The sequence below is a fragment of the Rattus norvegicus genome, chromosome 1 (assembly GCF_021556685.1).
Source record: "Rattus norvegicus strain SHRSP/BbbUtx chromosome 1, alternate assembly SHRSP_T2T, whole genome shotgun sequence".
In the NCBI taxonomy this organism is placed as follows: Eukaryota; Metazoa; Chordata; class Mammalia; order Rodentia; family Muridae; genus Rattus; species Rattus norvegicus.
The window spans coordinates 3605001-4117500 of NC_141534.1; the positions used below are offsets into that span (position 1 = coordinate 3605001).

General features: G+C 44.0%; 1 protein-coding gene, 3 long non-coding RNA genes and 2 pseudogenes across 9 annotated transcripts; 3 read left to right on the top strand and 3 right to left on the bottom strand.

Annotated features, from left to right (window-relative positions):
- The first annotated feature begins 125098 nt into the window (after positions 1–125098).
- LOC147996653 (ETS translocation variant 5 pseudogene) lies at positions 125099–126069 on the top strand (annotated as a pseudogene).
- A 24582-nt stretch (positions 126070–150651) lies between these two features.
- Positions 150652–248766, top strand: LOC148006820 (uncharacterized). 2 transcript variants are annotated; one of them, XR_015648993.1, is made up of 4 exons: positions 150652–150809; positions 233873–233971; positions 234574–234926; positions 248155–248766. It is a non-coding gene; the product is annotated as an uncharacterized LOC148006820 (long non-coding RNA). The 2 variants fall into 2 exon arrangements; XR_015648992.1 differs by lacking the exon at positions 150652–150809 and adding an exon at positions 228113–228438.
- On the bottom strand, positions 181674–479112 carry Ust (uronyl-2-sulfotransferase). The gene is given in 8 exon segments (NM_001108458.1): positions 181674–182081; positions 225331–225488; positions 227197–227294; positions 274951–275104; positions 285556–285635; positions 301187–301342; positions 362425–362468; positions 478489–479112. Coding segments are annotated over 8 exon segments (1227 nt in total). The 5' UTR covers positions 478739–479112; the 3' UTR covers positions 181674–181794.
- On the top strand, positions 190767–207030 carry LOC108348767 (uncharacterized). Of its 5 annotated transcripts, XR_015648988.1 has the most exons (6): positions 190802–190912; positions 191148–191434; positions 200919–201208; positions 201490–201785; positions 204565–204692; positions 206778–207030. It is a non-coding gene; the product is annotated as an uncharacterized LOC108348767 (long non-coding RNA). The 5 variants fall into 5 exon arrangements; XR_015648991.1 differs by lacking the exon at positions 206778–207030 and having other exon boundaries at positions 190767–190842; positions 204565–205034; XR_015648986.1 differs by lacking the exon at positions 206778–207030 and having other exon boundaries at positions 204565–205034.
- A 4107-nt stretch (positions 479113–483219) lies between the features above and the next one.
- LOC148006821 (uncharacterized) lies at positions 483220–487904 on the bottom strand. The gene is made up of 3 exons (XR_015648994.1): positions 487828–487904; positions 486927–487024; positions 483220–486269 (listed from the first exon to the last, which is right to left on the bottom strand). It is a non-coding gene; the product is annotated as an uncharacterized LOC148006821 (long non-coding RNA).
- A 5931-nt stretch (positions 487905–493835) lies between these two features.
- Positions 493836–494727, bottom strand: Fbl-ps8 (fibrillarin, pseudogene 8; annotated as a pseudogene).
- Between the last annotated feature and the right edge of the window lie 17773 nt (positions 494728–512500).

Genomic DNA, 512500 nt, shown 5'->3' on the forward strand with positions numbered 1-512500 from the left:
TGAGATTTTGGACCCAGAAAGGGCTGTTTATGACATCTCACAGCTTGAAGGGAAGCTAACTGCCACCACCACCATCTCATGCTCCCCTTTCCCACATTCCCTGTCACCAACGGGTTAGCATGGAGGGTTTCACTTCCTTGTCCTCATCCTAGTATAATTTCCCCTCAAATGGGCAAGTACTTCCTAAGAAAAAACTTAGCCTTGGCCACACCTCTTATTGCCTACAGCAGAGGCCAAGGCAATAGCATGCTTATCAGGTCTCTCTTATGATGACACTTTTTAGGGATAACATAGTCTCTTGCCTGCTGGCCATTTTAATGATGTCCCTACGCTTACTTTAGCAATCATGAAGGGGTGCCACCTCATACCACAGAAAAGTAGACAGTAACCTTGGAATTCTCCCCAAGGATGGTCCACTCTCAGCTCAGTCTTGGCTGTATGTTTTATAGTACAGCATAGGACATATACAACTGCTACTACAGCAAGGAGGTCCATCGTCCTATGCATAGGGGCAAAGTAGTCTTATAGGGACCAAATCTGCAGCCTCTGCCCATCAGAGGTATTAGCCTCAGTTAAATATCTCATCGCTTATTACAGGGACCACACATCTGCTCACTAACTCATTTTTAGTTCCCTCAGTCCCCAATTAGGCACCAATTGCGCTTCATGATCTTTCCTGCAGAGAGATGAAAATCAACTACTCATTCCAGATAGCTTACTGATGGCAGATCAAAGACCTCCACGTAAGCCTAGCTTGATGAACCGATGGGTGTACTGGAGCATGTACAGGAACATGAGTGAGGGGTTACTTGTGGAGTCATTAAAAAGTCTGCCCTAGTGTGGTTGACAACTCACAAAAGCTTCATCCATGAGGCTCCTTGGTGGGGAGTTAAAATTCAAGGTGCTGGTGAAGTCTGTGGTCCCATTTTTTGGCTTCTAGGGAGACACACAGTGTACATTCATCTGACTCTTTCTGTGTTCATGTAGAAGGAGGGAGAACGCTTGAGTCTCTTCTACAATAAGGCCACTAGCTCGTGCATTTAGGTCTTACCGTTGTGGCTGAATTGAATTTTTGTTATCTCTACAGAGGACTTATTTAACATTGGGGCTTCAACATAATAATTTATAAAGGCAGTTGTGTAGCTCAGTGTTCTTGTGAGACTCCAAACAGTGGGAGTAGGGGTATCTCTGACTCTTTTGCCTGCTTTTTGGGACCTTTTTACTCCTCATGGGTTGCCTTATGCTGCCTTGATATGAGGGTTTGTGGCTGGTCTTATTGCAACTTGATGTGCTGTGATTGATCAATATCCCTGGGAGACCTGGCTCTTTTTCTGAAGGGAAGAAGAGGAAGAGTGAATCTGGGGAAGAAACGAAGTGGTGGGTAGAGTGGAGATGGGAGGGCAGATGGGTGACTGTGAGGAGTGAATGGAGGGTAACTGCAGTTGGGATATGATATATGAGAGAAGAATAAACAAACAAAAATAATTTAGAAAGCATCTGAGCCTTCAATCTATATCATATGTGCATATTAAATTATAGCCCTAAGTATTATAAATACTTATCAGTTAAAAATTCTCATTTGACTTTACATTAGCTAAAAAAATAATGAAAAAACTCAATGGCCAAAGTTACTCCTTATATGTTGTATAAATTACACTGCAATAAAGACAAAAAAAAGTTAGTGAAACAAGTAGGAAAATGCAGGTAATGGTTCTGAGGCTGAAGTTCTTGTGGCTGTGACATTACCACTGCAATTTCATGAACTTAATGATGATGCTTCCTGGCAGTTTTACAGCAATTTCAAAGCATTTTGCTTTACCTGACTTGATTCACACCAGGATCCCTGAAGCTCTGCCTTTGGGATCTGTTTCTAGCCTGTGGCTGAGGACTTAAACAGAACGACCTTGACCCTGTGAGGACAAACCTGGTCTATACCTATTAGAGATACTTTCCCCTAGACTGACTAGAATTACCTCTTCATGTTCAGTACCAAGTCCCCAGAGACCAGCTCAAAGCCTGGCTCATGACAAAAACTCGAGTGTTCAGTGGGGAATCAACACTTTATAATACCAAACCTTGAGGAGTGCCAAGGTCAGGAGGCAGCCCACTCTTCGTCAATACCATTGGAATCAAAGAGGCACAGGGATGGAATAAACCCACTGGCAGATGCAGCTTCTCAGAGTGCAAACCAAGATTCTGGCAGCTTCTCAGAGTGCAAACGGAGATTTCTGGCAATTACCTAAGCTCACTAAATAGAAGCAAATGGTCCCACCTCCATACTGAAACATTTGCCTCTGATTTTCTAGTTTAGAGCCATGGCAGCACCTTAACATGCTAAGAACACTACAAATCTGGACTATTCCGTGAGGGTAAAGTTGTGGGTGGAGCCATGGCCTGCCCATCAAATAGCTTAGCTTCTATTTCCTGTGTCTGGGTGACCTCGTTGCATAATCCCAGCAAACAGTGGTTGCGGCAACTCCAGGCAAAGATGAACATAATGGTGACCAAGGAAGTGACCCTGGCATTAGTGTGCACTTGCCCATCAAGAGACAATGGTATTGGTAACAGAGATGTCAGCCTCATTTGAAACACTACGCACAATCTCTGTGATGTCTTCTGCAGGGATCCCTTCCTGAGAGACAGTGGAGTTAGAGCCGGAGAAGAGGTTCCACAATGGGTATCAGTTGGTGAGGTACTGACATTCCATAGCTGGTTGAGCTAATCTCTCATCTACGTCTAGTAGATATTTCTTCTGCTGCTGTTTTCTCTACTGAACCAACCATCTGGATGTGATAAATGTGAGTTTTACAGCTAAGATTAGATAGTCCTTCCCTCTCATCTCCGGTCAGTATATGGCTTTCAAGACAAACATTTAAGAAGTAACAGAATATTTTAGCTGAACCCTGTAGGGTGGCATGGTCTACATGGTAAGTGAAGAAGCTTCCATGGAACAGGAGCGGGCTGACCGTGCTGTATAACCCAGGGAAGGGAGCGAGGGCCATTTGAGTTGTATAAGAAGGCAGAATTGTGACAACTTCCTGGGTGCAGGTCTTGTCACTCAGGACCTCTTCTTGGAGTGAGCATTAATCAGATCACAAGGGTTTGGTGGGAATTGCTAGGTATTGTTGTGAATGATAGTCCCCTGATGTCGTGTCACTCTGGGTGGCAGGAGTTTATGACCAGCCTCAATCATTGATAGATGTTATGGCACTGGACCAGGTCAGGCTGGTGAGTCTTAACTGCATTAAGTTTGAGGCCCATCAGTGTCTTAGGCAGATGAAGCTAGGTTTGGGATCCCAGACAGAACTGAAGTACTGCTTGAGACTCCTCGCTGAGGGAAAAGAAAGGAGTAGAGAAAGTGCCATGAAGAGCCAGATATAAGAGCAAGATGTAAGAGACAAGAAGTAGAAGACTTTAGAGACATGAATGGGGTCTTAGAAATCCACAAGTTTCAATGGATAGCTTCATGGCTGTTCATCTTCATTTTTGTTAGACCACTGGGACGCAGACCTTTTCAGGCAAAAAGGTAGCCATCGGAATGAGCATTACTATTCATCTCTGAGGCCACTGGTATCTAGATCACCGTGGTGCTTCTGCACTGTGAGGAGGTTGGCTGTCAAGTATGAGGTCTGGAAGTATGAGGCATTAGGCCTTGAGGTGGACTCTGTAGTGGAAGGCAGTTATAGTATGATACTCCGGAAGCCATTGTAATAAGTAAGAATAGAGGGCAGAATTGCTCATCTCCCCACTGTAGTGGAGAAAGCCCAGAGCCCCACTTTGGCAGTTCCATAGCATGCCAGAATGTCACTGGTTATCCAGAAGGGTGCTCTGGGGGAAGAGAACAGGGGAGCTGGGCACACATAGTTCCTCATGAGGAAGTTGAGGGTGGAGAGGAGGAAATGAACTGGATCCAGCTTCTGAGCACGTAAGAGCCACCCTGAATCTTCTAGATACTGTACAAGGATCTCACTAAAAGTAAGGTTGGACTAATAAACACTTGGAGAAAAATAAAACAAGGCAAAAGAAAATAGTCACAAAAACTTACAGGAAAGGAAAGGAGACTCCTGACTCACTGTGTCTTAGTAATATTTTATAAGAGCACCTTCATACGTTCCCGTATATCTCTTTATTCAAATTCCAAGAAACGCCTTCGATTTAGGAATCGGACTTCATAGCACCCAACACGGACCACAGGAGGGGATCTCAGTGCAAATAAATGAAAACACTTAACGGAGGTCAGTCTAGAAAACAAAGGGAGTTGGAAGATAAATTATTTAGCTCTGCAGCGGCATGTCGGATCAAGCACAATTCAGCAAAATATCAGTCTTACGACAAAAGCCAAAGGAAAAGACTATGCTCCAAATTGCTCCTGGCTGGCTGGCCTCTGGGTTATTAATTCAAATGTTCCTCCTATTGGTGTTGTTAATGGCTTCAAACAACCCTTTTCTTCTCTTAGGCAAGGGGAAAACTGGACCCATTCCAAAGAAAACAGGAGTGGCCGAAGCCAACACTCGAAACGTTGTTAGATAACTTCAACTATTAATTTTCTTTAACCGAGCCCCTTTCCACTTTTTCTGAGGATATTTTTTATACTGCCTAAAACTATAAATTAGACATTCCTAATACATGAAAGATTTCTAAATAATAAAAGGAGAACCTTCCAATTTAATTAGCCTCGCCTCTCTTTATTCTGGGCTGGTTTTTTTTTTTTTTTGTTTTTGTTTTTGTTTTTGTTTTTTTTTACAGTATTAGATGTGGAGCAAATAGAATAAAAACTCAGATGTGGTGCTTGTTTAAAAAATATAATATATCTACTAATTCTTTGAGAATTTTAAACAGTGTATTTTGATCGTCTTTCACTGCCTGCCCACTCTGCCTCCAAACTCACCCCAGATTTGTCCCTACCTCTCCAGTTCCTCCCAAACTTTGTGTCTCCTTGAAAAATGAAAATCTATAATAAAACAACCAATAAAAATGTTTTTTAAAGGAAAGCCAAAAATTTTTTAAAATATGAAATCTACTGAGTTATACTCATTGGTGTAGGTCCATCTGCTAGATAGAGCATGGTCCTCCTACCAGGGGCCTTTCCTTCCTTCAGAACTCACTAACTCTAAATAGCTTACTTTAAGGGTTGGAGGCTAATGAGCTTCTCCCTCTTCCAAGGTAGAAAGCTGCCTAGCTTGATATGGTACAGACTTTGTGCAGGCAAATATGTGATGATTGAAAAAATTAATGACTGCATTGTGTGTGTGTGTGTGTGTGTGTGCGTGTATTGAGCTCTGTTTCTTAGCTGGCCTTGGCGCTGTGTGTGTGTGTGTGTGTGTGTGTGTGTGTGTGTGTGTGTGTGTGTGTGTATTGAGCTCTGTTTCTTAGCTGGCCTTGGCGCTGTGTGTGTGTGTGTGTGTGTGTGTGTGTGTGTGTGTGTGTGTGTGCATGTGCGTGTGTTTGTGTACCAGTAATCACCCTTCCCAGCTGAACCTTCTCACCAGTCTAAGTGTTTGTTTGATTGATTTGTTCCCAGTTAGAGATTAAGAATAAAGGATCATAAGGACACAAGGGCTATTAGAAGAAGTAGGCAGAAATAATTTGGGAAAAAAAAAAACCCAAACAAACCTGTTAATAGGAACCTGACATGTCCTCAAGTTGGAAACTACTTTGAGAGATCAGACTTTAAAATTTCAACGATCTCCAAGTTCAGGTTGGAGCCCTGTCCCTTGATTGTCTTGAATGTGCGTGGCCTCGTGGGACATTGCATTTCTGGACCTTGGTAATAATATTGAGGAAGAATTTCATCCTGTGTTCTAGTTAATGGCTAATTTTTGTTTGGGGGGCATTGCTTAACCCCTTCCTACCATAACTTCCTAAAAGTTCCTGACATTTTTTTTTCAAGAAACATTCTGCTTTCTGTGAAGCATCTCGAGTCAGACAAATCAGTCCAAATGAGTGCCCTGTTGTGATTATTCCACTTGCCTGAATTTTTCTCTCACTTCCATGGGGCAGTCAAGGGACAAGCATGTGATTATGCAAGTGTGTCAGAACTCGTGCTCCTGCCCTAGACCTTGCAAAGAGTGACACAGCATCACTGAGCTGACAGAAGCCTGTGACAGGCAGGATGGTAAAAAAATCCCCCATCCCGAGAACTTCTGGAGTCTTTGTTGCTTGTGAGTCTTCAACCTGACTCCTGAGCACTGAATAGCTATGCTCAAGCCGGGCAGATAATTTTCGGTCATTAGAAAAGGTGATAATTGATACTGGGTACCACCTCCAGCTTTACCCCAGAGAACTAAGTTCACTCTGCCGTTACACAAAGTACACCTGATCCCCTTTCAATACAACCGAGGGAGATTTTAAAGTCGTCTGTCCTGCCCCTTCTAAGATTTCCCTGATTGAATGTCATTTCCTTTGACACCTGCTCACTACTGTGGTTTTCGGGGCCATCCCCGTGTTGTTTCTCTTGGCTCCCAGCCCAGTTTATCCAGGTTCCTGTTGCTATGTGGGATTGAACTCCTGGTGCTTGGACTAGTTCAGGTCCTGGTCAGATGTCTCCTGGCCTTGTTTGAACACTATTTATACAACTGCAAACAGAACTCACTTTCAGTTCTAGTGAGTATATATGTTACACTCTTGACTCAGATGGAGTGATACATAGTGGGTACTTCAAAAGCTGGACGTATCATTAGTAATACACCGCTTGGATTTTCTTTTTTCAGAAGAATTGCAGGTGTCAAGTCACTTCATCTTGTATTTTCACAAATTTAAAAATACATATATTATTAAAAAGTTTATGTATCTGGTTGCTTTGCCCGCATGAATATTTGAGTGCCGTGTATGTGCGGGATGGGATTGAACCTGGGTCCTCTCAAAGAGCAACCAGTACTCTTTCCCCTGAGCCATCTCTAGCGCCCTAATGATTGTTTCAAAATCTTCAGGTAGCAATTAGCATTCATTTCTACTAAGTGTCTTCTTTCAATCTATTCTTAGGCTGAAGCAATGACATTTTCTGACACTTTTTAATCCTGGTAGTTTTCGATTCTAGTAGTTTTTCACATCTTTTTAAAAATCATCTGATGATGAGTGGAACTGCGGAGTTGTTGGCTGACCTACCTGTATTCAATGCACACGTGGCAGGCAGGGTGAGCAACAATGCCAGACAAAAACTGTAGGGAAGACCTCCATACGTAAAAAGTAAACAGTGGATTTGGTCCGTGCCAAGTAGAAGTATGAGTGGGCCACAGTTAGCCAGAGACCTGGTGTGCATCCCGTTGACCCAGTGTTCTCTCTGTCTGTCTCTGTCTCCCCCGGCCCCCAAATCAGCACCAGCCTCTCTTTCTGGAAGCTCTTAAGAGAGGGATGAACTCTAGAGACCTTTGATTTTATTATTCTGGTTTTTAAAGTTCCCCAAGTGGCAAGAGTTCCTTTTATTTCATTTTCAAGCCTAGAGATATCATCAGAGAAAGCTAAGATTTTCTCAGTCTGCTTTTGTGAGTTTCTATTATAGCTCAAAAATGTTCTTTAGAGCCTGCTAGGTGAGAAGCTTCATGCTAGGACCTGTTGGCGAATCGGGCAGGTGTCTTGTTCAATACATTCATTAAAGACATAAATGAAAAACACAAATGACAAGTGAGATGACTCTAAAAGAGAATAGAAAATATTCGTACGCCAACATCAGGATTGCTGGGTTCCCCTAAAGATGCATATCACACACAATGGCAAACATTCAAATTTTTAAATGTTCAAAAACGAATTAAGCAAGTCTAGAAGTGGGAGGTCGAACTCGATCACATCTTGGCTTTTGCCTTTTGGGGATAACTACAAGGACGAGGGTGATGGAAAATGATGCCACCCCTGTGGGGAGCTTGCAATGGGCCATATACTCAGTGTAGGTTAAGCTCAATTTGGGGTCTTGTATTAGTTAGATGTCCAGCAATGTGACAAACATGCTGGAGGTAAGAAACTTGAAGGGGCAACGTTCATGGCCACAGTTCTCTAGTTGGTTGGTTCTGTTGCCCTTGGTCTTCTGGTGGACTAGCACTTGGTTATGGGAATTGAAGAAAACCACTGAGGTATCCAAGCTGCAAAACAAGGGAAAAGGATCAGGGTCTAAATCTCTCCTTCAAGGATAAACCTCTGATGACCCACTTCCTTCCACTAGACTCACTTCCTGAAGGTCCCCCATCTCTCAACAGTGCCACTAACTCAGTGCCACGCCTCTAGACTTCTAGACTGTTGGAGGGTTACTAAAAATTAAATCTATAATAGTCCCTGGGAAAAAAATTACAAAACAACCAAGTTGTGCTAGCACAAAAGAAGCCAGAGCTGATCAACTGAGGAAAAAAAAAAAGTTCCAGTTTAAGGATTTTCTTCTGAAGAATGCTGGTCTGTGGGTCATTGGGCGTGGTCATGTAGGATTTGTGTTAGGCTGTGGTTTTGTGCTGGTGACACGGGTGATACAGTCTGGATGGTATGAGGCTTTGTCATACAATGGAGGAGACAGATGCATGATTCTACTGTGGTATTTATGTGTGCCAATTAGACATAAAGGTAGGAGCTGGTTGCTTGGTCCTGGCCAACTCTGTAAGGGGTAAAGCCAGGTTGGCTTGCTACTCTCTGGAGGTGAGACTTGTGGGCGTTCTTGTTAGAAGGAATCCACCCAAGGAAGTGTAGAGCTGGGACGGTGAGGCGGTGAGAGGAACTTGCCTGTATGCTGAGATTTTTGTCGCCATGTTAGTAGCCCCAGCTACTGGAGAAGCCGTTTTACTGACTTGTTGCCAGGCAGTCACTGTCTCATTTACTAGTTTATTGGCTATTTTTACTTTTTTATTTGTTCTTATGAGCTCTCCCCATACGCTCAGGTTAATGTTCTTCCATAAGTACCTAGCTATTCAGGCATAGAGTATAAGGCTAGGTAGGTATACTGTGTACTACAGAATGTATGAAGCTGCCCCAAAGCTCTACTATGTGTTGGGACAGGAGGAGGCAATACCTGCTAGTTAACTGTGAACCCTTAAGCAGGGGACAGGATACAAGACATGTATTCTTGGACTTGTTTTATTCTGAAGTCGCTTACAAGGCAATCCAGTGTAGGGATTCATCCCTCTTGGGAGAGCATGGATCCTCCTCATCTCACAGGATTCATTGTGCTTCCAGGCTTCCAGCTCTGTGTGTGGACCACTGGCCCAGGGAGGTCCACCTCATGCGCCCCATCCCCACAGCATACTTCTCCCATTGTTCTTTTTCTCCCTACCATGCTTCCCCCCTCCCCTTTTTCCTCCTCCTCCCTTCAACATCTCTGTCTGTTTGGGACCAACATGTGTCCCAGCTGCCATCCTCTGTCCAGGAATACAGTACAGGGAGCCCTGGTCCAGAACTGACAACCCTCTCCCCTACTCTGTGTAAGGGCCAGTTGCTCCTTGCTTCTTTGTGCCTTTTCCCAAGCTGAGAAATGTCGGTTAGAAGAAGAGGTCTAAATGTCCTTCCCTCCCCAAGATACATGAGTTTCCTACAGAGGACCAGAGACACCGTTTTAACTTCTCCCCACTTACCGACTTTCCAAACGAGAGTTTCACACATGGCTTAAAACTATAACATAGGAACTCCATCTTAGCTTACTTCAATTCTTTTTCTTCCAAGAGAAATCAGATGCATGTATTTGTTAGGTCTCAAAGAAACTCGGGACAGGTTTCATTCCGTACTGGTAGCTCCTTCCAACACTTCTAACCCCGCCCCCTCTCCTAAGCCCCTCCCTCCCAGGGGCCAGGCTTCTGTGTCCTTTCCCCCAGCCTGATCCCTGTGCAACAGCCATTTTTGCTGACCCGGTCTCTTGGTTTCTTGGCCCAGAATGCCTTTCTTCTTCTGTGGCTACTCTCTTGTTCTCTCTCCCCTTCTCTTCTCTCATGGTCCTGTTTAGTCTACTGAAACTAGTGTTCAGCCTGGACTCTTCCCTATGCCTGCTTTCCCCTTTATATCTGCACTAAAAATCTTCTACATTCTTTAGAAATATTCATGTTCTCCTTCTTTTCTTTTCTCATTCAGAATTGTATTAAGTATTCTCCTCAGTCTGTCAATGTTATAGAGAAAAGGTATTTAAAATGTATTAAGCTTCCTTCAAGCATCATTCTCAAATCAAGTTGAGATTTAACTTGAAGGGAAATTAAAACAAATAACAGATCAGTGACTTACACCTTTGCAGACAGCTTGCAAAATGCAGTCAAGCATCTAATTTCATCCGCATACAACCGAAAGGGGCAGGCTCTTTCCTAACCACCTTTTCTACCCGTTTCCTAAAGTCTTTGGCATTCAAGTGGTTACTGCTCAAGTTCACAAGGCATGTGGTCATTAATCATCATCTCCCCGGCCCTCTCCATGTACAGTATAAGGGAGTCATTGTCTACAGTTTGTTCTCGTGCCTCAACATTCCTCAGATACAAACGTAAAAGCCCAGAAGCACATGAATTGCCTTGCTAAAGCTTCAAGGCTAGAGTGGCCACCTAGGATACAGCCTAAGTGTCCTGATGGCAAAGAGGTTTGCCTTCTAACTCACGAAGGCTTTCCTTCCTTCTGTGATCATCAGTTGAAAGCGGGCTGCCTTGTCCAGGGAGTGAGCTCTGATTCCCTCCTACGGTTCTTTGCTCTCTTGCCAAAAAAGTAAGGGCAGCCAGTACACCCAGGAAGTACTCTGCTTTCAGTTCTCCCGAAATGCCAGGATCCACCTGATCCTGCCAACACATTTAAGGCCGTTTCCCAACCTTTCCTGTGAATGCCAGTGTGTTAACAGGAAGGCAGAACAAAAGTAGACCCTCTGTTCACTACAGCCCATCTGCATCATAGCCTCGTAGGGCAAAGAGCTACAGAATCATTCAGCTTGCCGAGGTCCCTGTGCTGGATGGATTGCGGCTGGTTAGAACAATTGATTAGCTTATCGTTCAGGAACTGGAGCCAACCATCGCATGGATCAGTGAGCTTGGCTCCAGTCTCCAGCTCAGGAAGCTGATACTGTTAATTTTAAAGTCTGTAGCCCTTTCCCCCACGCACTTAATCTACCGAACGTCTATTGCTAATCTGAAATTGAACTATAAGCCAGCTCCCCGGTCCTTTTAAGGCACAAGGCTCAAGACCCCCACCCGACAATCAGGGGAACCAGAGACTTAGGCCGAGGGACAGAAAAGTCACAACTCTCAGATTTGTGAGGCTTCAGAAGTTTCCATAGGGCAATGCTTGAAAAGTGGGGACCACAGCTTTGCCACTGAGCCCTTACAGGCACAGGGATGGGGCACATGCAGCAGAGTGGGGTAGAAGGTTCAGTAAAAAATTCACTCTTTATGCATGGTGAAATGGGAGGGTCACTAGATTTTGGGGGATTGTTGTTTTGTGTGTGTGTGTGTGTGTGTGTGTGTGTGTGTGTGCATGTGTGTGCATGTGTGTGTGTGTGTGTGTGTGTGTACACGTGTGCGTTGTCCTCAGGAATATCATTTACTCCTTTAAGAGTCTCTCACTGGGAACTGAGGCTCACCAGTGAGACAAGACTGACTGGGGCCAGTGAGCCCCAGGGATCCTCTTGCCTTTGCCTGCCCAGCATTGGGATTACACATAAGTCTCACTTTGGCTCTCTTACACAGGTTCTGGGGCTCAAATTTAAGTCCTTTGCTCAAAAGGCACTACTTTATTGACCAAGCTAGTTCTCTGGCTCCCATTGTTCCTTATTAACAGGTAATCCTAACGAATACAGCAGACGGTAAGCCTCTTGCATTGTTTAATTAATTTCATCAGTCTCATCCAAGAAGTGTTTGGCCTGGAGGAGCAGAGAGGAAAGCTGGGATTTCATTACACAAAGTCTATTCAGCCAAACTTGAAACTTTGGGCATTCAACTGAACTCAGAGCCAAGCCTTTCTTTCTTTCTTTCTCCTTTCTCCACCCCCAGACCCCTGACCCCTCAACTGTGGTTATTCTAACTTCTTACCCACTTATTGGAGAGGTATTTCCAGAGCTTACAACTAGCCAGTGTTTTTGAGCAATTGTAACTAGAATTGGAGAGATTTAAAGCTTGGGTTCAAATAGCTTGACCACTAAAAGAGCAAACAAACCAACCCAATATCTTCCTCGATGCTTTAAAAACAAGTGAATACGGTACTGACATGGCATTACAGATCCCTTATAAGGTTGAAATTTGGGATTTAGAACTGGCAGGGGTTAAGACAAGAATCTTCCCCACTATGGGAGGGGAAGAAAGGGTCATCCATGCAGGTCTATCTATAGTTTCCATCAAATCCCCTAAATCTCTCCATCTACTGAGACCTACACAGTCGGGTTTGTTCTCTGTGTTCTGCCAGACACTGTAGCAGCTTCAGTTTCTCTCACGGAACAAAGCCCTGTAGCATTGATGTGGCTTACAGAGTCCCCAGATACTAAACAACCTCCCACCCACACCCGGCTCCTGCCCAGAGGATGACTGACTCACTCAGCTGAGGAAGGTGAGAGGGGAAAGGCATCTGGTATGGTTTGGCATAGCATAAAGCTTTCCAATGTTGCCAACACACACACACACACACACACACACACACACACACACACATACACACACACACACACACACACACACACACCTTTTTTTAAAGGCTTGCTGGTATTATGTGCACAGAGCACACATCTTTGTTAGCTGAAATGCATGGTCAGGGCAGGGTTTTACTTAGCACAGTTGACAGTTTTTTCCTTGTCCTCCATTTGGTTTTTGACACCGTGTATTCCCCACCCGCCTTGGTTTTGGTATCTTTGCTGCTTTCTCCTTTTTATCTGTCTCTCTTCTCCCCTTCGGTCCCTTAAGATGCCTACCCGTAGCTTTCAAACAGTTGCCTGGTCTATTTTGCCTGTGGATTCTGTAAGTTTCAGCTTTTAAAGCCCCCCCGCCCCCCCATGTACTAGCCTCTTCTGTTTTATCACCAGGACCACTCTTTGCCGCTGTCATTCTAAAGGCCTCCCAAACAATGGAAGAATGATTCTACTTGGGGTTCAATGTGTCCTCTCATGGGGCCTCTTTCAGTATAACATCTGTGCTGGTTCTTTAAACACATGAATGCATGCAAAACACACACAGCCACACACACACACAGCCACACACACACACACACACACACACACACACACACACACACACACACACGCACGCTTCTGTTTCACTAATTGGCCATGGCTATTCTGGGGGTTTCTATCATTCTTAGAGGCCAGTGCAACTGAATGGGCACTCAGGGACTCTTAAATTGAGCACATTAAAAAGACTGATTTAGAAGGAGTTTTGACAAAGGCTCTTTTAATTATTTTTTTTCTCCCTGCTTCCCTATGGCTGGTCAGATCCTGGTCCCTGAGTCAGTATGGGGCCCAGCCATTAGGTGTTCCTGCTTACTCTGCAAATGTAACAGGCTTATCGTAGAGCTCTGTCTCCAGCTGGTTTAGAATGCGAGTAGTGCCAGTGGGCAGCAGTCCTTACCTGCTGCAGAGCCAGAAGACACCGGGATGTCTCTTGGTGTGAACAGGTCAGAACTTAGGACCCTGTGTAGTATACTCTTCCCTGTCTTTTCTATACACTGGTAGTCCGAAGGGCAGCCAGCCTTACCAGGGTTCCCAAATGCCCACCCTCTCCTTGTTATCCAGAACCCAGGCAAGCTTAGAACTGGCTTTCAACGTGAGGCAAAACTACTTAGTCACATCAAAAATCATGAATAATTCGTACATTTGTAATTCAAATGTTCATGCTGATGCATAATTCAAATGAGAAGTTGTTATTAGGACAGAGGAGCAAACAGATTCATTTCAGAAACTTTGTTTTGAAACTTCCAATTGTTATTTGCCTTGGGTTTCAAGGCTGGGCCACTTCTATTTTTGCAGCTGTTTTGTCTGAATTGGCACACTAGGCTCGGTGGCTTCCAGTCAGTGCTGGTCAGATCGGGGAGGGCAGCAGATACCGATTGGCTTTTTTATTCCTAAGGCTGAGTTAGTGTGTATGCTCTACCTATTTATTCTCCCTCCAGGGCTATGAAGTGCCCTTCTTCAAGTATCCTAGCAGATACGAAGAGGAGTTGAAATCACACGCAAAATAAAGAAACTAATTCAGAAAGTCTTCACACACCCGCACCCAGTAATAAGAACTTTCCAGACTTCCTCTGCCACCCCACTGGTTACTTTAAATTCCACGATGAGAAAACATTTTGCTTCAGCAAGTTGTCTTGGCTTTTAGAAAGAATGGCTGTGTCTTTCCCCAACATCTGGAAAAGACTCCCCAGGGCAACTGTAAAATGGGACAGTTAGAGCTTCCTGAAAGGGGAAAGGCCAATTGCAAGACAGCCTTACCTCCAGTGATATCCCATAAGAAACCAGTCTCTTGAAGGAAGGCCCTGAAGGGCCTTGGCTCCCCTGTGGCCCTGACCGGTGGCCTGGCATCACCGGAATGTACCATGTCTGCGAGTTGGAGGTAACATGATGCTCTTCCTCTGAAAGCCTGTATCAAGTGTTTTGGTTTTCTCAGACTTGCTTACAGCTGGGATAAGGATACAGACTGCACAGCAAGCTAAGCTCTTTATGTGTATACAAAAACGTGGTGAATTGTGAAGCTAGGGGGTCAGGGTTTTCTGCAGCCAAGAAAGGAATGTAGTTGAGACAGGATCTTAGATGAAATATATCAATACCGTAACTGACATCCATAATCCTCTAAGTACCTGCAGGAAAAATATAGGAATTTCCCTATTATTTCTACTTTCTGTTATTAGGATAGCATAGCAAGAAGAAAGGTTTCTAATCCCACTAGCAAATGTTGCTTTAAAAAAAAAAAGATTCCATGTTCCTCAGGAAGGCAGGCATCTACACTTTCTGTGGGGATGGTGGTGTCAACACTCTCCCCCCAACCCTTTTTGGTGGAGCTGAAAATCCCCCAGAGTCTGAAATAATCTTGTTTGAAAAAGCAGTGACACCTGTAAAAGTCAACTAAATACCCTTGATGTCTATTGGCCCAATTCTCCAACACGTTTGAGTTTTAAATGTTATGTTAATTCGCGTGGTACATAAGTCTGGATTTGGGAATGTCTAGTACTTCCTGGTAAATCTTCGGCTGTTTGAAACAGTAACTTCTTGGGACCCAGTGACTAAAATAAGTTACTCTGATATTACTGTTAGCAAAGATGCGAATGTCTACAATTTTATTTTTACACATAATGTCTTTCAAAACATGGTGTTCAATGAGCAGAGAGACATTGTTCTGTGGGGGCTAAAAGGGTTTTAAAGATCTGCCTGTCTCCCTTGATCTCTGCTTTCTGAAGAAAATTTAAGTAGGGTGAAATGTTTTTTGTTTTTTGTTTTTCTTTTTAACCCCAGGGAAGGTAGCAAAGAATCTTGTAGACTCCTAAAAGCCAGTCATCAATCTGTGAGGAATTGGGCACTGAGTAGAGGGTAGGGCTTCAGGATGACTATGGCTGCTATGATGTTCATGCATGGGTACCTCCCACCCCATACACTCCATATATCCATACTCACTCATAAGATGGACCCATCCACACATCCATATATATTCATACTCACTCACTTGCACATTTACTTATGCATTCAAACATTCACACACAGAACAGCCTTACATGCATAGTCATAGTAACATGGCTACACTCTTTGGAGTCTTGAAGAACTGAGCAAACATATTCCCCACTAATCTGTTATTTATGTTTTGACTCAGCCTTACCCCAGAGCCATGGCTTTAAGTATGTCTATTTTTTCACGTCCTATAAAGAGCAGGCCTTATTCTAAAGCTAGGTCCCCTCATGACCCTGAATAGGAGTCTCCATTTTGAATGGCTAGTGTGTGTTCTTCTAATTGCTACCAACCCCATTTTTTTACAGTGTGTGTGTGTGTGTGTGTGTGTGTGTGTGTGTGTGTGTGTATGTGTTAGAATATCTGACCTGTTATCATCTTATTTCCCTCAATTTTTAAACATCAGGTCTATGTAACAATAGAACATATTTTCATAATAAATGCCACTGGGGGAATAACCTATTTTCGATGCTTAATGGTAACTTTAGTATCAGCTGGGGTTTATTCACAGTCCATTGAATTTAAAGTTTTCTCCTGTCCTCAACTGGGAGACAACATTTCCAATAGTATCCCAACAGGGAGATTGATCTGCAAGACATAAGAAGCCCCCAAGGGAGGCCCTCAAGTAGCTAGTCACCCGGCTTTGTCTGGGTCCTCCACCTGACCGAAAGACACTTGCCCTATTTCCGGTTCTTCCTGGTCACATCAAAGAACTTTGCATTTCCACGGGGATCTGGAAAAGCTTGAAAAATGTCCCTTTGATATTGAATCCCGTGTCCTCACCTCATTGATTGATCGGTATTCTTTCCCCTTCTGTTTCTCCGAAGTATAAATTGAATTTAGTTATGGTTGAGTTTTAAAACATGGCCCAGAAATCACCAAATGTTGATATTTTCGATTCTTTCAAAAGAAAGCTTTGTGTCCCTGCTGCCTACTTTTGGAATAATTACAACCTCCCCGTGCCTATTGCTTCACATGCAAACTCTCAAACCAGGCTTTGTCTTCTTCTTCTTCTATTTGATGCCAACATACCTAGTCAATTGCAGAACTGTCTATTTTAGCAGAAAATGTCATCTTAAAAAACGAGTATTACTGTGCTCATGTGTTCGAGGCTCTTGCCCACTTTCTCTTCTATTAGTTTCAGTGTATCTGCCCCAGTGTAGGGGAATGTCAGGGTGGGGAGGTGGGAGGGAGTAGGTGGGTGAGGGAGCACCTTCACAGAAGCAGGATGGGAGGGTTGGGGGTGGGATAGCGGGGTTTCTGGAGGGGAAACTGGGAAATGGCATAACATTTAAAATGTAAATTAAAAACACAATTAAATATTAAAAAATAAAAGACATTTATATTAATATTCAATAACAAAAATAAACTATCGAACATTTCTAAATGCCAGGCACTGTGCTTAGTAATAATAATTATAATAATAATAATAATAGTATTACTAGAAATTAAAAGCACTTGAGCAAAATACAAATTCCAGAAAGAGACCAATTAACCCCAATGTCCTGAACATATACAAAACTGAACATTTGCCAGAGCAACATACGCTATTAATTACACTGACACATTGGGAGAAAGTATGTCCGTAGGAGAAAATGCCTTAATTCATTCGTCGGTTCTCCTCTTTCTCTGTCAGGAGCCTGCTTAACTCCCACACAAAGGTATGCGGGACAGCACTAATCTCTGAATCAACCTGTCCACAATTTAACAGGCAAGGAGAAGCATAGTCTTAGCCTGCCGCTTGAGGACCAGTTCCTTCCTGTTGCTCTTTTGTTCTTGGAGACGTTTTGTGTTCTCTCTTACCTCATGTGGTAGCGGAGGCTGGCATGCATCCCTGGACAGGCACCAGACTCTGACAGGATGAATATTTCCTTCGTGTAATCTGAGCAAAAAATCACAGTAAGTGGTGTGTAAGTCACCCTAAACTGGGGATTACCTGGAGAGAAAGCAAAACAGGATCCATCATTTCAGATTTCAACCCAGGGACTGCTGATACACTTGTCAACCTTTGACAGTCCAGAAGGGAAAAATGTATGGGAAAAATTCGTGCAATTTAACTCGATCCAGCAAAATGGGGTTTGAATTTTCAGAGAGGGAAAATTAATGAATCTTTGCTTTAAGAAAAATAGGTCTTTCCTACAAAAGGGAGACTTTGGGCTATCTTCCAAAAACGATCGGGTTACCATATTGTAAGATAATACTTAAGTGCAATTAGCTCCTTGTACCAACCAAAGTGAGTGCCAAAATACATGATTACATCTAGTTTGTTATCACCTTTCCTAGCTCATGAGCTGCCATCGGTAGTCGTTTCCTCCAAGGTCAGCTGCAGTGGCTGCACAGAGAGCTGTCTAGTTATAACTAAGTGGGGAATGTGTCTAACATGCCACTGTAAAAGTGTTGTTTTCCTGGCTTTCCATAGCTGAAAAGGCAAAGACTAGTATGCTCGCGCTATGTGTCTAGTTGCAAACAGGTTACCAGGAGCCAAACATCACGGTCCCTAATTTCTGCATTCACTTAAGTAAAATCATTTAAGACCATCTGGAAGGTGTTTTTCCTTCTTTTTTCTAAAGGAGGATATGTGCTACCTCAGACCAAGTGGAGGAATATTTGCATTCAGGCTCAGTTACTGATGCATTTAAAAAATGGGATGGGTGCTTTAAACTAGGTATGGTTTCTTTTTTTTTTTTGAAACACCTCCTCAGGTGGTAATTTTGCTTAACATTTTGTTGTCGTTGTTACCCCCATTAAAGTGGTTGTTCTGGTTAGCTTTAACTCTAATCTAGACGTAGCCTAGAGTCTTTGGAGAAGAAAGGGCAACTGAGAGGACTTTCCTATATCAGACTTGACTTGTTTGTGGAGGAGTTGTCTTTGTTGTTAATTGGTGTAGGATGGTCCTGCCCACTGTGGGTGGTACTATCCCTACACAGGTGGTCTTGACCTATAATTACCGAGAAAGAGAAAAGGAATATCTTGTTTGTGATTAGGCATTATGATTTGCATAGGAAGTACCCCCTACAGACTCTTGTGTTGAATACTTAGTCCACAGATGTTGGTGAATTTGGGGGAGGGGAAGAACCTTTAGGAGAGTGGAGCCTTGCTGGAAGAAGTAAGCTATTAGAAGGAGCAAAATCTTGTCCTGGCTCCTTCCTGTATTTCTCTTTATGTTCCCTGTCTATCATGAGGTGGAGAACTGTCATGTTCTCCTGCCACAGTGATGCTCTGTCCACATGCAGAGCATCCTTGAACTAAACCATCAACCATATCAAGCAACCTTTAACTAAACCTTTTGAAGTCGACAGCCAGAGCGAATCTTTCCTCCCTTATTTAAGTCAGGTATTTTGATTACAGAGATAAAAGCCTGACAGATACCCTGAGCTTCAGGAAGAAAAGAGTATACATGGCTTCCATGGATATGTTTCTTTCAAGTAGAGTAACCTTTATCTTCTGTATGAGTCAGAGTGTTTTGGAAGGAGGGTGTTCAGGACTAATGGGACACCCCTCCCCCGACACAAAGAGATTTATTATGAAGGACTGGCTCATGTAATTATGGAGACTAAGGAATCTCATCGTTCAAAAGCTGATGACTCAGGAAAACCAGTGGGGCAGTTGTAGTTCAACCCCCAAAGCCTGAAGTAAGGAGTGTGGATATCTAAGAGTAAGGGAAGATGAGTGTTCTAGCTTCCTCAGAGAGAAGGAATTCACCTTTCCCTTACCTTCCTGTTATCTTTGGACTTTGAGTGGATTGACTTATGGTACTCCACTGTGGGAAGAGATCTTCTTTACTTAATGTTGATGCATACCTTAATCTCTCTTGGATTTGCCCTCCCAGACATACGCAGAAGTAATGTTTGACCAGCCAGCTGGGCCTCCCTCAGCCCTGTGACGCTGGCAAATGTAATTAATCATCACACATACAGTCATGGGGTCAGGAAGAGATGAGTAACTTTTCTCTAGTTGGTAAAGAGAATGGAAATAAGGAATGGGTTATCAGCATTTCTGAATGTCAGACCAGGACTCTGTTAGAAACTTACTTCTGCCCTGTCTTCATTTCAGGGCTGGTGTCTAGTACAACCCTATTTTGCTTAAGATGTACAAACAAATAACCTTAGCTTAGGGTAAATGGGTTAGATTTTTGTCTAATAAAATTGAAAGTTTCAACTGCAGGATATATTAATTATTCTGTTGTGGGAGGGTCAAGCCCAAAAAAATCTGGCCTTTGAGATTTCCCTCTGGGTTGACTAGAGAGGTGACTCTTGAGACACCTGTAAGCCCTAGAAGAGGCAGTCATGAGGCCGACTACCTTATAATAAATAACACAGAGATACTTTTGCTTTTATTACTAGGTTCACATTAATAATAGTGATGCCACAGCCATAGAGGGTAAAGCTGACTGTGCTATGGACAAGTCAAGACAGCCACACAAACCGTGTCAAGAGTCTTCATGTTCTTTGCTGTCCTCCACTTCCTTGTGAGATGAGGCAGTATCATTTAGGTGTGTACCCGGCAAGCATTAAAATAATAACTTCAGGGAGCTTGATCCTTAGTTGTAGATGTGTATGGACATTTGGGCACAACAGACAGCACACCTAAGCAGACTGTGCTGCATTATGCAGACACAAAAGTAGGCTTAGGAAGGCAGCCAGCTGATGCTGAGTTTTGAGCTCAGCCGGCTGATTATTTAGAAACCCCTTCTTATTTGTTTGGACGACAAGTAACAGGCAAACTGACACTGGGAGAGAAGGCAGATATTTGTCTTGAAAATGAATGAAAGGGGATCAACATTTCAAGGGAAATAATTGACAGCCAGTGATAAAAATGGAGTTTTCAAGAGAAAATGAGACGTTTAAGGTGCATCCTCCGTGGCCTTGACAGCATCCACGACAAGATTTGTAATGATATCAACAAGCATATAACTGGGCAGAAGTGTAACAACATTTGAACTATCGAAGTGACTGAGTTTCTAAATGACCTGTACTTGATGTGGCAGGGTCATATGCCCATATGTGCTCACAGTGTAATATAGTTGCTGTAGTTTGTTTCCCCTGAAGCCCATGTGCTTGAAACAAGACCTGATGCTGAGACATGGGTCTTTATAAGAAATAATTAATAGTACAAGAAGAAGCAGAACCTTCATGAATGAATTAATGTCATAGCTTGGAAGTTGTAAGATGTCTGGAGAATCGCATGTTGTTTGTTTGTTTGTTTGTTTGTTTGTTTGTTTGAGGCAGGGTATCATAGAGCCCGGGCCAGAGATGACCTTGAACTCTTTTTTTTTTTTTTTTTTTTTTTTAGTTCTTTTTTTCGGAGCTGGGGACCGAACCCAGGGCCTTGCGCTTCCTAGGCAAGCGCTCTACCACTGAGCTAAATCCCCAACCCTGACCTTGAACTCTTGACCCTCTTGCCTCTATCTCCTGAGTGTTAGCATGATCAGATCTGCTTTATACAATGCTGGGGGTTGATCCAGGACATTGTACATGATAGGCAAGCACTCTACCAACTGAACCATAGCTCCATCTCAGGCAATTGGTTGTTATAAGAGCAAAGCCCATCACAAGATGCCCCTTTCCTCCTTGATATTGGACTTCTTAGCTTCCAAAACCACGAATCAAACTTTCGTATGTAAATCAACCAGTCTTTTATATCCTGTTATTGTAACATAAAATAGAGTATGACAGTAGTCTAGTGAAGCTTAATATAACAGAATATTAAAAGTTCATTGATAATGGATTTAGATTCCATTCGTACTTAGCCTTAGGAAAAAGAGGCTAACACATAGAAAATGGGGTACAGCACCAAAGAACATCCACAAGTATCTGAAAACATTTTTCCTTATTCTATTGACATGTCCAAACGAAATTGAATTTTCTTTACACATTTCAACCAAAACAACCCATCACAACAGACTACATGCGGATGTGGTAACCAAGCTGTAATCTGTAAAACCAGTCTTGAAGATTTGTAGAGATTTATATCTCTTGGTGATTTAGAAAACACACACACACACACACACACACACACACACACACACACACACACACACACACTCCTGCCAATATTGTTTTTGAAAATAGGTAACAGATTGATTGTCATTAAGAAAGTCCTGAGTGTGAAAAGACAGTGCTAACTGTTACTCTGTGGGTTGTAGGAAAGATCTCATGAAAAACTATACCGCAACTTGAGGAACAAGATGTAGAAGAGTTTCTTGAAACAAAAGTAAACTTTCTAGGGCAACCTGCCAATACGTAAGCTGCTGAGGTGAACAAGAGTCAGCGACAGAAAATGTACGCGATAAAAAGTGGTAGACAATTTCCAAAACCAAAAGTCATTTATACAGATTCTTTTTCCCTTGACTGATTGCAAATATGTTTTCCAGCTCTCTGTTCTTAAAAAACAGGTTTTATTCTTTAATTAAATTAATTTTTTTTGGTTTTATTCTTTTGTTTAATTTTTTTAAAATTTTTATTATATATTTCTTTACTTACATTTCAAAGGTTATTCCCCTTCCCCGTTTCCTGTCCATAAGCCCCCATTCCCTCCCCTCCCACTCCCCAATACGGGTATTTCCCCTATACATCCCCCTTATTGCCCTCCCCCATATTCCCTTGCACTGGGGGTCCAACCTTGGCAAGGCCAAGGACTTTCCTTTCCACTGGTGCCCCAACAAGGCTATTCTCTGCTACAAATGCAGTTGGAGCCCTGGTTCAGTCCTTGTATAGTCTTTTGGTCCCTGGAAGCTCTGGTTGGTTGGCATTGTTGTTTTATGGGGTTGCAAGCTCCTTCAACTCTTTCAACACTTCCTCTAATTCCCCCAAGGGGGTCTTGTTCTCAGTTCAGTGGTTTGCTGCTAGCATTGACCTCAGTATTGGACATGCTCTGGATGTGTCTCTCAGGAGAGATCTATATCCAGTCCCTTTCTGCATGCATTTTTTTTTAGCTTCGTCACTCTTATCTAGTTTTGGTGGCTGTATATATATATGGGCCACATATGTGTCAGGCTCTGAATGGCCATTCCTTGAGTTGCTGCTCTAAACTTTGCTTCCATATCCCCTTCTATGAATATTTTTCCCCCTTTTAAGAAGGAATGGGAGCATCTGCATTTTGGTCATCCTTCTTCTTGAGCTTCCTGTGTTCTGTGGATTGCATCTTGGGTAATTTGAGCTTTTTGACTAATATCCACTAATCAATGAGTGCGTACCAAGTGTGTTAATCTGTGATTGAGTAACCTCACTTAGGATATTTTCCAGTTCCATCCATTTTCCTATGAATTTCATAAAGTCATTGTTTTTGATAGCTGAATAGTACTCCATTGTGTAGATGTACCACATTTTCTGAATTCATTCCTCTGTTGAAGGGCATCTGGGTTATTGCCAGCTTCTGGCTATTATAAATAAGGCTGCGATGAACATAGTGGAGCACGTGTCTTTTTTATATGTTGGAGCATCTTTTGGGTATATGCCCGAGAGAGGTGTAGCTGGGTCCTCAAGTAGTTCAATGTCCAATTTTCTGAGGAACCTCCAGAATGATTTCCAGAATGGTTGTACCAGTTTGCAATCCCACCAACAATGGAGGACTGTTCCTCTTTCTCCACATCCTCGCCAGCATCTGCTGTCCCCTGAGTTTTTGATCTTAGCCATTCTGACTGGTGTGAGGTGGAATCTGAGGGTTGTTTTGATTTGCATTTCCCTCATGACTAAGGATGTTGAACATTTCTTTAGGTGTTTCTCAGCCATTCGGCATTCCTCAGCTGTGAATTCTTTGTTTAGTTCTGAACTCCATTTTTTAATAGGGTTATTTGTCTCCCTGTGGTCTAACTTCTTGAGTTCTTTGTATATTTTGGATATTAGCCCTCTATCAGATGTAGGATTGGTAAAGATCTTTTCCCAATCTGTTTGGTTGACATTTTGTCCTAATGACAGTGTCTTTTGCTTTATAAAAGCTTTGCAGTTTTATGAGGTCCCATTTGTCAACTCTTGATCTTAGAGCATAAGCCATTGGTGTTTTGTTCAGGAAATTTTCCCCAGTGCCCATGTGTTCGAGACTCTTTCCCACTTTTTCTTCTATTAGTTTGAGTATATATGGTTTGATGTGGAGGTCCTTGATCCACTTGGACTTAAGCTTTGTACAGGGTGATAAGCATGGATCGATTTGCATTCTTCTACATGTTGACTTCCAGTTGAACCAGCACCATTTGCTGAAAATGCTATCTTTCTTCCATTGGATGGTTTTAGCTCCTTTGTCAAAGACCAAGTGGCCATAGGTGTGTGGGTTTATTTCTGGGTCTTCAATTCTGTTCCACTGATCTACATGCCTGTCTCTGTACCAATACCATACAGTTTTTATGACTATTTTTCTGTAATACTGCTTGAAGTCAGGGATGGCGATTCCCCCAGAAGTCCTTTTATTGTTGAGTATAGTTTTTGCCTGGGTTTTTTGTTATTCCAAATGAATTTGCGAATTGCTCTATCTCTATAAAGAATTGAGTAGGAATTTTATTGAGGATTGCATTGAATCTGTAGATTGCTTTTGGCAAAATGGCCATCTTTACTTTATTAACCCTGCCAATCCAGGAGCATGAAAGATCTTTCCATCTTCTGAGATCTTCCTCAACTTTTCTTCAGAGACTTGAAGTTCTTGTCATACAGATTTTTCACTTGCTTGGTTAAAGTCACACCAAGATATTTTATATTATTTAGGACTATTGTGAAGGGTGTCACTTCCATAATTTCTTTCTCAGCCTGTTTATCCTTTGAGTAGAGAAAGGCTACTGATTTGTTTGAGTTAATTTTATACCCCGACACTTTGCTAAAGTTGTTTATCAGGTTAAGTAGTTCTCTGGTGGAACTTTTGGGGTCGCTTAAGTACACTATCATATTATCTGCAAATAGTGATGTTATGATTTCTTCCCTTCCAATTTGTATCCCTTTGACTTCCTTTCACTGTCTGATTGCTCTGGCTAGGACATTGAGTACTATATTGAATAAGTAAGGAGAGAGTGGGCAGTCTTGTCTGGTCCCTGATTTTAGTGGGATTGCTTCAAGTTTCTCTCCATTTAGTTTGATGTTAGCTACTGGTTTGCTGTATATGGCTTTTACTATGTTTAGATATTGAATTCCTGATCTTTCCAGGACTTTTATCATGAAGGGGTGTTGGATTTTGTCAAATGCTTTCTCAGCATCTAATTCATCTCTTTGAATTTGTTTATATAGTGGATTACATTGATGGATTTTAGTATATTAAACCATCCCTGCATCCCTGGGATGAAGCCTACTTGATCATGATGGATGATCGTTCAACGTGTTCTTGGATTCGGTTTGCAAAAATTTTATTGAGTATTTTTGCGTCGATATTCATAAGGGAAATTTGTCTGAAGTTCTCTTTCTTTGTTGGGTCTTTGTGTGATTTAGGTATAAGAGTAATTGTGGCTTCATAGAAGGAATTCGGTAGGGCTCCATCTGTTTCAATTTTGTGGAATAGTTTGGATAATGTTGGTACAAGGTCTTCTATGAAGGTCTGATAGAATTCTGCACTAAACCCGTCTGGACCTGGGCTCTTTTTGGTTGGGAGACCTTTAATGACTGCTTCTATTTCCTTAGGAGTTATGGGGTTGTTTAACTGGTTTATCTGTTCCTGATTTAACTTCGGTACCTGGTATCTGTCTAGGAAATTGTCCATTTCCTGCAGATTTTCCAGTTTGTTGAATATAGGCTTTTGTAGTAGGATCTGATGATTTTTTAAAATTTCTTCAGATTCTGTTGTTATGTTTCCCTTTTCATTTCTGATTTTCTTAATTTGCATATACTCTCTCTGTCCTCTGGTTAGTCTGGCTAAGGGTTTAATCTATCTTGTTGGTTTTCTCAAAGAACCAACTTTTGGTTCTGTTGAGTTTTTCTATCCTTTTCATTTCTACTTGGTTGATTTCAGCTCTGAGTTTTATTATTTCCTGCCTTCTACTCCTCTTGGGTTTATTTATTTCTTTTTGTTCTAGAGCTTTAAGGTGTGCTATCAAGCTGCTGACATATGCTCTCTCCTGTTTCTTTTTTGCAGGCACTCAGAGCTATGAGTTTTCCTCTTATTACCGCTTTCATTGTGTCCCATAAAATTGGGAATGTTGTATCTTCATTTTCATTAAATTCTAAGAAGTCTTTAATTCCTTTCTTTATTTCTTCCTTAACCAAGTTGTCATTGAGTAGTTTAACTTCCATGTATATGTGGGATTTCTGTCATTGGTGTTATTGAAGACCAGTCTTAGTGTGTGGTGGTCTGATAGGATGCACGTGATTATTTCTATCTTCCTGTATCTGTTGAGGCCTGTTTTGTGACTGATTATTTGGTCAATTTTGGAGAAGGTTCCATGAGGTGCTGAGAAGAAGGCATATCCTTTTGTTTTAGTATGGAATGTTCTATATTGGAATGTTAAATCCAATTGGTTCATAACTTCTGTTAGTTTCTCTATGTCTCTGTTTAATTTCTGTTTCCATGATCTGTCCAGTGATGAGAGTGGTGTGTTGTAATCTCCTACTATTATCATGTGAGGTGCAATGTGTGCTTTGAGCTTTAGTAAGGTTTCTTTTATGAATGTAGTTGACCTTGCATTTGGAGCATAGATATTTAGGATTGAGAGTTCATCTTGGTGGATTTTTCCTTTGATGAATATGAAGTGTCCTTCCTTATCTTTTTTTAATGACTCTTGGTTGAAAGTCAATCTTATTTGATATTAGAATGGCAACTCCAGCTTGTTTCTTCGGGCCATTTGCTTGGAAAATTGTTTTCCAGCCATTTACTCTGAGGTAGTATCTGTCCTTGTCTCTGAGGTGTGTTTCCTGTATGCAGCAAAATGCTGGGTCCTCTTTATGTATCCAATCTGTTAGTCTATGTCTTTTTATTGGGGAATTGAGTCCGATGTTGAGAGATATTAAGGGATAGTGATTGTTGCTTCCTGTTATTTTCACTGTTAGAGGTGGAATTATGTTTGTTTGTCTCTCTTTTGGTTTCATTGCAAGGAAATTATATTCTTTTCTTTCTGTACAGTGTAGTTTCTCTCCTTGTGTTGGAGTTTTTCATCTAGTATCCTTTGTAGGGCTGGATTTGTAGAAAGATATTGCGTAAATTTGGTTTTGTCATGGAATATCTTGGTTTCTCCATCTATGTTAATTGAAAGTTTTTCTGGATACAGTGACTTGGGCTGGCATTTGTGTTTTCTTAGGGTCTGTATGACATCTGTCCAGGATCTTCTGGCTTTCACTGTCTCTGGTGAGAAGTCTGGCATAATTCTTATAGGTCTGCCTTTATATATTATCTGACCTTTTTCCCTTACTGCTTTTACTATTCTTTCTTTATTTTGTGCATTTGATGTTTTAACTATTATGTGACAGGAAGAATTTCTCTTCTGGTCCAATCTATTCAGAGTTTTGTAGGCTTCTTATATGTTTATGGGCAACTCTTTCTTTAGGTTAGGGAAGTTTTCTTCTATAATTTTGTTGACTATATTTACTGGCCCCTTAAGTTGGGAGTCTTCACTCTCTTCTATACCTATTATCCTTAGGTTTGATCTTCTCATTGTGTCCTGGATTTCCTGTATGTTTTGGGCCAGTATCTTTTTCCATTTTATGTTATCTTTGACAGTTGTGTCGATGTTTTCTATGGTATCTTCTGCCCCTGAGATTCTCTCTTCTATCTCTTGTATTCTGTTGATGATGCTTCTGTCTATGGCTCCTTGTCTCTTCCTTTGGTTTTCTATATCCAGAGTTGTCTCCCTTTGTGCTTTCTTTATTGTTTTTATTTCCATTTTCAATTCTTTCACCAGTTTGGCTGTGTTTTCCTATAATTCTTTCAGTGATTTTTGTGTTTCCTCTCTAAGGGCTTCCTTCTACTTGTTTACTTGTCCTTTCCTGGATTTCTCTAAGGGAATTCTTTATGTCTTTCTTAAAGTCCTCCATCATTATCAAAAAACGTGATTTCAAATCTAAATCTTGCTTTTCTGGTGCATTTGGATATCCAGTATTTTCTTTGGTGGGAGTACTGGGATCTGATGATGCCAAGTAGTCTTGGTTTCTGTTGATTAGGTTCCTGTGCTTGCCTCTAGCCATTAGGTTGTCTCTGGTGTTTGCTTGTCTTGCTGTTTCTGGGAGTAGCTTGGCCCTGCTGTAGGCCTCTGTGTCAGCACTCCTGTAGAACTGTTTTCCTGTTTTGTTTTGTTTTTTCGGCCATTCCTGAGAACAGGTGCTCTGCTCTCAGCTGTGGCAGTGATCCTGGAGACTGTCTTTTAGCTCTAGGTGGGGGAAGGAATCAAAGGGCCCTGCCCCTGATTGCTCGTGTAGGTCCTTGCACCCAGCGAGCACAGTTGGCACTATGCAATTCCCTCTTGGGTTTGGACTATGGACAGAGGGTATTCTCCTCTGACTTCTCAGGAGTATCTACACTTCTGAGGTTCCAGCTCCCCCCCCCCCCCGTCCCAGGATTTGGGTGCAGGGAGCTGTTTGGCTTGATCAGTTCAGTCCTGGGTGCAGACCAAAATTATGGGTACCAGTGGCTGTCTGTTCCTATATCCAGAGGCACTGTACTGATCCATGATATAGCAAAATGTCATTAGGAGTCATTTTATTGCTAGATTTTGTTTGTGTTTTTAACAGTACTATTTAGTTTTACCCTAGGTCTCTGGGTTATGTAGTCTCAGGTCCTTGATCACCCAAGCAGAGTCAGTGATGAGCTGCACCTCCTGGAGTAGGGCTTAAGACAAGTTAGATATTGGTTGGTTATTCCCACCAGGTTTGTGCCCCCATTACACTAGTGTATCTTGCAGTCAGAACAACTCTGTAGATCAAAGAGTTTGTAGCTGACTTGGTCTTTGCATTTCTCCCTTGGTATTATGCAGAGTCTGTTCTGATACCAAGAATACTAACCAGTAAGGATAAAGGTTCTGTGTAGACACCAGGCTTACTCATCCATGTTCAATGAGTTACCTAGGTGTTGTTAGCAATGAGGCCTTGCCCCATTTCGTAGAGGGCAATCAGTTGTGGAAAGCAATCTGTAGCCTTGACAACAGCTTGGGTTGTTTGGGAGTTTCCATAGGATCCCTTTGGCCTATGGAAACAATTAGATGTAACCTAATCCCAGTACTTAAAGTTTTATTTGGTGACAAGAGTGGTCCAACTGAGGCTCTGTCTCCTCCATTATTTGGTGATTTCATGTTTATAAAACCTCCTTCTAGATTAGGTTTCCATACTACCTTCAAATGGCCCTTAATTTTAGCTGTCTCTCCACACGCTCTGTCCATTGCCTCTCTCTTTCCTCCCCCTCCCCACTTTATCCTACCATTTTGGCCTCCTTCTATCCAGCCATCCCTCCATCCATTCATCCATCAGTAACTATTGCATTTACCTTCCCTAGGAAGGTCTATCTACTCTGTGGTTTTGTGGATTGTAGGTTGGTATCATTGATTTCACAGCTCACTCAGGATGACTTTTTTTCTTGTTTTATTCATTTTCCTGTGAATCTCATTCTTTTTAATGGCTGAGTATGATTCCATTATGTAAGTGTACCATATTTTCTGTATCCATTCTTCTGGTGAGATATATTAGGTGGTTTCCGGTTTCTGGCTATAATATATACAGCAGCAATGAACATGGTTGACTGTGTTTCACTGGGGTAGGATAAAGCATCCTTTGGGCATATGCCCAAGGGTGTATAGTTGGATTCTGAAGCAGATCAATTCTTTCTATTTAAGTTGATGTTAGCTATGTGTTTGCTGTAAACTACTTAGTATGTTTAGCTGTGTTTGTTGTATTCCTAATCTCCCCAAGACTTTTATTATTAAGGGCTGTTGGATTTTGTCAAAGGCCTTTTCTGCATCTAATAAGATAATTGCGTAGTTTTCTCTTTCATTTTGTTTATGTGGTGGGTTACATTTATTAATTTTTGAATGTCTAATGGCCCCTGAATCTCTGGGATGAAGCCTGCTTGATCGTGGTAGATGATCTTTTTGATGTGTTCTTAAATTCAGTTTGCAAGTATTTATGAAGAATTTATTAAGAAATTGGTCTGTAATTCTTTCTTTGGTAGGTCTTTATATGGTTTTTGGTATCAGGGTAACTGTGTCCTTGTAAGAAGAATTGGACAATTTCTGTTTCTGTTTTGTCAAATAATTTGAGGAGAATTGGATTAACTCTTCTTTGAAAGTCTGGTAGAATTCTGTGCTACAACCATCTGGTCCTAGGCTTTTTCGGTCGAGAAACTTCTAATTATTTCTTCTACTTCACCAGGGGTTATAGATTTCATTAAATTAAACCACTTATTTATTACTAAAGTGTTTATTTGATCTTGTTTTCATTTTGGTAAGTGGCATCTATCAAGAAAATTAACCATTTGTTTTAGATTTTCTAATTTGTTGGAGTATAGGTTTTAGAATTATATCCTTATGATTCTTTGACCCATTGTTATGTCTTCCTTTTCATTTCTAGTTTTCCAAATTTAGATATCTACTCTCTGCCTTTTAGTCTATTTGGATAAGAGTTTGTCAATTTTACTGATCTTTGTCAAAGAACCAAACTCTGTTTCTTTGATTCTCTGTATTTTTGTGTGTTTGTTTGTTTATATTTTATTTATTTTGACACAGAGTGATTATTTCTTGCCATCTACTCCTTTGGGGTATGATGTTGTTGTTCTTCTTGTTGTTGTTGTTGTTATTGTTATTGTTATTGTTGTTGTTCTTGAGCTCTCTGGTGTGCTGTTAAGTTACCAGTAATAGGTCTCTCAAATTTTTTAATGTATGTACTTAGTGCTATGAACTTGCCTCTTCCAACTGCCTTTATTGTGTCCTTACTGTATTCCTATCATCCTTAGGTTTGGACTTTCATAGAGTCCCAGACTTCCTGGATGTCTTGTGTTAGGAATTCTTTAGATTTAACCTTTTCTTTGACCAGTGCATCCATTTTTTTTTCTATCATGGTTTTAAAGTCCAAGAGTCTCCCTTCCATCTCTTGTATTCTGTTGGTGAAGCTTGCTGCTGTGGTTCCTGTGTGAATTCCTAAATTTTTCGTTTCCAGATTTCCCTCACTTTGGATTTTCTTTACTGATTCTATCTTCATTTTCTGGTCCTGAACTGTTTTATTCATTTTCTTCCACTGTTTGTGTGTTTATAAATTTCTTCATGGTCTTTTTCTTGTGCTTCAGCTATGTTGCGATTCTCTGGACCTGCTGTGTTAGGATTGCTGGGCTCTAGTGGAGACATATTGTCTTGCTTGACATTTTGTTTTGTGCTTGAATCTATGTATGTCTTGGGATGATTGTAATTTTAGGTACTGATATTTGGTCTTGTCTTTGTTTTGTTTCTTAGTTTCTGTTGCCCTCTTTGGTTCTTGGGTTGTTGTGGTGGTTGTGTATTGCTTTATAGGGAATTTTTTTTGGTATTCTGCTATGTGTGACCACTGAAGGTTCTGGATAAAATGTGCTTCTCGGTTTTGGGAGCTGACACTTATGAATGGGAAGGCCTCCTGGGCGCTAAGGAGGTTCACAGGAGGGAGGAAAGCAGGGTGCTCCATCAGAATCTGCTTAGTCCTTTGGGAATAGGGAATAGAGAAGGAGATGAGGCCACAACAGGTAGGCTGGGAATGAGACCCAAGGATTGGATTTGGAAGACAGGAGGAAGAGGAAAAATCTAAAGCTTGTCTACTTAGCTAAAGCCAGTTGCTTGGCTGGGTTATTTGCTTCTCTGGCAAATGTGACTGGTTGGTTCCTAGGGACCCTGCTAGATCTTGGGGCTGGGATAAAGAGATGAGTTGGGGAAAGGAAGGTTGAAGAGGAAGATCTGTGTGGTCCACTGGAGATTGGGCAAAGAGGGAGGAGGGGTCATAGCATGTGGTTCACTATGGAGCTGGGGTTGAAACTGGGGACTGGGTTTGAAGAAGAGGAGAGAGAGGTGAAGATCTACTCTGATATGGTTTCATACAGAAGGAACAAGGGGAAAACTTTCAAGTTATAAATTCCTTCTCCCTAAAACAAATTTTTTAAGAATCACCTCTTCTAAGTGTCTCAGTGAGACAAATGTATTCAGTGCCTAGTCGTATCTCATCCATCTTGAATGGGCAGTAGAATGAAAAAGAAAAGAATGAACAAACTCACCTGGAATCCCAGAAAGGTCACTTTGCTAGCTGTATAACCTGGGCAAGTTCTTCAATGTCTTAATGGTTCCCTCCATGTCTTTATCTATACAATAAGATAATATCATGTAGAGCGTGGCAGTGTGTACTTTCCAACTAGGCCTAGTGCTTGGCACACAAGTTTGTGTGAACAAGTTGTGTGTGCAATTATGGTGAGTGTGACTTGCCTCCTTTGGATGAGAGCTTTTCTAACTGAAGTTTCTGAGTCTCTGGCTTCTGGTGGTTTGGAATCTAGAAAGTGTTCTGTGTGGTCCTTTTGACCTTCTGGCTGTTGTGGGTCCCCCTCCTACCCCCAGTAATCCCCAGAGATAAATTACTGGCAACTGAGTAAACTGTAATGAAGGACAGTTCATAAGGGAAGGCTGTGTGGATAAGAAAGAAAGAAAATCTACAAGTTGCCTGGACACTGTCTCTCTTTTATAAATCTGGCAAAATGTTAGCGGTCTCTTTCTCTGTAGTCAGGGATTTTAATGGTATTCTAAAAAGCCTTCAGTTTCCATTCTTTGCTCATTAGTGGGCATTCCCCAGATCTCTCCATGGAGAAGTTCACCAAACAGACTCAGAGCTCAAGATCATAGACCCTTTATGCAGACACATTGGCTATTTCCTGTCTCCCATCTCCTACGTTTGATTTGCTGCGGAGGATTAAACTCTGTCCTAGGTCCATCTCCATCAACAGCACCTGAAGAGAGAGCTGGACCAGATGGGGTTTAGGTCTGCTCAGCAGCATACTGAGTTATTGTCTCCCAGCCTCAGTCAAGACTTGAACACATCTTCAAACTTAATGCCATTCTTCCTTTATCCATCCCCCTATTTAATAGTTAATCTACATTAATCTTTTTCCCCTGAATAAACATTTTAAGAAATCTTTTTTTCTCTTTGAATGAGTGTTAGTCTTTTATTCCTGAATAAATATAAAACATGTGCAATGCTATGTTGACCTTCTGTAAGAATAAATGGTTCTGTGTTTTCCAAACCAATGTATCCAAGGCCAATTTTACCACAAAGAGTTTTTCTTGGTAGTGTCAAGTAGAGGCCAGGGAGGCCTTCCCAGTCTTTCTTGCCTGATTTATCTAGTGTATTTTTTTTTTTTTACTAGTTTTACTTGAGTAGAGAAGACTCTAAGTAAGCAACTTAACATGGTGCATATTCTACCAGATAGTATGAGGCCTCAAAGATCAGAGATCTCTGCTGCTCCAGTTTCATAGTTCTGCTAAATACAGCATTCATTTTCAAGGCCACATCATATTCTAAGATGAGAACACTTTTTCCATTTTCCCATCTTGTCATCACCAAATTTAGCATTTTAGGCTTCAGGAAAAAGGGCAGGGAAGTCCCCCAGGATGCTTTCTCTAAGAGATGCATAAAAGATTCAACTGCATCCCATTGGGCAGGATTCAGTCATATGGCCATTTCTGGTAGCAAGGGAGTATGGGAATTACACTCTCCATTTCAAACTGACTAAGAGTACATAAGATTTGGTGAAGATCTAGAAAGAAATATTGGGAAGGTGTTAGCAGCCCCTGCTCCCAGTGGATGATTTTCTTGATGGAGAGATGGTGAGGCAGGCTAAATGAATCCAAAGGTTATCAGGCCTTGCCTATAATGGGTTGCATACTATAGCCATACTCACTGTTGCTGTGATGAAGTAGCCACTAATGGTATGCAAATGATGTGCTTGGCTAGATTCACCAAGTAGGCTTTTACCTATCCTGAGCTAAACAGTAAAATACTATGGATGGCTAGCCTCTGATTATCAGTGTACTTGGTATTGTGCTGAGCACTTCACAGGCTTATACTATACACTATAACAGTTCCCTACAAACCCCTTTGAAGTAGGTGTCCTCCTCCTCCTCTGCTCCTTCTCTCTCCCTCCTCCTCTGCCTCAACAGGAGCTTATCAAGAAACTGGGTTGGTTCCCCTCCTCTTCCTCCTCTCCTCCTCCCCTTCCTCCTGCCTCTCCTCCTCTCTCTCTTCCCCGTCTTCTTCTCTCTTCCTTCTCTGCCTCAAGAGGGGCTTATCAGGAACTTGGGTTGGAGAAATGTAGTGTCTTTCTTGACTTTGCAGGGCATGTATACACAGAAGATGAATTTGAATGGAGACTGTCTCTACAACCCATTCTCACCCTGTTTTCCAAAGAAGTCTAACAAGACAGAGGCTGTAGGAATGAGATATTTTCTTTCCAAAACAGTAAACTCAGAAGACATCAAAGACTTCAATAATCAGTAGAAGAAGCCATTTTCTAATGTGTCTGTCAGAAAACTTTGATGTGGTGCACACATTCGCAGCTAAGTGATGGATACACAGACTCCTTTGGTCTTCTTTTCTCCAGCTTCTCTCAGGCAGGGCTTCTGGAGGAGGCATGGCTACTGGTAGATGAGCTGACAGGGTTCTCTATACCTCCTGGTGAGCATGCTGAAAGCCCATCTCCATGGGGCTGCTTAGCATATCTTTTACACCTGTCTGGGGATGGTCCTGTGGTGGATGGAGGCAGAAGACAGAAATAGACAGGGCCCGGCTAAGTTGAAAGATGAGACAGCCTTAGTCAGTGGAGGCCAATACCTGGATAAACTTTGTTCTCAGAAAAATGGAGATACATTGGTTTGGGAGGAGAGATAAAGGATGAGGTGTTCATGCTGCTTTGGAAATGTTGAACCCAGCAGCAAATCCCTCTATGGGTATCCAGTAGGTCTACTCTTTAGCTTTCTGTAGGCTTGTATAATACAGAACAGTGCTCCTCAAATGCTGCTGTCCTTTGCTTTGCTATGAGGTTCAGCCAGCAAAGTACAGATTTCCTAGGCTGGAACACTGGCCTTCCCGTGATGGGTCCTACCATGGCTTCTCAGCTTGTGTCTATTAGTTTTATGTCACTCTTACAAATTACTGAGAAAGAAATTCAGAAGTGGAAAGATTTATTCTGACTCAGTTTTGGTCCATCAGAAAGAAGGCCATGGTGGGAGTGAGAGGACAGAAATCATAGGAAGGGGTAGACAAAATGTATCTTTCAATGACATACCCCAAGTGACCTCTTTTCTCTAGTCAGGCTCCCCATTCCCCTCCACCTCCCCCCCCCCCAGCTCTACCACCTCATATAACTTTATTCAGTTTTTCACCCATCAGTAGATTAAATCCTTGATTAGGTCTCTAGCCCTCAATTGTTTCTAAGAACACCATCACAATACAACCCCTAATCTCTTAGGTTTTTTTTTTTTTAATGCAATCAAGTTGACCATAAGGATATTACCTCTTTATGATCCTGGAAAGCAAACTGTATTTTCAACTGTAAGATAGATTATCTTTTGAGATAATTAATGTTTGGATCAATGCACATGCTTTACAGAGCAGTGAATATATGCTATCTCATTTGATCTTCATAGGACTATTAAAGGGCGGGGACAAGCAACACAAGACTTGCACTCATAGATCATTTCCCCAGGTGTAGTTGGCTGTCTACTCTAACCTGCTCTGTTTGGAACTGTTCATCACCACCTATGAGGTATATTGTTACTGTATATCTGTTGACTGATGGAATAGAAGTTAAGTGATTGGCTTAGGACCTGACCACTGGATGCAATCACACCTGAACTTTGAGCTTGGCAATTGGAAATTGATTTCTGTACCTCTCTCATGATGAGCCAGCTATAGACACATATACATGGTTCAGGATAGAATCAGTCAAGGATTTCAGAAGGAAACAAGACTTTACTCAAAGTTCAGAACTACTACTCGAATTAAAATTGACAAGAGTAGCCAGCATAGTGATAGATACCTAGAACTCTAGCACTCAGGGGCCTGAGGCAGGAAGAGAGCATAATCAAGGCCAAGCTGGGCTATACTATAAAATTCTAAAAAAACAATAGTCAGTCTCCCCAGAAGAATTAACCTATGGAAGTAGATATGGTAGCTAACATGAAGGGAATAAGGAAGCCAAGACTTAGGGTAGGTTAGTAATATAGATTTAGGTTCATGACAGAACAGTGAAACTAAGCAAGAATGAGTTGGGTTCATGAATCCAACTGACCTTCACTGCGAGTTATGCTCTATTGAGCCAATAGGTACAAGAATACTACATCTACTGTAGAACACTACTTCTAAGTGTTCAAAGAGGCATCTATTCTGATGGGCTGGAGTATATGCCATACCTATTGTTAAATAATTTGAATTCCACCAGTAGATCCAGCAATATACCTTGTGCATATTGTTTATCTTATATTGTTATGAAGGGAGACGAGAGTCCATTAGAAAAATTCAGCCATTGAGTCTGGAGAGCTGGCTTAGTAGTTAAAACAACTTGTAGATCACCTGGTTTCTAGCATTCATATGCAACTCATAAACGTCTGTAACTCACTCTTATAGTCTCTCTGACACTAGATATGTATGTGGTGTGCATACACACATATAGGCAAAACATTCATACACATTGAATAAAAATGAATACTTAAAAAACAGCTAACGAACAAGTCAGGAAGTGTGATAAGTGCCATCCTACACATGAATGGAATTTTACAATGGAGGTGGTCTAGGCATGGTAATCATGAAGGTTTTTACAAAGAAGCTATAGCAAAGCTAGGAGCTAAGGTGAGGAAAGAACCAGCATTTGATAACAGTATCCCATGGATACTAGGGTTTCTTATCTGGGTTAAGAAAAGGCTAGAGGAGAGACAGGAGAGAGGGGGGGGGGGGGAGAAGCCATGGCAGGTGATGTTAAGATTCTGCTCTGTGTATTTACAGGTTGTTATCAATGTTCCTAAGGGATAGATGGTACCGAGCTTTGTATGTTTAAGTGGACAATTATATCTTATCAATTGGGTCAAAAAAAAATAGAAAAAGAAAAAAGAAAAGGCTAGAATATTTCGAACACAGAAGTCCAGTGTGTCTACAAGACAATGAATGAGGGAAGAAACAGATATATTATAGGAGATCAGGGAAGGGGCAGAATATGGCTAAGCCACAGAACTGAACTTCTCTGTAAGTTTCAAGGACACTACTATAGTATTAAACAGGGACAGACAAGATCTACTTGTGTTCATCAAAGAACGCCAGTTGCATGAACAGCGTAGGTCCTAAGCAGGCAAGGCAGAGTACTGAAAGCCCTGGTGGGTGGTGTGTCCTAGAATGGTGTCCTGAACTGCAGAGGGAGCCATGTGATGGCAGGATGTGGATTGCTTTGGGATACATGTTGGGTGTGGAGTTGACAGATAACTTGAGTGTATCAGGAAGGGCCTGGACTCAGGTTCATGTCCTAGATTGTTGGTCTAAGCAAAGAGATGGAGAAAGTCAGAGAGGAGTAGGTTTTGCAGTGTTTTTCTTTCTAATTTGAACACATCAAGTTTGAGATGGCTGCTGGGCATGTAGGCCATTATGCCTTTATATACAACATCCATGATAGAAAAGGAAACCATACATATGAAATACAAAGCACATGAACTGCAAAATTAAGGCTATTGCTTGGAAGTTCCATAAAATACCAATGTTCAGGAAAACTCTACACTGATTATTAGTTTGAAAGCCTATGATTTATGAACAAAAGCCACAGAGACATGCAGAGAAAGGCAGGCAGAGGGTAGCACATAGAAGGCCATGAGGGGAGCTGACTGGGAACTACTGAATTGACCTGAATTGACATTTTTTAGGTATTAGCCTGGAAGTCAAATGCAGGTGAAGGTGGAGGTGAGTGTGGCTGGTGTCAGGATGAACAGTGAAGAGTTATTCCTGGAAGTTCATGTGAGATATCATGAAGGCTGGAACTTAGGTGATAACCACATGAAAGATGAGGGAACGGATTCAGAAATACCAACGGGGATCATCTGACTGTATGTGGTACTATTTTGGCTGTGAGGAGGAATCTGCAAGGACTCAGTTTTCAGCCTGGTTACATGTTGGGGCCATTGAGGCAGAGCATATACCTTTGAGAAAAGGCATTCTGTCTTCCCCTACGAATCCTGGTGCCCATTTTCAGGTTGTGGAGTTGATGGGATTTAGCATAGTCCTTGAGGAATGATTCTTTGAAGAAAGTCTTGTCCAGGGTATTAGTGGTACCTGGGAGATGGATGGTATAGTGTCGCATTCAAGAGACACGGTCACAGAACCAGCAATCACGGGAAACAGAAAACAGGAGAGCAGAAGTTGTTAGAACAGCCACTGCAGTGCTCAATGAGAGAGGACTTACAAGGGTTCACTGGGTTCAGCTTTAGCCTCAGAGGTAGCTAAAGTTGATTCCATGGTGTTGGAAGGTATAGACTCCACAGCGGTGGGTAGAGAGACCAAAAGGAGAGGAACTGGAAAGCCCCCATCTGAACGTCTTTCAGGTAGACCAGTGAGATTTACTCTGTTTTTCCTGTGAACGGGAAGACAGATCTGTTACTGAAACAGAAGGTAAGCACACGGAAGACACAAGACCAGAAGTGAACTGACTTGTAGAATTGAGCTTTGAGTCACCTCTAAGTGCCCTGCAGAGAGCGATGAGAAATGTGTGCTTGTTTCAATAGTTGTTGGTAACCATCCAGCAGAAAGTTCAAGATCTCATGGCCCCTTCCAGAAAGAGAAAGGAGGGAGCTCTGTGTTCCACATGATCCGGCTTTGTTTCTAACGAATCCTGACCTCAAAATTTCCTTCAAAAAAAAAAAAATCCTCTCTGCCTAAGGAGGTGGGATTTGACCTTGAGTCAACTGAAGCACAGAGATGTAATCCCTTCTAGAGGAGGCCACAGCCTGAATCTGCCAGACACAGCATTAATTCCGAGAGGGAAGTTGCCACTGGCTCAGTCTAGAGCCCTTCACCATCGGCTGTCAGTTTCATATAACTTCTAGGCCAGGTATTGGGTGTTTTCTGCTTACAAGTTGAATCTCTTCCATGACATACAAAGGAGCTCAGATTTGGACCTCTGTCTACTGGAGACGCCACTGTGGTCCGGGTGGACTGTTCTTCAGCATTCTAATGCCCTTTAGAGAGAGATGTGAACCCTTGCTTCTTTTGACAGTTGCTGGTAGTCATCCAGAGGGAAACCAAAGTTCCCATTGCTTTTTTTTCCAGAAAGAGTAATGGGAAGCCCTTGTGTACCGGCCAACAATCGCTCTTCTCAATAAAACAAATAGGCTCGAATGTTGGCAGCTTTCAGCATTGTGGTTGAAGATATAAAGGCAGCTCTGTCTTTGTCCATGGTAAATACGCAGCAACTTTTAACTCATTACCAGAGTAATCATACTGAGATGCCTCCAAAGGAGGGTGGCTTTAACTTGGTTTGAAGCCTTCATGTCTTTCTCTTGTCTTGACTAAGTCAATCTCCTAGACACAATATTCAGCAATAGCAATTAAAATAAAGCAACTAGGGAGGTGGATTTTTAAAAAGGGTGTGGCAAAGGTGCTCCGTGCTGACTAAGTGGCAACGCTTTGCATTTCCTGGTTCTCAAGGCAAGGAACAGGCATGGATTCCAGTGGCAAATAGAAGCAGAATAAGCTATTTTCAGACCTTCTACTTTCACTATGATCTTCCCAGAGATCCCCAGCTCTCTCCCCTTCTGATGGAGACTGTGCACTCCACTTGGCCCGCATTCAGAATGGAAGTGAGTCACCTCATCTATATCAGGCGTACAATCAAGAAAACAAAACTCAACCTTCATCATGAAAAAAAGCTATTGAGATTTCTGCATACTATAACTTAAATAACATTTTCATTTTTTGAAAACTAATAGGATGTATTTTTATCATAGGCACGTCCTACTATTCTCCGTCACTTTCCCCAGATCCTCCTCTCCCTTCGACTTTAAGTTCTTATACATAAGAAATAGAAACGAGAATTTTTAAAAAAAAATCTTGATCAAATGTGCTCACAAGCAATGATCCTCAAAAGCATCCACATCAAGAAAGAGGCATTTTTTTCCTACCTTGAAAGGTACTCTGTAATGATTTCTCCCATCCACACTACTTAATTATACAATTACTTAGTTAATGGGCAATATCATTAGCACATATAGTGCTTAATATCAGTAGCATATTTATCCATGTGTCTACTTTCTAATTCTCCTCAATCTTTGGTTCTCTACCTTCCTGGCCAGTCAGAAACTAAAAAAGAAAAAAAATAGGACCAATTTTAAAAATGCTGTTTCTCCACTGTACAAAGACCCAGTCAAATCTTTGGAATTTTTGCCTAAAAAAAAAATTCAAGAATTAACAGGCATACCAATTGGCACACCCATTTAAAAAAAATTCAAATAGCATTAAAAAAAAAGGAGAAAAAGACACCAAGAAGCTCATTCCCACTCCCCCAAGTCTGAGTCCAATGTGGTAACTGCTTTTGTTAATTCTCTTCATAGCTACTTGTATTGTGCTAGAAATATGCTTTGTCCTCTTTCTGTTCCTTTACCAACCTTGGATGTTGCTCTCTGCTTTCTGCTTAGAGAAACGAAGGGTTTTGTACCGTTGCAACTACTGTTTTTCACATGCCCTTTTGACCACTGCTGGGAAGAGAACAGGATGGGTGTCTGCCCTCCACACATGAATGGTCCTTGGCTCACTCCTGTTCTTCAGTTGTTAGCACAGGCCTTGGCATCTCTTGAAACTTCTGTCAGTCAAGAGTCTCATCGGGAAACAAGAATTTCTGCCAGGTATTCAGTGAAGGGAATGTAATTAAGGGAGTTAATTATAAGGGCTTTGGAAATGCTGACAGAGCAAAGAGGACAATGAAGCAATATGAGTTTAGATGTAGAGGAGAGGTAGCCATTCACAGCTTTGACTCCAGAAGCTGGAGGCTGGCATTCCACAACAAGCCCTCCCAGTTGGAGCCAGTCCCCCAGTGGGAGCTGAAATCCTGGTACACATAGCTAGTGTTGGAGACATTGCCCAGAGGAGAAAAAAGAACAGAGCCTGACTTCTTCCTTCCTCCCATCTGCCAGCCTCTTGCCCGTGACTTCTATTGGCTTCCAGAAGCCACTTTGGCAAGTAGTCTGGAAAATGTAAGTGGTCAGGGTCAATACTGAAAGACAGAACGGAGTGGGGGTTGTAAAGAGGGAGAGAATAATGGTATGAATCCTGCGATGAATGACAGTGTTTTGGGGGTGAACCTTATTTCCCTTGAAGGGCGTGTCATACTTGTAATCCTTCATGATCCCAAACAGGACCTTGTTTGCTAACAGAGCCATCGAAGATGTAGTCAGTCAGGGTAAGGCTGTAGTACAGAATAACTGGAGTCTATAAAAAGCAGATTTCATCCCAGTACGATCCCACATACTTGCTGTCTGAAATCCTTCCAAGTGTCTGGCCTACTGCCCTCATCACAGCCCTGTCATGGACTTATTCTCTTTTATGTTATTTAAGTGGCATTCCAAGGCAGAGCAAGTCAACACAACCCATAATCTGCCATCCTTATGCTGCATCCTGCATCCACACATTGCATTCAGTATCCCTGTCTCCTCCTACCCAGCAGGGACTAAGCACTGCAAATATAAAACAAAGGAAATAACCATACTTCCTTCGCTGAGGATGTAACTTTTAACTTCCTCTTCATCGACTGATCTAACTTGTCAGACTAACTGAAACAGTTAGGCTTAGCTATAAAGACATCTATTTTACCTGCAATGATGCCTGGATTATTTTTCTTAAGAGTTTAGTCTTGGGTACCTGGCCTTTAATGTCCTAGCTCTGATGAAACAGAGGCAGGAAGATTGGTGCAACTTTGAGAATAGCCTGGGCTACATGGTGAATTCCGGACCAGCCCTGGCTATAAAGCTAGATCCCGTCTCAGAAAAATAAAGCATGAATAAAACTCAGCAGTCAAATTATAAATTAAACATATTATGTTGCCTCTGCTTATAGGTGCAGTGCTATTTAGCATTCCTTATGTTCGATCTCCAGCTCCCCTCACAGCTAATCAAGTTCCAAGTGTTTCTAGAGCTTCTAAGACTGCTTAAACGACAACAAGCAAACTTAGAGCAACAGCAAGAAAATATGGTACAAATTGCGTGGGATGTGACCTACTAGCACTGAGAAAAATTAGTAATAAAATAACTGGTTACTTGGTTTTCAGACCACCCAGGCTTAAAGTAGCCAGGGAACCGCAAGACTTTTTTTTAAAAGCTATCTTCTTATCGTGGGCAAAGGACCAGCTATGTAGCTATTACTTGGATAATCTTGTGTGATCGGGAAAACAAAACAAAAGCAGCCCTTTCTGATGTATGATCTCCCCTTCAAGTGACTAATCCCAAGGATTCAGAAATATAATGTCGTTATTCTGAATGGCGTTCTTACATGGGTGTTGGTGGTCACGTACATGGTTTTGAAGGCCTCAAAGCAAAGGAGAGAAGAGTCATGAGATTCATGCTTCGATCTGTTTTAAATGGCTTTTCCTCCCTACCTCCACAGCAGTAAAGTGATTTCCTCGGAAACTCATTTTACCAACGTTCATTCTGACATCTTCCACTCACACCTGCTCCTTCAGAATTTCCGCAGCCAGGCCTCTTATTCCGTGACCCGAGATGGCACCGTACCTATTCGCCTATTTCCTAGTTGGCTTGTGCAGCCTGTATTGGTTTTGTGGGATAATCCTGCTCATTCCTAACATTTAACCTGGCAACATTTGCTTGATTTTATTTGAAGTTGTAATCTTTACGAGACTCGTGTTGTTTCACAGCAATGGCAATGATTGCTTGGCTTCTGCAATGCCTGCACTTTAAAGCCCATAATACGTCGCAAATGAGAACTCTTAGCAAACTTGGCCTCAGGAAACCCTTAAACAGGGACCTGGTTCTATCTGCTGAGACCACTTCCGGGCTCCCAGGGTGAGCAGAAGCTCGGCTTCCTGTGTGTTCTTAACAGCTGCTTCTACTTCCGCTTTCCGGTTCTAGCTAGAGCATGGTGCACGCTCTTAGCTTACTGGGGGCGCAGTGTCTAATTGGTAGCAGGTTACCAGACTCTCCCCAAGCCCAGTCAGTATACATGCCATAACAGTCACCAGTGCTGCAGTGCAAGGGGTGCCAAGATGCAGGCTAGCTCCCTAACCGAACTCCAGACTCATTCCCTCCGGTATTCTTCATAGCCTTTCTTCCATAACAAGATGTTTGAGGCACTTAAAGCTTCCTTAATCATTCCCTCAAGAATAGCTTGGGGCACTCATCTCACGTGCTCTTCTTTGAGAAAGCAAGGTAAAATTCCAATCAATCAATCAATCAATCAATCAATCAATGGCAACATAGTGCCTGTGGGAAAAGATAGGACAGTAGTACCCTGTCCCAAATCACATTTTGTCCTTGTCTTTCTTTACTAGATGCTGGACAAGCAAATATTTATTTCCTGGGGCTTTTTTTTCCCCATGTGGCCATGTGATCCAGTTTAACAGGACAAAATAAGTCAGCTAATGACTCTCCCCTGCCTTTATGGTCAGTACCCAGTAGCCATCATTAATTTAATGTTTATATGATATTTTGTGGTATGCACATACTAGGCCTATCCAGTCATTCCCTCCAATGATGGATTGCTGTCATTTCCTCTCATAATTCAAGAATGTCATGACACTCTGTTTCAACAAACATTCTCAACCTTGTGTTTTGGTGCCTTTCTTACAGGACTGAATCTCAAATACTGGATAACTGGTCAGAACATACACGTGCTTCGTGCTTAAGTTTCCAAAGATACTGAAAGATATATATATATATATATATACACACACACACACACATATATATATATATGTGTGTGTGTGTGTGTGTGTGTGTGTGTGTGTAAAATTGTGATTCCCTTCTTAATAGCTGTATATAAATGGACTTATTTTCCTGCTTTACCAGTGTGGGAGGTAATGGCTCTTTTCAAGTTTTTCCGTTCTGTTGAGTAAAAATAAGTTAATGGGATGTTTGAACTTCTCTTCGGTATCTTTTTAAAGGTTTGTTGACCGGGCAGACTTGATAGGTTTGCTTGATAGGTCTGCTTGATAGGTCTGCTTGATAGGTCTGCTTGATAGGTCTGCTTAATAGGTTTCACTATAGCATCCTCCTAACGCTTGGCTCTTATTTGTTCCACATACCCCTTCTCTGTGCCCTTTCCTCTTGCTGGGCCTCCAATGGCTCACTTCTGCTTTCATGATGCGTATAAGATTCCTATTATTGTCCTCTCCCTACACCCTCTTAAAACTTCTTCTTCTCCTTTGATGGCTCCCTTTGTAGTTTCATGACCTACATACATAAAGAAATAAACACATAGACAAGTAAACAAACTAAACTGAAATCTAGACAGGGGAGGGAAAAACACACAGCATTTGTCTCTCTGTGACTGGCTTTATTTCATTTAATGTCCAGTTGCAACTGTTTGCTGAAAACATGGTTTCACTTTTATTTATGGCTGAATAAACTTTCCGTGTGTGTGTGACCGCTGATAGATAGCTATCCCAGTTCTATTTTTAAACTATTATTAATAGTGCATCAATAATTGGTGTGAGTATCTCTGTTGTTTAGATTCTAGGTACATCCTACCTCTGTTAGGTAGGCTGCAGGGTCCTTTGGTGATAAACTCAGGACGGCTGGATGATGCAGTAGTTCTGTTTTTTGTCTTTTGAGGAGTCTTCATACCGATTTGCATAGTGGCTGCACACTGCAGTCTACGTTTCCACCAGCAATGGATAAAGGTTCCTCTTTGCCCACATCTTGGCCTCATAATCATTTGTTTCCTTGATGTTAGGCGGAGTCTAGGGTGAGGTGAAGTCTCAAAGCAATTTTAATGCTATGTTTCCTGATGACTAATGATGTTGAATGCTTTTCCCAGTTAGTTACTGTTCATGTGTGTTTCTTTCTTTTATTTTTTTTTCTTCCTTTTATTTTTAAAAACTATCTATTCAGTTCATTAGCCTGTGGTTGATTACAAGACTTTTTTTTTTTTTTTTTTTTTTTTTGGTGAGGACCATTTGATTTTTTTTTTTTTTTTTTGGTTCTTTTTTTCGGAGCTGGGGACCGAACCCAGGGCCTTGCGCTTCCTAGGCAAGCACTCTACCACTGAGCTAAATCCCCAACCCCGATTTTATAGTTCCTTACATACTCTAGATATCTACTCTCCTGATTGAAGTATAGTTAGCAAAGATTTCTTCTATCCTGTAAACTGTCCCTATGTGCTTTGCTTTTTAGTTTCATGTAATCTCATTTTTTTTTTAATTTTGGGGGTTATTTCTTATACTACTGAAGTTCTCAGAAGGTTATAAGAACAGTTGTTTATTCATATATATGAACTTTATGGTCAAATATATGTGTTTTCCTTTCTTACTTCTGGAATCATTGTTTTAATCCATTTAAGAAACTTAATTTCTGAACTCCATGTAATAGTTTAGAAGCAGGTCTCTTTGGGATGTCTGAATCGCCAAGTATCACCTTAAAGAAACTGAGAGTGGCAAAGAAACATTTGCAAAAAAATAGAAAAGAGAAGAGAAGAGTCAGGACTAGTATAGAGTGATATTAAGAGTTCTAGAGCTGGGGGTTGGGGATTTAGCTCAGTGGTAGAGCACTTGCCTAGCAAGCGCAAGGCCCTGGGTTCAGTCCCCAGCTCAAAAAAAAAAAAAAAAAAAAAAAGAGTTCTAAAGCTGTATTGCTAAAGATGCCACATACTTGAGCCATAGAACATGGTGAAACCAAGCTGTATTGACCGAACTCTATCTCTCCTCAATAGCTTCCATATGTTTGAAGGTGCTATGTTCACTACTGGAGGAGAAAAAAATAGTCATCAATATTAATTACCCTTTCGTGAACCCTAAGAGCTGTAGTAATGACCAACCTGGTGAGATTTACTCAGTGGTACTATGGTGGCATGAATGCCATGGGAACAACCACTCACTTTCTGAATGGCTTCACAGCATAAAACACATGCCTGTCACTGTCCTAGGCCCTAGAAGAGAACCTATTACTATTATGTGAAATGTTAGGATTAAACTAACTTCTAACGACTTAGCATTATATCCACGGATTAGTGCATCCCTCACCTCTCATCAGAGGAGTGTGCGGTTTACGCAGAGACCGCATCTGGTGAAGACGTGCAGGATACGAGACTGGAATGCTCATTCCCCAGTGAGACATATCTCATAGTGCTTTCCTTCTAGTGTGCAGGGATCGTTGCAGAAGAGGCAGCAGATGTAAGGGCTAGAAGCAGCGAGTGAGTGCAAAGAAATGGAACAACAGGGTAATGGCACATATGAACTCAGTGCTTGGGACAGTGTGAACAAGACCTGTGCAACTCAAGTCGGAGCAAATCCCAACATGGAGAGGGGAGGTGGACACAAAATCCCACCCGTAGCGAAGGATCTGTTGGCAACACGTAGCTGCTGGGAGACAGAGAGCCCATTTTCTTTACAAGCATGGTCACCGATAGACAAACTATATTCTGGTCAATACAGACACACCCAGAGCTGATGGGCAGCACAACTCGATCTTGCTGAACTTTAGAAAACGAGGACACAAAGTTGGGTGGGTAGAGAGATGCCGTGGATCTGGGAGGAGCTGAGGGAGGGCAGATGAACACCATCAAAAACTTTATGAAGTTCTAAAAAAATTACTTTAAAATTTTTACAGTGCGGTAGTCTTGGCGAACAACTGGAGACTTTAGTAAGATTATGGGCTGGATATTTGTGTCTCCACCAAATTCATGCGATGCCAGATGTGCTTGTATTTGGACGAAGAGCCACAAGGGCAGGCACAAACACAGAGGCAAGTCTATGTGGCTATAACAAGGGGATAGCTCACTGCAAGCTCACAGAAGAAGTTTCACATAAAAATGGAATTATCCAGCATCTTAATATCCAGTCTTCGACACTTCAAGAAAGTAAGTGTCTGTTATTTAAGCCAACAAGCCTGTTGCATTTTGTTAAGGCAACTGGAGCAGACTTATCCAAAGTCTGACTGAGTGCTATCATCCAAAATCAATACTTTTAAGTCATGTATGAGTCAATGAAAAAATTTTAATTTAATTTAATACAATCTAAATTAAATTGTATATTTCTCTATTCCCTTCAAACTAAGTTTGCTCTAGATCAGTACTTGGGAGACTGGAGTGGCCAGGAGTAGGAAAGTGGCTTGAGGAGTTATCTTTCCCCTTTCAGAAGGCTGCTGGGTTCCTCCTACCCCAAGAATAAGAGAACATGAATCTAGAAGTCATGAGGCCAAGTCAACCACATCCTCATGACAGCAGTAAGGCACAGGAAAGCTGTAGTTATAAAATCTTGTTCATGCTATCTGCATGGAAATTTGCCTTGCTTTATACATGGCATTTCTTACCTACAGATCTGTTCCAGGGTACTGAGAAGTGACATCCAAACATCGGGAATTCTCTTGTCTAGGAAAATGAAGGTCTGACCCCAGCCTGTCCTGGAAGCCAACCCCTTTATCTATAGCAAAACAGCCCAGGAAGCCAGGCTGCTATAGGTCAGACTTACAGGAAGCCAGCATGCTATACATCAGACTCACAGGAAAGCCAGCCTGCTATCTCTGGTAAAAACTTAGTTGCTAAGCCACAACCCTGTAAGTATCAGTTCCAAATGGCCAAGACTTGATTAATAAGAAACAACTTCCCTAATCTTTGTTTCTGCTTCCAATTTAAAACCAATTAAAGCAAGCCAAATATGTAGCCCTAGCCAATTACAGATGATGAGGCTGTCTAGTTCAGCCAGCTTCAGTGCCCCAAGTTCAACAGCCCCCCAATCAATCAGGCACATCAGAAACCTTCCCCTTTCCCCAGTAACATTTGCCTATAGCTGTTCCTGCCTTTGAGTCTGTCAAAATGTGAATGACGGCGGTGGGTTCCCATGCCCCTCGGCTCTGAACACAGAGCTTTGCAGTTCTCATTTGGCTGGTCTCCATTTCTTTCTACACCGACTTTAGGGTTGGTTTTTACCCTTAATTGTGCTCTGAAACATGTTCTGTTATATTTATGATAAAGATGGTTTTCGTGTATGATGGAAAGATAGCTATGGGCACCTCATGGAGCATGGAGGAATATCCACGCTAAACTTGAATGGAGGTAGACATGAATCCGTGGCCTGAAGTATACGAATACCCAGGCCCCAGAAAGAGAAAGTATTCCCTTCTCCTGGTACATATGACCTCTGAGTACAACCCGTGATCCCAGGTCCTTGCACGGATGGTCCCATTATCTTTCATCCTTTGTCGTTTTTGCAAAAGTATTTGTACCCTATGTTCCACTGAGCATGGCAGCCTAGCCTCCAGGTTGTTCCCCTGGGGACTGGGCACACAGTCTAGGTGGTTGTTTTGCTCCAGCTGTCGGAGAAGCATGAGGAACTTCAAAGGAAGCTCTTTCAGGGCTGATCTTGGCAGTCCTGCTGTTTTGAAAGACAACAGGGCAATGGGAAAGAGGGGATTTCATTTCTTGGGAGCCTCTCTACTCAGTGCTGGAAACAGGAATATCAAGTGCACAGGGAAGAACCGTTTGAACCAGTTCTTTATCTGCCTGCTTGGGAACAAGGCTTTGTCCAAAAACAAAAACATCAACCAAGAAACTTTTGGCTTAGTATTCTTCCCTGGTTTGTTTTTCAATAAGAGAGTTGGTTTTTTTTTTGTTGTTGTTGTTTTTTTTTTTGGCGGGGGTGGGGGGTGGGGGATTCACCCTTAAAGTTCAACGTTGCTGATTGATTAAAGTTCACGTCGATGAATTTAGAAAGTGTGAGGTGTCTAGTGTGACCCTGCCCTCATCTTTATTGACCAAGTAGTTAGAAAGAAAAGAGAGGTTCCAAGCTGGCATTTCTTGTTCAGTGGCTTATTTTCTTTCATAGTAGATGGCTTGCCAGGGTTTAACCCATGTGGATAACAACACTCAATAAGGCTCAAAAAGAATTGTTTTGATTGGCCAGGCTTGCAGGAGGTTGGCCAATGATAAAACAATCCAGTCACAGGGTTCAGGAAGAGTGGAGTCAACACAGACACAATCTACTGATCAAATTTTTTTTTTTTGTTTTTTGTTTTTTGTTTTTTTTTTGTTTTTTGTTTTTTTTGTCTGGAGATATGGATCAGGTAGTTGCGAGATTTTGGGTCCAGTTTTATCCAATGTAGACTGGAAATTTCAGTCCCTTGTTTTGTGTCTCTCTGACTCAGAAACATTGTTTAAGATTGCATTGTCATCTGTTACAGGCAACTAGCAGACCTTTTAGGGGAGGGATGTTGGGCGAAGTCAGTAAATGTGACCGATGAGAAAAACTGATGTCCTCGGAGTACTGTTTGCTAGTCAAGCATACACAGAGTAGAAGAAGTTGTGTAAAGCAGGCCTTTGTGTTGAATTAAAATCATAATCCAACTTTCAGGCCTGCCCCAGGTCGTTCCTCAGCCCATGCCAGGCACCACCACTAGGTTCTCATTAGTTTGGCCTGATGATCGACGTCTCTGGATGTCCCCTTGGCCACTCTCATTAATCAGTCACCTGCTCTGAATTCTCCCTTCTACCTCTAATCTCTTCACTGAGCTCCTTCAGTCCTTAGAGTCTTTCTATATCTGAGAAAGAACCTGCTTTCCTTGACCAGACCTTTGTCAGTTTTCCCTTTTCAGACTAGTCCTCAAGTCTGGTCCTTAACCCTGACCTTGGCTGGCTAAGCTTACTTTTAGTAGAGAATTGTGCTTAGTCACTTTACAAAGAGCCCCCTAAGCCTTACTGTTCTCTCATCAAGCTTGATACCTAACAAATTTCTTTTTACTAACTTCCCTCCATTCACTCTTCCCGCCTGTTGCCTATAAAAGATCACTTCTCTTAGTGGTACCTAGAGTTGAGAGCAACCTCTCTCCCCTACTGCATACGTCGTGAATAAACTCCTTGCCAATTGAACGCATGTTGACATAATTTCTCATTAGTATTTCCCAGCCACATGGAATTCTTTTTTTTTTTCCCCTTAAGCCCTCCATCTCCTTCTTGGGAGAAATACCCATATTGGATGCTGGAGACATTTCTCAGGGATGTACGAGACATAATTTCTTATATCTTACATGGTTCTTATTCATGCTCAATATCTATTAGCACTTAAATCTAACTCAATTTTTTTCCAGTTGGCTTTCTTGACTCGGGACTCCAAAAATACACACGTGATATATGTATATGGCTGATGTATGGCTCAAGTATCTGTTAAGCTAGTCCCACTTCCTCATGCCACTCATGACATTTATTTATTGAAGAAAGCAAGTCATTTGTCACATAGGGTTTACCACTTTCTACATATGGCCCAGTCCCATCACGGTGATATCATAACATAGCACTCATTCCAAATACTTCCTATAACCCATAGTTAGAGCTAGATGCTTGATTAGGTTTAAGTGCAACCTTTTCAGTGAGAAAACTCCATGGGCAGAGCTTGTCCCTAACTATAACGCACATCCAGAAGTATATAACCTCTCTCTTCCTTATGAATTTCCAATTATTCAAAGGAGGGAGAAAGCATGCTGATTTTCATGCAGGTTAGTGTAGCTTTCTGCATGTGACAGAAAGAATAGAATTCTGGAGCCTGACAGGCTTGTGACAGGTTGGACTATGGGACCCTGTGGAGCCAGCATTGCTGTCATAATATTATTTTTACCATTATTGTTTCTCCTCTTAATCCTCCTTCCCCCTTCCTCCTCCTCCTTCCCCCTTCCTCCTCTCTCCCCCTTCCTCCTCCTCCTTCCCCCTTCCTCCTCCCTCTTTCCTTCTTCTTCCTCCTTCCCCCTTCCTTCTCCCTCTTTCCTTCTTCCTCCTTCCCCCTTCCTCCTCCCTCCCCCTTCCGCCTCCTCCCTCCTCTTTCTCCCTTCCCCCCCTCTTCTCCTCTTAAGGTCCCATGTATCCTAGGATGGCCTCAGACACACTATGCAACTGACAATTACCATGAACTTTGGATCCTCCTAAATGTTAGATCAATCTAACACTGAGTACCAGGAATTCAGATACTACAAGTTCCAGTGCTATTAGGAATTGCATTTCGGGCTGTGTGCATGCTAGGCATGCTATCAATATTTTTGAGCCTTTTTTCCTGGGGTGTAGTTAAATCACCTGTAGAGAATGACCTTTTTGCTCTTATTTTGCCGATTGTTAGATGGGCCAAGAAAAATGGGCAGAACTATTTGTGCCACTGCAGAAGTGAGACCCTTTCACTTTTCTACCCATTGTCTGTGGATTATACAGACTGTGAATTTGTTTTTTGTGGCCCTGTGGTCCTTGGGGATGGCGCTTTCTCAGTCACTCATAGTTCACTCACACAGAGATGAGTAGGTTCCTCTCTGCATACTCAGTGGGGTCTTTCTCAGATCCTTGGATTTCTTTGTGAAGTTCTCTTTTCTCTTGGACTCTCGTGTGTACTCTATCGCCATTTTTGCTGCAGACTCTCAGCTTCATCGTAATTTAAGTCTGTTGGGCTCCACCGAGATGGTGGCTGGGGGGAGCGGGTGTGGTGGGTGTGGTGGCAGTCCCAAGAACTGCGGCTAAGTCTCATGACTAGCACCTGACTTCCTCACAGGTGGCCTCTTTCTGTGACATCACCTGGAAAGAAAAGACTGAACTTCAGACAGTTACAGGACACTGACTCCATTCCCGCCCACCTATTTCTAAGCAACATTTTTGTCTTCATTACTCAATATCTAATGTCTTAGAAACTATTGTTTCATGTACTTTGTTTAATTATTTCATGCGGGAGAGAACAGTACATTTCTCTATGGTTTTGGTAGTCTTGTGGTACCCTATTAATGGTAGTCCTTACTACCATTCTTCATAAGGTGGTTGATAGCCTCTATGAACATGGTATATCTTCTTTTGTTTAGGCTTCGTTTACTTTTTCTTATGAAATACTCTCAGTTATTAATATAGACACTTTCTAGACTTGTTTTGGAGTTACTCCCAAGTATTCAGTTTTTAAAACTTCGTTTCCGGTAGCCCTTATTGTTTCTAGAAAGTCTATATTTCTCTTCTGGTATCAACTCCACTGGATTTGAAGAAATTCTTTATAATTTTTTTTTCCTGTATCTGCCTAACAGTTACGAATTAACTGTGTTGGTCTGCAAACACTAGAATTTTTCAAACTACGATTTTTTTAAAAAATAATTTATCCTGTTTGTGCTCATTGTTAAGGTCCCTATAATGTGTACAAGTTTTTGTTAACTTGTTCTAAAATAAGAGCTCACAAAGAACCTGAATATATAGGACAAGAAATATTCTGGATGGAGAACACTTGAAGGGAGGGCAAGGGGAAAAGCCTATGCAGTGAAAGTGAGGTGAGGCAGGGGAAGGAAGGTGTTCTGTGGATTTCCTTCCTATGCTTTGTGTTGTCTTCTTGGAGATGTTACAGAAAGATGCTCTTTGAAAGACTCTGGTCATTATCAAGTGTAGATTTCATTTGAAGTATCTTACCTTTACGCCATGTTTGATTTTTCTCAACATTTTTGGTGTCCAAAAGTGTCTCCTTTTTTATATTTTTATAAGGATATTTTTATATCCTTACTAATGCTATTTCTACCCTATGGGATGTTTGCCTCTGTTTCTCCCCTAATTTAAGTTATTTACCTTAAGTCATTTGCCAACCGTGAAAGGCAGCCTGGTTCCTGGTTGAGTTAAGGCTAGAAACTATGGAGAGAGACCCTGAAGGGACAGTAGGTGTTTTCCTGGTTCCCAGAGAACCAGGCCCCTGTCACTAGCCACAGTCCTCCATAGATTTGTGGCCATTAGTCATGTAAGGGTAATGTCCCAAGCCCCTCCTCGTGTAGAGGACATGACCTTAGGTCATGTAAGCTCAAGACAGATCTCCATTATAATGAGGTACCTAAAGGCCTGGAGGCTTAGCCAATGAACTTTCCTTCCCAGATACTCCTCCCTGCAAAAGGGATTTAATCTTAGGCCCACCCTGAGAAATGGGGGTATAGTTCTACATATCCACTTTCCACCATGAGAATAAATGCCTTAAAACCTTGGACTGTCTCTTTTCATCGGGATCCGCTGTGGGGACCCATGGAGAAGGCCTTTGTCTAGAGAGCTGCTGTCTAATCTTCTGTAAGAGGCCTCTCTGCACTCCTAGCCACCAAGTCAAACCAAGCCCAAGCATCAAACCATCAAACCGAGGACTCCCTCTCCCATGGGACCAGCCAGAGCTCCCTCTTTTCCTTCTCAGCCCAGGGCTAGTTCTAGCTCATGGGCGTCTACTCCGTTCTCAGCTTTTCCAAGACATCCAGTGGTACCTGGGTTTCCAAGAGCCTGAGAACCAGATGACCCCAGCTTTCTTGCAGGCCTGGGGACCCCTGAGCTAGCTCAGGCTGTCCTGTACCTCAGACAGTGCTTCCCCACTCCGGGAGTGGTGTCTTTGGGCTTCCCTACAGCCCAACACCTGCCCAGTGACAGCATGGGGTAATCATGGTCAACTTCTTGTGCCCTGCTTCCCTGAGTGACTGTGCTCTGAAGGGGACCAGATGTGGGACCCTACTAGCCCTATAGACCCATGTTTTAAGACTGTTGTGTTGTGACCCTTCTTATAGGGGATGTAGAATTTAGATAGGTACTGTGGTACTTAGGGCCATGGTCCTGGTTTGGTAATTGCTACTCTTGTCTCTCTAGCTGGACATCTTTTCTTCTAGGAAAAGACTGTGCTGTAACTGCTGTTGTGTCTTAGCATGCCATGAATATGTTCTTTTATTACCACTCTGGAAATATGAAACTCATTTATTTGACTCATGCGTTTTTCTGTTACCCAAGCTTATTTTATGTCTATGACTTAGCAATTTTTGTCTTGAGCCCATGACAAAAGGGTTGCTAGCCCTTTGGAACAGAGTGTCTGGTTTTGCTTCCACAGCTGTGTGTGTCTTTTCAGTGTGAGTAATGTCCAAAAGTCACTCCCTTGCCTCAGTTGGGCAGACTGGCTGTGGTCCAGAATCACACTTCGGTTGTAGCAATGTGGCTATAAGAGGCGCCGCCCGAGAGTGTGTCTTTTCCCTGATATGCGCAGAGCTGTCAGTGACACAGCTGGCCTATTGCAAGGTGGCACCTGGAATATCTGGCCAGGCTCTCAACATGTAATTGCCAGGATTTAGAAATGTATGTTGCTCCTGATTCAGCCTGGTTGCTTTTCCTCGAAATGGCTATGTCCAGGCACTGTGATTTCTTCCTTTATCTCCAAAGAAATTGGACAAGCTTCGCCCTTCTTTTTCTAGGACACCCCTTTCCCCAAGCCTTTTGATTTTGGCTCTTGTAGTTGTCATTGTGATAACAATGTCTACCCCCAGACAATCTCTATGAAGACTTAAAGGCTGTAGACATGTTGGAATTTTACATGTTTTCTGCAGTGTGTGTATCGTTTCCAAGGCTTTTCATACACTGAACATGTTCTTCAAGTTCTTGTTATTATGTGAGATAATTGAAGTGAGAAAATGATGAAGGAACCATACTAAACAAAACAAATCAAAATAAAACAAACAAACGATCAAACAAACCCAAAAACATTTCTTTAGAAGACCCAGGCTTGGGGGAATCTTGGTCCAAGGTCAAACAGAATAAGTCTTCCCTATAGCTCCCAGGTCCAGTCTGTGACCTAACACACTAGGAGTAGACATTCACAGTCTCTGACCTTGTAAGTGTGTGAAGCCCAGACAGCAAAGACCCAAATGCATACACCTCTATCTCAGGAGTTTTTATTTCCATTTCCAGGGTAGACTATACAGTTTTTATTGGTTATTTTATTTATTTGCATCTCCAATATTATCCCCCTTTCTCGGTTTCTCCTCTGCAAACCCCCTAGCCCATCTCCCCTCCCTCTGCTTCTATGAGGGTACTCCCCCACCCACCCACCCACCCACCCACTCACTTCCATCTCACTGCCCTAGCGTTCCCCTACACTGGGGCATCAAGCCTTCACGTGACCAAGGGCCTCCCCTCCCATTGATGCCAGCTAAGGCCATCCTCTGCTACATATGCAGCTGGAGCCATGGGTCCCTCCATGTGTATTCTTTGGTTGGTCATTTAGTGACCCTGGGGGACCCCCCAGGTTGGTTGGTAGATATTGTTGTTCTTCCTATGGGGTTGCATACACTACACATTTTTAAAACTACATTTTTCCTTATCAGCTTGATATAGCTTTTTATTTTTAAATGTTTACTGTATCTTTAAGGAGGAATCAACCCTTTACATTAAATGTTGCTTTCATTAAATCACGTATCCAGCTGCCATTCTGTTACCCTGAATTTCATGCTGATAAAAGTTGAAGTTTAAGAGACTCCCAGGAATCAGGTGCTAGACCAGGGCTGTTTCCAACAACCCAAAATGAACTCTGCTGGGAGGTTCTGCACTTTAAATTCATTAACCTGGTGAATCCTGCCCTCTGGTAATGATTACCACCACAGGTAGGGAAATTTCCGTGTGGATCTCCAGGAAGCCTGCCATAGCATAGTGAGTGTCGTCTCCCCTAGCTTTGCGAAGGGATTATTATTATAAAATTTCCCAGAAACTAGGAGGAAACCAAGTGAGTACTTCATTAACTGAGTTCTGAAATGAAAGCTCTTGGGGAGAAAAGGCTTGAACCTTGGCAGGCAGCTACACAGGCCCCCTTTCTCGGGCCCCCGGGTGAGGGGATTTGCTGCTCACAGATAAGATTTAACGTAGTTCAACACTGTCAACATGCCCTGGTGTAAGTGCAATGCCCTTCTTTAACTTTGCCTGGAAAAGCAGCTCTCAGGACACCGACTTTCCTTTTCCAGTCACAGTTTTCAGAGCATCTTTCCTCATAAAAACCACTCAGACATTGGTCTTTAAAGATGTCAGTCAATGCGGGGCAGACTTTAGTAGGAGTGTCATGTGAGAGGTTTTAGGAGTGTCGTGTGAGGTATGGTTTAATCACTATGGGTAGACATATTTACATTTTTGTGCTATTCTAAGCATAAACATATAAATACTATAGGGAGACATCTGTAGGGAATAAGTATTTGTCATTTGAGGGATATATAGCTTACAATATTGCATTATAATAAAATAGAATTAGGTTAGATTATAATGAGAACAGCCCCAGAACATCTGGATAGAAGGAACGGGTTTAGTAACACTGCATTCGTTTTTCGATTGGCTTTATTGTCTGTTCAGATAATTATTTGTTGGACCGCCTATTCGAGTCTTACGGCACCAATCACCCTGGGTAAGGGAGGCATTCCATGAAAAGGATTTTGTAGCCATATGTGAGGCAGAAAACTCACACACGTATGGGCACGTATTATGCATTTTATACTGTTTTGATTGGCAAACGCATTAAAAAATTTCATTGGGGTCTAATACATGTACAGTATAATTCATTAATCTTAAGTATGCAATCTGATGGCTTAATAAAATTTAAAAATAAAATCTTAACCAAATCAGATAACGGTTTGTAAATGAAGATCAAGTCACCTTAAGTGTATACTTGGGTAGCTCAATACATGTAATCGTTGCTAAAGCCAAAGTAAAAAAGGAACCATTTTATGATCCTCTTCTAAAATCCTCTCCTTTGCAGTTAATCTTTCATCGGCGGTGCCTCATCTTTGTCACCCGTCATTCTACACTTTTCAAACCAGATTAAAAACATCTCTATGGGGGTTGGGGATTTAGCTCAGTGGTAGAGCGCTTGCCTTGCAAGTGCAAGGCCCTGGGTTCGGTCCCCAGCTCAAAAAAAAAAAAAAAAAAAAAAAAAAAAAAACCAAACAAACAAAAAAAAAAAAACCTCTATGTTCTAGACGGAGGTTTTTCATATCCCACATTTATTTCACTGTTGTGTCCATTGTTCTCTTTTGTAGCTTTAAATATAGGCACAAAATATTGAAATCTTTATCTTCACATTAAAGAAAAATGTATTATTTCTCGTAGGGGGATTCACACACTACGGCATCCACGTGAAGTCAGAGTGTAACAAAGTGTAAGTCGTAGGAGTCAATCCTTCCTTTCAACCTCTTAACACGTGTGGATTGAACTCAGGTTTATCACGCTTGGTGGCAAGCACCTTTTCCCCCCTGCTGAGCCATCCCGTAGGCTCCAAAACCTCAAGTCTTCAGACCTTTCTTTACAGATCCCACTGGCTGAGGGCGTCCTCTGTCTGCTAATTCCTTCTCGTTAGCCATCTTCTTTCCACTCATTACAAGCTCTGTGATGCTTGATTGGATGCAGAGCGTCGTGAACTTGATGTTGTTGAGGGCTGGCTTTATGTCTTCCTTTTATGAAAGCTGAGGTCTTTCCAGGCAAATGGTTAAGTTACTTGGGATTCCTTTACCTTTTAAAGGCTTCCTTTGAGCTTGTTAGAGCAGCCCACAGCAGCCTTAACTGAGGGCTAATTGAGCTCCACGACTCTACCACCATTATTAGTACTTTTGCTTGGAAGGTTTATTTCCTAACAATATTGACAATTAGGGAACGTTGTACTGATGCAAATGTCTTTCTGGTGCCCTCTCTGCTTCTAATTGAGGTGCTTTCTCCCCCGCCCCTGCTCCTGCCCCCACCTCCACCCCAACAGACTTGTTCCCCTCAAACTGATCACGTACCAGGATTAGAGGGGTACACCATCTCCATGCCCGGATGAAGAACCCCCCCCCCCCCATTTGCCATTTCTCAGGGAGATCACTTCGTGTTTGAATGATATTCCTCCTGGATATAGAACTCTAGAAGGGTAGATTTTTCTCTCAGTACTTTAAAGCTCTGGTTCTATTTTCTTATGGCTTATCTTGTTCCTTGAGTGAACTCTGCTGTCATTTTGATCCCTGTTCCTCTATAGGGATTCTTTTTTTCTCTTCAGCTACTTTGAAGGGGTGCTCCTCTCTGCTGGCTTGGAGCAGTTTGGGTCTGATTATGTTGAGGTACTCTTCTGTTTCTTGTACTTGGCACTGCAAGGCTCTGAGATCTGTGGGTCACTCTTGATTGGATTTGAAATATTTTTGTTCTTCTTTTTTTGTTAACCTTTGCTTTTCTGTTTCTACCCTCATCCCCCTTTTTTGGACCTTGTTTACTGATATATAATCAGATCACTGTTGCTCTGTTCAATTTGCTCCCCAGCCCCCATGTATGCTTTGTTTGGGAATAGATTCTAATACTAGTAATGTTAAGAAAGGTTCAAGGTTACTGAACTTTTCTTGGCATTGTGTCTTGGTGTCTTAGTTAGGGTTTTATTGCTGTGAACAGACACCATCCATGATCAATGTAAGTTTTATAAAGGACAACATTTAATTGGGGCTGGCTTACAGATTCAGAGGTTCAGTCCATTATCATCAAGGCGGGAGTATGCCTTCATCACAACATCCAGGCAGGCAGGGTGCAGGAGGAGCTCAGTTCCACATCTTCACCTGAAGGAAGCCAGGAACAGACTGAGCATCCTCAGGCAGCTAGGAGGAGATTCTACAAGCCCACCCTCACAGTGACACACTTCCTCCAACAAGGCTACACCTCCTAATAGTGCCGCTCCCTGGGCCAAGCATATGCAAACCATCACACCTGGTTAACTTTATTTGTCAAACTGACACTAGAGCAGGGGTTCTCAATTGCACTGAGGGCGGGGCTCAAATGATCCTTTCATAGGGGTTGCCTAAGACCATCTGAAAACAGTAGAAAAATTACAGTTATGAAGTAGCAGTGAACAAAACTTTTTTGGTTGGGGGTCACCACAGCATGAAGAACTATGTTAAAGCATTACAGCATTAGGAAGGTTGAGAACCACTGGTCTAGAGCAATCTGAGAGGAAATTTTCCAAAGAGGAACTAACTAGACAAGATTGGCCTGTGGGCATGTCTGTGGAGGACTGTCGACTGTTATTGCTACAGAAGGGTTCAGCCCACTATGGGCGGCTCCATCCCTAGGCAGGTGGTCCTGAACTGTATAAGAAAGCTAGCTTAACACATGCCTTGGAGTGAGCAAGCTAGCAGGCAAGTGTTCTTCCATGGTTTCTGCTTCAAGTTTGTATTTGGAGTTCCTGCCCTAACTTCCCTCAGTGGTGGGTTATGACCTGGAAGTGTGAGCCAAATAGGCTTCTTCTTCAAATTGCTTTGGACAGAGAATTTTATCATGGCAATAAAAAAGAAACGAGAATATTTGTATGTCTTAAAATCCTCTTCAGTCTATTTTGTTTTCACTTCAGATATAACTTTGGGGATTTCCCTTTATTATTTTTTTATAACCTCTCTTTTCCTTCCATGTTTTCCTACGTTATGACCATAATCAATGGGCTTTTATCAGTAGTTTTAAATTCCTTGACTGCTAAATCCATTTCTGTCATTTTGGGAGTTTCTTCTTATAGGCTAATTATTTTTACAGATTAAGGATTATACATTTTCCTTTTTATTTTTGACCAAATATTAGACAGGTAAGGGTGGAACTGTTTCATATTCCTTTAATGAGCCTAACACTTACTTCTGTATTTTGTTTTACGCTGTTTTGGGACAGAGGGAACTAACCTTTACTCCAAGGCAGCCTTTTAAAGCATTGCCCTACATCTCTGAGGGAGGGACCTGCTCTGTTGCACCCCCATGAGAGCTGGACCTATTTCCAAGTCTGCAGGACCTCTGGAAACTTGTCTGTGCACCGGTCTTTAGTGATTACCTCTTCCCTGGAAGCCTTTTCTCTTCACTGGGTTTCACCTTACACCCTGTGTTTCTGGAGAAGGTTCTAGAACACATCTTTGGAGCCTTTGATCTGCATGATACTTACACAAAAGTTGGCTTGAACTCCTAAATATCTACCTTCTGTCTCTTCAATTTAGAAAGACTTTTGGGCTCTTACACTGAAGTCCAGAAAATTCCTGTAAGCAGAACACTTGACAAAGGCTGGGCTCTTTTCCATCTTCACTCTTTTCTTAGGAGGAACGATCTTGCACTGCCTGTTGTGCAATGTCTGAAAATGGTTATATCTCACGTTGTGCTTAGTGTTCTAGCTACCTGTGCCTGGGTGGGCATTCTGGATGCTCCTCTGTATAGCCGTTCTTCCAAAGTGAAACATTTCCTCTTGGAGAGACGAGGGAGCCTCCCAAGACTCAGGAAACTAGTAACATTTGCAAAGCTCAAGAAGAGCACCGGATTGCAGGATTCACAAAGCTCTTCCCCAGAATTATAAACATAGTAAATAATCACTTGGGGTGGGGGGATGAGGAGTCAGGCAGTGCCAGAGGGGCGGCTTTCAAGAATTACCACCCAAGTTGAGGTGGGCTTTTATATCATACAGCTGGCTTTGATTCATCCATAATCCTATATCCCACCTTTGTCTATGCTACCTTTAAGTAACCGTCAGAAAATCCATTGGTTCATTAAGCTAGACTTGGCTAGAATGCTTTTCTTTGGTCTGTTCTCCATGCACTGTCTGCTATGAATAGCATTTGTTCACATCTACCCAGGAAAAGTCATATAGTACTTTCCAATACAGCTTTTGTTATTTAAAAAAATATTTTTTAATCATTTTTCTGTGTGTGGGGGTGGGGTGGGGGTGGTTTATCTGCATGTACGTCTGTGCTGCACATGTGTAAAGTGCTGTGGAGGCCAAAAGAGGACATTAGGTACTCTGGAACCAGAGCTGCCCATGTGGATGCTGGGATTTGGCTGAGGGTTCACGGCAACAGCAACCAATGTTTTTAACCCATGAGCCATCTCTCTAGTCTCTTATATTATTTTGAGAGTGAAGTCATATCACCTGATCTTACTTTGTAATCAAGCTCTTACTGTATTATGAATCTGATTTCCATAAATGATGTTACAATTATGCTTAACAAGAATAAAGTCAGTGACTGTTTTTTATTTAAAACACTGAGCCATTTAGGCAGTTGGTAACACCTCAGATGTACTAAAATCTGCAGTCTGCTAGTAATAAATATAGTTTGGACCTTAATATGGACAAAGCATTTGGCCTGATAGTCACTTTAGAAATCTAAAGTTTATAGAATACAAAATGAGACCCATTTTTAGCATAATTAGAAAGAAACTAAACATATATTAGAAACTAGCAGTTCTGATTTTTTTTCTTGTTTGCTTCTGCGTACCTTGTTTGATTGCTTTAAATGATTTACTCACATGAATAGGCTCCATTAAAGATTGAAGGTAGACTTTTCCAACCATAACTAATTGCCCTCCTCCCCGGTACCTAAAAATAAACCATTATAGAGCTAAAGAAATGAGGCGTCAAGACTAATAGCAAGATAGACAATGGCAGTATTGAGATTATAGCCAGTGTTGCCTGGCTTGGGAAGGGGCCTATCTATCACACTTCCTACCAAGCCTTAGTCTTTCCAACTTAGAGACCCTGGAGTGGTCCACTAAGAGATTTTCCAGAATGATCAGACTCTCCTTGGCGTGAAACGTTAGGGCTAGAACAGACTTTTTAATCAGCAGTAGCACTCATTCACTATAGAGTTAATGGTTTTGGTTTGGTGCCTGGATGAGTGAGTCGCTTTCTGGGCTGGAGTGGAAGATGTATGTGGTCTTGGTGTGCTCAAAACCAGGATGCATTTTCCACAAAAGTCACTCACAAATGAGGGGTAGGGAACGGCTGCGGACACATAACACTGGTGAAGCTTTTACAAGAAGGTGGCTTAGCTTTCAAAGCTGGATGAGAAACTTTTTTTTAAAAAAACAATATGAATTTTCAGTTTTGCGGAGGGGGGATCCTTGTTATTCTTAAATTCCTCATAAGAATCCCTATAGTTACGAGGTTTCAGAACGCACTGGGAAGCCAACGTCAGGCCAACAGAATGCATCAAAGCTGAAAGTATTCGCTAATGATCTAACCACTTGGGAAATGAGTCCTCGGGCAAACAACCCTCCCAACTTAAGACTGGGGGATTGCTCGGTTTCCCATGTCAAAGTCCTTTGTGGCTTGTCTCCTGCTGATGGTCAGAAGTCAAGACACTCAACAATTAGATACAGGATGGAAGAATTCATGGAGTGGAAGAAAGTTAGAATCACGTCTATGGTTCCGAGAGTCTGGTAGTGCTAAACTGGGGAACAACTGAAGGAAGAAATTTTAGTACAGGTAAAGTCAGGTGAGTCATAGCCCCACACCACAGAAACATTGAAGAGGAAATACTGAGAAAACAAGTACCCTAGAATTATTTTCTACTTTCTTTATGACCATACTACAAAAGCCAAACACAGAAGTTAACGAACTATCTGTCGTGTACTTTATTTGAAAAAGATGACATTTCATGCAAATTATGTGTGAGCTTTGATTTCATCAGGGTTGTGTTAAGTACAATATAAATTTATCATTTATAAATTTTTGTTTTATTATGTAAGACAGTTCCTATAAAACTGCTCTAATATTTAGCGTGAACTTTTACTAGTAAGGGATTGACTTATTTGCTCACACGTATAAATTGTATGTATTTATAGTATGCAACATGACTTTTTTTTTGGTATTTGTACGCATTGCAGAATGCCCATCTCAAGCCACAAGAGGTGCATTTTCTCACTGACTTATTTTTGGGTGGAGAACACGGAAAACGTATGCTCTGAACAATATTCAAATATGCTGTTTTAGGAACGTTTGTCATCCCTGCCGCCTGGCAAAAGGCAGTTTAACAAAGGAGTCTATTGTAACTCCTGGATTGGAGCCTGAGGCAGGTGGTCACATTGTATCCAGTTAGGAAGCAAATGCAGGTGATCACATTGTATCCAGTTAGGAAGCAAATGCAGGTGATCACATTGTATCCAGTCAGGAAGCAAAAAAAAGATCAAATGTTGGGACTCCTCCAGCTAGCTTGATGTTGTGGTTTTCTATCCCTTGTTCAGTCTAGCCACTCAGCAACAGTTTAGGGTGGGTTAACTCTTCCTCAGTTAAGCCTCTCTGGAAAGGTCCTCACAGACATACCAAAGTGGGCGATTCAGGGAAGCTGAGAATGAAGATTAGGCCTCCTGTGTGCAATTCACTGTTAGTATGCCAGCCACTACTCAGTTGCCATGCTGTAGATTTTTTTTTTCTCTCTCTCTCTTTTTTTTCTTTTTTTTCTGGATCGGGGGACCAAACTCAGGGCCTTGCGCTCGCTAGGCAAGCGCTCTACCACTGAGCTAAATCCCCAACCCCATGCTGTAGATTCTTACTAAAGAGGTTTGATAGTTCAGCCCTGAACTGGAGGAGATTAGGACATGTCCTAAGATGGCTGTCCGAGCAAGAGGACTTTAAGATGAATATCTGCCTATAATAGAGCCTCAAGGAATCTCTGGTTCAGACCCAACAGCCTTTTCAGACCATTTTCATGGTGAGACAAGAACAGTACTGAAGATCCTAGGATGAAGAAGGTCCTCCCCACGGTGGCTCTGGGATTTACCGCACCTGCTAATCTCTCTCCGTTCCTTGCCTGCCTCATCTCCTCACCCTGATTTCCTTTCCTTAGATGGGGCTCCCTCCATTCTGGTTCTGAGACACATGGTTAGCAGTGACAATCATCCGGGTAGTTGTTGCTGAACTGTCCTTCCACTTCCCCAACAGGCAACTCAATGCAGCCATCCCCAGGCAACCATCCTGAGGTTCAAACGGAATCCCTTGTCTTTTGTTTCGTGCCTCCAGGGATACACTGGAGCCAATGTTCTCCCCATTTAAACTGATGCTTGTCTTTCTTCTTCTGTTTACTTTCTCCTGACTCTCATGCTTAAGTATTCTGGCGGCCTTCTCAGTCCTAACAGCCAGTCTTGGCATGTAGGCAGGTGTAGAATTGGAGAGTCTAATGGGTCTGTTAAGGCAGCCCCAGTGTTCAGATTATGGCCCCTCCAAAATGAAATTTAATTGCTACCGTGTAACTTCAATGTTTCAAGCCCTATTTTTAATGATGGTTCTTAAAGGTTTTTAACCTCCCTTTTAGCCCATGACCACCCAGCAGAAGTAGTGGGAAAGAAGGAGACAGGGGAAATGTTTAGAAGGGTTCTTTAGAGCAAATCCCATTTGTGTTCTCAGGAAATCAGCAGTTCACTTCACAGGCCAGCAATGGCGGCTCAATCCACTTAAAAACACTCCATGGATAATCCAGGAGTCCAGTTTGGTAGAGTCAGCAGCGGTGGCACAACCTAGCAGAGACAGCCAGGCCTCAGCCGAATTGGCATGAGTCAACAGAAGCGATTCAGACCAGCAGGGCACCAGGAGAACTTCTCTGCCATTCTTCTCTCAATGAAGCTAAGCTCAGCAGAGACACAAGACCGTGAAGCACTTTGCACAGCTAGTTCTACAAGCAAGCCCTCCTCATAGTCATTGAGTCCCGTTTATACTCTCTCCAAAGCATGTGTTCTCCATGGGTCTTGCCTCATGATGTATCTTGGTTCAGCACTTGTCTCAGCACATGGGTCTGTCTCAGCCATTCTGCCAATCAGCCCAAGTCCAAGGAAGCAGCCAGAAGCTGCAGCACACCACCAGAAGGTTTTTTGGTACATTTCTCTCTATGGAGTCCTGAGAATTGGAACTCAAACGCAATGTAAGGTGGACCAATAATACATGCATGTCATTAGCAAAGAGTCCTTCACCCCATGTCCTTTCACGTGCTTGCTTTAGCAGAACATCCTTTCTCCTGTGTCCACTTCAGGAAAACACTCCTTCATGTGTTTGCCCCAGCAAAACACCATCCAATACAACTGACTCTCCAAAGAACCCTTAAGTTCCCACTTCACTTCTGTGAATCTAGTAGGTGAGATGGTGTATGCAGTTGGAAGGACTCACCAAATACAGCCCCTCATAATTCACAAAAACTAAGACGAATACATTTCCTTTCTGTATGATTTATCGAGGATTCGATACTATGTTGCAGCATGACTCATTTTATGTCCCTGGGTGGCTTCATGTTGAAAATGGCTCCTGTGGTCAAATGTGTCTTTGTTCAATGCTTCAGAGGTGTTCTTTTTCATCTAGATATGCCAGGATTTGATGCCACCATAGACACAGATTATTTTAAAGTCAGACACATATCTTCAACCAAATGATCCTAGAGCAGCAGTTCTCAATCTTCCTAACGCTGCAATCCTTTAATACAGTGACTCCAACCATAAAATTATCCTTGCTGCAACATCATAACTGTATTTTTGCTGCCTTTATTATTAGTTTACCTACAATTCTGCTAGGCTCTGCCCAATAGCTACCTAGCAACAGCTTGCATCATCTCAGGCCACCTACCAGGTGCTAGCCAGGTACTAGTCAGGTGCTAGCCAGGTGCTTGCCAGGTGCAGCAGCAGCTGTGGCTGCAGCAGCGGCAGCAGTTATGAAGAGGAATGCTTGCTACCCAACCTGTTTCTCCTTCTCCCTCTCTCTCTGTTCCCACGTTTCCAGCTGGCTTTTGTTTCTTTCTTCTTCTTCTTTTTTTTCCTTTCCTTTCCTTTCCTTCCCTTCCCCTTCCTTCCTTTCTTTTCTTCTTTCTTTTTTCTTTCTTTCTTTCTTTCTTTCTTTCTTTCTTTCTTTCTTTCTTTCTTCTCTCTCTCTTCTTCTCTTTTTCTCTTTCTGCCCTCTCTTTCCCTCTTCCTTCTCCCACAATAAATCTTCTTTATACTAAGTCTGTCACATGATGTGATTCCTCAGGGGGACACCTCAGCGTGGGCCCACCAGGCATTCCCTTCCTCTCAACTCTGCTGCATCATATCTCATAACAGTTATGAATCATAGTGTAAATATGTGTTTTCCGATGGTCTTAGGCAACCCCTGTGAAAGTTCCATTTCATGCCCAAAGGGGTCTCAACCCATAGGTTGAGAACCACCATCCTAGAGAAGCTATGCCTGGAGGGCCTTCAGCCTCTGCTGTGCACTGTCCGATGCCATCTCTGTCCTTTCACCTCCATGATGTATCCATTGGGTACTGGAGTTGGGCCTCTAGTTCACAGTTTAACTTAAATGGTGGCACAGACCCTGGAACCTTTGGGCTTCCCTCATACTAAGAGATTTTAGTCAGTTATGTTAGATAACTTCAATAAATGAAAGTGCACTTGGGACACTGATACAAAGTTTTTTGTTTGTTTGTTTGTTTGTTTGTTTGTTTGTTTGTTTTGCATCTCAGAAAAAAAACTGGATCCAAAACTATTTCTGTAAGAAAGAAACAAAACCAAACCCACAGTAAGATCTTGGATCCGGGTGCCTAGCATGGCTGAGAATGTAGAGCAAGCTACTTGAGTGACTCCTCTTTTCACTCTAGAACATTTCTGTGAAGCTCGCCCATACTGGCTGAGCACTGTCACATGCTCTCCCTAAACTGTTAAATAATAAACACTGTGAATTTTTTTTTTTTTTGAATCTTTGGATCCATCTAAGTTCCTGGCTCCTAACAGGCGTTCAGGGAATATTTGTTGAGTTAAAAAATAAAAACAAATATCCTGACCTGATTGGATAGAGAACTCTACCCAAGGCAAAAGAAAAAACCGGGAGTTGGGGGTGGAGTGGGGAGTGGCGAGGTTTGGCTTGCCACAGGTAAACAGGAGTGTTGAATGTTGAATTCATAGATGAATTACAGCATTTGATAACCTTGTAAATAGACTACTGTGTATTTATATAAATGGCACACTTAGCTTGTAGCTCAAAGGAGCTAAAATAACTGTGTGAAAAGTAAAGGGGAGTCCATTGGCCACATGCTTGTTTTGCCTACGTGAAAGTCAAACAACCAAGTGGACTGATTTTTTTTTTCCTTCTCTGAATTGAAGCTTTGTCCTATGACCCTGACAGCAAGCTCCCGACTCAGGGCACCGTTGACAATTTCCAGGCTCCAGCCAGCATGCTGCAGGCTGCTGTGTGAGGAGTGGGTGGAGAGTAAAGCCAAGCCTTGCTGCTGGCTCAGTAACTAGCTGCCAATGTGACTGGTTGGAGTTTAGTCAACAGAGTTATTAGGTTAGTGTGTCTTCTAGGACAGTAAGAGAAGTAAACTTCTCTATGTTTTTGTTTGTTTTGAGACAGAAACAGGCTTTCATGTAACCCTAGCTGGCCTCAATCTCAATGTGTAGCAGAGAATGACTTTGGTCCTTCTCTTCTATCTCCTAGCACTGGGGTGATTGATTGGCACTGCACAGCCATTCCTGGTTTTGATGTTATTGTCTCTTTAACTTAGAGACAATTCTAGTTCTTTAGTTGCAGAAAGATAGGCAGAGTTACATGTGTACAGTATGAACTATTTAAAGATGTCTTAAAGTGGGGCAAGGGAGATGGCTCTGCAGTCTTCTTTCAGAGGTCATAGGTTCAATTCTCAGCACCCATTCAATAACTTATAACCATCTACAATTCCACTTATGGAGGGTCCAGCATCCTCCTCTGGCCACTGTGGGCACCAGTCACATACATGTTACACAGACAAACATACAGGCAAGACATCAAGACATCTCTACTACTACTACTACTACTACTACTACTACTACTACTACTACTACTACTACTATTTTTTTTAAAAAATCCTGGAAGGTTAAATAATGCCTCCCCAAAGATGTTCAGGCGGTAACCCCAGGCATTGGAATACACCATGGTACATAGACGTGAGAATCCTGGTGGTAGATTAAATTGAAGGTCTGAGACAGAAGCTCATCTTGGATTGTCGGGGAGCCCCAGTGTGATCATGTGGTCTATATACAAGGGAGGCAGTGGGTAGAAACCAGTGAAACTGAGTGCATGAACAAGAGTTACTGTTAAAATTAAGTCCTGGCTCAGAAATAAGACTCAGACTCAAATTATATTTACAAAGATGCTGGCCATATAACTAGGCTCTATCTACTCTGACTAGATCATGACTAAAGATGCCCATTTATTTTAACCTACATTTTGCCACATGACTGGTTACCTGTGATCAGGTATCATGCATCACATCTTTTCAGGCCCCTCTCCCTACCTCTTCCTCTCCCAGGATTCTTTCTCCTCTCCATATCCCATCTCTATTTCCTCCCTAAGCCATAGGCCATTGGCTTTTTAATTGACAGATGAGGTATCCATACAATAAATAAGATGATCTCAGGGCTGGAGAGATGGCTCAGTGGTTAAGAGCGCTGACTGCTTTTCCAGCGGTCCTGAGTTCAATTCCCAGCAACCACATGGTGGCTCACAACCATCTGTAATGAGATCTGATGCCTTCTTCTGGTGAGTCTGAAGACAGCTACAATATGCTCACATACATAAAATAAATAAATCTTTAAAAAAAAGATGATCTCTCTACAGGTTGGGGTCACAGAAACTGAATTGGAGGTGATGGGTTGCTGGCCTCTGAGACAGAGGAAGAGGCCATACACGGCATGAATTGTCAGCAGTTTCTGGAAGTTTAAAAAGGTTTCTTCCCAGAACATCTACAGAGAACACTGCTGAGCAGCACCTTGACTTGAAGCTCTCTAACCTGAGCACCAAGATACTTTGTATCACTTTGTGTAATTTGTTAATGCAGTAGTAGGAAACTGATACTAACTCTTTCAATTGCTTAGCAGAGAATCCTCTAAGTCAGCTGGATAAATAGATTCCAGTAGGGGCAAAATTTATTTTTGTACTAAATAACATCACAAAGGCAAAAAAAGCCCTAAGCCTTTTCAATTATATTCCTCCCAGAAAAAAAAAAATGATTTGTGTGTGTGTGTGTGTGTGTGTGTGTGTGTGTGTGCGCGCGCGCGCGCTATGGACTAGTTCTGTAGTCTAGAAAGAGTTGTTTTCTTTGTTGTTGACTTTGTTTTGTGTGAGTCATTGTTCTCGAGTTTTATCTTGCTCTGACAGGGTCTGTTTAGTTGAACTTAGGCACTGTAATTCATTGATACGCTTTACTGAGCATAAGAAAACCACCTATCAGAGTGTGCTATAATTGAGAGCAGAGGGTGCTCTCCACTCTTCCCCTGGGCCCTGCTGGAAACACCCATGCCCTGTGTATTAGATAAACACAGAGAGATATGGAGCTTTATATAAACTTATCATTTTTTCATAGAAAAAAAACCTTTTCGTAATTTAAAATAGCAACTCTGACCCATAGAAATCCAAAAGGCAGACTTACTGGAAAACTCTTTCAGAGCAGTCTCAAGGCCTTTTGTGTTGAAAGCTCTTACATGGGAAACACGCATCGAAAACGATTCGAGACTCTGCCAGAATTTCCATTTCTTACTAGCGTGATAAGGAAGAACTCGCACCCACCAGCTGGATAAAAAACTGTTGACGTGCTTAGAGAGAACACGGCAAAGCAGCATGGATTCCTTTCCGCTGAACGGTGGAAGCAAGAGATGCACAATTTCGCGGGCTGCCGACTTTAGAGTAATGGCCTTTGTGAAGGAGTTCATCACCTAGCAGGAAGGTTCCCGAAGTTTGAGTATCCCAGTAAGGTTCACAGAAGCAGAGAGGTGGAAACAGAGACATTGTGGCTTCTGGCAGGCCCCAGGCTATTGTGTTGGCTCTCTGCCCACCGTCTTCAGTTCAGTGGACAAAGTCCAGTCCTTTCCCTTGCCAAGAAACAATCTCTCACTTCACAGCTTGGTTGGGACTCAGTTTACCTCTTCTCTTACTCGGAGTCTCCCCTAAAACCTCCAGCACTAATAATTAGAGTCAGAGTCCCTTCTCGCTGCAGGGACGGTGCTCATGTGTTTCCTATTACAAAACAGCGTTAGATCAACCTATCTTCCTGAGTTTCTGGTGTCCCAACCACCCTGTGTTCTCTGTGCCTTAGCAAAACATGCCACATAAATGCTTATGAAATTTTGACTGACTGAATGAACCAAGAGCATTGTTTTGCTAGTTTTAGAGCAAAGCCATTTTTATTCTTTTTTCCTTGTCCTTCTCCTCTTCCTCCTCCTCCTTTTTCTCTCCCTCTTTTTGTTTCTTTGATTACAGTATGTGTGATGGTTTGAATGAGAAGTAAACCCCCCTCCGCATAGGCTCATCAGTTTGCGATTGGTCCTTGAATGGCGGTAGTATTCAGGGATGCTATGGAGTGTAGAGCCATGCCAGAGGAAGTAGAGGACCAGTATAGGGCTTTCAGAGTTTATAGCCTAGCCTCACTGTGTTTGTTCTCTCTGCTCTGTGTGTGGCTGGAGACGTGATCTCTCAGTTTTCTGTTCTGGCCTCCCTGCCACCCCTTAGCTGTCCCCACCATGCCTCCCTGCCACCCCTCAGCTGTCCCCATCACCCCTATTATGGACTCTCCACTCTGGAATAGGAGGCAAAATCAACTTCCTTCCTTAGTTGCTTTGCATTGTGGTATTTTTATCACAACAACAGAAGTAGCTGAGGCAGCTTGTTTCAAATGAGTACTGGAGGGGTCAGGAGGCATCAATGACACACGAAGAGTGTTGCACTGGGACCCTGAATCACCCGTCTCCTTCTGCATCTTCCTCTTAGCATCTCTACAAAGCCTGACAAATAAGGTCCCTGACTCCAGCCCTTGTTCTCAACCTGCTCTTTCTAGGCAAAACCCAGGGTTCTTCTGATTACTCTCCGGGAACACCAATGTGGTCATGATTTTGGTAACAAAACCGGGAAGGCTAAAACAGAAGTTAACTCTTCCAGGCCTGAAGTCAGGCAGCTGTGAGTGGGGCCATTCTTGCTGAGAAGGAAGAAAATCGGTTCTCTGCCTTTCTCTTAGCTTCTGCTATCTGCTTGCAGTCCTGGTGGAGCTTGGCTTGGGCTACTTCCGTCCAATCTCTTCCTCTATCTTTATTCTCTTTGTGTGTCTGTGTTTCCCCTCACACAGGCACTAGCCATACTCTCTCCAGTCTGTCCTCGTCCTAACGTATATTGTAATTATATCTGAAGAATCTCCATGTCTAAAGGAGGTTGCATTCATAGTTTCCAAGGCTCAGACTCACGAAACACTGTTTTGAGGATCACAGTTTAATCCACATCAAGCTGTTCTCCAGAGAACCACTTTCAGCTTGCTTAGTCTGTGATGCATTTGAGGCCCCAGTGACTACTTAGTCAGCCATGACTAAGGTGAATGCAAAAAGGGAAATGTGTCAATCACCTTTCTATCCCCATGGAAAATGGCCAAGATAATTAATTTTGGCTGACTGAAGGCTTGTTTTGGAAATTTCCGTCTATGGTCAAGACTGTGGTACCGTATCACCTTATGGCAAGTGTGGGGTTTAAATCTTGGCTCGGGTCCCGACTGACCACACCAAGCCAACATGGTTCCGCGTGGAGAGGTTTAATGAGAGAAGAAGAATAAAAAAGGGGAGAAGTAAAGGCCGGCCATGCCCACATGGAGGGAAGGGGGAGGGGAATGGGGAGAGAAGGGACAAAGGGGAAGAGGGCAAGAGAGCAGAGAAGAGCAAAAAGAGCGAGGAGGGGGCAAGCAGCTGGTCAGGCATAGTTGGCTGTTACCAGGTAGCTGTGGGGGTGGAGTTTAGACAGAATACTAAGAGCGAGAGTGTAGAACGAAGTGAAATTGCTTACCTCATCGCTAACAAAGTTTCTAAAAAGAGAGAAAGATGGAGGGTCCAAGGGCCCATAATCCTCTTTAAGGGAGTGCCGTCAAAGACCTAAAACCCCACTTCACAAAGGCTCCACCACTATCAAATAGTGTGGTGGGCTAGGGACCAAATCTCAGCGCAGAGGTTGTCAGGAGACACTCAGTCCGTAGCAGGAAGCTTATGTAGGAAAGCACATTGAAAACAAGTCACCAGCCGCTGGGGACAGAGCCTAATACATTTGGCTCTCACGGGGGCCACAGAAGAGGATTCCTGAATTCGGTGGGATCTAAGTGGAGGCAACAAGTAGAAGCCCACGCTCTGCCCACTGAAGACAGACTTCAGCCTGACACTAGGTGTAACTTTCTTTTTGTCCACCCCCACCCCCCAGAAAAAGTGACTTCCTGTCCTGACTCTCCAATTCCCAGTCTACCCAGTCCAATTCCCACCCCCACTCCCCCAGCCACTGTCAGTTTGCTTCTAATAATCGAACTTTTCTAAATTGCATTCTACCTCATGACCTTTCAGCCATTTATATACTGACATTTTTGTCGAATTTCTTAGTCTGCATGCTGATTTGGGCTGTGTGTCTGGCTCTCCTCAAAAATCCTAGCGTGAAAGTAATAGGCCTTTGGAAAGTGACTAGGGTTTGTGTGTAGGGAGCGTGGGTGGAGAAGTACACATTCCTAGGAGGATCTTTAACTGTAGCCACCTTCTCTGTTCAAAATGAGAGCATTTGAAGCTTAATTTCAGGAATGGGGATGCCTGAATGTTGCCCTTCACTTTCTAGGATATAGCTCCCACCAGATTAGGGACCTAGTAGAACTCAAAACAGGCAGCCTCTGAAGCAGTAAAGGTCTCAGATGAGCTGGTGGGCAGGGCTATGCTGTGCCTCAGACAAGCAGCATGGATGACTTTGTGGAGGGAGAGGGTCCTAACATATCACTGCGCTCAGTCCTATCCCCGCACCAGAAAGCCAGGAGAGCAGTGGGTTTGTATGTTCTCGACTGCTCGTTTTTAAGCTGCTTCATGGAACACAGAGGCAGCCCACACCCGGCTCAACAGACCTTTGCTCAGTCTGTTCTAACTCAGAGATGTAGCAGCCCCTCCTCAGGCATAAAGGAGCCTCTCTGCTCAAGGAGCTGACGTTTGTAAGTACCACCCGGGGCTGCTTTCAAGTCTGGCAACGGCTCAAAACTCGCCTTTCACCCTTTCCCAGAGCAAGCGTTGCTGGTAGATGTTAAATTGGCGCAGTTAGCAGAACCCGCTTGCAGTTCTGGATCTGAAACAGTCAGAGGTAATTTGGCACCCAGCTCACCTTCCCCGGATCAGAAACTGCTTCTGTAGCTCCTGCTACTCGGGAAAGTTTGTTTATCGTTAAATTGGACGTGGAAATTCAAGTTACATCCCGGAGAGGTGATAGGACACAGCTATACCATATAGATGTATACACGTTTAAGTTGTTGACAGGGAAGAATTTTTAATCTGCTCATTTTAAAGAAAGTTCTTTGCATAGAAGCACAGGTTCCATATAGTCCGGGTCCCTACCCTTGTGACTCCAAAAGGAACCAGAGTCAACAGTTTCAGATTACTAGAACCAAGTAAAGCATAGGGTACTTAACTTTTATATTGCATTTATTTATTTATTTATTTATTTATTTATTTATTTATTTATTTATTTATTGGTTGAGTAAACGAGTTACAGGGTGGGGTATGCACGTGTATGCCACAGCAGACTTGTGGAGCTCAGAGGACAGTCTGAGGGTGTTGGTTCTCTCCTACCCTGTGATAGAAGATCCGGGGGATCGCACTCAGGTCACCAAGTGTGTTGGCAAAGGCCCTTACCCACTAAGCCACCTCACCATCCCAAGTTCTGAATATTTAATGAAAGTAGGCAATAAAGGTTGGAAGGGCAACAGCAAGTTTTCACAGCCCTTACATCACCATCCAGGGTAGCTCTGTTCAGCTACCTGAAACAGAAAAGAGAGGCAGTAGTGTGGACCCTCTCAGAATTCACCGTATAGTTGGGAGACAAGGTATAACTCAGGGGAAAGTATAGCACTTTCCCTCTTCCTAGGGGCCAGATAGGTTCTAAGATCCCAGTGAAACTGCATGAGATGGTACTAAGCTCTCTGTATTGTCAGACGTTTTGCTCTTGTAACAAATACTTAAGAGAGACAATGAAAGAGAAAGAACCGTATGTTTTGCCTCACAGTTTCAGAGGTGTTGGTACTGGCACTGGCACTGTTTCTGGTTCATGGTGCTGCAGAAGCCCATGACAGGATCTAGCGGAACAAGCTGTTTACCTCACTGCAGCCTGGAAGCTCAGGAGACAAGAACACTGTCCCAGACACCTGCTCTTTCCAAATAGCCCCACAGCTAACGTTCTACCACCTCAATACGCCATCAAACAATGCGTCCATCTATGGATTTATCTGCTGATGAAGGCAGAACTCTCATGGTCCAGTTGCATTTCAACATTTGGGCATCAAGCTTTCAACACGAGTCGTTTGAATATTTCATATAAACCATAACATCTCTATAAACTATAGGGCTTTTTTTTCTATACATATAGACCAATAACGCCAATTTTAATTTGTAAGTTAGACAAGGTAAGAGGTTAATACATGGTGACTAATAATAAATATAATATCAGTTGTAACAAAATGGGCACTCGCTCACCTTGTGATGATGTGAGATGCTGTGATGCCTACAGGATGAGTTGAAGAGGTGAATGACCTTTGTGATGAACAGCGAGGGTCACTTGACCAAACTGCCATACCTCATTCATCCATCAGATAACCAACATGGCTACCAAGTGACGTAAGCATGTAGGTTATGAACCAAGACAAAGTTCATACACATGGCAAAGGGATGACTCGCGTGCTGGGCGGGGCTAAACGGGACTATGAAATGTCAATGTGCTGTTTTAAGTGGAGAGCCACTTAAAGCACATCAGTTACTTCTGGAATTTCCGGTTTAGTATTTTCAATCAGCAGCTGACCCTGGGTACCTGAAATGACAGAAAGTTGAAAAGGGAAGGGAACTGTAACGCGTGGCATTCACAGTACCTATTACTTTATTGATTGATTTTTGAGACAGGGCCCCGTTGTAGCCAACACTGGTCTTGGACTTGCCATGTAGCCAAGCCTGGCCTTGAACTCCCGAGCCTCTTGCTTCTGTCTCTAGTATATCCATAATAGAAAGCTTAGTCACTTGGTCTTCATTTTTACAGACATTCTGCAAAAAATGGAACACAAGTCTACTCCTGTGTAACAACTGCTAAAACCTAGGCTCGCTCACAGCAGGAGGATTTGAACACACACTTTATTAGAAAACTTCAAATATGATATTGCACGCAGCTACAGTAAGATTAGAAACTATTTAAAAGGCAAAATTTTGAAGACCGTTTCTTATATAACTTCTCTGATAGGACTTTGTATATCTTTTTTTTTTTCTTCTATTTTTTCGGAGCTGGGGACCGAACTCAGGGCCTTGTGCTTGCTCGGCAAGCGCTCTACCACTGAGCTAAATCCCCAACCCACTCTTTTTTTAAAAAAAAAAAATTCACAGAAGGTACTATTTCTGCTTACTCGAAGTGGTTTGAGCATATCACAGGAAAGGAGTTCTCAAGGAGAAAACAATCACATACTTCTTCCTGAATGCTTTAATTCACTAGTGGGAAAGCTGGTATCGGAGAGAGAGCTTTGCCAGGTCTCCTCAGTCCTAAAAGCAGAACCTCAGGGTACTAAAAGCAAGCCTTCAGTTAGCAGAGCTGGCAGTTCTAGATGGAGGGCTTTTTGCTTGCATGTGAGGAGGTCAACAAGAATGAAGTGTGGATGGACACTCTTCCCTCTGGTGAGTACTTCAGGCTTCTCACACAGGTCCCCGAATCCCTGAAGCTCGCTTGGCATCCACTGTCCTCCTCCATCATCTTACAAATGGTTCACACACTGATGGCTAGTCACATAAAGAGAGTGCTATAAAAGGCACTTCTGAGGTAGTTCTAAATGCCCTCTTGGTGTCTCCAGAAAGTCCTTCCCATGGTATTATTGCACAGAGAGGACTCAGTAGGATCCAGCTATACCCAGAAGGCATTTAGGCATTTTTTTCCCCCAAAAGATCAGGCTGGACAGCTTCAGTGCTCTGCCCTGACACTGGCATTTTAGAAGGGCACAAGATCACTGAATTACAGAGCTCCGCACAATGGAAGCCCAAACCCAGAAGTTCACTTTCCATGGCTGAATACACCCATTGTGCAGTTGTGTATGTCTCTGCTGCTGTAGGGGATGCTGTAAAAGGCCTGTTTATGGATGCAACTGGAAAGGATGGGAGTGTGGAAGAATTGCTGGTTCAGGAAAAGCAAAGATCAAGAAGCTAAATTATCCAGGGCTCAGCTCAAGGATCCTGGAGACCCCACAGCCTGGCATGGGTAGGAGAATATGGGAAGAGGTGAACAGAAGTCTTGAGAGACAAGCCACAAAGAAAAGGGGATTGAGGGCGTAGGAGTGTCAATGCTCGGAGGCTCCCAGTAGAGATGGGGTGATGGGGAAAGAGAGGTGGCCCTCTCGGTGAGGATGGTTTGCCCATGCACCATATGGATCCCCCCACCCCATGCTAATATCTTGCCCTTCCTGTAGTAATTGTAGCTTTCGTTTGCTATGTTCTGGTACTTTGACCTCTGGGGCCTTGCTGTGCTGGGGTCTGCCTCTCCCAGGGCTAGCTAATTCCTATAGATAGGAAGTCTATCCCCGGAGGAGCCCAGTTTTCCACTCCAAAGCAAATAATCCAAAGCTCACATTCCAGCAACCTCTTTTGTCAGGCTGTCAGCTTGGGGTCATTTTCCAACTTCCCTGATCACCCAGGACAAAGGGCACAGGAAACCGGGAAGAGGCACCCCAGTGACTCAGACTATCCAGTACCTGCCTTATCAGTTTCTTGCTGCAGAAACCACCATACTGGCTCCTGTTTACAGCCCCTTCCTCTCTGACTACCTGATGACTGACCCAAGAGCTTCCCTCAGCATCTTCTCGGGGCATAGGATGCTCTACCTCCTGGGAACCTGGCCCTTTCAGAACATGTTTTCAGATCTTAGGATCTGTTGGCTGTACCACTATCCATAGCTTTGCCTTCCACTAGAGATTCACGTCAGCCCATAAATCAGTTAGACGAAACTAGATAGAAAATGATGGTGGAGTTAATGGACAGCAAAGGTACCTGATGTAGCCAGAGAATCTGTCACTAGCAAAGTCCATTCAGTCAAGGTTGGTCCATTTTGTATTGCTGTGACAAAATACTCAAGGCCGGGTACTTGGTGAAGAAAAGGGGTTGATTCAGTTTACAGTTTTAGAGATTGAAAGTTGAAGATTGGGTAGATCTGTCTTTTCAGCCTCTGGTGAGGGCCTGCTGGCATCACTTCAACATGGCAGATGGCTTATATAGTGGAAAACTCGATAGTCACAGATGGGAAAGCTCAAAAACTGATAACAGGCTTTGTACCAACCTGCTCACACTGCAACAGTCCAACAGTCCAGTCCTGGGGGACTACTCTATGGGTTGTTTTGAGGGTAGCCTATGTGACCTGGTCACTTTCCATCAGCCCCCCACAGAACCCAGCCCTTGGAGGTCTCATCTCTTGGTACTGTTCAGGCTTCCTTTGGGGACCATCCATATATCTAGATCACTCACTGCAGTCCCTACAGCATCAGTTGTTACAACAGGGACATCGGGTCCGTTGGGAGTTTGATGTTATCAGCCTCCTCCAGTGAGTGTCTCCCTGACATGGCAAGCATTCTGTTTTCTCTGTAAGACACTTAGCCCAGGGCGGGCTTTCAAGCCACTGCTGCAGAACTGTGTCTGTTGTGACCGCTCAGTGCCTGTTCTGTTCTTGTCAAGCATCCGAAATGTAACCATCACAGGGCAAAATGACAAGAGGTACTGCACTAGGCTCTCATCCCAACACAGGGCGAGGGTCGGTAAAATCAGGGTGGACATGCCAGGCCTTCTGACAGCCTACTAAGAAATGAGAGAGAGGGAAAGAGAGAGAGAGAGGGAGAGAGAGGGAGAGGGAGGGAGGAGAGAGAGATGGAGGGGGAGAGAGAGACGGAGATGGAGAGAGAATTTCACTTATCTTGTTTCTGTTCTCCCCTCCCCTCCTCTTTTCTCTTTTCCCCCCTTCCTATCCCCTCCTTTGCCTCTCTTCTCCCCTTCTTTTCTCTACCTCTTTTCCTCCCATCTCCTCTCTCCTGGCCCCCTGCTTCCCTCCTTCCTGTGAACTCATAAGAAGGAGGGTAACATTTCCAGATCTTTAGCAAAACAGAGAATGTCCAAGTTTACAAAAATATTATTCCAAAATGGATCTGAGAGATAAACATCACCTTTTTGCGGCTTAAGTCAAACTGTCTGTGGATTCTGAACCGTGACTGCTTCCAGCGATAAGAGGCTCTTCTTGAAAACATCCTACTACAAACTCCATCTGTCCTTGGACCACCCGGTCCCCTCACCCCTACTGTCAGTCTGCAGACTATTGGCTTAGGCTCGATCCTTTTGGAAACACGGCCACAGTTCCCATGAGCTTGGCCACAGAGCTGGGAGGCATCTGAACGATCTGTCCATCTTTGAGTTGCTCCTGCGTGGCACCGGCAGGTTACTTTGAAGTTGTCGTCAAGCGTTAGCCATTTTGCCTTGGGTCCTTGAGAGATAACTTCGGAGTCTTGGCAGGCTTGGCTAAGGACTTATGAGCCATGTTTGTCACACTGTGTCAGGGAGAAACACCCATGTAAGATCTCTCCCATGTTAACAACTGCACAGCTGGGCAAGTCGTTCATACACTTAGCTTCCTCAAATACCCTGCAGAGGACCCCCATTTTACAAGGGTCAAGGAGATTGTGAGGCATGGGTTTTCTTACCTCGTGATGAACCGTAGGTAGACACTTTCTGAGTACTGACTGGTCTGTCTTCAGCACTGTTGTGTGGAATAGAGGAATCACGAACGTGTCAGCAAGCAGTTCCAAGAAAGTAGAAGTCCTTTTCAGTGATTGTAATTGTTTTCAAAAGGAAGGCCAGAGACCAGAAAGATGGCTCAATAGTTAAGTATACTGGCTGCTCTTCCAAATGATCCCGGGTTCAATTCCCAGCACCCACATGGCAGCTCACAACTATCTCTAACTCCAGTCCCAGGGGGGATCTGATGCCCTCTCTATGAGCACTGCACGTACATGGCATATTTAGGCTAAACATACATGCACATATATAAAATAAAAATAAATAAAATATCAAAAGAGGTTTTTGTTAAAGCATTGGTTCTCAACCTTCCTAATGCTACAACCTTTTAATATAGTTCCTTATCATGTGGTGACCCCCCCAACCATCAAATAATTTTTGCTGTTACTTCATAACTGTAATGTCAATACTGTCGTGAATCATAATGTAAATGTCTGATACTTCCAATGGGCTTGGGTGACCCCTCCCCCACAAGGGGCCATGACCCACAGGTTGAGAACTACTGTGTTAATGGGAAGGTTGATTACCCTTTTATCCCCAATAACTTGAAAAGCTCGGAGTGAGAAACGCAAGCTTCTTTCTGTGTGACGACCCCCCACTTACTCCTGAGAGCCAGAAGAAGGCTGAGCATGGTCACCCAGGCAGTGTGAGGACTAGAGTTTAGATTCTCAGAACTCAGGTAAATGCCAGGCGTTCATGACAGCTCACCAGTAATTCTAGTGCTGGGAAGGCAGAGAAAAGTGATTGCCAGAGAAAACTAAATCGAGGGGCCCTATCAATGAGCTCCGTGTTCAATTGAGAGAGCCTTCCTCGTGAATTAGAGTGACTGAGGAAGACTCCATATATTAGCTCTCCAACCACACACATGCGCATGTGTACTCTTGCACACACATTCACACACCATACACAGGAACATGCAAACACATATGCAACACACATACGCACATGCATGCACACATGCATGTATGCACACATCGCCCCCCCCCCCACCTCAAACCGAAAGAACCAGGAAAGCACTTAGCAACTTCAGTTTTTCCAAACGTTTATGTCTCAATATGGAGGTAGATGTCAGTCATTAAAAATAATTTCATCAGAATTCCAAAGGCAGGGACAGAAGAGCTGTGAAACTGAGGCCATCCCGAGCTGCATATAGAGACACTATCTTTAAAATGTTTCCTATGATCAAATGAAATTTAGAGTGCAGACTTGGATGGCTAACTCGGTGCTTGCTGTGGGGTTGTAGGGTTTTTTTTCAACAGTGAACTATAAATGCCAAATGGCTAGTTCTGGGGTGGGGGGAGGAACCCTCTACTTTACAGTGTCAGCTGCATCTCTCTGTATAAGCACTCAAACTGTGGCTGGTTCCAGCCATCAACATGCTCGTGAGACGGGCAGAGAAGCCCAGCAATCCACATAGGGATGACAGACGTAATAAATGGAAATACAAGAGTGTATGCACGTTAGCTGCCTATTATGGTAACAAAATGCCTGACACTGTCAAACTTAACCACAGGAAAAGTCCATTTTGAATCACAGTTCTGAAGGTTTTGGTTGATGGTTGAGGAGTTTCATTGCTTTGGGGGGGCTCATGGGGGAGAAAGTTTGTTCACCTCATGGTTAGGAATAAGAAGAGGAGGAGGAGTTGAAGGAGGAGCTGAAGGAATTGGAGCAAGAAGAAGAAGAGGAAGAGGAAGAAAGTAGGCCCAACCATCTCTTTAAGGACCTGTCTTCAATGACCTAAAACCTCTTACTAGGTTACATTTCTCAAGGATTCTATGTCACCCCCAAGTAGCATTGCACTGGAGACCAGGCCTTCCCCACACAGGCCAGGCCTGCTTAACCTTTGGCCCTGTCGGCCTCAAAGTTCACACTTGAGAACCAAGAAATGGAGTTAACCAAGCAACTGCATAAAACGCCCATATGTTTTAAGTCAGTTGCTGGTTCTGTGCTGGGCTACGGTCACAGCTGCCCTCAGCTGTGTGCACAGGTCTTTTGGGGACACTTCAGATCTGAGCTACTATAGCACACGAGAGCAAACTTTAGTGAAGCAATTAGCTGCTTTCCATAATTATTACCTTTGTTTTTAACAGAAATTTATTTTAACGCAAGTTTATGTAATTCAATATTTAATAACGAGCGTGTGTAACCGTTGGCTCACCAAATTCTTCAAAATTTTAACGACTGACTCTTGCAAGCTGGAATGAGTCTCTCTAGCACACCAACTGCTTACGATCCCCCAAAGAGTTGAGTGGGTGGGAGTATATTAAGTGGTGCTCTACAAAATTACTTGAGCCAGGACCTTTCTTCAGGTAGTATTTTATAGGATTCGCGCTCTGCAGAGAACACTTCAGAAACTGCTGATCTGCCCAAGTTGGTCATTTGTTCTCTCTTGTTTTTCTTTGTTCTCAGAGCCCCTGTGTTTTCTCTGACTGCTCACTGGGAGCTCAACATACCACACTTCTACTAACTTCAACTCCATAAAGATTTATTGGGCTCCTGTTAGGTACAAAATGTTACACTAGTACTACAGAGAATTCTAGACGACTAAGACTTAACCTCCCACCCTTGAGGGACAAATGCACAAAGAATTACAGTTAGAGAGCACCATATGGCTAGAGGAGAGGTGTAAGTAGTAACTTTCCAAGTTCAAAAGAAACAACAACAAAAAAAATCATGTCCAGTTACAGAGGGTAACGATGGGAGATTCTTTGAAGGGGGCCTGTTGTAGAAATCATTTAAATCCCAGTCCAAGTTTCTACCCTGCCTTTGGTTATTGAGTTCCTGAATAAAACAAAACAAAGCAAAACAAAACAAAAAAAAAACCACTCACAGCCTTTATATTTACAATAAGCCTTAAACAACATGAGAGCTGGGCAGCTGTCTACCCCCCCCATCATGGCGTCAGAATCTATTTCCCTATTGATAACCCCGAGTTATTACTTACTATGCTTCATCTGGGATGCTCTTAGCTCCAATTAGGCAACCCTCAAGGCCAAGCTTTCTTGACTTGTTAACCCTTCTCCCTCCTGCACTCTTCTCAAGGCCCTCCTCTCCCTTCAAGCCCATAAAACCTAAGCCCCATCTACATCTCTTCTGCCCAGCTGCTGGCTGTTGTTATCTTCATTTACCAATCAGAATTAACTTGGGGGCAGGGTCACAGGGACTACCTGAAGACTCCAGGCCTGCACTTATCATTACAGTAGAAGGTAGGAGACAAAACCTCCACAGGGGCCCAGAAGTCAGCTGAGCCTCCTGTATTAACCTAGGAGGAGGAAAAGGAAAAGAGTGGCCAACGTGTGTGCATGTTATTCAAGGATGTTTCTACCCTAACCCTAACCCTTGCTTCATCCAGCAGACACATTGGGAGGCTCCAAAGGCCCATCTTTTCACAAACTTGCATGACGTTATCACTAACGGGGCACAGCACTTGTTCAGATATGAGTTAGCAGTCTGTGTTTACTCATTTCCGAGTCTTCTGCTCATGTCATTTGTTGACTTTTCCGTGGGATTTTGTTTTTGATTTTTGACTTGTTTGAAGAGGGTTTGGAGTGGTCTATCTTATATATTACAGCTAACTGAAGTGCTTCCTCATATTCAAGCACCCCTCTCTTTAGTTTGTCCTTGCCAACTTCCAGAGGAATGGGCTCTCTCCAATCCTACACTCCTGATGTGGCTCTGGTCAAGTTATTTCTCCAATCTGCATCTGGTTCCTTATCGACATATCAGGATGACAACAACTTCTAAATTTTGGCAGTGCTAGGATTAAAACACACCCTGAAAACTTCTCTTATCATTGATAAAAACGTGTACTGTTTTTCATTGTTTATTCCATTTCAATCTCTTTTTAGAAACATGTATTAGTTTCATAATTAAAATGTACAACATATACAATATATGTATAATATACAATACATACATACCTACACACACACACACACACACACACACACACACACACACACACACACACAAAATAAAGATATCCCAAAGCAGAATATCAAAATTTTAAAATCTCTGGGCTGGGGATTTAGCTCAGTGGTAGAGCGCTTACCTAGGAATCGCAAGGCCCTGGGTTCGGTCCCCAGCTCCGGAAAAAAAAGAACCAAAAAAAAAATTTTTTTTTAAATCTCTGATATAATGTGATACTTGATTCTCTAAATAATATTGTATTCCAATAAAGCAATAATGCATTTTTCTGTGTTCCTATCTTTGTTTGTGTTTCATTTCTGTGAAGAAGCAAACATTTAATTGGGGCTGGCTTAAACAGTTTCAGAGATTCAGTCCTTTATCATCGTGGAAGGAAACATGACACCATGAAGACAGACTCGGTGCTGGAAGAGCCAAGAGTTCTGCGTCTTGATCCACAGGCAGCCAGGAGGAGGCTCTCTTCTGTGCTGGGAGGAGCCTGAGCACAGGAGGAGACCCCAAAGCCCACCCCCATAGTGACTCAGCTCTTCCAACAAACCACAACTACTCCAGCAAGGCCATATCTCCTAATAGTACCATTCCCCATGGGACAAACTTTCATATTGGGAGCCAAACCTAATCAAACCATTACATTCTACTCTCTGCTCCCCATCTGCTTGTAGTCATAACATAATGTAAAATCCATTGAGTCCAACTTCAAAAGTCCCCATGGTCTATTACAGTCTCAACAATGTTTAAAAGTTCAAAGAAGTCTCTTCTGAGATTCATGTAATCTCTTAACTGTAATTCCTTATAAAATCAAAATAAAAAAAGATCGCATACTTACAACATCACAGGATACACATTACCATTCCAAATCATAGAGATGGAAGCATAGTGAGGAAATACTGGACCAAAGCAAGATCAAAAACTAGCTGGGCAAGATGCAAACTCTGCCTCTCCATGTCTGATATCCAACTCCTTTTAGCTTTGTTGACTGCAACCTGGTTCTTCTTCCTGTTAGCAGCTTTCCTCAGCAGGTATCCCATGGCTCTGGCATCTCTAACATCTTGGAGTATCCAAGGCAATGTCTGGGATTCACACATAATCTTCTGGGCTCCTCCAAAGGGGTTGGGCCACTTCTCCAGCTCTACCCTCTGTAGCTCACCTGGCTCTGGTTGAATCCACTCCATTGCTGTTGCTGTTTTTAGTGGCTGTTCTATGGTACTGGCATCTCCAATATGCTGGAGTTTTCCACTAAAGTTAGGCTTCACCAATAGCCTCTCATGGGCTCTCTTCATGGTGCTAAACCTCAACTTGTTTTCATGGCCCCTTCAGTCCTGGGTCATCAACTACCACTGAGGCTTCATCTTCATCACTGTCATTTTCTGGCCTTTCATAGCACCAAGCCTCAGCTGCTCTCATGACACCTTCATCCCGTCAAAGCCAGTACCACCTGGGTGATTATTGCACATTACCAAGTCCATTTGCCAGCACTGGGTATGTCTTCATAACACAACTTCTCTGTGTTCTCAGAAAACACTTCCCAGAAGATTTCACCTCAGAGATGATTGTCTCTTCTTAATCATTGCTAATTTTTTAGCTCTAACTAACCAGCCTCAATTGTCCAAGTAACCCCTTCTATTTTGACTCTAAGGTCAGAGCCACAGGGCAAAGCTATAAAGTTCTGCTGCTTGCTGGGGCTGGAACATGACCCCTGTGTTCTATTACATCTTGCTCAGAGATTTGCCTGCCTCTATCTCCTAAGATTAAAGGCTTGAAACACCATGCCTGGACCTATACTATTCTTAAATTCCTTTTCTCAGAATCTTTATTAAATCCTGGATTATAACTCATTCCAGATATAGACAAGTTGACAACTGAGGATGGCCATCACAATCCATTCCTTGTCAATTTGACACACAGTCATATCTCCTTATGTCCAAATGAAAACAATAACTTGGTCATAATGATGCCCAACATGGTGATAACTATTCCCTGTTCAACAGCAAACACATAAACAATAAGGTTAGGATAATAATAAGGTGGGATCTTGTCCTGAGGATTTAGCTCCATTCCACTTCCTGCCCCTTTAATATTTGAAACATATATTTTATATTTTTCCTTTCTAAGCTTGCTACCCTTGATGAAAATGATCTTCATAACCACAGGGGTTCACTGGGAGGGGGGCTATCTACTCAGAGGAGAAAGGGAGGGAGAAGGGGGTAAGGTAAGTACTGTGGAAGGGGCTGACTGGGAGGTAGGCAGTGAGTGAGATGTAAAGTGAATGAGTAAAAATAAAATAAAATGAAATGGAAAAAAAAGGGAACCACAGAACAAAATCTAGACTAGGCTTTTTTTTTTCTTTCTTTTTTTGAGACTTTCTTTGTCTGAATCTCTTCACCTTAGCCCCAGGCAGACTCTTCAGACAAGAACAAAAGGCAGCCACATTTTCCACCAAAATACCACAAGAATGATACTAAGACTCTTCTCCTCTGAAAACTCTTGAGCCAGGCCCTGACAGTTCAAATCACCCTCAATACTATATCTTCCACATTCCTACTAGGACAGCCCATTAAAGCCCCACTTGAAGCATTCCACTCTTTTCCTAATCCAAAATTCCAAATTCCATATTCTTCCAAACAAAAGTATGATCAGGCTTACCATAGCAATACCCCACTCCTGGTACTACTTCTGTCTTAGTTTGGGTTTTATTGCTGTGAAGAGACACTGTAACCAAGGCAACTCTTATTAAAAAAAAAAAAAAACAACGTTTAATTGTATCTGGGTTACAGTTTCAGAGGTTTAATCCATTACCATCATAATGGGAAGCATGGCATCATGAAGGCAGACTTAGTGCTGGAGGAGCCAAGAGTTCTTTATCTTGATCTGAAAGCAAGCAGGAGGAACATAAAGCATAAGAGGAGACCTCAAAGCTCATCCCCACAGTAACTCATTTCCTCCAATTCCATGAAGGTCAGACATCACAATAGTGCCACTCTCTGGGCCGAGCATTCAAACACATGTTTCTATGGTGGTCAAACATTTTCAAACCACCACATTATTCTTTTTTATCTGCAAATTTAAAAATCCAATGCAGCTTTCTTAATTCATTTTCTTAGGTTGTTATCTAAGATAGAAAAAAGTTAAAATGGCCCAGATATACCATGAGAACATGACCCATAGTTCAACTAAACAGGACTCAGAAAGAGTCCTCTCCTGTTCCTTTCTAAAGATTAAGGGAGGAAGAATGGATCTGGGGTAGAGTGGAAGTGGTAAAGGAAAGCTGACAGAATTGGAGGGAGGGAAAACAGGTTGGGATATAATATATGAATGAAGAATAAAAAAAATAGAAGGAATGGAATGGAATGGAATGGAAAAGAAAGCCCAAATAAAATTCCCATACTGAATTAGGGCAACTGCACTAGAACTTTAGCCCAGGCTGACCACTTTCATCTTTGGGTGTAGGGTGGGGCATTTATTTTAAGAGACATCACAGATGCAATGCTGAGTCTTATTTCCCAGTTATCACTGTTTTTTTAAGTCTGTCCCAAGAATAATAAAGCCTCTCAAAGGTCATGAAGAAGTCCATGTTCACTTTGCAACCATTCCATTTATTTTTACTTTTGTGGGCTGTCTTCACCAATTTTATGCCGCTATAACAAAATACTTGACACCATGTAATTTATAAAAGACAGAAATCTACTTCTCATAGCTCTGGGGACTGGGACCATTTGGGTACAAGACCAAAATGTTTATCAGGATGGTGAGGTTTGCTCTGTTTCCAAGATGCATGCTGTGTCCACTGAGAGGAAGGACGCTATGTCCCCTGAGGAGGGATGCAGTGTCCCCTGAAGGGAGGGATGCTGTGTTCATACACAAACACACACATTCACACACACCAACACAATCACACATACCATACTTACATATACAAACACACAGTGCACACACATATATACATACACACACCTATACACACATATGCATATAGACACAAACATATCCCACATACATATATACATATGTACACAAACATATACACACACAAACACAATCACATGCACAATACACACATATATACATACACATAGATACATACATACACACACTGCACACATACACATTCACACACAAATACACACATACACATTCACATACAAATACACACATACACATTCACACACATACAAACACACATATACACATAGAAAAACACATTCACACACACACACGCACACAGACATACACACACACACACACACACACACACACACACACACACACACACCACAAAACAAACAAAAAAAGCAACCACAGAATGAGTCAACCAAACTGCAGTCATTGGTTGGTCACCTACACAACATGGTAATTGATGAAAATTGATAATTTTACAGACCTTCTATTAGAATTGCATAATATTCCATGAAATCATAATTTTGCATTACATTCTTGAAACATGCCGTGAAACCACAGGATGAAAGCGACGAGGAACGTGGGTTTGGAATAGGCAGACCCGCTGAAGCCTTGTTACTGAGGTCTGGAAGCAAGGAAGGCCTTGGCAGTGGAATTTGAAAGCTCAGAAGAGCTTCAGAACAGGGGCCTCGAAGCCCCCATTTCCAGATTTGATTTATGTTATATTCAAACAAAATACCTTGCTTCCTGAGTGCTGCTTTAGCTTCCCTTTGCCACAGTTGCAGTTCTTCTTCCAAAGCCATCAAGAAGAATTTGCTCGGTGGTCAAACAGTCATGAAGGTCTAGCATTGCACAACATTCTCCAGCAAAGAGGGTTGTCTGCAGGAAGCCCAGAGATGACTACAGGAAAGAAGAAACCAAATAAAAGTACTAGGGTCAGCGCAACTCATCCACTTCACATCTGGCTTTTCAGCCTAGTTCTAAGGGAGCAGCCAGAACCCCAGATCATTCCCAGTCATTGCTATTTGAGACACACACACACACACACATACACACACACAAACACACACACACATACACACATACACACATATACACACACACATATACATACACATACACACACATGCATATATACACACACACATATATACACATATTATACACACACACATATATACACACATATACACATACACACACACTACAGACACATACACACACACACACACACACACACGCATTTAGGCCTGCATGAGTTTATGTGTATAATATACGTCCATGCAGGAGCTCACAAGGACCAGGAGAGGGTGTTGGATATGGAACTGGAATTTCCAATGCTTATAAGTTGCTGGAATCCAAACTTGGGGCCTCTGGAAGAGGATCGAGTGCTCATAACTGGCGAGCCATCACTTCAGCCCTGAGTTCTCGGTCTTTTGAGAATATACTATTATGAGTTTAACTCCTCTATGCTTCCAAAGCTCTCTGTCCCTGCTCTCGTTAATGCGTTTATCACGTCCTGTTTCGATTTCTCTGTTCATCTTTGCCAATGGACTTGAATCTTAATACTTTCAAAGCCAATGCCTGTATACAGTAAGCATTGCCTGTTGGCTAATGAATAAATGCATAAGCCACTGCCTGAATCCTACTCATAGTCTGCGATGGTATTCTGTCTGAGCTCCACCCCCACAGCTACCTGGCAACGGCCAGCTAAGCTCCGCCCTGCAGTTGCCTGGCAACAGCCAGGTATGCCTGACTATAAAAGGGGCTACCAGGCCCCTCCTCACTCTCTTCTCTTCTCTTCTCTTCTCTCCTCTCCTCTCCTCTCCTCTCCTCTCCTCTCCTCTCCTCTCCTCTCCTCTCCTCTCCTCTCCTCTCCTCTCCTCTCCTCTCCTCTCCTCTCCTCTCCTCTCCCCTCCCCTCCCCTCCCCTCCCCTCTCTCTTCTCTTCTCTTCTCTTCTCTTCTCTTCTCTTCTCTTCTCTTCTCTTCCCCTCCCCTCCCCTCCCCTCCCCTCCTCTCCTCTCCTCTTCTCTTCTCTTCTCTTCTCTTTTCTCCTCTCCTCTCCTCTCCTCTCCTCTTCTCTCTTCTCTTCTCTTCTCTTTTCTCTTCTCTTTCTTCTCTTCTCTTTTCTCTTCTCTTCTCTTCTTCTCTTCTCTCTTCTCTTCTCTTCTCTCTTCTCTTCTCTTCTCTTCTCTTTTCTCCCCTCTCCCCCCTCTCCCCTCTCCCCTCTCTCCCCTCTCCCCTCTCCCCCCTCTCCCCTCCCCTTCTCTTCTCTCCTCTTCTCTTTTCTCTCTTCTCTTTTCTCTTCTCCTCTCCTCCCCTCCCCTCCCCTCCCCTCCCCCCTCCCCTCCCCTCCCCTCCCCTCCTCTCCCCTCCCCTCCCCTCCCCTCCTCTCCCCTCCCCTCCCCTCCCCTCCTCGCCCCTCCCCTCCCCTCCTCTCCTCTGCTCTCCTTAAACCTTTCCACGTGGAGCCATGTTGGCTTGGTGTGCTTTGTCTGGGCTCGGCCTAGATTTAAACCCTAACAGTCTGACCATGCAGTTACAGGATCTGCTGAGGGCCGGGGGATGTACCTTGTTGGCAGACCGCTTGCTCAGCATGCATGAAACCCTGTGTTTCATCCCCAGTCCACAAGCACTAGACGTACTGGCACACATCTGTAAGCCCAGTGTTTATGGATAAAGATAGGAGGATCAGAAGTTCAGGGTCTTTCTAGACTTTGCCCACCGAACGACTGTCATCTCATGAACAAAATTGTGTTCGCCAGACAAGGACACTGCTAAACTTAGATGAACCTCACTACATGGATTAGATTTGGAGGTAGCGAGATGACCTTCCCAAATTGATTGTGGGAACTCAGGGTGTGCACACCATTTCCAGTTACAAAAAGATCCCATTGCTTAAGTTAACATGGATGAATTGCTTACAACTAAAGGAGTCTGGTCAGAGTGTATATTTTTGTGTGGTACAGTCCTGATGCCCCAGCGATCAGTTTTTGCAGAAGCCAAAGGGACTGTCAATGACCCATCTGAGACATTTTCACCTCATATTCAGAATTATAGCACCTGTATGAGATGGTTGCTGCTACCGTTAGCAAACCCCCAGCAATTATCACTGCTTTAACCTCAGTTATTTCATAACAGCCGCTAGGAGGGAGCAGGCCCATAACAGCTGTGTATTCCGATGTAAACCACCTCCCAGAGTCTGCAGGTTTGTGTAGGCACAAGAATTTTGCTAAAAACAAATGTATTTCCCCTGTAGACCTTTTGTCCCATTTCTTTTGAGACAGGCTGGCCTACTACCCACTGTGGAGTCTAGGGAGCCCTCTTGGGCTCTTGTTTCAGCCTGGGGTAACAGGTACACCACACTAGCCATGGTCTAAACCAGTGACTTTCCACCTGTGGGTCGATACCCCCTTTTGAAGGTTGGACAAACCTTTCACAGGGGTTGGGTACTCGATACCCTGAATATCAGGTGTTTATGTTACAGATCATAAGAGTAGCAAAATTAACAGTTGTGAAGTAGCAACAAAATAACTTTTTGGTTGGGAGTCACCACAGCATGAGGTATTAAAGGGCGGCAGCATTAGCAAAACTGAGAACCACTGCCTTAAATCTTTCTGATTGCAAAATGCAGATAAACATTCCTCTAATGTAGCACTTTAGGGCATCTCCTGAAACTTGGTCTCTTAAGACTGCTGTTGGCCTAGAGCAGGCTAGACCTAAAATGAGGCTAACACCTTAACAGCTTTGGAGGCACCATGGCCCCATTTGATACTTGTTGACAACTGAACGCCGAGATTGTTTTTAAGCTGTGATTGTACAGATGAAATGCTTCATCCACAGGTTTTGGGCTGAAATGCTGACTGCTCATTCCTGTGATCATGCCTTGATCCTAATCCCTTTTGGAATCCTCTTTGCGGAATTCCTGCCTTAGACTAAGGCACGCGGTTTTTGAAGGATTTATTGGCGGCAAACTGGTTTTCTGAGAGGATCTGCTATTTAGAAAATGCAGAAGGCATCTGGAGCCCAGCCTGGTAAATAAATTGAGAAATCTGACTTTTTAATCTCATTCATATGTGATCAGAACTGGAGAGATTGGTTTTCTGATGCATTTTCCAAACTATACAAGCAACTCCATACCATGTCTCCACGGATGGGCAGCAAGTGTATCTCCAACAATGGAATAAGCATGTCGTCTAGAAGGGCGAATGCCTTAAATAGAACTCTGTTTTGTTTTGGTTCGGTTTGTTTTTGCTCTTTATTAAAAATCTTATCGGGGCTGCAAGAGTAACATTCACAGAAGCCTAGGTTCTAACTCCAGTACTCCACAAAACAGGCCTGGCAGCTCGCTCACACCTGGCCATCTTAGCGCCTGGGAGGGAGGGACAAGCAGGATCAGGAGTTCGAAGCTGTCCTCATCTAAGTATTGAAGTGGAAACTTCTAGTTTCTTTGGAAAGCTAGTTATGTCAAACGATGTTTTGCTGGGGCACGCAGCTGAAACGTTCAGATGTCTTACTAAAGCAAACCCATGAAAGAATGTTTTCCTGAAGCAGACACAGGTGAAAGTTACCTGTGATATAGCAAACACCTGGAAGGACCTGTGCTGAAGGAGTATAAATAAGACCCCCACAGACAGTGGGAGATGCACGGTGAGCCATGCCTTGGTTGGCTCGGCCTTGTTATTCTTCCCTAACGACAGGAATGTATTGGTTCGCCTTACACGGCGTTGTTGAGCTCAACTTGCGTGCGGTAACTCTGACATTGAGAGAAACTAGCCATAGAACTGCTTGGGTGAGGTTGCTGCTTCTGCAGCTTCACCTCAGATCAGGTAGGTGAGCCTGGCTGTTTCTTCAGGATTGAACTATCGATGCTTAGTGTCTACTTGCTGAAAGGACTAGACGTAGCAACCATTTCATGCCTGGTGTCTGTCTGCCTAGAAGACCAGTCTGCAGGTGCTAAGTCATGTTTGGTGTTTGCTACGGGACTGAACTGCTGTCCTTTAAGACCGACCTCTCCCCCAAAGAACTATTGCTGAACAGGTCCATTGCCCCCATATCCTAATAATTTTCTCTTCCACTAACTCTGCTGGGTGGTGGCTAAAGGAGAGGTTGAACCTTATTAGAAGTAGGCTGCAAACAATTTATTGCCTACAGGGTATTCAAGGCCAGTCTGGGATACCTGAGACCCTGTCTTTAAAAAAAAAAACTTAAGTTTTGTTTCTTTCCTAAGTGTTCCTAATTGCATCTTCCTGGGCAGCGTATAATCTGAGCCCACTTAGGCTGAACCCATCACCTGGACCAGCAACCCTGATGGATATCTGGAGTTGGGTTCATCACCATCTTTGTTCCTTTGGGATAGGGTAATGTCAGTATCTTGACTTCCTCACTAATTATATTTTTATGGGACTTAAGTCATCAGCCTTAACTTGCTGCACACCGAGAGCTGAGATGAGAATAGCTCGAAACTGAGGGGGGAAAATGCTGATAGGCTTAAAAGAACCCAACAACCCAGACAAACAAGCCTCAGGGAATTTTAATCAGGAAATGATGGCCAAATGTGTGTCGTGGCCAGCCAAAATACTGAATGTTTTATTTGAAATGGAATCATATTTTTAGTCTCTGCTGTGTTTGTCACACACTACTATAATACAGATTTAACCATTCCTTTAAAGAGAAAAAAAGATGGAAGAGATCTTTTTCACAGGTTCTTGTCAGCATCAAAGGAAGCAGAAATAGGCATCAAACAAGCGATGTCACAGGTGTTGGGTCAGGTCAAGGAGCAGGAAGAAGCAGCATCTATTGCTAGGGCCAGTGTGATGGCTCAGGGGGTAAAGTCATGTTACGAAGCCTGGCAACCTGACTTTGATTCCCTAGGACCTACATGATGGAAGGAAAGAACTAAGTCCTACAAGTTGTTCTCTGGCTCCTACATGTGTCCTCTGGCATGTGCACTACCCTATATACATATGCATGCAGACACACATGGGTGGGTGAATGGATGGATGGACGGACAGATGGACAGATGAATGAACAGACGGATGGGCAGACAGATGTACAGACGGACAGACAGACGGACAAATCTCCAGTCAGGTGATACACAGTTCTAGGGAAATATTGGCTTCTGTAAGGCCCTCCCTAGAACAACAAAATAAGTGAACCTTAGTTTTGGTCTTGTTTTATGGCTGTTCAGCTGTCTTCTCTCTCTCCTCTCCTCGGAGATTGCCACAATGCAACAATCAACACTGTCGAAGATTGATGTATTTTTCTTCTCTTCTAATTTAAATGCTTTTATAGGCAAGCATTCTAAGGTACAGTTGGAATGTGCTTGTCATTTCGTATTTGACTTTTCCCTTTCATATATTATGCTAGGAGTTGTTGAAAGATTACTTTTAGAGGTGGTTTGATGACTGACCATATGCGTAGAATATAAAGTTATCATTGGAATTCCTACTAATCTTTTTCCTAATTATACATGACTATAATGAAAATATTCCTGGGAAATACTTTATGCCCTGTTATTATGATTTATTTGTGTGCATTCTGAGAAGTGGAATTCTTAGGTTAAAGTTCCCCATCAACTGAATTGCACTCAACCTCAAAGTTCTTCTTTCTTTTCTCTCTTCTTAGAAGTTCTTCTCTTTCCTCCTGTCCTCTCCTCCTCTCTCATTCCCTCCCCTCCCCTCCCCTTCCCTTCTTGTCCCTCCTCTTCTCCAGTATACCCCCCACCATCCTGTGCTGGATAGGTTTACATCAACTTGACACAAGTTAAAGTCATCTGAAAGGAGGGAACCTCAGTTAAGAACATGCCACCAAAGATAAGGCTGTAGGCAAGCCTGTAAGACATTTTCTTAATTAGTGATTGTGAGCTATAACTGGGCTGATGGTCCCGCATTCTATAAGAAAGCAAGCAGAGCAAGTTCTCCATGAGCACAGCAGTCAGCAGCATCCTCCATGGCCTCTGCATCAGCTCCTGCCTCCAGGTTCCTGCCCTGCTTGAGTTCCTGTTCTGACTTCCTTTGATGATGAGCTGTGATGTGGAAGTCTAAGCCAAATAAACCCTTTCCTCTGCAACCATCACCTCCCTTCTCTTTCCTCTCCTCTTTCCTGTCTCACTGTGGAGTCCTGGCTAGCCTTGAACTCCAGAAATAAACTGAGAATCTGTAGTAGGGAGAGGGGGGAGCCAGAGGTAAAGGAGGAATTGAAGGAGAGGTGAAAGACTATTGGTGTGGCCAGGGAAAAGGTAGAGGAGGAAGAGGAGTGATCAAGCATTTAGTGGCCACTGACTTTGCATTTTATATGCAAATTTCAAGCTTTGTGAGAGACTCCTGGTAGCACTAAGCCCCGTTTCACGCACCCTCTTTGAAATGAGTTTCTCTTTCTCAGAAGCAAACTATCCAAGACCAGTAGTGTTCTGTCTCCCCACCACAGCAAACCTTTCTAACTTTTATGGTTAGGAACAGGTCAATATATCTTCTTACAGTTTTCAAAAACAGTTATATCCATTATATAATAGTTGTTGTTATTCTAAGCCGGGGGCCCGCTGATCTGCACAGTGTGCGGTTGGAAGCCAGAGGACAACTTGGTGAAGTCGATTCCCTCCTCCTGTCTTTTCCTGGGTTCTTGAGGATGAGGTCAGGTCACCAGGCTTGAGTAGCAAGAGTGCCTTTATCCACTGAATCGGCTCACCAGCCCTCGATACATATTTTTTTTAAAAAAAGAGGAAATTAAAACAAAAACATGTGACTAGAGAACATACCTCACTTGAAAATGCTATGGAGTTTTTTCCATCCTATAGATAGATCATACTGGTCAGACCACATGCTGACTTGGGCATTTGTTCCCACCAAATGAGTCAGTTGACCCCAAACACCAAAAAAAACAGAAAAACAAACAACTATCTCCCGATTGTTCTGGAAGAGTCTGAAAGGGAGCTAGTTGGTCTTCTTGGCTTACCCTAACAAAATTAACTGAGAAAACCTGGCTTCACTGTATTTCAAACAATAATATTAACTGCTTCCACTCCGTTTGTAGTAGTAGAGTTGTGAAAAGCTGTGCAGTGGCTTGGCAGGCTTTCAAGTTGGGTGTGTGTGTGTGAAAAATATGTTTTACAAAGTTACTCTGCTCTCCAGGTCTCCATGTGTACAGGAGCATGTACTTGGTATGGAAGAGAGAGGGAGAGACGGAGAGAGATTGAGAGAGATAACAGAGAGAGAGACTTTTGAGAGACGTCAGTGCCTGTGCATTACCACCAAGATCTTGCCCAAGTAGAACTAAGGTAAAACTGGGGTATCACCATTTTTTTACTTTTATAGTAGTTCTCTATTGATAACGATTTCAATGTTTACCATTTCAGTTAGCCAAGATTCCATAAATAATCCTTGTGATTTTCTTTTTGTGGAAAAGGGGGTCTCATGTGTAGCTCAAAGTGACCTCAAAATTGCCACAAAGTTGAGGGTGACAAAGTTGAACTTCTGGTCCTCCTGCCTCTACCTCTCCAGTGCTGGTATCAAAGGAGTATACCATTACACCCAGTTTTGTGTGGTGCTGAGGATCAAACCCAGAGCTTTAAGGATGCTAGGTTAGCACTCTACCAACTGAATTATATCCCCAGACAGTTCTTAAGCTTTAAATGGCAAAGCCTGCATAGTTAGGAAATCTTGTCCCTTCCTGTCTAGAACATGACATATTGGTTTGTCCAACGTGTCCACACTATATATGTCACTCACCCGCTATTCAGTCAGAAATTGTCTTGGTGAGCAAGCAGAGTGTGATGATATGTAGGATTTGGCACCATCCAGATTTCAGGAATTCCTGACAGTCTTGGCATGTATCTTCTATGGATGGGGTAGGTAACTACTTTTCTGGATGATGTCATTGGCCATGACAGGATGATGCAATTCACTGGAGAGACGACTTAAGGGGCAGCCAGGGCTGTGGATGAGAGCTGTTGCTTCTACTTCTCACTTCCTAGAATAGACATGCTACAGTGTCTCGGTTCTCATTTCCTGGGGGAAAGACGCAGAAATGGAGATTCATGTTGCTGGAAATTGACCGGGGAATGTTCTTGAACAACATCAAGTAAAGGAGTTAATGAAGCAGAACTGAGACTATGGGAGGCTAAACTGAGATGCTGTTGCTAGCCCAGGTCTCAGCTGAGACACAGGGCTCTGAGGCTTAAATGGCCTGTGGCTGTTATCTTGGATTCACTCAAAGGGAGTAAGGCGCTTACCTTACTCAACACTTGCCAGTCATGCGATGGTGCTAGCACAGGTGAGAAGAACTTTGGCAAGGCAGCTTCCTTTCAGTAGGGGTTTTTTTCCAAAGAAGCCCAACATATGTGACAGCTGAAGAATTAATGAATGCCTCTGGCCCTGAGGAGGACCCTGCCTGAGCATGGAAAGATTTACTACAGTCATTCTGTGTACCTCTTGAATCCAACATGGTAAGTTCATTCTAACTGAGAGGGGCTTTTCAGAATTCTCCTTAGGCTTATTTTTTTGATAAATTCACAAAACACAGGTGACTAGAAAAACTTAAGCTCCCCACTACTACCCCTGGGCCCAAAGCATCAATTACACACAATATCTTTCTAACTGCCATTTATCTTTCATGACTATAAGCTGTCCTAGAATAGGCAACTTATCTGGAGGGGTGTGTCTAGACTTAGTCTTGAGAGGTCTGAGCCCCTCACTTCAAGGTTTTTTTCAGGCTGTGACTGCTATGTTTGTTCATTTACCATCAAAATAATTGGGTAGGGAGGTGTAAAGAAAAGTACTGGTGTGGCATCTGGATGCTATAATTATTCCTTCATCTTTAATTGTGACATTTGGGTGAGCAAACTTACCAGCCAAGATGATGTCCTGTCTGATGGTGTCAGGGCATGAGGTTCTTGATGTAATTGAGTGCCAGCCATGATTTAAAATTTAACGAGAGCCTCTCTGAGATGCCCAGGGGAAACATGTTTGCTCTGGAGACCAAGACCTCCAAACCACAGAGCATAGAGGTTTGGGGATAGAATTTCCTAGTTTATCTAGCAGGAAACTTCAGCTGTGTGTCTGATTCTACCTCCAGTTCTTGTTTCCTGGAGCTATCCCGCAGACTACATTGGAGCCCGACACAGTGCATGAGCTACAGGGGTGAGAGGTGTATAGTAGTTGGATAAAGATGCTCCATTTTTGCAGAAGGTCAACTCTAAGGGCTGAACTCTTAAACAGCTGTTCACACAACTTCATCATGCTGGAAAGTTCTAGATGATATATAGGACCAGTGAATCCCATGGTCTTCTACCTACTGTTGCATCTCTCTAGCTATACCTCAGGGCCCTCATCTAATTGAAATCCCATGACAACTGGATCACTCTGCAGGAGCTGTCACACTGGTCTGACTGAGGCTTGGCACACACCTTATGTTTGGGATGCACATTTCAGTCAAGATGAGGTCCTTCTTCCTAGATGGAAGTAGTTTGATGTGGTCAACTTGTCAGCAAGTCGATGGAGTGGACAGATGCTTTCAAGCCAAACTTGGAACTCAGTGTTGGCTCTCTTCTGCCAGTCTGTCTGTGGCAGTAACCAGCATTCTTTTACTTATGGGAGACCTATTACTTGGCCCTGTGGACCTTCTGTGGTTGGTCACGAGTACTGGGGAGAGAATGGTAACAGAGCTGGCTGTTATCAGAGGATTATTAAGTTATTACACCTCCTTGTTATTTAGTAAGCCTTCAGTAGTAGATGTTCTTGAGTGTCATAGCAAACTAAATCTCTCACAGTTTTGAGTACACACCCACATATCTAACTACATGTTCCAAGAGTTCTTTTTCAATAATATGCTTTGGGACCCAGAAAATGACCACTAGATCTGTGGACCCAACAGACTTACTGTGGGCTGCATCTGGGTCAAGATGTCATATGACCTGGCTTCCGTATCCCTATGCTAATAAGGGTCCAGTATGATGGTTTTGGCATTGGTAGTAAATGTTAGCCCAGACCCTGTATAAAACAGTTCTCAAGATGTCTAAATAAGCTGGGTACAATGGTGTATTCCTGTAGTACCAGTTATTTGGGAGGCTGAAGTAGAGTATTGCTTGACATGTTTAAGTGTTTGCTTTTCCCACTATACAGTCACCTATAAAAGCCCTGGGAAAATTTACCACAGTGACCTGTCATAGTGCGGTAGTGTCCTTCTCCCTTGGGACTCTGACTTGTCTTGTCTCTAGTCAATGGGTCTATGTCAGACTCACTCAGGTCTAGGTCCTAGATAGAGGACCATGTATTTTTATTGGAGTGACTGCTCACTGTTTCCCATAATATATTTTTGTGGTCCTGCTCAAGCAATAATCCTATAAACTACTCATCTATGATGGGAGGCCATATTGTTTCTTGTTTCTTGTTTCTTGTTGGACCTCTATGCCCGCCAGGTTCCCTGGCTCGTTACTATCATCTCTTCATACCAGGCGTCTTAGATGTTCATGCCAAAAATTGAATCTACAGTCCTGAAGCAAAACTACATAACCCTTCCACCACCCCCTTTCTCTGTTTCACTAACTGGACTGCTGTGCTATGTGTGTGTTCATTTTCCTGCTCTCACTGATGTGAGCCTCTGCCTTCTTTACCTTCACCACGGTAGCTCCAGCTTTTCTCCATTCCTGTTGTAACACTCGCATTTTCGAATGGCCAAGAGCCATCCCAGCAGTGTATTAGCACCATTTTCTAACAAACCTTTACTTGTTTGAAAAACATGAAGTGCTTCCATATCAACAGATCCCCCTCCCTGTTCAAGTTCGTGCTCCTCCCTTAGCCTACAACCTTGCTATTCAATCACAGGCATACTCTCCAAACTCCTGCTAGCACAGATAGCCAGGTACTGAAGCTCCTACAGCACAAGGATTGTTTCTTGATCTAGAAGGCTCAGAACTCTCCACTGTGACTTAGAAGACTTGATCCTAGCTACTGTGTGATGCTTAGTAGGGCATAAGGGACTCTTTTATAAGAGGATTTCATAATGTCTTTGAACAAGGGGTAAGCAGTGCTAGACTTAACAGATAACAGCCTCAATGAATAGGTTACTTCTGTATTCCCTAAGGTTCAAAGGTCTGTTCTTAAGGTTTTAAGTGCACCAAGGTATATGTCTCCATTCTAAGTCACAGAGGACCACATAGATTCATAATTAATGATAGTTTTCTCAAGTTTACATGCTATTTTTTCTATTCTGCAGTCTCCTTTATTCACTTAGAAATAGACCTAGGGTCTTTTCCTATACAACATAAATTTGTTAGGTTATACCCTATTAAAAAATCATAATCATTCCAATGTTTTGAGCACCATCGATGTGGTGGTTTGAATATGCTTGGCCCAGGGAATAGCACTATTAGGAGGTGTGTTATGGTAGGTGTGGCCTTGTTAGAGTAGGTGTGGTCTATTCTAGGAGTAGTGTGTCACTGTGGGTGTGGGCTGTGAAACTCTTCTAGAAAAGTCAGTCTTCTTCTGGTTCCCTTCAGAGCAAGATGTAGAATGCGTAGCTCCTTCTGCAACACCATGTCTGCCTAGATGCTGCCACGTTTCCCACCATGATGTTAATGGGCTAAAGCTCTAAAAAACGTAAGTCAGCCCCAATTAAATGTCCCTCATAAAAGTTGCCTTGGTCATGGTGTCTCTTCACAGCACTGGAAACCCTAACTAAGACAATCAATTAATTTAACAGTTTTCTTCTGGCAAAATTCCCAGTTTAGCCAGTAGCCCAATTGCCTTGACCAATATTTATGGATTTTTTTTCTCTTCTTTTTTTCCCCTTTTTTCCCATATCCAAGTGTCAACAAAGATAGGGACATCTGATCTACCTTCTGATATGTGAGGAGTCTTTTGTCATACTGTGTCCCTTCCATAGTGACCACTCTGTGCCACCTGGGTTATCATCATATCTTCCTAGCTTGTTTCTTCTGCTACTCTGATTGTTGTCTCTCCTCTGTTCAAAATCTCTCAATGGCCTCTGTGATGATTGATTTTAAGTGTCAAACTGCTAATGACATTAAATTACCTGGGAAAAGAATCTTAATTGGAGAGGAGTATTTAGACCAAGTTGGCTCATGGGCTTGTATGTGGGAAACTGTCTTGATTATAACTTGATATAAAGATGCAGTTCATTGTGGGTGGCACCATTCCCTAGGCAAGGGGGTCATGAACTATATAGAACAAAAGAAAGCTAGATGAGAGCAGAAGCAGTGAGTGAGCAGACAGTAAGGGTCCATTCATTACTCTCTGCTTTTGACTGTGGGTGTGGTGTGACTAGCTATCTTAAACTCCAGCCACTGTGACTTCCACACGTGATGGATTGCAACTGGGAATTTTAAGCTAAATAAATCTGTCTTTCCTCTCAGTGACTTCTGATCAGGGCTGTTTCATCACAGCAACAGAAGTGGAAGGACAGCATCCCTTGACACTTAGAATGAAAGCCAAGGTCCTTGCATCAAGCCTTGCACGAGTTGGACTGTTTGACCCATTCATCCCTTTAGCTTACTCTTCTGCCTGTAACAGTTTTCTTCTCTCACCCGCAGACTCCTTGCTATTTATTGGACAGACTGGAAGGGATTGAGGGCTTAATTTAGTGAAAGAGTGCTTGCTTAGCAAACACAAGGCCTTGAGTTGGGTCCCCAGATCTGAGAAAAGAAAATAAAAGACACTCTTAAGGGTTCTGCTTCAGAGCTCTTGAGATGTGCAGTTTACTTCAGTATCCAGGTGGTATCCCCTTACCTCCTTTAAATGCTGCCTTCCCTCAATTCTGGGTACCACCCCAGCCTCCTTAATGCTTTTCTTTCGAATCTCACCACAGTGCTTTGCCACATATAAGTGTATCTCCTCGCTCATGTATTCTCTCCTCCTTACCCTACCCCTCAGGATGTAGGTTCAAGGACAACAGAGAATTTTTGCCAGCTTTGTCTGCTCCTGACGAAGCTAAAAGTGTGATGGTCAGGAAGAGAAAGGGGGGGGTAGTTTACTAATGATAGAATCATGAAAACGTGTCTAGTGTGTAGCCAAGAAAAACCTATGAATGTGGTCAAACACAAAACCATAAATGTACTTAAAATGTTATAAGATTTGGTGGGAGGAAGTGGGGTGAATAAGTTGATTGTGTCTCTTAATCGAGTGTACTTTGTAGAAGACAGTGTGATGTTGTGATGTCAAAAAGGTTGGCCAAGTGTGTCAGTGATTGAACTAAGCAATCAATGTGCTGCCTCTGCACCCCTCCCCCCAAAAGGTTTGTTGACTGAATGAATAAACTTGCAATGGCTTCATCAGTGAGGATCCTAAGTTAGCCATTTCCTGCAGCGGTTGTCACTGGTTTTGATCTGTTCCCATTCTGAACATCCTCAAGCATCCTTAGGAAAATAAACAATTTCAAACTGAATTTCTAAATCCTAATGAAACTCATATTTCTCAAAAGACAAAAGTGAGTTGAACAATTTAAGCAACTAAATAAACAACTTCTTTGCTTTGATAATCTAGGGGCACAAAGTTTGCAGCAAAAAAAAAAAAAACAAAAAACAAAAAAACAAAAAACCTAAACCAAAACAAAACAGTGTATGCTAATTGAGGCTTAGCAAATCAATTTCCTTGCAGCCAGGCATTGTGTGACACATGCCTGTGATGCTAGCACTAGGAAGGTGGGAACAGGATACTAGAAGTTTAGGCCTGTCTTTGGTGATGTACTAGTTTAGGGCCAGCCTGAACTCTGCTTTTAAAAATACAAATAAAAACAGACTAAATATTTAGATGATAGATAGATAGATAGATAGATAGATAGATAGATAGATAGATGGATGTGATGTTTGTGGGAAGGTAACGAAAGGCTTTATCTTTCTCCTATGCACAGCATCCTGGTTATCCCTTATTTACTGTCTTGGCAATAGATGGGAACTTGTCACTTAATTCTGGCTTCTCTTTAATCCTCTTTTCTCCACCATAAGAGTTCAGCAAGCAGTGTGAATTCCGTCCCTCTATTTACAAAAAAAGGTTTCCCCTCAAGCCTTGCCATAGTTACGCCTCATCTTGGCCAGATCCCTCAAGATCTAAGAAGTTAAAAAGAATCATTTCTCCAAATACTATACCCTACAGCAGTGGTTCTCAACCTGTGGCTTAAGAACCTTTTGGGAGTTGAACAACCCTTTCACAGGGGTCACATAGTAGACATCTGCATATCTGACATTTCAATTCATAACTGGCAAAATTACAGTTATGAAGTAGCAACAAAAATAATTTTATGGCTGGGAGATCACCACAACATGGGGAATTTTGTTAAAGGTCACAGCATTAGGATGGTTGAGAAGCACTGCCCTAGAGGGAGTTCTGGTTTTTACCGTGTTGACACCCATGACATAGTAAGGTTTTTTAGCCAGCCAGTGCCAGGTTATGTGTTGAGGCTTAAACTCATGTTGCCATAGTTGCACATGCAAATGTGTTTATGTTCCCTTGTAGGATATTTGAACCTCCACAAAGAAAATATTAAGATTCAGCTAAATACCTCTGTGTCTTGGAGCGGCAGGATGCAACAAAGACTTCTTGCATTCATGCTATTACTGTTAGAGGTGACATAGGTAGACAGTGGCAGTGACATTTTACTCGTCTTAGGCCAAGACCAAAGGGCATGGAAGTGCTTTTTATTTACAAGTCCCAGTTGTCAGAAACAGTCAGGAACTCCCGCCCTCATAGCTTCAAGATGTTGCCAGCCCTTTTTCTTTTCAATACTTCATGTTCCAAGCATAATTTTTTTCTCATCTCCCAGTCAAGCACCTAATACCTTTCTGATTATGTTTTACATCATGAATTCCCTGTGCTTGGATTAGCTTTGTGTGCAGAAACGATAGCAGAAATGATAAAACAGATGATGAAGTGAATCGTTACATAGCGTGTGGAATTTCATGAACCAAAAGACATAAAAGTGTTGCAATCTGGGTGGAGCAGGAATGGGGGGAGGTGTGGATATGCAGGGAAAAAGATATTATTAAAGTACTTCAGTGCTTGATTGGGTAAGCAGACAGAGCCTAGGGTTAGCCCAGGACTCTGTTGCCTGGCCCAAGACTCCTATAATGTCACCCAGACAACAGTGGCAAGTCTTGATAGCAAATGCTTTAAATGGACTCTACCTGGGTTGTTGTGGTGAACCAGCGATGCTTGGCTGATCATCAGTGGCTAAGTGTGTCAATCAGAGAGAGATTAAGTAATGGTGATTGCAATATCCATATTACATAAGGTGTACATTTGTAAGGGCTGTGTAACTACAGTAAGTGCCGATGTTATTATCGTGCATTTGGATATGCTTTATCTGTCTTCGAGTTGCATGACTATGTTTTAAAGTCTTACTAGTTGAGTCAACAGTAGGAGAAGATGACCTCTGTCATTGTGTTGACTATACCTGATGGGCTTTGAAGTATCTGACAAGTTCAGCTGTGTTGAATATGTAATTGTAGCATGAATGTCTAAGGAAAACTTACTGTTACTTAACAGAGAATTTAAGTGTTTTATGAGTTAATTTAAACATTATCACAGGCCATGAAAATGACTTCCTGCAGTTAGACGATTAACCATGCATCTAATCAAGTGCAAAGAAACAAACAGGTTTGCAAACTTGATAATCCGCATCAATAATTGATGTTCTTGATTTATTATTAGTTTATAACGTTCATGAACTGAATGCTAACTCCAGGCCTTGTGACAGTAATGCCTCTCTAGACACAAGACCATCAGGCGTTTAAAATGCAACCATGTACTCAGACCACCTTTTGTTCTCAGGGACCTAGGCAAAAAGCTCCAGCCTACTTCTGATACTAACTTTTAAAATTCTCTCTCCCCTCTCCAGCTCAACATGCTTTCTGCTATTCCTGTGGAAGCATTGTCTGTGTTCATCTTTGGTCTTCCCTTTAGAGGGTACAGTGAAGGGGAGAGTCAACTTTGGGTTTATTCCCTTCTGTACCCCTTCCTCCACCCCCACACACCTGGCTTTCTAAAGAGGATTTGTTGTGAATATCTTTTTACCTCTTTTGTTTGTCCTTGAGCCTTTCTCCTCTTTTAACTGTTCCCAGAAGATAATTCAGTCGTACAGAACAACCCACACTTCATAAAAAGACATCCTGGGTTGGGGAAGGGGGGGCGGTGTAGAGTAGGGAAGATGGCTCAAGAGCGAGTAGGAAGACCTGAGTTCAGATACCCTGAATCCACATGAAGCCAGAGATGGGACACTGCAGCTGTAATCCCAGAGCTTGTGTGGTGAGATGGGAGGCAGAAGCAGAATCCCAGAAGCTGGAAGGCAAGCTAGCCTGGAACACATAGCAAGAAAACAAGAGAGATCCTGTCTCAAAGAAAACGAAGTGAGAAGTGATGACAAGCAGAAGAGGCCGTCTTGTGATCTCCATACATTGTAGCAAGCTCACGGACACACACACTCACACACACACACACACACACACACATGCACTCACACACACACACACGCACACATGCACTCACACACAAATACCAAAGACTACAAAACCAGGTATCCAAAAGTCAGTTCATGTCTACTAGGGATGCATAACAGCAAACCATCTAGGGGAGAGGGTTGTCATTATTTCCTAACCTGGGGATACTATACTTTACCTCTATCCTTTTCTTTCCTTGTCTACCCCACCCCTCATTTTTCAAAACCTCACTTATTCAGAACGGCTCAAAGGTATACGTATCGGTGACTTGCCGTTCTGCAGTGTTATTGAGGCTTACCCACGTTGATGGAAGTGGTAGCTATTTCATCATCTGTCCATCATGCATGTGCTTCACCATAGATGGAAATTCAGGTTGTTTTCAATCTCTCCACTCATTATGAACAGCCACTCACATCTATTTCCTGCTTACGTGAGAGCGATTCGCTGGGCAGAATCGATGGGCCAACCTAGCAGGTGCTGCCCAAGAGACCTCTCTGCTTTACTACACAGAAGCAGGCATCCTCATGGACACTGGGCCCTGCCAAGAGTTGCAATATCTGCCAGGAGCGACCCTAAAATCATGTACCATTTCCCTTGGCACTTCTGGGATCACCAATGGGTCGAGGATCCTTTAATGTCTGTTACTATTCAGCCTTCTTCCTTTGTAGAGTATTTGTTTTTCTGACTTTCCTCATTGGGTTATCTAGTAGCACACAGGAAGATATTTATATAGTATATCTATATTATTGACTCATAGACATTCTTAATATCTTTACCGTCCTGACCTTTTGCCAGTTTTGTGTGTGGCGGGTGTCTCTCCCACTGGATGCCATGTAACTCTCATCCTTTCAGGTATCTTTATATGTGCCCAGTGTTGTGCATATATGTGTGGTACGTGTGTGTGTGTGCTTTTATGTAGCTGGTGGGAAGCTATAGGTTGGGTTTCTTGATTGCTCTTTACCCTATGTGGCCTGGAACTCACTAATTTGAATAGATTGCCTGGCCAGCGAAACCTGAGAATCCCCATCTGTGCCTTCCCAGTCTCAGATTCCTGCTGTAGCATTGTGTGAAGGGCTGACACGTCTTAGGGGAAGTTCCTTAACTCCTTTGCCTCTTTCAAGAATGTTGTAAGGACTTTGCGCTTTCATATGAATTTCAGGATTACTGTACCAATTTCCAAGAAAAATCATATGGTAATAAACTTAATCAATCTGTGAACCTGTTACATAGAAACTGATATCCTTCCCAAATTGAACTCTCTGGCCTATGAAGTTAGCATGTCCTTCTGTTTATTTAGTTCTCTTTTTAAGGCTCATGTGTGTATTTGGGGGATTGGCATGCAGATGCCAGGACACACATGCAGAAGTCAGGGGACAACCTTGAGTATCAGTTCTTGGCTTTCAACCTCAAGACAGGGCCTTTGATTCTTTAGGCTGGCTCACTGGTGATCGTATGGAGACTCCAGAGTCCCTTCTCCAACTTGCAGCAGCAGCTGTGTGGTTACAGACGCTTGCCACTGTCTGCAGCTTTACCTGGTTCTGGGGATCCAAACACTGGTGTGGTGACTTACACAGCTAATACTTTTTCCCGCTGAGCCATCTCCCCAGCCTGATGTTATTTTTTATTAATATTTTTTATCAGTTTAAGTCCGATTACTGTATTGAATTTCACTGGATGCTTTTTCTAAGTCTACTAAGACGATCGACCCCTCTCATGTGTCACGTTAGTTGTATGAATAGACTTTCTGATTTCTAACTAATACTAAGGTTGCATCCTAACCTAAATCTAATTTGATTATGATGCAATGCACCACATAGGATTATAGAAGATAGGACTCTGTTCGTCAACACTTTGGTTTTGCTACTATTTTTATGCATTTAAATTTTTTTTAGATTAAAAGCAATTATTATGGAGTAAAAATAAGTTGAGATACCATTTGCTGATTGCCTACCTCCTGGAGAGTTTGGTTAAGTCTGAGACTATCAATCAGTCCCTGAGCGTGAGGAGATTGTTCCCTTAGGACCACTCAAGGTTATTGGAGGAAGGTTTGTGAAATTCCAATTTAATTTATTAACAGTTAACAAATCATCCATATTTGCTATTATTGCCTGAAGCAACCTTTGTTATTTCTAGTTGTTAAAGAACACTTTCATTTCATTTAAAACCTTAAGAATGGTCTTTTCAGTCTGCTTACTTTTATAATATATGTGCTTCTCATATATATACACATATATATATATATATATATATACTTTTTTTACTTAGTATTTGTTATTTCTGCCTTTTGCCCCCTTTTCTTGATCTCTTTTGCACCACATTCTTCTGTTTATTGGTTTATATAAAGATATAGTTTTACCCATCTAGATACTCTTTGAAGTGTTTATTTCAATTAGCTTCAAAATTTCTGTTCTTGCTATTTTCATTTTTCCCCCCCTTGGGTTGACCGTGTTGATTTCCAAGATTAGCCTATGAAACTGGACAACAATTTGAAACAGTTTAACATAAACAAGTAATGGCATTAAATTCTCTTTCCTATACTGCTCTCCCCACATTAATTTGGAATGTATAAGCTCTGTTTTTAGTTTCTCAGTGTTCCTCTAGAAACCTTTGCATACATTTTTTTAATTAGCAGGTTGAACTCAGTCTAAGTGTATCTGTTTTGAAGAATCCAGTCCTGTAGACTTGCTTTATGCCCAGCTTCCCCTCAATCTCCTTACGTGCAGCCACAATCCAGCACAAGCTCTCTTATTTTAGTTTTTCATTCCCACAGCTCTAACAGGGAAGTTGTCCCCACGCTGGTTTTCACGTTTATTCTAAGTTCCAAGACTGTCCCCTGACCTACTTTGACTTTCAGAGCCCTCCAGAGTGTGGACTTGAGCCTGGCCCTCACTTGGAGGGTGTCAAAACCATGCAAACACTCACATTCAAGAAACTGTTGCTTTTTCTGAGAACTGTTTGCCTCAGACAAATTTCCCCTGCTCTTGAGATGATCGAGCAGTGGCCACTCTCTCACCTTTTCCTGTTTTCAAACCTGATGTGTACTGTTTTCTCTCTAATGAAACGACTCTAGGGGAATTCTCTAGTGTCCCCAAAAACCTGCTTTTAAAAACAAAGGTCACGAAACATTTCCCCTTACTAAATTCCAGGAATTTCTGTTGGTTGCCCTTTCCTGTTCCTGAGGCTGAAGTCTAGGGGCTTTATTGGCTGCAAATTTTGTGAGACTTGGAAACAAATGGCCGCTTGACTTGTCAGAATGCACTCTGTGCTGACCCCACCGCCCCCGCCCTGCGCCCCCCTCCCCACTCCGCCCCACCTCACCTCACCCCCGTGCTCCTGCTGATAAAACTTGTCAGGGAAATCTTTTAAGATGGGGGGCGACAGCTCTTATCTGGTAAGTGCAGCACAGAAACGACAGAAACGACTGGAGATAAGTGAGAAATATGATCAAAAGGAGAGAGAGCCTTTAACAGCCACTGGAGAATGAGAGCAATTGAATTGTCACCCAAACGCTGCTGGAAGAGGAGCGCTGGTTGCTTCTGACTTCAGGCAGGAGGAAGGGCTCAGCCGCAGCTGCAGCCGCAGTGTACAGCAAAAAAACCTGCTAAGCCCACGCCGAGACGCAGCACGACACATTAGCTCTTTTGATTTCAGAATATCTCAAAGCTTAGTACATGCTGCAGTCATAAAAGAGGTGGTAGAGGAAGGCTGACCTGTGATAACACATAGACTAGTCTTTCTGGGGGTGACACCGGGCCCCTGTGTGGAGGCAGTAGGACAGGAAAGGACAGGACTTTGGAAGATGTATCCACAAAACGGAGCTCTCTTCTGACTTTAGGAGCTGGAAGAGAGGTGGTTCCTGTGAAGCTGGGGAAATTCTTGTTTGCAAAATCTATACTCAGGATGATGGTTTTGGTTTTTCAGAATCAGTAAAGTGGACTTTCCTAAGAAAGGCAATCATGTCTTGGTTTGAAAGTAGGGGAAGCCTTCCATAAATATGCGAAACTATAGAGACCTTCCTTTTCTGCCTGACCACTTCTGGTTTGCATCCTTCTATTTCAGCCTCTGGGCATAGGTGCTCTCTGGAGCCCCGGCTTTATCTCTGACTTTTTTTTTTTTCTTTTTAGATGTATGGACATTTGTCTGCATGTATGTCTGGTATCACATGCATGCCTGTTCCCCATGGAGATCAGAAGAGAGCATTGGATCCCTTGGAACCAGAATTACAGATGGTTGTGAGCCACCATGTGGGTGCTCGGATTTGAACCTGGCTCCTTCGGAAGAACAGCCTCTCTTAAGAGCAGTGGTCATCCTAACCACTGACCATCTCTCTAGCTTAAGTTTCCCTTTTTGCCTAGGCTTGACCTCACTCACAGTATGGAAGAACTCAGCAAATACTGACCGTATTTGCAATATAGAAGCTATCAGTGGGCTTTTGGCATGCATGTCCTTCATAAACCTTTTCGTATTCTATTTAGATTCAATTTCTCCCTCCCTTCATCTCACTATGTAGCACAGGCTACCTCCACACTATATATCCTGGGCTGGCTTCAAACTTCTAATTCTCCTGCCTCAGGCTCCCAGGGGCTGGTCTCACGGTGATGAGCCACAATTCTTGGCTGAGAGCTCACCTTTTCTTAAGATTGAAGTCTGTTGTGTTTTTAAAACTTTTCTGTTCCCAACAGAACAGTTCATGTTTAATTCATACCATATCCACATAGGTAGGTAATGTTTTGAGAGTAGATACTTTATTATGAAGACTAAGAAATTATCACTCTATTTTGTGAAACAACGTTTTTTTAAATTTTGTATTTAAATACGTTTATTTAAGTTCTTATTTTAGGTTCATTAATAGTTGCCAGGTCTGTATGTCAAGTATTAGTTTTACACGTTTGTTTGATTCTCACAATCCTCCCACACACAAGTTTACTGTCAAGGTTTTCGTACTCTAGATGAAGAACCCAGGCACAGAGAGGCTAGGTCGTCCTCTCAATTAACACAGCTCAGCCTGCTGTTCCCCGCCTCAAGCCCACACATCCTGGCTGGGTACAATCCAGCCGTGCTTTGCTGTGACGACTCTCCACACAGATGTGCCGAGAATTTAGCCAGCTTCCCGAGTTCATTCACATGTATAGGTCCAGTTATACAAATCGCGACACTATTCTACAAAGTCGAACATACCAGACACAAGAGGGACAGATACTATACACTTTCGTTTTTTGTGAGGTGCCTTCAGGAAGAATTGCGCAGAGACCGGAAATAGAGCAGTGATTGACAAGAGTTAAGGGAAGAAGAGAGGGGGCGTTGCTTAAGGGGCTCAGGGTTTCAAGCTGGGAAGAGAAGTAGATATACGATAACACTGCCCAGCACACAGTCACAACCGATGCTACCCACTCGCACCCTAAAAGTGGTCGATTTTACGTTTGTGGATATTTCCCCACAATTTGAAAAGCACGGGGAGTCTCTTCAGGAGGCCAGTAGCGCGGCGAGGACAGAGCATTTGTCACCAGGAGTTTCCAGTCCCTGGCAAAGCTCCACTCAGCTATTCCAAACACGTCAAAAAGCAATGGACACTTCGAATCGAATCAGAAGCAGAGCGGAGGAGAGCCGCTCAGAGTTGGGAGAGTTAACTAGATCCTTTCGCAAGTCACAGTCACATCTTGGCTTGAAGCTGATGGTGGTGGGTATTAGTGAAAAAGAGATGCTGGGGCTGGGACTGGCTGGGAGGCCAGAAGAACTGCAGATAGCACCTCTGTCTCAGCACAGGGAGAATGCTTCCTCTGAATTCCCCCATTAAGAGGCGGCCCCCAGTGCCCTCTCATAGCACCCGGGGAATCAATCCCTCCTCCTTACCCTTCATCCAGGATTGATAGGTTTTGTGTTCTACTGGGGATTAAACCCAAGGCCCCCTGCTTCTCGGCAAGTGCTCAGCCACTGGGCTACAGCCCAGGGCACCTTTCCTTCCCCTCCCTCAGCCCACTATCCACTCCATTTCTTACTGTTTCTTAGACAAGAATGACCTTAAACTCATTCTCCTGCCTCTACCTCTCTGGGCGTGTGCTGCCACACTTGCTTTGTCACTTCCCTTCTAGACAGCATGTATCACCTCTTCTGCACTCCTACAAATGGCTCCAGTGAGCAGCAACAGAGCACACTCCCTGTGACTAGGCACTGAGCAAACGCAGGTGGAATGAAGAGTTACAAAACTCCCCCAAGGTCACACTGCTGATGAGTGATGGGCAGAAGAGCAGGATCTTAACGAAATCCTGTCATAGATCTCTTCCTTGTTCCATATTTTCAAATGACAAATGAATTTGCATACACACACACACACACACACACACACACACACACACACACACACTGGGAACGCTCTATCTTCCATCATGAGCAGAGAGCAGAGATGACCATAGGTGTCTGGGTAACAGTAGAGCATCCATAGTGGCAGCCCTCCCTGTCAAGCTTTGAATCTGTCAGCCAAGTTAAACCTCTGTCTGACACCAGCTATGGTCAAGCCCCCCCAACCATCACTGTTGTTAACCCTTTCCCCATCCACACACTCTCACCTGAATACCCACTAGGACGCACACTCAGGCACACATCACAGAGACCTGTGCAGTGCACAAGCACACTAGCCAACTTGCATACACACAGAACTGTACTCTTTCGTATCCACAGAAACCCACATCTTAGCACACACAGATGCACACGTTCACACATTTGGTCACTCAACACCCAGGTCCACATATATTACACATGCAGATGTGAGTCTGAAGAGGTTTCGCAAAGCTTCTTGGTTACTCTTGAAATTCAAACATGGTGGCTTGGTGTTTGGGGACCTGCCCCGTGGGACCTGCCGCATTTCCACAGGTCTTTATGCTTAACTACCAGTTAGACACAGTTGGGTTCCCAGCTGGGTCACCTCAGTTTTCAGGAACAATGTTCAGGAACCCCTTTCTCCTACCCATGCAGTCCCGACCTTCTATCCCATGTACTCTAAGACATTCTGGAACAAGCACCCTACTGTTGGCTTCCCACATTTGCCTCAGTTCTTAATCTTCTGTAGCCCATGCAAAGATATACATTGAGCCCTTAATCAAAATATAGACAAAGGTCTCACTGTTTGGGGAAAGATATCTCCCCATAGATAAACTCTTCCAAATCCCAGCCTCTGGATATCACCCAACCATGCGTTCAAGTTACTGAACTTGCTTCTTCCTTAAAATTAAGTCTTCAGCCTTGGAGACAAAATAACAAAACAGGGGATTTGTATAGTTTCAGACGTTTTGGCTGGGTAGCTTGTGCAAACCAGAGTGAGGCAGTTGAGGTCAAGCCTTTCTCACTCTATGATTAAAAAAAAAAAAAGCTACTGTATCTTGTTGGCTAGTAAATGTTTCTGTATTTATTTGCCTCAGCAGACAATGTGTTACAATATATCCAAGACAATCATAAAGTTTAGCATTGAGGCTGCTAAGGTGCTTATCTCTAGGCTTGAAGACCCAAGTTCTGTCTGAAGAACCTACATGCTAGGTAGAGGGAGAGGACTGACTCCCATAAGTTGGTTCTGACCTCACACATGTACCAGGTAAGTGCCTTCCATACCATATATATTTAAAAAGTAAGACAACAACCCCCCACCCCCACACAAGCGTTGAGCATTAAAAACAAAACAAAACAAAACAAAAAAGCCAAGCCAATTACTTCTTCCTTAGGCTGGTTGACATGAGTGACCCTTGCTGGGGCTGGTCTTTAGGGAACAAGAAATCCTGGGGACACTAGATGTCATAAGGGTATCAAAGACAGGTTAGTTTATAGCATTAAGGGGAAAACAACAGTTAAATCACAGGATACAAGTGAGAACGTTCTAGAAAAAAAATGCTAGAGGGAAGGGAACAGAAACATGAAAATTTAAAAGACCCGTTTCTCTTAGTTTAAAAATTTGTCTTTCATTTGATACGTATATTAATGCAAAGGACTTCAGACTGATTTAAAAAGTTTATGCAAGGTGGGTGAAGTAGTGCTTGCTGGCAATCCCAGCACTTGGGGGCGAAGGCTGGGTGGATCAGTTCAAGGTCGGCTTTGATACATAGGAAACTGGAGGTTGGCCCTTGTTACTTGAGTTCCTGCATTAAAAAAACAAAAAACAAAAAACAACAACAAAAAACACAAAACAAAAAAGGTGGAGATATTAGGGTGCACAATTCACTGAAGAATCATACCCAGCACTCAAATAGTATGTAATCACAGAGTGTTTTATTCTGCAAAAGTTCAGCATGCTGGCTTTTCCCATTACCAGAATAAAGAGATACCCAAGTGAGCTTGCAGGCCTGATTTAAAGCACATTAAGGAATTCTGGGGTAGGTGACCTCTATGTTAATCTGTTGGGTCCATTTCTACGGACAGTCCATTACTAGGGTGTGGGGGCTAGAAACTTACTGAGGAGGTCTGGAAACTGCTGCTGACCCATTGTCCTTGCCTCAGGCCAGGTGGCGGGGCAGCCTCTGAAGCCTGGACTTGCCTAGTTCTTGGAAGCAGAGATTTAGGCCTAGTTTCCTTGCGGCCAATTTGAAGCCTGTCCTAGAATCAGCCTAGCCTTCTCAGAAAAGGGGTAGGGGGAGGAGGGAGGAGGAAGATAAGTGGTTTTTGTTTGTTTGATTGATTGTTTGTTTTCTGTAAAGGAAGTCCCACCATGTTCTCCACGTGTTTATTGAAGTGTGGTTTTCTTACTATACTAGTCAAAGGATCCACTTTTTGTATCCATTCTTTCGGAAGTGAAGCCACCCTGTGAATGGCTGTCTGCCCATTTCCTATATTACTTCCTAGGGTTATGAGCTCTTAGGATAAAATGCCCACCAAAGTAAAAAGAAACTATTATTGCTACATTGTTACATTGGGGCTCCGGGCTGAAGCTTCTAATTGAGATGTCCTACATGCCGGGCTTTGATCTCCTCTCTATTTATTCCCATATCTGCGGGAGTGTTTCTGGCTCAGGGCTGCTTCCACAGGCAGATGTTGATGTGTCAAACAGAGAGGGCTCTCTGTCTTTGCCTTTCCTGTCAGGGTGCTGACTAACCTTTGAAGACTAAGAAACTGTCCAAGTGGGGGTTGGGGAGGATCCCCTCCTACCTCCTAGTCCAATTACATAATAAAGATTTATCAGGCCCTTTGTCCGAGGAGTCCCGTGACCTATATTTGCTCCTTGCCTGTATTCAGCCATCACAACCTATTTTAATACATTCAGCTTTCCCTAATGAAACCCACATGTCTTAAATCAATAAAGCTATTGTTCAGCTTTCTCCTGTTTCCCGGGGGCAGTCCTCCGGCTCTGGTTTGTTTGCATACTTGTTTGTAGGAACTATGGGTCTTTATCTAGAATCTTCCCTTAACTCCCTCCTCCCTCTGAGGTCCTTCTCTTATCATTTCTTTTAATGGTCATCCGTTTGTTGGTACAAAGCTACTAAGTGCTCTTTAATGGACTGGCCTAAAGGGGACTTCGTTTACACAGGTTTTCTTTTTCTGCTAATGGTTTCTTTTAGATAGGTTAAGACATTAGGAGTGGAAGATTCAATGTCTTTGTTCAGTCTTTGTATATACACAGGCCATGAGGAGTACCCAGTGTAAACTTCAGAAACTGGGGCTTTTTGAGTGTCTCCAGGCTTCCCACTCTGCCAAGCCATTAAGCAAGACCATCTTTGGTGGCTTCCCGCTGTGGAGGAACCCAAAGCCCTCTGAAGGTTGCCTGATGCACTGCCAGGCCTTCCTTGCGAGGAACATTTATATATCTCAAAATCTAGGATTCAAAAGTAGAAAGCTACCTAAGCGTCAGTAGCTGTACAAGGGATTGTATGTCCTTGAGTGAGGCTTTCTAGGACTCCTTGAAAACTTTAGGTAGCTCCGTCTCCTTGAAAACTTTAGGTAGCTCCGTCTCCTGTCACTGTGACCCTGGAGGATGTAGGTGAAGGGCTGGCATAGCAGCATCTCTCCTGACTCTGCCAGGAAGCCTCCCCTTTTCAGCATTATCATGGGAGGGTGGGTAGACTGTGTTAGGGGAGGGAACTAGGCCATGGACATCAGAGATGAGATAGGGGGCCCTATTTATAAACTAAAATGCTAGTGCCTGACATCTCATTTGCCAAATTCTCCTGGACCATACAGGACCTGGAGAAGGAAGAACGGATAAAAAGCTGGTCTTTATTCTTAGCCGTCCTCCTCCTCGTCCTCCTCTCCCTCCTCTCCCTCCTCCTCCTCCTCCTCCTCCTCCTCCTCCTCCTCCTCCTCCTCCTCCTCCTCCTCCTTCTCGACTTTCTTGTGGCCACTGCCCATGGCTTTCTCTCACCTGCCAAGTATCTCACCAGAGTCCCAGCCACTGCTCCCTTCCCATGCATCTTCGCTTCCTGAGCTCTTATTAAAACCATATTCTGATTGTTAAGGACAAAACAAGATATTTTCTGTAGTGGAAATCTCTACCGGTACCGTTCTAGACTTAAGTGAGAAGGAGGGCTGGAATCCAGTCCCCAGCAGTAGCGTGTAGAGGTCACCAGGTAATTTGCAGGATGTCAGAATTCCACCTCCGTCTGATCCACAGGACAACACCCTCATAGGGAAGGAGTGAATAGTAGGAATAAGCATAGATATCCTGTTTCTCCCACCTGAGAAGCCGTGTCATTCTGCAGCGGCCTACATAGGTTCCTGGAGGAAGCAGAGGCCTGCTCTGTTCTCTGTGTCATTCTCATAACTTCCTGTCTCCCTTACTCTTCCCTTGGCCTCCCCTCTCAGGAAACACTTCCGCTTCTGTGTCTAGAATTACTTCTCTCTCTCACTTTTCGTAAACTTCTGCAACTCCGTTCATATCCTGATGATGTTCCAACGTTTCCAATGGCTGGCCTCTCAGCCCTCCACTTCTTGCTGTCTTTGCTTTGGGGAAGTGCGAAGAGAGTGGACGCAGCTGGGAATCCGAGCAGAGTTCCATGGTGCCAAACGTCGCAGAGGACGGGAACTCGGTGCTTGAAAGTTGAGAGGGTTTCCTGGAGCAGGTTTCCAGAAGGTCTGCCTGTGGCTGGGAACAAAGTCTCGGGACTGGTTTGGAGACTGGAGTCAGACTTGGAAAACTTTTCCAGATGCTTCCAACTCTGCCTCAGATGAAAGCTAGCTAGCGTTAGATATTGCATGAAGCCGAAGTCTGTCTCTCTGTGTGTGTATATACACGCATGCGCACATTTGTATAAGCGCGCGCGTGGATGCCAAAAGGTGATGTTGAGTGTCTTTCTCAGTCATTTGCTGAGCTGAGCTCACTCACGCAGCAAGGCTCACTGACCAGCAAGCTCCAGGATCTTCACATTTGTGCCCTAAGCACCTTATTGCCTGAGCCAGTTCCCCGGCTCCTGAGGTCAAGCTATCCCCATTCCGTCCTTTGTGCTAGCAGACTCTTCACAATCTCTACCATTGGCGGACGCACACAAGGAAATGGGGGTGCTTTGAGGACCATCAGAGATCCAGCAGAGCTGGGGTGATACCACTCTCACCATGAGATTACTGACTGGACAGCCCTGCTGTGATGTAAACAGGTCTCTGCCATCCTCGTAGAAAGCAAGTAGTGTGTGAAAATATGATAGGCAGGGCTGTGGAGTGGAGTGGAGGGTTATAGGCCCACATCCGCTTCACCACAGGGCTCGTCCTCTTGGGGGAGGCAGAACAAGGGGAGTTTGACTGTGCTTATCGTCTGGTGTGGTTGTTGGGCTGCAGTGAAGCCCAAGGCACTGCTCTGGGGTGGGAAATTGCAGTCTGATAGATGGGAAAGCCAGAGCTGGTTCAGGGGTCCCCAGGCCTGAGATGAGTCTGGGCTGTGGGGTTCTCAAACTCTTGGACATCCAGGTGCTGCTGGGAGTCTTGGGAGAGCATAGAACAGAGTCAGGGCCTGAGGTCTGGGGGCAATATCTAACCCTGGGCCAGGGGTGGGGTCGGGGAAAGGGGAGCTCTGGCTAGTCCCAGCAGAGAATTGATTGTTCTTAACGTGGCAGATGCAGGTTTGGTGGGGGTTGTGGCTGGGAGTACAGAGAATCTGTCTATGGTCTGCGGCTCTGTAGGTGAAGGCCTTCTTCATGGCTCTCCATGGGAGAAAAGAAACAGCTCATGGTTCTAAAGAGTTTATTGTCATAGCAGAAAGTATATGCCTAAAACCATACCCTGAGGGAGGAGTGTCAGGGAATGGAAGTTTATTGGCTAAACCCTTGAGGCCTCTAGGTACCTCATTAGCATGGAGAACTCTGTTTTGGGCCTATGTGACTTCACATCTCTTTTCCTATTGTCTTGGTCTGAGACATTAGGGATGTCTCATCTACACGTGGAAGGGATTGGGGCAATCCCCCTATGTGTCTGGGGGCCACAAATATCTCCATGGTGGACTGCAGCTATGTGACAGGGCCCTGGTGCCATGATCAGGCAAAGCTCCTACCATCCCTTCAGGGTCTCTGGGGCTTCTAACCTTTAGCTCGACCTTATCAGGCTTCCTCTCACTGTCCACTACCACACAGGGTGCGGGGGAGAGTGTTTTCTTTAATGAGAAGCAAAAATGCTTCATTTTAGTGACTCAGTCCCACTACCAAACAGACCTCATTGTCATCGACAAAGGCTGTCACCAAGCCTGGAGAATCAGGATCAGATCAAAGAAACCTCATGAAGTTTTGAGTACCTCAATGCTGTTGTCTTCTTCTACATTCACAGCTGCATGTAGCCCACAGCCCACAGTGTGGACACCCTTAGAGCATTAGGGTACTGTGTTAACCAAGATGATGAGACCTTGTTGAGACCTACAAGAACAAGATGGTGGTCATGGGACAGAAGAGTAGCTGCAAGACTTGGGGGGAACTTTTGGGCCTTACAACTTCCAGAACAAGAAAGAAAAGGAATTAGCATTTCCTTTTCTGTATGCCTAAGGGGACATGTTTGAGTCCACCTTTACTGCCAGCCTCTCCTGGGCTCTTTTGTCCCCTCTTAGTCCTGATTACCCTGCCTTACCTTGTAAACTCACTAGACAAGAAGAGATGACCTAGGGGGAGATGCTCAAGAAAGAAGGGAGCAAATTGCCTGTAGCTTACTAGAGGGGGTAACTGTCCTCAGACTCCCTTACTGACTTTGAAAGAGTCCCTTTCTCCTGTGACAGTCCCTCAGGCTCTCAGCAATGCTCGGCTGAGAACTGCTTATGTGTGGATTAAATGTAACACAGTCAAAAGGTTTGGAATGTTGTCCTGGCTCTGTACCTGTCAGCTATTGTCATTAAATCGAGTGGAGCACATTCTCTTGATTTCCCTCCAAGAAGTGCTTCTCCTCTGGTGGCTTAATGCTGGATGTCCCTGAGGGGTCCATGTCTATCTTTTGGGATTAAGAGAGAATATGTGACTAATCAGATTATAGCGGCATCACAAGATCTGGGCACAATAAATCTAGACGGAACCTCAGCGGTCTTCTAGTTTCTACACTGAATTTAGACCATGGCCAAACGAAGGTGAGCAAGGAAAAGTAGTGCTCTGCGATGGTGGTGACAGTTGATGCACATACCTGTGCCTATTGTTCTCCATTTGCAATATCAGACTTGCAGGATCAGCTGAGGTGTGAAGGGAAATGTGTCAAAGACACAAGAGTACTGCTCACCCAGAGAGAACAAAATTACGTCATGTGCAGGAACACGGTAGAATTAGAGTCAACCTGTTAATCAAAATAAGCCGTCAAAGATAAGTCTTGTGTGTAAAAAGGTAGGGGAGAGACAAAGGGGGATGAAAATTTCATTTCCAGTTTAATTGAAAAAAAAAAGGATTATTAGAGATGAGGTAGGGGAGGGGGGGAGGGAGGGGGAGGAGTCATTGAAGAGGGAATTTGATTAAAATCTGTTAATATGCATGTGAGGTGATGTCACAATGAGCCCAGCTTACTTTGTTTAATTAGTACAACCTAAAGGAAATGAAGGAAACACCTTTGGGGACAATGCTGTGTGGACTTCCGGCTTTGTCCTCAGGCCCTCTGACTTGCCCACCTGCCCTTCCTTCTGGTTTTGCTCACATTGGGTTGAATGCAGGAAGAATCCAGGCCTCATCCTTTAAGTTCATGACTTCCTCTTTCCCAGGGAGAAGCACAGGTCTGGGTGTAAGAGGTTTTCTGATTCTGGCTATGAATCTGGTCTGGTGTATGGGACCGCTTGGCAGTGTTTACGTTTTAAGAGAAAAAAGCATTAACTGAGATTATGGAAGAATGTGGTGCATATTTTAGCTTGCAGGTTTTTTTTTTTTTCACTCTCTCTGAAATAATATTTCAGAAAACCAGACGCTGGGGTGTACATAACTGGTAATTCAGCGAGAGCGATCTCCTCTTCCTTGAGTGTTAGGATTTTAAACCAGACAACTGCTGTCCCCACAGAGCTTGCCCCTGACTTGCCTACCTTCCTTTTCTTCTGGTATTAGTCACCTTGAGTTGCACCCAGAAAGAATTCAGGCCTTGTTCTTTAAGTTCCTGGTCTCTCTCATATCAAAGCTAAACCCCCACCCCCACCCCCGTGTATGGTGCTTTCAGTGGAAACAGAATTGGCTGACAACTGCTCCTGACACAGAACAAAAAGTCCCTGAGAAGGTACCTCGCTGGGACAGCCATCCTAGCACAGCTCTGGGACCCTCCTGCTGAGGTTCAGTCAGGATCTTGCACTTCAGAGAAGCCAGGGTCCCCAAGCCTGGACCTGTTCTATGTCACTGCTGCGTGTGTGACAAACTCTGTGTTTAACTTGGGTGAGCATCAGTAGGTTCTTGAGGCACCACATTCCGACCTGAACCTGTTCAGAGGGTCCACATGTAAACCCCAGGTCACCCCCACAGCTATTTACATTTTCCCTTAGAGCCAACAAGAGTCACTGCCATGTGGACACGAAGATGCCTAGGTCTGAAAATGAACTATTCATCCACTTACTAACCCAGGAACCGCTACTCTCATGGACAGGGCTAATACCTGGAACTTCCAAACTGAATGGGCCCATTGTACTGCTTGGTGTTTCTCAGAGCATGAGTCTTTCCCAGTTTTGTGAAAACATGGAGATGGGTTTAATTTCAAAAGGATTCTGGAATATCTTTTCCCAGTGTGAGTGATATGCGTCTAATACAGAAAGTTTTTGCCAGTACAACCAAAACATACGGCCATGCCACTTCTTTAAGTGAGACCTATAGGATGTGGAAGTCAGAGAGGAAGCTGTTCTAATCGAAACCAGCATTTTCTGAGCCTCTATACCAAAGATTTGATGGGAAATTAACCCCGTGGGTGCTCGGAAGTGGCTATAACTGCTGTTTCCCGTTGTCTAAGTAAGGAAACAGAGGTGCAGAAAGACCAAGAACTTACCCAAGGTTTACAAGAGGCAGAGGCACAACATGTTGGCGGTTTGTTCTGGGAGCTCAGAGCCTTCAGCCACAGCATATCCTGTTTTTTAGCTCAATGATATGAGTTGGGTAGGATCAGGTCTGGAAAGCCAGGATCCTTGATTAGAGTTAAACACACGGTTTTATTTGTTTGTTTTAAGTAACAACAAGTGCTCTGAGGAATCGTCCATAGGCGTGCAGCTTCAAAGAAGGTTCCAGTGTTCAGAGGATTGCTCTAGGCTGCATCCTAAGGTCCCTGGGCTTTATTTTTTGTTTCCTCTCCTCTAAAGTCTAGCGCGGATGACACTTTGTTGAAAAAAAAATGCCAAGAAATGCAGCACAGGGGGCCAAACGATTCAGTGGCTAGGAGCACCTGACACTCTTGCAGAGGACCCAGGCTTAATCCCTGGAGTCTGTATGGTAGCTAACAACCACCTGAAACTCCAGTTCCAGGGGATCCAACACCCTTTTCTGACCTGCTCCAGCAGTGCACCCGTGCATGCAGACAAAACACCCATACGCATGAATATAAATAAACAAATGCAGATTTAAAAAAGAAATGAGTTTACTCCCTGTGTTCCTTCTTTAGGTCTCCGGCAAGGAAGTGGAAGGTTGCAGATGCCACTGATAAATACAATACCTGTGTTGTTTTGCTGGTTTCCCTTCGGGCTCTGTCCTACCTCTTATTCCCTCAGAAGGGCTGCCATTACCCGCATGATGTGCAAATGTTGCACACTGTTGCAAGCATCCCAGAGGTAGGGTCTAGTTTTCTAATTGGTCATTAACTCCAAAAACTTAGGCTCTTTCCAGGGTCTTGAGTTCCACCCTGCATGAGCTGCCTTTTCTGTTCCCAGTGCTCTGAGCTGGAGGAAGTGAAGTGATGTCAAGCATATGTGCTAAGGGGCTTCATCTGTGTGACAATGAAACCATAGATAGGGTAAGGTGTAAAAATGAGCTCCTTTTGTCAATCGCAGAAGGGAAATGTGCCTTGGGTTAGACTTGAGAGAATTTCCCCAGCTCAGTGTGAATCACCAACTTCCTTCTTCCCTGCTTTATAAATATCAGAAAGATGCTGGTATGTTGCAGTTCAAAGAGAAGGTGCTGAAACAGTGATTTTTTTTTTAAAGCGTTATTAGCTTCAAGTATCAGCAGCATGGTGGAGTCCCAAAGGCAGTCAGTCCTAGGAACAGAGGAAATGTCTTGCTCTTAGAAATATTTTGTTGTTGTTCTTGGTTTTTGCTTTGTTTTGGTCCTGACTAATATTCTATAATATTACTTGTTTCACAAGGAACATATAGGCTAGGGATATGACTTAGACGGTAGAGTGCTTGCCCTTATTATAAATGTAAACAGTGAATTAATCCCCAGCGGCTGCATTTCTTTACCTTATGCTAATCCCCGGTAACTGCACAGAGAAACCAAGACCCATTTAAAAGTGCACCTCAATAGCTAAGCAATTAAATGATCTATCCTTAGCTTCTATGCTAATCTGGCTGCCTCCCAGCCCCATCCCATGATGCTTGCGTATTATTGTTGATCTGGCTCCTTGGACTTTTATTCTCCCAGCACATCCACTCTCCTCTCCTCCCTCTCACTGGAGGATGTCCCACCCTATTCCCTATTCTGCCAAGACATTGAGTGATCAGCATTTATTGACAAGGCAGAGAATAAATGGTAAGATCTGCTTACACACTTGAGACAGGAGATTCTTGGTATAAGCATTACAGTGCCATGTCCTGATCGAGGGCAGAGAAATCCGCATTTGAATAACACAAGGGTAAACCTTATACAGCATACAAAACATTATGCCTACATTCTGTTCTTCTCAAACAAGCTTCAAAAGCATAACTTTGTTTATATCTACAAACCATTTTCTTAGATGTTAGAAATTGCAACAGACTTGTCTGTCAATTCAGACAGAATCGGTCCCTTTTCTAGCTGAGTCTTCCTTCAAACTAGAACAAACCTGTTTTCTCCCTTAGTTTAGATCCTTTTTGGTTCTCAGGAGTGTGCCGATTGCAGCATAAAGATTCTATACCTGTTTTGCTAGATTCAAATCTAAATGCTTCATTTCCATCATTATAAATAATGAATTTAATATCTATCAATCTATCAATCGATTTATCTCTATCATCTATCGACCAATTGATTGATTTATCTTTATCATCTATCAATCAATTTATCTCTTGTCTATCCATCCACCCATCCACCCACCCATCCATCCATCCATCCGTCTATCTGTCTATCTGTCTGTCTATCTGTATAGTTTTTGGGTCTTTTGAGGCAGGGTTTCCCTGTGTAGCCCTGGCTGTCCTGGCACCCACTCTGTAGACCAGGTTGTCCTTGAACTCAGAAATCATCCTGAATCTGCCTCCTGAGTGCTCGGACTGAAGACGCGCACCACCACGCCTGACTTCTCATAGCTAACTTTTCAAAGAATGATTCCATGTGTTAAGTGAGAGCATACGATAGCTTTCTGCGTCTAGCTTATCTCACTTAGCACACTATCTTCCAGGCCCTTCCACATCGTGGCAAATGACAATGATTTCTTTTATTCAAGGCTAAATAAATACTCCTGTCTCTACATTTGTCTCTGCCCAACCCTCCCTGTTCTCTGTGTATAGATAGATGTATACATACACGTATACCCAATTCACCCATTAGTGGATATTTAGGCCATCTCCACATATTAGCTATTGCAAGTGAAGCTAAATAAAGGGAGGGATGAGGAAACCTTTTTGGATGTGAATTAAGTTCATTTGATTACAGACCCAGAAATACCTCTTCTCAGTCACTTGGCAGTTCTATTTTTAACTCTGTTGGGAGCTACCATTATATTTTCGACAGTCTCTGCACTAATCCGAATTCCCAGCCACAGTAGGCAAGACTCCTTTTCCTTTGCGCCTTCGTCAATGTTACTTACTTTGTTGTCTCTGGTAATAGCCATTCAAACAAGTGTGAAGTGCTACCCCACAGTGGCTTTGATTTGTTTTAACTTCAGTTCATACATGTTCATTGATGATATATAAAGATGTAGTCGGGTTTAGTATATTATCTTGGGCTTGCGACCTCATTGAACTCACTCATCAACCCTAAGAATTTCAAGGACGTTCTTTGTGGAATCTGTCCTCATGTGGGCACTTGTGCCGTCTGAAGATGGAGATGGCTTTGTTTCTTCCTTTTCAGTCCTTGTGTCTCATCCATCTTTTCTCTTTTCTCTTTTTTCCTTTCTTGTCTCATTGCACTGGATGGCACCTGCAGCACTATGTTGATTTTGAGTAGTGGGTTTAGGCACTGTGCTCTTGTTCCTACTTATTGGATGAAATGTTTTCATTACTTATATTCGGACCAAATGTCCCAGTAAAAATGCAGGGATGGCAAAATGAATTTAAAAATACGAGTCAACCATATGCCTTCTCACAGTAACTCATTTCACTATAATGACAGAGGAAGGTTGAAAGTACAAAGAACAATGCATATCATGAAAATTATAGTCAGAGGAACATGCCAGTGTCTGGATAGTTATTAAATAAAATACAAGGGAAGATATCAGAGACAGATTCAAGTTTTAAGAATGGGTCCACCAAAAGGACATAATAGTCTACTGTGGTTGCATTTCCAAGTGTTTTGAGATTTTCTTCTTACCTGTGTTAATTGATTTCTAGTTTGTTTCTACTGTGGTCAGAGAAAACTCTCTGTATGATGTGAGTTCTTTTACATTAATCAAGTTTTGTTTTTGTTTTGGGGGATGTGTGTATGTATGGGTCCTAGGATACAATCTATCTTGCTATTTGTTCTGTAGGAACAACTATTGCTGTTACTACTATTGCTGGCACTACTATGGCCCAAGAAATCCAGGCTTCTACTCAGCTTTGCCTGCCGTTGCCTGGGTGTGGAATGGGATGGGAGTGGGTAGAAGAGACAGAGAGGTTCTATACTGCAGTGAAGATCAAGTCTTTTCTAGTAGGTGGGGCTGTGGTGTTTGACTGGTATAGAGGAATTACTGTTTAGAATAGCCCGTTTTACTAGACTGCTCCTTTCTTGGCCTTCAAAGCTATTTCCTATGACTGTACATTTTCCCTGGCTTCTTTCTTTAGTTCTCCACTCTGAGTACAAGAGTCCAAAGGTCCAGGATACCCACCATTGTTGGTTTTTTGTGTTTCTGCTTGATTTGCCGTGCTCTCTACCTTTTAGGGCGGTCTTAACAATCATGTTAACGTCAAATGACACTTGCTGTTCTTGCTGTCATCTCCAGGCTGCCCACTTATTTTTCCCTTTTTATAAGTCCCCAAATCAGACAGAACAACACCACCCCTTTGGTCTCATTGATAAAAAGGTGAAGCTGTAACGTTACTTAAATTACTGTAGGTTTGTTAAACTCCACCTCTCCAACCTCCCTATTCTCCACTTCCAGGAAGCAGGACTTACTTATGACACCCTGTTTATCTAGTGTGGTTTGCTTTGGAATTGTGGGCCTGGGTCCAGAATGTCAAATATCTTTGGGAACTGTGGTGTGGGCAGAGACTAAGGATAAGTTCAGGGTTCCCAAGCAAAGTAGGCATGGCTGTCAAGAATCAAGTGTTGGGATATGAATGGCTTCAAGCAGAGGACCCTGCTTTAGTTGCCAGGGCTAAACCTATCATGGGGTACCACAGACTCAGCCACTTGAGCAACAAAACAAACAAACAAACAAACAAACATAAAAGCAAAAACATTTTTCCACAGTTGTAGAGGCTACCCGTCTCAGACTAAGATGTTGACAAACATGGAAACTGGAAGCTTCGTTCACTTCTACTGAGGGCTCTCTCCTTGGCTTGGGGAGGTGGTTGTCTCCTTCTGGGGCACTCCAGTGGTCTGCCTGATTGTGATATTCGACTGTCAATATGAGGGTGGCACAATTTGGTCTACAACAGTCCTCAAATGGGCACAAAAAGAGGTAAAGGAACAGGGGGAGACTGAGCCTCCATGGAGACTTTAAGACGAGCCAGGCTAGTAGAGGTATTCATGATTTCTCCGTGTAGTTTTTCCAGATTATTCTAGCATGGTGTATGATTCCTGCTTTTCTCCCTAGGGATCCTGACATTGCCTGATTCGTTTGCTTTTTTTTCCTTACACAGGAGCATGTAGCTACTAGGGAGATTTTCCTAGGCACTAAATATCTGTTAAATCTACTTTTTAATTTATATATATATATATAATACATTTATCTAAAGAGTGCTATATATAATATATATGTATATATATAATTTATATATTTTTTATTTTAAAAATTTTACTCTTTTTTCCATTAATTAACCTATTTGTTTTCTTTACATCTCCCTCTGAGCTTCCCCTCCATCCTTTCCTCCCAGTCCCTCCTTCTCCCCTCTCCTCTCTTTATGGACCCCTTCCTTTCTCCTTGGAGAAGGGGAGACCTCCCATGGATATCAACCTGCCTTGGCATGTCAAGTTATAGTAGGACTTGAGAGTATCTTCCTCTATGGAGGCTAGACAGACTGTGTTAGGGGAAAGGGGTCCAAGGCAGGCAACAGAGTCAAAGACAGACCCCTGCTCCTGCTGTTCTGGAATGCTTGCAGAAAGGAGTCTAGCATAACAGTCTTCTGAGAGGCTTCACCCAGCAGTAGATGAAAACAGATGCAGAGATCCACAGCCAACATTATGTAGAGCTCAGGGAATCTTGTGGAAGAGGAGGAAGGATTGAAAGAACCAGAGAGGTCAAGGACACCACAAAAAAACCTACAGAATTGACTAATCTGGGCACACAGGGGCTCACAAAGAGTGCTAATTTTTAAATATGAAATTTTAACCCAGACAAAAAGACATTGCACTTCTAGATGTACATTTTTATCTTTCCCATCCATCCGTGCCTGGAGGTAATGGCTATAGACCTCTGTTATTGACCTTTACATAAAAGAAAGCACCACGCAAGTATTCTTTGGTGTCTGACTTCAAGTACAGCGTAAAGTCTGTGAGATTCAACCACGTCATCAACAGTATCGGTTCATGCTGTTTTTGTTGCCAAGGAGTATCTCATGGCATGGACACAGAACAAGTTATTTATCTATCCTCCTATCGGCAGACACGTGAGATGTTTTCAACTTGGCGCTGTTATGAAGACATCTGCTGTGAGCGGTCTTTAATTCGTCTTTGGGCAGATCTATGTACAAAGGACTCTATGCAGATAAACTTTGTATGGTTTCTCATTCATACAAAATCCGCCAGCTAAGATCCAGTTGGTAAACAGCTCTGAGCAAGGCCGTCTCTTTCTCGGTCAGGTTCCTTTTTATCATTGGTTCTATGGACTTCAGTCCTGCCTATTACAGGTCTGCAATGTCTAATTGTATCATGAAATCAATTGGAGGTGCAGTTTTGGAAAAAAAAATCCCTACTTAAAAATGAACTGATTAGACTCTTACTCCCAGAACCTGGATCACAACAGCAAACATTTGCGGTTCCCTGGCCACCACATCCGCCCCTGCAAATGCCAAAGATGATGCCTGAAAGCCAGTATCCGTCAGAACAGAGATTTCAGCGACAGCTGTTTGAGCCCAGCCATCCCTTCCCTCCTCAGTCAGAAGTTCCTGGAGATAATCTTCCCAGCTACCACAGGCAGATGTCAGAGCCCGATGTCCGAGCAGCTCTGCCACCCTGTCAGCGATTCAAGCAGGAATACCATGACCCACTCTATGAACATGGGTTCCCTGGGATGCCTGGTCCCCAGGCACATGGGTTCCAGTCACCCATGGGAATCAAGCAAGGGCCCGAGATTACTGTGTTGACTCAGAAGTGCCTAACTGCCAGTCATCCTACATGAGAGGTGGGTATTTCTCCAGCAACCATGAAGGATTCACATATGAAGAGGACCCCAGGCTAAACTTTGATGACACTCACGTGGTGCCCGAAAGACTGGAAGGCAAAGTCAAACAGGAGCCCACCGAGTATCAAGAGGGACACCCTTATCAGAGGCGAGGCTCTCTGCAGCTGTGGCAGTTTCTTGTCACCCTTCTGGTGACCCAGCCAACGTCTGCTTCATTGCCTGGACTGACTGAGGCTCGGAATTTATGCTCATAGAACCGGAAGAGGTTGCTCGGCATTGGGGTAATTCAGAAGAATCAGCCAGCCACGGACTATGACAAGCTGAGCCATTCTCTCCACTATTACAATGAAAAAGGCTCCATGCAGAAGGTGATTGGGGAATGGTACATCTACAGATTTGTCTGTGACCCGGATGTACTTTTCTCCATGGCCTTTCCGGACAATCAGCGCCCATTCTTGAAGGCAGAGTCAGAATGCCCGGTCAATGAGGAATACACCCTGCCACTGACTCACTTTGAAGATAACCAGGCTTACCTCCTGGACATGGGTCGCTGCAGCAGCCTCCCCTAGACTGAAGGCTTCACTTGCTAAGTTTCTGAATGGCTAAGTAGCCAAACCCTCGAGCTAGCAGTCCTTATTCAGGCAAACAAGGGCAGTGGTTTTGTTTGTGTTCTTGACTGTTCCTGAAGCTTGCCCTTTGAATATTATGTGGAGAACCCAAGCTATTTCTGTATTTGACACCCTTAAAGACCTTGGCCTAGGGAGTGGGAACAGCGAGAGACAGAAACCCACCACATGGCTGGTGATTCTGATTTAATTCCTGGGAAGACATAGAAATAGGACCTCCGTGCCATCATGGACAACATGTGCAGAACTGTATAGCAGCATGTTCAGGGTAGCGCCCATGAAAGGGGACCGGATTATATGACCATCTGCATTGATCATAGACTACCAAATGCCTTCACACAGGAGGACCTGACTTGCATAATTCTTTGGAAAGCGCCTGCACACTCATAGGAAAGTCAATAAGGCTGGGATGGGGAGGCTCAAACCACTGAGGCTTGAAATGTGAAAAACTCTTTTGTAGCTCATTCTAAAGTCTTTCCCCCGTGGTTCAGAACTGGGGAGGCCAGGAAAGAGAGCTGTTACTCACTCCCTAGTTCTGAGACGGTTGCTCCTCTTGGGCCTTCCAGCCTCGTGGTCAACATAAGTAAATCAAGTCCCCCTCTTCCCAGTCACACAGCTGAGTGCAGACGGCTTGTTTTAGAGAGATGATTAACATGACAGTATTTTGTTTTGCTTTGGTTTGGGGGGAACATTTTGCTTTTGGTGGTTGTTTTGGGGGAAACTGATTGTAGTTTTGATATTTAAAGCCAAAAAAAAAAAAAAAACCAACCAACCAACCAAACAAACAAACAAACAAAAAAACCAACCAAAAATCAAACCAAACCAAAACAAAAAAACAAACAAACAAACAAAAAAAACCGAACAACACCTTTTTGGTAATTGCACTGCATCCCTTAGGTGGGGTGGTACCTTAGAAGATGCTGCAGCCTGAGGGGCTTTGCTGGGCCTCCCCTATCGCCACTTAAAGGTCTGCCTGGTGCTTTCTGCACCAGACAACCTGTTGAGACATTTAACATGATTTGTACATTTTGAAGTGTGCAGGGCATCCTGGACACAACTTAGAGTTAGTTCTATGCATCTAGTTCTCCATGCTCGCTAACTCTCCTTCTCTGGGAAGCAACTGTACATAATACATAGATGTCATGTCCGTGTACATACTACATGCATGTCATGCCCGTGTACATACTACATACATGTCATGTCCATGTACATGCTACATACATGTCATGTCCATGTATACACTACATACATGGCATGTCCGTGTACATACTACATACATGTCATGTCCATTTCACAACTGGTCACCTAGTGGGAACCCAGGCACCTGCCTCGCTTTCCTATCTTAGTTTTGGACTTTCTACCCTGCACAGTGGTTCCCTGGGGTCTGAAACTTACCTGTCACTTACAGGTAAAACAATGCTAGCTAGCATTCTGGCTTCCTGCTACTTTTTCTTTTTAATTTTTTAAAATTCTGATTGCTGTATTATATTGGGAATGTTCTAAACAACCAAACTAGAGCTGTATAAAAATTGGGTTTGGCGTGGTGGAAAAGTCAGTAGGAAGCGCCAGTGCTTTGCTGTTGTCAGGAGTTTGCTCCACACTTTGTGTTCCCCAGGTGCAGGACCAGAGCTGACTGGGCATAGGACATTCTTTGCTGTCCCATGAGCGAGGCGTTCTACAGTCTTCTCAGGACTTGTGAAAAGAGGTTCACAGGAAAAAGGAGTACGTTTTAGAGCTATGAGAACCTACGGTTTTCCTCTAAAGCTAGTCAGCCCACTACTTTCCCTGCACAGGACTGTGTTCATCCTGCGAAGCCATGTTATATTCTGAACTGTGTACAGTAAAGATTTCTTTCCTTTAAAAAAAATGAACTGGTTGACAGTTTACATTAGATGTGACATGCGATATGGTTGGAGTTATTCAAAACAAAAATAACTCTGTCTTTGGACCTTGCTATGGCTGCCATGATTTGAGTATAACCCTGAAAGGTCTGTGCTCTTGGAACTGGGTCCCTAGTGTGGTAAGTTGAGAGGTGGCAGAATCTTTAAGAGGTGGCCTGGGGAGAGATAAATTGTCTTTGGGGGATGTTGCCCTTACAAGGGATTAATGTAGTTCTTTTGGAATTCTAGTTACCTTCCAGAAGACGTTGCTGTCAAAAGGGAAAGCTTGACCCTAACTCTTTCTGGCTTTCTGTTTCACTTTATGCTTTTTCTACAGCTCTCATGAGATGCTGTTTGCCCCAGAGCTAAGCACACAGAGCCAGGTGTGGTAGTACACGCCTGTAATCTCAGCACCCAAAAGGTAGCGGCAGTGGGATCCAAGTTCAAGGCCAGTCTCAGTTAAATAGGAGGTCTAGTCCTTGGGTTATGTAAGATCCTCTCTACAAACAAACAAACAAACAAACAAACAAACCAACGAATCAGAACTAAACTAATGAAGTCACCTTAACTTTTAACCTCTAAAATTGTGGGTCAAGTAGACTTTTGTTTATAAAGAACACAGCCACGGGTATTTTGTTACAGTCTCAAAAAAGTGGACTTAGACTTTTTTGGTCAGATGCCACAAGTCAAAATAATATAACAGCTTTGTTACTAAAATACAAACTGCATAGCAATGCCTTGAACCAGACAAGTGTGCTTTCCTTACCACACTGTCGACTCTCTGGTTACTTAAGAATCACAGAACCGACAGCCTCACTGGCCTCCTGTTAACTTCACCTGAACACTTTATTCCCAGCAGACTTAAATCCCTAAATCACTGGAGCCACACAAAGCCTGGTGTCTCCAAAGCTCCCTGACCTATTGCTTCTGGCTGTGAGCAGCCATACCTCTTTATCCAGTCCCCCAATGTATGGTGTAGACAGGATCATATTTTCTGGGCATTGTAGTCACAAGAAGAATGGGAAGCACTTGCCAATCTAGATTGACAGGTTCAGTAGCACAACACACTCCAAACTTTTCTGGAAGGGCATGAGTCTCATTTAATCTCCCTCTTCCATAACATCCCTTTTCTACAATTACACACATTAAATATTCTTCATAATCATAATAAACAATTACTTCCTTTTTTGAGCCAACATGAATATAAGGCTTGGGGTAGCCATGACAGAATGGCCACCTCAGAGAACATGAAAGAACTGAGCATCTGAATACCATTGTCAGAGAAACAGCAAAGACCACTGCAGTCCTCTTGTGTAGACCTAAGCCTTTGTCCAAAGCTGTGTAGATTCTCCCAGAAGCAAATAACAGGCATGTTGGACAAGGAGGAGTATGCGTGTCATCCATGTCATGTGTTTGTCCCCCTGCCTCTCCCAACTTCTTAGTTATAGCACCAGATCCATTTTAGAGATCGCTACAAAGATCAGCTTTGGGCTTGGAGGAGCTCCAAAAGACCTTCTTTGTCTCAGTACCACTTGCCAAAAAGCAGAGCTGTGTTTGTCCTCTGTAGTGAATACTGTATTTCGTTTCCATTCATGGTATCTTAATTACTTTCCTCTTGCTGTGATAAAACACCAGGACCAAGGCAACCTGCAAAAGGAAGGGCTTATGGTTCTGGAGGGATAGGAGTCCATCCTCGTCATAGCACAGAGCATGGTGAGCAGGCAGGTGTGACTCTGGAGCAGCTGAAAACTCAACATCTCTGTCCACAAGCAGGAGACAGATAGCTAATTCAAACCTCACAGCCTTGGCCACAGCGACACACTTCCTACATAAAGGCCACACCTCCTAATCCTTCCCAAACAGATCCACCAACTGGGGACCAAATATTCCAATAGATGAACCTATGTGGGCCACTCTCCTTCAAACTAATACAGATGCTTATATCAAGTTTTTTAGAAATAAAGAATTGCAACTGTCTATTTAGTCTTTGATGAGCCCTAGAGGGCTATGGCAAGTATCTGAAGTAGATATAGTTTCTGCTAGGAGCAGAATGTCTCCACACTTTATAGGGTATCTGCCTAAACTTAATGTATCATTTCTCTCCATAGTGAACACCAGTTTGCCAACAGACCTTTGTTAAACTGCCATGATAGATTCTGTCACTCTAGGGAGCTGTAGCTACTGTGTAGTCAGCAGTGACCCTCGTTTAAAACACTAACAGACTTAAGGGAAATTCACTGCATCTGCAGCCATCGATCTGTGAAATAAGTCATTTGGCTTTTGTTTTTCTCCTCTATATCCATGTTCCGCCAGTGTATTTAAAGATTTTGAAAACGGTTTTGAACTCCTAGAAATTAACACAGAGTAACTAGAATGACTGTAGGGTTTGAAACTGATCAGGCCTTTATTTGATGTTGCAAACACACACACACACACACACACACACACACACACACACACACACAGACACACCCTTCCTTCAAACTCCAACCCACTCTCTCTCCCACCCCCATCTGTGATTTAATTTTGTTCAATTTCGGCTGCCTAAAGTCAACCACAGTCTAAAAGTACTGGGTAGAAATTGCCAGAAACAAACAAATTCCATTTAAGTTGTACCTGGCTCTGAAATGTTGGGCTGCCCCACTCTACTACTGTAAGCAAATAGTCCATTTGTTCAATGTATCAGTGATGGTTTGTATATGCTTGGGCAAGGGAGTGTCACTATTAGGAGGATTAGGAGGTGTGACCTTGTTGGGGTAGGTGTGTCTGTGCGTGTGGGCTTTAATACCCTCGTCCTAGCTGCCTAGAAGTCAGTATTCTGCTAGCAGCCTTCAGATGAAGATGTAGAACTCTCAGCTCCTCCTGCACCATGCCTGCCTGGATGCTGTCATGCTCCTGCCTTGATGATAATGGACTGAACCTCTGAACCTGTAAGCCAGCCCCAATTAAATGTAGTCCTTACAAGAGTTGCCTTGGTCATGGTGTCTGTTCACAGCAGTAAAGCCCTCACTAAGACAATAGCCATGCAAAGTAAGGTGTCCATCCTCTAGTTAGACAGATGTCAACCAGATTGTTGCAGTACAGCAATACTTGTGTTCCAGTGAGCTTTATTTTAGTAATAAATGATCTCAAAATTTAAGTATAGTGATGCTGACAATTTTATTATATTATTGTATAGTACTGTTGTTCTCTTGCTGTACTTAGTTTGTAAAGTTACTATTATATATACACATATACATATATAATTTATATATGTAAAATATGAGTATGTGTAGGACTCAGAGCTATCCAAGGTTTCAGTCATCCATTTGGGCTCTTAGAGTAGATAGCTCATGATGAAGTGGGGTTTGTTGTATAGCTTTGTTATTTACCTTTTCTAAACCCATGTCTTTATCAAATCAAGCCAGATGAGACTTCCTGGGAACTTAAGGGACTTTGAAGAGAAAGTATGTCCAAGGAATCCTGGACATCAGAAGCTTTGACTAATGTCACGTTCTCACATCACAGCATCTCTGTGCTATCAGGAGAACCAGAGAACCAAAGGGATATTAGGGCTTTAAGGAAGCTCTTCTAAAGGAGATGCATGCAGAACTTACCTAAGAACTAGATGCTGAGCCATCAGCAGGCACAGTGCCGTCAGGAAGTCCCATGTTGGCTTCAAAGCGGCTTTATTTAATAGAGTTTGAATGGAGCCAGGCTACTGAGAGGGGTCGAGAAGATCCTAATTAACCCAAGAGAGTAAACCAAGTTCAAGACTCAGGGGAAAAAACCCACCCAGAATCACAAGAATGAGCACTGGGTTGGACAGGTGGCCAATCTGTATTTTGAGGGGTAAAGAGCTTTGGGAGACATTCTGAGCTCATCTGTTAAGTGTCAGGATATCTCAGGGGAGAGGACTCACAATCTCTGGGAATTATGGCAGCCTTAGTTCTCCAGATGATTTAACACTTTTGGACAAATCAGACCTTTTTTCCCCCCATGTAGAAAGGTTTAATGAGAGAAGAAGTGTAGAAGAGGGGGGAACAAAGGCTGGCCATAAGCATGTGGAGGGAAGGGGGGAGTATGGGGAGAAAAGGGACAGAGGGGAGAGGGCAAGAGAGCAGAGCAGAGCAGAGCAGAGCAGAGCAGAGGAGAGGAGAGGAGAGGAGAGGAGAGGAGAGGAGAGGAGAGGAGAGGAGAGGAGAGGAGAGAGAGAAAGAACAAGAGCCGAATCAGACCCTTGACAATGAACTGTATTTGCCTGAATTATCACCCAGACTTGGTCATATCTAGAGACGCATAGTATGCTGGTCGGTTCTCTAATAGAATTCAACACATGTCATTACAACACACGTCTTAGCTTTTCTTCCACCATGTTCTGATACTCTCCATAAGCCTTCCTGGAGCTGAGCCCACAAGGGCAATAGAAAAACCAAACCTAGCTGCTTAATTCACCTCCTCTGCTGGGCATCTTGGGACCTTGGCCAGGCACTTAAAACAGTCTGAGGTTTGGGTTTCCTATCCATCAAAAGATAGCAGTCACAAGAGCAAGCTAACAAGGAAGGGCTTAGTCTAGCACTGGCTACTGAGCTTCAGTGATCTCCCTGTGAGCTAACAGTGGTACAGTTCAGTACCACCCATATTTTCCTCTGTGTGTGTGTGTGTGTACACACACATGAGCTCTTGTGCATGTGTGCACATGCATATGCTTGATGATGCTTGCTAGATTTACAGGCCTGCATAGCCATACCCAACTTCTTATGTGGGCATTGAGAATTTTAATTCAGGGTCCTGTGCTTGTATGATGAGCAGTCTTGAATCTTATCTCCTTCTCCCATAATCTGAGAAGCCCTGGGATTAGAACCCTGCCATGTTTACCATTCTGTCTTCGAGCCCTGAGAGCAGTTCTTGACCTATAAAAACATGCTGGGTTCGTGGAATGACTGAACTTCTTGCTCACCACACATTTCTGGACAACAGAAAGGCTCTACTGTAGGGTCCCAGGCTTGCAGAAGCTCCAGCAACCATTGTGGCAATGCTTTCCAACCTCTCGGCTCACGGTGACTCTGTAATTGCGATCACTTCTTGTCAGTGTTTTGTAATCAGGGCTGGACAGACCTGTGCATTATAATCGCTTGTTCTTTCACATGCCTCCCCACTTCCTGTGGGGAGGGGAAAACAGTGATCCTTATCAAATTATTAATGATTAATCTCTGAAAGGAATACTTTACCTGTTCATTAAGATGAGCATAGCTGACATTACAGTAGAGACTTGCATTCTTCCTTCTTTTTCTGCAGCTGGGGATTGAACCCAGAGCCTCTGCTTGTAGACCCCTTCCCCTATTTCTTTTCATTTTTGAGACAGGGTTTTAAGAATTATTTTCCGTCTATCTATCTATCTATCTATCTATCTATCTATCTATCTATCTATCTATCTATCTATTCATTCACTTTACAGCCTGATCAAAGCCCCCCTCCCTCCTCTCCTCTCAGTCCTATCCTTACATACTTTTCCCTCTCTCCTTCTCCTCAGAGAAGGGGAAGCCCCTCTCCCCTGGGTACCACCTTACCCTAGCACATCAGCAGGACTAAGCACATCCTCTCCCACTGGGGCCAGACAAGGCAGTCTAGCTATGAAGAAGAGATCCAAAGGCAGGCAACAGAATCAGAGCCAGCCCACAGTCCAATTGTGAGAGGACACACATGAAGACCAAACTGCACATTCGCCACATATGTATAGGTGACCTAGGTCCAGCCCTTGCGTGCTCTTTGGTTGGTGGTTCAGTCCCAGTGACTCCCGTGGACCCAGATTAGTTGAATCTGCAGGTCTTCTTGTGGTGTCTTTGACTCCTTTGACTCCCTCAATCCTTCCCCTATCCTTCCACAAGTCTCCCTGAGCCCCACCCACTGTTTGGCTGTGGGTCTCTGTATCTGTTTCCATCTGCTCCTGGATGCAGCCTCTCAGAAGACAGTTAGTTGTACTAGGCTCCTGTTTGCAAGCATAGCAGAGCATCATAATAGTGTCCGCAGTTGGTTCTCTCCCACGGGGTAGGTCTCATGTTGGGCCAGCCATTGGTTGGCCATTCCTTCGATATCTGTCCCATCTTCAACCCTGCACATCTTACAGGCAGGACAGATTTCAGGTCGAAGGTCTTATGTGTGAGTTGGTGTCCCCCTCCCTCCACTGGAAGTCCTACCTGGCTACAGGAGGTGACCTTTCAGGTTCCACATCCCTCACTGCTAGAAGTCTGAGCTAGGATCAGCCCCACAGACCTTGCTGGATGATATTCACAAGGCTCCCAAATGCTGGGATTACAATTGTGCACCATTCTATCCAGACAGTTCTCCCAGCTTTGGATGCCCTAAATAAAATTTCATGTGCAAGAAGTTAACATGCCCTCTCTCCCTTATTACCATCAGGATTTCAAAGATAATATCAAGCAAAACCCTGCACTGGCTTGCCTAATCCCATTATATCCTAGTCAACATTTCCCCATTATATTTACAATAACCTAAGCCCTGGTTCCCGTGTTTTCCCTGCATATTCACAGAATATAACTTTATGCAGATAGAGCTCCAGGCTCTGAGAGCAGGCAGGGCTGCAGTTGGACCAGGAGTAAAAAACAACTGCACCATAGTAACCAGCCATCATTTTGTCTGCTGCCCAAGGGGGATCTGAAAATAGTCTAAATTCACCTTTAAAATCCACTGCTCTGTGAAGGGCCTGTAACACTTGGAAGGCTGCCCGAGAAACAGGACTGCAATTTAGACTACTGGTATCCAGCTGTAAGCCTTCTTGGAGGGGAACAAGCCACCCATTCACAGGGCTGTTGTGAAATTTCCTTCCCAGCAGCCCTTGCAGCCAAGGAGGCATCATCTACCTGGAGGAATGGCATTTGGGAATTTTCACTCTTCTCAACAAGCCACTCCTGCCCCACTATCTGATTGTAGATTGCCTAGTCTCTTTCTCCTGTTTAACCCCTTCTGCTCAACCTGTCAGACCCACAGCTTCTCCATCATCCGGTTTTTCATCCTTTAGTCCTAAGGCTGGGTGATTGGGCATGAGTGAGAGCTATGGTCTAGAATTAAACAAACACCAACAGCATCAGCAAACTGATTAGCAGAGGAGCCATGTATAAACTGTTATACAAACCAGCCCACTCTGGAGAAAGAAGTGGCATTTATAATTAGAGTAAGTAAGCATGGCTGGGATAGAGTGGGGTCTCCCTGGGCAAGCAGTTAACACAGCATCACCAGATTATGGCTGAATCCACCTCTTGGTGTTAAATGTGCACCAGTGAGGGCTCAGCTTGTACTAACCCAGGCCTAGAATCACTCTGTAGCTACACTTGGTCATGGTACTACATTTTGTTCTCCACCTTGACCAGAGCACAGCCAATGAAGATTAAGACAGGAATAGTGATGGGCGAGTCTTTTTTTTTTTTTTTTTTTTTTTTTTTTTTTTTTGGCTTACTCTTCAGTCTGTGGTATTTCTTTTTGTTCTATTTCTGTTACTAAAGCAGTCAGCATCAGGCATCTCAGCCGGTTAGGTTAGGTCTCTGGTTTGAACTGGGAAGTGAAACCGTGGTATTTCCTATTTGATTCTCATTTTACACTGTTGCATTTAGCGCATCACCAGTTTTAGGCAAAGCGTCCTCGGGGATGCTGACCACCACGTAGATGGCCTTGTCATCCTTCACAGCGTTTTTGAGTCAGGTAGCATACACTTTACAGTGTTTCTTCAGACTCAATCTCCAGCTTACCAAGAAACGTAATTAAAAAAAAAAAATCAATAGGTTGTTCCTGCGGGACAAGGTACATGAGAAGCCTTAAGAAATCAATTTAAAGGAGAATGCATTTACATGTGTGAGTGCTTGGGCCCCCACCATGCTAGGAGGCGTGATGAATTAGTCACGGCCCACAGCCTGTACAGAACTGCTGGAATATAATAGCTCTCACATGCAGCCTGGTGCAGCTGGGCTTCCCGGTGACTCAGTCCCTTCAGAGGTGTAGACATTGGTATTGTGATTTTTCAAAAGGTGAACAACTCTTGGGAAAGCTCCAAGTCAAACAAAGTACACTCTTACATGGACCTATGGCAGCTGCATTCTGGGAAAACTTCAGTGCACATGGGATGCTGGACAAAATTCGCTCTGCCACCTTATGAAATACAGAACATAAGATTCCCCAAATTGTAAGACCCTTTTCACCTAGATGAATAGCTCATGGCACAATCAGAAGCCCCGAGAGTCTTTGAACTCTTGCCTTCTCATTCACTAAACACTGACGATAACCTTTAAGGACACTGACAATCAGAACATGGTTGATGTATTTTAAACAACCCTGAGGATGATACAGCAACCCCTATCCTAGCAGAAAACAATGTCCTGAGGCCACGCTGGCCTGGTACAGGTTGGGTTTCAGGAACACCCCTCATTTCTGAATGCCCACAGTGGATAGGCCTCCTTCCCTGGGGTAAGGATAGTCAGATGCAGGGAAAACTCTGGAGCCAGTAGAGTGACGCCTCAGGCAGTCCTTTCCTGGCCCCACACCTCATCAATGTTCTTAGCTTATATGTGGTTTTCGTTTTGTCAACTCCCACTGTGTACAAAAACTGCAGTCACTCCTGGCAATTATAGAGACTCAGGTTTCCTTCTTGGCCTCGGGTAGTTAGAGGTCTAAAATAGGTGTGGAAATGGTATGGGATTAGAATAGAACACACATTCTTAGCCTGGTCTCAGCAGTATGCTGCTGATGGCACCCTTGGCTTTTGCAAACCCTTGCATGGTGCTCACACAGGTGGCAAGACCCTCGCCAGCTCAGATGAGTCTGTGGCTGTGTTCATGGTTTTGACTTTTATTTTCAACATAATGACTTTTAAAAAAAAGTTGTCATTTCAGGGAAGTAGAAAGGTGTGCAAATATGCTACCCTCCCATACTTTCAAAATACTGGACAGTCAGACGTTCAACACTTTGCTACAAGGCAGTCTTGTGTCAAATAATTTTGCTGTGTTCAGGCTAATATAAGAATGGCGGGAACTTGTAAGCTATAATGTTCAGGTGGGTAGCTGGGACAGATGCACTTTTAGTTTATAGAATTTAAGTGATGGTGAGTTTATCATGTTTGTGAATCAGTGTGTGTGTGTGTGTGTGTGTGTGTGTGTGTGTGTGTAGTGTGTGCATGCCTCTGGTTTGAACATACAGATTTAATCGCATTCTTTTGTAACTCTGGAGCAATCAAAGTTCAGATTACGGCTGAGGTAGGCCTGATGCACGAATGGTAGATTGGCGGGTTTTCAGAAGCTGCTCTCTGTGCTGTTTTGTTTAATTAGATGCTTATTTTCTACCAGCAGAGAATACGATCTCATGACTTCGTGATAATCAAGGGGTCTGTCTGGGCATCATTCTTACTACAACTCCCAGGCAATGTCTCTTGAAACCTAGCTGAGTATGAGACATTGATTTAAGGCCCAGTGGCCCAGCAGTGGGTGAACAAAACTCACTGTCAGGTAGTGATTCTGGGATGTGAGACAGACAGTGCCCAGGACTCTTCAGGAGTACAGAAGATAGGTGAAAAACCCCCAGGAGGAGGCAGCAGCCCTCCTGACCTGCACAGATGTGGCTGTGCACATCAGCCAGCAGCCCTAAGAGAACAGAGGTATCCTGGTGAAGGCAGACACTGCTGGGGGGTGGCTGCCTCAGTGAGGGATTGATGCCAAGACTGGTGTGGAAATGTTCCAGCAGCATCAGGCCCCAGATGCCTCTCAGTTCTGCTGGGTCAGCTACTTTGGTAAGCAGAAGGGCTTGTGGGGTGGCCTGTTAGCATGACTTGGCATTTTGGTGAGCATTAAAAGCTCCTATTTCTATGGACTATTGTTTCTTATTGAGATCCTGTGTTTGAAAAGCAGACTGCGGCCTATCTGGGTCGAAGGATGAGGGGCGGGGAAGGGTGGTTTCTAACGGGGAAACTATGTGCTGACTAGAACCACGTTGAAAAGCGATGTGGTTTCCATGGGGTGCACTCTGGAACGAACCTATTTTGCCTTCACTCTGGAGCAAGGCCTTTGCTGAAAAAAGAAAACATACCTTCACCATGAAAATGCAAAGAACACTCTCCCTCTCTCTGCAGTTTCAAGCAGCTTTGCCCACTGAGGGTTAACTCATCCTGAAGCCATCTTGTCTCCCCAAACCACAGAGATCTTTTCCTGCCTCCCCCTCTTTTGCACAGATGTTTACGAAGAGAGAGCAGGAGTCACTGCCAATTCAGTAGGCTCTTTTGTGCATTTTAAAGGCATTTGCTCTTTGGGAAGAAAATCATGAGAAATGAGAATCTCGCTGTCTTGGCTGGCAGCTGTCTCATTGTTTGCAGGGAGGGCTGGTTGCCATGGTTTTGGACGGCAGACAGCTGCATTTTCTTAGAGTAAATTTTACTTGCAATTGGATCTATTAAAGAGCCAAGGTGGCCAGTTCCCAACAGCAAAAGGTCTGGGAGCTATTTGCAAACACCCCAGCATGTTATCATTCAAAACCAACTGTACATGGTTTTTAGTTACTCAAGTCTCCCCAGATAGGCCCAGTTTGGCCCAAATTCTGCTTCACAGAGAGCAAGCCCGCCATGCTTCAGACTTACTGTCCTAATTGATTTTTAATAATTTGTTTTTATTTTAACGTGTATGAGTGTTTTGCTCTCGTGTGTGTCTGTGCACATGTGGGTGACTAGTGCCCACGGAGGTCAAAAGAAGGCTTCAGATCCCCTGGAACTGGAGTTGCACACAGTTCTAGGTTGCCATGTAGGTACAGGGGGCGACCCTTGTAGCTGAGATTGTCAGAGCTTTAAGGAGGTCCCAGGATGGTTCCCTCCTGAGACCCTCTTTATAGAAGCCACATGGCATACCGCAGATGAACCTTTTTAAACAGGGTATACTGTGTAGGTATTAAAAAGTGAGGATATTACCACAACTCTTTTGGGGGTACTGTGGTCTTCTCTATCTTCCTTGAATTTGGGGCTGATGCTCCAGAGGTTACCTGAACTCATTTCCCATTATGTTGGCTTTACTGCCCTGGGATCATTCCATTTCCTACAACGATGACCAGACACTACGTCCTGAATCAGGGCCATGTCTCTGTACAGCTCTCTCTGGGACGGGGAGTTAAGAAGCTATCTGAGCTGGGCTGCAGTCATGGCTCAGTAGCTAAGAGCAAGTATTTTTCATATGGAAGACCCCAAATTTGGTTCCCAGCATCAATGTCAGGCAGTTCACAGCCTGTTGACTCCAGCTCTGGAGAATTTAGCATCTTCTGGCCTCTGGGGGCACTGCACTCAGCCGCATACAGCAAGCAGTCATGTATGCAGAAGCTGTCTGTGCCTAACAACGGTCTCTCATTTATAGTCCTATGCATAATCTCAATTTTTTAATCACATACCAATATTGAACTAGGTTGCGTGATATGCAACATCCAACCATCCCCTACAGGATTTCTTACATTACAAGAAGCATCACAGGTCTGCTTAGAGACTGTGAGGAGGGCTGCTCCTTAGAGAGGTTGATTTCTGAACCCCTTCTTCCCCCCGCCACCCCCCACTCCTAATTCAGACTCCTTTAAAGGAGAGTCTGTCCTTCCCTCTAAGGTAATGTTTAGATGTTCTTGTACTGCACTGTTTCCATCCCATGTGCTTACAATTCCAGGTTACAGTCCATTCTGTGGGCAAGGCGTGACATCAGGAACATCGTCATATCCACACGGTCAAGAGCAGAAAGACTCCCTTGTGCTCAACTCCTTTTCTCTGCTCTTGTACGGTTCATTATTCTCTGCCTAGAGGATGGTGCTTCCCGGGGTGGGCTGGATTTTCCTTATCAATCACCTTAAGGCAGTTCTCAATTTGTATGTCTGTAGGCCACTTTGAGTTCTTCGCTTGTGGTCTACTGATAAGGAGAAGGAGAAGACTGTGGATGGAGAAGAGGGTAGGGTGGGGAGAAACTGGGGAACTGAATAGAAGAGGATGAAGTGGCAAAAGATGCGTAGGGACATCGAGGAAATTCATCCACAGGCGACTGACCATTGCAAAACCAATATCCACAGCACGTACAGAAATGAGAATTCAGTTTAGTCAGGTACCTTATTCTAACATTCCATATCTTTTGTGCTTGAAATGTTAGCAGTGATTTAAAATAGAACATTTAGGTCTGGATCACAATAATGCTTCTCCCTTAGCAATGTGAGTTGAGGTAACTTCACTCTCACCACAAAGGTGCGACTAGCTGTGTCACCCTGCCACCATTATGAAATACTAGTTACTATCAAATTTTGACACAGAGCATTTAAGAACCCTGCTTTGTAGCCCCCAAAATGTTCATACCTAAATTTAAGTTCCTTTCAGTATGCGAATTACTTTATCATGAAACGATATTACTTACCTTAAATTAAGTAAGTCATTGAGGATGACACCATAGTTTGAAAAATATTTCATGTGAATTGTTCTCTAGATTGTGTGTGGAAAGCAGGCCTCCTTATGTCAGCCCTTGGGTAGCACTTGGAAAAGCAGTGAGAAAAAGTCCTTATTATTCTTTTACAAAGATATACATTCTTTTTTAAACAGAGGTAAGCCGAGTGGTCACTTCAAACTCTTAGGTCATGTTTGGGGAGCAGATATGAAGATTTTCCAGAGTAGTATCTGTGGAGCTGAACCAATGCCCATGGAGAAGGACAAATAGATAATTAGCTAGAGAGGTTCTCTTCTTTTGGATCTGTGGGAATCTATAACCCCTGAGGTCTTCACACTGAAGAGGAAAAGAAGATACTGAGTAATTGAGACCCTGGGTCAAACAGCGTGCGTCTGAACACACAACACCAGAACTCCACCAGCCCTTCCGCTGTACTGTGTTCTATCCCCAACCCTCTCAATACTTCTGCTTCTCCAATTGCTGAAGATCTGCTGTGGGTCTGTCTCCTAATTTTCATGCTGTACTTAGGATGACGAAGGTTGATATGCTAGTGAAGAGACCATAGAAGCATGACCCTTAGAGGATCTTTCACCCAGTCATTGTCTCATGTCAACTAGAGAGATGAATGTACCTTTGATGTTCTACTTCCCACAAAGAGCACGGGGTGGGGGGAGGAATCACACAGTTCCTTCCCAGCATGCTTTAATGCACTCAACATTGGAAATCTTGCTTCTACTCAGGAGCCAATCTTGAGTTGTATAGTTATCAATAGACAGCTGGTGCCTACCATGGTCAGTGACGCCAGGGCTACTTGGTAGAACTCTTCAATCAGGCTATGCACCATTCAAGGTGTGGTCACTGATCCTTGCTCCAAGTTGGAGCATCAAGTCTCAGGTAAATTTTTTTTATTGTCTTGGCTTAAAGTCCAAATAATATCCATTGAAGTATGGTGTCAACTTCAGTTAGTGTCTTTCCTGTGTTGTCTCATCCTCTTTACCTGCTGACCGCTCTCCCACACATAGGCAATATATATGCTTATTTGTCTTCTTTGATTCTAACTATTCTTCAACCAATTGGGGTATTTCATCCAACTTGGTTCCTGTCAAATATTGTTTAATCTCTTGACAAATTAAAATCGCTTATCAACCAAACTTGACAGATAAAATCCAAACGATTTAGGGTCTTATCTTGAGTGTGTCTTTCTGCTATGTTATTTGAAACTCATAATAAAAGTTATATACATTTTAACATACACACACACACACATACACACACACACACACACACACACACACACACACACACACACACACACACAAAACTTGGCCACTGAGTAACTGAATTTTCTATGACTCCATGAGAAGAAAGAAATAGCTCTGGTCATTTTTCAAGTTGAGAACTACGCTTCCTGAGTTCTGGGTAATGTTGGCGTTTGTTTCAGATTACTTGAGTCAAGGCCCCATGGCAGTTGCACCCTGGGATATTAATCTCTTTCCAAGAATTGCTTTAAAAGTTCAGGAAGAGGACGAGCGAGCTGACCTTAACAAAATTAGATGCTGTTTTTCCAACTACAGTGCATTGCTACTTGGCTGTCGAGATTTCCAATGTTGAGTGTTAAGTTCTAGATTCCCAGCCATCAAATGCTCAGGGGCCTTTAGACACACGAGTCCCCACCTCCTCCAGGAGACAGTAATACTGTATTTGATGAAGCCACGGCACACGGGCCGTGACTTGCTATGTGATTATAATTGGGTTTAGTTTGTGTAGGACATGGGAAACTTTTACTATTATTTCAATCTCCGTGGAAGCTCTGATGTTTAGTTACTGAGTTTGTGTTTCCATTAGCACCTTTTACATCTCACCCACTGTCCTCTCCCCGTAAGTCCGTGATGACATTTCTACAACGATCCACTGAAATTCTAGCCAAGACAAGTCAGCTCAGTTCACCGAACGTTTGCTTTTGCTGACCGGTTCATCCTACCACTTCAGTAGCTGACCGTACTGTGTTTTATCTTAGGTTTAACCGAAGTTCTGGTAAGGCCACTTGTGAACAGTTGGGTGGGTTCCTCGTAGCTCACCCAGGTCTTAGACTGTCAAGAACTTTGAGCTTGCGTGTAACTGGGTCACCCTTAGGGATCTTGAAAAGCTCTGCTGTCCCTTTCTTTGCCTGTCTTCCTTCTTTATTCAGTTGAATCAATTAGTTGTGTAGTGTGCCGGGCCTTGCTGCTAGGGGGCTTTTATGATCAATGCCCTGTGCAGGCTTTATGGTGCTGTAGGCTGTGGTTAGTCATTCCTCCCTTTTGCCCTCCCCTGGGTTCCAAGGTACTTTCTTTGATGGAAAACTGTCAAGGTTTTGCTCCACTTTTTCAACCCTCCCTCTCTCTGCATCCACACCACCAGTCCAAGTTCAAACCTATGACTACTTAGAGGGCCTTTGGCCAATGGGGCACACAGCGTGAGTCGGTGGAACCTCTAATGCAAACAAGAGGGCAAACCATAGGGCAGCATCAAGGGGCTGAGCACGGAGGACAGGCAGGAGAGCATCAGGCAAGCCCAGGAAATAGCAACAAGAGAGCCAAAGGACACAAGGTGAGCATTATCCTCATTTGGCCATCTGGGCCAGACAGGACCAGGGACCTGCTAGGGCCGCTCTCAGAGGGACACAAGGGCTCTGTCCCAACCCCACATGAGATGTGAGATGTCCCTCTAAGCCTAGGTTGGCTGGTGAGATCTGGCTTCCACCTTCAGGCAAATATAATCCATGTTCTTCTCCCACACATTGTGGAACGTTACCAGGAAAGACAGAAAAAAGCACCCATAAATCTCTGCTTGTCCACTTCTTGCTTTGTATCGGGGCCCAGCCAGAGTCCTCAACTTCTCCAGCCCACGCTGAGTTCTCTCTGGGAGCCCTGAAGACTGTAGGCCTAAATCATGAAATGCGTCCATTAATCACCCTCCATCCCAGAGTGGGTGTGGGGCAGGGAACCCCCTGGAGGCCTGAGAACTGGGCCTTGGGCCAACTTCACCTCTCTGTATGCTGCTTAGGCTGCCCCTTTGTCCTTTTCCTCTCCAGCATCATCAGAAAGAACAGGCTAACCCTGTGTACATTGACTTGCCCTAAAACTCCAGGTCTGAGCATTCTCTGGTTGCTTGTTTCAAGCCGAATGGGTAGAACTAAGGTTAGATTACGTTCTCCTCTTTCCCAACATGAGGCTTTTGCTGAACCTTGAAGGTTCAGCCACTCTCATACTCTCGCTGCATCAGGAGACCTGGGTTAAAACACAAGTTGCTGGATGGCTCTCTGGAGTGTTGATTGCCTCGGGGCTAAGCCTCTGTGCTTGCACCTCTAACAAGCTGCCTGACAGTACTGTTGCTGCCGCTGGCATATGAACAGGGAACATTTCACAGGCATCACAGTCGGTGGCAATGCCTTTATGCCTGAGTGGTACCATCTTAGCAGCAGGTACCTAAGTGCTCCTTAAGGAGGCATTTGCTCTTTGTTTAGGATGAAAAGGAAGTGTTTGGGACACCCTGCTTGTAGAAGATGGTGCTGGGGGTGAAAGGACCACAAGAGGATGTACTTCTCTAGACCTAAGGGGGCTGGGAGGACCCATAGGCTAGAGCTGGATTTAGAGGGAGAATGGAGTAACGGTTGCCTGATTTTCTGAGGGCCAGAGAATCTGTATGGTTTCTGGGGATGCCAAGGCTAGAAGCCAAGCTCTCAGTGAGTTCTCAAAGACCTGGACAAACTTTTATTTCATTAAGTGTTTTTATTTAGACTTTAGATTTTTTAAGAAGGGACAAGCGACTGGGCTTGCTGCTGTTCATTGTCCATCCCAGCACTCAGGAGGCAGAGACAGGAGGATCTCTGTGAGTGTGATGCTAGCCTGGGCTCTATCTCGAGTTCCAGCTAGGACACATAATGACATGCTGTCTCTAAAAGCAGAACACCGAAATTACACTAAAAGCACTCTGATTAACCGTGTACCACATGGCACAAGAGCTGCGAACTTTTCAAATTTATAGATTTCTTTGATCTTTACCAAAGTCTTGTCAGAGAGAAGAGAGTAGAATAAATTATAATTCCCACTGGGAAACAGAGGGATAGATAACACAAAGAGTAAAACCACAATCGAGGTTTGCCGACGAACACTTCAGGTTGCTTCCTGAAGGGCCCCCCGAGAAGACCCTGTGTTCTTAGGGCTTAGATAGATCCAGACTTCAGATCTAATTCTGAGTAAATGGACATTTGGAGTGGTGTTTGCAAAGGTCTCCAGGAGGGAATTAAATCATTCTGTCTCTAGCTTAGCATCAGAGTCTCGGCCTCTCCTTGAAGAGCTATACATCATCCTCCTGCAGGAGGGAGGTGGACAGGAGTGTGATCGGACCTAACTCTCCTTACATTTTATCGTCGCATGTTGCACTCCAACGTAAATCTTGAACTAAAAAGGCCTACAGTAAATAAGAGCCAGTTGTGGACAAATCCTCTTGGTTTTTGGCAACACTGACCCCATCTGTCTTTGCGACCGACAAACAAATCAATTTCATTGTAAATCAATGTGACAGGTTTCCTGGCAGTTCTACAGGGCTTCCAGCACTGTCCCTAGAGAAGTCCAAGTTGTGCAACACCCTGAGGACCCTCCCCCACGTAACCCAGCTCTTCTGGCTTTAGTCGGATAATACCGGGCCCTTGTGGGTCTCCTTCTCAGGAAGAAGACCAGATCCCACAATACGAGACCAGGCCAACATGGTTTGTGATTGGAAGGAGGGGGCAGCCTTTTTGTTGGGTGTAGGAATATTGAGACCAGTTTTCTCCTGTCCTCAATACCATCTTCCCCTCCCCCATAGACACTCTTGGATCTGGGGGTAAAAACGTGCTTCTGCTGTCTCACTAAGCCCCAGGAGCCTGGACTGTTTGGTTAGCCTTCAAGGGAACTCCACAAAAACCCCATGTCTTTGGGACTTGAAGGAACCTGTCGTGAAGAGCAGGACGTGGAGCTGGTATTAAAACATGCGTTTCCATAAAGCCCAGATTCTTTACTGTGCCAGGCAGGGGCTCGGTTATGCCTGCCTTGGAGAAGGTAAAACAAGGAACTTTGCTCACAGATGTGAACCCATCTCATCTCCTCTTATTTGGGGGATTATGTTTGGATATTAAGTGGTTCATTCTTTTCTCAAAATCATGATATGTATATGTATATGTATATACACGTATATATATATGCATGTATATATGCATATATGCATGTATTTCCTGTTTTCATTAAGATTTTTTTTAAATCAGGCTGTTATAATGGGTCATATTAGGGAATTTTCCACACACATGTGTAGTGTACTTTGAGCATCTGCCCTTTCCCCGCCATTAAGATTTTTTTCTTGGTCCACATGTCCCCAGCCCCTGTTCTACAGACACCATCCAGTCTCATCCTAGTGTAAGACGGGCACAGCTCTGAAATCTGTGCCGCCGTGGGTCTCACGCCAAAATTCTGACTTCGAATCCACAAGGTCATTTGGTTTGAGGGAAAGTGCCATCCAGTAAGGCCATTGGAGGCTTCATAGAGAAGGCGCCCCCCTCCTAACCTGACCACTCTTTCTTCTCTTAGCACTTAGGAAGTGTCCAAGATGAGTTACGGTTTCTTGAACTGTAAGTATGTGCTAATTGGTTAGTATTCCTCCGGAATCACTTTTATTTACTTTATGGGCTGCCATTTTCTTTCAGCGGTGAAGAACAAATACCTTTCTTCTAGTTTTACAGAGCACGGGCAGGCTCAGCTGGAGGTTCCTCCCCCCAGGCCTCCTAAACCCAAATGAAGCCACACGAGTGTCAGAGAAGTGTAATTGGATAGCTGCCTCCCCTTGATAATGACATTCAATCTTGTCTACAAGTCATGTGACAAGGGTACCTGATGACTCTCTAATGCTTGAGAAGACCATCACTGGTCACCCCTGGGCCTAAGGAAGCTGGGAACCTGCTCCCCCCCAGAGCCCTGTGTCCAAATACAGCTTTGTGTCTGCATCATCCCACTTCTGCGCACCCACAGTGTCTCTCGCTCATGTCTTTAATTCCCTTTATGGCCTCAGTAAATCATCCCACGCACCACAGAGCAGGGGGATGTCTGATTTATGAGACCTACCTGCTTGGTTCTCTCAGTGGAAGATTCCCTTGGTGCATGCTTTTCCCTCTTCAAATTCTTTCATTTTGGATTTTTAAAGTATTTAAATAAAATGTTCCCGGAGTATTGGGACCTGCCAGTGTGGTGTGTGTGTGTGTATACATGTGCCCACATGTATTATATGCCTGCATGTGGAGGACAGAGTATTGTTTCTCAAGGGCTAGCTACATTTTCAAATTCAGATTTTATTTATTATTGTTGTCTATAATATCCATATTCGGTGCGGAATAGCCCTGTGCTGTGGTACTTGTAGAGGTCAAAGGACAACTTTGGGGATTCAGTTCTCTTCTTCCACCATGGGGTCTGGGAATCAAACTCAGGTTGGCAGGCATGATGGCAGCCATGTTTACTGTCCCTTTCTTTTCTTTCTGAGGTAGGTTTCTCATTGGCCTGGGGCTCGTGACAGGCTGGATGTCCAGTACTCAGGTCCCCGAGATGTTCCAGTCTCTGCCTTACCCCCACTGGGATTATAAACACATGCCATGGTGCCTGGTCAGGTCAGGTTCAGAAGGAAACTCGGTTCCCCAAACTCCCAAAGTCAGTCCAAATATGAGCTCAAAATGAAGTAGAGAAAGATTTCCCATGGTTAGATAAAAGTTCCTTGTAGAACTTGTAAAGCCGGTTCATGTCTACCAAAAGAAGTCATTTCCCTTGGCTCTGGCAAAAGGGACTGTGGTTCTCCAGTTCTCGTACCTGTGGTGCCTATCAGCATATGGAGGTCTATGCTAGCCCCCTTGTTCCCTCAGTCCCTATTCACAAGGACTTTTGTACATTTCAAAACCCCTCCACCAGTCTCTCAGCCCTTCCTGTCTCCCAGCTGGTCACCCTTCTTACAACTCAGCTCTTCTCTATGCTTTCTCTATTCTCAATCCCCTGCTACTGCCATGTCTGGTCTGCTGGCCATGGTCAGCCCACTGTCTCTCTGTGCTCTGCACTCTTCCAGGGCCTCTGGCTGTTCTCTCTCTCATAGTTACAATAAAAACCCCTTCCCTTTAATCATGTCATGCAGCTGTCATGTTGGCAGTTTCTTTACTGAACCCACTCACATACACCTGGCTTTAAAAAAAACTATTATTATTATTATTATTATTATTATTATTATTATTACATGTCCCCTGATAGTAGTACAGGTTCATAACAGCTGAATCATCTCTCCAACTCATTTTACAAGGGTTTGGGGGTTGGAGGGCTCCAACGTGTGCATGTGTACATGCGTATGCTTACATGTGTGTGCACACGCACATCCATGCAAATATTTATTTACTTTATGTGTATGAGTACACTGTAGCTGTCGTCAGACACACCAGAAGAGGGTGTCAGATCCCATTTTGGTTATGGGCTAACATGTGGTTGCTGGGATTTGAACTCAGGACCTCGGGAAGAGCAATCAGTGCTCTTAACCACTGAGCCATCTCTCCAGCCCTGGCATGTGCACTTCTTATAGCTAACTAATCCAGTTTTCATTCAGACAACTGGACTCACCTTGGGAATTTAAAATGTCACCTGACTGGGTTTTCCCTGAAGATAAACCAAAGTGCCAGACTAAGAAATTAGGGTTCTTTGGTTTCCAAATCAAGATGGTCACCCTCCCTTGTTCTTTTTCTTTTTCTCTGAGGGAAGGACATTACTTGGATTTGCTTTTGCCTATGCATGTGTTGAAGAACGTCTAAAAGTTTACCTTACTTAGTTAAAGCATCACTTCAGGCTAGCCTTGGCTTTGTTTTCACTCATTTTGCCCCTTGTATTCATTTTCAGTGTCTGGAAATAGATGGGATCCCGAAAGAGCTCAAAAGATGCTTGGGTGGCAGTGACTGAAATTCTGACACGAAGGGAGGCAAATCTAATGTAGAATTGTTCCTGAGACTCTGTTACTGCTTGTTCACCTAGCAAAAGCCTAGTAGCCACTCTGGTTGTTAACTAAAGATGCCACACAATTCTGTCAATTATTTTTCCCAATCTCAGGAGAAAAGAATGGGGGTCTTTCATCTCAGTAAAAACATAAAACTCATGCCCTTATGGTATTATTATATTATTGAAGTAGAAATTCTGAACAGGAGCTGAGGAAATGGACCACTTGCCAGGAGGCATGAGAACTAGAGTTTAAATTTCCAACATTCCTGTTAATGCTGAGTGAGCATGGAGGTCGACCTGTAATCCCAACCCTCAGGAGATAGAGACAGGGGATCCCTCAGAGCAAGCTAGTTAGCTAGAGAGCCAAGCTGGTGAGCTCCTGTTCAATGTCAAAGGTATAGAGTGGCCAGGGAAGACACCTGACATCAATTTCTGCTTTCTTTCTCTTTTTTAAGAAAAGATTTATTTATTGTATATGAGTACACTGTAGCTGACTTCAGACACAACAGAAAAGGGTGTCAGATCCCATTACAGATGGTTGTAAGCCACCATGCAGGTGTTGGGATTTGTACTCAGGACCTTTGGAAGAGCAATCAGCACTCTTAACCGCTGAGCCATCTCTCCAGCTCCCAACTCCTGCTTTTTAACATGCATATGCACTCATACATACACATGTGTGCTCATAGGTGACCACCCAAACACAAATATTATTATCTTTTTATTTATTATTACTATACGTATGGCATACCAATAATCCCTGAAAGTTGTTATAAAAGGGCTGTTTTGTAAAATACTAATATTCTAACAAAATACAGTAATGATGAGAACATATAAGGGTTTGTAACAATATAAGCAATTAATTTATGTAATTAAGCACATCTCAGCATTTCCCCCTTCAACTCTTGCAGCTCTCCTTTCAAGTATATTTGGCTTACTGAAAACCTAATTAGCACATAGAATAATTGCTTAGTTCAGTCACAGAAGGCAAATCTGTTTGTCATATATCTATTAGCGCCAAGCTATTTTTAGCAATGTGCTCTTATTTGACATAAGCCTACTTTCTTTGAAAAAAAAAAAAACCTCAAAACCCTTTACCAACAGAATTTCAGAACTGCTTTTAACAACCCATGGGAAATTCTTGAAATTATAGACTTTAGAAAATGAGAACTGATGCCGAGGAACACTTCAAAATCAAGATGGAGGGGTTAGGGTGTAACGTGGGCCTTTACAATCCCTAGTCATCTCTGCTGGTGGTGTTTAGTTGTTTGGTCAACCCACTTTCGAAGTACCAAAGAACATATTCAACAAATATATATATTTTCTATTCATCGATGCTGTTATGAAATATAACGCACTGAGCGGGGGTAGGGGGTAGCCTGGCAATGCCTACACCAACGTGTCCCCCTGAGAAATCACGCCATGCAACAGACCTGCTATAAAAGGGGTTTATTGGAGGCAAGGGAGGGGGATAAAGCCTGGAGAAGGGGTAAAGGCAGACAGACAGACTGGAACAGGGCCATGCGGGTAGAAAAGAAGGGACAGAGAAAGACAGAAAAGGGGAGAGAGACACCAGCCAGGAACATGTGGAGAGAGAGAGAGAGAGAGAGAGAGAGAGAGAGAGAGAGAGAGAGAGAGAGAGAGAGAGAGAGAGAGAGAGAGCGCTAGAGCGAGGGCAAGCGCGCCAACTGGGTTGGCAAGAGTCCTTTTATCCTTTTATATGGCGCTGGCACAGCACCTGGCAGTGGCTGGTAATGGCGGCAGGTGATGATGTAAGCTGTTGCTAGGTCCCTGGGAGGAGGCCAGTGGAATTGCCTGTAAGCCAACAAATGTGTCGTGAACTGAATTTTCCAGAAAAAAAGAAAAAAGAAGCTTCACCTATGTTAGAGATTCTACAAGGCTGACTGACTAGAACATTGCAAGCCTCAGCCAAATTCTTGCCTGCCGTCTTCAGTTTTCTTTGCCTGAGTGCGGACTGACATCTTTGCAGCTACCAGGCCAAACCTTTCGAACGTAAGAGCTTACTTACCGCAATTTTCACCAAACCCCAAGCTAAGAATATCATCAGACAACACCTTAAACCTGTAAAAGAGTTTCTTCCCCCCACTACATTATAATCTACTGCCGGGTGTTCCCACCAATACATTTGAAAAGCACCTTGATTTATGGCTTCCTTTTGTTCTGTAACTACAAAAGTTCTCGTAACTGCTCTCAGGTCGGGACATGTTGCTCAGGGAAACCTCAATCCGTGTTCCCAGGTCACAGTCAGTCATATTTGATTTAGAATAAATTATACCCTTACCCCCTTTGCTGTGGGCACTGTGAGCACTGAATAGAAAAAGCAAGCACCCGAAGGCGAACTTAAATTTGAGATTTCGGTGATTTCAGAATTCAGAAACGGAACTCTTTGTTTTCTGAGGATCGTGAACAACTTGGTAAGTTGGAGAATGGATCAGAATGAACGGAGACATTTTAAATGCTGAACGAAAGGTCACACAGGGAGGTTAGGAAAGCTTTAGGGCTGGAGGGTGCCCTGAAGATGGGAGGAGGAAGTATTCAGTCAGCCTGGGCTCCTGGGCTAAGCCAGACTCCAGATCTAAGGCTGGCATCCATTGTTCTCTGTATAAAATGAAAAATGGAACGGGAAAATAATAGTTAAGATTAAAGTGTGTGCCTAGCGGACAGAGAATGTGTTGTCCCAGGGCCAGAGAGGAGCAAACTGTGCTATGCACAAAGAGACAAGGGAAGTGGGTTCAGATTCATCCAGAACAGACTCAGAGGATTCTCGAGTAGGATAATGGTGGACTATTGGCCAGGGGAAGGGTGTCTTTAGTAAATGTTGATGTTTAATTTATAAGGAAGAAGTCATTAACCAATCAGAAGGAAACACACACACACACACACACACACACACACACACACACACACACACACACACACATCAATCCATGCTTGAGATTGGATTACCTTAGATGATCTTGCCTGGAAGTCACCATTCAAGCACTGCCAGTGTGCAGGGATCCTGGTGTTTGAGGCAGTCGGTAGCTTTAGGCTAAACTGGTTTGCTCAGCCCTAAGGAGGCCTCAAAGTCATCATCCATAACCAAGCTGGCAGCCTAGCTCCAGCCTTCCTAAAAAGCTAAGCTCCTCTGCAGGACCTACTGCTTCCCCTCCCCCACCTAACAGCCTCCTTCAACTGTGTACCTCCACAGGTCATTAAAATACGCTGTTTTAACAGGTTCACAAGAGTTAGTCATCCCTAGAGGTTAAGGGAGCTTTGCCGTAACCGGAAGCTGGCACCAGCAAAATTCCTCCAATCACAAGAAGGTCCGGCTTGAACAACTGTGGTTTTGATTCTTGCATTCCTAGGTTATATCGTTTGTCAAGAGCTTGAGGCTAGTTGAGCGTATTAATGATGAGGACCAAGGAATCATCAGTAATTTCTATGAGCATGCTTTCCAACCTGAGTGGCGATGCTCTCATCTTTGTTCTTTGGTAACAGACCTCTGGGAGAGTATGGTAATAGTGTGAGCCTTTTCTTTTCTTTCTTTCTTATTTATTTATCTATTTATCTGTCTGTCTGTCTGTCTATCTATCTATTTATTTATTTATTTAATTTTACACTCCAGATTTTATTTCCCTCCTGGTCCACCCCCCAGTCCTCCCAGGGTTCCATATCCCATACCTCCATACCTCCTTCCTGCCCTCTTCCCCGCACACCCTTCCCCCATCAGTCTCCACAAGAATGTCCCCACCCCACCCTCCTCATCAGACCTCTAAACTCCCTGGGGCCTCCAGTCTCTTGAGGGTTAGGTGCATCTTCTCTGACTGAACCCAGACCCGGGAGCCCTCTGCTGTATATGTGTTGGGTGCCTCATCTCAGCTGGTGAATACTGACTGGTTGGTGATCCAGTGTCTGAGAGACTGGATCTGGGGGGTCCAGGTTGATTGAGACCTTGCTGGTCCTCCTACAGGGTTGCCCTCCTCTTCAGCTTCCTCCAGCTTTTCCCTAATTCAACCACAGGGGTCAGCAGCTTCTGTTCATTGGTTGGGTGCACATATCTGCATCTGACTCTTTCAGCTGCTTGTTGGGTCTTTTGGAGAGCAGTCATGGTAGGACCCTTTTTGTGAACGCCCCATAGCCTCAGTAATGGTGTCAGGTAATGGGCATCTCCTTGAGCTGGATCTCACTTTGGGTCTGTTGCTGGACCTTCTTTTCCTCACATTTTTCTCCATTTCCATCCCTGCATTTCTTTCAGGCAGGAAGAACTATGGGTCAGAGCTTTGGCTGTGGAACAGCAACCCCATCCCTCACTTGATGCCCTGACTTTCTGCTGGAGGTGGATTCAATAAGTTCTCTCTCACCACTGTAGGGCCTTTCATCTAGCCCCCGCATCCTTTGGGTCCTGAGGGTCTCTCATTTCCCAGGTCTCTGGTACATTCTAGAGGGTCCTGCCATCCTCCTTCTTCCCAAGGTCACCTGTTTCCATTCTTTCTGCTGGCCCTCAGGGCTTCAGTCCTTTTCCCCCACCCAATACCAGATCATGCTCCCCTCTCCCCCTCCAACCCCTATCCTCTTCCCTTCTCCTGTCCCTCCCCATTTGTGATAGCTTTCTTCTCCCTCCCAAGTGGAACTGAGGCATCCTCACTTGGTCCCTTCGGCTTGTTGACCTTTTTGAGTTCTGCAGACTGTATATTGGGTATTCTGTACTTTTTTTTTTTTGCTAATATCCACTTATTAGTGAGAACATACCATGCATGTCCTTTTGGGTCTGGGTTACTTCACTTAGGATGATATTTTCTAGTTCCACCCATTTGCCTGCAAAACTCAGGATGTCCTCATTCTTAATAGCTGAGTACTATTCCATTGTGTAAATGAACCACATTTTCTGTATCCATGCTTCTGTTGTGGGTCATCTGGGTTGTTTCCAGCTTCTGGCTATCAGAAATAAGGCCACTATGAACATAGTGGAACACGTGCCCGTGTGGTATGGTGGGGCATCTTTTGGGTATATTCCCAAGAGTGGTCTAGCTGGGTCTTCAGGTAGATCTATTTCTAATTTTCTGAGGAACCTCCAGATTGATTTCCAGAGTGATTTTACCAGTTTGCAATCTCACCAGCAATGGAGGAGTGTTCCTCTTTCTCCACATCCTCGCCAACACGTGTTGTCACCTGAGGTTTTGATCTTAGCCATTCTGACTGGTGTAAGGTAGAATCTCGGGGTCGCTTTGATCTGCATTTCTCTGATGACTAAGGACTTCGAACATTTCTTTAGGTGCTTCTCAGCCATTCGAGATTCCTCTATTGTGAATTCTCAGTTTAGTTCTATACCCCATTTTTTTGATTGGTTTGCTTGGCTTTTTTGATGGTAAACTTCTTGAGTTCTTTGTATATTTTGGATATTAACCCTTTATCAGATATGGGGTTAGTGAAGATTTTTTCCCCAATCTGTAGGATGCTGATTTGTCTTATTGACTATGTCCTTTGCCTTACAGAAGCTTTCCAGTTTCATGAGGTCCCATTTATCAATTCTTGATCTTAGGGCATTAGTTCTGTTCTGCCTATGCCAACGAGTTCAAGGCTCTTTCCTACTTTCTCTTCTATTAGATTCAGTGTATCTGGTTTTATGTTGAGGACCTTGATCAAACTGAACTTGAGCTTTGTGCATGGTGTCAAATATGGGTCTATTTTCATTTTTCTATAGACATCCAGTTAGACCAGCACCATTTATTGGAGATGTTTTCTTTTTTCCATTGTATATTTTTGGCTTCTTTGTCAAAGATCAAGTGTAAGTGTGTGGTTTTATTTCTGGGTCTTCAATTCTATTCCAGTGATCAACTTGTCTGTCTCTGTACCAATACCATGCAGTTTTTATCACTAGGGATGACAAGTCCCCCAGCCGTTCTTTTATTGTAAAGAATTGTTTTTACTATTCTGGGTTTTTTGTCTTTCCAGTTGAATTTGAGAATTGTTTTGGAATTTTGATGGGTATGTCATTGAATCTGTAGATTGCCTTTGGTAGGATAGCCATTTTTACTATGTTAATTCTGCTAATCTATGAGCATGGGAGATCTCTCCACTTTCTGAGATCTTCTTCGATTTCTTTTTTGAGAGACTTGAAGTTCTTATTATAAAGCTCTTTCACGGGCTGGAGAGATGGCTCAGCCGTTAAAGGCTAGGCTCACAACCAAAAATAAAGCTCTTTCACTCGTTTGGTTAGAGTTACCCCAAGATATTTTATATTATCTGTGGCTATTGTGAAGGGACTTGTTTCCCTAATTTCTTTCTCAGCCTGTTTATCATTTGTATAAAGGAAGGCTTTTTTTTGAGTTAATTTTATAACCAACCACTTTGCTCAAGTTTTTTTACCAGCTGGAGAAGTTTTCTGGTAGAATTTTGCAGATCACTTATGTATACTATTGTATTATCTGCAAATAGTGATACATTTAATTCTTCTTTGCAAACTCGTATGCTCTTGATCTCCTTTTGCTATCTTATTGTTCTAGCTAGCACTTTGAGTACTATGTTGGATAGATATGGGGAGAGTGGGCATCCTTTTCTTGTCTCAGATTTTAGTGAGATTGCTTCAAGTATCTCTCCATTCAATTTGATATTGGCTGTTGGTTTGCAGTAAATTGCTTTTATTATGTTTATGTATGGGTCTTAAATTCCTAATCTCTCCAATACTTTTAACATGAAGGGTTGTTGTATTTATCAAGTGCTTTTCATGCATCAAAGGAGATAATCATGTGATTTTTTTTCCTTGAGTTTGTTTGTATAGTAGATTACATTAATGGATTTTTGTCTATTGAACAAACCTTGCATCCCTGGGATGAAGCCTACTTGATCATGGTGAATGAACATTTTGATGTGTTCTTGTATTCAGTTTGCAAGAATTTTTCGAGATTTTTGCTTTGATATTCATAAGTGAGATTGGTCTGAAGTTCTCTTTTTTGGTTGGGTCCTTGTGTGGTTTAGGTATCAGAGTAATTGTAGCTGTATAGAATGAATTAGATAGTGTTCCTTCTGTTTCCATTTTATGGAATAGTTTGAGGAATATTGGTATCAGGTCTTCTTTGAAGGTCTGGTAGAATTCTGAACTAAATCCATCTGGCCCTGGGCTTTTTTTGGTTGGGTTTTTTTTTTTTTTTTTAATGACTTCTTCTATTTCCTTATGGGATATGGACCTGTTTAGAAAGTTTACCTGCTTTTGATTTAACTTTGGTATGTGGTATCTGTCTAGAAAACCATCCATTTCATCTAGATTTTCCAGTTTTGTTGAGTATAGGCTTTTGTAGTAGGGTCTGATTTTTTGCATTTCCTCTATTTCTGTTGTTATGTCTCCCTTTTCATTTCCGATTTTGTTAATTTGAATACTGCCTCTGGGCCCTTTAGTTAGTTTGGCTAGGGGTTTATCTATCTATCTTTTGTGTGTGTGTGTGTGTGTGTGTGTGTGTGTGTGTGTGTGTGTGAAGATTTTTTTTTTATTAACTTGAATATTTCTTATATACATTTTGAGTGTTATTCCCTTTCCCGGTTTCCGGGCAAACATCCCCCTCCCCCCTCCCCTTCCTTATGGGTGTTCCCCTCCCAACCCTCCCCCCATTGCCGCCCTCCCCCCAACAGTCTAGTTCACTGGGGGTTCAGTCTTAGCAGGACCCAGGGCTTCCCCTTCCACTGGTGCTCTTACTAGGATATTCATTGCTACCTATGAGGTCAGAGTCCAGGGTCAGTCCATGTATAGTCTTTAGGTAGTGGCTTAGTCCCTGGAAGCTCTGGTTGCTTGGCATTGTTGTACATATGGGGTCTCGAGCCCCTTCAAGCTCTTCCAGTTCTTTCTCTGATTCCTTCAACGGGGGTCCCGTTCTCAGTTCAGTGGTTTGCTGTTGGCATTCGCCTCTGTATTTGCTGTATTCTGGCTGTGTCTCTCAGGAGCGATCTACATCCGGCTCCTGTCGGTCTGCACTTCTTTGCTTCATCCATCTTGTCTAATTGGGTGGCTGTATATGTATGGGCCACATGTGGGGCAGGCTCTGAATGGGAGTTCCTTCAGTCTCTGTTTTAATCTTTGCCTCTCTCTTCCCTGCCAAGGGTATTCTTGTTCCCCTTTTAGAGAAGGAGTGAAGCATTCACATTTTGATCATCCGTCTTGAGTTTCATTTGTTCTAGGCATCTAGGGTAATTCAAGCATTTGGGCTAAAAGCCACCTATCAATGAGTGCATACCATGTATGTCTTTCTGTGATTGGGTTAGCTCACTCAGGATGATATTTTCCAGTTCCAACCATTTGCCTACGAATTTCATAAAGCCGTTGTTTTTGATAGCTGAGTAATATTCCATTGTGTAGATGTACCACATTTTCTGTATCCATTCCTCTGTTGAAGGGCATCTGGGTTCTTTCCAGCTTCTGACAGCCAAACTTTTATTAATCTTAAGGAGAGCCCCGCGCGCCCACATGGCGCGGCTTATATACACCCTAGCGCCGTGCATCCACACCTGATTGGTTGCTTACCCATGATCTCATTAGGCACGCCCTGGAGTGGGCAAAGACCTGGCACGAAGGCACTCTTGCACATGCGCACACAGTTAACTTCCTGAAAGGAAGTTGGCTGGTGCAGCGGAGGCCAGCGCCATCTTGTAATGGCGGGAGCTATCCTGGCCTTCCACGTGGGGCACAGTGGAAGCCAGCGCCATCTTGTGGTGGCAGCGGCCCTCTACATTTATATCCTCCTTAAAGGACTCTATTATCTTCATGAGATAGGATTTTAGGTCAGCTTCCTTATTTTCAGGTGTGTTGGCGTATTCAGGGCTTTCTGTGGTGGGAGTACCGGGTTCCGATGATACTCACTCACATATATTGGCTTCTGTTGCTTATGGTCTTGCGCTTGCCTCTCACCATCTGGTTATTCCTAGTGTGTGCTGGTCTGGGTGACTCTGTCTGGAGTCTGCCTCTTTTGTCCCTGGGTTGCAACAGAACAGATCTCCTGATAGGCCTGTGGCCCTGGCTGTAGCAGACCTCCTGTGAGGGCCTTCCAACTGGAGGGTATTCAGAGGGGCAGAGAAGCTGCTGGTTTGTTGCCCTGGCTGCAGTAGATCCCCTGGGAGGCCTTCAGACTGTTGGATCTTTAGGAACAGTCAAGCTGTTGTCCTGTGAGCCTTTTCTAAGGAGGAATACACACCATATGCTGCTTATACCTATAGGATTTTGAATGTAAATTCAAGAGGTCCATATGTGTTCTGATGTGCATAGATCCCAAAAGCTAGCAGGATTTGTAAGGACAAATGATACTAAACATAAATACTTAAATATGTAGAATTCTGTATTTACTCAAACCTCAGCGATGCCCTCAAGGAGAGGATATGTGTAGGTAGAAAGAAAAAACTGGAAAGATAAACACTATAATGTGACTGCTGTGTCATGTCAGTCAGATTGTAAATGATTTAAATTCTCTGCGAATTTTGTGATCTTTCCAAGTTTAATTATATTTTTCTCTAGTTTATTCTCACTGAAGTAGTTGTATTCATGACAGATCTTCAAAACAGAGGACAGAGCTATCAAAAGCAAATCTCAAAAGAGACAGTCCAGTGGATGCTGAGGGCTGCTGGGTATGGACTACTTACTGACCTCTGAGATCACGTGGTTCATGAGACTTTTCCTCCTGGACTAGAGTTTGATTTCTGGCACATGGACCAAGTACACAGTTAAGAAAATTCAAGAATATAGTATAATCCTAGTTTTCAAATATATAAAATTACCAGTACTTCTGACTCCAAAGATCATAATTGTTGGTATGTTTGTGTGTCTGTTTCTGTGTGTGTGTGTGTGTGTGTGTGTGTGTGTGTGTGTGTGTGTGTACATACATATATATGAACACACACACACTAATGAGCGCATGCATACATATGCCCATCTGGTCTTGTGGAGGACTTAGGGAAGTAGACAAAATCAGACAAGTAGGGATGACTGGCCCAATCTTCAGATCACCCCATCTGTTAAGGAGGTGGAACTAATCTTGGCTCCAGGAAGCAGACAATACCAGGATTGTTCAAACCAAGGCTATGATCATAAAGATTACAATTGCTTCTCACAATTATAAATGTGATGTGCCGGATAACACATTTACAAGGTTATGAAGGATGTATATATTTTTTTTCTAACCCAATGAGCTAGAAAGCAATCCCTGCATTAATTGGGCAACTGTATGTATCTGAGCTTTGGCTAGAAACTTCAACAAACTGATAGATATTCTACAAAATAAACTATTTGAGATGCCAATTTGTGATCCTCAAAGTCCATGTAGTCACAAGCTCTGGGGCTTAATTATTCTAGGAATACTTGAAATAGTGGGACTCTAGAATGTGCGTCTGTCTGTCGCTCTTTCTGTCTTTCTGTGACAACATCAGGTGTTATTCTTAAGTGCCGTCCACTTTGTTCAGACAGAGTTTCTTACTGGCCTAGGACTTGCTAGCACTAGATAACTACTGATCCCCAGGGTTTTCCTGTTTCTACCACCACAGCCCGCCCTCCCCCAAGTGGATTAATAAATGTGTACAACCACCTTGGCTTTCTTTCCATCCTCTCCTCTCCTCTCCTCTCCTCTCCTCTCCTCTCCTCTCCTCTCCTCTCTTTCCATTCCCTTCCTTTTCCCTTTGTCCCCTCTCTTTCCCTCCCTCCCTCCTTCCCTCCCTCCCTCCCTCCCTCCCTCTCTGTCTCTCTGTCTGTCTCTCTGTCTCTCTCTCTCTTCCTTCCTTCCTTTCTTTCTTTTTCTTTCTTTCTTTCTTTCATTTTTTTCTGTCAACTGAGTTCAAGGGAAGGGGATCAAACTCAGGTTGTCACTTTTACAAAGACAGCACTTCATCAACTGGGCCATCACCAAGATTTACCTTTTTTTTTTCCCTTTTGGAATCTTTCCCACTCTGCCTCTGTTTATGGCCCCTTTATACTCCCAACTCAGAGTCACCTGATTAGTGCTCACTTGTGTGACATAAACAAGTTCTGTGATCATGGTGGAACACAGAGACTTACTTGAGACTGTTCTGGGGTTGGGGGTGGGGTCACAGTCTGTGCTTCAAGTCAGGTCCGGTCACCCATCCTCAAGAAGCCAATTAAAACAGCCGGGGGCAGGGGGGGAGGAAGCTGGAGAAAGGAGATATATTCAATATTGAGAAGAGGGATAAAGAGATCCAACAAAGTCCTAGGGTCTGTCCCGAAGTGAGATCAGCATTTAGAGAGTCAAAGATGTATGTGACAGGGGTAGATAGAAGCTGCCCACACGGCACCTCCATGGTATAGTTAAGGGGAAGGTTTTTATTTACTCATAAGAGAGCAAAACAATCCAGAGGCATCTGGAGGAGTTCAGAGCAGAGGAAGCAGTAGACTAATCATGGCCAGCAGACTGGATATGACCAGGATTATCTGTGAGAGAGGGGAGAGTAGCAGGGGAGAGAGAATAGAGAAACCATAGTGAGGATAGCAGTGAGTGGGGAAAACCTTGCCATTATAAAGAACAAGTGGGTATCCAGGACAGGGAAGCCTGTGGAGATTAGACAGGCTAGGATGCTAGTGTGAACTTTGCAATGTGTGACAGGTACTTATGATACTGAAGGAACCCAGCGCCACCATGGGCTCTAGTATACAGGTAGCCATTTGTCCTTCTGCCAGAGGTATGGGGAGTGATTCCTTTTGCAAGATGGGGATGCAATTCCTGAGGAAGGCTGGTATATTCCTACGGTCCAGTTTGAACTTATTTCTGGATATATGGCTTGCCTTTCAGAGATCCCTATGGACCTGACAAAGGGTATACACATCAGACAGTTTCAGGTCGGGGCTTCAGTTGCATCCTGCAAGGTGGTCTGACATGTAGTTAGAACTGGGGAATCTCTTCCAAGAAGTCAAGCTCCTGGACTGGCTAGGCCTTTTTCCTTCTTCCAATATGGGATTCCTTGGGACATCCCCATTTCTTTGGGGGCTCATTGTTTCAGCAATCTGAGAGATACAAGTGTCTTTTTAGAGTATCTTCATCCTGGCAGGCAGGATACGGGCCAATAAAATAAAATCAATCCATCTACAATGTTAAGACGTCTTTATTCGTGCGCTTGTGTTTATTTTTATGCCATCTCAAGAGGGGAAGAGAGTTTGCAGCACACAGACCCACATTCCCTGCAGTCAGGAGAATGTGTGTGGTCTAAGGATCTAAGGCTCAATGTGTGGAAGACAACACCGTAGCCTTACCCTTGCTCTCACAGGCCTGCTTTTTGGATTAGTGACCTCTCTGACCAGTCAGGAAACAGCTAGCAGTCTGGATTAGCCAACAGCCTGGATGCACACACAACTGAACTCAGGCTCTTCTTATCTTGCCTGACCGTCGCTAGGGTGAGGTGTGTGGAAACACAGTAGCAAAGAAATGAACGTCACTGGCAGGGAGGAGGTAAATGGGATAAAGGTCATCGTGATATCCGTCCTCCTTCATCTCCCACCCCTCCCACACTCAACCCCCACCCATGCTGGCCGGCGCTTTTCCACCCAATATTCTGACCCCAAGTATTTCACTTTGATCTGCAAGTGGGAGAAGGAACATTTTTCTTATTTCTACTCAATGAACCTTTGTCTTAATCCAGACATACTGATGTTCTTGTTTTTCTTTTTCCCTTTACCTCCTCAAGACTAAGAATTGTGCTAAAGTGATGGCAAGAGGGAAAGACCACACCAGGTGAAACCTTAGGCCAGGTTATCTTCTGCAATTAGACTTAAAAAAAAAAAAAAAACAGAATCCCAAACAAGGAGTTATTGTTTCTTACAGTTCGGTTTTGTGCAGGTTGAGGGCTGAGCCTCCCTCTGGCTGTCTTGCTGTTCCATTGAGCTCTAGGCCAAGAGTTCGAATGCTAGACTCCCACCAGCTTGCTAGTGAACTCTGAAGTTATGTTCCATGACTAAAGAAAAATGAAAATTTCTGGCACATTGGCAGCTTAATTCATATAGAAGGAAGGCAAACGGTATTTAAACAGGGGGGATTCTAGAACTAATTCTACTACAACTGTGTGACAACATGACAGTATAAACCTTTTGCCTCTCTGTAGTTTCCTAAGCCACAAAACTGACTACATCTGAGTTTGATAGAACATACACGACAACATTTTCAAACATATTAGGGTGCTATGCAATCATATAATGATTATGTTAAACTAAAAATTTACCTCCAATTCTTAAGATATCCAGTGCAGTATATTTGCATTGTATTGTCAGTGTCCAGATTCTAAAACATAATTAAGAACTATATACAATTTAGCACCTTTCGATGTTACATTGAAAACGAATGTATATTAAGGCCCAGACATTGGCTGATGTCTACCATCATCAGGGGTTAACTGACTAATGCATTTATAACTCTGGAAGCCTCATAGCTTCTAATGGCTTCGGCAAGAGAACTGGTGGACAAGTTAAAGACTGGGCATGAGGGCGGTAAGATAGATCTAACGTTTACTTTTCTAGGATGTAACTCTGTAAACAATTAGTTACAGTGTGTTTGAGGCTGGCCCTTGGGATCCTAAAGTCACATGTTTGCTTTTGGGTGAGTTCCACGCCAACAGGTCTGTACCTACCCCACCCCCACCCTCACCCCCACCCTCCCCCGCCGTGAGAGGATGACCTTTGACCCTTCATCTTGGCTACAGCAATGAAATAAATCACTTCGCTGACTGTTGTGAGTCAGTGCTCTGCTGTCTGTACATGCTTGCCCGGAGTCAAGTAATGATTCCTGAAAGAGAAAAGGAATTAGATGGCCAGAAAAGGCATGTGTTAAGGTGGGGTGGTGGGGCAAAAACAAAGAAACTCTGTGCATTTTGGGGAGAGAAAATTAGAGCCGAACTGCTCCACTTTCCTCTTCTATGTCATGTTGCCTGTAGAAGATTTTAGATGTATGTTGTCCTCAGGAGCTGAGTAGAGGGGAATTGGGTCTTAGCGGCTTATGGCTACAGAGGTAAGATGGCCACTGGGAGCCCAGCCCACCATAAAGGACAGTAAAACAAAGGTGGGAGGAGGGATCTTATCACTCGAACATCCGGCAATGAGTCTTCTGCCCCTGTTGGTCTTTGGCCTATGCTGGTCGGCTCTCGCACACAGGCATTTCCTGTATGCTGCTTCTCAAGCTGGAAAGACTGAGTTAATGCCACTTAGTCTGCTTGCCCTATTTGGTTCAATAGATGATTTGAAAGAACAGTTTACCGCTCATGGAAATCCGTCTCCCAGCAGCCTCAGTTTCTGCCTTCTGTCTTTCCTCCCCTGCACAGCGCATAAGTGCACAAGGTGAGTTTGCCTTTGCAATTCCCTAGTCCGTTAAGCCAGCAGGAGGCAGAGTTCACTCAGTCTCATTTCCTGAGTGATGGCCATTGCGCAAGCTGACAGAAGGCAGTGATGAAGAGCCCTAGGGGCTGCTTAGAAATCAGAAACTGTAGAGAAGACAATAAGGTGGGAACGAGGACAATCACCTAACCTACTAATTAACTCCGAGAAAGGAAAAGCAGTTACTTCCGGTGACTTTTCTGTTCTGAAATGTCCAAGGCTCCTCATTGCCTTTGGGGTAAAATAAACATCCCACATTAGCTTGTCTCTAGTAAACAATGAAAAATAGGGAGATGGATTTAGACTCACACAAGCTTTTTGACCCGTGGGTTGTGATCCCCTTTTTTGGGGGGGGGGGTATCACATATCTGATATCCTGCATATCAGATATTTAAATTGTGATTTATAACAGTAGCACAGCTGTGAAGTAGCAATGAAATCCGTTCATGGTGGGGGTCACCACCCCGTGAGGGACTGTTTCTAGGGTCCCAGCGTTAAGAAGTCTGGGAACCTGTCTGTGTTCCTGAGCACGGCTGTTTCTGCATTCCATCAGAACGTCACGCAGCCTTTGGGAATGTTTTCCTATTTTTCGGCTAGGATAAAACAGATCTGCACCAAGGGTAGAGTGGCTTTCCCGCTTTGGATCTACCCTCACATGGCCCAGCCATCCCACTGGGCGGCAGCTCAAACCCCGCAGAGGATGTCTCCTCATTGGTGCCATATTTAGCAGCTATGAACATAGCATCTTTGTGTCCCTTGAAAATGTACTTCGAGTATTATCTGGATCTCTGCTTCTAGTTCAAACACGGGTTTTTTTGATGTCCTTGTGTAATCTTGATTTTTTTTTCTTTTTTCACTGCGCTAGGACCCCATAGCTGCAATCATGGGAGGTACCTTCGTAGTCACGGCCCGAGGACCAAGTTATAATTTTGATCACGGCGTGAACATACATCACGCTCAGGATAGGTGATATGATTAAAAACTTAGTTTTAAATAAACAGTAGGTTTAGAATCATAAAACAGTGAGGCTAGATCTCCCAAACACAACATTTAATCCCACTGCGGCTACGGTACAAACCGAGAAGCTGATCCTCCATGCCTGCAGATAGGGTAGGAAAGGCTTTAAGGGTGCACCGGAAGATCGCGGGTGCTGGCAGGGTCTGCTTCCTTGAGCTGAAAGGTACTTTATATGAGCGGCCTTCAGCTTAAGGAAATACATGGAGCTGTACACTTATGTCATACACAGTTTTATACAGGTACGCTGCACAAGACAAAGGTCTTCTGAAAAACAAACAAACACACAGGTCACGTGACTTTGAGATGCTAATAATGTATTAATGGAGGATGGTTGTTACTGTGCTCCTTCTGGGCCAGCGAATCAAGTCAGGCCATATGGGAGAAGCATGAGGTTTGGAACGTTCTGGAGTGTATTGTTGTGGACACAGCTCCCCCTAGCGTACTGAACAACATGCACAATGGCCAAGCGCTTACCTCCCTTCCGCAGTCTGACCTGAGCCCTTGAGATCTGTTTAGCATTGTCAGCCTTTCTTTTCCCTAACCAACCACAAGGCCCGGGACAGAGTGGGGCAGATGTCCTCTGTGTTCCTATTGAGCACCGGGCATTGAGAATTGACTTGAACTATGTGAATCCTATAAAGAGATTGAACGGATATCAAAGTCACATTTTTACTTTATTATTATCATTGAGACAAGGTCTTACTGTGTAGTTCTGGAACTTGCTACAGACAATAGCCGGCCTCAGACTCGGAGATCTACCTGTCTCTGCCTCCCCAGTGTTGAGATTAAAGATATGGGGCTACCATGCCTTTACTTTTGAAAGAGTTTCTACAGTAGTAAGCTTCCCTATGGCAAAGACCTCTACTGTAATCCTTTCCTATATACCTCCTCCACCCTGCCCACCCATCCCCCAGGCATGCAGGCCCTGAAAGGCTTCTGCTCCAGTCGACTATCCTGTACCCATGAACACACAAGCAGAACTAATGGACTCAGTGGGCAAAGGAGGGGGAGGGGAGAGGGGGAGGGGAGAGGAGAAGGGAGAGGGGAGGGGGAGGAGGAGGGGGGAGGAAGGAGAGAACATATTAGGAGGTTGGGAAAGTTAGAGGCAGAATAGGGGAGGGATTGTAGATGAAAGAATGAGAGATGGATTGAATCCAAGCACATTATATGCAATAAAAAATTAAATAAAAAATATTTAATCAAAGCCATTTTAAGAAGAGTTTCCGCATTTTTCTCCGATGTGGAAGTGACACAAGGAGACTGAGCAAAACTGTAAGATGTTTCTGAGCCACTCACTAAAGGTAATTTGTCCCATCTTATAGTTATCAAAATGCTTTCCACCTGCAAACACGCGTTCCCTGAGCAGGGTGCTTGGAGCCTCCGTAAGCAGGAGGAGAGGAACTGCTTCATGGGGCGGCTGTGAGGCATGGCTCATCCGACCGGAAGCCTCTCACAGTGTCGTCTCTAGAACATCAACCCCTCAGGATGCCGGTGGACCTTGCTCAGGTATGGACTGTACGTCAGATGATGCTGACACATCTGGGATTTGGCAAAGATAATCTTTAGAGACTGTGATATGCCTCAGGTCCCGAATGACTCTAACACTGCCGCACACATGTCCACATGGCGCTGGAAGAATTGTGCTATTTCCCAAGTTAACACGTTGTTACTTTTCATGCTTATTTCACAAACTGGACTCATTACTTTCCCTCTGGGGATACACACTGACATAGGATTTCAGCATCTTTCGGTCGTAGCCAGAGGACAAACAGCAAAGTGTGCTAAAAGGGGAGAACACTGGGTCTGAGATAAACAGGGCAGCTCTGAGGAAGCTTGTGGTCAGGGTCACAGCTCTTCGTGTGAAAACTGGCACTGTAGTGTGTTAAAGTCTGGGGCAGCCCTAGAGTAGATGTGGAGGGAGGCAACACCAGTCCATTGTGTCACTACCCTACTGAAGGCATCCGAGTTCACAATGTCCCTGCTATAACTTACTTACTTCCTTCCTTCCTTCCTTCCTCTTTTTCCTCCTCCCTTCCCTTCTTCTCCCTGTCCCTTCCATCCCCCCTCCTCCTCCCCTTTCTCCCCCTTCATTTCCCCTCCCTCCTGCCCTCCCTTCCCCATCTCTCCCTCTCATCCCCCATCCCCCCTCCTCCCCCTTCCTCTTTTCCTTCCCTCTCCCATTTCCCCCTGCCTTCCCTCTTCCCCTCCCTCCTGTCCTCCTCCTCTTCCTTTTCTCCATCCCTCTCCTCCTCCCTCCCTTCTTTCTCCCCCTCCCTCTCATCCCCTCCTTCCTCCCCTCCTCCTCCTCTTCCTCCTCCAACTTTGTCACAGCTATGGTGATTTTTGAGAATCAGAACTTCAGAAATACGGGATCATATACTGCCAGATTTTACCCCTTTTTTTTTTAAATCAAAACTTTTCCTTATGACAGCCAGACATGCCTCTGATGTCATTACTCGGGAGGCTCAGGCACGGTAAGCAGGGGAAGGGAGGACTTTGTCTTAAAAGCCTGAAAATAGAAACAAAACGCCTCCCTCTTTTGTGTACAACCTCTGTGTGTTCACATCAAATTTCCATCATTGCTGTTGTTATTAATAGGATCCTAAGTCAAGGTACTCTAAAGAAGTCAGAGGGAACCAGTTATGATGTAGGGCAGGTGAAAGGGCTCAGAGGCTTAAGGCACGTGTGGCCAGGATGATGATCAGAGTTTGATTCCCAGGAAGAGAGAACTAACTCCTGAAAGTTGCCCTCTGACTTCCATGCATGAGCTGTGGTAACTCAGATACTCCCTCCCACACACATTTCCACATGTATACCTACACACAGTAAATAAATAAAATGTATAAATTAAATGTAACAAATAAATGCAATAAAAAGATGTAAACAAGAGGTGAATCCTAGAACTCACAGTTAGGTCAAGACCTCCCACAGGCTTGGAGAAAAATCAAAATCCACATAGTTTTTTTAATTGGACATTTTATGTATTTACATTTCAAATGTTATCTCCTTTCCCAGTTTCCCCCTCTCCCATTCCCCCCACCCCTGCTTCTATGAGGATGCTCCTCCTCCCACCCACCCACTCCTACCACACCACCCTGACATTCCCCTGCACTGGGGAAACGAGCCTTCATAAGACCAAGGGTTTCTCCTCCTATTGATGCTAGACAGTGCCATCCTCTGCTACAAATACAGCTGGAGCCATCGGTCCCCCCATGTGTACTCTTTGGTTGGTGGTTTAGTCCCTGGGAGCTCTGGGGGCAGGGTGTCTGGTTGGTTGATATTGTTGTTCTTCCTATGGGGTTGTGAATCCCTTCAGCTCCTTCAGTCCTCTCTCTAACTCCTCCACTGGGATCCCCTGTTCAGTCCAATGGTTAGCTGCAAGCATTCTCATCTGTATCAGAAAGGCTCTGGTAGAGCCTCTCAGGAGACATCCATATCCGGCTCCTGTCAGCAAGTACTTCTTGGCATCACCAATAGTGACTGGGTTTGGTGACTGCATATTGGATGGATCCCAAGATAGGGTAGTCTCTGGATGGCCTTTCCTTCAGTCCCTGTTCCACTCTTTGCCCCTGTATTTCCTCCCATGAGTATTTTTGTTCCTCCTTCTAAGAAGGACTGAAGCCTCCGCACTTCGGTCTTCCTTCTCATTGAGCTTCATATGTTTTGTCTTGGATAAAGTACAGTAGTTAGGACAACAGAAGCCAGGCCAGCCAGGGTGGGCCAGAAGGGAAAGTCCTGGCTTCCTCTCTGCCTCACAGGTAGTTCAATGAGCCTGTCCATGTGGACTGTTTCCTAATTCAGAAAGTGCAGCTTTCTATAGACTCTCAGTGTCTTGGGAACCGAACTCGTACACATGAGGAACTGAGCCCCCACGGACCTGGACTTACATGTAATAATACACTCTTGAGCTCCAGCTCACTGTCTCTTCTGTTAGTATTCGGGGCTGGAGGGTGGCAAAGACTCAACCACAGAGGTTTGTACTTGTTACCGTGCCTTCTAGCTAGGCTGATTTCCAACACAAGGAAGTCAATTCACTCCAGTGCGTGGGTAACAGGCCTAGCGGGATTTGAACTCTGGACCTTTCTGTAGATCAGTCTGTGTCCTGGTTTTGTGCAACTGCTCCAGGCTCCACCTCATAGCCACTGTGTTGTGTCTGGTGGACCCTTCCTACAGGCTGCCTGTCTTCAGGACTGGAATCAAAGCCATGTTATAGGTCAGTGCCGAATGTTCTGGCAGCCACACCGTGGGCAGACGACTGCACGCCTGCTCAAAACATACAGTGTCTGGTTAGAGCCAGATTGAAGATCGATAACCTCACCCGCCAAGATTCCAAAAGGAAAAACTTAGCTCAGAGTTTTCCCCGTCATAGTGATTTTTCTTCCCTTTCTTTTGTTTCCTTTTTATTCCACCCCCCCTTTCTTTTTCTTTTTCTCTTTTTGGGGAAAAGGGAATCCCCATGTTTACAAGGTGAAATCCAAAATGCACAGTGGTCAGTTCATGATTCTTTGACCCATGAACATCTGTGAGTCTGGGGCTTCCTTGGGAATCAGTAGCAGCCTTGAGAGCCTTGAGCCAAGCCTGCCCTAGGCAGAAAGGAATTCTGCAGAGGGAATTGGGAGGAGGCTTGAGAGCTCCCGGCCTGGTTAGCCTCCGGTTTTGCCTTCCAGAGACTTGTCTGCACTCAGCTTCAACTAGTGTCTGTATTTTTTATGAGCTGCATTTCGAGTCTATTCTTTGAGGTGGGATTTTCTAAACGCCTTATAAAAACTGCGATGTGAGTCTGCATTTTGAGCATAAGAGAAGGAACAGTAAGATGGGCAAACCGGGCTCGGATGTATTTACTGAAAGTAAAAGCTCAGGCTGGGGATGTGACTGAGGACGTTGCAGGCTTGCTGTGTAAGCATGGAGAACCGAGTTTGAGCCGAAGCACCCACATTGACGCCTGACAGGCATGACTGTAACCTAAGCCATGAGGAGGCAGAAACCAGTACATCCCGGAGACTCTCAGGACTACTAGTAGTGGAAATAGTGAGCCTACGTTTGGAGAGGAACCTTCTCCTAAAAGATAAAGACAGAGGGTGGGGAGATGGCTCACTGGGTGACAGTACTGAGCCAACAGCTTAACCATAATCCCTGGGACCTACATGGCAGAAGGGGAGAATGGGTTCTAGTAAGTTGTCCTCTGACATCCATACACATGAACCCAAAAATATACATTAACTATGAAGTTAAAAATGATAATAAGATAAGGCAGAGGATAGAGAAAGACACCTCTAGCCTACTCAAGCATATAAACCCATAAAGGAGAAGAAACGAGAAACCCCCTCTTTAAACCTTACCCTTTAAAATAAGGAGAGCATTCTAAAATGGGGCATTTGTATCTGTCTTAGATGGTCTGTCTGAGTTGCCAACCTCAACTCCAGGAGGCCGTAGAGTGCACCTGAACCCATAAAACTTGGGAGTGGCAGGTAGCCCTGGGAGTGGCTGGCCATGACTTATTTTTACTCTGGGTTCTAGGTCAGTTCTAGTTAAGGGCTGGAGAGATGGTTCAATAGGTTAAGTGCTCGCTTCCAAGCATAGGGACCAGAGTTCATCTCTAGAACCCATTTGGGAACAAAACAAACCACCAAACTGGGCATGACTGTGTACCTATAGTCTCAGCGCAAAGGAGGTGAAGGCAGTGAATCCCTGGGGTGAAGTCTATGCGGTGAGACCTTCTCTCAAAAAAGTTGGGTGGATTTGGGCTGGAGAGATTAGTTTAATGGGTAGACACATGCAGAGCAATGCCGATGACCTGGGTTTGATCCCTGGGACCCATGTAGTGGTGGAAAGAGAGAACTGACTCTCCAATGTTGCCCTCTGACCTCTTCAAGTGTGCCTTGGTATGCACCTACCCCCTCTGCCTCTACAACAATAATGAACAAATAGAAACTTATAGAAAGATAATGAATGGAGCCTGAGGCTCTAGAAAGGATAGTTGAAGATGTCCTCTGGCTTCCACATGTCCTCACTATACAAATCTATGGCCCCAATGAACACATATGTGCACGAACACACACACACACACACACACACACACACACACACACACACACGGCAGGGAGGGTTAGCCTTAATGAGAAATATTAATGTGTGATGTATTTGCCTCTCTCCTCTGAGCCTTGGTTCTTTGCTGGAAAATGAGTTGGTCCAGCCAGCTCTGCTATGCTCTACTGCAACTCCGGGAGTCTTGCCTGTGGGCTCTTCTTTCTCCTGGCTGGTGTTCAGTTCTTCTGCTGTGATTTTCCTGAAGGAAGCTAGGGGTAATGAGATGAGCTGGGTCCTCTCAAAGTACACATGGGCCAAGGGCTTTAGCAAGTTAAAAGGAGGGGTTTAGGGTGAGGCCTGACGCCAGGCGACTGGATACAGACGTGACCACACTGAGGGAGGACCATGTAAAGACAATGGAGTGGGGTCTGCCGGTCAAGGAGAGGCTTCAAAGGAACTGATACTGCCAACACCTTCATCTTGGCCTTCCGTTCTCCATGCTGAAGACCCCCATAGGTGGTACTTTGCATTGGAAGCTCAAGACAACACACTGGGCTCCAGCAACTTTTCTTGACTTTGAGAGCTGCACTATATGTTTTTCTTTTAAGGTGTTTTATTTTTTTTCATTTTTTTAAATTTATTTAATACGTAATAATAATTCTTTGGTTTCCCGGTAAACATCTCCCTCCCCCCTCCCCTTCCTTATGAGTGTTCCCCTCCCAACCATCCCCCCATTGCCGCCCTCCCCCCAACAGTCTAGTTCACTGGGGGTTCAGTCTTAGCAGGACCCAGGGCTTCCCCTTCCACTGGTGCTCTCACCAGGATATTCATCGCTACCTATGAGGTCAGAGTCCAGGATCAGTCCATGTATAGTCCTTAGGCAGTGGCTCAGTCCCTGGAAGCTCCGGTTGCCTGGCATTGTTGTACATATGGGGCCTCGAGCCCCTTCAAGCTCTTCCAGTTCTTTCTCTGGTTCCTTCAACGGGGGTCCTATTCTCAGTTCAGTGGTTTGCTGCTGGCATTCGCCTCTGCATTTGCTGTATTCTGGCTGTGTCTCTCAGGAGAGATCCACATCCGGCTCCTGTCGGTCTGCACTTCTTTGCTTCATCCATCTTGTCTAATTGGGTGGCTGTATATGTATGGGCCACATGTGGGGCAGGCTCTGAATGGGAGTTCCTTCAGTCTCTGTTTTAATCTTTGCCTCTCTCTTCCCTGCCAAGGGTATTCTTGTTCCCCTTTTAGAGAAGGAGTGAAGCATTCACATTTTGATCATCCGTCTTGAGTTTCATTTGTTCTAGGCATCTAGGGTAATTCAAGCATTTGGGCTAATAGCCACTTATCAGTGAGTGCATACCATGTATGTCTTTCTGTGTTTGGGTTAGCTCACTCAGGATGATATTTTCCAGTTCCAACCATTTGCCTACGAATTTCATAAAGCTGTTGTTTTTGATAGCTGAGTAATATTCCATTGTGTAGATGTACCACATTTTCTGTATCCATTCCTCTGTTGAAGGGCATCTGGGTTCTTTCCAGCTTCTGGCTATTATAAATAAGGCTGCGATGAACATAGTGGAGCACGTGCCTTTTGTATATGTTGGGGCATCTTTTGGGTATATGCCCAAGAGAGGTATAGCTGGATCCTCAGGCAGTTCAATGTCCAATTTTCTGAGGAACCTCCAGACTGATTTCCAGAATGGTTGTACCAGTCTGCAATCCCACCAACAATGGAGGAGTGTTCCTCTTTCTCCGCATCCTCGCCAGCATCTGCTGTCACCTGAGTTTTTGATCTTAGCCATTCTCACTGGTGTGAGGTGAAATCTCAGGGTTGTTTTGATTTGCATTTCCCTTATGACTAAAGATGTTGAACATTTCTTTAGGTGTTTCTCAGCCATTCGGCATTCCTCAGCTGTGAATTCTTTGTTTAGCTCTGAACCCCATTTTTTAATAGGGTTATTTGTCTCCCTGCGGTCTAACTTCTTGAGTTCTTTGTATATTTTGGATATAAGGCCTCTATCTGTTGTAGGATTGGTAAAGATCTTTTCCCAATCTGTTGGTTGCCGATTTGTCCTAACCACAGTGTCCTTTGCCTTACAGAAGCTTTGCAGTTTTATGAGATCCCATTTGTCGATTCTTGATCTTAGAGCATAAGCCATTGATGTTTTGTTCAGGAAATTTTTTCCAGTGCCCATGTGTTCCAGATGCTGCCCTAGTTTTTCTTCTATTAGTTTGAGTGTATCTGGTTTAATGTGGAGGTCCTTGATCCACTTGGACTTAAGCTTTGTACAGGGTGATAAGCATGGATCGATCTGCATTCTTCTACATGTTGCCCTCCAGTTGAACCAGCACCATTTGCTGAAAATGCTATCTTTTTTCCATTGGATGGTTTTGGCTCCTTTGTCAAAAATCAAGTGACCATAGGTGTGTGGGTTCATTTCTGGGTCTTCAATTCTATTCCATTGGTCTATCTGTCTGTCTTTGTACCAATACCATGCAGTTTTTATCACTATTGCTCTGTAATACTCCTTGAGTTCAGGGATAGTGAGTCCCCCTGAAGTCCTTTTATTGTTGAGGATAGTTTTAGCTATCCTGGGTTTTTTGTTATTCCTGATGAATTTGCAAATTGTCCTGTCTAACTCTTTGAAGAATTGGATTGGTATTTTGATGGGGATTGCATTGAATCTGTAGATCGCTTTTGGTAAAATGGCCATTTTTACTATATTAATCCTGCCAATCCATGAGCATGGGAGATCTTTCCATCTTCTGAGGTCTTCTTCAATTTCTTTCTTCAGTGTCTTGAAGTTCTTATTGTACAGATCTTTTACTTGCTTGGTTAAAGTCACACCGAGGTACTTTATATTATTTGGGTCTATTATGAAGGGTGTCGTTTCCCTAATTTCTTTCTTGGCTTGTTTCTCTTTTGTGTAGAGGAAGGCTACTGATTTATTTGAGTTAATTTTATACCCAGCCACTTTGCTGAAGTTGTTTATCAGCTTTATTAGTTCTCTGGTGGAACTTTTGGGATCACTTAAATAAACTATCATATCATCTGCAAATAGTGATATTTTGACTTCTTCTTTTCCGATCTGTATCCCCTTGACCTCCTTTTGTTGTCTGATTGCTCTGGCTAGAACTTCAAGAACTATATTGAATAAGTAGGGAGAGAGTGGGCAGCCTTGTCTAGTCCCTGATTTTAGTGGGATTGCTTCGAGTTTCTCTCCATTTAGTTTAATGTTAGCAACTGGTTTGCTGTATATGGCTTTTACTATGTTTAGGTATGGGCCTTGAATTCCTATTCTTTCCAGGACTTTTATCATGAAGGGGTGTTGAATTTTGTCAAATGCTTTCTCAGCATCTAATGAAATGATCATGTGGTTTTGTTCTTTCAGTTTGTTTATATAATGGATCACGTTGATGGTTTTCCGTATATTAAACCATCCCTGCATGCCTGGGATGAAACCTACTTGATCATGGTGGATGATTGTTTTGATGTGCTCTTGGATTCGGTTTGCCAGAATTTTATTGAGTATTTTTGCGTCGATATTCATAAGGGAAATTGGTCTGAAGTTCTCTTTCTTTGTTGGGTCTTTGTGTGGTTTAGGTATAAGAGTAATTGTGGCTTCATAGAAGGAATTCGGGAGTGATCCATCTGTTTCAATTTTGTGGAATAGTTTGGATAATATTGGTATGAGGTCTTCTATGAAGGTTTGATAGGATTCTGCACTAAACCCGTCTGGACCTGGGCTCTTTTTGGTTGGGAGACCTTTAATGACTGCTTCTATTTCCTTAGGAGTTATGGGGTTGTTTAACTGGTTTATCTGTTCCTGATTTAACTTCGGTACCTGATATCTGTCTAGGAAATTGTCCATTTCCTGTAGATTTTCAAGTTTTGTTGAATATAGGCTTTTATAGTAAGATCTGATGATTTTTTGAATTTCCTCTGAATCTGTAGTTATGTCTCCCTTTTCATTTCTGATTTTGTTAATTTGGACACACTCTCTGGGTCCTCTCGTTAGTCTGGCTAAGGGTTTATCTATCTTGTTGATTTTCTCAAAGAACCAACTTTTGGTTCTGTTGATTCTTTCTATGGTCCTTTTTGTTTCTACTTGGTTGATTTCAGCTCTGAGTTTGATTATTTCCTGCCTTCTACTCCTCCTGGGTGTATTTGCTTCTTTTTGTTCTAGAGCTTTTAGGTGTGCTGTCAAGCTGCTGACATATGCTCTTTCCTGTTTCTTTCTGCAGGCACTCAGCGCTATGAGTTTTCCTCTTAGCACAGCTTTCATTGTGTCCCATAAGTTTGGGTATGTTGTACCTTCATTTTCATTAAATTCTAAAAAGTTTTTAATTTCTTTCTTTATTTCTTCCTTGACTAGGTTATCATTGAGTAGAGCATTGTTCAATTTCCACGTATATGTGGGCATTCTTCCCTTATTGTTATTGAAGACCAGTTTTAGGCCGTGGTGGTCTGATAGCACGCATGGGATTATTTCTATCTTTCTGTACCTGTTGAGGCCCGTTTTTTGACCAACTATATGGTCAATTTTGGAGAAAGTACCATGAGAAGCTGAGAAGAAGGTATATCCTTTTGCTTTAGGATAGAATGTTCTATAAATATCTGTTAAGTCCATTTGGCTCATGACTTCTCTTAGTCTGTCTACGTCTCTGTGTAATTTCTGTTTCCATGATCTGTCCATTGATGAGAGTGGGGTGTTGAAATCTCCCACTATTATTGTGTGAGGTGCAATGTGTGTTTTGAGCTTTAGTAAGGTTTCTTTTACGTATGTAGGTGCCCTTGTATTTGGGGCATAGATATTTAGGATTGAGAGTTCATCTTGGTTGATTTTTCCTTTGATGAATATGAAGTGTCCTTCCTTATCTTTTTTGATGACTTTTAGTTGGAAATTGATTTTATTTGATATTAGAATGGCTACTCCAGCTTGCTTCTTCTGACCATTTGCTTGGAAAGTTGTTTTCCAGCCTTTCACCCTGAGGTAGTGTCTGTCTTTGTCTCTGAGGTGTGTTTCCTGTAGGCAGCAGAATGCAGGGTCCTCGTTGCGTATCCAGTTTGTTAATCTATGTCTTTTTATTGGGGAGTTGAGGCCATTGATGTTGAGAGATATTAAGGAATAGTGATTATTGCTTCCTGTTATATTCATATTTGGATGTGAGGTTATGTTTGTGTGCTTTTCTTCTCTTTGTTTTGTTGCCAAGACGATTAGTTTCTTGCTTCTTCTAGGGTATAGCTTGCCTCCTTATGTTGGGCTTTACCCTTTATTATCCTTTGTAGTGCTGGATTTGTAGAAAGATATTGTGTAAATTTGGTTTTGTCATGGAATATCTTGGTTTCTCCATCTATGTTAATTGAGAGTTTTGCAGGATACAGTAACCTGGGCTGGCACTTGTGTTCTCTTAGGGTCTGTATGACATCTGTCCAGGATCTTCTGGCCTTCATAGTTTCTGGCAAAAAGTCTGGTGTGATTCTGATAGGTCTGCCTTTATATGTTACTTGACCTTTTTCCCTTACTGCTTTTAATATTCTTTCTTTATTTTGTGCGTTTGGTGTTTTGACTATTATGTGACGGGAGGTGTTTCTTTTCTGGTCCAATATATTTGGAGTTCTGTAGGCTTCTTGTATGCCTATGGGTATCTCTTTTTTTAGGTTAGGGAAGTTTTCTTCTATGATTTTGTTGAAGATATTTACTGGTCCTTTGAGCTGGGAGTCTTCACTCTCTTCTATACCTATTATCCTTAGGTTTGATCTTCTCATTGAGTCCTGGATTTCCTGTATGTTTTGGACCAGTAGCTTTTTCCGCTTTACATTATCTTTGACAGTTGAGTCAATGATTTCTAGGGAATCTTCTGCTCCCGAGATTCTCTCTTCCATCTCTTGTATTCTGTTGGTGAGGCTTCTATCTACAGCTCCTTGTCTCTTCTTTTGATTTTCTATATCCAGGGTTGTTTCCATGTGTTCTTTCTTGATTGCTTCTATTTCCATTTTTAATTCCTTCAACTGTTTGATTGTGTTTTCCTGGAATTCTTTCAGGCATTTTTGCGATTCTTCTCTGTAGGCTTCTACTTGTTCTCTAAGGGAGTTCTTCACGTCTTTCTTGAAGGCCTCTAGCATCATGATCAAATATGATTTTGAAACTAGATCTTGCTTTTCTGGTGTGTTTGGATATTCCATGTTTATTTTGGTGAGAGAATTGGGCTCCGATGATGCCATGTAGTCTTGGTTTCTGTTGCTTGGGTTCCTGCGCTTGCCTCCTGCCATCAGATTATCTCTAGTGTTACTTTGTTCTGCTATTTCTGACAGTAGCTAGACTGTCCTATAAGCCTGTGTGTCAGGAGTGCTGTAGACCTGTTTTCCTGTTTTCTTTCAGCCAGTTATGGGGACAGAGTGTTCTGCTTTCGGGCTTGTAGTTTTTCCTCTCTACAGGTCTTTAGCTGTTCCTGTGGGCCTGTGTCTTGAGTTCACCAGGCAGGTCACTTGCAGGGGAAAAGTTGGTCCTACCTGAGGTTCCGAGGCTCAAGTGTGCTCGTGGGGTACTGCCTAAGTCCTCTCTGCGGCGGCAGCAACCGAGGAGATCTGCGCCGCTCTTTCCGGGAGCCTCCGTGCACCAGGGTTCCAGATGGTGTTTGGTGTTTTCCTCTGGCATCTGGATGTGCGCAGAGTGCAGTCTCTTCTGGTTTCCCAGGCGTGTCTGCCTCTCTGTAGGTTTAGCTCTCCCTCCCACGGGATTTGGGTGCAGAGAACTGTTTATCCGGTCTGTTTCCTTCAGGTTCTGGCGGTGTCTCAGGCGCAGGGGTCCTGCCGCTCCTGGGCCCTCCCCTACGGGAACCCAGAGGCCTTATACAGTTTCCTCTTGGCCAGGGATGTGGGCAGGGGTGGGCAGTGTTGGTGGTCTCCTCCGCTCTGCAGCCTCAGGAGTGCCCACCTGACCAGGCGGTGAGGTCTCTCTCCCACGGGGTTTGGGAGCAGAGAGCTGGTGCGGGCCGGGATCCGAGGGTGTGGGACTTCCGGTCAAGGTGTTTTATTTTTAAGGCCCCCATTATGTAGCTTTAGCATTGTTAGAACTCACTGTGTAGACCAGGCTGGCCTCAGACTCAGAGATCTTTCCCTTTGCCTCCCTAGCGTTGATATTAAAGACATGGGCCACCACACCTGGCTTCTCACATGCTTTTCTTAGTAGATCTGGGTTTAGCCTCGTAGGCTTTCTTGCATCAGGAATAGCAAACATTTTGTTTACTTTTTACGTGTGTCTTTATCATCAGGAAAAGAAAGTAAGCAGTGAAGCTACACTGTCTTCAGGGCAACTTCGCAAGGTCGATCCTGCTTTTTAAAAATAGTTATGGATCTGTCTTTGCTGATAGACTTTCTGTGAGGGTTAGTTTGCAATGTCAATTTGACCGAATGCACAATTACCTGGAAACACACCCAGAGGTATGTCTACGAGGGAAATTCTAGGGAGGTTTAAGTTTGAAGGAAAACCCATCTTAAATGTTACTATTACATGACGTGCGTTCACAGTTTCCTGCTTCCTGACTCCAGGCAATGTAACCACGTTCTCTTGCTTCCCTTCCTTCCCTATCACTGCTTCCTGACTGGCTATCAGGAAGGAGGAGTCCAAACAAAGGCTTTTGTCATTCAAAATAGTAATGAATACACCGGTTTTTATTAAAAAAAAAAAATGGAGGAAAACCAAATAGTCTTCATTTGTTAAGAACTTTAGACCAAGCAGGCAGAGCAGATGTGGTACAGCCTGCTTTTTTGTAGTACTCTGAATTTCCAATTTCATTCAGCCAAATTCAGTTGCCTGAGTTAAAGATGAAAACAGTAAAGAGCCCTCCCCACTTACTGTAGCCTGTTAAGGAGACGCTCGGCTTTCTTAGCTAAGTTGTGTTATTGCCAAAGTAGACATTTCTTTCACTTAACCCCCAGATTCTGATACACGCCAGTTAGTCCCTTGCAGCTGGAATAAAGTGACCAACATCTAGGAAGCACCGGGGTCCCTGACCACCTTCCTTATCTCTTTCTAAGTTCCATCGAACCACAACATTAAAATTTCCCAGGGCGATGTCTTGAGTTAGGGTTTCTATTGCTATGATGAAAACATCAGGACCAAGAAGCAAGCTGGGGAGGAAAGGGTTTATTCAGCTCACACTTCCACATCCATGTTCATCACCAAAGGAAGTCAGGACAGGAACTCAAGCAGGGCAGGAACCTGGAGGCAGGAGCGGATGCAGAGGCCATGGAGAAATGCTACCTTCCGGCTTGCTTCCCATAGCTCGATCGGCCTGCTTTATTATAGAACTCAGGACACCAGTCCAGGGATGGCACCACCCATCATGGGATGGGCCCTCCCCCATGGATCACTAATCAAGAAAATGCCTTAGAAGCATGAATCCCGTAGAAGCATCACCTCAACTGAGGCTCCTTCCTCTCTGATGATTCTAACTTGTGCCAAGTTGATCCACAAACCCATCCAGTACAGGTGGCATTTCTAGCATGAAGACCTCTCACTGGTAGAGGAGAGGAGAGCCAGGTAGAGTCCTGGCATGTCTGTGATTCTGATCAGCTTACACAGAGAGATGTGGCATGTTCTTCCCTCCCTACCTTACAGTACATAAGTATTGTAGACACTTAAGGCGGTTTAAATGAGAGTTGCACCCTATACGTGTATGTATTTGAACACTTGGTCCCCAGTTGGTGGCACTGCTTGGGTTGGCTATGGAACCTTTAGGAGGTGCAGCCTTGCTAGAGGAAGTGCATCACTGTGGGTCTTCGTCCCAGTTCCACTTTCTCTGGTAAAATGTGACGGAAGCTTCCAGTGTTAGCAGCCATGTCTGCCTGTTGCTATGCCTTCCACACCGTTATGGGCTACCCGTTTAGCAGCATAAACTAAGAGGCAGCCTTTTCCCCTTAAGTGGTATTTCTGCTTTTTGTATTTTATCACAGAAAGGGAAAAGTAAGTAACACTGTTCTCATCGGCTGGGTGTGGACATCAGGCCAATCAGCAGACAGAAGCAGCCAATCAGCTGACAGAAGCAGCCAATCAGCAGACAGAAGCAGTCAGCACAGACAAAGGCAGCCAATGTTTTAGTATTTTATACATACAACTAGATGAATGAGTGGCTATCTCAAGGGTTTTAGCCTGTTGTGGTTTTGGGGTGTGTATGTGTGTGTGTGTGTGTGTTATTTGTATTTGTGTGTGCACATGCATGCATGACTGCTGCTACTTGTTTCTTATTTGGGGGGGTCATATAGTTATGAGGATGAAAGTTGATTGGTTTTTCAAAGACACACTTAAAAAAAAAACACACACACACACATCTTGAGGAATGAGGGAAGTCTTTAATTTCCAGCTACCAAAATAACAGAAAAAAAAAAGGTCAACTTATTTATATTCATTTATCTCTATGGGTAATGAATAAATTAAGGAGTGCTTCACCTCAGACACAGATTGTTTTTATTTTAGCTAAGCTAGTGCTTTAGTTCCATATATATTTTTGAACTTCCATCAATGTCAAACACCATTTTTTAATACTTAAACAAACAAACAAAAAAAAGAAAGACTCACAAGCACTTTTACAGCATACAAGGAGAACCAGCCGAAGGCTCATAAGAATAATTTTTTCTTAAAAAAAAAAAAAAAAAAAAGCTCATCCGACCAAAATAAAATCATTTTAATTAACTCCTTCCTGAGTAACTAAAACCTTGGAATGTGCTGAAAAGTTATAATAAATAAGGCAAGGACCAACTAGCTTAAAATGTATTTTCTTTTTAAATTAAACTATGTAAAATGTACAATATATTTCATGAAGTACAAACTATACTGGGCCAGGGCCCAAGCGAGCTAATGAAGTACCTTGACTTTTAGGGTGTAGGGACTGTGTACTAGGACGAGATACTGGGAGGGTCCTGCAACTAGTCAGCCAACCCCCTCTCCTGTGGTGTGATAGTGGTAGCCACGGGTGAGAATAAATGCTTTCAAACACGCACCAAGTGCCGTGCAACCTTCTAGAGAGCAGGGGACCTTTATGGGTGACCAGCTGTCCCGATGTTTGGACAGCAGCTGAGAGAACCTGGCCAATGCAGCTTTACCTTTGACTGTGGGATCTCAGTGGGTAATAACCATCACCGTAGATGTCATGCCAAGGAAGAGGACTTACAAAGCACTACACCGCAGTCCTCGTACTTGTTTGGAAAATGGTAGCAGATGTTTTCTGTGTTGCTCTCCAGAGTCTAATTAATGGAAAGGACCAGCTCTCTCTGAACAGGACAAAGGATATTTCCCCCTCTGTGAACAGCTTCCTTATTCAGATCCCTGGGGCAGAAAGGAGGCCCGTGAGTGGCCAGTGCTAGACTTCTACCTCTGTGGTCCCTGCTTTCCCAGCATGCCTGTGGTCGGGGAGCCATCTTAACGCATTTCATGATGAAGGAACTTCAGCACATACTGGACAGTTTTTCAAACGACGGGCTTCAGACCTTGGCCAGTGTCCAGTTTTAGTGAAAGAACCAAAAAAAAAAAAAAAAATTCTAAAGAGACTTGATGGCTTCTGCAAAGTACAAAATGTGTCCAGCTAGAGTCTTGTTTATCTTAAGCACGTCTAACCTACTTGGCTAGTGCTCTTTAATGGCAGGCTCTGGGACAAACCTGAGGCAGACACAAGTTGTCGCCAATGTCCTTCCTGCTGCTACCACTGCAGTCTGGCTTCTCCAGTTGCATTACATCTACCAGTGAGAATATGAAATTTTAAAATGTTCATGACTTTAAAAAGACTCAATTCAGGAACTAAAGGAGCAGAGCATCCTGGGTAGTGGGGAGCTGACAGGAATACAGAAGTGCGAGGGATATTTTGGTGCAAAAGTATTGCCCAGTGTTTACTTTAGATCACGTTGGGGCACCAACCTACTCAAAAGGTAGCCAAGCAGTGTCCTGCCCAGACACTGTTTGTGGCACTGAGGTCTCTGGCATTGGTGTCCCTGGGAAGGGTTCTGGGGGCAAACAGGTTCTATTAAAAATGGTTCTACTGTTGCTAGGGCAGGATTAGGAATCCTTAGTTACTGAACACAACAGTTCCTGCAGGTCTAGAAGGAATGAAAGACACCAGTTTCTGTAAAGCCCAATTTGGCTATGAGTGTGCGTTGGGGATTGTATACAGAGTGCAATCAAGCTTAGGATTCCTGCCGTACACATCGAAGTCAAAGGTCAATCGGTTTCTGGCGCTTGCGCATGCGACAATTCCGGGAGGCTGAGAGATTTCCTGATGCCACGAGGCCCCTCGTTTTTGACCTGCCCTGCCAACACCTGACGTAGCGAGCTGACGTCGTTCCTCGATATGTTCCTTCTAAGCACAATGATACGTGAGAATGGAAGTTCTCAATGGAGCTTACCATGCACACACTTTGATATGAACAAGCTTCCCAAGCTCTGAATTGTTGAGAGGGTGGGTGCCAGACACTAACTTGTTCCCTCAGTTCTTGGGGACAGTGTCTCCATGAGCCAGGCAGAGCTACCGACGGGGTGAGGTGGGAGTGGGGAGCAGAAACCCCGTAACCAGTGGATCCACCCTCTTGTGTTCCTTCCACTAACTAGATGCTTCGAGATCCCTTCTCTGAAATGGTTGTTCCTATAAGATACAAGTCTGGATATCTTTACCATGGGTGTAATATTTTTGCAGCCGTCTTACAAATGATAAAATGACTAGGTTAAAGGGTAGGCTTCTCTCGCCTCAAACTGAAAGGAAGGGGTAGGGGACCGGGGAAGGCTATTTTCTGAAGAGGTGCCTTGTGGTGGAGCCATCTAGTGTATCTGGAAAAGCCTCAAGGAGGAAGAAAAAAAAAAAAAACACAAGAGAATAAAATTAAACAAATAAAACCCGCAAAACCGGGCATCTCCCAATGACCCCAACATGTGGGAATGTTTTGTTCTTTTTAATGCACCCGAGCATTAATGAAAGTCCCCTTCAGATTTTTTTTTCTTCCCCAGAGAACTTCGTAAAGAGGGGGACGAAGCCACAGAGGCAATCTGGTGCTGGCATCACCTCTTATAAATATCTTCTAGCCATTTCTCATCGTCGTCTTGCTCCTCGTCATCGATTGGCTCCTCGGTCTCCAGAGGGGTGGGAATGAAGAACTGTGGTCTCAGGGGAGGTCTGCTCGCGCGAGACTTCAGTCCGAGCTTGCGCTTAAGCAGGTGGAACTGTTCTTTGACGTAGTGGTAGAACTCGTACTCGTATCTCATCCTCTGGTAGAGAATCTGCACCGCCTCGGGAGAGGGGACAGTCTTCTTCACGGTCACAGTCATGTTGCCAAGTTTCCTATGCTCTGGAAAAGAACCAGGGAGCCCGTGAGCAATTATCCACAAAGCCCTTGTCTCAGCAGTAACCAGCCTGCCTGGTATTGGACCTCCAACACAGAGGAGAAAATGTCACCGTGAGCCATCACATTTCTAAGCTCATTTGTTTTGGTGGTTTGAAAAGAATGGCCCCCGTAGACTCATGAGTTTGAATGCTTGGGCCATAGGGAGTGCCACTATTAGGAGGGCGTGTGTCTCTATTGGGGTGGGCTTTGAGGTATCTCATATGTTCAAGCTACGCCCAGTGTGGCACATAGCCCTCCTTCCTCTGCCTGAGGATCTCAGCTCCTTCTCTAGCACTATGCATACCTGCATGTTGCCATGTTTGCCGCCATGATGATAATGGACTAAATCTCTGAACCTGTAAGGCAGTCCCAGCTAAGTGATTTCCTTTATATGAGTGGTCCTGGTCTTGGTCCTGGTGTGTTTTCACAGCATTGGAAACCCTAAGACACTTGTTCATCCTCTCCTCCAGTCTGTTCTAAACTGAGTAAAAGGCGGGGGTAGGAGGTCCAGCCACTTGAAAGGTTCAGGAGGGATGAAAATGTTGGAGTTTGAGGTTAGCCTGTTAGCACAGTGAGACCCTACATTAATGGTAATGAAAACAATAAATACTGGTGTGCTTTTTCTGAGGGGGGGGGAGGGAGGAGGAGGGGGGGGGAGGAATTCTTGAGATTTTGTTTTTCTTGAGACCGGATCCACTATATATTCCTGGCACTTACTGTAAAGACCAGACTGACCCCTAACTCACAGAGATTCACCTGCCTCTGCTCCCCACGACACACCAAGTGCTGGAATGAAAGGTGTGCAGCACCATGCCAGGGTGGATTCTTGTGGTTTTATTATTTAATTTATTAGTTGAATAATCTGGGCCAGACTGTTCTAAGATGAGTCCGAAGCATTACAGAAACGACACAGGCAGCCATTGGCTAAAATATCTGGGACAGTTCCACATAGAAGGAATGTAGGTGGCAAAGAGGACATTTGGGGGAATAGCTTTCCTTCTGCATACTGATGGGTCCTCAGTCAGTATTACCGGTCTCTTGTTCACACTCCTCTTCAAGTGTGTTATGCCTGCATCTTATGCTTGAATACTGGGGAAGGAAGCTGAGAAGGTGATCCTTGGGCAGCACATCCTGCAGGATGGCGCCATCTTCTTGCCAACCTTCATTTGGCAGAGCTGGCATCTGGACGGCCACCTTACATCTCCGCTGAGCATTTATCAATTAGCTGAGAACCCAGGCATGGGTGTTATTTATTAGCCCCTCAAATCCCAAAGGCAAGTAACATGCAACACACGGTATGCAATCCTAACGACTTCTGTAGGAGGTAAGTCAAGAGGCTGTAACCACTCTAGCAGTCAACAAAGAGTTAAACGCATTACACTGGTCTTAGAATAACACAAGTCACAATTATTTCTAGGTATGAAGTCATTTGGGGATGTTTTGATTCAGGTCTCTTTAACAAAAGGCTTCAGTGCAATTAGCGACACGTGCTCCATGGAGCAAGTCCCCTGGATTCTGTCTGCTCCCAGATAGCCGCAGCTCTTGGGACGATGTTTAGATCCCTTCATACTGCCTTACTGTTGCCACATTTTATAAGGCAATGAAATCTGCCTGCCTATCAATCATCTATATCTATCATCTATCTATCTGCCTACCTACATATCTATGTATCTATCATCCATCCATCCCTATCTATCTATCTATCTATCTATCTATCTATCTATCTATCTATCTATCTATCTATCTATCTATCTATCTACCTACCTACCTACCTACGTATATGTATGTATCTATGTCTCTATCTATCATCTATCTATAGCTATCCATCCCAAGGGGCCTTTACATGCAGTTACTCAATTGTTCAAACTGTACCCACTTTTGGAAAGCTGGTTAAAAGAAACACAAGGCTGTCTGACTGACTGTCCATCTGTCTGTCTGTTCATCTGTCAACTCATCAGAACGGGCAGTTAAAGCTGCCCATTTCCAGCTACAAGAGTTTAGAAAGACCCTTTCTCGGGTAGCAAGAGACCCCTAAGTGTATTTCTGTTTCTTTAGTTTTTTCTGTCACTCTCCTTAGTCCCTCCTCTACATGTCCTTGTGAAACATGAAGACAATGAATGAGAGCTGGTTTGGAGGGATCCTTCGTGAGCCTGTTTTGTCCTTTTTTAAAAAATTCCAGTTTTACATGAACATCCCATTCTTGCCTCATTCACCCTTTCTTTTAGTCACTCTCACTGTTAATTGCTCTCTGTCTCTGTGAGTGTCTTTGTCTTTACTTGTCTTTCTCTCTGTCTCTCCCTCTCTGTCTCTCTCCCTTTCTATCTTTCTCTCTCTCTCTCTGTGTGTGTGTGTGTGTGTGTGTGTCTGTCTGTCTGTCTCTGTCTCTCTTTCCCTCACACACACTTAGCTCTTTCCCACCAAAACTTATTTTTGTGGGGGTGGGGATATAGAAGGTTGTAGGTGTCCCAGGCTGGCCTTGAACTTGCTAGCTATAGCTGAGATGACCTTAAACTTAGTATCCTCCTGCCTCCACCTCCCCAGTGCTGAGGTTATAGCTGTATACCATCATACCCAGCTCTTAAGGTGCTGGAGATTGCACCCTGGGTCCTGTGAATGCCAGGTAAGTACTCTGTTTACTGAACTACATCACCACTGTGTTTCTTAAAGAGACTCTTGTCTCCATGATTCTTGTTTCTTTCTGTCCTTCTCACCACAGCCCAACTTCTTGAAGAGCTGTAGACATTTGTTGTGACCTGATTTTCAACATCCAAAAGTTGAGACCTTTAAGTTTCTCTCCTTTCTGTTCCCAAAATACTTCATTCAAATGGGCCCTCTGCCAGCCATCACAGGGCAGGACTATACAATGTACACCTTCTTGACCCATCCCCACCCCTCTCATTTGGTACCTGTCACATCCTTTGCCTTGTCTCTCTGATGACCTCCATTCCAGTCTTTGCATCTCTCCTCTTCTGTTTATCCTTTAAATGACAGTGGTTCCCAGGACTCTGTCCTAACCCTTCTCTTCTGTACTTGGGTCCCTGGATAGCAGCAAATAACCCTCTACCCTTTAAGTCTCATATCAGTGTCAAAGGTTTATGCCACATGATTACAACTTTTCTCAGTCTGAAAATTTACATTGATTTGGGGCTGGAAAGCTGGCTCAGTGGTTAAGAGCACTGGCTGCTCTTCCAGAGGACCCGAGTTCAAATCCCAGCAATCACATGGTGGCTCACAACCATCTGTAGTGGGATATGATGCCTTCTTCCTGTCTGAAGACAGCTATGGTGGACCCACATACATAGAATACATAAATAAATGGCATTAATTTAGCGTGTATGTGCATGTGTACATGTATGTGGACAGGTACATGTACCACAGTGCATGTATGGAAGTCAGAGGACAGCTTTAGGGAGCTCATTCTCTCTCCTTCCACCGTGTGAGTCTCTGGGATTGGACTTGGCAAATGCTTTGCCTTCTCCTTGGCCCATGATTACAGTGCTCCAAGCGTTTACTTCTCCAGAGCTAGAAAACATACTAAGGCTAATGAAGTTGGCAGGATAAGTTTTATTTGGGGGCAACTGAGGCTTAGATTCAGTCACTAACACTGATAGGAAATGCCTTTTAGGGGTTAGGGTTATGGCCACAGATATTGTATTTGGTTTGCTATTCTCAACGACTCCATGCAGTATCCATATATATAGATATAGATATAGATATATGTATATATATATATAATACATATATCATGACCTTTCTTTTCAGTGGGGATATGAGATGAGCACGCAGGTCATTCAGTAAGAAGGGTCACATGACAAGGAAGTAAATGGCAGAGGAGGATTTGAACCTGGGTCCTCCCTGCTGTTGAGGTTTCCCAAACTCTTAAGTGCTGGGTCACGGTGTAAATCCCAACCAACTCCGTTAGATTTTTTTTAAAGATACTCCATTTTGTGAGAGACCAGGGGCTAAGAAAATCAGAGTCCTCTTGAGCAAGCATCCTACGGCAACCCTCTTCGCCCCCCCACTTAAGCAACAGCCAGTCAGGCTACCATGGCAGGGTCAAGGTATGCAGAGATAATTAAGACATCCTGCAGAGAATAGATAACTTAGCCATCCTGTTGGTCAGGTGGGTTTGTCCCCATGTCCGGTTCCTGCAGAGCACACCAGAAATGCAGTTTAAAATATTAACTTGCTGACCCGTACAGAAATTTCCATACAGAAGCTTCTTGTAGCTACAATAAATACCCTGTACTTGTAGACTCGGGTCTCTCACACTGAGCCGCTGCAATGGGGACGGTGAGAGATCTTGTTCAAGAGAGCTCTTAACAAAGACCCTTATGTGTCTGTATCGGAATTGGCTACTCGGTGGTGTTTGGGGTCCCTGCAACTTGGTGTATCAATAAGTAGTTCTGTTTCCATAGTAACTATCCGGCATCATTTGGAAAGACCAGAGGTCAGCTTGCCTTATGCAGTCCATAGTGAACTTTCCATTCTTCATTTTTCCTTATGTGTATATGTGTGCATTTGTAAAGGGTGCATGTGTAGCGGGCAGAGGACAACTTGTGGGAGTGAGTTCTCTCCTTCCACTATGAGGGTACTGGGGATCAAACTCAGGTCTCCTGGCTTGTCAGTAAGTGCCTTTAACTGCTGCTCCACCTTGCCAGCCCATTGGTAGAGAATGTTGCAAATCACATTTCAAAAGCATTTTCCCGCATTACTCTTTCCAAACAAACTTGCTTAAGTAGCGGAATCAGTCTCTCCCCTGACTGTAACTATCAAGACACAAAGTCTGGGATTTTTGTTTCTATTGCTTAATTTTTTTTTTTTTTTTTTTTTTTTTTTTTTTTTTTTTTTTTTTTTTTTTTACTGTCACTGTTCCAGGCACAAGACAACTATACTTTAGAGATCCGCAGTTGGCCAACGAGATGGCTGAGTGCGTAAATGTGTCGGCCACTCGAATCGAATCGGAGCTCGATTGCCAGAACCCGTGGTGGAGGGGGAGCAGCCACTTGTGAAAGCTGTCCTCTGACCTCTGCAGGGTCACTGTGGCATGAGTGTACCCACACGCACAGACATACAACATACACACATAAGCAGCACGTGCTGTTGGCATTCTTTTGGGGGAGAATCTGTTTAAAAATCCATTTAATTATAAGGACTTGGCCTATTTCATGTGGAATGTGAATTTCTGCCTTTTCTTAGAGGAGGGTCTAGTCTTAGCATGACTACCTCCCTTGAGAGAGATGGTGCGCTCACTCAGACCCCAAGTGCCAGCTCATTATTTTATGGCACCTGACTCTGTACCACAGAGAAATTCTCCAGTCCTTCTGCCGTGAAGGCTTTGAAACTCTGGACTGTATAAACGGAGAAAGCAAGTATTTTCTGTTAATGCTGCCTCCAGTCAGGCCTCCCTGGTATATCTACTGCCACCTTCCCCAACTCTCTTTACAAATGTTTATTGAGCAGTAGTTTGGTACCAGGTGCAGGAGCTGCAAAAAGTGAATGGGACATTGTCCCCAGACATTCTGACAGCTTGCCCTGTGCCAGGCTCTGTGAGATTCGTACACACGCACATTTGGTTTTGTGAAGCCCGCCCCCCCAGCCCCCAGTGCTACAGGGTCATTTATTACCTTCATAGGCATGGCTCTCACACCAGTACCCTGCTTAGGCTCACAGAGCCGGAAAACAGAGAAACCAGAAGTTGGGTCTCAGACTGGCAAGCTGAGCCAACTGTCAACTGTGCCCACCCTAAAGTGGATCGGGTGCCCCAGGCTAAGGGAACACTTCCCCCCTCCCACAGAACCAGTGGCCATGGGCAGGGGGGAAGGCAGGGCATTCTCGTTTGCTTGCTGATTGGATCAGCACTTCCTCTCCTGAACTGGTAGAAGACAGAACTGGTGGTCTTTTCATACGTTGCAGAAAGATTCATCTTGCATAGCTCGCCGACCTCAGAATTCTCCAGTTTGCCTATGTCACCAACAAGGCACCAAGAACCTGAGAGATTGCTCAAGGTGTTAAGCCCGGTATGTGACGTCGGAGACTGGAAAGAAGGCTTTCAGATTCCAGTCTAGCATTTTCTGGCTATATCACAGGCTATTAATTTCCAAATTGAGTGGAAATCTATAACCACCCACTTCTCCTGGCCTGGTGTGTACTCTGGCATTAAGGGGATTGGTCTAAAAGAAGGGCTTGAGTGTTTTCTAACTTGGGTGGGGGGAGGCAGTGCTGAGGGGAGCCCAGAAGGATCTGCTGAAGAATTTAGCAACCAGCAAAAGTGTTTTCAGAATGAAAGAAACTGTGTCTCTCAGTGCCCATCTCCACGCTTGGACTTTAACAATGTTTCAAAAGAGTTTGTTGATTTGAAACCTGCGTTTGAAATCCATCCGTAAGACAGGATTAACCCAATGGACGACTTTGGGTGTTGATATAAGAGGTTCCTTTCTCACTGGAGGTGCTTCCCTAAGCAAACCTCCATGTCTAGAAATCTGACTTCTTGAGGTAGGCCAATAGGGAAGCCATGGTTGGTCTGGACAGGGAGTGGAAATCTGACTGATTTAGTTAGTTAGTTTTTAAGTCTTTCTGTTGAAACTATGTAACGGTGACAGATCACTTTCACAAACTTGGTAAAGCTTTTAGAATTAACTACAGTAGGGACAGCTTGCCACACACATAAGCATCTGTACAGACAAATCTGCACCTCTGGCATTGTACGGTTAACAACTATGTGCTAGGCATACTATAACTAAATTAACTAAAGGACTCTCAGTACCTCTGGTCAGAGTGACAGCTCCGGGACCTGACTTTGTTGGACGAAATGATTTGGTTGGCCACCATCTTTGACACTTTTTCATGTTGTTTTTCCCCCCATCAGTAAGGAAAAAAGTTCTTTTTAGAGACGGCTCGAGAAATCGTTTCCAGAACGAGGGTGAGGATCAGAGTTCAGATTCCCCAACACTCACATAAGAAGCTGGGCAGGACAGTTCGTCTCTCATCCCATCACTCAGGAGGCTGAGATGGGCTTCTCAGGTCACACCATTAGCTAGACTAGTTGAAGTGTCTAGGTTCAGCGAGAGAACCTGACTCAATAAATAACACAGAGAGGGACTGAGAAAGACATTTGATGTCAATGTCTGACTCTCTCCACGTGTGCACACTGTACATACACCCATGTTTGTGTACATTGTACACACATACACATGCAAAAATAGAAGTAAAACATTCATTCTGATCACACCCCTTTGCTCCATGTGCCGTGGGTATACATGGGTCTTTTTGGTCAGCCTTGAGTAATTCCTTGTGGAAGATGTCACACTGCAATACTGGGAACATCTTCAGAAAGCTGAGCTTTCAGAGGAAGTACTGCCTAGTCCCCCACAGGGCTTTGTGGACCTCACGCCAGCTCACCACTATACTACTACTGCATTGAATATAAGGGCCATTGCAAAATGTGCAGGCTCTGTGTGTCAACACACAGCCAGCTCAGTGAGCCTCCCTACCCACACGAGGTATTCATGTTTAAACATGATAATAAAAATCGTTCACTGAGAACCTAGCTTGTGCATAAGGCTGTGTGGTAACAAGCACGATGTGCTTAACCTCAGCCAAGACTACAGATTATGCTTTACTGACCCAGATCTGGACATTTTGCTAAAGCCTCCGCTCTCTCCTCCTCTGTTGCGTGGACATGATGTTTAGACTGGTTCATAATCTTCAGGACTCTAAGAAAGCTCCCTTTGATGTAAATAAAAAAGAAATCGCAAACCTGCCGCTTGGAGCCTCCCCTCCCACATCTCTCAGTCTGTCAAACATGTGTGGTGGAACTGTGTTGTTGCCCTGACTCCGGGCCAGAATAAACAGTCTGGAGAGGGTGCAAACCCAGCTGCAGCAGAGGACAGAGGCCTTGCCTTGAGACCTTGGAGGGGGCTAACCCAGTGCAAAAGAAGCAAACCTCATGGCCTGCTGGAGCTGTGTTTCGATGCTAGACAGACTCCGTGGCTCCCTCCCGTTCTCCATTTGAGAGAATGAATACTTCACAGTGAGCAGTGGGCCTCCCTCTCACCAATCTAGATTTGTTCTAACCTGCTCCAACAGAGGTCACGTGCAAGAAATATGGGTATGTTCTTCACACAAGTGAGGTCAAATTTTACCTAGGGTGGAGGCAGGCATCATCAAAAGAGAGGTATCCTTTTTCAGCTTCCCGGTTTAGCCTGCGCAGTCTGCGCAGTGACTGACCAGAGGCCTTGTCACTTGAACAAGTATTCTGTTTCTTTCAACAACAAAAACCAAAATCTGCGTTTTTATTATTCCCAGATTAGATTAGATCCAGAAATTTCTAGCACACAAAAGGGAGGAACACTCTCTCAGGTGACAGGTGAGGAGGAACTGGAGAGCTCGGCAGCAGCAGGGGGAGGGGGAGTGAGCAACAGGCAAGCACTCTAGGGCTGCCGTCCTGGCAACTCCTGCTGATCCCTGCACCAGTGCTGGCTGCCACAGAAGACCCTGTGAACACGATGTGTGTCACAGATAGAGTAAACTCATTTCCTGAATTATGCAGGGCGGCCACACAGTTCAGACACAAGAAATACAACTGTGGGGCAGCCGGGGCTGCTCTGCGGCTGCAAGCGCCGGGCCGGAAATGAGTGTGTGTCACTCCTACTTCACAGCACCAGGCGGGGCTGACAGGAAACGCTTTTTGATGTGCCACTCGCTTGATTGATGGCATGTCAAGGTCAGCTTCTTGGAGGTATTGCAATTAAAGGAGGGGGTGTGCGCACTTCATGGCTGTCTCTGAGTTTAAGGTTGGTAAAGTAAACAGAGGGGTCCCTCCACCTTCTTTTTCTTTTTGGTCTTCGTTTCAGATCTAGAAGTATAAATAACTAAAATTTAGGTTGAGATCGCTTTGAATTTCAAGGGAACCTTTGCTCTGGGCAGCCAAGTGCGAGTTACATGGTTTTTCTCCATTCCCCCAAACTGCTGGGCTCCTTTGATGAGTGAAAATGAAAGCTTTGTAACACAGTCTCTCTCCTTTGATAGTTGGAAGCAGGAGCTGATAGAAAGAGTCAGGAGGAAAATGCACTTGGCTTACGTGATGTGGGGTCAACAAAAGTCCACGGAGACCAGGATGGAATGGGTCACCATGGAGATCAGAGCACTGCCCATTTTTGGGGATGGAGGCTAACTGGTCAGTAGCCTGCCATGGGACAGGTAGAAATGTCACACGGATGGCTCTCAAGCCCATAGATTCTAAAGACGAGGGCGGCCTGCTGGAGTGACTCCTGCTTGTGCAACTCAACTACCCATCTTGGAACCTGTTAAACCAGGTAAGATGACAGTGGTCCTGGCAGGGACAACAGCTGTGGCAGGGACAACAGCTGTGGCAGGGCGATGGTGTTGCTAATTTAGTGGCCTGGACTCAGAACATACACTTATTGATGCCCTATGGTGTACCTACTAAGCCCGAGGCAAAGAATGAGAGACCCTTTAAGAGCTGAACACACAGGCTTACTCCTGAGAAAGAGCCAAGAAAGAAAGAAAAATAATCAGAAAAACAGACATAGAAAAACCTTCCCATAACCACTTGGGAATCCTTGCTCCCTGGGGACCTAGTGCGCCTTCTTCCAATGGAAAATCAGAGAAGGGGAAAGAAGGGACATCACAAGGTTTGATTTTTGTACTAAGCAAATGCTTTTTTTGGGTAGGGTCAGACGAATGAATATTCTGGATAAATCACTAACCAAGGGAACCGACTATACGGGAGAGGTTATATGGGGACCTCTGAGTATCTGCAGTGATGACCGGTGGAGCTGAGACTCCTACAGAGGTGTGCCAACTACACACGGAGATCCTAAAGCTTAGAACCAAGCAACTAGGCTGGAAGAGGGACCCTAGTTCCTCCTGGTGCCATTCACACGCCAGAGAGGGATCTGCAGGGGACAATCCAGCACCTGTCTAGGTCAAGGCTCTAGGAATTGGCTTTCCCTGGCACCTAGGATTGGTAGGCAGAGAACAAACAAATTGCTATCAGGTGCTTTCTCCCCAATCTGGACTCCAAATCAGCCCAAAAGCTGATAACTTCTTTGAAAGACTCTACTAACACACATACAACACACACACACACACACACACACGGTGTTTTGCCGTTAGATACAAGCCCAGACACAGAAGAGCAACAAGATGAATTTCTGGTTAAGAAGACGTTAGGGAAAAAAAAAAGTCCTATCACAACTTCCTCAATAAAATGTTACTTCTATGTGGGCAATACCTTATTTTAATTTGAATAATTACTGACATAGGAGGTTTTGCTTCTCTTTGAACCTTGTTACTTTATGTGGTGTCAGGGCATGGAGGCCCAGGTGAGTAACCAAGGAGGAAGGACATCCCCGTGCAACAGGTGACTTATTGGTACAAAGATCAAACAAAGCAGGGTAGCACAAGTCCATCATTCTCAGCACTCAGGAGGCTGGGGTGGGAGCCTCTTGTGCTTCAGGGTCACTTGGGCTACACAGTGGGACTCTGTCTTAGAAAAAGGAAGACAGGACCAAGATGATTAGGAGAAATGTCAGCCTGGCATTTCTTTGGCATTTGACAGTCCTATAAATCTGACTGTAGGGATTCTTCATTGTTCAACATTCATATGGTGCTAGCAGGGCTTGTCTGTCTGTCTGTCTGTCTGTCTCTCTCCTCTCACACACACGCACGCACTCACACACAATTACATGTGCTTGAGCTCCCCTGCTGAGATCTAACTCTGATGTTAGGTTAATGGCTGTCACCCACAGATGATAACATAGCCACAGGGAAGTTCTCCTGGTAGAAGTTTCTATGGTGGTCTATCTGTTTTCCTCAAAGGTTTCCCCCAAATCAAGTGGCTTCTTCAGTTTGACATAGAGTTATAAAGCCCCAGGGCACAATGTCAGTTTTATGGCTTGAACCTTTTTGAAAGGAATAGTTTTCAACTTAAAAATTCATAAATTCATTTACACAGAGGCTTATGTATGTCTATATACATGTAAATAGATACAAGTGAACAAGGTTTAGGAAAACTTATAGAAAAGTTAATACAATAGTAACATTACTATATTATAGTAATATTTCCTCTCAATATTTTATTTATGTGTATGAATTGCAAAATACACTGATTATATTTTATATTCTTTTTATATAATTTATATTTATATGATTTATAGTTTGTAATTTATACTTTATATTTTAAATTTTATTCTCTTTTAAACAAATTATTCCAGGTTCATTGGTCCACCCCTTTAAGACAGGATCTTACTCTGTATCCAGGCTTCTCCAGAATTCATTGAGATCCTCCATTCTCAGCCTTCCAACTTACAGCCATGAGTTACCACAGTCAGACCCCCAAGCCCTACTTTGCAGTGCATTTTAAGATATAATGTCTGAATATCATACAAACATACCGCTTCTACTCTCAGGGATCTTCTTCTGTTTCTACGACTCTAACTAATTTGTGATGACATTCTAGTTGACCAATGACCGTGGGTCCTGTTTCCCTAAGATCAATGCAGGTTTGGATGCCCAGGGATCCATTTTCTTCTTTTCGGTGGCTTCTGCCAGCCCTGTGACACTTACGGTATTGTTTCCCTAAACACTAAGGCATTTACTGCTCAGCTTACTAGGGTTTCAATCATTCAGCTCGGCTTCTATTGGCTGTCTATGAGAATGCAAGGCCACAGCAGTGAACTTGTTACTGTGGTACTGAGAGAGCGCACAGCACACAAGCAATTCCGGGCACCCGTACTGTGCAGTGATGACAATTTCAGACTCGAACCGGCTCCTCATTTCCTCCTCGGTTTTGGTAATTCTAAATGGCTTTTTAACAGAGTAGAATCCATTGTTGTTTTTGTTTTGTTTCAACATTCTATCTGTCACCACTATTGGTCTTGACCGGGGACCTGACAGTGAGTCCCAGGAGCCAGCATCCTGGATACTTTCTCTAGAATGTTAACCATGGTGAAATTTTGATAAGCCTTTCAAGGGCTGCGAATGATGAAGCTGTTCTTGGAGGCTCAACATGAAAGATAAGGGAGACATTTAGCCTCCTGCCCAGACATTAAGAAGTTAGTGAGAAGTGCTACTCAAAATAACCATTGCCAAGTCAGGGAGTGTGAGGTGATTTTCGGAGGATGGCTGTCCGTTCTCTTCAGCGTGTGTGCAGTGTTCCCTTCAGATGCGATCCACTTGATGTGGGCAGCTCCGAGCACTGAGGGCGGCAGGTGTTGGGGGTGGGGGCGGTAAAAGAACAAGCCTATTGCTGGCTCCGCTCCCCATCAACTGTAAGATCTGCAGTGTATGCCGGAAGATAGGGCATGCATTTACAAGCACATCCAAAGCTTGCCTTAAGCAGAGCCGAATGAAAAAATGCACTGAGGGTTCATTCAAGTCTCCTTTGTACAGGAGGCCCATCTGTTTGTTTAAGCTAAGTTTGAAATTGCCGCTGAATGCCCAGACACACCAGGACCATCATCAGAAGGGGAGGTATGGCAGGGTAAAGTCACAGAGCTTGAAACTAGAGCGGTCGTTGTTTGGTATTAACACTCATGTACTGTAAAAATGTTACAGGCACAGTAGACTTGCAAAAACAATCTGGGAAGGCGAAATATATTAAAAAAACTTCTGAAAGTTTTTGTTGCAGTAGGAACATGAATTTGTAGATGAAAGTAAATTTTAACGAGAAAAGTCCAGCACTCTCTTCTCATGTGAGGAAGACTAAGCAGAGGGAAGAGTGTGTTGGGCAGAAGGCAGCTGTAAGTGAAGACGGTGGCGAAGGGCTCATGGGTGGAACTTTCAGGACCACGGTTAAGAGAAGCTGCAGGAGCCTGCGCTTTAGTGGAAGAGGGGACAGACTTCTGTTGTAATGTAAGCCTGAAACTGTGGTGATGTGTGCCATAGTCCTTGTCCCTTCTAGCACACCCCCACTCGTCCGTCCATTTCTCCTCCTTCCCCTCCTCCCTTCTTTTTTACTTCCAATCTCCTCTCCTCCTCTCCCCTCCCATCCTCTCTTATATCCTCTCCCTTCCTCCCCTTCCCTTCAGTTTCCCTTTCTCCCCCTCCTCTCCTTTTGTCCCTTCTGCAACTGGACTGGAATTGAACCAAAGGTTTGTGCATGGAAGTCAAGCACAGCACCTCTGAGCTTATACCCCCATGTGTAACCACCTTCTCAGATAACAGAGAACAAAAGGTTTACAAAGAAACAACTTACCGTGCTGGAAGGAGCAAGCTACAGATTAGGAGAAGCCAAGAAAGAGGTGCTGAATTTTAAGAACTTTTTCAAAAAAGAACATTATTGTAAAGATTGCCCCTAGCTATCACTAGGGGCCGATATTATCACGTCCGGTTCACTTTGTAATGGCTTTGAAGGCGAGTAGGGGAAAGGACAGGGAAGAGGCGCAAACCAGAGTGCCATTTGAGGCAGCCCTCCAGACTGTATTCGAAAGATGGAAAACCGAAGATGTCTGAGGGAGAAAACTCAACTGGAAAAGCTGTAAGCCATTACATCTTAGATTTACTGGAGCATGAAATGAAATTTCATGATGTTCTAAAAACAACAACCTAACTGCTTAAAACTGAGTCAGCGAATTGGCATCCCGTCCATACCATACTTTTATCTCATTTTGATATAATAGTGGAAACTGGTTCATAAGGGCACAATCCTCTTTTCCAAGTCGAGCACAGTTAAGCACTTTTTAAAAATCACTTCTAGTCGTCCCTCCTCCTAGCAGAACCATATATAAACACACCGGTTGATCGATGATGTTCGGTGTCCTTTCCTCTTGACAGCCTGTCACAGAGTGATTGATTTAAAGATCTCCACGGCCCCGCCCTCCCGCCGGCCTGTCTACAATCCTCATAGCCAAGTGTAAGGACCTGAACAATACTACAGCTGTTGAGTTTCCATGAGGGATGTGAGTTTTCAGACAGAAACACTGGGGGATCATAGGCTTGATTTTCAAATGTCCCTTCTTCCCATTTTACTCTTTGTCCCAAAGAGTAAGTTACCAACAATTTCTGATCCAGGGAACAATGTAGTCAAGTTCCAAGCTTAGAGCAGCTTCCCAGTACTGTCACGCCAGCCTCTGGCCTCCGCTGCCCAGTTTCCTTTCTTAGACTAAGGAATTAATCTGTTACTTGTCACCTTGTAAAACAGAGTTCGTTTTTTTATTGGATATTTTATTTGTTTACATTTCAAATGTTCCCTTCTGGAAACCCCCTATCTCATCCTCTCTCCCCCTGCTTCTGTAAGGGTGCTCCCTGCACCCAATTACCCACTCTTGCCTCCCCACCCTGGCATTCAGCCTTCACTGGACCAAGGGCCTCTCCTCCCATTGATGCCAACAAGGCCATCCTCTGCTACATATGTGGCTGGAGCCATGGGTCCCTCTATGTGTGCTCCTTGCTTGGTGTTTAGCCCCTGAGAACTCTGGGGCATCTGGTTGGTTGATATTGTTGTTCTTCTATGCGTTGCAAACCCCTTCAGCTCCATCGGTCCTTTAACTCCTCCATTGGGGACCCTGTGCTCAGTCAATGGTTGGCTGTGAGCATCTGCCTCTGTAGAACAATCTATTACATGTTCCCCTTTTAAAAAGAGTCCTTACACTACCACCCCTGTGTGTGTGTACATGTGCCTAGAGGTCAGAGAACAAGTTCTATCAGTTGGTTCTCTCTTTCTACCTGGGTGGTCAAATCTCGGTTGTCAACCTTGGAGGCAAGTGTCTTTACCCATCTTGGCAGCCCTCAGCCCTCATAGTTTCTTTATAGGACCATATAAAGTCATTTGTTTTCTAGTAAGTGCCCTCTGTGGCCCTACCATGTAAGATGTGCACAGACTGGACTCTCATGTCTTAGGGTTTTACCATTGTGAAGAGACACCATGACCAAGTCAACTCTTATAAGGACATTTAATTGAGGCTAGAGCATGGTAGAGTCCAGGCAGGCATGGTATTGGAGGAGCTGAGAGTTCTACATCTTGTTACAAGGCAAACAGTAGAAGACTGGCTTCTAGGCAGCTAGGATGAAGGTCTTAAAGACCACACCCACACTGACACATCTACTCCAATAAGTCCACACTTCCAAATAGTGCCATTGCCTGGGGCCAAGCATAATCAAACCAGAAGGTCAGGAAAATCTCAGTATGTGTGTGTTGTTCTTTAGCAATGAGCACAGACGATGTCATGAACATAAACAGCTGTAGGAATAAGCATGTCCTCCCTGCAAACTTCTATATGACTTCAACCCAAAAGGATCAAATACCATACAGCTTAACTCAGTCCTCACAACTTGGATCTTACACAGGACAATAAAACATACTAGTAACTTCTTTGGCTAATTAGAGGGGAATGACATCTCTTTGGTTCTTCTCTGAGTAGATTTAATCTCTCCCTCCTTTTTTCAACATTTACAGAAATGCCTGGCGCATAAGAAAATTCTACACAGCCCCACCCCTGCTGCAGAGTCCAATGTAGCAGGATGGGAGGGCTGTGGACACCATGGGTGGGGAGCTAGAGCCTACGAAAGAATTATTCCTGCTCTTAAAAGTTTGCTGGCCCTGGTCAGAGGCAGCAGAGGGTCATGTGAACTGCAACCCATGTTGTGTCAAGCGCACACAGGATGGGTTTCAGAGGCCACAATCAGGGGCAGCATTTTAAGTCACATGTTAAAGGTTTTTTTTTTTTTGACTACTAGGACAGACTGTTCAGAACAGCCCTGGAGATGAGCCCCAAGCGTTCACTTTTGGCCAGGAGAACATCTTGAAGGTGTTTAGACCACCATGCGTCTGTATTCCTTGAGGTGCTTCAATCCCAGTTCCCATATGTTTGTGGTGGTTGCAACATCTTTATATCCCTTGGAGTGTTTAAGAGGGGCTTAGGTTTCAGTTCCATATAACACCGTTAGTTTATCTCCTGGCTGGAGAGATACATGGATAACGACTTTGTCCTAATGGAAAATAAATACAGACGAGGTCGGCTGAACTTCACGCTTGTAATTTCCAGCAGCAGATGATAAATAAGCCATTTCCATAACTGTCAGGTTAAAACCAGATGACATCTGAGCTTGGTCTGTACACACAGAGATGAACATGGAGATAAGAGGAATTGCTAGAATTTTAAGGGAAATATATGTCACTCACTGTTAGTGTGGGATGTTTGCAATTGCTATTCACGGCATACCAACTCAATGGTCTTCATGAGTAATAAAGGCCTTTGCAAAGCATTTGGAAAGTAATAATTCTTGTTAGCACCACAGCAAGCCCCAGCTACAACTTAAGTTGATTTTTACTAGTGGGTAATCATATTTCTTTCTAGTAGACTGTGTATTTTCACATATAATGTAAAACAAATGTTACTGAATGTCAACTCACTTTAATTGAACAGTGAACACATTGCTGAGTATTTATCTATGTGACTAGAATGATTAGCCTACCGAAAAGAATTTTAAGTTTGTTCATCAATCATTGGTTAGTCCTACTCGAGTCACACACTCAAAGGAACCTTGAGACACCAGCAGCCATTCGCAGCAACTAGACAGAAAGGGGCCTCCATTTTTGCCTCGCTATTTGCTATTTTAGAAAAATAAACAGTTTTGCTTGGACTGTTGACTTTCTTACATTCCACTCCTCCGTGCATTCAAAAGCTGTATAACAGCCAAAGCCACTGACATGACAGAAACCAATGGCTTCACTGTTGTCAAGGCTGAGCTTTTGCAAGCACCTTATTAAAGTGGCCACTTGAGTAATCCCAACCATTAAAACCTCTGCCCTGTGAAAAAAGAGACTAATACGTCAAGACGTCAGAGGACAGCATTGTGCCAGCACCGCTGTGCTTTCTAGAAACACTGACTTCTTACAGATATCGCAGAGGAAAATGTCCTACTTCTCAGCTAAGTGCCATCCCTACGTGGATCTTCATCTCCTCACTCTGTACTCTGTGTGGAGGGTGAGTGACGGGGAAGGCCACCCAGAGGTGTTAGAAGTTACCCTGGCCTGAGTGTGAGACCTGCCTCTACCACCTGCCAGTTCAGTGACTGAGGTGGGCCATGGGTTCTCTCCAGGCTGACAGTTCCCATATCTATAAAATGAATGAAATTACAGAATCTGCTGCATAAGGGTGACCACTAAATAAAATACACAGCATAGGGATTGACAATGTATCAACAAGTCCCCAACAAGGGTAAAACTACAAATGGGGTTGTTTGTATCTAACCAGAAACAGGAAATAACAGCTACTTTGTCTAACAGGTTACAAAGGAAGTTTTCTCATGCACAATATGACCACAAGACTTTTGTCAAAACAATCCTGCACAAAAGCCCTTGCAACTTCATACAAAACACTCCCCGGAGGACAGTTGCTTGGGATCTGTCTGTTAGCCTTAAACGAGCATCACCCTTGTTGATCCTGTGGCCAAGGACTGTTATTTCAAAGTATCTTCTGTAATCCTCCTCATTGGGGCTTACAAACCTTCCCTTACCCTCCCCTCTTTGAAAATGTTCACCATTTACCGTGTCATATACATTCCCACAAGCAATGCTCTGGAGTCTCAAATATCAATACTCTAGCAATACTCGTTGGAGAGCCTCTGTGTTACTTAGATTGACAGTATAAGAACAGCTGTGTTACTGTGCTCTGCTTCAAAGTGTTCCCTTAGGACACCAGTATTCTGTCGTCACGCCAGAAAAAAAAATGCTAACTTTTGCAATTAAGACAAAAAAGAATTCAAGTTCTAGTTTAATCGAAACTGAGGGTGTAATACTGACTCCATGGAATTACTCATTGATATCAAATCTTCCCTAAGAAGGAAGATCTGCCAGTCCAGTGACAATAATCACATTCTGTACTATATTTGCAAACATTCGTGGGGCTTTCTCTGGCCACGTCTCCATTAGCTTTATAAAAGTCTCACAGAAGGTTGTGCTTATAGATGCCACACATCCTATAATTGATCCTATTTTTTTTTAATTTTGTGAGAAATACATCTTTAAAGTTTCACACACATGCACACATATATGTACACACACACACACACACATATATATATATGTATATATATATATGTATATATATATATATATATCTCCCTGGTCCCATTTGAGCAACACTCTTTTTCTGTATGTTATCTTCTTAAAATTGTTTTAATTTTATTTATGTGTGTGCATGTCTGCTTGCACACGCACGTGTGTGTGTGTGTGTGTGTGTGTGTGTGTGTGTGTGTGTGCACGTAAAAGGCAGAGATCAACTTTCAAGAGTTAGCTTTCTCTTTCCCCTGTGGGCATCTTGTTAAACTTCTATTTTATTTTGTCTTGCGTCTGGCCTGCTTGCTTTCAAAAAAGTTTTGTAAGATTCTCCACTGCCATCACTGTTAGCTGGGTACTTAAGGGAAAAGACAGTGTGTTGACAGACACAAAAGGGACATTGGGTCCCTATGCACACCAGAAAACGCAGTATTTATTCCTTGGCTCCGTTTCCTGATTTATGTGGTTTGAGAAAACCAATTCATACCTGGCTTCTTTGGGGATGGCATGCTACTTAAAAAATTAAAAATCCAGAATATCATTTGAGACTAACTGGGAATTTTGGTCGACAGTCCCAAAGATGCCCAAAAATTGGTATTAGAAAGATCAGGTCCATTCAAAGACTTTGCTTTCTCTGTCGGTCTGCCTATTTTTACCTGAATGCTCATTCTTTAGTGGGTGAAGCCAGCTCTATTTTGTACACCTCTTCTAATCAGAAGTAGGCATACTGGCTATACTATCATTCTCTAACCTTGAGTATAACCGCTTCCCCACAGATACGGCTGTGCAAGACCTGTTTCTCCTGTGACAGGAGGGCTTCACTGACCATGAAAGGAAAAGCTTGCTGCTTGCCTGGTCCCAGCTTGTGGAATCCATATCACAGCATGAAGGCTGACCTTTGAACTCACCTTTCCCTGGGGAGCCTAAACCTCTATCTTACTGCCTTCCACCCAGTTAAAACATGGGCCCAGTCACTGCCCTGGCTCTGGTTTCTTAAGATCCCGAGGGTCCTGAATCTTTTAGAAAGAATGAACAGAGTGGAGAAGAGTCAGGAGGACATGTGCAGGTACTCACGTTCCAACTCCCCTCAGCACGCCATCTTTCTCTGCTATCTCTTGATTTCCCAGCATTGTTGTAGAATTAGTTATTGCATCACATAGAAACTTGGAATAACGACATACTCTCTAGAGGGTACGGTGGTGGTGGCGGTTAACGTCTATCTAAAGAAAAGTTCCTGGCTTTTATTTTGGTCGCTTAGTTTTGAAGGGATTTTGAAAATATACTTTATGGAAAGATACCAGTGAGGTCTAACTTCACTCCTGAATCGCACTGGTGTTTCCTTCTCAGCAAGGAGCCTCATCAGTCACTGGGAGCAGTAAATAGGCAGACGTCATTCCAGCATTCCTGCAGGATTGGGCTATGGAATGCAAGCGCAAGTCGGACTGTCCACACCTACCAGGCCTAATAAATCAGCGCCCTCTGGATGTCACAGCAAGGAGACTTTATTGGGTGCCACCTGTAATCACTCAATTAAAAACAAATAAAGGATGCATGCTTACATCTCGGCCCCTCGCACTGAAAACAGCTGCGCTGTTCACATCTGGCTTGGCTACACTATGATCCTGGTATTTTAATTGTAGAAGGTGAGCCTGTTTGCTGCCATAGAATTAAGGCATTTTTGTCCTCCAATTAAGGGCAGCTATGCACTAATGGAAAAGGTCTACGTGCTCCCTCATATAAAGAGACCATCCAATGTGTCTGCGCAGTTGCCCCAAATGGTCAAGCTTTTGGATTTTATGCTTGGTCCTTACGGTTGCCGTTCACAGCAAGATAATGTTAATATTACTAGAGATTAGAGACACACAGAACTTTAGTATTTCAGGGCTTGAAACTTACATACATTTTATATACTATAAACTATATACTAAGCAGGAAGTTCTGTGTGTATACTTGCTTGTGTGTGTGTGCTGATGCACACGCATCTCACAGAGGGTTTTTAAAGGATCACTGACAAGAACTTGGCAGTCACATGGGTGGAATGGAAAGAAAAGCTGTGGAAAGCAAGGTTAGGAACCTCTAGAGAGCGAGTCTGGCAACATGACAAACCTCAAGTCGAACCCAGGATGGTCTCTGAATGCCTGAGATCTTCGCTGGTCTTCTGGTCAATACTGCCTACCATGCAGGGACTTAGAGGGGTTAGGGAACGGTCAGAAAAGTAGGTGCTTTAGCAGTGTTAAAATGACCCAAAGCCTTCTCCTCTTGCCCTCATGCCACTGTCACTTGATGACTCAATCATTGCTCCTGAAGCCGAGACACTTTCCCCACCTTTAACATTCTATGTGCTTATGATAATAATAGGTGGAAAGGTTTTTAAGAATCATTGGAAACCTCATCACACAAATATAAGACGAACAGTGTAAGCATTTTGAGGTATTTCAACTTTATCACCGTCTTGTGCCTACACAGTCTCTCAAATATAATGGCACCGTCCTGTGAGTACCAAGTACTGTCCTTCCTTCATGCCACACGGTACACATCACATACCCACTCGTGTCATTACATGCTTCTGAAAGCATGCTCTACTGGTTTATGTGTGTGACGTCCTTCACACTGGAGCATCACAACTTATTTGTTTATTTATTTGTGTGTGTGTGTGTACGTGTGCGTGTGCATGCAGCTGGAGTTATGGGTTCTCTGAGTGGGCTCTGAGAATGCAATTAAAATGCTTAAGAAGAGCAGGATGTATTCTTAACTACTGAGCCATTTCTCTGGCTCCCAACGTCTTATTGTTAGATCGTTAGATCTGGTTTTGCCCTGCAACTGAAAACTATAATAAGAACATTACATTAGCTTCTATGAAACTGGCATCCATCTATGTATGTATGTATGTATGTATGTATGTATGTATGTATGTATGTATCTATCTATCTATCTATCTATCTATCTATCTATCTACCTACCTACCTACCTATCTTATTTGAATGGCTTATGACATACAGGTATTCTTTCATCAAGAAGTTGAGGAAATGAAGATATTAAAGATTTGTGCTATAAACATATCACAAGAACACAATCTGATAAGATTTCACAGCTCTTATCATCATCAACCACCAGGGCCACAGTCAAGATCCAGAATTTGTCCATCAGTTGACCAGCTATGGACATTTTGAAGGCTCATGTCATACAACATTAATTTACATTAAATTACTTTTAGCCAGGAATGCTATCTCATGCCTGTAATTCTAGCACTTGGGAGGTGGAGACAGGAGGACCAGGAATTCAACACTTCTTTGGCTACATACTGAGTCTGAGGCCAGCTGGAACTGCATAAGAGCCCATCTCAAAAACTCCAAACTAACAATGAGAGCAATAAGTTATTAATTAAGCAGCATATTAATAACATATCCATACTCTTTCCCCCCCCCAGGTTATATAGTGGGCTACTAAGGTGGCATTTCCTTGCCCTCTTCCCTTCAGGGGCTTCTGTACTGCTTAACAGTTGCTCATATAATAATAATAATAATAATAATCGAAAATGTACTCATTCTTAATATGAATATCTGCTATGACTTGTTCTCTAAACAGCCTGTGCTAATAGGAAAAGGTAGAAACTTTAAGTAGGAAAGTGTATAGCAGTTCTGAATCTGTGGGTCACAGCCCCTTCCAGGGTGGCATATCAGCTATCCTGCGTACCAGATATTTAATAATTATTCGAAACAGTAGTAAAATTACACTTATGAAGCAGCAAGAATAATGACTTTATGGCTGGGGGTCATCACGCCATGAAGAACTATATCAAAGGGCTGCAGCATCAGGAAGGCTGAGAGCCACTGGCTTGGAGGGAGGTCTTCGTGGGTGTTCAGGAGACCTTGGGAGTCTGTTCTTCTCTTTTGTTTCCTTGCTACGAGGTGACCTACTTTGACCTGCAGGTGCTCTCGCCATGATGTGCTGACACTTCCAATCTGATATCTGATCACGGGCTAAATAAAGCCTTGAGCCCAAACAAACCTTTCTACTTGTCAGTAGTTGACCATCTCAGGTAACTTTAATAGTAAAAAAGAAGCTAACTCAAGAATATTATTACTGAGGTTTGATTTATTTTTCAGTCTCTTATTGAGTACTTGAATAACTCACAAGATCATGTATTGATAATTACAATATGAACACAGTGCCATATATAACTGCTACTTACACATATTTAAACATGCTTAAAGTTTGAGCTAAATAAATCTGTGATGGCTCTCTGTGATGGCTTGATTAGGTTTGGCCCCATTGACTCACTTGTTTGAATGCCTGGCCCTTGGGGAATGGCACTATTAGGAGGTGTGGCCTTATTGAAGGAAGTGTGTCACTGTGGGCGTGGGCTGTGAAGTCTCTATGCTCATGCTCCACCCAGTGTGTAATTCCAGTCCCCTCCTGCAGAAGACAATCTTCTCCTGGCTGCCTTTGGATCAAGATGTAGAGCTCTCAGCTCCTCCAGCACCATGTCTGCCTGCCTGGACTTTGCCAAGCTTTCCACCATGATGATAATAGACTGAGCCTCTGAACCTGTAAGCCAGCCCCAATTAAATGTTGTCCTTTTTAAGAGTTGTCTTGGTCACGGAGTCTCTTCACAGCAACGGAAAGCCAATTACGACACTCTCTTTATATGTAGACTTATCTTTGCATATGCATGAACTTATATGAATATACACACGTATAATGGAGGCGGGACCTATGGAGATCTGAGGACAACAGTCAGTTCCTCTGTCTCCGCTTCCTATGTGGGTTCTGGGGATTGAACTTAGGTCCTCAGGCTTGGCAATGGGTGCCTTTACCCACTGAAGAAGCATCTTGCTGGCTCCCTTTTCTATTGCTTTTCTGTTTAATAAATACTTAGCAAAACCCCATCACTACGATGCAATCGTCATTTATACTTTTGCGTATTTTTTTAATGCACTTATTTTAAGAATGTTTCTAACTCTGGACCATCTGGAACGTGTTAAGGCTCCTGGCATGGGATGAGACGACTTTTTCTCGGAGCAATTGGTCAATGTGTTTTTCTTCTTTGTTTACTCATTTGGCTGGGTGCTCCTTACTGTACAACGCACCACTTTCACATGGCCATCTGCCTCTTTCTGCTCACCCTTCGAGCCTGTGTCCCCTCCAGTATTTTAAAATAGGAGCTTTCCAGGATTCTGGAATCTTCTAGTGCAAATTTCTTCCCAATTAAAAGAAGAGAAAGAAAGAAAAGATCGCTGACTATCTCGTCTCTTATCATTTTCCAGATGACCCTGAGAATCATTTTAAGTAATGAAAGCACAAGGTAACTTCAGAAAAATGAACATTTTTTCAGCAGCCCCTCCCCCCCATGCATCTGCATATGGATTTCCTCATGGTTTGCATTTCTGTGGTGGTTGATGTTGCTCTCCAAGCAAAGTTTGGTGCCCATGCTGCAAGTGGAAATTTAGGGCTTGAATTTCTCTCTCAAGAGCTAGAATTATTAAGGAGAAATTCTGAGCCAGTTTGAGGCATGTGCCTCCCCCCGCCCCCCAAAAAAGGGGTGAGATTTCAGAAAACCAGGACTTTTAGTGTCTAAAATGTCCTCATAAATCCTTCTGAAAATGTGTTCTCTAACTGAAGAATCCTTGGTGGAGAACATTAAAGAGGCAGGGGTTACCATTACAGCGTCGTTTGTCACATATTCTCCAAGCCACCATTAATTCAGCCTCAGCAATGACTAGTGAAATATGGGTAAGGATTAGGCATCATTTCATACCATTGGCTTGCCTGCTCCATTTCACAGATGTGAGGAAATAACGTCTGGCTTCAGTTTGCGTCTGAGATGGCGCGGGCATGTATTTTTAAAATAAACAAGAGCAAGTGGTGACTCGCCACGGGATGTGGTCAGTCAACTTCATGTGACCTCAGGGTTTGTATTAGAAAACAACTCCAGTTACTGTTTCAAAGGTGAGCTCAAAATAACACAGGAGGAAAAGAATTCCTCACCGGAGAGCTATCCAAGGAACCAAGATGCTCAAATGAGGAGGCACCTAACGGGTAATCTCTTTCCAATATAAGAGTTGAAGCCAGGAGGGTACCCTGTGCCACATAGCACATCACTCATGCCAACAATACTAGGATTCACACTGTGATAAATCAGTTATGCTGGTCTATGCTTGGAAGCTCAAATACTGGGTCAAGTTAAGGCCTTACTTAATGCTGACCTAATTATATAAATATTATAAATAAATAAATACACACACACTATATATATGTATATATGTATGTATATATATATATATATATATATATATATATATATATATATATCTCAAATGATTCAGAAAGTATCTTAAAGCCTAGGATAGAGGTTCAACACCTGGAATCCCGGCCCTCTGGCCCTCGGGGGACAGAGGCAGGAGGATCTCGATCAAGTTTGAGAGTTTAGTTGTATAGTGACTTTGAAACCAGTCAGGATTATCTGTGACCCTATCATGAAACAAAATCCAACATAATCAAAACAAAAACCCAATAAACTAACACAACCCTTCCCAAAGACGAATGTCCGTGTCGACACAAGTGTCTATATGGACACGAGTGTCAACCAATCCTTCGGACATCTCTGAGGTTCTCTGTTCTGTTTGTTTCCTCAGACTAGGAAATGGATCCAGAGAGACTAAGGAATTTGCCAACAGTTGCTAAGGACCAGTGCTGGAGGCCAGAGAGAGCACAGCCCAAACTGATGATCTGAGTCCGACTCCTAGGATCTAAGTAATGGAGGGAGAGAATGGATCTCGCTAGTTGACTGGTTGACATCCACGCATGTACTGGAGCCTGTGCACACAGACACTAAATCTATGAATAAAGGAGTGATATAACTAAAAATAAAAAAGAAGAATTAGAAATTACACACTGTAATTTAAGTATACTGGTTGTGAAGCCTGTGTCTGATCTCTGTCCCTACATGTCCGAGGCTAGAAGAAGAAAATTCAGAGACAGAAGCCGTACTCTGAGAAACAGATATCTTTAACTTCCCAATAGACTGTCAAAGGCAAGGCCAAATGAACCAGAGTCCCAGAGGATCAGCTACCTGCAAGGCCAACTGAAGGGCGTGTTAGCCCTGGCCTTTTCAGAGGCAGTGGGAGGATTAGTTAAGATTGACTTGAGCGACACCCAAGAGCTCTGTAGAGACCTATAGGCAGGGAGTGTGGGACGAATAAAAGGGAAAGCAAACACACGTCTGCTCTCCTCGATGATTCCTGGCCACTATGAAGTGAGCGGCCTCCTGTCCCATGGGCTCTTACCCCCATAATGTTCTTCTTCACCAATACTCAGAAAACAAACAAACAAACAAACAAACAAACAAACAAACAAAAAACCCAAGCTGGCTGAGCCAAGATCTGAGAAGCCAAGAGCCAAAATAATCCCTTCTTCTCTTAAGTTGCTTTCCCATGTACTTTGTCAGAGTAATGAGAAACTGACTAACAGACTGCTCTGGGATAGCCTGTGCTAACCACATAACCTGCATGTTTTCAACCAAGAGAGGTCTTTTGAGTAAATTTGATTACCCATGAATTCTGCTCTCCCCTCCCCCAAATAGGAATTCTGATCCATAAATAGTGCTGTGAAGATGAGCTCCAGGCCCATATATTATAAATGCACTAAAGCTATGCACGGATTGGAGGGAAAAAAAAAATCTTCCATCACATAATTCTTGACGACGGCCTGGAGGAATAAGACTTGTTGACAGCCACATGCCTCGCATCCAGAAATCTGGCATATGTGTTTTCTATGGTGAGCTCGGAAAGTTTCCATAAGGTTCTCGAGCAGATTTCTGGGGGAGATGGCGTTTTTCTTTCAAGGTGTAATGGAGAGATTTTAAGCTTTCCAAATTGGGTGATTGCAGGGGAATGGGCTGAAGGGAAATTGGTACTTCCTTGAATGAAAACCTGAGAGCCCAGAAGGTAATTACAGGGAAGAAGCTGAAATGGAGTTCCGCCTTTCCCAAGACCCCACTCCATTCTCCCAGGGATGGCGAGCTTTGGGAAGCAGGACCCTGTGGGGCTTCCTAGTACTTCCTGGTCCCCTCCCAAGTCAATCTGAGGAGAAGTCAGTGTTCCCAGGTTTCTCTTGGTATCCACTTGTACTTCTGGGTGAGTGTTCTCTGTTTGCCCTTCTTGTGTTAGAATGATGGGATACTGTGGCTCTCCCCGCCCTTGGGGATGGTCGGCTGATATTGGTCCAAGAGAGCAGAGGGAACAGAGTCAACAGATGAGGGGTGTGTTCAGAAGCCCTGTGAGTATGTACGGTGAAGAGACACGGGGACCAGCAGCAGGGAGGCAGATCAAATTTACTTGGGGGTTTCAAGGCTTATATAATTTCAGGGGATTGGGGGTGGTGGTGGGGCTAGAAACATCCAGGATGGGTAAAGGTCATTGGCTGAAAGCTTAGGGTACTAAGATGCTTCATCAGCATGAGAAAGCATTTCAGGAATCTTAGGTGCTACCCGAATGGGTACTTATGGGGGTGGGGGTGTTGAACCTGTAATTTAACTAAGGTTATGTGACATTCTGCACGCAGAGGCATGGGGTCTCTGTGAACTCCATGGGCAAGGTCAGAGAAGGGGAAGCTCTGCCAATGATGGGTGGCCTCCAGATAGCACTGAGCTCCAGAGGGCTCAATATCCAGACAAAGGCAGATTTCCACCTTAATCAGCGGGGTTTTCTCACAGGATATCACAGATGTAAAGTCCCATCTTCTCTGAAACAACCTGCTACACTAAAGTATTTTTGTGAACCAGTGATCCCCTTCTCCTTGGTTCTCAACATCACTACATCTTTAATAAGAAATTACATTTACAAAAAACAAAAAACAAAAAACAGCGACAAGTGGAAAATAATATAGGAGGACCCACCAAAACAAACCAATTTCAGAATAACCAAGTTCAAAATAGGCCCTAAGTAGCTAATGCTAGCCCATAAGAGCCTGTGCTCACCACTGCCAGTTTATCTAAAAGGCCAGTCTTAGGTCTCAGCTTCGTTCTTTTAAATCTCTCTGAATAGGAAACCGGCACAAGGTGGTAAAATACAGTACCAGGACAGTCATATTTATAATGATAATAAAAAGCCCTTGCATTTATAATGATAAAACTTTGACACACAGGTGAGGCACTGTTTATTGAGGCAGTGTGAACTCAGGGTGGGGGAAGATACTTTTCAATTTTTAGAACAAAACATTGAGCCTGTGATGTTGGCACATTGGCTTCTTCCTTTGGGGTGAATTCTGAGTAGGTTTTATTTTGTTCGTTTGATTTTCCTGCAAGCATTTCTTTTGTGCTTCAGATTAATATGACAACTGAAGTTTGTGTTATTGGAAGAGATGCTTTGTGCCCAAAGCGTTAGACTACTGAGTATATCATTAAGTGAATTTGAAAGTGACTTGGACCTTTTTTTAAAGGAACTCTCCAGATGTGTTTCTGCCTTCTGGAGGCCTGACATTCTGTCTCTGATGGTATTAAGCTAAAGCCACAGGCACGCAGAAGTTGCCAGTAAACCAATGAAATCCAAGGTTGAACAAGACATGGACGGTACTGGTCACATTAGATATTAAGCTCAACCTGTGGGTGTGGATGTCTGAGTAACTTTCCCACTGACCCCTTTCCTACTGACCCACATCACCTTTGAAAAGTGAACTTTTGGAAGGTGGGAGACGGCAGATGTAAATATCATCATACTGTGGTCACGCCATGTGGATACTGTATCTGTGTATCGGTGCTAAGGAATGAGAATGAATGGGATACTGTATCTCTGTATGAATGCTAAGGAGTGAGAACGAATTGGATACTGTGTCTCTGTATGGATGCTAAGGAGTGAGAACGAATTGGATACTGTGTCTCTGTATGGATACTAAGGAGTGAGAACGAATTGGATATTATATCTCTGTATTGGTGCTAAGGAATGAGAATGAATGGGATATTGTATCTCTGTATGGATGCTAAGGAGTGAGAATGAATGGGAACCGTAGACCCCATCCCATCACCACAGCCACAAACACAACAGAAGTCAGATACTTACAAGGCAAGTTTCAGTTTTGAGACGAAGCAACAGGAACAGCGTTTTACAACACTTGGCTACACCTTGAAGATTAAGAGCTGGTAGAAATTTTAGGCTGAGCAGAGGGAACTGTTTAGCAGAAACTTCACGATTCTGATTTACGTTTTATGAGGAATTAAGTTACAGGGTTTGGTTTTTTTTTTTTTTTTTTTTTTCCTTTTTAAAACCCTGGACCATTAAAACCAACCATTCTGCCAAAAATGTATTTGGGGTTTAACATTTTCTTTTGGAAAAACATTTTTAAAAGTAACGAACTCTGGGCACTAAAAAAGGCTGTGAAACTCTCTACTTTAACAATATGATGGGGCCTACCGTCAACCAAGGCAAAGCTAATAATAATATGGTCTAAGATCAAGGCTAATAACACATGTGGCTCAGGATTTACTTATAGATACTCTGGGAGTTGTGTGGTCTTTGGTGAAAGCCATTGGAGCTGAGTCTGAGTTGGTAAAAGTAAGCTAATCTTCCACGGTCGACGCCAGAAACCAACTCCCATGCCCTGTTATTCTTAGGCAAACAATATCCTACGCTATAATGTGGAAATCTCCAAGTATGGCCAAGCCAAGAAATCACCCTGAACAAACACGAGTCTTCATTACCACTATTCTGGCTCTAAGAGGATAGGCAGCCTCAGCCCATCAGAGCCGGTTCTGACTGAGAGCCAACCCCAGATCCCTCCAGGTTGTTTCTGTCAGATCACACCTGGCTGGGCCAGGACTTGGGTCTCTGTAGCTTGTTCCTCCATTGCAGGGCTCACTGTCAGGTAGATAGATGGGTAAGTGGACAGCACTTTACCTCACAGGACTGGGAATCCTGGGCCAATAGGAGAAGCTATGTCAATGTGTATCAGATAAGCTCTGAATCCACCACCCTCACCCCGTGCCCCACAAGAATCACTTCAGATGAATGCTTTGGTGAACTGCAATGAAAACAAGTTATTAAAGAAATAAATAAATAACTCGTGGTCTCGTCAGCTCGCCACATAGGATCCCAAATGCTAATTCTCACCGTCTGCCCTCAGGCTCGGCAGAGCTGGCAGCAGGCTGCTTGCAAACAGGCTGAGTTCCATGCTCTTACACTCTGGGTCACAGTGCATGGCTGTGGCCTGGGTCACTGAGACACAAAGGCCCCATTGGGACATGCTCCCGGACAAGAGCTCCATTCCTCCCTGTGACTCCTAGGTCAAGTGTCAGCTTTCCCGGCCACACCAGGGGACAGGCCTGTCCAGGGAAAATTACCCTCCCCCTCCACTGAGCCTTTGAGCTTCTTTCTTTGACTTTATTTTCCTTTCAAACTCCTTTCTGGGTAAATGCAGGAGGTTCCAGCAGCCCTGGCACCCTAGCTCATATGGAATATATTTAGAGAGGGGGAGAAACTCCAATGGTTCTATGATTTTGAACTGGCTCGGACACAGTGTGGCTGGAATTTCAGTGCTGGCTTTTGTTTTCGTTCGTCGTGACGTATTGGTTATAGAAGCTGTGGCTACTGCTACCCAAACGGCTGTAGCCTAGATCCTTCAATGGTTTTGCCTTCTCCTGTACCTTAGCTGACTGACAGTGCTCACCCAGCTAGGGCCTCAGCTCTCTTGCTCCGAAGCCTTCACTGTGGCCACAAACATTCACGAAGACATTTCTCCCAAAGGAGCATCTGCCAGCATAGGCACACAGAAGGGTCTCTTCTCATCAGACTCAACTAATATGGTATTTCTGAATAGCCATGATCTATACACACACACACACACACACACATTTTATATTCGAATCACATTGGAGCCTCACTGCAGAGTGTAAGATCCCACTGATGATGTACTGGCTTGTTTTGTCCCTGGAATTTTGTCACCACTTCAAGGCATGGACGCTGCTGCTGATACTTTGGGAGTTTGTTCACAGCCTCGCCCAGCTGACATTTCATGAGACAGTTGCGCGTAACAGATCAAGTCAAGATCTATGAACGCAAAACCAGCTCTAGAACCTTCCCATCCAGAGAGTAGGGCTATCTGAAGTTAAATCCAAAGACTTGACTATGTGACTCCACCACCCCTTCCTCATCCTTGAAAGAGTCGCTCACATGACAGAAACACAATCCTAACTTCCTAACGAATTGCAGAGTCACAAGGACAGAGTTGGAGAAGGATGCTCCTGTCGGGTTTTCACCAGCATCTGGCAGATAAATAGCATCTGGAAGCATGTGTCCCATGGGTGGAGCTGAGGGACTTCTGGAGTGCTGAGAAGAGTCCCAGCTCACCTACTGCTATCCTGAGAGGCCAAGGAATGACAGCATTCGGTGTCTCAGTGGGAGATCTGGGCACGAGGCTGACAGTCTAGTTATGATATAACTTCTCTCCTGGGCTGTGTGTGTCATGTGTCTTACAGCGCTTCTCTTTTCCCTCGGGGAAACATTCCTCACCGCATTCTACACTGGGGAGCTGCATCCGAGGCTCTAAGGGCTTTGCAAACCCAGAGAAGAAAGCAGGGGCGATGCAGGCTAAAATACAAGCTATCAGTGACCAGTGCAGTCAGGGTAACCTGCTGTTCTGTTCCCATAGCAACAGTCAGATGTGTGTTTCGCTTCCCTAATACAGCACACTTCCCCTCTCATCCCCAAAACAGATGTGTGTAGGGTTTCCTAGTTGGAAAACCTCAACAAACTCAAGAGAAAAATGACATCTGTGACAGATGCAGAAATGTCCCCAATGAAACATGCCACTTTACATAAACTTGCCAGGACCCAGTAAGACTCCCATGAGATGGCACTTCAAGTCTCTCTTCTCTGCCACGGCCAGAGGTCTAAGGACAATCACCATCACCAGAGGAAAGCTTCCAGACTGATAAAGGATGTCCAGACCAACCAACCACACTGCCAAAAGGAGAGTGTGGCAAGCAGAGAAGTGGGTGTTCTGGGGGATAAGGAAAGGGTCTGAAGATGACCTTCCTAGTTTGAACAGCTTTACGACATCCATGGAGAAGTTAGAATATAAAAAGTAAATTTTTTCAAATGAGGGGAAGAGTCAAAGAGATAGGAAACAAAGAGAGGGAAAAATAATGAACAACGAAAAAGAGTGTTTTAGAAAAGGAAAAGGGTTTGAGAGGTAGCTCAGTGGTTAAGAGCACTGACTGCTCTTCCACAGGTCCTGAGTTCAATTCCCAGCAACCACATGGTGGCTCACAGCCATCTGTAATGGGATCCGATGCCCTCTTCTGGTGTGTCTGAAGACAGCTATAGTGAGTGTACTTACATACATAAATTAAATAAATAAATCATTTTATAAAAAAGAAGTGTCTAGGGGTCTAGATATCTGACAGGAAAATGCTCGCAATAAAATCATTAAAGAGGGCTGGCGAAGGGATTCAAAGAACTGGTTGCTCTCCCAGAGGACCTGTGTTCTATTCCCAGCACGTACATGGCAGCTCACAACTGTAACTCCAGTTCCAGGATCTGACATCCTCACTCAGATGCACATGCAGGCAAAGCACCAATGCCCATAAAATAAATAAATGAAAAAATTTAAAACCATTAAAAAAAAAAAGAAACAAGAAATGGTAAACAGGGTTAGAGAGGGGAAGGAGAAAAAAGTGGTGTGCGGAATATAATTAAAAAGAAATTCACATAGGCCAGGTCAATTATGGAGACAGGCAGCTGGACACTAGACTTCTCAAGCTCTCATGGACTGCCAGGAGCTGACTTGTTATTGAGGTTCGAATGGCCCTTCCAAGATGCATGTTGAAACCTACCTGCCACCAAGAGGCAGGCCCTGAGCAATTGTTAGGTCAGGAGGAGAGATTAATGCCGTCATTTGGGGGGTGGGGTGGATAAAAGCAAGATTGGCAAATAGCTCCCTAAAAATCAGAGGGCATCAGCCCCCTCCTCCCTGTATTAGTCACTGTTCTACTGCTGTGAAGACACAACCAAGGCAACTCTTATAAGAGAAAACATTTAACTGAGGGGATTGTTTATAGTTTTAGAGGTGTAGTCCATTCTAATCGTGGTGGGGAGCATGGCAGCATGCATGGTGGTGGGACAGTAGTGGAGAGATAATGATCTGCAGGCAGGAGAGAGGGGGGGGAGCGAGCGCATGCGCGTGAGAGAGAAACAGAGTAAGTAAGAGACAGAGAGACAGAGACAGACAGGGGGTGGGAATGAGAAAAAGAGAGAGAGAGAGAGAGAGAGAGAGAGAGAGAGAGAGAGAGAGAAAGATCAAGAGAGAAAGAGCAAGAGAGGGAAGGAAGGAGAGAGTAAGAGTGAGAGAGCAAGAGTATGAGGCAGAGACAGACAGAGCAAGTGAGAAAGAGAGAGGCAGGCAGAGAGAGACACATACAAAAATGGGGAGTGGGGAGAACTGAGTCTAACAAGGGTTTTTGAAACTGCAATGATATACTTCTTCCAAGGCCACACCTCTTTTTTAAAAAAGTTTTCCTTGTAATTTCCTCAGATGTTTTGTTATAGCACATTGAAGCTAGTAATTGTTTAAAAGATTTATTTATTTTATTTGCATGAGTACACTGTTGCTGTCTTCAGACACACCAGAAGAGGGCATCAGATCCCATTACAGATGGTTGTGAGCCACCATGTGGTTGCTGGGAATTGAACTCAGGACCTCTGGAAGAGCAGTCAGTGCTCTTAACCACTGAGCTACCTCTCTAGCCCAAGGCCACACCTCTTAATCCTTTCTAAACAGTGCCAGCCATTCTTATTCAAATCACCACCTTCTCCTCCCTATGCTCCCATCACCTGATCCTTTCTGCCGTGGTGTGATGCAGCAAGGTGTCCCTCACACAGACATGGCCTCGCTACCTAGGACTTCCAACCCTCTAGAACCACAAGCTCAGTAAACCTGTAGTTTTCATAATTTACCCAGTCTGTGGTATTCTGTTTTAGTAGGAAAACATGGAGTAGGATACCTCCAACTCCACCCCCGCACCTTGTGTTAGGAGGTAACGCAGGGACACATACCGCATCAAGGACAGGGTCCATGGGAAATGGGAGACCGGAGATCTGGTAGGAGTGCAGGGGGAGGGAGAACAAACATCCGATAATACTGAAATAATATTGAAATAATATTGATGCAACATCAAGATTTGATAAGTAAAAATAAAGCTAAGTATTTTCTTTTAGAGAAAGGCATTAATTAATTCCAGAAAAAGCAATATCTGGTGCTAGAAGTCAGACACGACTGTGATACACTAGTGAGTAACTACGAGATACAGCATGGGTCGTCGGCAAACCTCGGCAGTGACGTAATAGATGGGACTGTGAAGTCAAAATGCCTGTCCTATTAGGAGAGCGGGGGGTGGGGGTAGAAGTAGAGGAAAGGGTGACGGAATAAAAGAACTAAATAATGTCTCATGGAAATCACTCAAGATGTGGTAGCCTGTGTACACCAGCAATAAGTAACATGGTGGTCAGAGGACACCATGCAGCTGTGCTCAAGACGGCAGGGCGCAAGGCTGAGTTTGAAAGGAGATGGGAACAGTAAAGGCTCATTTCTAGTACACATCTTTTTGGTAACATCGGGTCTTATTGAAGGGTCTTAGTACCACTTTAATGAATAGTTAGAAACCACGAGGTAAGACTCCAGGAATCTGTGCTTTGACACACTGTTCCAGTCAGGTCTGCTTTGCCAAGCAGAGCGTGGAGGCGAGCATCCTAAGCTCCCACTGTCTTCTCGCCATCAGGGTCGTGCTGGATTCCTCTGTGGGTTTGTGGGGGAGAGATGGATGCCCTAGGCACCGCACAGCAGACGGTAATGCCAGTGTCTGACTTTTTTTTTTATTGTACCCTCTTACAGTTCAGCACTAGACGGCTTTGTAACACTAGACAAAGTAGGGCATCACAGCCTGACAGAAACTTCTGAGAGCCTACAAAAACACAGACCGAGAAATGATATGTCTACTTTAAAAAGAGTTGGCTAGAAAAAAAAAAAAAAAAAACAGAACATTCGGCTGTACAGCGCTGAGTCAGACAAAAACGGGCTCGAGGGCTGAAGCCACCCCTCGCCTGGGCTGTGTGCCCCTTCTCCTCCATTTCTCTGAGCCTGGATCTCTAGGCAGAGCTTGTGAAGTGGATAAAGCCACAGCCCAGAGTACAAAGACAGTCCTTAAGTTCTTTGTCAAGAGCCCTGTCTGCATTACTACACCGAGACCTTGGAGGACAGAGGCCTTGTGGTGTAGGCCATGAATGGCAGAAGACTAGAAAGGCCTTATACATATCAGCTGTCTACCTCCAGGATCAGGTCTAACCTTGGCTGTGCTTTAGAAGTGTACCTCCAGGATCAGGTCTAACCTTGGCTGTGCTTTAGAAGTGTACCTCCAGGATCAGGTCTAACCTTGGCTCCTGCTTTAGAAGTGGGCTAGCTCTGTAAAATGTGGAAAAGGTCCACAATTTTAACATGTGAGGCGTAGACCCACCCCTTAGTCATAATTTCATGCAGTGCAAAGTATGCTACTGTTGGCCTGACTGAAAACTACTTGGGGTGGAAGCCATCACATTCTAAAGCAGAGGAAAATAGCTTCTGAGCACAGATGGAGGCTATCTCCTCCACTCCCACGATGTCATTAGACAGCTTTCATTAGGGGAAACCACTCATAAATGGGGAGACTTCCCCCAACCTGGTCTGGGAACACTGTGCAAATCAGGAAGGCATGGCGGGGTGTGCATTTGGGCTTCTCCACAAGGGAATATTGGGGCCCAGAAGAGAAAAAGGCCCAGGGGGTGGAGGATATGTTAGAAGAAAGTGGTCCAAGAAGAGGATTCCAGGGTTTCTAGAGGACCATGCCTGGGGAGAGAGGCAGTTCAAGGCCAGGCCAGGGAGGGATGGGAACAGATAGGGAATCCTGGAGGTCATTGGCTGTCATCTAGAGAGGGAGAAGGAAATCCCAGAAGTCACTGCTAGGCACACAGGGCCAGGGACAAGTAATGGGTGCAGGCAGGAAAGCTGGAAGGACATCAAGGGAGAAGACCTTTAGGTAGAGAAGCTCAGGACTTGGAATTGCTCCTGTGCACTGAAAGTTAAGCGAGAGCCTTTCTGGTCAGACTAGGGAGCAGGCGGGGCAGCACATGGATTCCAGGACTGCATGTTGACCACTGGTCCTGAGACTGGTGTGGAGACACAGGCCTATGTTGCATCACAGGAAGGGCAGAGGTTGTGGCCTTGTGCAGACTGGGACATAAAGCAGTGTCACTGGACCTGAGAGGGCTCTGGGCTCAGCTCAGGGAGTCGGGAACAGTGGGCACAAGCCACTGCAGGCTGCAGGAACCATACAGGTTCCACACCCACGTGGCAAACTCCTATGTGTCCTTTAAAGCTGGGCCTGAATACCCCTACTGGCGCCAGGCGGCTCTGGACTGAGGGATGTTACTCTATGTACTTGGTTTATTTTTATATCACCCTGTCCAGGGCTGGCAAAATTAATTTTATATCTACACATATTTAACATGCTCAACATTAGAAAAAAAAATCGACGTTCTAAGCTAAGTCCTTTGTGTTGCCATCTTTCTCACAGAAGATACTTTATCCTAGAGGAAAAGCTACCTTAAGGCAAGAGCGGCTGACAAGCAAATGAAAGGTAGGTCTGAAAACAATACCAGTTAAGGTCGTTGCTATTTCCAAGTAAACAAGCAACAATAGAGGAAAGGGATAAAACACACACAGAGACCTGGCGCCTGCCTCTGCCTGCCCCCCCCCGCCCCCCTGTGTGTGTTTGTGTGCGTGCGTGCGTGCGCAAGTGCATGTGTGTTAGGCTGTCATCTAAGCATTCCTAACATATATTGGGGAGGTACCAGGCTGCAGTTACAGGGTCCCATCAGCCCTTGCAGGAATATATTCCTCTAAATCATTCCAGGCTTCCGAGAGCAAAGACAGAGGCTCTTCTAGTCAGTGACAATTTTCCACTCTGCCCCATAGCCACTGACACCTCATCGGTTGTACTAAGGATCTAGAACTACTCTACCTCCTTCCACCATCAGAAAGGTGCCACATTCTTTGGTTAGCCAAAGGTGATCTGTAGATTTTTCTTTTTTTCTTTTCTCCTAGTGCTGGGACTCAAACCCATAGCCTCATGCTGCCAGGCAAGTACTCTACCACTAAGCCATACCCTCAGACCTTGTGATGACCGTGTGGTTTTATTATATAAACTTTACTTTGACAGCGACCATTTACAGATCTTATCTTCAAGCTCTTGCTTTCAGCAGAAACACACTGTGAACATGTGACAACCATGAGCCCGTGATTAGGAAGAAGATTTTTTTTAGAGGAACTCAGCTTTGGTGTTTTGTGGTGGTTCTGGGAACTCAAGCTTGAGTGTCACCTCAGTTACTTAGGGTGGTAGTGCTGTATACGGGACTTGTTAACTGTGGGTGGGTTATACAGCACCTTTCGAGCCTAGGTTCCTTGTCTAGAAACGGGAAAGAAGATCTGCTTCCCCAACTCAGAGGATTCACTCAAGAATCCAGCAAGGCTGTCTATGTGGAAGTGCCGTGTGAGCTTTTGAAATGCTATGCACATGATTCTTCTTTAGAAGCTGCGGCTGGCTTTGTGATCCAGGACCATACTCAAGAGAGGGCAGATCATGAGTCCGCTTGTTTGAGTTAGGATAGGCACAGCCAGACACACACACACATACACACACACACACTCACTCTCTCTCTCTCTCTCTCTCTCTCTCTCTCTCTCTCTCTCTCTCTCACACTGATATATACACACAAAGATATACATATTCACAGACATACACACTCATTAATATAGATACATACACAGACACATGGACACACATACAGACCATAAACACACACTTATATGAGAACACACACTGACACACACAGATACATATACACACAGTGACACACAAATAGACACACACACACAGCCAAACACATACATATATAGTCACACACAGAAACATGCACATACACAGAAAAGCACAGACACATATATAGACACACACACACATGATCCACTGCTAATATTATTGGAATCCGAGCTTAGGACTCAGCTAATGAGAATTATCTGGAGAATATGGATAGGAGATGACACACAAGAAGAGAAGGATCATATAATCAGCAATGATGATTATCTAGAGAACTCCATTGATTCGGCAGCAACAGAAAGTATGAAATGGAAATGGAAATGAGAGATGAGACAGCACCTGTTTAATACGAGTATTATAGACTGTGGAGATGTGTCTTGAACTAACAGTAGAGACACACGTGTGCATAAACATCACACAGAGACTAACTGGAGTTAAATATATTTGATTGTGAACTCCTACTTATAACCTGCAACACCAGTAGTTTCCATAAAATGCAAGTCAGATGTATAAAATTAGTGAAATTTCAGGTTCTCTGAAACCCAAGACCCTTAACTGGACCCCTAGCTCCCATAGTTATGTTCAGACAGTAAGAGGGACTCCTTGGTTCTGCAGAGTTTTGACTGGAAACCATGATTATCTCCTGGAGAAAATAGAGCAATGCTGCCTCCTGCTGGAGAAAGGCTAACAGTGCATTATAACATTCTGACGGATGCGTGGCTTTGAAAAACAAACTGGCAAGACAGAAACCATGTCTCCCTTTAATTCAAATAATAATAAAAAATATTTGGGCTTGCATGATCAATTAAATAGCAGGCATAGTACAAGACCCAAAATTCAGCACCAGTTAAGGGGAACTGGCCCCAAGTCAAATCTCAGTGGTGGACTTCATTTCAAAGTCCTAACTCGTGGATATTTCTGGTAAGAATTCAGACTGTTTAAGCCAATCCCTACTGACTGGGATGATGTGTGCTCGTTATCCTCTGATCAGGCATGCCAATGTGGCAGTGTTTCCCGTTAACATCCTCCCTCGAGAAACGTGAAGTTCACCAGAAGACAGTGCTTCCCCTTTCCTAAGGCAGACATACAGAAGTGGCAAGTCTTCGAGGCAGAAGAGCCCACAATCACAGATGAGCTGTGACTGATGCACCAAGATGACCCCTCCCTGTTTTCTTCCCTCAGTCTTGCCCATTCGCTTTGCCCACTCGACTCACCCCACCCCACACCCCCATGCACACACACCCCTCTCGTCTTCTGCCTTCCTGCAAGCTTCCCTCCTTTTCCAGCTGTAGAGATTACTGAGAAATCTAAAGTCACGGCTTTCCAAAGTCACGCCTCATGATAGATCATTACCAAATGTTCAGTGTATGTTAAGGACTATGGATCTTGCCTTGACTAAGTCTTACAACAACCCTTTAAGGCAGGCGCTATTTATGCACGCTATACAGATGGGCGAGGCTGAGGTGGCATACCTTGCCGTGGCCATACCATTACTAAATGAGGCTGTTTCCTAACAGCCTTTAGTTAATCACTATGATATATTCTCTTTTTGATGGACACAGAAGGTGTGGAGAAGGAAGAATAGAAATGACCAGCAGGGAGATCTTTGACTTGATCACCCAAGTAGCAGCATTCCCGAGGAAGGAGGGATTCTGGACAGTGAGCTCTCTCTAGCCTATAGTTCAGATAGGGATGGTCTCCGTCACTACACTTGAGGCACTGTGGACTATCCAGGACTATGAGAGGACTGTGTGAACTGGAGGTCGAACAAGGATCGAGAAAGCACACTGTATGAGACTTTAGGTCTCCGTGAGACAAACCTCAAAGGTCACACGGTGAGAATGTTCAGGTTACACAGCCTCAACCGTGGCAGAGAATACGCTGGAAGGGCTTCCTAAATCAGCTTGGCACTCTTTTATAAGAATGACTTTAAGAAAACCAGAGGAGGGCATTGGATCCCACTACAGATTGTTATGAGAGACCATGTAGTTGCTGGGACTTGAACTCAGGACCTCTGGAAGAGCAGTCAATGTTCTAATTGCTGAGCCATCTCTCCAGCCCTCAGGAATGACTTTGGTTCTATAGAAACCAAGCATCCATCATTTAATATTTGTTTTAATTCTGCTGGATATTTTTTATTGTTAGATTGGTGAAAACTAGAATTTATCATGTGACACACCATTTAAAAATTTTTTTCTGTGCATTTGTTGCTTCTAATAGATGCTCTCATTTGAATACTGCAACGCAAATTAACTCACAAACACTGCAATACTGATCAAGGGCCCTGAGGGGTGGGGTGGGGTCTAGTGGTCACTTATATACAAGGAACAAACAAACGAACTACCTGGCACAGCATTTGATTTGCCCTGTGTCAGCACTATCTATAAAATGTGTGAACATCTTTTCTAAAGCAGTCCCTCGTGAATGAGTTTAGTTTGAGTGGTCAGTACTTAAATCAGCGGTTTGGAATTTATTCTGATAGTTGCCAACTGTGTTCTCAAGGCCTCCCATAAATGCCCGGTGAGCTTCCCATCATGCTCCATGGTTCACACTTGCAATGGGAACAAGAAGATGAATTCTGAAGTAGTTTGAGTAATGGGGAGCATTTTAAACACAAGGTAAAACGTGGGTTCTCAAGCTCTTGAAGAAAGGAAGTTGTGGGTTTCACTAGGCTGTACAGTTCTGTCGCCCACTAGGTGGCGCTATTGAACAACCGTACCTTGGTTACTATTGAACAAGACTAACTCAGCTACTGGTCCCACCAGTCCTGCTTCTATTACCTGTAGTCAGGTACTCTTTGTTTCTTAATTAACTTGCTTATTTATTTTGGCTATTTACCACCACTGCAATCGGCTTACAAAATCAGGTCTAAGCGGTATCTGTTAGCTCGCAGCCTGCTGGGTTTGTTTGCTCCTTTGTTTTGGTGATACTGGGGCTCAAATTCTGCACCCTGTGCACGGTAGCCCAGTGCTCCATCACTGAACCAGCATTTCAGGTTTCTGAGAGTTAAGGAAAGGAGACACAGATACATTAAAGCACACAGCTCAGAAGTCCCGCAGTCTTTCTCTTACTTTCATAGTAAGAGGCTTCGTATACGAGGGGCTATAGACTTCTCTGGGTCGGCTTCTGTTTCAATTTCAAAGGGGGCGGGGGTAAGGTAAGGACAGTGGGGATTCACCAATAAGAAGTAGGGGTGGTTCGGTCCCCACAGTCCCCAGCTCCGAAAAAAATAAGAACCAAAAAAGAAAAAAAAAGAAGTAGGGGTGGGTGATGGTCAGTTCTCACTGGAAACCCGGTTGGGTTGAGTTGTCATGAAGACGTGCTTCCTGCAGGGTCAACGGAGGAGGGAAAACCACCCACTGGTGGGTGGCATCATCCTAAGGGTGGGCGTCCCAGACTGAATCAGAGGAGACGGGCGCCTGACCACTGGCTCTTACCCTTCTCCTTGCTTCCAGGCAGCTGAGGCAATGTGAACGGCTGCCTCGTGCGCCTGCATATTTCCCTCCATTGTGACCGCAGCATCTCTAACCTTGAGTGTCCCCACCATTGTGACTGCAGCATCTCTAACCATGAATGTCCCCACCATTGTGACTGCAGCATCTCTGTGAGTGTCCCCTCCATTGTGACTGCAGCATCTCTAACTGTGTTCCCATCACCATGACTGTAGCATCTCTGACCAAATTAAAACTTTAAACTTATGTTTTCCAGTGCTGGGGATCATATCCAGGCTGTGGGAACGAGCTAAACCACTGAATTGTGCTATCAGCCCTAAAATTCTTGAATGGGGGAAGCACCAGGATTCTAGTGGGCCATGCATAAGAACGAGGTGGCCTGGTATGAACAGGTGAAAGAGCTACGCTTCCTTCCACCTGTCTGACCGTTAACCCACTAATTCAATCAATCACAGTGACGGACACCTTGTACGGCACCTTGTGTTTGCAGAAGCCTAAATATAACAAGAGGCTGGTCAGGAGTGTCTTTTCAACCAACACTCTCTGCCTGGAGAGACACGGGGACTATGAGGATAGGGGAACTGTGTTCTCACGTGGCCTTCATTGTCATTTTAAGGGAACAGCAGAAGACAACGACAGGCATCCACAGTACACGGAAGTTGCTGAACTCTTGGTCCATTTTGTCATGCACACACTTCACAGCAGCAGAGAGCTAATCTGGGGTCATAAACTGGGGTGTATAAAGGTATTGTCACAATTTCTACTCGGTAACTTAGAACAGAGAGCAGGGGTCTTAGGGACCCCCTCCGTACCAGAAATTATTCTTTTTTTTTTTTTTTATCACATTGCTTTTGGAAAATTGCTGGGGCACCCCAGATGCATCCTGAAAAGCAGAATCGATGTACCACACCATGTGACCCTGTGGAGCAGCTGCACTGGGCTTCTGGAAGCCTTTCTTTCTACTACACAAGAACACCAGATGTCCCTGACTCCTTCTGAGGCCTTTACCATGTTGTTACTGCCAAAATCAAAGAGGAAGGAGCTTTAATTTACTGGTGGGAAGACTGTAGCTGTAGGTCAAAGAGCTAAGTGTGACCCAGTCTTCACAGGTCTCTTCTGCTTTAGTGGGTGTGCTTTCGGATCATGAGATCAAGGCCACCGTTTCGGGGATGGCATCCGTTTAGCTGAAGAAAATAGAAAGCTAATTCCAGCAACAGCTAGGTGCATGCCCCTTTGGATACACTTGTCATTGGTGGTTTATATGTGTTTAAAAACAGTCGCAAATGGCTTTATACTTGTCACTTAACAAATGTCTGGATAAATATGTGTCACCAAGATTCAGTCAGCCCTTCATCAGTCAACTGTACCTATCTATCTATCTATCTATCTATCTATCTATCTATCTATCTATCTATCCATCCATCCATCCATCCATCCATCCATCCATCCATCTATCTATCTATCTATCTATCTATCTATCTATCTATCTACCTACCTCTCCTTCACACACACAAACAGACACACACACACAGAGTGGGGAGAGGAGGAGGAAGGAGAGGAAGAGACAGACAGAGACAAGACAGACAGACTGAGGAAGGGCCCATACAAGAATGACTGAAGTCTTCCTTTAAAGACTCTAATGTAGGGTAAGCCCTCTCTAGAGCTGCACAAAGAGCGGGAGGCTCACAATGTCTTACAGAACGGTCATCAGAAACAGCACCATGCCGGCATCCTTCCCATTCAACAGACATAAACTCCTGCATGCGCCTCTTGTTGGAAGGACAGAGGGAGCTCTAGTTTCAAACCTAGCTACTGAAGACTCATTATGCTTCTAGCTCTTCAAATCGATTTTGCTGATGGGAAGACTCTCAGCAGGCCTCACCTTCAGGTTTTCTGGTACATTTTTACATGCAGATAAATTAGATTTTCATTTCTGAATGAGAGAGAGAATGGAAGACTTTTGAAGCACCTGTCAGCCTAGCTACCCAAATAGCAGGGCCCCAGTATAGCAGGAAGGGATCCCCCAGGCAAAGACAAGTTTGCCCAGGCCCTGGGAATACAGATGTGGTTCAAAGTCCATCCCATTGTCTGCAGTCTTTGGGAGTGTATCCTATGCTATTTCTACCAGACCATATGCCCTCTCCCATTCCAGCGCAACAGCACAACACCACAAACCGATCGGGGAAATAAATATGCAAGACTCGCCGTGCAGAGCAGATTAAGGAGCACAGGGAAAAAAGCGTGGCAAGAAAGCATCTTTCTCTCCAGCTAAATAATAATGAGAGGGAGAGAAATGATGGATTTCTGAAAGTAATTATGCTCACAGTGACACCGCGGGCTGTCCTGCGTGTGATCGCCTTGCCGTTCTCTATTTCTTGTTTCTATTCTGGGAGCACTTGGTTTGTGAGAGCAAAATCTTAGTTGCATTTTCAATTGGCTTCCCTATCTAATCTACTTCCGGGACTTCACACTCTACAGTGTTTTGTCCATGGCAGTTGGAAGCAGCTCTGGTCCCACTGCTGTTTGCACCCAGGAACTCCAGGTGCGTGCACTTATCCTAGTATCACTTCCTCCGTTCACCCCAGGAACACGCTTGGGATGAGCTGGTGGGGAGAATGTGTGAACTTGTGTCTCTTAAGGAGAGGGGCATAGCCATCAGGATGCTAACCATGGTGAGTCTGTGCTTCACCTTAAAGCTTCCAGAAGCTTGTGCTTCTCCTCTGTCTTTGAAAGCCTGGGAGACACAAGGCGTCACACTGTATTTCCATCTCCCAAGTCCTTGTCAGAAATAGGAAGCTTTAAATGGGACCCTACGGGGGAGAGGGCTTCCAATGGCATTACCTGGGTCCTTGTAGATGCTGAGCACGCCCTTGAAGTAATGAGGTAAAAATCTCTCCAGTAGAAGCAGCACATCTTCCAGCTCCTCCAGAATCCCCACGAGCAGGAAGTTTTCATTCACGTTCAGCTTGGCCCGCTCCAGTGCCCATTCGCCAGGCTCCCTTGACGAGACGAGAAAGTTGCTTTACATCAAAGGCCCATGATGGGCAGCAACAACCCATGTAGCTCGTTCTAAAACAGTTCGGTCTTCCCCGATTTCCCTAGCTGAGGTGTTTTTCACATGTGCACATGGGAATTGAACTCAGGACCTCTGGAAGAGCAGTCAGTGCTCTCAACTGCTAAGCCACCTCTCCAGACCCTAGAATGGCTTTTGTCGCTGGCTATATCTTTGTAGTGATTAAGACTAGCGCCCAATGGCAGCTGCTAGTCACTGCATCCTTTTAAAGCATTGACCATGTTGGTTTTGTTTGTTTGGGTCACAGAAGGCAAAGGAGGGCCTTTCTTTACAGGTTCAACTTGGAATTTGAGCAAGCCAAGGTCGCTTGAAACAGCACCAACAGCAACCCTTTCCTGCTGCACAGAATCAGTGTCAAGGTTCAGAAAAGTGACATTGGTGGAGGGAATACGAGGAGTTGGGGGGCACTTAAGTACACTGTCCAAAGAGACCCATTTTAGGGAAAACACCTCCATCATAACGAAAAAGGAGTAAATTAACCTCGAATCCTTTCAGCAGCAGACTGATACACTGAGTGATATTAATCATCAATGTAAATACATGGGGAAAAGACTGCCCAAAGCCAGGACGTTGACAACGCCTAGAATTTACATTGTAAGTAGACTTTCATGCTTCAGTAAGCTCAGCAAAAACAACACTCATCATTAAACAAAAATGAGAACGTAAAAAAAAAATTAATAAATCTGAGAATGTGTCCCAGTTTAAAGTCAGCGATGCCCCGTGGCAGGAACACAAACCAGTCTACTCTAGTGGATGTTTTCCCAAAGGAGAACAAGGTTTATTTCTGCCACATAGTGATTCATTGTTGCAACCCTTTCTCTTCTAGGCTGTAGACTTGTCCTTAGAACCGCAGATCTGATTTCAGCTATGGTTACTTAGTACCACCAAAGGAAGGTACTAGGAATGCTTGTGCCTGCCCTGGGGTATGCTGCCTACCCCAGTAAGTCACTGCGTAAACAAGGTCTGTGCTCAAGTCAGGCCAGCTTGTTCATTGGAAAGTACGCTCTTCTTTCTACAGCATTGGGTCTCAACCTTCCTAATGCTATGGCACTTTAATACAGATCCTTATGTTGTGGTGACTCCCCCCACCCCAACCACAAAATTATTTTTGTTGCTACTTCATAACTGTAATTTCCTTACTGTTACGAACTATAATGTAAATATCTGCATTTTCTGGTGGTCTTGGGCAACCCATGTAAAATGGTCAGTTGACCCCCACAGGGGTTACCATCCCTTAAATTGAGAATCATTGTTCTACGGTCCGTATCTCATTAGAGATGCCATCAAACCTGAGTGTTGGACCTGATGTAGCTTTCCAGAGCAGAGATGGGTAATGATCACTGTGGAGGAGCAGGCTGGCCACTGACTCTGGTCTCCACTGTCTTGTAGGGTGAGGTAACATCTGTGTTTTAGGTAGGTGAATGGATTTGGTGAATGGGTGTCCCTGTTACGTATCTCTGACGCTTGCCTCACAGAGCCTCACAGTCCCTGTGTGACACTCAGAATGGCAAATGATATTCTAGGAGAGCTACTGCAGTCACGAACTAAATCCCAGAGGGTTGAGGGGCTTCTTGCAGAGGATTTGCAGAGTGCCAGTGCATTGGGGAGCTTCCCCAGTACGGTTGTATGCTTACCTACATCTGGGGTGCTGTCCACAGAAATACGGGATGATGTAAAATAGCCTGGGGTTGGAACACTCGGGGTAGTTTTCCAGAATGCACTCATTGATGTCCTAGGAGAGAAGACACAGCAATGAAGCACTGCGGTCTTAGCACAGCTTTGCTGAATGCCGCAGAATTTTTTTTTTTAAATCAACACCTTTTTACTACAAACTCTTTGGCAGACAGAATTCACAGACTTCCCAAGAAAACGTTCCCTTTGCGTCTCAGTGTCTGTGTACACTGGCCAGGTCTGTGCATAGCCTGGGCAGGTTGGGGTGTGCTTACTTGGTTGAATACCCTGTGTCCTCATCTGCTGCAGGCTGGGACTTTTGGTTGGGTCAAATGCATGCTAAGGAAATGTCTAATTCTTGTGCTTCACATTGGCTGGCTATCTGCCAGCCCACTGTCCATTAATGTTTATGGAATTAATCCAGTAAGTTTTAATTCTTAATGAATTTGGAGTTAATCACCTACTATTATTGCTAACCCTACATAAGTGAGTTTCTTTATGTACGCATACATCCGATAAATAATTATGGAGTCTCTAACGGTCTCATAAACGGTTTCTAAATTTCAGAGAAGCTTTACATTTTCTAAGGTTATATTTAAGTGAGAAGATGGCAGGGTTTGAGCATGTAAGCATCGTAAGCATTCCAAGGCAGCAGGGTGGTTCTCAGGTTTTCTCCTCCTTGAGGCTAGACATGGGTTCTGTTAGCACTATAGGGGTTTGCAATAGCCAGTGGTGGAACAGGAACAGAGTGGGTGTGGTTACAGCAGCCCCTGTTGGAGCGGAAGGGTGTAGAGGCAGGCCATTGGCTGCTTGGTAAAAAGGGGATGGAACGAGGGAGGGGCAAGTATGCTATGGGGTCTCAGAAGGCTATGCTCCTATAGGACTCCACAAATAACCCTGCAAGGTCAACCCACGGGAAACCATAAATTTCTAGTTCAGAAGGTGCAGTTAACTAGGTTTCTTTTCTTAGACCAAGGCACCTCCTGAGGGACTACAAGGGATTCCATTTGCGCCCATTAGGCTGATGAATGGTGCTCGTTACAGCCCTGCTAAGGAAATTCTTTGGAAGAAGTAAATAAGAGATGTCTCCCGCAGAAGGTCAAGGGCAGCACTCAGTATCCACTGCTCAAGGGCGGAGAAGAGAGGCTCAAGACTAGGACCTTCAGATCCTGACCAGTTGTGCCGTTCAACTGAGGACCGACTTGGTACGCAGGGGATCAGAATCTAAGCAGGTGTCTTGTTCTGAAGGGGCCCCTCGGTTTTGGGGGACAAGAAAGTCTGTGTGGAAGCACTGGTTTTTATATTCGGCGGGCGACTTTATTATGAGCATCTCTTTGTGGCGAGCCTCTTTTAGCACATACATATTGTAAAATGATCTCACAATTTTATCTTTCTTTCCATTCTTTTAACTTTTATTATTTTTTGCATATGGGTGTTTTGCCTGCCACATGTATTGCGCACCACTCGCATGCCTGGACGCCATGGAGGCCAAGAGGAAGTCGGATTCCTTACTTGGAACTGGAGTTGCAGACGGTTGTGAGCTGCTGGGAAGTGAGCTCAGGTCTTCTGGAAGAGCAGGGCCAGTTCCTCTATCATTTCTTTTAATGTTAATGACTTAAGTAGAAATGGCTTACTTTTATTTCATCAGGATTTTTTGTTTTTCTTAGTGTGTACAAAATCGTACTCACTTCTCCCCGATTTTACTTCCCTCTCAGAGACTCTCCCTTTTGCTCCTCTCCCTCCCAACACGCACAGACGCTTGCATGTATTTAAATTTAAAAAATATGTCCTATTTGGTCTTTCTTCCCCTGCACTCTGTCTTGTTTCTGTGTCCACTTAGAACTCTCTCCTCCAACCCATAAGTCCTTCTAGCTTTATATCCTAGATACACACATACCATGTACTTACACACACACACACACACACACACACACACACACACACACGTATTTAAATCTACATCTTCCATATTGAGAGAAAGCATCGTGTAATTTTAGTCTTCCTGAGCCAGGCTTATGACCTTTCTTAATTCATCTTAATGGCTGAATAAAATCTGTGTGTGTGTGTGTGTGTGTGTGTGTGTGTGTGTGTGTGTACGCCCGCACGCGTGCGTAGCCTATCACATTTTCTTTACTGGACCTCTGTGCTGCACAGGCTGCATCTCTTGGTTAGTATAAGGTGTGTAGCAGGAAACATGGATGTACGTGCAGAAGGCCCCAAGGGTGTGACGCTGCCTTCCGTTTCTTTGAGTATCTGCCTGGGCCTGGTGCAGCTATGCCACAGGGAAGTGCTAATTTTAGTTTTCTGAGGAACTCCACGCTGACTTCTGCCATGGCTACACCAGTGTGCGTTCCCGTCAGCAGTGTAGAGACTTCCTCTTTCCCACACTCTAGCCAGCATCTGTCTCTTTATGGCAGCCATTCTGACTGGGGTGGGGGCTAGGGGGGCTGTTCTTTTTTGCTATGCATGTAGTACTTCTATGATAAATGCATGAAAGTTCATTTTTTTAAAAAATCATTAAAACATACCTAAATTTTCCTTTTAAAAAGATTTATTTATTTTATATATGAGCGTTCTATCGGTATGTACACCTGCATGCCAGAAGAGGGCATTGGATCCCACTACAGATGGTTGTGAGCCACCATGTGGTTGCTGGGAATTGAACTCAGGACCTCTGGAAGAGCAGTCAGTGCTCTCAACCACTGAGCCATCTCTCCAGTCTCCTAAATTTTCTTTTAAATTAGAGTGGGAAGAATGAAGATACAGCCAAGTTGACTTGCCGTATTCCTCTGGACCTTGAATTCTATGCTCCTTGTAATGCCCACCCCTGCCTAAGGCGGGCTCTCTTTTACAGTGAAGACTTGATTCCATTAAAAATTTCCCAGCATTGGGGAAGTAGAGAAAATACTTCAAAGAGCACACTGAGGACACCTGGCCATTCTGTCTGCACTCAAAGCTGTAAGAACGTAACCTACCTAGAATTTATCCTAAACAAATCACATAAGCATTTGATTCAGAAGCTCAACAAATTCCCTCCAAAATGGCTTATATATTTTTGTCGCTTATAGTTTTGGGTTAGAAGGAAGTCTGAGTTCTGGTCTCAGGTCTTCAATAGCTGTGTATCCTTAGCAAAATGATGATGCCCCGAGCCCAGTTTCCTCATTCGTAGGACATGGTGGATGGATGTGCCTGGTCCCCTAAACCAGGCTCTGTATGGCAAAGAACTGGAAAAGGTGCTTATTCTTTGACTCAAGAACTATGTGTGAACAATTGCACTCATTCAGCGTTTCCCATCTATACATTTCCACCTCTCAGAGAAGACTGTTTCGGGAAAGTGCTAATGCTAGCAGACCCCACTGCAGCTTCTGTAGGTACCGCTGGCTAGTAGTGGGGTCCTGGGCAAATATTTATGCCTCACAGGCTCAAGTTCCTCATCTGTAAAATGGGGACAATATTTGCCCCACACGCACTCAAGTAAGATTAGAAGGTATGTATGCCCTTCATGTTATCTATCTACCATTCAGTGTTGGGGTCCAGACACCTCCCACACACAAAGGGCTCAGGTGCATATTCTACATTCCACAGCAGACCTGGCCTCCAGGTTATCCCAGCGTCCCTCAGTCCCTACTGGTTGTGGGGCATGGATGACCTACCCAGCCCTCTGCCTTGAACTTTCCACCCAAGGCTGAGATTTCCCTCCCCCAGAAATTCTTCCTATACAATGTAGACATTTTGATCTGCCCTCCCCCCTCCTCCCTTCTCTTCTTCCCCAGAGCATGTTTTCTCTTCCCCCTTTCTTCTGTCACCCTCCCCAGGGTGACTTCCCTGGCCTCATTCTTTGAAACCAGGGAACTAGCCCTGAGAGCAGCTTCCTAATAAGCCCGCCTAACGCTATATTCTAATCTTACTAGAATCGGCTCATTTCACCCAAAGAGAAATAACTTCTCGTAGCTAGTCATATTATGCGATCTTAACTGTGCTTTCATTCTTCTGGATTCCTTTTCCCTTCAGTGGTACATATAGGTTATGCGCAGTTTTAAAACAAGGACCTCTGCCAATTCAGAGAAAATAGGAAGAAAAATATGCAAATATGAAATGTATAATTTGTGGGGTTTTTTTTTTTTTTTTTGTGCGATTGGTTGGCAACAAACTAATAACACTGAGCAAAATCAGGCAAAAAAAAAAAAATCCCCCACCACTTTCAGCTTGTGACTTCCTACATGAAAGGCACAGACAATGTGGATTTAAAAAAAAAATAATAAAACTTTCCAATATAGACTTAAGAGAGATTGGGAGTGGATCTTCCCACTCTAAAATTACAGACATTAGAGGAGAGTTCAACGGTAAAGGACATGCAGACGGGAGACTTCTTGTTCGGGCTCTAACTGTGGCTTTAGAAATGGGAAAGGGAAGAATTGCTGAGCCCATTCACCAAGGCTTTAAAGCATTCTTGACCCACAGGTGAGCAGTGGCAGCCAGAGAACACATTTGATGGGTTAGTCAATTTAGATAAGTGGAATGAATCTGATCTAAGTCTTATTGCAAACACTGCCTCATAAGCTTTTTATTTCAAACCTTACAAAAAAAATGACCCGGACTGGAGGAATCAACCAGGACTTCTCAGTAAGGTTTTGTAGACTTCGAGGGGCGGGTGGCCATACGCCCTCATTTCCCAGTCCATGCTCCGGTCCTGCCAGAATCACATCACCAGCGATGCCTCCTTCCAGAGGGGGTGGGAGGTGTCCTCTGGAGCTGGTCTGCCCACAGCCCTCCAGAGAGTACCACCCTGAGGAAGTAGCTCTTTGTTCTACGACAAGTGTCATGGAGCAGTGCATACTTAACACCTACTTTGGTGTCTGTGTGGTCTTTTCTGCCACCTGAGACCCTGGCTATATGTTGGGATGCAGAGAAAGACTGCTCTGGGTTAAAAGGGCATCATTCTGCTTTTGATAGGAGCAATATTCCTATTTGCTGTGGGAACTAGTTCAGCTCAGCTCTGAAATCCTACTTTGCTTTGGTTGCTCTGATAAACAGTCTGACTAATAGCAACTTGGATAGAAAGGGTTCATTGGCTTCCACCCCCACATCAGAGTCGTCACTGTTCCTGGCTCCAACCCCTACATCACTGAGAGGAGTCAGGACAGGGACTAAAACCTGTTCCAGGCAACCCCATTCTAAGTACACTCAGGGTTGGAGCTTTGTGAACCCACTTAGTCCTTGCACCGCTGCCCACTTTTCTGTCATTGTAACAATGTACCGGAGAGAAACAATTAACAGAAAGAATTGTTTAGTTTGTTTCAGGGGCACTCTGAGGTTTCAGTCCATTGCTAGAGACCTGCAGAGAGCTAGAACACTACAGTAAGAGGGTGTAAAGGAACAAGCCTTAGAGCAGCCAGAAAACAGAGATGGTGGGAGAAGGGACTAGGGTCCCAAAATACCCTTCGATGACACATTCCAGATGACCTACATCCTCTACCTAGACTCTATCTTCTGACATTTCCTAGGAGTTCAAACAGCTGGGACCAAAGCCTTGTCAATATGTGAAATTCTGAGGAACATAAATACTTTGGTTTTGGACCTCCAGGACAAGAGACTGAGGTGCATATTTTACTTATCAAAGCAGACCTAGCCTCCAGGTTCTCCCAGCATCCCTCAGTTCCTACCTAGCATACTCTGCTCCAAACCCTAAACTTTCCGGCCCAGGGACTGGGCTGTTCTACCCCCAGAGGTTCCTGCTTATATAATCCAGACATTTTAGTAACCCCCCTTTCTGTGCAATGTGCTCTTTCTTTCTCTCTCTTCCCCCTCTCCTCTCCCTTCTTGTAGTGACTTCCCTGGTCTCCTTCCTTGGGGCCAGTGAACTCTCCCGTCCCAGAGCAGCTTCCCAATAAACCTGCATTTAATTTAATCTAATCTGGCTTGAATTGGCTCATTTCGCTGGTGGAAAAATAACTTATCAAACCTCCCTTATTATCTTAATGGGATCTTGGAAAATAATTAGTTCCTGCCGTCCACTTATATTCTTAAACTAAAAATGAGTTGCCGGGCATTGGTGGCGCACACCTTTAATCCCATCACTCAGGAGACAGAGGCAGGTGGATCTCAGCTCCAGGCCAGCCTGGTCTACAGAGTGAGTTCTAGGACAGCTTGGGCTACACAGAGAAACCCTGTGTTGAGAAACAAAAAAAACCAACCAACACTAACAACAAGAACAAGAAAAACAACAGCAGCAACCTTTGTACTGGTTTAAATGAGAAGGCTCCCCATCCCCAGCCTCAGGAATTGGAATACTAACTGGTAGTACTGTTTAGGGAGGTTTGGGGGTGTGGCCTTGTTAGAGGAAGTAAGTCACTGGGGGTGGTTCTGAGATGAAACGTCTCATTCCACTTCCAACTAGCTCTCTTCACTTTGTGCTGGCATTTCAAGATGGCGGTTCTCAGCTCACTGTTCCTGCTGGCCAGTCGTGTCATCCCACCATGATGGAGTCCTACCCCTCTGGGATCGTGATGCCAAATAAACTCTCTCTTCCATAAGTTATACTTGGTCATGGTGTTCTCCCACAGTAACAGAAAAGTAACTGGTACCAGTCCCCGATTTTAAGACTCCCAAATTGACTTTATCTTTCTGTTACTTTAATAGAGATACCAAGATGTAGAACTCTCAGCTCCTCCTGCACCATGCCTGCCTGGATGCTGCCCTGCTCCTGCCTTGATGACAAAAGACTGAACCTCTGAACTTGTAAGTCAGCCCCAATTAAATGTTGCCCTCTATACAAATTGCCTTAGTCATGGTGTTTGTTCACAGAAGTAAAACTCTAACTAGACAAATACACTTTGACTCAAGTCATGCTGCAACATTTTTACATGTAAAAATGTCTATAAATTTTAAATGTGTGGGTTTCTTTTCTTTTCTTTTCTTTTGGCATATATTCTTGCCTTGGTGGGAAATCTTTTTCTATCATGCCTATGGCAAACCAACGGGAAAATCTCCTCTCACTAAATCAGTCAGTTCATCAGCCACACAGCATGGCTGCCTCACCAGCAGGAACCCAGCTTCAGCCATGGTCCATATCTCAGAGAAATGAGGAAGCATGCTGAGGCAGAAGTTCCAGATAAGGCAACATGGGAAAACAGTACATAGACTAGTGAATGACTCTGGGCTCTTGCTGCATATTAGAAAGGCACATGAAATTCAAGCCTGCAAGAAGCAGTGAGGAGCAGACATTCTGGGCCTTTCACACACCCTCCAAGGGCAGCCCCAATCAAGAAAACCCTCCTTGGGCCAAACATAAGCGAAACCTATGAGGGCAACCTAACCATTCATTCTCTTACATGTCTAAGGAAAACCAGTTGTGCCTGGGATCAGTCATCATCTGGGATAGAATTCCTGCTGGGAGGATCGATTCTTCCTCCTGAGGCTTCAGGGTCATAACCAAGATCAAAAGTAGCTGTCGGGTAATATTCAGAAGGCCACTACAGACAGAAGACAAGAGATAAGTGTGGTTTGAACAAGACCGATGCTGAGGTCTCTACAGCTATGGAGCACGGGAAGGCGAGAGTCATGCGAAGGGTCTGTCTTGTATTTATGGCACAGGAAGAGAGCAAGAAATCTGACCGTGACTGTGTGACAGACAGAGGCTCTGACCACCTGTTATTCATTGGTCCTGGGATCTCTACATCATCATCTACTTGAGGTGAATGTCTTAACTATGATAACCATCTTGTTCGGCAAGGACAGAGCGTGCACTGTGTCACCAGGATTACCGCTCCCTTCTCTAACATCCATGATTGTTAGGATTAGTTAGGGTTTTACTGCTGGGAACAGACACCATGGCCAAGACAACTCTTATAAAGGACAACATTAATTGGGGCTGGCTTACACGTTCAGAGGTTCAGTCCATTATCATCAAGGCAGGAAAATGGCAGCATCCAGGCAGGCATGGTTCAGGAAGAGCTGAGAGTTCTACCTCTTCATCTGAAGGCTGCTAGGAGAAAACTGACTTCCAGGCAGCTAGGATGAGGGTTTTAAGCCCACACCCACAGTGACACACCTACTCCAACAAGGCCACACCTCCGAATAGTGCCACTCCCTGGGCCAAGCATATCCAAACCATCACAACGATGGAGTGGATCTTACTGTCACCTTCCCCTGTGCCCTCGAGGGGATTCGCACTCCCAAGGCATGTAGAGAGTCTATGCTGTTTTCAGCTTCCTCTCCTGACTCCCACCTATAGAAATGGCCTCTTAGGTAGAATGGCCTCATAAATGTGTGCATACTAAGAGATCTGACAAGGTGCGACTCCAGGATATGTGTTCATTGACTCAACAGAATGGTAACAACATGGGGAAGGGGAGGAAGGAAGGCAGAACTGCGTATCTAGCACCGCAGTCATAGAAGCTTGTGGCAGGGATGAGATGTATTCTGGGAAATTTACATTTTTTTATCTTGTCAAAGGATTGAAGTGTAGGGTATCTGGCAGGAAATCCTATTGCTTCTGGAATTTTTAGCCACTGAACTCTCTGCAATTCTATGGCTAAAACTGGGCCTGAAAATGAGAGACCTAAGACCACTAAAACATGTCATGCACACAGAGGGGCCAGTGTGGCTTGGGGTTGGGCAGGAAACTAGGAACCCTGCCCTCTTCAAGGTAAGCTATTACCTTTTGCTCAGATCTATCAATTGGGCATTGTATAACACCTTATCTGATGGAAAGTTTCAAAATCTGAAAATCTCTAGCCAGTAAACTGAGCTCGAGATCATTTGGTCATTCATGTGACCTATCTCTTTTCTTTTTCTTTTTAATTTTATTTTTCCTGGATATTTTATGTATTTACATTTCAAATGTATCTTCCTTTCCCTCTCCCATACCTCCTCCCCTTCCCCTTGCTTCTATGAGGATGCTTCCACTCCCACTCGCCCACTCCTACCTCAATGCCCTGGCATTACCCTACACTGGGGAAATGAGCCTTCACAGGACCAAGGGCTTTTCCTCCCATTGATGCTGGACAATGCTATCCTCTGCTACATATGTGGTTGGAGTCATGGGTTCCTCCATGTGTACTTATTGGTTGGTGGTTTAATCCGGGAGCTCTGGTGGGGTCTGGTTGGTTGATATATTGTGGATGCTTCATTCCTTCTCAGAAGGAAGAACAAAATACTCATGGGAAGAAATGCAGGGACCAAGAGTGGAGCAGGGACTGAAGAAAAGGTCCAGAGACTGCCCCACCTGGGGATCCATCCCATATGCAGCCACCAAACCCAGTCACTGTTGCTGATGCCAAGAAGTGCTTGCTGGCAGGGATTAGATATGAGAGGCTCTACCAGAGCCCTACTGATACAGATGAGGATGGTTGCAGTTAACCATTGGACTGAACAAGGGGACCCCATTGGCGGAGTTAGAGAAAGGACTGAAGGATCTGAAGGGGTTTGTGACATCATAGGAAGAACAACATGTGACCTATCTCTGTATCCCATTTCTGCCCAGCGTTTGGTGCAATATGATCCTGTTTTACAACTTGTGCCTGGGCTTCTGTCTCAGACGTCTTCTTTGTACCCCTGGTTCCTCTAGATCAGTACCCCTGGTTCCTCTAGATCAGTGGTTCTCAACCTGTGCATTGTGACCCCTTTAGGAAGTCAAATGACCCTTTCACAGGGTTTCACAGGGTTATCGAATATCAGATAATCTGCGTATCGGATACGTTACCTATACATTAAGATTCATAACAGTAGCAAAATTACAGCTATAAGGTAGCAACAGCAATAATTGTATGGTTGAGGGTAACTACGGCATAAGGAACTCCACTAAAGGGTCGCAGCATTAGGAAGGCTGGGAACCACTGCCGTAGATTCTAGAAGAGGGTTCTTTGCTTTTATTCCTGCCTCCCAGGTTAGGAACAGATTCTTGTCCCTGAATATCATGTCTATTGCTGGGCATGGGTAATAGCATAAGCTCTTGAAATGGCCATCTCCTGGATTCTGGGCATTTTCTGGATGCCACTAACCCCATACTGTGTCACTTATACCTCAACTTGCCAACTGCCTACTGTGGCTGCTGCAGTGTGGACATGAGGCTTTTGGGTTCCACCCCAGGACTGACCCCCTCCACCTGTGGGAGCCGGCGACTGGAGGGCTGAGGAGGTACCGTCTCATTAACCTGTCGTGACTCCTCATTCCTAGGAATAAAGCATGTCTCGTAGGAAAAAGAGAACAGCAACAACACCAACAACTCCAGGGTTTATTGTCTTTTTCCTTCCTAAGTGGGGTACAGGCTATCGAGGGTTCTGTTATTCCCACCTAACCTCTCACGAAAGAGGCGTCACCTACCCCAAGTTATCAGAGTGAAGGGTCGCTTTCTTCCATGCCCAGGAGTAGTAAGAGCTATGTAGCACCCCTAGAATCCCAAGAATCATAAAAAAGCTGGGTGGGGTGCTATACGTGCTCAAGGCTGGAAGGCAGGGACAAGGGGCTCCTGGGTATTTGATGGCCAGCAAGTTTAGCCTACCGGTGAGTTCCAGTGGCTTGGTAAAACATGCTGCAGAGCAATTGAGGGAGACGCCTGAGGCTGACCTCTGACCTTTGTGAGCATACACACTAGTGTCCTTTCCCAACACACACACACACACACACACACACACACACACACACACACACACAGAGAGAGAGAGAGAGAGAGAGAGAGAGAGAGAGAGAGCATAGCATCTTTTACTGAGAAGAAATTTAAGGCCCAGTGAGATGGGTTTAGTATGAAGACTCATGTGTGCCTGGCTGACAGTCTGAGTTTAATTCCTTAGAACCCATGAAAGGTGGGAAAAAAGAAGAACCAACTCCAAATGTTACCCTCTGACCTCCACATGCTCACCTCAAACCCAATACCCCCGCCTCTCTTCCCTCCCCCCTCTTTCTTATATATAAACACATTCACGTACCAGATCATACACACAAAAATAATGATTTTGGTCTCTAATGTCACTACTGCATATTTCCAGTGAAGTGTACTAATTCTTGGACTAGTATTTCAGTTGTCATCACGTACTGTGAATGAATAGAGGCCCTTTGAATCTATAAAAAGCTAGAGACCCCAATCTGGCCTTCAGAGAGGCGCACTGCTGAAAGGTGGGGTGCTAAGCTTGCTTTCCTAAATGAACTCTCAAAATCTTCAGGAATGCTACCTGCCAGATCCAGGCGCTGTCCCGGGCTCCAGGGTAGGAAGGGCAACTAGGTATGTAGACTTTTGCCAGCCATGTGGTTATTTTATTAAGCAAATCAGTGTCTACAGATTCTAGTCTAAACCCACTGGTCCCGGCCCGGTTTTGTACAAACATTTTCAAAGGTAAAGTGGAATACATTAGCAGTCACTAAAATCTCATAATTATAATGATTTTGGCGGGTAACCCCTTTCCTACTGCATCTGTCTCAAGCATTAACACAAAGAATGTCTTTAAACAGAGGTCAGCGCTGGTGGGAGTTGCTTATTAAACCATTAGAGATACTCTGTACCAAGTGGGATTTTTGAAGGACCTTCCTCAGACAAGAAATGTCTTGGTGAAAACACGCAGTGCATAAATTTGACAGAATCATCAAATGGGAGGACTGAAATTTAGGAACTGGTGGAAAGAATGCTGAACAAAAAGAGGTTTAAACTGGCCCTGGTGGCAAAGGTCTGTACTCTCACCTATGTTGAAGGGTGTGAGTCAGGTTCCAAGTTCAAAGCTTGCCTGGGCTGTAGAGTACATTCAAGCCTGGGTAACTTATTAAGACCTGGTCTCAGAATAGACGATCAAAAGAGGGTTGGGATACAGCCCAGCACTGGCGTGCTTGTCTAGTGTGTGAGGCCTCTGTTCAGTTCTAATATTGACTTTCTGTAGTCTGTGGCCCATTTTAAATGGAAGACTCTTTCTCCTGTTTCTCTCCCTCTTCTGTCCTTCCTTAGGAGTTACATGGTTACTACCTGCTGGATCCCTGAGCCCTTAGTCCAGAGCCAGGTGTTAGTACTTCTCAGCCCACACATGAGAACAAGGAGCAGAATGTACACCTGTCCTGAAGCAGCAAACCAGTCTGCTCCTAGCTGCAGGTCTGAGGCACTGTTCCTCATCTCCTGAGGCCTCGGCTTCATAAGCCCACAGCTGCAGGCAGCCTGTGTTGCTTCGTCTCTCTAGAGGCTGGAGGAGCTGGTTCCCATGGCGCCTGGTCTGACATCAGCACCTCTACCCTTTACCCATAAACCCATTCCTGGTAGCCACAGTCTGGTTCTTCCCCAGTGGAATGGCTTCACTACTGCTCACCATGCTTCTCTTGGGCTTCCTCTTTGACATGCTACTTATTCCTGTGATACATTTGGGAGCCGAGGGGGTGAAAATTCACCATACCGCAGGCAGGCTGTGTGGCTCCAGTGAGGTCTGTTGAGGGAGCCTTGCTCAGCAGGGGCACAGGTGACCCCCAGGTCTACGGAGTACAACCTCTTAGAAATACGCCAAGTCTCTGCCAAGGCCTCATGCACATTGACTGGAATGGAGTGATTTTGCCCTTCATAGATCAGAAAGCTTAAGGTAGACACCGGTGTGATTCTGGCCATTCCTTCCACAGGTACTGTGGACATCCATACCACAGGAACGACTGCTGAGCTTCAAGTCACTTCCACGGTGTCATAAAAAGTCATAAAAAGCTTCAGTCGCTTGAGGTGTGCCAGGGCTACAAAACTTTTTATCGCGTCTGCCCTCGGTAGTCCATTACATAGTCTAAATTTCTAGACAGAGCTTCTCTGTGTGTGAATAATACACACCCAGTGCCAGACAAGCACTTTATCGAAGTCGTCTTTGGAGATGATGACATTTTTATGTAAATTGAGCTACGCTTTAAGAAATCACCACGGGGATCTGGACATCTGATAAAAAGCTTTTAGAGGATGTTACCCGATTTTCAGTAAACAACATCATAAAAATTTCAGGAGCAAAGTAAAGTCCAGAATACAACTACAAATCACTTTAAAGCCTAAAAAGAAGTAACGTTCTTCAACGACAGTACAGGTGGAGGTATATTTTTGGTAGTATTTGAACAACCGAAATGCCACGTGCTGATCTATAATCCATCCTCCACTGGAGGAGGCAACTTTCAGATGTGGGCTCCATTTGGGGGAATAATGGCTGGGGTTTCTGGGACTCTGGTCCAGAGAAGCCCAGAGAGAGCCAACCAGCAGTTTTGTGACCTTCACTAGTGCTCCCAAGGCATACACACCCCTGGGCTCCAGCGTCCTTTTGCCAGGGATTCCGAGCAGCAAAGGGCTGGTGGCTGCTTCTGTCTGTAGAGGGTAGCAGTGGTTACACTTGGAAACGTACAGTCCAGAGAGATAGTTGTCCTACTACTGATTCATACTTTGATACTGATAAAATCTTTAAAATAAACAGGGGGTCAGGTTTATAGAGTCCCACTTACCCCACTTCTATATGTAGTCACTTAGAAAATGGGCGAAGGATAATTTCATGAATGGACTGCCCCAGGATCCCATGGCCTCTACCATTGGATGGAGAATTTCTCATTAGAAAAACAAAACAGAACAACAACAACTACAACAACAACAACAGTGGAAATGTGATGAGAGCTTTTGTTGCCACATCTAGGAATTTGGAATTTGGGCTCAGACGAGGACGTCGGCTCAGATGAGAATATTAGAAACAGTGACCAGGGGACTTTGTTTACTGCTTTGCTGAGTTACTACCTCATGTGATCTCTTTGCTTACTACTTTACTTAATTACTATCTTGTGAGATCTTCTGTTTACTATTTCGATTGATTACTTCATCTTTGATCTAAGAACTGACCATGGTTTTTTTTGTTGTTGTTGTTTTGTTTTTTGATGCACCTAGAATGATATAAAAGCAGGCTAGAGAGAAATAAGTCTGCTTCAGCCTCAGTCTCCTCACTCCCTCCCTCGACACCCTATTGACTGACTGAGCTGACTTGGTCAGAAATGCATTGTAAAGGGCTGGGAAGGTGGCTCAGTGGTAAAGGGCTTACTATATAAGCACAGTGACCTGGGTTCCATCCCTAGCACTCACATAAAAAGCTAGATGCTACGGTGCATGTTTGTAACTCCAGCGCTGGTTGGGAGAGGGCAGAGGCTCACCATGTAGCCAGTCCAGTGAAAAGACAGAGCTCCGGGTCCAGTGAGGGATCCTGCCTCAAAAAACAAGGAGGAAGAGCAACAGAAAACACCCGAAACATATGCATGCACATGGATGAGTGAGTACACGCATACGCACACACACCACAGGTGTGCACACACATACGCACACTGGCAAAGAGGCAGCACATTTCAACTAACCCTTGACTGTGCTCTCTCTAATACCAGAGGGCAAAGGTGCTTGCCTGTTAGAGAAGAGATCAAAAGGACAATAGCTGCTCAATTTCAAAGTGGAAAGAAGCACATTTTTGGCCTACCATCATTTCTCTGTTTAAGAGAAGTTCCCAGGGTCGGGCAAGCGTCAGCTCAGGGTAGTGTTTCCTGGAGACGGTACTGACCAGAACAAGCAAGCTGAAACAGATTCACTCTCCCAGCAGGAAATATACTGAGTGTAAGAATGACTGGAATTTCTGGGCGAATCAAGTGTGTTCTTGAATACCATAAAAGTTATTTATGAGCCCTTTGGGACCCACAAGTTTCTAAAAGCTACAGACACTGTCTTAGCGTTTTGATGATGTTGTCTTTCCAGCTGAAGAAGTCCACATTCCTTTCTTTCTTTCACATCCAATAGTCTAATAGTTTTGGTTCAAAGATACAAAACAAACCACAAAAGTCACACTTTCAACTTCTGGTTATCTAGACTATAAACAGCGTGCTTGTGGATATTTTTAAGGCCATGGAGTCTCAACTCAAAGGCCTAGGATGAGATTCATGAACAAATGTTGAAAGCAAATACGATCGTCACTTTGAATTAAACTGGGAATTTCCACTTTCTTAGGATCACGGATAACTAATTTTTTCTGCAATGGAGGTTCACCTAGGTATTCTGTGACCATTTAAGATGTTCCATACTGTATAGCAAAAAGCAAATAAAAATTCCCAGGGGGAACATACTGAGTACAGTTGCCCTTAGATGTAATTACTCTTGCACTCTGCCCCCTGGTTTGCTTGTTCATTCATTAACAGCCTATGTGTTCTTGTCTCTGCTCCCTCCTCCTCTTTCTCTCCCTTCTCCCCTTCTTCCTCCTTTCTTGTTTATCTCTTTCTTTTCTTTTCTCTGTACCAGAGATATAAGGCAAAGACTTGTATGGGTCAGGCAAGCATTTTCTATAGCCTCAGCCACTGTCTTTCTCCTTAAACTTTCTTGGGCTTTTTCTCAGGTAGAGGAGACATTTCTGAACCACCTATCTTCCTAATGCTGCAACCCTTCAGTATAGTTCCTCATATTGGGGTGGCCCCTAACCTTAACATTATTTTATTGCTACTTCATAACTGTAATTTTGCTACTGTCATGAATTATAATGTAAATATCTGATGTGCACAATATCTGAGGTGACCCACAAGTTGAAAACCACTGAATTAGACTTTGTTCCTGATCCTATCACTAGCCTTGGTTCTCCCTTGTTTCTCTACTCTAGGATGAAATGGGGCTGGATTTGTTGTAAGGGGAATGTCTACAAAATAAAGCCCTTTTATTATCTTGCCGAGTGGGATTTGTGTCTTAGAGCTACTGGATGCTCTCTCTTATCCTATGCAGCTACTTTTAAGGACACATACATTTATAATGCTTCCTTTGACTGTTAAAAAAAGTCCTAAGATTTAAAATTGTCTTCCTAAGAAAGCATAGCTAAAACTCCATTTCAGAGTTGGACATTACACTACCCTGTGGATTGTTGTCTATATGTAGGTGAGGGCAGGTACAAGATAAGGGGAGAGCTTATGACTGGGTAGTGGAAAAGGAAGGCAGGCTGAGAATTTTAGAGACGAGTACAGAGAGACAGAGGAGAAGACAGAAAGGAGACTGCAAGGTGGAACCTATAGGAGAGGAAGAGGATCCAGAACCACACAGACTTGGGAGCCAAAGTATTGGGAATTTCTTAGATAGATGATTAAATATTGAGTAGGGTGCATCTGCCCCACCTAGGTGTGTGTAGCTTGTATTTATATCAATTGGGTTTTGAGTTCTTTGTGCGGGCATTTTGTAGGTTGAGAAATTACAAGCCTCTAGAGTTTTGATTTTACCAGGTTACAGGGATTTGTGACAGTTAACCACAGGGAGTGGATGGCTGGGAATGTGAGTAGGATCCACAACAAGAGGACTGCAAGATGGGTGGTCACTCCATGCAGCTAGCCATGGAGGCAGTGAGGCTGTCTAGGTCAGAGAGTTGCCAGCAAGTATGGGATGGTGCTTTTTAAATATTTCCCGCTATAGGTGGTGCCCAACATGGGGCAGGAATCCACTGGAAATTTGGGACTCTTGGCCTATGAGTTAGAGATTTAGTCTGGGGGATCAGAGAGCAGTCGAGTCTAAGCAGAGTCAGGTCATGTGATGGTTCAAGAGCAAGGAACCTTGAAACAAAGACAACAAACAGTTTCTGCTCACGGGCTCTGAGGTCCCTGCTGTGAACAGTACAGGCTGTTCTGGGCCACAGAGAGCTGGAGAATGGAAGCTGCCTGCTTCCTTAGCAGATGTTGATTGGAGTATGATTTAGTTCAAAGGCTGGTTTATTTGCTTTTAGGATAGATTTACATACAGATTTTGTCTGAATCATGTGGGGGAATTTCACCTTTGGTTCAGAACTAGGATAGGGAAAAATTACTGACTCCAAGTAGAGAGCAGTGATAACTGCCTGCTGTGAACAGGTGTTGATGGATGCCTGTGGCTCAAAAGGCAGCGAGCATGATGGAGAGATGGTATAACAGGTATTAATGAATAGAAGTCTGTGGCTCCGGGTAGAGAGCACAACAGATAGATGGTACAATAATGAGTCTATGGGAAACTCATATTCTCTGTTCATAGGCTCTACAGGAATTTTGGTTTAGTTTCCTGACATGACAAATTAGAACAGGCCTAATATAGGCTCATATAGTAGTTACTCAGTAGTTCATTTATTTTGCATTTTTCTATTATCAAATAAGTAGGATTATGAGGTTTCTGGTTGTTGTATTATTCCTCTGGAAGAGAAGGCAGGACACAAGCTTTCCTGGTTGCCAACTGAAGGATATGCTGATGTGGGAGAAGGGTTTTGCCTTTGTGTTTTTAGAAAAGGCGATTAGACTCTGGACACCTTCCAGAGTTACATGGATCAGATTTGATAGAGGCAGACCACCTGATTATAGATTCAGGTGAATCAAACAAAAACTATTCTTTGTGCCATTCCTCACACGGCACAAATGAAGACTTATGATTGGAGCAGAATTTCATCCTAACTAGTCTGAACACCCTACACAGACTGATACAATCCATATAGATAGCTTGATGATACTAAAATTTTGTTTTGAGATTTGTATATTACAGACTACACAGCCTTGGTGAGTCTCATTGTCAGACATGCTGAACTGGCCTGCCTAAACTCCTGATCTCAGGGACTTTCAACTGGATCCAGTCAGGACAGACATCAGAGACTACAACAATTGTTGGTGTGGCCTTCTTAAGGTTAACCAACTCCCCCATTTTTCCCTAGCTTCCCTTCTCCTCTAAGATATCTCAATGCCCATAATACAGCTGGTTATAAAGAGTTGTTGCCCTGGTTCCCTGGACTTGAGGGTCTGGAGGTGGTTATTCTAAGTTGTCTTTCTGGGAAATTTAGAAATGACTGTGATTTGAACAGGGAGGAAATAGCTAGAATTGGTTGTGTAGCCATAATCACTTGGTAGAAATCCTTATAATAGTTACTAAGGTGAAGCTATAATTTCTTACTTTGGTACGGAATTTATTTTGATACAAATTTAAGGTTTTCATTGGTATACATTTCTTATGGATATAAAATTGGGAAGACTGATGCTCCAATTTCCTGACATACAGGGGCTGTCTAGGTAGGCTGCTGTCTCTACAACTTGTCTCAGTTCTGGAAGCTGTGTTAGGCTTCCTATATTTTTAGATAATAATAGTTGTTCTCAAATTTCTGATGGGGTTGAAGACTAGATATACTTTCATAGCAAACCTAGGCTATTTACCTTTGAGAGAATATATTTGAGAAGATAGTTTTCAGATAGTATACAAGCTAAAACAAGGACATAACATGGAATTATAAGTTTTTTTAAAGTTAGGGTAGATAACAGTGTTCTCTATTCAGTTGACAGAAATGATGGGTTGGATGTTAGATATATCTTATACTTTATAATTTACAAAGTGGTAATAGTTGTTTTCAATTTATATTTGAGAGGAAAGAGCCTTTTTTTTTTTAAATTTCATTTATTTAGTATATATGAGTACATTGTTGCTGTCTTCAGATGGTTGTGAGCCACCATGTGGTTGCTGGGAATTGAACTCAGGACCTCTGGAAGAGCAGTCGGTGCTCTTAACCACTGAGCCATCTCTCCAGCCCAGGAAAGAGCCTTTTAACTGAACAACAAAGGGAAAATGTGGACTGCTGTCTATATGAAGGTGACAGCAGACACAAGAAGAGAGCCTGTGATTGGGCAGTGGAAAAGGAAGGTGGGTTGAGAGAGGAGGAGACAAGATGGAACCTATCGGAGAGGAGGAGGAGCCAGAACCACACAGTCCTAAGAGCTGTAAGTATTGGGGATCTCTTAGATGATGAAATAAGTAAGGTGCGTCTGCCCCACCTAGGTGTGCACTTGTGTTCCTATCAATTGAGTTTTGAGTTCTTTGTGTTTTGTGGGTTGAGAATTTACTAATATAAATCTGACTGATAATTTCAAACCTCTAGAGTTTTACTGGGTTATGGGGGTTTGTAACAACTAACCACAGGGGCTGGATGGCTGGTAATGGGAGCAGGACCTACAACAAGAGAACCGTGAGATGGAGGTGGTGAGGCCACCTGGGGCCAGAGAGTAGCAGGTGATAACATGGAATAGCTTTTTAAATGTTTCCTGCTACACTACCCCAACCACCAAAACAGTGTTCCTGCTGGTAGCACTCCCTCAGTAGCTTAAGTATTTAGAGGAATTTCTGCACCCTGCACTCAACTCTACCACAGTGGTCCTGAGAGCATGGTCTCCTGAACTCTGGAAGGACCCTGACAACTTCCAGGGGGTCAGACACTGTATTTGTGATAGTACCAAGTCAATTTCTGTCTTTTGGCCAGTAGCCACATAAATGGCTCACATCCATAAGACAGCAGGGATGAAGTTACTAGCTGTGGTGGTATTCTTAATAACAACATTTCCAATGATAACGATATAACCAGTTTCTCTTGGGAATGCTCTTGGTGGAACCAGTAAAAAATTATTCATTGTACCACATGCCATGCCATGAGCACTCATGGCTTTCAGGCAGCTCTGCTATTGCCCCTTAGCAGTTTGGGGTAGTCTAAGAATGACACTTCTTGGATCAAGATGCTTGAGTGTTTGGGGGAAAAGGAGGAAAAAGAAATGAAATATTGTAATCACCTCTGAAATCGTAAAAATCTATGATAAGGAATATATGTATCGGCCTAATGTACTGAATAATAAGCTTTCTCAGTGCCTTTAGTATCTGCCATGCTTGTTACATGAGTTACCTGAGATCTCTGGTCACAGGGACACTGCAGGCACTGCTGCTGCTGCTGCTGCTGCGGCTTGCTGTCAACCTTCAGAACTTTAGAAAACTCTAGGTAACAGTCTAATGAACTGGGGCTGATGGGGCCGGAGAGATGGCTCAGCAGTAAAGAGCATCGGCTGCTTTTCCAGAGGACCCAGGTTCAGTTTCCAGCACTCCTCACATAACAGCTCATAACTAACTGTAACTCCAGTTTCAGGGGATCCAACACCTTCATACAAACACATCTATATCTATATTCATATCTATCTATCTATCTATCTATCTATCTATCTATCTATCTATCTATCTATCTGCCAAACACCAATGCGCCTAAAATAAAAATAAATTTTAAAAAAGAGTCTGATGAATTGTTTTCTAGTAAGGTTTATATACTCTGAATTTAACCCACTGAACTTTTGGAAGAGCTCTGTGGATTCCAGTTTAAATATCTGCCTTTTGAGTCTTGATATACTAATTATGTACTGTTTCTCCTTGTCTTCTTACTGTATCTTATACTTCATTCTTTTAGCATCCCTCCCCCAACTGGACACAGTTTGTAGCATTTGTCTGAGTGTTTGCTATATGTTTCAGCTCATGGAATGGGCTCTCTCTGAAGGGTAAGAAGCCTTGCTGAGGGCTTATGAGTATCCAGCCTGTAGTGCATACTCAGCCAGCAACCATCAGGTGAACAACCAGACACGACCAGCTGCCCTGCCCTGGTCTACATGGAGTCAGAAGCTCTTGTCCTATATTTAGTCCCTGCATTTAATGTCATCATATTTATGCCTCCTAAGTGCTGTAGTTTGCAGTCAGCCTTGTTATTTAATCTAAATTGTCTTATGGCAAGGTGATGCATTGAAAGAACTCATCGAGGGGTGAGTCAGATCTCTCAGTGAGCAAAGGTGCTTGCTCCAATGGGAGGTAGAAAGAACTGACTCACCCAAACTGTTCTGACCGACACACACACACACACACACACACACACACACACACACACACACACACGAGACAGAGAGAGAGAGAGAGAGAGAGAGAGAGAGAGGAGAGAGAGAGACAGAGGAAGAAGAAGGGAGGGGGAAAGGGGAGGGGAAAGGGGAAAGGGAGGGAGGGGAGAGAGAGAGAGAGAGAGAGAGAGAGAGAGAGAGAGAGAGAGAGAGAGAGAGAGAGAGAGAATATGAATATGAATGAATAAATAAGAGACTTGTAGCACCAAGATTGGGGCTTTGGCAGGATTCTTACTGATGCCTATTGACTTCCACAGAGATAAGGTCAATGACACCTGGGAGCCAGAGTCTGCTGCTCCTATGGACCAGGATGGAAAAAGTGAATTTGAAACTCTTGACTATCTGGGCTGTAATTTTACCCATACAAACCTACATCCTGTAGAAGAGATCAAAGAGCTGAACAGAAGCCCACCATCCAGTCAGCCTGTCTGGGAAACATTTTCTTTGGCATCACGGTCTCGCCACGCTGATTTGCCTAATGACCCCATTTAAAGTCGAGAAAAGAAAAATTCCGCTGGCATCAAAAGGTGATTTTTCTTCCTCTCTAGATAATCGCACCACAAGAGCAGTTGGTGGTGCTACAGAAAATAGTGAGGAGAAGTAAGAAAACAAAAGGCGGCCACAAACCTGCCACACATGAGTATTTTCAGAGAACGGACAATGAAAACATGAAAATAAAGGACAAAGGAAGCTTTGAACTTTCTTATTGAGCACACACAATTCTTCTTGTGCCCTGAATGTGAGATTCTGTCCCAGGGAGACCAAGGCTGGGTTTTGTGTTTATAAAAAATGTTTTGTGCTCTTTTTCTTTTTTATTATTAATTAAACCTGTAAGACAATTTCAACATGTACATAATGTACAGTGATCACACTCTTCTCCTTGCCCTGTCTTACCTTCCGACCTCCGTCCACACCCCTCCTTCCCACACAGATCTCTAGGTTATTTTAAGTTAGAATTTCATTGACTTAGACATTCCTCCACAAGGATGGATGGAGTCAGCAGAGTAAAACTGAGTTCCTAAAGAGTTCAGAACATTTTTTTTTTTTTGGTTCTTTTTTTCGGAGCTGGGGACCGAACCCAGGGCCTTGCGCTTCCTAGGCAAGCGCTCTACCACTGAGCTAAATCCCCAACCCCCAGAACACATTTTTTAATTTATCATACAAACTGGTCCATTTTCACGAACCCTTCATCGAAGGGCAGTCTGGGGATTCCAAGGTGTCTGAACAGATAATCCCTGCCTCTCAGATTGAATGGGCTATGGTTCTAACCTAACTCTGGGTTCTGTTTATAGATTCCCTTCATGAGAGGTTGTATACAGCTGCCTAAAATTAACAAGGTCTCACGGACCAGGAAGAACACACAACAGAGCCAGTTAACCACATGGTCCCCTCTTACACCCGTGTGTCTGTGGTAGAAATGCCCCAGGTTGGTCCAAGTTGATTTCAGTTCATCTAAACGGGGATAAAAGCCAAGCACTTGCTTCCTGTTAAGTATTTACTTTTTTGTTTTTAAATTTGTGTATCTTCTGTTTTCTTTTGGAGATAGGATCTCATGTAGCCTCGGCTGGCCTCAAACTTGCTTTGCCCTGAAGAATGACCTTAAACTTCGGATTCTCTTCCCTCCACCTCCCAAGAGCTGGGATTACAGACATGCCCTACCAACTGATTTTATGTAGTGCTGGGGCAGAACCCAGGGCCTCCTGGGTTGTTAACGCTCTACCAACTGAGTTACATTCCCACATGTTTTTCTTTATTCTGGTAATAGTCTCATGGGTTTCTTTTATCTTCAATGTCCTATTTGTGGTTTTTAATTAAAAAAAAAAATTAAAGGCCAGCCTCAGCTAATATGCTCTGCCAGGCTGCTCATGTCCTATGTGAACAGTAATACAAGGACTTGGGCTTCTTTGTGGTTCACCACCTTTAATAAGAAGGCTCTGAAAATTCTAAAGTGTTCAAATTCCCTTCTCACCCACCCACCCCTTTAATTCCTCCTGAACTCCTTGGCCATTCTCACCCGGGAGCTTTGTCAAGGTGAGCCATACTGGGTTCAAGGAATCCTACCTCCATGAATCTCCATGGGCCAGAAACAGCCTCTTTACAGCTCTCGAGGTCTCGGATGGTAGCAATATCCCAGGAATTCTGTGCTCCTGCCTTTCAATACCTAGGATCTCACTTTTATTGGCTGACAGGAAATTGGAGGTCTCCACCCTCTGGGAAGGAGTGTTCCAGATGGAGCAGATGTGGGCTGTGAATGTGGACTCCCTTGCTGGGTATAACCACTGCCTGGGGGCCGGTGAGTTAGCAGACACAGGGGACGGGGAGGAGGGGAACAGAGAGGAGCCCATCCTTGGGAAAGGGCAGATGTCTCCTTTGAAGGGTGGATTGGGAAGGAAAGAATCCAGGATGAGTCAGGGAAAGGGAGTGGAATGTGGCATGGTTAGGGGGGCTTGGGGAGTGCAAAAAGTATTACAAGTTGTGAGTGTTTGCAGCTCACGGGCATCATATAGCTTCAGAGCAAGGACCAGGGGCCAGGGAAGACCCAAATTCTTCTTACAATGCCTTTCAGAGAATCCGAAATGGAAGCTGGCCACAGCTGTGGCTGCTGCTGTTCTACACACATGGGATAAACTAGAGTGTGGACACATGCCACAGGCTCTGCCTAGAGGCCTAGCCTCACTTTCTATGTCCTGCCTTGCATTTTTGACCCCAGCAACCTTCACTGTCTCTGTGAGACACAGCTCAGCTCAGGTGGCACCTCCCCTAGGCAGACTCAGGACAAGATACCCCCAATTCCAGAGCCCTGCACCACATGCCTCCCCTGATATTTCGAGATAATGATCTGAGGCTATTTATGTAACTACTTCTCTTTCCCTTAGGTCAGGGTCCTTGGGAGCAAGGTCTGTATCTTGTTTCTATAACCCCATTCCTGCCATTGCACTCAGCACAAATTAATCTCCCACTGTCTCCTAGGTTGAATGGACACACACTAGGCGAGCTGACATACACAGCGGAGATGACCAAGAACAAGAGATGACAATATAAGCACCACAGTAGCAATGTCTGCTCCAAATGCTGGGAGGTCTCTGTAAAATCACCCCCAAAGAATCTCAAAATCAATGAGTAAGGAAGAAATACTTCAGGAAGTAGCAAAGAAGTGGTGATCTATGGGTTGTTTTGCATAGTCGCAAACTCTCAGTAGATCCTACCCCTATGATGTGTGTGTGTGTGTGTGTGTGTGTGTGTGTGTGTGTGTGTGTGTGTTGTGTCTATGTTTTGAAACAGTATATACATACAAGTGCAGACTTCCTTCAAACTTTCAACGAAATCCTCCTGCTTTGGCCTCCTGAGTACTGAGATTTTAGGGTGGAGACAGCATGGGTAGCTCTTGGTGCTTTTTCACTAGAGAGAAGACTTCCTTCCACAACTTGCTCATGGGTAGCTGAAATATTTTAACAGTTCACAGATGACACAGTGTGAAGAGACCAGAGCCCCTTTTTGAAGCATATGTAATGTGCATGGGTGTACACATGTGCACACTTGTGTATCTTTATTTGTACATGAACAATTGGAGGTTAGAGGTCAACTCCCAGTGTCTTCCTCCATTGCTTTCCACCTTACATTTTAATACAGTGTCTGTCACTGAGCCAGGAGTTCATTGTTTTGGCTGGACTGGCTGGCCAGGCAAGTCCCAGGAATTCTCCTGTCTCCATTTCCCGGTGCTGAAATGAAAGATTCTTGTCCCATGCCTGGCTTTTTATATGGGTGCTAGGGTATGAATTCAGGTCTTCAATGTTCACACAGCTAGAGTTTCATTCACTGAGTCATCTTCCCAGCTCCAAGACCACAGTCTTTTGACATCATAGGGTCACCAGAGGTATTCCACTGTGTCTAGTGGCTACAGTCCGTTTGGCCAACATCTTCTCATCCCTGCCCTCCCCAGACTGCTCTCTGCAGAGCTTATCTCTCAGCCTCTGGGGGCTTAGAATACCACAAGAAGATGCAGCCAGTCCTCCTGTTTATTTCATTATTTGGGCCACAGTGAAGAGCTGGCAGGACAGACAACTTTGCAATAAACATCCTTTCCTAAGGATGGGGAAGCAAGTAATTATTGTCTCTGTCTCCTGGTTTATGTGGGAGTAGGTTGGAAGAGTATCCAATATATCACAAGCTATCATGGGTTATAGGTCTTGTATGAGGTTACCTGAAGATCATAAAACGTATCTCTTTGTAGTATCTATTTGACAAATCTAAGATTCAGGAACAGATACAATGGCACCATGCAGATCCATTTCCATGGCTTCCTGGATGTTCCCAGGCCCCAGGGTAAAGAAATATATACACGTCACCATCAGCAGCAAATATTCATTGAGCAGGATGGGATACAGGGCTCTGGGAACACAGGCCTTCGTGTATAAGATGAGCAGAGCTCTCCCCTCTTGACAGGCTCTCCCTTGAGGTGGGGACAGGAATGGTGAGAGCAGTGGAAGGGGCTCAAGGCACAGTTGCTTCTGCTGTAGGGACTCAGAGGATGGAGGTTAGGAGAGTGTTGTATTACGGGATCATAAAGCCAACTGTATCTGACATGGCGCTGGAGGCATGACTTTGGACTCAACGGAATCCCAACAAATGCATTATACTCACCCTTTCTGAACAGGCACACACAGAGACAATTCTCTGCTCTATAAGGCTTTACAGATTTCTACCTGTCTATCTACAGATACTCCCGACATGGCCAAACTGTTACGGTGTAATATGGTTTGTCCCCTGCATGGGAGCAAATGTCACATGTGGACACTTCCTTGCTAACGTAATGACGCTGAGAGGTGGTGGGACTTGAAAGTGCTGATTGGGTTGCCTGGGTTGCAAGAGCTCCAATAAGACTAGGTTAGTCTTAAAAAGAATGCTACAAAGCATACCTTTGTGCTGGATATATGGATATGCCCTGCCCCAAGATTCAAGTATGGCCAATGAGCACAATATTGAGGGGGTGGGGCATTAAGAAGAGGTTGGGCTAAGGGAGGAAACCTGCTATGGTTTGCCCTCCTGCTGTCTACCACATGAGGAGGACACAGTGGTGATCTCTTCCAGAGGAACCATTATGAAAGCAAAGGACAGTCTTCCACAATACTGCCTATGCCTGGGACATCAAGTCTTCAGACCTGATAAAATAAATGCCTACAAATTATCCATTCTTGGGTTTTTTTTTAATTATTAACAAGAGTAGACTAGTCTGAAATTAATCTATTTTATGGGGTGGGGAAAAGTCCCGTTAGTTGCCCCTATAAATGGACCGTAGGTAACTGAGATGCCCACACTAGAGTCAGTTATGCAAATTATATAAAAGAGAGAATTTGAGAAGGGTTGTGCTAACAGGATGACATAGTTTTCTGTGACTCAAATATTCACTTAGTTACCTACTCTACAAATTATCTTTGAACATTTATACCGCATGTCAGACCATATTTTCAGATGCTGAAGAAATGCAAGACAGAGACAGACAAACAGACATGTCCTGCACAACCTAGCATTTCCCTAAGTTCTGAGCTCTGGGGAGGCAATGTGAGGCTGCACACTAGGCAGTGAAGATGGCACCTGCCTTCAAAGGTCACAGTCAGGTCACAGTCGGGCTGGAGAAGGACCAACAATGATCAGTCTCATTGGATGGAAAGAGGCAGTTTAGCATGGTGGTTGAGAACGTGGCTTCTGAAGTCTGGCTGCCAGTGTTTGGTTTGCCTCCTAGTACCATTACTAAGTGGATGCTACTCAACCATAGGTGGGTAAACTATTTGAGCATCAGACTCTGTGTGTGTGTGTGTGTGTGTGTGTGTGTGTGTGTGCGCGCGCACGCGTGTGTGTACATGCTCACTCATGGGCATGTATGGAGACCAGAGGTTGACATGCAAATGTCTTCAGTTACTATCTACCTTATACTGAGACAAGGTCTCTCCCTAAGCCCAGAGTTCACTATTTTGGCTAAGATGGCTGGCCTGTGGGATCTGCCTCCAGCATGGGGGTTACGGACGTATGCATCCACACTGGCTTTTAACTTGGGCACTAGGGCATCAGGTCCTTATACCTGCCAAGCAAGCACTTTACTCACTGAGCCATCTTCCCTGGCCCAGGCTTCTCATTTTGGGATAAGATCATGACACTCTTTTCTAGGGCTGCTGAGAAAATCAAATTAACCACAAAGGTGCTCAATACTACCTGAGATGTAGTCTAGACTCAAGGCCGGAGGAGAGAGCCACAGACCCCAGAATGCTGGAAAAGGAGGTATCCAAAGGCTGGGATTGAGAGAGGCCAGAAAGGACATAGTTAGAAAAAGGGAAGAGGCAAAGGCATTCCACTTGGGTTAGAGGCACAAGAATTAAGAGAGAGATAAGGCTCCTCTCAAAAGAGGAAGAGAGAAGTGGGGCCTGATTAGCATTTAACTGGGAAAGTAGTCCGTCTGGGCTAGCAGGACAGGTCTAGATTATGAGTAAGAGCCTAGTGGCCAGAGGAAAGATTTCAGAATTCATCACAGAAGGCAAGAGTCCTGGGGTTTCTCTTGCAGAGAATTAGGGGAGTTACAGCAATCAGAGGTGAGTGAGTGGTACTGCATGCTTGAAAGACCACGGTGTTTGCAGCACTAGCCAAGGAGGGAGAAGAAATCTGAGTGTCATTTTGAGGGGAAATTAAAGTCCAACTGGGTGGATGAAGGAGAACTTCTTATAAAAATTCGGGACAGTTAAAGCTAGGTGCTGCACAGGTGTTAATCAGAAGGTTTAAATATCATGGGCATTTTGTTAGACAGGATCAAGACAAAGCAACTTGAATAAGACCGCACGAAATCCTTACTGGATACTAGGCATGCTTGGAGAAGAGCTAACTAGTGTTATCAATCATCTAAGTTTAACCAGAATGGTGGGAAAAGGATAGGCGAGGTGGTCAGAGGCATGTTACCTCAAAGGAATTCAAATGAGAGGTTTTAGTGCCTTAGGTCAATGTAGCAGTTTCCACCGTAGACCCCTCAGGGTTAGGGGAGAAGCACAGGAAATAGAGGTGACTGTGAAGTTCTCGACTCCGAAGCTTCTCAAGCCCTGAACTTGAGAACCCACACCAACTAGGCGCCAACACTCCTCTGGGAACCTCGACTCATCTGCTTCCACATCCCTAGATAAATGGACACGTGGAACACGCCTCAAGTACAGGGCCCAACAAGGGGTCCTCATCTTCCCAGTGTCAGATTCCTTCAGGGTTATTTCAGAGGCCTCTCCAGCCTTTTGTAGCTGCTATCAGGAAGAGGACCAGCTAGGCAGAGTGGGACACGTATGGGTAATGAGAATCTGGGAGCTGGGGGTGGGGGTGAGCCTAGCCTGCGATACACAGCAACCCCCGCCTCAAACACAATTAAATCAAAGAATGCTTATTAACAGGAGAGGTGTGGGATCCCAGCATCAGAAAGGGCCTGAATCCACCCAAGATCAGGAGGAGACGACAGTTTATACTGCCATCTCTATTGTAATTGAAATCAAAGTAAAGGTAGCCCAAGGTCAACCTGTGGTTACTTTTCATCTTTCCTTTGAACTGTAAAATTGTGGGCGATGAATCTATTCTGCATTTATTAATACAGTTTATTAAAAGTGTTTGGGAGGCCCTGACTGCCAGGAAAATCTCACCCATGGGAAAAAAGACAGAAACCCTGAGAGCTCAGGGAAGTACAGCAGAGTTCAATTCACTTTGTTCACATAGGCAGTAGATGGGGATCATAAAAAGGATAGCTATGATATAAGCGGGAAGTGTGTGCACGTGTGTGTGTGTGTGTGTGTCTGTGTGCATGTATGTGTGTATGTATGTGTGTATGTATGTGTGTGAAAGCATGTGTATGTGTGTGTATGTATGTGTGTATGTGTGTGTATGTGTGTGTATGTGTGTGTATGTGTGTATGTGTATGTATGTGTGTGTATGTATGTGTGTATGTATGAGTATCTGTGTGTGTATGTATGTGTGCATGTGTGTATGTATGTGTGTGAATGCATGTGTACATGTGTGTATGTGTGTGAATGCATGTGTATATGTGTGTATGCATGTGTGTATGTGTGTGAATGCATGTGTATGCGTGTGTATATGTGTATGTATGTGTGTGTATGTGTGTATGTGTATATATGTGTGTGTATGTGTGTGTAAGTGTGTATGTGTATATATGTGTGTATGTGTATGTATGTATGTGTATGTATGTGTGTATATGTGTGTATGTATGTGTGTATGTGTGTACATGTGTATATGTATGCATATGTGTATGTGTATGTACATGTGTGTATATGTGTGTATATGTGTGTATATGTGTGTATATGTGTGTATGTATGTGTGTATGTGTGTGTATGTGTGTATAGGTGTGTGTATGTGTGTATATGTGTGTATATATGTATATGTACATGTGTGTGTATGTGTGTGTATATGTGTGTGTGTATGTGTATGTGCACACACACACCAAATGTGTGCACCCAGGAAAAAACATTGCTTAGTTTTTTCCTTTACTTTTTTGGTTCCCAGGTATTGGGGTTTATACCAGTCGTAGTCCTACTGGAATGAAGTCCTTCATGGTCTAGATTCTAAGCATTCTGCTCTAGTAGGAAAAATCAATGTGACCAAGAACAGAAGTTGAGAACCTGTAATATCCTGTTTTTCACTTGGATCATCTGAGTTTGGTAAGAAACCCATTCTTACCACAATTCTATTTGGCATTGCTCTACAGATGTTAATCGAAACAAGTAGATGAAACTTAGAAAAATCGCTGGAGAGAAAATCATTATTAGCCGAGAATATACTTTTAGCTGGAAATAGAAAGGAATCTCCTAGAAATCTATGGATTAAAGAATAGGAAGGCTGGAATAAAATATTTGGGAATGAATAGCAATGACAACAAATAAGATTAAACACCTAAGAGTCAGCTGAGTGAGAAACCTGCAAAAGCTTCATAAGAAACATTCAAACGTCTACATTAACCTGCCTGCCCCTTCGCCTTCAAAAACCACGAGGGGGCATTTGGTGGTTTCTCTACTTCGCCCTTCACATAAGCCTTCCTGATTTAAAAATAAAAAAGTCAGTTATGTGTTGTTAAGGAGAAAGAGAGTATGTGTCCCAAAAATGTTATGTTGATAAAAAGATAAGGAGAGGAGGGATTATATTCTATGGAGGTTGAGGAAAGGGGGTGCCTCAGTGGGTCCATGCTGAGACATCCCTTCCCCCTGAGGGACCAGCCACAGGACAGTGTAGCATAGAACAGAGCTTATTCAGGGCATGGGGAGGGGACTTAAGAGGGTAGTAGGGCAGAGAGAGAGAGAGAGAGAGAGAGAGAGAGAGAGAGAGAGAGAGAGAGAGAGAGAAATGAAGAGTAGAAGCCGGCCATGAGAATGTGGAGAAAAGGGGAAAGGAAATGAGGAGAGGGACAAAAGGGGAAGAGGGTAAGAGCAAGAGGGAGCAAGAGAGTGAGGAGGGGGCAAGCAGCCCCTTTTATAATGTCAGGCATCCCTGGCTGTTGCCAGGTAACTGTGGGGCGGAGCATAACTGGCTGTGGCCGGGTAACAGTGGGGGTAGAGGTTAGACAGAATGGTAACAGTCACAAACAAAGGGGAAAGCCAAATTGCTATCAAAGAATAAAATTGCACTTAGAGATGCCAGTTGTCCATTTGTTAATCTAGACAGTAGCATAAACCCAACAGACGACAGGATTCTCTTGAGTGTATATGTGGAGTTGGGATGCAGAAAGAGTCCATTTCTTTAGGAAAAATGAACAAGAAGAGAGTGGGATCTCAGCAGGTGATGAGTACTATGCACTGTCCACGCATATTATACAATTTTATTATTGTAACCATTGTATATTTACATTATACATTCTATATTATATTATGTATCACATATATGATACATATAACAAGGTATGTATCATATGACTATGTAATGGTTCACATATGTACATAGTCACATATGTAACATACAGAATAGTTTGTTATATCCAAAGATACAGAATAAGGGACCAACGTAGAAAAGAAAAAAGATGATGCCTCCCAAACCAAGAATTTATGATAAAGATGAGAGTTGAGTGTAGAAACATGCTCTTCTGAAAGTGCTATCAGGCTCATTTGTTAGGCATCCGGAGGGAGAAATACTTGTCTACCTGTTCTATCTGACAGCAGTGCAAATTTCACTGTCAATGTAAAAGATTGACATTTTTAATTTGACACAATTTAAAACACCCTGGTAGGAACCATGAAGAATGTATGTATTCTCTGGTTTCAGAGTCAAGAAAATATAAGTGTACCCCAAGACCAAAAGGTACAACAAAGAAAACGGCTACTAAATTGGACTACAAAGAAACATAAATGATGCATTAGAATACCACGAAGAGATTGTAAACCAGAACAAAGCGTTTGCAGTTGCTGCGTTAAGCAGTTGCAGGCTAAAATCCTGTAAGTCGAGAGTTTCAAGAAATCATACTATTAGTAACATAGGGGAAGCTGTGATAAGAAAAAGATACCAGTGCATCTAAAACATGTGGACAGGTCATTCAGCTTCAGTCGGTGTGGTGGTTTAAATGAGAATGGTCCCCATGGGCTCATAGACTTGAAAACTTGGGCTCTGGTTGGTAGAACTCTTAGGGAAGGGTTATGAGGTGTGGCCTTGTTGGAGAAGGTGTGTCACTGGGGGTGGGCTTTAAGGTTTCAAAAGTCCAGCTCTAGTCTATGTCTTTGTCTGCCACTTGTAGATCGTATATGAACTCTGGCTGCTGCTCCAGTACCATGCTTGCCTCCTGCCATACTTCCTGCCGTGACAATCAGGGACTTACCCTAGTGTAAGCAAGGCCCCAGTTAGATGCTTCTCTATGCTGCCTGGGCCATGGTAGCACAATAACTAAGACCATCACATAGATGGAAACACAGCTTAAAATCCCCTGGAGACACTGTTTCTCATCACTCAGGCTGACCGAGATTAAAATGTCTGATGACAACTGCCACAAGCCAGGGCTGGGAAACTTGAGTAACATCCAGCATAGACCACTTTCCCAAAATCCAGATACCAGGAAGAGGTGGGCATGTCCCCTCTGATGCTTTAGGATAGCAACATGTATAACAGACATAGTAGGGCCAGTTGGGAATAAAAGAGACACATGCAAATCCTTCCGTTCTCTGGTTTTCAGTAATTAGCATCAGACTGCCACGGTGAGAGCATTTACAGCACAGAAATTTGCAAGTGGTTCAAATCCGCTCTGCTCTCCTCCCCAGGTGGATGCTATGGGCACCTGAGTACTTACAGTTTCTGAAGTTTCAGCCAAGTCGATAAGTTCACAGCAGTTCATAGCTTTAATTTGCAAATTTGAAAGGGATGGGTATGGCTGAATAACTTTTAGATTATATACAATTTTGTCTTTAATTTTCCAGTTGGTAGATTAGCTTGTAAGAGCTTATGTCTTGCTATATTAAAGAATTAAGCTTTCATCATACTGCAGTAACCACTGTGTAACTTTTTTTTGTATAATAAACTTAATTTATATTGGAACAAATATGAAATTCATTTCCTTTGTGTTTTCTCCCATGGCTGTGAGCACCATTGCCTGTAGCTTACTGAAGGCTTCTTATACATACTTCCACAGTTTCTGTTTGTTTGTTTGTTTGTTTGTTTTTTTAATTGTCCCTTTATCCATCTGTAATTTATTTTGATACATGAAGGGATAGAAATGTCAACTTTTATTCTTAACTATCCGTTTTTTTTTTCTAATGTCTTTATTGGCCAACTTACTCAAAATTTAATGGGGATATCTGTACAGTACCAATGCTGTTGCATACTTTTGATGGAATGATAATGATATTAAGTCTTGATAATAGCTACATCAGATTTGTCCACAGAATGCTTGACTGTGACTTGGAAGGCAGTGCGCTGGGTGGGGTCACAGACTTTTGAAGATGGCTAGGTGAGAAGTGATGTGAGTTTTGTTTATACCCACAGCACCCATAGCTGGGCGCTGTCTGTGAAAAGTTAGAGTAAGCGCTAGGCTGAGCAGCTGACTGGGTACTCCAGCACTCACTCAGTCTCACATCCTCCAGGCCACTCCTTTTCCAGCTTCCTAGGGAAGTCCCCTGACAGCACAAGCTTCAGCAACTCTGCGTGCCTCTTGCTTTCTGTCCAAAGTCTGACACTCATAGGAGCCCTCTTGGATGAAAGATAGGAGAGAAGCAAGATTTCAGGGCCAATTCTGTTCTGTCCAAAAAGTTCTGGTGAATTTATTTTCATGCCCCCATGGTAGCTACCAGCTTACGGAAACAATGTCCACTGTGCCTTAGGTAATTGGCTAGGTTTCAAGAGCTATGCATGATTTCCCTCTGGCTGAACAGTTCTTAAGTCAGGTAGGGAGCTACTGGTTATTGCCAAGGTATGTGTACCACTAGTGCCCTCTGGGGTTATCATGTCATGCTGGTCACTGTGGTCTGTGTATAACATAACGATTAGTAAAAAGTAGGCTACTACTTTGACACACAGTAATGAGGCACATACGTGAGCGTTTGCAAAGAGGGAAGCGGAAGATGCAGTTATACTATGATCTCAAGAAAAATTTAAAAATTGAAAATAAAAAAAAGCAATGTACTCCTGGGAATAATGTCTATACTCCAACGCAGTCATGCTAGTCCAGACATCTGGCTTTGTTTCTAATATGACCTCAGGTTAAAACTATGACCAGCTGAGTTTGAATATAGTGTGTTCTCTTAAAAACATGTACTGAATTCAGTCGTGGCAGCAGTGCTGGGAAGAAGGGCATCATGAAAGGAGTCGATCCCAGGGGTAGGACCCTCATGATAGACGAATGCATTTCCTGCAGAAATGCGTTAGCCATCCAGGGACCTTGGTCACTGTCCTGCTTCTCTGCTATTTACCTTCCACTCCGTTGCAAGCTGAAGCAGCCCGTGATCCCTAACAGATGCTGCTACCATGCTTTGAACCAAGAGCCATCAGGCTCTGTCCTTTAACCCCGTATTGGTAATAAAGAATGGACTGATAACAGACATTTACATAAGTTGGGGGAGGGAAAGAGAAAACTGGTAGGATGGCCCCAGAGTGTCTTGTCTGATAGAACATAGGAAGAAATGTGTGCTAGTGTGGCACTCCTCAGACAATGCCTGGCCTGTTAGACTCAGTCAAAACGCACTAAAATTTCACAGGGAAACGGAACAGAGAAGCGGGCACTGGTGCTGTGCCATATACACGTTTATCTGCTGCCACTGTTCAACAGGAGCCATGATAAGGCTGAGAAGCAAGAAAGGGAGCATATTTTATTACAAATTGCATTTAAGCTAAAAATGGAAGGCTTATTCAAACATGAACTAATCTTAAGGACTTAGAAAGCAGTATCAGAGGAAGCAAGATAGACGTAATCCGCACTGAATAAAAATTACTTGGGGAAAGAAGATTAGAAGTAATAAAGTCAGCAGAGGCTAATCTGATCGCCTAGGTTCTGGTTGCTGTTCTTAGTTGCCCGGAGATTTCATTAGTGGTGCTTGCTTATAGAATACCTCAATTAGATCGGAGATGTAGAGCTATCAGTGTCACTCCCTTCTTATTTGACTTGTGTCTTAGTTAGGGTTTCCACTGCTGTGAACAGACACCATGACCAAGGCAACTCTTACAAAGGGCAACATTGAATTGGGGCTGGCTTACTGGTTCTGCAGCTCAGTCTATTATTACATAGTATTACATAGCCAGAAGCATTGCAATATCCAGGGAGGCACAGTGCTGGAGGAACTGAGAGTTCAACATCTTATTCAGAAGGCACACAAAAGAAGACTGCCTCCCTCATACACACACAGAGATGCACTTCCTCCAAAAAGGCCATACCTCCTAATAGTTCCATTCCCTGGGCCAAGCATATTCAAACCACCACACTCCGTTTTAACCATCTGAAATTCTTCTAATTCAAGAATTTTTTTTTTAAGCATTCTACAAGTCAGCCATCTAACTATAAAAGTCACACAGGGTTGCTTCTGCTTTCCTGCAAAAGGAGTAGTAGGGTCTAAAACATGAGAAGTTGGACCTGGAAGTTGACAGCATCCCATTGTGTTACTTGTTGGTTTTGTTTTGTTCTTTCTTTCTTTCTTTCTTTCTTTCTTTCTTTCTTTCTTTCTTTCAATCTTTCGTTCTTTCATTCTTTTGTTCTTTCGTTCTTTCGTTCTTTCGTTCTGTTTTTGCTTTTAGTTTGTGCTCGTTTAAATGAGCAATGTCTTCCAAGGATTAGATATTTGAATATGTGGTCCCCAGCAGGTGGTGTCGTTTGGGTAGGGTTGGGCAGTGCAGCCTTGCTGGAGAAGTATAGATCTGAGAGCTCACGGCCTCCCTTTGCTTCTATTCTCTATTTTCTGACCATAGTTGAAGACGTGATCCCTCAGTTTCCCGTCCTGTCCCCATGCCTGCTTCTTGCTGCTATATTTCCCCACCATGATGGATTCTTTTCTCTCTGGAACCATAAGCCAATGTACTCTAAGCTGCCTTGGTCACAGTGTTTTGTTATAGCAACAGAGCAGTAACTAATCCAGGGAGCCATTTCTTGTCCACTAAACTGCGGGCAGCTCTTGCACAGCTGCATTTTAGAGGTTATCTGCATGAGTTGGGTGTCAGAGAAATGTGTGTCTTAGATAGAGGCTTAAGGGATTAGGTGGCCAAATGAAGCCCTCCCCACCTTCATTCATTTATTTTTGATTTCTTGACTAAACAATCAGTGAAAATACCACACGGATAAAACTGAACATCTCATGAGATTTCATGCCAAGCCACATTTACTGGCACCTTCTACTCTGTGGCATTCATTAGTCTATTATTAAAGGGAACAACAGTGGTTGGTTAAAGTGCGCTTTGCAAATTTTATGTACCATGAACCAGGACCACCAGGATAGCCAGTCCTGAGTGCTTATTCTACAGACTTCCCAGGCATTTACATTTCTTTACATTTACGGGCAGGTTTGACTCTCAGCTGCGTTTCAGGGAGTCAGGTATGTATAACCTGGGTCAGCTCTTCTCTTCGTCTCTCTTTTGACTTTGGGGGACATGGGATTATGACCTCAATACAGCCCAAGATGGCCACAAACTAGACATCTTCTGAATCAGCCGACCAAACACTGGGTTTGCAGGTGTGCAAGAGTGGGTGTTAAAAGTCAGCCTGATAGAATCTAGAACGACCTAGGAGAAGGGCTTCCCAGAATTCCAGTGAAGAAGTATCTTGGTTATATAAACTGAAATGGGAAGACTGTCCCACTGTGGGTGGCGCCATTCCCCGGTGTAGGACCCTGGAGTGTATAAAGAGAGGAAGGGTACCAAGTGGCACATACATCCCCTGCTCTCCGCCGCTATACCATCAACTGCTTCAAGCTCCTGCCGAGTTTACTTCCTCCACCATGATGGGCTGTACCCTTGAGCTGTGAGCCAGAATAAACCTTTTCTCCCTTAAATTGCTTTTGTCAGGGTATTTTACCATAGCAAGAGGAAAGGAACCTAAGGCAAGGTGTGTGCCACCATGTCTGACTTCACACCAGACTCTGTGCTAGTTGACCTGGAAGCTCAGAAGCCTTTTACGCCTCCCTCCCCCCACCCCTGGCCACCTGCTCTGCTCCGCTGACATTTACTATGTACCTTGATATGATAACCAGCCAATCATGATCATTCCTTCCTCTTAAGTTCTATGGCTTTCATGAATCCAAAGTATCCTGTCCTTTCGGCCTCCAGCCATTAGAGGGCAAGGCTGCTGCAGTTAGGGGATTCTGCAACTTGTTTTTTCCGAGCTTGAGTGAAGGGAGTATTTTTCCAATTACACACTATCTAATTCAATTTACATTTATTAGAAGAACTGCCAGCTATTTCATGTCAATATTGACATTTTCATAAGTGCTCGCAATTAGAATTCAGGCTGAGATTCCAATAAATCTCTTAGATGTGTTACCCTTACGCTTCTTGTCTTTAGACTAGAAAATATTTTGAAGAGTGTGTTTGGAGGTCAGTCAGCCTTTGGGGGGAATTTATAATGCGTATGTGAAAACAGCTGGGCAGAGGGAAAATACAGCAGAGCACACTGGGCACAACATTAGTGGTGTGCCAGCTTCTGCAAGACAAGTGTGGGGTATAAAATTCAAATTTTATCACAGATTAATGGAGCCACTGTTTTTTCCCATTCTGAGGTACTTTGCTCATTGCTTCTAACAGCAGGCTCTGGTTCTGTTTAAAGAACCCATCCTGGCAGCATCTGAAACCTGGTTCTCCCAGCCCACATCAATTTACTTCACCTGTCATCATAAGAGTGTGCCTGCCTTTAAGGAGTGTCACATTGCCCCCTGAAGAGACAGTAATGGAGTCCAAGTGCCTTGCCAATGTATGAAAATGGAGAAGGTGTTTGTCTACATGTTGAGTTTATTCATCAAAATGCTCGCCCTGTCTTACTGCCTCAAGTACAGCTTTCTAAAGCAAGATCTTAAATGTACTGTGACATTCTCTGGCTTCTCACTCGTAAGAACTCTCTACTTCAATTTTTAGTGAAATGCCCTGACTGAAGATACACACAGCATATTTATAAATGCAACAGATATTGCCCTGCACCACTTGACTGTACACACAGTCTAGTGTGTGTATATATGTAAACATGAGTGCACACATGTGGAACTCAGGGGTCAATGTTAAATGTTGTCCTCAATCACTGTCCACCCGTTCTTCTGAGACTGGGTCTCTCCCTAGACCTAAACCTTATGAATTCAGTGAGCATGGCTGGCCAGCAAACCCTGGGAATCCTTCTGTCTCCATCTTCTCAGCACTGGAATTATAAGTACGTACCACCATACACAACTTTACAAAGACAAGTGTGTGTGTGTGTGTGTGTGTGTGTGTGTGTGTGTGTGTGTGTGTGTGACTTGCATATGCGCTGCTAGCTGATATAAGCAACTAGGTGCTTTTAAAGATCCCAGGCTCTCTCCTGCTACCTTGTGTGACCTACAGCTCAATCTCAGGTTATCAGGCATTCATGTAAGTAACTCTATGCTCTGATCAATTCCTGGGCCTGACGTCTACCTTTCTCCTGTGGGTTCTGGTCTCAGGTCTTCATGTTTGTGCAGCGAGAACCTTACCAACTGAACCACCTCTCCACCCCCTGACCTTCAAGACCTTTATGTGTATGTGTCAATTAAAAGTCTAGAAAGTAGAGAAGTTAAAGGTGTGGGGTATGACACACAAATACAGCTTTTCCTAATGGGCAGAAGATAAGAGCAAAGAGGGTACACTTCTCTCAGTGACCACCGCTCTTGTGGATTCACCAGAGGAGACGAGATATGTGGTTAATTCTCCAGTGTTCAGCCATGGCTACACATAGACATCACTTCTGAAGCATTAAGTAACAAAACAAAACAAACAAAATAACCCTCCAAGCCAGGCTGCACCCCAGGCAGATTCAACTACAATCCTGTAGCATGTTTCAGGCATTGGTGGTTTTGACTTGACCCCACTCCCCACCCCTGCTTTTCCCTATCCCTATCCCCTGTGACTCCCAGCAGTAGTCAAGGCTGAGGGTCTGCTCTCCTAAATGTCAGCCATCTGGCCCTGCAAGGGTACAGTGCTGGCCCACAGCTGCAGGGATGGCTGACTCACAGTTAGGGAGGGGCAGATGATCTCAGCTGACAGGTGGCCAGCAGGAAGCACCTGGCTGCACTCTGGTGGCCCTTTGTGGTCTGTTGATGGCCCTGAGGGGGCCTTGCATGGAGAAAGCAGGTCAGGAGAAGCTTCCCTACGGGAACATCTGGAAAAAAGTTACACTCTCTTCCAGCTCCTGCCTCCTCCCCACCATGTGCTCCAGCCAAATGGGTGGTTCTCCACAGAGTAAGCCTGTTTGTTCTTAGGAGTGTGCACGTTTTCTAGAGAGTTCCTTCATCTGCAGCCGTTCTCTCCTCTGCTCTTTGCTCTTGCTATATCTGCATCCATCCTGACAGCCTTGGCAGCTTCTCCTCTCTTGGGAAGCTGCCCCAATGTCTGCAACCTTCCTGGATTTCATTCTTCTCCTTGTTAAACAAGTGCTAGCCAGGGGCAACTCCTGCCAGTGCATGAACCTGCCTCCCTCCTCCCCCTCAGCTCCCTTCTCCTCTCCCTCTTGTTTCCTCTCCACCCCTTTCCTGCTATGTTAAACATTTCAGGTTAGCACTAGCTGTTATTAACCAGCAACAGCAATTGCAAGAACTTGTAACTGTTTCTCTATTGCCTCCCTGACCCACTTGGAGCTGCTCCTCAAAGGAGGGGGAGGATCTGTAGATCTTGCTCCTTGGCTAATATTACACCTGGATCGGATTAATTAATAGTAAGCTGATATTTCTACATTTATTGGGGACTCTTCCACTCTATGTTGCAGCCACGGTGACATTTGGTGACAGTCAGAACTGGACCCATTTCTACACAGATTCTAGTCTCCTGCCACTTGGCCTGCTGGTTCTTGTGACACATGTCCTTCCCATGTAGTCTGGCCCTGTGTAGTACTTCCTGATCCTCGATGGGAGTGGGGTTCCTTTTGCTCTTGCAACAGCACATACCTTTCTGCTGACATGATTTCATGGTTTCTCTCTCCTAGCCTTGTCCTATAAGGTAACCTGAGTGACAAACACAGTGGCATGCACTGTCCCTTACTGGTGGCTTGGTAGTCTCCACACTTGGGAAAGCACTAACGCGAGGGGCTACACCCTAACCTGATGCCTGACGCTGCTGTTTTTTTATTGTTACTATTTATTCATTTAGTCCATTTGTTATCTGAGAAGAGAGAGCCACAGTTGAAAAGACGCCTCCCTAAGTCTGGTCCGCAGGCAAGACTGGAAGGCCTCTTCCTATTTGATGATTGATCTGAGAGGGCCCACAGCATTGTGGGTGGTGTCACCCACACCTGGGCAGGTGGTCCTGGGGTTTATAAGAAAAGGAGATTGAGCAAGCCATGGGAGTAAGCCAATAAGCGGCACTCCTCTATGGCTTGGCAGCAGCTCATGCCTCCAGGTTCCTGCCTTGAGTTCCTGCCCTGACTTCCTTTAATGATGGATGACAAGCTGTAACACGAAGTGACGTCATTTCCTCCCAATTATTTCTGGTAATGGTGTTGTATCACAGCAAGAAAAACACTAAGGTAGAAATTGGTACCAGGAGTTGGGTTTAGGACAGTCTTGACCATATGTTTTGGGGAGGGTGGTGGTGGCATTTAAACTCGGGGCTGGAAAAGCCACTGGGTGCTCAGAGATCAGTGGGTTTCCTATGGAAGCTTGGGATACAAGCATATTGAGTACAGTGCAGATGATAGGGACCTGTGCATAGCTGGTGCTCTCTGACGGAGGGTCAGGAGGTGGCTGGGGGCATTCTATTCTCCAGCTCACAAGGCCTCAAGTTCTTGGATTGTCTGTTTCTCCAGAACTCCCTGGCAGTTCTCCCGTTTTCCTGCTACTTAGCTCATCTTCTTCCAGAGAACTCAAAGTACTGTACATCCCACACAGTGGCTTTTGTTTAATAAAAATATCTGCAGTGGGATTTGAAAGACTATCTGTCAGGCAGGGGCTCTTGGGCCCAGGACCATGTCTTCCCCATAGCAGGACATTTGGGCTCTTCTCGTCCCTCCAGTCCTCTGAGGGGGGAGGGGAGACTTAGAAACCCAGTGCTGACACAAGCTCCGAGCAAATAAACACGGGACACGTGGTTGCCCACAGACTGGGATTGCGACTTATCTCCAGCTGTTGGGAACACAAAGAGAAGATGTTTCTAAGGAAATGGGATGGGCTTCAGTGAGGCCTTAGTAGAGGCAGCAGACCTGACAGCTCAAGGTCCATCCCCACAGGTCAGGGGCCCCATGAATATAGCAGCCTTTGCAGGATCGCTGAGCAGAGAAGCTCCAGCCTAGAGCAGAAAAATGTCCCTTTCACCAGACAACTACCAGCTGCCTCTCGATATGTCACTAGCGAGCAAAGGGAGCATTTTTAGATCACAAAGATCCACTAACAGAGGGGTTAGAGACATCAATACTCATGATCTCTTGGAGGTTTTTAGGTTCCCAAACTCTTCTGCTGCATAGAGGGTTTTTTTCCGATTCTCCCAGTAATCCATCAGCAAGCCTAAGCAGGTAGGCAACAGTCCCATTGTACAGAGCAGACGAGTGAGGCCCACAGAGGCCAACCACTGCTTGGCTCACCAGCTAGTAGGGTTGAAAATCAGGCAGCAATGTGCCAAGCCCCAGGCCCTTAGCTTGGCCAGCCATCAGAAGCCAAGTCAGTAGGAGCTGGGGAGCAAATACTTCCTTTCCCACCTCCAGAAAGATTCTGGAAACATAGTTATGTGCTGAAACGCTCAAAAAAAATCAGATGATCCAAACCCTTTTCTGGTTTTCTTTCTTAAAGAAAAACAACGTTTTGGAATGGGGGTAAAACCTGAGGTTTTATTCTCAGGAGTCCCGAGACATTAGTCGGTGAAGACAGAGTGGAAATTTCCACCCACAGACATTTCACACCTATAACTCCTAAGCTAACGATGTCAAATGTTTGGGTAAATTAAAATGTGTAACTTTCTTCAGAAGGGAACAGAAAGGATATCGGTGAGAGGAGAGGAGAAGGGCCAGGGGAGACCACTGGCGAGGTTTTTCGATCAAGATATAATGATACTCGGGCACAAAAATGTCACAAGGAAACCCATGACTGTCTAGGCTAACTGGAACAATTGGTGGTAATAAAAAATGTAAAGGCAATAGGTGATTTTGACCCAGGATCAGGCTTCTCTAGAACTGAACAGGGCCAACATGATTCACTGGATTCCTTCTGAATTAAGAAGCTGTAAATTACACATCCTTTCTTTGAAACATGCATTATTTCCACGGTTCCCGGCCAAGTTGAATGACTCGTAGCCCAGAGGCAGCTTACTCTCTGGGAACATGCTCCCAGGCCCTCCTGCCCTTCAAGTGTCAGTTTGGGGAGTGGCCTACTGGGGCAGCAGCGCTGACCAAGGATCAGGCTCAACAGGATGGTTCTTAGAATTCCAAAGTGCAAAGAGGCATGTGCAAAGCCTTTCTCTACAGAAGTGCACGCAGCTGTCAGGAAAAGGCAAGGGAGCAGGAGTTATAAATGCACAGCTGCCTGAGTGAAAAGAAAGCATGAGAAACCCAGCCTCACAGAGGCTCAGAGACTATAAAGTGTAAGGCTTGGCATAAAGGGCCCTTGTCCTAGTCAGAGTTACTATTGCCGGGATGGAATATTATGCCAAAAGGCAATTTGGGGAGAAGAGGGGTTTACTTCACTCACACTTCCATATAACCATTGATCATCAAAACTGGTGAGGGCAGGAATTCAATCAGGACAGGAAGCTGGAGGCAGGAGCTGATGGGTTGGGCCCTCCCCCATTGATCACTAATTTAAAAAGTGCTTGCACACAACCCAATCTATGGAGGTATTTTCTCAGCTGGGGCTCCTTCCTCTCAGATGACTGTGTCAAGTTGACATAAATTAGACAGCACGGCCTTGTCTTTTGCTCTCCTCTCAATAACCCCCAGTTGCTTCTATCTCATGCTCTCCTTATAGAGTCTGGGGTCCAGGTATCGCCCTGTCATCCTCATTCTGGGGTGGGGCTGAGGAGACAAAGATAATTGAGCCCGCGGTCACTGCCTTTCTCTCAGGTGACACCGTGTCACCCATCTCTCTGTGTGACATTAATTTACCTAAGTATGATTCTCTCGTGAATGCCAATAAAGAATGTTTTGGAAAGAAACAGCAAGTTTGACGGAAACTAGGTGTTTCTACAAATTATGGAGAACCAGAAGATGCTCGAATATTTGAACACACATGCCCGTCTGTGTCGAGATAAGTTCTGATGTATCCCAGGCTGCCTTCAAACTCCATATATCTGAGGATAACACTTAACTTCTCGCTTCCACCTCCCAACTGCTGGTGCCAGTTTATGAAATGCTAAGGGAGTGAACCTGGGACTTCATGCACCGTCAGGCAAGCACTCTACCAACTGGGCGCCACCCCCACCTCAGACAAATGGTTTTAATGGTGATCTCTCTGTAAAGATGTGCAGGTGACATTGCAGGAAACAATCCTGCTCAGGAAACACAGCCCTTGGCTGGGTCCTCTTTTTCTGTACACTCAGAAGGTGAAATGTAGGCCTGAGGGGTACCTGCCATCCCATGGGATTGGGAGGTTTGTACTCTTTCCCGTCCCCATCCCACGTTGCCAGTACCACCCCTGTGTAAAGGGGACGTGACCTGAGTCCAGCATCCTTTTCCATCCTCTTCCAAACTGTCCACTACAGCAAGGTACCACCCTTCATCCAGAAGCCTTCTTGGCTTGTACGCTAAGAAGATCCACCGGACTTTGGGCCAAGAGCACAGTTGCCAAGAGATTTTTGGGAACTGGATAAGACAAGAGGCTTCGGGGCACTGAGATCTGGAATAGGGCCCTGGTTCAGACAAGAGTCTGTGGGCATGTGGCATGCAAGGAGTGACCTGGTACACAGTCCCCAAGGGAGTGACCTGCTCGGTCCAGCCAAGGTGGCACACGCCTCAGTTTTGCTGAAAAGTCAAGATTTCTCCACAGCCGTCTGTGCCCCAAAGAGAAAGAAACAATGTCCTCTTTTGAGTCACACGACTGACCCATCCAGGCTTGTCAAACTGATGGTGGGTGTGACTGGGGGAACTTTATGTCAAGGGAATACAAGAGATGGAAAAATAAAAAAGAAGTTTCAGCCATTAAAAAAAAGATAAAGGCCACAGACCAGCTTCCAAATAAACAAAGCATTCTCTGAAGAAGAAAACAAACTTGAACAGGGTCAGGCCAGGTGACTTGGGCACTCCTTTCAACTCTCTCCCACCCCACCCCACCCCAGTTTTCTATCTGACACACTGGGGAGACCGGTGCTTCCCTACGGGAGCTTTGGCCAAGAAGCATCTGCTGAGCCCAGCTAAAACAGTCATACCCAGAGTGCAGTGTGTGACTCGTGGAAGGGGGAGCCCTTCAGGTCACTGAGGGGAGAATTCTATCAGGAAATGACCCAAGAACCACTCAAGTCAGACACCAGTCCAATTTTCCACATTGGGAGCTTCTAAAAGGTAATGGGGTTGGGAGGGGGTGGGAGAGCCAGAGAGATGGCTTCATGGTTAAGAGCACTGGATGCTCTTCCAGAGGACTGGAGTTCAATCCCCCCCCCCCCACCACGGCAGCTCACAGCTGTCTGTAACTGCAAGATTTGACAGTCTCACACAGACATACAGTACAGGCAAAACACCAATGCATATAATATAAAAAGTAAATGATTATTTAAAAAATCTAGGGCTAGAGAGGTAGCTGGGTGGCAGAGCACTTGACCTACATGTAAGAAGCCCTGGATTTGATTCTCAGCACTGAAAATAACAAACAAACAAAAACCATGCCCCCTCAACTCCAAGTTTATGGTTTCTTCTTTTAATGACCATAGTTTATTATTTAGGCACACTTAGGAGAATCGTAATACATGGAATGCTCAACAGCAGTGGCTCTCAAAGCTGTGGGTCTCGACCCTTTTGTGGGCCAAATGATCCTTTCACAGGGGTCGCCTATCACGTATCCTGCATGTCAGATATTTAAACCAGGATTCATAACAGTAGCTACCTCAGAATTCTTAAAAGTACCAAAATTAGAGTTATGAAGTAACAATTAAATACTCTCATGGTTGGGGTCACCACACAAGGGAATTTATTAAATAAAGGGTTGCAGAGTTAGGAAGGTTGAGGACCACTGTTCTACAAGATGGCACTAAAGTTTGACAGAGTAGAAGAATCCAGATTTCTTTCAACTCCCACATGCTATTTGAAAGACAGAGCTTAGAAGATTAATTTCCTCCCATGGAGATCCCCCAATCAACTCAGGTTGATGCTAGGACAGAAAGTCCCTCTCCAAAGCTGACAAATGGGGCCCCAGCTAGGCTGAGGGCTGAGGAAAACATCCACGCAGATCATTGAAGGGAGAGAAATTGACTGCATGAAGCCTTCATTCACCATTATGTTTTTGGTAGGTACTCTACAGGATACTGAAAGAGAAATCTAGACACCAAGCCAGTCACAAAACTTTCGACCTACAATCTGTGTTGCTACAAGCAGTGTCGAAGCAGAACTTGTGGGAGTGGCCAACCAACGTCTGGTTTAACTTGTGCTCTACTCCACGAGAGGGAGCCTATACCCTACACTGCCTCAATGGCCAGGAGCCAGAAGCTGGATAGCCCAGAGACCTAGGGCAGTACCAAATGTTCCTCTGGAGGCCCCTGTTCACCCCTACACGAGTTTAGGAAGCCCCGTCTGCCACCCCTGCCCCTTGCAACCTCACCTGCACTGAGGGCTCTGAACAAAGGAATGATGCCAGAAGTCCAGCTCTACATTTCTGACAGCCAATGCACCCCATCTTTTTCTGATGTATCCAGCCCACCTAAGTGCCCGCCCAGGTGCCCAGCATCTAACCATACTTGGGCACAGTCCCAGCTCCAGGCTGACATGTCTTCTATAAAACTCCCATGCCTTAGCCAGGGTGTATGATTTCCCCGGCCCTTTCTTTGGGACCCACGAACCACCCTGGAGCAGCACCAAATAAACCTGCATCTGTTTGCTTTTAATCTGGTCTGATCTGCCCTTTTGCATCAGCAAAAACAAATTACCAAAATGACTGGGGAAAAAAAAGCATGTCTAATGATATTCTGAGCGCAGTGATATTCTGAGTGTCTATGAGTCTAGTGGTACATTTGTAGAACAGTGCCTTGTTCAGTCATCATCAGAGAGGCTTCCCCCAGTAGCAGATGCGAGCAGGTACAGAGACCCACAGCCAGACATTATGTAGAAAGAGACTGTAAATTGGAGGTCTCCATTGGATCCTTCCCCTTGGAACTCTTGGGGAACCCCACAGAAGAAGGGAGGAAAGATTCTAGGAGTCAGAGGGGATGGTGGACACCAGGAGAATATGGTACATTGAATCAACTAACCAGGGCTCATAGAGAGTCGAGTGGCGAGCATGGGACTAGCATCTCCTACATATATGCTATGAGTGTTAGCTTGGTACTTGTGAGACTCCTAACAGTAGGAGTGGGTGTGCCTCTGACTCTTTTCTGCTCTTGGAATGCTTTTCTTTTCCTGCTATCGAGTTGCCTTGTCCAGCCTTAATATGAGGGCTTTGGCCTTGTCTTGTTGTATCTTGTTTTGTCCTTTTTGGTTGTTGTCTCTTGGAGGCCTGCTCCCTTCTGAAGAGAAAGCAGTCAGAGTGGATCTCAGGGAGAGGGGAAGTTGGAGGGAGCTGGGAGGAGTAGAGGAAGAGGAAACTGTGATCTGGAAGTATTGTATGAGAGAAGAATCTCTATTCAATAAAAACGGAAGATTCATTTCCATATCTTTGGCTTCTCAGCATTTTCCTAGTATCAAGACTGAGTGAGATCTTTGAAATGTCATTTTTAATTAAATAGAATGAGCTCTTTTTAAAAGAACATAAACCCATTTTAAGAGTCAATACGAATAATAAAGATAATTAGAAAATATTATATCTCTGGGAAGTGATTCTGTATTTTGAGTATATACATCATGTCACCAATCAAAAATATACCAGTAGCCATACTCCAAATAGTAATTTAAAGATAAACAGTAGGACAGTTGACACCATAAACTAAAAACAACAATAACATAAGAACAGCAGCAAACCTTGAAGCTTCGGGTAGATGAAGGGATAGTGAAAGGCTTAGAAATGTTTAAGAATTCTTACCATGAGGTATCTTGGGGAATTACCAAGTCTAAACACGAAACTGGTGCATATTCCATAGACCCCATAGCAGGAAACTCGTTTGATGTGATGTTTTCAGTAGTCAGACATTGTTGACAAGAAGTCACATGTGTGAGGTTGGTGCGTAGTATGTCGAAGCTCGGAGTATCTGACTTGAGGGCATTTCAGATTGTCATGGAAGGATGCTCAGCCTGTACTGGTGGGGAGTGCACAGCTTTGGCTCCGATCTGGGCCCATCTACCACTTGAATACACAACTGGGTGAGAGGCTTGCATTTTCCTCTGTGTCTCTCATCACAGTTAAGATAGCAAAGTGACACCAAGGTGACCTCCAAAGGAGGACAGTCTCAGCACCAAACACACTGTACTTTTTATGAATCAGAAAAGGTTTAGCTATTGTGATGCCACCATCACTAACTTCTCTTGCTGACAAGGCTGTTGACGAAGACAAGTGTTGGTAGACACAGGTGGGTGGGCGCACATCTGCGTTGACACACCTCACCACTTCCTGTCCTGCCCATCCGTGCCCAACAACACAAGATGGCCTGAGAATCCCAACAGCCTCTGGCACACAGAGGTCATGATTTCTGCCTCTTAAGCATGGGGCTCCCAGCTTCTTTGTAAGTGTTTTTCACTAAGTCACGAAGAGGTAAGAAACATGCCCTCTCTTCTGGTGTGGGACTGGCTAGGGTAAGTATTGGGAGAATGGAATACAGTTCTGCCTTCTATTTTTGTGAGTAACTCCTGGCTTTGTAAAACAACTGGAGACCTTTACTGGGATTCAGAAAAGCAAGCAAGGTTCAGCATTTTACAGATAGTCATTGGCAGTATGGGAAGAACACAGGATTTGAAATTAAGAGGGCTGGCAGAAAGACAAACAGCTAGCAATTAGACCAGAAGTCTTGAGGTGTACCCTCAGAACAGGACTCTGGCAATCCTAGGTCCTATGGGAATCTCAAGGTCCTCAAGTGGAAAATCCACTCCCTCAAGAGGTTGCCGTGGGAACTGAATAGGATAAGGAAAGAGAACAAAACTTTTCCAGCCCTCTGAGAAAGCTCTCCAACCACAGCTGCTTTTAACAATGGGAATGGCTGGCCAGGACTCCCAAGGAATGTCAATAAAGACAAACTGAGCAAAGCAAATCTGAAATCAGTTTTGGGTCACCTGAAACAAGTTCTCACTCACAAAGGCTTCCACTGTGTGAGCTCCCAACCTGGATTTACCACTCCAAGGCATCAGAGAGCCACCACAGGCGTGCAACAGAACTTACCAGGTAGCGCTCCTCCTGCCTCATGCTGGGGGTGCGGATCATGTGATTCTGTTCCCCTCTCCAGTCTCCGAAGCGACGGAAAAAATAGTTGGATAGAAATCTACTGACGGGGTCTCTGATGATGTTGATGTAGACGGGCTGGTCTCCTCCAAACCTGACACGGGACACACAAACCGGAGTTTGTTACAACTCACCCCTCGAGCAAGAACATTTTCTCTCTAGGTTAACGCAATCCAGCCATTAATCTATCTGCGAGTGTGCCTACTTCCACTTTGATAGGAAACTGTAAACTAGGACTTTGTTTACCGTACAGGAAACAGATACAGTTGCCCACCAGGACACTGTGAGACCAGTCTTTTATTTTGTTTTGAGCACATCACTGTACTATCATACCATCTGGCACTGTTCAGGTACAATTATATTTTTTCGGTAGACATGGCTTTGCTGAGGACAGGGCATAGTATTCTTGACTTTGTATCCCAGTGGCTGATGCAGAACCCACAGTCATGGGGTGGCTCCTGGTGACCGTTTCAATCAATTGCTTGATTCTGAATGTGTAGTGGTGACCCAGGACTTATATACTGTGGTTCATACCATCTCAGCAAGGTGCTCTAGAGTGAGTGGACCAAAAAGAGTCTTTATTCACCACATTCTTAAACCTTTACACTGCAAACTCAGGGAAGACCTCTAAAACTCCGTGGACTGGAAACCAGAATTATCCCTGTCTATGCCTAGGGAAACTGAGGTAGAGAGAGGATAAATAATCGGTGGCTAAATCACGAGACAGACACGGGTTGTCCGGTCCCGGAATCCTCAGTTTTTGTTTTTGTTTTTTTTTTTTTTTTGAGCTGGGGACCGAACCCAGGGCTTTGCGCTTCCTAGGTAAGCGCTCTACCACTGAGCTAAATCCCCAGCCCTCGGAATCCTCAGTTTTAACCACAGAAGGAAAATTCCAGAGTTTAGAAAGGCAATGATGCAGAGATACAAGAAAGAGATGCAAACCACGATCTAATTATCCTCGAGTGATGGAATGTTGCCCCAGCACTGAGGAGGCCAGCATACGAGTTCGAGAAGAGCCTAGGCTACACAGTGAGACTGCATCTAAAAACCACTGAAGTATACATCTCTCGGGTACGCTCAACCTCTGACATTGTGATAGATGTTGCCATGTACAAAGTTTGTGCTCTAGAACTATGCAACTGAGTTACATGCACAGCTGCATATAGCCACAGTTGCATCTATGCACAGCGTATATTGCATATAGTATTTCCCAGTGTATTAAGTAGGATTTTAGGTTTTGTGTTGGGCTCATTCCTGGTTATCCCCGGCAGCAGTTGGGCCACAACAGCAGGGTGCTGGTTCTTGATAGCTGTTCCAGCTTCAACCTCTATCTGATGAAAGTGCTTGGCATTGTGCCAAGGGGCAGAGCACCCTCAGATGAAATAGATGGACAGGGTCCAGTTCCCACCTCCCTTGCTAGAAGATTCTGCTCACCACATAAAACCCAGTCCGAGTCACAATCCGAAACTTCAGTAACTGTTTTGTAGCTCAGGCTGACCTGGAAACTAAGGCTGCCCTGAACTCCTAATCCTTCAACTCTCGCCTTTCAAGTCCTAGGCCTATAGGAGTACCAGGCTTTACATATGGTTAGCAATTACCCTCTGTGTTCTCTCTCTGAGCTCTGGTTTTCCTACTGTGTGGACATGTCTGTCTCTCACAACAGACTATGTATGAACCTCCTGGACAGCCAGGATTGTGTCATCTAGTGGTGTGTAGCACACAGTAGGCATTCAATGGATGGTGACTGCATACAGAAATAAATGCCTTCATGCACGCTCCCTAGTTGTTCAGTTTCTGGCAGCATAAGGGTTGTGCTGTGAGAACAAAGTAGATATCACGAGCCACCCGGTTTGTGTGTATGCATACATATGTGTGTGTATGTGTGTATGTGTGTATGTATGCATACATATGTGTGTGTATGTGTGTGCGTGCATATGTGTGTATGTGTGTGTATGTTTGTATGTATATATGTATGTGTGTGCATGTGTGTGCATGTGTGTGTGCGTGCATATGTGTGTGTATGTGTGTATGTATGAATGTGTATGTATGTTTGTATGTATATATGTATGTGTGTGTGCATGTGTGTATGTGTGTATGTGTGTGAGTGCTAGTGTGTATGTGTGTATGTTTATATGTATTTATGCATGTGTGTATGTGTGTATGTGTATATGTGTGTATGCATGTGTGTATGTGTGTATGTTTGTATGTATATATGTATGTGTATATATGTGTGAGTGCTAGTGTGTATGTGTGTGAGTGCTAGTGTGTATGTGTGCTAGTGTGTATGTGTGTATATGTGTGTATGTATGTATGTGTGTATGTGTGTGTATATGTGTGTATGTTTGTATGCATATATGTATGTGTGTATGTATCTGTATGTGTGTGAGTGCTAGTGTGTATGTGTGCTAGTGTGTATGTGTGTATATGTGTGTATGTATGTATGTGTGTATGTGTGTGTATATGTGTGTATGTTTGTATGCATATATGTATGTGTGTATGTATCTGTATGTGTGTGAGTGCTAGTGTGTATGTGTGTTTATGTGTGTGTGTATGTATGTGTATATGTATGTATGTTTGTGTGTATGTGTGTGTATATGTGTGTATGTGTGTATATGTGTATGTGTGTTTATGTGTGTGTGTATGTATGTGTATATGTATGTATGTTTGTGTGTATGTGTGTGTATATGTGTGTATGTGTGTATATGTGTGTGAGTGCTAGTGTGTGTGTGTATGTGAGTGCTAGTGTGTCCATGCGTGTATGTGTATTTATGTGTATGTATGTGTGTATATGTGTGTATGTGTATGTGTGTGAGTGCTAGTGTGTATGTGTGTGTATGTGTGTGAGTGCTAGTGTGTATGTGTGTGTGTTTGTATGTATATATGTGTGTGTGTATATGTGTGTATGTGTCTGTATGTGTATGAGTGCTAGTGTGTATGTGTGTTTATGTGTGTATGTATGTATGTGTGTATGTGTGTGTATATGTGTATGTATGTGTGTGAATATGTGTGTATGTGTGTGAGTGCTAGTGTGTATGTGTGTTTATGTGTTTGTGTATGTATGTGTGTGTATATGTGTGTATGTGTATATATGTGTGTGAGTGCTAGTGTGTGTGTGTATGTGAGTGCTAGTGTGTCCATGCGTGTATGTGTATTTATGTGTATGTATGTGTGTATATGTGTGTATGTGTATGTGTGTGAGTGCTAGTGTGTATGTGTGTGTATGTGTGTGAGTGCTAGTGTGTATGTGTGTGTGTTTGTATGTATATATGTGTGTGTGTATATGTGTGTATGTGTCTGTATGTGTATGAGTGCTAGTGTGTATGTGTGTTTATGTGTGTATGTATGTATGTGTGTATGTGTGTGTATATGTGTATGTGTGTGTGAATATGTGTGTATGTGTGTGAGTGCTAGTGTGTATGTGTGTTTATGTGTTTGTGTATGTATGTATGTGTGTGTATGTGTATTTGTGTGTGTATGTGTGTGGGTATATGTGTGTATATGTGTATGTGTGTATGTGTGTTTATGTGTGAATATATCTGTGTGTGTGTAAGTGCTAGTGTGTATGTGTGTGTATGTGTGTGTATGTGTGTCTGTGTGGGGGTGTATGTGTGTGTGGGTGTATGTGTGTATATGTGTATGTGTGTGTATGTGTGTGGGTATATGTGTGTATGTGTGTGGGTGTATGTGTGTATATGTGTAAGTGTGTGTATGTGTGTGGGTGTATGTGTGTATATGTGTATGTGTGTGGGTGTATGTTTGTATATGTGTATGTGTGTGTATGTGTTTATGTATGTATGTGTGTGTATATGTGTGTGTATATATGTGTGTGTGTGTATGTGTGTTTATGTGTGTGTATTTCTGTGTGTATGTGTGTGTATGTGTGTGTATGTGTGTGTGAGATAAGCCCAACATACTTGCATTTTTAAAGATATTCAGTAAGAAGACACTGAAGACTGGGAGCATGGCTGAGTCATTAAGTACTTGCTTCCCAAGTGTGAGGAGCGAGACTTGGGCCCCATGTGCAAAGCTGGGCAGGGAGACAATGCTTGTAATTCCAGCAATGGTGAAGTGGGAGGCACAGAGGAAGGACCCTGGAACTCAGTGGCCAGCAAGCCTGGCCTATAGAATGAAGTTCCAGGCTGGAGAGAGCCTTTCTCAAACAAAAGGCCCCTGAGAAATGATATTCAAGGTTGTCTTCATACACACACACACACACACACACACTATTCTAGACCAGCACTGTTTATAAGAGGAAGACATGTTACAACTAATGGAAGTTAGCCCTGCTAATATGAATCTTGTCCATTCTGAGATGTAAGCAAGGTGACATCCATGCTTCTGAACGCACAGCTAACTACAATCTTATCTGAGCCTATCACCAACTGACCTGCAAATACACAAACCCTGGATTTATCATCCTGTGTTGACCACACTGGGCTCATAGTGATGATACACAGAAACTGTGTGATAGTTCTGGGGAGCGGGAAGATTAAAAAAATGCACAGTGAGTGCACGGACTTCTGTGTTGGGAGCACTTGCCAATGCTGGCCAGCAGAACGTCTCATTCATGTACACCATACACAACGTCTCTCTAGAGATGAAGATACAGACTCGAAGACATCAAGGCTGGCTGTGTGTGCCAGTAGACTTGGCTCTCTGGCTTGAGCCTAAGGGAGAGGAGTGGAGTGGCCTCTTGCTGTGGTAAAATGGCCTGACAGAAAGGAAAGAGTGAGGGCTGTTGACGTTAGGGTTCCTGCTCATAGAGGAAGATGATGTGATAAGAACAAAAAAAAAATCTATGAGATGAGCTGAGGGAAAATTCAGACTATGCTTGTTCTTAATGGGCTACCAATATGGGTGGGCTCCTGGCCACAGTGACCAGTTCCCTATTAGTAGAAAGCAGAGAGCCTAGGAAGACTGCTGTCTAAGGAAGGCGAAATCAGCAGATTTAAATAGGGAGAACTACCAGTAAAGCTCTCACCTTGAAATCCAACTCCTGTCTCTGCGTAAGTAGGTATAGACAGTGTTAAACACCCGACTTCCTTTTTGCTTGTTTGTTTTAAACTTTGACTTTTCCAACCTTAAGCTTCCGGGTCATTATTAAAAGGCACAGAATCGAAAGGGATCTCACTGCTACTGAGAATACGAGCAAAGCCAACGTTTAGAAATAAGATGGGAAAACTGAACTGAACTGTAGAAGTGCTAAGATTTGGTTTGCTATGTTCAAGGATGTCTGCACAGGGCAGTTGGTGTCAAGCTCTGCTTCCATAGTAATTAAGGCTTCATTTGAGAAAGTATTAAATGCCACTGCTAGTACCAGAGGAGCCTCCCTGGGGGCTGAGTTCCTTCGTCTTCTACTCTTTCTGTTTTATGATCTTCTTCCTTCCTTCCTTCCTTCCTTCCTTCCTTCCTTCCTTCCTTCCTCCCTCCCTCCCTCCCTCCCTTCCCCCCTTCCACAAGTTAGTGGCTACCATATGAGCTGAGGAACAGAAGTAGGAACAGAAGTTGGAGGTGACAGAGGGAACCCTGGGTAAAATGGAATAAGAAGGTTAAGAGAAGAGAGCTTGAAATCTTTAGCATGAGAGCTCCTATGGTTTACTCGACCGCTCGAAGGCCTTAGGGTCAAACATATTTTAGAAATTGTCTCAACTGGAAGAACCTAATTAAGAGGATGAGAAGAATTCTAGACTAGGAAAAAATATATATCCTCTGGACTTAGAAAACAAATAGAAACAGAAGCTTAGAAAACGGACAGATAGGTCAGGGAGAGTGAGGAGGGCACAGGCTGAACAGAGTGTGCCACAGTCTTTCCAGAACACTGATCTGAGGCACACTCTGGTGAGGCTTCTGAAGAGGTAAGATTAAACAAAAACAAAAACAAATTATATCCTAAGGTTACTTCAACAACCACTGAAAGGCATATGAAGCTACGACACACAGACATGAAAGGCCTGACTCCGACATCCCAATACTGAGCGGCATCTTCTAGTCCAAGGTGGTTTGGACTCTCTTCTCCCTTCATTCAGAGGAAGAAACATTTGTGTGGCCCAAGTTTCCAACATCAAAGAACAACCTTACAAACTCATACCAAACCCCAGGTCTCTGCTGAGCCGGCAGGGCTCTCTCTGGCAAACCTCCTTCTCTGTAGCAACTACAGAAACACACGTTTGGTTGGATGAACTGAACTGCTATGGCCAAAGGGTTCCTTCAGACCCAGAGGAAAATGAAGAAAAGACAGTAAAGACTTGGGTTAATGGATACACACTAAAGTCAGCCAACGAGTGAACAGCATGAGCTCACAGGATAGTATTTTCCACTGCTGTTCTTGCGTGCATGCCAGATAAGGGTATTTGTCATTCTTAATGGAGAAAGATAAATGGGGGAAGACAAAACAGCAGCAACAACAAATCCTCTATAATGCAGGTCCTTCAAGACTTTATAACATATATATGAGAAAAAAGGACAGGAAGGGAGGAGGGGGCAGCATTCAGCCTGATGCCGATAGCATGTTGAACAGCCAGGATGCTGCTACCAGTTAATGCTGCATAAAAGATTAGAGCTATCAACCAGAGCCAGTGCAAGAGTCTGGTTTCTTGGTCTGGGTGCTTCACGTGAGAAGGATTTACCAGTTGTAAGAGCAGGTTTCTTGAGATCGATTGTCCTTATGCCTCGGATTCAAAATAGAGAGCTCGGGTCTCAAAGTATTTATCAATTCCAACTTCGTTGTTTCCCTTATCCCTTGCTTTGGGGGTGGGGTGGGGAGGGCTTTCTTTGTGCAGCCACAGTTTGCTACTTAGAATGAAGATTTCCATAAATAAAGATGGTCCCTTGAAATGAAGAAAAGCTGGCTCACTGTACTCAGCTTGTAAGTCTCCTCATGTTTACGGAAGTCTTTATAGCCAAGGCCCAGTGCCTGGTTACAGGAAAAGAAGAAGAGAGGTAACGATAGCTTCCACAGAGGCAGCCTCAGCAAGCCACACACAGCCCCATTTCCTCTCCAGCTAAGTTCTCCTCTAGTCCATGCTTAGTACATTCCTCCAGCTCATTTCTGACTGACATTCAGTCCTACTTCTCCTGTACTGGGAACGATCTTTCCTTTCATGGGTCTAAAGCTAACTAGTCAGTCTCTCATACCTCAGCAGAAAAGGAGGGAGGCTGCTGCCTTCAATTTTACACTAGGGGAATCCCTGGGACTTCTCTCCCTCCGAGTCACACCTGACTACATACTTCTTCAGCAGGAGGATGAATAATTCAAGGATTCCCAAAACAAGAGAAACATCTGAGTTCACTGTGGAAGTCCCAGCTATTATAACATAGGGAAAGCTGAGAGAGGATGCTTCGCCGACGAGCTCTGACTTGAGCAAAGGAGAGAGGAGAGAGGAGACACAGCCTGCCTGAGTTGATACTGCCGTAGGATCACCAACCAGCTAAGAGGTCTAACCAGCTTCAGGACTGACAGAGAGATGCTTTAAGATCCACTGTGAGTTCCTGTAACACTCTTCTCTCAGGAGCTGCCCCTGTTTTAAAGATGGGAAAATGTATAGCTTCCCAAGCCATAGGGCCTTATGGCTCGCCCTCATCTTGGGTAGTAGGAAGGCAAGCTCGAATACTTAGGGATCCTGACAGCCAGGGTTCTACTGTTTTCTGCAGATGTGGTGCCTTCTAAAAGGCTTTTTTTTTTTTTATCTAGAATTGAAGCGATCAAGATTCCATTCCTGTATTTGATGGTAGAGGACAGGGTAAAATAGAGCCACCATGCTGGGTGCTGTCGATCCAATTAAGAAATCAGTTTTGGCTTCTCGTTAGAGTTTTGAACTGGCCTGAGACCGTTAATAAAATGTGTTGTATTGCAGTTTGGATGTCAAGATCTAACCTAGAAAGAAAGAGTGGTTACTGATTGAAGTCTGAAGGTGTCGATGGTGGCACAGGAGGAAGTTCACTGGACCAGCCAAAACCAGAGACCTTTCTCCCTTTACAAATCATCAAACACGGGGACCAGAACATCTAACAAGTTCCAGTGGCCTCATTATGACTAATGACATGATTTCTGGTGGGACGAAGCAGGGTGCTCACACCAGTCAACCCAGTAATGAGCTATGGTAAGAAACATTGAGGTGGGCCAGCACCTGGCTGTAGGTCACTGCTGACCGTTTTAAGAGTTCTATTTACTGTCTGATAGAACTCTGGCTTATTAAGACGGGACTTTAGGCTTGGGAAGCCAGCTTGTAAATATATGGTGATAACTCTTCTGATTAATAAAGTGCCTTCTCTAAATCTCATTCCTCCTTTACACTGAATTGGGACAGGACCTCCTGAGTAGCAGGGAAGTCCTTTGAAAGGCTAAAACCTTCACCAGTCCCAGTGGGTTGTCAGGTCATCAAGCTGGAGAGCAGAGCTTCTCCACAGCCAGCCTCCTATGGTGCCAGCACACAGGGGCACTGGGGTCAGCATGAACTGACGTACCCACTGCATGTGGATGGAGCACCTTGGTAAGCTCTTTGGACCTTCTGATGGAACTGTTATCCTAAGATGAAGACGACTCTGTCACACTGCACCGTTGAGGTGAAGTCTTCTGGGAAGTGTTTCCCGAGGATCAATCAGCATATAGAAGTTGTGTTCCACTACCCAAAGACTATACATGGACCGACCCTGGGCTCCAACCACACAGGTAGCAATGAATAGTCTAGTAAGAGCACCAGTGGAAGGGGAAGCCCTTGGTCCTGCCAAGACTGAACCCCCAATGAACGAGATTGTTGGGGGAGGGCGGTAATGGGGGAAGGATGGGGAGGGGAAGCCCATATTGAAGGGGAGGGGAAGGGGTTAGGGGGATGTTGGCCTGGAAAGGCTACTGGAGAAGGGGCAGCCTCAGTAGCAGATGAAGGCTCAGAATTGAAGGGGTCAATGAAGAGAAGTTGAGGCTTGGAACCATGAAGAGGGCCCATGAGAGGCTCTGGTCAAAGTGCAGTCTTGTTGCAGCAGAAGACCCCAGCAGTTTTAGAGAAGCCAGTAACATGATCACCAAGAACGGGAGCAGCAGCGGAGTGAAAACAGCCAGATCCTAGAAGAGAAGCTGTGTGTGTTGCAGAGGGCGGAACCAGAGAAGTGACCTAAGCCCTTTGGAAGAGTCCAAAAGATCATGAGTGGACCCCAGACAGTGATGGTTGGAGTTTGGTTTTGCTTTGATTTGGTTTTGACTATGCGCTGCTTTTTTTGACTTACTGCTTTGAAGTAAGAAAGTATTTGATTTATTTTTGATTTTACTGGAGCCCACAGTTAAGGGACTTTGAATTTTAAAAGACTTTGGATTTTAAGGAGATCGAATATTTTAAAAGGACTGAAACCTTAATGTGTTTAAATTAGTAAAAACTGCAGAACTTTTAAAGTTATTCATGTTTTTTAATGTGAGGTCTTGGATGTGAATAAGAAAGGAAGGGTTATGGCTTAATAGTGATGTGTTTGCATCAGGTTGACAAGGGGTTGGTTGTACTAGCTAGTTTTGTGTCGACTTGACAGAAGCTAGAGTCATGAGAGAGGAAGAAGCCTCAATTAAGAAAATGCCTCCATAAGATCCAATTGAAAGATGTTTTCTTAATTAGTGACCAATGGGAAAGAGCCCAGCCCAGAGTGGGCGGGGCCATCCCTGGGCACGTGGATCTGGGTTCTACAAAAAGCAGGCTGAGCAAGCCATGTGGAGCAAGCAGTAAGCAGCATCCCTCCGTGGCCTCCATATCAGTTCCTGCCCTGTGTGAGTTCCTGTCCTGACTTCCTCCAATAATGGACAGTGATGTGGAAGTGAAAGCCAAATAAACCCTTTCCTCCCCAACTTGCCTTTGGTCTTGATGTTTCATAGCAGCAATGGAAACCCTAACTAAGGTGGCATTAATGAACCATGAGAGAAGGAACGCACAGAACTTGAAGTTTCAATTAAACCAAGTGAAGGCCCCAAAACTCGAATTTGAAAGTTTACATTCTTATTTTAAAAAAAAGAAACAGTAACAACAACAAAAGAAAACCAAAAACAAACAAAAACCCCAAGTAGATAAAAAGTATCTCACCAGTGTCAAATACGCAGGACTTGGGATGATTAGTTTAAAAACAAATAAAACAAAACAAGGAAAGTAAGAAGGAGCTCTTTCTAGCAGAAGAAACACTCAGTACCCTACTGCTGTGTTGTCCCTAGATTGCTATTACTATACAGGTTCACACTGTAGAAAATGTATGGCAAAGCCCTCATTTCTTGCCTCTGTTTCAATATGAGAATCATATCCTCCCACTCCTGCTAAACCACCATTCCATTCGAAATCTTGTCATTGAAAAAAATTCCATGTTTTTATAATATTTCAGCTAGTATAGTCTAGGAAGCAGTGTTTTGAACTTTGATTTCTGGGTAGCAAAGCCAGCTAGGTTGAGCACGTCCTTTGATGGGGATGGCTCTGATGGTTGTTGATTCGAGTGGACCAGACTGTTTAGCGGTTGCTTATGAGATGGGGCATAAAGACCCAGAAGGCAGGAAATAAATGACCACAAAGCTGGAGAGTGACTCACCTGGAGAAGTTGAGGAAGTGGACGTGTCTCGTGAATAAATAGGGCTGTTCGACGGTACTTATATTCTTAATCAGTTCCATCTATTAAAAGAAGGACAGGGTTAGCACTCACAGGAACTAACTCTCTAAGCCACATGCTAAAGGTTGGCTGCCTTGCTCCTTTCACCCCAACTCATTTCTTCTGGGCCAGGGCCACAGAGCTGAACTTGTTGCAAAGTGCAAACTTTCTCATGAGGTTCTTTCACTAATTGTTGGGAGCGGTGCCCTTAAAACCCTACATTATTGATGTTAATAGTATGGTTAGAGTTAAGTATGACTAGGTTCATGGGAAGTACCCAGTCAGTTACAGAAGACTAATATGAATCTGGTGGTCAGGATGAATAATGGTATGACAAAGTTGTGACCTTGATGAGAAATACATCTGATGTCAGGATGCCCAATGATATGACCTGTAACCTTTCTGAGAATCCAACATCTAGTGGTCAGGTTGCCTAACGATATGTTAAACTTGTGGTGGTCAGGATGCCCAATGAGATGACAAACCTGTGACCTTTCTAACATCCTGTTGATGTCAGCTGATTGCCTGACCACAAGAGCTGTGTCCTTGGCCTGCATAAATATTTCCCACTTCCCCCTCCATCTGTTACCCCTGCTATGATATAAATTCAGCCTTGGGAAAAAAATAAAATTGTCGCCTTGATCAGATTCTTGTCTTGGCATCCTTTGCGTCTCTTGTCCCCCATTCTCTTCCAGGTACCCTCTGCACCCTCATTGACTGTCCTGCAGGACGGGACAACTAGCCGGGGCAACTAATAAATCAGCTTTCTTGCCAGACTGATAGCCCTGTAACCAATCTGGTTGATTATGGCTAGAAAAACAATGCAATGGATTAAGTATTTTTCTTAAATGTTTGTATGTGACATGCATGTGCTGCATATGTACACATATGCAGGTGTGTGCATGCATGCATGCATGTGTGTATATATGTATGTGAGTATGCATGTATGTGTGCATGCATGCATGTATGTGTGTGTATTTATGTGTATATGCAGGTATATTGAGCGAGAGTACACATCTGGGATTTTAGTCCTTGCTTTCCCCTTAACAGAAAGTTTCTTGGCTGTTTTTCCTCAGTGTATACCAAGCTGGAAGGCCTGTGAGTTCTAAGAATTCTCCTACTTCCACTTTGCCATAGGATCCTGGGGATTACAGGAGCTGGTGCGGTATGCACCGCTTTTACATGGGGTCTGGACATCCAAATTCAAGTCCTTTCATGTGCATGGCTAGTACTTTTCCCCGCTGAGCCATTTCCTCAGCCCCAGACTAAGTAAGTTTAGCTGGGGAAAAAAAAATCAACATTTTACTGCTAAAATGCAGTTAAGAGAACACTTTTAATTACCTTCTTTAAAGTCAAACCAGGAGAAGGTGTTAATCATCTCTTTGTATTTCTGTGACATTATTGAGACTACAGAAATATTTTTAAACCAGTGTAGCAGAATTTAGAGTGGGAACAGAATAAGTCTGCTTCATTATCTTTCTCTTTGATTATAAAAATTTATAAGGAACATATTTCATGGGACCTCTGAAAGTCTTGGGATATTTTGGTGGGTGGTCATGTGAATTATTTATTTGCAGTTATCAGTAAGGCAAAAAAAAAGCATTTTATGTTTGTACAAGCTGAGTTTTATGGTCTCCTGTGACATGTCACGATTCAGAAAACGTTTAGTGAAAGGAGTTAGAAATTCCAAGCATTCTCAGACCTCACTGACATCCTGAATTCTTTCTCTAGAATTTCCAGTTGCCCCTACCAAAATGGACATGGTGATCTTTTTTTTTTTAATTTTTTTAAGTCATTTTGAGACTGCCCTGTAGATGAACATCAGAGAAGGAGTATTTCAGATTTTATGAGCTAGAAGAAGTTGAAAACGGGAGACAAAACTGGCCATTCACATATTAAACATGGCAGCAATGGTAACATAGCGAGCCTGGGCTATCTTCTTCCCAGGGTCTAACATAGGGGCTGCACCACGTGGAAATCCGTGATCATTACTCATGTGATGAACTAGACCAAGCACCTGCTCTTTTATAGACCCAGACAATCTGTCTGAACCCACTAACTAGTCATTCCTGCTTACAACGAACGGAGAAATCAAGTTGAACTTAATAGTTAAATGGATCAGCTCCTCAACCTGGGGTTTTGCTAGTTGGGAGAAGCTGGGGAAAGCATGTGCAAGCCTAGTCCTTCTTTGGGCTTAAGTCTAAAGGGAAATTGGATCCTGTTTCTGCATCTCCAGTTTCTCTTCTAAGCAGCCCCTGCATGTTCTGGTAGTCAAGCTTCCTGCTAGAGCACACTGTTAATTCTGGGTTGTGATGAATTGCCCATCTATGGGCATAAGCCCATAAACCTTGCTAATTTGTCCCAGAGGATGGCAGCTTACGAAAGGAATTCTTGCCTGTGTGTGTGTTTAAGACACAGACGATCCGCGCTGTTATCTCTAGATGACTTTAATTCAGGTGGTTCCCTGTGTACATAAAAGTCATGTAAGAATAATACCCTTGGTAGCACTGAAGAAGCAAATTGGAAAAGACCTTGGATCTTCCCCCTATTCAACACTCCAGCCCCAACCCCCCTGGAAACATATCAATATGTTACAGTTAATGATGGAAGGGAATGGTTAGACTTTTGGGAACAGTGCCACAGTGTCATAAAGCTGTCTATTTCTCAAGGAAGAATGGATTGGTAGTGACAGTGTGACACTCTTTCTAGACGTATCCTTAAACAGACCCGAGCTTGCCAGAGCTCGCATTCATTGTGTTAGCGGAACGAGCGCAGAGTGTTCCTCCCTTACATGGTTTGTCACTATTCCCTGAGCAGTAGAACCCCTTATGGCACTGCTTGCTCAAGCACCATTTGACCTCCACCACTGCTAACACTTGACCCACTTCTAGTGACAAGACATGGCCTCCCGAACTCCTGCTGCCCAGTGCTCCTGCTGCCATTAGAATCCTGCTTTTTTCTTTGCCTTGATCCTTGGTGCCACTGTAACAACAGTGACACTACCTAAAGGGCCACGGAGGGCACCTCTGCTGTTTTCTGGGTCACATAGGTCTTACTTCTGGCTTCTTCCTGATTCTGCTGCATATGCCACTCAACAGTCATTATCTGTCTACTAATGCTCAGGAGATAAGCACACAGCACTGTGCGTGGACAGACTGAAGAATGTCCCAGGGGCTCTGCTTGGTCCACTAGATCCAGAACCACATCTATTTCACTCTTTACCCGATGCAGCCTGGGACAGTCTGGCTCAGGTGACGACGCTCTCCATAACACATCAAAATAGACCCTGCCTCCTCGTTCCTTCCACATACCAACATCCATACGAAAGCCTGATCAGGACAGAGTTTAGGAACATGTTTCCTCTTTCTAGAATATCCTGCTTTTTCCAGCATTTTCAAGTCTGTCCTCCATCCCTCCCTCCAGCGAAAATATCTCCCTCTTCCAGTTTGGCTTCCAGCATCTCACTTTTCTTCAACATGCGTGACCTCCAAGTCAACCTCAGACAATATACCACTTGGTGTGTGACTATAAAGAAAAAAAATATTGAGTCCTCCCTCTCAAGAAGTTCAGTGTGGGAGGTGAGACAAACTAGAGGGAAGGTGAAATCCAGGGATAATACCACAGAGTGGAAAGCAAACAAGTGACATGTCTGGCCTACCTGCCGATGCAAATGGGGCTCGTGCCCCTAAGAGGGTGACATGGAAGGATTCACAGTAGAAGAGGGACATTGTGGATGTGATGCAAGGCAAAGGTAAGGGACAAACACAAAATGGAAGACGCTGGGAGAAGTGTCTGCACCAGAGGCTGGTCCTTGTCATTAACTTTAACTGTTAACTTGACAGTTGACGACCTGGAGTCCTCTGAGAGGAACTGTCTTGGGCACATCTTGGGGGCTTATCTTGACTATTAGTTGATACAGTGCTGCCATATCTAGGTGATCCTAAGGTATACAAAAGAGCCAGCTAAGCAAAGCCTGCGTGTGTGCCAGAGAGTGACCCGGCAAGCAGTGTTCTGTCTGTTTCAGGCACCTACCCTGACTTTCCTCAAGGATAAACCATGGCCTGGATGTGTAAGTCAGATAGGTCCTTTCCTTCCCGAGTTGCTTTTGGTCAGAGTATCTTACCGTAGCAACAGAAAGAATTTGAGGGCCGCCATTAGAGCAGCGGTCCCCAACCATCCAAACGCTGTGACCCTTTGATACAGTTCCTCACGCCGTGGTGACCCTCAACCGTAAAATTATCTCATCACTACCCCATCACTATGATTTTTGCGACTGTTACGGATTGTAATGAATACCTGACGGGTAGGATGTGTGACACATTGTCAGACACCCCCAAACGGTCACAAGCCACAGGTTGAGAACCACTGCTGTATGGACTCAGCAGGGAAGGAGATGACTAGAGAGAGTCAGGTAGTGAAAGGTGCAGCCGACCATGAGAGGGAGCCTGAGGTTAACTCTGTAGGGATTTGACATTAGACAAAAGATTTGCTTTAATTTATTTCTTATCTTCAAAAAGGGTGGAAAGCGTGAAGAAGACCGAAGATGAGAGGCTGAGGCCAGGAAGCTCAGTGGTAGAGCACTTGACTAGGAGGGATGAAGCCCTGAGATTCGTCATTCTAGCCCAGAAGGACCGGATAGGAAGCGTGGCTAGGAGGATGCGGGCGTGGGTGGTATAGCAATGGCAGGCACTGATGAGTTAGAAGAAACTTTGCTGTTGGGGCTGCTCAAACTGTGTTCTAAACAGCAGTAGACACTGAGGCAAGGGGGTAAGGGGGTTCTTAGCTTATTTAGAAGAATGAAGGACTTCAGGGAGGGATGCAAGGAAGATCAAAGCAAGGAGCTTGGTGGCTACCTGCTGATAGAAAGTCGGGAAAAGTCTAGACACCATCTCTCCTAGGTCCTCAGCAAGGACAGTCAGTTGTAAGTGGTTAGTCTGATGCTGCTATGTATTCAAACGCTAAACACTGTCCCCAAGATCTGTTTGCTCCTGTCTAGTAGACCAAGTGATTTTATGTAACCTTGCTCTCCAGGTTAATTGGTCAATAAAAGGCTGAAGCCTGTGATTAGGCAGTGAATGGAGGTAGGCAGACTTCCAGTTACCTGCCTAGGGGCTGCAGGTAGAGGCTGGGAAAGAAGAAAGGGCAGGGAGAGGGGAGGAAGCTGCCATGAGAGGAGATGGACCATGACCATGTGGCCAGGAGAAACTGCAGTGACAAGGGACATATGGCTGGTAAAACAGCTCCCAAACCTGCCCAATCTTGGCTTACAGCTGGTAAATAAAACACCTGAATTCTTTTATACGAGCTGGCTGGAATTCACAATTTCTCTTATACACTGTGGCACCCATCTGTGGGGAGGGGAATCCTGGAGGAGAAGCAAATCTGGCTGCAGAAGGAGGGGACATGGGTCTGCCTTTGACGTTCTCTGCCCAGCAATAGGGCATGCTTCTTTGATCTTTCGAGGCTCTTCATCGGAGGGGGTTTTAGGACATCCAGGCCTTGGATGATGCACTGTCCCCGAGACTGTGTTCTCTTTTTGGACTTAGACTGAGTCACATGAAAACTGAGGCCAGGCTTATTTGTCCCCTTAAGTCCCAGCCAGGTGTCTGCAGAGAATCTATGTCCCAGGAGTGTTTATGGGATGAAGAGATCCCTTTAGAAATGCTTGCTTCCTATCAAGAAACCCAGCACTAACGGAAGACATAATTGTCTGTCATCCGGACAATGAATCTAGCCTGTCCTGTCACAGACTGGTTTGTACATTCTCCCAGAGAAGGCAGCAATGGTCCCCTTACAATATCCAAGGTGTAACAAGGCCCAAGCAAAGTCATTTTTTTCTGAGTGTTGGGAGACAGGTGTGCTACACAGCACAGCAATTCTTTACATTACTGTTACCATTTAATACTCCAAGAGTCAAGAATTATTACTCTTTGAAATTAAGAAATTGGGGTGCAGAAAGGGTATATAGGCTTATTTTAAAGGTGAATCTTATTCTGGATCATGTGTATGCATGTACATGGGTTATAAGGATGGGTTATACAGAGCAGGTGCCCAAGGACAGAGGCCTCAGATGCCCTGGAGCTGTAGTTAAAGGCAGTTATGAGCTGTCGGACATGGATGCTAGGAACTGAACTTGGGTTCTCTGTAAGAGCAGTGTGCATTCAATCATGGTGGCCTCTCTCCAGACCCAGTGTACATAAATTGTGTGAAATCTTGATGGTCCAATAGAGGGTGCCAAGATTCAAACCCTCCAGTTTTGCTCTTCATGCCCAGGTGTTGGTCAACTCACCCTCTCAGACAATTATCTATGCAGGAACTTTTAAAAAGGAAACAAGGGACCAGTCGGCACAATGATTCTGGAGAATGAAGAGGGTCTCGAGAAAATAAGTGTTTTTCATCTCTTAGGATGTGCTGAACGAATGATGGATGAAAAACAACATGGAGAAATACGAGTATTACAGATCCGAGTGTGCGGCTCAGTGGCAGAGTGCATGGCTGGCCTGGAACACACACACACACACACACACACACACACACACACACATATACACACACACATACACACACATACACACACAAATATACACACATACACACACATACACACATACACACATACACATACACACACATACACACACACATACACACACATACATACACACATACACATACATACACACACATACATATACACACATACACACACGTACACACACATACATATACACACATACACACATACACATACATACACACACATATACACACATACACACACGTACACACACATACATATTTATACACACATACACACATACACATACACACATACATATACACACATACACACACATACACACATACACATACACACATACACACATACACACATACACACACACATACACACATACACACACATACATATTTATACACACATACACACATACACATACACACATACATATACACACATACACACACATACACACATACACATACACACATACACACACATACACAGAGAGAGAGAGGAGTAAGGGGGGAAGAGAGAGGGAGAGAGACATATGTGAGTAAGAGGGGAGAGAGAAAGAGAGAGGAGTAAGGGGGGAAAGAGAGAGGGAGAGAGACATGTGAGTAAGGGGGAGAGAGAGAGAGAGGAGTAAGGGGGGAAAGAGAGAGGGAGAGAGACATATGTGAGTAAGGGGGAGAGAGAGAGAGAGAGAGAGAGAGAGAGAGAGAGAGAGAGACACTGAGACTACAAGGATAGAAAGAATATTTTCTAAAATTCCTAGGGTGGGAAAACAGTCTAATACTACCACGAACCAGGATGGATTTTAAGTATGTAGGAAAAGGGTAGGTATGGCTTGAGATCCATCTAAGGGAATCAGTTAAACTTATGTTGATGGACTGAACTGAGGTTTAAAAAGAAGGAAAACGGAAGAATTAAGCACACTTACTACACAGAGGTGATGCTAGGAAGCCATTTCTAACAGTTTGCTCTCTCCTCTCCCCGTGGCAGGGTGGGAGAACACAGACTTTTACCTGCCGCTCTGAAGATGTCTTTGCTCCTGACATTTCCAGGAAATGCTTGCCAGCCTGTCAACAAGAAGGGTATTCTACCCTACCTGGGTCAGAACTCTTATGTCACTCAGGAGCAATTAGATGCCCTGTAATTTTGCAAAACATATCAAATCAAAGAGAGGATGTGCGCTTATTAACATATCAAAGCAAAAGCAAACCGCCCAGAGGGGGAACTGCAGGTCCTTTCTCAACCTTCCCTCTTCTTGGGGTACAGGGAAGCCCCCAGCTGAGTCTTTTTCTACCTTTAGCTCAGAGCTACAAAACCAGGGAAGCACATGCCTGCAGTTAAGAAGCAGTCCACCAGGGGGAGCAGTAACATGAGCGTGGCAAAGAGGCTGTGTCTGGGCTAGATACAGAAAATTAATGGATACAATTCAAACCCAAGGAGAGGAGAAACTGTCCCCACCTCCCCAGGTCTTATGGCCTCTCTTTTGTCCTCTTCTCTTCCCTCTGGGTTTTGCATTAGAGGACTCTGGCTTTGTTTCAGGACCCCAAGACAATGTAGACCCCACTCCATGAACTGATCTTCCATGAAGTAATCCCAGGGTCACTTTGGAGCAGTGCTCTCCAAGGCCATTGAGAGACAGTGTCCATTGGCATTGGCTGGTGGTGCTCCAAGCCAACTCAGAAATGACACTGTCTGTCTTCCTGCAAAGGCAGGAAGCTTTGAGGGTTATTCTGACAGGCCTTTCCAAAACGTTTCTGGGAGAAGGTTCTTGGAATAAAGTGCAGGAGACAAGCACACGAAAAAGCATCTGACATGAATTATTACATTCATGCTGTACTTCCAATTACCTGGGAGGCTAAGGCAGAAAGGCCATGAGTTCAAGGCTGGCCTGGGCTACGTAATGAGGAGGGCTTGTTTCAAAGCAAAAATAAAAACTTCATAAAGCCTTCAGAGAGTTTAGAGTCCCAGGTGACAGAATTTCCTTGCTGGCAGGATTTATTTTATTTTTAAAGTGAGTGGGTTTTTGCGATATGGCCACCCTCGGGAGTGTTTCCTCAGATGCACACAAACCTGGTCAATTTCTTACACATCCACCTCTCTATTCCTGCAGTAAGGCATGGAATACAGAATGTGAAAATGCTCCCTAGAAGAGTCTCACGCCTGGCATAAGAACTGTTTTGAATGGCTGCCCTTTCACTACTGAATACGGTTTTAACTCATACACTTACCATTCGAACTTAACCAGGATCCGACCCCAACTTGCTTTTATGTCTAACTCGACATTTTCTTGACTCATGTGTATTTGTGTCAGGTCTAGAAGTTGGCTGCAAGAACAATGTCCCTGGTGCTCCACGCCCAGCATTAGCAGCTGATCCTCAATAAACACCCGTTAAACACAGGAAGGATCAGCCTATTGAACAGAGGGCAGAGGACCAAGCATGGGGGAGCCCCAGAGGATCTCTGTGGCCCCAAGGACGTTCTCAGAACCATGGTTATGGCTATGTTTTAAGTCCTGCTGCTTTATACTCAGAACTCAGGCTTGGATGTCGACTGAGAGCCAAGCCACAGGGTGCTATGACACAGTGTAGGATATAATGTGCTCCCTGTACCAAGAGTTTAATGCGGTCTGAAGCACACGGGCATAGGACTGCCATCAGCCCATACTCTGAATGACATCTAAGGCTTAGGCGGCCATTCGAATGGCTTCTGGACAGAGTCACAGCAGATGTGGGGTCTATGGGGAAATAACCTTTCCTGGCGATGAAAGACCATGGTCTAGGCCAGTGCTTCTCAAATTATGATGTGTAAGTTCTGTGGGATCCAAAGCACAGCCATGACACACAAAAATCCCCTGATCAACTAAGCCTGGGGAAGTCTAGGAGAAACTGGTGTTTAAAACGTATGTGCATGTATGTATATGTATGTGTATGTAATATATATATATATAACATATGTATGCATGTGTGTATGTAGGAATAGACTAATGGATAGATAGATGATACATACATACATACATACATACATACATACATAGTAACATGCTTGATGTCTTAGCATGAAGACTAAAACTTAGATCCCTATCCCTCATAAATGGGGCAGGCATGGCAATCTGTCTGTAATCCCAGGCCTCAGGAGGTGAAGACATGTGATTCTCAGAGCAAGATGGTGAACTGGGAAATCTGGGTTTAGGGAGAATCTGTTCTTCAGAAAATAAAGTGAAGAATGATGAGGAAGATGGCCAGTGACAAGCTACACACACACACATACACACACACACACACACACACACTCGCACATACATACCACACACACATACACTCATACACAAATACTCACAAAACAGACACACATGGTCACCAGGACATGCATACATGTGAGCACATACATACATGTGAACATGCAAATAGACACACAGTCACAGCACATACATATACATGGACACATACATGTGAACACACTAACACAAACTCACATATATGGTTACCAGCACATGAATGCACATGGGTGCACACAGGTGAACATGCGAACACACACATATATACTCAGTCATCAGTACACACACACACATATACACACACACACACACACACACACAAGCCCTCAACACACACACATACATATACACAGTCATCAGCATATACATGGACATGCACATGCACGTACACACTCACAATCACCAGCGTGCACACACACACACAGGTGTGCCCACACACATGGGAACATACAAATACAGACATGCACACACACATACAGTATATATGTCTATGTCTTAAGACTGTCAGTCATTAAAATGTGAATAATCTCTGTGAATCTTCTAGATGAAAACAGGGTACAGAGGAGCCCTCGAATTTCTAAGCCATTCCCTTTTCCCTTCTTCCTGGACAGAGGGAGCATGGAGCCCTAGAGATCACCCTTCCGGGAAATGCTGACATGAGGACCTTGCTGAAGACCTTCCTCAGCCTGGCTGCTGCATCATAGAAAAGCTGCCTGTGCCACTACTCACTCCCCCGCCCCCTCAAAAGAATGTTCTGGATTCCTGGCCAGCATTTCCAGCGGAAGGGCGCCAAGACTCTAGGATTCCAAAAGCACTGCTGGAGATCGACCGTTGCATTATGGGAACAACCTTTGGATCTGGGTGAGCCCAGGTCCAGGTCAAGCCATCATTCGCAGTTGCTCCAGTTATTTTCAGAAGGTGTCAAATTATCTCAGTTTCTCACCCAGAAAACAGGGAGCGACACTTACTCACTGGTGTATTTTTGGCCCCAAATAGTTAAATGACATAATTAGGAGAAACAATTCACACGTAGGCTTCCCATTTGCTTCATACATCTTGGGAAACTCCAGCAGAAAAACCAATAGCAAAGTGATCTGCTCTTGCTAATCTTTTCGATGTCTGAGGTCAGTTTCTGCCACTCTCCAACCAGAATAACAGGTTCCTCTCCCTGTGGGATGCCTGTGGCACTCTGACCTTCACTATACTTAGGGCACAGTGCTGAAGTCACTTTAGGACTAGCAAATGGGCTGTGAAGACTCTTGGCCACCACTCCCTTGCCCTTCGGGGAGTGGGAGAAGCCTCTTCAGTCACACTAGATAGAATCTCCACTTTGCAAAATCATACAAATCACGCCCCCTAACTGAGAGCTATATTTAGATCTGGTGCAGATGAACCAGTGTCATCCTGAGTTTGTATTATATGTAACACAAAGATCCAACACCTGGCCAGCAGTGTTTAGGAGCGCATCTGTGGAGAAGGAATTGTTCAAAGTACAGTTTTAAAGGTGTGCCTATTTCTGTGGAAGCAGATGTAATAGGTCTTTATGGGTATCTGTAACATTTGGTGTCTTCTTGCTTTCTTCCCTGCTGTAAAAATCCCCTAGGCTATAAAGTTTTAACCCTTAACTGTTGAGTGTGCAGATGTGTGTTTGCACATGTATGAACACATGTGTGCATGATGATAGCTACCATTGAGGGGGAAATGAATATGCTCATTTAATCGTGGCCTGGAGAAATGACTTGTGGTTTCAATGAAATGGCACAGAAAAACTCAGCCCTGTAAATGGACATAGTTTTGAAGTTCACTCGTAAGTCAGTACTTTGGAACATGGAACATGTTTTCTCATGGAAAAAAAAAAAGGTTTATAGATCCCTGGCCTAGCACACGAGAGATTGTTTAACTCCTACAGTACCTGAAGCAAAGTTGTTATTATTGTTGTTGTTATTATTAATTTTGGGAAAACAATTTTCCATGGGAATGATTTTCAGAGTTCTATTGCTTAAGGGAGAGAGCCACTGACCATAAAATTTTAACTAGTCTCCTAAATCACACCGCCTTTCCCTTTTAATAAATCACCAAGAAGAGCAGCTATTAATACCGTAAATTATTTCCTGAATACGTTAAGTTAAAATAATATTTCGTTCTCTGCTGTCATATGTACTTTCAAACTTTAGTAAAAGGGATCCCATGGAACAAAGGCAAGTCTCTCAGAACATCCATGGAGATAGACTAGGTCTGGTTTCTTGTCCTGTTTCTTGGCTACTCTCCCGTGTCCAGGAGCCAGGTCAGCTGGCTCAGAGACGCTGTGAGCACGGTCCTCTTTTATTTTCATGGCAGACTTGTGTATCCGCTTTTTCCTCCCAAGTCTTTTGCTTTAGTCTTTTCTTTTACTTGTCTTATAATTTAAGAGGAATCCGCAGTAAGTAATGAAATATAGGCTAGGCCACAGTGACCACAGGAATCAGAACCACATAACACCTGGAATATGCTAGAAGTTGTATAAATATATCACAGAGTCATGGTGCTACAAAAAACCTAAAAAGATTGTCTTGCCTGTTCCCTGGCTTCCAGACAAGCCAACCATTCCTAACAGATGAGAGCTTCCCCTTCAGAGGAGGTTCCCCTTCAGGGTGCTGTTGTCTTTAATCTTTTCTAGTAACCACCTATTTCAGTCAGATAATTGGATTAGCTTTTTATTTAAATTAGTTTATTTATGATTATACCTATTTAAATCAGGGAACGAAGTAGGGTTATCTACTCAAAACTCCCACAGTGTGTTCTGCATTAGAATTCCGTGTTCTTTCCCTTGGGATGTTCCTGAACATTCTAGTGTCTGATCCTTCGGGCCTTTCTTCTGTTTCCTCTGGGCTGTTTGCACACCTTCAACAGGGGCCACCTGAATCTAGAAACTGTCTTACAAGGTATCTAGGAATAATGCATGAAATACACACACAGCAGCATTTAGGGGTAATCTGATAAGCAGGCCCTGAGGCTTGCATACAAAGGAAGGTAAAATTTAATAACCGTAATAGCATCCTAAGAACATAGACTATTTATTTACAGTCATTTTCTTGTGGTTAGTAAGAAAAGATCCTAATCAGTCAAAGTAAGGGAATCAAAGGGGTTCTGTTGTTATTATTAAACATCTTACACATGAAACGTGACACACACACACCCCCCCTTTCTGAAGCAGGGTCTCACCATGTAACTTGGGCTGGCCTACAACTCACTATATAGACCAGGCTGGCCTTCAACCCAGACAGATGGGCCTGCCTCTGCTTCCCAAATGCTGGGATTAGAGGCATGGTGGCACCACACCTAGCCTCAAAGCTTTAAATGCCAAACATACTTTTCATTCCTTGTGTTTAGTGTGTATGAATGCATAGGTGTTTATAGTGTGTGCATGTGTATGAACATGCTCATAGAGGTCAGGGGATTTGACGGTTTCATAGTCTCTCTTCACCTTATTATTTGAAAAAGCTTATGCATACAATGTGTGTACTATTTGTGTGTGTGAGTATGTGTGTGCATGTGTGTAGGCACAGTTGTGTGTGTGTGAATACAGGTGTGTGTGTGTGTGTGCGCGCGCGCGCACGCGCGCACGAGTGCACGTGCCACAGCATATGTACAGAGGTCAGAGAGCAACTAGGGAGGTCAGAGGCAACCACGGGAGTTGATCCTCACTTTCTACTTTCCTTTGAGGTAGGGTCTCTGCCAGTTTTTGCTGGTTTGTTTTTTCGTCTCTGGAGTGCTTGTGCTATGCCTTTACTTAGCTAGGGTTTTACTGCTGTGAACAGACATCATGGGCAAGGCAACTCTTATAAAGGACAACACTTAATTGGGGCTGGCTTACGGGTTCAGAGATTCAGTCCATTGTCATCAAAGCGGGAGCATGGCAGCAACCAGGCAGATATGGTGAAAGAGGGGCTGAGAGTTCTACATCTTTTATCTTAAGGTTGCTAGAAGACTGGCTTCTAAGCAGCAAGGGCAAAGCCCATGGCCACAGTGACACACCTCATGCAATAAAGCCACACCTCCTAATAGTGCCGTCCCCTGGGCCAAGCATGTACAAACTATCACATTGGTTCTCAGTATCACTCCTCACAAGGAAGCTAGCACTTTTGCACACTGAACCATCTCCCCACCTCACCCCCACCTTCATTCTTGAACCTGGAGTTCCCTAAGTTGGCAACATGGGAAGCCCAGACAGATCCAGAGATCCAGCTACCTCAGAAAACCCAATGCAGAGGTCACAGACTTTTAGGGCATTTCATGTTTCATTGGCGATCTAAAACTAGAGAGTAAAAACAGGAAGTGGGACCAGGCTATGAAAATTCAAAGCCCACTCCTGGAAACATACTTCCTCCGTCCAGGAAGACTCCAAGTCCTACAGTGCCATTAGCCAAGGACCAAACAGTCAAACACGGGAGAGTATGGGGGACCGTTCACATTCAAACCACAACAACCTGGTGTCAAAAAAGAAAAAGGGCTCTGTCACTTCAGAAACTTGTATTATCCAATGGGGGGCACTTACTAGCAAGTCAAAATCACAATATTGAAATCTCAGCACGCACCCGCTCTTCAGACATTATCTTCCCCTTGGAGGCACACAGAATCATGTAGACGGAAGCATTCTGTCTAGATTTGGGGCATTCATATTGCCTTGGCCTTTTGTGTTTGTGCTAGGGAATCTGAACTCAGGCCCTCATGGTTTGCCCTCGGAGACAGGGGTGCAAACACTTTACTCAAAGAACCACTGCTCTAGTCTATGGGAACGATGCCCTTCTGTCTACAAGGATCTGGTTTTACTCTCAACTTTCAGATTGCCAATGCAACATGCATGCCAGCCTTATGCCCCTGCCAGCTGTCGTGCCTCCGAGTCACAATGTGACTATCGTCTCTGGAAGTGAGGGCCAAAATAAACCCTTCCCCCAGTTCCAATTGCTTTCATCAGGATATTTTATCAACAACAGGAACCAATACACACGTTGACAACAAGCTTTATCTTGCAAAAAAAGACCACCGAGAGTATAGTACCCTCATTTCCTACACGGGCCGCTTCACGGGTACAGTTGTCCTTATCTCTGCACAGTTTTACAAGGCAGGACAAGCTTTAGAACTTCCTGGAGGGCAACAGTGATGTCATCCTGTCACAGGTGTGTCCAGCTCTGTGTGTAGCTGTACCGAGGCAAAAAAAAAAAAAAAAGATCCTGCAAAGTGGGTGGATTCTTTTCTTATACCGACCATAACAAATGCTCTGTATTCAAACTATATATACAAATGTTATATTTCCTAACGCATGTTTGGAAGCCAAGACTCGATGAGCTTATTACAATTAGACTCTTATTCTGCATCGACCAACCAGATTTCCTGCACACACAAAACAAGGTTTTCTCTTTACTCTAAAGATTTAGGATACCGATGAGAAATTGCGAAAGAAGGAATGCTAAATGAAAAATTTCTCAGTTTGACTGTGAAGATGTTAGCATTATTTTTATAATTCAGTGGTTTAAATATTTTGAGATTGTATGTTTAATTGACTTTAGCAAATTAGACCATGGTTAATGTATACAGTCCATCAGACCCAACAGAAGTATCCACTTAGGCAGGCTTCCTGGGTTTCAGATTCCCCGCAGAAATCCTATTTTAATTTTCCTTCTGTGCTCTGACAAAAAAACACAGCACGCAATGGAAACTTCAGCATGGAGGATACCCTGTGTAAGGCACCCACCAGTTATGATTCGACAGCGTGAAGGTCAACTTACTTGTTCATTTTTAGTAAGCCTGGTTTTGTTGTGAATGTCTGACGTGACCAAATTGAAGCCGTGCTTTTCTGACAAGATTCTCAGAAGCAGGACCACGGTGCGACTGCCACACTTGCCGACTCTGTTGTACACCACCTGGCTGGGGAAGGGAAGGACCTGGAAGGAGAGCAAGAGAAGCAACGTGAAATGTGGGCAAAGAAGCAAGTCTTTCCTCCAAGGGACAACAACATGTGTTGGACACGTAAACGAGAAGTGTCCCCATCAAGCTAGAAGAGGAGGCGGGGCTAGTGTGTAGATATATTCCCTCATAATACTTTCAGAGAGAGAGAGCTGTCCAACTGCACTCATTCAGACTTGATACTGATCACATTTCATGACATTTGTCTATAAAGCATGATGGTGGACTGGCTTCAAAAGGGTAGCAGGAAAGTGTGTACTTTTAGGAAGAATGCCTGTTTGTTTGTTTGTTTGTTTGCAAGGCATGTTTTATTAGACCAGCTTAATAAGAGAAAACATAGTGACATTAAAAACTATGTAGAGGCTGGGTGTGGTAGCCCATGCTTTTAATCCCAGCACTCAGGAGGCAGAAGCAGGTGGATCTCTGCGCTTTCAATGACAGCCTGGTCTACACAGTTGAGCTCCAGGACAGCCAGGGCTATATAGTTCGACCCTGTCTCAAACAACCCCAACAAAAGTGATGGAGAACTCATGTCATTACATTTAAACATATAAACAGAACAATTTAAAGGATTTAAATGGTTATTAGATCCATGTTATAAAAGCATCGCCACCATCAAGTTCCGGATATTGTCATCATTAGCAGGAGACTCCCATATATGTTAGCAAACGCTTCCCTTTCCCACGCCATGCCAAGCTCCTGGCACCATACACATAGGTTCTGTCTCATTGTTTCACTTGGAGGGTCCTAGAAAAATCACGTAAATGAAAGAAAACATGTGTCTTTTATGTCTGATTTTTACTTAGTAGACTGTTCTCCAGTGACCGCTACACTGTAGAATGACTCGATACTCTGTCATCCCGAATGGCTGGATGCCATTGCAATGCACGAACAAACTGGGCTCTGTTTATACATCAGTTGACGGACAGGTGAATCACTTCCACTTTTGGTTGCCGTGAGTAACGCTGTTATGACGATATGCGTACATGCTTTTGTGTGGACATGTGTTTCCAATTCTTTTATGTACATACCTATGAGAGGAGCTCCAAGACCCGCAACAACCCAACGTTTAGGTTTTGTGCAACTGCCAAACCGTTTTCAATACAGCTGCACTGCTTTTACTCCCCCGGCAATGTACAAGTGTTCCAAACTCTATATATCCGTGCCAACTTTTGCTACGGCCTGTTTTTGTGTTTTTATTTTTTATTATAAACATCCCAGTGGGTGTGAAGTGCTATCTCATTGTGGTTTTGAGTTGTATTTCCCCAGTGGCTAATAGTGTGATCGTCATGGGGTGTGTGTGTGTGTGTGTGTGTGTGTGTGTGTGTGTGCGCGTGCACATGCATGTGTGTGTGTGTCTGTTGGTTGTTCATTATTTTCTTTGTATAAATGTATATTTAAAGTTTTTAATACTGTCAAGTTGAACTGCCTTTTTATAGATAAATTTACAGAGTTTTGTGTTCACACCTTCTCTTTATTTGTAGAGAAGTGAGTTGCAAATGTCTTTCTCATTCTTTGGTTGTCTTTTCACTTCCATGATGGGGTCCTTAAAGGTCTAACAGTTTTAAGTTTATTTGGATCCATTTATTTGGCTGTTTGTGCTTCAGGCTTGGTCTAAGATAATCCCCATTTTCTTCTAGGAGGTCTTCGCTTTAGTCCCAACAATTTAGCTCTTTGCTTTGACTTTATTCTTTGTATGGCATTGGGTACAGCCCAATTTTGTACATTTGCAGGTGGCTATCAAATTGTCCCAGCCACATTCAGTGAAAGGCTTCTTCTTTCTTCATTTGTCAACCTTACCGACAATCTCCGGCATGGCATAATAGTTTCCGTTAGGATAACTTTGATGTAAGTTTTGAAATTAGGAAAGTTCTTTCAGTTTTGTTCCTTGATTGTGTTTTGTTCCTTGATTGCTGGTCACTGTGGGTCCCTTACATCCCCAGAAGAAATGTCCAAAGAAACCTTTCTCCAAAAACCAAAACAAGCTATTGAACTTTTAATAGCAATTCCATTTAATGTATAAAAGAGTTTGGGGATGAACACTATGCTAACAATATTGTCTGCCACTCATGAACACAGGTCGTTCTTCTAAGGATTCTACTTTTTAATTCATTTCGCTGACATTTTATAGTGTTCAGCCTTTAGAGTCTCAATGTACTCTTCTTGATGCCTTGTGGATAGAATGATTTCCTTAATTTTATTTCTGGATGGCTTATGACCAGGAATACAGCTAACTTTTATATATTGATCTTAAATCCCGTCATTTTGCTCACTCATTAACGAGCTCGAAAGGTTTCTCCCATGTGGGATTTTCTACATGTAAGATGGTGTCATCAGCAGGTTATATTTTTAACTTCATCCTTTCCAACATGGCTCTCTCTGATTTCCATTCCTTTCCTGATTACCCACCGACAATGATCTTGATTGGCTACAGAAGCGTTATTGAAAAAGCACCTATGATTAAATATTTATACCTCTAGTAAAGTCATCATTTCCAACTGGAATGCTCCGCACTACGCACTAATAGATATGCAATAATCGAAAGCTTCTTTCATTTAGCATTTTCCATAACAGAAGGTCGCAAGAAAGTCCCCCCAAAAGGACACAGCACAGCAAGGACAAGCCACAGACAAACACACTCAAAACTCTCCTCTACAACTACAAGGTAACTTACTGTCTTGAAGTGGCTTACAGAAACGAACTTAGAAACAGCCACAGTATCTGTGCCATTCACTCAGTAGCCAGGCCCATGCCAATGCTATACAATTCCTCCCATTCCTGTTGTTCTCTTATAGCCACATCTTTAGGGCCAGCCAGTACTTGCTATGTGTCCTCCCCAGAATGCACTTTGTATAGACAAAGGGCCATAGCACATGGCAGAAGCTAAGCACATCTTGACCACTCTGATAAAATTTAATGTGCGGTCTAATACTAATGTGGTGATTCTGGTAAAACTTGACATCAGGAGAATATTCAAATCCAGACCCTCTTTCTAAGAAACTACTCACAAAAGTTATCACAATAAAAGAATAGTTGTGGTAATAGGCCTTCACTTTGAATGTTATCATTGAGTACCCTCCATCAAAGTCTGTTCTCTGGTAACTATGGTAACCCAGATATTTAGAGATCAGGCATGCTTGCAGGTATAAGCATGAGTCAAGGAGGCTGACCTAGGTTGTCAAGGTTAGCATGGAAATGTTAATACAGTGTTTGTTGTCTGGTCCTTCAGTATAGCCAGAGTAGGTACCAACATCAGCTGTGACATAAACTGCCCACATAAACACAGAGCCCAGTTCCTCTGTAGAAATAAATTGCTTTATTCTGGTAAGCTGGATCTATAGACCAAGGCTGAGTCTGTCAACTTGAGTTGGATCCCAGTGACTCCCATGGCAGAAGGAAAGGGTCAACTCCTTATCATGGTCATCTGCCTTCCACACATAATTTCCCATACTCCTAATAAGTAAATGACACACAGCATGTCATATTCTCCCCCACACATAACAAATAAATAATGGTAAAAGGAAAAAAAAAGGAAGAAATTACTTGAATTGGCCTTCCCCAACTTGTAACACAATAGCAGTTGCTGAAGAGAACTGTTACAGCCTAGAAGAAGTTCCGGGTTTTAATGTAGGTTTATACCAAGACTGCAGGCATATCTAAGACAGATTAAAGGAGGAAGGTGGGCACCTGATAGAGACCGTCTGTGAAAGCATCCTTCCTCCTGAATTGCTTAGAGAGCTGGTATAGAAGCATGCTGACCATTGTACAGCTTCCTTATGCTAATAACTAACAGTCAGGATACCTTTAAGTTAGTGATTAATCAGCCTTTAAAGCCATTAATGCAGGGCTGGAGAGATGGCTCAGTGGTTAAGAGCACACTGACTGCTCTTCCAGAAGTCCTGAGTTCAATTCCTAGCAACCACATGGTGGCTCACAACCATCTGTAATGGGATCCAATGCCCTCTTCTGGTGTGTCTGAAGATAGCTACAGTGTATGCACATATATGAATAATAAGCAAATCTTTTTAAAAAAACCATTAATGCATCACACATCACTTTCATTAGTGTTGCAGAAAATCTCAAATAATGGGCCAAGATATTTAGCATTATAAGAGGAGCTTACATATGATCAAAAATCGCAGCACCATGACAGCAGCAATACCTACAACAAGAAAGTGTTTTGGGACATTGTCCTCCATTGTAACTTGCCACTGGACTCTGAACTATCTACTTGAACAAGGTTGGTCCTGTTGACTTTTCATCATGGAGGAGGGGCTATGTGGCGCCATAGCATACCCCCCACCCCCAGATTTATGGACAGTTATAGATTTCTAGGAGAGAGGTATCATGAGGTCCTACCCTTCCCCAAGATTGTAGGCACTTATGGGCTACTAGAGAAAAGGTTTCAATAGGTTCTGTTTCTTCCTATAAGTGTTTTAGGTAGTTAACTTTTGCTGGGGGAGTGAGGGCATCACAAGACCATGCCTTCCCCTGAGGATAAACAGACCATCAACCTTTGCCAGGGAGATTTTGCCCACTTAGTGGTGTAGCTGCTTAGTGAGTTGTCTAGGCACTTGTAAGGAATCAGAGTTAAACCCCTTGCTTTACCAGGCTAGACTTGAGTGAAATCGTTCCTAGAGTCTGTCACTGGCATCCTTCTAAGGATGAACGTATATATGTTCTCCGGCCCTAGGAAAAGGCCTCAAAACAAGGAAAGAAACCCAACATCCTCACTATGGCTATTTTCGGTTAACACTGTCCTAAAGCCACATAATGGGAATTGGGGAATATGGCATCCCATAAGGCCTCTCAAATCACAATTTGGCCTTCAGAGACACAGTATGATACACCGTCATACACAGACCTCTCTCCAAATTCAAATAGTTTATCCCAAACAATATAGGAGAAGCTCTTAGGATGAGCAGAGAGGCAGGCTCAACCAATATGTTGTTTTTGCGTACTGTTAAGTGAACAGTAAAAAAAAAAATGGGTTCATAACTGTTCTTGGGAGAAATACAGATTTGCTCCTGAAAGTCTGCTTTAAAAACCCATCTGACCATCTGTTTGAAGGGTTTGGAAAGATTGTGGAAAAGAGACTCCTATATTTAATAGAAGATTGATCCTGTCCGAGCCCCTGTGCTGTGTAAAATGTTTTAAATTAATTTCTAAAGGTTTTTATACATGACTACAGTTTATCCATCATGTCTACACCCTCCTTTTCCCCTCTTCAATCCCTCCACAATTCCTTCCATTACCTGTCAAATTCATGAACTCTTCTTTATTATTGTCACATATATGCACACATGCTTATATATATGTATAAACATACTGAGTTTATTTATAGTTAATGTTCCTACTATGTGCATGTGTTTTAGGGTTGAACACTTGGGATTGGATGATCTATCAGGGAGCTCATCTTAAAAAAAAGAAAAAAAAGACACTCCCTTTGTCAACCAATAATCGCCTGTCGCAAATCTTTATAGTCATCATTAACAATGGCATATCAAATAGCCTCATTGTCTTTTAATCTAGCTGTGCATTTCTCTAAGAACTTATGTGACCAAACAGCTTAAGTAACACTATTAACCTCTATGTCACTCCCTGTCCACCCTCCTCTTCTCCACAGACCATAGCTCCTAGAACAATGGGGTCCGATGTTAGAAGCAACTCAAGAATAACTCATGCATTCTGACCCGGGACCCAGGACTATCACCCAGCACAGTCCAATCTGTTCCATTTGGACATTTGTCAGTCCACCCTCAAACCCCTGCAGGAGAGTGGGATCCTATCTACAGGAATAAAATAGAGCCCAGAGAACTCAAGTGCCATTTCCAAGGTCACAAATCATGAACGTCACTCGGAATAGTTAAAGCCCAGCTCTCAGCTTTTCTCATCCTTAGGCCCACACCCTCCTTACTATGCCATCAAATCAAAAGGCAGAGGGAGCTCTTTGCTGCAGAAGTCCCATTTCTTTTCTTGGGTCCTGCGTGTAGCTAACCTCATTAAGCATGCTATTTTTTCAGCAGTCTCCATGGGCAACATCACTGACGTGTCACTCAGATATCTAAGTGGAAATGACAGAAGTTGATTAGACTTTTCCTCCACCCTCAAGACTCATTCTAAGGAACTAATGCAAGCTCATGGTGTCAACACCACTAATCAGAGGAGGAGGAAGTAGACTCGGCCTCCACATCGCTCCTTCTTCTACTGTACCCTTGACAGTGACATGCATGGTTGTCTCGGGCATTGTGAGCACCTTTCACTAAGAAAAGGAGAAAGACAAGAGACAGTAACTTATAAGGCAATGTATATAAAATCCTTAATGTACCCAAAAAGGCAAGCAAATCCTTTCAAACCATATGCTTAGCGACTAGGAGGAGATGTTATGTTACAGAGCCCATTTACGTCAATAGGCGTTTGCCAATGGTTGGGTAGGGGATCCACATCCCTCATTTGAAGAATCGCACTAATTTCTATGCACAAGTTCTGGATTCATATTCCTGCTCTGGGTGCCCTAGAGAGAAGCATCTACCAAAAGCCTTCATTGTTGCTACCTCCAATAATTCTTCAAGTTTGGCTGGTATGGGTATATGAATGTTATGTCTGTGGTTTCTGCTTTATGGCCAATTTGTAAAAGTGAAGGAGACTCCAGAATATTTCCCTCTATGAATTATGTATTTTTGTGTTTCTGCCTTGTGAGTTCTGCAAATGCCACAACCCCCCAGAGCCTGACAGGCCCATGTGGAACATGCCAAACAAACAGAAGTCCTTCCAAATCCTAAGCACAGCAGTAACTACCACCAGATGACAGCCGCAAGTGCAAGGGCTTATCCCACGCTGGGAAGTGGAGCGGGGAGGGAGAAAGGGGTTTGAGGCAGAAGATAACGTGGTCTGGGTTAAGACTTCAATGGTCTTTGACTACAGGACTCTTGTAGGGGGTAGCATTATTAAAGTGCTAACGTCGCTGCCAAGCTTAAATCTCTGCAAACTACCATTTAATATAATAACGTGGCTTTCAAATGGCTGAATATTCTAGTTCTTTATAGAACTTTATCCCCTGTACTGAGGTTCACTGGATGAAGAGAGTTTCAGGCGGTGGTTCTCAACCTATGGATCCCAAACCCTGGGTTGTTGAGTGACTTTCGTAGGAATCACCTAAGACCATTGGGAAATGCAGACATTAACATAATTCATAAAAGTAGCAACAAAAACAATCTTATGGCTGGGTGCTCACCACAACATGAGGAAATCTATTAAAGAGTCTCAGCCTTATGAAGGTTGAGAACCAGCGTGTTAGGATAAGGACTGGGAACTCTAAATGGCACTCAGGGGCCTTTGTTAGTACGCAGTGCTGCTACAAAGACTCCCACCCTTTGTGTATCAAAGTGATTTAAAGGGCTTCTGTGGCTTTACAAGATGAAAGTAGGGAGAACATTCCCTGCATGATCCCAGCCAGGCCTGGAGAGCTGTATCTAGCGTGGGCACCAGGGGCCGTGTCTCCCTTTGGATCGGCAGTTGTGAGTCACCTGAGCACGTGTTATTGATTACACAGCCCTTGATGAATGTCTACTCACCCAGATGGGCTAGAGACCAGGTGTGCTGCTTAACTGAACGTGTCGTTAACTGAAACCCTCATCAAACACCGTCGTGGTGTTACACCTTTAAAGCCAATGTTGTGCTGAATAGGAACAGACTTTCCTCAATGAACGGAATTGTGCTTGGTGACTTTCCAGAATTTCCACTTCATAGTCAAACAGACCAAAAGCAGGAACGGCCACAGTCTGAATTTATTCCTGTTATGCACGGTCCAAAAACCCACTAAGCTAATCCACATTTTAAAGTTTCCCATAATATCACGGTGCCAGCGACTTCACACCTTCACGACTAGGTTTTCTTCATCTGTGAAAGGGAAGGGCCGAGTCGCCATCTACTAAATCATCTTCCAAAGCTCATACGTTATTGGGTTAAGTCTGCGTTTTTGTCAACCCAAATGCTTTTAAATTTTCCAGTCTTCCATGGGGACTCACAATAGGGAAAAGAGCAATTGGTAGCCCTAGACATCTGTACAACCTACAAACCAGAACCATGCGAAGCCCAGGAAGCTAAAATAAGTGGTACAGTAGTGGTACTTTTCTATTTTGGGCCACTACAAATTGAACTTAATTGATCAATGGGAGGGAATTTGTGCAGGGTACTGCAAACCCAGCTACCTATACACGGCTGGAGAGGTAAGGCTGGAGAGACACAAGAGGAGAATGTACCACTGCCACTTTCCTAAACTAATTTCTAGATGTGTTCTAAATACTTACCTTTACACCCACAGAGGATGAAGTACTCAGCCTTCATCAAAGACACTCTTCTCTTCAACAGATGGTCAATATTCAGAAAGTACATGACAAAGGGGTGCCTAACCTCAACTGATACATCTATGACCCAACCCATACACCTAAGGCTTGGGGAATGTGTGGAAGAGAGTATGGGAAGGGTTTAAGGACCAGAGGACAAGTATGTCTGAGGCAAGAAAATGTCCTCTGTATAGGACGGGGGAATTTCACTCAGGAAATTTCGACACTATGGTTGCTTGAACTACAGCTGCACAAGGGCGATACTAGTTGACATGCCAACATGGATGGGGGAAGGTTTGCAAGGTCTCACGTCCAGATAGAGCTAGAGGTGGGCAATGGTGTCTGAGAAAGGGAGAAGAGGTTTTGTCCAGGGACTTTCACAAAGAATGTGTAGTTCCAAGTACATAGGCAACGCTAAACCATGTGTGTATGTGTGTGCGTGGGTGCGTGTGCATGCTTGGGTGCATGTATGGCATGTAGCAATGAAAAAGAAGAGATTGAGAATTTAAGAGGGGGTGAGAACAAAGAAGTTGCGGGAAGAGGGGAGGGCATGAATGATGTAGGTGCAGTGTTCATGTATGAAGTTCTCAGAAAAACTTAAGCCCAGCTAGATTCTGCCACGATTTGTTATGAAATATATTCAAAACAGAAAGAAAACAAAACCACCCACTAAAGATTCAGTGATTTATGCCAATAACACGATTTCCAGTTTCACAAGTGTACACACTGCTATTTTGAAAGTGTAGGCATCTTTCTATCTGTCTTATTCTTGCCCGAGCTTGTCATGTAATATATTTACCTTAATCTCTTACCTTGTTGCCTTAGTTTTAATCAGCTCCCTGTATTTAAGATTACTACCAAAGCTTTCTAAAACTTAGGACTGAGACTCGCTGACCTCTGCTCATCAGTGAGCCCATGCCATGTCCTTGACGTATGAGAAATATATATAATGCTATATGTGTAGATGGGCACTACCCCGCCACCTTGTCTTTTCTTATTACCAATGCCGCTTCTGCTCTCGGGATGCCTTTCCTCCATCCTTAAAGAGGAAACACAGAGGACCCATTTAAGAATCCCATTTCCCCTCAGCATGACCCTTGGATACAAAGTTCCTCCTAGCCACAAGGCTGAAATGGCAGCCTTGTGCTCCTCTAATTCCTCATTCACAACCTATCTTCTCTCAGATGCTGCCAAATCTCAACCTTACGCTTCCCCTCCCCCGCTCCCACTCAGTGCTGCTGTCCGTCTAATGCTATCTATAGAAAGATAAATATAGCTAATGGGTCCATCTGGGTCTCTGTGACACACAGAGCGGACAATTAATAATGTCCCTGTCTATTAATAAACAGGATGAAGATATTAAGAGTGCTTATCATTATAAAGCATGTTCTTTTGGTTCTCTTCCAAACCTAGAGGGAAGTCTATGACTTCTTGTCTAATTTGCAACGTTAGATAAGAAAAAGTATAGCAGAGAAGTTAGCTCCCTGGATGGCTGGAGGTCATGAGATGTTGTTGGTATCCTCTGTGGTTCTGTTGCTCTAAGAGGTTAAGGGAACTTCTGAAGAAGTTAAGAGCGCTTCTGAACAAGTCCTTCTGTCTAACGTTTCCTCAAGCATACACTACAGCAGGGAAGCTGAGGACTCTATAGTTCCCTTCCTACTTAAACCCCATGTTGTGAAGTGAGGGCTACATGGGGTTGATGAAACCCAGTGGTGTGTGGTGTGATAACTTGCACTTCTAAATATCTATGTTCTCATCTCTGCCTTCTACAACATCATTACTTTCCCACAGCCATCAAGAGAGGACGTTTTCACAAGGAGACAAAGTTTCATTTTTGTATCTTTTAGGTTCTGTTTTGTTTTTTGTATGCGAGATGATAAAGTTCCCACCATTGGAGCTTTGGAACCTTCTTCACTGCTCAGCTTGAAGAAGAATTCATGCCTCCGATGACATTAACTGAACGCCATCCGGGCTGTGGTAGAGAAGAAGATAGATACATGCGATAGATAGATACATGAGGTAGAGAAGAAGATAGTCAAATGAATGGACGCACAGAAAATTTGCATATTTAAAAAGGAACATTCATTTTGAATTCTGAATCACTCTGTTTCTCTCCTTGGCCAGCACACAAATCACAGATGGAAAAAACGTCCCTAAAAATGGTATCTAATTACCAAAAAGGTTATAATTACAAAAATTCAGACGGCTCAGACGAAAGAAAGCATGCCTATGAAATACTAAGGACAACAAAGACCACAGACCACACTTATGAGGCATGAGGAGCGGGGGTGGGGGGCGGGGGGGCGGTGTAAAACAGCAGAGGTCAAGTCTTCTCAGAGGAATATTCCCTAATGCTTCTGGGACTTAGTCTTCCCTTTGCATGTATCTGGTGGCCCTGCTAGGACTGTGCTTGGTTCCGCTCCCCACTCTTCTCATCCCTTCAGACCTTTGCAGTTTGTCCTATCAACAGCACAAGGAGGAACCCAGCGGAGCTGCACAGCTGTGTGCAAGGTCATCCTGCCGCATCTTGCCTGTGTATTGGATGTGCTGATGGTCTCAAAGTCACGTGAGTGCCACTACCTCCGTCAATCTGGGTCCTAGCCGCTTCCAATAGTCTTAAATACTGTGTGTCCGACCCCACAAAAGTTCTCACGAGACAAAACTCTGGGAATGAGAACTGCAGATTTCCTAGTGTTGATGGAGGAAGACTCAGGGGCCTCATGTGGAGCTGTTCTATTTTGGGTATTAATTCAATTGGTCCTTTGCATTAACTTTTGAATCACAATATGTGACTGGGAAAAATGCATTGGGTCAGACGATCTTACTGCTAGACTCACACACTTGGTTTGGCCCCATTGAGATCTTTAGGGCATCTCTTAATCACATGCATCTTCAAGTTAAATTGGCCTAAGGAGGTACCTTAGTTTATATGGACTCCTATCATTTCAGTCTACTCTTCAAGCTTGGTTTGAAACTTTGTTTCTTTATTGTAGTCTTCTATCTAGCTACAGACTTACCCTTTAAGCCCAGTCTGAAAACTCTCTTACTATAACGAAATAGAGAAGTATCCGTTATTGATTGGTTCCATAATTCTTATCAGGTATTGTTGGCAAAGGTCAACCACTCCATTCAGAATCGTCTCCTCTGGCTGCTGGGGGAGAAACAGATGGTCCACTCTTCCACAAGGAAAAAGCTGCCATCACTGTTACGAGTGCAAAGCTGGGGGAATTGCTTTGAGGATACTTGGGTGCTATTACTTTTCTCTGCCACCAAGGCGCTCAGTAAAGACAGTAAGAAAAAAAAAAAAAAAAACCTGACATTGCCTGTTGGGAACCACACCATCATTTTCCATGAAAATGTCTCAATTACATTCTAGTTTCATGAGTTGTGAATTTGCAGCCAGAAACTTATTCTTGGATTCAACTGATCATTGCTTAAATTCCTTAGCTAACCTTAAAGTTTTTATAACATAACCCACATTTTTTAAAATAGTGTGGCAGATTGGCAGGTTTCTAACCAATCGTGCTTCCTCCGGTTACCCGCAGCATCGCCTCCTCTCCATGGACCCCAAGCTTAGCCATAGGGTTTCCTTTGGCTGATGAGGAATTAATTAAGTACCCCACAAACAGAGCCTCATTAAAAAAAAAAAACTTACATGCTGGGGCACCGACTCCTCATGCTTCCCAAGCCTACAGCCATGGGAAAAGTTGGGCCAGCCTCCCAGAGAGACAACAGGAAATACTGAGAATTCTGTGATCAAATGCAATAAACAGGCATTGAGCTCTTGCTAAATGCCAGTCACTTGGCTAGTAACAAGCAGTTAACTGAATTGTAATTATTTTACTATCTGTCTCCGACAGGGCTCTAGATCCTATTGCTCCAGTAGCCACATCTGCTTCCTTTCTCTTGTGATTTTTACAACTCAGATTAATAGCTACCACGTAAGAAATCACTGAATGAACGGACAGAGAGAGTTACAAGGAATCTCCTGCCCCATGCGAAATCATACTTTAACTAAAGACACAAATGTACACACTGTGAACACTTACTCTCAATCAGTGTTCTAGACCCCGGGGTCTAGAGATGTGAATTTAACCATCCGAGCTGGAGTAGCGCCTGCATGTGACTAAGCCTGGCCTCTCACTTCACGTACTGCATGCCTCTGTGAGTTAAACTTTGGTTGGATTCCATCTAAAGAACAGGCAACACAAGGTTAACTAACTCTATATTTACATAGTGATTCCTCTTAATTTGCAAGACTTACAGGGCTACCATGACCAACCAATTGGTGATCTGCTGCTGAGGATAGGAGTCCTTTCCCTCAGAGTAAAACTTGAACCAAGTCAAGTTTCCAATAAAGAGGAAGATGTGGTGAAAGAATGCATAAAGGGACAAATAACCAATAATGTTGATGATTCCCTGAACTCAAGGCAACCCTATCCTTGGTTCTCTGAACAACCATTCATGGAAACCCCATTTTTTATCTACAGACAAGGAAGTAAGGAGGAGGCCCAGGGAGGTCTGTAAACCTTGGGCAAGGGTCCATTGTTAGCTCCTGTATGTACACCTGAACTATCACCTGCCCTGGCACAGGTGTGCTGACAGCTGGAGAAGAGCAAAGACGGCATACACTTCTCCTTTACATAAAAGGACATCACTCCCATCCAATGAAACGGGATGGAGAATCGGCAACCAGGTAAACTTGAACCACAATGTTAGCTTCCGATGTGAATCCAGGATTCATAAGATATTCTTAGCCAGAGATGGTAATAAGATATTTCAATTATTCTCCAATAGAAAAATGTCACACAGCCTACATGTTGGCAGCTTTTAACAACTGCATTTTTTTTTGGGGGGGGGGATAGATGTGCCATGGAATCTAGACCTGATCCACAAACAAATGGGGATCTGATCAAGCAGAATCCTTTCCCCACTGCAACCATATCTCTCTCTCTCTCTCTCTCTCTCTCTCTCTCTCTCTCTCTCTCTCTGTGTGTGTGTGTGTGTGTGTGTGTGTGTGTGTGTGTGTGTGTGTGTGTGTGTGTTTGCTTACACTCATTCTCCTTGGTTACTTGGTGCTGAGTAAACAGATTTTGCCCCCCAGAAATCTTCAAGTCAGAGGAAAATTCTCTCCCTAGAGTAAAGGCTATTCAGGCAATCAAAGTGATACATCAAATAAAATAAATCATTCTTTGAAAGAAGATTTTTTTGCATAAAACTCACACAAATGTTTGCCATTTCACCAGGGCTTCACTAGGAGGCAAGAAGATGTCCATTTCAGAGCAGTTAGCTGTCCTGAGTCAAGAGAGCCCCAAACCACTAAGCAGATATAACATTTCTCTTGCCCATAATTAGTGAGGGGTTGGATCTGACTAAGCAACAAGAAGATACTTTTGTCAGAAGAGCTCACGTCAGGATGGATAAGTGAAATAAAACAGGAAAAGTTAAAATGTAAGGAGGAGTTACAGTTTTAAGAGGCAATCATAGGTGTTAGAGGCACTGTTGGGATATTCAATTTTGCTGTGGCTTTTAGCCTAATGCAAACGCATACCTTTCTTCTTTGCATTTTTAATGTTTGTTCATTATTTAAAATGGCCTTAGGTGTCATGGGTCTCTGCTGACTGTGCCCCAGGTAGACCTAGCATAAAAGCAGACTCAAGGTCAACCCAACTTGTGCAGCAATGCTGGCCAACTCAGTTATGGTAAAGACTCCCCTCTGAAGATGACTAAGGTCTACTCAAAAGAAAACACTTATGTGCTCAAATGACAGCTGGAGAATCCTTCTGACCTCATGTCCCTCTCTGCCAGTTTTAATGTCAGGGCCTTGGATATAAAAGCTCTGTATAGCTCGCAGCTGGAGTCAGTAAACAAGTTTCAACCCTACTCTGTGAGTTCCCAGGCTACATTATGTTCTTCCTCCATCATGAAGCATGGCCTTACCAAGGGGATCACGAACAACCAAGGGTGGAAATGCAACACTATTTTTCAGGAATTTGTAGTCCAACCTTTTGAAGTTTCAGAAGAATAACGTTAACTGAAAATGAGCACCAGCAGCAACGGCTTAGGAACGCAACTGAGACATCATCCCACCCACTCCACTAGCTGTTGGCTTGGGAAAGAAGTCTACTATACACTCAAATGATTTCTTTTTCTTTTTGATTTCATTTTTTGGTAAACATTGTAAGCATTATTATTAGTTGAAAAACCTTTAACTGCATTGTCAATTCTTGAAGGAAAAAAAAAATCAAACCAATCTCAATCTCAATGTTTCTTGCCCTCTGTGTGTGTGTCTGTATGTGTATGTGTGAGTGTGTGTGTATGTGTGTGTGAGTGTGTGTGTATGTGTGTGTGGGTGTGTGTGTATGTGAGTGTGTGTGTGTATGTGTATGAGTGTGTGTATGTGTGTATTGTGAGTGTATGTTTGAGTATGTGTGTGTATGTGTGTGTATGTGTGTGTATATGTATGAGTGTGTGTATGTATGTATTGTGAGTGTATGTTTGAGTATGTGTGTGTATGTGTGTGTATGTGTGTGTATGTGTATGAGTGTGTGTATGTGTATTGTGAGTGTATGTTTGAGTATGTGTGTGTATGTGTGTGTATGTGTGTGAGTGTGTGTATGTGTGTATGTGTATGTGTGAGTGTGTGTATGTGTATGTGTGTATGTATGTGTGAGTGTGTGTGAGTGTGTGTGTGAGTGTGTGTGTATGTGTGTGTGTGTGTGTGTGTGTGAGAGAGAGAGAGAGAGAGAGAGAGAGAGAGAGAGAGAGAGAGAGAGAAAAAACAGAGACAGAGACAGAGAAAGCTCACAGAAACAATTTTTAACCTAGAGCTGAGGACTGAACCCAGGGCCTTGTGCTTGCTAGACAAGCATTCTAACCACTGAGCTAAATCCTCAACCCCTAACAATTTATTTTTAATTACATGTCACTAATCATTCACACAGCTAATTCCACCAACCTTAGATCACAGTTCAAACATGGAGACAAAGCATCCATTTCTGCTTGAGAAATCCAACATATACCTGAACATTTGAAAAACAAGGAGAGAATTTCGTTGAAAATGCCCTAAAGTAACAGGATCGAGCAGGCAGAATCGTGGTTACTCTGTTACCAACACGCAAAAACAAATCCTGGCAGCCTCTCAGTGCAGCCGGTGTGGGAATCCTATAGTATGTGGCTGAAAGCGTGACCATAATACTATCTGGCCAGGAGCAGCCAGCTGGCTACTGACTGGGCCAGTGATAGTCAGGCCGAGCTCCCTCTCAAGAGAGAAGCCGAGAGTGTCTGAGAATATGCTTCTGAGAGGGCTCCATGAAGAGGGTGCTTCTTGCATAGTTATGAGGACCTAAAATAGGATTCCCAGTGCCTACATAAAAATCTGGGCTTCAAGGCTCATGTCTGTAACTGCAGTGCTGAGAGAAGGGGACAGGAGGATCCCAGAGTCTTTCCTGACTAGCCAGTCTACTCTAAGTTCAATAAGAGAAATTATTTCAAAATCCAGGGTAGGAAGTCTATACAGGAAGACACCCAACTTGAATCTTTGGTCTACTGCACATGAATGCGTGGGTATTATGCATGTGTAGGCATTCATGTACATACATGTATACAGAATAGGCTCCTACACATGTGCATGCACGGGCACACACACACACGCACACACATACACTTCACCTTGGATATTCCACCCTCATAGCAAGGCTCAAGGGAAATGCACCATGGGCTTCTGTATTTATAGACTTCGGGATAAAGCTAGAACTCAGCTCAACACAGTAGAAAGCGTAAGAAGGTGCCATTGCATCGTGCATAGGACGAAGGCTATATTGTTCTTTGGAAGCCTTCCTACTTTGGTCCCCTTTCACCTGAGTGGTACTAACTTCCTATGGAGGGCCAGGTGAGTTATTGGTAGGAAAGACCCAGGGAGTTCTGTGTGCAAAGGCCATGGTGGAGACAGTATGAGGTGAGAAGGAGTGTGCGTACAGGATTAGGCCCTGTGTTGGAGCTGGGAAGAGTGGGAACGTGGAAAAATGGAGAAGGTCTCACAACCAAAGTTGGTGAATTTTTACTGTAAAGAACCTTCCAGAAAATATGTTAAACCTTAGAACCCACAAACATTATGTCACACATGATTTCATGGTTTGGTTTTCCTCCTCAATGAATAAATAAAATAGTAAAAGAAAAGGAGCCGAAGCAATAGCTTGTTATGTTTCCAGGGCACCTTTGCTGAGTTCACAGAACTCACTAGCCGCTCACAACCACCTGTAGTTTCAGCTCCAGAGGATCCAATGTCCTCTTCTGAACTTTGTGGGTACTTGCGCTCCTGTGCACATACACACATCTACATTTTTTTAAACTAGAATTATTTAAAAGTGCAAAACTGAAATCTTAAATCATAAAAGTTGCAACATCAAGCTGACGCTACCTGTAGTGAAGTCACCACGGTAGCACTGCCCCATCTTCTACAAGAAAGAATATTTGGGCAAAGCACTGAAGGACACGACACAAAATTAATTTCTAGTGCATAAACAATTTAAGTTGCCGTGTCTTAGTCTACTTGCTTGTGATGTTCATTTCACTTCATCATTCAAGTACCTCGAGGAAGGGCAGGGTAGATGGCTCGGCCAGTGAGAGTACTTGCTGCACAAGCAAGAGACCTGAGTTCAAATCCCTGGTACCCTGTACAGAGCCAACATGGCTCTATGTGTCTGTAATTCTAACACTGGGGGTGGGGAGGTCCAGACGGAGACAGGAGGATTGGTGGAGTTTGCTGGCTCCTGTCCAGGTTCAAGGAGGGTACTATCTTTCAGTATAAGGAGCAGGATGACAAGAACAGTAGGGCTTTACCTCTGGCCTTGGGATGCACACATACACACGTACCACACACACACCCATGACTAAAATGAGGTAAAATAAATAACAGTAGGGTTTTACTGTTACCAATATTACTCACGAGGGACAGGATACTGTCCACAGTCAGAGTGAGGGCACAGCCTAGACTAGCACCAATTTACTGACCTTAAAGAGGCCAAGTTCAGCTGAACGTTGCACAGGTCATGCCCTGGGCAACAGCAGCCACAGGGAAGGTGTGAGGGATGAAGTCCCAGACTACACCCGGATGACCAGTCTCTGATCTTGAGGGAGCAGCAGCATTCAGCCCAGGAGTGGGCAGCGTACTCAGCAAACCAAGCCACACATACGGGAGAGGCAGTGTCGGCTGGAAACGGAAGATAACCCACGTCTAGTTCATTCAAAGACCATTATTCTTGGAGCTGTAACTAAGAATAATGAGGCGGGGACACTGGGGTTTTGCTGAGATTCCTGAAATAGAGAACGTATGGACAGTAGTAGTACTATCTCAGACACGCCCTGGGAAGGTTCTTTGGAATGCAATGCCACTTTATACCTAGCAGGTGACAGACGTAAGATATGGAGTATACTAATGAATACTGGCAAGAATGCAAAGACCCAGAAACCTTGTCGTACTGTTGGTACACGTGATCGATCTATCTATCTATCTATCTATCTATCTATCTATCTATCTATCTATCTATCTATCTATCTATCTATCACAGGTAGGTGGCCAAGAAATGGAGACCACTCAAGTGCCTCCTGAATGAGAAACAGGTACCATCAGGCAGCATTTCTGCTCAATAGCATCCTGGTTTTCTGCCTAAATCACTTGCTACGGTGTGGGTGACCTTGACAGGATTATTCTTAGTAACAGAAAACGGAGAACAGAAAATAGATATGGAAGGCCACACATTGTCTGGTTCTTTGCAGGTAAACACCCTAACATGTAAACCCCCCAAAACAAAGGCCAAGTCGGGCAAACGGCTGCATGGGATTAATCCCAGCACTTGGGGGGATGGGGAGGCAGGCTGATCTCTTTAAGCTTGAGGCCAGCCTGGTCCATGTAGTGAGTTTCAGGACAGCCAGAGCTACATAGAGAGACCCTGTCTCAAAACAAGACAACAACAGAAACCAACAGAAAGAAACATTAAGTAAACAAATAATAAACAAACAAACAAATAAATGAGTGCAGGGTCCACAGGCTGTTTCAAGGGGCTGGGATCAGTGGGCAAGGTGACAAATCACTGTCAATTGTACAGAACTTCTTACAGTAGAGAAAGGTAACAGTTGCAATACCTTGTGACTATTTTTAAAAAGCACATTTGTACAGTTTTAAAGTGATAATATATTTTTTTAAAGATTTATTTATTTATTCTATATAAGTACACTGTTGCTGTCTGCAGACACACCAGAAGAGGGCATCGGGTCCCATTACAGATGGTTGTGAGCCACCATGTGGTTGCTGGGAATTGAACTCAGGACCTCTGGAAGAGTAGTCGGGTTCTCTTAACCGCTGAGCCATCTCTCCAGCCCCCTAAAGTAATAATTTCTTAACAAAGAGAAAGGAAAGAAGGAAGAGAAGAAGGAAGGAAGGAGGGAGGGAGGGAGGGAGGGAGGGAGGGAGGGAGGGAGGGAGGGAGGGAGGGAGGGCAGTGAGACGTACACCTTTAATCCCAGAACTCCAGAGGCATGTGAATCTGAGTTCAAGGTCAGCGTACTCTACAGAGCAAGTGCCACAACAGCCAGAGCCGCCCAGAGAAACTCTGTCTTGAAAATCAAAAAGCAAAGCAAAGCAAAACGAAAGCAAAAAGGAAAAAAGCGATAATCTCTTAGCACGCAAAATAAACTCTTTAAAAAAGAGGAAGTTACCGTGTGCCTCCTGTACTTTTTACCTCCCTTCCCCACAGTGAGGTTTTCCAAAAGAATCCCTTCCCTCTGCTCCCCTTCACACCTCTGCTGACCTGAGGCTCTTTCTCCTGGCAGGTGTCTGGAGCACTGTAGGACTCAGCAGGTCCTTATCACAGACATCAGTGTTCCAAAGCCAGACCAAGATGGCGGGATGCTTAAGCCTAACCAAACCTTGTTCCTAGCAAAATGCTGGGTACTGAGGGACCTGGAGAGGACCATCCTAACATTACCACAGGACAGCATACATGGGCAACAGGATCTCCGGCTCTTCAACTTCCTCCGTCAGCTGGCCTTACAGACCATACAGAGCAGCCATTCTATCATCCTCAGTTCCCTCATCCGTAAGAGTTTGGTCTTTCCCACTACACTGCAGGCTCCCTCCTGGGGCATCTCTGTCTTCACAAATCATTCCCCTATTGGGAAAAAGCATGAGGCTCAGACCAGCGAGGATCCTCGCTCTGCCTGCCTGGCTTCACTCACACTTGGCTACAAACTGATGTTCCTTAATCATTCCCTGTTAGAGATAATTAATAGACTTGTCTTGTGTACTATCAAGAGAACACCTCGGAGGCTTCTGCAAGTCACTGCGTCTAATTAACTCCGTCGTCATCTGTCTCCGACAGCGGAAATGCCTAGTAACAGCTTACTAAGCAAGTAGACTCACCGGCTAGTTGGAGCTTGCTCTGGTGTGGGTCCATCTGCCACATCTAACGGAAACCCAACTGACGTATAAATGGTGATTTAGCAAAAGTAATCCAGACATGGCTCACATCGCTGGTTTATTTATTTTTATTTTATTTTATTAACACGTAGCTTTCTTTCAAAAGAACAGACTGATGTGTTTGTAAAAAGATAAGGAGAGGATGTGTCCCGGGTTTCAGCACCAATGTTGTGTGTATAGAAAGACAAAGAGAGTGGGATATGTTCTATGGGGGTGTGGTAGAGTATGGGGAAAGGGGGTGCCTCAGAGGGTCCATGATGAGACGTCCCTTCCCCCTGAGGGACCAGCCACAGGATAGTATAGTATTCTAGAGTTTATTCAGGGCATGGGACGGGAGTTAAGAGGGTAGTAGGGTAGAGAAAGAGAGAGAGAAGTAGAGAAGGAGAGGAGTAGAGGCCAGCCATGAACACGTGGAGAGAAGAGGGGAAGGGAATGGGGGGGGGAGGGAACAAAGTGGGAAGAGAGCAAGAGAGAGAGAACAAGAGAGTGAGGAGGGGGGCAAGCAGCTCCTATTATAGTGTCAGATGCACCTGGCCATTGCCCGGTAACTGTGGGGGTGGAGCTTACACAGACCGCTAACAGAGACCAACAAAGAAAGCATGTGTTACATTTTTTAAAAGACAAAGAACTCTCACCATGGGCCTGTGTAAGACAAGTGCTGAAGCCCAAACCTGCATTTTTTTTCTCTTTTATTCTGAGAATCAATCAGAAAAGGTTAGGAAAAAGGTTCCCGGAGCAACCCTGTGCCTACACGTGGCAAGAGTATGAAGTTAGCGAGATCTCTACGTCACAAACCACGAGACGTACTGTGCAGGGATGTCCTCTCCTACATGGCGGTATCACAGTCCACATCATTTAGCATCTGATGGTCTATAATGAGCAAAAGGAGGGATCCCAGAGAGACATGTGAAGAATGGGGTTAGGGGGGCTGCTGTTGGTCCTTCTGGAGCGAGGTGACCTGAGCTCCGCTGAGTGCCTGGCACAGGGTAGACCTTGATCGGCAGACCTGAGCTGTAATTGCTCCTCTCTTACGTCCTATGAGGCAGGGGCCACTGCCACTCTCAAACTGTGTGTGAGGATACCTTGGGATCATTTGCAATGTTGAGGAGACCAGGTTTTTGTAAGTGGAGGCCTTGGGCCGGAGGAGGCTGCCTCAGTCTTTCGATGACCTATGGTAACGAACAGCAACCTCATTTGGTTAGGCTGAAGGGTAGAGGAAAACCTAGAAGCCTCATTTTTTGAAATGGAGAGCTGGGTCTCAGCCAGTCACAAGCTAGCATCTGATCAGCCCATGCCTAAATAAAGCAAGGAGCCCAGGTTTAAACAGCCACCTTCTCTCCATACGTTACTTCCTTGAGCTGTATAATGTGCTGCCCACGTTGCATAGCGGGGCTCTCTGAACCTGCATAGCGGGGCTCTCTGAACCTCTCTCTTCCAGTTCTGAGTACTTCCCGGTTCGTGAATCATGTTTTGTTCCAATAAAAGCTGTCAGTGGTGATCTGCCAGCAGGTTTTCCTTTTAACAACATTATACTAATAAATACAGGTCTCTAAAAACCTCTATCCTCCTGAAGTTAGTTCAGACTCGAGCATTTTAATTGTGTGGCTGTAAATTACCTAGGAACGCCCTAGGAAGAAAGCCTCTGCTGACACCAAAGCCGTAGGGGGAAAAATGTATTTCGAAGAATAATGGCAATAAATTACTCATTTCATCACAAAAGATAAAATGTGCACACAGAGAACATCAAGAAAAGCACTGTGTGGAGTAACTGCCACGAGGAAACTATTTTGAAAACACTTGGGTCCCTTGCAATGACTATGGCATTTGTCCCCAGAAATATGTTGCAACATCTCCAGTGGCTGCATGGAACTGCATACTGTACTGAATTCTATGTGTAGCATGCTTTTCCTATACATGTACTCTTCCCGGGTGGTCTATAAGGGTAGGCACACTAGGAAATAAACAAGAGTAAACAAAAGACAAAGCCATCATTACAATAGACCGTAAGACAGCTGGGTGGGTGTGGTGCCTGGAGATCCCATCCTCGTTCTTGTGAAAACTGACTGGAGATGACAGACCCCCATATGATGAGGTAAGTGATGTGAATTAGTGGCATGATGATGTTTTGCTACTGTGGATTGGCGTTTCCATAGTGACATGAGGCTTTGTCATTGTGTAAGGGCGTTTTGATCCCTACGGTTCTAAGACAGTCAATCCGATAATAAAACACAGCGATCAAGTCACTGACTAGTGGGTAGGACACACAGTGTGAATACTCTGTCTCAGGCAGAATAGAAAATTTTTTTAATCTCACTATTCTTTGTGATACACAATCACCAACTTCTCGAATTTCCTACGTAATCTCTGGGAACATGGTTGGCCTTGGGTAATGGAGCCAAGGAAGAAACACACAAAGGATATTCCATCAAGACAATTCTTTGCCTAGAAAAAATGACAGACAGACAGACAGACAGACAGATGTAGATATGCATGCAGATATGCACATGTGTGTGTGTGTGTGTGTGTGTGTGTTTGGGTACATGTGTGTGCATGTTTGAAGTCCTAGACACCTGTAACTTTAATTTTTTTCAAAACCTACTTTTAATGACGTTTCTTAAACACTTTAACCTCACCTTCTAGCCCACCACCCACCAGAGCTAGCAGAAAAGAAAGGATACGTAGAAGTGGGCCTGTTTAGAAAGGTTCTTTGGAGCAACTCCCCTCTGTGTTGTCTGGAAATTAGCAGTTTAGTTCACAGGTTAGCAGCGGCCACTCGATCCACTCACAAACATTTCACGGATACATCAGCAGTACAGTTTGGTAGTGTTGGGATGGCAGCAGCGGTGGCATGACCTAGCAGAGACAGCCAGGCCTCAGCCTCAGCAGGAGTCAGCAGGGGGGGACCAGGGCCAAAAGGAATGGCCAGGAAGAGGTCTCTGAAGAGGCCTCTCTCAGCCAATCGAAGATAAGTGAAGATGTGAGGTCAACAATTGTCGCTCTACGAGGAAGCCAAACTCAGCCTCCATCACTGACCAGCGAGACCTTTTTATAAACCGTCACGTGTCCTCCAGGGGGTCTCACCTCAGCACCTGAGTCTGTCTCAGCTCACATCACTCTGCCAATCAGCCTGAGTCTGTGGAAGCAGCAAAAAGCTGCAGCACACCACCAGAGGTTTTTTTTCCCCACTGGGGTCCCAACAAATGGAGCTCAACTATGCAGTGTAAGGTGGACCAATGCATGTGTGTCCTTAGCGAAGAATCCTTCGTCGCATGTCCTTTCACGGGCTTGCTTTAGCAGAACATCCCTTCGCCCGTGTCTGTTTCAGTGAAACATCCCTTCACGAGTCTGCCTTAGCCTTTCATCTGTGTCCACGTCAGCTAAATGTTCCTTCACATGTTTGCCCAGCAAAACACCATCCAACTGACTTTCCAAAGAACCCTTATGTTTCCGCTGCGATCACCAGAAGCCACCTAACACATGCATTCTTTCCCTGGAGACAGAGGAAGGCCTACCTAGCTGAGCTGACTTTAACATTTTCGCTGGCCAGGCTGGAAAAGCCTAGAGAATAGAAATAATTACACTAGGGACCAGAAAAGCTATGGTTTAACTACAAAGGCATCTTAGAGAAAGTGAAGAAAGCAAAATTAAGAACAGTACCTAGGTTCACATTCAGAAACAAGCCTCAGTGTACAGCCTGAGCTAGCATAGACTTGTTACATTGCCCAAGCTGGCCTTGAACTTATGTCCGTCCTCTCGTCTCAGCATCTTAAGTGCTGGGATGATAGGTATGAGAGGCTGTGTCTGGAATTAACTTTAATTTTTTAAAAGAAATATGGAAAAGGGAAAAAAAAAACTACGTATCTTGGAACGTGAGATGACATTTAGGAATCCAAGCTAAGGTGCACACCATCGAAACATGCCGATATCTTCCAAAAGTGTGTTAGGCACCGCAGGGGCGACCTACCTAAGCCTAATCATCAAGCATTGTCAGGAAATGCGGACTTGGTCACAGGCTTCGCCTGGGATACTTTGGTCATCCTATGAAAGGAAGGGCAGATAATAAAATAGAGTATTTTGCATGACAAAGGAAAAAAAATCTAAAGATGACAACCTCTTAAAATGTCTGTCAAAAGCATCCTGCAGGCCAATCTGTTAAAAGCACCTTGACTGCAGACAAATGCTGGCGTTGGCTGATTAAGAACCACTGAAGAATGAGGGAGTCATTAGGGACTATAGTAAATCAAACGGCTGTTTAATAGCTGAGAGCTGCAGAGAGGACTCCAGGAAGGAGGCCTATTAATTTTGGTAACAAATCTAAGATGGGACAGAAATACTTCTTTTCCCAATGTGTTCAACACAGGAAAACAAGTCTTACTAGCTTTTGTATGGAAATGACATCTTGAAGCTCATTCCAGGGCATTCAGTGATAATTCTGCACAGGAAACCACAGTTCGGTTGATTTGGGGGTATCCCAGATTCTAATCCATTTGCGAAGCAATGGGATTGTCTCCTTGCAGATTGTTTTGCAGTAAACTCTGAAAGTCTTCTGGGATTCACAGCTGTGAGTGCACAGGGTGCATACCACACCTACAGTTTAGCAGGCATGGCTAAGCCACACCCATAGTTTAGCAGTCACAGCGAAGCCACACCCATAGCTTAGCAGTCACAGTGAAGCCACACCCATAGCTTAGCAGGCACAGTGAAGCCACACCTACAGTTTAGCAGACACAGGGAAGCCATACCCACAGTTTAGCAGGCACGGCGAAGCCACACCCACAGTTTAGCAGACACAGTGCCTTGGGGTTTGAAGAAAGATGGAGAAATGCTGCTTACATCACATCAGAATTGAATTTCACTGGCTACCTGTCCTCAAGTCACTAGGGACACGCAATAAAATTCAGACACCCAGCTCCTCTGAGATAGATGCTGTCAGTGAGGCCCGGAAGCATGACTTTTACAGCTCTCCAGGAACATCAGAGGCTCGTGTGTCCAAGCACCACAGAACTTAGGGTGTGGTAAAGGTGCACTTAGAGAAGCAAGTGTTTCTGTAGCGTGTCTGTGACTTCAGCCATCTTGAGTGGGAACACTGTCATAATAGCTATTCTGGTTCGTTTAGCATTCACTAAAGTTCCTGGCACATGCTTGTTCCAGTCAAGTAGGCAGAGGCTAAGTACAGGTTAAAGCAAGTCACACTCTGGGAGTGTGCACCTGTTGACAGGGGTGAGAGTGCAGACCAGAGTTTCTCAACCTATGGGCCATGACACCTTTGGGGGTCCCAAGGATCCTTTCACAGGGGCTGCATATCAGATATTCTGCATACCGGGTATTTTCATTATGACCCCTAACAGTAGCTAAACGGCAGTTACAAAGTAGCAAAGACATAATTTTATGATTGGGGGTTGTCGGGGGACCGGGACCGGACTGCCGGACTGCTGGACTGGGCAAAGCTAGAGCCCTGCCCTGAGCAGATTCCTGAGAAGGACTTGACCTTTTCAAAGAAAGACTGTTGCCTCATTGTCTAAGAAGACTATCTTGTGGTTTAGAGATTCATCCTATGTCTTTGGGCTCTTCCCAGTACCCTCCCCCAACACCCCCCTCCCCCAAGCTTCAGTTCCTGCTTCAATTCCTGCTTCAGAGCTTTAAATACTGCACACTCCTCTCAATAAACAGACCTTGACAAGGACACTGCTTGGTCTCACTCCTCTTTCTCACCCGTTCTCCCGCAGGTATGGGTCCCCCTCGACCCCCACGAATAACTGGGTCCCCGCTGGCTGGGGCAGGGGGTCACTGCAATATGAGCTGTATTAAAGGGTCACAGCATAGGACAGTTGAGAACCACTGGTGTAGACCCTCCAGAAAACAGATGAGGGTTGAGGAGGAGGCACTGGGGAGGGCTTGTACCACTGAATTGGAAGGGGTCCTTCTTATCCTAGTTGTAGTATCTACTAAAGGAAGCTGGGCCATGTCTTCCCATTAGACCGGAAGGACACAGGAAGGAGGCTGGAAACTTTCATGGGCCCTGAGGAAGTTGTGGGGGGAGGGAAGGAGTATGGTAGAAACAGAGGAATTGGCCCAACCACCAATTCATTTTTCCTGAATGAAGCAGGAAAAATGGCCTCCTCTCTGGTCTGCTCTCTGTCAAGGTTAGGCTCTGCAGACAGTTGAGTCAAAATTGTTTATCAATGAACTGTGCGGCAGTGCAGTGCAGTGCAAAATGGGCCAAACACATAACACTGCACCAAAATCCGAAGTTGGCAAACTCCAGAAAGTGGTGCATCAAATGCAAAGAATGTGGGGTGGGGAGACTCCAGGGAGGTGGGCTGTGTTTTCTGGCCGTGTATCTGACTGTCAGGACCATTCTCGGGTGTATGTGTGTTGGGGGACGGGGGGACGAAGAAATCATACAGGAGAGAGCCTTTCCCAAGGGGTGATATAAGTTCTAGGGTCTTAAACTTCAGGGCTAAGTACCTGTCCATGATGCTAACCCAGGATCAGAATGAGGTCTGTATTAAACTTTGTGACAATACAGGCACCCCTTACCCCAGTGCCATCACTTAGAATGAAACAGATCCAGGTCATGTCCCATCTCCAGGATTACCTTCCCAGTTTGTCAGATCATCCAGGGTGATGTGTGTTCTAAATGCTCTGTTTGGTACAGGAAGGAGTATCCAGTCTACATCCTGGTCTACACTGCTATCAGAAGTATGACTTATTTAACAACCCCATGCCTCAGTTTACCCAGCTATAAAATGGGCCAGCGATGGAACAAATTTTATGGACTCTGAGTATATGCCCAGAAGAATGAATGAGGTCAAGTAAGCAGTTGATTGTTTTTTTTTGTTTGTTTGTTTTTGTTTTTTCTGCTATTGCTCTTTCAAGTTTCCCACCAAAGAGAACATGGAAGTAAGAACAAAATAGCTGCATAGACCATGTACTTTCGTGGACTTGAGAACAGAAGTGCAAGAAAGCTCTGGCTTGTGTGGAAGGAAAGGCACACCTAGAAATGTTTAGAGAAGCAAGAGTCTGCTGAGGTCATCACCTGGAAGTCGCCTGTTTTACTTCACTGTACACTTGTGTCCCATCCTCATACCTTGCTTAAGCCTGCATTTCCTCAACCTACCCACCTGGAATGACTCTTAAAACAAAACAAAACAAAACAAAACAAACAAACAAACAAACAAAACCTGGTCCCTTCAATCATTCCTTTGTTTGGATACACCTCGCTTGATTCTCATGTTAACCTGCCTTTTTGTTTGTTTGTTTGTTTGTTTGTTTGATTGATTGATTTTAAGATCATTGTGACCCTATTGTTGGCCTTCAACAACTAACTTTTTTTTTCTCAAACACTATGCTCAAGGATGTCCCTGCATTTCTGTGCGTGTCTCTAGATTTCATCTCTGGATCAACATTTTTTCCCCAGAGTTTGATAATCATGTTCACATAATAATGGATTACATCGTTACTAATTCTATGTCACACGTAATGGCCATTTATCTCCCATGGTTGTTCAAGTTCTTTGGATCACTCTTCTGATATTGTGACGGACTGTGGGGCACTGGTACAGAACTGGCGAGGTAGACCACAATCAAACCCTAGAGACCTCAAAAATTGAGACTAGAGTCTCATTCGGAGACCAGCAGGAATGGGACTAACTCCCTCCCTGTTTCCAGGCGTGACTCAAGAGCCAGAGAGACCCCCAACCAAGTGGTCACAAGTAATCAGTCATGGAGCACAGAACATGGAACGCCTCTCCATGCGAATGAGACATCGCAGTACCTTAGCTTTCAACCAATGAGATATCTCACTACCTTAGCTTTCAGCCAATGAGACATCTCACTACCTTAGCTTTCAGCCAATGAGACATCTCACTACCTTAGCTTTCAGCCAATGAGTTTTTTCCACCCTTGGACATTCTCACCCTCCCCCACCCCCAAGGGTTTACCCCAAGTAAAGTGTGTGTGTTCAAACTCATCCCCAATAAAGATATATGAACAAGCTACAATCCTCTCAGAGAGCTGCACTGGAGTGGAAAATTCTGGTGTCTTTAACAACTTGGTTGTGTTACTGTGGAAGCTGTCTTGTGAGAGGGCACTTGATGTTTCGCTGAAAAGAGACACTTGAGAGGACTTGATGGTTATAAAATGTTGCGGTAAATATTAAAAAAACTGGCAAAACCTTTTATCCCGCGCTAGTGCTGGCACCCGTGGGGCCCGCATGACACTGCGGGGTATCCTTGTCTCAGCGGCTCCACGCTGTCCCCAAGTACTCTCTAACCCAGGCAGTCCGCAGGCCGTTCCAGCATGACATGGCACCTTGCCACTCTGGTCCCTGGAGTTAGTTCAAGCACCCGTAGGGCCACATGGAACTAACCATAATTTATCTCTGGTTAGTATCTCTCCTGGTGGTTCTCTGCTAGCCTCAAATTCTCTGGTTCCAGCTACCTGGTAAAATCAGGGCTCTAGAAGTCCAGCAGTGACTGGCCTATTGCGACTCCCTGACACAGACTCTGCTCACACTCCCAACAACTCAGTGAAATCTGGACTCAATAAACTGCAATCCATCAATCAGATTTATATGTTAAATTCTCAATGCACAATACATCCTCTCAATAAACTCACAACCAATTGATAATAATATAAACCACCCACCTAGATAAGATAAATTGAACTATAGAAATCCATCCCTTAAATATTCATAACAACCTGTATCTATGTAGAGATGCATGGTGAGGATCACTTAGGTCGGTCTCCATGTTGCTTCTCTCCCTCTCCTTCTAAAACCTCTGTTCCCGCCTCCCTTCCTTCTCATCCAGTGACAGGACTTGTTTTATCTTGTCTGCCTTCACCTGCATAGTGACATCAACCTACACTTTTAAAAAAATTTATCACAAACCAACATGTTAGGCAAGAATCCCCTAAAAATTGAAGACTTTCAGCCTGAGAAAGTTTTACTTTCTGAGTTAGACGGGGCCAGCGCCATGTTGGGTCACATGATGTTGTAAGCTTGGGAACTTGAAACAAAAGAAACACAGAACCAGTCTGCTTGCAGGCTCTAGGTCCCCTGTTACCGAAAGAGCAGGCTACCCTGAAACAGAGAGTTAGAGATTAGAAGCTGCCTGCTTCTTTAGCAAAAGTTGTTTAGAGAATGATTTAATTTAGGTTTGGTTTATTTGTTTTAAAGATGGCATAACAACATAATGCTTTATTAAGTCTTTCAGATACCTATGTTCTCTTAACGTGGGCTCCACAGGAATTTTGAGTCGATTTCCCGACATGACACATTAAAAAGGCCTAACGGGCTCATACAAGTTTGTTTAGTTTACTTCAGTTTCTTAAATTGTTTTAATTTTCATAATGCGTGTGATTTTGAGTCTTGTGGTTATATTGAGAGAGAGAGAGCAAGATATAAGCTTTTCTGGTTACAGACTAATGACCATGGTATTTTGGGAGAAAGGTTTTGTCTTTGTGTTTTTAAAAAGGGGTGATTAGACTCTGGACATCTTCCAGAGTTGTGTGGATCAGATTTGACGGAGGTAGATCTCCTGAAGAACTAGATTCAAGAGAATCAAACAAAAATATACCTTGATGATACTAAGGTTTTGTTTTGAGATTTATTACAGAACGTACAGCTTTCATGAGGCTGATCATCAGATGTCCTGAGCTGGCCTGCTTGGAGTCGGGTCCAGTCAGGACAGACATCAGAGGTTCCAACAGTCACTGGGTGACCTTAAGGCCAAACAACTCCCCCATTTTCCCTACCTCCTTCCCGCCGCCCTGGCCAACACTATCTCAATGCCCACGTACAGCTTGAAGAAGTTATTGAAGAGTCTTCGCCCCGATTCCCTAAACTTTGGGAGGCTAAAAGTGGTTGTTCTAAGGTTGTCTTTCTAGAGAATTTAGAAATGGCCATAATTTAACAGGGAGGAATTAGCTCAAATTGATTGCACAGCCATAATCTCATTTCGTAGAAATCCCTATATTTGTTACTAAGGTAAAGTTATAATCTTTTACATTGGTACAGAATTTGATACAAGTTCAGATTTTCTTTGATATGAATTTCTTATCAATTTAAAATTAAAATTAATATTGTTACTCTCGTGTATAGACATTGTGCCTATACAACACATTTAAGTACACAAGGGCTATACCCAGTTCTTTCCTGCTATTAAAAAACTAATCTGAGACGATTAAACATGTGAGTTAAGGGCCAGATAGCAAATTCATGGCTTCTTTGCTGGACTTCCAAATCTTCACTTCATGGAGAGTAATGAACCAGAGAACTTCTCATGGTATTCTGGCTATTTCCGCTGACTTGTGACCTGTTTGGTGGAAGCCTTGCTGTTTCTGCTGGATCTGTGGCTACTGCTACTGATTAGTGTTTGTGTTTGTTATTGGACTGGACTGTTGGTCAGTGAAGAGTGGAATCACCCCAAGGAACTACTTCAACCAGGTCTACATTTTCTTAATAGCCTTCTTTTTCCCTTACCTCTGGTCTCTGAGTTAGAAGGGAGGTTGACGCATTTAAGAACCGTAAATAAAAAGTAGGTTATGAAAAAATATAAATCTATTCTACATCTGTAGATCGTCAGAGAAGGCCTTTGTTTAAAAGAGCCATAATACGAAGATTCTCAGAGAAGGCCTACTCTCCCCTAATCAGACTGGGATCCTGCTCATCCTGGACTCTGCTTCATCCCCTCTTGGCTCGACAGGGTACCCAACACCGCAGAAGGAAAAAGCAGACTGAGGACCCCACTCATTCCAGACTTTACCCAGCCCTCTCCAAGCCAGTGCACTGGCAGCACCCAGACACCCTGAGAGGAGAGGTAGAACCTGGTACCACAGCGAAGGAGCAGAGTACCTGGCTTTCTAATGTTTCCTGCTTTCCTGAAGCTATGAATGACTATACATACGGCAACATCCTCAGCTAAGGGTCTGGAACAGCTGCCTAAAAGAAGCTGATTCAGCTGGGAGACAGGTTTTTATTACATGCCTTTATCCATGAATCATGGTCACTTCAATGACCACTGAGGACCAGGCGGCACTCCCAAGTACAGAAGCCATGCACTACAAAATATGATTCCTTGATGACTATGTCATAGTCAGGTCATTCTCAACCTGTGGGGGCGACTCCTGGTCGGTACAGATGGGGGGGGTGGATTTGGGGAGTTATATGAACAGCAGTAGTGTCAAACGACCCTTTCACAATGGTTGCCTAAGACTTTCCTGCATATAAGGCATCTGCATTATGATTCCTAACAGTAGTAAAATTATAGTTACAAAGTAGCAGTGAAGTAATCTTAAGGTTGGGAGTTGCCCAAACCTGAGAAACTGTATCAAAGGGCTGAGGCATTAGGAAGGTTCAGAACCACTGTTCTAGGAGCTGCCAGTCTCTGGACTGACTGGATTTAAAAAAAGTAAAATTTCTGCGCTGCTTGTAGGCCACTCTTCTGTTTTACACAGCCTAATTCAATCTGGTCTGCTTTGAATATTTATGGCCCTCCAAATCCATAGATTGGATTAGAACAATCAATGTGCTAAAGGCTTTGGGTAGATGATTGAATCATGATGTGAAGGCCTCCTGAAAAGATTAGTACCCTATAAAAATAGTCTTAGAAGGTGCCTCGCCTCTTCTGCCAAGTGAGATCCAAACTTGATGATCTGGACTAGGAACCAGGCCCTCAACACACTTTGGTGTTGTAAGCACTTTTGTCTTGGACATCAGGCTCCAGAATTGTGTAATACAATTTTGTTGCTTACAAGTGACTGGGTCTTGGTACTTAGGTATGTTAGCCTGAGTGGACTATGATATCGTTATATTTATTTTTTTATCATATGCAAGAGAAATATAAAAATTATATTGTAATTTATGTATTTAGTTCTAGTCTGTTCTATTATTACATCTTCACTTGTTTATTCTGAGAGGAGTGTGTATGTGTGCCACAATGCATATGCTTTGGTGTGCCTGCAGAGGCCAGAGGACAATTTGGGCAAACCAGCTCTCTCTTTCCATCACGTAGGTCCTGAGGACTAAATACAGGTTACCAAGCTTGACAGTAAACACCTTTACCCACTAAGCTTTCTCCCCAGTCCTTGAGTCCCATTCATGATAAATGATAGACCTCATTTACCAAGGGTACAACAGGATTTTTTTTAAATTTGCATATGAAATGTATGACTGCATGCATGCATGAAATACTGAACAGGTCAGAACGAGGCGTCATCTACTTCCCAAAATGCTGCAATGAGAAATCACACAGCCCCACTTAAGACACACTCTCACCAGAATCTAGAACTGAAAGCTCGGATTATCTCTACCACTGAGCACCAAGGAACTAGAGAAAGAGAACAGAATGAATGGGCTCTGCAGTCCCAGAGAGATGCCATGATCACTAAAATCCAGAATACAGAAGCATCAGCAGGCCCAGTGCGTGGTCCAGTTTTGTGGGAGATCAACAGGGGTGAGAACTTGCACACCCAGGCGTTTAGATCATCAAGCGCACTGTGGAGAAATGGTTTTGAATAATGAGCTAAGCAAACAGGTAAAACCCAACATGATGTGCATCAAGGGAGTGCAGGGCTATCTGGTGGTATTTGAGTCCAACAACCAAGTATGTAACTGTCATGGGAGCTAACTGCAGTTGTATTTTTAAATGCTTAGATGTATAGAGGTAGAGTTGTATAGGTGAGGGCTATCCGTGGATAAAAATGGCTGCTATCTATGATTTGATTCCAGATAATCCAAAGAGAAGGGAAGGGAGAAAGTCTATACATGGAATAGAAGTTCAGGCTCCCATGACAAAGACATCACAGAGTAGGTGGGCTGTACAATAGACACTAACTAGTCTCTCACAGCTCTGTAGGCTCTGGAGTGCAAGAACAAGGTGATGCTTAATGGTGCTGGAGGTGAGGAATTCTTCTAGTTTGCAAGTTACATGTTCTTGCTGGACCCTCATACTGCAAACAGACAGATCTTGGTTGTCCTATTTTTTCTTATAGGGCATCGATCCAGTTCTTGAAAACTCCATTCTCACGACTGCATCACTTTCCCAAGGCCTCCTCCCTGTGCATCATCACACTGGGCATCTGAGTAGAGAGATGCCCTTGTGCCCTGTGTAAAAGCATTTATCTGTCAATAAAAAATCTGATTGGCCAATGAGCTGAGGCAGGATTAGAAGGTGGGACATCCGGCAGAGAGAGGGGAATTCAAGGACTGAGTCAGGTGCAGACCAAGGATTCACTGAGTTACAGAAGGAGAAGTCCATGAAATTGAGGACCAGGTAACCAGCTATATGAACTTAGAATAGAATAGGACAGAATAACTAAATTATGAGCAAGTCAGGAAACAGGCCCAAGCTTATGGTCCAAGCATTTATTCATAAATATAATTAACTCTCAGAGTTGTTATTTCAGGGAACTTATGCGTGGGTAGGGAAGCCCAAAGTTACACATCTGAGCTTCAAGATAAGAATTTGGAAGACACACATGTTCAGTCCCTAGCACTGTGTATTGGCAACTTGTGCCGATGGAAGACGGGCATTAAATATTGACTTTTTCAAATTGGTACTACACTTTCATGATTAAAGTGTTCAGTACTTAAAACTTTAGAGATTAGGTTTGACAGAAGTCCTATATTTTTTAATAGAAAATATATTTGTCTGATGAAATGTTTTCCAATATGACAGATTCTTCTCTATAAAACTAACATTTTTTTTTCAACCAGAAGCTTATTCCACTTGGCATAGGAAAATGAAAAACTATAGTCAGGATTTCATGTTAAAAAGACAAAAATCTCAGGGAAAAAAAATCACATATTATGATGGTTTTCAATAGAAACTCCTTGTTTTCCTATGTCCAAAGCTTTTAGGATCATTGGGTACTGATGATAAAATTATCTTTTTGACAAATTTACATCTAACCTATTCCTCACATCACTGGACCCACATCCTCTCAGACTATCTTTGGACCATATAAAACCTGCTAAATTGGAAAAAAAATCACTCACGTGGAAACAGTGTTTTACAGGGGCCTAGCAGAGAGTCCTAGGAGTGTTCAAAATAAAGACTTGCTCTGTGAGTCAGAGTCAGAATGGTTTGGAACTTGCAGTCCTCCTGCCTCAGATTCCCAAGTGCTAGGACCACAGGAGAGTCCTGCTATGCTCTAGCACTGTAAAGATGTTCCCAAAGTGGGTCAGAGCATTGAAAGCGATTGTAAAAATCTGAGTAGATGGGCTAGTCTGGCCCTGGCAGGGCACTTACAAGTCACCCTTGCTAAACTGCCGGTTTTTCCTGCCCAACCATTTCTCTCCAGATTGCCAACTTGATTGGTCCCTAAAAGCCAGTGGCATTGCAAGTCTTCTGGGACCAGTGGTTCAAGGGAAGCTCCCGCTAGTTGAGACTCAGAAGGGCCTCTAAAACTGAGAAGTGGAAGCCAGGGATATCAGTTATATAACCTAGGAGTGCTTCCAGAACAGTCTCCACTCCAGACATTCTGCATCTCACGAGACTCTGTAGGTTTCTCTGCACAGAACCATTCGATGACGGATCCTTTAAGTACCAGTGCTATCCCCTATCGCTCACATCCACTCTGAGGTGGTGAAGACCGAATGCATTGTGAACTGAGGAAACTGCAACACGATGAAGAACCAACTCTCCAACGAGATTTGCTGGATGCGCACTGTCCTCTGTCCTTATCAGAGGCTGAGTCATCACAGGATAGAGAACACACCCTCCAGGGACTAATCTGCCACGTCTGATAACTCTCGATAGTCATCTCTTGCCAAAGAAACTAAAAACAGGCCCCAATCAGCCGGGAAAGTTTGCCTGTCTCTCTTCATGGATACGTTACGGAAGTCATTGCAGTCTAGAGCAGGGTAGAGACAGGTCTCTCTCTGTCTGTGTTCCCTTACATTACACATGGAGCTATTGAAATTCTCCGAGGAGAATTAAATGGAAGTTGACACAGTCCTGGTTGACACAGGACGAGCTTCCTTTGTCCTTTGTTGGTGTTGACTGACACTTGGCTGAGTGTGTGAACACCATCTGATAAGCACCTTGAAGCAGTGAGAGAGACCCTCAGTGCAGTCCCCTCCGGGAATGATAGTAACTGGGGGCAGACGTGCATGTGCAGATGATGAGTTGGTTAATAACCTTACTCTCGGCTGCCAAAGGGGGTTTGAGGCATTTAACCGAAGTTTCTGCTAACCTATGCCTCCAGCATCTCAGAAACAAAGCAACTAAAATACAAACCAGACAGAAGAAATGGGAGGAAGCTGTTCAGTAGGAGTGATTTCAGCTCATCACTGCCTCAGTGGGTTTTTTTTTTTTCCCTGATGGTTCACACTTTAAGCGTCTATGCTTTCAACAGTGATTCTTCTGGAATAGCTGCTTTCTATCTACTTTTTATTTTTTGAGGCAAGATCTACCTCTGGACATCAAGCTGGACCCTGATATGCAGGGTACTCCTGCCTTCCGGATGGCTGGGAGTACAAGCGCAGCTCCCCCACACCCAGGTAGCAAATCTATTCCTCTTAAAAGCCAACATTTTTTTTTTTGATGTCATGTGACTGACTAAAGAGCCATCTGGAATTTTAGGAAACAAAGCCTGGAATGTTCTCAAAGGCAGGCAACACAAAGTATCAATACAAACAAGGTTAGTTACCACAGAAAGCAGTTATCAACAAAGATTTACTCAGTTCATTTTCTCAGCAGGAGGAAGAAGAAGAGGGACAGGCCTGGATCTCAGGAGTTGGCTGCATTCTTAGAAAACATTTTTGTGTTCCTCCCAGATGGGTCTTTAAAATGGGGTGGGAGGGAGTGGGGGTGGGGGTGGGGCAGAAATGCCGGGAGGGGAATGTGCATCCCTTGAGGCTCTAAGATCAGAGAGAACTTGGCTTTTGATGCTTGATGGTTGAGATCCTAGGTGCTTCACTCTGAGGAAGCTTCTAAAATGATCCTGAAGCTGCAGGAAAAGTCCAGGGATCTGGGTCCAGGCAAGGATTTAGCCTCAGCTCTGATGTAGAAGGAAGAGCCTAATCCAAGACAAGGCTGGCAAACTGGAGTGGTCCTGGACTGCAAGGCTGCAGCTCATCTCAGCCTCAAGGAAAAGGAAGAGAGAAAGGAGAAAGGGGATGGCAGAGACCTTAAAACTGGAAAACAACATTGACAGGAACCGGAAGTTCCAGGGCTCGCTACACTTATTTATGGCAGTGACAAATCTCTAAAGCCAACTATTTGCACGCCCAATTTCACACCTTTCTTAACACACGAGCACGCGCGCGCACGCGTACACACACACACACACACACACACACACACACACACACACACAGAGAGAGAGAGAGAGAGAGAGAGAGAGAGAACAAAGTTGACCTAACTGATTATTGGAAAAAGAAAAAGAACGGTCGGAGTCATGGTTCTGAGTTAATTTTTCCAGCTGGATGGAGAGCCGTGATCCTATGAGTGTGACCTAAAGAGCAAATAGGTTAAGGTATGACAAGAAAGAGAGATGGAATGAATTGTCTTTTAACTCTGTTGGAGAGTTGTAGAACGAGGAACCGGTGACCAGATAAAAAGGAGTGCCAATGAAGCATCCTCTGAGGGGCTAGGGAGACAGCTCAGCGGTTATGAGCATGCAAAGGCCCTGGGTTCAATTCCCCATAACCCGTGTCCCATAGCTTGCAACTGCTGGTAACTCCAGCCCCAAGGGGTCCATGACCTCCTCCGTCCTTCCCAGGCACCTGTCCTCATGTGCACACATCCACACACAGGCACATACACCTAATTATAAAACAAATCAACTTTAAAAGAAACATTCAGAGGTACTTTAGAAGATTTATAGACCCCATTTAATTTATGAAATGTATTGGTGTCCTCCCCGCCCCCAGCAAAGAAAGCAAATTAATCCCAGGTTCTCTTAGCCAGCAGCAACTTAATAATGTACAAATAAGCAACGGATAATTCTACTGCCTGCCCCGAATGAAGCAGAGCGAGCATGCATCTTTGGTTTTATTCCAAACGCTTTGCTAACTTTTTTTCTGTATCTGTATAATTAGAAATACCATCCCTAAAGCAGCCCATACCTTTTATTCTGTGAAATGAGACTTGCCATCTAGCAGCTTGAGCATGCCACATTGACCATCCCTTTTGCTGTTGTAAAAGGGTTCATGGGGAATTCCTATCTAGAACATTTATCTTCCTACCAGGAATGTTGACCATAGCAGAATAACCACTTAGGAGGCTGTTCATTTTCTAAGTGAGAATGGAGACAGGATGCTAGCACGTGTCCTACCTTTATACTCCATGACTTCGAATAGCCTAGGCTCTGAGAGCTGCTGGTCCCTGGGTGCCTACAGGTCCCACTATAAGACAGCACAAATGTCACCTGCCCAAGGCACGTGAAGTAGAAGATCAGTAGAGCCTTTCTCAGGGTGATGTGGGACTTTTCAGTCTGATACACATATCTAAGAATTTTAGAATCATACATTAAAAAATTCAAGCATCAACTTTGAGTGCTGTCAGCCTGAGACCTTGGAAACCCTTCCCATGTCTGAGCAGCAGACAGTGCGTGACCCTCTGTACTGATGGGTCCTTTGGGATTCTGCAGAAAGAATTTTTAGCAACAGAAGCAAATGCTACTACCACCATTTGCATACATTAGCAGATACTATAATTATTACTGTTTAAAACCAGCATTTTAGAATATGTAGTCATTGAACTACTTTCCATTAAATGTGACTTTTTTTTCCCAGAGCAGAATTATAGTTTTATTAGGTTTTGGCCTCATAAAATATGTAACCTGGATGGAAGTTTCCACAGGGGACACGTAGCATTGTTCCCAAAATGTGGAGATAGCCCACCAGCTTCCGCTAACTACCATATTTGGCGAATCTATACTTTGGAATACATTTGAAAAATAGGCACACACTGAGCTGCTGAGCTGGGGATGGCGTGTTCTGGCGCCTTGCTAATCATTTGATAGTAAGATGAAGTAATTAACCTGAATACACAATGAGAATATTCCGCCCTCAGAACACGAGACGTTAAACAAGCTAGCGCCCCACAGTGTATGCAGCTGTTCTCTCTCAGAGAACTAAATGGGAATTTTCTTTAATAAATAAAAATTGGTGAACAATGAGGTGAGCGGGAGAAGGAGGGATGTGAAGAGAGACATAGGAAGACACCAGACACCCTCCTCCAGCCTCCAAACACACACCAAGATACCCACATCTGCGCATACCACATGCAAACACGCATACGCAATTATTTTAAGCTCTCTAAACTGTGAAATACACCCCGTACATGGAAACACAAAAACACGTGTTTATGCTCCTTGTCTGACGCACATCTTCATCACAACACATAATTCAAGCATTCAGTAGTCACACACCCACTCAAAAGCAGGACAGGAAGACAAACCATCAAATGCATATTTATATGCATTTTTATTTATGTATGTAGGTGAGAAAGGTCACATGTATACAGGTGCCCTTGAAGGCCAGATAAAGACACCAAGTCCACCAGACCTTGAGTTATGAAGCTGCCCAATTTGAATGCTAGGAACTGAAGTCAGGTCCTCTGTAAGGACAGCAAGTGCTTTGAAACACTGAACCATCTCCCCGGACCATACATATGTTTTTTACATGTAAGTGTCTGAGTGTGTGTGTGTGTGTGTGTGTGTGTGTGTGTGTGTGTGTGTGTGTTAGAGAGAGAGAGAGAGAAAGAGAGAGAGAGAAAGACAGGCAGAGAGAGAGAGAGTTGTGTGTGTGCGCACTCGAGCATGCCTGTTTAGGGACAATGTGTAGTCAGTTATCTCTTTCTAGCTATAAGAGTCTAGGGACTGAACCCACACTGTGTCAGGCTTAGCTTGGCTACGTATGGTCTTTACTTGCTGAACCATCTAACTAGGCTTTGAAGATAAGTTTTAAAGAAACCTATGAGACTTGACAGAATCCTTTACGTCACTGGAATTCCCCCAAAAAAGGGTGACTTAGCCTTTTCACTAATAGCTTCTTACTGTGCCATAAAAATATTTTCTTATTTTGTAACTAATTCTAATAAAACAAGAGATAAATATTTATTTCGTTAGCAATTGGGAATTATATGCATACTACATATGAGTTACAAAATATCCTATTTGCACAGGAGTAATTCAAATCACTTGTGTTTGAATAGTTAAAATAAAATCAATATTTATATAATTAAAATATAAATTCTGATGCTCTCAACTTGTTTTGCATATGCCCTAAAACCCAAGATTTCAAATAAAGTAAGCAAATAGTTAAATATAATAAGTACAATAAAATTTTCTCTTATTTGAAATAACGGGGGCTGTCTTTTTCATACTCACACAATAAAAAACAAACGATAGGAGCCTCCTAGTCTCTAAGATTGTGAAATGGGAATGTTGGGAATATTTCTTCTCTTACAAACTGAACAGAAGCAGCAACTGGCTTCCAATGCATAATGACCAAGTTATTCTTTTGTAATTGAACCAAACATTACTCCAAATTGTATATTCAGCTATCACTTATTTAAACTGTATATAACTAAAGTATTTAGTAACAAGGGCACACTTTGCTAGGAGTAAAAACCAGTTAACACAAAATTTCAGATAAATCAGGCTTGAGCCAAATACACAATACACACACACACGCGCACACACACACACACGCGCACACACACACACACACACACACACACACACACACACACACACACACACATATGGACTTGGTGATGCACGATTCATTAATTAGTGGCATTAAGTAATGGAATCAGGTCAAGAAATGTGTTAGCCAGCACATTCCCATCCTAGGGCTCCTTAGGCATGGCCAAATTGCAAAACCTTCCTGAGAGAGATCTCATACTCTCAACAGGTACTGGAGCCAACCTTAAACCTAAGAAAAGGCTGGAGTGATCAAGAAATGGGCCTGCTCCTTTTCTGCACATTAAGAAGTCCTTGAAATGAAGTGTCTCTCCTTTGTAATGCAATTGTTCCTGCAACCTTATGTCTTATTGATCTCTTTAGAGAAGAAAAGCACCCGTCAGCCTGTACCCTCCTTGAATTACCACGGACTTCTAATGAGTCAGGTTCACCTGAAGGGTACTTTCCCTCTTAGGCACTGTGGTTTCTTCGAGACTGTTTCTGAAAGCTGACACCTCCATAAAGCATCCCGACAGCGCTTTCCTGAGAGAGAGAGAAATAACGGAGTAACTTCCAAATTATGATGTGCATTATGGTTTCTAATTTCAGTTTTTCTGTAAACACTGCTTTCGGTTCCACTTTGGTCATCACGACTCAAAAGTACGTTTAAAATATTGTCAATTCCACCGCTGGCCGGAGAGAATGCAAATTAGCGTACTGGGGTTACCAGGCAGGGCGAGTTTTCTAGAATACGCTGCAATGAGCACATGGAAAAAGTTCTCTGTATGATATAATTTTAGTGTGCAAACATGTGTGTGTGTGTGTGTGTGTGTGTGTGTGTGTGATTCTGCTTTAATTTCATTCTTGGTTACCCAACTACAATAATTTAAAGAACCAATAAAGGTCAAAAGTCAGATGCTAATACTCAGTGGCTGATAACCAGGGTTGTTAAAAGATAGCTTCTCCCCTTAGAAATCACAAAACAGGCTTCCAGACAGCATTGGTCCTCTTGCCCAATCAGATTCACCTATGAATACAGGTCTCCCAAGAACGAAGGTCTCACCAGACAACTTCACCTGCCCACATCTTGATTTTGGACCTCCCAGCCCTCAAACCTAATAGAGTACTTGACTTACCCGGTCTCTGAGACTTTCTTAAAGAAGCACACAGCAGCCTCAGACCTCACAGGAAACCCAGACTCTGTTTTGGTATTGTAATTCTCTGGCGATCTCTTTCTATTTGCAAACACACATCCATATGTGCCAAGCCCACTCACTCATCCAGTGCCAACAACGGACCCAGCATTCACTCGCTGTGAATGGATTACCCTGAGCATTGTGTAAGGCCCCTTTCAGTCACTCCTCTCAACAACCGTACCCTGTTGGGCCTTTTGTCTCCATTCCACACAGGAGAAAACAGAGAATAATAGAGATTCAGAAATCAGGGCCAACTCCCACTGTTAGCAAAGAGACACGAGTTTAATCTGAAGGTTCATTAAGCTTGGGCGGCAAAGTTCCCACTACTGCTGTGGCAATCTTGAGGGGAAAAAAAATCCACCTCACTGACCATCCTATACACCTCGGTGGCCACTGAACAACCCTCACAACGGCTCTATGGAGCACATAGAAGATACTTATCATCTCTGTTTGTTTTTGCCTATACTGGTAGTATTATCCATGATGCTTTTAAATAATGATACAGAATCATATTCTAAGTCAAAAGACCTGAACTTCTCAAAAACTCATACTGTGCCCACCGCTCTTACCACACAACACTCCAGTGGCATAATCTTTTTAGCCATGGCGAAGGGGGGTATTGGGTTTTAAAGAGAAAGAAGCAAGAGATGAAGTTCAATGTGAGCCAGGGTTTATGACTCTACATGAGAAGCAATGACCTCTCTGGACATCCCTGGTGATCAGTGTCTTTCCGCAACACGGATCCTAGCAATCTGCGATAGAGTCACGCTGGACAGAGCTTACACAAGTGCAGACTCGCTGTGGATACCTCTGATTGGCAGGTGAAAAGATTCCTCCAGGTATATAATTAAAACATATTTTCAAAGCCAAACAGAAGCACAAAACATGTTACAAGCCCTTAAGGAATAATATGGATTAGCAGTGTTTCCCATACATCGGAATCGTGTGCAGAGGCTATTACTATGGGAGATGGCATAAGGTCTTAATTGATTTGTGTGTGTGTGTGTGTGTGTGTGTGTGTGCGCGCGTGCGTGCGCGCACGTGCACGTACTTGTGAACATGCACCGGTGTTTGCACATCCATACATGCTTTATGGTTTTGCAAGTTGCAGTCAATAACAGGAGTTCAAAGTTCAAAGGAGTTCGATTCCTCCAGGACCCAATAAGGATGCAATGATTGTTGGGGTTTAAATCTCAGCCCGAGTCCAGACAGAACACACCAAGTCAACATGGTTCCACATGGAGAGGTTTAATGAGAGAAGAAGAGTAGAAGAAGAGAGAAGTAAAGGCCAGCCATGGCCATGTGGGGGGAAGTGGGGAGGGGAATGGAGAGAGAAGGGACAGGGAAGAGGGCAAGAGAGCAGAGAAGAACAAAGAGCAAGAGAAAGAGGGGGGGGGCAAGCAGCCCCTTTTATAGTCAGGCATACTTGGCTGTTGCCAGGCAACTGCAGGGCGGAGCTTACCCAGCTTTTGCCAGGTAGCTGTGGGGGTGGAGCTTAGACAGAATACCTACACTCCCCCATTTTAGTTTAATTGAAAAAGAAAAATTAGAAGGGTGACGGTGGAGCAGGAATAGGGTCGTCCTGATCTCTGACTACTTCCTGCTTGCTTTAGGGTGACGTGTCTCTAGGGAACCTGGAAAAATGGGTATGGGATGTTTGTCCAGCCTTTCTAGGATTTAAATTGGGGACTTCAAGCTTGCATGACAAGGGCTTTTAACCACGGAACCATCTAACTGGTCCAAAGTCTACAGGAATTAAATCTGTTTTTTGTTTTTGTTTTTTTTGTTTTAAACATGATCTCTTCTTGAAGTTGGATGGCTTCACAAAGGCCATTTTTCTCTTACAGCAAATGCCAGAAGTAAATGGGTTTCCAATTTCAATCACTGAAGGGAAAAGATAGGAGGCCAAGGGGGATCTAGATGTGACGTTGGGACAGTCCAGCTGGCTTCATCCTTCTTACTCTACAGCTCAAGGAGAGGAAGCTCTCATTCCTTCTTCAAACCTCTCCACCACTGAAGAAGCAAGAGGTAAAATCTTAAGGTTAAGGTGAGGGTGTGAGTTTGAAAGACAGTTAGGGATGGTCCCACCCAGCTAGCCTTTCATTAGACTTAAACATCAGAAGTCAAACAGCCTTATCGCTTAGAGTTCAGGCTAGTTCACCTGAACAGCAGGCCATCTTATTTATTAGCAAGATATCCCACTCAGAGTCCTGTGAAGAAACAAATAGTTCAAAGGTACAGGAAAATAGTCATCTGGTCTTTGTTCACGGGAGACACCCACAGCACCCTACTGCTCACAAAGCACTTTGCTCCTGTCCAAAACAATGACTGTCACAAACACACCAGAGACATTATGATTTCTTCCTTTTTCAAAGCTGTGGAAGTCTGAAAAACCAGCTAAAATTAAAACAAACCAAAACATGTTTTAAAGATTAGGAATGATTGTGGGTGCTGGGAGTTGAACCCAGGTCCTCTGTAAGAGCAACACATGTTCTTAACCACCGAGACATTTCTCCAGGTCCTAAGCAAATATTCTTATTTATAGAAAAATGAGCCTCACTTTCTATTATACATAACATAGATGCATTTATTGGACTCATATAAAGCAATGCTAAAACATTGGGACACCCCTCCGAAGGATCACGCTGTTTTCCTATGACCACGATTTTGTCATCTTCCAATGGATACCACTTTTCTGGAGGCTGATTTATAGTTTGTCATCCGTGATGAATTATTTCTCTGCTAGTGAAATGAGTCAATTCAAGCCAGATTAGATTAGATTAAATGCAGGTTTACAGGGAAGCTGCTCTAGGGCAGGTGGGTTCTCTGACTCCAAGGAAGGAGGCCAGGGAGGTCACCATGGGAAGGGAGAGAGAGAGAGAGTAGAGGAGAGAGAGAAAGAAAGAAAGAAAGAGAGCATGCATGCCAATAGAGAAAAGGAGAGAGGAAGAGAGGGAGGGAAGAAGGGGGTAGACAGAGAGAGAAAGAGAGAGACAGACAGACAGACGGATGGACAGATAGACAGACACGGAGAGACAGACAGAAAGAAAGAGTCAGAGAGAAAACAAAATGTCTGGGTTATATAGCAAAGAGCCTCTGGGAGAAGGGCAGCCTAGCCTAGCCCCTGGACTGGAAAGTTCAGGGTTGGGGGCAGGGTATGCCAGGAAGGAACTGAGGGATGCTGGAAGAACCTGGAGGCCAGGTCTGCCTTGATATACTAAATATGCACTTTGGTCCCTTATCCCAGGGTCCAAAACCAACAATCAGCACAAGTGAAGTCGAGCTACTTCCTATGCCATAAGATGGAGACACCCCTCCCCCGCAGTCTTTGTTGTATCTTACGTCAGATTTGAGGGACACTGGATCTGTTGAACTATAGGCCAGGGATGTGTTCCTGGACCTCGTTAAGAGCTCTTTACCTTAAACCCATTCCTTCTGGTTTTATAGACAATTTCCCAAAGCCAGTGTCCCTTGTGACCAGAATCAGTCTAGTTATCCCTTCAACCTCTCAAGATCATTCTAGTTCATGGACAGTCGCCAACTCAATGATGCCTCTTCTCAATCTCAGAACCACACGCTGCCTTTCAAATGCAGGTAGATCATAGCTTGCTCAGCTCACTGTTAAGGGCTCTCTCTGTTCAAGAAGATGCTTAGTGCACTTGGGTAGCAGGGACTTAGTGGACGGCCCCGAGAGACACCCGCCAGTGAGTGTGAGTCTAGCATATGGCCCTGGAGTTCAAACTGAAAAAAGTTAGGCACCGCCTGCAAACTCTAAACAATTTTGTTTTTTTTTTTAAAGATTCGTTTATTTTATGTGCATGGTTGCTCGGCCTGCACGTATGTCTGTGTACCATATGCATGTGTGTTCTTGTACCCCTGAATAGGGTTCCGGACTCTGGAATTTGAATTATAGATGCTTATGATTGATTGCCCAAGTGGGTGCTGGGGACCGAACCTGAGTCTTCTGGAAGAGTGGTCGGCACTTTGGGGGACTGAGTCATCTCTCTAGCCCCTCTGAACACCTTTGTTTCTAAGTGATCACAAAATGTTAAACTATGTCAGACACATATGCACTCCTGCTGGACGGTGGTGGCCCATGCTTTTAATCCCAGCACTTGGGAGGCAGAGACAGATGGATCTCTGTGAGTTTGAGGCCAGCCTAGTGTACAGAGCAAGTCCCAGGATAGCCAGGGCTATAAAAAAACAAACAAACAAACAAACAAACAAAGCAAACAAAAAACAAAAACAAACAAACAAAAAAAACCAAAAAAAAAAAACCTGCCTACAAATCAATCAATCTATCTATCTATCTATCTATCTATCTATCTATCATCAATCCATCTAGCCCCCACAATTTTTGCCACATTTGTTCACTAAAGTAAACCTCAACATGACATCACTCTAAATGCAAGATAACAACAGGCTCAAATAATAATATATTTCTCATATAATAGTACACTCATTAAATATCATGCTAACATAACACAGAGTATTCGCACTAAAAACTGAACTTAAACATAAAGGTGAAACACATGTGTTAATATCATTAAGACTGCAAACCAACCACAGTGTCTATAGCTAGTACTCACTCACATGACAATATTTGCCACATGCTATTACATGCCAGGTATGTGTCCTACAGGCTGGTTACATGAGGCTAAGTACAATAACGACCCCCAGTCATGGACTTCATATCATTCCAAATAATACTAGAAAATCAGAGTCAGAATTAGGAAGACATAAAATGAATGCTGTCTGGCGATTCCATCATTCTTCATTAAGAGTAAGAATTTGGGGACTGGAGAGAGGGCTCGGTGGCCAGGAGCACGTTCTGCTCTTTCAGAGGTCCTGGGCTTGCTTCTCAGCTCCCGTGTGTAGCAGCTTAAACGTATTTATAACTCTAGCTCCAGGGCACTGGACACCTGCTCCTGGAATCCAAGAGCAAATATGCTCACATGCATGTGCATGCATGTGTGCATGTGTACATATACATAGGAACACACCAATAAAAAAATAAAATATTTCTTAATTTTTTACTTTTTGAAACTCAAATGCAATTTAGTCATACGGCTGGAGAGATGGCTCAGTGGTTAAGAGCACTAGCTGCTCTTCCAGCAACTCGGTGGCTTGCAATTGTTAGCTCCAGTACCAAGGTGTCCAGCTCTTTCATCCGGTCTCTACAAACACTGCACACGTGTGGTACAGAGAACACATGCAGGTAAAACACCCTTACACACAAAATAATAAAATAACTTCTAAAAGCCGACTTCAATAATATAACCGTAAGCCACAAAATTTAATAGTTTTTTTTTAACTAGCATAACAATCAGCCTGAAATATTGTGGAATAAGAAAGATTCCAGTAAGAATAGCAGCCAAGAATAATAAAATATCCAAGACTAACCTTTTAAAATAAATTTACCAAATGTCCCTGCGTGGGACCCAAGAACTCTGCGACCAGCAAAGTTTAGGGAATAACATTGCAGCTCTTAGAAATTAGAAATAGAGTGAGCAGATGGTGATTAACCACATTAAGAAGTTTTTCTGGATACTACGGTGAGTAGACAAAGTAAACAAACAAACGAGGAGGACGAGGAAAGAAGGAAGAAAAAGGAAGAGAAAAGAAAAGAAAAGAAAAGAAAAGAAAAGAAAAGAAAAAAGAAAAGAAAAGAAGACTCGTGGCCAGTTCTTCCCGGAAAATCAGTCTGCAAGTAAGAAACGGCCAGAAAACCAGAGAGTGAACCTGAGGAGGAGAAAGGACGCAGTAAAAATAAGTAAGCTCGTCTCCCAGGACACCCATCTCCAGGATGTGAAATCCACGGAGTATCTGGATGAGGATGTGAAAATGACACACCCTGGGCTTGAAACCGTCAACTTTCCGAACACTAAGGATAACAGCTTCCATAGAGACAGATTGGATTTTCAGATAAAGCACCTCGAAATATTCTTAACAGAAATGCTGAGAAATACAGTAAAATAGATGAAGACTTTCACAGTTTGCTGGGGAAATGGCCCTGAGATAGGGGGCAGGAACTGCTCAGGGGCGCTTGCCTGCTTGCTTGTCTCGACAGCCAGCCACGCCCACCCCACCACTGTATCACATTTGGGATGCAGGAAAGACACGGCCCTAGTGATCTCCCACTGGATGATTACAAGATGGAAACAACCTGGGGGCCGTGAGCTAGCCCGTGAAGAGACCTCTCCTAAGAGTCAGTGGGCTTGCACACGGTCTTCCAAGAAACAAAGTCTAGTATGTGAAGCTTCTGAGATGCTGGTTTGATGACGGTTTTTTAATCACACTCTCCTGTTCTGATTAACAGATTTCCAACACAGAATTCTATATCCTGCCAAGCATCTATTGAGGGTAACAATGAAGATATTTTCAAGAAGTAGCATTTCAGAGAATGTCATGCTAATCTCTTTCCTGAAGGCTGAGAAAAGGAAGGAAATACACCTAGAAGGCAGACTAACAGCCCCCAAGAGATATAGTTCTATAAACGTCTAGACTCTGTGGCTAGTTTATAAAACCCTACTGACAAAAGGGACTTTGCAGTTATTTCCATGAGGGATTGGTGGGTGGGAAGGGTGTCTAGGTTACCCAGGTGGGACCCTTAAAATCACAGCGGTTCTGGTAAAGGCAAGAGGAGCCAACAGTCAGATGCAGAGATTGGAAGATGCTACACTACCGGCTTTGAAGACCAAGAAAGGAACCTAGGGAACAATGGTAACTTTTAGAAGCTAAAAGAAATCAAACAAGCGGATTACTCCCTCAAGCTTCTAAAAGGCGTGCAGTCCTAGCGACATCAGGATTTTGGCTTTTTTGAGACATGTTTCAGAATTATGACCTCTGGGGCTGTAAAACAATAAATTGTGTTAAGTTACTGAGATTGTGCTGATTAGACTCAGCAGCAGAAAGAAACTAACGTGACTTTCTTTTTTCAGAAATTCTTTTCCTGGGGAGGTATAGATGGCATCTATCCCTTCCTTATGAGGCCCCAATGGCGAACCAAGGTATGATATGATCCCACAAAAGGGTCCACTAGAAACCAAAGAGTCCTCCGGGCTTATTTACATAGCACGGGGGAGGGGCTACTGGCGGGCATGCAGGCGGGCAATCAGTCCTCAGGTGGCTGCACCAGAAAGTCTTCACCCAGCATGGAGCTTACCCATAGAGCTGTTCCTTTTCCTTCTCACTTCGCCTCGTCCAGCCTACAAACCCTAGGACATCCCCCAAACCCTGAGGCTATGTACAGTTAGGGCATAATAAAAGTGACTGGTAGACTCTCAAGGGAGGGACCAATGACCCTCTTGACCAATGACACACGCTCTTCCAGAAAAGGGAGAGTGTGGAGGAGAGGGTAAGGAGAGGTCTCAGGATGCACCTGAAGCAGTTAGTTAAGAATGGGGCCGGAACAAGAGAGGTCTCATGAAAGACATCATCAACTGGACGTCCCATAATCGATGTGGGCAACAGAAAACATTTTATAACTGGGGGAAGACTTAAGGATCATTTAGGAATCGATGATAATAAATAAAACAAACAAACAAACAAAAAAAAAGCAAGTTGAACATAAGGACAAAGAAGAAACCAAGAAGGGGGCTAAGTGGCTGTAGTTGGAACCACTAAGATGATTGTTCCGATGCCCCTTGTAAAGCCCAGAGGTAATTATTATGTTGCCCAAGAATGGTGGTATGAGTTTTCCTCAACTAACCGAAGCAATTTTTTGGTTAAATATGCTTTCCAACAAATATGCAATTTCCACATGTCTGTGTTCCACTGTCCAAGACAGGCCCAACCCTATGGCCCACTAAAGCTGCAGCTCTGACTGGAGCTGCTGGTTTTGTTCAGAGTGCTGGGACATCCTAAAGATGAGATGAGGTGAGAGAGCAGGTGGGAGCAGAGAGTGGACTCCCACAGTTGTCTTCCTAGGGCCATACATGCACTACCATGGTATATGTGAATGCGTATTCATTCACACAGCATTTAAGATTTAGAGAACGCTGGACCGCTTCGCAGTGGTAACCAGTCCTTTGGGAATGAGGTAATAAAACAGAAGTTACGTAATACAAATATTTTTAAGATTGTGGCTGCCCAGAAATTTTTAGAAACGATGAAGATACGTTTAACTTGGCATTAGGTCACTATGGGAGAAATGGGTCCATAATGTTCTTCTTGGGAACACATTACATGCCCATAAAATGGACAAATTTAGAGAAGGTTTTGTGTCTGAACTTGGATACATACGTCCACTGAAAGCTGACCTCTGGTGAGGCATTTTGGCTGGTTCAAACACTTCCACATCAATGTTAAGAACAGGGATGGGTGTAAAGGGAAGGGCTCTGGGTGACTTTGGGAGGGAAACGGTCACTCTGTTATGTAAGGCTGACCTGTTTCCCCTTGTGAAGATTATTTTGCCTTCCGAGCTCTGAGCGACCCATCTCACGAAAACTCCAAGCAGAGAGTTCACGACAGCCCACACTGGCCTTGGAGGCTTTTAGAATTATTTGAAACTTGAAATGTTCAAGTCACGACTTTTCTTATCATTTGAAACGATCCAAACAAGAAAGAGAGGAAGGAGGGCGCGGCGGGGACGCCTTCAAGGTCATGCTCATTAGAGCGAGGCTGATTCCCCCTTCTTCTGCCTTGTTAAGCTCTTTCTCTGTACCTAATATATTTACCACGAATCATTAAACACAAACCTATTATTCTATGCAACTGGTTCGTCTACAAAACAAAAAGCAAGTTCACATCTGCTTTTGCAGCTTTCCTTTAAAAGGTACTTAAGGTACCGTTCGAACACATGCTTAAGAAACAAAAATCTGGTGAGGGATTGTGGAAGGCCGTGCTCAGTGTCCTGACCCAGCATCAACAAATAACTAAGAGTCCCAAAATGTTCTTACGTATTAGGAGGTCTGCTGCCTGCCTGTCAACTGCTTTGAAAAATCCAAAGGAAATGTGTTGATTAAACGGAAGGTCGGAAGCAAACTGAATTATCAGGGTCTGTGAGGAGTTTTGAGGAAACCCCCATATCACCAAAGACTCGCTGCTGAGTGCTTACTACGTGCCTGGCACATGCTAGGTGTTTTCCAATTATTTCACATAACTTTACACCCTTGAGGCAGTCACTCCCACCTTATAGACCATGGTTCTCAACCTTCCTAATGCTGCAACTTCTCAATACAGTTCTCATGTTGCAGTGATCCCTCCCAACCATAAAATTATTTTCATCGCTACTTCCTAACTGTAATTTTGCTACTTCCTAACTGTAATTTTGATACCGTTGTGAATCATAGTGTAAATTATCTCTGTTTTCTGATGCTCTTAGGCAACTCTTGTTAAAGTGCCATTCTGTCTTCCAAAGGGGTGGAGACCCACAGGTTCAGAGCTAGAAACAGGGAACTGAAGCTCAATGAAAGTCTCCACTCTAACTAGGGAGACCAGAGGAGCAGACACATCATTGGGATTTGAACTGAGGGTCTGAACCCATTTCCACATTGCCCGGCCTCTGTTATTCCTTAGTATCAGGGCAAAATAAACAAGTCCCAACCTAGAATCCAACAAGTTAGCCTGGTACCGTGTTAGATGCAGATGATGCCAGTTTGTGCTCATTTGTTAATCTGATTGTGGTTTTATATTTAGGAGGCTTTGAGACGTTAAAGTTCCCTAAAGAATTTTCCTTCCTTTGGCCTTTAAGAGGAGAGTATTATAAACTGGAGAACTCCAGTTGTGAAAGACAGCCAGCACAGAGGACACTGTTGTAAGACCCAGGAAGGCGGGAGCTGGCCACCTATCAAGAGTTACACCGTGGCTGGCCGCAATCCAGCTTCGCCAGGGATTGGTTTCCTTCTCCAAGGACCTCATAGACGGGAAGAAAACAAGGTGGACGGCTGTGGCAACAGGTTTGGAGGCTTGGGGGACAGAAATAAGAGATGCGTTATTTTCTTGAATCTCAGCCCTCATCTTCCAAGTATAAGGTGATTCTCACCAAAGAAGGGAGTGTGCACGTTCCTACGTGCCTGCGTGCGTGCGTGCGTGCGTGCGTGCGTGTGTGCATGAGTTCTAGTAATCCTGCCTTCAGGGAAAAGGCACTTTCTAGACTCAGAAACCTCCAAACTGACAGAAGCTTGGCCCAAAAGTACGAAAGTAATTGTGCTCTCAAACCCTTCCGGGGACCTACCCATTACAGTTATAAAATACTTTGGTTTGATTTTACAGACTCTAAGAAAACAATGAAATTCAGTTCTCCTTACTCCAGAACTGTTTAAGTCTCACAACTAATAGAGTCTCTTACAACTGAGGGAGATGTTGTTCGGGGGGGATGGGGGGTGGGGAGGGAAAGGTGACAAAACAGAGACAAGGATGAAATCTTCCCTAAGGTTTTGGCAGTTGTGTTGTTAAACGCTGGGCTGAGAAGTCTGCTGAAATAAATCCATGTTCTTTAAAAGGTCAAGAGACTTTGTTTCTCTGTTACCTTCCTAGCCCCGCCCCCTGAGGCAGAAAGTCCCCTGGCTTCAGTAGCCTTCTCTTAAATGAACTGTTGCCCAGGGTTCTTTTTAGTAAAAGAATATGATGCTACAAGACATATCCTGTACATAAAAAAAAAGGCAGTTTGAACAGTAGAAATTAATTTTAAATACAAACTGGAGTGAGTGTTGGGGATAATAAACCAGCAAGAGGCTGATGAGATGGTTCCGCAGTTAGGAGCAGTGGCTGCTCTTGTAGGGGATCCGGGTTCAATTCCCAGTACCCACAATGGCAGCTCACAGTTATCTGTAAGTCCAACTCTAGCGGGATCTGACCCACTCTTCTGATCTCCGTGGATCCTGGATGAATCTGGCGCACATACATGCTGGCAAAGCACTCATTGACATAATCAACAACTAAATATTGATTTTAAACGATTAGAAACTCTTTATATAAAACAAGTTATAAGGAACAGTAAAGAAGGGAGGTTGAGGACAAGCTGAGGTCTGAGTAATGGTAAATGTTGTTAGTGGGATGTAAGACCATGCCAGGAAACTTGGTAAGGTAGAACAGGTTGAGACTAGACACTTGAGGGTAAGGTGACTCCCAGCTCCCTGCCAGACTCCTGACCCGCTCCTCACATAAAAGAAACGTGTCCTATGGTCACATAGGCCTAAAACAGAGTTCTCCATGCTCATGAGGTACCTAGAGGCCCAGAGGGCTTAGCCAATAAGCTTCCCTTCCCAGACATTCCTCCTCGCAAAAGCTGTTTAATCTTAGGCCTGCCCTGAGAAGTTGGGTATGGTACATTACTCTTCATCCATTTTCTGCCACGAACAACCAATACACATTTAAGCACCATGGACTGACTTTCTTCAAATATCCGCTGTGGGAAGCTGTGGAGAAGGTGTTTGACTACAGAGCCGCAGCTTAATTCTCTCACAGAAGGCCTCTCTAGGTTCTCAGCCACAACCGTTCCCAAGCCTGCCTCCACCAAGCTAAGGACAATTACCAACTGGGACAAGCTGGAGCACCCCCTTTCTCCCAGGCCTGGGCTAGACCCTGTCCCCAGCCTGCAAGCCCCTGACTCCATTCCCTGCTCTTCTGGGACCCCGGTCAAACCCTAATCATCTCTGGCTTTTCCACACCTCAGACTATGCTTTCCCATCCCTGGAGCAGTGTTTCACAGATTCCCTACCACCCAACACCCACCCCTGCCAAGGGTAAACGCAGTCAAACTCCCTGTGTTCCGCCTCCCCAAGAGGCCGTGCTCTATGGTACACCAGCAGTTGTTTGGAAAAGTTATACCCTGTGATAAACTTCTAACGATGGTCTCATCATTTCTTAAATGGAGTAACACAGAACATCGCTCGGTAATAAACGTTATTATGGCCTCTAAAGATTAAACACAGCCTGTTTATATTTCTGCCTAGTACTGCCTTACCAATGTCCAAAACACTGGGAGGTTTACAAAGATCGGATGTGATTCCCTCATTGGTCAGAAGGTCTGAAATGAGGTGCATGCCGAATTTTCTACACTTTGGGATCTCAGAGGAGCAGGCTGTTAAAAGTCCATCTCTAGGCTGCAGGGATCCCAGGTAAGACTGGGGAAAACACATCACTGTCTAGTGTATTTGTGTCCCTCAGCCTAGTCTCCCTCTTATGGACCTTCAGTCATAATGAACTTCCGGTCTGTCCTAGCCTCATTTTATTATGCCTGCATAGATCATCTTTCTAAATGAGATCACGTTTGCTAGCCTCAAATTCATGATGAAACTATGGAGGGCGATGAACTTCTGTATCTTCCTGCTTTGGTGATACTTGCCTGCAATTCTAGCTCCCAGCAAATGTGATCTTATTTAGAGAGAATATTTACCAGATAAAATAAAACGAGAACAGGCAAATTCTATTTGCATATATTTACACGAATAGTATTTTCGTTTCAAGAATAGATTAATACATGACTCATATATAGTGTTATTATATAAGAAAGTGGTCTGAGATGCAAAAGTAGACATCAGTTATAGAGCATAACCTGTAACCTTGGACATAAACCAGAACTCACGGGAGCCAGCTTTAATGGGTTTTTGAGCTATTCTAATTTTTAAAGAGAAGGAAACTTCTTCTACTTTGCAATTACTCACAAAGCCCTGAGAAAAGAAAGTGAGAAAAGAAGGAAGAAGGAAGCAAGAAAACCCTAAGACCCATTATGAGATGTTAGTGTTTTTTACATTTCCTACTTAAACTATACAGTACTGTTTTATCCTAAGAATAACAGCCGTTCCATGAAGCCTCAATCACTCTGAGGCATTTACAAAAGACCGTGACCCAGAAAGAAATGAAAGAATGGCAGAGAGTTATTCCGTGGTGTCCAACACAAGAAACTGGACACGTATGACCACGGAGAGTTTGAAAGGAGGCCAGTGCAATTAGAGTAGAGGTTTACTTCTTGAGTTCCTATTTAAATGTTAGCAGCTAGTAGACTAAATGGTGCAGGCCTTGGGGAAAGGTTCATTAGTGAAATAATCAGCCATTGTTCTATTGTCCTGCATATTGATCACTGCAGTAACCAAAGTATCACATCGTTCTTTCCAGAACATCTCCAGAAGATAGAAATGAGTGGAAATACTGCCTTTGCAACTTACTCTTTCTCTCCCTCTCCCTATCTCCCCCTTCTTCATGGTGCTAAGGATTGAACCCAAGAACTTATACATGGTAGGCAAGCACTCTATTGCATCCTCAACGTTCTGTGTAGTTTGTTTTTAACTTACATTGAGGGGTATTTAGAAATGTCCACTCTCGCCTCTAACGGCAATGAAAGCTGACAGAAGAGATACTGCAAGCATGAGCAGTGGTTCTCAACCTTGTGGGTCATGCACGACCCCTCTGGGGATGCAGCGACCCTTTCACAGGGGTTGCATGTCAGATATCCTGCATGTTAGCTCTTTGCACTAGGATGCATAACAGCAGCAAATTTCCAGTTATGAAGTAGCCATGAAAACAATTTTATGGTTGGGGGTCGCCACAACACGAGGAACTGTGTTAACAGGTCATAACATGAGGAAGGTTGAGAACCACAGCACTAGAGGGAACGGAGATTAAGGCAGAGTCAGGCAACACTGGAGATTTAATGATGACGATAATGAGCACGGGTGGGAAAGTCTTCACATCATGGCGGCCTCAATATACAACTGGGGCTGGAGAGATGGCTCAGTGGTTAGAGCACTGACTGCTCTTCCAGAGGTCCTGAGTTCAATTCCCAGCAACCACATGATGGCTCACAACCATCTGTAATGGGATCTGACGCTCTCCTCTGGTGTGTCTGAAGACCCTAAAGACTCATATACATAAAATAAGCAAATCTTTTTTTTTTTTAAAGAAAATATACAACTGACGAAAGTAGGCATACAAAAGAAATGACTGGGGGGGGCGGGGAGTCAGATAAAATAGACGTGGAAGGTTGACTTTAAAAAGTTTAAAATATTCCTGGAAATCAAATGGAAAATGATGATGGATATTTTTTTTCTGGAATCTGAAGGCTAAATGTTTAAGCTTTATCTTCTTAATGATGTATTTATTTATTTTACGAGTATGCTGTAGCTGTCTTCAGACACACCAGAAGAGGGCATCAGGTCCCATTACAGATGGTTGTGAGCCACTATGTGGTTGCTGGGAATCGAACTCCGGACCTCCGGAAGAGCAGCCAGAGCTCTTAACCACTGAGTCGTCTCTCCAGCCTAAAAGCTAACTTTTTAATCCCCTAATCAAACACTAGGTTCTTAAACATGTAAAACACATATAAATACAAATAAAGAAAAAAGTGTTCGTATTTCAACTACTCTTTCTGGAGTTGTTAAAAGCCATTAGCTCTGGAACTACACGACCCTGGGACAGAATCTGGAGTCTAACATTTAGAATCTGACCTTTGGGGAATTAGTCAGACTCCTTAGGATTCAGATCTTTTATCTACAATAAAGATTTTTTAAAAAAACTTCCCCTTTTGTAGAGCTTGATGCATTTTACAGGCAAAGTTGCTTGGCAGAGGTTTTGGTACAGGGGAGGAGACGTAGATGAGCCAGGGGGAGTGATTTTATTATCCCGGAGTTGCTTAGAACAGGTCTCTCACTCTGCCTGTCATATATGGGAAGTTCAGACACGTGGAATGATAACTTGTTGTCGCTCACTACCAACAGAACTCACCAGTGCCAATGGCCTCTGCTCCCCTCACCAGCTCAGGACATCCCACATAAAGACGGGGGTGTCCCCGGAAATGTCCTACGAAAGGAGCTGCTCAGGGTGCTGCTTCTTAGGCCCAACTTCAGCTTTCCCCTACCCAGAAATTGTTTTCCATGACTTTTCAATGACTGGGCATTACTTTCTTTAACAAGCTCCAGTTATACACAAAAGTACAAGACAGAGGGATGACTGAAAATTTCTTGCCACGCGACGGCCTGAAAACTGAAGAAAGAAACACTCAAAACCTAGCACGCCATATTTGATATTGTGTCTGCTTTTTTATTCAAGAATATCTTTCCATTTTGTTCACTAGAGATCCATGTGTTTGTTCTCAGCAGGGTTCCAGCCCTACACAAGTCAGTAGTAGTAAAAAGTGGGAGGAGGAGGAGGAGGAGGAGGAAGAGGAGGAGGAGGAGGAGGAGGAGGAGGAGGAGGAGAAGAAGAAGAAGAAGAAGAAGAAGAAGAAGAAGAAAAGAAGAAGAAAAGAAGAAGAAGAAGAAGAAGAAGAAGAAGAAGAAGAAGAAGAAGAAGAAGAAGAAGAAGAAGAAGAAGAAGAAGAAGAAGAAGAAGAAGAAGGAGGAGGAGGAGGAGGAGGAGGAGGAGGAGGAGGAGGAGGAGGAGGAGGAGGAGGAGGAGGAGGAGGGAAGGAAGGAAGGAAGGAAGGAAGGAAGGAAGGAAGGAAGGAAGGAAGAAATGACTTTCAACTTTCAATAACGGCTTCACTCGAAGACTAACGTGAGCTGTGAGGTCCAAGGAGATTTAAAGCCATGCGAAAAAAAAATCACATACATTCATTTTTCTCATATGAAAACCTTGGAAGAGGAGCAAGCCCAGTGTGCTCCGGGTGGCACACCCCGTTCCCCATACAGCTAGTACTCTGTGGATTGTGAAACTCGTTGGCTTGAACTTTTAATAAAAGAGAACTTGTGGTCATTCGGTGTATTTTCAGGACAAGTTTTATTTTATCAAGATCACAACCCTTGTTCTTGGCATCAAGAAGTTATTTCTGAGCGCTAAGAGAACATGAAAGCCATGGGTCTGGCCTTCCCTCCCTCCCCCCAACTTTCTTATGACAGGGTGGGTCCATTCCAGAGGATAGACATGTGTGAGACCTTACCCTCAGGGTGCCACCATGTCTCTACCTGAAACAGGGCGTCTGCAGACCTAAATAAAAATTAGCCTTCTGCCCCATGGGACACTCTTGGGCCTTTAATCTGGAAGGCTGCATTCGTCATTTCTAGAGTTCACTTTGAGTCCAACAGAAGTCCAAAGCACAGAGAAAATATATTCACAAACAAGTAGTGGTTTTACCCATTGTTATATTCTTGTTACTAAAGAGTCTATCTTGAAAAGTCAAGTGGGCCTGAGTCCAGCCCAGGAGAAACCTGGTTTATCAGATGGCACTAAAAGTAAAAACCCAGACAACCAGGCAGGAGAGCTGCAATGAGTGCCTTTATCCCGCTTGTCTGACATCAGGCAAGGGCGTGGATACAAAGGCATACCTGCCCCCACCAAGAGAAGAAGCAGCGAGGTATGGAAACCCTCCATGTGATACATGCTGCTCTTTCCCTCAATAAGGAACCTCCCTTCTGGAAAGGTTGTTGACCGAGCGAAAAATATTTCACTTAGGACTAAAATCCCAACCCCTTAATGACGATGAGTCATCGTTTTATTAATAAGTAACCTTTATATAATAAGCCAGGCGGTGAGAAGAGCACACCAGAGGTCTGGGGGGAATGTTTCCCTTCACCCTGGCCTTTACAGAAACTGCTCTCAAATATGAACTGCAGAGCCATGCCGTGAGCATAGCCTGTCAGAAATCCTGATTCTTAGGTCTTACCTCAGGTCCTTGAATGAGAGACTGGGGTGTCAGACAGCTCAATGTGTATTTTTAACAAGGCTCTGGGCAACTCTGATGCTAGCTCACATGTGAGTCCTAGGAGAACTGGGCTGGGAACCAGGAGCTGACATTCAGACCCCAGCTCTGGGCTGCATGGTCCATTTCAATGGAGTCAACGTGAAGGCATTGCTTGCAACTGTGAACTTGGGGTTGTCCAAGGACATGAGGTGCATCTGTTAGACAAAGTTCTGATCTTCGGTCTAGCATCCTCTCTGAATGCCTTGCCTCCATTAGGATGCCCTTTTCCTTGTTGTTTTCCATTTGCATTTCTGTTGTCGGTAACATCCCAAACAACCCAAGGCCACACAGTGGATCGAACAGCAGGACACCCTTCAATTACGATGAATCCTCCTCCACAATTCACCTGTAACCTTAATGTCATCGCCGTCGTCGAGTAAGCCCAAGCCACTGCTGCCTGACTGATTGTCACTTTTCCATGTCCTGTGGAATGCTGTTCAGACATCTATGCTGTAGGCTGGGTGACTCCTCCACCCAGGAAAAAAATGGAATATTAAGAAAATCACTCAGTGTCATACAAAGTGGGAGAACCAATGCACCTTCAGAAATAGTTTGTCAAGGGGCTGGGTGCATAGCTCAGTTGAAAGAGTGTTTGCCTAGCACGCTTAAGGTCCTGGGGTTTGATCCCAACCATCACATAAAATAAAACCCAGTGAAGATGGTGGATGGCTGCAGTCTTCAGCATTCTGTAGATAAGATCAGAGATTCACGTCCTCCTTGGCTACACAGTGGTGTCATGGCCAGCTGGAGCCCAGGTGCAACTCTGTCTCTCACAACAGCAACAACCAAAAACACTAAGAAAAATCTACTTCCAAAGCTCATGCTTGAAGGTGTGGTGGAGGTTTAAAGATCTTATCTTCTTAACACTGTTACTACAGCACTCGGCAGACATTGCCTTCAGGAGTCAAAGATTGAGAAACCAAGCACTGGGGAAAGATCTTTACCAATCCTACATCTGACAGAGGGCTAATATCCAAATTATACAAAGAACTAAAGAAGCTAGACTCCAGAGAGCCAAATAACCCTATTAAAAATGGGGTACAGAGCTAAACAAAGAATTCTCAGCTGAGGAATATTGAATGGCTGAGAAGCACCTAAAGAAATGTTCAACATCCTTAGTCATTGGGGAAATGCAAATCAAAACAACCCTGAGATTCCACCTCACACCAGTCAGAATGGTTAAGATAAAAACCTCAGGTGACAACAGATGCTGGTGAGGATGTGGAGAAAGAGGAACACTCCTCCATTGTTGGTGGGATTGCAGACTGGTACAACCATTCTGGAAATCAGTCTGGAGGTTCCTCAGAAAATTGGACATTGAACTACCTGAGGACCCAGCTATACCTCTCTTGGGCATATACCCAAAAGATGCCCCAACATATAACAAAGACACATGCTCCACTATGTTCATAGCAGCCTTATTTATAATAGCCAGAAGCTGGAAAGAACCCAGATGCCCTTCAACAGAGGAATGGATACAGAAAATGTGGTACATCTACACAATGGAATATTACTCAGCTATCAAAAACAATGACTTTATGAAATTCATAGGCAAATGGATGGAACTGGAAAATATCATCCTGAGTGAGCTAACCCAATCACAGAAAAACACACATGGTATGCACTCACTGATGAGTGGATATTAGCCCAAAAGCTCAAATTACCCAAGATACAATTCACAGACCACATGAAGCTCAAGAAGAAGGGAGACCAAAGTGTGGATGCTTCACTCCTTCTTAAAAAGGGAAACAAAAATATTCATAGGAGGGGATACGGAGGCAAAGTTTGGAGCAGAGACTGAAGGAATGGCCATTCAGATCCTGCCCCACATGTGTCCCATATGTATACAGCCACCAAACTAGATAAGATTGATGAAGCTAAGAAGTGCAGGCCGACAGGAACTGGATATAGATCTCTCCTGAGAGGCACAGCCAGAGCACGTCAAATACAGAGGTGAATGCTAGCAGCAAACTATTGAACTGAGAACAGGGTCCCCACTGGAGGAATTAGAGAACGGATTGAAAGAGCTGAAGGGGCTTGCAACCCCATAAGAACAACAATGCCAACCAACCAGAGCTTCCAGGGACTAAACTACTAACCCAAAGACTGGCTGGACTGACCCTGGACTCCAGCTGCATATGTGGCAGAGGATGGCCTTGTTGGTCACCAAGGGAAGGAGAAGCCCTTGGTCCTGCCAAGGTTGGATCCCCAGTATAAGGGAAGGGGTGGGAAGTGGGGATGAATAGGGAGGGTAACACCCTTATAGAAGAAGGGGAGGAAGAGGGGGTGGGGCCTTATGGACAGGAAACCCGGAACGGGAATAACATTTAAAATGTAAATAAAAATTCCAGAAAGAAAGAAAGGAAGAAAGAAAGAAAGAAACTAATCAACCAAGGGTAAGGACATCTAGGCTTTCAGAGTGTAGTGGTGACGAACTTTTAATTTTGTCAATTGCAACTTTCTCTTTCAAGGGCTGACCAGGTAGCACCATCATTTGCAACAACAGAAAAAGATATTGGGATGTAAAGCAAATAAAATAATAATAATTAACAATAATAATAATAATAATAATAATATAGAATGAGAGGAGTTCACTGCATTGCATGTATTTTTATCACACCCCAAGATCATTTTTATCCTTCCCCCATGTCTTAGTCAGGGTTTCTATTCCTGCACAAACATCATGACCAAGAAGCAAGTTGTCAAGGAAAGGGTTAATTCATCTTACTATCACATTGCTGTTTCACATCACCACAGGAAGTCAGGAGTGGAACTCAAGAAGGTCATGAAGCAGGGGCTGATGCAGAGGCCACCAAGGGATGTTTCTTACTGGTTTGCTTCCCCTGGCTTGCTCAGCTTGCTCTCTTATAGAACTCAGGACCACCAGCCCAGAGAGGGCACCACCCACAATGGGCTGGGTCCTCCCACCTTGACCACTACTTGAGAAAATGCCTTACAGCTGGACCTCATGAAGGCATGTCCTCAACTGAGGCTCCTTTTCTGTGATAACTCCAGCTTGTGTCGAGTTGACACATAAAACCAGCCAGTACACCCACACCCACACCCACACCCACACCCACACCCACACCCACACCCACACCCACACCCACACCTGAACCCGCACCCGCACCCGCACCCACACCCACACCCACACCCACACCCTCACACACATTTCAGGAAGTTTGCCTTTGGCTTTCATTGAGCTCAAGAAAGTAGAAAGTGGCGGGCAAATTATATTTATGAACTGTTCTGTCAACAGAAAGTTAACTGCAACTTGTTCACAGGAAGAGTGCAGTGGGTACAGCACTCTGTACTTGGGGGGACATTCACTGGGCTTGACTGCAGTAATACACCTAGAGTGGGCCAGAGAGAGTCGCACAGAATTAGCACTAGCCCCAAGGTCGAACACCGTGGGAAAGCTCCACCATGCAGCTCACATCAAGAGCCAAACTAACCAATCAACGCCACAAACAACGAGACAGCAATGCAGAAGAGATCGGCAAAGGCCTGCGGCAAGTCCAGGGCCACAATGTCCAGGCGGCTACAAGAACAGACCAAATGATGGCTTTTCCTCCCTTGTCACTTGGGTCCTCTTCAGGCTCTTCAGGTCCCTCGTCATTAAAGTGGATGATTCTTTGGACATCATCTAGCTACTGGTTGCTTGTGAATGACTCATAGCTAGGAGAGACCTGGCTGGGTTCACTGGACACCCAGGAGCTGCTAGAGTGCACGTGCATGAGTGCTTCTAAAGGAAAAGTAGATTGTGCCACAAGCAAAGACCTTACCTTACTAGGAGGTGGTCCATGGTCATCCAAGTAAGTAGAATTTCCTAGGAGGGAAAAAGAACATTGAGTGGTAAACATTTTAGCTCCCAAAATAAGCTGGTGTAAAGCTGTCAAAGGGGGGGTAGTGGTGTTGTGCATTCTAGATATATTTCTATTCAGACAGATGTTACACATCTGGTTAGTTTAGATGGGGACACATATGGGCACAGGTGTACACAAATATTCACAGGCAGAAGCACACATCCAATACCTGTTGAGTTTATTTTGGACCACTGGGTCTGAAACTTTGTGAGTCCCTGTAGGACTTGTTATCACAATGACTGCCCAGCCCACTCCTACAGTTCGATTCGGTAGCTCTGCAAATCAGCTTTTGTTACAGGAACCAAATGGTGCAGACACTCCCTAGAACCAGGCTTTGGAGGAAGACACTGTTTCTCCAGTTTGCCTTGAACCTGCCAACTTCCCTTCATCTTTGCAGTTTTGCTTGAGTGTGATTAATAGCCACCTGCCGGTGTGTTTTCATAGCGCCCGGTTATTGCTTCCTGAGGAGTGAAAAGGATTCAGGAGGGCTGAGAGATGACTCAGTAGGGAGCTCAGAAATGAGAGCCTGAGTTTGGATCCCCACACCCTCTTAAAACTCCAGGCGTGTGGCAATAGCCTGCAACCTCGATGCTGGCAGGGGGGAGACAAGCAGATCCCAGGGGCTCACTGGCCGGCCATCCTACTGGAACAGAGAGATCTAGGTCCAAGGAGAGCCGCTGTATTCATAAAGTTAAGGTGGAGAAAACTTTAAACAAGGCCTCTTAACGTAGACCATACATGCCTATGTTGATGACATGCGTGCACATACAGGACTAATGAAAGACATGAAGCCTTGCGAAGTGTTTTGTTTATAAATACTGTTTTAGCAGATCCTAGTTTTAGAGATGGGTGAGAACTGCTCCCATTTCCCAGAAGAGAAAACAGAGACCTGGAGGACTCCGATAACTTGCTCACAGCAACATAGCTATTTGCACTTCAGACAGGATGGAAGACTTGTGTTTCCTAGAGTATGTTTGGGCAGCTGCTCATCCCTCAAGCCCAGGCATCTTGCCATCTTGACTGGTTTGTAGCCTGGACACTGCACATGTTGCTACCTGGTGACACTGGACCATATGGAGATGCCTACCTGGAAGCTCCTAGCCAGCAGGGGCACTCATTAACCCAGGGAAAGCTCCACCAGCAAGGCAAGACGATGGGACTTGATATGGGAACAGATGCAGAAGACACCAGAAGCGTAAGGCACTTATAAATAATAGATTGTGGAATGTGATAAACACCCCACTTTGAGTAGATGAAAGACGCCTTTGAGAGGGCACCAGGAAAATAACTTAGAAAAGTGGGATAGAGAGAGGAGCAGAGTTTTAAGCCAGGGACAATTCAACTGGGGAGAGTTTCCCAACAGCAATAAATAAGTGGGGTTTGGCGTACAGATTTCTCCACTCTGAGTCACTATCTATCTCTTTTGCTTTGTAGTCCTCTGATTTATAACCCACCTCATGTCCACAGCGGCTGTACTCTAATTGGCCTTGTGTGTATATTAAGCAGACAGCAAGGTCTACGTTAAACTAAGACACAACCAAACACTTGCCTTGCCCAGGGCAAGGCAGGAGGAACCCTTTAAGTGTGGACACGATGAACAATTTGTTAGAGGTTTATTACTGTGCTAAACTCCACCGGGTACACACACCAGGAGGAAGATCAACGTCAGCCTTCATAAGAGAGTGTGTCTAAACACAATCGCCTATGTCTAGAAGAGTGTTCAGAAATATCCTGTAAGAGTGCAAGCAGTGTAATTGTTCACTGTGGGAATGCGTCTTTCCCTCAGAGGATGTGACAGATCTCCACACACTCCATTCAACATGTCCTCCAGGTACCCCGCTCAAAAATCAAAGATGGTGTCAGCAACAAAATGTTCTTAAAATTCTAAAACTATATATATATATATATATATATATATATATATATATATATATATATATATATAAAATTTCAAGGCCTAGAGTTTCTGATGAGCATGACAGATGTCCCTAGACCTTGGACCAAAATGGTTAAGCCAATCCCAGCATGCACTTGTTTTCCCAGCATCCTCTTCTGTTTAGTCACCATTTCCAGAACACTTCTGAATCTACAGAAGGACCTAGATGCCAAATAAAAACGAAGTTGCTATCCTGACCATTAGATGATATAAAACCTTTGATCAAGGGCTTACTATTTGTCAGGGACTTTCAGTAATTCTTTTTTTTTTTTGGTTCTTTTTTTCCGGAGCTGGGGACCGAACCCAGGGCCTTGTGCTTCTTAGGCAAGTGCTCTACCACTGAGCTAAATCCCCAACCCTCAGTAATTCTTTTTAAAGATTTATTTTATTTGCATCTGTGTGTTTGAGTATCTATATGTGTGTAAGTGCATGTGAGTTTCCTTGGAGGCCAGAAGCAGATACTGGCCCCCCTACAGCTAGTTATGAACTGCCCAACATGGGTGTTGGGAATCCAATTTGAGGTCTATACGAGAACAGCCAACATTCCTAAGTGCTGAGCCAGCCAGTCAGTCCTTACAGGCTGTGAAAAGATAGTTTTCCCTGAAAAAGACCTTACAAAGTGACATATGCATCTCACCTAGGCTATCCAGCCAGCAAACACGGCAGAAACCAGGACCTCACAGTCTGACTACCGTGGCTACATCCCGCTCAGTAGGACACACCACCTCCTAGGATTTACTTATCTTTCTCCTCTTTTTCCCTTCCCTCAAAACCAGATAGTATTCTGAGGGAGTGAGTCAACTCCAGCTAACCCTTCTCTTGCGGCACACTGGAAGGGAACACGGTTTATCATAGCTGGCGTCTGGCCCTGAATCCTATAATTAGTTAGCAGATGATTACACATGCCCTTCCTTGGTTTATCAGAACCCAGAAGCACTAAGTGCTTTATACTGGCAACACACATTCAGCGGTCGGGGTAGGGGTGGCTACAGGGAGGCAGGTATTTCTGCGGAATGCACAGACATCATGGTCTCTCCTAAGGTGTGACTGTAATTTCTTGGTTCCTACATACAGTTGTTGTTGCTTTTTTTTAGATTCCCGGATAATAAGTTTTCATGCAGCAAAGTAAACACACCTGCCAGGTTGTCTGAAAAGGCCACAGGTTAACTTGTTCATTACAGACATCAAAGGAAAGGCTGTTACCAAAATGTTTTGCCCGGAATAGACTCCCCAGACATCAAAGCTGGTTGGCCTCGCAGATGATTGTATTCAGCCCTAATTTTCAGAGAGGTAAAAGCGAGTTCTTGTGGTGAGCTCAGCATCTAAATTCTGGTCACTAAGTACGACCTCGGTTGGAACAGAGGACATGCTTGCCTGAAATCACATTCATGGGCCTCTACCCTTTAAATCCCATTTAAATGCCCTTGCCAACCTTCATGATGGAGTCATGGACACCACACTCACGGGCCTCTACCCTTGAAATCCCATCATGCCCTTGCCAACCTTCATGATGGAGTCGTCTCTGAAAGCCCATACATACAGCATGCGAGAAACCTTGCAAACGTGTTCCATCTAAGTATATGGGAGTTACAGCTTACAGGGTCAGCTAAGCCCACGGGTACCACCAAAGTCTCCCGTACTCTGTGTTATCAGGGTTTCTCTGCTTAGAAACTATTTTCAGCAATGATTTATTTTAGAACGCTTGGGTGAGGAACTGACACTGGGAACCAGGAGGGAAAGAATCTGGACTTGTTATGACTATGTTATCCCAGTGTTGTCACCGTAGGTGATAGCAGCCGCGGTGATCTCTATTGGCGAAACCAACAGGCTAACTGTATGAGGGCCACTGACGCTTTATATGGCAAGACAATGAATATGAAAGGTGAGATATATACCCAGCAAGCAAGCAAAACATTCTTTTGTAGCAGGGTGTAACCTCAAAAGAATGTCATTCTACTCAGATCTCAGTATTCTACATCCTCAAAGCTTTCCAATATTCGAGCCGGCAAAGAAAAGAATCTCGTGCCTTATAAGGGAAACACGGGTTAATACTGTTCTACAGAAATACCGAGAACAATGTCTGCATACAGTCAGCTCCTAATATGTCTTCACTAGCAGCTCTAATTGCATTACTAGTAATGGCGGCAGCAGGGCAGGAGCGTCCTCCGTGCCTCTCCATCTTCTTCTCATGTCTGCCATCCCTTACTGCACACTCTACTTATTCACCGAGCTTTGAAGAGATGCCGGGCTCCAGCCATTGCAGCTCTGATTTAATTATTCTGGAAAAAGGCCCAGGCAGTTGGTATTTTTTTAAAAAAAGTTCCTTAGGTAATTCTAATGTGTAGCTGGGCCTGAGAACCACTGAGCTATAACACGAATGAATATATTTCATAACTTGGGCCAAATTTAATTTTCTAGAAGCCAAAAAAAAAAAAAAAAAAGGATTATATCCTTTCCAGGTTCATCTGAATCAGGGGTCACCTCCATCATGGGTGATGAGCGATTTCTACACAAGTGTCAAGTCCAAGGTGGATCGCTGAGCTACCCGTTATGTGGGATGCTGACCAAGCAAGCATAGGTAACACGGGCTTCAGAGGGTATAAAGAAACTGAAAAGAGGTGGACAGGCTATGGGCTCCCTGAAAAGGTACCAGCAAAGGTCACCTTGACACTTACTCTAAACACTTCCCAGACCCTAAAATTCCTTTCAAGAGTACCCCCAGAATATACAGGTACTGTAAATAGTATATGGCTCTTTGAAATTCTGTGCTCAGGTTCGATGAGAAGGTAAGTAGATAAATCTATCATCTACCTGGAGTTTCCTAGACTCAAGGTAACTTAACCAACCAGGGTCCCAGAGACACTCAAATATGATCACATATTTTATCTATCCATGAAACCTTGAAAGTATGAAGTCCCCTGGGAGATCTAAAGCAAAGACAATTCTGGCGGTAGCCCAAAGAGCCATCTTTCGTTTGCTTGTGCCTGTTGGGGTAGAAGTAATAAATGAACTTGGTCAGTAAAGATGAACTTCATGCCACACCCGTGAGGTCTGCATTAGAGACCAACACAGCCATATAAAAAGCTGTCAGCGGGCTAGAGAGAAGGCTTAGCCTTGTAAAGGCCAGGTTTACAATCAAAACATCAGATTAGACAACCCAACGGATACCCAAATGCTACATTGAAGGCTAAGTAGTTTAAATAGCAACAGTTGCTTTTCTGCTGGAGGAAGAGTAGAAAGGAAGCCTCAGAAGGATGGTGTAATGCCTTCAATAAGATTGCGGTATCAGAACCGAAGAGTGACAGAACACAAGAGAAAGCAGAACTCAAAGACCCAGAGCCAAAGACTCTGGTTCAAATCCCAGCCCTGCCCTTCAGTTGAGTGCCCTGGAAACAATACTTTGTTATTATCATTGTTTGAGGCAACAACGCCCCTATTTTGTAACACAAAGACCTTAAGCCACAGTTAAGAAAATCAAATATGTTAAATATAGATATACATTTCAAATTAAATTTAAAATTACAACTTTTAGGTATGCAAAACACAGAGCTTTCTGGAACACGGTAAAACCGGAGTCTCCTGGCATCACAGCGACCAGGTCACTATCCTTACCAGTGTGTCTCCATTTGTCACCAGCACTACTTTGAAAGACTTTATAAAAGTTAGTTTGGAAATTTCCAAATTATACTTGTGAAATGATGATACACAGGGGTTTTTTTGTTTTTTGATTTTTGTTTGTTTTTTTTTTGTTTGTTTGTTTGTTTTTGACAATGGTTGTGATTAGTTAAAAAGGATGTGAATGTGTCCCGACAATCGTAAATCCTCAATCCTCTGACATTACCTGAGCTTATCGCTTACCTTTACTTTCATAATTGCATTTATTACTAAATAAATAAAAGACAAAGGAGGTCCTGAAGTGAACGAAGCCACTTATAATTTGAAAAATGAACTTCAACCCAATCATTTGATTGTTGTCCAGTGCCTTGAGAGGCCTTCTAAAAAGGTACCCTTTCGAAAGCAATTACTTGAGCTACCTTTGGCAATGCGATAATGAACTTGTACAAACTCAAGGGATATAATTTATTCTTGACTCTGGATCTTGCATTTAGCAGATCTATTTTTTACCTGAACAGATCCCTGAAGAACAAAAAAAAAAAAAAAAAAAAAAAAAAGAAAAAATAAGACGTTTACTACCCGCTCCCCGAATAGAAACCCTCATACACGTTGGTGTTGATGAGTGGATGCTCAGACACAGGCTCTCTTCTGCTCAAAGTCTTCCTTCCCCAGACCCTTTGAAAATCGTGGTCTTGAATGACTGAAATCCTCTCCTCTCTTCTCCGGGACAAGGCATTTCACTCAGTCTCACATCTCCCCTGGGAGTCTGGGCCACAGATGAGATGGGATTCAGGAAGGGGTTACTGTGGAAGGGAGCACTGAAACCCCAGCCCTGTGCTTGCCAGAATACACTAATTAATATGCTAATGACCCACCTTCCATCACTAACCCTGGGTCCTGCTTCTCCATGAGGTCATTGTGAGTACACCAGCCTTCCTTACACTGAGGAGTTTGTGCACTGAGTGTCTCCAGTCGAGGCATGACTGATAATTGGGGGAAATGCTTGCTCAGCACTATTCAAGCTTTAATAAAACCATTTTCCACTGAATTGAAACAAAGGGCCCTATTAATTACCACGATTCAAGTATTTCTACAAAAAAATATCTCGAAAAACAACTCTTACTTGCTTATTCAACCCGTTGATAAACAACACCCTGAAAATACTTTTTGAAAAAGATTTCAAATATTATTTTTAGTTATATGTGTGTGTATGTGCGCGTGCACATATGTCTGTCTATGTGAGTACGAGTGTTCACAGAAGCCAAAGGCATTGAGCTGCCCAACATGGGTGCTGGGAACCAAATTCAGGTTCTTCAGAGAAGCCACTCATGTTCTTAATTACAAAGCCATCTCTCAGCACTGTTAAAAGACTCTGTTGATCCTTCGTATGAAGACTAGGTCTTCAAAAAACATTCACCAACAATATCCACATTGATCTATTACCATTGATAATTTAGAAAGCGACTTCCATTCTTAATTAAACTGAAAAGCACATTAACGCCCTTTGCTTTTTTTTTTATTTTTTTGCTAGCTCAACAACACTACCCTGATTTACAACTCATTTCTTAAGTCTGAATGTGGATCTTGGAACATTAGGGGTAAGTTTGCAGAAGGAAACTGATTTTGCAATCGAGTGGTTAGTGCACCGTTCCTATTAATAACAACTCATGTATAAATATGTGTTATTTCTAAATTAGCTTAGAAATTCATGGCAATCATACCACAAGGATCCTGCACGGGCAGGAGTGGAGTGTCAATCTCTTAGGCGTCTAAGAACCTCGCATTAGCTTCTTGCTCCCAAATAACTACCAGAGCCAGTGATGTAACTGGAAGGATCCAGGGCAGCTGAACCACAGCAGATGCTGGCTCTCCTCCTTAGCAGCCAGGCGAGTTCCTCATCTGGCAGAACTAGACTGCACATGTGGGTAAGAATGGGTTTGGGGGGTAACATTGGCATGAAGGTCACACAGAATCTATCTCGAGAGAAAGAAAACAAGACCAGCCTGAAGAAGCCACCACACTTGTTAGATGACAGTCGTGACAAGCCCAGTGTGCCTCTGAGCCTTTTGGCAAAGCACTCTGCAGACCTCAACTCACCTCAGTGCTTACAGCAGCACTGGGATGCAGAAGCCTCGTTTCGCAGTACAGGGAGGTGCATTTAGAACGGCCAGGGAATTACACGTGTTCAACGACTAACCAGTAGGTGCTCCTCCACCTGACCTCCACTGCTTGACCCTAAGCCACTTTGGACCCCCTATCCCTCTGCTTCATTTAAAGACCCCATTCTGGAGCCCTCAGTGTGTTAGGACAAACTGATCCCTTTCAGATAGGAGTGGCTTAAGCAGAGTGGGGTCTTCTGTTGGAGCTTTCGCTATGTAAAGATTGTCTCTGTATTATACAAATGGTGAATTCTGAACCGGAAGAGATCTGATGACAGACAGGACTTTGGTATTGTTATTCATATGGCTACGACGAGCACTTCATCTCTCATCTTCTGATCAGTTAATTAGAAAGCTGTTGGCCTACAGCAAGGGCAGTAGGTAGAAGGTAGGACTTCCAGGCAAAGAAAGGAACTCTGGGAAAGAGAGAGATTTGGGGTAGGATTTTTCCAGCCAGACCCGGAGGTGCCAGAACTAAGGAGAGGTAATCAGCTACGTGGCAGAACTTAGAATAGAATAAATGAGTTAATAAACTATAACTTAGTTGGGAACAAGCCTAGCTGTAAGGCCTAGGCATTCGGTAATAAATATGTCTCCATGTTATTATTTGGGAGGTTACAGTTCCTTTCCCACCCCCCAAAAAAGGCCCATTATACTCTTCTCTGTGCCCTGTATAGCCACAGCCACACGGGTCACTCAACAACTAGGCATGGGCATGGACCTCTAGCAATACATGTTGTCACCTGGCACCTATCAAGTACAAAGGGCTATTCAAGAACTGAAAGTTCCAAGAGCTCTGAGAACAGCCTAGAACTGGCAAAGTGGAGGTGAGGTGGGGACAACCCTTATACTGTTCCAGTACAGTGATCCGGGTTCAATACAAGGTGGCTGCCCTCCAGTCTAGACCCACGTGGCAGTCAGCATTGGTTTGAAATATTTTATATCGAAAGTTAGCTTGAACCAGAAATCCTAACAATTACAAGACGTTTCAATGTTGCATTGGTCAGCAACAGAAATTACTTGTTTTTTGACCTGCAACTTGGATACACTTAAAAAAGAAAATAGTTGTTGATAGCTGAGAAATAGCTTTCCCAAGGTATGCTAATCTCGAGAGCATATTGGTAAGTATATGAGTTCACACTTCATGTGATGGCCCAGTTTACCCCAAAGGATTTGGGGTGGTCCATTGAGATCATGAGGGCCCTGGTAAGAGGCAGGCGGTGGGATCGGAGTCAGGCAGATGTGACGGTGGGAACAAGGGTGAGTGATGTGCTTTGGAGAAAAAGGAGCCAGCATCAGTCAAGCAATATGGCCTGCAGACAACTGAAAAGGTCAGAAAACACGGACAAAATTCATAGAACCTCCACAAAGGACCCAGAACGGCTGACAAGTTGTTTAACCTATTAAAACCCATTATAAAACTTAACTTTAAACACTGATTTTGTGGTTTCGGCCACTGGTTTTGTGTTAATTTGTCACAGCAATAATGAGAATTACCATCATGGTTCAATGTTGGTTTGTATGTGGCCCTTTTTTGGGGGGTTGGGGGCCTGGGTGGTAGCAGAAAATAATACAACAGGAATTTCTATCCCACACTATGGCTGGCACTGGAAGGTAACATTATGACACCAGCGGGGTGTTCTCATCTCAGTCAGTCAAACTTGGCAGACTCTCTGGCTCAGAGCTCTTAAAACATCTCCACCCGACTGGCTGAGTTCCCTTGGCGGGTCGCTGCCACGATAGCCCCAAACTGTCACAAACCCTTGTAACCCGATAAAAAAAAAAACCCACACAATAAACTCAGAGCCAATTGATATTGATATAAATTGCCCACCTAGATAAGACAAATTGTCCTGTAACAATCCATCCCTTATAAGATACTCATAGCTACCTGCAGCTATTTAAAGCCACACGGATCTGGGCCGTCCTTCTCTTTCTCCATCTTCCTCTTCTCTCCCCATACTCTCTCCAGCATTCTCAGCCTGCCTTTCTTTTTCACTGTCCAGTCACAGGTCTTGCCTTCTCTCGTGCCTGCCCTCACCTGCATATAGACATCGACCCACAGGGGGGCACCTTTCTATCTGAATAAATATTTATCAATGACAATGCTAATGATTTTGAAGGAATGTGCATCTAAAAGCTGGATCAGGGGGCCTCATTGAGGATTAGAAGTTAGAAATTTGCAAAAGGGTTACTGTTCTCAATTATAAATTTCAAGTGTGTGTGTGTATGTGTCTGAGTGTGTTATATACATATATGTAAGTGTGTGCTGTGTAGAGGCCGGAGAAAGACACTGGGTATCCTGCCAATTACTTTCCAACTTGTTCCCTTGATACAGGATCCCTCACTCAGCTTGAAGTGGATGGGCAGAGAACAAGCCCCAGTGAGAACCCTGTCTCTACCCTTAACTGGCCCTGGGTTTAGGCTTATGTTTAACCATACCAGGCATTTTACATGGGTGCTGGGACCTGAGCTTTAGGTCCCCATGCTGTGCTGCATACACTGAACCATAGCTCCAGTTCCAATTTTTAAAAATGTGGTAGTTTATCATGCTCTCGATATTCAATCTACTTCCTGATGTTTCATATTTTGTATTTGCAATCACTATATAACAAAAGGAGAATGCAATGAATTCCCACGTGAATAAACCCTGTCTTCACCAGTTCCCTTCTGCCTGATACAAAAATGTTTTTATTTCCCAAGTATTCCATGATATGAAAGGTGGATGTTACTGACACAGAAATTATTGTCTACAAAAGATGGTCTCATGGCATGCTCTAAGCAAAAACCTTCTCTGAATGAGTATGTATATATATATATATATCATATGATGAGGGCAGGATGACCAGAGAAGGCTACGCATACATACATATCATATGAGGGCAGGATAAGCATACATACATATCATATGATGAGGGCAGGATACGCATACATACATATCATATGAGGGCAGGATATGCATACATACATATCATATGATGAGGGCAGGATATGCATATATACATATCTCAGATGACGAGGGCAGGATATGCATACATACATATCATATGATGAGGGCAGGATATGCATACATACATATCATATGATGAGGGCAGGATATGCATACATACATATCATATGATGAGGGCAGGATATGCATACATACATATCATATGATGAGGGCAGGATATGCATATATACATATCTCATATGACGAGGGCAGGATATGCATACATACATATCATATGACGAGGGCAGGATATGCATACATACATATATGACGAGGGCAGGATATGCATATATACATATCATATGATGAGGGCAGGATATGCTTATATACATATCATATGGCGAGGGCAGGATATGCATACATACATATCATATGATGAGGGCAGGATATGCATACATACATATCATATGATGAGGGCAGGATATGCATACATACATATCATATGATGAGGGCAGGATATACATACATACATATCATATAACGAGGGCAGGAAGGCACCAACAGAAGACAGACCAAATCCTTCAATTACAGAAAGAAAACAAAAACAGAAAACAACACAAAAAGCAAAAGCTGATGCAGAGGAAGTCATTATGCTATCAAACTGTTCAGTAGCAAAGTCAAGTATAGAAATAAGTGCTCATTTAACAACATACACAAAATGCTACATGGCTTTCTTTTCTTTTTTGCTTTTCACTCTAATTAGCCAAAATTTTCAGGCTCTCTTGCCTAGTTTACTCTCTAGAGTTGAATCGGAATGATAAGCTGTTCTTACATGATCAAATTCTTTCGCTAAAAGTAAAAAATACATCACTGAGAGAATCAAAACTATACATAATTCAAATACTAGTGGCAATTAACGATTGTGCACAAACTGTCTTGTATATGGCTGCAGGGAGTTCTCAGCCTCTGACTCAGATGTTCACGTTTTAGCATGTTTGTGAAAAGAAGTCATGCCCATGACTGTATCAGTGTCAGCAAATGATCAAACACACTGGAAACCAGGCCTCGTGCTGAAGTGTGAATGAGATATTAAAGTATCTGGAAAAGTATGAAGGGGGGATAGGGATGAAGCAGAGGCAGGAAGAGTAAGGAGCTAGAAAAACTACTAAGTTTTTATCAGGGCCTCCCCAGTGCCAGCCATGATTCTGGCTCCCAGTTTGGGCCGCCATCACGAATCAGCACCAACTAGCTGCTGACAACACCTATTATTTCTTAAGCTTTGGGGGCTGATACACGAGCAGGGGGCCAAAGTAGCCCTGGCTTGTCTGTGGCCATGTCTTTCCTAGGTTCCTACACAGTAAGAGGGAGGAGAGCCCAGACGTGGAGTTCTGCACACGGCAGGGCAGCAGTAGACCAGATGGTTTCCTACGAGATCTGCATGTGTTAATGGGAGGAAGGCTGACCCCAGAATCTAGTAGGTGGGGAAAGTAGGGAATTATGTCAGTGGACCTCAGTAATTTCCTAAGAGCGGCAAAATCACTGGAATCAATTCTCCTCTGGAGGCTGGTGTCAAAACACACATATTTTAAAATGAATACAATGGCTTGCCTTTCCAGCTCAGCCTCCTGTCGGACATGGGTCTGGGCTGGGGCCTGCGGCCACCCGTAACAAGTCTCTGTGCCCAACAGTATCCAAGTATAAGTTTGAGAGACAAATGGTTGGGTCAATTGCCATCTGTCACTTCTCGTGCCTCAGGGGAACGAGTAGGATTACTCTTCTGCGGGGTTTACACACCATGAACAGTTCTATTTGGAGATGCTCATGAATGCTGAGGTCAGTTTAGAAACGGTTTTCGATGGCCAGACCAACACAAATGCTGTTTTTCAGAACTGGGCCATCTGCAAGCAGCTTTCATACAAACTCTCGAGTAACAAAGATGGGATCATCCTCCTTTCTGAGGTCTTCAAATGGAAAAGAAGGCTTTTAATAGAGCCAGAAATTACCGAGGCCATCCAGAACAGTGGTCCTCACAAAACAAACTAGCAATCAAACATGTGGGCCTGAGGTTCTCCAGGCAAAGAAAGTGGGTTTCAGCAATTCATCACACCCCACCTTTACCAAACATCTCTCATTCTACATGAGGACCATTTTAATAGAACCTACATGTAGATTGTGGTTCATAGAACTATAATATTGGAAGACCAAAAGCCAAGAATTCTTTTGTGTTGCTCTGTATACACAACACTGAAGACACAAACAACAACATATAAGCACTTAGAAATCAGAAACTACTTGCCTAAGAAGAGAACTGACAAAGTTAAGAATGTTAGTCCTGAAGCTGAGTAAGACTACAGGGGTGGTCCACTCAACTAGAGGTGACCTTGAGCAAGACTCGAAAGGTGACGAGCCTTGAGTTCCCAAGGGCACAAGAATGGTCATTACTTCTCAGAATCAAGGATATTAACACACTGCCTGGCATACATATGATAAAGTGAAGTCCCCATGATTATATTTAAAAATGGAGCCAATTACAAAACACGGAGCATCAAATAAACACTTTCCAAGTAGTCACATGCATAAACATCAGTGCAGAACTGAAACACACATCCCTCATTATGCCTTAGAATGGCCTGTCACGGCCTCCTCCATATTTTTCAGGATTTATGATTGAAGGTTAGATCTGAGCGTGCATGTGATATGTTTTTTTTTTTTAACCCTGGCAGAATCCGTGTGTTCCTGAACTTGTGTCATTATTCTATGGACAAAGTGTGCCACCACTCACACTTCCCTTTCCGGCAAAATTTTAATTCTGCTTTTTGTTCCCCTTGGACAAAATGAGTGAAGGATATGCTGGCTTTCTTACCCAGCAAGAGGAGCCCTTCCAAACTTATTGCTGTCTTGAACTTTCCTCACAGCTCTAGATGTATCGGTGGCTTTCAGAGTCACAGGGATGCCCTCACTTTTGAGGCACAGTGAGCTTGAGGTAGACCAGATCCAGGGCTTGAGGTAAAGACCTCAGGCACAATGCAGCAGGGAACCACTCATCATGGCCCCAATCAGTCTCAGGGTCTTCAGGGCACTGCTGTAGAAACTGCATCTCTTGACCCAACATATAAAAAAGACACGTGCTTCACCATGTTCATAGCAGCCTTATTTATAATAGCCAGAAGCTGGAAAGAACCCAGATGCCCTTCAACAGAGGAATGGATATAGAAAATGTGGTACATCTACACAATGGAATATTACTCAGCTATCAAAAACAATGACTTTATGAAATTCATAGGCAAATGGATGAACTGGAAAATATCATCCTGAGTGAGGTAACCCAATCACAGAAAAACACACATGGTATGCACTCGTTGATAACTGGCTATTAGCCCAAATGCTTGAATTACCCTAGATGCACAGAACACATGAAACTCAAGAAGGATGACCAAAATGCAAATGCTTCACTCCTTCTTTAAAAGGGGAACAAGAATACCCTTGGGAGGGAATAAGGAGGCAAAATTTAGAACAGACACAGAAGGAATACCCATTCAGAGCCTGCCCCACATGTGGCTCATACATATACAGCCACCCAATTAGATAAGATGGATGAAGCAAAGAAGTGCAGGCCGAAGGAACTGGATGTAGATCTCTCCTGAGAGACACAGCCAGAATACAGCAAATACAGAGGCGAATGCCAGCAGCAAACCACTTAAGTGAGAACAGGACCCCAGTTGAAGGAATCAGAGAAAGGACTGGAAGAGCTTGAAGGGGCTCGAGACCCCATATGAACAACAATGCCCACCAACCAGAGCTTCCAGGACTAAGCCACTACCTAAAGACTATACATGGACTGACCCTGGACTCTGACCTCATAGGTAGCAATAAATAGCCTAGTAAGAGCACCAGTGGAAGGGGAAATCCTTGGTCCTGCTAAGACTGAACCCCCAGTGAACGTGATTGTTGGGGGGAGGGTGGTAATGGGGGGAGGATGGGGAGGGGAACACCCATAGAGAAGGGGAGGGGGAAGGGTTGGGGGAAGTTGGCCCAGAAACCGGGAAGGGGAATAACATTTGAAATGTAAATAAGAAATACCCGTTAATAAAGATGGGGGAAAAAAGGAAAAAAGAAAAAAAGAGAAAAAGAAACTGCATCTCTAAATCCCAAATATGTTCAAGCCAAGTAAATTTCACCTTATAAAAGGCACCTTTATTAAAAAGCAGTCCTATTGACTGAACCAAGTATGTACCTACCAAAAACACTTAATTTTTTAAAAATTATTTATTTTTATTTTATGCGTGTTGTTGATGTTTTGCCTGTGTGTCTGTCTGTGTGAGGGTAGTGGAGTTGTAGGTGGTCAGGAGCTGCCATGTGGGTGCTAGGAATTGAACCTGGGTCCTCCAGAGCAGTCAGTGCTCTTAACCACTGAGCCATCTCTCCAGCCCCTCCCAAAATTACTTATTGATCACCAGGGGACAGAGTTTTTAATGTAATGGAGAGGCGTGCCTGGGAATAGGCCTCTGAACATGGCCCCTTCTCCCTAGAAGTAGCAGGCCAGAATTAAGTGGTTTCCCGAAAGATATTAAAGGGGAGACTCCTGTGCTGGTTGAAGTAGGCTGGGGAGACCTCCTGACTTTCCTCCCAATCTTCATACACCCAAAAGGCCTTTTAAACAACAAGCAACAACGTCACCTTTGAAAACCTGTCTTGCTTGATGTCTGGATTTCAGTCACACAAGTAAATGTGGATAATACCACAAATAGATTGAAACCAAAAGACTTTTTAACATGGGTATGACCTCTAGAAATGGATGCTTTTATGTGAATATGTGTACATATATACAAAATTCGGCAATATCTTAGGAATATAGTGACAAATTAAAAACTGGTTAAAGCAAAAATGAAGTGACTTTCTGCCAAGCAAATGATATTAAGTCTGACACAGTCTATGCCCTCCGTCGTGACAGGAATTGGTGCTGCATGAATACATGGACATTTCATTTCAGGATGCAAAAACAGAGGTTAGGTGACAGGAAGACTGTTTTGAGGTGCTAAGCAAGCATGAGGGCCTGAGTTCAGATCCCCTGCACCCATGTAGAAGCCAAATATGGCAAAACCAGGGCTACAGGGATGGCGAGAAGTCACCCCAGGAATTCATCCATGAGGCAGTCTAGCCAAAATGACAAACTATAGTTTCAGTGAGAGCCTGTCTCAAAAAGTTAGGTGGAAAGCTATAGCGGAAGGCACCTAAAGCCAACATCTGGTGTTGACAGCATATAGGCATGCATGCGTGCACATGCATATATGCACCGAAGTTAGAATTGAGCACAGAGGGGAGAAGCTAACCATTCTTGGTAATGATTTCATAGCACAGGAAGACAGAAGCTACAAACCAAGGAAGAAGAATAAGACTGGATGATCTGGAGGCAATGTACACTTCAGAATCAGGAAAGCCACAGCAAGAAAGAGTTGGGGAGGAAGAAGAGAAGGAGAAAGAGGGAAGGAAGAGGAAGAAAGGAAAGCAGGAGGGATGGGGCCAGAGGGACAAAGTGACAGAGGGATGGAGAAGGAAAGGAGGCAGGAGGGAGGGAGAGAGAAAGAGGGAAGGAGGGAGGGAGGGAGGAAGGAGAGACGGGGGCGGGAAGGGACCAGTTCATGCTTGCGAAGGTCATAAAATGATAAATTACAGGAGTGCATGCAAATGCTCTCATATGCAATAGAGAATAATTGAAGAAACCACTCATCAATGGAGTAAAAAATATTTCATGACAGTGCAAAGAGGCACTGGAGCAAAAATAACTTGTCAGGATTATAAAAATAATAATGTGGGGCCATAAATAATACGAGAAAATGAATATGCTAACGAACCCACAGGGATGAGAGCTAGAAGTACAAAATGAAATTATATTAGCTCCACAGAGCAGTAGCAATGGATGTGCAGGTAGGGAGCCCTCGATCTTTCCCAAAGTGGAGAGAAACGGAAAAGGGAGCCAAGATGGATGGATGGAGGCAGCCCTTAATACAGCTCTCTGATCAGCAATCGGGTGGTTCTCATGGTCTCCCCTTGTAGAGATAGCCAAAGGTCAAATCCGGTTTCCAGAAGAGGAGAACTAGCGAATAGGAAGGCCAGGCACACTGAACAGACTGGCTCCCTTAGCCGGGGCTGGTAGGTCCTGAAACAATCACCACCCGACACCAGTCACCCTTCACCCTGGCTTAACAGGTTCGTAAGGGCGTGGATTCTGAAAGCGTCCTTCAAAGAGGTGCAGAGGTAAGCATGGCACCCATCACAAACCTTTAACAGGACCCAGGGCTTCCCCTTCCACTGGTGCTCTTACTAGGATATTCATTGCTACCTATGAGGTCAGAGTCCAGGGTCTTTAAAAATGAGTGTTAACTAACTTTTGGGTGCTGGGACTCAAACCCAGAGGATCACACACCCCCGGCCAATGCTGGACTACTCATCAACCTCAGCCATTGGAGTTTTCTTTTAAAGTATGCTTTGTTTTGTTAATTACCATGCCTTGTAAAATAATCAGTATTGCCCAGGAACGAAGTGGGAGAGGATTCAAAGACCCTCTTCTTATGGGTCTCCTAGGTGACTAGGTGTGGATATAACCACACGCCCATGGACATAATACCTTCTAAAGTTATACAATTAACATATATAATAGTGCACACACATGGAAGAGACATTTGTCTAAAAGACTTAGTCCGTTTTTGCATAAGCTTCATGCACAGTTCCAAAAATGTCTAAGGCACGTTTACAAATAAATTGTTCCTCACCTAATATATTTTAGCCCCATGCAGATTTTAAGTGCATCTTCTTTCATTCAACTCATCCCCCCCGCCGCCCCCCCCCCCCGAATTCTAAGCCATATCAATCTGTCTCTTCTCTGGGCTCTCACTCCAGAGGAGACAAAGTGTACACACACAAATGCATATATATTGAAATATACAATATATGTGCATCTATACCCAGTGTGTGTGTGTGTGTGTGTGTGTGTGTGTGTGTGTGTGTGAGAGAGAGAGAGAGAGAGAGAGAGAGAGACAGAGAGACAGAGAGAGAGAGAGAGAGAGAGAGAGATTTGCTCAAAGATAAAATGACTACATAGGCTCTGAGGAAAAGTCCAAGTTGACAGCTACATGTTGGCATACACTAAAACAGTGGAGCATGCCAGGATACGCCCTTTCTTTACATTTGCAATACTAAGTAAAAAGTAAGCAACTTGGGGGAAAAGAAAGAAGGAGAGAACAAGAGCAAGAGAGAGCCAGAGAGAGCCAGAGAGAGAGAGAGAGAGAGAGAGAGAGAGAGAGTGAAAGAGCGAGAGAGCGAGCGAGAGAGAGAGAGAGAGAGAGAGAGAGAGAGGGAGAGAGAGAGAGGGAGGAAGGGAGGGAGGGAGGTTGGGAGGGAGGGAGGGAGGGAGGGAGGGAGGGAGGGAGGGAGGGAGGGAGGGAGGACTGACTTTAGAAAGCACCTCTCCCCATAGGATCTAACACCACACTGGTTTTTTTTCCTCCTTTCTCTTTATTTCTGAAGATTCCTTTCTACAGAGAGTGCTTTCCACGAAGTGACTAGCACATCTCCACATACCCCAAAAGTCACTTGAAGGTCGACTTCAAAACCGAGTCTTTCTGTGACTCTGCTCCAGGGATCCGTTTGAGCATTTGCTCTGATCTTGAACACTAAGAACGTACCAGAATACAAGCCTGGCTTATGAGCCAAACTCACTGACAGCCATCATCTTTGAACATGTGACATCGATGGCAGAAGTATTATGTGCGCCACACCCACTTTACTAGGACGTCCCAACCACACGGGCAGTTGAAGCTTTGAAGATCTGCAGCCAATGCAGAGCTCCCAGTCAATGGCACTTCTGGATCTAGACATTGCTGAACATAAAGTAGAAGTTTCTTTCGTTTAATCGACTTACCTAAATTTTAAATCTTTTTTCTAAAAGTAAAACTATATCCATAACATGAACCAAAACTTATAAACCGCTTCCTAGAAGCCACAGACAAAGCACACACCTGCCCTCTGGGTGCCGCTTAGCATGGAGGAACGCCATGTGAAGGTAAAGCAAGAGGGACAGAGGAAGAGCCGTGGGCGAGCTTCACAGCCACGATACCAGAGCAAGCTATGTTATTTTCCCAAATTACAATCCTGCCCTTGGCTGTGACAGCTGGTTATAACATTTCCAGAAACGCTCAGTGGGAACAACTCGCTATTTATTACACGTCTCCGCTGTATCCCCAAGCAATTCTCACAGAGCATTCTCTGGGTCCAGAAGCCGGGGGGGGGGGGAGGGGGGACACGCTACTGAACACAATCTCATTCCATCACGTGGTAGCCGACCCAGTCCCAGACACTTCCATTTCACCCAGGCTCTGCCTATCAGCCTGGTGAGCATCCTGTCTGCTGACAACCACCAGTCACCCAGGCCTGGCCCAGACCGAAAACATAAACAAAGGCAATGAAACAGGATGCTTCTTCCTCTTCACACATCTGGGACGTTTCGGAAGGAGTGAGATCATTTTAAGAGTATGTGGAATCCGGGTCCTGTCTTCGGTATTCCCAAGAGGCAAGCTACATCCCTTCCTTGGATCTCACTGGGGTTAAGAGTGAGACCAAATCCTGGTATGAGCAATCTTTGCTCGAGGTGTATTGATCGACTAAAGCCAGGGCAAAGACAAAAGATCAGGAGACAGAATTGACGGTATACAGAGCATCAGAGCTGTGCCTTAATGCACGGGTGTGATTCAGCCCGGTTGGGATGAAGGGGACAGTGTTTATGGAGGATGTGGGACGGCACACACTGACAGGCAAAAGCAGCCTGGTGTGCATGCCTGTGCTTGGGAGAGACAATATAGACAGGATACAGTACAGTGGGAAATATAACACAGGAAAACACGCACATGATTTCTCTGCTGCTACCCCTGGCACGGCCTTATGATTTGCCATAGAACTTGTGATTGAATTTGTATATTCTGATCCATGAATGGGCCTGCCAGTTCCAAGATTGTTTTAACCAAGTTCCTTTTAAAAAAGAAAAGTATTTAAAACCCCCAACCTAATATGACGTAATAGTACGCCTACAATCTCCCTTTCAAATTAAAAGAATCTATGTATATGTATCTGACTAGGCTTCCCCTCCTATGTTACCCTAGTAGTTCAACCATTAAGAACATTACTGTAAAATGTAATTCTAGGCTTCAGTGAGAGAAAAGGGAAAGACAATGTCTGGACCACAGTCAGGAAATTTGGATCCAAGTTCTCAGCACGGTTCATTATTTTACATGTCAGCCTGAAATGTGCCTATGTCAAGTCGAGGCTTGCAACATTTCTATTCTGGTTAGTTCAAAGGCAGAACTTTCAACCATTTCCAGTAGCTCATGTATAAATCCTTGATTACATAAGAGCTTATATATGGGAGGAGCCTCAAAACCTGGTCCCACTTCCTAAGAAAGTAGTCCCTGCCCAGTCTCAGATATTTATATACTTAGTGAGAAACCAGTGCTAAGGGTGCTTGCGTGAACTGTACCCTCAAAGGTCCACGCTCTGCAGCTGCCTCATAGTTACAGGATTTCCATTTACCCATACCATAGATACCATTCCATACACATGCCGGGTCGGACATCCATGACTGACACATGTGCGCTGCCCAGCATTCGTGGCCACATGCTGTGCATGCACGCTGCTCAACTCTAGCCAATCCCATGAGCCCCGAGAGTCCCTCTTTCTCTCGGGAGTGCCACAGTCATCAGTGAAGTCAACTCAGGTATAAAACACAGGCTGTTCTTCGCAGTGTGCCTAAGAAACAAGCTTCCCTCTGCAGAAACAGAGACCTGGTACCCATTCTCTTCGGTCTCCATCCCTCTCCACACTAAAGAGAAACTGCCATGGAATGTCCTTAGTTATCTGTCTGTCCAGCTCCAAACAGGACTATTTCCAGGCGAGCAGCAGGCCACATGGTGTTCCTTCTCTCCTCTTTGTCCCTATTTGGCCTTCATGTGAAAGAGACACATCTTTACCCAGAATGCCTGCTCAGTTCTCTAGAAATGAGTTCCTCCCTTGGGCAAAGGGGAAGGATCACAAACTAAAAGGAAATTGATGGTGTGCTGTGAAGGAAGATTACAGGCAAATCCTGGGTGAGGAAGGCAGCCTGTAAAAGAATGACTCTCCCAAGTGCACTGTAAAATCCTGGCAAGACCAGCACTGGAGAACGTAATACTGACCAAAGTAGTTTAGCAATGGAGGCCTCTGAAATATCCTCCCACCTTAAAAATCAGCCCAGGGGCCAGTGTTCTTATTGCAGTCTGACTCACAACACCATATATAACCTCCATTAATCTGGAAACAGCTTTTACTACCACCTACCTCCCAGTCTTCCCTCCTTTTCCAACCTGACACTTTTATTACAATAAAATGTCTGTGTAGAGTTTTCTAGTAACTGCCTCTCCAAAAACATGGTGTCTTAGTCAATGGTCTATTGCTGTGAAGAGAGATGCCTTGTCTAAGGCAACTCTTTTAAAAGAAAGTATTTAATTGGAGCTTGCTTACAGTTCCAGAGGGCTGGTCCATTGTCATGGTGGGGAACAGGGCGGGAAACATAATGGCACACTGGCAGACGGGGTGCTAGAGAAGTAGCTGAGAGTTCTCCAATCTGATCCACAGGCAGCAGCAGGAGACAGAGAGAGAGAGAGGGAGAGAGAGAGAGAGAGAGAGAGAGAGAGAGACAGAGACAGAGACAGAGACACAGAGAAAGAGAGAGAGACAGAGAGAGAGAGACAGACAGAGAGAGACAGAGACAGAGACAGAGACAGAGACAGACTGAGCCTGGTTTTGGCTTTAGCTTCTAAAACTTCAAAGCCTACTTCCAGTGACGCACTTCCTCCAACAAGACTACACCTCCAAATCCTTTCAAATAGTGGCACTCCCTGGTAACCAAGCATTCAAATCTATGAGCACACAGGGTTCTCATACAAACCACCACACATGGTAATGTTAAAAGTAAGATTTGATCCTAAATTCCCAAATGAATGCTACAATCTGAACGTGTGTGTCCGACGCCCCTCCCACCCCCCCAAGGTTACCTCTAACCCCCAGCCTGTAAGGTAATGAAACTAACTTCCTCTGGGAAGTGAGTAGAACTCAGTCCTTCGGAGTGGGATGAGAGGTCCACTAGGAGGTTGGAGCCTATTCCCTTCCGACCCCTTCTAGCATATCAAGATGAAGCAAGGAGCAAGACCTATGGTGCTTTGATGTAGGACTTCTGAGCCTATGAGCATAGTGTCCGTGTTGTTTGTAAACTGCCACGCCTAAGGATTCTTACTACACTAGCATCAAAAGACAAAGGCAATGAGTCACCTCTCCTGACACACCAGGACCACACCTCTTTAGAATGTACAACGTGCTAACAGGCAAAGAAACCATTTAGATACATTTTAATTCTCATTTCTGCCACACGACAGGGGTCTTTAGGTGGGGTGCAGTCATGCCCTTCCTGTGTGTGCTTGAAGTGTTTGCAATGGCCAAGTCCACGCCCCAACTCTGACATCCTACATCTGGGATTAATAACAAGAGCCAGGTGTCCAAATCCTGGGCAGATGCTGGTCGGTGGGTTGTCCTCGGAATGCCTGTCATGATATTTCTAGGTAATATTTTTCTAAGTCAGCTAAGGTGACTTTACCTCGAGGACCACAGGCTTGGTTTTCCCCCCAGTTTTTATTTTTCAGTCAATTACATGTCATTAACTATTAGACGTAATCATTAGCCAAAGAATACAGAAGCCTGGTAGATGATACGAATAGCACACAGGTATCTAGAGGAATAGAGAATTTCTCAAGTGTGATCTACCCCCATCCCCACAACCCCATGGCTTCAGGTAGGCGTGGAGTGGTTTCCTTACCACAGAACAAATAGATTTCAAAAAGACAGATGTCTTCATTTCCTCATATGTACAGGGTGGTAGACACTGTTCTTGGTCCTGGGGATAATAGTAGGAAAAGGAGGGTATGAGTCTGACCTTTACAGATTACAAAGCGTCCAGAAGTTTAAGGACAGTTAATCGAGTAACATTAACCCAGGATGAAAGTTGGAGGAGGCTAGGGGAAATGCCAGCATAGGAATAATGAATTCAGGCTTGAGGGGGGTTAGAAAGACTTCCTGGGACCATGTTGCCTGTCTCTCAATGAGAAAAACAAGCCAGAATTAAGAGACCAAGAGGAAAACTCATATTCTAAGCACAGGGGACAGGCAGGCAGCTCCCGACCAACACAGCAATTTTATGCTTCAAGGCTCTGGGTATTGTACATCTTCATACAAATGGATAAAGAAAAAAGTGGACTTGGCTCTCACTGCGTTACATACACTAATACATAGTTCAGTAAATTCCCTGGTTAAAAAATCAGTAATTCTGAGCCTTAGGAACCTCTGTGCACATAAACAAGACTCCCTTCCTGTACTGTAATAGCTTCAACATACATTCAGATCCAAGCACGTATCACACAGGCCTTGGCAGTGGGAGGGTAAATAAGAGATTAGCATTTGACTGAACAGGACATGTGTTTGCAGTAGACTCAGTGTAATCTATCTGCTTACACAGACCATCAATTTTTCCTCAAGGAGAAAGAGCGCAGTCCACATTTGTTCCTAAACATCTTAAAGCACGACCTTCCTGTGCTGCCTTTAGGAGCATCCTTAACAACACGAACACCCATCATAGTTAATAACCATGCTTGCAACACGTCCTTTCCACAGAGTCGGGAATATTGGAGTACTAGGTTTCTGATGTTTAGAAATAAAGCGGTGGAGGAGATAAAGGCCACAGATTTTTTTTTTTCTTTTAAAGCAAAGAATCTGCTTGCTGGTTTGCCCAATTCCTTCGGTGGCTAATTGGCTTATAAACTCAGCACCCAGAGCTATCACAGGGGCCTTTGTTTCTCCCAGGAACAAAGATGAAAATGTTTCACAGCACCCTTATCGGGGCAGCTCCGGGGACCGTGCAGCCAGGAAACGCTGCGCAAACCCAGGTGAGCTAAGCAGTCTATTGGCTCAGTCCAAGAAATCCCAAGTCACAATGCTCTCTGTGCCTTCAGTTAGAAGGACAGCACAGATGAGAATTTGCTAACCATGAAAGGGCCCCTTCGCTTGAGGGGATGGGGTGGAGGGGAGGGGACAGTGCCTCAGTATGATCCAATTCTCATACATGCATGTGTGTGCACGGTGTGCATGCACACGCAGACTTACATGAACGAATGGGCAATTTAAATGCCGATGTTCCCGTTTTTGGTAAATAAAGCAGCATCTTTGAACAGCTGCATTTTAAGTGGCTTTTTGGGTGGTTTTTTTTAAATTGAAAATAGATCCTTTTTCATACAATATATTCTGATAATGGTTCTTCCTCCAAGTCCTCCCAGTTCCTTACCAGATCCACACCCCCTTTTTCTCATTAGAAAACACGGGCATCTAATGAATAATGAAATCAAATAAAACACAATAAAGTAAATCATAATAGGACAATGCAAACAAGAAAAAGAGCCGAAGAAAAAGCACAAGAAACACAGACACAGAGAAACACACGTTCCCACACACAGGGATCCCTTTAAAATACAAAACTGGAAGCCATAAGGTGTTCACCAAATACCCTTATTCGACATCATCAGACAGCCTCCAAGATGCCACTGAGTTCATTTTCCGTTGGGCATCTACTTCTGGGCACGCAGCCTACCTTAAGGGTGTGGTTCCCCCATTTTTCATCTGTAGGTGGCTATCAATTGGAGACAGCTTCTGGGTTAGGGATGAGGGTGTGTGTCCCTTCTTTAGAAGATTTTTCTAACCTCTTGATAATTTTTGGGCTATGTAAATTGCTTTTTACAGTGGAATGTGTATTTGTATGAGTGAATGTAAACGTGTACATTCTTATCTGTTTTTCATTTTTAATGTATGTTTACAGGAGTTACAGTATGTTACAGGAGTTTGTTTCGTGGACATGTAACTGTGCATGGATTCACAGAGACTCGAGGTTCATGTCAGGGATCAGCCTTGATTCGTCTTCTATCTTGCTCACTAAGGCAAGATCTCTTAGTTAAACCCAAGGCTCACTGATATAGCTAGTTTCACTAGCCAGCTCGCCCTGGGTTTGCACGGCTTCCCACAGAGGAATTACAGACAGGCCGCCACATTCACCCAGCGTCTACATGGTATCTGGGGTCTGAACTCCTGTGATGGAATCGTTTGATTCAAACCAGTGTTTGAATCGCTGAGCCATCTCCCCACCCCTGGGGTAGAATATCTCTTAAAGCAACTAGGATAATACGAAGAGACAACTTCTAGACTGTGTCTGGCTGTGTTTTAGAGATTTAATCCCTGCAACAGTGACCGTTGCTTTCGATGTCCAGGAGAGGAAGGGTGGCTAGCCAGTCAAGCCCACATGATTGTGCTACTTCTTCCTCTGCCCTCCCTGATCACCCTAATCAAGGTGTTTGATCTTGGTGCTGGTCTTTTGGGTTTTTTTAAAGATTTATTTATTTATTATATATGAGTACATTGTAGCTGTCTTCAGACACACCAGAAGAGGGCATCAGATCTCATTACAGATGGTCGTGAGCCACCATGTGGTTGCTGGGATTTGAACTCAGGACCTCTGGAAGAGCAGTCAGTGCTCTTAACCGCTGAGCCATCTCTCCGGCCCCGAGTTGGTGCTGCTTAAAGGCCGCTCTTACATGGTAAGCTTCAAAGCAGAAAGCTGAGGATTCTGGGATTGCCCAACTCAAACCTAGTGCCCCACGGGTCAGCAAGCAGAGGCACAGCCCCAGATCAATTCTGTCAAAGGCCTGTGCTCTGTAGAACAATGAGGATGGGGGGGGGGGAGTGGCTATCAGCAAACAGTTCATATCTCCTACAAGGCCATGATGACACTTTGGGGATTTTCCTCTGCTCCTTGTCTTGCTTATCCTAACCCCTGTTTAATCCTGTCTGCCAACCCGGAGGACACACTTCAAGATCCCTTCCTTGATGTCTCACACAGTTGCATCTGTCCATGACTGCCACATTGGGTGGTGTTCTCTGCTTCACTGGGAATTAGCTTAGATGGCCCTTCAGAACCATAGTGAGTGTTCCTTGTCTTTAAAACAGTGAGGTGTCGCCTTTCTTAAATGGGATTGCTAGCCTCAAGGGCCTGGGCCTGACCAGAATGAGTGTCCGTCTGTGGTTCATTTGATTTTCCCTTGGCTGGAATGCACTGGTTTGTCTTGGAACTTTTTGGTTGATTCTGTCTTTGGCGTCAGAGGGCGGCTATGGCCTAAATACACGTGTAAAGACTGAGCATAGTCAGAAAGACAGTTAAGTGCAGGATGTCTAGTGGGGGCTGCTGGCCTTCAAGAGCTGGCGCTGACACACCCGGGCGGTAAAGCTGGGGGCCAGTGCACAGGCTCCCTGTGCCTTGTGTGCTTCTTCTGTGCAGCTAGAAGAGTAACGGCACTTACCAGTGACAAACATAATGTATGCCCGCCCCAACCAGTGACAAACATAATGTATGCCCGCCCCAACGGTAAAAGCGGGACTTGGTGTGAATACCAAGGGCATGTGAAACGAACCACTCGTTAGCCAGAGAGTCGGCAAGATGATTCAGGAGAGAGTATACTGGGCTAAGTTTGCGCTGTTTCTCCCTGAGAAGTACAAAGACTAAATTTGTACTTATGCCTGCACAAGACAGACAGGAACAGACTCTGACACGAGATGAGCCCTATGCAACTGGTACAATGATGGTTCTGTGGAGTCAAATAAGGCTGCTTTCAGTCTACGCTCATCAAGAGGCCATTTTGCTGCTGCCGTATTCTCAGTGTAAATGATCCAGATGAATAGGAAACGCCACGTTTCTAAATATGTCTTAATTAATATCTATTAACATTTCTTTTTAACTTGCAGTGATAAATTACTTTTCACTTATTTAAAATGATTTTCTACAGGCAAAGGATATAATTTATGTAGCAACAACGATTGAGGATTTTTTTTTTCTTTCTTCTTTAGTTGGTGCTGGAGTCCATGTGCAGTGTGAACTTTAACCCTGGTCCAGGAGATAATATTTTAAACAAATAGGGGTTTTTTTATTTTTTTTTATTTTTAAGGTCAACTACAGTCCTTTTCTCAAAATGTTTTAAAGCGGTAAAAGATTATTATAATAACATTCTCCACGAGACTGAAAATGGACCTTTGCGTTTGGTTCAAATTTAAGAAGAGTTAGGGCCCTTAAAATCCTCAATAATGAAGGAGAGGCAGGATAAACAACCATTCCCAAGGCAGGACGGGCTCAGCGACCCACCCTGGGTGCAAGTCAGCGAAGCCTTACCTGGGTCATGAAGAACCCTTCCCCGGGCAGTTCGTCTTCATACAACCCTCGGGTTTGCAGTGTTGGGTGTGTCCAATCACGGCATTCCCGATAAGCAAATTTATTTGCAGAAAGTTTGGCTGCCCGCACTTAGGTCCTAGGGGGTCACTCTGCCAAGCTCTCCGTTTCTTTACTCCATGGCAAATTTCAGAGCCAAGGACCTGTCCAGGCACAGATTTGAGAAAAGCCTCAATTCATCCACTCTGAATGAACCCACTGAGAAGTGTTTATCCCCAAATCGCTCCATGCTTTCCCTATCAAGCTTCTGTAGCAATGGACGTCAACTGCAGATAATTTACCAAGAACAGCGTCCCTGTGTTAGGGGAAAGCTGGAACGTCTGAAGGACATTCATTAGAACAGCAGGGGGTGGCTGGGGCTGAGGACAGGACACAGGCTGTGAGGACAGGACGCAGATGACTTCCCTCAAAATACGTGAACGTTCTACTTTTAAAAAAGATTATTGTCGCGAACCATCTGTGGCAGGGCAGTGTTCGAAATATCTGTCATGTCTAGTTCCCACACATCCTGGTACTCGTGCGTCCTCGGGTAAGAGACAAGCAGGTTACACTGAAAACAATCACACGGGGAAGAGGGCATCTTAATGAGGTGACAGTGTACGTGGATGACTGCAAACAGCCTACACAGGACTTAGAAACGGATCACATCCTGTCTAGGAAAGCATGCATTCGTGACAAACACAGGACTATGTGTGGCATCTGCCCAAAAAGCAGTAGGAAACTGAGGCCTTCAGTCCAACAACCCACCCAGGCCCAGATCCTGCCAATGACAGCAAAGCCTGGAAGTGGCCCTTTCCCCGGGAAAGCTCAAATCCAGTGGTAATTTCATGGCAGCCCCATGGAGCCAGCCTCAAACTCATGACTCAGGGGCGCAAGACAAGAGGTGTCTTCTAAGCTAGGAAGTGTGAACTGGAATCAGGTAGCAACGGTTAAGGAGATCACCTGGAAAGGCAGGAAGTGGGAGGTCAGGAGGAGCTAAGATTCATGTATTCCCTAATGTCTGTCAGCCAAAGGCAGCCTCACAGAAAACAGTAGCTTGTTAGTGCACTGCATTCAGGAGAGCCATGACCTAGCTGGACATTGGCTCCCTTAAGAGGTGCCCCAATCTACCTCTTCACATTTGAAAGGTTCCTATGTGTTCTTTTTTTTTTTAATTTTATTTTTCTTCGATATCTTATATATTTACATTTCAAATGTTATCCCCTTCCCTCCATCTTCCATACCCCCTCCCCCTGCTTCTATGAGGATGCTACCACTCCCACCCACCCACTCCAACCTCAATACCCTGACATTCCCCTACACTGGGGAAACGAGCTTTCACAGGACCAAGGGATTTTCCTCCCATTGATGCTGGACAATGTCATCCTCTGCTACATATGTAGCTGGAGTCATGGGTTCCTCCATGTGTACTCATTGGTTAGCTGGAACCATCCTCATGTGTATCAGTAGAGCTGGCAGAGCCTCTCAGGAGACACCCATATCTGGCTGTTGTCAGCATGCATGTCTTGGCATCAGTAATAGTGACAGGGTTTGGTGGCTGCACATGGGATGGATCCCCAGGTAGGGCAGTCTCTGGATGACCTTTTCTTCAGTCCCTGCTCCATTTTTTTGTCCCTGCCATTTCCTCTCATGAGTATTTTGTTCTCCCTCTTGCCCACGGTAGGGCACCCAGAGGTCTACAGCACTTCTCCTCAGCCTTCCTAAAGCTGTGACACTACAGTACAGTGACCCCAACCATACAATTATTTTCCTTGACACCTCATAACTGTAATTTTGTTACTGATATGAATCATAATATAAATATCTGTTTTCTAATGGTCCTAGGTGACCCCTGTAAAAGGGTTGTTCGGTCCCCAAAAGGGACTAGCAGGTTGAGAACCACCATTCTAGAGTTTCACTGTTAGAAACTTGACAACCATTCTCAGAACAATACTTTCAAATATGTCATAATGACTATGCCAGACACTGAACTAATCATGGCAGATCAACAAAACACACACACTTCTTGATCTTAAAAGGCTCACAGTCAAGTGGGGAAAGCCACGTGAAAAGGAACCATGAAAATTAAAATAAGCAACAGTCCCAAATGCTGGCAGAAATATGAATTACAACACTCATAAATTAGTGGGAGTGGGGAAAATGGACAGATACTTTGGAAAACTGGCAGTTCCTTAGAAATTGACACATGCTTCTATTCCATGACCCCATTGGTGGACACTTAGGGGTGTATTTACATGAAGAAAATGAAAACATGTGTTCTGAAAAAAGAAATAAAAAAAAAACCCTCTCACATACGTAAACATTCACATCATTCTTGCTCATAATGGTGCCCGAAGAGAAGCAACCCAAATGTCCATCCATCAGCAGAAGAATGAGTGGACATGTGTTCATGAAAGGGAATGTTGCTCAAAAACTGAAAATCAATGAGCCTGACGCATGGCCGATATCATCCCTTTAGAAACATTCTGAAGGGTAAAAGAAGGGAGAGGCATGAATGCTACTCTGGAGTTCTATGACATTCAGGAGCTCACAGCGCTAACCTTGGGTGGCTAGGCCAATAGGAAAGGGAATAGGAAGAAACTTGCTGGCCAATAGATGCCGGTGGCCAGGTCGATGGTTATATGAATGTGTGTATTTATCGGATCTCATCAAACTGTACCTAGATGGTACATGCACTTTACTTGATGTAAATTTTGCCTCAACTTAAATATTAAAACAACCACAGCAAAGCAAAACAAAATAAAACACAAAAAACCTCTGGAAGATAGATCTCAGTAACAGAGTACTTGACCAGCATGCATGAGGTTCTGGGTGAAATCCTGAGTAACGGGGGTTGGGAGGAATAAAAAAATTAAATACAGTACAATAAAATGAGTTGACAGCCTCAGGGATCCATTAGACATAGGTTCCTGGTTCAGTTCAGGTTTTAAACTCCACATACTGTGACTGGAGCAAGTGGCTTCTTCCTGCTGAGCTTCCTACCCCTCCCACAGGACAAAGGGGCTTTTCCCAGGGCCATTGTGAGCAGTGAAGGATTCTATTTTTATTTAGCTGAACAGCTAACAAACATGTGCAGTGCTGGAAACAGAGCCCAAAGCTGTGTTCATGCCAGGTAAGGGTTCCACCTCAGAACTGCATCCAGAGCTGTTTTAAAAAAAAAAAAATTGAAGAGACAAGATCTGTAGGATATTAAGCCCGGTGCCTGACATGGTACCCAGAGAATGAATGGTTAGCCTCTTAACTAAAAATAAAAAGTCATGAATGTGTGCCCCGTGTTAAGTCACACACAGATAGAAAAGCACATGGATGACCAAATGGGTTTCAGGAAGTCTGAACAAGCCTCTGAAATAGGATTTTGACCAAGTGGAGAGAAGGGTGAAGACCATTGGCCCAGGCACCTGAGTGAATCAAACCAGTTCTCTCTTCTAGGTTAGGCAGCTTTCATGGAACTCAAGGAACCTGAGGCAGAAATTCACCGATTTGTACTGTGAAGAGAACATTGTGTTAGCCTCTCTAAAAGGGAGAAAGTCATGGATATGTGGGTCATTTTAGATGTACAGTTCCATTCAGCTAACTAGGAAAGCTAGGCAAAGTTACAGAAGTGCCAGGACTGGCTTGGCCCACTGGCACTGGATGGTGGCTGGTAGGGTAGATGAATGAGGTGGTGAGGTTTTAAGTAGACAGAGATGGGGATGGATTTGACATCTGGTTGTCATGTGGCCTCCTGAAGATTATCTCATCCATGGCATCAGTTTTCTTAGTTGTGAAATTCCCAAGGAAGTCATTTTCAGGATTAACCAAGATAACCCACGTGAACGCATCAACTGATAGACAAAGCAGAAAGTAAATGTCAGAGACTGGGAAAATCCCCCAGCTCACAGAAATGGCTATGGGAAAAGCCAAACTTGAACCAAAGGCTTGAGTAAGAGTCTGAAACTGGAGGAGATAGATAGATACCCTGGCTACAAGCTGTGGTGCTACTGCCCACATAGGCACCATTAAAACACCTAGTGCTTTGCAAAGAAAACGTCACTGCTAGCATATAAAGAGTTCAATATTTTAAAGTCACAAAGCAGTCACATAGTAAAATCCAGTAACTGCCAAGGGGGTCAAAACTCCCCTAGGAGAGACAGTTCAGTGGGCAAACTGCCTGGGACGCAAGCATGAGGACCAGAGTTCAGATCCCCAGCATTCATATAAACTATACAAAATACAGGGCACGATGACCTAGCTACCTACAACTGAGACAAGTGCAGGAGACACCTGCGGCTGCTTGCCAGCCAGGCTGGCTAACTCACTGAGCTCCATGTTGGGAGAAACACTGTCTCAAATAAATAGATAATGAATGAATGAATGAATGAATGAATGAGTGAACGAATGAATGAATGCAAGCTCCAGGTTGGTGAGAAACATTGTCTCAAGCAAACATAGAAACAAACAAAAAAAATGCAATGGAGATTACAATAGAGGAAGACAAACAATGTTGACTCCTGATCTCCATGGGCACAAACACAAATGTAGAAACAAACATGCAAACATGCACAAGCATGATTGCACGTGGCTGTGCATGCACGTGCACACATGTGCACATACTGGGGGGCAGAGAAAGACAGAGTCAGAGACAGAGAGAGACAGACAGAGAGCCAGTCTCCTAGCAGAAAATAAGCAAGCTGAATAGCCCAGCTGCCTCTACAATGTAACACAAAGGCTGGTGGGGTCAGCTCAGGGGCCACCTGCTCTCTTCTTCCCCAGTGAACAGTCAGAACATTTAAAGAAGTATTTTATCTAAATAATTCATTTGGTAGATGCTGCTTTCCTGCGATTTTAATCCGGGGAAACAATGTCTATTCTCATCAATCTTCAGGTGCCTGCGCCACAGTTAAATTTAGGGTTTCAATTTTTCACTTCTGGCAATAATTGCATAGGTGTGCTCTTTCTTTTGTTTGCTATCTCTTCCCTGTGTTTTATTCAGCTTCCAGAAACACACAGAGTATGTCATCGCTGCAGAAGAGCGGTTTGTAAGCCTGCCAAGTGCTGCTCCCTAGGAGCGCCACAGACCAGCCCTGTTATAAGAAACCTCTTAAAATACACAGCTGAGGGCCACACTGGATCTGCTGTTTCCAAAACAAGGAGTTTAGATTGGGTGCAAACAGACCCACACTGAGGAAATGACACGCTTTAAACACATCCCATATTCTAGCAACAAGAAGTAGCAAGTGCCTTGCCTTGGGTAATCTCCACAGGTGAAATTGACCAGTCAGGGGAAGAACATTTCCCGCCTTCCCTGCCTGTCCAGCCCTCTAGTCCCTCAGAATGCTGCTGTACCCTGCATCCCCTTCAAGCCCTTCTTATTTGAAGCACAAGATGCCGAGACCACGGTCTTTGTCAAGTTCTCTTCAGCAGCTAGATGCTATAATCGTGGATGTCTAAAGACAGTTACAGCAGAAACCTGTGTGTGGCTATCTGACTGTTTCTCTCTCAATACAGAAAATAAAGAAACTGCAGACCAATTGAGGTTTACCTTCTCTTCCCCAAAGCCAATCCCACCCCCAGAAAACAATTAAACAAAATCTGCACCATTCCGCTGGCATTTTCTAGACCCTAATGACAGGCTTCCAACCATCCTCAGGAAGACAGACGTTGGCGTGGCTGGCAATCCACTCACTGCCGTTACAAGGGTAGAAGGTTCTTAACCTTGGAGACTACTGTTTGTTTTAGATGAACCCAATCAATAACTCACGAAAACTGCCAAGAATCGAGCAGAAACATGGCATAGCTCATATGAGTTCTCCCAGGGAGTGCTAGCAACAATCCTTCTGTCTATTCAAATACACACAAAGCAGAAAACAGCTGTCATGGGGCATGCTGGGAGCACGGTGAAAAGGCAAAAACAGTAGCCATCAAATAAGCCTTGTATGTACCAAGCATCAAATAACAGCCAAACCGAAGTGTGATTGGAAGCAAACACATCTACCATATTTATGGGTTACTCCCAACCCCCGCTCACCCCAGTTTTAAGGCATAGAACTTCCCAGAGGTAGGGACTAGGAGAGGGAGGGCAGGATCATTTCAATAATTACTTCCCTCCACAAATATTAACTGGAGCCTATAAAGGGATCTTACGTAAGCAAATGCAGGTGTGGGGTTCTGTTTGATGGTCTGAATTGCTGTGGACATGAGAAATCGTTTGACTTCATCGTTCATGTACCTATCCCATACGACAATCTTTATGCTTAGAGAACATTTTTGCACGAGTTACGAGCCATGCATTTTCTTCTGCTTTTACTTCTACCAGTCTCTATTTAACAAAATAAACAAGTAAATAAAACCAACTACCACAAGATATCAAGAGGAGCCATTACCATTTCAGGGTTGTTTTAGGCAAAACTATTCTAAGTTGCCGAAGAAATAGAATTGTTTCATAAGGCAGGGGGTAGTCAAGCACAAAAGCAAACTTTCATTACTAAACACGGCTGGCCTCTATGAGGGAAGGACACATGCTGGGCTATGGACAAAAGGCGACCATGAAGAGGATAAGACAGGCTGAGGAGCTGGGTTTCAGAGGATGAGACACCACAGAAAGGAGCGTTCCAGGACCCCCCAGTGCATGAGAATCACACACAAAACACCTAACAGCGGTATTTCCTTCCTTTTCCTTTTCCTTTCCTTCTTTTCTTTTTATTACTATTTTTAAAATAGGATCTCGCTATGTAGCCCTGGTTGGTCTGTGAACTGGTTATGTAGAACAGGCTGGTCTCGAACTCATGGAGATCCACCTGTTCTGGGATTAAAGTGGAATTATGTCTAGACAGTCTTTTATCTCCCTCCCGTCTCCTTCTCTGCTGTTTTTGGTACATTGGTTGGTTGGTCAGTTGGGTTAGTTGGTTGGTTGGTGGGTGGATGGGTAGTTGGGTGACTGGTTGGTTGGTTGGTTGGTCCGGGGTCAATCACTGGGTCAGTCGGTTGGTAGGTTGCTCGGTCTTGGTTCTAGAGACTGAATTCAAAGCATCACAAATGCTAAGTGCGTGCTCTCCTACCAGCATATAACTTTCCCCCAAATGTGTTTCCTTTTATTGCAATTACTAGAAAGCCCTTAACACATGGAATTCGCGGTTCACAATAATGGCAGGTGATTCCTCTAAAGGAAAAGCGGCAGGTGACTTCTGCAGATGTACGAATGTTTGACACTGCAACAAGACATTGTCTTCTACAAAGTTCATGCTCAAGATTTGTGTAATCAAGCTATCCAACCCCACCCCACCCCCAAATTTAGAAAACTCATAACATTGTAAATAAGCTGAAGATTTTGTGTTGAGCCATAGTTTAGTTTTTCTGGGGTGCGTGCCCAAGGTTATACATACCTGCTGGGCTATGGGAATACCTACACACCAGTAACAGTTTAAAACAGACCATCTTCATTGGCCATTTCAGGGAAATTGAGTAGTTAGCTCAAACACATGTGTAGTTATGACCTATGGCCAGGTGCCAGCTGGGTCCTATGAAATTGGTGTTTGTTGGGGTTTTGTGAGCATGAAGTTAACACAGGCTGACATGAGCCAGCTGTGAGAAAAATGAAGCCTTGCTGCCAACTCATTACAGTACTAATAACAATGAAAGCTAAGAAAAGTAACTCATGACTCAGAACAAGTCATTTCCATGCATAGTCCACTGGCATGGGCTTCTGGCATGAGCTTGGAATTCCATAGCTGCAGGGATGGAGAGTGTCTCCTCCTGTGCCGGTGGGAAGGCTTCTGACTTGCCAGCAGACGTTGTGGACTCGACTCTCCCGAATTCTCCTTTGAGTCAGCGCAACCCAGGGTTCTCTCAACCAACACTTCTCTTTTTACGTATATGACCAAGCGACACAAAAGTGGGGTTTCTTCCAATCATGAATGTGCATACATCATGAACGGAAACACAGAACCATTTATAACTCACACACACGTTGCAAAAGAAAATATTTCCCCAGAACAGCTGGTTGTTCTGAAGTCCTATCTCAAAGACCCCCCACTTTTTACACAAGTGTCAGAGCTTAAAACTCAAGAGATAACTCAAGCACAAACACTAACGCTCCCCAACATAGTTCACAGGCTCAAAAATACTCTCTGTGTGTCAGTGAGTCATGCCTGCCTCTCAAACAGACCACCTCCTAGGAATTTCATAGGGAATCATAAAAACCTTTTTATTCCTCCTTAATTCAATAAAACATCTTTAGGGGTTTCCCAGGATGGAATTTGGAGTTGGTGTGAGCATATTGCCCCCTTAAAGATTTATTCTTATACTTCAGGTAATGCATCTGACTGGAACGTAGTAAATGGTGGGTTTTTACTAGCAAACTTTGTTCGAACTTTATCTTTAAAAGAAGAGTGAACCAGATGCCTGAGGGAGCCACGACTTCCTCATTTGAGGATCCCTGCCCTGGCGGTATGCCTAGTTCAAAATATCCTTTCAGTAACTGAGTAATAGGACTAAAGGGATGAGTGCTTTCCTTGTTGGAATTAATGCTGTTCCAGCCAAAAGCATCTGTTCTCCAAAATACAGCTTCACCTAGGAAACCCAAAGGTTATCTCCTGATGAATGTTTTCCGGTAAGTGGTAATAGCTGGTATGTCATTAGTTGGGCAAGGAATTAAGATGATTCTAACAACGAGGATATTCTTCTCTTTAAATGTGCTCATGGTTGAGAAAAAAAATAAATCTCACAGGTTTATGTGGTGGGTTTTTTCCTCCAGCATATGCCAAGGCTAGTGTTTTGAGGTCTACAATGTAAAAGCAAGGAAACAATAAGTGGAGAAACTGATACATCTCAGGTTCTCGCAGACATTGTTTCAATAACAGCAGTCATTCATGAACAAAGAACCAGATTGGGGAAAGGTCAACAGAACCGCCTCTTCTAGGAATCAACTAGGGCACAACATGCTCTTCTCGGTAAGAAAACCCTTTGCTCCCATCCATCAGGGACAAATGATGTTAAGCCAGCACACAGTGTTGGGATCTTCAGAAAGGGGAAATGCTTTATTTTTTTCAACAAAATGGCTGGTTCCAACGGTGCATGTTATGATGATGATGATGATGATGATGATGATGATGATGATGATGATGATGATACTCTGAATCATGCCTGTTGAATTTCAATCGCTCCACTTCTCTGAGCTGCTCACCCGTGAGGTACACACATTTGTGAAGGTTGTAGGTAGGTGGCCGGAAGGGTGACAGCATTTCCAGCAAAGCTGAAAACATCTATAGCCTTCTTGTCCTCCACCTAAACTTCTTTGACCACAGGTATCTTTTGCACCTGGAATACACATTTATTTCTTCCTGGAATATTCTAGCTCTTATTTAAAGGCAAAGTTAAATCAACCACTCTTTCTTTCTGTCTTTTTTCATTCATTCTTTTTTTTTGTATAGGTTGTACAATTTTTTTAAAAAAATGTTCCTAATGTTTTGCAACCATTGCGAACACTATTGTTACAGCCAGTGGTGCCATCTCTACAGTAGAGGCAAGAAGGCCACCAGTGACCCAGAGCTGCTTCTGAGGAGAGTGTAGTATCAAGCAAGGTTCCAGCAGGGGCTCTGAGGTAAACACACTCCTGGACACAATAGGAGAGCTTCCTCCAGCCTTTCTGCTGTCTGTTCCACTGTGATGACCCAGGGAAGGCAGAAGCACGATGCCACCTCACTTGGTTTCAAGTAGCAACTTGAAAAATACAATGAGTGTAACACTTCAGAAGATGTAAATGTTTCCCTAATAGCAGATAAGACTAATCTGACTCCTGAATACACAGGTTTTTTTTTTCCTGTTGCAAGGCAAAGTACCCTGACAGAGGCAACTTAAGGGAGAAAGGATTTTATCTGTTTCACAATTCCAGGCTATAGTTCATGACTTCAGGGAAACCAAAGTAATAAGAACTCAAAACAGCTACTTATATTACACCCATAGTCAAGAGCAGCAAATGATTGATTAGCACATGCATATTGATATTGATCTTAGTTTTATTTTTTTCAGTTATTGTAATAATTCAGAATCCCCTCTTTAGGGAATGTTGTCACCCACAGTGGTCTAATCCCTCTACCCTAACTGATGTAATCAAGACACTCTATCAAAAGCATGCCCAGAGACCCATCTCCCCGGTGACTCTAGATTTCTCCCAGGGAGCATTAACACTAACCATCAACACCTACTTTTCTCTGCTGCTTATTCAAATGTTATTGAGAAGACTGATGTAACTGGATCGGCATTTTCTAATTTGTTTTCAAGTACAAGAAGATTTGACTTTTCCTTCAGATAATGTTCCCAAACCCACTAATTCAATCTAAGTATTCTACCAACTCATGGACAGACAGACCAGACACCATTACACAGTTCTCTGACATCAGCACATCATCCACTTGAGCAGTACAGACCCCTCAGTGCTACGCATAGTCATTTAAAGATTGTTTATCTTTATGTGTCATTTTGAATATGCTATATGTGTAGGGGGATCCACAGAGGACAGAAGAGGGTGTTGGATTACCTGTAGCTAAAGTAACAGATGATGGTTATTAGCTGCCCAATGTCTAGAAAACAAGCTCATGTTCTCTGGATAGCAACAAGCCCTCTTAACTACTGAGCCTTTTCTCCAGCCCCTACATAGTCATTTCAATTCACCAAAAGCTGACTACAACCTCAGTATCTGTCTCTCTGTGTGAGTCTCTCTCTCTCTCTCTCTCTCTCTCTCTCTCTCTCTCTCTCTCTCTCTCTCTGTATCTCTATGTGTCTCTGTGTGTTGGTGTGTCTCTCTCAGTCTCTCTCTGTGTGTGTGTGTGTGTGTGTGTGTGTGTGTGTGTATGTGTGTGTCTGTGTGTCTCTCTCGGTTTCTCTATCTGTCTCTACCTGTGTCTCTGTGTATGTGTCCATGTCTCTTTCTCTGTATCTCTCTCTCTGTATCTCTCTATGTGTCTCTGTGTGTCTGTGTGTCTCTCTCAGTCTCTCTGTCTCTACATGTGTCTCTGTGTGTCTCTTTCTCTGTATCTCTGTCTCTCACTCCCTCTGCTTACACTTTAAAATTCCATTGTCCTAAGTCTCGAAGGATTTTACACAAGACACAAAACTACATCCATAAATATATCCCATTTATAGAGTTTTAAGGGCTAAAGAAAATTAATATGTACATCGAATTTGGCACCTAATTCTGGATGATTTCAGTAAATGCCTCACAATATTCTTAGGTACAACTGAGAGGGGTTTTTTTTAATGCATTTTTATGATGTCTGGCCTAAAGTTAATAAAAGGGCTATCAAATGCATTTACAAGCACTAGACCCATTACTTATAAACAGAGAAGGTTTAACTGCACGAGTCAAAAGTAAATGTGTGACCACCAAGCACCACTTCATGACCTTGAGAAAGTACTGAAGCATCTGAGTCTTAGTTTTCTTGCTTTTAAAATGGACGTAATAATTGTACCTATCACTTAGGGCTTGAGAGAGAATCATAAGTTATTATTGGTAGGGCAGGTAATCGATACCTTATCCCTAGTGTCTGCTAAATGAAAATAGAAGATATTCAAAGCACCTGGTATACAGAAGGGATTCCATAAATGATAGCCCAGTCTGAAACCAGAAGCGATGGAGACGTAGTAAAGAATGGAAGTTTTCTACACTAGGCATGGATACTAGAAAGCACTCACTTTTGTGAACCACAGATCAGCAGTCATGTGACGTCATATGATCTCTGCACCTGAATTCCTCCACCTGAGAAATGAAGACGTCATACTGTGCTGTGTCCATGTGCTGGTGCAGCTGTGAGCTCAGGGATGCTGGTCCAGATGGGCCAAGCAGGGAGTGCAGGGCAACGGGTTGATTGAGGCCACAGTCAAAAATTGTAAAGACTCTTGTTAGTCTGGGATTGTTTCCTTCTCTCCTTCCATCCTCTCCTGACCTCCTTTCTTATACTGTTTCTTCTTTTCCTTTCTTCTGTTATTGTTCTACAAAAATGTTTCTTTATGTAAGTGAAAGGAGGTTGGTTTATGTGTTTGTTTACGAGACACAATTTCACTATGTATCCCCAGCAGGCTTAGAACTCACAATCTCCCTGCCTCAGCCTCCTTTAACATTTTGGTAGATTTTGAAACATGGCTGATACTTGGTAAGTCTTCAGTAATGATTCCATAATGAACAGTTTCCTCTCAAGTTCTATGATTACAATGACGATTATGATGGCTGTAAATAGCACTCCTCACAGCAAACACTAATTTATCTGTGGATCAGCAATTTTTCCAACTACCCTATGCGTATAAACTCACCTCAACTTCTCCTTTATTTTACAGACCAGAATGAAAACAAGTGGATTGAAGAAACCTGCCCAAAGGGATTTATGTACCTTTCAAGAGGCAGAAATGGGAATGTCAGACCAGGCATTCTGGTTCCAGAGCCTATGCTCTTAATAAGACATAGTCCTTCTTGCCTTAAGAAAACAAAATATATCTTCATCTAAAAGGCATATCAAACTCAAGTATTTTCTCCAAATAAGATATTTTTATGGCTACCTCTCTGTTAACTTATTTTTTCCCAGTAACATTTTGGTTCTCTTTAGAGTTTTGGCTTTTTTGTTTGTTTGTTTTTTGTTTTTGTTTTTGTTTTTTTTTTTGTGAGCTCTTCCTATATATAATTATTTTTACAGGAAAAAGAAAATTGATTCTGTGCCTAAGGCACTAGAGTACCAGGCTTCTATATATTTGATTCCTCATCTCATAACTACTGTGAAGTAAGAGAACCAATTTCTAAACAGGACAACTGTGGTGTTCTTCAGAAAGCACGGGAACTATATGGACTAGCAGTCTTGAGAGCATCAACCATTAGACCCAAGTTGAACAAATGTGTAATTTAGCTGAAATAATAGTCTTAGAAGATATTTTACCAGGGCTGAATTCCAGAGAGTGAATACTATTGGTTCACCCCACCTCAAGTACTCTGTAACATTTGACAACCACTATGAAAAAGCTTTCTCCCCCTACAAAAATAACAAAACAATAATAGACTTATAGGAACCATTTTCCACATGCCATGATCTAAGCATTTCAAAATAAAGACAGAAAACTACTTTCTGGAAGGATTAAAAAAAAATCCTGTCATCTGTTTTTTGAAAAGCATGTATTTTCATCAAAATATCGTCTTGATGTTACTTCTTAGAAATAAAATGATGTTTCTAAAAAAAGTTGTAATTGTGTGTATTTGTAGGTATATGTGTGCCTGTGTATATGAATGGGTGGGAGGAGAGAGAGAGAGAGAGAGAGAGAGAGAGAGAGAGAGAGAGAGAGAGAGAGAGAGACTATGTGTATCACACTAGGTATATGGATGTCAGAGGACAGCTTTAAGAAGTCAGTTTTTTATTTCTCCCTCTACGTGGGTTCCAGGGCACTAGTTCTAGTCACAAGGCTTCTGTGGTAAATTCCTCTAACCAGTGAGCCGTCTTGCCATCTTAAGAGTAAATTCAAGTACATTTTCTTGTTTTGCAAACTATGATCATTTTTAAATTGAGACTGTTTTAGGGTAACTGGCATCATGTTAATTAGCTTGCTGGAATTCTCCCCAAGTGTGGGCCTTTTTTTTTCTTCCTGTTTTTCCTCCCACCAATGGGAGGCTTAATGCTCCTTCTACTTTTAGAATAAAATAATGAAATCATATGTTGTCTCTAGTTATTTTAGTTCAGGTCCACATTAACTAATTCTGCCAGTAACATTAAATCATCAAATCTGTTTTGATGATAACTGCAATGAACAACAGTCTTATTTGCTGCCCTACCTACCCTAAGCATGTCCAGCACAGAATGGAGCATGAAGACTGTATTTTGGTCATCATCGATGATGTCTTTCTTCGGGGTGTTTATTAGTATGTAGAATAATGGTTCTTAGCAGAAGTCAGGTTTTCAATCCCAGAGGCTCCGGAGAGCATCTAGAATGGAGAGATGATGAAACTAGGAAGGCCCAGAGCGCCAGCATGGAAAAGACACAACCTGGCACCGCTGGCTTGGAAGATGGAGAGAAGGAGTAGCACAGGCCAAGTGAAACACAGCCGCAAAGGTAGAGAAGGCAAGGAAATCAATTTGTCTTTATGGCTTCCAGAAGGGAACCAACTCTGTTGGACCCTTGACGTCAGTACGGTCAGACTTACATGGCACTTCTAACCTTGAGGAATGGAAACTAGTAAGTCTCTGTTGTTTTTAAGCCACTAAGAATAAGGTAATTTGTCATAGCACAGAAAATAATAGAGGTCCTCAGCTAGCCAAAAGTTAGGTGCATGGCCGACGATTTGATAGAGAATCTAAACGGCTCATGAAATGAAGATGTTTGGAATGCATGACGTTTAAAGAAGTTGGAAGGTGTTTGTCTTTGTTAGTTTTCTATGGCTGTGAAGAGATACCATGACCAAGGCAACTTATAAAAGAAAGACTTTATTGGGGGCTTTGCTTTTACTTTCAAAGGGTTAGAGTCCATGATCATCACGGAAGGGAGCATGGAACCAGGCAGGCAGGCATGGGGCTGGAGGAGTAGCCAAGAGCTCACATCTTATCAAAAGCTCAAGGCAGAAAGAGAGAAAGAAATAACTTGGAATAATATGGGTTTTGAAACTTCAAAGCCCACCCTCCATGACTCACCTCCTCCAGCAAGGCCACCTCTCCTAATCCTTCCCAAACAATGCTTCCAACTAAAGACCAAACATTCAAATATATGAACCTATATGAGGGCCATTCTTACTCAAAGCATGACAGTGTAGACACGCAAAAGAATACATTGTTTTCGTATACTAACCGTCAAGCAAGTGCTTCTTAATCTAAATAGGTAATATAACACACGATAACACATTCTTCACCAAAACACATGTATCTTCAAATTCATATGGTTAGCTCCTGTTTCCACATCTCAATGTCTGCTCCTCCATAAATGGCGTCTCATGGAATAAATCAACGAAACCTGTCAGTATCTGTCAGTTACAGTTCTTAGATACTCAATTTGCCTCCTCCCCACAACACCCACACCTACAGCTCTGATGCTCATGACCCAGATAAAGGGTTCTTTATCTCATACTGGAACCAACACAGGCTTTCCCTTCCCTACTTTTCATCCTCATGAACACGACTGTATGCTATAGAACTGTCTTCCTCCCCCAGACCTGCCTCAATGGGGAAACATGGAAAAGCTGGTCCCTGTCTGTATCTTAGAGGCTGAAGACTTCCCATGATCATAAAGATAGCTCAACGGACTTCTGTTCAGCTCATGACAATGCTATGCCAACATCTGGAACACACGAATGCCAGTGGATCATCAGAAAGGTTATTGTATTCGATAGTCACATCATATACCACCAGAACATGTTCTGGGTAGGTAAGGTGCCTCATGGAGTCCAGGAGTGCCTGATAGACAGGAAAACGAAGATAGTGAGCCATAAAATATTTTCCAGTTAAGGTAAACTTATAGCCTGCTGTCTTAAGTACTGAGATCTAAAAAATCCTACAATTAAAGATAGAAAAGACAGAGGAACAGGAAGTCTGATGTGAGGTTGCATCTCCTTGAAAGGTCATGGAAGCTACAGCCATCAAGTCTTAACAACATGGCTGCCTAAACAGGGCTTCCACGAGGATGATGCCAACAGACATGCGAACATGGAAGGTAAACACAAAGGCCACCTTCCTAACAAAGGACTACAGGCAGCTAAGGAATAGTGAGAGACTTTCCAGAGAAGAGCCCTCTAGACGATCTGGGACCATGTTTCCTCATTGAGGCAGGTCTGGGGGAGAAAGACAGTTCTATAGCATACAGTCGTGTTCATGAGGATGAAAAGTAGGGAAGGGAAAGCCTGTGTTGGTTCCAGTATGAGATAAAGAACCCTTTATCTGGGTCAGTCCTGCTATCATATACATAGAAGCAATATCATACAGATCAGGCATATTATATTTAATATATTAACGAATATAGATCAACAGTTAAGGAAAAAGAGACCATGAGCTTGAGAGGGAGCAAGGGAGACAACTGGGAGAGGTTAAAAGAGGAGAAAGTAGGGAGGAAGCTGCAAACTATAATGTAATTATATCATAATTTCAAAAAACACGTTAAAATAGATTTAAAGGCGTTCTGCCTCGAGTTGTAAATATACTTAGCATAAGTAAGGACTCATGGCTCCAAAAATATTCTGGGCTCATTCAGAAGGGATGCACAACAGGATGGCCCTAACCCTGCCGCATCATGCAGCGGTTTAAAGACATCTCCCCTTACCACAATGATCTCAGGCTCCAACATAACTATCCAAATGTCCTGAGCCTAGCATTTAGGGGCGTAGAGGAGAAACTTAGAAACCTACGTCACTCGTGGCTCTGTCTCTCAATTCCAGAAAGGAGTGGCTTCATCTCCCATGTCGTTCTCCCCATAACAGGCTAAAAGAATTCCAAGGACCCACAAAACTCTATTTTTCATATCTGGTGCTAAGAAACTGCTATTTAGAACTATCAAATGTGCCCTGGAGGGAAAAATTATGAACATGCCTCTTCTCAGAACCATCCTCCTACACATCATCAGAGTATCGGCGTTCCTTCCCAATGATGAGAATTGGATGCTTCAATGGTACCCATCCCATGTAGCTAATAGAATAGATACAAATTGATCTTTAGAGTTCTTCAGCAGTAGCTACTCCTGGTTGCCATCTTGACTACATCTGGAGTTACTTAAAAACGAACTGTGAGGGATTTTTGCTTAATATGACATCTAATCCATATCTTCGAGTCACACAGCTATAATCCGGATCTTTTGAGCTGTGAAGACCCAGCCCTAATCAGGATGACATTCTGCTGTAAGCCTATATAAAGACGTGGAAGAAGGAGGCCTTTGCTCTTTGCCTTCTTGCTCTTCCCGGCTACCAAATCCATTCTTTCACTGGCCTCAGAGCCCACTTCTTCAGGAGTCCAGCATACATTGAAGACTGGCTGAGACATCCAGTCTCATGGACTGAACAACTAACCATTGGATGCCTGGCCCTTCCATTGATAGGCATCCATTGTTGGATTAGCTGAATTCCAGCTTGTAAGTCATTCTAATAAATGCCCTTCCTATACACAGAGAGAGGTTCACTGTATGAGTTATTACTCTAGAGAATTCTCACTCATAAGTAGCCAATTTATTACATTTGATGGCATAAGTCTTCAACCAATTTAACACCAAAGTAAAATATATTGATTCAGAGATGGTTGAACAGTAGGCCAACAAGCTAGCTTTGCGATGGCACAATCACCTCGTGGCTGGGCCACAGATCTTGCCTTTGAAAGCTAAACAATATCCAAGTCTGGCCAACAGTTCTGTGATTCAGCCCTTGAACCTGGTGTCTCTATACCATCTGAGCTTCTTGACACAAACTTGATCTCCAATTCTGTTTACCAACCGTGCTCAGAGGGAGTCATCACACCTAAGACTCCAACCTCAGTAAAGTCTTGAAACCATATACACCTGCAAATGTCCCTGTCCTTTCTTTTTATTTCTTCCCTCTCCTTCAGCCTCTTTGTGACCCTATGTCAATCAAGATCACCCTAAGGCGTTAGCACACCTGGCATAATTTCCTTGTTCGATCATTCCCAGGTGATGGGAAAATTGCTTACAGATAGTAAGCAGTGAAGGACTAGCAAAGCCAAGGACAAGCAGTGTTTGAGTACGTGTCACATCAACATGAAGGGGTATAGATTAGATTGGTTTCCATTGTATGGATTCTGCATCAATATCCTGTTAAACTCTCTAATCCCAGCCAACAGCACATGAGATCAACTCCATCAGACAGCAGTGCTGACACTCTGCACACAGAGACTAAGTCTTCTAATTAGGGAGGAAAGACTGAAAAAGGTTTTCCTTGCCATCCTTCCAAGCTAAGACAGAAGCAGAGCATGCCCGCTGGGAATATCTGACTGTACGAACTTCAACAGTCTCATCTGTTCCTCTTGTCTGTCATCTGAAGGAGGGAAGAAGACAGGAGTCATAGGAAGAGACAGGACGGGTAGTTGGTCTATTAAAGGAGAAAATACAATCTCCCCCAAGTTATGATTGTCATAGAAATAAATGCACCAGCTTCTCTGTAGTTTCGAACACAAGAGGGCATCTATTCCTGGCAGCCAAATAGATTACTATTGATTCCAGTAAGGCATCCTGACCACAGATGAAGGTATAAGTTTATTTTTTTCTCCCCCAGATAACATCTATACTGCAGATGACAAAGTCCCCCTCCCATATTGGTTTTTGTTTGTTTTACAATTTGCCGTATTAATTTTTTTCAATTCTGCCCAACCTCTTCGACACCATCTGAAAAGTATGCAGTTATTAATAATAGTTTGTGTGCTGTTGACACATTTCACTTGAGGGAATGGTCTCTCCCTGCACCCTGTCCATCAGGGTGGGGGAATTCTCTCTAGCTCTGTGTTCAGATGTGGACTGATGTGGGAGCACACGTGGCTCCCAACTTATGCCCGCCTGCACACAAACCCAGCCACACATGGTGCATTTACGACCCAGGTAAGGGCCGTAAAGACATTGCATCAGCCCTGTTAGCACATTTTAAAAGCTAGGCTATTAAATTTATTAATTAAAAATGATCAAGATCTTACTTACCCTTCGTAACATTTTTTGTGCCACCCATCTATGTGCCTATCTCCCTATCCACGTACCATCGGCCTTTTCAAGTCCTTTCAATACGATCATTCTTTTCATTGCCAAAGTAGGCTTATTCATTTATTTTACTGTTAACGTTTCAAACACCTCCCAAGGGGGGAAAACCCCTTTTGTTTGTACCATTTATGAAATAGTAAATTACTCAGATCCTCCCACAAAAGTATTTCACACCTCATAGCTATTTAGGCTCCGTAAGTAAAACCTGCCTTGGGACCACACATCTACCTCTCTCCCTTCCTCTATATACATTCTCTCACTATTTCTTCCTCCTTCTGTGGTTTTATCAGTCTTTCTTATTGGGAATTAAGAGGGGCCATGCTGTTGTTGTTTTGCTTGTTTGTTTGTTTATGTGGAATCTAGACATGTAGGGCTGGAGTCAAGCACAGAGTCCACACACTCAGAGTGCTGTCTACACACAGGGGTTTGGGCAAAGGCGTGGACAGAGTGGGTATAATGGCACTTGGTCAGCATCTTGTCAGTCTAAGGGCAGCTGTAAATAATATGAGAAGAGGGAGACTAGGATATGCTGAGGACGCTGGATTGGAATTGTTTAAATGTAAACAAAGGGTATGAATGCACACTTGCCACTGTGTGCGTGTGTCTATAAATATATAGATAAATAGAAAATGCATGGCTGTTTTTTCTGTGTATTATATATTGCATTCTTTTTATCTGCTTATAAGTCAAAGACACAATGGCCTTCCAGTGGCAACAGGCATTCCTAGCGCCGAGATCTTGTTTTGTAAACACTACCCACCTGTACTGAAGAGAATGTAAAGTTCTTGGAGGCAGTTCCAGAAGAGAGAATGTGCAGGACAAGTCTGGAACATACGAAGGTTTCAAAGAGTAACAGAAGCATGTCCAAAGAGCAGAGGCTGGGTCAGAAGACTGATCAAATCTGAGAGATGCTGTGCATCAAAATAAATACCAAGGCCACGTGAGAACAGCTAGGCCAGTAGGAGTGCTGAGCAAACAAGCCTGGGACCCCAAAAGTTTGGACTCTCAAAAGTTGTTCTCAGGCACAGGTATGGTAGCATGTGCATGTCCTCATTCTCTCTCTCTCTCTCACACACACACACACACGCACACATGCAAACACATACACACTAGTAGTAATAGTAGTAGTAGTAATAGTGTGTAGTAGTAATAGGTAGTAGTGGTAATAGGTAGTAGTAAAAAGGAAGAGGAAGAAGAAAAGGAGGAAGAAGAGGAGGAAGGAAAAGGAGGAGGGGGAAGAAAAGAGGAGGAGGAAGAAAAGATGGAGAAAGAGGAGAAAGAGGAGGAGGAAGAAGAAGAGGAGAAAGAGGAAGAGGAGGAAGAAAAGGAGGAGGAAGAGAGGGAAGAGGAAGAAGAGAAGGAAGAGGAGGAGGAAGGAAGAAAAGGAGAAGGAGCTTGATGATGATTATGTGGAGGAGGGAGAGGAGAAACAGGAGGAGGAGGAAGAAGAAAAGAAAGAAGAAAGGAGAAAAAGAAGAATTTGTTAAAATTTAAAAAAACAAGCTTGAAAAGCCAAAGCTTTGACAGTTTGGTCCAGTGAGATATTTCAACAGGTAAAGGCACTTGTCATGCAGGCCTAGTGACCTGAATTTAATCCTCTAGAACCCACATAAAGGTCAAAGAAGAGAACTGACTCCAAAAAGTTGTCTTTTGACCTCCAACACTACAGTCATGGCATGTTCAATCCCGACACACACATCATGTGCACACATGAATGAATGAATGAATGGATGGATGAATGAGTGAGTGAATGAGTGGATGCATGAATGAGTGAATGAGTGAATGAGTGAATGAGTAGAGGAATGAATGAGTGAGTGAATGAGTGAATGAGTAGAAGAATGAATGAGTGAATGAGTGAGTGAATGAGTGAATGAGTGGATGCATGAATGAGTGAATGAGTGAATGAGTGAGTGAATGAGTGAATGAGTAGAAGAATGAATGAGTGAATGAGTAGATGAGTAGTTGAATGAATGGATAGGAAGATAAATAAAATGATAAAATTGTTTATAGTCCATGAAAATAAGTAAGACTCAATTATTCTATACTGAACAAATAAACCAGAAAGAAAGAAATTAACATGTATTTTACAGTCCAATGTTAGGAAATAAGCCCCTCAATGGTGGAAAGGAAGAAGACCACAGTGTGTCAGGGATTGATCCTGTCAAGACTCATAGACAGTGGGCAAACAGAGAAGGCAGAAAGAACTGAGGAAGACTAGAACATAGACAGCACTTCCAACACTTAAAGATACAATAGCTAAGAGACATGGTCCAAGTTTTAACTTAGGAGCCTCCCATGCTCACGTGAGGCCAGATCTCCATACCCTTCCCAGGAACCTGACGAAGCCTACATGAGTTGTCACTATGTAAATAGAGGAGGAATGTAAGAGCTTCCTATTATCTTTCTCCCTCTGAGTCAATAGATTTTCCAGTCCAATTGGAATCAGATTTGATTGCTTTTACAAATGGGAGAGGAATGAGCTAACAGGTCCTTGTTCCTGACCCCACGGAAACTGCACAATGAATATTATGCAGAGAGAGAATAAATCAGGAGCCCACAGAAGTATTTTTACAGTCTTCTTTTTTAACATTTCAACTGCACTTGCTTAGAATCTCATTATCTCTGTTTACAGGATCATCCTTAGAATCCACCCTGCTAGTCTGGCTAAAAGCTGCCCCAGTTGAAATCTGGTTTATCCTTTTGAAAATGTACTCCACGTCCCACTTCCCTGGCACAAAGATCCCCTGCAGAACGCAGAAGGGGGTCTGCTTCAAAACAACCTCCTCTTATGCCACGAAAAATTCAGAAAGCATTAACCCTTCACTTCCCAGACCCAAACTCACTTATTCCTTTCAAGAGAGATCTTAATAATAATACAAAGCAAAAACCCTCAAAATCTAATTGTTCCCAACCTAGAAAACCAGAGGCTACGAAGCACTGCACGAAGCATAAAGGGGTATAAAAACTTAGCATTTAGACACTCGAAGGCGAGAAAGTGACAGCCAATTCCTTTACCTTGGAGTCACCCTGCATTTTCCGAGATATTGTGTATAAAGTTCAAGAAGAAAAAACCCCCATACAAATTTTTGTCGAATACGTAACTTGAGTGAACTCAGATGATGTTAAATTATTGTGCCAGTCATACTTGGAACAGTACAATCTTGTCCTCAAATAATGGAACATTGCTTAGAATAATAACTCACATTTTTTTCTCAATGTCTGGCAACAGCTCTTTTAAGTTTGGCTCCAAGCCTAAGCCTTCCTCACAATCACAGAAATTTGCCCTCAGGGTTAAAAGCCAGCCACCCACGTTCGAAACATTTATGTCTGAACCCGCAATTTGTTGGCCACCCACACAAGCTCATTAAAACACTGGAACCAAATTTGCTTTGCCGGCTTAATTATCAAAGCCAAGAGCTCCATCTCTCATCCTGTGAGTTGGGGATAGAGTTCTCTCCATGAACAAATGCAGGGCCCACCTCTTCTACATGAGGTCTAGCACCAGTCTACTTCCACTGAAAAGCGAGATCAGAACAGGACTTAAGTACATATCGAAAGTGTCATTCATTGTAGGGTGTCACCCAAGCTTGGTAAATGAAATATAATTACTTAGTTCAGTGGCCCGAGACACATTTTCTACTTCAGAGTATCTATTTCCTTATTTTGGTCTTCTATTTTTGAACTTCCTCCATTCTTGTTCTTTTTTTTTTTTTTTTTTAATGTTTTTGTGCCTATGCGAAGCATGTTTCTAACTGCTTTTCTAAAGATCAAGTCTTCTGGGGAAATATCTTAACTGTCTTCAAGGAAACTGATGTAAATCTGGTGAATTTCCTATTTTTGGGTGTTTAAATGTTAAACGCAGCCCTCAGCAGGTGGTAGCAAGCCTTCTTTCAAGGGTCAAATAGCAATTTTTTGTTTGTTTGTTTTTTGGCTTTGTGAGTGTTTCAGCCTGCCCTGCCAGTCAACTTCGCCATTGAAACATGACAGAAACCACATTTCTATAATAAGCCAAGGGCATGGCTGTGTTCCAATAAAGCTTTATTTACAACAGCAAATCAGGACTTGGCCTGAAGGCTGTAGTTTATTCAGCTCAATTTGAGTGTGTCTTGGCTTTGGTGTCTAGTGAAAGCTAGACTTTATTCAGCAAAAACAAAACCAGAAACAGACACACTGGATCAGGGGTTTTGACAGAGAAACCCATGTGGGATGTTGCATGTCTGAAGACTGTTCATTCATATTGCTTGGCTCTAAGTCCCATCTTCTATTTCAGGTCCCCAAGGAGTAGGGCGCAGAAATATGTCTGCTGGCAAGCTTTCCAGTTAACTCTTATGATCCCAAATTTAATTCAAGTATGCGCGTGTGTGTGTGTGTGTGTGTGTGTGTGTGTGTTTGTGTGTTATATTTGTTCATGGTATATACGTTCAGCATGGTGACATGGTGCTGGAGGAGCTGAGACACACACACACACATGATGAGACATATACATATACATATAACATACACATAAACATAAGCATATAGAGATCAAAAGTTGGCATCCCACATCCCAGTGTCCTCTTCAATCACTCTTCACTTCGTGTTTTGAGATGCTGTCTCTCATTGAAACATGAGCCGTCAGTCTGGCTAAACAGGCCAATGAGATTCAGAGATCTCTCTATTTCCCTCCTCTTGGGTCTAGGGTTAGAGGCACATATTACAGTGCCTGGGTTTTTATAAGGGTGCTAAGAAACTCTTACTGACTTGTTCTTACTGACTGAGGCATCTCCCCCGACAGATTTAACTTCTTAAAAAAGCCTACGGCTACGCGAGGAGGTAGGAAGGAAAGCCCTGCACCTAAGGAGGTTGTAGTTTGATGACAGATCCATTACAGTCTGTGTGTGTACATATGTGTTTGCATGCATGTATGCTGCACTGCACATGTAAAGGTGACAACTTGTGGGAATCCATTCTAGTCTTGTGGAGATTTGAATACGTATGGCCCCCTATCGCGGCACTAGTAGGAGGTGTGGCCTTGTTGAAGTAGGTGTGGCCTTGTTGAAGTAGGTGTGGCCTTGTTGGAATAGGTGTGGCCTTGTTGAAGTAGGTGTGGCCTTGTTGGAGTAGGTGTGGCCTTGTTGGAGTAGATGTGGCCTTGTTGGAGTGGGTGTGGCCTTGTTGGGGTAGGTGTGGCCTTGTTGGAGTGGGTGTGGCCTTGTTGGAGTGGGTGTGGCCTTGTTGGAGTGGGTGTGACTTTGTTGAAGTAGGTGTGGCCTTGGAGTAGGTGTGGTCTTGTTGGAGTAGGTGTGGCCTTGTTGGAGTAGGTGTGGTCTTGTTGGAGGAGGTGTGGCCTTGTTGGAGGAGGTGTGGCCTTGTTGGAGGAGGTTGGGCCTTGTTGGAGGAAGTGTATCACTGTGGGGATAGACTTTGAGGTCTCCTATGCTTAAGCTACACCCAGTATGGTACACAGTCTCTCCTTGATGCCGGCAGATCAAGCTGTAGAACTCTCAGCTCCTCCAGCACCATGTCTGCCTATATGCCACAAGCTTCCCACCAGGATGATCGTGAACTAAACCTCTGAGACTGTAAGCCAGCCCAATCAAACGCTTGCCTTTCTAGGAGGTTGCTATGGTCATGGTGCCTCTTCACAGCAATGGAAATCCTAACTAAGACAGGTCCTCAGGACCTCAGGCATGGCAGTGGACTCGTTTTCACAGCCCTAGATGATAGCTTTACTGTATAAATACTTAACTAAGAGTCTCCTTCATCCACAGGATCATTTACCACCTGAGAGATGAGTGTCACATTTAGCTTAAGTTAAAAAAATATATATTATATACAATGAAATGAAGAAAAATGAAAATTGCAGACTAGTGAAGCTCCCTCTTGCAGAAAACAGTCATTAACACAGAGAGTTGCAACTGGACAGAGCGTGAAGAGACTTTGGAGAACCCAGCTCCCATTGATGGGATGCCTTTATCAAACCCTTCCCTCAAGTGTCAGGGATCTGTGTGAAACAGGAGGCAGGAGGATTGTAAGAACCACAGGTGGTGGGTGACCCCAAGGAAGCAGCGTCTTCAATAAACAAGATGGGTGGACATAATGACCTCTCTGAGATGAGGATGGCGCTCACAAGAGTCACATAAATTCAAGGCAGGAAAAAATCCCAGCATGGAAAAGGGCAAGTGGACACAAAGCAAGCCTCACCCCTAACCAAGAAGAAGCTATTTGCAAATTGATTGCTAGTGGGTGACAGAAAAGAAGGTCTCTTTAAGGAGTACTGGGTATTGGAACTATATTCCAGGGAACAGTTGCTAAATGCAAAATGGACTCTGTTTTCTTTTCTTTCTTTCTTTTTTTCTAAAATGATACTTATCCATTTGGATGTCTCATTTGTTTGAATTTTTGTTTTGAGACAGCAGCAGAAAAGAAGCATTCAAATACGATAGAACATAAACCGGACTTAGCCTTAGCCTGCCGCTTGCTACTATCAAGTCAGTGACCGTCCAATCGGCAATCAAATTCCCCCACCCTGTAACTTCAGTTCATACACACAACAGCTATTTAAACCTGCAGACAAGACTTTACACAGAATAGAAAAAAGAAATACACAGCACAAAAATGATATGTCCAAACTTGAGCTCGCTGCCCATCAACCAAGGCAACTTGTCAACCAAGGCAACTTGTCACGCTGAAGTCGTCTTCTTCTTGCTTGTTTGGGTTTTCCTTCTCATCGACCCAACTTACATACTGGATAGCATTGATTTTTAAATATGGAATATGAATGTCAAAATAAAAAAGAAGGGGGTTGTCCATATGGCATGAGTCCCTTGCAAGGGCGTGTCTCTAAGCAGGAAGAGACAGGCAGACCCAGCCACCCCTGCATAAAGACGGGTGGAGAATGTAAGTCCTTCTGACCAGGTTGTACTTCAGATGCTGGAAAGTTCCTGGTGAGTCAAGGAAAGGGAAGACAACAGTTGAGATTCTGGGATCTTTAAATCAGCATCTTGCTCTTCTGGGGTCTACAAGTGTCTGGATCCTGGCACAGCCAGGAGCTGACCAGATGACCCTCAGAATTAAACATGAACGAAGCTGTAACCCTGGTGTCCTTTGCAATCTAGGCACCTGCAAGAATTTCCTACTCGAAAGCCCTTTTGGAATGTTTTGTGGTGGTGGTGGTGGTGGTGGTGGTGGTGGTGGTGGTGGTGGTGGTGGTGGTGGTGGTTGCATTTCAAGGCTGCTAAATGCTAGAGGCTTTTCTTTATCATGCAAACTTGCTGGGCTGGCGTGCCCTTACAAGAAGGCAGGGTTGGAGTGCTGCCTTTTAAATCAAACACCTTCTATAGGTACTCTGGCAGTCCTTCTAAATCCCCCCAAAGCAGAAGGGAGGACCACCCACACACAGGGAGGTTTATTCCTGCAGTATAATCCTTCAACTGAGCCTATGAAAGGTAGCCCTTCCCACACAGCTCCTGGCACAGATGGCTCCAGCAGCCAGCAGCCCATGGTGGCCAGGCCTTCATTATAAATGCAGACCCTGTCATTAGAAGGACCAGGGTCCTGTCTTAATACCCCATCACTTGCCTTGACGGATGGCAATTATTGAACACCCACGACATGGAAGGCACTATAAAGTTTATTAAATTTTGAAATGATGGAAAGTATATCCTGTAAATGGACCCAGGTGGATTCCTCAAAAAGCTAAACAAGATTTTTTTGTTTTTTTTGTTTTTTTTTTTTTTTTTTACAGACACCAAATGAATCTGTTATATTTTCTCTCACACAAATGCTAACGGGTAGAAGCTGAACTCACCAAAAATGTGCGAGTATTCATTTAAAACGTATTAAGTTAGTTTAGCTGGCTGTAGAGACGCTGTAAGGATTGTGAGGCGTGGACCGGCCCTCCCATGCACTAGTTAAAAGTGAGTCCCTTCTGTTACCTCAGAAATGGTAAAGATTTTTTACACAGCAATGGCTAGACACTAAAGGTATCCAAGATACTTGACAATTGAGATTATCTTTCACTGGGGAACTAGTAATGGCGGTGGTTCTTATTAGGTTAAAGGCAGCGTGGCCTTGTTTATGAAAGTTCATTTGAAATGATCTGGCTAATGGTAGAACTTAGCAGTTTCTCTCCTTCCTCTTTCCCCAAACTATAGCCCAAAGAGGGCACTTTCTAGAAATTTGTTAGGAAGTCTATGAGTTGTAAAATATTCTGAAGTCTTTTTAAAATATATTCATATTAAAAAATGAAATAAATATACAAAGCCTAGCATTTAAGAATGTAGACATCTGAATGCATACACACACACACACACACACACACACACACACACACACACACACACACATTGGAGAACGTCTGAAAATGAAGAAAAAGAGAATTATGAAGTTGCTAATCTTTACGACATGGTCAACTCTCCATGAAGATGCTATGACAAAAGACTTGCCTTCCGATTCATCAAGAAGAACCATCTGAGGAAAGATACTCGAAACAGTGGGTCAAAGGTGAACCAATGATCCCTGCCCTCTGCCAATCACATTCAAGTATAATCTCCTCCCACAGGGCACTGGGGATGATCTCCACTGAGCAATGGTGAAGTGGAGGTATAGTGTTCTCAAGATTAAGCCACGAGAACTTATGGCTTCCTCGAGAGTATTCTATGTATGTGTATATTTGGGCACACGTGAGTTCTGACGTGGGAGTGGGCATGCCCAATGTATGGGTAGAAGTTAGAGGACAACCACAGACAATGCTTCTCTCGCCTTCCACTTCAACACAAGGAATCTTCTGCCATTTTCCCACTGTATCCACAAGGCTAGATGGCCCGTGGGCTTCTAGAGATCCTCCGGGCTCCAGCTCCTTTGTCCCTGGAGGAATGCCGGGATCAGAGAAGCTCTAGTTATCCATCCCAATTTACACAGGATCTGGAGATTCGAACTCAGATCCTCATACTTGCAAAGCAAGCGCTCTCACCCAGTCTGTCCTGCCCCTTTCTTACTGTGTGCTCTGAAGGAAGTGAGCTACAAAGTCAAGGGCAGCCCAGTGCATGGACTCACAGAACCAGAAATGAAACTTCCTGCCAGTTCTCACAGGAGTAGAGAGAGAGAGAGAATTGGATTTTCAATTCAGTGGATTTTCAAACTGCCGTGAAGCCCTCCAATGAGACTATAGACTGAGGGCATGTTTGTAACCTCAGGAGAGGCTAAGGAAGAGCCAAGCCAGGCATGAATCCTAACTTGGACTCGGTATAAGGTAGATCAAGTGCTTGGCTTTTAGGGGGCTACATTTGTGAGTTTAGAAGACTACCCATGGTGCTAATCAATATAGTGCAGTTGTAAGTATCGGGTGCCTAGCTGAGAGTCTGCCAAGCTAATTAGAAGGCATCACCTTGGGACACCTTGGGAAGGACAGTCCCATTTTAAAGTGATACCATTTCTCTGTTTCTCCTAGAAGTGTATACATAAATTGACTTGAAACAAAACAAAATTAGACTTCTCTTCAGCTTCAGGCACACAGACCTGGGTTACTCAAGCTACGGAAGCCTCTTCTGACAGCGGGCGGTGGTCAGTGAAGAGAAGTCCAAGTCCTGACAATGGGGGGCTGAGTGCTCAGTCCCTTTTAGGGACATTTACTTTAAGCTATCATCAAGGCTCCAGGAGCATCCTGGAGCAGAAGGGAGTGTATTAAGAGCAGAAGGATGAGAGGTGAAGCACGGTCTTCCGGCCATGACATGACTAATACAATTGTGATTCCGTGGCAGGGGTGGTTCTGTTCATGACACCTCCACAGAGCCAGGCAAAACCCCAGCATAGATGGTGGAAAAGAGCTCCAGGCCCCACCCCTTACTAAGGAGCTATTGGCTGTGGATGGTGGCTGCTGGAGAGAGGCTGTGGCCCCTGACAGGTTCGCAAACGCCAGTGGAAGGCCCCTTACCCAGCACTTGTGGGCAGTGGAAACTGGATTTGGTGGCTTATGAGGAGACTAGAAGACATGAAGTTGGAAGAGGACATGGGGGAGCAGCATGGAGGGAAATGAGGTGGGGATAGGGAGTAAGAAATGATCACATTTCGTTACATATTTATGTGAAATCGCCAAAAATAAAGATAAGGAAGGAAAGAAGGGAAGGGAAGAAGGGAAGGAAGGAAGGGAAGGAAGGACAGACGGACGGATGAGCCAGATGCATGCCTGTAACCATAGCCTTGGGAGGCTGAAGTAGAAGGACTGCCAGCCTGAACTCTATGCGAGATCCTGTGGGGGAAAGATATGCATCTTTTCAAAGATCATTCCCTACATTAGTTTAAATTATATAGGACTATATAAAAATAAAAAAATCTGTGTGGACATGATAGATTCCCGATTTAATACAAGTGCTGGGTGCTCATGACACTAAGATAGAAAGAACTGGGCTTAACATTTCACCTGAAGTGGGAAATGAATGAGTTCTCACTTAATAAAAGGGCCGATTTCTCTTTGTTAAGGAACTGGTTTCCCCCACACCCCCTGAACAACTATGGCAGAGACTCAGGGACTTAAAACATACACATAAGTTCTGCAGTGTTCTCCTCTGCCTGTACGCCACTTCTCCTTGAATGGAACTAGGGTTAATGACTTCCTTGTTAGCAACAGAAGACACTGAACTCTAGATCTGTGGCTTTTAAGACTGCAGGAGATAAGATTCTACTCGTTTCCCTAGGGACACTCATTCTGGGGGGAAACTCTCACTGTGTAAGCGATCTGAGTATTTAAATGCCGGGGAAGCCATCTGTAAGCAGCAATAGCTAGCCATATGAGTGAGCCGCCCAGGACGTCCCACGGGGCGACTTGCAGATGCTGCCTCAATGGCTTCCAATAAGAACTGCCAGGCCTAGCCATTTGCAGCTGCTGGGGCCACAGCACCTCAAACAAAACAGTTCATTTCCATAACACTGTTTAGGCAATGACAGGCCCCAGAGGGTCTGGGACAAGCTTGACTGTAAAGCTTGACTCTAACTCACATACTTCCCTGGGTGACACTGAGGGATGGTGTCTTTCTTCTTTTACTTCTGGGCTGAAAGTGGGGTAAGCTTTATTCAACAGAGCATAGCGAAAGGAATGGCCCACTGGTTTCAAGCTTAAGCCTTGGTCTTCAGCCCCTCTGTTTTCTTTGTTCCCTGCAACTGCTAGAACAGATAGGCTTGTTGCAGTAAAAAGCAGTGCGACTGGTTCCCGTGCATGGTGCTCCTCCATGATTTTCTCCTGGGCTCTCTCTCTAACCCGGGCGGTCTGCATCTTACCACAGCGTGGCATCTTACCACGCTCGCTGATTTACTTTCACTCACAGTTCCCTTGGCGGGTTGTTACCACGCCAGACATATACATCCCAGTTCCGTGACCGGCTTGGTGTATCCCGCTATGGCACCTTCTCTTGAACTCAATTAAGTCGCCACATGAGGGGACACACCACACAATAACCCCTGATCCAATTGATAAGATATAATTTGCCCATCTAGACAGCACAGAATCCTGTACACACCCATCCCTTAAAAATATTCATAATAACCTGTATCTAGGCACAGAGAAGAATCTTAACATCTGCCGCCATGTTCTCCCAGCCCCTTCTCGCTCTGACTCCTTCTCCCCTTTCTAAAACTTTGTTCCCACCCATCCTTCCTTCTCGTCCAATGACAGGCCTCGTTTTATCTTGTCTGCCTTCACCTGCATAATGACATCAATCTATACAGGCTCGTCAAATTTTTATTTTTGAAAAGGATAGGAGTGAGTGAAGTTTTCCTAGCAAAGCCCAGCAAATCAGGTAAGAGATCAGAGCGTATGAATGAGACCCTGACCAATACCAGAACTCCCCAGCTGACACAGCCATAAGAATAGTGGACTTCTGGACAAAGAGGCATGTAATGAAAGGCAATGTTTTTAATAAACTGGGTATCTTTCATACCATTTGAAAATGGTGGCTTGCAAGAGCTGAGAGATGCTATGTGTGTAGACCTTTTTCTTAGGATGCTATGCAGAGAATTAGCACACAACATTCCCAGCTTTATTTGGGCTGGTTCTATAGCTTAGCTGATGTCCTGTAACTTAAATGGTATCTATCTATATATCTATTTATCACCTATCTATCTACCTATCTATCTACCTATCTATCATCTATCTTCTATCATCTATCTATCATTTATATATCATCTATCTACCATCTATTTGTCTAATTGTTCTATCCATCTAGGTATCATTCTATCATCTATTTATCCTGTTATTTATCTTCTATCAATTATTTTATCTATCATCTATCCATCCACCCATCCACCTACACGCCCATCATATCTAATTATTTATCTATCTACCTATCATCTATCATATCAATCACTCTACGTTTCTATACTATCAATCTATCCATCCATTTTACACACACACACACACACACACACACACACACACACACACACACGAGGATAGGGTAGGAAATGCTGGCTGGCATTAAGTTCACCACTAATGTGTGAAAATTTGCTGGGCTTTTAGAACTGCTTTTGCTCTCTGACGATAAATTTTATTGTAGTTCCTTTTGGTACCAGGAAGAGAAGATAGGATTGAACTTACTTCCCTAGTACTTACTTTGACCCTGCCACTGCTTACCAAAAGAGCAGAAAGATTCAGACATAACCAAATAGCAGGGTTGCAAAAGTAATTTTCCTAATAATAGCCATCCCATAATTACATACACAACAACTGTTCGCCAAACCACTGAGAAAATCTATTTAAGTAATAGAGATGGAAACGCTACACACAATACTTATTACTCATGAGAAAAGCCAAGCACAAACAATATTTACACCAATTCTTACAACGCCAGACTAATGAAGCCAATAGCAAACCACGTACTGAAGTCTAGCAAGGACATTTTCTAGAAGCATATTTTTGACTTTTATTCTAATCTTGAGACAGGGCAGCTTACCAAAAATTTCCAAAGGCCACTATAATTCTAAGCAGGTCAAAAATACATCATGAGTCAGGACACAGTCATCATAACCTCTTGACCCCAAGATCAAGATGGCCAATCATCATGGTCAATATTATGGTCGGAGTTCAAGAGTTTTGACCATCAAGCTACTTCTGGCTACTGTTTTCTCAGAAGTCTAGTTACTAATTTAACTGAAACCCTAAAATTGACCCTGGAAATACCTCCTCTCTCCCAACTCTCTGCACTGAGCAACACATTTAAGGTTGACACTGGAGTATGGGACTGGACAAGAGGCTTTGGGATTTTGCCTCGTCCTAAGAGTGCCTGGTGGAAATGAATGGAAGAGGTTCAATTCAATGAACGTAGGGCTACAGTCAGCTGCTGGAGATGGTCACCCCCACCCAACGCAGGAGAAAAAAAGAAAGACGAGAGAATCCACGGAATCAGAATTCTTGTTTTGTGGAGTCCACAGAATGGAGAGTGAAAGGGAAGCAAAGCAAAGGGAATTCCAAAGGGCACCAGAACCTCTTGATGGAGAAGAGAAGCCTTTCACCTCTGATCCTTTGCCAGGCAGAACAGCAGGATCAACCACACAGACAGTTGAAAAGAAAATGCTCTTGATTTTAACAAGCACAGGATGGGATAGATAGCACCATCAGGAGCCCCAGGACAGTTGGCTTTAACAACAGGCATTTACTGCTCTCAGCTTGAGGTGCTGGAATCCTGAGAGGAAGGAGCCCTGTAAGAGCTGGTGATCTGGCTTAAGGTTCGCCACTTGTAAGTTGATTTCATCCCACGATGGGGGCTCCATCTAAGTCTACTTCCTAAAGTCCTGCCTGATAACACCATCGTACTCAGAGGTAGGACACAAATGTTCAACCCACACAGATGGCTCGAAGCCCTCCATACTCCAAACCTCTTGTAACATCCAACCAAAGTCACCCACTTCTGAAGAGGGACAAGACATTTCCATACTTGACTCTGATTTGACAAGGGGCAAATGCAGTCTGAGTCAGGATACCCTCCAGTCACCTGCCCTCCTCACCCTAGAATGAAGATGGCTGCCCTCAAAGCAGTGACAGACAAACCACTCTATTCAATGGTCAACTGTCCAAGCCTGCTTCCCCTCTGGAGAAAGGCTCTGGCTGAGGATCCTGCACTGGTGCACAAATGTAAAAATTCATTTCAGAGAGGAGCCATGATTTGCCTCTGAGGCTGGCAGTCTAAAATGTGTGTTGCTCCCACTGTTTCCAAAGCCAGAGACAGAGTGACATTGCCAAGACTCTAATCACAAACACCAAGTGCCCTCAGGCCACCTGCAGCACCCTTCTCAGTGGACACATGTTGACCCCACCATTGATGCTTTGTGTCCTGCTTTCCTTACTCACCTCACACACAACAGTTGCTGGCAGAATAAGGAGGCCTAGCTTGGCTTACCTTAGCCCCCCCATTCTGACAGCACAGACCTAGACAGTGCCATTCTGACTTCAGTCCTGACTTCCCCACCAGCCCCTGCTATCCGCTGCTCATCCACTGGGGTTCACAATACACGGCTACAAATCCCAGGGTGTGTCTTACTGGTCTCACTGCATGGTTTCTCCTCAGACAGAGTTATGTGCAGAGGCTCTAATCTAACTCCATCCTCAGGAGTCTACACCACAGCATTGATGCTCACATCCGACTTCTTTGATTAAGGCACTTAGCCACAATGGCTGCACCTGCGTACTGCACGCGTCACAAGACCTTACAGGCCTTGTTCACCTCTAGTGAACCAACGCTCTAGCCAGATCAACCTTTTGCCATGTCTGTCAGTGTACAATGTCCTGTCTCACCCTGAGCTCCCTCAGGTGACTTCGTCTTGATGTTCCAGCCCCAGGAGCAACACAAACAATCTGCTTCCTGATCTTCTGAAAGGAAGGCAGAAGAGGTCAGAAATAAACCAGGAAAACCCAGCTTCGTTCTCTCAAGTGCCTTGCTATGCCCTTCCCCCTTCAAAAACACAGCAAAAGCCTGGGCCACTTGTGAATGGTCGAGTGGTAGATTGGCTAAGAGGGATGGGAATCACATCCTTGGAACCACGTGGCTTCCTTCCTCCACTGACGGCTCACTAAGACCTCATGAGGGCAGGAGTGTGAGGACAGTACAGACTTTCTCTATCCCACAGAGGCTCAGTCAGGGGCATCCAGACAGACACCCACTGTAATAACCTGCCTGCTTCGTCAGGGACGGGTAGTGCTTGTAGACAACCACAAGGCTCTGACCACAGCTGTAACAGAAGGATTTTCTAGGAATCCTTTCTCAGCTAACAGCTCTTCCCATCCCTCTTCTCTGTCCCTCAGCAACTTCAGTCCTGAGCTGCTTCCAATATATAGAAAGTTAACAGGGAAAAAGAAAAGGACGTTAACTTGACGTGTATGGAGAAGGTCAACCCTTCGCCCTTTTAATTTCAAGTCTAAGCTCAAGAGGCAGAAACCTATGGAACAGTGTGAGCGCTGGGTCATTGCCTAAAGATGGGTCTGATTAGAGAAGGTCCAAGACACGAAGATTAGCCAACATCGAAGCCATTGCTTCGATGAAACACCATAACCGAGAAGAAGTTTAGCGAGGAAAGGGTTTATCTGGCTTACACTTCCATACTGATCACCACTGAAGGAAGTCAGGACAGGTATTCAAACAGGGTAGGAACCTGGAGGCAGGAGCTGATGCGGAGGCCATCACGGGTGCTGCTTACTGGCTTGCTCCCCTGGCTTGCTCAGCTTGCTTTCTTGTAGAACCCAGGACCACCAGTCCACAATGGGCTGGGTCCTCCCCCATTGGTCACGAATTGAGAAAATGCCTCGAAGCTGGGTCTCATGGAGGCATCTCCCTTGCCGTTCCCTCGTCTTAGATAACTCTAATTTATGTGTCAGGTTGACATAAGACTAGCCAGCACAAGGGTTATTCTCTGGGTTGACTCAGTTCGAATCAATCTAGTTCTTATTTTTAAAATAGTCAAACAATTGTAACTCCTCGGGCAAGCAGCAATTACAAGGGAAACACGGACGAGAGGGAGACGTGTCTTTTTGATTTCTCGAAACGCTGGTTAGGTCCACAAGGACACTGTTCCACCCAGTTCCTGTAAACTTGAAGGCTCTTTTCCACCCCCCTCCTGGCATGAGTTCTAGAACCTCGATAAGGATACTGGAAGAACAAGAGCTGCTTAAGAACGCCGCCGTTTGAGCAGTTTTATAGCTGGAACCTCCCTTCTCTGCATCCCCAGTCTCTTCAGAGATAAGAAAGGAAGAATTAACACGGAGTTTAGTTTAGGCAAATCCTCTAACCTCCTTGGTAACCTGGGCGCTGTGAGCAGCCTCCGCTTTTCATGACACAAACACAGAAATATGAAACAAATCATTTGACGGAATGAAAAAGAAAAGAAAGAAAGTTGTGCAGACTGAGATCTTAAACCTGAATTCTAAAGTGTTAGAAACTGCACTAGCCCTCAACGTCTTCTTCGAATACGAATGGCCTCAAGTATACGCATTTTCTCTTCTAGACAGCCTTATTCGAAAAAGTCCTATCATTACCTTCATCTTCCATTACAGCCGATGACTTAAAACACTGGGTTTTAAGACAGGATTTCCTCTTTTCGTTAGATCATATTTTCACTACATACCTTTTAGAAGAAAAACAAAACAAAAATTTTTTTTCCAACACCGAGGGCTTTTTTCCAGTTGACTTTGGAAAGTTATCTCGGAATGAAATCTGCAGGGAGCGTGTTCACTTCCCATTCTTTTTCTAATGAACATTATTTACAGAGGTTTCTACAGGAGATAACAAACAGTGAGATAGTTCTTCTTAGGAATCCCTGGAACACGTTTACATAAGCACCCAAATTGCATAACGGCACTGGAATATTGAACAAAATCCTTTAAAAATGAAATATGAAATACACAAAAAGTCTCCAGGGAGGATGATAATCTGAGGTCCTTAACTATAAAAAATGGTCTCTCATATACATGTTATGTGAGCCCTAAGAGAATTTTGTTCCTGTGAATTTAAGAAAGAAAAAAAAAAAAAAGAGTGGAGACATAGAAATAAGAGCTATCTGGGAAATTATTGCATATAAAAATTTAAATTTTATTTATTTGCAAGTATATTTTAGGAGCCACACATACATACATAAACAGTCAGCACCCTGAAAACATGAATATTAATTAAATCTCCATATATTTACTATTATTTGCTTTACAAACTGAACTCCGATTCTAAAATTACACGAGACCGTCTACGTTCCCAGCATATTATACTTGCAATAAATCTTTAAGTCAACGCTTCCAGCACACCCCAGGAAAATAAATTATAAGATTGTAGCTGTGACGTTCCCCTCCAAAATATTCTCAGAAAGTCTCCCATTTACAGATCGTACAGGGGTGGCACAGATATTGCCCACATGGTTGGCATAGGGTTTTTGTTGTCTGGTCCTTGCAAACATGATGCGACATTATAGTCACAAGGGATGGCCCAGCAGCAAGCGGAATGAGGGCCTTACATAGCCTGGTAGACACACATGTGCATGTACATACACGCACGTGGGCACATACATACATACATACAAACACATACACCCAAGAGAGAGAAAGAAAGCCAGAGAGTTCACAGGAGGACAGCAGAAAATGGGGAGATGAGCGGGAAGGGGAGTCTTTAGAAGGGACCATTTTGTAGGGGTGTCAAAGAGATAAAGAACCTCTTGCTTTCACACCTGAGACTGGAGCATGACCCTGTGCAACACACTGTGAGACCACTTCATCTGACCCCTTCTGCAATGCCTCAGAGATTCCCATGGAGGATGTAGGAGGATGGCCCCAGCTCTGCCTTTAGCTCCTGGATCTGTCTGTTTTAATGTACTTATTTATTCAACAAATTTTGACTGGAGTCCTACTTTACCTGACCATTACAGGCCCAGGAAATACCATGAGAACAAAATCAAAGCAGTCTTGGCCCCCATAGACTACACAGCAAGTGTTTGAGGAAGTGCTTAGAAAGACTGACTAGCAAGTGAACTCAGTCAAGAATTGAGGGAATAGAAGGAAGACTTCATTGAGACCTGAAGGATAAAGGACACAGGGCTCCCCACCACAGGTTCTGTTATGTAAAAGCCCCAGGCAAGTCGAGGCCAAACCAAGTCAAGATGGTTCATGCCTCTCTTACTCTCTCGTGCTCTCTTACCTTCCTGACCCCTCCCCATTCCCTTCCCCCCTCTCCTCTACTTCTCTTTTCTCTCTCTCTCCCTCCTTCTCTCTCTCCCTCCTTCCCCCCCCCCGTGCCTTCATCACCCTCTTAACTCCCCTCTCCATGCTCTGAATAAACTCTATTCTACACTAAAAAAAAAAAAAAAAAAAAAAAAAGATGGCCCATGCTGGGGGGACACTGATAGTGGAAGGATACAGATGCAGGCATAGCCTCTCCAGTCATGCTGAAGTGCCAAATGTCATGGGAAGCCCCTTGGATTAATTTCAGAGCTGGGAGGTTTTATCTAGTTTAGATTTCTGAAAACTCCATTCTGGTGCCAGCCCAGAGAACATTTGGCCTCAAACAGTAGAGGTAAACTGAGAGACTATTCTAATAGCCCAGGAAAAGATGATGGCAGCTTGTATTATGGGATCAACAGCAAAGGTGGACACAGATAATCTCACTGAAGGTGGATTGATGACAAGATGTGTATATCGATATTGTTAGGTGTGATACCCAACGATGAGCTGGACTCTGGCCAACCTGGAGAGAATCTGTCCTCAGACTATCTCAGGAATGGCTCAGAAGCAGACATCCAAATCCTGTCCTCAGCTGGACACAAAGTTTCTCCCCCTCCTCCTAGGAGGAGAATAGAAGTGAATGGGAAAGCACAAGAATGAGGTGGAGGAATGAAGCGAAGATTTTTTTTTCTTGGCTATGAATCTGCAAAGTACCCACCTCTTGTAGAGCACATTCCTATCAAGCATCGATCTGTGAGTCTCCTGACACCTCAGACGCTTCCACCGAAACCACAGTCGCTGCATCACAATTTACAGAGAGCACATGGTCTCTAGCAATGATGAGAATGACCCTGTCATAGATGAGGCAAAGGAAACTCAGACACCGGGTCCAGCAAGGCCCTGAAAGGGCCTTCCTCCGGGGCCACCACTGTGTGTCATTCAAGCTCTACGATCCCTGCCAGATTCAGTCTTGAGACTCCCTTACTGACCATGAATCCCTTCACTTCTTCCCATTCACACATTCCAGGGCAGCGTACAAGCATTTCCTCTATCTTGACACTCAGTACTAAGCACTTACGAAACTACCCGGAGTTCCCCGCCAACCAAAAATGGGTATATCAAGCCGTGAGATTCCTCAGCAAGTGCAAGCAACTGATGTCAAGCTTGATGGTCTGAGTTCAAGCCTTAGGACACACTCGGTGGGAGAAGAAAGCCGCTGACCTCTATGAGTGTACTGTGGTATGCATGAACATACATATACACACAGAGAGAGTAAATAAATGGGCTCTGCAAGACAGTTTAAGCCTAAGGGCTCAATGTTTTGCTTCCTTCCATATCCTTGCCCTTCTGCCTTCTGTCACAGTGTGAAGTAGGAAGAAGATCCTCATCAGATACAGCTCCCTGGATCTCTAAATCTGTGGCTGGTGAATGAACCCTGAGCTAAGCAAACTTCTACTCATTGTCTGGGTTACTTTTCTGTTGCTGCGAGGAAAGTAGCCAGTGAGGACATGTTTTCTTTTGACTCACTGTTTGAGGCTCCCATCTCTTGTGACAAAATGCAGAGAGGGATGGATGTTCATGCTCAGTTCCCTTTCTCCTGTATACCTAGGCCCAGGGAATGGTGCCACCCACAATGGTAGCATATGTCCACCTCAATTAACCTAAGCAGGATTATCCCCTACAGGCATGCCTTCGAGGCCTGGCTCCCAGATTATCCTAATCACCTTATCATCCCTCAACACCCTTTCATTTCTTTTAGTGTGTGTGTGTGCATATTTTTTCTTTGAGCACAGGCATTAAAACCATGGTACCATGTAAAATGGAAATATTATAGAGCCACTATATTACATATTCCGGATGTGACTATATAGGCCTCATATCGACAAAGAGAAAGCACTAAGAAAATTCATAGCTGAGATCTAACTTCTAGTTGGCTTTCAAAGATAAAACCCATTCTGCCACCCAGTCTAAGTACCCTATGATAAGTGATTAACATGTGTGGATTCACACCGAAGAGATCCAGAGCACCAGGTGAGAGCAAGTAGAAACTGCAGAGAAACACACACACACACACACACACACACACACACACACATATATATAGAGGGGAGGCATACGTGTGTGTGTGTATGTATGTATGTATGTATGTATGTATGTATGTATGTATGTAAAATTCCAGGAAACTATATAGATTCAAGAGCTTCACCCAGACCCACCCAGAGTTTTTGGAAATAGAAGCCACATCCTATCATGTTATATTAAAGGTCTGTCCAACCACACCAAACAACTTTTCCTTTGAATTTGGTTTTAAGGGGGAAATGAACTAGGCCGTCTAATTCCTAAAATTAGAATTTACCAATATCTCTCTTGTAAAATTAAATACAGGCCTAGCCAGATGAAAGCAGGTGGAATCGTTTTCTTCTTGAATTCCCTTAGGGTTTTAGGCATCCACAAGGATTCCTCTGGAGCCACATGCCTCAGCCAGTGTTCCAAAAAGAGAAAGAAATAATAATTCTGATCTACAAATGTTATGCAATCATTGGCTGTGATCAGAAGGGGGCAGGGGTGGGGAGGTAGGAGGCCATACTGTTTGCCAACCAAAATAGCAACGAGACTAGAAAAACCCAACTCCTTTGTATCTGGCAGTCTCTCTGAATACGGACCAGAAGGAATACAAATATTTCTTGCAGGAAACCAAGGTGGCTGCTGTAAACAAATAATACTCATTCCTCTTAATGTCAGTGAAGGCCACGGGTAATAACCCAGTCTTGAACTGTGAGACAAGGTACGTCCTAAGTCAAAGCTAGAGCCAGATCCTTAGATAAGTAAGAGGGAAAAATTCCTCTTGCTCAGCATGAAATGATGCTTGGACTGGTGTCAGTGGCTTTTGTTAATGGGCAGGGTAAGAAAGCATGAGTGGAATGTGCAGTAGAGGAAGAAGACATTCTGATGGTGACCCAGACCTCTGTCGAGCCATGTCTATTGGTGTCTCATTGGTAACCTCGTACATTTGTACAATGCTGGCTCACAAAGATTAGCTAAGGTGAGAGAACCCTAATTGCTCAGGGTTCCAACTATACAGCAAAGGGTAGCAGACCTTGTCCATATCCTTCCAACCCCAAAGGATGGCTTCTCATAAGACTTTGTTCTTACAAATCCACATTTGAGACTAAAAAAAAAAATCTTCTTATGAACACAGAGAACTGTCATAATTCAAATGTCTCCTTCAATGGTGACCAATATCAATGCCAAGTGTGTTTTATTTTCTATTGGCATATGACAGAGACAGACAGGATCACCTTGCTACCTCCTTCCAATTCTATTTCACATGCAAGGCTCAAAATATATCACACCTATCATTACCAACCACCAAAAGGATATCAGCTCCGTTGGGCATACTAAGAAAATAAAGTACGAGCTCTGTGATTTTCTAGTACCTTCTGATGGCAGCAAGAATACAAACAGCTATTGGATAAGAGGAAAGGAAACAGAAGGAAGGAGGATGTGGGGAGTGGAGAAGGGGAAAAGAAAAATACAATGACAGAGGAGAAGAAAAGTCAGGGAGAAGAAAGAATGAGGAAGATGGCACACAGAGAGGAATAAGTGAAGGAGACAGAAGCACAGAGAAAGGAAGACACAGACAAGCTGTCTGGGATGGCAAGAGTAGGGAGAGTGCTGGGGTGGGTACTACTCAGAGGCCAGCCATTACCCCCCTTCCTACCTGACTTTTTCAGCTGGAGTCTAGTGTTTGACCACTCTGGAAAATGACTGTGTCATGTGGCTGGGCCCATATGAAAGATAGCCCATAGTTACCCTGGTTCTTAGGTATGTCCATGGGGACAGAGATGGCTCGTACGGAAGGAAGCCCAACACAATGTTATAGGTGGCATGTGTCGCCGTGGCAGTATGCATTGAGCCTTGTAGGCAATCAGAAAGAAGAGATGGTTCCTGGTTCGGACAAGGAAGAATCATAAGAGGAAGAATGAAGAAACTCACAAGAGCAGAGTACAGTGTGGTAGCCCTGAGGGTGAGAGTGGCCTTCATTTCTTGGAGTCTCAAACAGGTTCCCCTCCATTCCTACCAAAGAACTCTTTACACATAACTGTGCCAAGTTTGACCTTGACTTGAGAGGTCTACCTCACCATAGCTTACGTGGGTCATTATCATTGCCAATCACACACCCTATATGCCGAACGCCCATTGATCTTGCTGTTCTCCCATGAACTTTGGTTTTCAAGGAACAAGTGTGTAGAGAAAGAGACAGAGTGTTGGTAGGAGTCCCTGGGTTCCACTTCTAGAGCTTCCTTGAGAAGACATTATCTCATCTCAAGAGGCTTCACTCGACGTGCTTGATTCATAAAACTTACACGCAATTATCAAGACGGGTTTCTGTGCTGTTAAGCAGGGTCTTGCCTTCCTTATAAGTACAAAGAATTTGTTGGAGCAAAGACAAAGGCCCATCTTTTCCCCTTCATGAGGTGACTGAAACTACCCATCCATGTCTTGAGTTGGCAAAGTCTCACAGAAGCCAATGGGCCTTCGAGGCAATGGAAATATTGGTACAAGGACCCAATGACAGTCACCTTAGGCCTACACAAGATTATCTGAACCATTCATATTTTCCAGACGTCGGGAGTGTAAGCAGGTATAGTTAAGAGCCAACCTCTTGTTCTGCTTACAATAAAATACCTCTGCAAATGAAGCAAAATTAATGACTGTTTATCATTTTAACCAGACCACGATGATGCAGCAGAATGAAAGAATCAATATTATTACATTAACATTTATCACACCTGACATAGCAGCTATACAAATCAAGCCCATGGCATGGTTTTATAGCTCCATTAGATTGTAAAAATATATAATCTAAGCGAAGGCAGAATATTTTAGAGTAGAAGAAACCACAGGCTCCAGCCAGACCTGCACCCATTCTATACCCCATCTAAAGAAGTTATTCTACTCAAATGTAGGTATTGCTGGGATTTTTTGTTTTGGTTTGGTTTGGTTTAGTTTGGTTTTTTTTTTTTTTTTTTTTGTCTGTTTTTCAAAAGTCTCTGGATAAAATATAGTGGGAGAGGATTTCTTTCTTTCAAGTGTAATAGGAAAAAAAAAAACAATTTTGAAGACCTAGAGTTTTGAGCCCTGCCCAAAATCTACCACTTAAAAAAACAATCTCACACCAAGACCAAGAAATCAAACAAGGAGGTGCTTTGTGTTACAAATCAGAAGCATGTCCACAATACACAGGAGCGAAGTTAGAAAGGAGGCAACCTTCCAAGTTAAGCAGGCAGCGAGATCCCTCGATGTCTGTTAGCGAGATCCCAGGAACCACTAAAGACCAAAGACTCGAGTGTTTCCCCCACAACCCTGGCACCGAAGTCCAAACGTGGACTCTTGCCTTCTTCCTCCAGCCCATACCTCATCCCCACCCAACCCATCCAAACATTTCGTATTATACTTTGGGAACCTCTAAAACGTAACTTCTCCTTTAAAAAAGAAAAGGGCGTTACAAGTCACATTACATAAAATCCAACAATGGTTCATAGCAATTTGACCCGAAACAGAAGTTGAGAAACCGCGGTTGGCAAGGCTTTGCACAGACAACCAGTGCCCTTTAATATTGAAAAAAAAACATTGTGAGCCAGGGCTGTGTTTAAGATGACAGACAGCCTTTGCTCAGGATGTGGAGCAGACTCACAAGAGAGCCGTGGTACTAAATTCTTAAGCCATGAGAGCTCAGAGTCAAAAAGGGGTTTCAAAACACAGGCACATGCGTAGTGGCGTGGGAAACGTGGGAGAAGTAACCTCCATGATGGATTATTAGCTGTGCCAGTTATTTATGATGTGAATAGGCCTTCCCCATGTTTGCTGCCTGCCTAGAGGTGGGGAGATGATCAGGCCCTGAATCTACAAGTAGCATCTTCTGCAAGTAGAATGTCCCAGAAGTCCCCCATAAATCCTAAATGCTGAGCTACTCCACTTAAAAAAAAAATCTCCAGGATGGAGAATCTCCTACCCATGTCATTGAGTAACTACAGCCAATACATCAATACAGAGTATGACTCACAAATACCGTAGCAGGCAGAAGCAGCCTCGAACCTAAAAGGACATGTGATATCAATTACACACAGTTCCAAGCCAGGCAGTAACTTCTGTAGACAGAGGTGAGAGAGGAGGCAAGGAGGCATAGTAACTTACAGATAGGACCAAGGACTCCTGGGCCCTAGCATCTTGTGTGAGAGCAAGGCACAGGCTGTATCTGCAAGTATTTTCTGTACTCGGTGGTCACACGACTAGTGTGTGTGTGGCTGTAGGCACAAACTGCACCCAGCACATTCATGTGTAGTAGGAATTTTTTTCTTTTTTACTTAATACAAAAATAACTTGCATGAGGTATAGAATGCAAAGAAAACATTAACAAGACAAAAGGAAAAAAAAACCCCTCATCTGTCTGGATTTGTGGACCAATTATAGAGATCACTCCCCTCTGTCACGGACTCATCTCCGCTTCATATCAGAAATCGTTTCCCATCAGTAAACTGCCCTCCACCACGTCTTTCCGACTGACTGCTGCATTGCAACCCATAATGCTGTGCAGGACTTGTTATTTAGCCAAGAGTGCTTCGCTAGACGTTCAGTTTGTAATGAGTCATTAAGACCAACACTGTACACAACCACAGGGATCTTTAACCACATCAAAATGATTATCTCCTTAAGATGAATTCCCTAAAGGAGGCCTGGCTCAAAGGATATGTAAACAATTAACCACCAGGAAGGAGTCTTGCTAATCTGCACTTCCGACAGCTATGTTTGAGAGTTCCAATTCAAAGAAGATTAATTTTTGAAGAGAACGTACAGCAAAAGGTAGCTCAAGTGAAGTTGCATCAAACACTGGACAGCCCCCATACACGGAGCCAATTACTAAACAGACCTCTAAATATAAACAACTTAACTATAAAATTTACCATAAAACTGAAAAGCTCAGGGGCTGGAGAGATGGCTCAATGGAGTATTTGCAGTTCTCACAGAAGACCTGAGTTTGATACACCCACAGGGCAGTTTATAACTGTTTCAAGGGATCAGGCACTTTTTTTTTTTTTGTGGGTACCAGACAGCTCAAAACTGTCCCAGTTCCAAGGGATCAAGCACTCTCTTCTGTCCTCGGTGGGTACCGTGTATGCACATGGTACACATGCATGCATACATGTGTGCAAAACACCAATGCATATAAAATCTTTACGGGCTGGAGTGATGGCTCAAAGGTTTGGAACAATTGTTGCTCTTGCTAAGGACCTGAATTCAATCCCCAGTAATTATATGGTGACTTACAACTGTTCGTAACTTCAGTTCCAGACAACCAAACACCTTCGTCTGACCCCTGAGGACACTGGGCATTCATGTGATACACATTTACACACATAGAACAAAAACAAAACAGTTAGAAAATATATTAAAAATAAATCAAGGGGTTGGGGATTTGGCTCAGTGGTAGAGCACTTGCCTAGCAAGCGCAAGGCCCTGGGTTCGGTCCCCAACTCTGGGAAAAAAAAAAATCAAATCTTAGAAACAAACAATCAAAACAACCTGGAAAGCCTGGTTACCTGCAACCCAGTTCTTAGCCTCAAGTATGAGCTCAGGTCCTGACCGCCATCCTTAAACCATCAGCTGACTGCAGAACACTGCCTAGGGAGGCTATGCACAGACAGAGGACGCTCGCACTTCCCTTTCTGGAAGACATTTGAAAGCTGTCTTGAGTCTTCCCTTGGAACTTCCTTCCCAGCCCCAGGGCATCCCCGGGTTTCACTGAGCACAGAGTATGGGGTTGACCTAAGCAAGATGGGGAGACGGAGAGCCCCCTCTGCCAGCTTAGGATCAAAGCAAGTTCTTTTTTCAGTTTATGAAACTCCTATATATGTTGGGCTGCAGAGTGCCAAGGATAATTTATTCAAAGACTGAGACTGTTCTTTAGAATCACACTAATGGGAAACAGATTATTCTCTAGATCAGGGCTTCTTAAACTTTTCCACTCATGACCCTTTTAACCTGAGAAAATGTTATACAACCCCAGGCACATAGGTCAGCTATTTACAAATAATGAATCGCAAAGAAATTCGTGTTCAAATAATAATTAGACATAAATGACTTTACCCTTTGTTAGAGATGAAAGGATCTTTTCCAAATAATGAGATGGACATGCTTGATTATTTTACATAAAGAATGAAAATGTTGGCTGAATATTTGATGGCACAGTACTTAGAGAATCTTCGACCATTCTCGAAGCTGGCCAATATTTCATCCTCTAACCATTGACGCTGAAAATGTAACATCACACAGATATATGCTACAAAACGGTAGAAACGTTGAAGGGCATTTCAGAAATGACTGAAAACTCTGACCAAATCCCAAGCCAAAATCATTTAATGATTATTGATTTAAAAAAAAATCAAGCTCAAATCCAAGCAATCTTAAAGATATATACTTTGACGCATGCTGAGAAACGACAATAGGAAAACCATCCAAAGTCTTCGTTTCCTATAATTAAACCGCTGTGCTTCTTTTAGTGCAGAAAACACTGTACATGCAGTAAAGGCACCAGATTCATGACTAGACTACAGTCTCAAATGTGAGCCGAGCTGTTCCAGGCACTGTCCTTTGGCTGCATGGTGTGGCTACATGCCCAGTCCAGAACGAAGGCTGCAGTGCGGTCGCGTGATAAAACACAGGTGAGTGCTGTTAGGAACACTTGCAATTCATTACATGATTTTGAACTAAGTCCGGTAGACACATTTTCCAAAACCTCTTTACAAGCTTTCTGTGACCCTCCCACATCCAAGTACAAGACTCCGTGGAGGATTGTGACTCACGGCTTAAGATTGTACTCTAAGAGAGCAATGAAATACACTACATATGTTTATGAAAACATCAAGGAGCAAAATCAATTACTACAAGAAGCTCTGGGTCATCACCAATTAATCCGAAAATGCTAAAAGTGTGGACGATTTGCAAGGCAGTGAGTGAGAGCGATCCTGAGCACGGTTGCCCCCAGTGAGCACAGTCTGGTCCACGTCTGCGCAGGCGCTTTTCCCATCTTCCTCTGTGGACTGCGTCAAACTGTCTGCATCCAGGTGCTGCCTTTTTAGCCACAAGGGTGGTAAACACTGACTGTTTGAGGATGCTGCCTCCCAAAACTAATGTCATAGTATATCTCAGGACCAATGAAATCGGTGCTTTGGTGCTGATCTTGTATTAAGCTTTGCAATGACAGTCTCCTGTTTGTCACACTAAACCAGTGTTTTTCAACCTTCCTAATGCTGTGGCCCTTTATTACAGTTCCTCAGATTGTGGCAACCTCCAACCAAAAGATTATTTTTGTTGCTACTTCGTCACTGTGATTTTGCTACTGTTATACATTGTAAATATCCGTGTTTTCAGACGGTCTTAGGCAAACTCTGTGAAAAGGTCATTCAACACTTCTCCCAAGGGGTCTATGACCCACAGGCTGAGAAACGCTGCACTAGATTGTCGAGAAAAAACACAGCAAACAAACTTTAACATCATGGGGTAGGTAGGATACTGAACACATATTCCTCCCTTACCATTGCTCTAGACAGAAACAAAAACAGAAAACCTAGAACCCATTCTGAGACCCAGAATGACAATGGTATTTCAATATTTAAATATTTGCCTCCAAAGTGCTTAGTTGGCCAGCACTGTCACCAACCTCTGGGTGTCAGAAGAGAACCGGTTTCCACCCCAGAAAGTAAAAATACTGACTTTGAGTCAATCCTATACACATCCTATTACTAAGTTTTCAGTAAATATAAACAATGGAAAAATACACGCAAACACAAGGAACCACATCATACTCTTAATATGGAAAGTTGCTTAAAACATTGGCTAGGAAACCCTAGGAAAATATGATGAGCTGTAGTATTTAAATCTGAGATAGGGAAAGAGAGGAGGAACGAGGAAGAGGATGGACTGTAAATCGTCTGCAGCAGAGACCTCAACAGTTTAACCAGGAGCCTTGCAACTAGGACAGTCCCACCAAGTTATCCCAAAGGGGGCTGGGAGGATCAGGCCTCCCTGTACCGCACCAGATGAGGGCTTCCTTAGCTGAGCACACACCCTACTGTATGGGGCACAGCATTCAGAGGCTGAAGCAGAAGGGAGCAATCTATACCAGTCATCACTGGGTGCTGCAGAGAGGGGAGGAAACACGACAGTCTCCACCCACCAAGGGCTTTCATCGGTGGAAAATACAGAAGAGGAAGGACGGAGATTGGCTCGGATACTAAGTGCTTCCTGAAGGTTAACTGTCCGCACGCGCATGCTCCATAGCCCTAGGAAGCTGTCAGTGTACAGTCAGGGAATTTGTTTTGGTAAAACCCTAAAGCCTGAAACTGTCTTATGGGTGACTAAAGACAGCAACGGGGAAAGGGACTTTCCTAGAAAAAGCCAGCAGACATTGAAAAAGCTAAAAGACCTTGATATCGTTATGGCTTTACAATCCTGAGCGCGATCGCCCCCAGTGAGCGCAATCCAGTCCACGTCTGCGCAGGCGCTTTTCCCATCTTCCTCTGTGGACTGCGTCAAACTGTCTGCATCCAGGTGCTGCCTTTTTAGCCACAAGGGTGGTAAACACTGACTGTTTGAGGATGTTGCCACTCAAAACTAATGTCGCTTTCCCTGAATCTAGAATTCACAGATTGGCAAGGCTGGCCAGAGATCCTCCTGTTTCTGCCTCCCAAACGCTGGTATTAGAAAAAGACACCACGACACCTAGCTTTTTACTGAGGTCCTGGAGATCTGAACTCAGATCTTCTGACTAGGTACTTTATTGACTAACCATTTCTCTAGACCCCAAAACATTCATAAAATATTTTTGAAAAGGTGCCACGTGTGTGTGTATGCGTGTATAAAAATCTGTGTAATACCCAAAAGAATGAACAATATAGTTTTCATGTAGAATATTCTACTAGCTACAGATGCTAAGTCATTATAAATGTGGGGTATGTATGGCTAAGTTCCATGCATCTAATAAACACCCTGGTCAAATATATATGGCTAATTCATTGACCACATGTTGAGTCTCTAGTTTCTACATCATTCAGGTCAAATGATTAGTACAGTTCAGATGGAGAAAAACAAAGTTAAACATCCAAGAAAGAAAAAGAAATGTGGAGAGAATATTGCGCTAAGGATCCTGTCACTTAAGCTGTGGTCTCAGCCCAAGCAAACCCTCATAAAAAAACCTTTCAAGGATGAGGAGATGGCTCCGCGGTTGAGAGAGCTTGCTGCACTTCCAGAGGACCCAAGTTCAGTTCCCAGCACCCATGTTGGACAGCTCATTGGGTAAGGGCTTGTCATGCAAGTGCTAGGATCTGAGTTCAAATCCCCTTAGCCCATGTAAAACTAAGTACAGTGTTGCTCATCTGCAATCCCAGTGTTCCTTTGGGTAGATAGAAGGGGTAATAGGAGAATCTGTGGAAGTTGTGGGCAGGGTAGCCTGATATATGCAATGGTGGACAAAAAAGAGACACCCCTTTCCCTGCCCCTGAAGCAAGGTGGGAGGTGAGGTTGTCCTCTGACATACACACAGAAGACAAGAAAACATCCACCAGGTTGAAGATACTGCCCTCAGTACTTAGACATGACGTCCTGGACCTAAGACAACCTGAAGTAGGTATGGCAGCTACAAGAACTCTGGATATATTATTTACAACATAAATACCACAAAACAAGCACTGAGTTGCATTAGTCACGTGAAAACAAGCCAGCCCTTAACCACATTTTCCATGAGACCAACGACCATTCACAACCACCCACTTCAAATGTCAGAGCCCAGCCTTTCAGTGAAAACAAGACATGGTGTTTGTGAGCCAGTTCCTGGGGTGTGTGTGGCCAGGGGGTTAACAGTTGATTCCACTGAATCAACACAGTTAAAGCCCAAAGTGGTGGAATCTCTCTTTTGAAAAAGAGATGGGTTGCAGAGGAATACGTTGGATCATAATTTTATCATTGTTATCCAGAGCAAATGTGTCAGAAAGTTATGAGGTGAGGAAGACAAATTGCCCGTGGGAGTGGCTATTATGGACACCGGCAGCACTCAGCCATCAACAGTATTCCTTAAAGCAATCTCTTCTGTCTTTTAATGATTCTTTTTCATGCGATAACCCTTCCTCAAAGAGCCCCATTCCTACATAATTTAAAGACCTGGCGGAGTTTTTCTTGATTAATAAAATAAATCACTAAAGGTACACATATTGGTTTATTTTTTTTCTTTTAGTCAAACAATCTACTTTTTAAAACCTGAGGTAAAATTTAAGATGATAAATTATTTTAAAATAGGATGACAAATATTTACATGGGAAATGAGGGAAAAATCACAAATGTGGAATTAGTGGCTTTGATTATGGTTTTCAGTGGCGTTCCTGTTTGAAGTATCTAGACTTACAACAGGGACATTTACATTAAGTGAAAAGGTCTTATACATTTTGTCCCAATTGCATATTATTTTTTTAAACATGGACATCCTTTTTGCCCCAATAAGACAAAATAAAAGATTTGTTAAACTTTATTTTCCATGAAAAGCAAATTCTATTCCCCCATATCTATGTCAATTCCTCAATTCACCTATTTCTTATAATTTAGATCCTATGTGATCAAGGATCAATAATATATATAATCAAAGAAACTGGGTTATAATTGATATTTTTCCTATGGTTTTGCTACATAATTAATTAATACTATTCAAATGTTCAAGAATGAGCTATGAAGTAGATGGCAATATACTTTTTTAATATTTTATTTTGAGGGGCTGGAAATACGACTCAACAGTTAAGAGCACTGGCTGCTTTCCCAGAGGATCTAGGTTCAATTCCCAGCCCATACACAGCAGCTCACAACCATGCATAACAGTAGATCCAACACCCACTTCTGACCTCCATGGACACCAAGCACACACATGGTGCACATACATACATGCAGATAAAACACCCATATACATGATTTTTAAAATGTATTTTTGAGATCATAACATTTCTTCCCTCTTCCCTTTCCTCCCTCCAAATCCTCCCATTTATCCCTTCTTCAAATTCATGGCCCATTTTTTCCATTAATTGTAGTTGAAAGCATGTATGTATGTGTGTGTGTGTGTGTGTGTGTGTGTGTGTGTGTCTGTGTATGTATGTACAGAAATATATACATGTGCTCCTTACTATAACCTCTTCATTCTGTAAAATGTGACTTGTATGTATGTTTTCAGGGCTCACTGAACAACCATTGATTGCTCCTCCCCACTCCCAGCTTTCCTTGGTTACCTGACTTCTTTGTGTAGGGCTGAATCCTTGGGGTTTTCCCCTGTACAGTTTGGCATTATTAGGGACAGTTTTCTGAGTCCAGTCATCTCAGGAACAAGTTCCACCTTGCTGGCAGGGCCAAAACTGAGTTCATGTTCCCAGGCCCCAGGACCAACTCCTATCCTGCTTCTTCAGGTGTTCCGTGTCTGTTAACCAGTAAAGGACAACGAGGGAAGATGCTGTCTTCCCGTTGTCTGAGGCACACAAGTCATGAATGTGCTGCTGTCTTGACTTGACTGACTACAGGCTGCTTGCCCCTTCCTCTGTTCCCTTATCACTCTAAATTCCAGGTCAGACTCCAGGAGGGGACCTGGCAGCAAAATCTGACCCAAGGACCCTGAAAACCAAGTGGTCTGGGTAAGGCAAAGTCAACATTAACTTCCTTGTTTAATCCTTTGTGTCGAAATATGATTGGTCAATGCGACAGCCCACCCCGCTCCTCCTTTCTTTGTGTCCCCATCCTTTAAAAATGTTGTATAATCTCCCCTCAGGAACGAGGTCCAGATCCTGAACTGGATATCTCCCTACACATGCAGAAAACAAAGCGTTCGTTTTTTAAGCTTCTGTCTCCGAGTTTTCTCACCTTCCACTCTGAACCCAGCAAAATGTCTTCTGGTGTCCTCCTTGTTGGGCTCACATTTGGGTGATGACTTTAAGGATTTGATGTGACTAGGAAACACAATCTCATACTGAACAACCCTGACCCCTGGTTCTTCGGCCCTCCCTTCTGCAACGGTGCCAGAGACTTGGTTTGCAGGAGTTGTTTTATGGATAAATCTGTTGCAACCGGGATCCACAACTCTGCATTTTGATTGGCTGTGGTTTTCTGTAGTGGTCTCCATTGGTTGCAAAGGGAATTGTCCTTATCAAGGGGTAAAGGATACACTTCCCTGTGGGAACAAGGACAGTGGGTGTGGAATGTTGTTAAGGATTGTGCTGGCTTGGTAAATCAGTACATTTTACTTTTATTGTTTTGAATCGTGTGTATGTAATTCTGAGCTGGCATATGTAAGTGCAGTATACTCAGAGACCAGAAGGTGGTGGGCAGTTACCCTGGAGCTGGAGTTACGGGAGATTATGAGCCACTCAACACGATGCTGGAAACCAAACTCTGGTCCCTGCACATACGTCACCTACTCTAAACGGCCAAGCCACTGCTCCAGCAATATCTTGATATGTAATATCTTGAATTCTCTTCCAAATGCTTGTGCTAGTTTTCCTTTGATTTTAAAGATATTTTACTAAAACCTTTTCATTTTTTTTATTGGAAAGTTATCACCATACTTTTAAGTACACAGAATATTCAAATAAGCAGAATGCCATATTCCAGACCGTTCTGCATAAATGGGAGTTTGTCAGCCTTAAAAAAAAAAAAAGTTTGGGGTTGGGGATTTAGCTCAGTGGTAGAGCGCTTGCCTAGGAAGCGCAAGGCCCTGGGTTCGGTCCCCAGCTCCGAAAAAAAAGAACCAAAAAAAAAAAAAGTTTATTGTGTGTATTCATTGTAGATGGGTCTGCGTTAAATAAGGAAGTCTTTCATACAGTTACGCATGGCATGTTGAGTCTACACTCCCTTGCCATCCCTACTCATCTTAATGGCATGTGACTTCAATAAAGACAACTTGATCAAGTCCTTTAATACCACAAGAGGCCTTGAGGGAGGGGTTATTATTTTTTCTACTAATCGTTATTGCAGGCATGTATGTATAGAAATATACCATATGTGTTCCTGAATGTGACCTGTTTGATATGTATAATGCAACTTGTATGTATGCTTTCAGGGCTGATCTAAGAGTCCCAAAGAGACGATACAGTGTCATGCTATCATCAAAGTGTCAAGTCATGAACAATGGGCTTAAACCTTCTTCTTCACGGCTCTGCTCTTGGTATACAAAATGGGGTGTGACACAGACCACCAAGACAGATCCTGCTATAATGCTCCTGGAGTGCAAATGCATCTGTGCTTTTCACAGTCGGCTAAGTACCCACTGGTCACGCTCCACTGCTACTAGGTCTTTCATACTTTGTGACTTAGACAGTAGTTGAAACAAAATCCAGCTTTACACATAGTCTATTGAGTTTATACCTGCAATAACACAATACTATCAACTTCTACTCATTTATTCATTCATTCATTCATTTATTCATTCCACACTAGTCATTGTGCATCCATCACGTGGCAAGCACTATGTTCTGAGTCTTTCCCATAGGCTACTCAGACTACAGTCCAGTATATGATTTTTGTAACTAGCCTGTATAACAACCAAGGTGTCAACTGTATGACGTGGCCTTCCATAAGTAGCACAGCTGCCAACGAATGGAATACGTACTCACTGTTGGAACTTGATGGGGTCTTAGATGATAGTGATAGTTTGGATGAAAATGGCCCCCATGGTACTAGAGGTGTGGCCTCGTTGGAGTAGGCATGACTTTGGTGGAGGAAGTGTGTCACAGGGGCTGGGTCTTTGGGGCTTCAGAAGCTCAAGCCAGGCCCAGTGTCACTCTCTCTTCCTGCTGCCTGGTACATGTAGAACTCTCAGCTCCTCTCCAGAACCCTCCCTGCACATCGCCATGCTTCCCACCACGATGACAATGGACTAAACCTCTGAACTGTAAGCCAGCTCCGATGAAATGCTTTCCTTTATAAGAGTTGCCATGGGCAATGGTGTCCCTTCGCAGCAACAGAAACCCTAAGACACGAGAAGCAAGTAGACAAAGAACACTAAGCCTTCTGTAAGAGAGCTTTTTATTTCTTCCATAATTCTTCTCAACAGATCTCATTAAAAACTAAAGAACAACGCAGATTGGAGTTGGCACATCTTTAGACTCTAGTAATTTGATAACCTCTATCTTTGAAGGGGCACACACACTTCCAGACTCAGATTTAGAACAGTGTGTGTATCTAATTAAAACTTAGATTTTTCTCATTTCATTTGTTTTCATTTCACTTAGTTTGAGCCTTACCTTTTTAACCTAACTCCTGCGAAACTTCTATATGGAAGGATGGTATGGTGGTTGTTTTATAAATTATTTATGTACAAGAGTCTGTATTCACGTGACCTGGGGAAAGGATGGAAGGTTGCTGGCCTTCTCCAGAAGTCTACGGCTAGGGTAGCTTGTCTGACTCTGAAGATGTCACCAGCCCTGCAGCTTCATCATCCTTGAAGAATAGAATTGATCAGCAGTACAGCATAGTTCTATACCCAGCCCCCTAAGGGTAGAGACGTCTCACGAAGCAAGGACCTCACTGCCACCCAGATGCAGGCTCATTCAGAAGGTTGGAAGAACATGCCTGATTTTTTTTTCCAAGCTCCTCAGGACTCTGCTTCCCAGCACATTCTCCTCATCATGCCAAGAACATGCTTGGGAGTGGAGAGTCAGTAAATGAGGTCATCTTGTGGCCTCTGCCAGCACTGAGACTCATAACTCTGACTTTATGCATAAATGTAGCAAAGACATCAAGGGCTTTTGCAGTGATATAAAAATGCCCATGATCTTTCCAAAAAGGAAGAATTATTTAAAGTATGATGGGCCTGCTTTTGTGGAAGAAAGGTCCCGAACTCCAGGAGAAATATATTTCTGTAAGACTGGCTATGATATGAGCGCTCTTAGACAATGGAAAAAGAATGTATACAAATCAGGAAAAAAGACTCTTACCTGGTTACAGAATTATATTGTTGCGTACATGTGTATGTACATATACACATGCATTTTATGTGTATATACAATGTAGCAAAATGTAAACACACCTCACAGATTCATAACTCAGTGTCTGGAGACCTCTTAGATCTGGAATAAAAACATGAGGGTCACCACATGCGCAAGCAGCCAAAAGGAACACCACACATTTTCCACATGAGAACACCTGCTTTTCAAGAACTCTGCTCACAGCAGTTCACAGAGACAGCTAACAAGACATGGAGGGAAACTATTACACACCAGGCTAACTAGGATTAAGAAGTTCTTTTCTGTAGGGCTGAAAACCTTTAGTATACTAATGCATGTTGAACATCCCCCAAGGAACATGGCTGACCAAAAGTCTTCTTTGATTTCAAAGCCATATCACTATTTCCACTGATTTAAAACAGTTGAATAAGCTGGGACTTCTAAAGACATCTTCATCTGCGAATTACCCAACTCTCTCCAGTGCACTGCATCTCACTTGCCCTGGTGGCTCTCCAAAGTGTGCCTGAGTGAGAATTCTAACGTCCTTGAGAGGTGGAAGGAACCAGAGCAGGAAGGGCCAGCATCTGAGTGTGGTGGGTTAGAATGACGTATATGGAGATACGATGCCTTCTTCTGGCCTGCAGGCATACATACAGCAGAACATTCATACATTAAATAAATAAAAGTAAAAAATCAAAACCAAACAAACAAACAAACAAAGCAACACCAACGTTCTCCACAAAGAACGTTCTATGAAAAGCAAAATCTCAATGGTTCAGAAGAACAAGGGAGAAGTCCCCATTGGTGTCCAGAGGGATAAAAAGCTAGTAATCTTCCTGAGTGATCTGGGGGGTGTGGGGGAAGAATTCAGTGAGCTGATGAGATGGTTGGATCATTAAGAACCCTTGTTGCCTGTGCAGAGGGTTAGGATTTAATTCCCAGCACCCATAGGGTGGCTCATGACTGTAACTCCAGCTCCAGGAGATCCATGCCTCCTTCTGACTTTCACAGGCACCAGACACTCACACAGGAAAACACTCATATGCATAAAATATTTTTTAATTAAGTTCTTATTTTAATAACACAGAACTTGGAACCAAAGCTCTGCAGTCCAGAAGCCCCTGGTGGAAGGGAAGCCAGGCCTCTCTTCTTTCCAAACTGGAAATGAGAGGGGAGGCCAAGTAATCACTGTGACTGCTAATGTTATTTTTACTTTGGTATTTTAATTTTGTTGCTATGTCAATACAAAGGAAGTCAGTTAAAAATATTTATACCACACTTTGGAAAAACGAACCTTTTGTTCATCTGGCTTTGCCTCTGACTTAGTATTATCTGAGAGACACTGAAAGTTACATAATTCAATTAAATCTTATTTATTAGAGCTGTCCATAGCAAAGCAAAAACAAAAACAAAAACAAAAAATCTACTGGTCTTTTCTTTTTAGAAAAAAGAAAAATCCAGTTGTCTTAGTTAGGGTTTTACTGCTGTGAACAGACACCATGACCAAGGCAACTCTTATAAGGACTGCATTTAATTGGGGCTGGCTTACAGGTTCAGAGGTTCAGTCCATTGTCATCAAGGCGGGAACATGGCAGCTTACAGGCAGGCATGGTGCAGGAGGAGCTGAGAGCTTTACATCTTTATCTGAAGGACACTAAGGGAAGACTGGCTTCCAGGCAGCTAGCATGAGGGTTTTAAAGCCCAAGTCCACAGTGGAATGCCTATTCCATTAAGGCCACACCCTGGGCTAGAATATTCAAACCACACCAGCTGATGTAGAGAGATTACCTTGTATATTGTATGGATGTATCACCTGTCAATTAAAAGGCCTATAGCCTATGGCTTAGGCAGGACATAGAAGGTGGGACATCCAAAAGGCAGAAAGGATTCTGGGATACAGCCAGGCATGGGAAGATTCACCCAGAAAGATGTGAGGAGACAGATGTGTTGTACCTAAGTACAGGTAACCAGCCATGTGGCTGGATATAAGTTAAAATAAACAGGTTCTGCTCTAGATGACATGACCAGTGGAGGGAGGTGGCCATATTGCTTTCAACATAGCCTTGAGAGCATGCTGTCCTTCTTTGACAAGCAGCTCCACTGAGTTGCATTTTTGGCCAGAAGAAGCAGTTAATGGATACCCAGGAGCGCTACTTCGACCTCTGAGGACAAGACTGATACCCCAAGATGCCAGGCAGAAAACACCCAAGCTGCAGCACACCCAAGAGCAGAGTTGGTAAAGCCAAGCCAGGACAGGTGTGGGAGGAGGAAGAGTAGGCCACACCCACCTGGATAGACCCAGAGAATCAGCCCAAGCTCATAAACCACATCCCAGCCTGGTCACGAGGCACAGTCAGATAAATGGAGCAGCAGCTTCATCTCAGGAGAAAGACGCTATATAGTATTTTAAAGAGATGTTATGCGATTAAAGAAGACCATGTACGTAAACTGGCGAACAAAACCAAGCTCCCTTTCTAGAAAACACCATTCCCCTGAACAGTATCAGGCAACTAAGGTTTTATGAAACTTTTGATTGATTGGAGGTCGTTGGGTTTTTTTTTTTAACCCTCTTTTAACATTATCTAACACCAATTGCTGTATTTTATTAAACTCCAAGTTTTGCTTCAAAATTAATCACGTGCAGAAAAAAAATATGTAGTTCTGCACAACCCCGGTGGTCACAGTAAAAAAGGCGTTACCTCCAAGCCCCTAAATTCTGTTACAACACTGACCCTATTCTCACCCTCAAAATTCCACCTCAAACACCTCTTCTACTGAGGAAAGGGCTCAATATGTTGGAAAATATAAGCTAATGCCCCTTTTTTTCCTCGTAATTTGGAAGAATGTTCACAAAGTGCAAACCTGAAGTATACCTCTGGTGGGAACCAGGGCGGAAAAGCCAGACGCAGGGCAAAGGTGAGGATAAGATCTGCTTTTCCATTTGTTTCTTCCAGATGAGGAAGATGTACCCTGTCAATTCAGTCAAAAACCAGCAAGAACAATTTTCTGAACGTCACACTTAGCACAAAGACTATGCTTCAGCCCAGAGTCCTGACTTCAAAAGAACAAGAGGGAATGGTCGTCTTTTCCTGGAATATAATTTTATTAATTGCATATTGTCTGATACAGGCAATTAGGGCAGCATTAGAATAGTTGTAGCTGGGTGAAGGGACGCACATCCACAGTCACTGCGCTAAAGACTCAGAGTTCAAAGCCAGACTGGAGTACCTGAGAGCCTGCCTCAAAATATCATGTGAATGAATGAATGAATGATAAAATAAAAATTATTCCCATACTCAAAATTCCCTCATAATTAGACATCAAAACCTCTTCTCTCCTATGGCCGGACAATGGTTTAAGCAAAGGTTTTAGTTTCTCAAGTAACACTGCCAGGGCTCAAACCCCATATCTTTATTTCCTCAGCAAGTTTTTTTTTTTAATTTTTATTTCTTTTTTTCCATATTTATTAACTTGAGTATTTCTTATTTACATTTCAATTGTTATTCCCCTTCCCGGTTTCACAGTCAACATCCCCCTAACCCCTCCTCATCCCCTTCTCTATGGGTGTTTCCCTCCCCATCCTCCCCCCATTGCCGCCCTCCCCCCAACATTCACGTTCACTGGGGGTTCAGTCTTGGCAGGACCAAGGGCTTCCCCTTCCGCTGGTGCCCTTACTAGGCTATTCATTGCTACCTATGAGGTCAGAGTCCAGGGTCAGTCCATGTATAGTCTTTGGGTAGTGGCTTAGTCCCTGGAAGCTCTGGTTGCTTGGCATTGTTGTACATATGGGGTCTCGAGCCCCTTCAAGCTCTTCCAGTCCTTTCTAAGATTCCTTCAACGGGGGTCCCGTTCTCAGTTCAGTGGTTTTCCTCAGCAAGTTCTTGATCAGCTCTAAACCTCAGCTTGTCCATCAGTAAGACTGGAGTACTGGTAACTTACAGGGCTTTGTGATCAACAGTCAGTAAAATATCAGCCCCCTTGGCATAAAATAGGCGTTCAATAAGTATTTTAAATACAAGAGTACAAGTGCTGGCTTGCTTGCGCATCTTTTTCTCATATTATTTAATTCTTCTCCCAAAGACAGCTTTGAAATCTGCATAATTTTCATGCCCCCCCCAAAAAATTGGCAGAGAGCAATGGATACGAGGCAATGAAAGCAAGTTGCCTGGAGTAAGGGAAAGAGAACAAGAAGAGATAGGAGAGAGCAGCTCGGGGACGCTACATTGCTCTCCTCCATGTGCAAAAGCCCCTGTTAAAGGGCCTGGGCATCCCTGAGCATGGAAGACTTGAACAAACTCTTCTTTCCCTTGTATGGTTTTTCTCTGAAATCTATATATCCCTCATAAATGTGCTAAATAAGTGGGTAGTTCACATAGTGCAGGGCTGTAATCCCAGCTACTAAAGGGAGCTGAGGCAGGAGGACGGCAAGTTCAGGGTGCTGCAGTGAGTTACTCTAGCATGAACAGCTAAGTAGGCTATTGGCTAAAAACCAAGAGTGAAAAGACTGGGGATATGGCTCAAAAGTAAAGCACTCGCTTGACATTCATGAAGTCCTAGGTCCTAGGTTCAATCCCCAGTTCTTCAAAATAATAATCAAGTGTGATAATACTGAATAAAAATGTAGAAAATAAAACTCAAGTGATAAAAATTTCCAGCTTATAGTCCATCCCATGTCCCCACGGGATATATTTTCACTGACAATGTAATTTATGCTTGCTATCAATATATTTTTAAATCATATTGCTACTGTTGCCCATAACGTGGTTTAAAATCCATATTCTGCACTGAGGTTTTTTTTCTTTCTTTTTTTTTTTTTTTTTCTCAGAGCTGGGGACCAAACCCCGGGCCTTGCACTTGCTAGGCAAGTGCTCTACCACTGAGCTAAATCCCCAACCCCTCTTTCTTTTTTTTAAAGATGTATTTATTTTATTTATATGCGTACACTGTAGCTGTCTTCAGACGCACCAGAATAGGGCGTCAGACCCCATTACAGATGGTTGTGAACCATCATGTGGTTGCTGGGAATTGAACTCAGGACCTCTGTAAGAGCAGCCGGTGCTCTTAACCACTGAGCCATCTCTCCAGCCCTGCATCAAGTTACTTTAATATCACCACTGGCTCACAATCAATCAGAAAGACTGAACACTGAAACATCAACAGTACCCATTGGCCGCTTAGATGAATAGGGCCCAGTCGTCCACCCAGGGAACGATCATAATTGAGACGTTTCCTAATTGTCCCTTGTTGTTCATTTTTAAAAACCTGAACATTGGAGAGCTTGGAGCAAAATAGATGGAAAAGATTTTATCACACAGAGCATGTCATGTGCTGTCCTCTTTTTCCTTTCTATTTGTGGTGTGTGTGTGTGTTCGCATGACATAGTGGAGGTACGAAGGTCACCTTGTGGGCACAGCCGGGGTTTGAGGCTCAAATTCAGGTCTGTAGGCTCCGTGGCCAGTACCCTTATCCACTGGGCCAGCCAATCTCCCTAGCCCCTCACCAGCTTGCCTGTCTAAATCCCATATTGATCCCCTGGTGATCTATCTACCTGCAGAAAGAATTTGGATCCTCTTTCACTTTGGTTAAAAAAAACAAAACAAAAAAAAAAAAAAAAAACGGAAAACTATCTGACCTGCAGAGAAGTTGCCCGCAGCCACTCCCACACACCTCTCAATTGGAGGCCTCTGAATGCCCTGGCTCTTGGAGATGCTGACGCCCTGCACCCAGCCTGTCACCTTAACCCCTGTCATGAAGGACTGGGGAGAGGAGCTGTGGGAAAGGAGGCCCCTATGCCCCTTCTCAGGCAGATCAGTTTTAGAAAGAATAATCTAGCAGCAAACAATGGGGAACTTGATCTCGGAAAGTCTTTGTGTCCCTGGTTACCTAAAGATGCAAACCTCCACTTGGCCTACACCTGCAGCCTGCAGCCTGGTGTCAATTCATAATTTTAGCCTTGGGTGCTCCCTTACCCCGTCCCTTTCATAAAGTAAGAAAGCATGGAGATTCTGTAAAAAGTACTTCCACATAAAGCCACTCAGTGAAGAGTACGAGGCAGGGCTTGTGTCTGTGCGGGCAGAAAGCAGATTTCTGATGTTGCCGTTTACCTATTTAAATCTGCAAATTAAATGGGACTCTTCCTTCTCATGACATCTTATTCTAAACATGAATCTTTTTTTCATTTTTAAATTCATTACTTTCAGTAAAAACTAAAGTCGAAAGGAAATTAAACCCCAAACTATGTCTTCTCTAAAATTTATATCACAGTTCCTATTTCCTATGGAAAAGTTGTTTCTCCGCTGGTGAAATGAGCTGGTTCAAACCTGATCAGGTTATATTAAATGCAGGTTTATTGAGAAGCTGCTCTCAGGGGAGTTCACTGGCCTCAAGGACAAAGGGCAGAGAAGTCACCATGGGGAGGGGGGAAGAGGAAGAGTCACCATAGGGAGGGAAAAGAAAGGGACGCCTGGGCAGAGAGAAGAAGAGAGCAGAGACAAGGGAAAGCGAGACCAAAATGTCTGGATTATATAGGGAAGGGTCTGTGGTGGAAGGGCAGCCCAACCTTCCCCACTCTGTAAAGTTCACTGTTGGGGGCAGAGTATGCCAGTTAGGGACTAAGGGATCCTGGGAGAACCAGGAGGCCAGGTCTACTTTGGTATGTAACATATGCATATACACATACACATATACATACATATACATGTCCCAGGGTCTGAAACCAAACACCTATAACTTTAAAAAATCCTTACACATTTTCATGAGATCACAAACTCAGTAGTATTAACACACATAACTTACAACTGACTGGTGGACCCGGAAAGAGGTTATGAAAGAACACTGTCAAAGCATGGGAAGAAGCCCAGCCTGCTAAAGTCCATTCTCTCATGGGTAACTGCTGGAAGAGTGGGCATTTGTTCGGCCTTTGATAAGAAAGGCCTCCACGAGATCAGCACTGATACACTCCCAAAACACGGATTCAGAGACGGTCCCTCTGAGAACCAGGCTGGCCTCGGGCCAGCCACAGAGCGCCACTGACTCGGAGATGAAGAACACCCCTAAGGCTGGGTCCTCATGTGGGAGACTCAAGCAGGCTGGCAGGTGGGGAAGGTAAAGGGACCAGAGTCACCTACAGAGTCATCGGCCCCACTGGGCAACTCACAAGGGATTCCTGGCCCTCAGGAATTTTAGCATCACACAGTATCAATCCCCTGACCCACCAAGAACAAAGCTGGAGAAACTGATTTTCAGAGTACCTATAAGGCCGGTGTTTAATTGCTTGGTGCCTGTGGTGTTACATAAACACACTAAATCACGGAGAGCAATACACCTCAGGACTTGCCACTGCTGAGCCGATCTCCTCCTGTCACAACATCCCTTTTGGCAAGGGATGGCTTCATAAAGAATGTATTCTTGTTTTGGGGGGTTAGGGGGTGTGTGCAAATCATTCCTATCGAAGGTTGTTAGCAATCAGGCACATCCATGGACAGCTGAAAATGATTCCGAGACAATCAGGCATCTTCACAGCCAACTTCCCAAGGACCCCGACCACAAGACACATCATTAATAGCCGCCCAGAGGTGACACACAGCCCACCCACCCCCTCTCCACCCTACCCCCTTGCATGTTCGCTGGCATATGCACTACCACGCCAATAAAAGCCACGGTTTCCCTTCCCCCAACCCTTCTTTCTTTCCTCCGTTCCCACAGAGGCAGCCTGTATCCCCTTCCCTTAATAAACCTCCCACGTGAGACCTGCTGCACGGTGTGATTTTGTCCGAGCCCACTGCCTACTTCCTTCAAAGGTGCTGATCGTTAGAACACTCAATGTATTTCCCTAGTTTAGGAAGTGAGAAAACAGAGGCCACTGAAGAGCAGGCACACTCCGCAGTCACATATAACGTTTTATCTCCCATTCAACCTTAGTCTTCAGGAAATCCACATGCAAACTTCAGGTTCCGATGTGGAAACTTCAATTTGGGTTCATGGCCTAGTTGATTTCATAATCATGCACCCCATATTAATGCTGGACCCTGTGCAAATTCAGGCAGGCTCCAGTGGGGCACAGAGCATCCCCTTGGAACTCCATTTGTTTCTCTCTAAAAACCCGCCTTTAAATTCAAATAAGTAAAATAACAGAGTCAATCCACCTCCTTTATTAGAGCTCGGAACAATGTAATGTCACTTAGACCTCCCCTCCTCAAAAGTGCTCTAATATAACAGAAAATCCAGAATCTCTTTGTTGCAGAGAGAGGAAGGGAGGAAGGGAGAGGGAGGAGGAGAGGGAGGGAGAGGGTGAGAGGGAGAGGAAGGTAAGATATGAACAAACTGGAATTTCTTGTAACCCGGGGTGTGCGGGGGTGGGGGTGTGTGGGGGGTGGCTAGGAATGTTGGTGTTTAGTCTAGGCTCCGCCCCACGGTTACCTGGCAATAGCCAGGTATGCCTGACTCACCCCCTCCTCTCCCTCTCCCTCTCCCTCTCCCTCTCCCTCTCCCTCTCCCTCTCCCTCTCCCTCTCCCTCTCCCTCTCCCTCTCCCTCTCCCTCTCCCTCTCCCTCTCCCTCTCCCTCTCCCTCTTGCTTCTCCTGCCCTTGCTCTCTTCCCCCTCTTTCCCCCTCCCCCTCCCCCATCTCTCTCCATGTGCTCACAGGGTTGCTTCAGCGTGGGCTCCACAGAGGCACCCCCTTCCTCCATATCATACTTCACCTCCACCAAACATATGCCCTGGTTTCTCTTTATTTTTATAAAACACAAGAAGTACATGTTGAGGCTGGATGCCATCCATCAGGGGCATAGCCACTGAAAGCTTGCTCAAACAATTGTGCTCAGGAGCGCTGGCCATAGCTCTGGGACCCAAGTGCCTGCCCAGCATGCTTGAGTCCCTGGGACAGCACCGCATAAAGTAGGCAATGTGACCCACGTCTGTCATCTACGCACTTGAGAGCAGGAGGACGGAAGATCAAGGTCGTCTTCTCATACAATGTAAGTTCAATGCCAGCCAACTTAAGACTTTCAAAGGGGGAGGGGCTGACCTTAGAACAAGGCTCAAACAAAGTCAAGAATTAGAGCCCCAGCACTCAGGGCTTGCAACACAGTGTGAATGAAAGCTACTTGTAGTTGAAGCCACTTGAGAAAAATCTTCAAGGATGTCACAGAGAAAAGAAACCTTGGCTCACAGTCACTTCTGAACAGCAAGCAATTGTAGCCTCTACCGCAACTTAGTGTAGAGCAAAACAATGTGATCAAGCTCTGGAAACAACTGAGAAGTGAGTCCAAGATAGGCTATATCATAGCCTACTCTAAAAACACAGTGAGGTTTTCTTTGCATTATAGCTAATCGGGAAAAAGAGGCAGACACGACTCTGTCCTACTAAGGAAACACTTGCTTACTCTATGTGCTTCTGAACCATATAGAAAATTAGTTCTCATTTAAAAATTTCAAAAAAAAAAACACCCCAAAGGGACTGGAGGGGGCTCAGTGAGTTAAGGGTTTGTCATACAAGTGTGAACAGTACCTTACGAGCTACTCCTAGGGACCTATAAATACCTTGTGTCATCACCTGCCGCCATAAGCCAGGTGCAGCAATGGTCATATAAAAAGGACTGCTTGCTACCTCAGCCCTCTCTCTCTACCTACCCCTTCCCACGTGTTCCTGGATGTCCCCCCTTTCTCTGCTCGCCTGGCTCTGTCTGCCTCTACTCCTCACCCAGATACTCAGTCCCCTCTCTGCCCCCAAATAAACCTCCCTATACCAGGTCTGTCACACGGTGTGATCTCTCAAGGGGACACGTTGGCATGGGCCCACCAGGTATACACTTACCCCTGCCTTCCACTGCATTTTATTTCAGAACGTCCAGCAAGCGGCCTCTTAAACACTGGACACAGCAGCCTGCCTGTCTTAGTCAGGGTTTCTACTGCTGCAACAAAACGCTATGACCGAAAAGCAAATTGGGGAGAAAAGGGTTTGTTCAGGTTACACTTCCTTATTGTTTTTTGCCATTGAGGAAAGTCAGGACAGGAACTCCAACAGGATAGAAACTTGGAGGCAGGAGCTGAAGAATAGGGTATGGAGGGGTGCTGCCTACTGGCCTGCTGTCTATGGCTTGCTCAGCCTGCTTTCTTATAGCACCCAGGAGCACCAGCCCAGGGAAGGCACCACCCACAATAGGCTGGGTCCTCCCCCATTGATCATTAATTGAGAAAATGCCTTACAGCTGGATCTCACGAAGGCATTTCCTCACCTGAGGCTCCTTCCTCTCTGATGACTCTAGCTTGTGAGCTCGTGTCAAGTTGACACACAAAGCCAGCCAATTCATTGCTTCTGATCCCAGAGGCAAAGACAGGATTCCCCAGAACAAGCTAGCTAGCTAGCTAGACTAGTCAAATCAGCAAGCTGTGGGTTCAGCCAGAAACTAGGCTTTAGTTACTCAGAGGGATACCTGATATCAACATCTGGCCTGTAGGTCCCAACCACTCCACCTCCCCACAAAAGGCGGTGCCACTGGCTGGGTCCTAAAATGACAGCCTGGCTCATCTCAGGCTGAGTTATGACAAAGGCAAATACTAGGATTGCCAGTAGACAAAAGCCTGCATTCAGCATTCCTCAGAAACCTGTGAAACGGGTTTGTGCCAGCAGGAAAAGCCATCATCACCTCTCATCTCTCCCTAACAGACTAAGGCAAATGGAAGTACTTGGTTCTCAGCATGTACCTGCAATACATATCAGAGTCCCATGCTAACCTCCAGGCTCCTGCAGTCCCTATTAACTAACTGTACACCTCTTACACACATCTAAGCCACCCAGCTCTCCAGGTCCACACACTTCCTCCTCCTCCTCTATTCTAAACTTACAGGCTACTCCAGTTTACAAGCTGGAAACTGTCTCAGTGTGCACACACAGACACACACACACACACACACACACACACACACACACACACACACACCTCAGTCTGAGTCTGGTTCCTTTTTTAAGTGGCATGGCTTTCTTCAACATTTTTGCTATTCTCTCTTCCTCTGAGAGAGAGCCAAGGCTGCTTTTTCACCTCCAAATCCCTGTGGCTAGTGTCTGTCTGTCCTCTGTCTGTCTCTGTCTCTGTCTCTGTCTCTCTCTCTCTCTCTCTCTCTTTCTCTCTCTCTTCTCCCCCCTCTCTCCCCCACCTCTCTCAGACCGTCCAGCAGTTTCACGCTTCCTGTAACCCTTCTTCCCACCCATGGAGCAGTCCATTTCTGGGCTTCCACCACATCCTGGCTTACAGCCTCCGCAGGTATTATGTATCCACACATGCCTGACAACTGCATGCACACACAAGCAAACACACATATTTACCACACACAGAGATGAAAAGACAAAACGCCGAAGGTTTTCGCAGATGTTCACCTCCATATGTCTTCTCCTCATTAGGCACAAAGAGAAAGGGAAGTCTAACCTGAGAATTCCTGCCTGGGCTCAGTACAGGCTTCCTCTCATCCTGTCCTTCCTACCTGCTCCGGGCAGCTTCATCCTTCTGGACTCTTGACATAGAAACCTCAGCTGCAAGGGAGCTTTGTACCTGCCATTCACGGGGGGAAAGACCATAGAACGTAGAGGCATAATTTCCTTGTACTTGTTGGGATCTGAAGACCCCATCAGAGCCTGCCCAAGCTCTTTCCATGTTCCAGTGCCTCCACGCTGCTTCAGAGCTGTCTTATAGGATAGAAAATTTATCATCAAGCTGAGAATTAAAAGCAACCATGGCAGGCCAGGTAGACTAGTACACAGTCCCTTCAGAATGAACCCCTTTGTCTTAGGATACTCCCTTGCAAGAGCCCCCATTCCTTTCTCTCTGACACAGCTTTCCACCAGCTAAATTCAGTTGCCCAGTGTATACAAAGGTGCTGTAATTGTGACAAGTGGCTCATCTCTGCACACCCTCAATGCCCTTTCCCCATAAAGCAAACGCCTACTTGTGCTTCAATACCCAGCTCAAATGTCACCTCTTCCTTCTCTTTCATTGGCTCTTCCTTGGGGCTCCCTGTAGCGTAGGGAGGAATCTATGGCCAAGAATAACTAGATGCGAAAGAACTTACACATGTGTGTCACAAAGATTATGGGGACAGTTGTTTTAAGAAAAAATTCCTTCCATTTAGTAAATGATCGCAAGACATGTTTTAGGACTCCTCAATCATTGTGCTATTGGTTGAGAGGTTTTATGAGAGAGACAACAGTCTTACTGAGTGTTTGAAATGAAGGGAGGGGTACTACAGCCACACACTGGCTCCTACGTTTCTACACGCCTATCTGCCACCTACTCTGGCAGACTTCTGTGTGAATGATTAAACTGAAGATGAGGACTTGCAGATATTACAAGTGCAACTTTTCACAGCACTGGGGCAGGCGAGTGCCAGGCAGCATTCTCTCAGTGATCTGATGGTGGCTGTTCTAGGGCAGAAAGAGTCCCTCTAAAGGTCCATCAAACACTTAGTGAGGTGAAGTGAGTTACCCAAGGTCACACAGCTGCAGGGTGGCAATGCCAGCACTCAAAACAGAGGACTTCTGATATGAAACCCAGAGCTCTGTTTATCGGTGCGGCGCTGTTCTCGAAATATTAAAAGGCCTGCCACGGGGAAATTCACAAAGACAAAAAAAAATGTGATCTCCAAAAATTCGAAAATGTAGCTTTATTGGTCCACCATACAGACTTTTCAATGCCTGTGTCTCTAAACTGTGGTCCTTGGATTCTCACAAACATTGGAGAGGAGAAACCAAATAGCTCACTGTCAACTTGGCACTCTCCAAGAGATCTATTTTCTAGATATCTTCTGGGATTGAGGACAGCCAGGCCATGATGAACTCACCCAAAGGGTGCAGGTGTAAGGCTGCATGAGGCTGAGTGGGTTGCCCCTATCCCAGTCAGAGAGAGAGTCAGGAGGCTCCCATCTAAGAGACTATACAGTCCTAAACTTAGGAACTCTGGCAGAATGGGCAAGGGAGTGGCTGTAACTGTCTGGCCAGGGTGCCAGTGACTAGAAAACACACAGCTGGGGATACCAAAGTTCTTCTCAGAAACAACGGCAGCTGAACAGCAGCGTTGGGAAGCTTGCACTGAGGGATACACAGTGGAGATTCAATTAGAGAAGCTGCGGGAGACACAACTAGGAAAGATCAGAGAGAAGACAGAAGGCAGACAGAAGGCACAGATAGAGACAGACAGAAGGCACATCAGAGGGATATAAAGTGGCTGGGGGTGGGGCAGTGAGAGAGGCACAATCAGAGGGGGGACAAGCCCCACTGATACAGGAAGCAGAAGCAGCCCAGTTTCTAGTCTCGACACGGATGACGGGGTCTCAGAAGCATCGTCATCCCCTTACACTCAAGATCACAAAGTAAGTAAAGCCTTTGAAAAGAAAGCATCTTTGTAGCATCTAGAGGTCAATGTCTGAAAAAAGAATTAATTTACCGGTTAACCATTGTATCATTCAAAGGTAATGACTTTGTTTCCATCGTGATTTACAAAAGCATTAAGTTCATTCAACACACACTCACAAATGGCCAAAGGGATTGAAGAGCCCATGCAAAAGTGAAGCCATAATAAGACAGAGGGAAATATATGTGCTTGAACTCAGGGCACAAAAGCAAGCAGAACAAAGTAATGAACAGATAAAGAAATTGATTTTTTAAGCTCTAAAAGGCTAATGAAAAGTGAGTAAATTATATCTGCCCCTGAAACTCATCCTATTCATGTCTAAAGAACACTTACAGTTCAAAGCAAGAGGAAAACAGACAATAAATGAAAAAGTAAGTAGAAAGGAGTTTAGTACTTTTATTCCCCCAAGGAAGGTACCTAACAAAATAAAAACACTTTTCACTAATACTCGGGGCAAATGCAAATTAACACATGAGAATACCATCTTTTTTTCCATCGACCAAACATGTAGAGAATTCATCAAAGTTATATCCAGAGTAAACAGTGGGGAGAAGAACAGAAATGATACAGAAGTAGGAAGGAGAACACTGGAGGTGAAGGGTTTAAGTGGGGAGGTGGAGGCTGGGCGATGGGGAGAGGTGAAGAGAGGGTCAATCCAAATTAAAACTGTACGGAAAAGCCATGAGGAGAGCAAGATACTTTGTAAGCTAATTTTAAACATCGAAAAGGAGAGGAGTTTGAATAGAGAGACTCTGGCTGGATAGAGCTACTCCTGTGGGCTATCTCCCTGCGGGTTATTGCTTAGGGAAGCCTCTGATTTCTTCTCAAACAATATAGCAGAGGTAGATGGTAATCTCATTGCTTAAAAAAAAAAATACCACTTGCTCTGGTCACAGGCCAGTGAGAATCAAGCTGGAATTGAGAGGGAAGCCTCCCTGCTGGCTAGCTTCCATAGGGGCAGAATGTGCTATGCAGAGTGCTCAGGGAAAGAAATCACCAGAAGTCTGTGGGGCCCAGCGGTATGATGATGGCACAGCTGCTATGAAGTCAACCAACTGCTTTCTGATTAGATGTAAGGTCTACTTGCTCCACAAGAAGGAATTCATTCTATTATAAATTTGGTCAAAAGCCTATGCCTGGGGAGGTCCTGGGACCTAGTTTGGGAGCTACTGTTTTTTTACTAAATGGACATACACCCATCACATTGTCTTCAACATATCTGTGCCTGCTCCCACAGTCAATGCCGCTCCGCTCTCTGTTTTGGCTACAGAAGCTCCTGTTTTTACAGTAGTCAGAGGGTAGTAGCTTTAAGAGCTCATCGCTAGTTTAAGCGCTGAAAATAAGTGAGCGTTGAACATATAGTCATACGTTGGACATCTTTATCAGTGATCACAGAATGATGGGCAGGGTGCTGTAGAACACTCATTCTCTTCCAGGTACGAACTGGTGCGGCTGGTGTACACATGAGCTCTCTCAGACCTGTGCAGCACATCCACAAGACCGAGCTGGTCACTATTCCACCATAGAGAGAAAGGGTCTATCCCTCCCTGAAGATTTAATAAACAGTAATAGTTGCTGGCAGAGAAAGAAACAGTTTCATAAATGGTGTAAACGGTGGTTGAGTTGCCTAGGATCCTGTAACCCTGACCCACACTCCTGTAAACAACCTTAATTAGATCCATTAGGTCACCCCCACCCACAAACAGGGGTTGAAAAGATGAAGGGAAACAGTGGGAATAAAAAGGGACAAGCGAAAATAATGATGTAAATGTAATCAAAATTCATAATATGTGTGTATGAGAATGTCTCATGTACCCTATTACTATATATGTATTGATGTGTGGTGACCACATCTTTTAAAGATTAGAGTTAGTGTTCATAAGGGTACAAGCAAAGCCAGTTATAACCCACTGGCAAAACATGCACACTTAATATTTTACAAATGAACAATTTAAAAAATAAAATAAAGGGTCCTGCGACTCACTAACCACCCAATCTAAGGAAATCAGTTTGATCTCCAGGTACAGTGAGATTCCCTATCTGGGGGTCAGGGTCAGGGGTTTGAGGGAAGAAACCTGAGGTTGACCTCTGGTACACACACACACACACACAAAGAAAAAGTGTATAAAAATCCTTAACATCAGAAACCTAGATCCCTAATGAGTTAGTCTTAAATTTATAGACTTCTGGCTACTTGGAGGATGTCTTCCCATCTATATCCCAGAGCCTGCTTGAAATACAGAATCTCAGGCAACACCCCAGATCTGCTACAGGAAGGGCTAGCCACTCTTTAACAAATGCTCAGCTGACTCGAATACAGATTAAAATTTAGGAAATACTGGTATAAGAAGCTTCAGGTTGACGCATGATGGGTTCTTTAGACAGAGCTAAAGCATCCCTACACATTCGGAGTCCTACGAAGGAACCGATTCACACCCCCAGCTCTCTGACCCTCTATCTACAACTTAACTTTCGGCTGTGTTAGGATACCATGTGCATGCAACACCTAGAGATGCCCAGCTCCACCGCGCCCAAAGGAAAGAAGATTAGTTAAGTCCAAAGCTTTCCAGCTTAGATAAAGAGAGCCCTTGAGAACCCCCGGCCTTAACCAAAGAGCACATCAATGAACTGCAGCCAGACACAACAGGCCCCTGCTTCTAACCCTCACTCCATCCCATACCCTAAACCCTTGGCTGTCCCTCTAAGTACAGAACAGCACACGCACACGCGCGCGCGCACATACACACAGAGACAGTGTAATGAGTTACTCCAGCTCTAGCAGCCGCACACAACTGGTGCTTGCTGAACATTTGTTGAGGAACCCAGCCTACCTGGGTGGAAGAGCCAACAGATGAAAGGGAAAGGCTGCCAAGTCAAACGCACGAGGGTGGGCGCATGAAAGCAAGAGCAGAACGCACGTTCAACCACTTAAGTCTCGCTGACGTGAGGCCGCAATGAAGCCTGAAGCTTCAGAGCAAGATTCACTCTGAAATAACTGACAACAAAATCACCTACCATTCCAAAAAAGGAGGCAGAATGGAACCGATCCGGAGGGAGGTGGGAGATCTGGGCACACTAGCACGTTATGCAATACAACATGTGACACGTGAAGACAGGAGCAATGGAAGTACGTTCTGGTTCATCCCCCTACCAGAACCTAGGAAGCTCTGTTAACCATGTGCAGAAACACATACTCTAGGCCAGAAAAGTAGTCAGAAACACGGCACTGTCTAGGTACAGGTCAAGGAACACCTTTCCCCACTGAGAAGTAACAGGCGAGCAGAAGGAGGCGGGAGACATAGCTCGAGCAGCATATGCATGCCACGAAAGCATGAGGATTTGATTCCCTACATACATTTAAGTCAGGCACGGTGGCCCTCGAATGCAATCCCAGCAATGGGGAGATTGAGAGGTCGCTGGGGCTTGACACCAGACAGCCAGTCAAATCAGAGAGCCCAAGGTCCCAATTAAGAGACCTCAAAAAAAAAAAAAAAAAAAAAAACAAATAAACAAAAAAGCATGGATTGCTCCTGAGTAATGACACCTGTGGGCTGACCTGTGGCATCCATACATGTGCACAGGTCAGATGTACACCCACACCCTGGAGCCAACATTCCAATACACCTACATGCACGGATATATAAACTTCACACCTACATAAGACATTCACCAAATGCATCATGCTTCAAGTGTATGAAACGTGAACTATGATCATTCTGTGGTCAATCTAAGCCGGTCTTTGCCTGGGAAACAAAAGGTAGGGGTCACAAGATACTAACAGTATTTCTTTCCCCTCTCTGCTCTCTGAGGAATCGCTTCCTCTGTCAGCATGGAAAAAAAAAAAAAAAAAAAAAAAAAAAAAAAACCTCACGCATGGTTCATTCTAAATACCTTCCAGCTCTGCTCAGCAGGCTTTTTGAATCAGAAACAGCACGAACAAGATGGCCTCCGTCCTGCCATCTGCTTACATGAGGCTCGGACACTCTTGTACTGATGTAGCTTGCTGGCATCTTCTCTCCGTCTTTCCCGCGTCTTAGGTTGCAAAGCTGCCTCTGAGGGCTGTTGAAAAGGCCCACCAGGCATTTCCAGGAAACACCCACTTTACCCCCACACTGCTTAGATTGGCTGTACACTCAGAGATTATGTCAACATTTGCCTTTGGGGAGATCTTCTGCAGAGTGGTCTCACCACAAACGAGGCCAATCTGGCAAAGGCAACAAGGCCAGGTGGCCGAGCCCCAGCTACTCAGGCCCCTCCCCCTCCTACTCAGCCCTGCCTCAGCTTCCCCATTAGTCATCACTTTCTGGTTTCTTTCTCTCCTGTGGTGAAAGTAACTTCCCCTTGGAGTGTCTGAGTCTGTATGTGATGTCACCCACATTCTTTGGCATGTCGTGGGAGGAATTCCGACACCGTAGCAGAATGAGATCGCAAGCGATCCCCAGTCCCGTGTCTGTGGAACTCCAACCAGATGAATCAGGCCCCACTGCTCAGTGGGACTCCAGGCAGGAGGCTAAGCTCGAAGCATTGAGCCAGTTCCTTCTGCCTCCTGCTTCTTCGTTATACAGTCAGCAGCTGGAGGGTGCAGACAATGCAGTAAGTACACTAGTAGGTCTGTCAGGACGGTGGTTTGGTGAGGCTCCTGGGCATGAGGACAGCATCTGAGTGGGCACGCCACCCAGCAAGAAACCGTTGCTAAGAACTTGGCAATGTGTGCACTAGCAACCTAGAGGCTCCCATTGGCTCAGGCTGGTTGCTCTTTAGACATGGAAGTAATGCATTCTCAAAAAAAGGAAAAAAAAAGGTTTAAAGGTGGCTTATGACGGCAGCACCCTCACAGCCAAGAGAACTGGATCGTTGACAGAAGGCGCATATAAATGGAGGAAAGAGACGAGGATGTGGGAAATAATTAAAACCAGCTTATCGTTCTGTGGCCTTATTATTAGCCAGTTAGGGGCAGCCTACTCTGATGGTTTGCTATTTTGACTCAAAGTTATCTCTTTCTTGATGGTTTGCTTATTTTTAACTATCCGCACATTAGTCTCGTTTCCTAGGGAAATACCTGCATCAAGACTGGATTTTTTTAAAATTTATTTTATTTATATATTGTTTTGCTTTGTTTATGGGATTAGATTAATCAGAAATTTTGGTTTTAATGTCTCTATTTTTTTTTCCTCCCCTTTGTTCAGTGTTCAAAAGTTATTTTGGAAGAAAAACTACTACTGCAATACAGGTAATTTTTCTAGACAAGATTGCATGTGGATGGGAAGGGACGTGGTAGCCAGTCTTGCATTTTCAACTATTTAGAAGATTGTAAGTACAAGAGAATGTCCGATAGTTCCTCTTGAAGGAACAGAGATAAACAGCAGGCCGAATGTGCTGGGACAAGACAGTGCAGGGCTTCCGCGGTCGCCATCTTGTATTCTTGCTGAGTCCATTTCCAGGTTTAACTAGAACCTCATCTCCCTGATAGAGAATCCCGTGGAAAACGACCTAACTTTATTCTGGGAACCACATGTTGCGATATCCCAGCTAACAGTCTTTGTTAAAACTGCTTGTTTGTGCAGACCATCACCATGTAGCTAACCATTTGTCTTAACTGCCGGTTTATGCAAAACTCCCTCCTCCTGGCAAACCGCTTAGCTTCTGTTATAACTGCTTGCTTTGAACTGCTTACTCTGAAAAGCTCACCTTGCAGTTGCTGAGCAAGATGCCTGGAAGAGGTCTCTGCTCCGAAAATCCCTGTATTCTGGACTCTCCTACACACAAACACTCGGGTTTCTGCTGCAAAAAAGACTTTCAATTGGCTATACACTGTGACTGAATGGCCATCTATGGTGAGCTCCTCTTAACTCAAGAGAAAAGGTTGGGGGCATTTAAAAGACCTCTCTGGACTTTCCACGGTGGAATACAACAGGCAGAGAGCTGGGAAAGGTGTGACAACCCTCTGAGCTTCCTGTCCCTAATGTGATGGTTAACATTGTTTTAAATCTGTGCTTGATAGAACTATAAAAATGAAACCCCTCTAACTGTAAGCCCCACTTGCCCAAGGACAGATAACTTCCTGGAATGCAGGGGGTTTGGGGGGGGGGGTGGTAGTTGTTGTTTAAGAACAAGCTCGACTGCACAGGGTAAATGCGGGAAGTTTATAGGCAGGAAGTACATCAGTGTTATTCTTGGCTCTGATTGGTCAAAGGCAGGAAGTACAAAGTCTTGTAGGCTGTGACTTTATAAGCTCCTCCCTCATTCAGCACCATATTCTGAGCTTGAGTCTTGAGTCTGGATCTGCCCAGTATCCATGGTCCTGGCCATTATTTAATAAAGCTTGCTTCAAATTTGGCTTAAAAATTGTAGTAATGGTCTTATTCTCGTCCCGTGAGGTTATTATTTTCTGGAGGCAGCAGACAGATTAGACCATCCACCCAATTTCTAAAGCTGGACCTTCACAGCCGAATGGCCATCTCAGAAGATAGGCACCTTGAGAAGTTCCAAGGCCCTGAGGTGTGCTTTTGGCTTCAAGAACTATCAAAGTGAACTGCTGTGTGAGAAAGGCAGCAAGCATCTTCAGAGACCTCACCTGATAAGTCATAATTTTCTGTGACATCTGGTTCTGGTGGGATGTCGATCTGGGATGAGGAGGGTCTGATGAGACCCAATATACCCTTCCATCGAGGGCATAGAGGGACATCGCACCAGCGACATGGGGTTCATGGTTTGGGTTTGTCTCTTGTCTTTGGTTATCTCTTGTACTTTCTGTGTTCAGTGTTTATTGGTTTTGTTTTGTGGTTTTTGTTTTGTTTTGTTTTGTTTTTTGTTTTTGTTTGTTTTTATATCTCTACCAGCAGCTACTAGTCCCTCTTTTCCTGTCTCTGAACTGTGGGTGCCCACGATTTGCTCTGCTTCTTCTCTGCCTTCTATATACATTCTACCTTCTATATACATTCTCCCTTCTATATACATTCTGCTTCCAACCAATTCTCCAGCAACAATCTAGTATTTCACTGTCCAAGCAGGCTGCAGCAAACTGGCAGAACTGAGGAAATGGACTAATAATTTTAATTAAAACAAACGTTTTTGCCAGACACGGTGGTTGGTGTACACCTTTAATCCCATCACTTGTTAGGCAGAGGCAGGCAGATCTCTGAGTTCAAGGCCAGCCTGGTCTACAGCGTGAGTCCCAGGATAGCCAAGGCTACACAGAGAAACTCTGTCCTGGGGGTTGGACTAAGCATTGGAGAAAACAGACTTATTAACCACAAGGACTTGTTCTCATCCAAGGATGTGAATGACAGACCCCAGGTCACAGAGAAGGTTGGAGTGGATGTTGTCTAACAACCTGGTGATCTTTTTGCTATTCTATGGAGCCAGTCTTCCTGACTCCCCCAAATCCTGGATATTAGGCCTTAATCCTGAGCTCTGTTGCTCAGTGAATAGAACCCATCCTTTTGGAAGAGATCCAATGTCCAGCAATTAAAAAGATTGCATCGTCCAGCAGTTGGATCTGTACTGTGCTTATTACAAATCTGTTTCGCAGTCAACAGACTCATTCTTATGCAGAGGTCACACAGGCTTTACAACTTTGCTAAGGAGTTTCTATGTAGCTCTGCCCAAAGCTTTGTTGTGATGATTGTTCTTTTTCCAAACTTTTACTGTGTTTATATATGTAAGAAAAATAAACCCTGAGGTCAGGCTCTGGAAGTTTTGACCCAGTGCCTGAAAAGGTAGTATTGATTCTCAAGTTTCATTCTTCACTTCTTGTGGTTCATTTCCCTGTCAGCCCATGAAGCTTAAGGCAGGGTGCAGCAGGGTGGGAGAGTCCTCTGCAAAACAAGGAGTCTGTTCTTTGAAAAAATAAACAAGGTGGACAAACTTTTAGCCAAACTAACCAAAGAGTGAGAAGACCAAAATTAATAAAATTAGAGATGAAATGGGAGAGATCACGGCCCTATCAATGAAATTCAAGAAATCACTGGAACGTACCTAGGCTATGTGTTATAAATCAGCCTGCCCTCAGGGACTCAGCACCAGCAGCTTACAACATCACCCACCATTGCCAGGCCCTGCACATTTCTACTGTCGCAAATTGCGTACTTTCCTTATGCAACATGCACTCACTCTCTGTCCCCCGTTCTGCCTGTCTCTGTCCTTCTATCTCTCTCTCTCTCATGTACCCCATTCTGAGAAGACCTTTCACTCCCTCCTCCCCCAATACCTGCAGTAAATCTCTCAAGTGAGCTCTATCAAATGGTGTGATCTATGCAATATGCCTTGGCCCAGACCTGCCAAGGTACCTTCTGCCGCTTAATACTAACACTATTTCTGACTATCTACCCAAAGGACCCCAAGTGAACCTGTCCCAGACATTAGAACATAATAACTCCAGTGGTTATTTGCAACAGCCAAACTATGGAATCAGCCTAGGTGTTTGTCAGGGAAATATGGTATAAACATACAATGGAAGTTTAAAAAAACATGTGATCATCATCATCATCACCATTGTCATCATCATTACTGTGTGTGCACACATGTGTACATGCATGCATGTGTGTGGTTGTGTGCACAAGTGTGTGTGAGTGTCTGTGTGTGTATGTCTGTGTGTATGCGTGTGTGAGTGTATGAGAGAGAAGAGAGAGAGAGACAGAGAGAGAGAGAGACAGAGAGAGAGAGACAGAGAGAGAGAGAGAGAGAGAGTGTGTGTGTGTGTGTGTGTGTGTGTGTGTGTATGTGTGTGTAGGACAGAGGGCACCTCTATGAACTTGATTCTCATTCTTCACCATGGGTTTCAGGGATCAAACACAGGTTGATAGGCCTGGATTGTAAGCACTTTTATCCACTGAGCTATCTCACTCACCCTCACCATTGAATATTTTTCAGCTATAAAGAAAAACTAGAGACAATCATATGATATTAATTAAGGCAGATTGAGGAAAGCACACAAACATTGCATGATTTCCTCTCACTTGCGCTTCATGGACTTCACACACAGAAACATAAAGTCACACATGTCTGCATGACACGGAAATAGAAGCGAAATTCTCGGCGGGGAACAAAGAAAATTAAAAAGCAGGCAGGGAGGGGTGAGAAGAGGGGCAGGATATATCAAAGTCCACCGCACAGTCTGTATGGAAATGTCTTTACGTAGTCCAAGTACCATGTTTGATGGATACACACCAATGGAGAGAAAAAAATCAAATATTTTAAAATTCTCAAAAAAAGACCCTTCTGCTTTTTAAATCACTGTCATTAGATGACTTATCTCTATGAAGGTGTGGTTTTAAGATTACAAGAGGCCTTAGAAAGTAGCAACTCCACAGAAAAGAAACTGCCCTCTGGAGTGCCATTAAATACTACCAACAGGGCATTCTAGAATCCTGAAACTCTACTCTTCTTCCTTCTTCTCCTGGCCACGGGAACACATCCTCAGATTGACAGTCAACCCCATGAGTCAACAGTCTGAGGAAAACCATGGATCTAATCAAACTTCTAGCTTTAGAGACAAAGACTGTCAAAGCTGGGGAAACCCATACTGTCACCACACCTGTTACTCCCCTTCCAAACTGCGGCCCAGGACCCCTCCACGTAAATGCTTCCTTCAGATTATACAATAGAAAGGTTACCATACACAGTAGTCCCTGACGCAAAACAGGACCTTCTGTGCTAGACTAACAAGGTCTTGGGTTTTTTAAGACTCCACAGCAATTAACTTTCTACTAAATTATTGGAAAACAGGCATTTGCTTTCAGATGCCCAAGGTCATGGGGATAAGCCGTAGCTCTCACTTCTACCGGAGATCGAGACAATTGGAAACAGAAGTAGATTCACCCCCACACTTGGTCAGGACCCCCTCCTCTCCTGTGGTGCACTGCTCTGGCCCGAAGCGCAAACAATGGCAGTTAAGAGCAGAAAGTGGCCATGCTGCTTTGTGGCTCTTCCACAAGAGGAGGAGGGTGAGGATCAGTCACAGTGTGGGCTTGGTACCATGACTGGTTCCAGAAGGACCTAAGTTGTTGATCACTGGAATAACTTAGAACAACCAACTTCCGAGCGTGTTCCTTACAGTGCTATATTATCTTGTAAATGCAGGGGACAAGGGAAAGAGAGAAACCCAAAACAGAGCAGCGTCTTCTGTGGGAAGAATGTGTTCCTAATTAATCTCAAAAATAAAGAGAAACAAGTTTTACCAAAGGATGTGTCTCCCCAGCCCTCCTCCGCCACCAGGTTTGGAGGTGAGGTATTTCAAGAGATTGGACCCTCTAAAGCAGCAACCCTTTTGGGAGACTCAAATGACCCTTTCGCAGAGACAGAGCTATTTACTTATATTACAATTCACGACAGTAGCAAAATTAGGAAGGAACAAACAAAATAATTGGGCCAGCACAAGAGGAACTACAAGAGGAACTGCATTCACAGCATGAGGAAGGTAGAGAGCCCCTGTTCTAAAGGCTCACACATGGTAGACAAGAATTTTACCGCTGAGCTATATTCCCAACCACACCCTCCTCCCCCCATTTTTTCTTTTTTTTTTCCAGAACATCCTCTCTTAAACAGAAAAGAGGGTAAGAGCGGGGAAGGTGTGTGTGTGTGTGTGTGTGTGTGTGTGTGTGTGTGTGTGTGTGTGATCAACAGGGCAAATACCTAGAACCTGTCCACCGCCAACAAGCCTTTGTCGATCTAAGGGTGACAGGGTAAGCCAAAAAACACATGGGTTAGGTAACTTCACATCTCTGGGTTACTATGGTTTCTGTATTGACAGCCAAGTCATAAAGGAATTTGCATACTTCCCATTCTATGGGTGTGTTTCTGTGAGCGTCACACACTTACGTGTGTGCTCAAAGGTGAGAAAGCAGGCATTTGCAGAGCTGAATGCCAAGCAGTTGCATAAAACAACAGCTCTTAAAAACTAACGTATAGGTATGTTTTGCCTGCATCTACCTCCGTGCACCATGTAAGGGCCTAAAACGGCCATTATTAATCCCACCGCGCGGTTCAAAGCACCTAAGGGCCAAAGAATTAAAATGGAAATGAGAAAAAGAACAACAACAACAAGAAAAAAAAAAACCTGCTCAAGTTTTGATAGAGCTGTGACTCCTCTCTATCCAAAGCCTCCTTCTTTCTGAACATATGTTTCTGACACTCTATGACGAATATTGTTCAAATAGCTGAACATAGGAAATGACTTATCTCAAAATACTTGTGTTTTTCTCTTCACTAAAGGTCATAAAAGTCATCCTTACTGAACTAGGAAAAAAAAAATCAGTGGTATTCCATAGAAACAGCACAGTTGACTACGATCCGCTCCTTAGAACCTCTGTCGGGGCTGAAGATGTGAGTCAGTGGCAGACACAGACTTAGCGCACACAAACCCCGGGTTCGATCCCTAGAACGAACCAGACAAACACAGCACGAAGCCCAAAAGCCACTTATCCGGCAGGTGACATAAGAACCACTGCGCCACACAGCCCCAACTTAAAGCAGCCTCAAGTGGTTTGGTGTGTTGGGCTCTACGTTTATTCCAGCCATTGTTTGGTTCTTGGGTAAAATTTGCAGTCGCCATTTCTGGAGTCACAGCATCGTGCAGCCATCTTTAAAAAGAAACAAAAAAACATGAAGCCGTACTTGAAATGTAACAACCAATTTTATAGAGATAGCTGAGGACAAAGGAAGTCTCTGACCTAGAAAGAGAAACAAGACACTAACTAGCAAACTCTCAAAAGAAAAAAAGAAAAAGGTCTGGGCTTCAGGAATATTACAACAAGCAAGAAGCCTGCATTCCAGCTGGACACAGCTAACGCTGTGAATTAATCTCAGGTATTAATTCCGTGGAGCTCTAAAAACCCCCAGAGGTTGGAGTCACACAATTATCCCTGTGCACATAAGAAAACGTTTATTGAGCTGTCATACTGATTTTATATTACTTACTGCGCTGGCTTCAAATGGCAAGGAATAAAAAATAAGATGAAGACATCAGTGGAGCTGCCTTTCCCATCCCCTCCTCAGAATCTATGCTGAGTATTGGGAGCCAATAAAGCAGGGTTTACAGTGTGAGCGGAGGGCACTCAACATAGCAAGTGTATTAAAGCCAACAGCTCTGTGTCGGTCTGAATAGGAATGGTCCCCATAGACTCCTGTGTTTGAATGCCTATCCCTAGGGAGTGGCCCTGTTAGGAGGCATGGCCTTGTTGGAGTAGGCGTGACCTTGTTAGAGAAAGTGTGTCAATGCAGAGTTGGGCTTTGAAATGCTCAAGCTATGCCCAGTATAGTACACAGTCTCTCCAGGATGCCTTCAGATCAAGATGTTGAACTCACAACATCTCCAGCACCATATCTTCCTGCAGGCCTCCATGCCTCCCACCATGATGATAATGGACTGAACCTTTGAAACTGTAAGCCAGCCCCAATTAAATGTTTTCCTTCATAAGAGGTGCTTTGGTTATGGTGCCTCTTCACAGCAGTACAACCCTACGCCAAGCTCTTTCCTGGGAGCCCAAACAGAGCACCAAGGGAAGGCGTGAGAAGGGAAACAGGAAGTCCTGACCTCACCCCACCTTCCAGGAGATTGATCACAACACAAGGCAGCAGGTGAGACATGCTAATTCTTCAGAAAAGACAGTGGAAGAAAAACTAACAGGAGGTCAGAGATGCTCGCCGGAGAGCTCAGCTTCCTAAGTAGCCAGCATAGAGGCATCAGAGATGGAAAGGCGGAAAGTGATAAAAGAAAGGTGATTCAGTGGCTACCAATGAGCTTCCTAAGTAGCCAGCATAGAGGCATCAGAGATGGAAAGGCGGAAAGTGATAAAAGAAAGGTGATTCAGTGGCTACCAATGGGAAGTAACAGGCTACCAGTGTAAAACCTGACAGACCAAGAAGTGCCAAATAGCTGTACCTTGTCGTCTTATTTAGGATTCCATTGCTGTGAAGAGACACCATGACCATGGCAACTCTCACAAAGGCAAACATTTAACCGAGTTACAGTTCAGAAGTTTAGTCCATCATCATCATGGTGGGAAGCATAGCGGTGTGCAGGTAGATGTGGTGCCGAAGGGTAAGTCAGGAAGAGAGACACTGGGCCTGGCTTGAGCATTGGAAACTTCAAAGGCCACCACCAGGGACACACTTCCTCCAACAAGGCCACACCTCCTAATAGCGCCACTCTGTATGAGCCTTTGGGGTCATTTTCATTCAGACCATCACACTTGTCTTCCAAAGATCCCATATGATTTGCCTCACATTTCCCTTATTAAGTGTTTAGGTTCGTTTATAAGATAACAGATTCCATTGTGACATCGTCATACCTTCCTCGCATTTGCCGCCTCCGTGCCTTTAGTCCTTTTGCAAGCACCCTCCCCCAACAAACACCCTGCCTCCTACTGTTGTTACACAAACACTTAGACATTAGTCCTGCGCGTGAGGGAAAAGTATTCTGTTCTATCCCTGCTCCCATCAAATATGGCTGTTATAAACCACACAGATTGCAGTTCTGATAAACAACACTGAAGTATACGTCTAAACCTTCTTCTAGTGATTGACATGTTCAAAAACTAGTAAAAAATTGTTTTAAACTTCTACAAAATTAACAATGCTTCCTAAAAAACGATCATGATCTTTCAGCAGACAGAAGCATGTATAGGAAATGTGGTTGGTATGAATTTACCCTACACATCACTGCACTAGGTATGCAAAATAAATGACTGCATGTGAATCCTAGTTTTCCAAAAATGCTGCGTATTTCCTTGATAGCTTCATGGGATGCTTTAGAAAGGAACATAATGTACCAAAGCTTTTATCCTGCCGAGCTCATCAGCTCCATTCAACTGAACATATATGAAGACAAACTACATCCATTGTACACAGTCTGCTTTCACACTCCTCGTGCAAGACAACAGTATCCTTTGTGACATCTCTAAAGTAGCCAAGTGGTGACCGTACATGAGTTATCACATATCTTGTACATATGCATATGGTATACATGTGTGTATGTGTATTCACATGTATGTGTACACTGTGAGGGTGAACATATATGTGTGCGTGTAGAGGCCTGAAGGTTAAGCATCTCCCTGAATCATGTTATATTTTGTTTACTTAGGTAATATCTCTCGATGAACCCAGAGCTCACAGCCCTGGGATTCCTGCCCCTTACTCTGAGTGTTGGGATTGCAGGTGACCATAATGCCTGCCCAGCTTTTCCATAAGTTTCCAATGAGCCAGCAGTTTTCAACCTGTGGCCTGAGACCTCTTTGGAGTCGTATATCAGACAGCCTGTATAGAAGATATTTATACTACAATTCATAATAATAGCAAAGTTACAGTTATGAAGTAGCAACAAAGATAATTTTGTCACTATAAACATGGAGAATGGTGTTAAGTCAAAGCCTTAGGATAGTTGAGGACCACTGGGCCATCTCCGGCTCAAGTTAGCATATACTCAGACTGAAGTGCAGATAATCAGTGTTTATTACTCATAATGATCTATCACTAGAAACCAGTACTCTGAGGTTCTTTTAAAAAGGCCCATGTTTTAACAGTCAATTGTTAGGATTTTATTTGGGTTGTCTGTCTATCGGTACACTACACTTAACACTTTGGAAACAGCCACTATAGAAAACTAACTCGTTCCTCCTTGGAAAGGGTGGCACAGAGAATGTATCAGAAACATTGTATTTAAATCAGCCTTATTCTTCCCAACCCCAAATTGAGAGCAAACTCTCTGTGTTAAGAGTCTAGTATCCAAAATGCATAAATACTTACAACTGAAAAGCAAAAAAGAAAAAAAAATGAAGTTGCAAAAGTAGTGAATAGATTCTTGTCAAAAAAAAAAAAATGCCCAAGAAACTTGGGAAAGCATCCAGCATCCAGTAAGCACTAGGAAAATACAAAATACAACCACAGTGGTACACTACTTCATACTGGCGAGACAGGGCAACAATTTTTTTTAATGGAAAAATAAGTGTTGGTGAGGATGTTGGGAAACTGGATCTATACATCACCAGTGGGGCCATGAAGTAACACAGCCACTGTGGAAATTCCTCAGTGGTTAAATACAGAGTTACCATGGGACCTAGCAATTATACTCTTAAGTACACACTCAAAAGGATGGAAAAAACAGTATTCTAGAGGGTAACAGTGTCTGAGTAGCCAAAAGGCGGAAGCAACCTCAACATTCATTAATAAGTGAATGGATACACAAAATAGGATCCTATGTATAAAATGACATGGAAATGCTCTACAACTTTTGAAACCCAGCTATGAGACTGTGTATATGCTGTAATATAGATGAGCCTGGTAAACGTTATGCCTGGTAAAAAGGACCAATCACAAAGGACTACATATTATATAATTCCATTTCTAAGAAAAGGGCCAACAGATAAAGGAAGACCAGTGGTTGCTTGCAGCTGGGGCAATGGGGTGATAAAAGCTAGGCACCCTTCCCTGTGGTGATAAAGATACTCATAAAGTAGTTGTGGTGACTACACACATCCGAAGAATACAGAAGATGGTTAGCTGAAGCTGAGAACTGTTAACGATTTTAAACATCTTTTAGTGGGTGAAATTCTAAGACTCATGAATCATATCTCAGTAAGTGTCAGAACCTGAATCGGACATCATTTGGAACTGTCCTGCTGAACAGTGACTGCATTTTGCTGATGTTTGCAAGTAAGAATTCCCAATCATGTTACTCATTCTACCCTATCTCTAATAAACAAAATGGTCTACGTCACTGTTGGCTTAAAAATGAACTTCTATAACACAAGAAATATGGGCAAGACAATGTTTATTCATGATTGCTGCATTAAAAAAAAGCCAAACAACTAATAATTCTAAAGGCTGTAATTTATCAAATGAGGTGCCCTTTCCCTGTCTATCACCAGATGCCATTGGTACAGCTGCAGGGAAAACGGTTTCCCCTCCTTAAGCACCCCTCTGTCAGGCAACAGATACTGTTTCTCTCCCGAATTTAAAAAGAAAAAGAAAAAGAAAAAGTCTAGCTTCATTATTTCTACTTTCTCCTCTACAAAACCAACTAGTGTCTTAAGCCTAGATAGATGTCAGGCAATGTGAAGAAAGACAGTATCTAGAGAATCCATATTTGTGTGTGTTTTGAAACAATTCAGACTGAGACTAGCCTACATTAAGAACAGTTTAACCAGGCAGAATGCTTCCCACCATCCACGCTCTGTGTTTACAGAACAGGCTGCCACAGTTTGATGCCTTTTCCCGTCTTCCTTCTAATACAGTGCTTCTGTGTCCCCAACCCACCCTCTGAGATGAGTGTGCAGCTATAAACAAGAATCTCATTTTTCCATGTCAACAATTTCTATTGATAACCTCATATTTTATGCATTCGTTCCCAGTTGACTGTGTACAGCCCCAAGTATGGTATTTAAGCCATGTGCGATAGCAGAAGAGAAACAGAATTAGGTTTTGAAGGCTTAGAGAAACTGTTTCGGTAACAGATCGGGACCTCTATTTTCACATGTTCCTTTACATTTATTTTAAAAGTGAGGAACTTCAAAATTCAGTAAAATTAAATTACATCTTTTTTTTTCCTGACTCTAAATTCCCAGGCTCGTATATAATCCATGTAGAAGTTGGCAATTCTGAGAAAAAGCATTATGTCTCCATTTAAAATGCTATAAATTAGAAATGGGAAGGGAAGCCTATCTACTGAAGATCAATCCAACAAATTTAGCTCTCATAAAGGCTAAATCACATCTCCAAGGCTTGATGATAAATCTTTAGCGTCTGCCAGTTATACAAGATCGGTAGTGAACCATCTGGCTCGTTCTGTTTATATCAATCTAAATAATGTGTGTCCAAGTTTTTGATATTTCCACAGCTCAAACGTAATGAGACTACTGCCAAGGAGACTGCATCATATCCTGATTCCGGGGGGCGGGGGGAGGGAGTCATTTTTGTTTTCTATAGAAAAACCTAAGCTTAAATGCAGAAGTGGGGTGAGCTGTGTGTGGTGGCACAGGCCTTTAATACCAGCATCCGGGAGGCAGAGGCAGGTGGAGCTCTGTGAGTTCAAGGCCAGCCTGGTTTACATAGTGAGTTCCAGGACAGCCAAAGCTACAAAGTGAGCCCCCCATCTCAAAAGAAGAAAAAAAGAAAGAAAGACTTTCAGGTTGCCAAAGCCACACAATGGTCAAAGGCATTTGCTGCTCGACCCTGGAATCTGAGTTCATTCCTAAGAACCATATAAAGGCAGGACTGACTTACAGAGTTGTCCTCTAGTCTCCGTGGCACCTACAGGTATGGATGCAGGCGTGCACACACGTTAAAAACCTTTCCGCTGAGTTAGAAGAATATGAGCTCTTGTCCTTAAGTAGTGCATTTGCTGCACTTTACCCCACTAATTCCCCTCCCCCAACTTCTTTCCTCTTTCAAATTTACTGCAGCAGAAAGTTCACTTTAGAAGAACAAGACTAGAGAACTTGCTGACCGGGAGAAGTCCAGACAGGAGCCTAGCATAATCACCTCCAGAGAGGCTCAGGTCCTACAACTGACGGAAGCCTTAGGTGGAGCTCGGGGAATCCTGCTAAAGAAGGGAAGGAAGGATTGTAGGAGGCAGAGGTGTGAAGGACACCACAAGAAAGCCCATCAACCAGCCTGGACTCATGGGGGCTCACTGAGACTGAGTGATGGTCAGGGAACCTTCATGGGTCTAACTGAGGCCCTCTGCATATGCTATAGTTGTGTAGCTTGGTGTTTTTGTGGGACTCCTAACAGAGGGAGCAAGAGCTGTTTCTGAAACTTTTGCCCTTTCCTCCTACTGGGTTGTCTTACCCAGTCTTGATATGGGGGGGCATGTGCCTAGTCTTATTGCAACTTGATATCCCTAGGAGGCCTGCCATCTGCCCAAGGGAATGGAGGAAGAATGGATGAGGAGAGGAGAAAGACTTGGAGGAGAGGAGGAAGGGGAAACTGCAGTCAGGATATAATACATGAGAGAATAAATTAATAAAAAAGGAGGAGGGGGAGAAGAGCAGTAGCAGCAGGACCACAACCAGCAGCAGCAGCAGCAGCAGCAGCAGCAGCAGCAGCAGCAGCAGCAGCAGCAGCAAAAACAACACCCTCTGTCTTCTTCCCAAAGCGGCTGGAAGAATCCTTTGACCCTGTTTCCTCATTGCACTGAAGGGAAAGCACCCTGTCTCCTGTCTCTTCCCTCCCCACACCCTGCTCTCTGGCTGCCCCACTTTGCCCACCCCCTCCATGCTTCTCATAATCTCAAGAAGTCTGAAGCCAGGTGAGACTGCAGCTGTTAGCTGCTTCTCCCCTCCACTCTGAAACAATGGGCCAGAAGCGGCAGAGCAATTGCATTTGTATCACTTGAAATTAAAAATGAAACCACGGTTATGACCTTGAAACATCTTTATAAATCCGTTCCCCTCCCACCTCCCTTCCTCTCAGATAACCTCAATGGCTTCTGAAAGCAATGGTTTACTGCAGAACAAGAGGCTTTCAGGCCTTACCCAGCCATGGTAAGATCACCTGAAGTCTTGCTAAGGTGAAGCTCGCCGTGCCCAGGCTGAGGCTCATTCAGGACGTCTAGAAGGAGTCCTGAGAATCTGAATATGTAACAAATTCCCAAGGGATGTTGATGTTGCAGGTCCATTGACCCACACTTAGAACCAGAAGCCTATGCACGGAACTGTTAGGGGAAAGACTGGAGAACTACAGATCCACTGTCCCTCACCTCTGGCTGCCGTGCTGTCTGTGAGGGATCAGTTTTGATCCGAGGTGGTATGACAGCCATTAATGGTAACGCTGTATGAATGTGAAATGTTCCCAAAGGCTCATGTATTTGAACATCTCCAGCTGAGGATGCTTTGGGGGGAGGTTGTAAAAACCCTTGGCCATGGGGCCTAGCTGGCAAAACCAAGCAACAAGGGGCAGGCCTTTGAAGAATGATAGCCAGGCCTTACTTCTGGTTCCCGGAACACTTGATGAGCCTCCCCTACAACCAACTGAAACGGTGAACTGAAGATCAAGTCCAGCTCCCCCCAGCGGCTTGTGTCGAATACTTTGTTGCAGTGATAAGAAACATGAGTGAGTAAATAAATAAGAAGGTAAAGTCTGAACAGACCAGTTGCTTCAAGTGTTCCCTTCTCTGCAGGCCTCACAGGGAATTCAGAGTTAAAGAATCAAGAAAGGGAAAGCGAAATTGTACGTACAGACCTGAAGATCATTGAGCCAATCAGCTGCTGAGAATCCCCAGCTCCTGTCCCCATATTTGTATTTTCTCTCTTGAGCCGCCCAGGGTGCCTTTCACTGGGCACTGGAATCAGACGGCTATGGACGTAGCACCTGCTTTACTCTCTACCCACCCATCTCAAGCAGCTTCACTGCCAAGTCTTATTTTGGCTCACAATTTTGGAGTTACTGATCCATGACTGACTGATGCCCATTGCGTTGGGCCTGTGGTGACCTAGTATATCATGCAGGGAGCGTACAATGAAGGAGACTTTTCCACATCCTGCTCGGACACCGAAAGAGGAAGAGACAACCCTCTTGGAGGGCACACCACTCCCCAGTGACCTGGCCTAAAACATTCCCATTAGGTTCCGACTCTTAACGTCTCCACTAGCTTTCAATAGCACGTTAACCTGAGCAATGGCGGCCAAGTAACTCTCAAACAGGAAATGTAATGATGACCCAAATATCCAAAAGTATCTTCTGCAAAGAACGTGTTTAATATATTATCTTGATCTAGAAATACTGAACATTTTTACATTTGAGAAAAAAATAGGATTTTTAACTCACAATCTATCCTGTGTGGTTATGCTCTAAAATACAAAATGTAGAGAAGAATGGTTGGCCAGCAAGTCTAAAAATAGCTTGCTTGGGCTGATATAGTTAAGAACATACTTTATTAGGTCTCACCTAATAAAGCAGAGAATGAACAGGTGACTACCATACACACCAAACTTTCCTGATGCTACCTTTCAAACGCCCTGGCTCCTCACCCAGGCCTGGGTTTCCTTTTTCACACAAAGGGTAACAGAACCGCAAAACTGTAAGAGCTGGGTTCAGGTTTGAGGGGAAAAGGTTCAAACCCTAATTACACAGAGAAGAGCCAAAGCTGTTAAGTTTGAGCAACCGTGCTCAAAGTAAAGCACTCCTGGGAATACATGGGGCCTTCCAGCCCCATACAACATAGGAGGAAGCTCTGCACCCTGGACCGCCACACTTAACTTAAAAGAGCTTTTGGTGGTGGGTGGTGCACAACAGATTCTATGGAAGAGTAGCCCTGAGCTTCAGTGCTGACCAACAGGAGTGGACACTAGTTCCTGATAGTGAAGATGAAATGACCAAGAGCAAGAGCGGGCGTCTGAAAGCAGGAAGGAAGGTTCAAGGTTCCAAAACGTAGAACAGAGAATGAAGAGGTTACTCTCACCAATAAAAAGGGCTATTAACCTAAAACCATAAAGCCGGATGCTGAGAATTACGCTTCAGAAATCTGACAAAGGCAATATTTTCTCTTTAATCTTCCACAGAGGTTCCTGTGAAATCACAGTGCCCCCAATGTTTTACCTGAAATGAAATTTTAACTTTAAAAAAAAAAAATCCCAGCTTCTGTCCGAGGAAGCAATACGATTTTATCAGCTTACACCACTCCCAAACACTTTATTGGTGTGGTTTTTTGTGGCTTTCTTGGTTCTTTTCCTTCCAAACAGGCCTGCTGTTACTAGATGTGTGGCTTCTGTGAGGAAAGGGACCTTTGAGGTAACTGTGAGTCGTCAGTTTGGCCCATTCTTGTCCCAGCACTTTGATGAACCTGAACTGACTCTGGGCCTGCAGATGGCCACTGTAGCTTCTTCCACTCAGATTTACCACCTCAGAGACAACCTCTGCACGACCTCTTCTGGCCACAGAAGTCAAGGTATTTACATCCTCCCTTAGCCAAGGCTTATGAGCCAGCATCATCCCAGGGACCTGGGCGAGTGCAGGCCAAACCTTGGCACTCAGAATCATGGATGAGAGAGGAGGGAGGTAACACCTCACTGAAATCTGTTTTCTTGGGTTCCGACCTCTTCCTTATTCAGCCACGAACCAAGAAGAAAAAAAGTTGACCTGAGACACATACATGGTGGAAGTTCGACAGGTCACAGAAGGCGACACAGCTGACTGGCACCTAAAGACAGCACCAATTTCTCCTGCACTCTCGCTGCAGTCCGCGGGGTGCGCAGGTGCTGCCAAGGAACAAACCAACCTAAGGATGGAATCACCTGGGCCAACTCACAAAAGGGGAACCCACCGGATAGAATAGCTAAAAGTGACTGGGAAACGGGGCTAAACCAACCCACACAACTCAGAAAGCCAGACGGGACAGGATCGTAAGTCTTTAACCACATCACAGAGACTGTCCCTGTCCACGCACCGCCAGGCCAGAGTACACACAAACACTCATAAACATGCTCCTGTCTACTCTGCCCCAGTTGGAGTGGCGATATGGGGACGGGTACGAGACCTCAGGACTTGGGACACCTGCCCGGCGCCCCGCGGCGCCTGCGGACTGCCTGGAGTGCAGTAGGGAGCAGGCGCTCCCAGCTGCCGCACGCAGGGATGGACGCTGGTTGGCATCCCACCTGGGGAGTCTCAGGGACCGTGGTGGCCGTGACAGCTTTAGAGATTTCCCCACTTATCATCCTTTCCCCGGGTGCCCAACTTTGCGGGGTCCGGCGCAGTCCTTTCTTACCCAAATACTGCCGCAGGTCGAGTAGAAAACGAGGGGGTCCCCCGCTGAGCTGGTAGAAAAGGGAGCCCAGGCAGAAGACCAGCAGCGTAGCCATGCAGAAACCGTAGTCCCGGAGGGAGAAGCGCAGGAAAGGCAGCAGCGGGATCCGGCGCTTGCAGCTGCCCAGGCACGGAGGGGCGCCCCCCACAGGGGCCCCATGGGGCCAGGGATCCGCGCCGCCGCCGGGATGCTGCTGCTGCTTCTTCTTCATCGCCCGCTCCGCCGCCTCGCACAGCCCGCCCGGGCCAGGAAGAGGTCACCCATCCGCCGCCAGCCGGAGCGCCTGGCCGGCCGTCTGCACATGGAGAGGGACGCACTGTGGGCAGCCGAGTGGGGGCGGGGAGGGGCCGAAGTTGCCGGGCTCAGGGTACTCTGCTCATCTTGGTCCCCACCGCTCGCTGCGGCCCCAAAGGGCCCAAGATGTTCCGGGCCCCGCCGTAGAGGGTAGCGATTGCAACCCACTCCCGGTCGCGCGTCCCACTAGCAGCCCCGTGTCCCGTGGCAGCCCTGCGCCCCAAGTCCCGCCGCGCCCCGGGCTCGCTCCCGGCTCGCCTCCAGCGCCAGCGTGGACCCCCCGGGCTTTGTGTGGGTCGCGGGCGGCGTGTTTGGTCCCGGATCAGGCTCGGCTAGCTCAAGGCAGGGAGGATCAGGAGGCGGACACCACCCTCTCGCTCCACCTCCTTGACAGGGGCTTCCCTTCCCTTCCCTCCTCGCCTCTCCTCCTCTCCTCTTTCTCTCCGGCTCAAGGCGGCCGGCTCTCCTCCCTCCCCACACTCCCCTCCCTCTCCACCCCGGGTCTCGACGCTGGACTCGGTGTCACGTTACGGCTTCTGCTGGGGCGGGCAGGGAGGGAGGAGGGGGCCGAGGATCAGCAACAAGGAAGAAAGTTTCTGGGTGTGTGGTTTGTCGTCTCCCCCACCCCCGCCTCCCCCTCCGTTCTCTACAATCCGGTCTCGGTTCCTGCGCTACCAGCGACCTCTTGGGGCCCCGCTGACTTCGCTCTCATAAACAGTCGCCGAGTTGGAGGATTTGACTACGTTTGTCTTTTCATTTTGAGAACTTGATTCTCTTTCTATATCCCAAGCGACCCATCTACCAAAGGCCGATACAGTGTGCTGGGATATGGGTTCAACACCTAGCCCGGACGATAAAAAGGCAATAGGTAGGTTTTTTAATGAAACACGCCGGTCAGGGCCAGGCGGGTAGCGCCTGCACGCCCCTGGCTGAGAATCAGAGGGCGCTTTTTTCTTGCCCTCCCTGGTCCTACAAGCACTCCACTGGAAACAGGGGTACTAAGCTGACTCCAGGAAGTCCTTATAGCAGATAGAAAAAGTGGATGCTCTGTGCACTCAGGTACCTGTTTCACTATCTCTCTTCCCACCGCTAGGAAGTTTCTAGAACTTAAGCTTCTCAGACACCTATGGAGAACGGAACTGGTGATACTTGACAGTGCTGCTCTATCAGGCACACTTAGTCGTTTTTTGTTTTGTATTTTACTAATCACCAGCTACAGAAGTAATATGGCCAGAGAGTTACATTGTGTTTCCAGTGTCCTAGATTGTTTTTCTGTGACTTTAATAAACACCATTGGCCCAAAATAACATGGAGAAGAAAAGGATTTGTTTGGCTAACCAGTTACAGTCCATTATGGAAGGAAGCCGAGGCAGGAGGAACCTACAAGCAGGAACTGGAGCAGAAACTATGGAGTAATGTGCTTACCCGCGGCTTCCAGGTTCACCTTACTGCTGTCTTTCTTACACATCCCAGGCCCACCTGCTTAGGAATAGTTCAGCCAGCTGTGGGCTGGCCTTCCTACATCAACTAGCAATCACGAAAATGCTCCCCGGGTATGAGCAAAGACCAATCTGTTGGAGACAGTTCCTCAATAAGGTTTTTCTTTTCCAGCTGCGCGTTAAGTCGCCAACAAACATGACATTTAGTGACATAAGAAGGTAGGATGGTGAACAAGACAGATATATTAACCACTGCAAATCTGGCACTGGCCAGATTTCTTCATGGTTTCCCTGCAATTAGCAAAAAAGACCATTTAGCTGGGGCCACGTGATTCTGTTACCTCTCATCTCTGATCCCCAACTCATTCTAAATATTCCAGTAATCAGGAGATGGGGGACAGGTCGGTTAAGAGCCTCGTAACTCCAGGACTGTCTTCCTGAAAACTTTTAAAACCTTGTCCCTCCAGAGATTACTCCACAGAAAATTGAGGAATGGGACGCTGGGAGTAAGAATTCAAACTGAAGGGCAGAACGCAAGCTGGTTAGTTTTAAATGTCACAGTCACAACCTAGAATCGCTGGAAAGAACCTCAATTAAAGAATTGCCTAGTTGGGGATTTAGCTCAGTGGTAGAGCGCTTGCCTAGCAAGCGCAAGGCCCTGGGTTCGGTCCCCAGCTCCGAAAAAATAGAAAAAAAAAAAAAAAAGAATTGCCTAGGGCTGCAGAGATGGCTCAGCGGTTAAGAGCACTGACTGCTTCCAGAGGTCCTGAGTTCAAATCCCAGCAACCACATGGTGGCTCACAACCATCTGTAATGGGATCTGATGCCCTCTTCTGGTGTGCCTGAAGACAGCAACAGTGTACGCATATACATTAAATAAACAAACAAAACAAAAACAATTATTAAAAAAAAAAAGAATTGCCTAGACTGGATTAGTTGTCTGTTATAATGTAGGAGGGTCCAGCCCACTGTGGGGGAACCACACTGTTCCCTGGGAAGATGATTCTGAACTGTATAAAGGAGCTCGTTAAGCATGAGCCCACAAACAACATTCTGTTTTCCACAGGTCCTTGCCACACTTCTTTGGCTGTGAAGTGAGGCCGCTGGTCTTACGGAATAGCAAACAGGCCTGCCTTCCAGTTCCTGTCTTGAGTTCCTTCAGTGAGGAAATGTGATTTGATATTGTAAGCCAGATAACCCCTCTCTCCCTAAGGTTGCTTGTGGTCAAGTTATTTCTCAGAACAACGGGAACTCCTGCTGAACAGATGTGGCTTACCCACGACCTAAATTAGGAACTTCCGTTCACAAGCTAGGACATAAGGGAAGACAACGTGAACCACAAGCCAGAGAGTTATGAGGTGGGCAGCACCACACACGGCTACACTCTCAAAGAGTCGCTACTGCATGGGAACAAGCTGTCCCTATCCTGAATTCTCCTGGCCACTTTCTAAGGTCTAGGTATGCTGTTTGGGATGCCAACGAGCAAAGAGCCCTTTGCTTGTCACGAGAACTCCTAAGTGGGGTGCTAATGGCCTGCTTCACATTTACTCCATGAAAGGGAGATTTATCTGGATTAATGTGTACACTTTAGAGATGTGACTGTCCCTTAGAGAATTAAGTCCATCAGTCATTGCTCATTAGTGTGAATTACTTCCCTCAGTACAACGAGCGGCCCAGAATAGACTCCCAATTAATAATTGCCGAGTTGATAAAGACAGGCCAAGGGATGGGAGTTGCCAGGCAATCTTCCTAATGTTTTAGAGACCTCCTCTGACCATCTGGTCCTGAGGCAGAGCCTGCAGTTTGAGCAACCATTCCATGAAAGAATGTGCGTTGAGGCCCTCTGGGTTTGTGATCCCACTCCTGGTTTCTGGAGCCAGCAGCTGTCAACATTCCATGGGGGAAAGGCCCACTTGCTCTAGGCAATCTGACTGGGAAGGAGACACGTTGGAGAAAATAAGTGAATGTAGAAATTTAAAAAAGCAAAAAAAAACAAAAAAAAAACAAACAAACAAAAAAAAAAACAGCAGTGGAGGTGGAGTCCAGCAAGGTAGCTTAGTGGTCGAGCCCTTGTTCTCATTCACACAATGCCATGGGTTCCATTGGCAGATCATAAGACAGACTGGGGAAATAGGGCTTGAGACAAGGTGCTGAAGTCATTGGGACATTATCCTTGGTAAACATTGGCCTCACAGAATGAATTAGCTCCTGTGAGTTGTATAAGAATGAATCTGAGCCCCGATACTCTCTGTCTTCCTTTCTCTTCATGGAATCTCTCCTAGCTTGATACCTGATGAGGTCCAGTCAAGAAGGGCCTGAACCGGGGCTGGGGATTTAGCTCAGTGGTAGAGCGCTTACCTAGGAAGCGCAAGGCCCTGGGTTCGGTCCCCAGCTCCGAAAAAAAAAAACCAAAAAAAAAAAAAAAGAAGGGCCTGAACCAATGGAACAACCTCATCTTAGTAAACTAAATGAATCCCTTTTCTTTGTATCCAACCTTGGATACAAAGTTCTTGGATATATAGTTCTTTCCAGTAAACAAACTAATTCAAAAAGAATTTATCGGAATTCTTGATTCTATTTTATTCAAATGAACGCTGCAGAGAAAACAATATTCACACCAGCTAGATAGGCATGAGTTAGAGGTTTTCGGGAATAAACCACATGCTCAAAGAACTATCATTAAGTGTTGACATGATTTCCTATCCTGGCATCCACACTGCAAGTCTAGTTGTTACAATGTAATGTTGACTTCCTGTCTCTAAGATAGCTCCTAGAGCGGACGCTTTCTTCTAGAGTGAATTTTAACTAAAATTCTTGGTTGCATTTGTCTAAAAGCCTAATGAATTATCTAAAAGATCGATTCATTTGTAAATTTATTTTTAAAAACATAAAACTGTTACCACCCTACAGGCAGTGGGACCTGGGAGAATGAAATCAATAAATGAGGCAGACTAAAGTCTCATTCAGTAGCCAACTTTACTTAGAGCATCAGACAATTTATGCTCTGAGGGTTAAAGTAGTTCACCTGAGTAAAAGTTCTCATGAGTTCAAGCTGTATTCAATTACAAGGATAAGGTTGTGTCGAGCAAATCACATTTTTCTAAAAAGGCACATAAAGCATGATTTAAACATTTAATTGAACAACAGCAGCAAGCAATAATATATAATCTGAAATAAATTCACTCCTGTCTGGTACACATGGGAGGAACATGAAAATGTATTCCAAGAACAGTTCTGAGTTTTGAAGAAACAGAGGTCACAAGACTCTTGTTTCCTTAGATATTCTCGCAAGTATTCAGAATTCTCAAATGACTCCATTCTTGGACTATGTTCCAGCAAGAAAACCTTAACGACACATCTAAAGGCTAAATGTCTTACCTTAATTCGTAAGTATTAGATCATTTTATGGTATAAATTGTTGTTTGGTCCAAATTTTTACATGTCTGGGCAATAAAAATCTTCCACTAGTTTTCCAGTTCATCTAGCTCTGGTTTGCTAGCATTTCCGGAGGTCCTAACCTGAGTTATCAGGCTTATCTCTTACTGATAAAAGTTCTTTATTAGACTTAACCTGTCAATATAAAGTCAGTTTACTCCTTTAAGTCATGTAGCACATAAATAATTAGTACAGGAAAGTGGCTGGGACTCTGTGAGCAGAAATGTGTGAGACATGCTGTGCAGCCTTGAAGTCACAAGTTCTCCAGGAAGACAAAATTGCCGTATGAAATTTGACAGTAACGTAAGGTAACAGACATTTAAATACTACGCCTTGTTTGTGTCATGGTGTAAATACTTGAGTCGTTCCTATTGTTAAAGACACCCAGTATTTGGCCTGTTTAAAAAAGGAATAATTTGGTGAATGGAAATAGTATTTAGATAGGAGAATACTTATTAGTTGGTAAGGTAGACGTGGTGCTTGTCTATAATTTGTGAGAACAGAGACCAGAGGACCAGGACCTCAAGACCATCCTCAGCATCCAAGACAGGGAGTTGGAGGCCAACCTGGGTGTCTTAGTTACTTTTCTAATTGTGATAAAACATAATGACCAAGGCAGCTTATGGAAGACAGGGTTTTGGGGGGCGGGGCTTGCAATTTCCAACCATCGTGGTGAGGAACACAGCAGCAGATGGGCAATAATGTTGCTGGAGTAGTACCTGAGAGCTTCCATTGATCCGCAAGCGTGAGGCAGACAGAACTAACTGGGAATGACTTGAGCTTTTGAAGCTTGCAGTGACCCTCCTCCTCTGACAAGGCCATACCTTCGACTTCTTCCCAAAGAGTTCCACCAACTGGGAACAAAATGTCCAAAACACATGAGCCCCTGGGACAATTCGCACTCAAACCACCCTAGCAGGAGACTTGAGACTCTGTCTTAGATGGGATTCAGTATGTGTGATCTGGGCTGGTCCTTGGTCCCTTGGACCACAGTGTAATCCTCCTGCCTCAGTCTCCTGAACATTCAAAACCATTTGTGGGCCATCTTGCCCAGCTCAATGGTGAGTTACAGAAAGAAAGCAATTGGAATGGCAGCTGTTTAGGCCAGGAGTGGTGCGGCTCTGACATTGTGGTGGAACTCTCCTTGTGTGGCCATTACTCTGACCTCATTGGCAAAGAGCACAGGGACAAAGGAAAAAATAAAAAAGCTCAGGAATCGGAACCTCACGGGAGGTCTCCAAAGATCATTGCTAGGAATCATTGCTAGGAACTCATCCGAGTCATTTTCTCTCTTTCCATGCATCTCACATAAAGTGTTGGCCTGTCCTGAAATATGCCTGGTGCTTTTCATGCAGCTGGGTACAGAAATGAATTCCAATATATTCATTTATCACAAAGATGTTTTGGCCTTTATTGGACTGGTGGTTTGATCGACTCGGGTGCCTTGCCTAAACAGCATGAAAATAAAGGAATTTTGGATGCAGCTTTTAGAACATTAATCTAAATGAGCGCCGTTCCTTTCCAATGGCAGGTTTGTTCTAACACCAAGGCCTCTGCTTAAAATACAAAGCTTTTTTTTTTTTCCTGAAACTGTTACACTCCAGACTCCCGCTCCCTCCCATGAGGAGAGGATTAGAAGGCCAGGAATTCACCTAGCTCAGCTCCTTCCAGTTGGGAAGAAAAGATAAACCTCCCTCACTTACTCCTGTTGGGATCCCTGTTCAGTCAGATTCAAATGCAAGCTCCTTACAGGAGTATCCCCTATTCCCACCCAAGGTAGTTTCTTCCGGGCGAAGGGCTCAGTACCTCACCAAGACAGAAGAGGGCGCTGTGTGGCTCGCCAACACCGACTCAGATCGGAGGTCTGCATCAAAGTCCACTGCAGGAAAACTGCTTTACTCTGATTTTCACTGCCTTGCCTTCTGGACCAATCTGATCAAAATCACCAAAGTCAACATGAAGTGACCACCGAATCTGGATAAGCCATCGTCACCTTGAAGGTTAGGTTCTTCGGGGTTTGGGGGTATCAACTTGCCCAGGGGGGACAGAAAGACAAATTCTTGTCTTTCCTGCTTAGATTCCCTCCTTAGCCACCTCTAACCTCTGGCCCGTTGGAACTAGGGCAGTTCAGCAATTCTTCCAGCATCTTATGAGTCTCCCATCGTTTGTAAATGCAAACAAACCTGGTTCCTGTCTTATTTTTAGCTGTTAAAGTAAAAATGCCACACATCATCAGGTCGCTGAAAGTCAACCATTCATTTTCTCCACCTGTGCATCGAGGAAGCCCAAGAGGAAGCCCCAGCAGATCCGTCACCTACTGAAGACAATCCTGGCTTCTGTCCCGACTCCACGGAAAAGGGAGAGACTCCAGTCTTTCTCACAAGTGCAGGAACCCCGGTTCCTGAGGGCCCAAACCTTATAACTTATTCATCTTTCAAAGGCCTCATCTCCACATTTTATCACATGACTGTGTTCCCAACACATGAGTAGGGGCGGGGGCAGAAATAGCCATGGCGGCTTACAAACAAATATCACGCTCAATTTTTTCTTTTTTTCTTTCTTCCACCTCAGTCTCTGCAAACCAGAAGTGTTTTTCTTATCAGTATTAACAAAAGAATGACAGAAAAAAAAATAAACAACCGAATAAAACAAACACCAGGAAAAGGCACTCAAGGGAATTGTTCAAACACCATAACAAACATTCATTTTATTGTGGGCCTGTGGCTTTTTTGTTTCTTCAGTTCTTTCAGTTTTGGCAGCTCCTTGGATGAAATGTACCCTCACACTCTGAAGACTAATTTGACTCTTTAGAGAAAGCTAGAAGGTGATGATGGAGTAGGCAAGCTATTTGATCAGTAGACAAAGGCTTCGGAAGAACAGAGGGAAAAGATATAAGAAAAGAGAGGGCCAGCTCTCCTGCTAACAAACCAGCCTGGGGACTGACACTCCCAAGAGAAAGGCACCATTCCTTCCTAGCCACAGAATCAGGTTTTAGAAGCCCACCTCCCAACACCAGCACTATAGTTAGCAAATAGTGACCCAAATGTGGAGAGGACAGACCACACCCAAACCATAGTAGGACGCTCCTTGGGAAGTTGTTTTGGGTTGCAGTGTACAAACACAGTCTAGAAAAAGTCTCGGGTTTTCAGTTTCTGTTGCCCTACCCCCACTCCCACCCCCAAACAATTTCTTGAAACTGTTGTATGCCCAGAGGACATGTAAACACTTTACCTCAGACTAGGGATGCTGCTCAGTGAACGAACACTTCCCTGGAATGCCCAAGACTTTTGAGGGATGCTGCTTGAAGTTTTGTTCCCCTACACCTCAAGCTATGATAAAATTAAGAAAAGCAGCTTAGTGGGGGAAAGGGCTTATTTTACAGTCCATGACATAGAAGGGGAGGCAGGAGGAGTCTAAAGCGTCTGCTCACATCACATCCACAACCAGGAAGCAGAGATAAATATTTGCATGCGGGTATTAACTCCATGTTAGAAGATCCAGGATCACATGCCCAGAGAATGGGCCGGCCCACAAGTAAGATGAGGGCCCTTCTCCCAGGCGATTTTAGAGTCTGTCAAGTTGACAAAAATCATCTCAAAGCCCTCAGTTCAGTCCATAGTACCACTACAAAGAAAGGAGGTGGGCAGGAGGGAGGATGGGAGGGAGAGGAGAGAGAGGAGGAAGGGAGGGAGGGAGGGAGAGAGAGAGAGAGGGAGAGGAGAGAGAGAGAGGGAGGGAGAGAGGGAGGGAGACAGGGAGAGAGAGAGAGAGAGAGAGAGAGAGGGAGAGAGGGAGGGAGGGAGAGAGAGGGAAAGAGAGAGGGAGAGAGAGAGGGAGAGAGAGAGGGAGAGAGAGAGGGAGAGAGAAACTTAGACGGCTCAGGGAATTAAGTTCTTGTCATGCAAGCATGAGGGTCTGAGTTTATATCCCCCAAACAAAGCTAGATGTAACATCCCAGCATTCCTATAAGGACAGAGAAGGAGACAGAGAGGAGACTCCTCAGAACTTCACAGGCCAGCCAGCCTGGCACTCTCAGAGATCAACGAGGTGGAAGGGGAAGACAAACAATGAACGTTGTCTTCTGGCCCCCATATGCTCACTTAGGTACACATGAATACACATTTATACATACCTTGTCCACACGCACACAACCCGGATTTTAAAAAAGAAATGGCCACAGTCACACATCACATTTGCTCTCTGAAACTAGTTGGTGTGATGTTATCAACCACTTAAAAGGCTTTGCAGGAAATTGTCTCAGTGTTGCTTCTATTTTCGGCAGAATAAAACAGACCCCGCTATAAACCACTTCAAAGCAGTTTCTTAGCCAAATAGTTACCAGTTGTGTTCAAGTTATTTCCATCTTAGCGTCTTAGCAGGCCGTGTACCTACAGAGTTGCCTCCATTCCTCATGCCAGCGACTTTGCTGATTTGGAACATGAAGTGAGCTCTCCCCGCTGCAGAGGACGCCCCCGGTGTTAACACATGCAGGCTGGAATCCGTAGAGGACAGTTTCTGTCCTCTCTCCTTCCTTCCTAACAGCGTCATTAGTCCTTGGTCAATGGGCATGTCACATACCGCCCTGTCCTCTTAGAGAAAAAATATTGCTCGTGCTTTGTAAAGTACTTAGACTTTTTGAAGAACGGCCAAATACTGAACTGTGAAGATGAGAGAAAGTCTTAGTCAAGATCCTCAAGGTCAACCTAATAGAAAATTTAGAGAGAGATTGCAGCTTGAAATACAATCTTTTTGCTCTGCAAATCACAAGCCTTTTGGGCCTAAAGCCAATTCTTTAATAATTCTTCCTCCTCCTCCTCTTCCTCCTCCTCCTCCTCTTCCTCTTCCTCTTCCTCTTCTTCTTCTTTTCTTCCTCCTCCTCCTCTTCCTCCTCTTCTACTTCCTCCTCCTCTTCTACTTCCTCCTCCTCCTTTCTTTTTTTTTTTTTTTTTAAGATAGGGTTCCTCTGTCTTTAAACAGCCTGGCTGTCCTGGAACTCACTCTGTAGACCAGGCTGGCCTGAACTCAGAGATCTATCCGTCTCTGCCTCCAGAGTGCTGAGATTAAAGGCATGCGCCACCGCTGCCTGGCTACTCCTCCTCTTTACACTCAGGTTTCATTTCTGTCAAGAATATACAGGAAGGTTCACACTCCCATGGCTCACAGAGCTTTAGTCTGACCCAAGTTGAGACTGAGCTGGTAAGGGAGGGGAGGCTCTGTCAGCTACCTGTTCTATACAGTACTGATCTAAGAAGTCACCCAGGGGCTCGGAGATAATAATGATGACAGGACAGAGACTCTTTAAGAAGAAATGATGGTTTGGGGAGCAGAAGCATTGATCTTTTGTTTCCTCTAGTTTTTAGCGCCAATGGGCTTGCATGCTTGTTCATGCACATGTCATGATTTTTTAGTGGGCCATGGAGCATATATAGAAACTAAAAGACAACTTATAGGACCTGGGTTTCTTCTTGCATGAGGTCTGTCTTAGTGTTTCTATTGCTGTGATGAATCGCTACGCGCAAAAGCAAAAGCCAACTGGGGAGGAAAAGTTTTGTCTGCCTTACACTTCCACAATGTAGTCTATCACTGAAGGAAGCCAGGACAGAAACTCAAACAAAGCAGGAACCTGGAGGCGGGAGCTGATGCAGAGGCCACAGGGGAGTGCTGCTTACTGGCTTGCTCCCCCACGGCTTGCTCAGCCTGCAGTCCAGGGATGGCTCTCCCCCACTGATCACTAATTAAGAAAATGCCTTCCTTACAGCTGGTTCTTATGGAGGTATTTTCTCAGTTGAGGCTCCCTCCCCTCCAATGACTCTAGCTGTGTCACACTGACAAACACAAACAGCCAGTACAAGGCCTCAGGCATGGCACTCAGGCCATTAGTTAGAGGCCAGTCAGTGCCTTTGCCCATTAAGCCATCTCACCAGCCTCATGAAGACACATTTTTCTTAAAGTGTTGGTGCACACACGTAAGAATGGGAAGGATCGCTTGGAAATGAAGAGACTAGAATCCAAGTAAGTCACAGAACAGACACAAAGAGTACTGTTTGGGCGTGGAAAGCAGAACTCAAGATACCAGTCTTGCAAATATATCTTTAATATTTTTCCACAATATGGAGACTTGGGTCCCTAGAGAATCTGACCAATCTATGAACCACCCTCTCACAGAAAAATGTATACAGTTTTAAAAAATAATTTTAGTCCATCCATGGTCTCTAGAAGACCAGTAATTCAGATTAAGATTCACTACACTGTGCTTTCCTGAGTCTGTCTGGGTGCATTTATCAAATGAGAATATGATGTTTCACTGTTACTCTTGAAGACAAGGGTAGACTTAATTTCTAAAGTTGGGATAAGCTTTTGAGTAACACTTGAAATGAAGAGTCTTTCTTCACAGTGTCCTGATATTTAAAACACCCCGGAGATTGCGAACATGTTCCCCAGTGGTAGCCATATTGGAAAGCAAGAGCGTATTGGGTCATGCAGCCAAGGGAACACTAGCATTTCAAGAAGACAATAATCAACTGTGGTCAAGGTGCTCTAGATTTAAATTTCCCCTGCACCCATTTTCTCCTGTGTTCTTTCAGTAAAAGAAACCAACTAACAGGACATGTGATCACTTAAGTCAGTAGATCCTACATTTTCTCAGCTTCCTGCAGGTAGGTGTGGCCATATGGATAAGACCAAGTCAGAGGGTTATGAGAAAAAAAGAGAAGCAAGCAAGCCCTAGATGAATGTGCAGTTCCCCAATCTCATTTCCTGGGTTCCATGGACTTGAATGTGGATCTGGTAGTGGCTCAACATCAGTCAGTCAAGGACATGGGGGCGGGGTTTTGAGGAACTCTGGAGGACCTGAGGAGGGGAATGTGTATCTCTATATGATTTCCTGGAGTGGAACTGCCTACCTGAGGTGGGTGGCTACCACCCCTGGCTACCTTGTGAAAGAAAGAAATTAGCTTCTCTGAAATCACTGTATGTGGGGTCCCTTTACTACTCAAGCCAACCCCACAACTAAGTCACATATCAGAAAAGATGACGGAGAAGTCATATGGAGCTGAGGGGTGGGTGACTCTTATTGTTCAAAGACTGGATCAGAAACCTGACCGTGAATTAAAGAGCTAATCTTTACACCCTCCATCTCTTAAGACCGCTGTGGGTTCTAGACAGCAGAGAACAAGTGTAATATGTCCCCAGGGCACTGACCTTGTAATGGCCAGGTTATAAAATAAATACATAAACAAATCACGAGACTACTATCCCAGCATGTGTCAAAAAAGAAATGAAACTGGAAAAGTGGCCGAAAGGCTTTGTCTCACACAGAACGGTCAGAATACCAAAGCAAACAGAAGCTGAGAAAAACTAGATGAAAGGGGATTAAGGCTAAAGCTATAACAAGATCCCGGATGAGGGCACCAGACAGAGGGAACAGCAAATATGGAGCCCTGGAGGAAGGGATACACTCATTCAGGCAAGCAATCTCAATAATACTCCATTTTGATAGAGTGATTTAAATTTTCAGACAGAAAAAAAAAAAAAACCTCTCAAATTCATTTCACGGTTAATTTCCCTTCCCTGGAAGCTAGCAGGACAATATCACCAGATGAAAGCTTACGTCGAGAACCAATTAATGTATCAAGTAAGATTTCTTTTTTGGCCTGAGTTGTTCTGGACACTATTGAACTGTAGGATTGGTCTCCTCCTGTCGGATGGGTTTGCCATCAGCACATACCCACGTTCTCTTAGCACATATTCACTTCCTCTTAGCACATACCCTCCTCCTCTCAACACATACCTACTTCCTGTCAGCCTATAACCCCTTCATCTCAGAGTACACCTATTTCCTGTCACCACATACCTACTTCCTGTCAGAGCACACCCTCTTCCTCTCAGAGTACACCCACTTCCGCTCAGCATGAACCCACTTCCTCTCAGAGCATGCCTACTTCCTGTCAGCACGTACTCACCTCCTCTCAACACATAACCACTTCCTCTCAGCACCTACTTACCTCCACACAGCACATACCTCTTTTTATCTCAGATCATACCCACTTTCTCTCGAATATTCTTTCCTATTGCAAGCTGAGGGTGATTAGTCAATGGTTTGCATTTAGAAACGTAACCACGGCAATACGTATGTTCCTAAAAATACATGTCATTTTAAAACAGTGTCCTGGAGAGTTTAAGAAGACACTCTGTGCGGGGCGGGGGTGATTTCACGGAGTCCTGTGATGAAAACATTTAAGAACAGCAGGACTTTTGATGGCTCCCATGAAACAAAAAGAACAGTAGGAAGGAAGAAAACTGTATACTAGTGCAATGTTTCTCTCTATGATGAAGATCGTGCAAAACAGGACTGGAGAGATGCTTCAGAAGTTAAGAGCTCTTGCTGCTCTTCCAGAGGACCCACCAGGCAGCTCACAACTATCTGGAACTTCAGCTCCAAGGGACATACATAAACACACACACACACACACACACACACACACACACATGCATGCATACACATACATGTATACACACACACCTGCACACAATTGAAAATACTAAAAGTAAATAATTTAAAAATCTGTAGCAAAAATCTGAACCTAGGCTACACAGATAAAATAAATGCATATGTATGATGTCATGTACTGTTTGTATCCTAAATATCAATTATTAAGATTTTTTTACTCCAATTATTTTTGCTAGAGGAGGGGCGTAATTATGTTCTCTGAGTTTAAAAATGGTTGTCCAATGACAAAATAATCAAAGGGCATGCAGCCAACATGTATAATGAAAATAATATCATAGAGGAATCTAAAGAAATTTAGAAAAAACATCCTGTACATTTTCTGGATGTTTGTCACATTGATAGCACATATTGCCTTTGTAAACATAATTTTTCTAAGGAATTATTTATTTTATATATGTGAGTACACTGTCGCTGTCTTCAGACACACCAGTCGAGGGCATCAGATCCCATTACAGATGGTTGTGAGTCACCACGTGGTTGCTGGGAATTGAACTCAAGTCCTCCGGAAGACTCTCAACTGTGAGCTATCTCTCCAACCCATAAACATATAATTTATTCTAAGTTTAATTTAATCTAAAAGATTTTTTAAAAAAAAGAATCGATCCCCCTCTTTTTCTTTTTTACTTTTCTTTCTTCATGTATTTGAATATTTTGCCTGTGCCCTGGACCACCTGTTGCCTGACTACCTGCCCTGAGGGTTGGAGATGAGGTGGGGCGGAGTCAATGACACAGACTTCAGGAGCAGACGAGAATGCAGCAAGCCATATGAACACTGCTGTAAGCTCCTTTAATGCCCTCCACCCGTGTTCCATTGGTCCCCAGCAAGCATCATTTCCAAACATCAGCTCCTGACTGGCTGGCATTGTCTGCGTCAGCAATCCTTGGTCTCTGAGGCAGTCTTCAATTAGGTCCTCCTGCAGGAGTTGCCTTTGTGGCTGCACAGCCCCCAGCATTTAAACAGAGGCAGCCACCACAGTTCCTTCTACATTTCCACCCTTTTGTTTTTAGATTTTGACAGTCTAGTAGGGGCCAGACTGTCATTGCCTTGTCATTATTTACCCCACTGTAAGACTCTCAGAGAGAATCTTCCCTCAGGAGGGAGATCCTCAAGCCCAATGACCAGACCGAGTCCACAGGCTGCAATCAGCAAGAGGATTTTTATTGATCAGGATACACAGGTATCTGTGGGCATCCCAGTCAATTCGGAAGACTGGCGCGCCTAGCAGAGCCAGGGTGGGCTTTTTATAGTATTTTGGGGAGCAGAAGCAGGCTTACAGAAGCAGATGCATGGTTACAGGGATGTGATTGGTGGAGTAAATGAGGCATACGTGTATGTTACCTATTTTGGCTATAATCATAACAGTGAGTTAGCAAAAAGTACATGGTGGTCAGGGCTTCCGGGGGGTCAGGGACTTTTTCTTTTTCCTGCCAGGTGGCCCATGGAGCAGTGCCCATAATTTAGTCTGGTTTCTGCATTTTGTTTTCTTTTCTGGTCTGTTTCGTCTAAATGATGGGTCAGCTTGTCCCACATATCTAAAAACTTACTTTTTACTTCTATAGTTGAGGGCCTTGGGCTTGTACAATTCCCTTTCTGGGAGGGGGTCTTTCACCACCTTGGAAGATTTCCAGTATACTGGACTGTGCCTATCTTAGGTTGTCCTGTCTTCTAGGATCTTACCCATCATTGACTACCAGCCCTCAAGGAGATATCACTCCAGAGGGGGAGTCAAGGAACAGCCTGCCGACAATGTCAGAGACATGGGAGATGGAGGTGCCTATGGCTGCCCCAAGGTAGAGCACCGTGGCCCTCGGCTTGATGTGGATCTGGTCTACGCCACCCAGGATTGCTGCGGCCAGCTTGGAGCGGAAGGGGTTCCAGGCTCGGTACTCAATTTTGTCATCTCCTTCTGAGATGAGACTCTCTTCTCTCCATACACAGAATCCCCAGGAACCAGATTCTTTGTGACAAGGGCATATCCTCCTTTCCGAGACAGATAGACTCCTTTGTGTCGATGGGGCTCCACCATCACATTCTTCCCTGACTGGTTTCCTCTCTTGCCTCCTCGGCCACCACCTCGACTCCACTTGTCCCCAGATTGGAAGCCTCCGATTGGGCCACCTTTGCCTCCTCGTCCCCCTGAAGCCACCACCTCCTCCACCTCGACCTGGATCTCCACCGCCAAAGCCTCCTCATCCACCGCCAAAACCTGCTGTGCCCCCTCGGCCTCCTCCTCTACCACTGCGGTAACCAAAGCCGTCCCTGCCACCAAAGCCGCACCCACAGGGGCTGAAACCTGGCTTTATTACTGAGTTCTGGTGGCTTGACTCAGACAACTTGCGGCTTCCCGAACTCCTCAAACAGCTTCTTAAAATTGTCTCACACTTTTCCCAAGAATTTGGCATCCAGGGAGAGCACAGATACCCTGTTTGCATTGAGGTTGGCTGTTTTCTCCCTTAACAGCGCAGAATAATAGTTAAGGAGTTTGTCTGACCAGGTACCTTCAAGATATTGAGCCAACTGTTGTCGAGCTTTAGCGGTGTTACGTACTACCTGGTGAGGGGTCACATGCCAATAGAGACATGTCCCTAACAAGGGCCAACTCTTCTGCTAGTAAGTCGATCGGTTGTAAAATGTGGGTGGCTTTATAAAGATGTTGATTTAATACCTTCTATGCCTGCAGTGCCTCAGCTGACTCAGAGACTACAGCATTGACATTCTCCACCATAGTGGCTGTCTGGGTCAGAGCAATAGCAGCTGTTGTTGTCCCGGCAGTGATGATGGCTGCAGTGATGGCAGTCGTAAGACCAAAATACCAAAATCCCTCCTCCCCAGTGTAGGGGTTGTAAGTGGGTCTGGGCCATCAACCCCAGGGCTTGTGGGGGACATCAGCCACAATAGGTGTAAAAGATCCCTGATTTTCATCCAAGTCTTGCCAACAGACAGGTCCAGTAGTCATTTGAATGCCCAAAGACAAAGAAGACAGAATAAGATGTCTTCAAGGCTCACCCTCAAACTGAAACCAAAAGTGAAAGTACAATGGTCAGCAGGACAAGCAGGCCTTTGCAGGACCTACAATATAAAACACTAAGGGGCCAACTCACCAAACAACGGGAAAGGGTGCACAGCAGGGAAGCAAGGAGAAGAAGATCTGATCAGGTTTAACTGTGAGCACAGTCCTTGCGGCAACAGGCAAAAACAACAGTAGCAACAAACAAAACAAGCCCCTAGAAGGAGGTTTGCAAGTGTAACAAAATGAGGATGATGTCGTCTGTAGACCACACTGGGCCAATAGAGACACGTCCCTCACAAGTGGCTGCTTGTGCCCTGGAATGCCCACTGCCTTACCCTACCTGCCCTTGGGGTTGGAGATGAGATGTCATGGAATGGCAGCACAGACTCCAGGAGCTGGCGAGAATGCAGAACACTGCTGCAAGCTGCTTTAATATGTTCCTCCCACATCCCATTGGTCCCTAGCAAGCGTCTCTTTCAAACAGCAGTTCCTGATTGGCTGGCATTGTCTGCGTAATCAATCCTTGGTCTCTGAGGCAGTCTTCAACTAGGTCCTTCTCCTGCAGGAGTTTCCTTTGTGGCTGCGTGGCCCCTGGCATTTATGCAGAGGCAGCCACTGAAGTTCCTCCTACATGATTACACTGTCACTGTCTTCAGACACACCAGAAAAGGGCACCAGGTCTCATTACAGATGGTTGTGAGCCGCCATGTGGTTGCTGGGAATTTGAAGTCAGGACCTCTGGAAAAGTCAGTGCTCTTAACTGCTGAGCCATTTCTCTAGTCCATATTGTAAGTATTTTTTGTCATTTCTAATCAATGTTAACTCTAGTAAATAATTTTGTATTTGTAACTTTTGATAAGCCTCAGAAAATTATATTTATTTCTGGCCTTAAAACTAGATTTCTATCTGTCTTAGTTAGGTTGTTCATTGCTGTGAAGAGACACCATGACCACAGCAACTTTTTTAAAGGAAACCATTTATTTTTTATTTTTTTTTTATTAACTTGAGTATTTCTTATATACATTTCGACTGTTATTCCCTTTCCCGGTTTCCGGGCAAACATCCCCCTCCCCCCTCCCCTTCCTTATGGGTGTTCCCCTCCCAACCCTCCCCCCATTGCCGCCCTCCCCCCATAGACTAGTTCACTGGGGGTTCAGTCTTAGCAGGACCCAGGGCTTCCCCTTCCACTGATGCTCTTACTAGGATATTCATTGCTACCTATGGGGTCAGAGTCCAGGGTCAGTCCATGTATAGTCTTTAGGTAGTGGCTTAGTCCCTGGAAGCTCTGGTTGCTTGGTATTGTTGTACTTTTGGGGTCTCGAGCCAAAGGAAACCATTTAATTGGGGTTGGTTCAGTCCATTATCACCATGGCAGCATGCAGGCAGACATGGTGCTGGAGAGTAGCTGGGAGTTCTATGTCTACACCTGCAGGCACCAGAGAGAGAGAGAAGGAGGAAGCAAGGGAGGGAGGGAGGGAGGGAGGGGAGGGGAGACTGGGTCTGGCTGGAGCTTCTGAAACCCCAAGGCCAGCCCCCAGTGACACTTTCCTCCAACAAGGCCATACCTCCCAATCGTGTCACAGGTGACCAAGCTTTCAAATCTATGCCCTTGGGTGACTGTTTTATTCAAACCCTCACTCTATCCTAGTTCTGTAATTCTTTCACTGAGTTTAGAGTCAATGTCTTTATAAAACTCGAGTCAAACTTCAGCTCAGCTAAACTCCCTTGGTCTGCACCTAAGAAAGTAGGAGAAGCTATGAGAGAACACAGCAGTCCTGTAGACCTAGCAGGTCCTGGGGCATCGGGCTCCAGCCAGCCCAGCACCATTCTGCAGTCCTTTCTGAATGCCCTGCACATTCTGCCTCATCTCTGCAGAGCCATCTCACTGCACGTTCTGTAGATCGACAGCCACTGCTCTGCCCACCTCTTCCCTTGGGTACATATCTTTGTTCCTGCTAGCCATCAGTGGGAGATGTAGCTCATAGAAGAACTTGCCTAGATTACCCGGGTTGCTCTCCCCAGCGCTGTGCACAATTGCTGGGCTGTTCAGGGGAGGCAGAAAACAGTTTGTAAATGGGTCCTCAGTTTGTGGTTCCCAGTCTCCTGTGTATCCAGGCACCGCTGGGGTTACAGCTGGGAGATGTGAACCCGGGATCTAAGGGTTGCCCTTCCCCTCAGAACATTCACACAGCAGGAAGGAAGGGAAAGGCTGAGCCCTGGATGGGGCAGAACCAGGTTTGGTTTTATTTAATGGCAAATGTGAATACACACACCTTACTCAGGGCAAACCAGGGATTAAATACTTTTTGTAGGAATGAATACCCAGGAAGGGAAGGAAGCTCATTGGCTGAACAGGTACCTCATTAGCATAGAGAACACCGAGGTTTTGACTTTTCTCAGTAAAAGGCGAGTGTGGGGGCTTAGAATCCCCCAGGCAAGGTCAGAGAAGGAGAAAACTTGCTAACGAGGGAGTCTCCCAATGTTGCACCGAGCTCCGAGGCTCATGGTGGACTTCGACCTTAATTATGAGTTTTCCCATATTTAACCCTGATTTATTTTATAATGGTTCAGTATCATTGTCCCCTCAGCCTCTTAGCTGGAAACGGCTTGGTACTGAACCAGAACCCGACTGACTAGCTGTGATTTTTACAGTGATATTTATCTGTCAGACATAATTGACGCGTGGGCGGGCAGGGGCCACCAAAGACAAAAAATAATGGATGGAATCTCGCTACTTACAGCTTGGAAAATACAGCTCACCCAAAACTTAAAAAATTCCATGTTTCTTTGTCTAAAATGTGTTCAAATGCTTCTTCCCTCATAACAGGAACACCTAAAAGAATGTCCCTGCTTTTTAACCCAAAATTGTTTAACATTTTTTAAATTTGTTTAGAAATTCTCTTAAACTTCAGAAAATCATCTTTGATTTACCTCCCACAGGTCAAACCAACTATTTAATCCTTAATTAGTGATTCCGTACAACAGGAGCAGGGCTCACACACTTGGGGTCAAACTAGATCATCAGGTTTGGCCGCGAGTGCCTTTATCATACCCCAGACCATATTACTGGCCCCGCGGTGTTAGTTTTAAGTAACAGCAGATTAGGCAGGGGACTGGAACTATAATTTAGTCTATTATACTGGGAAGTACAATAGAAGTTATTGATTTTAGCCGTACATTTGGATAAAACTTACAAGTATACATAGTCACTCAACCCATTTTTGAAACTGGACCAGTTCTATCATTTCCAAATTTGACCAGCCCTTTCGTCACCTTCCATCATGAAATTATGCATGCACTTCCTGCCACAGATTAACTAACCCACGGTAACAGTCCTTCACAGACAGGTTAACTAGCCCATGGGAACAATCCCTCACTGACATTCTTTTCCCAATTAATCTAGATTGGGTCAAGTTGGCAACTAAAACTCACCATTGTGATAAATTTCCAGTTACACTGATACAAAATGTTCGTAGTGTTGGCTTTAATTGTTGATGGGTAGATAGTAGCATCCCTTGTTCACTAATAATATTAGTAGCTTGTTTTTGTTTTTTTTTAATCATACTAGCCAGAATTTCACTAATTTTTTAAAAAGAATTTTAGTTTCACCGGTTTTTGTATATCGTTTGTTGATTTCCACCTTGCTAGTTTCTACCCCAATCTTTACAATTTCTTCTTCCTTGGGTTCTTTTACTCTTAGTTTCTTAAGTGAAAACTTATATTGTGTTATCTATCTATCTATCTATCTATCTATCTATCTATCTATCTATCTATTCTTTCCATGAAGCATTCCTTTATGTTTAATCTTCTTCATATATTGTATTTTAATATAACCTCAGATACTTTAAACCTTCATTTTGATTTCTTTTTTTGATAAACTACTTTAAATGTGCTGTTCAATTTCTACACGGTTAGATTTTTTTTCTACAATATATTTCTCTGATTGGTTTTAAACAGTTCAGTTGTTCGCGTGCACTTTTATAATTTGTCTTTTTAAACTCACTGAAATGAATTTTATTTATGTCCTATAGTCAATCTTGACAAGTACTCGGGATGAAGTTGAAAATAATGAATATTTTGCTGTTTGGAGTGGAACATTGTATTTATATGCCAATTTTTTTTAACAGGAATGTGTGTTGCATAACTATGCGTTACACAGTTTTTGGACATTTACTTCTATAGACTGGAGTCAGCATCTGGTACAGATTTCTTTAGCCTAAGGAAGGGTCTTTAATGTTTCGCATAGTGGGGCTGGAGAGATGGCTCAGGAGTTAAGAGGGCTTGGTTCCCTTGCAAAGGCCTGAAGTCTATTTCCAGCATGTTCATCAGATGGTTCACAACTGCCTGAAACTCCAGCTCCAGGGGATCTAATGCCTTCTTTTGGGAACTACATGGATCACACACACACACACACACACACACACACACACACACACACACACACACAGTTTAAATAAATCTTTACAAACATTTCTTGTAGCACATTTTAGCAGTAATTAAGGAGTAATTAATTTCTGCTTGTCTGAAAACACATTTCCTTTTTACTTTTCAGGTAAGATTTGGTGGATCTTGAAATACTGAATAGTCTTTTTCTTTCCCTTTATCAGCTTGAGTATACCATTCTCTTACTGTCTACACTTCATTAATTTTGAAACATGGGAAGCTCTGACTTATATTAGTTTTTTTATTGTATGTGGCTTGTAATTATTCTCTTATTGTTCTCAAAATTTTATCTGTTTTCCTGCATTTTGGATATGCTATGTTTTAGTTCGGTTCTCTTCACATTTAGCCAACAATTTTTTTTCTTTGTTAATTGGATTTCTCAGCTTATTCTATAACAACATTTTTACTCTATTTGGAAAGTTTGTCTCCATAGTTTATCTCTGACGCCTGTTGAACACATTGATACACATTGAACTATTTAGTATTTCCTCTGCCATTTGTCTGGTGCTTTTTGTTTTCCTTCAAGTCTTTTTTTTTTCTGCAACATTTATTTATTGGAGAAAGGCACACAGTTGTCCTATCATACTAGTGAAGGGCACAGACCATTTATGGGAGTTGGTTTTCTCCTACCCTGTAGGTCCTGGGGGCTAAACTCAAATCAACAGATTTATCAGCAACAGCTGTTACCCACTGAGCTCTTTCTCCAGTTCTCTCTCTTTTTCCGTTTGTTTATGTTCTTTTACAACCAATTAGACAATATATTGTTCTGTGTCTTAGTTAGGGTCTCCCTGCTGTGAACAGACACCATGACCCAGGCAAGTCTTATAAAGGACAACATTTAATTGGGGCTGGCTTACAGGTTCAGAGGTTCAGTCCATTATCATCAAGGTGGGAACAAGGCAGCATCCAGGCAAGCATGGTGCAGGAGGAGCTGAGAGTTCTACATCTTCATCTGAAGGCTCCTAGCAGAATACTGACTGGCAGGCAGCTAGGATGAGGGTCTTAGATCCCACACTCACAGTGACACAGCTATTCCAACATGGCCACACCTCCAAATAGTGCCATTCCCTGGGCCAAGCATATTCAAACCATCACAGTCAGCATTCAAATTCATTGTTTCTTTCTTCTGATATCAACAATCCGAAGTTGAATTTGTCTCGTGAATTTGAAATTTTAGCTATTGACATTTTTTTTCAGCTATAAAATTTCCATGTGGTATTATTTGTAGCTTCTGTCTTTCCTTGTTGCTAGCTTTTGGATGAGTCATCAGCATACTCCCCACAAACATTTGTAGGTGTTTACTTTGAAGTCTTTAAACCCTAAAAGCCAGCATCCGAGCCTACTTGGAGTCAGTTACCACCGACTGTTTTAAAAACTAGTTACTTCTTGTTTCTTTTGCTTAATGCCTGGAATTTATTGATGGAAAATCGGACTCCATGGCTAATAGACTGAATTAAGTATTCTCAATTTCAATATTTTTGAGCATTACTTTACATTTTAGCAAACCATCCATATTTAGGCTGGGGATTTTCTGTGCCCTAATGTTCAGCTTATGATGGCTTTCTTAGACTGATATTTTCTTGTTTTAGCCTCATTACAAAGGTCCCCATGCCTTTGTAGTTGACTGGCCAAGTAATTATATATCAGAGGCCATATTTATATATTCTGAGGCCACAAGACTTTTAACCCTGCCCCTTCAAGATCTGTTGAGGAAAGTGCTAGAATTATGGCAAATTCTTCTGGTGTAGAGTGGACTTTGTTTGTCTTTATGATTAATTGTTGTTTGTTTGTGACAGTGTCTCTCCCTGTAGCCCAGGCTAGCCTTGAACTCATTACATAGTCTTGGATAGCCTCAAATCTCTAACGATCCTCCTGCCTTAGTCTCCCAAGTGCTAGGACTACAGATGTTACCCATCAAGCCCAGTAAACTCTTACATCTCCTTCAGTCTTCACCTGCTGGTGGGTGCTCTGAGATAGCTCTGGTGCAAGCATTCAGAGCCACATGAGGAGTTCTGCTTCAGCCCCTCTGTGCTCTCCCTTCCAATATAACACATATAAATGTCCAGTTGGTTTTTCGTCCTCCTAAAGCAGAAGCAGGAGGTGTCATCTGCTGACTTGCCAACTTTTGTATCCCTGTGGAATCTGTCACCTCTAGCTGGAGGGATGCATGCTTGACCCTTCGAGAAACAAATCTGTCCCCTCTGCATTACGAGTGTTGCTGCTTGCCTGAGGAGGAATGATGGCAGAGGTCTAGCAAGAAGTCCACAGACCTGTTAGCTTTCCATGAATAGCTTCCTCCATTTGTTTTCTGCCTTTGGTAATATTCCTATTCCTGGAGACTGTTGTTTATAATAACTCTGTCCACTTTTCAACATTTTTCACAACATAAGAAATTTTACCACAGACTTTTTAAAATCATACCTAGAACTTGCCAGTTTAAGTATATGACTGACAACTACCTGATTCCCTGTCCTCTCCTCTTCTCTTTCTCCCTTTCTCTCTCTTTCTCTCTCTCTCTCTCTCTCTCTCTCTCTCTCTTTCTCTTTCTCTCATTCTTTCCCTCTCTTGGTGTGTGTGTGTGTGTGTGTGTGTGTGTGTGTGTGTGTGTGTGTGTATTCAGGTATGTGCTTTGTTGTATATACATGCAGACACATGTGTGTGCATGGGTGTATGTGTGTATGTATGCATGTGTGTGTAGGCCAGAGGTTAATGCTCAATGTCTTTTTCTTTTTTTTTTTTCTTTTTTTTTCTTTTTTTTTTTCAATGTCTTTTTCAACCACTTTTTGCCTTATTTTGGGGGAGGCAGCACCTCCCAGTGAGCCCGGAGCTTACCGGGCTCTCCTAGACTACCTGGTGTGAGAGCAAGGAATCTGTCTCCCCCTCACCAGCACTTGGATTGCAAGTGCCTACCACTATGTCCAGCCTTTACTGTGGGTGCTGGGAATTGATTCAGGCCTTCAAACTTGCACAGCCACTACTCAACTCTCTCCCTGAAACCCACACTTTAAAAAGAACAGTATTGGTAGTTATTCTGTGGTAAAGCTCTTCTGAGATGAACAAACCAGCAATGGGAGTGTCACCCAGTGTTGTGGCTATAGAGAGGGACCTCTATGAACTTTCTCTTCATAGAATCAGATGTCTTCATATATCGATAGACAAGTACCAATTTAAATAAGGATACTTAGGTAACTACAAATCACAGTATGCATGAGGTAAGGACTATTGTGAAGTGTACAGACAAGAGAAGAATTGGCAATACTGTGCTGTAGAAAACATTTAATCTCAGTCCCTGCCCTGAATCATCCAGTTCCTGGATAAAAGACAGACAACTTTTATATTTATAATAAGTCTTAATTAGCACTGGAGCTGGGCATGTACCTACCCTCTGTGCTTTTAGAATCTATTTCCCTATCAATAATCCCGAATTATAATTTGTCATGTTCTATCTGGGCTGCTCTGAACTTCAAGTGGCCAGTCCTCATGGCCATGCTTTCATGACTCACCTACCCCAATAGCATCTTCCTCCTCTCCTCCTTCTCCCTCTTCTCATGATTCTCTTTAGAACTCAAGCCTGGGAACCCCAGATTCTGCCCCACTATAAACTGTAGGCATCTCTTTTCACCAATTAGTGGTGACTAGGGGAGAAGGTCACATAGCATCACTTGGGTCTATGTGCAGATTTTCTTGTCCTTGGGCGGCTAGTATTTAGCATTACAATACCCAGCAAAAGACCAAACCGCAACAATACAGAATAGCACAGATGTTGAATGGAGAGCTAGTAGACCTGCAGAGATCTGTGGGGACAAGTGAGGTGACCCCTGGCTGCCTAGACACTGAGACAATCCTGGGGAGCATGGAACTAGGAGAGCCAAGGTAAGGCCAAGTCACCCAGAGTCAGATGTAAAAGACAGCTGCTGCCCCTGCCTTCAGAGGCTACTGGGGTACAATCAAGGTGCAAATCATGGCCATAGGATCCTCAACTCTCTTTCCTCTACTTATACCTTTGTATTGTCACAGGGATGGGTACAGCAGGAAGGAAGTCTCCCTAGAACTGTTCTATTTACTGGAGGGCTGATGTGAATTATTGAGAAGAACTAAGCCTTAAAGCAGATTAGACATTTCCTTCATAGTTTAGTGTCAGCCAGTGTTTGGGGAGCTTACAGAAAGGGCTGCATTAGTTATAGGCCAAGTCAAGAAATCATTTTTTCTGAACATGAGTTATTGTTGAATTAAGTGACATGACCTTCTTCTCTCAAATATCTATTCCATGTGGAAGGCAGGAGAAAAGGAAGCCAAATTTTCCAGGAAAGCCTGAGCTGGAGAGCTCAGCAATTGGAAAGAATGAGGAGACTTCCTGGATAGCTCAGGAGGGAAGGTTCGGAGGCCACAGCTGTGGGAGCGCTGATCCCAGGAAATGTTGGAGCTGATTTGAATCTGTTTGGATGACCCAGTCCAGGAGTGTTGGCCTGTGCTAACAGCTTCCGTCTGTTACAAATCTCTTGTCTTCATCATTCTTTATCCCGGTGTTTTGGTTCTGTCAATGTTTTCTACAAGACTGACCCAATGGTTGGGTAGGTCTGTGGTTATGCCCCTCAAGCGTCGCTCTCCACATTTGGTCTCCTTGTTAGAGCTCATTTCCTGTGGTGCTCATAAATTGTACAATAAGGATGTTCACTGCAGTACAGCATTTGAAGGTTTGTTTTCCTCTCTAAGTTCTTCTGTGTGTAAGCTTGAAAACAAACACCCCATCAAAACTTAAGGTCTTGAACTTGCAAAGAGACTGTTAATTTGGTCGCTTTCAAGAGTCTCATATACAAGAATAACTTGAATGTTCTTTAAGAGGAGTTCCCAGCAAAGTGAAGAGACAACAAACAAGAGTATTTTTGAGACGTACATCTGACAGGGGGTTGACAGGCTACATAAAGAACCTTAAAAAACCCAACAGCAAAAGACCAACTAGCCTGATTAAAGACTGAACAATAGACCTGAGCAGATATTGCCAAAAAGGAGACATACAAATGGTTAACAGGAATTTGAAAACATTCTTCCTATTTCTAATCATCAGCGAGATCTAAATCAAACTGAATACTACCCCACTCTAGTAAAAGTAGACATTACAAAAAAGATGAAATATAACAAGCGCTCAACAGGAAGTGAAAAACAGGAAAGCCTCACTTAGTTAACGTGCAGTTAGTAAATTAGTACAGTCATGATGGAGAAACACGTGGGCACTTCTCAAAACTTAAAAGAATTGTCATATCATCCACTACTGGGTACATGTCCACAGGACATGGAATCACACACAGACACTGATATTTAATGAAGCACTGTTTGCAATAGCCAAGAAAAAGAAACACCGTTAGGCGCATCATTAGTTATTTTTCTGTTCTTGTGATAAAACATCATGGCCGTGACCAAGGCAACTTATGGAGGAAGAATTTATTTAAGCTTATGGTTTCAGAGGGATAAGAACCTATTACTATTATGGTAGAGAAGCATGACAGCAGGTAGGCATGGCTCAGAGCCTTATATCTTAAACTGTAGGAAGGAAACAAGCACACACACACACACACACACACACACACACACTCAGTCAGTCACATGCACATACACAGAGAAGGACAGAGAGACAAAAAGACAGAGAGAAATAGAAGCAGAGAGAACATTTGGAATGGTGTACGGCCTTTGAAACCTCTAAGCCTGCCTCCAGTGTTGTACTTTCTCTTACAAGACAATTTCCTCCTAATCCTTCCCAAACATCGCCATGAACTGGGGACCAAGTATTCAAGCATCTGTGCCTAATGGGGACACCTTCATTCAAACCACCACAATTGTCCACCAACTTTTAAACAGATTTAAAAAAAAAACATGGAATATACACATGGTGGAACACTGTTCAGTTCTAGAAAAGAATGAGGTTCTATCACTTGTAAGAGATTTGATGCGCTAGGGGTCACTTTGTTAAGTGAAAAAAAGGTAGATACAAACAGACTAGCACCACATGGTCTCGCGTATGTCTGTGGAAAGGTGATCTCATGGAACTCGGTAAGAGAATGGTGGTTATGCGATGTGGGAAGAGTACAAAAGAGGGAAAGATGGGGGTGGATTTGATTAGTGACCACCAAAATGTGGTTAAGTACTAGTGAAAAGTTCTGGTGTCTATTGTGCCATAGGGTAATTACACAAAGTCATTGCATCCTAAGGAGCTCACAAAACTGGGAGAAAAAAAGCATTCTGAATGTTTTTCACTGTAAATACATGTTTAAAAAGTTGGAGGGGTTTATGAGGAACCGTTATTACTATGAATAAAATTCTTGAGAACAACTTAAAGGGAAAATTGCTTATTTTACTTCTTGGTTTCCCAACGTGCCACCCATCACAACAGGAAGCAGAGGAAGGGGCTACAGGAGGACGTTAGGGTAGAAACAAAGCCCCTGATGGCCAGTGATCCACTCCACTCCTTTAAGTCCTATCTCCCACTTCTCACTACCTCCCATAATGCCATTATATCAGGAATTCATCACAGGATGAACCACTTATTAAAACAAAGCCTTAAGGACTTAATTGTCTTGGCAATGCTACCCCAGTCACAGGCTCCTGGATGTTCCTCTTCCTCATCTGCCTCAGACACATTTCTTCCTTGCTGGTGATAAAGGAGGCTGCAGGAAGGTCCAGGAACACTGGCAGCCCATGTCCTTTCCAGGACAGAGATTGGGAGTCTTGGGGTTATTCCATCTACCCATGCTTTGTTTCATATTATAGTCTAGCCAGTCTCTAGCCTTGACCCAAAAGAAGCAGAACAGTGATATGGAAACTACTCATCAATCCCTCCTTTGCAGCCCTAAATACTCTCCCATCTTCTTTTCCAGAGTCCTTCCTCAGTGACCTATTGGGAAAGGGAGGGGCTGTATCTTACTTTCTAGTTCACAGCCGGTCTTAGAAGTATGCCTTTCAGAATAGTCAGACTTGAGAGTGGAATCCTTCATTCTTCTTCTTTTAGCCCTGCCCTTTGCAAGTAGGGATTGTAAGTCTATACCTCAGAGCCCACTATTAGAATCAGAATAAGTCTTGTATACACTGGGACACGGCTTTCACACAGATGTCTTGACATGCTATTGCCATCCCCTCCAATTAACAGACAGTTCAATTTTGTGGTTTCGAACTTGAAACTTGATCAAAACAATTTTTCCAGGGGTAAACACCCCGAAAAGGAGATGCAACTCTCTATGTATCAGAATTAATTGCATATAAAGTGGATTTTCTCCTTGGCTCCGAACTGATTTGGATCCAAAGCTGCATTTGGATGAGTGGTGTTCATGTGCCTCAAAAGCAGCCAAATTTAATTCTCACCGAACTGCATAGGGGCTTGAAAATCTAAAATGCATGCTTGGATGTTTTTAGAGTTTAAGTAACTGCATGTGTCAGTACAAAATATTTTCAAGTTTTTCCGTGCTTCCTTCCATTTTTTTGCTCAGTCAGTGCAGACTCATTTTTTACTTTTTACATTTAAAATTGTTTAAATGCTAATTGGGTGTGTTGTGAATGCATGTATACTGTGAATGTATGAGTGTTGTAAATGTGTGTGTGTGTGTTTGTGTGTGTGTGTGTGTTTGTGTGTGTGTGCTGTGAATGTGTTGTGTGTTGTGAATATGTGGGCGTTTGTGTTGTGACTGTGTGTGTGTATTGTGACTGTGTGTGTTGTGACTGTGTGTGTTGTGACTGTGTGTGTGTATTGTGTCTGTGTGTGTGTATTGTGTCTGTGTGTGTTGAGCCTGTGTGTGTTGTGAATGTGTGTGTTGTGAATGTGTGTGTTGTGAATGTATGTGTGTTGTGCATGTGTGTATGAATAGAGGCATTGAAGCCAGAGGACAACCTTGGTTGTTGTTCCTCAGGCTCTGTTTATAGTTTCTTCTCCCAGCCCCTTCTCTCTCTGAGACAAGATTACTCACTGTCTTGGAACTCACCAAGTAGACTATGCTAAACTGGCTGGCTATTGAGTCCCGTTGTCTTTATCTCCCCAGCACAGGATTAAAATCACATGCCAGTGGACCAAGATTTTTTTTAATGAGTTTTGGGGATCATACTTAAGTTTTTATACTTAAAGGTAAACAATTTACCAACTGAGCCATCACTCTGTCCCCTAAAGCCAATTGTTAAAGGGTGACTTTTAAATTTAGATTTATTTGAACAAACTGCACATGTGACTGTTTTGCCTTTATGTTTGTTTTTGTTCCATGTGCATGACTGATACCCACTGAGATCAGAAGAGGACATTGAATCCCCTGGGACTGGACCTAATAGATGGTTGTGAACCACCATGTGGATGCTGGGACTCAAACCCAGGGCCTCCGTGAAAGCAAGGGTGCTCTTAACCATGCTTTCAATAAATAGGACCATGTAACAATAACCAGCCACTGTAACCCATGTTTTGATGAACTATTGCTATATTCAATTTTCTACATATTTAGATTTTGATTTATAATTATCTCTGGGATGGTAAATTCAATGAAGAAAGGAGAAAGAAGAGAGGAGCATTAGTGAGCAGTTGTAAATTATACATCATCTTTTTTGGTCATTATAAGAAAGCACTCACTTTCCTATATTACTGTCCAAGGATTTCTCTGACCCTGGTATTATCTTCTATTGCTGGGAGGCCCAGGAAAGGAAAGATGTGATTTAAGAAGGGCTGGTGTTGTTCATAAGCAGGTACATTTAAAGCACTCAGAACAAGAGAAACAGTTTGTCTCGGTTACTGTTCTACTGCTGTGAGGAGACACCATGACCAAGGCAACTCTTATAAAAGGAAGCATTTAAGTGAGGGGTGGCCTACAGTTTTATCATCATGGCAAGAAGCAAACAGACATGGCACTGGAGCAGTCACAGAGAGCAAAATATCTTGATCCACAGAGAGCAAAGAGAAGGAGGGAGGGTGGGAAGGAGGGAGGAAGGGTAGGAAGGAGGGAGGGAGGGAGAAAGAGAGAAAGAGAGAGGGGGCCAGGGAGGGAGGGGGCAGAGAGAGAGAGAGAGAGAGAGAGAGAGGCAGGCAGATGGGGCCTGGCACGGGCTTTTGAAATCTTGAAGCACACACCCAGTGACACCCTTGCTCCAGCAAAGCCACACCTCCAAATCCTTCCCAAACAATTCTACTCTCTGGTGACTAAATATCCAGATGTCATGAGGACCATTCTCATTGGAACCACCACACAGTTATAAAGTTTCTGCTGTTAACTTCAGAAGTAAAATTTTAATGTATCTCCTCTTTTTTTTTTTTTTTAAAAAAAAGGCTTTATTATTTCTTAACAGGGAAAAAGAAAATGAAGCGCTGTGATAATTCATATTGATCATCAACCTGGCACGATCTAGAATTGCTTGAGAGACAAGCCTCTAGGTATACTTGTGAGGGAGTTAGTGGTTAGTGGATGTGATGGTTTGAATAGGAATATCCCCTATAGATTCATGAGTTTGAATGTTTGGTCAAAAGGGAGTGCCGTTATTAAGAGGTACGGCCTTGTTGGGGTAGGTGTGGCTTTCCCGGAGGAACTATGTCACTGTGGAGGGTGGGCTTAGAGACCCTCCTCCTAGCTGTTTGGAAGTCAGTTTTCTCCTGGTCACTTTTGAACAAGATGTAGAACGCTCAGCCCCCAGTGTCTTCCAGGTTCCTACCAGGACGGAACATCAAGCCCCACTTAAAGCCTTCCATGCTTTTCAAATCCAAAGTCCCAATCCACATTCCTCCAAACAAAAGCATGGTCAGGCTTATCACAGCCATACCCCAGTCTCCGGTACCATTGCTCCGGGTTTCCACTGCTGTGAAGAGACACCATGGCCAAGGCAGCTCTTATAAAGGACAACGTTTAATTGGGGCTGGCTTATAGGTTCAGAGTTTCAGTCCATTGTCATCAAGGTGGGAAGCATGGCAGTGTCCAGGCATGGTGGAGCTGAAAGTTCTAAATCTTGTTCTGAAGTTATAGACCAGACATGCTGGGCCAAGCATGTTCAAACCACCACAATCCCCAACTGAATGTTTTCTTTTGTAAGAGTTGTTATGGTCATGTGTCTACATCTCCCCCTTATTGTTTTATTAATAACAATAAATTATTGTCTAGGCTGGTCTAGGTCCCTGTAGTTACGTCCATCTGCTGTGGCTCCTGTCTTAGGTCGTTCCTCTATGTCACAGCCTTATCCGTCGAAGGGTAACCCTATCGCCACCGGGCCCCGTGTCTTAGATTGATCTGTGCATGAGGAAAGTTGCCCCGTCTCTGGATACCTCAGTGCTGTGTGACAGTAACTGTTAAATGACCTAGGGAGAACTCTAAAAAGAGGCCAGCCAGAAAATGAGTTAGTGGGGAAATCATGATCACCCTATCGCATGCAATGAGGAAACCTCAGCGATGTAGAAGGGCTGATCAAAGAATCATTGAGTCTCTCTCATGCCAGTGTAATGGATCCACAGATCCATGGGGTGTAAGAGCAGAGAACTCAGATGTCGACTAATTTTTGAGGATAGATAACCAAATTTTAGGGGAGGCCCCTTGTTCAATGGCCACAAGTGCTTGAGTGATAACGGCCTTGTCACGTTTCTGTTGAGATCTGAGTTTGCATACCAACCATAGCATGAATACTAATCCACAGCATAGGGCTGCACCAAACAGAGCCACCCCCACCCATTCTTAGAAGTACTAGGAATCCAAATCCAAAGAGGCAGTGCGAGGGCTAGAGGTAGTTTCTGAGGGATCCATCCGGGAGTCATTTCTAGGCATCAGAATTCTCCATGTCAGTCGTTCCGGTAGCCAGAATGGGTTGTCTTCTTCCTGTGGGAAAACACAAACCGCTCCCCTGGATCTTATTAAAATAGGATCCGGGCCTTTCCATAGACCAGTCAAAACATCTTTCCATTTTACCATCTCTTTCGGTCTATCAGGCTCTGAATAGTGACATTCAGCCGCAGTATGGCCTTGGGCGTCAAGATTTAAAAAAATTAAGGGTGAAGAGTGCCATGGAAACAGCTACTCTTGGTACTGAGGGTAGAGCCTCCTCGACTCCCCCTTTTTGTTTAATTAAATAGGATTTGAGAGTGCGATGGGCACGTTCTACAATGCCCTGTCCCTGAGGATTATACGGGAGACCAGTCAGATGAGTCACATCCATCTGGTGGCAGAATTGTTGAAATTTTTGAGAAGTATAAGCTGGTCCATTGTCTGTCTTAAGGAGTTTGGGTTTACCCCAAGCGCTCTACACCTCGAGGCAATGTTGAATTGCATGTGAGGCCTTTTCTCCTGTTAGAGGTGTAGCAAACATGATGCCAGAGCATGTATCAATAGAAACATGTAGATACTGAAGTCTTTCAAAAGAAGGGATATGAGTAACATCCATTTGTCAGACCTGTAGCGGTCGGATTCCTCGTGGATTAACTCCCACATGGGGTACAGGCAGGAATTGACAACAATTTTGACATTGGGTAACTATCTCCCTAGCTTCTTTTCTAGTCAAAGCAAATCGGCGGCGTAAAGTTTCAGCCGTCACATGAAATTGTCTGTGAAATTCTTTTGCTACATCTAATTGGGGGGACAAGGCAACTGCAATCACTCTTGTAGCTTGGTCTGCTAGGTCATTTCCGCGGGACATTGGACCAGGAAGGCCCGAGTGAGCTCTAATATGTGTTATAAATGCAGGGGATCTCCTGCCGAGAAGGGTAGATTGAACAATGACGGGAGGGGGCATTGCTCAGGCTAACCTCACATTCTCTATGAAGTTGATGATATCTTTCTTTCTTTCTTTTTTAAAGAAGATTTATTTATTTATTTTATGTAAGTACACTGTAGCTGTCTTCATTACAGATGGTTGTGAGCCACCATGCAGTTGCTGGGAATTGAACTCAGGACCTCTGGAAGAACAGTCAGTGCTCTTAACCACTGAGCCATCTCTCTAGCCCAAATATCTTTCAATTGCTAATCCTCCTGCCTTTACCTCTCAAGAGCTAGGACCACAGACATACAACTGCCATATCTGGTTTATGCAATGCTGGGGATGAAAGCCAGACCCGGTGAATGAGTTACACAACTGAGTTAGAGCTCACAGTGCTCTATTAATGCAAAGGTGTTTAGATTTATATTCTTATGGTTATATTTATGGAAAGACCACAGTTTACATGTCTAAACTCAATGTGTACTGGCTTAGTCTGTTTTCTGTGGCTATATACTGATACCCTAAACCAGAGTCTTATAAAGAATGTAAATTTTGATGGCTTACATTCAGTTCTTGGAAGTCTAAGAAAATGGTGGTGACATCTGATTGAAGTCTGGTAAGGGTCTGGTGAAAGGGCCTTTTACTGTGACCTAGCATAGTAGAGGGCATGACATGGTGAGAATTGCTAGCTTAGATCCATCCCCCATTTCTTAAGAAGCTAGTAATGCTATCATGGAGTCCCTATTGTCATGATTTCATAGAATTTTATTTAGTTCCCAAAGGCTCAACCTTGAAATATCATCAACATGAACTTTGGGATAAATACAGTTCCAACATGAAAATTCTCGTATGGTTTATTATTGGATTATTATCATTATTATTGTTATTATCTCACATTATTTATCATTGTAATTTTGAACATTTAAGGTAGTGTAGTGTGTGTGTGTCTGTGTGTGTGTGTGTGTGTCTGTGTGTTTGAATATACACGCTACAGTAAAAAATATGGCAAATGGCAAAGTGATTGACTCTGGTCAAGGCACAGGCACTAAGTGGGTCTTTTTTTAGAAAGTTTCAGACCTGTTCTTTTTATTTTTGTCCTTTACTTTCTGCCCATCCTCTTACCTACAGCATAGAGGCAAAGCTGGGACATGGAGAAA